The 441,310-nt window shown below is 43.0% G+C and overlaps 35 protein-coding genes and 1 pseudogene across 41 annotated transcripts; 16 read left to right on the top strand and 20 right to left on the bottom strand.

Moving 5' to 3' along the window:
* Nucleotides 1-3,706: 3,706 nt before the first annotated feature.
* On the bottom strand, nucleotides 3,707-181,087 carry LOC126562767 (GTP-binding protein Di-Ras2-like). Of its 2 annotated transcripts, XM_050219350.1 has the most exons (6): nucleotides 181,082-181,087; nucleotides 5,080-5,167; nucleotides 4,653-4,760; nucleotides 4,352-4,537; nucleotides 4,106-4,276; nucleotides 3,707-4,027 (listed from the first exon to the last, which is right to left on the bottom strand). In XM_050219350.1, the coding sequence occupies exons 2-6, from the start codon at nucleotides 5,155-5,157 to the stop codon at nucleotides 3,719-3,721; spliced, it is 852 nt and encodes a 283-aa protein (XP_050075307.1). In that variant the 5' UTR covers nucleotides 5,158-5,167; nucleotides 181,082-181,087; the 3' UTR covers nucleotides 3,707-3,718. The 2 variants fall into 2 exon arrangements, with proteins under 2 accessions (XP_050075307.1, XP_050075306.1); XM_050219349.1 differs by lacking the exon at nucleotides 181,082-181,087 and having other exon boundaries at nucleotides 5,080-5,227.
* Nucleotides 8,151-16,952, top strand: LOC126561475 (aminopeptidase N). Of its 2 annotated transcripts, none has more exons than XM_050217646.1 (11): nucleotides 8,151-8,277; nucleotides 10,041-10,139; nucleotides 10,238-10,276; nucleotides 10,364-10,552; nucleotides 10,698-10,780; nucleotides 10,946-11,127; nucleotides 11,221-11,401; nucleotides 12,692-14,147; nucleotides 15,615-15,757; nucleotides 15,845-16,609; nucleotides 16,691-16,952. In XM_050217646.1, the coding sequence occupies exons 1-11, from the start codon at nucleotides 8,157-8,159 to the stop codon at nucleotides 16,835-16,837; spliced, it is 3,405 nt and encodes a 1,134-aa protein (XP_050073603.1). In that variant the 5' UTR covers nucleotides 8,151-8,156; the 3' UTR covers nucleotides 16,838-16,952. The 2 variants fall into 2 exon arrangements, with proteins under 2 accessions (XP_050073603.1, XP_050073604.1); XM_050217647.1 differs by lacking the exon at nucleotides 8,151-8,277 and adding an exon at nucleotides 9,761-9,914.
* LOC126563511 (segmentation protein cap'n'collar) lies at nucleotides 21,580-60,426 on the top strand. Its single transcript, XM_050220156.1, has 10 exons — nucleotides 21,580-22,716; nucleotides 24,943-25,137; nucleotides 25,230-25,323; nucleotides 43,995-44,101; nucleotides 44,180-44,629; nucleotides 53,034-53,198; nucleotides 53,289-53,513; nucleotides 53,737-53,830; nucleotides 58,342-59,819; nucleotides 59,917-60,426. Exons 1-10 carry the CDS (start codon nucleotides 21,715-21,717, stop codon nucleotides 60,424-60,426), a joined length of 4,320 nt encoding a protein of 1,439 aa, XP_050076113.1. The 5' UTR covers nucleotides 21,580-21,714.
* On the bottom strand, nucleotides 66,436-68,839 carry LOC126562121 (protein cereblon). The gene is made up of 5 exons (XM_050218544.1): nucleotides 68,486-68,839; nucleotides 68,082-68,404; nucleotides 67,071-67,434; nucleotides 66,741-66,959; nucleotides 66,436-66,666 (listed from the first exon to the last, which is right to left on the bottom strand). Exons 1-5 carry the CDS (start codon nucleotides 68,825-68,827, stop codon nucleotides 66,436-66,438), a joined length of 1,479 nt encoding a protein of 492 aa, XP_050074501.1. The 5' UTR covers nucleotides 68,828-68,839.
* On the top strand, nucleotides 70,027-71,085 carry LOC126562817 (dnaJ homolog subfamily C member 8). The gene is made up of 3 exons (XM_050219403.1): nucleotides 70,027-70,173; nucleotides 70,279-70,599; nucleotides 70,663-71,085. Exons 1-3 carry the CDS (start codon nucleotides 70,120-70,122, stop codon nucleotides 71,077-71,079), a joined length of 792 nt encoding a protein of 263 aa, XP_050075360.1. The 5' UTR covers nucleotides 70,027-70,119; the 3' UTR covers nucleotides 71,080-71,085.
* LOC126562490 (S-phase kinase-associated protein 2) lies at nucleotides 72,171-73,579 on the bottom strand. Its single transcript, XM_050219009.1, has 4 exons — nucleotides 73,387-73,579; nucleotides 72,687-73,313; nucleotides 72,441-72,600; nucleotides 72,171-72,368 (listed from the first exon to the last, which is right to left on the bottom strand). Exons 1-4 carry the CDS (start codon nucleotides 73,577-73,579, stop codon nucleotides 72,182-72,184), a joined length of 1,167 nt encoding a protein of 388 aa, XP_050074966.1. The 3' UTR covers nucleotides 72,171-72,181.
* On the bottom strand, nucleotides 74,431-75,657 carry LOC126562386 (RNA-binding region-containing protein 3). The gene has a single exon (XM_050218889.1). The coding sequence runs from the start codon at nucleotides 75,649-75,651 to the stop codon at nucleotides 74,431-74,433; it is 1,221 nt and encodes a 406-aa protein (XP_050074846.1). The 5' UTR covers nucleotides 75,652-75,657.
* LOC126562419 (evolutionarily conserved signaling intermediate in Toll pathway, mitochondrial) lies at nucleotides 75,922-77,178 on the top strand. The gene is made up of 2 exons (XM_050218931.1): nucleotides 75,922-76,804; nucleotides 76,876-77,178. Exons 1-2 carry the CDS (start codon nucleotides 75,922-75,924, stop codon nucleotides 77,172-77,174), a joined length of 1,182 nt encoding a protein of 393 aa, XP_050074888.1. The 3' UTR covers nucleotides 77,175-77,178.
* LOC126561866 (GTP-binding protein 2) lies at nucleotides 77,396-80,496 on the bottom strand. Of its 2 annotated transcripts, none has more exons than XM_050218217.1 (3): nucleotides 80,380-80,496; nucleotides 78,299-79,830; nucleotides 77,396-77,683 (listed from the first exon to the last, which is right to left on the bottom strand). In XM_050218217.1, the coding sequence occupies exons 2-3, from the start codon at nucleotides 79,823-79,825 to the stop codon at nucleotides 77,396-77,398; spliced, it is 1,815 nt and encodes a 604-aa protein (XP_050074174.1). In that variant the 5' UTR covers nucleotides 79,826-79,830; nucleotides 80,380-80,496. The 2 variants fall into 2 exon arrangements, with proteins under 2 accessions (XP_050074174.1, XP_050074173.1); XM_050218216.1 differs by lacking the exon at nucleotides 80,380-80,496 and adding an exon at nucleotides 80,109-80,142.
* On the bottom strand, nucleotides 82,241-85,648 carry LOC126562249 (tubulin beta chain-like). Of its 2 annotated transcripts, none has more exons than XM_050218703.1 (6): nucleotides 85,498-85,648; nucleotides 84,192-84,426; nucleotides 83,885-84,114; nucleotides 83,438-83,605; nucleotides 82,713-82,977; nucleotides 82,241-82,633 (listed from the first exon to the last, which is right to left on the bottom strand). In XM_050218703.1, exons 1-6 carry the CDS (start codon nucleotides 85,552-85,554, stop codon nucleotides 82,242-82,244), a joined length of 1,347 nt encoding a protein of 448 aa, XP_050074660.1. In that variant the 5' UTR covers nucleotides 85,555-85,648; the 3' UTR covers nucleotide 82,241. The 2 variants fall into 2 exon arrangements, with proteins under 2 accessions (XP_050074660.1, XP_050074661.1); XM_050218704.1 differs by lacking the exon at nucleotides 83,438-83,605 and adding an exon at nucleotides 83,192-83,359.
* Nucleotides 96,231-112,346, top strand: LOC126562372 (cytotoxic granule associated RNA binding protein TIA1). 2 transcript variants are annotated; one of them, XM_050218848.1, is made up of 8 exons: nucleotides 96,231-96,556; nucleotides 97,382-97,469; nucleotides 99,879-99,954; nucleotides 100,497-100,599; nucleotides 109,326-109,518; nucleotides 109,595-109,918; nucleotides 109,993-110,140; nucleotides 112,248-112,346. In XM_050218848.1, exons 1-8 carry the CDS (start codon nucleotides 96,295-96,297, stop codon nucleotides 112,287-112,289), a joined length of 1,236 nt encoding a protein of 411 aa, XP_050074805.1. In that variant the 5' UTR covers nucleotides 96,231-96,294; the 3' UTR covers nucleotides 112,290-112,346. The 2 variants fall into 2 exon arrangements, with proteins under 2 accessions (XP_050074805.1, XP_050074807.1); XM_050218850.1 differs by lacking the exon at nucleotides 112,248-112,346 and adding an exon at nucleotides 110,235-110,295.
* Nucleotides 125,527-135,142, bottom strand: LOC126561306 (la-related protein 1). Its single transcript, XM_050217363.1, has 8 exons — nucleotides 134,601-135,142; nucleotides 134,074-134,540; nucleotides 132,847-133,087; nucleotides 132,633-132,730; nucleotides 131,236-132,533; nucleotides 128,426-130,848; nucleotides 127,963-128,356; nucleotides 125,527-125,938 (listed from the first exon to the last, which is right to left on the bottom strand). Exons 1-8 carry the CDS (start codon nucleotides 135,085-135,087, stop codon nucleotides 125,527-125,529), a joined length of 5,820 nt encoding a protein of 1,939 aa, XP_050073320.1. The 5' UTR covers nucleotides 135,088-135,142.
* LOC126561275 (zinc finger FYVE domain-containing protein 26 homolog) lies at nucleotides 138,026-145,864 on the top strand. The gene is made up of 5 exons (XM_050217250.1): nucleotides 138,026-138,085; nucleotides 138,186-144,149; nucleotides 144,243-144,446; nucleotides 145,193-145,314; nucleotides 145,388-145,864. Exons 1-5 carry the CDS (start codon nucleotides 138,026-138,028, stop codon nucleotides 145,836-145,838), a joined length of 6,801 nt encoding a protein of 2,266 aa, XP_050073207.1. The 3' UTR covers nucleotides 145,839-145,864.
* LOC126560745 (growth/differentiation factor 8-like) lies at nucleotides 148,686-151,380 on the bottom strand. The gene is made up of 2 exons (XM_050216700.1): nucleotides 151,315-151,380; nucleotides 148,686-149,060 (listed from the first exon to the last, which is right to left on the bottom strand). Exons 1-2 carry the CDS (start codon nucleotides 151,378-151,380, stop codon nucleotides 148,686-148,688), a joined length of 441 nt encoding a protein of 146 aa, XP_050072657.1.
* LOC126561235 (uncharacterized) lies at nucleotides 157,918-179,490 on the bottom strand. Of its 2 annotated transcripts, XM_050217185.1 has the most exons (12): nucleotides 179,081-179,490; nucleotides 174,858-175,027; nucleotides 172,723-174,398; nucleotides 172,036-172,605; nucleotides 170,882-171,499; nucleotides 170,658-170,784; nucleotides 161,925-170,147; nucleotides 159,297-159,769; nucleotides 158,959-159,213; nucleotides 158,577-158,884; nucleotides 158,276-158,484; nucleotides 157,918-158,118 (listed from the first exon to the last, which is right to left on the bottom strand). In XM_050217185.1, exons 1-12 carry the CDS (start codon nucleotides 179,488-179,490, stop codon nucleotides 157,970-157,972), a joined length of 13,188 nt encoding a protein of 4,395 aa, XP_050073142.1. In that variant the 3' UTR covers nucleotides 157,918-157,969. The 2 variants fall into 2 exon arrangements, with proteins under 2 accessions (XP_050073142.1, XP_050073141.1); XM_050217184.1 differs by having other exon boundaries at nucleotides 172,036-174,398.
* Nucleotides 181,088-184,584: 3,497 nt separating the features above from the next.
* Nucleotides 184,585-189,448, top strand: LOC126561623 (uncharacterized). The gene is made up of 5 exons (XM_050217883.1): nucleotides 184,585-184,709; nucleotides 184,813-184,931; nucleotides 185,010-185,999; nucleotides 186,114-186,251; nucleotides 188,213-189,448. Exons 1-5 carry the CDS (start codon nucleotides 184,622-184,624, stop codon nucleotides 189,446-189,448), a joined length of 2,571 nt encoding a protein of 856 aa, XP_050073840.1. The 5' UTR covers nucleotides 184,585-184,621.
* A 7,449-nt stretch (nucleotides 189,449-196,897) lies between these two features.
* Nucleotides 196,898-217,708, bottom strand: LOC126560744 (uncharacterized). The gene is made up of 17 exons (XM_050216699.1): nucleotides 217,427-217,708; nucleotides 216,296-217,235; nucleotides 214,406-216,256; nucleotides 211,557-211,899; nucleotides 210,795-211,463; nucleotides 206,472-209,252; nucleotides 205,051-206,426; nucleotides 204,402-205,002; nucleotides 203,159-203,616; nucleotides 202,598-202,735; nucleotides 201,940-202,248; nucleotides 201,540-201,776; nucleotides 199,955-201,445; nucleotides 199,603-199,890; nucleotides 199,419-199,533; nucleotides 197,707-197,748; nucleotides 196,898-197,114 (listed from the first exon to the last, which is right to left on the bottom strand). The coding sequence occupies exons 1-17, from the start codon at nucleotides 217,456-217,458 to the stop codon at nucleotides 196,924-196,926; spliced, it is 11,862 nt and encodes a 3,953-aa protein (XP_050072656.1). The 5' UTR covers nucleotides 217,459-217,708; the 3' UTR covers nucleotides 196,898-196,923.
* A 4,310-nt stretch (nucleotides 217,709-222,018) lies between these two features.
* On the bottom strand, nucleotides 222,019-301,297 carry LOC126561370 (chaoptin). Its single transcript, XM_050217480.1, has 5 exons — nucleotides 301,119-301,297; nucleotides 300,685-300,829; nucleotides 299,787-300,590; nucleotides 296,550-299,702; nucleotides 222,019-222,029 (listed from the first exon to the last, which is right to left on the bottom strand). The coding sequence occupies exons 1-4, from the start codon at nucleotides 301,295-301,297 to the stop codon at nucleotides 296,565-296,567; spliced, it is 4,266 nt and encodes a 1,421-aa protein (XP_050073437.1). The 3' UTR covers nucleotides 222,019-222,029; nucleotides 296,550-296,564.
* On the bottom strand, nucleotides 225,058-226,873 carry LOC126560743 (adenosine deaminase AGSA-like). The gene is made up of 5 exons (XM_050216698.1): nucleotides 226,437-226,873; nucleotides 225,879-226,361; nucleotides 225,668-225,810; nucleotides 225,230-225,587; nucleotides 225,058-225,166 (listed from the first exon to the last, which is right to left on the bottom strand). Exons 1-5 carry the CDS (start codon nucleotides 226,871-226,873, stop codon nucleotides 225,058-225,060), a joined length of 1,530 nt encoding a protein of 509 aa, XP_050072655.1.
* On the bottom strand, nucleotides 228,673-230,464 carry LOC126563630 (guanine deaminase). Its single transcript, XM_050220274.1, is given in 5 exon segments — nucleotides 228,673-228,902; nucleotides 228,979-229,628; nucleotides 229,692-229,846; nucleotides 229,928-230,145; nucleotides 230,202-230,464. Coding segments are annotated over 5 exon segments (1,398 nt in total). The 5' UTR covers nucleotides 230,347-230,464.
* LOC126561896 (homeobox protein Hox-B2a) lies at nucleotides 244,615-249,219 on the top strand. The gene is made up of 3 exons (XM_050218262.1): nucleotides 244,615-245,438; nucleotides 245,533-246,020; nucleotides 248,683-249,219. The coding sequence occupies exons 1-3, from the start codon at nucleotides 244,667-244,669 to the stop codon at nucleotides 249,217-249,219; spliced, it is 1,797 nt and encodes a 598-aa protein (XP_050074219.1). The 5' UTR covers nucleotides 244,615-244,666.
* LOC126561324 (rho GTPase-activating protein 7) lies at nucleotides 252,262-275,436 on the bottom strand. The gene is made up of 12 exons (XM_050217398.1): nucleotides 274,750-275,436; nucleotides 266,249-266,359; nucleotides 265,076-266,032; nucleotides 264,955-265,000; nucleotides 257,490-257,561; nucleotides 257,277-257,428; nucleotides 255,030-257,190; nucleotides 253,411-253,606; nucleotides 253,049-253,339; nucleotides 252,709-252,975; nucleotides 252,459-252,638; nucleotides 252,262-252,385 (listed from the first exon to the last, which is right to left on the bottom strand). Exons 1-12 carry the CDS (start codon nucleotides 275,359-275,361, stop codon nucleotides 252,271-252,273), a joined length of 5,160 nt encoding a protein of 1,719 aa, XP_050073355.1. The 5' UTR covers nucleotides 275,362-275,436; the 3' UTR covers nucleotides 252,262-252,270.
* On the bottom strand, nucleotides 258,403-260,369 carry LOC126561850 (uncharacterized). Its single transcript, XM_050218186.1, has 2 exons — nucleotides 258,538-260,369; nucleotides 258,403-258,476 (listed from the first exon to the last, which is right to left on the bottom strand). The coding sequence occupies exons 1-2, from the start codon at nucleotides 260,360-260,362 to the stop codon at nucleotides 258,403-258,405; spliced, it is 1,899 nt and encodes a 632-aa protein (XP_050074143.1). The 5' UTR covers nucleotides 260,363-260,369.
* LOC126562568 (uncharacterized) lies at nucleotides 268,276-270,372 on the top strand. Its single transcript, XM_050219115.1, has 2 exons — nucleotides 268,276-268,569; nucleotides 269,637-270,372. Exons 1-2 carry the CDS (start codon nucleotides 268,301-268,303, stop codon nucleotides 270,370-270,372), a joined length of 1,005 nt encoding a protein of 334 aa, XP_050075072.1. The 5' UTR covers nucleotides 268,276-268,300.
* On the bottom strand, nucleotides 281,161-288,235 carry LOC126560742 (uncharacterized). The gene is made up of 14 exons (XM_050216697.1): nucleotides 288,014-288,235; nucleotides 287,762-287,918; nucleotides 287,528-287,592; nucleotides 283,870-283,986; nucleotides 283,678-283,815; nucleotides 283,006-283,140; nucleotides 282,847-282,908; nucleotides 282,651-282,778; nucleotides 282,456-282,575; nucleotides 282,172-282,317; nucleotides 281,773-282,093; nucleotides 281,545-281,685; nucleotides 281,219-281,435; nucleotides 281,161-281,164 (listed from the first exon to the last, which is right to left on the bottom strand). Exons 1-14 carry the CDS (start codon nucleotides 288,087-288,089, stop codon nucleotides 281,161-281,163), a joined length of 1,827 nt encoding a protein of 608 aa, XP_050072654.1. The 5' UTR covers nucleotides 288,090-288,235.
* On the top strand, nucleotides 292,016-293,301 carry LOC126562327 (zinc finger protein 765-like). The gene has a single exon (XM_050218789.1). It carries the CDS (start codon nucleotides 292,024-292,026, stop codon nucleotides 293,299-293,301), a length of 1,278 nt encoding a protein of 425 aa, XP_050074746.1. The 5' UTR covers nucleotides 292,016-292,023.
* On the top strand, nucleotides 293,404-294,397 carry LOC126560741 (uncharacterized). Its single transcript, XM_050216696.1, has 2 exons — nucleotides 293,404-293,665; nucleotides 294,009-294,397. The coding sequence occupies exons 1-2, from the start codon at nucleotides 293,404-293,406 to the stop codon at nucleotides 294,395-294,397; spliced, it is 651 nt and encodes a 216-aa protein (XP_050072653.1).
* A 4,454-nt stretch (nucleotides 301,298-305,751) lies between the features above and the next one.
* LOC126562350 (uncharacterized protein CG4449) lies at nucleotides 305,752-307,599 on the bottom strand. The gene is made up of 7 exons (XM_050218824.1): nucleotides 307,530-307,599; nucleotides 307,167-307,463; nucleotides 307,020-307,100; nucleotides 306,719-306,960; nucleotides 306,508-306,612; nucleotides 306,126-306,417; nucleotides 305,752-306,050 (listed from the first exon to the last, which is right to left on the bottom strand). Exons 1-7 carry the CDS (start codon nucleotides 307,567-307,569, stop codon nucleotides 305,752-305,754), a joined length of 1,356 nt encoding a protein of 451 aa, XP_050074781.1. The 5' UTR covers nucleotides 307,570-307,599.
* An 828-nt stretch (nucleotides 307,600-308,427) lies between these two features.
* Nucleotides 308,428-309,712, bottom strand: LOC126560740 (uncharacterized). Its single transcript, XM_050216695.1, has 3 exons — nucleotides 309,632-309,712; nucleotides 308,636-309,568; nucleotides 308,428-308,557 (listed from the first exon to the last, which is right to left on the bottom strand). Exons 1-3 carry the CDS (start codon nucleotides 309,710-309,712, stop codon nucleotides 308,441-308,443), a joined length of 1,131 nt encoding a protein of 376 aa, XP_050072652.1. The 3' UTR covers nucleotides 308,428-308,440.
* Nucleotides 309,713-309,832: 120 nt separating this feature from the next.
* On the top strand, nucleotides 309,833-311,150 carry LOC126562609 (ubiquitin-like domain-containing CTD phosphatase 1). The gene is made up of 4 exons (XM_050219156.1): nucleotides 309,833-310,082; nucleotides 310,162-310,229; nucleotides 310,319-310,571; nucleotides 310,654-311,150. The coding sequence occupies exons 1-4, from the start codon at nucleotides 309,920-309,922 to the stop codon at nucleotides 311,139-311,141; spliced, it is 972 nt and encodes a 323-aa protein (XP_050075113.1). The 5' UTR covers nucleotides 309,833-309,919; the 3' UTR covers nucleotides 311,142-311,150.
* A 2,950-nt stretch (nucleotides 311,151-314,100) lies between these two features.
* On the top strand, nucleotides 314,101-317,949 carry LOC126560739 (dentin sialophosphoprotein). Its single transcript, XM_050216693.1, has 4 exons — nucleotides 314,101-314,315; nucleotides 314,400-314,552; nucleotides 314,639-315,069; nucleotides 315,141-317,949. The coding sequence occupies exons 1-4, from the start codon at nucleotides 314,142-314,144 to the stop codon at nucleotides 317,947-317,949; spliced, it is 3,567 nt and encodes a 1,188-aa protein (XP_050072650.1). The 5' UTR covers nucleotides 314,101-314,141.
* A 598-nt stretch (nucleotides 317,950-318,547) lies between these two features.
* On the top strand, nucleotides 318,548-318,870 carry LOC126563420 (coiled-coil domain-containing protein 103). The gene is made up of 2 exons (XM_050220064.1): nucleotides 318,548-318,704; nucleotides 318,767-318,870. The coding sequence occupies exons 1-2, from the start codon at nucleotides 318,550-318,552 to the stop codon at nucleotides 318,864-318,866; spliced, it is 255 nt and encodes an 84-aa protein (XP_050076021.1). The 5' UTR covers nucleotides 318,548-318,549; the 3' UTR covers nucleotides 318,867-318,870.
* Nucleotides 318,871-318,915: 45 nt separating this feature from the next.
* Nucleotides 318,916-319,560, bottom strand: LOC126563099 (ADP-ribosylation factor-like protein 2). The gene is made up of 2 exons (XM_050219715.1): nucleotides 319,477-319,560; nucleotides 318,916-319,405 (listed from the first exon to the last, which is right to left on the bottom strand). Exons 1-2 carry the CDS (start codon nucleotides 319,539-319,541, stop codon nucleotides 318,916-318,918), a joined length of 555 nt encoding a protein of 184 aa, XP_050075672.1. The 5' UTR covers nucleotides 319,542-319,560.
* Nucleotides 319,561-340,095: 20,535 nt separating this feature from the next.
* LOC126560738 (uncharacterized) lies at nucleotides 340,096-343,455 on the top strand. The gene has a single exon (XM_050216692.1). The coding sequence runs from the start codon at nucleotides 340,096-340,098 to the stop codon at nucleotides 343,453-343,455; it is 3,360 nt and encodes a 1,119-aa protein (XP_050072649.1).
* A 63,641-nt stretch (nucleotides 343,456-407,096) lies between these two features.
* On the top strand, nucleotides 407,097-416,427 carry LOC126560737 (uncharacterized; annotated as a pseudogene).
* Nucleotides 416,428-424,910: 8,483 nt separating this feature from the next.
* Nucleotides 424,911-425,867, bottom strand: LOC126560735 (uncharacterized). The gene has a single exon (XM_050216691.1). It carries the CDS (start codon nucleotides 425,865-425,867, stop codon nucleotides 424,911-424,913), a length of 957 nt encoding a protein of 318 aa, XP_050072648.1.
* Between the last annotated feature and the right edge of the window lie 15,443 nt (nucleotides 425,868-441,310).

Raw genomic sequence — 441,310 nt, 5'->3', positions numbered from 1 at the left:
CCACGAGCATGGAAACGCCTGACATACCCCGGGATAAGTTACCCTCACACGATAAGACCCTCGCTAGGAACACGACTTTGGCTTTGGATGACGGAACTTACGCAACGGAACAACCGAGCACACCCGGGATATGGTGCCCTTTCACAGCTCGGAGAAGGAAATGTCTCCCAGCAAAGAGGAAAGGAGTATACTAATTTTAAGTTTATTGTAAGCAATACGGCCTGGCCGTCCCTTATGAATAAAAAAAAAAAAAAAAAAAAAAAGACTATCTTTTGCGTTGCAAGAAGCATAATGAACCTCGAACTAGTTCAGCTGTTTGGCGGTGCTGATATCCTGACGGTAGTCAAAGTCGGAAGGATACGATGGCTGGGGCACGTGATGCCGGATTCCGGACTTTCGGCCCCACCAGGAAGTTGGTCGTCAGTGATCCGTTCGGAATGAGGCGTAGAGGAGTACAGCAATCTCATTCGCTGGATCAAGTGGATTAAAAACTTCCAGAGATCGGATCCAGCTGTGGATGGTGGACTGCAGACGAAAAACAAGATTCCTGGAAATGGAATGGCGTCCTGGCCATGTCAGCAAGACGTGCTCAATCCTGAGCAGACCAAGAAGCGGAAGAAGAAGATGTGGTGAAGTTTGTATCCGAAATAATCGTACAAACCGAAATAAGTTTGTAGAAACCGAAAGAATATTAGGGTTAGGGTATGTGATGGATTGGCGGCCAAGCTCTTCAAGATGGGGCCGGAGCGGCTTATCGTTGAAATGCACCAGCTGATCACGAGAATCTGGGAACAGGAAGAATTACCGAAGGTATGGAAACTGGGCGTCATTCACTCAGTCTACAAAAAGGACGACAGACTGGAATGCTCGAACTATCGTGCCATTTCAGTCCTTAATGCCGCCTATAAGACCCTTGTCCCAGATCTTGTTCTGCAGACTTGTCCCCTTGCTACCAAGCTGGGTTAGTTGGAGGCAAATCTTCCACCGACCAAAACTTCACTCTTCGGCAGATCCTCCAGAAGTTTCCAGAGCGCCAGATCCCTACTCATTATCTGTTTATTTACTTCAAGGCGGCCTACGATACCATAATGCAGCGGCACCACTTTCCTGGAAAGCTGATCCGGCTGTTAAAGGCCACCATGAATGGGGTGCAGTGCAGAGTGAGAGTATCGAACATGTTATTGGAATGGTTCGAACCTCACAGGGGTCTGAGGCAAACGGACGGACTCTCCTGTCTACTGTTCAATATAGCCTTGGAAGGTGTCATACGAAGCGCGAGGCCAGAAAACGACATCCGTGGCACGATTCTCTCCAGGTTCATCGTTGAAAAGATGACAGCGAATGTGTGTGAGGCGTACCCCCGACTGAAACGTGAAGCAGCAAGAATTGGATTGATGATCAATGTGACGAAGACAAAATACCTACTTGCCGGAGGCGCTGATCGTGATAGAGCCCGAGTGGGGAGCAGCGTGTTAGTCGACGGCGACAACCTCGAGATGGTAGAGGAGTTCTACTATCTTGGGGCTGTCGTAACTTCGGATAACGATGTCAGCAGCGAAATCCGGAGAAGCATTGTGCGGGGGAATCGTGCCTACTACGGCCTTCACCGTCTGAGGCTGAGATCCAGAAGACTTCGAGACCGCACGAAATGTGAGATATATCGGACACTGATTCGCCCGGTGGTCCTCTATGACCACGAGTCTTGGACCATCCGAGCGGAGGATGCAAACGCTTTTTCGCGTTTGAGCGCCACATCCTCCGGATCACCTTTGGCAGTGTGTTCGAGCATGGAGTGTGGAGGAGAAGGATGAACCACGAGCTTGCTAAGCTATACGGCGTCGGGGAGCACCGGGCCATGCCACGACGACGCGCTCTTTAAAAGAACAGGCCAACATGATGATGATGATGATGTTGGTACGTGATGGAGATCTTTGACTTCCGCTTATAGTAGACTTAGATACATTGGAGAGGTTGAGAGCGGTTGTAGCAATTGCATTTTGTTACACTGTTTAGCACATTCGAGATTAGTAATCCGATTCTAGAAAACTCGATCCTCTTCCAAGATGAAGGCCGGCCTAAAGTTCAACTAGCTTGACCCATAAAGTTTGTCGGCTTTCCACAACCAAGTCACTGCTTCAAACATGCTGAAACACCCAGAAGCTTCACATGAACCAGCGTATGCTCCTCTTTGGGCGTTTAATCAATCATGCTTAGGGAACGATGTTCGTAAATAAATAAAAAAAGACAGAAAATTATGAAAAAAAATTTATAAAATATAGGCACACAAAACACTACAACACCCGTACTATGTTGATATTAATTTTTCTTTTATAAAAGCTTTATTAAAGCTTTACGTAATTTATAACTGTGATTGTACAAACGAGTTAGGAAAAGCAGCAAAAGAGCTAAATTGTGCCTATATACGCTTTTACGTAGAACCCAGCAACAAAAAAAAAACACAACAATTACGAGCTATCTAAATAAAACATCAAAATCACTCTAAACTCCACCAAAAGTAAACCTGTTCAGTGAAATAAACTTGCCACGTGGTTACATTCGACTATTCTGCACCGTTCGCTTTCGGGCAAAGTGGTTCGGCCACACGGCCACACGGTTAGTAACGGGTCTCACACACTAGTGATTATCTCAACGATTTATTATTTGTTATTTGAAGCAAAATATAATCATTGTTATTGTTAATTTTCCTACGGTTTTGCTTTTCTTTATATCTAGTGCACTTCAGTTAAGCGTCTATTCGATTCGTATGTGTGTTTTTGTGTGTGTGTGTGTTTTTTTTTATGTGTTTGTGTATTATTTGGTAAGCTAAGAGATATAGCTAAGAGAATTGGTATTTTGTTCTTGTATATATGAATGCTGTCGTAAGAATAATTTTCCCGAACCATGCTTATCATGCAATGTTTGTTCTCTTCTCCCATTCACTCCTACTCTCGCTCACCCTTCCCCTCAACCTACCCGTCCCTATCATGTCGATTGCTTGTTGCATACGCGCGATACGTTTTAAATTTCAAATTTAAGTTTTAAGTGGGAATGGTTAGCGCTTCCGCACCGCAGAGAGGCTTAAATACGGGCTTGGTTGGTTCGCGCAAAAAACGGACACGAACTCGCTAAGGGTTTGGTTTCTCGATTGCTAATCTGCTGCTAATTCCAGATCCTGTTGGCCATTTCGGTTGTGGGTACGTGTGTAAGTGTGTTTTTTTTTTTGTTTGTTTGTTCCTGCTCTCGGATTGCGCGCCGGGTATCCTTGTGTTCCCTGATCGGTCCCCATCGGTTCCGGTACCATTGCAGCATATGTACAGATCCTTGTGTTGCTACCTCGGAGGAACGAATTTGCATTGCCTCGGAGGAGCGAAACGATCAACAGTATTATAATCCTCCGTTCTTTATATCTGAGCTCTGTACCTGTGTGTGTGTGCGTATGTTTGCATATGTGCGTCTGTGTGTGTGTGTGTGTGTGTGTGTGTGTGTGTGTGTGTGTATGTGTGTTTACTTGTATGTGTGTACGTTATTCGATGGATGTCCGGCGACAAATGCTGCCCAGGTGGGAACCTGGTCATATAATATCAATCAATGTAACGAAGTTCGAGTCGGCGGAACCTTCCGCCGTGCGTTGAGTAAGCGTGCGTACGTCCTAATCATAATGGTCGTCCCCGGAGCCGTCGATCAGCTCGATCGTCAAGTTTGGTTCGATGCCAGGTTTTCACATCACTTTACACTTCTCCTTCAGTGTGCCGCTTCCTTCGCCCGCCGCCGCCGCTGGCTGTGCATTGCCCGCACCCGCCTTATCCTTCCCATCCTTGGCTTTGTCTTTCTCTTTCGTTTGCTTCTCTTTGTCTTTGTCCTTTTCCTTGCCCTTCTCCTTCTCGCGTTGCATCTGCTTTTCTTTCTTTTCCTTTAGAAGCTTTTCCTCCTTCGCTTGCTCTTTCATCATTTTCTTCTTGTTTTTCTTCTTGTTCTTGCCGTCCAGCTGCAGTGATACGTTGCGATTCTTTTCCATGTTGAGTAGTTCCTGCCGGACGCAAAGTGGAGTTGTTGAAACCGATCGGACGATCAACTATGCTCGCTGTCGTGGGTTGCAAACACTTACCTGAAACAGTTCGGTAACATTGTGGTTTTCTTTGGCAGACGTTTCCATGAACGATACTCCCCAGGTAGCGGCTTCCGTTTGTCCTTCGATGTTGGTCACCTCCCGCAAGTCTTCACTTTCATCACATTTGTTGCCCACCAACATAACAGGTATTTGGGATATTTCTTCACCCTGCAAAAAACAAGAAAACCAATTCCGTAAGACGATTTGTGGTCCACGTGCCGAAACCGGCGAACCCGACTTTACCTTCAATTCTCTAATTAAGCTCCAGATTGGCCGGAGCTCCTCGAGGCTCTGTTTGGAGCAGACCGAGTACACCAGTATGAACGCGTGACCCTTCGTGATGGACAGCCGCTGCATTGCCGGAAACTGATGCGAACCCGTCGTGTCGGTGATTTGCAGTGTGCATATGTTTTTATTGCAACTTATCACCTGGACGCGATCAACCGGAAAAAGAAAGCATGACATGACAACGAATGCAGTGAAGGATCCCAGACCCAAGAAGGAAGGAATGCATTGCGTGCCGTCCTGAGAGGTTCCGCCTTACCTGCCGATACGTGTCCTCGATGGTGGGAATGTAGCTTTCGCGGAATGTTCCCTTGATAAATCGCAGTACCAGCGAGCTTTTGCCAACACCTCCGGCCCCAAACACCACCTCCAGGGGTGCATCCATAAAGAAAGAGAACAAACACATTAGAACATGGGTGGAACACACAACACAAACCCCCCCCGTCCAAAAACACGCACATTCGACTAGGAACTGGGGATCTGCATGCAACTAGAGCTCAAAATAAAAATCAAAGACAACAAACATAAACCGCTAGATGCACCTCAACAGGGCTCCACACCCTGTTTGTGGGGGAGGGCATGGTGGCACTCAAGCGGTTACCCGTTGAGGAACACTGAGGGGTGGGTAGTGGAGCTAGAACCAAGGGAAGCGGGAGAGGATTAATTTATACATTACAGACGCGTACCACTCGGTAATCATTGCTTTGCTCGGGCATTTTGATGTTTTGTAAAATTTTCTTGTTATTCCTATCCATTTCGCCCATCTTGGTGGATCTTGTGGTGGAGTTGGTTCGTTTCGTTCGTTGGATATTATTACTAAAAGGAGGTTGTTGCTTGTTTGTTGTTGCTCTTGTGACGGGGCACTGGAAGGTTTGTCCTCAGGAAACCAACAAACCAACCAAAAACAAACCAAAAAATCACTCCCAATGCAAGAATCCGAATGCACACACCGATTGTGTAGGTAGTGTATGTGTGTGTGTGTGCGGGTGTGCGTGTGCGTGGGGGAGGAAAAACTACTTAGCGCGGGGGTTGTACGGACACGGCGCGCGTGTACCCGAGTGCGTGTTTTTCGTTATTAATTTTTGTGTTTGTTGTTGTTTTGCGTGTATATATATCTAGATATATTGTATGTATATGTATATGGTGTATACTGCTGTATGTATATTATAATATATATATAATAATAACTCTAACAAGAACTCGCTATCGCTTCAAACTGGCAACAAATCGCGATTCGGGCCGCGGTTTTTTTTTCTGTATGCGTTACTCTGTGTACTCTCACTATCAACAACATTTGTACAACGACAAACACCAATCACAACTGCTTGCTAGCGGTGGCACTTTCCCTCCCGATGGATAAATTAGCAAAAATTCGATGTTTTGTTTGCGGACGAACTGCGTTTAGTGGTTTTGCTGGTTACATTGGCGAAAACCCCGTACTAGCGTTAACGTTTTCCCTCGCTATCACTCTCAGCGCGCGCGACACACAACCGTGGGCTGCCTCTTTGCTACTGCTGACCGTTTTACATTACGAGCGTGTGTGTGTGTGTGTATGTGTGTACGCGCATATGGGTGTGGGGATGGCCGAGTGTCCACCAGAAAATCGGGTGCTGGGAGATTCGTTTTCCCGAATTTGTTGGCTATTGGGGAAGCCGAACTAAAGCACACCGTGTCTGCAACACGAGCCAGGTACTCGGGGCACACTTTCTGCAACGCAACAACAAACGTGGATTTTTGGTTTCCCCCCCTAGCACGGTGAGAAATTCACTCCTTCGCTCTATTTACAGTTTGCCACCCGTAAACTGAATTTTAATCTGCGTCGCGCCTCATCCGCCCTTTTTATTCGCGCCCCTTCCCTTCCTCCTCCCTTCTTCCCGACAAAGACGACAAACAAAATACTCTATTTGACAATTCTGCACGCAGGAACAATCGATGCTCCGCAGTTTATGGTACGCTCCCGAAAAAAAAAACGGGAAAATTGCTATCATCCATCACGCTCTATCGTGCGAGCGGGCGCCCTTTTGGAAAAGCCTCGTACGAGGACAGCTTGTCTTTTCAAGCCGAACAATGGAGCAACGTGTGCATATATTGTTACTGCTCTTGCCCGCTGGTAGAAACGGTGGACAGATAGTCGGATGGTGGCTCTTATCTCTCGTGATAAAATGAGTACAGTTTCCCTCACGCTCAGATGAGCGCTGTCACACTGTCAAAAAGGACCTGCTTTTATAGCACTTTTGAACGGATCGTTTTCCACGCCACAATTACTAGTTGTGTTTGATGTTGTTATCAATTGTAAGCTTATGGGTTTTTCGGGATACAATCTACAAGAATTCGACTTCAAACTGATTGTTTTATATACTCCATTCTTTTCAAACACCTTGTACCCAAATTCCGAACACTCTCCCTTCAAAGCAACCCTGACGGATGGGTCTTTTCACCCCTGTTTGAATGGAAACAGCCCTCGGTGGATTTTCCGTGGGACAGGGCATGCGCACAGCCAGACGCCACATTTGCCAATTCCATGCACGCGCTTCGTCCTTCAGCCACGCTGTTTCGCATTTTATTGATAAATCAATATCAGACTGCCGAAATGTCAACGAGCGTTGGTGGTGAATAGACGGTGGACGGTCCTAGCGAACGCCAGAGAGCAACAACAAAAAACTGCGAACCATGGGTGACCGCGGGGTGTAGTGACGGAACGTAGCCAAAAAATAACAAAAAAATAACGGAGCAACAAACAAACTTTCGGCTTAAACTGGCGAGAACCATTTCGACCCAAATTTTTACACGCGGAAAAGTGGTGTTTCGACAGTGAACCGAACCGAATTTGGTGGATGGCCATTCCGCGATAACTTACGTCCCAACAAAAACGACTCTCGCTCCTCCGAAAGGATGTAACGATAAGGGGGAAAAAAAAGGAAGAAAGGTCTCACCACTAGAAAGCATACCAACAAACACAATCCTCATTGTTCTATCTCTATACACAGTACTTTTTACTGCTTACCATATCTAATACTCAACTTTTGGCTGTTTTGAACGAGATTTACCGTGCCGTGTGAACATATTTCACACACACACACGCACACACTTTTACAATTTACTTGAGCCTGTTACGGTGTACCGGGAGGAAAAAACGAAACAAACAAGAAAATCTATACCTGTGCCCAGTGTCCCTCAGTATTATTGCCGAATTTAGACCAAAAAAAGAAAAACCCTCCCCAAAAGCGCATCCAGTTTTTTGCGGCGCACATGTATTTATCTTCCGAAAACAAACCGAATGCATATCAGTAGCAATAGTAATAGTAGTTGTAGTCGTTAGGGTCGCAGCTAGTATTAGTAGATCGGGACGAGCTTGGTGCTAAAAACGGAACCGGGAGTATCCGGAAGTATTCGCCGCGTACGCGAGTTTTCAAAACATTTACCAGGCCGTCTGGTCTGGCGTGTGTGTTTATCAACAAGTGGAGCAGCAGTGGAGCTCGCACACACATTGGCTGCTGTCGTCGTCGTGGTCGTGGAACTCCCTCGTGAACATTCTATTATTGCTGGCGTAGTGGAGTGGAGAATCCTAGTGTCCCCAATCCGAACGAACGCTTAGTGTTGTATTGGTACAGGCTTCACAAAACAAATTCTCAACGACAAGATCCCGGCTCCCTCCTCTCCCCCCAAAACGTTTGCTACATATCGCCGGAACACCAAACGACCGGTAAAGTTACCCATCTTCAAACATTACCCCTCCAGCCAAACCCGCTAACCTCGCCAGACAATGAAGCGAAGAAATGATTACAAGGTTGCGATGGCCGAAAGCGTCGAGCTGGAGCCACTCGGCGGCATGGACAAACTGTCCGAGACGGACAGCAAAAAGCGGAACGGCATAAATAAATTTGGTAAGTACACGTTGGTTTTTGTGAGTGCTTGAGTGTTCCGTTGAATTGATTCAGAAGTTATTTTAACTCCACGTACTTCGGGTGATGCCTCGCTTCCGGCATTGTAGGAAGTGCAAAATTGGTGCCATTTCCTCATTAGATAGGCACTTGATTCTTGTGTTGCATTTTAGTCTCCTCAACATCAACGGTTGGCCATCCGTTGTGGCCGTTTAGAAAAAAAAGGACATTCGCTCTCCCTTTCACCAACACACACACACACACAAACACACGAGGACGCATCGGCACGTTGTCCTTCCGATGTCGCGATGTCACGTATACAAAGCACACATACACACATTCGCACATCCCTGCGAGAGTATGTGAGTAGATTTACTTAAGGAAAGCACCAGAGTCCCTTGCTTCATGGCTCGCGTGTGCGCATGTCCAGTGGATGTGTAAATGTGAAAAAATATTGACAGATTCGCTACCATCATCATCGCCGTGAGCCTGTCCTCTGCAAATAAATGCGAACGCTTCTCGCCAGTACACTTCCGTCCGTTCTATTTATACTGGATGGCCGCCTCGGGTCGTCCGTGAATTGAGTGTGTGTGTGTGTGTGAACCGGAGTTGTGGTGCAGAATCAGTAGTTACCAGACCAGGTTACCCAGTACATTGTCGCTTCCAGGCAAGCAGGGAAAATTAATCAGGATACGCTATAGTGCAGCACTGTTCGGTGCTTGCGGACGAGCAAAGCGGAAGTCGTCCGTTTCACCTTCACTCTGATACGCTTGTGCTACCCATGCCTGACTGCAGCAATGGCCGACCGATAAGCTTTCGGCGGAGTGTAAAGTACACGGTGCTTGTACCATTTCGTAATACAAAATACCAAACTGCTTCATCCAACGTCACCAGCATACGTACAAGACGGTTGGTCTTCGGTCGTCCGCTGCACTTCGGTAGGATGCACTTGAAAGGATTGTGTATATGCTAACCCCTCGAGCGCATGGTGTGTATGTGTGTGTGTGTAGCTGCTTCATTACAAGCGGGGGTAGCGGCAGCAAATGTCTATCATAGCAGGTTGGAAGCACGCCATTCCTTGTGTTCCGGATTCGTTTGCGGACGAGGGAACTCTTTTACTTTGTAACGCAACGTAACCTTTCTGCAGAAGTCGTTCGGAAGTCGTGTCAAACAAACAGCAGTATACTGTGTTATTGTAGTGCTGTACGAATTGTGCTTACATCCAACATCTACCAAACTAAACCGCGCCAATTCCTTTCGCCTACATCTAGAGCACTAGCTCACTCTTACTCAATGTGGAGCATAAACAGACTGCGTGTCTCTCTGCATTCTACCCCTGGTGGTACGCTTTGCTAAGCGTGGCTTACGACAATCGCAAACCATCCTTCCCCTTGCGGCAATCAGAGCGTCCTGCTCCTCGAACGGGTAGTTTAAATTAAAACCTGCCCGCCCCTGTCCACCTGTAGTTCCGTGCGCCGCACCTGTGCCGGAAGCAGCCGCCGTATTGGCTGGCGAGCAAAGAAAGGGGGGCCCCGTCAAAGTATCGGTCGTTGGCAGTGGTGGCCCTAACAACAAACCGTGGCGCAGAGAACGTATCGGCATGACGGAGCCGGACTCTGACGATGATGCATTCCTTACAGGTAGTGACAAATATTATGGGTGGCGAATGTAATCCATCTGATTGACTTATTCGTTATTTTGTATGATATTATCACCCAACTACTGGTTGGTTGTTCTAATTTTAAATCTTTTGCACAATGTTTCAGGTGGCGATAGCTCCTCCCGGCCGGTTCGCGATGGCGTTGCGGTTTGTTCACAGAAACGGGCACTATTTGTGACAGCAATAGTCCTTGGCACATTGCTAGGTAATTGTTAAACATGGCGCAAGTACGCTACTTCAAGTAAAATCCTTCCCCCAGTAAGTCTAACCATACGTTATCCCCTTTATGACCATATATTGTAGCAACGGCCCTAGTGATAGCGTATGCCGGTCCACAAACAGGTAGGTCACGGTCACATGGGCCATATAAATGTATCATTCGGAGTATAGGCAACTGTTAACCATGGTGATTTTGTTTACACTTCACAGTATGCCCGTGTGCCGGGAAAATACCACCCGGGTACGTGCCCGACGGTTACAACAGTTCGGAACCATTTCAACCGATCGCAACCAACGGTCAGCCGTTTCCTTGGCTACTACCAACGTTACCGAACAATGTCAAGCCAAACCGGTACATTCTAACCATACATCCCAATCTAACGACGCTGGACGTAAAAGGTAAACACAATCACACTTGGAATCCAGCGACCATCTTCTCTTGGACGTCGGTGACAGTTTCATCTATTAGCCAACGGGAGCCGTTATGAATTTCGCTCTCCATAATTTAACACCTTCAATTCGATCTAATTTGTAACCCTCACAGGCCAGGTGTCGATAGAGCTGTACGTGGAGAAGGAAACGAATTTCGTGGTGCTGCACGCACAGGATCTCAACATTACCGAGAAGGTAGGCATCTGAATATTGCATTACACACTCGCTAAGGTTTTTTCTTCATAAAACCCTGTTCGTTCCCGGGCGGACGAATGTCATGAAAGATGCATTCGCACCGGAGAAAGGTGAAGATCGTTTGTTGCTACTTTAACTTTTTAACGCGGTCCTTTCTATTTTCAGGCACTGGTGGGACCGAAAGGATTTGCATTGAAAATTCTTCGCATGCTTGAGTACACTCCGCGCCAACAGCTGTACATCGAGACGCGGGAAAAGCTGAGGAAAAAGGCAAACTACACGCTCAGCATACGATGGCACTCGAAAATGATTCTTGATCAGTTCGAAGGAGATTTCGACATGAAAAAGTAAGATTCGGTGGTTAGGCGGATGACGACGAATTCTGACGAGAGAACCAATAATACGGAAATACCGTTATCGTTTCTTTTTTCCTTTTTCAGGACATTAGCTGCAACAGTTCTGAAGCCGGGTAGCACCAGGAAAGCGTTTCCATGTTTTGATGAACCACATCTGAGAGCAGCATTTAAGATATCCCTGTTCCGGGATCGGTTCCACATAGGCTTGTCAAACTCGATTGTACAGGATACGGACGATGTTGGCTTTTACATGGGAACGGGATTGGTAAGCTACTCATATATTTTCACTCAGTGATGCACCAGATCATCATCAACTTCTTCTTTGGTATGACAACCACGAAAGTTCTTGATTTGATTTTCTTCCTAGTTAGATAGTCGATCCTTTTCATTTGAAGAGATTTTTCGGATTAGATTCGTTTCTGCCATATGAAAGACCAGCTAGACCACCTCGTGCTGTATAATAGAAGGCGGGAAAAATTTGCAAAAATGATATTGTTTGAATGTTTGGGTCATATTAAAATGACATATTTTAGTTGAAAACTGACTTAATTTATTTAGTTCACCTAAGACTATCAATTCAGACCATCCGCAATGTGTCATTGTCAGCTTTATGAAAATGTATGCTAGAAATGTCCTTTATCCATTTGCTGCATATCATTTTCATGGAGATTCCCAAGCTTTTCAGATGGTATTTGGTCCCAGTTTATCGAGATAAAGAATCCCTGAACAGAACGGTCCTAAGGTAAAAGAGCCGAGAAATAGAGATCGCCTAAAACGATGACTTGGAAGCAGTCAACGGATTGCCGATGGTTTGAAGTTGGTGTTAAAAAAAAAAACAAACGTCAATTTCGGGGCTGGGCGTAGAGCCACTTATCTGTAACTGAAAACATTGGCCCTCGAAAGAATTTAGTACTACACCACAGCTCAAATTTACCCCATGAAACCCCAATTTTTCTCAATGATTTATGTTTCCCAAGCAATCCGGACCCTAACACGTTGAGTTCTTTGGTCGAAACATCCATTCCAGTCCGGTCCAGTAGGAAAGCCGATGGCGACGTCGGTCTTTCTCTGGCAGAACTAACCTAGCATATCAATATACCAAGGAACAGACGTCAATTTTAGCACGCACTTGGCGTATACTCACTAATATTCGTATACGGAGTAAAAAATTGAAAGTTGTAAAACTTTGAATTAAGTTTTGTTACGGTGTTGCGGTCAAAAATTTCTATTCTCAAACATTTTGAAATTTTTCCTGCCGCACCATGTGTAAAAATGAACAATTGCATTAACTTTAACACGTTCAAAGTAGCTGAAATGATCAGTCCTTGAGCTCAGTTAACGAACTATATTCGATTCATAATTCAATCAATTGAAAAATCTTTTAATCGCACCAGCATTCATACGGCAGGACCTGCATTTATCTAGCCACGTATAAATAAAAGTTAACGTAATCGAGTTTTTGGAATTCAAATCCTTCTGAAGGCTTAAGGCACGAAATGTAAGAAAGAACAAAATTTTTCACTAGTATTCAAAACATACTTTCTTTACTTTCTAGCTTCGAGATGATTTTGCCGAAACACCACCGCTTCCACCAGATTCCGTCTCGTGGGTCATCAGTGACTTTAAGCGTGAGCTGCTTGAGCCATCCGCAAAGTATCAAAAGGTCAACTCAAGCACCAACGGTGGTTCCGGAGCAGGCACGGGAAAACTTTCCGCTGGCACAAACGCAGCGGCAATGGGTAACGGAAAATCGACCACATCCAAGGTGACCAAAACGGACAAAAAACCATTTCGTCATCTAACGGCAGTGCTGCTGTCGAAAAATCTGTTCAAGCTAACCAACAATCCTCCAACAAAGGAACCATCACAAAGCTCCGAAAGCAATGGAACGATTAGTGCGGCTGAGTCTGGTACAGCAGCTAAAGCGAATGGTACCATGCCGCAAGAACAGGATATTATGTGGAACGGTGACACTGCACTGATACGTACAGCTCCGGCCTATTCGTTCTACGCACCGGAAACACACATCGCCAAGGGGTCATTTATTCTGCACACCTCGCGAGATATTTTGGAGTACCTGCAGCAGTGGCTATCGGTGGCGTATCCACTTTCGAAGCTGGATTTTGTTGCCCTACCCGCACTGCTCGACGATTTGTCCAGCTCGCTCGGGCTGATCGTGTGCCGAACGTCGTTCCTGAACGAACCGACCGCCATCTCGTCGAAGGAGTATCACATGTCGGTGGTAAAAATTTCCGAAGGCATCGTTAAGCAATATTTTGGCGGGCTCATCTCTCCCAAAGCCTGGAAGCACAAATGGCTCTGGGAGGGTCTGATAAGGTACTTGAGCCGATTTCTGTTGGCCACCATTCAACCGCTATGGCCGATGAAGGAACTGTTTCTGATCGACACGTTAACGAAAGCGTTGGACATCGATGCGCTGCAAGGCTGGGACAGTATCAATGCCGGTGCGAGCGATTCCGGTAACAATGATCCGTTTTACGTGGATAAATCTGCGGCCCTCATGTCGATGCTGCAGTCCGCTATTGGGGAGCGTAACTTTCGGCAGTGTTTGGGTAAGTTTCTGAAAACTTACCAGTTTCAAACGGCCGAACCGAGCGATCTGTGGGCGATCTGCGCGAAGCAGGTGAACAACAGCAAGTACGTGAAGGAAATGATGAACCAATGGACCAATGCGGCTGCCTTTCCGCTGCTGAACGTGACGATGAACGGGACCAGTCTCATTGTGAGACAGACCGCATTCCGCCCGGCTGAGTACCTGGCAATCTATGACGAGCCGACGGAAGAGATCGAACTGGATGGAGAAGCGCCACGCACCACTACAACGACAACAACGGTTGCACCGACCGATTCGACGGGCAGGAGCGTACACGATGCAGGATCGCGGTGGATCTTTCCGATTCATTACATCACGGATGTGCTAAACACTAACGAAACATCAATCGAAAACAAGGAACAGCAAAGTTTAATCATCTGGCTGAATTCGAGCGAAGGTATGTATGACACTGAAACTGGAATTGAGACAAATGGGTGATTTAGGCGAAAGGTTCGGATAGTAATTCGATTCTAAAGAATTTAATTTACTTTCGTTGTTGAGTTTTTGGGATTTTTGGATTCTTGATGAATTCAAAAAGTGGAGCGTACTTACATTGTACGATTGTGTACAGTTGAAAGGACAAGAATTATAAGCGAATCAGAACCAATGCTAGTCTAAGGACCTATCGTTCGATGGAACCATTCATTTTCTTTTATATTCAATGGACTACGTACTGCCTAAATATTACAAAACTATAACTTTATTTGGAGCAACGAGGGCCACTGTATCCCTCATCGAAGAAGGTCCCTCATCGAATTCTTCAGGTTGTAGCGGGCGTCTCGATCGAAGTGTATAAACAGACGCTTTGCTACTTTAGGGCTTAATGCCGAATAACTAATAGATAACACAGAAAAACTGCATATTCGAAGCACAAAAGGTCGTAACAAACCTACTACTAACGAAACCATTGGCCGGCATAATTGAACAATCCATTACTAAGTACTCAACACAAGCCTACGAAGGCAGTTGAACACCAAATACTTGCCACCGGTCCACCTATGTTTTGCCATCCAAGAAGATTACCACTAGATAAACAGCGAGAGGCTCAATCCGAGTTCTGATATATGACCTAGCAGGGGATTTAAGCGTCTTCGAGACTTCGATCTTCGATCGAAACACTTCGATCGAGACGTCCGCTACAAGGTTTTACAACGTCTTTTCAGTTCTCTAGAAATACTAAATCGTCAATTAAAGGACACATCTATTCACCCAACAATCTTATGGAGGTTCGTCAAATATGACAGAAATTTACATTCAAGAAAGCCAAATTTTTACTTCTTCTTGGCTTAACGATAACGACCATCGAATGGCTTACTAATCTTATCGATACCACGTAGTTTGATAGCAAGTCCTCACTAAGGGGGCACGGTCAGGATGTGATTTGAACCCCGATCTTGCCATGTGAGGACTTCTGCCGCGTTTGCCATACCACTGGACCGCTCGCAAGGCTTTACTATCTGATGAGTTGATCGTTATAAAATATGAATCCAGAATGTTCGGGGCAAGATATACCTTGTTATACCATGATTGCTGTTCACGTCTGAGGCGAATCCATCAACCTGACTATGCCCTAGTATAAGCAATTAAAGACAGTTGTGAAAAGTATCTTGGTATCACTAGGCACGTTGTTGATTAAAGGAACTTTCAGGAACAGTCCTCAGTAGCAACCAAGAGTTGTTTTTAACTTCTATTGGAAGGCATTATCCCTTCGTTTTGAATGGCGCCAACAGCTATTTTTAGCCTAAATTTTGCTTTTTAAATACTAATTACCAATTTTGGATGCTTCGAAGAAACAGAACTCGAACCAAATGTTATCCACCGATTCCTCATGATAAATTATTCCTTTTTTGTTTTTTTAAATCAGTGATAATCACGCTTAACCATACCGCCCAGTGGATTAAACTAAATCACGGTCAAACGGGATACTATCGTGTCCTATACGATGAAGCAAACTGGGCTAAACTGGTGGAGCAGATGCAAATCAACAATGCCGTATTTAGTACGCAGGTAAGTAAGACTACCGGTAGAATAATTGAACTTTCTTCAATGCCATGTCCTCAATTCTATATTTTCATGAATTGCCTTTTCCTGCAGGACCGTGTCGGACTCGTTTCGGATATATTTACCCTTTGCCACGCGAATCTTATACCATGCCACGCAGCGATGGAATTAATATCGTACTTTCCGAAGGAAAAAGAATGGGGTCCAATCGTACTCGGCACAAGTCACCTGGAGAAGTGGAGGAAAATACTTAAATACTCCGAGTGCTACCTGGTGCTGGCCGAGTACGTGCGCCAAAATTTGGAAAAATCGATTCAGATGCTTGGCTGGGAAGACACCGGGGAGGATGAAACGAAGCTTCTGCGCCCCGTTCTGATGCTCAGTGCGGCACTCTGGGAGGAGGCGGAAACAATCAAATTTGCCAAGGGACTGGTGACCAACTTTACTACCCATTCGATACCGATACCGCCTAATCTGCGCTCGGTGGCCTACATCGGTTCGGTGCTGTCCGGTGAATTCCAGTACTGGCAGTTCTGCTGGGATCGGTACATGACGGTACGTCGCGAGAAAAGCTCCGTGCTGGAGGAGCGAATGGAGTTGCTCCGTGCGCTGGGTGTTACGAAGGACGCATGGCTACAGAACCGGCTGCTCTCGCACGTAATCACACTTCCCGTGTTTGAGATTGTTCAGGTGCTGGACGCGATTGCCGGAACGCCTACCGGTGGTGCAATGGCGTGTCGGTTTTTGCAGGCGAAATGGTTCGATTTCCAGTCAAAGCTTGGCCGTGGGACGGTACAGTTTGCTCGCGTTATCTCCGCTATCACGCAATATGGCTCCACAAAGTTCGATTACGATGAGGTACGTAGACGAACGAACTTGTTGCGCAGGAAGTATTTATCGCTTGTAGAACACATTCTCATCGAAACTTTATTCCAACAGCTAAAATCATTGGTGGAACGATTCGGAGACGGTCCAGGCCTAAAGCTGCTTAACATGACGCTCAGTACGGTGGCCGCTAACGTGGAGTGGGTGAGCCGCTCGCAAACATCCATATACAGCTGGATCGAGAGCAAATATCACTTCTGATTAGAGCAGCAAGCAATAGAGGATGAGGAGGAATAGATTTCGTTTCTCTCGCAATCCAACATTTTTCATCAACGCGCGGCAATTTCTTTTTTCTTCTTCTACATTATTGATATTTTTTGGGATTGCCAATTCTTTCAAGGTTTGATGCTAGGAAAGGGAGAAAAAAGGGAACGAGATATATAGTAACAAAGTACGGCAACAAAGATAGTGAAAACGAAGGACAATTTCGAAGACAAGCAAAAAGGGCGGCAAGAATGCATTTATCGTAGTACAATCTCAAGACTCCTTTTTATAGATACCAAGAGGACGGCGCGTGCAGGAGGCGAAGTGTTCTTCAATCTTCCACTGTCTACGTTTAGGTATATAGGTGTAAATATATATTCTACAACATATAAGTTACCAAAGAATGCAAAGAATAGTTTGTGTGATCGACAATTTATATCGTATATCTCGCCAGTAACTTAAGAAACATAGCGAAAAAAACCAAACCATACAAGAGGACAAAATCATACATCATCATACAGACAAAAGCCCGCTGAAAAAACGATAGTGATTGAAGGATGCACAAATGCAAAACCGAGCAAAAAAAATCCTCCGTTGGTGTGTTGTTTCGGTGCGTTTAGCTATTTAGGCTGTTTGGTACTGAATACGCCCACTCGGTGTAAGTGTGTCTGTGTGCGTGCATCCCTTCTAGGAATAGATATTTATCTCCTGTTCGCATGCAGGAGCTCCCCGCACAGAGGAAGAGGCACGACAATTTAATCAACCAGAAGAATCGACGCAGGAGCAGGTAAGGACGTAAGGCTAAACTAATGAAGACCATTTAACAGCAATCCTATGTTCGGCGTTCAGTGTGTGTATTCGCCTGAAAGCCGCCATTTTGCATCAGCAGCCAGCGATTTATGTTGAATATATGAATAATCAGTGTTCAGTATCGGTTTAGGAGCATCTATCATCTCTCAGCAATGTGTACTTTACTTTGCCAGTTAAACAGAAACAGAAAACAAGCAAACACGAAACTGCATACCATGAAAAACAAACTAAATAAATGGTGTGAAAATGATGGAATAGTTGTTTCAATTTTTACACGAAGGGTAGTTGAGGTTGGGAATTTTTCGTCGTATTTTCTGTAGTCTCGAACTCCTGTAGCGATTCATTAGTCTGGGAGGCTCGTCATCGATTTGCGCTTCCCGTCCAGGATAGGCATTATGTTCGAGAAAAAACTTCTGCGAGTTTTATTTCATGATCTTTGATCTTGTTTAAATCACGATCGAAGACGCTTCGACTTGGAAGCTTCATCCATAAAGCAATTCCCTAGTTGAAGAGATCTCACCCAAGGGACTTCATCTACAAAAGGAGCTGTTGTAGACCACGTAGTCCACGGCATCTAATCAAAAGTCTTCATAGATTTTCTAGGGGACCTCATTATCCGCCTCTGTCTGTAGTGCATTGGACTCCAACAGGTTCAAAGTGCCTTGACCAGTGTTTTTCGCGTCATAGGTGTTATGAAATCTATATCCGTCGCTGGCCACACTAATTCTGATTGTTATTTTTTTTTCATATTAACTGCATGCTGAACAGTATGCACTATTTTTTGAAGATGCTTTATTTTCAATTGATTTATTCTCATTTTTTCTCACCCCCTCTCTGTGTAAATGCATTGCCGGCCTTTGCAATGCGCAATGGTTTTGGTAAAGCTTTTCAAATTGTTCGCGTTTGACCAGTACAGGTGGTTTGACAAGAACTCGGCACCCTATTCTAAACAGCTTCGTGCATGTTTGTTGTGTCTAACTTTTCTAACAGCCGTGAATAACGTCATCGCAGTTATCAAGTTCCACTGTGTACGGAAAAGTATGATTAATTTCGTACTCGTGTGTCCGAAAACTCGACCAGAGCTAGCACAGCGCGTGTACATTCGCTTGTAACCGTAGCGTATTGTTCTATTGTTTTGCCAACTACACACACACACACACGCACGCATCATCATTCTGTTGTAAGTATTTACATGGCTTGCTGCATGTCGGCATGATCATGATTTTGCGCGAGCAACAGGTTCCTTTTGCGTGATCAATTGTGGCAGCTCGTGCAATGGCTCGCTTGCGTAAGGGTGTGGTGGTAGTGGTGTGTAGAGATAATGCGCATCGGCGAATGGCGGGATACTCAACAAATACTGTGTGTTTACCGTGTGTAGCTGATCCTATTTTCCGCTTTTTGTTTTAGAAACTCCACCGATGGCTGACTTTGATTTACCGCGAATGCAATCCCTGGCTCCAGAGCAGGAGCCGCTCTCGATTGACTACAGCCCCCGACCGATGGTCAACCAGCATCAGGTAATGTATCATAGCTGTACTGAACGCTTCGCCCGTAGCGATGTGCACCACACATTCCATCCCGATCCATTTAGCCTATCATTATGCAAACATACTAAACCACCGCTAGGCCGCTATAATGGCCGTGTATCGCATCATGTTTGTAAAAGGACAGGGGCGTGAAATAAAGTGAATAAACCAGCATTTAACATTACAAACTTAATCAATCTATCATGTTCATTCTTCTCATCTGAACCATTCCTCCTCTCTCACACACACTAATCATCGAACCAAGGAAGCGTGTTTTTTCAGTCCAAAAATGATAAAAACATATCATTTGCTGTAGCACCGTCCACATCCGGTAGCGGGAAAAAGTATCATTCAGCATCGGAAAATCGGAGCAAATTCATGAAACACGACACAGGATCTGTGGCACACGGTTGATGATCACTACCTCATTCATTCATTTTGGCAACTGCAAACTAACATGAGCACAGAAATCACCAGCAACCAATAGTTGGAGGCTTTATAATTGCATCATTTTCGATAATACGATAAAGAAAAAAAATAAATGGCATGCAATGTTCTGATCAAAAGAGAACGATCGTGGCGGTTGGTAAAGATCGGAAGAATGTATCTCTTCTGTCAGTTTGGTCTGTTCCTAAAGTTTTTAGCAAACACCTATTTAAATCAATATTTGAGCATTGTTCATCGAATTGGAACACGTGTTACATAGCGGAAGCATACACCAAGTACAAATCGATTCAATATCGATTTACCAAAGGCATTTTTTGCCGTTGAAGAAAGAGCGACACAAAATACACACAACCACAACCTTGCGTTCGCAGAACTTTGAGCGGACATGTCACATTTGACAGTAATGAACCGGCTTTGTTTACGAACGGGGCAAACCTAATCGCTCGTCATCGTTCTTGCTATTGCGTTCTGTTATTAGTTTTATGCGTAAAAATACCATCGGTATTAGATAAACTGTACGGATAACAATCGTAATAGATTCTACCGCGTAGTTTTATTGCTGCCAGCAATACGCTCAACCGTCCTGCACCGAGATATTCGGTATAAAAGTTGTGCAAGATTCTGCCACGACCGGAAACCACAAAGCGCTGATGCAATTCATAGTGTTTGTTCTGGAAGCATCCTTCATTTTGTGGCGTTGGTAAACGTTTCGCTATCAGTGTTTGGTGCGTAAGTTTAGCGTTTTATAACGATAGTGCGATTCAACGTTGAAAAAACGCCACTTTTCCACTATACGCCACGAACCAAACAGGCGCTAGTACTTGACATGTGCGTATAAACGCTCCGGTTCCGTGGTGGTGTGTGCTGTATGCGGCGTAAAGCTGTGTGAGAGATGGGTCGTATGATAATTACGATTTCACCATACGACGGCTCCCCCTGTTCGGTAGGACGGGATACACTGTACGGTTGTATTTTCCTTTAATCTTTGTTGCCAAATACAAACCAGCCGTCCGAATTAGCGATCCACAACCGGGACATGAACATTCGGCTGTGAGCCATTGTCCGCTAGACTCGCGCAACATTTTTTGCCCACGGCATCGCAATTACGTACTCTCAGTCCGCGTACTACACAGTTGAATTACTCACGCAAACGACAAGAAAGATCGCAAACGCGTAGCTCCCCCGTTGTGTGTGTGTGTTGAGAAGAGTGTGCAGCGAAAAGTTTCAACTGACGACTGAGACTGGTTGGTGTAGCTATATTTTCCTTTCTTCCGAATGGCTGCTGTTTGTGCAAATCATACATCGCCAAATCGCATCGCAGCAACCAAGGCAGGCTAAACGCACTCTCCACACACCTGGAAGGGAGCAGGGTGGACGTGTGCCGTTGTCAACTCGTGGTCATTTTACTGTAGTTTCGTAGTGTTTTTGTACGAAAGTGTTGCTTCAGGTATTGTGGTGCAAGGTGCATAATTAAACTCCGCTGATAAAGAAAGCAATCGTAAATCGCCGTCCGACTGCGTACGGGTGTGTAGGGCCTAGCGAGGTTGATGGTGTGAATCATACACATCAGCCATACGTCGTACACGGTTTGTGTGTATGTTCCGGTGGGCTACGACATACGCGGAACAAAAGTGTGTTGCTTGGAAGTAAAGAGCGAATTCATTAACCGGTTCGCTTGTGTCTGATGTAAAAAGCGACGAACCTCCCGTTGGCCTGGTGGCAAGAAGCAGATGAAACGCGTAACAAATCCAGTGCGTGTATATCGGTGTGTGATACCGTAGTGTGGTGCGTGTGGTGTTGGTGTTGGTGCTTCTTGTGCGTAGCGAAAGCCGTTTTCGACCGTGAGTTGTTGACATACAAATTAGGCAAAAACTATCATCAGTACCGTGAAACAGCAAGAAAGCTCAAAGTTAAAGATAAAACATAGCAGACAAACACGTACACAGATAGAGAGGCCTTCCCATCTTGGGCCAGCAAAGAATCAAGCAAAGGTGCCTTTGAGTGTTTCGCGGTGTTCGATGTATGTGGTAGCAAGACGCGTCTTGCCAACATCACCACCATTATTGCTGACCGGTAATAGCACTAGCAGCTATGCTCTCGACGAAGAAGTTGTTTACCGAGCACTTGCTGACGCTAGTGCTCACGCTCAGCCTGCTGCGAATCGACCCGGAAAACTATCTCGATCTGCAATGGGGCGGACGGATGGCGCGCGTAGGAGATGCAGGCGGCTGGCAGCTGGAACTGTTGGCCGCCGGTCCGGATTACTCCAACCAATCGTACGTGAACCGTAAGTTTTTGCCGCCCATCATCGAAAATCTGTCCCGGTTCGAGCAGCCCTTCATCGAGCAGAACCATCGCGGGCTGCAGACGTACCTGCTGAACGTGCTCGATGCGAATGATGATGGCGCGTCTGCCGGTACGATCGCCGAAGAACGACCACCATCGCCAGTGCCTTCGGTCGCGTCCGGTGGTGGTGGCGGTACAGTGCTGCCGGCAGCGGCACACAACGCCACCATGAACGTGCTGGCCAACTTCGATGTGGACGCTGAGGACATATTTCTCAGTACGAATTTATTCGAAGAAACGACCTCGGTGTTTGACCAAAACATGGCCGATCTGAGCGAGTACGATACGATACTGCTGGAGAATCCGATGGTGAAGTTTGACGCCGGCGCTGCCAGCATGCCAGACCTTGAGGGTACGATAATGAGGGCAAGGTCGCTAATGAATTCTGCCACCGAAGCAAACAAACGACTCGACGTGAAGGTAGAGGAAGAGGAAAAGGCTACGACTAGTAGCTCGGCTCCGATGCATGGTGATACGGGCGGGTTGGAGGCTTCCAGAACCAACAAGACACGTGCGTACGATGAGGAGGAAGACGACGATGATGATGATCCGGAGGATGGGCACGATAATAAAGCAGCCATCCAGCGTCGGATTAAGGATGGCAAAAACACACAGCAAAAGCATCTCGTGAGCACGGATTTGGATAACAACACTGAAGTGACGACGACGATGAAAAAGGAGCCGGCCAATGATACGACGACAGACGCATCCGCCGCCGCTGCGTCGTCGCCGGATCTTACACAGGAGGTAAAGTTCAACCCGGGGTCATTCAAGTATAAACAAGTATTATTCTTCTTGGCCTAACGATCCTCTAGGTCATGCCGGCTATCTAATGGCTTACTAGACTTTCTGATACCACGTAGTTGGATATTCAGTCCTCACTACGGTGGAAAAATTAACCCTTGCATGTTGAAACGTCGGTGCAACGCAGTCGATCGTACTGACCTGGCTGACAGGGTTGAGACCGTTTCTCTTTGACTGTTTGAAACACAAAGGACCGGCTATGATGCACCGCGGCCAGTGACACATGTCCGTGCCGATTGAACGTATTTGGTGGTAAGAGGGGGGTTTAATGCGCGTGGGTGTGTATAAATTATTACATGACGCGGCCTATATTCTGCCGCGCTTCTGTCAGATGTCCGTGAACGGATGTCGTCGTATCGTTCTCATCCATACACACCGCGGATGAAATGGGAAACAAAAAAGCACACAAAGATCAGATCCGAGTGTGCCGAATAGGATTCGCTGACCTTTCGGAGGGGGCAGCAGTGGTGTTCGCACGAGCTGTGTGTGGAGTGGACATCGGCGAGTGCAACAATTTCAAGGCGTTTTCTTTCTCTCTCCGAGCCATATACATATGTTTTACTTTTTACCATCAGATCTTTACCTTGCCGTTAACGATCATGCAAGGGGGGTGCTTCTTTGTTTCGAATATTTCGAGTATACACAAAAAACGACGCACGACCCCCTCAATCGTGAACGAAAATAACGACGAGGATATGTAAAAAAGAGAACCTTAGTGTAAAACAGTATTTATTCAACAATGCGCGAAACCGAGAGCCGAAGTGAGATGCTGCTGCACCCGCGTTACTAGATGCAGGCGTGTTGAATCGATCTGCGTGAACGGGAGACGATGCAACCTGCAGAGACACACATGCATTCGGTGTGGATGTAAACAAGTAGGCGACGTTAATGCGCAGCTAAAGGTACAGCCGAGGTTGTTTGATGAACACGCTCGTTGTGTTGTGTCCTATTTTTTATCTGCGAAATGTACCAGATGTTGTCGAAAAACACCTCGCCAATGCCCGAAACTCAACGATAGGAATGTGAATACGTCACAGCCGAAAAAGGAAACTGGTAAAAAATTAAAAAAAAACCCATTTTAACACTTTCCTTCCAGATACGGCAGATTTTAAAAACATGATACACGATTATGCCGGTGCTGCCATCTATGGGCAGACAGTGCGGAAATGTGTGTTCTAAAAGTGTACTAAAAAGCTTTTACGACGGTGACTGAAAGCTTCGAATCAGTGTAGTCTGATATGTTTATACTTTTGGGCATGAAACATAAAAGCTTCTCTCTACGAGATTTGTTTTTATTCTAGAAAAACAGACATCCTTCTTTCGCACGGTATATTTTTAGCAACTGTATCACGCTACACAGGAGCAACTTAAGAAGGACGAATGATTGATGATTGCGATTGCAACTGTCGCAGTTAATACGCGAAATGAGTTATTGCGGTTGTTTTTTGATCAGCGAAACCTTTATTTTTCATCTGGATTAAACCTACGCATAATATGCCTAGGAGCAAATAATAAAGAAAGACAAATGGTTGAGTTTAAACATATCAAATCTACTATTTGTTCACGTTCTCGTCTCTTCCTACAGTGTGATAGTATCTGGCTTACGATCATGCATTACCAGTGCCAGTTTAGCATGATTGTTTCTTTCACGCAAAACTGAGATAGTACGCAACGTTGACAAGTGCGACTGTGGCGCTTTATCTAAATTTGGTCGTTATCTTGCGCTTTTTGCTCGCTCGTTCATGCGATAAAGCTCTTATCGGCCACAACGGGTATGAAGGTAAACTGACCGTTCAGAGGCATTGTTAAAAAACAGTTTTGCCTTCTTCAATTAAAACGCAAAGTACAGCGCCCTGCGTGTACCGTGCGGTGTTCGTACGTTAGAAACAATTTATGCGATTATACGTTAGTGTTTTATGTTTCAAACAAATTGGTGTTAAGCTTGTGGTTGAATTACACAGCAGTGAAAATCGAGAGTTCTTCTGAATGGTGGAAGTGGCCAATGTTTCATTGCCAAAATGAAACACATCAAACAGGTCATTCTATATATCGTCGAGGAAGTGCACACATTAGAATTTCGTTTCCCACATCGTCCAACACGAAACAAAATGAAGTGTTTAGAATCAATTGGTACCTAATCGTTGTTTCATTTGCTTTGTTTTGTTTTAGGAAATGGATCTAATAGAAGTCCTCTGGAAACAGGATGTCGATCTTGGCTTTACCCTCGCCAATGCAGCCCTCTCTTCCGCCTCCGAAGGAACCAGCTCGTCGATATCGGAGGGAGCATCTAGTTCCAACATCAAAAGCGATACTGAGGACGATTTGGAAAAGCTGAAGGTTCTGCTGGAGATAAAAAATGATAAGGTAATACACGGGCTGCGAAAAACAAATTGACGCTCGCGGCACGATTGGAATCTGTTAAACCGATTTCGCTATTATCATTTGTATGCTTGTAGAACGCCGACTATGAAAAGCATCACGAAGCGGCGGATGATAGCAGCTTGGTCGATCCTTGGGCAGGACTATCTTATACAATCGACACGGAAACAGGTGAGTGAAGCCATAAGATAAGCTCTCTGCTATTAGTTCAATGGAAGCGTAGGGCTTTGAATTAGATGTATGATTATATCGGGCTGTGTTTTCATTCGCCAATAGCGATTTGATTAAGCTCATTCAATGAAGTAATCACACAACGAAACCTGTTTGTAGCTGGGTGAACCTTTCACCCGGTGCAATGAATAGCGCTTTGTACGATCAAAGAATGAGTGTATGTTTGCTCACGGCTGGCAGTGAAATTTATCCTGTGCCAAGCAAACGTCAAATAGACAGGGCCAAGGATCAACGACGTATCATAATTTGGGCCTCCATTAAATATTTAGATGGTTTCTTACATTGAATCCAAGCAAACATCACTGGTATTTGGGTAACTGTAATGGCAGCTTGGCTATGCTTATGGCGCGTATATGTGTGATTATGGCACAGCATTTCAAGAGAAAAAAGATTTACGAAGAGAAATTTTTGATATGAGGTATTATTTCATAGAAAAGATATCGTTTTTTTTTTTAGTTAAACGGGAATGATAATTTTGCAACTATTATAATTAAACTATTACATTTAAAATAATAATTGTTAAACGGATTGTCATTTTATTCCTTCTACGGAAGCTTGTCGATATTTCGGTATTAAAATAGGGTATGCTAAAATATGAGGTACACTCAAACTGTTGTTGAATTGGTCCTAGCAATAGGCATCAACATAAGCTTTAACAGCGGCCCAGTGGTGTAGGGGACAGCGGCTCCGGTCTTCAAACGGCAGTACCGGGGTTCAAATCCCATCCGGACCGTCCCCCCGTAGTGAGGACTGACTATCCAACTACGTGGTATCGGCAGTCTAGTAAGTCATTTCGATAGCCGGTATGACCTTAGAGGTCGTTAAGCCAAGAAGAAGAAGAAGATACGCTTTACCAGTATCCACTGCATCGGAAAAGATATTTTTATAATCAATATTTTTCTTATTCTTTGGTCTATGAGATATTACGGAGCGATATTTATGATATCTGGTTTTAATTTTCTTTATGGATGATTGTACTCTTCAGTCGTGTTTTTTTAGTTGCTATTTTTACTGTTTGTAATTATTGATGAATCACCGAAATTTAAAACCTTAAAATTGAAAAACAAAGTATGGGATAGCAGATACTATATTCATGTCTTTTGCGACAGTAAACAGTTCATCGCAGTGCAGAAGACAACACCTAGTAGAAACTGTGTAAAAACACAGAGCAGAAATCCTCGCTTATTTTTCATTGCTTTTTGGCGCACGCCATCATATGTATAGCCATAGCACGATTGTGGTTGGCTTCCAGCAGTTTTCCAATTCTGCGGCGAAAAAAGAACCGCCACTTACTATACGTTCCTTTCCTGTGGAGCTTCCACCAAGCTGTCATTGTGGGAGCAACATGATATTATTTGATGTGGTTCCACTGGTTCCACCGGCTCCAACGCGCACTCCCATGAGGGACGACCTCAAACGTGTGTATGTATGCCTGAAAGGAGAGGAAAAATGCGATAAAGAAAATAAAACACGAATGAGAAAACGCGCCGGGGAACGACGATGGTTCTCGAATAAAGGGATCGTTGATTGCCGCTGAATTGTGTACACCCATCGTCATCAGTCTGTCAAATTTAGTACGGCGTTGGTGGTGGTGGTGGTGGAGGAGGCGGAGGTAGGAGACCGTTTCTGTATCAGCGGCCATATTAAGGTAAGGAAGCACACGGGCCGTAGAGTGTCGCGTTCCGTTCGTTACTAACACACTCGCCGGTCGGGGGCCGTATGTGCTCCGCGTCCTTTTGGTTAGGCCGCCTTGTCTCAATAGGCCTTGTATATGTTGCCGTGTATATGGAGCAGCAAAGGAGATATATAATTCGGCTTTCCATTATTTTTCGGTGAAAACTGCAAGTTCATTTCACGTTCATTTTTCATTCCGTTCTTCTCCCGGACGCACAGCTATGCGTCGTATGGACGGGTCGTTTCGAACGGAACCGCGCAATGATGGTTATGGTAGAAGGCTTTTCGCTCGTACATTCGCTCCCTAGCCAGCAACTGCTATCGTAAAGACGTTGGAGCCGACGATGAAGATCGACGATCCAAACGTTCGCCGACCATGTGTGTTCGGCTAAAAAATGAGTTTTGTGTTCGTTACTGTCGCGCACTGAGGAACCTGGTTCTAATGTTTGTTTTTAGAATGTGAAAAGTACGTAGCAACATGAATTTAGGATTATCTAATAATTTTATTTATTTATTTATAACTTATCTAATAATTTTGTTGTTGAAATTATTGACATGATTAATACAAAAAAAGAACAATTTTATGTATGTTTTTTTTTTTCAACAAAAGTGTCAACTATCATTTTGGAATCCTTCCTATTTACTGATTATTGTTGAACGTCAAATTTTTTATTTTTTTAAAGCTATTTTTCGAATCTTATGAAGCACGTTAAAATCCGCTCGAAATGTGAATTATATTCTTCTTCTTCTTGGCTTAACGACCTCTAAAGTCATGCTGGCCATCGAAAATGGCTTACTAGATTACCGATACCACGTAGTTGGTTAGTCAGTCCTCACTACGGGGGGACGGTCCGGATGGGATTTGAACCCCGGTCCTGCCGTTTGAATACCGGCGCCGCTGTCGCATACACCACCGTAGCCGCGTTAATTATATTATTTTATTTAAAAATTCTTAGTCATAGTTCATGTAAGTTTGTAAGCAAGAGGTACGATAAAATGTGACTGTTAACCTTTTTGTTTATTTCGGGAACTGATGTGGAACAGAAACAGCTTAAGCGTACTAAGAACTTTTCAAGTAACTCGTATGAATGCAAGCATTTACGACGTGTGCGAAAGTGCGGGCGGAGTATTGTATAGTGGCTTAATAAACCTCGACACGAGAAAAGTAGTTTGCTCGTATGTAGTTGGGCAAAGGGCGAAGGCAAGTACCACCGAGTATTATTAAATGTATCATCTCTTGGCGCATTATATGAACAATGAAATACGACTGAAACGGAAACGTGGAGTCGAAGTGGAAATCGTTTGGAAGACGTTCGTGAAAAGCGTTGCTTTGTTTTGCGGTATCATCAATCAGAAAAAAGGACATGTTCTGCCATCGATATAGAGGAGTAGCAGGGTGTTGCAGGTAGTGTTGCGGTAGAAAATGGAGAAACGCAGTAGTATTTATTCTAACTCTCTGTAGCTGGTAGGTTCGTTAAGGATTATTTTTTCGATGAAAAAGTGTACTTGAATATCTGAGAGTCGAAAACATTTGTTATGTTTCTATTTGCATGTGTGTATGCATGAAGCAATTATTGCATTATATTTTCTTTCAACTTTTATTCAGTTACGATATAGCTTTAAATTTTGTATCAAAAACATTCATTGCATTTTATTGCTCAGATAGAGTATGAGTCTCTTTAATTATGGGGTCTCTGTTGATCTCTGAGGCACAGATGACGTTGAATTGGATTCTGATGAACTGAAATTAACCTTTGCACTCTACTGATTGTTAGTGTAGATTGTTTTTTGTCTCAGAATCTTGAGTCAGCAGATAGGTTTCGTCGTGCACATTGAGTTGAGTTTGATAAATCATATCCATATTAGTTCATATTTCCTGTTTATTCGATGTTATTGGGGCACTGAATTTCTTTTCAATCATAATTATAAATCTTTGTTTTATTCACAAAGGACGGCTATAAACAGCATTTTCTAGAAAAAAAGGACGATCACTTCCATTGATTACTGACAATACGGCATTGGACCGTCATAATCAATTGTAAATAAATAAAATAAAAACTTCCATTGATTACCAAAAGTCAAAAACATTGAATGCAAATGAGATGCACAAAAAAGCGGACAGGATGTATTTTAAGGCTTCTTTCTCAATGTTGTATCTGACGTCTTTCGAAATGTCCTTTTCAAGAAAAAAAAAAGTTAGACTGCGTAAAACGAAAGAAAAACTGCCTGGCCACCGGATATATCGTACAACCTTCCTGGTTGTTTTGAGCTGCTTTACTGCGCATTGACCACGATCGTTTCGATTTTGCACACTATTCTCATATTTGTCCCGTCTCTTATAACAGTTACCATCCGTTTAACAAATTGCACCAATCGCAGCTCGTTGCACCAATGCTTTGTACATTTTTTTCGTTTATTCATAGAGACTGAGTTTTTGGAACTACTACTGCTGAATGCTTTGCTAATGGAAATGCGTCTTATTATGTTTCATAACTGCTACACGGCTGCACTAACATGCCGGTCTAGTTCAATTATCTCTTTGATTTTGTCGATATTACCGACCTCAACCTGCCTGTTCGAGGTGCAACTTTATCATCAAAAAAAGCCGAATGAAATCGTCAAGTCAAATTAGTTGTTACACTGTCGGCACCTTAAATATCATCAGCAATTTGAGCTTTCATTTTCGCCTCCATCAACAAGAAAAATGTAAAATATAACGTTTTTCTGTGTTTGTTAACTTATTGTAATCGACTAATCGATTTAACAAATGAATAAATCGAAAACTTTTTTTTTTTACTTTTTAATGTTGCCTTAACACCGAGCATAACATTGAAAATTACCAATTTTTATTCTCCGACATATTAGACGCTATAGTTGTTTATCGAAATAATAATAGATTACTTTATCCAAACCTAGAATATTCTTGTGAATTTATGACGAACACAGCATCGAATCCTCTTGATGATTTACAATTTACATTATTTTTCTTTGGTCATACCCACATTGGTTTTATTAGTGCTTCTACCTTATTATAAGAACATGTCTTACTTTGTTGTAAGCACATGTCTCAGGAATCTGAACGCAATACATTGTGCTTTTATTTGCCTGCTTTTGACTGATAAAAGCCTAATCTAAATGATTGGTATTTTGATTTATCATAGATGAGGAAAAAGTTTTTCAGACATTGATAAATTATAGCCATTGTCGTGGATACAAAACACATGCACATACATACACACCCACTTGTCCAATTTAATGCTAAGGAAGCCTTCTATTACCACGCAGGGCTCATCGTCGGAGGCGGGAAAAATTGCGCTGCTGCTAACAATTACTGCGCATGTCCTATCTCTCGGCAAATATGTAATGTATTCACATACGATTTGGGCGGTACTTGTACACATTTGGAGTACGATAGTAGTACCTCCTTACTCTAACCACATCTTCTGTCTCAGGTTTGATAGGGTCGTAGAAGAAAAAATCCGAAAATGATTTTATTCACCTACTTTATCAGACAATTTATCATTCAGCATAACGTTACATGAAAAAATAGTTTGAAAGTTACATTACATGTTATCCATCTTTGATATGATTGTAATGCAATCAAAACAAATGCATAATTTGATTCTTGGATGTAATAATACAAAGTTTAAAAGATGTGTGCTTGTTATAGAAAATACACCGCCTAACAGTTCAATATTGTTTGTTCCTAAATTTTCTACTTTTTAGCTATAGCAGTACCAAAAAAAAATCAGAATTTAAAAATTGAATAGGCATTTAATATTTATTTATCATCAAGTGTGACGGCACGTTGCCGTTTTGTCCCAAGGCGGTTAGTAGTTGCAAATTATTTTATAAAACGTCGGTGAAAAATTGAATAACGTCCAGTTTTATATGAATTCGGACTTCCTCGACTTGAATTTCTTTTTAACAGAACAGTTACAGAGAGTTGATTTGGGTGGATGCGGTAGTCAATCCTGCCGTGTGAATGAAAGGCGTTACTATCTTTTGACTACCACAACGGAACCGGAATTGTTACATCTTAGCTTGATATTTTGATAAATTTACAATACGGCACTGGACCGTCATAATCAATTGTAAATTAAAATGTTTTTGATAAATTGGATCATGGATCAATATCATGCAATAACCTGTAATAATTGTGTCTAGAAATGGGTCTTTTACATATGTATTCATATGGCGAATGTTAACAGGACATACTATAACAATTCATAAAGAATTCCAAGCCTAAAGGTTATTCGTAGTTAGAGTGTCTAAGTGCAAATGATTTAGAATTAGTTGCGGTCTGTTGTACATTTCGACAAAATTTTTAAATTAAATTGACAAAAAAGTCTCAAACAAGTGTTGTATGGAAAAAAAGTTGTCGTCTTTTAAGAATTTTATAAATTTTATACTAAGGCTGGCTTTTCTGTACATTGTTCGGTAAACTGTTTGTCTTCTTGAAAATCGAAATTGAAGCACGATAACTGTAGAGTAAGGCAAGTTTTCGAGTGTTTTAGTTTTATTATTTATTATTTTCCGTTGCGGTTTAGTTACTGAAAAAGAATTTTCGATAATAATTAATTAATACAAAGACATCGATACAACTTTATATTTTGTTTGTAGTTCACTATTAATATGTCTTACTTGTGTCTGTAATAAATAATTTCTTTTTTAAAGATACTATACGCAAGAGCAATAGCACGTACTTGCTTGCATGATTTATTATATCAAAATCGCTTATTGTTTGAACCACGAAGACACTTGTTACCTGCGAAGAGAGACCTGAAAAACACTGTATTCATGTGCTGGCATAATATTCTAACAAAAAATTTAATTATTTCTAGTTTTGCTGGTGAATAGATAAGATACTTGGGCGAAAAATATTTTAGTCTAATTATTCAATTATGCGTAAATTAACGTAAACGAATAATGTTCTCCAACATCGTTTGAACGATTTTCCCGAATAATGATATCGTCTCTATTAGCATCTCACAGCAAGTTGAAGATTAATATGACTGACACTTTTTTTTTACCTTCGTCACGGTTGTGCAGCACAAAATTTGGATGATCTGCTACTTTCGTAAACACCGAACTCTTTCAATGAATGGAGAGTCTGTCTGTAGTGTCGGCCACTCGTCAGAAGTGGTTCGAAATCATGCTCTCCATTGTAATATTGGCCGCAATGTTTACGTAGTATCGTGTTGCACTGTGGAAGGAGAGGATGAACCTAATTATGATACTAGAGAAACTGCAAACTGTGGTCATGTAGTCTCCTATGTCCGGGTTCGATTAATAGGCCATAGCTGGACAGGTGAATGAATTTGTTTGATTCGGGATTGAATCTATTTACAAAGCATTATGAAATATCAATAACTCATATTAAACACAATAGAATTAACTATATGACTGCTCTTTAAAACATAAATGGTTTTATTCATCTCCAAAAGGACTCATTTTCAAACTTTGTTCCTCTACATGACAATAACGCTAACAAAGAACGACATTCGGTGTACCAACAGCTCCATTACAGTCTCCATTTTACATTCCTTCGCAGTTGTAACAATAACTTGAAGTATTCAACACACAGCAGAAGTTTATTAAGCCAAACGACACTGGCCTTTGCAGACCCTCGAAGCTATCGGATAATACGAACTTCATTAGTCTTCTCGTTTGAAAACTGTACAAAAGATGGTAACGATTACGAGCGATTCGTTACGCGGAGCAGGAATGCCGCATCGCGGCACAAACACGTATTAACGAATCGAAAAACAAAAATGTTCCCTCCCGTGGATTATTTCCCATTATAAATTATGAGCCTCGGATATTTGTCGTGGCTCGGAATGCCGCAATGGTGGTGCTGGGAGTTGCGATTTGGTTGTTGGCCGGGCTCATGCCGTTTTTCGATCGAACGAATTAAACACGCTCTACGCGTTGGTGTTGTATCCTTTTGCTCTTCATTTCGATCCCCGTCGTTGGTCAACAGTGGTCCGGCCACCACCACCATCACGGTGATCGATTTTGATAGCATTTGCAGTCGTTTAGTGTAAAATAACAGCGAGAAAGGAATTGAAACGAATAAAGGAAAATGTAACAAAATAATGGCGCACCGGCATGCGTGCGTTGTGTGTATGGTGCGGGTTTTGTGTAAATACAATAAATGAATAGAGACAGGAAAAAAGAATACGAAGATTAAAGGGCAAAACATGAAGTATGCACACACACACACACACGCATGTCGACGACGCGCACACAACCAAACACGGTCGTACGGACGATCAAAACACAAACCACGCCTTCTCTCTCGAGTGCGCATTTCGTGCGAACAAACATGGCATAGGGCTGGCAACGATAGTGTGTGGAACAGCATGGCTGGCCTGTCCGCTGCCTTAGTCGGAGTTGCGTTACTACGACATCCCATTTAGTTGCTCGGTTTTGTTGGTGGTATGGCGGAAGATGCTAATGTTAGTCCTCTTTATGTACGTTTCGCTCATATGATTAATAACTGCCAAGTGCAGATTGTAGTGTAACCTTCTCATATGTGGGAAATTTCGTTCGAGTTTCCACCTCACTCGTCAGCAGCTCTTGGCATTTTGTCGGCCACTATCCAGCGCCGAGTTAATTCTGTACTAAGAATGTTGGTCTTTTCCTCTTGGAGGGAGAATGATATGTATTAGCGACATAAAAGATACACCAATACAGGCAGCCACAGCGCTACCAACACACAAGCATTCAATTCGTCAGCAGCGAAGAATATATATGTGTATGTGTGTATGTGTGTGTATGCAAACATGAGCGACATAGGCGGCACATAAACCCGGCATTGGTTTAGTTAGTTTCTCGCCTCGAATGCTTTTGCCCTGCCTGTGCTTTGTGGATGTTCGGATAATATGTATTGAGCATTGTAATACCAACCATATAAGCTCACCGACTCACACATGCACATGCGGACACGGCTTGCTGGATATGATGTGGTGCGCAGCGAACGAAACACAGCCATTTACCGCGCTGGACTGCGTGTGTTGGTAGAGGGCAGCAGGTTTTTCTCTCCTTTATTTGGTGCCTTTTTTTTTTCTCTTGTTCCTGCACAACACAACGATAATCAGAGCGTCTCCGCCACCAACACGAGCATCACCACCACCGTTACCGTCACCTTCCCTGCCCTGCCGCACATTTATTAGACACACTCATGGGGTCATCTTTGTGCAGAACATTTTTCCTTGAGTCATTATTACATGGTGATTTATATTGTGTGGTTTGTTGTTTGGTGCGCGCTCTGTGTGCAGACTGTGCCGTTCTAGTCGTTACTTCCTTTTTGGTGGGCCGATACGCCGATGGAAAAGATGGCGCTACTCACCGTCTTCTAGTGGTGTTTTTCGCTGATGCAGCATTCTGATGCACCTTTCCGATAATGCACGGTTGGATGCAAGTTGGCCAAATGGCAATGAGTGCTTAGTTGAGCGGTTTGCACCGTGCAAAACGTCGTGTGCCGATCAACTCCTGATGGAAACGCGTGACAAAGTTTACCGAGTGTTGGTACGTTGTGTTCTGTATGATAAAATTGTAATGACGTAAATGTGGGTTAGAAGGAAAAAAAGATGGTTGAAAATAACGTATCCTTACTAAGGGAAATGTAAAATGTGAAAAGAAAATCGACTTGAAATTATTTTAATAATGTGGAAAGTGCAGTGCAGTGAAGTAGCAACAATATAATTTATGCAAGTCTTATCCGTTCCATCTCAACGGTGTGTAACAGCTAGCCTACTAAAACGAAGCAAAAGTGTACAAAATCGACCAAACGAATCGTTTTATTCAATGCTTGCACTATCAGTGTGTCCATGTTAAGCAAACCCTGTGTATGTGACTAATCAAATGAATGAATGAAAATGTAATTTGTGTCATATAAGTTCAACATCAACAAAGATTTTTTTTTGCAATTGATATAAGCGATCTAAAAAGGTACGTAGTTTTGGTAGATTTATTTTAATAGATTTATTAAGTGGTAATTGAAATTAAATATTTAGACGATATGTATTGACATTTCTCGATACCTGCTAAATATATAATAATCCTGGATATCAAAGTATTCAAAGTACAATCGTCTAGCGCTTGAGGGTTTGTGAGACTTGCCTCTATGGAGTAACATTTGCAACATTAAATGCCTTCCTTAACATGACCGAACTTATCTTTGCACGAAGATAAACTCCAAATATTTTTATTCTAGCCGATTTGTAAACGAATGTTCTGTTAATTTTATTTCCCCAGAATTTTTGCAATGAATTCTCGTTGCATGTTGAAGCGCTTCGTTCAAATGGCGTTTTAAACGTTTGCCTAAAAAAGTAGATCTAGAAGTATTCTAAGTACAATCCTCTAGCGTTTGAGGGTTTGTGAGGCTTGCCTCTATGGAGTGGCATTTGCAACATTAAATGCCTTCCTTAACATGACCGAACTTATCTTTGCACGAAGATAAACTCCAAATATTTTTATTCTAGTCGATTTGTAAACGAATGTTCTGTTAATTTATTTTCCCCAGAATCTTTGCAATGAATTGCATCGTTGCATGTTGAAGCGCTTCGTTCAAACGGCGTTTTAAACGTTTGCCTAAAAAAGTAGATCATCTTTGAACTACGATAGAAATAACACTACACAGATGATATTCGGCTCGAATCCTGCGTTCAAGAAGTATTCTACCTGAACCATAATTGTACTAAAAATAAATGTTTGCAGCTCTTTCTGAGCTTTAACAATCTTTTGCAACTCTATTTTGCATAAAGAATGTACGTATAAGGGGCCTATGATAGGTTAATGCTCAAAAAACTAAATTGCACGCTGTTGAGCTCACTTTGGAGTCGCTTCTACCGATGGCGGTGCATCCTCGGATGCTTAATTTAATTTTCACAAGTGCCCTCAAATGCGAATCTTTGATTGATTTGTCACATAGACGGTGAGGGTAGATGGTGAGCTTTGTAGAAAGATGTTCTTCTTGTTCTGGACATTTTTCATCGCTTATAAAGATTCTTCGAACCCAAGGACTTCTGTGTCATGGTTTGTAACAATTAAATCATCAGGTTTTGATATCCTCTTAGCCTCTGTTGCTTTGAGGTCTTACACTGTAGAATGCGAATTTGTCCGCTGTTAAGCTTTTCGTCTTTCCCCAAAAACCTCGGATTTTGTTAACTCGAACGGGAAAAATATTTTCAACAATTTTGGACTCCAAATTCATAGAGCGAGCATTTATTCAATTGTAAGTACCCCATTTAAATAACGTGGAGATTACACACTTGTTTCTTCTTTCTTGGCACTATAAGAGCACCTCGAGTGGTCTTGGCTTGCCATTTCTGGCTCTTCTTAACTTAATTTTACCAAATGCATGGTTGATAGTCCTACCGCGTTGTGATCTGCGCCGCTATAGTTTAGGCCACTAATCTGCGCCTTGTACATCTCTTTTGTACAGACAAAAGTCTGTGCGTGAAGGACAGGATGAAAAATGCAATGAATGTTTGGGTGGATTGCAAGGATACAGGGTCATCGAATAAAAAATCGGTAAAATCTGTATATTTCTTATTCATTCTTCGATTGTTCCATGGGAAAAAATCCTATTTCAATATTTGGTAAAAAAAAACAGAGTGATTTCGTATAATGTTATTTAAAGTTACATAAAAATTCATAACTTTGACAGATCAGTGTTGTATTTGAAAGTTGTATTTGGGTAAAATTTAAATGCGAAAATCTCTTGGCTACTTTTTAACCCATCTTCAAAATCATGACCAAGGCATTTTTAACATTAATTGAATTGTACAAATTGTATCACAGAACCCTTTTGAGTAACAATGACAGATTTTTTCTCAATTTTTCGTATACATATGTATGCACGAGAATGTTCGACACGTCCAAAGCAAAAGTGTTGAGAAAATCCTATTCAAAGGGCAGTATTCCAAGCCCATTGAATAGAAATGTTTGTAAGGGTTCTTTGAAATTTTACACATCCAAAAGGTTCATCGAAGACCCAGTGTAATAAGCACGGTCACGTTTTCCGTTTTCCAATAACTGTATTAAGTGCATACATGGATCCTTGCTGTGGCAGCTGTAAAGTGGCCATTTTTCCACACTTTGTACTATATTGCCGTTGGCTGCAACATCTCTATTCCCTAGAGGAAAATGGAGGCATTAGTTATTACAATAATGGAGGAGAGTAACAAAAAAAAAACTGAACAAAAATTGAAAGGAACTCTTCCCGAATGATGGTTGCTTTATTCATACACTATATGCACGAGTTAGAGCGAGAGAGAAAGAGATCGCGCTTCATTAATTATGTTTCAGACCGGCGATGGCTTCTCATTTATTTTCAATATTAAAAATATAATGGGAAAAAATCTAACAGCGAGGAAAAAGGTCCTTTTATACTCCGTCCCCAGCAACAGCAGCGAGTGTAGGTTCCACGGACTTCGGATATCCCGGGGCTGGATCCCTCGACCGGTGCATGTGTTTGTGCGGATCATTAATCAATTTTTCCTTATTCAAATCCCACACGAAGATTCCCTAGTTTTATTGAACTGTCGCCGTGAAGGCATCAGAACCATTAGTCATATTTTTCTGACATAGCCGCTTTTGCTTGCTGCTTGCTCGAACCAATGTTCTGTTAATGAATGTTTTGCAAAAATAAAACCAGTGGTAGAATTTTTGATTGGCCAAGTACAATACTAAACCGAAACCGCTCGCGATGTAAAACGGTGCGTTAAATAAAATGGCGGACGGTAAGGGTTTCCCGTGAAGCGCAGCATTGAAATCATTTCCTGGTTGTAATGTCAAAAACTGTATTTTTTTTTAATTTTATTGTTTTTGGATATGCTTTTACTTGAGTTATGTGATGATGAGTAGCTTGTAATTTAGTTACATTAAATCCCTGTTTTGTTTTAATGAATTGAGCTGTATTGCGGACTTAAATGGAGTTTGCAGGCTCAATAAATTTAAAATTAATTGTAATGTAAGTCGTTATCAAAAATATTGTAACAATGATTTTTTAAGGTTTCGCTATGATTGGTTGTTTGGAGGTTACACTGTAACACTAGTATAGAATTCCATCCAAGCCTAATGCTAGCTTCAAGTGGATGAAAACTTACACCAAGATTGTAAGGCCCAATTTGTGATATTTCTTATTTTATTCTTTTATTTTAATAAGCAAATCTTTTCAACAAACATAATTGCTCAGAACGGCGCAAACGTTGACGTTTACTTTCTTTTTCCAATACAATCCCTATCAATGTTCTCATAGGACCCATCAAATTAGTAGCAGCTGACCTTCATCCGACGGATTTATGTATCGATGATATGATGATACAGCATCTCACCAAATTGCCAATAATCGAAACCAACGATGTTCACTTTTATTGCTCATTTCATTAACCATCGTCAGACTTCTGTCGAATTTTACTTTCGATGGGTCACGTTCCGTATCTTTCGCTCCTCTCGACTGATGTTGGCTGGTTTGCTCAAACGGTGGAAAATGAAACTGCGGTCTAATGAAAAGATTACCAAAATTGATCGCAACCCAATTCTCCAATTTCGGTTGAATAATAGTTCCGCACGCAAACCGAACAGGTAGAAAAGATGGAAAACCTCTCGGAAGCAAGTGGAAGCACATTTGCCGGCTGTATCGTTTCGGGGGAGAAGCTCAAGTGTGCTTGAGCACAACCGATGGTACTTTTCGCTAGCCCCGGGTATGATGTACTGTTTACTGCCGGCGCCCAGGCGTTCCAAGTGCCGTATTGAGAGGGCAAACAAAGATTTAGATAAAAATGTTTTTAGTTGCAACACATTGATCACAAATTTTGTGATTGTGGAATATGTATGTGTGTGTGTGTAATGGTAAAGCTGTTTAATCTAAATGCAGAACCTAGCAAATACTTCGTGACGTAAAACAATTAATTGTGCAGAACACAAAAAAAATCAAAAAATTACACTGTTCCAACGTATAATCAAGGCAACAGACATATCAAAGCAAACGGACTACAGTTGAAGGAAATTCAAAGTTATAGAACAATAACTTTAAAAGGACAGGGGGATGCAAAGAGAGAGAAAAAAACAAAATTCCGGCGGGAATCAGAAAAAAAGACTAATTTAAAAACATTTTGGTGTGTTTTGAAGTTGAAGGTTATTTTTCATAATTGATTTCTATGTACTGCAAATGGCTGAAGCGAGATGTATATAGCGGGCTGCCGCCAAGCCAACAGGAAGGCAGCAAGTGGAGTTTGGGCACGAGTTTTTTTTTTCTCATCTTCTTCTCGATATTCTACAACGTCTAACCACGATCCACGATCATGAACGAGGTTCGTTTATTTACGTTACGGCGGCGTTACGATGTGTAAGAAGGTAACAGCATGAAATACACATCACAGTCCAGAAGATTGCCAAAACGATCGAACAAACACGAGTAAAAGAGAGAGAGAGTGGAAAATTAGAGGAAGATTTACGGACCAGAAGAAAAAAAAACCCCAGCTTATGTACAATTATCTATAAACCGCGGCGAAAAGCACGCCATCGTGTAAAACCCAAACGTTTTTGTTTGCCGGGGGCCGATGTTTGATCCTCGTGGATGGCCAGCGTGCTACTACGAATGAAGAGGATTAGGCCTAGCGTTCAGCGTGGTAGAATTGTTCACGATTGTGCGTCTCGAGTCGGCTAATTGGAAAATATAGATTTTTGGTGCTTATGTTTTTCTTCGACCGTTCGTGCGTGTGTACCTTTGAGCCATCAAATTTTATTGACGCTTCTGTAGCTAATAACGAAGTTGGTACAAGGTTTGCAATCTTTCGCTTATGTTTCCGCAATTTACAATGTATTGTAAATAATCAGAGCATTTTTAGCAGGCAGAAAATAGCGTCGGGTAGATGAAAATATTATAATTTTTAATTTTTTGATGTCAGACTTCGAAACGGTTTATCAAATAAAGTCAATCCGCACATATTTTCGCACTCTTTTCAAAGAACTTCTCGTGGAAGTTTGTAGAACATTATTGCAATTTTTTGTTACCCTTTGTGGAAATCCAAATGGACCAATTTTTTTTTATGAAATGTGATAAAAAGACATTCTAAAGGTGTTGAATACATCGAATACTATATTTTACATCTTCAAAATCGTTATCTAGGCTAAGCAGAGGCATTACGAGTTTGAAACCAAAGACTTAAACGAGTTATGATACAAACAATTTTGATTATTCTTTACCAGTTTTACACAATTACAAAAACATACTCTGTATTACATCCTTTTTTTTTGGAGTTCTTAAATGACTTCTATCCAACAACATACAAAATAACTTCATAGGTTATTATTATCATCGATAGAATCAGTATTTACAATATGTTTTGATATGAGCAATTTTTTAGAATTTAAACTGGCATGAGCATATACTCAAAATTTTTCTGCACTCCATTTATCCATCGTCGATCACTTGTAGCCCTTTTTTTAGTTTCCAGTCCATCAAACTATCCAACCGTACTTTTGTTTTATGGAATCTGTCGTTCTCTATTTAGTTTTTGAAATTAAAAAGGGATTTTTAAATGTTGGTTTAAAAAAAAACTATTGGCCTAAACAAAAAAATTACTGCAATTTGGTTCACGATGCATATAAAAAATATTCTAAAACATGTTAATTGTATGGTTTTCTCAATAATTTTATTACAAAACTACTAGAGAAGTTTCAAACATTTTTTTGCATGACTTTAACACTAGAACTACCTCGATTTTGGCGCTTGCAACTCCAAGACCAAGGCCAGTCATAATGACTTTTATTTTCCAGTCATAATAAATAATTGATTTTTATATTTCTTTGTAAGTTTGCATACTGGACTTAAATCACATTTGGTTGGTTATTTCTTACACTAGCATTGAAAAATCATCAAACAGAACAAATCAATAGTTTATCTTGTTGTGTTACAGCCTCAAATCGTTTGCTGCAAAATGATAAAAGCATCAGTGTTCTTACTCATAAATTCGTTGAACAATAATAAATTTGTAGTTTATTATACACTACCTTAAAGTTATAATGCAAGGAATATAACTTTAAGGTCTGTCGGTTATATATAATAACTTTTTTGTGATAATTTCGCATTGAAATACGCTGTTGTGCATTCCAAAAACCACCAGTCAAAATGGCTGGTTAAGGTATAATTGCCCTTGACGAACTTAATATCAACTTTGGATTAGATTTATAATTTTTCTATTAACAGAAATTAACATCCTTTGAATCTGTAAAGATGATGCATCAACATCGGCAAAATTGTTCAACTATCGAAAATAAATCCACTAGAAAGATATGAAAACTGGTCCGGTAGTTCTAGTGTTAAGGACAAGGAAGTTCTGGTTGTAGTGCTACCTGATAGCGCATTTTTTTATCTTCTTGGCTTAACGACTTGCCGATACCACGCAGTTGGATAGTCAGTCCTCAATACGGGGCGACTGTCCGGATGTAAAAAATTAAGAATCATTCTTCTTCAAGCAATGTTTCATCCTAATAACCGAGATTGGTGTGACAAATATCACCAGGAAAAATTCAACTAATGCTTAACCATACGTTTGTTGAATTTATTTCTTCTTTTTGACTTAATGACCTGCTAGTCATCAGGCCATCTAATCACTTACGAGACTTATTAATGCGATATAGTTGAATAGTTATTCTTGACTACTTGGATCCAGCCGTGGTCGCTGGCGCCTCAATCGCCTCCAAGGTACCGACCTTTACTTGTTTACTGGTGCGTAAAAATTCTAGCACATCAGAGCTAACCACATATAACATTTTAATCTCAAGTTATAGGCCGTTTGTTACGATTTGAAGTTTACTTTGTTTTGAATAAATTGTGTGGTATGCTAATGTTGTGTAATAAACACCACTTGTTAAAATTGTGCACCTACAAGCAATTTAACCAATATCTAATAGAAAATATTTACCAAGGACGAATAGTTGAGACCCACATTTTCAACCACGCTTAACCTTCTCCTAGCATTTGTAAAATATTTCAAATAACTTTTCGATGGTAATCACTCGCGAGAAATATCTAACAATACCCACACAAATGCGGCTGACTCATGGGTTGGTGCGTATGTTGTTGTTTTCCATCGTCCAACCAAAAGCTTTATTCACTATCACACAGGGTCAGCCTCTAGACGAGATGATCGTTTCGCTTTTCTGCCATGGTGGCGGAAAAGCGTAACAAATTGGGGCCTCTCAAACAACACATACACAAAAGAAAAAATTCCTTGCCTTGAGAGGTGGTCCATCGCCTAGTGTCCATCACTTCCCGGCGTCTTCGTCGCAGATGTTGTCTACGATTGCTTTGCCAAGGGTTCGGGAAGGAATGAGAAAGAGCGCATACTACCACGAGAATACGCTTCAGACGTTGGGGAAGTTGAAGTTGAAAGACGAAATGCCGACAGAAATGTCGAATCTCCGACAATCTTCGACGAACGAAGCAACTGTTCGTCTCCTTGCACCCCGGACTCATCCGCCCGGTCGACACTCTTTTCACGTTGCCCTGGCGTTCCAATCGATCGATCGGTTCGATCGGGCTCGACAAATCGTTCGAACAAATCGAGATCATGCGACGGGCATGCGTCTTCTTCGCTGTTTATGTATCCGTCCATTTCTCCTTCACATTTTCCTCATTTCAAGCCAGCACCACGATGGGGCCCGTGAACACCAAACCATTCCGAGGTCGGGTGTCGACGTGCAGGAATGAGCAACACCTCCTCCCTCGCAAGCCGCTTGTCCGTCGGCATCGAGAGCAGCAAAAAAGTGTATTACATATTTCGTCCACAAGTTAACTAATAATCAACCGATATCTCATGGATAAAATCAATAAGGAAAGAAATTAATAGCATTCCCGCGGATAGATTCCCCGAGAGCGGCTTCTTCCACCATTGTTTTTTTTCGTTTCCTAGCCACCAAACCTTCGTTGATGGTTGAAGTTTTGATGTTCGTCTTCCAGCTTCCTTCTTGATTGAAGTGTTCCTTAGTTTGTCGTGGTCGTCGTTAAACATTTCCACCACAACTGTGGTGTACCGCGTCCCCGGCGATTGATGATGGAACTACGAAGTGGAAAGGGAGAATAATACAAAAAATCAACCAAACGAACTAACACACGCACAAATCTATTTGGGGGCGCACGTTTGCTAGGGAAATAAAACAGGCGTACAAAATTAAAGTTGATAGAGAGACCTTCATTACATCCCAAAGGGAAGTGGGGATTGTGCGATAGAATTGTGATTAAAAGGGAATAATTTCAATCTTTTTTAATCAAACGCGCATCGTTCAAGGTTCCTCTGGCTGGAGCATATAAATGTCAAATGTATCGTATATATCAGAAAATAATTGACTAAAATATTTTTTTTCTGACATACTTTTTTCAACAGCCTTTATTTCAAATTGTCTTCAATAATTCTTATGGCGCCATGTTATTATTTTAATGGAAACTTTAAACAAGTGTTTTATGGAAACCTGTGAAATATTGTAAAAATATTAATAAAAAACTATTGCAAAATTATTCATCATCAGCAGAAAATAATGTACACAAGTAAGGAAATCATAAACGGCTGGTTACGACCTTCTTCTTTTTGGCTTAGCGGCCTCTTAGGTCACTAAGGTAGATAGTTTTACAACAATTCAGGCATTGTAGTCGGATTACACTTGATGCAAAAAGACAGAAATCTGTTGTCACAAATATGAGTATTGATGTCAGGTTTTTTGAGTGATAAACTCCATGATACTTCAGCATGAAATTCTGTCATTTTCCCCTGAAAAATTCACTGAATTAGTTTTCTTTTCGATAAGTGGCAAATTGACAGTTACGATCTGGTGTAGGTTGAAATTAAGATTATTGTTGAACTTTTGGGCATCTGGGTTATAATTTGATTTACATTATCTTTTCTTTCCTCATTCCTGCAATATAGGCGAGTACGTTTTAAACAGCTCGGACATAGACAACAGTCTACCGCCGCCGTTGGCTGATTTATTCCTGGAGGAAGGCTTAACACTACCGGATCTTGGTGACACAGTGGTAAGAAGCAGCACCAGAGACGAAATATACATTCAACAGCCCCAATTGACATCATCTTCATTATCAATCGCACTACAGGTGGACCCAATTCCTGAAGACAAATCGGATGAGAGGAGGGAAAACCTTGAACATCAAAATCAGGACCACGAAGAACAAGAAATCGCCGAGGTGAAGCGCATCGAACGGGAACTGCAGCAGGTCTCAGTGGATGAGATTTGTCTAGGTGGCGCTTCCGGTTCGACGGATGCTGATCACAGCAATTGCGACGATACCGGGGAGAACCTCGATACAACAAACGATTCTGTAGCGGACACGACGACGTCCGACGAAGGCCTCGAAACAGCACCGGTGACCGATGATCTAGAGGACCTGCTTTGCGACATGATGATACAAACGTCGTCCCACTTTCAACATACGCGCCAGAACACACAAGGCTACGGCCATGGCGCCATGAGCAGCTTCCGGCAAACAACGACTGGGGGATCTGGTTACCATCACCATCACCACCATCATCACCATCATCATCAGGTAGGTAGGAAGGGGAAGGCACATGGTTGTGTTTGTTCCGTGTAAGAAGCCATGCGGATGACACGGGGATACAGTAACGAAAGTACAGTCGGCATAAGTGAAATTGGTATCATTTTTTTATAAGACAGAATATGAGTTTGATTGCGAGTATGGAACACATTGACGTGTATCGAAACATATGTTTGTTTTGTGTCAAAAGATTTAAAAATTACTTTTACAGTTGACGAATGGTTAATTATGGTTGAACATTTCCATTCTCATTTTTTCTGTTTACTCAGACAAATACTGTTGAAACAGACAAGGTAATAGTGTTGGCGGCATAGTAAAGTAAAGTCTTAACTTCACTTCAAATGAACTTTTTAAACGCAACGGAAACATTAGTCTCATGTTGATATTCATCGAGATTTATGACCAGTTTGTTCTTAATTTGTCATTAAAACGACAACAAGGTGCTCTCAGATAGGAATCAACGAGAGCAAGAAGAACAAACATGAACAACATTACAATTTGTCTTTCGATTTGACAACGACCGTATTAAAAGCATGTCAAAACGTTAGATATGCCCATTAATGTGATCCTTCTTTACGTTCCTCGGGCTATGGATCGTAGTGCATCTTTTTACGTATCTACATGTCCACAGCGATCAGCCCAATTGATATTGACAGCTACAACGTGCAATAAAAAAAATCACTAGAGACTATGGTCGTAGCAGTAGACCCGCATCTAGCAGCGATCCTGACCGCCTAAGAAGTCGCTACATGCCTTGTCTGAACCCATCAACGCATATTTAGCGTACGTTATTGATCGTATTGTGTGTGTATTCTTTGTGTCGCTACCGATAAAAAGCGATCACCACCAACATTTTGATGGTCGGTCGCTTTGCGCGATATACTCTCTCAATGATCGATTAGAGTGATCTACCGCCGAGTGTTGATCGATGATCGATGGTTTAGTTCGTGATCGTAGCACCGCCCGTAGCATTGGTTCGGTACAAAGGTTGGTGAATATTGTCCCCGAGGAGAAAGGTAATAAATTATCCGTTTAAAATACACCGCCCCGGGTTCTAGGATCGCAAATCCCCCGATGCATTCACTGCATGCTTTCTTCGGGCAGCAGTTTCCTCTCAAGCAGAGTCGAGTCGTCGGTAGTGTAATCCTTTTATGCATAAAAAATGATGTGCCCCGACGTGTTTACAATTAATCATTAAATTGCCACTAAAAGCCAGTCAACCAACCTAGCGCATCCATTTGGAACTGCTGCACACCGTACCTCCGGTTGCCACCCCCTCCCGAAACACCTTTGTGTGCGCACCTTTGCCGAAGAGCAACAAGGGACGGGATGTTATCCGCAATGTTATCTCCTGTTGTTGCCATCCCAAAGGTATCCCGGGGTGGAGAGAGCTCTCACCGACGCACTCTTTGGTGTGCTCGGCTACTGCTGCCTTTTATATGGGTGCATTTCTTTACGATGCTTTTTTTTTCAATTCTTCTACTTCCATCGTAAAGGACGACAAGTGGAAGATTGGATGTAACAAAACGGGGTGAAAGTGCCGAAGTTCGTTGGAAGAGCAGGTTGCGAAGCAGAGCGATTGTTGCACTTGTCTGCGGTTGTTGTGGTCCTGTTTTCTTAGTTCAAACGTTTGACGGGTCGGGTAACTGGTGGTGTGTTTGGTAATGGACCGCAGAAGATGGCCTTTCAGTCAGAAAGGTAAGATTTAATCGATGTCAGCTACAGCAGAAAATACACGAACTCGCCTCAACCGGAACAGTTGTACCTGTTTTCCGCACATGCTGGTCGTCCGGCCCGGTTATCCTACATGCGGTGACATGTGCACAGAGCGGGAAGAGACAATAAAACAATAAACGGGAATAGGACACTGTTCCTCGCACCCACCGAGAAGAACCATGGATCATTCGATTATCACTCGGTGTGTGAAAAGACCCGTTTTGTGGAAGGTGGGAAAAAGGAGCACAATTGGATGAATTATTGCCACTTGCTACTGGTTTTGTTGAGGTTTGGAGGATGCTTTATTGCTTACTTCACAGTGGGCGGACGACCATTAGAGATGATAGAGTGGAGTCATTTCTTAAATGTTTTAATTGTCAGTCTTAGAAGCAATCATTGGAATTGGGTCATTTGCTAGATGAATTATGATGAACTTAGCTTTTGCTTCCTATTTTTTAATGTTCTTTTCAAACTGTTATCCATAGGGCAGAGACATCGTTTCAACACTTTTGAGGCATTTGGCTGTGCAAGGAATTCCATTAAACCTTATTAGTTTTTACAATAATCGTTAGGTGCTTTGGACTAATAGATCTAATGGTAGACGATGTTCCTTGGATGCACTGGTTTAGACGCCACGTTAGACACACACGTTTAGATTTCGGCACACATTGAGAAACGGATCGGAAGATCCGAAAGCTATGCGCCGATCGTCCAAAGCGAGCAAGGCCCGCGTTCGTAGAGATTGATGGCAGAGTTTAGCACGGGACATTCAACGTGGCAATTTAATAGCTCCGCTACGAACAATCGCCCGGCTTTCAGCATCATTTCCTCGAGGATGATAATGTCCTTTCGACGTTCAATAGCTTTCATTGACGAGTCCTGGTGGGTGAGGTTCCTTGGATGATCAGGACTCTTGGAAGACAAGGCCTCATGGACGATGGGGCATCTTAAATGACGATATCTATCCGACTAAGTTTCTTGGTACGCCTTGAAGCACGAGACTCCTTTAGAGTGGTCCTTGAGCCTGAGAAGGAGAGGTCTCAGGTCACTCCTTAGAAGGAGTGCCGTCTAGTTTGCCGATGGGGTTTGGCTAACTCTGTTTCATTTATTAGTGAATTTTAATCTTTTGAAATTTTGATTATTCTTTCATGAAGACATAGAATTTCAACAGGATATTCAGTACTGAATTATTTCAAAATATAAACGTACAGGAGAGAAAAATATCAGTTTGAAAAGATGCCAGTTTCATTTGTAGATCATCAGCTTCATCCTGAACGGAATCCATAAATGATTCTCACTTTGCTAAATGCATCTAATTTTTTTGTGAAATTACCCAATAAGTGCGCAAATATCATCCAGTAAGACATTGTTAAACAAAAGCAAGATTCGAGGATACGAATAGTTCGATCAAAAGTACCCCCAATTCTTAATTGGTTTTCAGAATTTAGTTTTATCTTATGAATTCATTTACAAAATGGTGGATTCACAATACCCTCCCTTATCCATTGAGAAGATGCGAAACACATACTAAAGAAGAAACAAGAAATCGTGCTAAAACCGATGCGATCGTAATTTGCGGTTATTACATTAATTCTTTTGTCGTGCTTTAAGTTTCTTTACTCTGTGCTGGCACCATCTGCAAAGTGCAACAAGCCCAATCCGTTCCTCTGTTCTACCGCTCTCCTGTGTGTGTGTATGTCTGCTATGCACCGTATAGTCCCTTTTGAACAAAAGGCGTTACTCGAAAGACGGTTAACATTTATTTTTTTGGGGAGGAAGAAAGAATTTTAAGGAGGATAATTTTTTTCACTGGCGCACAAAACACCGTCTTGGCATAGGCGCAATTCTCTTTACGCGTTTCCGTCACCATAATTATGGCCGTGTTGCGTTTGGAAACGGCCAGTGTCTGTCCGCGAGACGACGGATTGTGTGCGACTGCTTGAGAATCGAAACGCTGGTGGCTCTGCCGCCCCTGTGATTACCGGAATGCCGTACAGGATTGGTGAACGGTCAATAGTGTGGGTAAGGCAGCTCGTCCGGGCAGCTCGCGCTATAACCTGTCCGAGAGGGCCTAGAACGCGGACACGAATGGATGTACCGAAGAATAGCAATAATAATAGCACGCCACTCTGTGGAGAGCCGGGAGCGAAGGCAAAAAGAATAACAAAAAATAGAGATGATTTCGATTGATTTTAAAAACGCATTAAGTAAGAGTGCTTGCGGAGAAGAGCAAGGGTACCAAACCGCAAGCCCCTTAACCACCGCACCTGAAAGGGCCAATGAGAATCCAAGGAGATCACTGGCACTGGCTGCCTGGTGAAGTAGAAGCCGGGAAGAAGGCACTGGCTAAGCGAGAACGAATGTAGTTGAAAATGAAGGCGAAACGGTCGAAAGAACAAGTACGTTTTTGGTACACGCAACAGGATCGATCGGTTCGATCGGTTTTTGTATGGGGCGCAAGAGCAGCAGTGTGGCTCCTTATTATTATTTGGTTGTTTTGTTTTTCAACCGGGTGACTTCCAGAGCCGTATGCCCTACATTACGGCACAGGGCAGTAGAAGAAGAGATACGATCGTGAAGGCAATAATAGCGAAAAGAACAAAATAATAACCCACAGACATCCCAGACAAATCTGTCTCGCTCTCGCTCTTTCTCGCGCGCGACGTCTTCGTCCATTCGCATCCTTAAGAAAAATGGAGACTCAAAAACAGTTCTCCGGATCCCGGCCGAGAAACACTTGACCGAGCGAAGAGCCGAAGCATTGCGCGTCCGTGTAAACCGACAAGTGTTGTTGTTTTTAAAGCAAACTTTCAAGCTTACTTGGGAGCTTTGGTGTGTTATTCTACGCAGCACACAGTTTTCAGTATGTCTGTGGCAGCAGGCAAAAGGATATCGGAAAAATGTCCTTTTGGCAAGTGTTATTTTATCCCCCACTCTTAAAAGGTACATCGTTTCGGGCTGAACTGGCGAGGGATTCACGAGCTGCTCAAGATCCATTCTCTTGTCTCTTTCAGTTCAGCTCTCTATCCGCTGTGCCTGCATCGCTTCTAAAGGGCTTCGGACAATTTGGAGTGAAATTATGTTCAGAAGAGAAACACGGATGGGCAAGCTTTTCCACAAGCATTTCAATTCGGTTATTTATTTATTTTCATTATCGTTTTTTCGTGGCCCGGTTTATCAGGGTTCGATCAGTGTTATTTCGCTTAAGCCGGTTATCCTAGGGTCCCATCAGCCCAGACACTTGTACGATTTTTGTTGAGAGTTTAAGAGCATTCAGAGCAGGAAATTATCATGCTACAGGAAAGATATGTTACGGGAGAGCTTATTTGATTAAAGGACATTAAATTGTAATCGTGTTTGATACAAGAACCGCAGTACATTGCTCAGTATGATCCACAAAAATTGTTTTACTTTGTAAAACTTATCGATAAGTTCAAAACGTTTAAACAACAAAGATCCCAAATAGTGTGCAATAACATCCATCAATAATTATTTATTTTATTTAGGAATATTGCAAAACAAAACGATTGCCCGTGCACGGTTTCCGTCATTCGCTGTCTTTTTTGTTTTGCTATTTAATAATACAAAAAAGGCATGGGGCAATTATACGGCGATCAATTTTATTTTTACATATCGTCCTATCGACACAACCCGTGGACTGAGTGATTTGACGTTAAACGCCGTGCTACACAAAGTTCATCACGAGCGTGACCGAAATTTGGACCTCTTCGTAACCAAGCAAAGACACACATACAGACAGAGGTGAGGGGAGAACAAACTGCTAAGCAAACAACACAAATTGTCTGCAATATGTTTCAACGCCACAAAACCGCGGTACCGGCGGTTTGTAAGTGTATATGTGTTTTTTTTTCTTCTTCTGTAATGATATAAAGAAAAAACAAACTACCAAAACGATCTTTCCCTGCAAACGTTAACAATTGCCAGCGCTGGTAAAATAATGTATCCACGAAAAAAATCAAAGAAATTGAAACACAATTACACGAAATCAACGCAAATAAGTAACAAAAACAAGCGAGCTTCAGAGCGACGACACGTCAAGTTCACGATCAAGTGTAGCTTTTATCTCGCTATGTTATTGAGTACCGGGTCACACACATTATTTGACGCGCTGGACAAAGCCAAACGAAAGACTTGTACGCTTCAGTAGAGACAGCGAACGCATCCAATACAGCAGAACGGATTAGAGTAGAAAAGGATGGCGCCATAAAAGACGGAACGAGATAGAATTCGATCATCACTACCAGCGCACCCTGAAACAACTACTGCAGAAGGGTTTTGCGCGATATGCAAACCACGGACTGCGATTGCGTGCGCTAGAGTCGAAGCCTTCCGCCTTGTGCGACTTATCCTACCGGCAACGCACAGCATTACGAACCTTCGAACCACCACTAGGCAAATAGTGCTGAAGTTTGTGGCTTCTAGGCTGCACGCAAAAAACAAGCAAACATCATACGCATACCACCACTCCGGTGCTGCACGATCATATGTACGCAAAGTATAGATCAAGCAAGCTGTCAGGAAGAGAAAAAAAAAGATTGAGGAAAAGGGAGAGAGAGAATAAGAGACGCAAATCGTTTGCCGTGTTGTGAAGTTGATGCTGAGAGTTTGGCAGGGCTGCGTTAGTTGAATTTAGTGTTGTGTTCTGTTAACACAGTGTTATTGTGGGCGCAAGGTTTAACTTTGGATTTCGTTTTCGGTGGTGCGGTAATCGCTCGGTTTGAAGGAATCATTGCGAACGGCAAACTTACAACATTTCCCCCTTTCATCTTGATACGAGCATGCTAATGGACCCAGCACGTGGACGAAGGTATTTGATCACCTGCAGCGAGTCTCAAAGATTCTTGTAGAGTTCCTGTCGGAACCGCTTATCGTTAACATTGTGCAATTCTATTGACCATTTGTTCCAAAAGGGCGATTTTTTAACGCGTAACTACATTGAATTTCCTGAAGTAAACAACTGCCAAACGCTTGACCTTTCCGCATCCTCTGCGGTCGTCGTGTGAGGATGTTTTGTTGTTGTTGTATTCTTGATTCTGAGTTCCAAATTCTGTACTCACCAAGACCGATCACCATCATCATCAGGTCGTGTCCGGCTTGTTGTATGTACGACCTGTCTTTCAATCTCGATTGTTGAGTGTTTTTTTTTTGTTATTGTGCTCCACCAACTCCCCACCAAAGTGAAGACTTCCTTCTCCATCCTCATCTTTTGTGATCGTTTCGAGTCAGAGCAGCAGAAAAAAAGAAATACTGTACAACAAGAGCAAAAAGACCCGCGATGATTACCTCCAGACATTTTTTTTTGTTCAAATTAAAAACGAAACAAAAAAAATTACCGTCGTGTAAATCATCATACGGTAGACTCGTTGAGCGTGCTTTTACCTTCTTTCGTGGGGTACGTTTGACGTATTTCCCTTAGTGAAAGGGTGTCATATGAGCTTTTGTTTAAGAAAAAAAAATCCAATATTTTACGAGGAAGCATACTAATCATTGACAAACTGTAAACTAACCGTAGGCTATGCATAATTAACAACCACACAAGCAAATGAGTTGATACTAGCCGTCGTATTAGTCGTACAGCTGTTTGGCTAATGAACTGGACCAATGCACGCAATTGGCGCTGGAGGCATGGAAATGATAGAAACTTTAAATACTCTCCTTAAACAAACATGTTATCAATCGTTAGAAGCAAATGATTACACGTGTGTCGAGCGCGTCGTTGTAGTGAGAACAGGAGGGGTAACGCTTGGATAGCAGAAGCCGGGAAAAGCTTAGCAGCAGACAACACTCTTCCTTACTAATGAGTGGCTAATTATAAAGCTGTTGCTCTATTGCAATAATAAGAAGAAAAAAGAAAAGGCAAAAAATAATAAACAGTGGCAGTATCCGCGGGCCCGCCTAAATGCTTCCGATTCATGCGTACACAGAAGTACTTTGCCGGCATCATTCCGCGCTTGCTCGCTATACCCCATAATAAAGCGAGCGTCCACATCAACCTTGCTGCTACTGCTAACCGCTGCGATGGGGTAAAGTGAAGCCCTTAGCCTCCGCCATCCCCATGCTGCGGGGTGGAAAGTGTGCGGAAGATGCATTTGAAGTGGTTGGTTCGTGAGTCGTCGTCGAATTCGATTCCCTATTCGAATTTGGCCTATGGACAGTACCAGTACACCTGAATGCTGTGGAGCCGTTAGGCGGTGCTCCCGTCAACCCCTCCCTAGACAGCATGATGTTTGTGCATGTCGTTTGACATTGTAAATGTGTGACGTGACCTTGATGGTAGCGTAAAATTAGAGAGCAAATGATATACAATTAATTTGTTCTAATGTGACCCGTTCGATTGGGGGAGATGTAGGGAGGGCAGAAGGGTTTCTGGTTAAGAGTCGGTTGGATGGTCAACGGGTGCCGTTTTGTCGGTTATGTGTCGCGACATCATTGCGATATCCCTTAGCTTAACTTGCAATAGTTGTCGGTTTATGTGTTTGTGAACGGGTTTCTTTTGTTTTGTCATATGAGTTATGGAGTTATAGAAACCAAAGTGCTGGACAGTAGCTTTAAGCGTAGTATGTATCCAGCGCATTGACCAAAGACTCGTGTTTCCGCATAGCATTTTGAAAAATTGTCATGATTGTTCTAACGAATTCCTTTCCTCATTTCTTCGCAGTCCCGTGTACCGTTGAGCCGAGCAGTTTCGATGGAACAACGCTGGCAGGATTTGGCCAATCTGCTTAGTTTTCCACCCGGAATGGGAGTAGGAATGGGTGTCGCCGATATGCCACCGTCCCATCCAACGCATGCTCACTACCCATCACACTATCCATCTTACCAGGTTGGTATCAAATCGTTTTTTTTTTTACCGTCACTATTCCGAGGTCTAATGTAACTAACCACTTCAATCGTTTCCTTTCTCTACTTTTAGCCGAGCGGAGCGATTGCTGGCCCACAGCATGGCCAATATCACCACCCGTCGCATGCCGCCGTGCTGCAGAATGCGTCGCTGGCCGATATTTCACCGGCTCAACCGCATTACGGTGCAAACCTGGGCTCGGCCGTCGCCACCAGCATGCATCTCACCAACTCGACGTCCGAGACGGATGCTGGCACGTCCGGGTACAAAATGGATCCTGAGATGATGTACTACTCGGTAAGTTCCCAGGCGGAATGGCGCTAGTTACGTTCGCATTAGCATTACTCACACCGTCCCACAATCATCGCGAATAATAATCATCATTATTAGTAGTAGTCTGCAGGTTTGTAGTCGCAACGACCCATGCGCGCAACATGATTGGCACCGATTCTCGTACATTTCCTCATTTTCAGCGATAAGTAATCGTGAATCCTTTTCTCTCGCCTGGTCCACTTTACAGAACACGTCGTCGGAAATGAACCACACCGATGGCTTTTTGAATTCCATTCTGAACGACGAAGATTTGCAACTGATGGATATCGCCGTCAACGAAGGTAAGTGTGTTTGTGGCTTTTTTTCCAATCCGGGGATAGATGGGTTGATTGGGCGATTATATGCCAGTCGTCCATAATGTATAACATACTCGCCTAATGAAGGTCGCCTATCCGGCTAGTGTGGGCACGGTGGTCGATTGGAAATAAATTTCCCCTTGGCATTGTGACTGACTGCTTGGCCGGTAATCATAAGAATTGATAAAAAGACTTATCGCCGACAGCATTGAGGGAGCGATCAATACATTACTTCAAGATAAATTTGTCGTACTAGCTTGGTGTACACTGGTCAATGAAAACGGGTCTTATCTTATCCGTTCCATTACGTTGCGAAAATCTCTGGATAGAAAAATAGAACTACCACTGACTACGACACATACGTGTTAGCGTTACTTGCGCTTTAACAGCTGGATATGTTCTAAATAATGACACTTCAAAACCGATTTACTTGTGTTGCTTGTCATCTTTGATATCTGTACGTTACCATGCATGTGTTGAATATTGTAAATTCAATGTTTTTCCTTATCGTTAGAAAAAAAAACATGTTTTAATGCTTTAAAAGCAAAGCTTTTTATTTTTTTTATAAACGTCATAATATAGATCACAAAGTTAGAGGAATATATATGTTTTGCAAAAGAGAAACTTTAAACAATTGAATGTTTCATGAACGAGGTCTACAATTTTTTTTTAATTTTCATTATTCAATACTTCAAGAATCGTTGGAATAGAAAAGGTAGTTTGATCTTATCCTTTTTGTACTGCTCCTATGAAAGCACATTTTTATCTTATTAAAGTTCTGCCTCAGAGGTCCTAAGCGGAGTTTCTCCATACTAAAGACTACGGATAAAATTATGTCGAGGAAAGCCAAAAATGACAAACCAAACAAACCAAACCAACCTCTTGAGGTAGTAGTGCCTGCACTTCCTGACTACCATTCATAACTGAAAATCAAAATACCTTCTTCATTAACTTTGAACAACATAAACATTGTTATACTCATTACTATGTCTAAGGTGAAACATTTCATGTTAGAACCTCACGGAATAAGCGACTCTGGTGGCCTGCACATCATCCGTCGAAGATGCTCTCACCAAGATTTAGCAACCTTTTTGGATCATTCGGATAAGAAATTGCCAGAGCAACGAATTACAAACCATTAGAAAGAATTAAAAATATACATAAAAATGTGTTTCTCGGTTATGTCTAATTAGTCGTCTAATTGCCGAATGGAAGAAGCCGTCCTGGCGATATTCCTGAAAGTGTTTCTTTGATGAAGGAAGCGGGCAATATTTAATGCATTGAGGGATCGAAATTAGTTTTATTTTTGTTGTCATCTGAAGTAATACTATCTTTTGTACAAAAGTGACTCAGATGCTTCTTTAAAATGAAGAAAATGTTGATTCATGTTGCTCATTTCGAAGAATACTCCAGTTTGCATTATGATTAAACCGTTGAAACCGTTGAGACTACCAACAAACGGGAACGATACATCTGATAAAAAAGGAAACAAACAAAACTTGACAAATAATAATTTTTACAGTCAAAGCCATTTTTTTCCAATTACAACATTCCAAACTTAGAGACCCCGTGTCCCCTTCTACACAAAAAACGCGCGTTATGGAACCAAGTCAAGAAAAGTACAGGCCAGGCCATTCAAGAACCTGGGGTAGAACGAATCGAAAATAGAACAAAATATCTAGCGCGTGATGTTGCGTAGCATAATTAAACATACCATCATACATCGAACCAATGAGGGCAGCCTGTAGTGGCCAGCCGTGTATTTCGTACTGTAGATGAAAAATGAAAGACAAACGAAAGTTCAAGTCATGTTTCGGGACTCCTCTGCCGCTTTTCTGTTCTCCCTGGACACATCCCGCGAATCGTTCCATGGGCACTATGTGTGAAAACGAAAGAACTAATTTTTATTCGGCTTCGGCTGTTCCCATCACCACGCGTCAGCGTAATCGTCGTCGCCGTGATGGTTGTGTGTAGGTTACGGCCATTGGTGCCATGGTGCGGGCACGTCCCTTCGGTTTCATTCGCCGACAGGACTTGAAAACTGCCATCTCATTCGGGGCCGGTTTTTTTTTTTTTGTTTAAAGAAATAGAACCATCCGGTACCAGCCAGGATACTACGGAATCGCTTTCCTGCTGCGGTTGGTGTAAGTACCAGCGCGATGAAAAGCGGTAGACAATTTTTAATAGGCTTAAGAAAGTAATCTAGAGTTAAAAAAAGGAAACCATCTCCATCCTGTCCCACATCTTGGCGCACATGGTGTATATCTTTATTTCTTCTGCACCCTTGTTTCTTTTTGGATCAAAAATGTAATGATCGTTTTTTTTTGCTTTCTTTCTGCCTTTTAATTCCTATTTCGGGGGAAAATGGCGCTTAAGAATGATTTAGAATAATTTAATAACAAAAGTTTGGGTGCTAACGCGAGATCATTAATATTTATCCCAGGCGGAAATGCGCGTCACGCGTTTGATGACAGGGATAGTGTACAAGAAAGGGAAAACGGAAATATTTTAGCACTCCCCTTTACTACTGCGACTTTGAACTCAGCATAACGCGTCATTTCGTTTGGTGCTACGTGCGCGCTGTACAGTGCCGTAGACGCAGCGAAAATATACACCAAAGTCTGCCCTTTTTAACCACCACGCATCCACCCCCACAGAAGCATGGTACGTTGAGGTATGTGTGTGTGTGTGTGTGTGTGTGTGTAGGTGTGCGTTTCGTGTGTTCAAAGATAAGATAATGATAAGACTCTACCCGCTACTAAGCGTTGCTGGCTGCTACAGCACACCCTGTGCGTTCTGGAACAACGATGATATCGTCGTTTCTATCAAACAAAATAGGCTCGATCAGTAAAAGAATGGGTGTAGAGAAATTGTGGATGAAAGGAAAACTGGCAAAACAGTTCGCTAATGTCCGTTGGCCCGAGTGTGTGCATGTATGTGTGCGCGTGTGTACGATTGTGGTGTGTTGATTGTAAGGGCACGTGTAGCGCGCGCTTTCCGGTGCGCATATGGTGGACTGTTGCACTGTTCCGCCCGTGGTGTACTGTTGCGCCATCTATGTGTGAAATTTATTAGTAGTGAAGGTGTTCGAAGTAGATCGATGGTGGTGCGAATGGCTGGAAACCGCATTGATGTAATTGTATTAACATTTAAATGAATCGAGGGAATAGCAGGATATGATTCACCCTTGTGTTCGTATGAATCTTTGTATTCAGTGTCAGTGACATACACACCTTTGTGACGAAGATTTCGGCTACCGTATTTCGTCCGGCACGTTTTATGCAAACTAACCTTCAGCGATCAGCAACAAAACGAGTGGTGAAACAAGCAAGCCGAAAAAAAAACTAGCACAAAATAGCCGTGGCTGGGTGTACGCATCAGTGAATGACTCAGCGATTGTGTGGTAACGTTGCCGGTTTGTTTCACGATAGTAGCCTGCATTAGCTGGCAGCTAGAGCATGGCGCGATATCGCGTTACGTTCGCGACACGATAGATATGAATTGGCCGTGCTCATTCTTGTCAGAGTGTAGGAAGTCCCCCTTCGGACAGCCAGTATTTGTGTGTGTGTGTGTGTATGTGTTTATGTGTAACGGTGATGTGAAGGAAACAGAACGAACACAGATAATCTTCACCTTCCTCTCTTTGTCTGACGTGCAATTTCTTATCAGAACGCGACCCAACCAAAAAAAAAAAACACAAAAAAGGAGTGGATAGCGAAAACCGTATTAGCCAAAAATACCGACCTACCAGAGGCACGGTGAAACGGTGAAATTTTATCCCCCAAAACCGACTCTTTACACCCCATGTGCAAGTCATTATTATTTACTACTCAGCATTATTACCTTTGGGCAGCATAGGCAGTAGTAACATCGATCAGCCGGCATTTGCTGACCTCTGTGTTACGGTAGCACAGTGTCATCGGACAAAATACTCCTCAGCCCAGTTTGATCGGTTTAGTTACCTGGTTTTTGTTTGTAAACTTTGATGTGTTAAACTACGCCACTTGACGACCACTCACTCGCGTGCTTGCTGATGTTTGCACCGGGATACACGGTGAATCGTCGTGTTTAGATAGTGAGCAGATACTGTTTGAGGCATCCGTTTATCGCCACAGCTTAAACCATGCTGTCACCGTACGCATTTCTGGGTAAATAAATGACAAATAGGTGTTAGTATTGGATTAGGTGCTTTCGATCTACAGCTACTACAATCATTCGGCGCGAGTTACTCACGAAACTCACTCACTCACTTTGGGGAGGGTCTTCTTCATCTTAGCTTAACGACCTTCTAAGGTCACTCCGGCCCTCTATTGGCTTACTAGACTTGCTGATACTACGTAGTTGGATAGTCAGTCCTCACTACGGGGGACGGGGGACCGGATGGGATTTAAACTCCGTAGGCACCTCACTATCGAGCGACAGCAGCGGGTGCTTTAAATGAATTAGATGACCTAAACGCCGGTTCTAATTCTATGTCTGTTGTCTTTCTCCCTTAGGTATGTACACCATGCGAATGCTGGAACACAATGGAACGGCCGGAAACAATGCTTCAGGCGGAATGTTGGGCATGTCGACTGGAGCGCCGAATTTGGTGAACCACGGTGCACATCCGCATCATCCGCATCTTTCGCTTATGTCGTCGGCCAGCGGCAGTGGAGCCGTTGGCGGTAATCTACAAAATGCCATGAATGTCAGCGCCCTAGTCAATGGATCGTCCTCGTCGTCTGCAGCGTCCGGCGCATCGTCGGGTGTCGCGGGTAGTGTTGGCGCTAGCAGTGGTGCAGGACCACTGGCCGGATCCGGTACGCCAGGCGATCGGCTCGATGCGTCCAGCGACAGTGCCGTTAGCTCGATGGGATCCGAACGTGTCCCATCGCTGTCGGACGGCGAGTGGGGCGATGGTGGCAGCGACAGTGCGCAAGAATACCACAACGGCAAGTATGGTGGACCGTACGATTACAGCTACAACCAAACGAACGGAGGTGGCCCACCGAGCCGGATGGGTGAGCACGGTGCACGGCAGGCACCGCCCGTCGCACAGAAGAAACATCACATGTTTGCGAAGCGTTACTTCCAGGAGCAAAATACAACCAGCGTACCTTCGATTCATCCCTCACCGAATGGCAGTGTGGCCGGCGCGAACGCAGGTCCTGCAACGGGGCTAGATGGGGGCGCGACCGGGGGTGCTGCTGGCGGAGGTGGTGGTAATGGCGGTGGTGCAGCGGCGGGAGTTTTGTTGCCAACGGCGATTAAGTACGAGTATGACTACATGAACGTGGTGGGACCTGCGACAACGATCGGAGGTCCGCTAGATGGTGCAGCAAAACCGGAAGATCATCAGACGCATCTGCAACAGCACCATCACAATGGAAGTCATCACGATTCCACGTCGGCGGCCGCTGCAGCAGCCGCACTAACTGACATGAAGTATCCGTACGGAATTGATTTCCCACGTAGCCACCATTCGTCCGCGTTGGGTGGCCGTACACTGCAGCCACAGGATATGATACACCACAACCACACGTACACGCTACCGTTTGCCACGCCAAACGCGGCCAATGCTCATCAGGGCACTAAGCCACAAACACGGGACAAATCTCGATCCCTGCACGGTCGGAAGGCGGAAGAGGAACATTTGACGCGCGATGAAAAGCGTGCCAGAGCGCTGCAAATTCCGATCCCGGTCCACGACATCATCAATCTGCCGATGGACGAATTTAACGAGCGGCTGTCAAAGTACGACCTCAGCGAAACGCAACTTTCCCTCATCCGGGACATCCGAAGGAGGGGTAAGAACAAGGTGGCGGCCCAAAACTGTCGCAAGCGCAAGCTCGATCAGATTGTCTCGCTAGCGGACGAGGTGAAGGACATGAAGATGCGCAAGGAGCGTCTGATGCGCGACCGGGAGATGGTACTATCGGAGCACAAGAAGATACGGGACAAATTTTCCGTACTTTATCGGCACGTTTTTCAGGTAAGTGGTGGCAATGGCTGTCAGTTTGCTGCGAAACTCGCGTAGGGCAAAGATCAAAGACAAAGATAATTTATTGTATCATGTTTGTTCTTTTCAGAATCTTCGTGATGCCGATGGAAATCCTTACTCGCAAGAGCACTACAGCCTGCAGCAGAGTGCGGACGGAGCGGTGGTACTAGTGCCGCGCAATTCCGAAAGATCGGCCGGTGGTTCCAACCACCTAAACTCGAATGGAACATCCAATGGGGTGCATCATTCGTTACACCATTCGCTAACTGGTGGCCATCACGGACACCATCACGGTCCTCATCACCATCATCATCCTTCTCTGCAGCAACATCTGCAACATCACGGTCTACTCGGAGGTTCGTCTTCGATGGTCGGAGGTGGAGTTACGAACGGTGGAACCGGTTCGCTCGCAATGAACGGAACCATTTCGGCGAGCAGCAGTAACAGCCACAGTAACGGTGTCAACGGCAACAGCAATAATGGTAGTAATGGCGGCGGTGCCAGTGGCAATGGCAGTGTCGCGGGTAATGGCAGTATGAATGGTACAGCCTCCGCAACGGCGGCAGCCGTGGTGCATCAGCGCTCAGCGAAGGAGTAGTGTTTCCTTCAATTCAGTTGGGTTGATTGCTTGCTTCTGCCGTCCTAATGGACAAAAGAAATGGTGGAAAATGTGAAGTCCTGCTAGAAAGGAAATCGTGGAGACAAACATATATGTCTAGCGTGGAAACCCATTTTCGAGCCACATGGCGATTTGGCTTCGCGACCGTAACAACAACGGTTTTAAGCGCGATATGTCAAACGTCCATAGTTAATGCTTTTTCGATGCAGGATAGATGAGTTGTGGCTTCTGTTTTAAAGGAAGAGGGAGTGGCATTTAATCATTGAGCGATGCTCAAAAGCTTCATGCTTATTGTGTTAAAAACATGGTTCAACTCCACACAAACGGCTCTTTTAAATGCAACGAGTATTGTGCGTGCTTTTGACTGCCACGTGCTTTTTTTTTTACTTCTGTGTGTTCAGCTTTTTCATCGTGATGGAAACAAGAAAATCCTCTAGTAGGTGGTAAGGATTATGTATACTTGTCAAATTGCAAATGATCCTTACACACACATACATACATACACACACGGGGAAAGGAGTTTTTTTTCGGTTTCAATAACGATTTTTTTATGTAATAATTCAAACACAAAACAACTCTTGATATCGTGTAAATACTTTTAGTACAGATGGTGCTATCGATAGTGTACTAAAAACTGTAATGTACAATGATGAGTACAGGTGATGATCTAGAAGGCCGACCTTTTTTACGACTCAACGCAACGTTGTGTTGTGTACCTTCCCTGCATGGTTAAATTGCTGTGAATGTTTTGCAAAACTTAAACAAAACTACACATAAAGAGCTGTACCAATCGACGCAACAAGTCTCTCAATATCCTGTCAATCTATTTCTCTTCGCGTTATTAATGTTATTAACAGAGTTATCTCTAGTTATGCTTTTCAACTTGTACATACATTCCTCCCCGCACTGAACCGTTGAATGGTTGTTTTCTTTTCTTTTTTTCTTCACTTCCAAACTTAAGTTGGTTGAGTGATTGATCTGTAAATGCATACAGATCAATTGTTGACTTTTGTTGAGTATTGTAGACTGTTGGTACGGTATTGGTCGGCGCAACAACAAGGCACGTATGCTCTTGGGTAGCAAAGATATGTCGTAGAATGTGAGTAGACTTCAGAAAAAAAGCACGAATTCTACTAAATTCGAGGATTAGACTGAGTGAAATGTATGGTATGGATCTAAAAACAAATCAAAACCTAAATTGAGTAGTGGGCGCTACTGATGGCGTGTGATGGTAATATGTGCAAGGGGCAGGCAATTGCCGATCAAGCTAAAAAAAAGCAAACGTGTATGAGTGTGCACATTGTTGTAAGCACTGTGTGTTGCTGTATTGTGTGCAATGTGCCGCTGTGTGCACTATTCTATTCTAAGGACATGCTTTCCTTACTATTGCTGCTACTACTACTACTACTAACTGCTGTTGCCACACTGCTGCGACTACTACTGTTTATGATGCTGTTGCTGAATCGTACCGAACAGATGTGATGGATAAAAGTCTTGTTTTTTTACTATTATTATTATTATTATTATTACTACTTTTGCTAGTGTTAGTTTTAAACATTGTGTAAATATAAAGATATGTAAACATTAACGTAGAGGGTGCAGTAAGTGAACATAAACTTAGCTTTCCATATTTGTAGTAATATAATAAGGCAGAATGCAATGCAATGCACATATGCAAACTGGAAAGGTGAAAACATAAGATAAGCAAAACAACAAATTACAATGAATGGATGCAAATGTAAAATAATAATAAAAAAACAACAAAATAAGAGTTGCAAATAGTTGCAAAGGAGTGCGACAAATTGCGATTTACTAAAATGGCGGGGGTTATTATTTTAGTGGAGCTTTAATAAGTAAGAAATTGTACACAAATAGTGGGTCAAATAGAGGGTGTAGAAGCAGCATAGGACAGCATACATGTATAAAGATGATAAACGCACTTAGCAGCAGTGCTGTTTGCGCAGTGCTTGGTTCATTTCGCAGTAAGCGGTTTCACTTAGGCGGGATTACTGTAGCAGAATAGCATTTTTTTCTCCCTCTGTCTCTCAGCAATGCATTAACGTAATTTATTTATTTTGTCAAACGCTCTGTTGTTTTCTTTTTTTGTCTTTTCCATGCAAAATACAGATCACACGCTTAGCTCATTTACAACAGGTTGAACGCGTTCAAAGCGTGTCCCAAGCATATATAGCTATATAAGCATAGATATCGAAAGCTCCATCAGAGAGAGAGAGAGAGAGAGTGACAAAGGCATCCACCTTTTGTGCATGGAGGTTTATACATTTTGGTGTAAAATATACCAAATATCAATGCTGACGCAAGCTTATGGTGCCTGAGGTTTGGGCAACTACACAACTATTCGGATGATACCACAACATTGCTGGAGCAATGCGGTAATTTTGTTTTTTGTTTTATTGTTTCATATTAGGCTTTGGTTGTTCTTGTAAGCTTTGGATTGTGGTAAAACAAACAAACTACCTATAGTAAGTGCGAAGAAATCAAATTATCTAACTTTGTTGTGTACATAAGCAAACTGATAATAAAACAAATACAAAACTCAAATCGAAACCGTTTATTGCTTATTATGCCGTTAAGCCATTAAGATTCCGAGAAAGTATGTAACACTCGATGTAAGAATGTACCCATATTGAATATTAGTAACGTTTTGGATATCGTTCGGACCCCTTGAAGCAAGACAGGTTGAGAGAGGGATGAGTAACGGCGGGTTGAGACCTCTCGCAGCTGTAGAAAATAGAATACGAGTTCGTTACTCATTCCTAACTAGCTACGTCCAGTTATATGTGATGCAGCTAGAATTGGTTTCTTTTCTTCATTAATCTGCTTCTACAATTTCTGAAAACCCATGTCGAAGTTGCTGACTGGGTTATTTTCCGTAGATGCCTATCATATCTCCTTTTAACTCCCTGGGCGTTAATCTAACCCGCCACGAGACTCGCATGATATGCTTGGAATCTCGAGCGAGCGAAGATTGGTACGCAATTTCAATAGAGAGAAGAGTGGCTTTGAAAGCTCATGATGTTGTCCAAGAAGCTCATATCATAGCTTCGAACGGTTTTGACGGCTTCGGGTCTGTATATGATAATCTATGCACCCTACATAATCGAGACAGATTCTTCATCATTAGACAAGATGGAAGAGTAAAAAGGCATGTTCTAAAGATGCCCTGCTCACATCATGCATGGTCCAGCCTCTCAGCAATGTCATAAAAATAAACCTGAGGAATCTTGCAAATTACAACACTACAGCAACGATAGTGGTAGAATCATGCATCTAGCAGTTGCAATCAATATTATCGCTGCAATTGTCGACAGGCCCAATCACTATTTGGTTGATTTAGCGATGCGTTGGTGTAAAATACTGAATACTACTAATAATATTAATATATCGAACACGGTAAAAAGATCTATAAATAAGTAGCATTTTACCGGGAAAGCAAATTACCCTCAGATCAACATCAAGGGATTTATCTTTGTAATAAGGATAGCAATCTAAAGTCAGTTACCAGCCCTATGTCCTTCTCGCAATGTACTCAGTATTTTGTGGAATTTTCAAAAGGTAGAGAACAGATCATCAAAAACAATAAGGCAACTGATAGTAAATGGTAGATTGGTCATATATCGAGCTGATCATACCATAGATCCGATCGAACTATGGAACAGCATGCAGCGGATTTCCTGGATTGAGCGTCTCTATGCACGAGATGCAGTGCACGCGATGAGTGTCGAACATGTTGGGGTGGACTCTCCTGTTTGCTGTTTAACACCGCTCTGGAAGGTGTAATGTGAAGCGCGGGATTCGACATCGCGGGGCACTATTTTCACCCGATCTCTCCAATTTCTAAGCTTCGTGGATAACATTTACATCATCGCCGGAGATGTCCATCTGCGGCGGTGTGCGAGACCTATACCCGCCTGAAACACGAATTTCATAGGATTTGATTGTGAGGATAAATCCGACCAAGAAATCCATGATAGAGAACGAATAGGCAGCAGAGAATCGGTTGATGATAACAATATCGTGGTGGTAGATCCGTTCAACCACCTTAGAATGATCGTAACTTCAGAACTAAATCAGAATTCAGGAAAATTTTATTTATTACGGACTCCATAAACTCTTGCAGTTAAATCGTAATTCACATTGATATGAAACATTTGATCAAAGTATACATTGGCAATCACATGTACAAAAAAACGGAAATGAAAATAGAACGTGCTTAACGGCTAAACTCTCGGCTTAACGACCTTCTAAGGTCACGGCAGGCCATCGAATGGCTTACTGGACTTGCTTACCACTCAGCTCCTCATTACAGGGGGACGGTCCGGATGGAATTTGTACCCCTGTCCTGCCGTTTGAAGAGACCACCTACAGTCTGGAGTGGCTGCCCCTATAGTCTGGTGTTGTAATATCTAATAACTGGAATCGAGAAGACTTCAGCACGAACTACATGACATACTGTGATACGTCTGGTAGTACTCTTCGGGTAGGAGATCTTACTACGGAGGACACCAATAATTTTTCGAATGGCGGGTGCTAAGGACTGTTCAGCGGTTCAGATATCCTGACGATAGTCTATGCCGAAAGGATACGATGGCTGGGGCACGTGATGAGGTTGCCGGACTAATCTCGGAGATCGGATGCAGCCGCAGACGGAGAAATGCAACCCTAGACTGAATTTCCTGGAAACGACCATACTATATCCAGAGGAAACTCCTCCTGGAAGGCAATGCAGGAATTGAAAAGAATTTTTAGATTAGATTAAACACTTTCCAAACAACCGAGCACACCCGGGATATGGTGCCCTTTCACGACTCAGAGAAGGAAATGTCTCCCAGCAAAGATGAAAGGAGACTCTTTTTTTTTATTCATAAAGGACGACCAGGCCGTATTGCTGAAAGGAGTCTCTTACTTTTAAGTAAATTGTAAGCAATACGGCCTGGCCGTCCCTTATGAATAAAAAAAATCCCTTTCCAAAAATGACAATATTCTCTATTGTACAGCATAGAGAGAAAGATCATCAGAAGGAATATAAAAGGATAATTAAGGAGAAGTAAATGATGTGTAGTAGCTATACGTACTTACCATAAGCGCGCCATAAGTGCTTACGTATACGTATTAGACTAGCCTTGCTCCGGTGGAATGACCATATCTAGCTCGTAACCTAGTTTTGTGCCGTTCACATGGAAATAAGAAAACGGGGGGCCTCAAATAGAAATGGAGTGATGGTGTTGATGCGTCCTCCAGAACGACCAAGATATTGCATTGGCGGACGATAGTGCTAGATCATGAGCAGTACCGAGGACATCTACAGCAGGGCAATACTACGAAGTAATGCTTAAGTTTTTAAGTGTTTCAGATAATCGTCCTGTTACTAGTTGTGAACAAACTCTCATACGTGTACTAATAGGCAAACATATATTTCTCAGTAGATAAAACAGTATTCACAATTTCACAATTATAGTTTATGTCGATAGATACGGTTCTCATGGTTCTCATCTTTGATGTTCAGACCAGCTTAACACATAGATTGCCATTTACTTCTCTTCCAATGAGAATATTTATGTAAGGACAGTTAGATACATATAATTTGACAAAGTTTCGATTCATTTAATGAGTCTTGGTTGATAATGTTTTGCTGTTGTCATTTCTCAAGTTACGAGTATTAGCGAACTGTCCGATGTTATTTTAAATTTATTCCAAAGACAGTAACAACCTAGATTAAACATTAAACTGACTGAATCTCTCTCAACTATTGACAAAACTAAAAATCATATCTGTTTAAGCATTGCAAAACGAGCCAACAAACCGAGCAAACGAACTCAATCCTCTTCATCTTCCCAAACCCGATGTTTCATCATTCTAGGTGTTAAATAAAAAATAAAAAGATGATACAGTAAAAAGTACCAAAATCGCAAAAACAAACGCACTCCTAACCAATACCGATTTCGCTAGCAACCGTTGTGAGGTATCTCAATAAACCTCCTCGTCCGTGTCAAACTCGGACAGTTCTTCGTACTCTAACTGCTCGTCGCTCGCCGGTGTTCGGGCGGTAAGATCCAATTCGTCTTCAGTCTTCTGCAGATCTCCGTGCGATTTAACGGTAATGTTTGATCCGCTCAATCCGTAGAAACTTTTCGGTAATACGTTCTTCTTCTCTGCCACAAATTTCCAACCAAGGTGCTGCCGACAATTTGCACATACCTGTGGGCAAAGAGAAATGGCACTGTTACAAGTGTCTGGTTCTGAATCCGATGCATTTTTAACCTTTTACTTACAATAATTTGCCAAGAGTAGCCTGGGAACCAGCTGTAGTTCGTTGATGGCCGATCAACGGGAAGAGTAGAATTTTCCTTCGTCTTGTGGACGGTCAGTGTGTCATGTACGTAGCCGGCTGGGTTGCAGTAGCTTGTTTGTACACCCTGCTTCGACATGGCAAACATATCGTCATAGTTTGCGATTTCACTCTCGCATCGTTTACAAATGAAGTACCACATCTGTAAGTTAGAAGAAACGAATACCCAAGACACATCCATCATTTAGCGTTCCTATTTATGAGCAAACCTTCCCTCGGATATGTTCGCGCCGCCTGCGTGCTGAACACTTACATGGTCAAGCGCTTTATTGATGATCAGCATGCGACGCCACACGGAATCGGTACAAAATATCATCTTCCGGTATTCTTCCGTCAGCGGAATATTTCGTGCCAACCAGAACGACAACTTCACCTGATCAGTGTGGACGCTGGTAATGTTGAGTGACGAAAGGAACCGCTCCACCTTTGCTATCACTTCCTTCATATCGTACTGATCGTACACAAATGGTGGCCAAGCCGTCGTTTGCGCTAGCATACGCTTAAAGCTCGTCAATCGATCCTTCCGATTGGTGTATGCGTATCGTAACATGGCATTTGAGCAACAGTTGATCAGCGGATCAGGCAGTACGACTTCGGGAAGAATTTTTACATCAGCCCTGTAAGCAAAAACAAAGCGAACTTTTAAACAGAGCTCCATAGCAACCGTCCATAGCAACACTGTGAGCTAGAGATGGGACAAAATAGCAAAAAAAAACTTAAATGGTTCCGGACGATTCCACAAAACATCGGACTTTTCTATGTAATAAAAATATACCCAATCATTTAAAGTATTAGTCAACCGAGTATGCTCGGCAAAATCCAAGGAGGAAATGTTTAGTGAAATTTGTAATTAATCAACACATGCGATGTTGACCATACGGCAAAGAGCCGTTAAATTAATAGACAACAAAATTTCAAGTATTGTTTTTAACAATCAACCCATGATTTACCAAATAAAATTATCGCTCCGATTATCAAAGGTATACAGAGCGAAACGCAGCGAAAACGAAGACAAACATCATCACATAAAAATGTGGTGCAGGTGGTGGTGTAAATTTCCAATTTATCTCTTGTTCAGCGCTCCTGTTCCGAACGGTTCTAACGGTTCCGTATCGTTCCAAAGATTCCAACGATTTCAGACGGTTCCAAAGATCCCGGACGATTTCATTGAAATCGAAACTGGAATCACACGTCCCGAAACCAGATCGGAACCGTGGGTACGTTCCAGAGAGCCCATCACTACTGTGAACAAAAATATGCTTACTTTCGCTCCGATTGACGAACAATATAGAACCGTTGCTGGGCAACCGTTTTTAGGAGTGCCGACAGACCCTCCGCACCTCGCTCGTACACCTGGCATGTAACGCCGTAGACGCGTCCACCGTCATTACACTGGTTCTGAAATACCAGCCCAAGTTTGCATCCATCGGAGGGATCCTCTCCTCTGTAGGGGTTGTAATCGTTTAGCATGAGTGGAACAATTTCGCCCGGATATACAATCGAGTGATGGCTGTATATTAGCAGACGGTATGTTTTGCCCGGTTCCAAGTAATCCACTCCTTCAACCCGTTCCATTCGGCCAAGGTACTGTGTTTGGAAAATACAAAATTCATCAATGTTGAGGAAGCTCCAGCCCAACACCTGCGTTCCACCAATGTCGCTACTCACCGCATGTTCGGTAGGAAGTTCTATATTGTAGATTTCCGTCGCAGCAGATTCCCGTTCACGAATGTAGTCTTCAAACAGTCGCGCTGCCTCGTCCTCTGGCAGTCGCTCCATATTATTTGCTCCAAATTCGCCCTGTTCATCGCGCTCCTCCACCTCATTGTTATTATCTTCCATGTCGCTGAAGCTGCTACTGCTACTGCTGCGACTGCTTTCGTCCGTATCAATCGTACGCTGCGTTATGCGCATCAGACGATTTCTTCTGCTGGCTATGTCCCTTTCATTACTGCCACTGGGGGTCGGGCCACTGCCACTCTGCTGCGGATTGGATGAGTTAGTGTCCATTCTTTCATCCGAACCCCGCGACGGGTTACGAGCGCACACTACTGGAAGGAAAACTCTGGGGCACAATACACAATTTCGACGAACGACGACGAACGAACGAAGAGACACCAGGCACAGTAATATAACTGATGGAATTTGTCTTCCTTTTCGACGAATGTGTTATGTTGCACTTTTTTCCTCTTTGTCGAAACAAAACCAACTGCTCTGGATGGTAGTAAATGTTTGCGCTGTTGCACCAACGAAAAGAACACACAACACACCAACACACTTGCAGCGCTTGTGACAGCACATCATTTCATTTCGGTCATCAACTGTGACGGTTGTTGGATATGTACAGCAGCTCCCCGATATACGCCGTACACCCGATACGCCCGATAAAGGGTCAATGTACCAGATTTCGGCAGGCTAATATAGCCGTTCAGCAAAACATCGAAAACTCTTATTAATATAATATCACTTATTTTGATGAAAAGTGATAATACATTGATTGCTAAACTATCGAAGAATGTTTCAATGCACTCAAGGTTAAGGGTTTCAAACCATTGTTTTTGTAAATACTCATTAAACTGCAAGCATTTCTTTTGCTCCTTTTCTTCGGTATTTATTTATTTTTACATTTGATTATTACGGTCCAGTGCCGTAATGTCAGGCTTTTACGGTCCAGTGCCGTATTGTCAGGCTTTTCTTCGGTAGAATGTTCTTATTTTGTGCATTGGGCATACACTTTTTAAAACACGTTAAAAGGTTTAATTAGTTAGAAATTCTGTAGGATTGACCTTTTACATTGTTTCGCCAGACAAAGTGAAAAATAAATGATTTATCGGGGGTTTCGAACTTAAATGAACTTTGAATAAGATCCATTTTATCGATTAGGAGCATCGCAATTTAAGTTTTTATCGTGTTTCGGTACATATCAGTATAAATGAGCCCAAAATTCGTTATTGGGAGAATATAAAATGGTCTTTATCTGAAGAAGTAGTCAAATGATTATTTGCCGGTCGAGTGAACCTGCCGAAAACTGGTGCACTGCCGAAAACTAGTACCCTATTTGAACAAATCAATATCTCGGTGCACTTGACCACTGCATCCTGAGCAACCCTGTAACGCTTTGACATGTCGTCAATCAAACCGTCCGATTTGCTAGACCACCGCCTAAGGAAAACAGATGAAAAAATCAACAGCAAGCTACGGCTAGTCAAAACACGGGACGAAATAAACAAAAACGCTCTGTTCTCAGGATAAATCAAACGAATTCCGCATCCAGTGTCGATTGCAGCTATACTCCTAGAAATATGGCGCAAGGCGGTGGACATGAGGAGCAAACATTCAACGAGTTTTACACTGAGGTAAGCTGCTAGCTGTGGTGCAATGGTGCGATATCCGGGAACCCTAAAATAACCCCCTCCCATTGCGGATGGGACTACACTTTTGCCGCTTGTCCTCCTATATAGGTGAAGGAAATAGAGAAGCGCGATTCCGTGCTTACATCCAAACAGCAGATTGATCGATTACTGCGCCCGGGCGCAACTTATTTCAACCTAAACCCGTTCGAGGTGCTACAGCTCGATTGTGACACACCGTTGGAGCAGATCAAGAAAAAATATCGCAGCCTCTCGATACTGGTACATCCGGACAAGAACCCGGACAATCTGGAGCGCGCTCAGCAGGCTTTCGAAATAATCAGCAAAGCATACAAAACGCTCGAGAACGAAACAACCCGTAAAAAGTGTCTGGAAGTTTACGAAGAGGCAAAGGATCGTACCGATATGATGGTAAGCTAAAACACTAAATAATTTCGGTGGCACCACTAACTCCCTCCACATGCTTTGTTTCAGATTGCGGAAAAGAAGAAAAAACTGAAGAAGGAAGGCAAGTATGACGGTGTGCCGGAGGATGAGCCCGCCAAGTACAAACATGCCATCTACGTAATGGTGATGAAGCTTTTTGCCGACATCGAGAGACGCCGGCAGCAGCTGGAAGTGCGCGATATGGAAGAGCGCAAACGTAAACGGGAGGCTGAAATCGAGGAAGAAGAGCAGCGCGATTTGCAGAAAGAATGGCAAAAGAATTTTGAAGAATCCCGCCAAAATCGTGTAAACAGCTGGCACACCTTCCAGGCCGGTTCGTCGACGTCGTCCGGCGCGACGTCGTCATCTGCCGCCACCACTGCGACAACGGTCAAGAGCAAAAAATCGAAAAAAGCCAAGTACACCTCGTTCAACCCACCAAAAATTAAACCCGAGACACGATAGAGTTGAGCGGGGAGTGCACAAGAAAACAGCTCGAATCGTCCGTTGCTGCGTGCGTTGCTGATGCCCGACACTCATGGAATATAGTTTAAGTACTACCTTTTCTTCGCAGAATCATTCACTTCACGTCTGTTTGTCACGATCCTTGGAACGGAACTGTCTAGTAAAGACAGACAACATCAAAAGCTCCTTCAAACGTTCTGGTGGGTGGTAGTGTACAATTTTTACAGATTTGTAAGCAACAGTTGTTTTAAGTTTCAATTCGATGATAGATAAAAGCATCTGCAGGATCGTACTGTAACCCCATCCCACTAAATAGGTTATGCAAACGTTGTGAAGCGGCAGAGAAGCGAACAAAGGTTTGTTTGCTAAAAAAAAAGAAAAAAAAAACAATATAGCTTTTGCGACAGAATAAAACGTACATGTATCTTGACTATCATCATTGCGTAAATTAATCTCATCCATCAGTGGAAATGGAACGGTATCTGTTATGTGTCTTAAGTTGCCATTTGCCGTCATTTTACTCTATTCCAGGCAATCGGCTACACAAGTAGCCAAATCGATTTTATTTTATTTTTTCTCCGTTTCTAGCAAGGCGATTGACTTGAAAATTCTTTGATATGAGCAAATTACAGCTATCTTTTGTCTGTAAATTCTCTTGGATTTTTGTGAATAAATTAAACCAGTTTTTTTTCGATACCCCTGTTCCAATCAACCGAGCTGCCCGGGTAGCCATCAACTTAGGAAGTTTTTTTTATACATAATCAATTATCAATGCAATATTTTGGTGAAAGTTTAGCTAACTTTTCTTCTTTCTAATCGTAGAATAAAGTTTTTAACTAACCTGGAATATGAAGTTTTTGTGGTTGCCCGGGACAGGGTTAAGAATATAAAACGGAATTCTTACCGCCCTATTAACAAAATTGCCTTGAAAACCAGTATTGAAACAATTGCAGTAAAAAACCGTTGGTAGTGTTTTTCATTACAAATGCGCCTTAGTAGTGCCTTATTTGGCGGATTTACAAAGATATTGTCAATAGTGCGGTCGGTTTCTATTTATCGTACATTTTCTATAATGATGTAAGCCTGCCAACCACATTTCAAATTAATCACGCGTTCGGAGGCCCCAGATAGAGGTCCTCTTCGTGCCAACAGTTGGCCGTGCAACGGAACTGTGATAATACTTATTGATACCAACATCAGTCAACGAGTGTCTAAGCGTCTCAATAGCTTGGTCGGACACTAGACCGAAGAGATCCAAAAACCTTAGTGTTTTAAGGGTGCGTAGATTCCTACAAAATGCGAAAAGAAATGCGAAATGAATGTCAACGTTTACGGGACAGAATATAGGATCTTTCACTTACAAATAGGCTGTTGCATGGATGTTGTAACAACGCGACAACGAGAGATACTCTATCTTACGAGCTTTGCATAGTGTTTTGATAACCGCTTCCGTTAAAAGCGTACAGTCGGATAAATCCAGAGCTACCAATTTTGGGCAGCGTGTCGTTAAAATTGCCACATCTAAAACCAAAAATAACGAAAACAAATATTAGTTGGAAAAACCATCAGGTTCCAATAACCCATTTCCAATGGGTCCCATTTCTTACCTCCATCAGTCATGGTACTTCTGCATCCCGCTAAATTTAGATGCACGATTTGTGGTGTTAGGTTTTGCACCAGGTAACGAACTCCTCCGACGCTCAAGTTCGTCCAACTCACATTGAAACTGTGAAGTTTGGTTAACGATTTGGCAATAAATTGTATCCCGCGCGCATCAATGCCTGAACACATGGTAAGATTCAGTGTTTCCAGCCCTTGATTCTTGGATATTTCCAAGCAAATCGCATCATCCAGCGGAACGTTCTCCAGGCTTAGCTTAACCAACTCCCGGCATTTTGAGAGCACCGCATGCAGTATCGGTTTGCTGATAGTGCACATGCTAAGATCCAAATACTGCACCTTTATTTTTGTGGGGTGGTCTAGGAAAGGGCCCAGCACAGGGTTAACGATGGACGTTTGTGCCAGACGCAGCACAATCACGCCACGACTCAGCACCTCAACCAAACCCTGGAACTGTAGCGTTCGATTGCTGAGATCCACCCGGTACCAAAGTGTTTCATCCTTGGACACTCGGTTGAGCCGACGGTTCACCTGGCTACAGGTAATCAGTGTCTTTTTCGGGAGCCATTTCAATATGTGCAGTATAACTTCGTCTGACAGCAAATCGAACAGATCTGTAATGGGATTGTGAGTGTGAGTAGGGGAGGAAGTAGTCTTTCCTTATGATGCCGATTGCATTGTACTCACTGCCGTATCTAACCGTTGTCTTGTGCGGATCTTTCCGAAACATGAAGAAAGTCTCATCGTTCTCACGAGCCATACTTTTACTCTGTTCTTCCATCAGCTCATCACACATTACATTGGATTTACAGGGTCGTGGGTTAACAGTGTTCGAAACGTTTGTTAGTGGGAGCCTTCCCTTACTCGTTGGTGGATCCATTTTACACAAGCAGCAAACAAAGCAATCTTCCAGTACACAGCTCCAACCACAGTACAAATGATTCAAATGTGATACTTCACCTCAATCGCAAATTCCCTAAACCGTGCACGTATGAGCGGTTACAAGATGTTCACGTCGAAGTGATATGTTTATGCTTTTTCTGCAAAGGCAGTTTTGATTCTGCCGCGCTTTATGACAGTTCACCGACTTTTACGAGAATAAAATTAATACATTTAAGGTGTGCCCACATTGAAGATGTTGCTGGTTGCGGAGCTTCGGTCGGTTTTTTAAATATACACTTGGGCCAGCAGCCAAAGGAAAAAAGCCTCGATAATGCCACTTGGAACTATTGACCACTCTACTCATTGCCTACTGGGATAAAGACTTCTTCTTCTTTGCGAGGATATATCCCGGTTCGGTACAAGAGTCCAGCTTCCTGGGCCCTCCGGTTCTAGTCAGTGATTGTGAAACACGATCCCCTTAAAGTTATCAGGACCGGCTACTTATGGCCATATTTCCTGTCCTGGGATAAAGACGTCATGCTTCTCATAACAACTATGACAACTCACTGCGCTTTGAACCCTAAAACAGTTTTCAAACCTCTGTTTTGATTCGAATCTGAAAAGAGTTTAAACGCTCCTGGTGATTGAGAGTGAGTTTGGTAATAATGATTTCCAAAATAATTGTAAAAGCTCTTTGTGAGTAGTTTATGTACATCATTCAATACAATACTTGGAACGTTAAACCATGTTTGCAGGTGATCTGGTCTATGTACGAAACGGATGGCAAGAAAATCATTTCTGTACAAGTTCTTTTTTATTGAAAAAATGGTTCGTTGCTGTTGCCCTATTTCATGACTTTTTGGCATACGAAACTACAATTGGTTTGTCTTTCAATATGTACCCATTCACTGTAGTTAGTGCTTTCTCAATACATGCCTTAAATACGCCACTATCAGACAATTCTTCACTATCCTCCGCAGCAACAAATGTAACAAATGCTTGACCCTTCATTCTACCCGTTTTCATCAACCTAACATCGATCGCGCGCAGCAATTTGTCTGGGAAGAAAGCGCTAAACACCGCTACCAGATCCTGTTCCGTCACTTGCTTGGAGAGATTTTTAATGTACAGCTTGTTGGTGGGTTCGCCTGGGCTGTAGTTTTGGAAAACGTTCAACGTGGTCCGTTGGTCGTCTGGGATTCGATTGCTTAATATATTAGCAATGGATATTTGTGTCGGACATTCCTCCAATACGGATGATACCTCTTCCGGTGGTGCTTGAGGAGAATCCGAGGTAAGAAGGCTCTCATCCGACGTTGTTAATGATGCTCCAGAGATGTGTATTTCCAGTTTCGCCCTTTTCGGTGCCTTCAATGCGCTTTGTGGTGGTTCTGGTGGCGTAGACTGGTAATTAACTACTTTCATGGTGCGTTTCAGCAAACCGGAAGTCGTCTTTGCCTTTCCCACACTGCTCAATTCTGCGTCCGATTCTAGCTCCGATTCTTCGTCCGATAGTGTATCTGTTGCAGTCGCGAGACGATCTTCCAGCCCCTCCGATACGGAGGCGATTGGGTCGATTTTCTGACGATCTACAAATGGTGGTTTCAAGTTCATTTTGTTCATCAAATGTAGCGTCTGATAGTAGAGCGCAGTGTTCGAGGCAAGCTCTGTGGTGATGTTTTCTAGAATTTCTGGCGAACACTTTGGATACCGGTACGCAAGATGTGGCGGTGGGAATGAATCAAATCCAAGCGTAAAACAACGCTCTCCTGGGGCGGTCATATTCCTATTCCTTGTAGCGTCTTTCCGATCGAAGCAGTTGGGCGAACTAGGCTCAGCCTCATTCGTATACTCAACTTTTAATCGGTGTGTTTTGATTAGCAACTGATGCAGGCGCGCTATCACCAGACGTGCTTCGGATTCATTATCTACGCTCACAATCGCACCGTCTGTGTTTCGCCTTTTGATAAAACGAACCGTTTCCAATCCAAACAGGTGTAAAAATTCACGTACATCGACACTGGTAAACATGGGAGGAAAATTGAAAATTCTTAACGTAATCGACGTCATGGTTGGCGCGCGCGTTTTGATCACTACTCCAGCAAGCGGCTTGGTGGCTTTTTTTTTCTTGTGGTATGAAAACAATTGTAAACAAAGCGTTGTCACCAACACCAACCAACACGGGCATCAGCTGATTGTCAAAAGAGAATCGCCTACTGTTTACCTTGATTCCTTCTGACAGCGAATTGTTATGCCATTTTCACGGCACATTATTTTGCAGCAATTTACGATCAGTTGTGTGCAAAAGCTTAGGTTAAACAATATTTATTAAACGCCGCTATGCTCCTATCAAGACATCTACGGCTTTCGACGGCGATACTGAAGCTTCCGGCACGATTGGCCACACCGATCAGACAGTGCAGCACACAGTCGAAAGATGAAAATCCGGACAACAGCCGAGAGGAGAATAAGAAAAGTCTCATTCTCCGAACGAACCTGTTCGAATCAGCGGCCAAAAAGGACAAACAAACGTACATAGAGATGGTGCGGATATTTGAGAAACGAAGCGTCCACCGACGAAATCACGTCGAGTTCATCTATGCCGCCTTGCGCCACATGGAAGAGTTCGGTGTGAACAAGGATATCGCCGTGTACAAGGCACTGATCGACGTGATGCCGAAGGGCAAGTTCATACCGACGAACATATTCCAGGCAGAGTTTATGCATTACCCGCGCCAACAGCAGTGCATTATCGATCTGCTCGAACAGATGGAAGATAACGGGGTCATGCCCGATTACGAGATGGAAGCGATGTTGATAAACGTGTTCGGCAAGAAGGGACACCCGGTGCGCAAGTACTGGCGCATGATGTACTGGATGCCAAAGTTTAAAAATCTATCTCCCTGGCTGCTGCCGAACCCGGTACCGGACGACACGTTTGAACTAGCTCGGCTAGCGGTTGAGCGCATGTGTTCGATTGATCCGCGCAGTAAAATTGATGTGTTCGATACGAAAACGGTGGAGAACGCGCTGGACCATACGTGGGTTGTGAGTGGACAAAGTGTGGAACAGTCGGAATTGTTGGACGTTCATTGCAAACAGGAGCCCGTGTACATAGAGGGTCCGTTTGTGATATGGTTGCGAAATCGTTGCATCAATTATTATGTGCTTAAGAGTGCACCGAAACCACTGCCAACCGTTGAGCAAACCGATGATCCGGATGGTAAGCAGCAAGGTGCACTAGGCGCATCGAACGTACCGACTTACTTATTGTGGTCTTTTGTTTTTTTTCAGACGTTAGCAATCTGCACAATCCTTATATCGGGTTGGATTTACGCTTCCGTAATGGCCAGCGGGCAGGATCAGCTGTGAGCACACGACGACGATCCGTCCACGAGCAAGATGACGGCATTATCTACGCCATATGTTGTACAGGAACATCGACGAAGGATTCGCTTTTATCGTGGATCAGATTGCTAGAGAAAGAAAATGGCAACTCGGCACTATCCTCACTCCCTGTATTGTTCAAATTTACTTCTCCAACGGCTGAGGTGACCGTTAGCGAGGGAAATTCCAACACAGTACAACATTAGGGACGTGTATATAAAAAAAAACGTTGTTAAAATAGAATAAAACAATCCCAATGAACGCACTAAAATGCATATGCGCAATAAATCGTATTTTTAAAATCACAGAAATTTTATTTCCATTTCAAAATCGTCACGCTGCTAAGTTCAGTTAATTCATACATCATTTATACATTTACGTTATTGTAACACGCGTTGGTGTTACTACTTGTGCTAGAAGCTAGAGCCTAGTCGGTGGAGGAGCTGAGTGTCTGTTTCAGCGGGAAAACCTGCGTCACCTTCCCGATCCCTTTGCTGGTGCCTTCGCGGAACAGTATCCTCATCCCCGGGCGCACATACTCCGGGTGTCGCACGAACCGGAACAGCACCGAGGCGGATTGATTTGTACCTATGCCCGTGTCCCCAGCACCCATGATACCCTCGATAATGGCCGTCTGACGAATGCTACCGATGTGTACGGTAGTTTGAAATCCTTTAAAGATGCGTGTCGCGTGAAACAGCACTGACACTTGTGCCTGCAGTAGAAAAGAAACACAGAATAAGCTGCATGCTGCATTTGGGGGGCGTCCATAAAATACGTCACGCTCGAAGAGAGGGAGTTGCCTCTAGCGTTACGATTTGTTACACAGGGGAGAGGGGGAGGGGAGAGATCCATTTTGTGTAACGTAACAGAAAGTAATTGCCCTTAGTACTTAACGCCGCTCATCCTCCGACGCTCACTTCGAAATCGTCTACTTTGATACAAAACCAACACTAGATGGATAAGGTATTAACCCTCACCACGTCCACTTCGAAATAAATTATTTCCCCTTTCAAAATCCTGCCTTCTTTGATGCAAAACCAACGGTTTTTACAGATGAGGTATTTATCTTACCTTTGGTTTTGAATCGAGCAGGCATGTATGTTAAGGGGAATTGAGTTTCTATTGAGTGGCCGCAGCGATCGAATCTCGTCAAACGAAGTCCGTGCAAAGGGCGGTCGATTTCTTTGGAGTATTATTAGTCAAACAGTTAAAGAACGGATATCTATTATTTGTTTGTATGGGAGTCTCTACTACTCTACCATCCCTCTTTTAGCGTTACATAATATATGGACGTCTCCTTAGGTTTGTTTCCCTCAATCCTACCCACCTGAAAGAAGAAGCACCCACAGGCCACATCGCTGCTCTCGTAGTCGGGCAGTATTACCATACCGCTGCGCAGTGCAGGCATCGGTTCAATCGTGTTGAAGGACAGCGATGCACTCTGCCCTGCACGCACCACACGACACGGTGCTTTATTTCGATGAATCGTTTGCACGGTTACGGAAAAGAATGACCCATCCTGTAGCGGTCCCACCTTCACCTGACTGGCCTCAGTAAGAACGCCCTTGCAGAGCAATCCGCCGGCCACTGTTCCAACCTCGGAGACGCGAAAAATTTCATCTATCTGAAACTCGATCGGTTGCTGCTCCAGTCGCTCCTTTTCTGCATTACTTATCCCCGGCGATAGGACGTACAGATACTGGATCAGCAAGTCTAATCCCTCGCCAGTTACGTTCGATACGCAAAAGATGGGCACGATCTGTTCGACGCTCTGGTGTGCATTTGCGTTGAGCACATCGTCCTGGTTACTAATTAAGTACGGTACCTTCCGATAGCCGATCGAGGTGAGCAAATTCTTCAGCTCGAACAAGATCGGTTCGGGTGGTGCGAGATCAATTTTCGTCACGATTATCGAGAACGATATGTCAAGGGCGTGGATGATCGCCAGATGCTCCCGTGTCATATTGCTAATGTTGCCGGCCGCTATCACAATCAGTGCATGGTGCGGACAGTACCCGGACAGTGCCTGAACCGTAGTTTTCAGGTACCGCCGATGTCCTGCCAGATCCATGAAGGTGACGAGCTTGGTCGAGCGATCGCTAATCTCTTCTGCCGTCATCATTTCGTTGTACTTGTAGTTAATCACGCTGCCCTCGGCATCGAATCCGAGCGTTTCGTGCGATATGCAGGATGTGCGGCCAGTCTGTATTTCGTGCATGTGCCGGAACATGTTCAACCGTGCCAGTCCACGCCCATTGTCGAACTCGCCCTGCGTTAGCACGCCGAGCAGGGTGGACTTTCCCGCATCGGCACCACCCAACACGGCCACACGCACCTCGATGTTGTGCTGATCGTCAGGGATTTTGCGTACCAGCACTTCGACGACGCTCCGATGATCGGCGAGGCTTTTCCGCCGCAAGATGCTCGTCGAGGCGTCCAGCTTTCGCGCCATCTGGTTGAGCGTGTGCAACGAAACGGTCATATCGGCGTCGTTCAGTCCGTGCAGGTGACCCGAGTCCGATACACCGATTTCATAGATTGCCTCACCATTTCCCTCGCGTAACCGCCATTTCATCTGCGTCACCAGATGCTCGAACCGTTGCTTCGACGGATTGATCAGCTTTAGTTTGTACTCAATGTTACCGAGCTGGGGCTCCGGCGGAAGAAAGCCAAGGTTGAAATCGATGCCTTTCAGTACCAGCTCGTTGCTGCTATCATCTGTCCGGTGGTGCAGGAGCTGACTTATGGTGTCGAGTTGCTCATTACTATCGTCATCGTTCCCGTTCCGCAGGTCGGAGTCGCTGTTCGAGCCCGACGATGGGGACGGGTCGAAAAGGTCAAAAAAAGAGTCCATCGAAACTGTTGGAGCATGTGTAGATGGTCCAATCCGTCGGGAGCGCGAAATTTTGGTTGTTGGTTTTGTTCCAATAATAGTCATAAAATACCGCAAAAGGAAGAAAGAGAACAAAACGTTCTGGTTAGCCATATATGGGAGTTGGCAGGGCGAGAGTTAGCATAGAGCAGAAAGAAAAAAAAATCATTCACATAAATAAAACTTATTTCTACCGAGATTAAAAAAAATCGGTCTCCTAACGACCTTCAGGCAGAGAAGTAAGACAGACCCTTCTCTCATATACTTTCGCTACTGCAATGCACTGGACCACTTTGCATCAGCACTGCAATCGATTTCATCATAATGATTTATCAACACAGAAAAGCACAACGGCACGTTCACTTTTGTTGCAATCAGTACGCTGAATATGAGCAGCTTTTCTCCCCCATTCGAAGGCACAGCGCTTCTAAGCTCGTTCGTGTACCAACGCCACAGGGCACGGGCCTTGTTATTTCACAACAGCGCGCGTTGCAAAGAAAGCGAAGCAAACGGCCACAAGAAGAAACCAAACGTACCAAAATAGAAAATTTTCTTTGTTGATAAACAGACGGAGATGATTTTATAACATCAACAACACAATAAACACCCCTGGCCGAGTCAATGCACCTTCAAATTTTGATCATCCGTTGCACTATATCGCGCCCGCTGCAACCGACCGACCGACGGTGGGCTAGATGGGTAAAATTCGCTCGGAGAAAAATGGCTCGCCTAGTACAATTTGGGGTATTGAATTCACCTCTACCCTATTTTGTGTGCGCTCCACACGTATACGATATTTTTATACTTGATATTTCTTTTCTTTTTTTCCAAGGTGTGTAGAGGAAGGTATGTCTTGACGCACACACGCATACATACTTTTTCCTTTAACTCACACACACACACTGCTGCACCTTGGCTGACAGTTACCGTTTTACTGTCAAACTTCGTTACTTCGGCGTCGGGGCTCGGTTTTGAACAGCGTCCGGTGAAAATAGTTTGACAATCAAGCGGAAAATTTTAGATGGTGCACGTGGTTCGGATGCAAAAAGCGGTTACCAGGCATAGGAGTGCGGCAACAAATTTTGTTTTGATATTCTCATTTTTCACTTATCTTTTTGATAATTGATAATAATGTTAAATACAAAATAAAGAAGAGCAAACCATCATGCAAGCATAAGTTATAAGTGTTCTTAGTTTTGTTTTCTTCAATTCCTCTCGAAAAAGTTTGGTAATTTTTTTTACTACATAAAACTGCTGCTAAAGAGGAATGAGCTGGTTAAGAATGCTAAATTCTCAAGACTATCTTAATTTATTGCTGACATCAATATTGCAGTCGGTTGCAGATTATTTAGCTGAATTGAGGTCGTTCAAGTCTCCACCGTATGTTTTAAATTATTTCACGAGCCGTTTTCTAAAGCTCATTGGTTATCGAGCATAAATTATATCCCAATATTTGGTAGAAGCTTATGACGAGTATTAGGTGACTTCTGCTGGCCAATGGGGTCTATCGAGCCCATTCTTGGGATTTCACTTTTAGTATCCTATGAATATGCATGATTTCAGATGCGTAGAACGTTAAAAAGATGTGTAAAAAAGGATATTAAAGTGGAGGATATGAAGTGGAGGACATCTCTAAAGAAACTTCAATTTAACCAACGCACAATTTAACCAAATTATGCATCATGCACGATTTCTCTGCTGCAGGAACTAAGAATATTATATTATTTATTATTCCGAAAATGCTGGAAGCTTATAAGCGGAATGTTATAATTAGACCCAACACACTCTCAACACACCACATCATGACTAGCGAACGACGTGGTGCCCAGCCGAAGATAACAAAAATTACTCGTATCAGTCACACAAACGTACATAAAATAAATGATAAGAAAATTGAATCTTCTGGTTGCCGTGGGTGGATATGTTTGATAATTTCAGTACCAACCAACATGCACCAACATTGCGACAACTTAGATGGAATAAAGTGTGACGCAAAATGTGACCAGGGATATGTAAAAGGAGATTTGTTTTATCTTATCCTTAAGACGCTCCCCACAAAGTCAGTTGAACAGAATTAAAGTGCATGTGATTTTGCCATTTATTTTTTCTTTCAATATTCCCCCTTTATTTTCGTCTAATTATTTGTGATTTGTTTTCATCAAATGATACAATCTTATCTAATGTATTGGAATTTCACATTCAAGAAACCTTACACGATTTCTCTATTGCAAATGAAAGTTTGAAAGTGTTTTGTTTGTTTAAAAATCATTGGTCCTAATGGCCACGTGAACTACTCGGCCAGTCGACCCTGTATGATGGTCCACTGGTGTGGTCCACTCGCTTCTGCTAGAAATAGGAACACAAACACGCTAAACCCAATCACAACGACCAACAGCTGCTACTCTTGTTGCTGTTGCTCTTCCTCCGGAATTTCTTCCATTTCGTCGTAATCCTCCACATCAGCGTCCTGATACTGTTGGTACTCCGAGATGAGATCGTTCATGTTCGACTCTGCCTCGCTAAACTCTAGCTCATCCATACCCTCTCCAGTGTACCAGTGCAGGAACGCTTTCCGTCTGAACATGGCAGTGAACTGCTCCGAGATGCGCTTGAAGATCTCCTGTATGGCCGTGGTATTGCCAATGAACGTGGCAGACATTTTCAATCCGCGTGGAGCAATGTCACATACAGCCACCTTCACGTTGTTCGGAATCCACTCGACAAAGTAGCTGCTGTATTTGCTCTGAATGTTCAGCATCTGCTGATCGACTTCTTTCATCGACATCGTGCCTGAAAGATGGAACACGAAAGCACTTTGAGTCAAATTTGTTGAAAATGAAAGCCGTGCAAAAACGGTAGTTATTCGTACCTCGGAAGATGGCTGCACAAGTCAAATATCGACCATGGCGAGGATCGCAGGCGGTCATCATGTTTTTGGCATCAAACAACTGAGCGGTCAGTTCTGGAACTGTCAGGGCACGGTACTGTTGGGATCCTTTAGCCGTGAGCGGTGCAAAGCCTGGCATGAAGAAGTGCAGTCGCGGGAACGGCACCATATTCACTGCCAGCTTGCGAAGGTCAGCATTTAGCTGTCCCGGGAATCGTAGGCAGGTCGTAACGCCGGACATCGTAACCTACCATTAGTTATGAAGCGACAAATAAAAATTGGAAGCATAGTTAGCATTTTAATTATCTGAGCGACCATTATGCTTCACTCGTGCAACAGTAGAAATTAATGGGACAACATTTGGAAGGACTTGTGTGCACGAAACATAAATGTTAGAATGAAAATGGGCAGCATTCCGGACGTAAAACTCATCTTACTTACTGACAGGTGTGGTTACTTACAGAGATTAAATGGTTTAAATCGGGATAGGTAGGATTGAAGATCCTAAGCGTTCTAAAGCAGATGTCATACAGCGCTTCGTTATCTATACAGTTGGTCTGATCGGACGCTTCGATGAGCTGGTGCATCGATAAGGTAGCGTTGTATGGCTCCAAAACTACATCGGACACCTACGTACGCGTGCAGTGAGGCGGGAAAAAAGGGGCGGAAAGGGAAGAAATGGTGGTCAAAAATGGGACGGTACTTACGGACACCAAGTGATTGAGGTCCCCGTAGGTGGGAGACGATAGCTTAAGCGTTCGGAAACAGATATCGTACAAAGCTTCGTTGTCGATACAGAACGTGTCGTCCGTGTTTTCGACCAACTGGTGGATGGAGAGCGTTGCATTGTACGGCTCTACTACGGTATCGGATACCTGCGAGGCCATCCAATCGGCAATCCAACAGGAAATAAAGAGAGAGAAAAATGGGCCAACACAACAGAAAATAGATTATCAGAACGCTTGTGTTACGGTCCCCCCCCCCCCCCCCCCCCTAACACCCCATCTAACGATCGCGGTCGATCGATAAAGAACACAGTAGGAGCTCCAGCTCCAGGGGCTTAAGCGCGAGGTTCGCCTTTTCTCCAGATCTCAATCACTTTGAGGAATCGATCGAATTTCGCCAACCGAAGTTTTTCCCCCGACAGAACATACCTTTGGTGATGGAACAACGGAGAATGTGTTCATGATGCGATCGGGGTATTCTTCGCGGATTTTCGATATCAAAAGCGTGCCCATGCCCGAACCGGTACCACCGCCCAGCGAATGTGCCAGCTGGAAGCCCTGGAGGCAGTCGCACGCTTCCGTCTCTTTGCGAATCACGTCGAGCACATTGTCGACCAGCTCAGCACCCTCGGTGTAGTGACCCTTCGCCCAGTTATTGCCTGCAAGAGGTTGTAGGAATGTTAGAACAATGCAGTGCAATATGATATGAGGTGCGTAGGTTGGTGCGCTTCCTTACCGGCGCCCGACTGAGCGTAAACGAAGTTGTCCGGTCGGAACAGTGCACCGTAGGGCGACTGACGGACGGAATCCATCGTGCCCGGTTCCAGATCAACCAAAACGGCACGCGGCACATACTTATTGCCGTTGACCTCGGTATAGTACACGTCGATACGCTCGAGCTGCAAGTCGGTGTCGCCATGATAGTGTCCAGTCGGATCGATACCATGCTCATCGGAGATGATCTCCCAGAACTGAAGTGAAGGAGGGAAGAAAGCAAGAGAGGGGTGAGTAAGTTTAATGCGACCTTAAAATAATTCATAAACATCACACACACACACAGGAGTAGAACGAGTCTCTATGCTTATCAGTAGCAGAACGTTGACACCAATTGAAGATCACTGATCAGATGGAACTGTTTTACGCACGATCGGGTTTACTTTAATTCAAGTTGTGAGGCAGTCAACAGTGCTCCCAGTTAAAACGACAAACACGCATCAATGTAATGTCCGAGGAACAATATTTCGCAATTCCGATGACTATCATCGCATCATCGACATCAGCTGATTGGTCGGAATGAATTATGAGCGCTCCAAAATTACATCTATCAGTGCGGCAACACAGACCACAGACGAGGGCATCGGTTTAATTGCTGGCGGTCCGTTAGGCTGATGTTCCGGTAACAACACGTGCATCGCTGCTGTCGAGCTCATACACTCATGCACATTCAAAGTGGTTCTACCACGGCGCAAGTGACACCAATGGCGAAGCATTGCGCGTAACGTCGGGGACAAAAGAAATATGGGAAAGCAAAGACAACAAAACGAGCTTTGTAACGTTTAGAGCACTTTGGTTTCATTTGCGACATCATCATCACCTTACTGCCTCCTCTTTTTATGCGCTGCCACTTCGGTTTCTATCCATATCTCTCTCTCTCTAGGTCTCTCTCTCTCTCTCTCTCTCTCTCTCTCTGGCCCTCTCTGAGTCGTAGTGAGACGGCCAGACGGTTTCTATAAATACCGGTGCTAGTTTAGAACGGAAATACGTTTCTTACTCCCTGGCATTCGATTTGGGGTGACAATTTTCGAAACGAATTTCTTCTGCCACGTTGTGCGATCGAGCGACCTCGGTCCGGTATCATGTCCGGCCACAGGCACAGTCCCCATGTTGACAGTCGCGACCGAAAACATGATTCATTGATAAGATATCACCTACTACCACCTTACATAACCACCTTTCTGATAAACACTGACGTTCGTCGAATCACGCAAAAGCACATCAGCACACCGAGTTGTGGACGTGGAGGCGTGGATCTCTTAACGTACCTTGGACCCGATCTGATTGCCGCACTGGCCAGCCTGAAGATGCACAATTTCTCTCATGATGGTGAAATGACGGCGACCTAGACGATGACGGTGACGGTGACTTTATGTGCGGCCGTTAATCCAATTATGAAAACGTGCACTTTCTATTCGACGGCCGGCCGGTATGGGAAGCGCCTGGTGTGCAAACGGACAGGGAGACGGAACGAAAAGGTTTCTAGCGCACCGCCAAGTAGTGCCGTTGCGCGATGTGGAACGAACGGTTACGGTGGCACCTGCTTTCGGGCGATCTTGTGCACTCGGGTTCGCGGTTCGCAAGCAACTGAACAGAACACGAATGACACGCACAAACGCAGCGCAAGCGGTTAGCAGTGCGCGCGACACACAGCCCTGTCCATAACCGTTGTTGTTAACCAATACCACCAACGGCTACGCGACGGCGGCCGTATTTGCTTCGACAAATACTACGAACCAGCCGACCTTACGATAATAGCCGGTGGATGATAATGTTATTTTGGGTTTACGTGTATGCACGTGTTGCACTATCAGACGCAATTCAGCTACGGGGATCGAATTGTGGAACTGGTGACGGTCATAAGGGAAATCATGAGCAGTGTGTGGTATTTTGAACTGCAGTGTAAATATTTTTATTCATAGCATTATAGTGCTTAAAGAAAATGTTTGCACCAAAAAACCATTGTGCGGAACTATTACTATGTTCAATACTAAATGGAAAGAAAATTTCCAAATGAATCTTTGGAAATGGAGAGCAAAGTTATTCATTATCAGTGAATCATTTCGAACAGAAACTGTCCTATCAACGCTAGTGTAACATAGATGGCGCTAGTGACACCAGTAGCTGCCATAGCTGTGGGCTTCAATTGCAATAGCTACCGCCAGCGCTTATTTGCAGCTGTTTCATGTTCCGATCACATTTGTATTTTTCACTAATTTTCGGCAAAAAAAAAGCAAAAAATACGAATACTTTTATTAATAACAATACTTCTAGTGGTGGCAAGTGGTAAATTGTATTTTGGATGTTAAGCAAGTTAAGTCGAAATACATGGTTTCGGGGTTTTAAATTAAAATTAGCTCCTACCTTCGAACGGCAGTGTTTTTATTTTGAGCATTACAAACACTGGACATAAAACTCTTACAAAGATGAATATTTTTAAAAGTTGTATTTCAATATTGGAGCTGTGGTTAATTGGAAAAATATTGTTGACTTGATTATAGCTGTACCTACTTAGATAGTCAGTCCTGTGTACTGGAAGATAGCCCAACCAGGATTCGATACGCGGACATCCTGTGTCTGAAAGCTTTCAACACTAAAACTATCGAACCAATTGTTTTGACTGGTTCCGAATCTTTAAAATATTTTTTTACGGTTAAACAGTCATGCCAGTGTTTCACTTTGTCACATCCAATAGGATGTTAATTTCTATTAATTTAAAAATTCATAATCACTTCCAACAAGATTATTAAGTCACGACATGGGCTATTATACCTTGACCAGATGTAGAGTGTGTAAAATTGATGATGAAAGGTCAAAACCTGCAGCGAATAGACGTATATCTTGCCATCTAACTTATTTTCCGTACTGAGTGATACACGAAGACCATGTTTGATGCTTTGATCATATCGCTGTGAACCGTCTGAATCTATAAGGTTACAACACAACCTTTCAATTCAAAATGCTGTTCTGTTTTTTAATTCTGTTTCAATTGTTATGCAGCAATCAGTAAAATGTTCATTATTTAAAGTTTTTTTTTATTCAATGAAGAACGGCCAGACCATACAGCTCATCAATGCCTTGCACTATGAAAACATTGTACAGATATAAAAAAAACTGTATATTTTCTATCCACCAGTCACTTTGAGTGGTAGATTTGCACGCGTCAAACTCGTGGTGTTTCTAGTGTTAATCATGAATCCTATCAAACTGTCGGAACAAAGAAAATTGGACGAAATTTTTCAAAGCTGCACAAATATTTCAATATTTTGGTAAATATCTCTCAAGTTTTGTAGTTGAAGTATAAAAATTGGTGTGTACAAAAGTAGATAAATGAATTTTTCAAATACGATTTTTTAAATTAATTTTATGTCGAAAACTGGTACAAGTAATCTGGGAAAACTGGGAAGTACCCCAATTTGTATTTTTCTCTGTTGCGTATATTGGTTTTGGGTGCTGTTGATCAACCAGTTAGGGAACTACGTGTGGAATAGATAAACTCATGCAAGGAAGGAGAAAATTGCGATTGATCATTCAATGTACAAGTCGAAGTAAATAAAAATATTTAAAGCAAATATTCATTTTTTTAAAGAAGATCTAGCTAAAGAGCTGCTTCCATCGCAGAAATTGTTAAACAGGTGCAATAGCACACTCTCCTTGAGTTACCATAAGCTTTATTAATTTACCAATTTTATTAATGTGGTAATTTACCAATATGTTTTACCAATAAATAAAACCATAAATCTCAACATTTATCTAGCTAGAAACATTTAATAGTGGCACACCAAGAAACAAAACGACTAAGCACACCCAGGTTAACATTTTTAACACATAAAAATTTGTATAAAAAATTATTTGAATACTTGTCATCTTACTTAATTTACTCCGTTTCCTCTTTCATCATGAGTGCTGCCCAATAGAAAAAGATGATTCTCCTATTTTTCCCCATCCTATCCAAATCCTAGCAAATGCTTTGCTAGGATTTGGATAGAGGTTCATCGAGGTCTATTAGGTATCTTTAAAAAAATTGAATATGTTATGTAAAATCAAAAGTCAAGGTGACGCAAAAGCTAATCATTCATAGCATCTGTTTAGTTTGCTTATACTATGATCCGTCTCTGGAACAGATAAGTTTAGAAGGTGCAGATAAAAGTTGACAGTTGGCAGAGTGTTGGCGCTCAGTCTTTTAGATGCCTCATCGACCAAGGGGACCTATTCATACCTTGTCTAGAACGTCGATCCTCGGTCCTCCAGAATGGTTGGATAGCAGGGCTTTGTCTGCGAAGGTACTTTAATAAGGGAGATAATTTAATGTTGAGAAAGAAAAACTTTGCAATAGAAAAAACTATTTCAACAATACTACACTTGTGGGCAAACAATAATGTCAACTGGGACTGCTGCAGGATGAGGTGTATGTAGTATAAAGAGGGAATTAGTATCTATTGATAATATCTGAAAAATAAAGAATATTTTTTAAATTATTTTACATACCTATTTTCCACCGATATTTTATAGGGTTTGTTTAACAATTCAAAACATTATCATTTTTACTGTTTAAAAAATTATGCTACAAAATCCAATTATTTAAAATAAAACCTTTAAGCTGAAATTGTTCACCAGTATGGAAACAATTCTAACCAAAGGATCCGAAAGAAGAAGCTTTCAGTTGCCATGAACAATAGCAAACTTTTACGTCCACAATAACGGCACCATGCAATATTGTATGCAAAACATGACCTGAGGGCGAAAGGGAAGGTAAAATAAAGTACCACTACGTTGAGCTTGTTTACCTGCCAAACAAAAGTGGGTGTAACTGATATTTCACTGCCAATATCACTTGCAGTTTCTTCAATGCGATATTCGTCACGCGAAAACAATGTTTATGTGTTAGAAAATTTTAAAGTATTACTTTAAAATTGTTGTGTTTATTTGAAAAAAAAAATGAAGTAAAATGTTTAAGTTTCTTGTAGTGATTTTGCGTTTGAGGTGCTCAAATCAAAGTGCTTAAAAATGAGCTGATTAAACGGTTTACTTTAAAGCAAATTTGATACAAGAACACGATACAGAATAGCAGCCTCCGTACAAAGTATTAGGCGTCTCCATCGAACGATCACGTTAAGGCTCATCATCGTTCTTGTCGATTACCTTACATAGTCTAACCATTTATCTTAAGATGGTACACTTTACGATGGTAAATTTTCACAAAATCCGTTCAAACGAAAACGGTTTTCCGCAAAACATATCTTGCAACAATTTCAAGCCCCGATTTCGCGTACAATTTGTGTGCCAGCAAACAAAGAAATCCGCACGGGCACATGCGCAAAGGCTATGTGTGCGTGTACGTACGTACGCAAGCAGTTTTCGAATCAACTGAACCGTTGAACCATATTTTTCGGTGGAATAACACACGCAAAAACCAGCCAAACTCATGTCGCTGTACGTCGTGGGCTCAAAGAACTTGAGCTGGCAGAAGAACACATTTACGGAACGTCTCGGCTTCATACTTTCTTCCCTCCCTCATTTACCCTCTTTCTCAAGCTCCCCCCCCCCCCCCGCATCGCTATCCGCAGGTAAGGGTTTTTGTACGGGCGCATAAAATTCATATTATATTTCTCCCCGTCCCAGGGAGCAAATGCGCACAGTAAAAGGAAAAGCCCCGCCAGCGACACAACGAGAAGCTAGAGTTTTCACTAGTCCACGTGGGCGAACTTTGAAACGGTTGGATGGGGGGAGGGGGCGGGGAGGGGGTAGGTTTCGCGTGGGCAAGCTGGCAGGTGGTGGTAGGTGGTTTGCGGCTGGTTTACTTGTTGCTTAAGCACACACAGTAAATGGGCGAATTGACGAAAAGGGTGTGTGTATGTGATATCTATTACATTAGTGAGTGTTTGTATATCGAATCATTTTCCACTCGCAGCACACGCACCGTTATGCGTTCAAGACAACACATGCTAAGTGGGGGGGTGACAGGGGGGATGTGGGGGGGTGGGGAATTCGAACGATTTCTCCAACTTTCAGCACCTCGTTTTGGCGTGGTCGTGTAGATGAAAGCGGAACCAAGCGGCAGGCTCTTAGAAGCTTGCTTTTAATTATATATTAGAACAAATTGGCCCAAGCACGCAGCAATTGGGGCCGGTATTCTCCGGGAAAATCAAACAACATCCAAAACACATTGCGTGGCAAAAGAGAAGCAAAAACAATAGTACATAGCGAACATGAAAAGCAACCCGCGAGCGATTTTGCTTTATTTCGCTCTATACCCGGGCAGAGCTATGTTGTTGTTTTCTGTGTGTGTGTGTGTGTGTGTGTGTGTATTTTTTTGTTTCCTCCTTCTTTCCGTTCGGGTTTTCTTCGGTAAGCCCCCCACCCACTCACCCCCTCTTCACGTTCCTTCACGTTGTTGCTTTACCAGAACAAAAAAAAAGACTTTAAAAGCCAATAGAGTATCACTGGGCGAAATAGATACGCCCTAGCTGGAAATTAAAATATAAATAATAAATTCATTGCCTTGTACGAGCCGTAGCAGTGTACTAGCAGCACCAGCGGCAGCATGTTCAGGGCCATTGCTTGGTTTTTGTAGCCAAGCTCCCCTCCTAGCTAAACCCGTTTGGCAGAAGCTCCATCCGCTTCAAGCCTGGAAACCCCATTCGATGCCCGGTTTCTCGGTCTTGCTGGTCATGGTCGATTATACGGCAGCAAGATGAAACACGCCTTCGGACGCCGGAGACACACACACACACACCGAGTAGTGTTCCAAAGCGCTCCAAGAACGAATTCAAGACGGCAACGACCATGGTAAGGGCCATGATTCCTGCACACCACCGGGAACGTGAGCGAAGAAGGAAAGGGATAGGCGATAAAGTAGAAAGCGCTGCAGTACATGAAAACATTAATTTAATTCAAATAGCTTGTTGGATGTTTTATAATGACGCCCGAGGAGAGTCACTTAATGCTGGCCACCGATAGCATAGCAGCCCACATTCCCGGTAGCGTGAGCAGCACGGGTTGTACAATAGTTCGGGAATAGAAGTTCCTAACCGCACCGTCCGCTCCAAACAACCCATTTCCCATTCAACGAGAGGACCTCGGAGATAATTTTTTGTTTTTACAGCGCACCAAAAGTTTTCTCTATTTCGGGAGGTCTGTTAGTTTTGCAGCTCTTGTCAGGCACATTCGATAGATATTGTGCTACAGACACATGTATTTTTTAGCGCTGCCTAATGTTCGCCCAGAACTTGCCCTCCTATCATACGTCTGTCGCTTCGCCGGTTGGCATCAATGGCAGCGCCATGGCTCGCTGCTGGGTGTCACTTTAAAACGAGCAGAGTAAAGTGCCGAAAACTGCGTCACTTTTTTCATCAAACACTGCTGCTGCTGCTGCTGCTACTGCTGCATTCTGGTAGAATTAGGCCACACCATCATCAGCAAACCCCGCTCACTTCTCTGTGGTCCGCGCCTTTCACCTCGCACCAGGAAATTGGATGGCAAACGATGCGGTCGCACCAACACCAGTGTGCGAGCTGCTTCACGGCACACACAACGAATTAGCAGGCGACCGGCGACGAGTCCCACAGTTGATGACGGTTGCAGGCAGAAAAGCATCCTGCTGCCCTGTGTAGCAGGCATGGCCGGAACATAAACTCGATCCATGCCCGTTGTTGTTGCTGTTGCTGTGTTGCCTCGGTTGGCTACAGATCAAATTAAACGAAAACATATAAACACACCAAACATACGCATACATGCGGGCGCACAGGAAAATCCTCCCTCTCCTTTCATCTCGACCAACCCGATGCTTCCCTTCCCCCCCCCCTCCTTCCCCTCTCGCTCTTGAAGCTCATTTCTGGAGGCTGAAATTTTGGACCAGATTCTGCTGTGTTAGCGCTGCGCAACAGAGCAACGCAATTCGACCATACCGCCGACCGTTTGCTGTTAGGATTCAAACCTTCGAATATGGGGACCGGCCGGATTATTTCCCCTATCCCCAACCACCCAATACTCCACCACCAGGGGGGGATGTCAAGGGATGATCAGAGCACTGTACCTCCTCCCCGGGAGAGGTCTGTTTGGATAGCAAATCAAAAAGAAACGGAAGAAAAACTTACTACAAACAACTTCACCGATATATGGCAGTGGAGGTGGTTGGGCCATGAGTTGCCACACCATGACATCCAGCACCCAGCGAACGCTCTTCTGCAGCGCAATGTTCTGCATATGCGTGCCTGCAAGTGACCCGTTTGAGTTCTTCGTTTTGCCTCTTTTGCGATTCATACAGTTTTTCCTACCCGGGAACACGATTCTTCAGCAAACGGAAGCCTCCCTAGCTCCCTCTCCCCTCTCCTCTCCCCCTAGTCCACTAGAAAAGTGTGGCTTGGAATGGACGAGGAATAATTTATAAAATTTTCAACCAAACAAGCCGCCTGCGTCCTATCCTGTCCTGTCGTCCACACCCGGGGCACACCGTTATGAATTTTCGGCTATTTTCCTCTGCTAAACACGTCCACACCATCGTCAGCCACCATAAGAAAGCTCGTAAGAGTGGCTTGGGTAGGACAGGAAAGGAGCATTCTGGGTTTCTTGGAGCGGGCTGGGCTACTGTCAGCACATACACACACACACACAAACAGCATATAGCGCATTTGCAAGCAGGATAGGAGCTAAAGAGAAAAAAAAACAAGTAGGTAGGCCATGAACACGAAATGAACACCGCGAGCAGCAGAATAACATCAGAACGCGCCTGCTTTGTTCTTTGTCTCCCAGAATATCTCGTCGCGAAGGCGCGTGTTGCGGTTATTGTTCATGGTGCTTGGATCAGTGTATGCGTGCGTGTGTGTGTGTGTGTGTGTGTGTGTGGCTTTGTGCAGAAAACTTTTCCTCCAGAGTATCCTTTTATTGCCGGCCTTTCTCCCTTGCCAGCGCCTCTCTGTATCCCTCTCTTTGTTTCGGTCCCTCGCGCCTCTCTACCAACTCCTGCTCACAGTTGGCAATGGAATTTCATTCGTGTCGTTTTTCAATCTCGTCCTTCTTCATATCCCCCCACCCCCGTTTCCTTCTCTCCCTCCCAAGCTCCCCTCATTTTCCACCACGACCGGCTGCCAGGAAAACACGGTACCGCTTCGGATGTTCGCACAAGAACCGCCCGGCATCCTTTTGCTACAGTTAGACGCAATCAATATAAAACACACGCACACGGGTGCACGCGACGCACGCACACTAGCGAAATTGTGAATGAAATGCCTCGAGCCTGATGGAGGGGTGGCAGACGGGACGGGATGTTGCGCCGTGAAGTAAAGGAAGCAGGGCGGGCTGGGCATGGGAGACGATGCCAGAATGAATAACGCTCGGGTTTCGTACGCGGTGTGGTCGTCGTATCCTCTCGGCGAGGACGACCAGCGCCAGGAGCATGCGCCGTGCGCGGATGTCGTTTCGGAGTGAGGACGTTCGATGGCCCGGGGACTGTGAATCTCTTTGTACCATATCTCCCCGTGGCGCAACTCTCCGCACCACCCCTCACGCACCCCCTCCCCCCCACCCCCCACCCCTCCATTCAACCCCACCCACAAGGCAATCTGGTGTAGAGGACGAACATAGGCATGCCGAAGGAAGCGTTGTAGCCGAAGCACGCAAATTCACGCTCGTGCCTTTTGTCTGCTTGATCCTGGCACGAGCTGATCAGTTAGAGCTGTGTCCGCCTTACGGTTAGTACGATTTAGTTAGGACCCTTGTGCTTTGTGGCTATTATGGTATAGTTCCTGTACGTTCACATCCAAGAACACACAAAAAAGTATATTGCTGGCCGGGGCAAATGCAAGAAAAACGCAAGTTTGTGTGTCCGTGTGCAGTTTTTGTTAACGTTTTGAGATAATTTCGCATCGAAAAGCCAACTTTTAGCTACGCGCAATAGCTTCATCCACCAGGGAAAATATAAATTTTCCACTCTCAACTACACACACATACACACAAGTACATCCCTACTAGGAAAGCAACGCGCACACACACACACGCATTCGGTGTGGTACTATGGTAGATTCGATAAAACGGGACATGAAAATTATAAAAAGTGTTTCACAAAAACAGTGGAAAATATTTAAGAAAATTATAAAACAATAAGAAAATGTATGAACACGGAGTCGATACGCAGTTTTTCCCAGTGAAATACACAAGAGCTGATGTGGTGTGTGATGGTGTTAGTGTATTTTCTTACATAGCGAAAATAGCAACACTAAACAAGGTGTATAGAACGTGTTGATAACAGTGAACCCCACGAACCGTAACCGTGCGCCCGTTGTTAGCTCGGTGTGTTGTTAATTGATGAAAAAGAGGCTCGCCAAAATGCCGCAGAACACCTTGCCCTCTTGCCTCACCCTTCCTTTTATCCTGCTTCGGTCTGTCGAACAAAAAAAAAAGGGACCCAACCCCTGAGGGAAAATACTTGGCCGTACCCCGAAGCATGGAAAAAGGAACAAAGGAAACGGTAGATTTTTTTTATGAAATATAATTTATGCTGATGTATGCCAAATCGGGAAGGGAGGGAAAATAAAACGAAACGGGCTAGTACGGGGCACGGTGTGCTGGGAAATGGTCAGACTCTGTTGGAGTGTGTTTGCTTTGCAGGATGTGGAGCTGTGTGAAGAGTCCAGCAGAGTAGTTTGTGCGATCAATTGAAGACCCCGTTAACGCAGCCACTGATGGAAGTGAAAACAGTGAAGAAGTTGGACACGGAATAACTGACCAAGTAGTACACTGGTGCACAGGAGTACACAGGCAGGACGCAGCGCCCTAGTGGATGTGCGACACGCGATGTCTCGATAAAAAAAACATGCGAAACCAACAAAGAGACATGTTCCTTGTGATATAGTGAATACGCAAATTTTCCCATGTTTTCCTTTTTTTTTGGGGCTTCACCCATTCCGTTTCTACGTGCTTCAATTATCCTTGCGCTCATGTTTTTTCGCTATCCTATCTCGCTTTTTCCTCTCTTTCTCTTATCGATCTTAAAAAATCTCATCTGTTGGAGATGCTTTTTTTTCGATCTCTTTGTTCTGGCACTCGTCCTCGTCCCGTCCTCAAACTCGTGCTAGCTCTATTTGCGTGTGCAGTGTTCACCGAGTCTTGACAGTGGTTAATTCCGAGGTTTCTTGCGCACTGATTCATCTGGTGCTAGTGTCAAATTTCACAATCTCTGCAGCATCCGGACGGTGCAGTGCCTCGCAGAACAAAGAACACACGACGTTCGGAGCTACTGAGACTGGTGTAGTTGTGTGTGTGTGTTGCAAAAAATTAGTGCACGTGTATTGGTGCATCCGACCAGGCCGGCAGGTTTTTATACACAACTGTTTTGCTGCTTGCCTGATAACGCTTCTATAAGTCCGCATTTAATCAAACAAGCACACACACACACACACACACAAACATGTATTGCTGTAGTTAAAGGCTGGAATTAAACAAATAACAGCACACAAACACACAAACAAATATGCTCTATTTATATATTGGAATGAAGCTTAACAACCATTTAATCCCATCATTTTCTCCAGTGTCCGATTGATCATTCATGCCGACGCGTTGCCGCAGCTAAACAGTGAAAACCGACCAGGACTAACAACAGAATCGACGAACAATAGTCTGCAGCGGGACAGCAAAAACACAGACAAACACACACACACACAAACACACACATTCTACTAAAGAGCACTGACGACCTACGGCATCCCAACCCCAATGCACCCATTAGAGAGCAGTGAAGCGTGTAACGAGAAGTTTGAAACCTAAAAAAAAGAAAAAGAAAGAACAACAACCCAGAGGACCATAAACTATTGCATAAAAGTAAAGTAAAAAGGTAGTAGCTGTTTTATATTGACATTTTACAAAGCAACCAGAGTATCCTTGCGGTTCGGGAGCTTGATTGATATTCGGTGCCATTTTTTGCCGTGTGCCGACAACCGACGCTGGTGCGCACGTGATAGCGACGCGGGCTGAAGCAAGAAAGAAAGGAAAAAAAAACCATTTGCCAAATTTATCCACGTACCGAACTGTCAGTGCTGGGGTACAGATACGTACAGCCTGCAGGCACCATGCTGGCCATGTCGACGCTGATGATGCCGGCACCGACGATGGCGCTCGGTGCTCCGCAGCTCGCCGTGGGCCCACATCAGAAGCCACCGGAAGCGAAGCTGCTCGCTATCCATCCGGCACACACGCAAACTCAAACCACTCCTCAGCATCAGCTGCAGGCACAACAGCAGCAGCAGCAGCAGCAGCAGCAGCAAGTGCAACAGCAGCAGCAGCAGCAACAGCATCAACAGCAACTTCAGCAGCTGTCTGCAATAAAGCAAGGTAGGAGCAATCTTCCGTATGTACAACACTCACCCCCGAATGAATTGTCAGTCGCGTAGGGAAGATAAGAGACACACGCTCAATATGATCACACTTTGCAGGACTGGACTTTCATTCATTTCCAGTCCGCACTTCACTTTCGCGGGGTGTTCGCACACTTTTAATGATTCAGTAAATAAACTTACATTTTATTTATGATCCCGAACGGGCGGGCCGTTTGCCGACACTGTTCTGGCTGTGGGATACGCATTGCAGTATTTACAACCGAATAAACCTATGTACATCGTGTGCCGTCCGTACGACGCGTTGCCGTTGTCCTCCGCCGCTTCGCTTTTCGAGTGTCCGACCGATCTTCCGGGCTTGTGATATACGGGCGGCACACGGCCTGGTTAGCACATTATTATTGCCATTGGTGTGTGCTGTTTTTTTTTTTTGTTTGTTGCTTTTCATGTTGCTTGGTTTATGTGCGTGTCAACTGGACTCATGGGCATGGATGGCATGGGGAAAACTCTCGCCACTCCTTTCGCATAGTCGGATATCATCGCAATAAGGTCTGCAAAGAGTTGCAACCTAACGATGACGATGGCGATGACCATGATGATGATGGGTTTTCAGTGCGGCTTTAAGGTCATTAGTAAAGTTGCTCAAGAACTGGCAACAGGTGGTGAATGATAGCTTTTTAGCTACATTCAATTTTTAAATTCATACCTTTCAAGCTATAATTAGTCCAGCAGTCTAGTCCCAAAAAGAAATGATTGATCCATCTACATTCTGGACGTGTGTGACGTGCATTCTCATGCAACAATCCTTTCCGATCCTTCACAGAGCACTACCATATATTCGTGGGTGATTTGAGTCCGGAAATTGAAACGCAAACGCTGAAGGAAGCATTCGCCCCGTTCGGAGACATATCGTAAGTATGCCAGAAACAGCCCTATAACTGGGTGCTACTATCAATCTTTTTTTTTTTCTACTGACAAGGCACGAGCAATTGAATCCGTACTACTTTTTTATTTCCATTTCATTTAGCGTGAATGTTAGGTTAGGCATTTTTGCGGTGTTTCGAGTATATATTTTTCTTTCATTCCCTCACAAGCTCTCGTACATATCGCCAAAGAAACGCAATTAGTTGTGTTTTTTTTTTGTCTATAGTTTGTTTAATTTTTCCGTTTGATCATGTTGCATTAAGTGAGTGCCGATGTGACACATCAAAAGACTCACATGCCCCGGTGCTCTCGAGGAGCCAACAGTGAGCGGTCTTGGGTGCGCGAAGGGCCAGCAGTCTCATTAGGAGGCGGTACGGTTCCAACTGAATTCGCGCACCGTGACATAAATGCTCTCGAAATTTTCGGTTTTATTTTTGTTTATTAATTTGAACAAATGTATAGTTTTTTTTTGTTACGCTTTCGATATAAACGTAAACCCCTTGTTCCGTAATACTCGTACCCGCGTGTACCGTTTTGCTTCAAATGAGTTTTGATTAGACATTTTTAGCTCACCCTCTTTTACTGCTCCACTACGGGGAAGATGATGTACACACTCGTTTTCCTTTCTTATGGTATTTTTTCTTCTCTTATCAGATATCCTTCATCCATGTTCTAGCTTCGTACATCATTCTTATATCCGATCAATATATACATATATTACGTAGGCTTTAGGCGTTTTGTTCATTGTACTTAATTGTTTTCGTTTTCTCTCGATACTAACGATAATCTACCAAAAACATGCAACTTATATATGCATATATATACATCTACGGCATCCATTTTGTGTATATATGTATGTATACTTATATATATATACAATTATCAAGCTTCCTTCCTCGTTGTATTCGTCGTGCTGTTTGATGGTTTACTCTAGGCAAATAATAATAACAATTATTATAATTATAATCTGCTAAGCTCCCGGGAGCAGCTGTCCATGCTGGCATCCCAACATTCCACGAGCACTGCTTCTAGAAGTATGGTGTTTTGTTTTGTTTTGTTTTTTTTTTTTGTTTATATAAACCAGTGTTAGCAAATATTACTTATATCTCTAACTGGCGCTGTTTAACAAGTGTACTAGTTACTTTTCCTACCTCTGTATGTTGTTTCCGTTTTCTTAGTTTTCGATGTAAAATATGTTTGGATGTGGTTTCCTCGTTTTTCTTTTTCGTTGTTTCGTTTTTTTTGGGTTTCTATTTAGATTTCCATCTTCTTGTTTATTTGTTTTATAAAATGCCGTCTGGTTCTTCGTGACCCACTGCTACTACTACTACTACTACTACTACTACTAATTACTAAGACAACAACAGATGATAGACAGCAGTTTTATTAATAGATGCTCCCCGTCCTTTTGCATACTTTACGCCACCGTTTCAATAGTGTGTGCAACGAAATGTTTTGTTAGTTTTCTACTACTGTACGTATTTACATATATCTTTAGCCAGCAGCTTTACCTGTGTTTTGTTTTTGGTTTTTTTCAATTTAATATCCGTATCCATACACACCCCCCGCCCCCGCTCCAGTAATGTGTCAACAAGTGTTTGTGTTAGCGCGTTTTAGGCTCTATGTTCGCCTCGTCTGCCTAGCTCTGCCCCGTTAGTTCCCGATTAACCAGCAAAGTTCCTTCCAATTAAACAAAAACCCATTTCACCACAAACCACAAAGAAGAAAAAAAAAACGTATGCGCCAAAAAAAGGGAGCCCAACGGGCGATACTTTAGGGGGTGTAGAGACGTTTCGGAGTGCTTGGAATTGGATCGGGAACGCAAACAGTGCCCACTGTGCCTGCCATCATCACGCGTGGTTTTGTCGCACTCCCGTACAACGCATGCTCGCCTAGGAGCAGCCTACTAGAGCAATGCAAACTGTTGGTTTGTTTTCCGTTGGTTTGTTGGTCCAACGGGGTGATTCTTTGTCTCGTTCTGTATCACACAAACACACACACACATGCACACCCTTACAAAGATTGTTAAATTGTTTTATCAAATTCCGCCACAATCTTATAGGAATGGTCTTGATGAGCTTAAATGGTCTTTGTTTTTCGTTGTTTGGTTCGTTTTTTTTTTTCCTGTTTCGATCAACACAATCGAACCAAGAGTACGTGAGAAAGCCAACCCAGATGTAGGTTTATTATTATTTTCTGCACAATATAAGAAGCTCCTTCAGGAGCATTCAAAGTGTGCCTTCGAAGGGAAGCAACACACACACACACACAACAAAAGAAAAAAGAGCTCGCCTATCTCCTATGGGCCTATACAGATGGGAAGCCTTTCAATCAAACTTCGAATTTATGATCGTGTTTGCATAATTAACTCACACCAAACCCCCCCTTTTTTATAGTGATTGTCGCGTTGTTAGGGATCCTCAAACATTAAAATCTAAAGGATACGGATTTGTTTCGTTCGTAAAGAAAACGGTAAGTAATGTTTAACTTTTTACTTTTACCAAAACAAAAAAAAAAAAAACCTTCCTGCAAAACTGAAAATTCTAAAGAAACAACACCAAAACCGAAAGCCACCGTACTTTGACTGAGTTTTTAGTTTTGTTGTTATGATGGGAGAATGCAAAAACCGGGCTAGGAACGTTTAGTATGTATTAGGGATGGTTTGAGTATGGGATACTAACAATTACAATTAAAGAAAACATAAACACACACACACACTCACACACACACATGAAACGAAACGGAAAATGTACAAAAATGTTGTTTACAAAAGGGAAAACTTGAACTGGTAAAGAAAGCACCATTCAGCGTACAAAGCAAATAGACGCTAACATAAAACGTACAGTCAGTATAGCAAAAATAGAACTGAATTCGGAAACTCGGAAGCATCTATCCGAACAAGCAAAAAAAAAAAAAAAGCAATCGATCACCAAAACCAAACCAAACCAAAAAAATACAAGCAAACCGAGAGAACTGTATCAGTTAAAACCCAAACCAACCACTAACAATTCTAGGAAGCGGAAAATGCAATTGCGGCTATGAATGGGCAATGGCTTGGTTCGAGGAGTATTCGAACTAATTGGGCAACTAGGAAACCGCCAGCTAGCAAAAACGAAAGTAAGTATCCCGAACGCACGAACGACCAATCCTCGACTCGCATTTTACATTAGTACGTAAGCAACAAACAAACAAAACGTAAAAGTTAACAACAACAGCAACATCAACAACAAAAAAAAAGAAGCAAACAAAAAAAAACAATAACGCAAAGAGTTAATCTCATCTCTTTGTGTGCTTTTATGAGTTTGTTTTTGGTTTTTCTTTGGTTTTTCAATGTTTGTTTTTCTTCGGTTCGTTTCGTTTCGGTATTTGGCAAATTTTCAAATGGCAAATAGAACAGTTGACAGTTGTTGTTAGGGTTCTTTGTTTCATTTCGTTTACTGGATCGAAAAAAGTTACAAAAACCCATGTTTCACCCCAAATGACTACGATGAGCCTCCAGAAACACTCTAGCGCTCCAACAAAGCTTTGTTTGCAGGAATGGAGGGAACAACTGCATTAGATGCACAACCACAAATGTTAGGCTCGTAGAATTTCGCGACTTGACTTGAAGGGGGACACAGAGGCTTATCAAAAACACCAGCTAGCTCTTGGTTAAAACTCCTAAATAGAATAATTTCCTTCATCCTTTTCGTTCGTTTTGCCACCATACAACAACTAACAGGTTGGCTGATAAGTCCCCGGTCTAACAAAGAAAAACACATTTTTTTGTCAAAATTCGTTTCTATTATTCAACATAGTTCCCTTCAAGAGCGATACAACGATTATAACGACCTTCCAATTTTTTGATACCATTTTGGTAGTACTCCTTCGGTTTTGCCTCAAAAATAGGCCTCAGTTTCGGCGACCACCTCTTCATTGCAGCCAATTTTTTTCCCTGCGAGCATCCTTTTGAGGTCTGAGAACAAGAAAAAGTCGCTGGGGGCCAGATCTGGAGAATACGGTGGGTGGGGAAGCAATTCGAAGCCCAATTCATGAATTTTTGCCATCGTTCTCAATGACTTGTGGCACGGTGTGTTGTCTTGGTGGAACAACACTTTTTTCTTCTTCGTTCTTTTTTCGTTCGTCAAGCAACCAAAAGTTGCTTGACAAAAGACGCTCTGTCTCACAAACTAATTGACATACAGACGTCATATTTTGACACGAATCATTTGAAGGTTGGTGCTATATAAAATAATATGCATTTAATACTAGCGGCGCCATCTATGTGTCAGACCGTGGACTTATCAGCCAACCTGTTACTGACGGTGTTGCCCAGCCGTCTTTGATTGCTTGTTTTCGTTTGAATCTTACCCATCAGTTCTGCGTGTGAAGAAAATGGTGTTGATGGGATTTTTTATGTTACCATTTTTCTCGCTCCTGACCTAACCTCAAATGCGCCTTCTTCCGTTCTATCATTATTGGGACTCTTCATCTCGTACACCGGACCGAAGCGCCATACAGTTGTTGTTTTTTGTTTATCCCAATGTTCCATCCACCCCTTTTTTTTGTGGGATTTTCCGTGGAAAATGGTTTCACTCGCAAATCGGGCTCCAGCTCTTTGGCACGTGGATGTAGCTTTGAATAGCTCTTTGAACGAAATTCGTGCCACACCATGACGACAATCACTCAATGCAAACCGATTAAATATACATTCAGATTTCCATTCCTTCCACACATGATGTTAATGATGATGCTCTAACTATGATGATGATACTGATTCTTATAACCTTTTTACCTTCTTACAAAAGGGAAACTCATTCTTCAAATTATCTGTATAACCCACGCCTATTGCAGTAGAGCTTTAAGCTTGAATTGAACCCAACACAAACATTCACAATAAAAAAAAAAGAAAAACTGTAGTCCTATTAACCTGCGTGCGGCCAGAAATATGCTTTATGTAAGTTCACGGTGCATGTACCGCATAAAAAAAAACAAATTACAACTATTTCTCCCAAATATTCTTTTTTTCCATCTTAGTTTCCATATATCGAACTTTTCTTACAACTATCCTAATAATACACACATCTTTCACTTGAACAGTTTTTTTCCCCTCTCTTCATTATTCATTTATTACTTGTTTTATTTGTCTTTTTTTCTTCTTTTTTGTCTCATTTATTATGAATGCAGCTTTTATAGTTATTTACTTTCTTTTTTGTTTTTCTTTCCTTTTCTTCTCTTACCTTCTCTTCATCTCTTTCGCCACTCTCCTGCAAGGGTACATCATCCATCAGCTTGTGTTTGTTTATGTTGTTTTCTTCTTTTCTTTTTAATGTCAATGTGTTACCTTTTCTTGTGTTAGTTCTTTTGATAACTGGTTGCAAACATTTGTGCATTGAATATACTTTTTTTCTTCATTAGTATTACATTTTATCCCTTCTTCTTCTATCCTTGCTATTTACTGCCTCACATTCATACATACATCTTCACACACTCACACACTCACACGCTTTTTCTTCATCCCTCACTACTCAACACACACACACACGAACCACGAACCCACACACAAGAGCACACTGTGGACACGCAAAATCTAAGAGCAGACTGCAGTGTCACTAGTTGCGGGGACAGTCTCGTTAGCAGAATGAACCCACCGTGTACATATGTTTGTTATTTTTTTCTCCCACGTTCTTCGAGCGATGTGTATAGCCATGTAAAACTACTGTAAAACATTCCTTTTTCGATATTTTTTTTGGTTTCCAACTTATTTGTCAATAACTGCTACTACTACTACTACTACTACTACTACTACTTACTCCTAGTTCGATATATCAACCACAAATATGAGTGTTGTATTTATTTTTCCTTTTTACTATTACGTACTCTGTAGATTGTTATTCGATTCGCATGCATGATCAATGTCCAAAATCAATCAAAAAATCGACAATGTTCTACGATGTTTGTTGAGCGTGTTTAGTGCCGCTTTTGCGTCCATTCGGCGTTCAGTAGCCGGATGGTGTACAACGTCCGTCCGATCACTGCATCGGAAGAAGTCACTGTTCTATCTGGTAAAAGGAGCTGTAGTTTTCCACCTGCCTAGCTTACCGACCGGCCAGCCATTGACTTTGTGTTTGTTTCTTGTTTTCGTTACCCTTTTTGTTTCCCCAATTATTATCACTGCTACCCGCTAATGCTAATGTTACTACCATACCACTCCACTACTACTCAGTGCAGTTGTGTGACCGATGTTGTAGTAGTAGTATTGTTTCAACGGATTGTTTCTTATATACGGTGTGTCGTACTAGAGTGCTTAGTGTGCTTTTGTGTTGCAAAGGACCTCCTTCTACTCGTTCTCAGGATACTGCGGCTGTGAGATTCCGAATTCTGTGGAAGTTGGTGCGTTAGCGTAGAAGCGTGCATCGGTGTGCATCCTTTTTCTTTTGCTCTTGCACATTTGCTTGTCCTCTTGGCTACGCTAGTCTGAAACCATGGGTCAACTGGAGGCAACTGGAGGCAACTGGATGCTTTCCAGCTGACTAGTGGATGCCATTAAAAAATCAAATTGATTCAAACAAAACTCAGCTACAACAAATTGCCATATCAAAGAAGATGCTTGCTTCATGTATTAGGAACCACCTTTGCCCGATGCCATGATTAGGGGGTGAAAAGGGCAGCAGATCAACTTACACAACTTACAATTGTAAGAGACTGTGTCGGCAAAATAATGCTTTGTTGTGTCTGTACACTACCTGACACCAGCAGGGCAGCGGGAAGTAGTGACAGAAGAATTCGTTATCGGAAGTGAATGTTGAACTTTTCGAAAACGTTCCAATTATACACGTATTGAATGTATGTTGGTGAAACGTTAGCTGACCTAGTTTCTAACAGTATTTTTCTACCATTTTTTTCCCACCTAATATACAAACGCTTATTATATTAGTACTATACTTCTTCGAAATTTTGTACTACTTCATATGTATAGTTTTAAATTATTATCATTATTGTTATTATTATTATTATTATTATTACGATATCATAACATGCATATAAATATATAAATATATACGATATTTTACCAACCTATACATATACATATATAAATATATTCGTGCGTTATACTTTCTGCTGATTGGTTTTGTACAATTTACATTCAAACTCACATGCACACACCACTCCTTGCGTCAAATGCTATAGAGCAAAACAGTTAACAAATAACCGTCGAAAATACTATTGGACGCAGTCGGTGCGATCTGCGTCACTTACTTTAAGTAGAATGGCTTTCGATGTCTTTTATATACTAGCATATCTTCTTCCATATCCTTATTCGTTTGTTTGTTTTCTTTATTTATCTCTCTCTCTCTTTCTCTCTCTCTCTCTCTCCACAAAGCTTTTTAATGGTGTGTGTGTGTGTGAGTAGAGCGGTGTCTGCAAGAGTAAAGTAGAGCTGTCGATACGTTTTAGTGCGTTAACACTAGAACGACTAAGATTAGGAAAGCACCACTAGGGCCGGATCAGTCAAAATGACTGGCCATTCTTTTGCATAGGTGGATGGGTAGGTGGTCTCAAGTTCTATTCAACTGTTTTTTTTTTTCACTTTTTCATATTGTAGCGTATAATGTAATAAATGCAGGATTTTTTTTAATCAACGAACGATCCTCTTGGTACCTGCGGAAAAAGGGCGCAACGCTTCATATGAACGATAACGAACATTTTTACCATGTTAACTTGACAGACCTTTTGGGATATATTAAAGCTCCATATACTATTTTCAACGCTCACTTAGTTTTTCTTTCCCTGTGTCGTAGGCTAAATTGTACGAATATTTCGCTCTACAACTATCGATTTTAGACTGGTGTTATTGCTCGGTGGCATGCCACTAGTTGCAAGGAAAAAAGTATGGGATTTGACGTTTGACGTTCAACCTCATCTGTCAAATCCCATACATTTCCCTTGTTGCAAGTGGCATGCCACCGAGCAATGACACCAGCCTTAACGCGATAACTACGATAACTTTTACTATTACGTACTCTGTAGATTGTTATTCGATTCGCATGCATGATCAATGTCCAAAATCAATCAAAAAATCGACAATGTTCTACGATGTTTGTTGAGCGTGTTTAGTGCCGCTTTTGCGTCCATTCGGCGTTCAGTAGCCGGATGGTGTACAACGTCCGTCCGATCACTGCATCGGAAGAAGTCACTGTTCTATCTGGTAAAAGGAGCTGTAGTTTTCCACCTGCCTAGCTTACCGACCGGCCAGCCATTGACTTTGTGTTTGTTTCTTGTTTTCGTTACCCTTTTTGTTTCCCCAATTATTATCACTGCTACCCGCTAATGCTAATGTTACTACCATACCACTCCACTACTACTCAGTGCAGTTGTGTGACCGATGTTGTAGTAGTAGTATTGTTTCAACGGATTGTTTCTTATATACGGTGTGTCGTACTAGAGTGCTTAGTGTGCTTTTGTGTTGCAAAGGACCTCCTTCTACTCGTTCTCAGGATACTGCGGCTGTGAGATTCCGAATTCTGTGGAAGTTGGTGCGTTAGCGTAGAAGCGTGCATCGGTGTGCATCCTTTTTCTTTTGCTCTTGCACATTTGCTTGTCCTCTTGGCTACGCTAGTCTGAAACCATGGGTCAACTGGAGGCAACTGGAGGCAACTGGATGCTTTCCAGCTGACTAGTGGATGCCATTAAAAAATCAAATTGATTCAAACAAAACTCAGCTACAACAAATTGCCATATCAAAGAAGATGCTTGCTTCATGTATTAGGAACCACCTTTGCCCGATGCCATGATTAGGGGGTGAAAAGGGCAGCAGATCAACTTACACAACTTACAATTGTAAGAGACTGTGTCGGCAAAATAATGCTTTGTTGTGTCTGTACACTACCTGACACCAGCAGGGCAGCGGGAAGTAGTGACAGAAGAATTCGTTATCGGAAGTGAATGTTGAACTTTTCGAAAACGTTCCAATTATACACGTATTGAATGTATGTTGGTGAAACGTTAGCTGACCTAGTTTCTAACAGTATTTTTCTACCATTTTTTTCCCACCTAATATACAAACGCTTATTATATTAGTACTATACTTCTTCGAAATTTTGTACTACTTCATATGTATAGTTTTAAATTATTATTATTATTGTTATTATTATTATTATTATTATTATTACGATATCATAACATGCATATAAATATATAAATATATACGATATTTTACCAACCTATACATATACATATATAAATATATTCGTGCGTTATACTTTCTGCTGATTGGTTTTGTACAATTTACATTCAAACTCACATGCACACACCACTCCTTGCGTCAAATGCTATAGAGCAAAACAGTTAACAAATAACCGTCGAAAATACTATTGGACGCAGTCGGTGCGATCTGCGTCACTTACTTTAAGTAGAATGGCTTTCGATGTCTTTTATATACTAGCATATCTTCTTCCATATCCTTATTCGTTTGTTTGTTTTCTTTATTTATCTCTCTCTCTCTTTCTCTCTCTCTCTCTCTCCACAAAGCTTTTTAATGGTGTGTGTGTGTGTGAGTAGAGCGGTGTCTGCAAGAGTAAAGTAGAGCTGTCGATACGTTTTAGTGCGTTAACACTAGAACGACTAAGATTAGGAAAGCACCACTAGGGCCGGATCAGTCAAAATGACTGGCCATTCTTTTGCATAGGTGGATGGGTAGGTGGTCTCAAGTTCTATTCAACTGTTTTTTTTTTTTTCACTTTTTCATATTGTAGCGTATAATGTAATAAATGCAGGATTTTTTTTAATCAACGAACGATCCTCTTGGTACCTGCGGAAAAAGGGCGCAACGCTTCATATGAACGATAACGAACATTTTTACCATGTTAACTTGACAGACCTTTTGGGATATATTAAAGCTCCATATACTATTTTCAACGCTCACTTAGTTTTTCTTTCCCTGTGTCGTAGGCTAAATTGTACGAATATTTCGCTCTACAACTATCGATTTTAGACTGGTGTTATTGCTCGGTGGCATGCCACTAGTTGCAAGGAAAAAAGTATGGGATTTGACGTTTGACGTTCAACCTCATCTGTCAAATCCCATACATTTCCCTTGTTGCAAGTGGCATGCCACCGAGCAATGACACCAGCCTTAACGCGATAACGGCTTGCACGATCCAGTCTTCTCTGTTTCTCGTCGCCAGGCTCATGTCCACGGTTTATCTAACGTTCATGCCCAAATATAGTCATGAGTTTCGCTGTCCTAGACCGCGACAAGTTTCCTCATCTTTTAACAGTATTTGGGCATGTAATTTTCGTCCTAGGACACAGCTGCTTCCTCGGGGAACTATTTTTCGTGTACTCATACTCCTACAACGCACGATCACTCGCTTACAGTACCATCTTTCGGGGTGTAGCTACTAAAGCTAGAGCAGCACCACTACGTTCCCTACTAAAATTTTAATCGAACCTTTCGACTCTTATTTCTAAACAAATTAAACAGCTCTGAGATTCACACACTTCTAGCCAAAATTTAAAATCAATCCAACTTTTTTTTTTGGTGAAGTTACAATACTTCCCGGGCTTCAAGGATCTTTAATGAATTTGAAACGGTGATTTGGAAATAACAATTTTTAATTAACCACTTACGAGACTGTATCGGGCAGTTTTGTCCTCGTCAGTTTTATTTTGTCGTTGAGAAATATTTTTCTTTCTTCTGGTTTAGGCTATGTACCATACAGAAATGTAAAAAATTGTGGCAATTTTTCGAACCATTTTTTCAAAAACTAAAAGACTGTTAAGGGGTTATATATGTTGTCAACTCACTGCAAACAGCTAGTAGCACAGTAGAGCTTTTCAGCAGTAACCTTATACCATGGTATTGTTCATATGCACTTCATTGCGCTCTTTTTTCGTCGGTCCCTAGATAAAGATAGATAAACATTATTCCTGCTACTATTACATGAAGCTGCAATCATCAATACTGCTGATTATACGTTGGAAACAAAAAAAAACATATTAAAAGAAAAAAGGGAAAAAATAGTTTGTATATAGCACGAGATATCCACCTTCACAAAGAAGGCTAATCATTTTGATCGACCTGGTTGAAGTGACACTTATCACCAACATCAAGAACCCAAATCTTTTTCAAATGCATTTTAATACACATTCCGATTGATTAATAATTTCAGTTTAAAAATCTAAAATCAGTCCAAATGACTTGGTACGTCGTTCTAGTGTTAAAAAGCACGAAACAGATTACTGCTCGAATGGTGTGTTGGCAGAGTGACGTACACTGCCACCCGTTCGGTACTGCTGATCCAACCTGTTTGCATCCATGGCCCGTGGGCACACAGCTACTCGCGCACAGCCCAAGTAAAGCGTAGCGTACTGTATATCTGTTCGAAAATCCATGTCTAAATTTCGGACAATCTGTTTAAAAATTGTTTTTTTGGTTCAATTTTATCGGACAGTTTCTAGTGCTGTATGATGTTGTTTGTATCATGTACATTTGTTTCACTACTATGTTATATACTTTAGCATTGGCTGCAAGGGATGCTGTGTGTGATTTTGCATTTGTTTATTTATTTTTTTTCAATTCTAAACTCATTATTCCGAATCAAATCTAAAGTACTATTTTCTCTAGTTTCAAACCATGTGAGCGCTCGAATGTTAACGCACACACGAGATTGATTCCATTTTTTTCCAATTATTATCACAGACATTACACATTCTAATCAGCGCAGTACCGAGTGCCCCTTACGCCTCTATGTTAACCGTTTGTCTTTTCTTTCCCCTGCTACTCTTCCTTCATCCCGTAACCATCACACCTGGCTCCACCATTTGTGCCCCCAAACACTTGTTCCCACGTACCATTTCAGTCAACGCGAAACCGCTGACATTTGATGAAGTGTACAATCAGAGTAGCCCGACCAACTGTACCGTCTACTGTGGTGGTATTGGTGGTACACTGGCTGGGGGATTGAATGAAGACATTTTGCAGAAAACCTTCTCCCCGTTCGGTACCATACAGGAAATCAGGGTTTTCAAGGATAAGGGCTATGCGTTCGTAAGGTAGAGTAGATTGAATGCGATGTGAAATGTCGCGAATCCTTCGTCCCTAACCAGTTTCTTTGACCACTTTTCACAGATTCTCTACCAAAGAGGCAGCCACTCACGCCATTGTCGCCGTGCACAACTCCGAAATTAACTCACAAACGGTAAAGTGCTCCTGGGGCAAGGAAAGCGGTGATCCGAACAATGCACCCACGCTGGCTAGTCAGGCACTAAGCCAGACCGGGTTTCCGTTTAATACCGCCTACGGGCAGCAGGTAGCTGGCTACTGGTATCCTCCAGCTCCGGCATACCCCGCCACACCGGCACCGGCTGCAACGCCTTTGCAAGGCCAATTTCTGCAGGGCATGCAGGGTTACACGTACGGTCAGTTTGCCGGATATCAGCAGGGATATATGGGGTATGTTATCGTCTCACCACACACACACACACACACGCACGAGAACTAATTAGAGCTTCCACTACTCATTTCAGCATGGGCATGCAGATCCCCGGTGCCTGGCCTGCTGTACCGGCCCAGGCACAGCTTCCGACTGCGGCTCAACAAATTACGGCCCAAAGCGTTGGTGGCGCGTTGCCACAGACGGCTGGAGTTGTCGCGTACCCGATGCAACAGTTCCAGGTGAGCACAACACATATATAGCAAACCACTGCTAGCACTGACGCACTGGCAAAGCACTCTTCTCAATCTCCCCCTCAATGTACCTTCTCCGCAGCCGGGCTTTTTGCACCAAGTGTACGCTAAAACTGTGTAAAAAGCTTTCCGTGCGAATCCGATCGCAAGACCGATTGCTCGCACTCTTAGCGCCGTCCTTCTCGCGTTACGTCCGGCGCGCCAGTACACAAAAGGTTGCCAACTCTCTATTTCAATGCGAGTACTTTAATTGCCGTTCGTTTTTTTTTTTTAGTTTCTTAAAACTATCCGAAAAAGATTAGAGGCTTATTATTATTGCTTAACCCGAATGTCCGTATGTTCAACTCACAGCCGCACAAATGGCACACAGTTTGTAACAAAATACACTTTACCGCATTATGTTTTCTCTACGTTTGATCGGATAATTTTGCGAACATTCGTATGAATCTTAGTTGTAGTAATGTTGGGTCTACAAGTGAATTTTCAGCGTTTTTCCCCCTGGAAATGTGAGGCATTATTGTGGAAATTGCTACAAATATGTAAGTTGGATAGTGCCAAGTTTGGGTTGTAAGGCGTCCGAAGTAAATAAGACTTCCCACAGCGGGATCAAGCAGCGAGTCCGGCCCAGCTCGACTTCTCGTACGCAGGATAGAATACCCGGGGACGGATTAACTAAGTTAAGGGAGCCTGACAGTTATTGCACACTTCTACTTATTCTTGGCATAACGGCCTTCTAAGATCACGGCCGGTGGTCTAACGGCGGCCGTCGCCGATAGTTTTTATATTATTTCCAATTTTCCTGCACTTCTAACTCTAATTAGCGGGATTCGAAACCGATCCTCAGTGATGGTTTGACCTCTCGAAAGTGTATCCTTCTTCTTCTTTGGCTTTACAGCCATGAGAGGTTTTGGTCTTCTTTTGCTGACTTTCCTTGAATTAACTATACTGGCGGAGGCCACTAATCTGGGCTTCATCTATCAGATCCACCAGTATTCAGCTTCAGATCGGGGCCCTATTTGGGAGACGGGAGGAGACGGGAACAGGATTCAATATCCCGTATGAAAACGGTCCCCTCTTCCACCTCGGCCAAATCTTTCCGATCCAAAAAAAAATATGACTTTGGAACTGACAATTTGGGTGTCAGTTGAGCTTGCTCACGAATTCTGCATATGTTTTGCATTTACGATTATTATCATAGTCTTCTTCTTCTCGTCGCGGTCGCGGTCGCGGTGTACATATTATGGCTTACTAGAATTTTTAATACGTCGATTTTAATTCCGGTCCTGCCATTTGAAGACAGACCGCGCTGTTGCCACGGCCATTGCCCCGATAATAGATTCCCTATTTTACCCAACGAAGGAGAATCATTTTGTACTGAGTCACCATCGTCTCATACCTTCAGAAGAATATTCGTTCAATGTCTCTAGGCATCAACTTCTTCTTCTTTTTCTTGCCTTAACGACCACTAAGGTCACGCCGGGCATCGAAATGGCTATCTAGACTTGCCGATACCACGTAGTATCGGCAAGTATAGTCAGTCCTCACTACGGGGGGACGGTCCGGATGGGATTTGAACCCCGGTCCTGCCATTTGAAGACCGGCGCCGCCGTCACCTACACCACCGGGCCGTCCCCACATAGGACGTTCAGTCCCATGTGTTTGTTGGAACAGACAAAAAACAGGCCTCAATTGCATTTTTCCTTTATAGAAGTAACGTTTCTTGTAATTAACTTTTTTTTGACTTGCCATAATCCGAATGTCTCAGATCAGATCTGTATTGAAATGTACCGGAAAATTACCTTGTAGACCCAATGATATTAACTCTAAAAAAGGCCGCCTAGGTATTCAGGGGCGCAGCACACGGTGCATAATGGAAATGGATAGCTTAATTTGTAATATGTAAACATTCACCGTAAACAATCTACAAAGGCTGATGAATGGTTCGTCCGAATTGCCGTATACCACACATTACCACTGTAATTTGCACCCGCGCATATAACCAAATAACACACCCATAAACAAACCACCCGATGCTCCGATCATCATGCTTCATCCGTTTTAATATGTTCCATTTTTCCTCCTACCTACATTTCAGTTAGCTGAAGACGAATGGTTAGCGCCAAGTCTTCTAGTGTAGCTTCCCTGATGGCCATCACTGTGCGGCTGTGTCTCACAGCGTAATTAGAGTGCAGAGAGAGGGAAAAAGAGAGAGAGAGAGTTTGACGATTTTTGAAAAAGAAAGCAAATCAGCCTGTTCATCTAAACCATTGGCCACACAAAACATAAGCAAAACTTACACACAACAGCAGACAAGCGAATATGGTGGTACAAAAAAAGGAAAACAAGGCGAACAAAACGCGAAGCAACTATTTGCACAAGCGTGCGGCCATCCGCATGGTTGTGATGAACTAGCACAAATTGAAACGATGTGAGACCAGAAACAACAGCAACATACAAGAAAAAAGCAAGAAAATCTAAACAAAGCAAAGAAACAAACAAACAAAAAAAAATCGAAAAACAAAAACAAAAAATCAAACAAAATAAAAAAGGTAACAAACACTACTGATAACTGATAACGAAACTACCCGGTGCAGCAGCATTTACAGTTGCAGTAGAGCAGACAACGTGAAGTTAAAGTGAAGTAAACGGCCGGCCGGGTAGTTGGCAGCGTCATCCACTTAATCCAATCATATGTGAATAATAATAACTGTGGCACAGATATACATACATACAAACGAACAGCATTGCGCACACACACACACACACGGACACACAATGAGAAATAGCGTATTGAGCAAACAATGGGCATGTGAATGAACAGAGAGAGAGCACTAAAATTTTACTGCTGATATTTTTCATGATAGATAGTACTCATTAAATGAAAAACATACAAACACACACACACACACACACACACACACACTAACACTAACACTAACACGCTGAGCTCTACTACCCATGGTAGATTGTAAAACAAATCGCAAATGAAGCAGCATTTAATCTGGCGCAACTGATTTTTACAGCCAGACCAATGCAACAACCACTGCGCAGCAGTGAAGAGTGAAAGATAACAGAAAAACACCCCAAAAATATTGTCCTATAGCAATAAGCTATAGAGTGTGCGCGTGTGTGTGCTGGGAGACTGGGGTCAAAAAAGTACATCATCAGCTAAAAGGGAAAACTAGTTACTGGAGCTGTTAATCAGACAAAAGGCAGGTTAGGGTGAAAATAAAGGTGACAACACTTTGTGAAAACAATAATGATTCGTCCAAACAAACGCTAAACTAAACCGGTGAAAGACATGACGACCATTGCAAAGATTATCGCACAACAATGACTTGGTAGATTTAGGTTTCATCTGGCAGGTTGTAATGCACAATTCGTTTGTTAAAGTTTTTTCCTCCTATTTTCTTGTCTACAGGCAGGAACTTTCTTTTTCCAAAAAAAAAAAAAACATTAAAGTTCAAGCAATTTTCTTTTCTCTTTTCAACGACAGCAACGTGAACTTTGTGGTGCAATAATAGTACATGCAGCAAGACTGAGGTTTAATGAAGCGTATGTGTAGAGAGAAGATATTCTGGAAGCAACTTCTGCTCCTACCGCATCCCTCTAATATGTTGACAAGAGCACACTGCATCAATGCAGCAAAAGACAGATTAAAGAAGCTACCCAACTATCGATACATAGCAAGAAAGCACTTCCACTGCAATTTGAATTTGAAAGCCGGGCTGCTGTCTGGGTACAGAAATGGTTAATTTTAATTCGAATCGTTTGCTAAACCAAACAACCTTTTACTCATTACTGCTCTGTTGAGTTAAGAAACTTTTTTAAACATCATGAAATATTAGTTTTTTTTTAAACTCTATTTTTTGAGCTTGATTCACTGAAAAAAAAAACGCTGCTAGAGCTATCTGCCAATGGAAACGTTTCATAATTACATTTACTAAACTATAGCAACAACACTTTACTGTTTAAAAGAAGAAAAAAAACATACAACAACATTTTTGCAAATCGTTTTGAAGTAAATTTTGAATTTTAAACGGTCTTGTTTGTTAGGACAAGTTTTGATTGTTTTTTTTTTTTTTTTGTTTTTCATTTTTGTTCAATTATTGCCAAACTCCTGTAGTTCCATTTTCCGACTAGAAAATGGACGCTACGCGAAGAAAAGCGTATGAATCGTATGCGGAAAACGGTATTAAAACAAAAAATTCCAAAACTGCTATATATATTTTTTATTATTTTACCAATTTTTGCGAATATACAATGTTTTATATAAATGAAAAAGGTGGAAGCAAAACGAAACACATTTGTTTAGACCAAATATTTTTAAAATAAATGAAAGAAAAAAAACAACAGTGTCAATACAATCAAAATTGCATAGAACAAACGAAAAGAGTAAAAGAGGAAAGTGAGGAAGAGAGAAAGCGGGAAAGAGAGATAGAGAAAGAGAGAAAGAAAAAAAATACATTCATTTGAAACCATTGTGATGAAAAACTGTAACACATAAACAAGATAAACATAACACATTCACGCACAACAACAAACAAAGCGAGATAGAGAGAAGAGGATTACAACAGAGATCCATGAAAACAGTAGTTGATGATGTTAACTCAAGGCAAAGAAGGCGAGCAAAAGGAGAACAAACCGGAATGATAAATTATATTGACGACTAAAACAAAACAATACATATATATACATATATATATATATATATATATATGAAAGTAAATAAAATATATATAATTATATATATTATATATAGAGGGGCGGTGCCCGTGCAGCCTCCAGAATTAAAACATACACTTATACATATACACAAAATAGATAGGAGATATTTAATTAACTGTGAACAATTTACCAAACAACAACTGCAACATAAACAGCAAACAAAAACAAGAAACGGGAACGATATATTGAATCATATTGGACTCTAGAGAAACTACAAATTGAGTAGCGAAACAAAAAAAAAATAGATAAATATAAATGGTTTTGAAGAAGGAAGACAGAAATGCATAAGCAAACCAGCAACAAAACATCTTTTTTCCATAACCATGGAGCGGACACTAACTAAACTCTTACAAAACTATTGAAACAACCAGACCGTTTTGAAATGTTCTATTGTCTTGGATACACGCACACGCACACATACAGACACAAACAAAAACACCCTATCGAAGTAAAATGCAACTCGTAATTAATTAAAGAGTTAGTGAATAGTGTTTAAAAATAACGGAAGGGTTTAAACCTAGAACAAAACGTAAAAAAGTTAAGTAACATTTAAATGAAGCAGTCAACCGAAACTCAATCAAAAAACCAAAACCACATTTAATCTAAAATTTACGATAGCAGAAAGTGGGAAACCCAATCAAAACCAAGAGCAAATAACAACAGTGAAGCAATTATTCAAACAAGCAAAACAAGGACGCCAGCTAACGGTGCGAAGAGCAACATTTAATACAACGCGTTAAAAAGGTAACTGATCATTGACAAGGTTTTGAGAACGCGTGTGTGGAGTGGTAAAGATCACGGATCAACTCTCATCGGTGCATTGGTGTGGAGGGAAGCTAAACACTAAACCAAATAAAAAAGAACAAAACGCGGAAGCCCACTCTCTTCCCCCCTCCCCAAGAACATGGAAAGTCCCGTACAAACCATGGGGCAAATCTAGCAAAAAAATCGTGGCACCCGTAAGCGGGGCGAAGTAAATATCTGTACATTGTAGACGCAACATCATTTTAATGTATTTCGTTTCGAAAGCAACCAAGTTTATGCTTTGTAACCGTAACCGTGTTTCATTTGTTAGGCGTTGCTTTGGACCAACTGCGAACCAGTTGCGATTAGAATATGAGTTGGGAAAGAGATTTTGTTTGTTTGAATGTGCCGATGTGGTGAAAAAAAAAAAATCAATTTCTACTCTAGCAATTAAAATGCAAAAACAAAACTTAAAGCAAAAATAAAAACGAAAAACAAAACACGTGACCAGTTAGTAGCAATTCACTGTGAACGACGATGATAAGGAGGGCGATGAAGGGTTGAGGAACGCAGCGCGAGTGTGTGTGTGCGAGGATGTGTGCAGTGCAGAAAAATAGTAATGCAAAGCAAACAAGTCTTCTTACTATTGGACGAGATCCCTAAGACACATTAGAGGAGATTCCCATATCTCGTATATTAAAATAATATATTTACATATATACACGAGTCCCTGAAACAAGCAAATGGAAAGGTGTTTGTTACTTTATTTACAACTATTGAACGTATTTGATTGGATTTCAGTTGTGTAGCCTTTTTGGAGGATGGTTTTGAGTTTTAGATAAACATATATATTGCGTATAGTTTGGAAACCTACCCCTTCAGCCAAAAACAAACGAAGAGAGTTCTAGCGAAAAGAGGGGGAAAACAACGGTGTAAAATCTAGTGAACTGTACTAATTAAAACAACAGCCAGCACAACAGCAAAACAGAGGAAACATCTACGCACACTTTCTATTTTCCAAAAGAAGCTGTGTGACAAAGCGTCGTAGCCTGTGCGCGAACTTTTAAAGACAGCAACCAACAACACGACAACATTCGAAAAAGAACAGAAAAACAACACACCCTAAGTAAACTGCAGCTGGCACAGCTTAAATAAAGCACCATTTAAAGAAAACGGGCCGGAAATAAATAAATCTAACAGAAAGGGTAAACAAAAGAGAAGAAAACCCAAAAACAAAAACAATTTAATATATATCTTACCTAAAAAGCAACAGAATCTAACATCAAAAAACGAACAGCAACAAACAAACAACCACAGTCTACAGCAACAACCAATTTAATAGCTTTTAACATAAGAAATGGGAGAGTGAGCCAAGCTATAACTCCACAAAAAAAAACCACATAGAACGTTTACCAGTGCGAATATTAGATAGGTATTGGAATCTTTAAATGATAAAGAAAAAACAAACAATTAAACCATGATAAGGTAAAAGATAAGTCAAAAAATCGAACCAGCTACACACAAAAACAAACACACTTACAAGTACTACTACTATTACTAATACTACTACTACTACTACTACTACTGCTACTACTGCAAAATTCCGATGCAAAACAATACAACCAATACCACACACGTTGAAGGAAAACAAATCATATTTACGCTCTCGAGAACGAGAACGGTTCGACCCCGAACGAATTTTGTTTCGAATTTGTCCGTATTTTTGTTGCAGAACAATCGTTAGCCACGAAGAAACACGCACACATAGTCACACGTGGTGCAGCACAGCATTCAATACAGCTACAGCCATACATACACATTAGCAAAGGCGATGGGAAACCTGTAACTAAACAAAACAAAACAAAACAATTGAGCAAATATGAATTGCAAATAGAAATAAAACAAGTTTGGGTTGTGATGGAACGACAGTCATTTGCCTGCGATGAAGATGAAGATAGTGCTGAGATGAATTTAAGCTGAGCACGGAGACGGAAAAGGAAAACAAAAACGACATACATAACACACTTTAAACTAGCAGGAAAATAAAGGGAGTCATATTGGGCAGTGATTTTTCAGCGCAAACACTAATAGGCACAAACGGGGGAGTCATTACAAGACGGAACAGAAGCAGAAGCCGACGAAGGTTCTTAAAGATAGAAAGTCTATTTTTAGTGCATATTGTAGCATGATTTGAGTATTTGAACCGAACCAATAGAATGTTCTCTCTTTGAGTGTGGGCGTGCGTGCGTGTTGGGGTGAGTGAGGCTGAATAGCAGCGAATGGCAACACGCACACGCTCGCACACTTTTTTCGTAAAACAAATAGTTAGCAATAGGAGTCCGATGGTCCGATGGACGGCGGTACGGAGAAAAAAAAAAGAGAAAATAAACGAAAACAAGTCAAATGGGATTTACTAAACATTTAAACCACTCTTTAAAAAACCTTAACCAACAAATACCAAACTAAGCAAAAGGAAAAAGGGCAATCGATATATATATATATGAAACACAAACTTGAAAATATGAAAACCAAAAACACTGTGTTACCCAGTTACACTAACAGCGGTGGGATGGATGTGTAGGTAGATAGAGAGGGCGCTTTGAAGGTGGCGCACAAGCAATTAACTAAAAAAAAAAAAGGAACTGGCACAGCAGACACAGCAACAACCAAACCCTACTATCGCTACCGATAAGAACTTCTAAACCGCTACTATTAGTAATACTAAGAACGAAAACGAAAGCGAAACCAATTCTACTCATACTAAGGCGTTCCGCACTGTGCTAGTGAATTTACCGAATAGCTACTATTAACGATTCCGATGCCTACCTCTGAAAAGGGAGGAAAGCGCAACACATGGAACTGAAATACTGTGATTTTTTGTTTCTGTTTTCTGAATGAAATTTTTGGACCTCTATGTAAAACCCGGCTCTCCACTACACTAGGTTGTTTGTTCAACAGTTTGCTCAGCTAAAATAGCTCGTTGGTTGTTTTCACTTCGTTGTTGAGTTCGTTATTAGAAAAATTTGCAATTTGCAGTTGGCGGCAGAAGCGGACACACTAGTGCACCTTAAGAAAAACCGCATACAGCAGAAGGTAGAAGCAAAGTAGGCAGAGGTTTGTTGGTTTGGATCAATTTGGCGCATGAAAATGCAAGTGCAACGATATCGCGGCTAGTTTTAATCGGCAAAAAATGTGCAATTACAGTAGAAGAAACCAACGCAAGAAAAAGGTAAAACAACCTTTATTTGATACATTGAGTGAATGGGATGCTTTAGCAAGGCGCACAAGGAAAAAGTGAAGCCACAGGCACTTTGAGAGTCCGAGTCTACGGTCCCTCGGAGGTATGGGAAGAATCGTATGCCAAGCTTTTACACACTCTTCTCTCGGGGTTTTGGTTTGTGCGTTTGTTAACCTAAGACACGCCGTGACTTTTGACATAGGCGGTGGTACTATTGAATTTACGGCGGACTCTGCCAAATGAAGGAACATTAAACAGCATTAAGAGATAGAAACAAACCGAGCTAAGTCATAGTTTCAAATAGTGGAATGGCAAGGAAGCAAAAAAAAGGTACGGAAACAATGTCGAAAGGTTTATTAAGTATTAATAATAAGAAGAAAAAAAAACAAAACAAACAAACACACACACACACACACACACACAACACACTACTTGGTAAGAAGGGAAAATAAAACCAGTCAACCAAACAAACAAACAAACCATTAAAATAAACCCATTTAATATTGACATGGAAAAAAAAACAAACAAATCAAACATATTATATTTATAAATGAAAACGACACAATGAACTGTTTGTAAAACACATATTTGCTGGTAAATGAGTAAGTAAGTAAGGATGCATCTTAGCAGCGTAAGGTATAAGGTATAACAGGAGCAGCAAAACCACGGTACAGCCGGCAATTTGCTGGATAATGTATTCGTGCTACACTACATTCGAGTGAAATGCCATCATACAAATGGAAGCAAAGCAGGCACACACACAGACATATATAAAAAAAAACTAAACAAAAAACATTGGATAAGGTGTATTCATCTATCAACCATATTTGTCGATGGACAGGACATACAAAAAAAAACACACACACACACACGCAGTTGTGGTTGCAACTTGGGAATGAAATGTAAGCTCCACTCCACTTACAAGCTAAGAAATTAACATAAGAATATCCATCAAATCGAAGGGAAATTCAATCATGCAAGTAAAGAAAAAAAACACACGTAAACATACGAACGTAAAGAAAAAAGAAACACACACATGTTAGCACATTCTAGATGTAGACGCACGTATATAAATTCAAATAATTAAAAAGCAACATGAAGGTGGACCCGAAACTCTTACTCCAAAGACACAATGTTCGTTGATTCGCAATAATACTCTCTCCCCAAAACCAAGAAACCCCAAATTTGAGTGAGCGGTGCTAGAAGCATTTTTTGGAATCATTTTTCCTTGTTTTTGACAAGACTTCCGCAATCGTAAGAATGTCGTAATCGAACAAAAGTATTTCGTGTTTGTTTTATACTCAAAACTTTTATGATTTTATATTAAGCAGCGGCACATTTACAACAGTTCTGTTACGGCTTACTAATATATCCATTGTTTTGCAAGTAGTTGCATGCATGCAAAGCATCTAAACAACGATGAAAGAGAACGACAGCCACACACAAACACAAAAACGTACACACACACACACCATATGTGATGAAGCGTGAGATTATATGGGATGTCGTGAAATTGTTTACACAAAAAAAGTACAGTTCAATTCAAACTAATAGGATTAAGACCAACACATACACACACACACACACACTATATATATATATACAATATTGCAAGAAGTAACAGATTGCAAGATGAATCTACATACAACATGAAAACAACAAAAAAAAAGAGAGTGAAAAATATATACCAAACAATGTTTGCAAAACTATTATTTTACAAGTACGATATTGAAAAACAAACAACAAAAAAAAAACGACGAACGCCGGCGACAGGCAAAATACCTATAACGAAAATAAAAAAGGGGATAACAAAAGAAAGCAAATACACTGTGCTAAGCTGTTTTAAGAAAAATGAAATAACACTATATGCATATTGCGAAACATGCGCCCAACACAGAAGAGGAGAAAAGGGCCCAGTAATTACAGTCAAATTGCATGGGATTGCACGGTAAAGCAAAACAATTGAATCAACATGAATAGGGAAGGAGAGAGAGAAAAAGAAACCCAAAATCAACAACAACAAATCAACCATAAAACTAATACAGTTGTATTGACACGAAAATATCAATAAAACATGATGATTATCAAGCAATTTGTTTTCGCTTTTTTTTGGATTTTCTTTACTTATTTACGTGTATCATATCAACGATTTGTTGTTTGTCGATAAGTGCTGTTTGAAATTAATTTTCATCGGTCGACTATACTTCTCTGTAAGCATCATCGACTATGCTATTTAACTAGACAAAACATTCATCCGAAAATGCACAGCTGCTCAACTCTTCCCATTTCAAGTTTACAAGCAAGGAACCGTTATCAAAACCCATCCGTTCCTCTCTATACACAAGACTGACCCGGAAGCCCAACATTGCAAAACAAGACATTTCGTGACGTCCGATGAGTATGACTTTATGATAGTTTTGAGGCATTAGGGTGGGCTCGGTGGTATAGACGTCAGCGACATTGACGTTTAAGCTCAAGAAATGAATTGCTTGCTAATTAGTCTTATTTAGCATAATTTTTGGGGCGACCCGGTGGTGTAGGCGACAGCGGCGCCGGTCTTCAAACGGCCGGACCGGGGTTCAAATCCCATCCTGACCGTCCCCCCGTAGTGAGGACTGACTAACCAACTACGTGGTATCTATCGGCAGTCTTGTAAGCCATATTTCGATGGCCGGCATGACCTTTAGAGGTCGTTAAACCAATAAGAAGAAGCACATTTTTTCTATTAGAACAGCCTGATCGTATTTCCTTGGCACAAAAATCGTTTCCTTCTGGTCGTATGTCGAGAACATAAATTCCAATTTCTTATATCAAACAACTTTAAACGCACGTTCGATACACACAAAACCACTGGACTGGTTGCACTGAGAGCGATGGCTGGTACGGAAAGTAACCAAATTGGATGACAGTTGTAGGGTTTAAAGGGTGCTATCAATGCCATGACATTGTGGCGGTGTTATCAGTACACTGTATCTTCGAATATCGTATATTGAGACACACAACCGTAAACGGCAAAACATGTTTTCAATTCTTGGTGTAGGTACATACGATTGTTTCATTAGGACACCTTGGGCCCAAAAATACAGGTTCGTTCGGAAACAAGTTGCAAAAATTGCATGTCATGAATCACGAGAACGAGATTAAAATTTACAACAACAACAAAATTATCGTCACGACCAAATTGTTTACGTTTGAGCCAGCCCATGTTGCGGATCAAGAACCCCAAAATTACAGAGTTAGTCCTTTATTTGACTTAAGTCTACCTTAACATTAAACACTAGTAAACTGCACCGTTATGAATTTTCTATTCTAGTTACTCTGTCTTGTATATTATTTTCCCCTATGTATATGACACATAATCTCTTAGATAATCTCCTTATTATTTTCATTTTTTGAAAACACCATTAGAATTCAACTAGCTTTCATTTTCCTTAGAAATTTAATAATAAGCTCCCAGCGTCTAGGACTCTTCGGTAAAGTAACACAACACCCTTAACTGTGTTGTGAACGCGACAACAAATACCCAACCTTAAAGAAAAAAAAAATGTACGCAAGAGTAAAGTACGCATTTCTTACTTATTGCATTGTAAAATTAAAATCCATCGTCACATAATCGTGACGAATGAAATCGGCACTCGGAAAAATTTCATGGTATTAAAATAGTGTAAACTTTCCAATGCTTGATTCACCGTTCAGCATAGGCATGCAATAAACCGAGGGCGAACATTAACAACATCAGGTACGATCAGACGAACTTATGGTTCAACATAAGTGATGCGCGATCACTCCAGCGGATAAGGTTTACATTATAGCATAACCAGCATAAGCAGGTGTGCGATCGCATCCAACTCACTACCAGCTTTGACAATATCGATCAAGGGATTGAAACGTTTTTGAATAAACTGCCTTGCTTTTTGCCTTGCTCGATCGATCACAAAAACTTCTAAGTCTTTGGGAGGAATTTTCAGGTGCGGGTTTTTCTTTATTCTTTGCATTCCCAACGGATGTTGGTCCCGCACTCCAGCAGTGCCAGAAAAAAAGGTTAACTCGCCTGACGCCTGGCAAAGCTGCTATCGCCTGGCAAGCCTAAGAACCGGGAGAAATGTCTCCTCTGCCTTCCCTACGGATGTTGGTCCCGCACTGCAGTAGTGCTTACACACTACGTAGGAAGAATTAGGGGAAATCTACGTTAGCCGAGCTTTGGTCACACGGTTAAATACTTCTCCAGGCAGGTCCAGGAAAAAAGGTTAACCCGCTTGACCTTTGCAAAGCTGGTAACGCCCGTCGTCCCAAAGCGTAGACAGTTGATACGTCGATCCACCGATAGGAATTGGTCCTGGTAAGTCCAGGAATAAGCTTATCCGTCTGATTCAAGTAGATCAGACACCGCACAAGGAACTGCGCGGTTTGTTACCCGTCAGCAGCAAAACAGGCAAGTAGCTTTCTTGACAAAAAAAATCACACTGTGTTCCAATAATTTGTACAAAGTACTGTGCACCGAGAGGCAGTGCCACTAACTTATAATATTCACCCCAATTATGATGAAAAAAAAAATCGTCAATAAGGTGCATCTTGTACATGAAGAAACATGGAAATTGGTTTAGTGATTTTAGGATTAAGTTTTAGGCTTTACAACAGGGCTTAGGCAGACGCATTCATACTCAGTGTCACGTGGAGATTTTTTATGTGATATTTATGTTTAAGTGATGAGCTTCATGAAGATTCCGAGCAAGCGACTTTAGAAATTAAACTATCGATAGGACATAACGATCAGACAGAGTCAGAGGAATATGTCCTAAGATGAAATTTGTTGTCATCAATTTGTCAGTGACGCAATACGTGAGATACAGAAACACGTTTCAAAATCATCTTACAAATTATTTTTATGTAAACTGACTGATATAAAGTATAATATTTACAATTATTTGTTTATATATATTTATAGGTTTAATTAATTGCAGCTCAGCAATTTTTGTTTACCGTTATTAATCCGAATCTATTTGTAGCTAGCAACGATTTTTCGACATTTTTTTTTTATTTCGCTTTCCATCATCATTATTTAATTTTTTTGTTTATTTTATTTATTTTTTGTTTTTTTTTCTCCTATTTTACTTTGCGCCTACGTACTAAGAAGTTGTTTCTGTGTGTGTGTGTGTGTGAGTGCGTCTGTATGTGTGTTTGTGTGTGTAGTTTTGTATCTCTTAGTCGTTCCACTTACGCTTCTAGTAACTTCGTTCATCGAATATTAAATTCAATGATCCCATAGAGAAAAAATAATAAACGTAAATTAAAGAAAAAATAATTTTTAACGATCAAAATTATAGATCCGACTGAAAAACACCAATTAAAGCAAAAGAAACGAAAAAAATATATATATGCATCCCACGCAGTAGTGCTTAACACAAATGACCAATCATATATAAAACAAGATTAAGCATAGGGGCACAACGGTGAGAACCAAAAGGGAGAAGTGAGAAAACTTAGCAAAGTGATATAACTAAAAAAAAAACAGCTACTAAAACACTTCCATGATAGTTGCATTAGTACGCTCTTGTTAGTTCACTCAGCAAAAAAAATGGCGCTTACGCGGGCCAGTAAAATTTATGTACGTGTGGTATTCGTCGCGTATGATCTACATTCCCTCCTTACACTCGCGAATCAATAAAGCAATTTTTATGCCCCGTTAAAGACCCATCAACTTCCAAACGCATAAATTATATGAGGGTTTTCACGACACTATCAAAAAAACATCGATCGAGCAAGAAACTTGTCTCTCCCAGGATGCAGAATAAAACCTAACCACTTCTTGCTGGATAATCGCAGTGCAATGTTTTAGTGGGATAGCTTTCAAATTTTGATAGTCCACTTAGCTTTCACTCACATGATAAAGATCACACCGTTTGCACAGACAGTTTATTTTTGCATGCATTATTTTCTTTTACATTGCCTTTTGTTTTAATGCATGTTTTTAAAGTGCATAATAACGCATCGTAGCAGAATTACATGAATAACAAAACAAATAATATACCATAAACAAATATGGATGACAGCCCACTGTACAGTTACCATACTCTACATTGTAAATAGCGTCCGGTTTTAACCGCCAGCTCTTTAGCAGTGACATAGTTTAGTACGGTGAAAAATCGATTGAAAAGTGCATTTACCGTCGTGTAATGCACATACTATTTAATACATGCGCTTGTAGTAGCCTCCAATATGTCCGGCTTCTCTACTCTTTAAATTCTCGAAAGAGTCTACTCGACACCATTTATCAAATGGTCAACATTTATCATTTGACCATTTAAATCGCTAAAATGGTGTAAAGGCTGCTAAGGGGAGGACCAGAAAACAATAATGACCTTTGTAGTTTAAGCTTACCGCATGTAGTATAATGCAATCTGTGTTGCATATTGCTTCAAGCACGCACCGAACAGGAAATTAAACTTTTTCCTTTGAAAATTCATGCAAATGGTTTGTGGCAGTTGCGGAAAAGGTTGCTAATACGAACACACTTTCCCTGCATTGGCATGAATCGATTCTCATTAAAGTATCGCGTTCAAGCACGTTCCTTGCACACTTTTGAGAAATAATCACATTCACTACTGTAGTGACTTTAGCGACCGACGTTAGCTTGTTCTCCCCGAATTGAATTCTTTGCCCAGCTTTAGTTATGATTGTTGCTGTCGTTGGATTTGCTGTTACCGCTGCTTGCAGTTTCTGTCGAAGGTCCTGCACTGTTGTCACCACTTCCGCTTCCACTGGTTGCGTTGTAATTAATTTGCACTGATTTATACGGTTTCATTTTGTTGGTACCTGCAGCATACTGTGGTTGCTGCTGCAGATGTTTACTGATGTTACTGTTGCTACCCGTTCCACTTGACGTGGATGGTTGCATCGAAGAACGGGTAAGAAAGGCAACAGACCGATGGCTACCTGGGTTGTTAAACGTACGCACCACACGATTACCAGCCGATCCACTCCTGCGGCGCATTACCTGTGTTGAATCACCGAACGAACCTGCACGGGTGCGAAGCCTGTTAGAACTTTCCACTGTTTTATTTCCCGTTGAATCGCACCTGCAACAGTTATGAAAATGTTTAAGTAAGTGAGCAAGCAATAGAAGTGAAAACATTCAAACATAAAGCTAAACCATCAAAGCCCGGCAGCCGGTAAATTTCTGACTTTTCCAAATTCTATATCTCCATAGATTCAAATGAAATGAATCAACATGATTATTTGAAATGAATCAAAATGATCATGATGGAATGATCAAATGAATGATAAGAATACCGATAACTACTATACCACGCTAGTTCAAAACGTTAAAACGAGAAAAAGGATATAGATGCTACTCAATACAAAATTACTTCATAAAATATATTCTTCGGAGTTCGGTATTGTTTGCCTTTGTTAAATCGATTAAAATAACTGAGATAATAACAAATCAATAATCATGAAGATCCTTTTTGAATTACTTAGATCGATCTATCCTCTCACAACTAGTTTAATATGTTTGAATATTTCCAGTTGATACACGAAATAGAAACTCTACTGTCTTCGAAAGTTACGGAAAACTATTTCCCATTGCACTGAAGCAAAATTATACACAAACAAAGATCATATACAAAATATAACCGTTGTTGAAAATATCCCAAAATACATTATAAAATATACTATTTCTAAAAAGTTGTATTTATATGTCAGCTTTCGCGAAGACTGTCGTATTAAATGTGAAATAACGTTCGTGTTACATGTGCCTTATATATTTTTATTTACAATTGTTTGTGACGGTACAGTGCCACATTGTCATATGCCTTATAGATGTCATGTTAATTATTAATTAAATTCGATTGTCTATTGATGCATTCAACATTGACTGCAAAATAAATCTCAAGCATTATAAAATATGAAACAAAATCTGAAAACAGATTGCCTTTTGAAATTGATTAATGCGCAGCCACTGCGCTTTATAAAAAAAATACGAAATGTAACATTTTTCATTTCCCGTCGAAGTAGTTTCAAAGAAACAGCTAGCTTAATTTTATTACTTTCTAAAAAGCAACAATAAAGTTTTCTGCTCCGCAAAAAAGGAAATTACTCTTAGCATTTTCCGATGCTTAAAAACACCAGGCGCCTCCACTATTGCAATCACCATTCAATCATTCAATAGTTAGAATTAAAACACAACAGCTTTAGACTAGTCTCTTCTAGCATCTTCTTTCTGGCTTAACGACCTTACGCCGGCCATCAATTGGCCTACCAGATTAACTGGCATCCGGGGTTCCTATCCCATTCATGCCGTGTCTTAGTATTCAAGACTGACTATACAGCTACGTGATATGAAAAAGTTTAGTACGAGGCGTGACCTCTGGTAGGTCATTAGGTGCAGAAGAAGAAAATACCAGAGATAAAATGTTCAATAGTATACGGAAAAATGTATCAAGTTTGTGAAATCTGATAAAGCACAAAACGTAAAGGGCGTTACTCTGTCTACGCCATAGCCAGTCTTACAAAAGCGGGCATATGCCATCTAAGTATTTCTTACGGTTCGGTTTCTATACGTCAAAAACATTTACATTGCATTTTGTTTGAGCAATACGTCTAGGCTTTCCCAAATGAATAAAATCAAAACAATTTAATTTGATAACAATTTAATTTCCTAATCTTTTAATTGTTATACCAACGTCCCTAATATCACATCTCATCTAACACAACTCTGTCCAGCGAGATGTCGGTTTAATAAAAACACCAGCTGATTTGAACTACGTATGAAACTAACTAACTAGGGGCGGCCCGGTGGTGTAGGTGACAGCGGCGCCGGTCTTCAAATGGCAGGGCCGGAGTTCAAATCCCATCCGGACCGTCCCCCCGTAGTGAGGACTGACTATCCAACTACGTGGTATCGGCAAGTCTAGTAAGCCATTCGATGGCCGGCGTGACCTAGACGGTCGTGTTAAGCCAAGAAGAAGGTGAAACTAACTTATTGATTATTAAACCCTTTCATGTGCTAGAATGTTCTGATAAGCACACATATGTTTCGTTATCGGTTGACTGATTAGTTACACTTTTACGCTATATGCAACTTTTTTACGGTACTCACCGATTACGGGTTGTGTAATGGCCAGTATTACTGTGACTCGACGAACCCGCTCCACTGCCACTGCTACCACCTCCTCCTCCTCCACCACCACCACGACGACTTCCACCGGCTTGGTACGGATGACCTCCAGCGTGAGAAGGTCCCGGAGCGGAACCCACCACCACAGCGACGCCCTCACTTTCGGACACACTACGAGGGCGGCGTTTCGTTTGACAAGGCTTCAAGTTACCAACTCCTTCAAGCATTTCATTTATCTGCGGTTCCAGCACACGGAAATCTTCAATCGACTTGAATTTGTCTAGGTATTCCTTAAGTCTGGGACTTATCGAAAGCTTGGAAGCGTTTTTATAGTACTTTTGGAAGGCCCAAAATTTCTCCAGTCCGTATAACTGACCTGCAAATGAGGGAGATACATTAAATTTTAATTTACCTACATTAGATTAAAACCACATAATGTGCTTACCATTCTCGTAATCCGACACGGTCTCCTGTTGGAAATCTTCGTACAGTTGCGTTCGGAATTTCTTCTCCAAACCGTACGAATAAAATCTGAACAAACATTCCAGTCCATAACGGAAGCCTTCCGCCGCATCCTCAATGGCTAGCTGCCGGAATTCGTTATACATGTTCTTGTTGAAGTTCTCTCGCAAAAAGAACGACCAGAACCGGAACAGTGTGTTCATCTCCTGCGACTGGCCAGGACCCATCCGCTTGCGCTCTTTCAGACACCGGCTATGGTACTTGTGATAAACTTGCTGCGTGAAGCCATTTTCCTTCAGCAGCGCGTGGGACGGATGCTGAAAGACTGGTAAACTATGCGGCAATGAGCCGTAGCTTGAGGCCGTCGGACTTGTGCCGGCCGAGCTGCCAATGCTGGTCGTGCGAGGTCGATGCTCAACCGCATCCAGCACCCAACCGACGTGACTTTCCACGGGAGGATTGGTGAGATGTCGCGTTTTACGTTTGCGCGGTGTGATAGGGTCGACAAACTCGTCCTTATTAACGGCGTAGAAGCGTGCCTTGTGACGGTTGCCGGTTGAAGTGGCGCTCATATTTAGACCACTTGCATCCAGCAGCGAGTGCTCGTCAACTACCAAGGTGCTATCATCGAGCGTTGATGGTGGCGTCGGAGTGGGTGGAGGAGGCGATTGAATCGTCACACTCGGTGGCACCGGCAAAGAGGGCAGCGGTACTTCCGGAATTGCCAGCTTTGGTGGCTTCGTTACGATCTTATCGTATTCTTCCTGCGTAATTAGGTTCACCGTTCGGTAGTTATGGTAGCCCCCAGATCGCCGTCCATCACTTTTATTCGTTAGTAGATCCTCCTCGTAGTTGTACAGCCCATCGTTGATGATGCGTTCCAGGTCCTGCGTGATTTTCGTACGGGTCGTAAAATCTCCTGTGCGGTCGTAACCATCGTGTTTCGGCAATCGATGGGTAACTTGTGTTACGATCAGTAGCTTATTGATTTCGTTGTCGGGTATTTCGTAATCCGACTCATCGTCGTCTTCGGACCAGTTGTCCGTAAAGTGGTTCACACGACCACCACAGGTTCGGGGGATGTCCAACTCTTCGTCGAACTGAAAGTCCAGTTCTTCACGTTCCTCTGTAGCGGAACCACTCGCTACTGTTGACGCTAACACGTTTGACGCAGCAGCATTGCTGACATTGTCCTGAGTCAATTGTTGCGATGCGTTTCCTACATGGGACATCACTTGCGGGGAAGATTGTTTTGTAAGCTGTTCCACCGAGCCAGCTCTCTTGCTACCAGCAATGTCATTAGACAAAGGCCCACTAACACTGCTGGTAGCGCTACTGTTTTTTGTCTGTTGCGATTGCTTTTGGGGTTGCTGGACTTGAGCCGATGATGATTGCTGGGTGTGAGATTGACTCGACCGAGATCTTCTCTTCACTTCCTTCCACAAGGTGGCTTCTGGTTGTTGTTGTTGCTGTTCGTTGTTTTCTTCCTCGGGTTGTGATTTGCGGTCGCCGTCCACTGGTTTATCTTCGCTTGTAACGCTTTCGCTTTCCTTAGCTTCTTCGCTCCTGACTTGACCAGATCCTGCCTTATTGGCAGCCTTTTTACCACCCTGGCTAGTGGGTGGGATTGTTTGCTTTTTCTCACTTGCTTTGTTTCCCTGTGGCTTATCGATGCCCGGTATGAATTCCGGCACGTCTGGATTTAAGTTTTCCTCTGCCACTTTGCCACTTTCAGCGGACGGGACAGCAGGATTTGGTACATTACTGCTCGAAGCTGCTGCTGTTGCTGCATTGGCTGCTCTCGATGCCACCTCCTTAACGGAGCAAGGTTTCACCATCGGTGCCACATTTACTGACGGTATCAGTATCGGCACAACTTTGCTTGTTTTACTTACGGGATTGCGAATATTTCTAGGCGGTGGTGGAATACTAGAAAGAATTTTCGAAGCAACCTGCAACTGCGGCATGGCAGCAACATCGGAACTATCGCCAGCGACGGAAACCGATGTCGATGCCCCTGCAACAACGCTGGTAGGCTGTTGCTGCTGCGGTTGCTCTTCTGCGGCTGGTTTTTGTTCTCCCGTTATAGTATGAGGATGCATAGCTTGGTGCTGCTGCTGTTGCTCGTTTAAAGTCGTGCTAAAGCTCATCGCCCCATTGACGATCGTTGCTGAACGACCGATTGGCCACTTCGTAGGATTCTCTCGCGTGCGCACCTTATAATCTTCGATCAGTTCTATCTTTTCCGAATCCTTGATTGATTCGATTATCATGTCAATATCGTCGGTTAGTGCTTGCACTCGGTGAAACGAAGCAATTAATGTCACCGGAAGAAATCCTTCGGGGTCCATTTTCCGTCGCAGATAGAAATCACGGTTTAAATTTTCTTCGCTGAAGTAATATTCACTAGGGAAGAGGTAAGAAAAAGAAATATAGAAAATTACTAAAGAATTAATCATCTCGAATGCGAATCTACATGCATGCGTATGTAGCTTTTAATTTATATCATGTCTACAATATTGGGAGGCTAACCTTCTTGATCCGTGATCTAAAATTAATTTCAAACCTAATACCAATTCTTATCATTTGCTTAATAACGAACTATATGATTGATTATCATTATCATTTGATTTGTCTTTCTATGTGTATGTAATGATTTTAATGCCGCAAAAAATTGGAATTACATCACCTCTCAGCTAGGTATGCACTATGTTGTGCATTGCACAAAACGAAAGAGGTAATGCAAAACTGCGGAAAATAACAGAAATATTCAAAAAAAAAAATTCCACTTACATTTGTTTCTTGATACACTCCTTAATGCTCAGCTGATCCATTCCTATCAATGGTGCACCATTGTAATAGAACGTGCTCAAATAAGGCATGATGAACGCCGCCTGGTCAGAACCGATCTTGTTCATCGCAGTGAAGTCTTGGAAATCCTGTCCTGCTGGAATCACGCCGACACCATTCTCGACAATGGCAGCTACTGCAGCAGATATATTCCTATCATTCATGTGGCGATTCCCTCCCGACCGTACGGGAGCTCCTCTTCGATATCCGAAACCTACACCACCACGTCCGGCAGATATGCGCCCACTTCCTCTTCCTCCACGATAGGCGGGTGGGCCACCTCCTCCTCGCGAACTTCGCCCTCTGCTTATACGACCCGAAACAGCATTCCCACGGTGTTGCTGTTGTTGTTGCTGCTGCTGCGGCTGAGACTGCTGAGACTGATGAGGCTGTTGCTGCTGTGATTGTTGTTGCTGCTGCTGTTGCTGGTTAGTGTGTTGTGTTTGAGCCGATTGCTGTCCAGATGAATCCTGCTGTTGCCAGTTTCCCTCATCGTAGTCGTCATACCGTCTATGCCGGGGCGCACGCGCTCGTCTTTCCCTTGTTTTTGGCAGTTCAATATCTAACGGAACCCATTTCGGCTTTGGGCCTTTGCGGGTATTATTGTTGTTGTTGGCTGTTGAATTCGCTCCATTAGCTTCCGTATCAGTTGCCGCTCCTCGTCCTCGGCTATGTGGCCGACTTTGTGAAGTGCTTGTCACTTGCTCTAAGGTAGTATTGGGGTCCGCAGTTCCAGCAGCGTCATGTTGCGACTTTGCGTCAGTACTTGACGATGCCGGTTGGGATTGAGGCGCAACAGCACTGTTTGCCATTTTCTTACCTCCAGCACCATTTGAACCATCTTCTCCGGACGATTTCGAAACGTGCTGATTCTGAGACTTGGCAGTGGAACGAGACGGAATCACTTCTGCGGTTTTGGTAGAATTATCTTTACCGACGTTCGTCGAAGGGTTCTTTGCAGAACTTGAAACACTATCCGAAACGGCGATATCTAAGGATTGTTGCTTTTTTGGAGATTGAGTTGAAGAGGCAGTAGAAGGTGGTTCAGTTGATTTTTGCTGCGTACCACCAGCGGCTGTCGATGATGATAATGATGTTCCTGTACCCGGTACCTTTGCTCCAGCGTTATGTTTTTCTAATACCGTTTCACCTGATGCTGCTTTCTTAGAACCTTCAGCAGTTGTTACCTTCTTTTCGCCTAATGTGGGCCAATCGCCGCTGTTCGCAGTGAAATCGGCAGCCTATAAACGGAAGCGATAGATTTTAATTCAATGAAATACAATTTACAACACAACACGACGATCCAATAATCGATTAAAAGATGATTAAAAGAAACATACCTTTGCGTTATTGCGTTTTTTATCGGACTTCCCTCCAGACGAAGCTATCGGTTTGCTGCCGTTTGGATCATTGGACGTTGCTTTGTTGTTGCCATTTCCTGTGTGTAATGATTTGGAACGTTCATGAATTTATGAAGAAAATTCCAGGACAATTCCAGAACATAGTTGTGGAAATAATATCCTGTAATTCTGTCATTTTGGAGAGGATATTCACCTTGAGTTTTGGTTGGCTGTTTGGTCTGTGCAACGCGTTTTTCATTCGTTCCAGCTACACTTACAACCTCCGTTTTTTCTCCAGCTGTAGCAGTGCTGGTTGTGGCCACGGCAGCATTTGCTGTGGCCGTCGAGCTTGAAGGTGTTGCTGACGCTGCTCCACGCACCGTGCTGGAATTTGATTTGCCCTGAACACGTGTTTCATTCAATGGAATCGGTGCCGGTTCTACGGACGGGGTGACCTAAAGGAAAAACCAAAAACAACATTAATCAATTATTGTACGCAATTATTTAATCGACTTGCACGTTTTCTACACACAGACAGCAATACTCACAATAACAGGTGGGTAGGTAAGTCTTAGTCCTAACAACGATAAAAGGATTCTTTTTTTTATTTTATTTAATTTGTTTATTTAAATGTTTTGTCTTCAAGGGCGAATCAGTGCTATAAAGTCCAAAAAAAAGTGCATAATATCGACCTATATTTCAGCGATTACTTCATCACTGAACCTCAAATTCTTTCCAGCCAGCATTTTATTTATTTATTTATTTATTTATTTTTTTGCGGGATCTGCAAATAAGAAATAGTTTATTTCCTGTTGTTTCGTCCATAGTCACATATCTACACAAAAATTCAGTTTTATTGTAAATTACAAGGTTCAAACCACACGCTGTTGTTTCTGATCGATTTTGAGTCACTAATTTTGCAGAAGCTTTCGCATGTCCAAATGTTCTTTAATCATATGATACAAAAGATGTTAAGACATCGCCAGCGCTTCTGCTATCTGCATCATTGTTATTTTACGGTTATTCAAATCTATAAAATGAAGTTTTCTGGCGGAACAACCTTTTTAGGGCGACCACTACGGAAGCTTTTAGACTCACAAAACAAATATTTAATGATTGTTGGTGATTGTGCTGAGTACGGGTAAGACTTATCAAGCCAATATGTTTGGGTTGAACAGTGTTTTACCCATCAAAAATCAATGATGGATCAGCCCACCAAAACCTTTTTTATCCATGCTTTGCACTATATCAGAAGTTGCTCAATTCAAAGCACTAAAACACATTATCTAATCAACAGCTAGCATTCAAATTCATACATGAGCGTTTTCAAGGTTGGCCAAAATTGGCAAAAATTTTAATTCATTTTTTGTGCCGCCGTCATACATCAGAACTAATACTTTCCTTCCCACCTGTTACTTAGCTAAGAAAAACACAAACTTACCTTCCATGCGTTCACCTTCGGAAGTGGCGCTTCAACAAACTTCTTGCCATCTTCTTTTCCACGATCCTCTTCGTCGGATGGTGTTCCGGTTGTGCCGGACGATGAACCACTACCGGCGGCAACAGTTTGTTGTTGCTGTTTGCTAGTAGAAGATCCAGCACCAGCACCACCAGCGCCACTACCAACGGCACCCTCCACCGTTGATTCGTGTACCTTTTCGTCCTTCAAACTTTCCCCGACGGTATGGATACGGCTGCGATCGCTCGATTTCCTTTTTCCGTAATCTTTCCTATATGACCCCTTCTCATCCTGCCCACGTTCGTTTGTCGCTTTGCTTTGCTTGCTGTGCGTCTGCGTCCCTGGAGCCGCAGAGCGTCTACCAGACCCTCTAGCAGCTCCAGCTCCGGAAGTTTTTTCACCGGCAGATTTCATGCTCGATGTACTGGCAGCGGAACCAGCAGCAGCAGCTCCAGCTCCGGAAATTTTTTCACCGGCAGATTTCGAACTCGATATACTGGTAGCGGAACCAGCAGCAGCGGCGGCTGCCGCTGCCGCCTTTGCCTTACGATCGCGCTTGTGGTGCGACACGACTGGAACGAAGTTGGCATCATCTTCCAGTTCCTCGAGTGTACTTTTTGAATCAAGCTCGTTGTTGAGTGCATCTTTTACGCCGTCCACCGTGGAAGAGGTTGGTGGCCCAGTGGATGAAGCACCTGTGACAGTGGTAGCGGTTGACGTGGTCGTCGTCGCAGATCCAAGCATCATAGCTTCTTTCGCTCCCGGTGGCCCGGCTACTGGTTTGCCTTTACCGCTGTTCTGACCGCCGCTTGCTCTCTCACTGCCTATGTTTTCCTTGTTATTGTCAGTCTGGTTTGAAGAATCTTTGCCCTGTTCCTTCAAATTCAACAGCACGTTGGCGTAAGAAGAGCTGCTGGGGGTGTTGTTGTTGTTATTGTTATTATTCGCCGCACTGCTAGTAACACTGGATCCATGTGATACCTGCGTAGAGGCCATGCTTAATGCTCGCTACGATTACGGCGTCGATCAGCGGAGAAGCTCTCCTGGCCGATAAGCGTCTCGGCCGTCTCCTCTGATGGGTGTTTGATGTTTAGCAAGCTTCACAATCGGAGTTCGACGGTTTCCGCATGTACAATCACTTTCTAAACAAGCGAAGATATAGCCAACGACACACAGAGACACACACTACACTACTACACTGAACTTGATTCAATCCCAAACCCCAAAAACTACACTGTAAAGATCGTGCCCCCCAAGCTCAACTTGCACAGCACTGTTTTCGCACGCGCCACCACTTTTCACAACTCACACCAACCAAAATATTATAAAAAACAAACTGTTCATAAAGAAAATCCTATCTTGCCGGTCAACGTCGACGCCTTCTACTTCGCCGTCACTGTCGAAGAGCAAAGAAAATTGTAAATTACATTCCATGCGACCGTTTAACACGTTGCGATTCCTGTGTTGCTGAACCCGTAGGCCTGACCATGCCCGTAAGGATACATCCTACTGCTGGCTTAGGACCGTGCCCAACACACGCACCAGCACCACCACCGCAGCCTTTGATCACGAGCCCTTTTCGGAGAATGTCTTTAACCGTACTGGTCAATGAGAAGGAGCGAGAGGCCCTAGAGCGATGGAGCGAAACAGAACAACACTTCTGACGAACGAAAGAGACAGTGCTCGCGGGCCAGCAAGTGCGAGAAAACAGAAATACGCGCAAGAGCGAGAACGGGTGACGTTCTCGATTTACCTCGTGTAACACACCGTGTGGCAGCAGCGCCAGCAATACACACGTATATCAAAATTCGAAAGCACACATTTTTTACTTTATTTCGGGAGCACAAAATCAACATGCATCCTTCACACCCGGGGGAAGGAGAGCCGAATGCTGATGAAATCAAAAATGGCTTCAACGTGAAACAGTTTTATTTTTTTCTGATGGTATGTACGTGCGATTATCGGACCACTGATGTCTTTCGATATTTGTCCACTGTCTGCCTCACCGGAGGTAACACTCGGAATATGCAGTGACCGCACGCACAACATTCACCAAATGACAAATCGGTATATATTTATACATGTATATTTAACACCATGTATCGAAGGAAGAGAACTCTGCTGTATTCGCTGTGTAACCTGATGACATAATATATGCTACCATACAGAGAGTCAGTCTTGCGACCACCGTCGTCTAGACTAAGCGCGCAACCCTCATCGAGAGGTATGACTTTTGTGGTGTGCTTTGACTAGCAGCACTGTTCCGTTTTTCTTCGTCTTCTGATTGTTCACAGCACCGACGAACTTCTCGACCGGTACGGCGCCGCCGCTTATCCGCGTGTGTGTGTGAGCAGTTCCGGAATATGTGATACGGGTACGATTGTCACACACCAGGGACACCAGACCACGACCACCACTAGTGAGTAGACACCTTTCAGCACCTGCTCTAGTACTGTCCCCTATCACGGTAGTGCTATCGGGAAGATTCTTCCTTCCTATCATGTGCTCGTTGCCGCACACCGAAACCAACTACAGCTCGATATGATCCTCGGCTAACACCACACAACTACACCTTACAGCTGCACATGCACATACACACACACACACACACACACACATATATATACACACACGCGTGTGTCCCAAGCTAGATGTCCTTGCTAGATTTAGTATCTTGGCTGCACTACCGAGGGTGCACCGCATGTGCCATATTACATTGGCTGGTACAGACACCGCTCGCCTAGCATGAGGATATGTGGACCCAGAACTTTTACCCGTACCCGTTTACCGTTCCGTACTAACCAGCCGGGCTAGGCTAACGCGGTGTACTCCATGCTCGGACGCAGTTTTGCGCTAACGATCGTTAAACTGCATGCCACGCGGCGAGCTAGGTCCACAGGGTACACGAATTTATTCACGGATAAATATTTTGTTTCTTTCACGAAACCACGTTTTCGTGTGGAGAAGATCCCAATGATTTTTTTAAGGTTAACGTCAGCTGTCAGTGTGAACACGAAGCGGTATTTACATACCATGGTTCGGGGATCCGTTTGAAGGTTCTGATAAAGCCGAAGTGCGTGTGTGTTTGCCGAAGTTTGTCGGAGATTGCAATTTTCCCGAATTTTTGACAACGAATTCCGACGATCCGACAACTTCCGCCAACCTTCCATTTTAGAACGTAAAATTTCCAAATTTTCAAGGCCAAAGTACCGTTTGAAGCTAAATCTTTCTAATTTACGTACAATTTAAATTTGCAATGATCGTTAGCGCAGATTTGATATTAAATTCCAAATTCGTCAGCAACAACTGTAATTAAACTATCCCTTAAAAAGGTTTCATATTCCTGTTCCTAAATAGCTTTCCTGACGATCTATCTCGGTTTCCCTATCAAATAATTTGTAATTCTGCGCCATCCAAATGTTTTGATAAATCAATTTAGATTGCATTCAAGAATGCAATCGGCAGATATATACACTCTTACCCACACAAACACACTCAGTTTGGTTTGACGTGTACGCAAATATAAACAAACATTTTTGTCAACAGAAGAAGAATATTTTCCAACATTCAATCACTGATATCAGTTACTGGAAGTAAATCCAATCCAGAATGATTCTTCATATGTGCAAATGTTCTACAATATAACGAAATAGACGTTCTAGTTGATGGCTCTCAACTCTAGCGTATACAACAGTTTAGATCCATATCAAACGCACCAAAGGAATAGGGTTCCGGTACCATTGACCTGAAGTGTAAAAAAGAAGAAGAAGGCTGACTCAACAATGGTGATATCAGCTGTTTTCAATACGCAGCTCAGAACGATTCTCGTCATAGTCGTAGTCACGACCCTAAACTAGCTCGGGTATCAAACGTGTGAATGCAATAATAGTGAAGTTGTGCGTTGGAATTACTATGTGAACAGTAGACCGCGAAGATGGAAAACTTTAACGAGTACTGGGAACTGTTTGTTGATAAAAAAGATTCAATAGCCAAAGTATGTGAAACGACCCGTCCAATTCCCTTTTCTGTTGTAATTTAAGCTTCCTCTCAACGTATGAAAATGAATTTTACTTTGTTTGCCACCTCTCTATTAGGAAATTATTGCGTACTACAAAACACTGGATGACCATGAAGATGGAACCGAACTATCCGAGCAATGTCGGCGATTTTTCCGCAAAAATATGATCCAAAACCCATACCCAACCTGTCAGCTTCTGAAACTGTTGGCCATGTCGAAAATCGCGACTAAAAACTCCGTTATTCACGAAGTTGCAACAGCAGCTGTGCTGGAAGTGTTCGAGCAACAGGAGCATATTGATCCCGACAAGTGCTATAACGTTCTAGCGAATAGTTTGATGCCAGCTAGAGCAACCAATCGCTTAAAAATGTGCATTTTCAAAGCGTTGGAGAAGAAAACATTGGATCTCGAGTTGGTGATGCTAGCGATATTTTCAAGGAAAAGTGTTAAATTCATCGTTCACCTGCTTCCAGAGTTGGTGGCACCTCTACACCAGCAACAGACATGGGACGCGTTCGATAGAAAGCAACACTTCTTCATCGAAATGCTTAAAAATGGTGCATTTTCACATTATGTGCATCAAGCCAATTACATACGCTTTGTTGAACAGGCTTGGTTGGCAAGTAGCAGCGGAACTGGTACCTTTTCATCCACTGCAGACGAGCTGGCCTGTTTGTCTAGCCTAGATAAATCGTATCTTACAGCTTATCTGCTGGAACTACAGCGTTGCAACATGATACAAAAAACTCTTCAATTCGACGAAGCTCTACTACCGCCGAAAGATTTTCCCCAACATGCAACAGTGCTGGGTATGATGCTGCGTGCCAAAGTGGATTTAAATGAGACTGATTTTGCGAAGTTGGTCACCGTGATAAGAACGAATCGAGTGTTAAACGAGCAGATAATGGCCATGAGTAATGAAGCGTCTGAACTGAGAAACTCGGAACTAATGGCGTTGTTTCAAATACACGCAATATTCATGCTGTGCAAAGCAATAGAAGCATCCAACGGTTCGCCGGAAAGCGCTCTTATCGCTACAAACAATCTCGACACACAACTAAAATGCCTTTGTAAAGAGATGGACATGGAAACGTTCATGCAAACAACAGAATCGCTCTTTACGATGCTGTTTGTGCGTGGAGAATTACTTTACACCGAACCAAACGTGCCAGAACGGAAGAATTTTTTGTGCAGCGTAACCCTGCTAGCCACGCTAACGTCCAGCATGAAATCTATCATGATAGCGAGGAAGCATTCAGCTTCGTACCACGAGGCAAGCGACAAGCTGAAGCAACGCTTCCAAACGCTCTTCGATCTTGTCACTGATGTATGCTGGCGCTTATCACTGTTTGATGAGCATACGGGATCGGAAAGCACCTCACTTGACCCGGTATGCGTTCGTCAAATGCATCTCATCGATATGTCACCCGTGCCGACAACGTTGACGCATATGGTCGAAAATTACGGCGAATCGGCTTCGTCCGGTAGCGCCAAACTGTTCCGCAGCGTTGAATCTATCGCGGCAATGGACATTATTGGCAATAGCCAACGGCATCGGTACGGTTATTATGGTACGCTACCAAAGCATAAATCCTCCCGACGGCAAGCCCGACATCCGCTAATGGCCACCGCATCGAGCAATTCGGGAGGAAGCAATAAAGATCTACAGCGGCAAGGATCACTATCGGTCGATACGAAAACCGACGATCGTAATGGTGCGGGCATGGAAAATCTTACCGGTGGCAGTACACGGAGCGTTTTTGGAAGCAAGAAAAATTTCACTAAACTGTTTGCAACGCCCGAAACGCTAGCGGTGATGTGTCTTACGAATAGCAAGATAAGCTTTGCGAAACAAATCATCGATACGCATAATCTGCAGGATCGGCCCGTCGGCAAGCTCGTGGAACGAATTGGACAAATACAGAATCTCAAGAATGATTTAACCACGCTGATAAAGAAAAGCGAACGGAAGCAAGAAGCGACCTTGGGGTTCGGTGAAACCCAATCGAGCGACAGTAATAGCGATGTTTTGCTGGACGATATTCGGCTCAAAACAGCAAAGGGCTTTAAAATATCCAAAGTGTTGAGTACGCTGGAAACATATCTAAAGTCACAAACGGCCTGCACAGATGACGATGTGCTTGCACCGATGGATCGATACGTATCGCGGTACCCTTTCCTTGGTATTCTCACCGGAAAAAATCTACAGCTTAGTCAAATCGTCGATATCATCTTTAACTTGCCGTTTAATTATGAGCTAAATCTCGCTATTTACAATTTCGTGTTAAAAAATTCACATCACACAACGAATCTAGTCTCGAGTGTAATGTCCACCAGCGTGGCCGGTCATGGTGGGGAAACATTACAACCGTTGGTCGGGAATTACGTTTCCTTTTTCGGTACAATCATCGACACGCTTCAGATATCGCACAAGACGGTGCGGACGCGAGGAAGTATCACCGACTTTAATCTTACCATAGCAGAGCTGCTGTCACGGGAGGTGTGTCCACTGGACACGATGGAAAACGGAGTAGTTTGGAAAAGGCGGGCAAGCTTCTACGATACAGTAGAGCGTTGCGATGAGCTGGAGTTTGTAGAGGATCTGGAACGAATCTGTGCTACGGTCAAGGGTGGTGGGGCAGCATCGTTTGCGAAGGTGAAACAATATTTGGAACATTTGACAAAGTTACTGCTATCGTTGCAATTGAAATCCAACGACGAAGCCGGTTGCACTTGCCATGGAGATCTGACCAAAGTAAGAAACCTTATTCAAACGGACGTACAAAAGCTCATGTTGGAACGCTTGTTTGAAAAGCGTGTATCATTTAGCGCCATGGATGCCATGTGTGGTATGTTGGGTGTCAATCTTGTGCAAACGTTAGGGAAAAAAATTCTTGGACCGAAAGACGAACCTATCGAACCTGTTTTGCGGAATGTGGACGGCTTATGGGAATTTATCGCAAGCAAAAGTGAACTCTTGCGCCAGTTATGTACGTTTGAAATGGACAGTTTCCAGACAGCGGGTCATTCCTCTCAAATCGGCAGTTTAAAATCTCCAATCTATAACTACAGTAAACTGGTCCGCGCTACTACTAGCCAGTTGAAAGATTTACCAATCGGATGTAGCTCCCATGTTCGGCCTTTCAATTCAATGGTTCCCCAAATAGAGCTCTTCCCGTTGGAATGCATCCGACCGTGCTGTATGCTAGAGAAAAAGGAAGGAAAATACTACGCCAAAGTAGAATCCATTATGCTAATAGAAGAACCTTCGATGGAACAGAAGGCCATCGCTTTACTCGCAAATGTTGATAAATTCCCGGAAGCAAACGAGTGGATAAGCGCATCCGAGCATCTCCTGACAACCATGCCGAAAAATGTTGACGAGAAACAGGTTGGAATTTTGCCAGCAACACGCCATCAATTGCAGCAAAAGGCAAACGAACTTAGGACGTACCTACAGATCTGCAAAATTCTTCAACTTCCAACCGATGGCGAATCCCGCACTGGAGATGGTTGGCAGCGAGCGCAGTCATTTTCTGCAGCAAATAAAAGTACCATCCTGTATCAACTGATTGATCAGGGCGAGTATCGGGTGTGTGCGGAATGGATTAAGCTGCACCCGATTGATGCGGAGAAGGAACTAGAGATGTTCATGTACGCCGTCCACAAGTTGTCAACAGCATCCGCCACCCTATCGATCGTTCCAACGGATCCTCAGCACGGCGACGACGTACCCATTGCTTGGCTATTTCGAATCATTGAAACAATGCCGATCGTATCCGTAGTGAAACTGTACGAAACGATAATACTCAACATTAGAAGCGTTCCGGTGGTACGTTACATGCTGGACTACTTGCAGCGTTACACCAAGACGAAACCGCTGTATCAAAAGTATCAGCTGTCTTTGAAAATTTTCGAACATTTGTCACGCGAGGAGTACCATGGACTGTGGAATCTGGCCAGCCGACCGTTACTAATCATTGAACAGTGTCTGATGAACTCGCGCCTCGAGCTACTGTCCACGGTGATACGATCGATCAGAGACCTGCTAGTGACCGATGTCTGTACACACTGTTACGAGCACAGGGAGTACATTCGAGATCTGCGGGACGCTGTGCAGAGTGGTACGGGTCAGCAACCGGCACCACCGTTATTACGTCGCTATCCCGTTCACGATGGACTTTTCATCAGTCACGAATGTGTGGACTGTCTGTTGCGCGTGTATGCCGGCAAAGCACTGGAGTACAAAGTGTTCCCGGACATTACACCATCCGGGGACGCATTGAATGACGATTCGGTACAAGTGCTGGGACCGGTGAGTCGTGTATCGAGTTACGATTCTCTCAGCGAAGTCGGTCAACCGTTTGTAATGCCGAAAGAAATACCTTCCCGCGATCGTTGGGTGAAGGACGAGGAAGCTCTGCATTGTATGTGCTGTCGTAGAACGTTTTCGATGCTTAACCGTCGACACCACTGCCGCCGGTGTGGTCGAGTTGTGTGCCATTCCTGTTCCAAAAAAAAGATGCGCCTACAAAGCTTTTACGAGGATGTTGCCGTACGAGTTTGTGACGATTGTTGGCGTAATTTGATGGGAACACAATCGAAAGACTTGCAGCAGATAGAACAGGGAACACCGGTAACGAGTGGGACACACTCGCGGAGCTCCGATTCTAGCAGTCAGTTCGAGTGGCAGCTAACGGGCAACGAGCGGTACGATAACGTTATCCGCGATGAGTACAGCTACGAGTATGCTCCGTCCACGAGCCAGTGTCTGGCCATCTGTAACTTGCACACACCGAATGAAGAGATGGCCAGCTTTCTACTTTATCACTGTGCCAAACTGGAAGCTCTGTTGCGTCCGCTGCATCCCGGGATTCCGAATCCCGAGATCGATTACGCTCTTGTAGCTCGTATGTTGCTGAACTTAACGCTTGGCGTAAAAGTGCGCGGTGGTGGTGCCGAGGTGGAGAAGATGAAGGAACATGCGGAAATTATTCTTTCGATCGTGCACGACAACTGTGAATCGCTGCTGCTGCACACACCGTCAATGACCAACCATGGCAGCTTGCGTAAACTGCGGGATGCACTCGTTAAGGCAGAAAAGTGGACGCTCGCATTGGAACTGTCGCTCAAGTGTGGGTTTTCGTTGAACGGTGTAATGGCAGCCTGGGGAATGGCATGTCTGCGTGCCGGATGCTATGAAACAGCACGAGAAAAATTCTCACACTCTCTGCCGCGTGTTGCGTCCGAGGCCGAATGTGAAGCGGTGCTGCGTATGATCGAGATGCCAGCGTTGGTCAGCAATAACGCGTTTAAAGCCCCAGTCGTCAAACGCCCCACCAGATGTCCTGCGCTTTTGAACGAAATATTGTACGCTTTATCGTGCACAGCCCGGCTGGGCGCACCGTCCGAGCGTGTGATCGCTAGAGTAAATGCGGCACGACAGGTTACGGCTGGCACTGTTGCAGCATCGCACGAGCCGGCACTCAACATTCTCAGTACACTTGCTAACCTGCGCAACATCTGCCAAGGTGAGTTTGAGGGCGATATACCTGGCCCGAATGCGGAACGGATGGCGCGGAACGATAATGTGTCCATCATGTGTAGTCGACTGTTTGAGGAATCCATGCACTATCTGTTGGCATACGGTTCGCATCAAAGTGTAGTCCAGTTTCTGATGCGCTATCAACAAACGGAAGTGGCCGCCCTACGGTACATACTTGCACAACGCGTAGAGCCGGATGTGTTCTTGCAAACGGTTCTGTTGCCCTATCTGCAGCGTGGCGAGCTGGAAACGGTTGTACAGCGTTTGTCCGACATCGATGACACGCTGCTCGAGTGGCGTGAGCACATTCGATACGTTTGCCGGTATCTCGAGACAAACGATATGCTGAACAGCCTGTACAACTTGCAGCTATTACTGAAGGATCCGATACGAGCAAGCATGACCTGTGTGCGGTTCTACACGATGGGTTGTAGGACGTTTACCGAACTACATGCATCAGAGCATCATCTCAAAACTAGTGTTTCCCATTTGCAGGTATGTAGTATTTCCACTTTCATGTCATTTATGTTTTAAGAATCTCTCCAATGAGCGATACTTAACTGCGAACATTGGATTTTTCACTTACAGAACGAACTAGAGCTATGCAACTGGCAAGAAGTACGCCTTAACAGCATTGGTCGAGCCATTGAAACACACCATTCGCTGCTGATGAAACTGGATCCGAAAGAGTTGAACAATCACATCAACACCATTCTGCTACAACTCGAAGTCACCAAATTTCTGGCCACTTGTGAAGCGAAAGGACGCCATACGATCGCATTGTTACCAAAGGTAGGTTCGGTCCTTGGACCGAAATAGGACAACATTGGGGTTCTGAACAACGTTTTGATTTTGGACAGACTGGCCTTTGATTTTGCGTTGTTTATATTCGCGTTAGCGCAGGGTATATTGGGTACAATTGAAAAATTCAAATCGCATCCAAATACAGTGCCGGACACAAAAATTAACGCTGATGCACAAATGATTAATTTTGTATAATGTTTAATATTTCAATTGATGAAATACTTACGACAAAATATTATGCAGGAAAATTATTGCCCTATTGTCAGACCAAAATTAGAAACTTTGTGAAAGATGTGATGATTACGCATACATTTATCAATATAACTTATCTTTCAGTAAAGAGAAAAATTCGAAATTGACAAAATAAATCAAACACCAAGTTTCTTGTTCAGAAATCTTGTTTATATGAACTTTTTAGCCTATATTTTACAACTTCCAGTATTTAGTATGACCGCCTTATCCTTTTAGCACCATTTCCAGTGAATTTTAATTCGTAAAACATTTTAATCGTTATCCCGCTGAAACATTTTTTTTTCCAGGTTAGTTTTCAAAAGTGAATCTTGCATATTTTAATTCAATAATTCAAGTTAAAGATCTGTAATCATTATTTCCTTGATTTTCCCCAAGCATCCAACTTTAGTTCACACAAATGTCGTCCCATACTAAAATGTTTCATCGTACATACTTCACCGTTTCCCTTTTTAATTTTCCGGTCCATTTAAATTTGCTCACAGATTTTTAGAGATACGTCCCACCTGCCAACCCTGTTTGGCTCGAGCCACGAACGGCTGCAGCTCGCAATACTGACATTAGTTTGTGGACAAAATGTGGAGGAGGCCTTCGGTCTTTCATACAGGTATACCAGCAACAAGTGATAATGAAATAATATTGTTCCCTAAAATGATCAATATTTGCCCGTTTACCCACAGAATCATCCAAGACTACAATCTCGATATGCAGCGCGTGTATGCGCTGACGGCAAAGTATTTTATCAACCATGGAAAAATTGAAGACGTCGGCAAACTGCTGGACGTGATCGTCAGCAACGAGAGCAGCACGGGAGCAACCGATCAACCAGCGGTATCAGCCATCTGCGATGAAATTGTGCGAGTTTCCGTGGATGTGGCCATTAATCGACATGGAACCGGTGTCCACACGAAAGTCGCACTGGAAACCTTGATAAACCGGGCAAGTTCTGTAGCGGTACGTATTCATTGTTACATTGTGTCCGGACAGTTGAAGGCAGCGTACTTGCTAGCAAACCGTCATCAGCGGACGGGTGATATTCGGAAAATATTACGCCAAGCTGAACTACTCGGTCAGATGCATGTGAAGCGTTTGTGTGAGGCACGTCTTACCCATCAGGAGACTGGTTCATAAGTCACCAGTTAACATTGAACAAGTGATATATAAAATGTTAGATGTTTAATAGCAACGAAAGGCTAACTCGCTCATTAACCTAGACCTATAAAAACATGAGAAAGGATTGATAAAAGATTTGCAGTTTCTCACAATCGAGAGAGGACAGCTAAAAAATTGTCGACGAGGTTTACTTTCAATTGTGATATGCTACATAAAAAACTAACCAAAAACCTTTTTCTTACTTAACGAACGTACTGAATTCGGTTTTTGGAGGATTTAGATCTCCACAGTGGGCGAAGTTGGGCGGAGTGGGAAAGTTGGTGCCACTATCACAATGAACCTGCTGACCAGGGGGAAAAGTTCTTTACGCGTTTGGGTGCCCCTTACCAGCTCGAGACTCCTCGCTACCATGTACCGTTGAAATCGCTTCTTGATTTTATTTACAATTGATTATGACGGTCCAATGCCGTATTGTCAAATCGCTTCTTGATTTGGGTTTATTTTCTCTAATTTACGATAGAAATTTTTTACCGTTACTAATTTTTAAAAGCTCTATCAGTTCTTAGGGACCGACGCTATACTAACCTTTCAGACCATGTTCGCTTCTTGCGAAGATCTACAAGTAATTGTTATGTTTCAATATACACAATGAGCGAAATAAGAAGAGCATCAGAGCACCAGAAGAGCAATATTGAACGGATTCTCATTTAACGTTAGTTCAATCTATTTTTAATTTTTTGCGAACTTTTTACGTTTAAGCCGATAAATTCATGAAAAAATTATGATCCACAGATGCATAAAATACAACAAAAAATCAAATCCAGCTGCATTTTCAAAACATTTTGTGTGAATGTTACGATTGTTTGAAATAGGGTATACAACCTCATGAAGATTGATTGTTTGCTGTTTTCCTAAAAGTGACAAAAAAGAAATAATAGAATAAAGATTTCCTGCGAGTTGTAGATCAGCAAAATCTGTTGACCATTCATGTCCTTGAAGTTTTTGTAAGGAAAAACGATTTTACTCAGCTCGGGCTTATGAATCGTGGCAATATTATCGTGTAAAAGTACAATGAAGTGACGTAAAACGCATTGTGATTGGTTGTGTTTATATCTAGCATTTAGATGGCATTCTTTAACTTCAGGGTCCTTCAAATCAACGGCAAGTGGAAGCTCTTAAATGTCAGCAAGTAAATTTATCGGTTTGAATGTAAACAGTTCGCCAAAAATGTCCGCACAATGATTCAAAATAGATTGAACTAACGTTCTAACCTGAAAAAAAGCATAATCGGTCCATAAATTTTGAAGATATTGTCAGCAAAACATGGTGGTGATATTGCGCTCAGTAGACAAAAATAGTTCTTGAAAGAAAGTGACGATCGATTTGGTGATCAAGTTTTCCTTCACGATAGACAACCACGTTCGATTAAATTTTTAAGTGTTCTGCTTTTACTTTGAGGTAGTTTATTGCTTATTTTGTATAACATTCTGATGTAAATCGTATGGTAATCATTGTGAGAGTTCGAATTTGTTGATTAAATACATTTATTGATCCTTGGAATTAACTAACCTTTTACACTATTTTCGGGATGTGTAGAGCATTAAAACAAAAAATACTCGACTTATCGGAATATTATCAAAACGAATGTAAAACTGCAATAATTTTATTAATATAAAAATGATCGATTTTATCACGATGAACAGATAGATTGACCATGAGTGTCAGATATTTTTGGACGAATGTTATTGAATATATCAGCTGTTATGAAATTCTTTTCCATGTTACAAAGTACGAAGAGAAATAAAATGTATAAAAAGTGTTAAAAACAATCAAATTTAAACACACAAACAAAATCAAACATTGCAATACGCGTACACCATTAATGGGACTATTTATTAAGTTGTATAGTTGCTATTATTCGTGACGGAATGGAAGCAATAATCTATATAATCCGGTTCGACCAAAAACGCGAAAGAAAATGCATTTTCTGCTTTCTCTTTTTTATTTTTATTTTTTAACCCATCGAATTGGAAACATCATTCTATTCGCATTACTACCCAATTCCCAAACGACAAACAGCGTATTGATTTGCGCCACTTACTAGTTATCACATGTTGTATCAAATTTTTGTAAATTTTTTTTTTGTATTGTTGTTCCTACGTATATCAACTTACTGTCGAGGGTTTGTCGTATACTTTAGCGGACGTCTCGAACGGTAGCCAAACAAATAAATGCGATGTGCTCCCTCCCCCCCATGCCACCCGTCGCCACCTACCACCCTCCCTCTCTCCTTCCCTCGCTACGCTAACTAAAATGTCTTTTACAGTTTCCTTTGAGTCTCTGGCCCAAGTAGTCGCCTCTCGCTGCTGCCAATCTACTTCAGCGAGCGAATCTTGTGCGATAAAGTTTTAAGAATTTTGATTTTTCGTTGTCTAACGATGCCTAAAGTGTAGTGTTATGTATATTGCGTTGCATTGTAAAATTCGTTACCTACTACTGGCTAAGCGATCTAGACTAATTTTTAGTTAAGCTCCAAAATGTTACCGCCCATCAGACTCGTTGTAGAAGTAGATTTTTAAAGAACGAAAACAAAACACAAACACACGCGCTCACCACCAAAAATGTGCTTTACCGTCCTTGCTCTTACCCCAGCTATCGTTCCATGTTTAAGTGAAATTTTGTAAAATGTTCCACCTTTTCCTAATGACTGTTTCGGTGCCAATCTGTTTCCCGTTCGTTCTTGTGGTGTTGTCGCTTTTACCTTTAACCCGAGTTTCCCTTTCGCTAGCCGCAACAAAAAAAATGTGTACTTCTTACGTTGCTTACCAGTGTCGGGGATGTCCTGTCTAACCTACCGCACTGCACTCAAGAGCAGCTGCACTTCTCCACCACCATGTTCGGGATGGTGCTGTAGATCACGTTGTAGCTCATGTCGAAGTACAGCAGCTTGATCGAGCTCATCTTCTTCGGCGAGCAGCACGGAATGGCCGAGGTGCTGAGCTGCATCACGTGCGTGTGCTCGTACTTGGGCAGGAAGCTGATCATGCACTCACCGGCACAGTACGACGCCTCGTAGCGCTTCGGTGCGATAATCCAATCCCAGCCAAACTTTTCAAAGTCCACCATTAGCGGGTACCGGCAGCAACGAGTTTCGTTCGCATTTTCGTCACAATTTAGCGAGAGGTTGCGCTTGATGCGCTTTTTCGGTGCATCCCGGAACACTATCTCGATGTAAGGTATCTGGGTGGGTTGCAAAGCAAAGTGGAGTAAAATTAAATTGGGACAATCATTACAACTGTTGACAATTAAGCAAGGAAAGTCTGAAAGATAGAAAACAGCATATGGCAAACGGAATGTTTCGATGTTGAATTGATTGTTGGTCTTGGCAGTTTGGTAGGTTGTGGCGATACCTGAAATGTATGAGCTGTAAGGAATACATTAAACACTCCAATATAGTAGTAAATCATAAAAAAAACATGTAGCTTTGTATTCGATTCCATGACTTTAAATCTTCTAACACTCTTTTTGCTACCTTACTCACCATCGATGATAATTTTACTAATAAAAAACTGTAATACCTGCATCACATTATTATGCTACCGTTTTCTAATTAAGTGCCACTAGGCTAAGTACCAGTTCTATTACCAAACTAAACTCCTTTCTTATTCTACTCTCAAACGTTCGATGCATTGAAATCCATCCTTTTTATCCACGTGTCGGGCTGACATTATAAACTGCTTCACCTGCGCAACTTGCTTTCACACGAACACAATAAACTCTTCTCGAACTCAGAATTCAGAAACAAAGAACGTTCTGAAGACCCACTTTACTGTTCACCGCACAGCACACAAATGACTCTCAAATGCTCTAGAAACACGTTCATTTATACGGCTCGCTTGTTTTATGGAATGCTGATGTGTAGGGAAAAGGGAAGCGTAAAACAGTATTGGTCACAACAGTCTTCCAAAAAGGCTGTTGTGTTTGTACCGATCCTTCCAAGTGGCGCCAATTTAATTGACACTGGTGAGCAATTGATGTTAATTGAGTGCGCAAGATGAGTGACATCTGGACGTTACCGGACTATGCCTGAAATGCTGCGATGCGAAATTAAAAAAAGGGTGCATTTGTTTGTGCAATTATAAATTAATATTTACGAAGTAGAAGTGTTTGGATTACATTATACAAAGAGTTTTTTGTTTCAATTGCTCCTTAAAAAGATGTTCTTAAAGGGTTATTGATCTGGTCCCAACAAGTTATTGATCTGGTCTTAGGGACTTCAGAACAAATGATGATTAACAACATTGTAGAACGTGTATGACCGAAAAACATGAGTTAATTTGGAAAATAGAAATAAAATACGGTTTTTAGCCAAGCCACGGTGGCTACATGGCACTGTGTCAATACAATAAGTCACAAGATCATATACAGCACCCATCAAAGGACACTACGATCGAGCTGAAGTTCCTCAACGATTACTGGTGTATGGGTGGAACCAACTAATAGCAGCAAAGTTGAGTCATAAATTAACCGTATAAGACGTAATATCTATCAACAAGTGGTATGCTTCTTCGACAAACACCTGAACGGAGCAGATATATGAGATGGCACCAGGAGTAGAATGCAGCGGTTAGCAACACTGCAACAACCAAAGTGCTTATGACTGAATGCAACAAATTAGTCAATAGCGGTGAATAGTTGGATATGTTTTTGTGCATGGAACCAGAGTGGCTTGTCGCTATCAGGTATAGGCTGACCAGAAGAAACTACTGTACGCGTACAAAGTGGGTGTTTGTCGCAAATATACTTCCGTAAAGTTGTAACCCTTGCTCCAGAAATTCCTTGGAAGTTTTCAAGCTCCAATTGTTACAAGATAATCTTTCTGCTACTTCTAGCTTAACTCTTCGGTAGATGCTCCATGTGAAGTTTCAACATCCGAGGACGATTTATGTCAGATCTCTCCAATTCTTTGGCTTTGCAGATGACATCGGCATAATTGAAACTGCGGCATACACTCAACTGAAACTTGACATGTGCTGAATGAGCAAAAGTTGCGACGTTCATTCCGTTATGTAAAAATGTAAACAAAACTAGTTTGGAGACGCAGTGATGTCTACGGAGCCAACTATTAGCTCCACAAACTCCTTCCATCCAGCAGTCTTAAGCAACACACTACCAATCGTTCGTTCGATAGTTCTCCTACGAGTGAATATGAGATATTCTGCTTACATTTATTGGTTAGCATACATCAGAATACTTGGAAAACGGAAGTACAATGTAATCATAGAGGTCAGATACGACAAATCTCATTCTTTAATCTGACAAAAAGAATGTTAAATCTGAGGTGTGAGTATCAAGTATCGGGTTATTGTCCAATTCAGTAAACACTAAGTACGTGCGTTGTTACGCACGTGTTTGTTTAATTTAAAGTATGTTGTCTTATATAAGGGCTTCTTCTATGCAAAAAACTTCCCCAATCAGCATCGGCATATCCTACTAATGCTTCGGATTCATCCTTCTTATACCGCAGTTTCTTGCTCGACGTACCATTCAGATATTTCATAATATACCTTTTGACTTACAGCATTACTACCAACGCAACATAGAGACGGGTGCATTGAACCACAAAAAAATCCTCCTACATTTTAGCTTACATCTATGGTAACATAGTCTTATCCGACATAAGGCTGAGTGTTGTGTCCAGCAACAGAGCCTTTCCTGGTTCGCGTTTCGGATATCACAGTTTTGGACAATACAGAAGGAATGGTACCGCTTCTAATCTGTATTCAAGATTTCCTGCCGTTATCCGCTGTGTGGGGGTGTAGGCGACAGCGGCGCCGGTCTTCAAATGGCAGGCCCGGAGTTCAAATTCCATACGAACCCCGTAGTGAGGACTGACTAACCAACTACGTAGTATCGGCAGTCTAGTAAGACATTTCGATGGCCGGCATGACCTTAGAGGTCGTTAAGCCTAGGAGAAGAATATCCGCTGCGTGATGAAAAGAAGGTCACTAAATCATCGCCTTCTTTTTATCCGCTATCGCCGCGGTCAATTACCCTTCAATTCCAAAACGATCTCGTTCGACAGCGTTCGGTGTTATCGTTTTCGGCCTGATTTCGCCCTGCTGTACTTACACTGAACTTTATACTGAATTTGCATCTTTCCAAAATCCAAAACGTCAAACGATATCTTCGATGTTCGACGGATGAATCCGAGGCATTCCGCAGACTGTTGAATCCAATCGAAGAGAGCTTGTGGATGGTAGATAGCAGTTGTTGTTAATGTATCCCTCTTGGCATCATTGTCAATTTCAAAGCCAATCTTCCTGATCAAACCACTATCTGGAACGCTGTAGCCAATTTCTTCCATGATGACGCTGCATCCTCTGCATCCTGCACAAGACTATGGTTGCTACTTTTCAGACTAAAGCAGATCGTTGCCAACTGACTGATTTTTGCTTCAGTTGCCATTACTTCGCCTTTAGCTAGTTCCACAGCATCGTTTTCTTGTCACTTCTATTTTTTCTAAGCCCAGCATCGTAAAGTCGTAAATCGTTCTTGCAGAGTTGTTGTACACAAAGTATTTTTGTTTTTTGCTTGGGGATTGCTATTGATATACAATATACATCGATTTTTATACATTTAGAGACGGATCTCGTAAGGAAGTAGAATATCTAATCGAACGCGTTTATTTCAGTGTGATATGAAATGATCATAGACGACCCTTCCGACATCCCAGAAGTATCCTCTGGGCCGAAACATTTTCTGTAAAATTTACCGCGGATTAATCGTGGTTAATCCTCCGTAAAAATATGATGAGTTTTGAAACATTTCAATATTTCTTGAGCATTTGGCAAACCATAGAAGTAGAAGCTACTGGCGTGCTGATGATGGGAAGTCATGTTTCGAATTAAAAGTACAAACAAACACAGATTTGCTAGAGTGCAATACATTTTTAGTTGTTTTTTTTTATTAGTAAAGTTTGTCACTGCAACACACCCGCGCAACACAACAATGGAAGAAAGATTTGGAAAATGATGATATTATCTACTTCGAGAAGGAAGAAAGAGCCTTACACTATTGCACTTGTTTCGATTGCATCAATTCTGCCATTATTCAGACACGTGTGTTTATGTGTGTGCGTGCATCCCCTGTTCGTTGGCCGCGTGGCAAAAGGACGACTCCACCCGAGAAGCTTCTGTAGCTTGTTCACTATTTTGTGGATTTATTAAATTCTTTTGTTCTAATGTCTCATTCTTGCACCTGATTGACACACACACACACTCACTCACGCACACACACACACAACTCACAGATGAAAAGTTATCATCACGAAAAATTAAACATCTTGTTTTGTCGGTTCGTCTGAAGTTCTACTACAACTTTGCTACGTATTTCGCCCTAATTCTTCCCTAATTACGCTTCCTCTTGCTTACTTATTTCTCCTCGTTTTCCTCTTGGCAGCTACTTAGATTATAGTTCATAATTACTACCATCATGCATTTATAAATGCTATAAATATATTTAATGAATATATTTGTTCCAAGTGTATATAATGAGCATCCGAATATGAATATGTTGTTTTTTTCCTTTTCATTGAGGTTGAGAAAGGCTGAAGGAAACTAAGTGTATGAAACATTTAACGTAACGCATGATCGACGTGATAACTGACACATCTGCTTGTTACGGAATATAATAAGATGTATCGCATATGAAGGATCCCCTTACTTTATTAAGGTTATCCGTTTTTTTCCCGAAATTGTTTCGAGTTATAACGTGCTTATCCTCTTAGCTACTCAATCCATCATAAGAGTGTCCAAATAGGGAAAAATATTACATGCAACGCAAATAAAGCATGCGTGCATTGCGTACAGCATGACACACCAGGCATACTACCTACACCCATTGTTGTAATTGATAAGAGCAATAGATCGAGAGAGGGCGAGAGAGATAGAGAGAGAGAGAGAGAGAGCGCCTACATTTCTACCTTTGTTTTTTTTATCAACATTTTCATCCCTCTTTTCCAGACTTGCTACATCTAATCTAACGTCGCGTAAGAAGCGGCATAACGGGCTAGGCCACCGCACTCGATCACTACTAGAACACCAACAACAAGAACGAGAAAAGAAAGAATTAAGTGCCGTAAAAGCGCGCAAAAGCATCTACTACACCATAGAACTATAATGGTTACATGTATCTTTAAGATACAAAACTGTGCTGTGCTTTCTTTACTGTACTGTTTGCACCTAAAAAACCTCCTCACGCAAATAGATTACTGCTCAGCTTTTACTCTTGCGGACTCCCCCACCGCTCATTATTATCTACAATTCTTTCAATAATCCGGTCATAAGGATAACACACTGTCATAAGGATGGAAATTGCAAGCCGCTCACAAATGATAGGAATTGACCCCGATGCTTCGTAATATGTTTTAGTTTAGTTTGTTATTGCTGCCTGCTCCTTGACAATAAACTCCCGCCTTCAACCGATCCTCTGTGCGTTCTGTGGATAGTGTATTGATTGCTTAGAGAAAAAACACAACGCCACCAACAACACCGCTGTGCGGGCATTGTTGAGCGCTGCTATCGAACTGATAATACTAATCAATAGAGCATATGTGTACCGTAAACAAATGTCTACCTGAAATAATCTCATTGCTCACACGCACACATGTGTTAAGTAAAAATTTGAAATCCCTCGCTTTGGCAAAATGTATCATATTTCTCCAGTTTCACACATCACACCGGCTCTTGGCAAAAGTCCTACACTGGCTCAAGCCTATTCTTTCCAACCAGGTTCACTTAGCTTACGAATCTTAATGCGAAAAAGTTTGTAATGAATGTCGAATGATTGTACTACAGCTTATTAATAAAAAGGTATTGATGATGATTGTGTGGCCCTCGTTATCGATCGATCGATAAAAAATATGATCGCATTTCATCATGATCAAGACAGGCTCCTAGTAAGTAGTAGCAGTTAGTATAGCAACAGCAGCAGGGTGTGTGCTGATTGATGATAAGCGATGCGTGCAAGTACGCAATAACTTACTAACTTTTTTGCTTTCTAACTTTTCCATCTCCAACGCTAGTACTAATCAAGAAAACGCTATTTCTACTGGTAGCAAACATGATCAAACACTACTGTACAACGCGCGTGTTGTTGTATATCTTGTTGTTTCTTTTGCTAATGGTGCAAAACAGAAGGTTCTTTCAAAAGCCAATAAATATCACCCTATCGTACACGAAACAAAAGAAAGATGCATGCTTTTTGTGCTTCGCAGAGCGAACGCATGACATAAAAAAAACTAGTCCGAATTCATCTACTAGAATGCGAGTATGGTTTGCTTCAATTACTTCAATTTATGTGCCTTCCCGCCCTTTAGTCTAGTTTTTTACGTATTAATAATTATTGATGAGGTGTATACAGCACTACGGTTGTTGTGTTGATGATGTACATGCTCGGCAGATCATTTAACAATTATAATTGATCCGCATAGCGAAAAGAAAAGCAAAAAAATGGGACAGTTTTTAGCAGTCATATTTCTATTCCATTACATACAAAACTTACACCTCACCACGTGTGTCTGTAACAATAAGGAAAAAAAATTATGTGTATGTGTGTAATTTCTCTATTTAAATTGATTGCACTTTGATTTTAAATTGATTGAATATCATAAGAATGAAAATTTAAAAACATTTTTTTTTTTCGTATACGTCAGTCTTCGAAAAACGCTTCGCCTAAACTTCAGTACACGAGAAACTGTCCCAGAACAAATCTAAAAAGACGAGAAAAAAAAAACATATACTATCTTGATTTGTCTGCCTTAGAAAATTCTACATTAATGTATTCTGTGTCCTCGCGTAACAAGGGATCACAACAATTTTAAACCTTCTTCGCCTGCTACACACTACTAAAACCCAATTCGCGAAGAAATTGAACAATAAACGGTTGATTAAATTCTGCTATTTTTGTTTGTTTGTTAATACTACCTTTAACTTACTTATCCAGAGGGTGATTTATGGAATCTCCCACACGCTAGAGCATGTTTTATTTATGCCACAGAGACATGAGTAGTGTGTGTGTGTGTGTGTGTGTGTGTGTGTGTGTGTGTGTGTGTGTGTGTGTGTGTGTGTAGTACGTTCTAATCGTGAAGTTCATAAGATTTTTTGCTTGATTCATGTTTCTGTGTTTTTTTTTCTTCCCCTTCTTCTCTTCACCTTTTTCCAACTGCATCATATCCGTGTTGTGTATAATATAATCTCGTTTATCAATAGTTTTATGTTTACAATTGTTCGTTTTACAAAATACGTGTGTATATTGTACGTATGCTGTATGCACACACAAATCACCAGTCATTACGCTTGCTCTGCGCAAACTCCTGTGTTCCTGTTTGTTTCGAGAGGATCTTTCTAAGTGACTTTTGCTTCTTTTTGCTTTTCCTTCTTTTGTTCTCGTTTCATCCACTTGTCCGTGTGTGGGTGCTGGTGTGTATCCACATATGTATTTCGAGAAAAATGTTTATCATTCCACATTCCAAATGCCAGCACATTCTTTTGCACCGATCGCTACTCGATCTTCCTTCGCCTTCCGTTCGGTTTTAGAGCAGTTCAATAAATTGATCAAGGTCGAGACACGCAAGAATACACTTGCACTCTGGGTTCGCACAACTCTTGTTTCATCGGCCATATTTCGAGTAAACGAATATGGTGATAAAAAGTATCATTATTATAATTATCATATAAACATGGTCAGTCGTTTGATTGGTTGTTTTTTTTTTTTGTAAGAATTGTAAATATGTCGCTAAATTTGTTCATGTGCATACGTTTGTGCCTATGTGTTTATGTGTGTATGTTTATGTTACACTACGGCACGCGCGCACACAGTCACCTAGACGTTAGCATATACATACATCAGATTTTAGACTCAAGAGGAATCAAGTGTATAACAATCAGCGTTAATATGGTATGAAAAAGGCTATAACAAGAAAAAGGTTGTAGCTCTCACATACGCTCGATAAACGAAGCCTTCCGTCTGCGCTATTGCTTGACAAAGTATGTAGAAGGGAAGGAATGTATCACGCATTTGATGTACATGTGGAGCATATGATATGTGTCCAAGATCAATTATCGATGTCCGTACGTCTTCTCTAATGCAAAGCAAAACCCCCGTTCCTTCAACAATCTAGCTGCTTTTCGCTTGTGTCGCTGAAAAAAAGGCAATCACTTTTCTCTTCTAGTATTCCTTTCCGTTTTGTAAAGAGCTTACTATCCTGCAGTGCTAATGAAACGATGGACAAACTTATCGTATCGAGACGCAACATTAGTAAGCTTGAGGGCTCCATGCTGGCAAGTCTAATGGAGCATATAACATTGATCATAACTAGTGTTTGGGGTATCGGAAAACGAACACTGAACGCTTCCTCTTTGCTCGGTATACATAGCCTAAGAACATCCCAGATACATCCCAACGTCCGACGCTCGCGCACGATATGATCGGTACAAGATGGTACAAGATGAACACAGAAAAATTCATTCCTTTCACATGAGGTGCTGGATCATGCATGATGCCGTTTTATTTCCCTGTTCCGTTTTTATGTTTCCTTTCCAAAGATTTTCCAACTCGATTCAGTGCTACACACTCTTCCCCACTCGCATTGTTGGGATTGCGCAAACCGTTTTCTAATAATGACTCGCCTTGGTACGAATGGATGTACGAGCATCTCATCCAAATCTCAATAGCTCCAGAAAAAAGACCATACTGCGTAATTCTTAAACTATTAAACTGTTTCCTATAAACCACAATATATTTTTTGTTATATTGTATAGGTTGATTGCAAAGCAACATCACAATTCTATTTTCATATTTCATTCGCTTGTCGTATTTGTGTGTATGTGAGTGTTTTTTGTTTTGTTTTAGAGTTTTGAGTGAATGTATGTTCATGAGCAACTTACTCCTTTTACCCCGTCTTTGCCCCGTCTTACAACTATTTGCTGTTTATACTACTTTTGCTATGTTTTTTTTCTTTCTTTTCTTTTTCCAAATTACAATAATTAGCTCTAAGGGTGAAGATAGGAATGGAACAAGTGTTAGGGATTGTAGAGGAATCTGCTCTACTATAAGATTCCTCGGCTTTCTACGGGGGGTTCTGAAAATTATGTGGAAAATTTAGCATTTTCCAGGGACGGCCGCAAAACGAGGGCCCCTTCAACCCAAAAGTTGGGCCTATTAATCATATTTTGCCACAGCGACAGCTCTTTACCAGTGGAATCCATCCACTCAACAGCCCTGCCATTGTGTTTGCCTGGGAATAAGCAAAATCACATCCACAATTGTCCGGCACAGGAAGTCCAGCGTAGAAACAACATCGCCCATGATGACGCAAAAAAAAACAAAAAAACCATAGCATACATAATTAGCTTCTATAAATGATGACGTCTCTAGCAAAACAATAAACTTACCGTTTCCGAGCGAAAAACGAACACCACCTAAAAATTCATTACTAGCCAGTCGATCGTGATCCCATATTGTAAGCTCCAGCGCTCGTTCAGACAATTCTGCCAGTGAAACATCCTCGTACACGAAAGTGTAATTCCACACTGGCGAGTTGGTTCGTTTTATAACGGGTGTTTTTTGCTTTGAGCTGCGATTCTTATCCGGTAGTAAATAACTGTTTACAAGAGATTGAAAAAAAAAACATATCGTATTACTGCAAAATCTACGCCAAACAAACCCTCGTGAAGGACAAGTGCAAATGCATACCTTTTACAAAAAGCGTCACAGGTACCATTCGACTTAATCGGTTGCAAGTGTTTCGCTTCTTTTACCAGCACGTGCAACGCACCCTTACTATGCCCCGAAAGGGTCGACGAAGAGTTGGACGTTAGGGATCGAGTGCTAAACTTTCGCAGATTAAGCGTTCCAAATCCACTGCCCGCTGATCCACCGCTACCGCCAGAAATGCCACCACCAGCTCCAATGATTCCACCACTATCTGCATCAGCCGACACATACTTTAACCCGACAATGATATCGCCTTTATATGCTGACAAATCTTCAAATGGTTCACTCTAAAGGAAGCATGAATATACACATCTCATGTAATGTTGATCACAGCAAAACACACACACTATACAATGCTTACCCGTTCCTGCAGTTGGTACCACTGCGCCTGCGGATTGTCGAACACTTTATCCTGTAAACCCATCATGACTTCGCCGAGAAAATCGTTCCTTCCAAACATATCCGAGTGCCATACAGTGATCCAGATTGTACGCGTTTGCAAACTGTTCAAACTCATGTGGAACCGAAGCACTTCATCAAATACCGGGTTCAGTGTGTGCTTCTTTACCTTGGTCTTGCGCTTGCCGCTCTTTGATTTGTCCGGCAAAAGGTACACCTAAAATAAAACGTTTTACACATCATGGTGAGCAAGTGCGTTACTGATACGCCAAAGCTGCCAAAGCTGGAAATGTTTCATACCTTCACGTACGGATCACTACGGTTTCTTTTCGTGTCCACTGCGGCCAAATCTTTGCATTGCTTGACATGTATCTCCAATGCACCCTGTTTATAGTTGTACTGCATACCGAATTCGATCTGTCCGCGAACCGTAACAGTGCCGTAACGACCTTCACCGGCGCCTGAGTATACACTAGCCATCGAGTCCGACCGTACTCCTAGGGAGCTGAGACTGGCGCGATTTTGGTGCAGTGCCACCAGCCGATCAATATCCTCATCCGACTGTGATGGCCAATTATCACTGACACCGCCGGCCGATCCGACTGGCGACGAAACGATACTTCCACCTTTATGCTGCATCCCATTTGAAGCTGTTCCATCGCCCTGCCGTTCGTACGTGTCTCTTGCTGCGCTGCGTGAACTATTTCCTTGCTGCTCATCATCTCCACCCAGCGCCCCTGTTGATCCTGTCAAATCCGGACTGTTGCACTCTTCTGAAAAACACATAAAACATTAATTAATGCTGAATTCTTTATAAAATGTTTCCTCATCAACTCTGCAATACCCTAGAAGAATTGTATTATTTTTCGTCATAGCCATAGCATATACTTATTTTGACTTTACTCCTTTCCACATGCAGCAAGCGAAGCCAATTCACATTCTGCCATCCACAGTCTTCCTAGTGGTGGTGGTGCTGTGCCCCGGAAACCCTTTTTACCCCGATCAACTGCAACAAGCTACAATCATTCCCCAGACCTACATCACATAGATCACAACTGGTAGCTAACCTAATTCTATTTCGCCCAGTATCGCTTTGTTTTCCCGGAATGGCGAAGACAAGCGCTTCCGGCAGCATACACTAAACTTTTTGCGCAAACTATTGTCACCCGTACTAACATCGTCCAGTTCGAGTGATTCGAGAAACCGGTCCGATACCGATCGGAAACTATCGTTCCAGCCCCAACTAGCGTTCTTGTTCAACTTTCGTATGGTACTTTTCTGTGACGGTGATAATGCATCATAATCCGAACCAGTGCCGGCACCATTTGCCACATTGGAACTGTCCAAAACCGTACCAAGTTGTAGTTTGTAAGCTTCAAAAGCTGCATCGACATCTTCGTCATCGTTGCCTTTACGATTCCAAGGAGCTGCAGCAGCTTGGTAGCCATTACAGCAACGACAGCAACGCGACCACGAACAACAACATACTAAACCACTCCAACGTGACAGGACACTGCAGGAAGAACATGTTCGATCGTACGTTGAGGTTTTACTGATGGTATTCGGTTTTAAACCATTCCTCCTAGAACAACAACTTAACGGACATGTCCACTTTTTACTCTTTGGTTTAAATCTTTTTCTACCACTATCGTTATGAACTAAATGTTTGGCATTTTCTTGTTGCACTAGGACACCCTTAGTCACTTTCGCGCTAGAGATCGTTGAAACACTAACGGCATCTTTCTCTTTTAATTTGTAATGTGAATAGCTACTGTTCACGGAGTGTTTTTTCTTTTTCCACCATTTCGATTTTCCCATTATCTTGTCTGCACGCTGTGAGGAGTTTTTTCACTGATCATTTTTCTTATATGTTCACTATAATAATTTGCTCCGCTGGTCGTTGTTCTCAGAGCAAACGTAGCACTGACAATGCTGCGCAGGTAACTACACGCTGAACGCCGGCGTCAACGATGAATTACATTTACCAATTGATGTTTTAGATCTTTCTTCTGTCGCCAAAAACCATGAATTGCTGCATTTGTGTTAAATAAGCCTGACCTGAGACACTGATTGAGATCACATATATACACAGGAAGATAGTATATCGAAGATAAACATCCAATAAGAATCATCATCACTGAAGAACTGTTCGCTGTAGATGGGACACCTATACACCACTAAGCGAACTCAGCGTTCTGAAGAATGTCTCAGGCGAGCACAAATGTAATTGACACGAAGGGTCAATTACTCGTAATTGGCCAAGGTCTAAAAACCCAACACACTTTCTGACGAATGACACTGTCAATCGTCCAAAAATAACAAAACTATGTGCCATGCACTACGGGGTACGATTAATTCATGTTTTGGTAAGTACATTAAATGTAGTGACATATAAATTCCATATAAAAAATGCAACAAACCGATTGAGCAGCTTAACAAGCAAAGTACTCGACTCGGAAAACTTGTTTTTATAATCCATCACCATGTTCTTAAAAAAAGTTAATTAAGTTTTGTATCCATCGTCTTTCCCTAGGGTTTTTATTTACTCAGCTTTCCTGTCCTGTTTTTTATGTAGGTTATGAACCAAAAAACAAACTTCCAATGTTTTACTGAACCAAACATTCTATAGCAAACTGAACCAAAAATATATCAGAATTGTGAAATGCGCCATAAGACAAATTTGGAAGAAGCTAGAACAATGTTTTAAGTTTGTGCACGAGCGAATGGATATTTAACACAAAATATCAAATTTTTTTGGCACTGTTAGTTTCCTCGTAAAATTCCATTCTATTGATGAGCTGAAAATTTCACTTGAACACGTTCCTTCGTACTTGACGCTAGTACGATAACTAGGCCACTATCAACAACGGTTGGTACGAACGCTATATCTCCTTTCAGCTCAAGTCCTAAACACCTACGAAAACTTACCATTCGACAAGTGTTGCAAGCGATTACGCCGCTCGCGTCGCGGATAAGGTGGCTGTAGGCCTGGTGCAGACATGGCTCGCTTTGGTGCTGAAGGTGGGCGATTGAAGCCCGGCGCACGATAGCGCGCACTTTTTACATTGTTCTGTAAAAAGTGGTACACACTTTGTGATTTCTGTCCCATGCCCATACCACCTGTCCCTGCGGTGGTAGGTTTGGCCGCCGACGAGCTGATAGCTAACGACCCGGTCCCCGAAGAGGATGATGCCGAAGAGGATGCTACAGATTGCATGATGGTCTGCAAATGGGACGTCGGTAATCGTGGCAGCGAGTTAGTGGTACCGCTGATCATCGTGTTCTGCAAGCTACGCGGAAGCGTAGATCGCGAAGCTAAAACCAATCGATTGCTACCGCCCTTCATGACTCCTTCATCGGAATCCGTATCTTCTTCGTCAGCTGCAACACTAGATAACCGTCGCCGGCTGCCTGCAGTTGAGCTTTGCGGATACTGTTGATGGTGTTGCTGCTGCAGCAACTGTTGTTGGTGAGGCTGTTGCAGATTGTGGTACGGTTGATTCTGTTGATACGGATGCGGTTGTTGCTGCTTCTCCTCCCAGAGCTCTTCTCTATCGCCACCGATGCTGCCACAGCTACGAACACGATCTAGCTGTTCCTGGCTTAGATTTTGATTGTTAAACAGCAGATCACCGGCAGATCGGCGCTTCGCCACCAATATGGATTTTGAAGATGAAGAATTATCCAGCATGGAGAGCTTAGTGCGAGAATCCCCGTTTGCGAGTAAGGCCGATTCAAAACTTCCACGCCATGAGAACCGCTCGTAATCGCTAGCTTCTCCTCGTTCCTCACCGACCATATCGCTTCCAGTGCCGGAGTGATACTGATAGTGTCCTTGCGATCGCTGATCACTTAGTAAAAGATCGTGACTTTTACTTCTCGGCAACAGCATAGCGTAGGAGGAGGATGACACAGACGCGCCACCCTCGATAGCTCCAACCTCCTCATCTTCCTCCTGTCCGGCAGGAGGTGCTGTTTCTTGGGCCGTTGCTCCCACACCTATCCTCGATCGATGATGATGATAATGGTGTGGATGTTGACGATCGTTGCTCTCCGAAGTACTACTATCTTCATCATCCTCTGTTGTTGTAGCGGAAATAATCTGATGATGATGGTGTAGGTGATGGTGATGATGATGGTGATGATGCCCTAGTATTGCTCCTACTCCCGTGGAAGTATTACCAGCGGCGCCGACGCCAACACCACTTCCAACATTACCCGGAATCGCTTGGCCAGACTTCCGATGCATACCTATACGATGCGGTTTAGGCGATATACTAGCGTGCGACTCGCCACTGCTAACTTCGTGCATTAGTGCCACCAAGCGACTACCGATATGGTGCATTACTTTCGCAATCAGTGGTGGTGACGAAGAACTGTTCGCACTCGGTGTCACTGTAACCCCCGAAGCATTGGGCTGTAAATCCACCGAAGGATCATTGGTTTCCTTACTGGGCGGCTCATTCGAAACCACCTTCGACAGAGACGCTACCAAACGTTGATACACAAACGCTGTCTCTTTGCTAAGTGGCGTTTGATGATACGACTGCTGTTGTTGCTGTGGATGCGGTTGATGCAGATGATGGTGACGGTGGTGTGCGACCAGGGGCGATTCTGCTTTCTCTGACATTGCCAGTGTCACTAAACCTCCGTCGCCGATATCGCCTTCTTCATCCTTTCTAACACTGCTATCGAACTTGTTGATAATCTGTCTACAGCTGGCCGAAATTTCTTCCTGTAATCCAAAAGGATTTCCTCCCGCAACTGCAGCGACTGTACCCTCCAGATCGGAGCTTGTGTAGTCAGACGAATCGTACGAATCTGACCACGTGTCCTCACTGCTCAAATACTCCACAATTTCACGCACCTGCTCGTCCCGGATACCCGGCACCGTCTTCATCAATCGCGTCAACTCATTCTCGAAGTACACCAGCTGGGGCGGTTTCGTGCGCATCCCTCGTGGACGTGCTACCGGTGTGCTACCGCCCTGCTGTGGTGTGTTGGACCCACTTACTCCTGGTGTAGAGCTGCTCGAGTTCGGTAACTTCCTCGTATTGGCCGAAGCGGCAACAAGCGATTTGAAAAACTGTCGCATTTTGGACATCATCAGATTCGTCTCCTCATCCGAACTCCAGTTGTTGAAGCTGTCCTTTCGTACCAAGTTTACCATTCCCGTGCCTTGTGTGTTGCTTTTCGCCATACTACTAGTACCGGGAGACAATGGCAAGCGGGACGTACTGCATAACGTAGCCTGATTTGTGTCTATTAACTCTGCATCGGTCTCCTTGTTCTCGTTTCTGTTTTCTTCCAGAATTGGTTCGACTGTTGAAAATGGCGTTGCTTTCGAAGAAGAAGCTAACGTTTGATCTTCCTTTAGCAAATCATCATTACTGCCAATAAATCCGCTGTCTCGACTGGTCTGCTTTCTTGAGTTCTCAACCCCTGCGGGATGCAGGGAAGAACTGTTAACAGCGGGTACAACACCCGCCTCACGCCCACTACCCACGTCAAGGGTAGTTGTTTGCAACAAAGGTCCTTTACGACTATCTTCCGACTCGGAGCAAATCACACCGACGGCTGGGTCTCCAATCACTCCGTGATGCTGTTGTTGCTGCTGCTCTGCACGAGCCATCGCTACATCCATCTTTTTAGTCATAAACTTCTTCTTTCTCTTTCCCATCGTATCGTACGGCGAGGATTCCGACCGATCTTGGTGCGCATACAATGCCGACGATTCGTCGCAGGTATCTGTTTCCGACGAATGATCCAAATCACCATTACCACCCATTACGACAGCACTGCCGGTGCCGGATCCACTTGCAATCATACCTGCCGCCTCGTACGATGAACCCGCCGACTGACTAATGTTCGATCCGATCGATTCGTGATTATGCTCTGCATCCTTTCCGGCCAGTAACAAATTGTCCAGCGAACTGTGCGATCTTGTGGCACCCCTTGCCCGTACCAGTCGTTTACGGCGCTGTTCCGGACTAACGTGACCTTCACTGTCGCTTCCGACACTGCCACCGCTACCGTCCGATCCGTTACCGCCGCCACCATTGCCGCCGCCAGTACTCCCTCGGTCTGTGGTATTGTATCCCAGGAAACCGGTGAGAAAATATTTTTCCAATCGCGATGAAGCCAAATCGGTCACCGAGTCAGTTGAATTATCCTCATTGTCCTGATCGTGGCTTTCCATCGAAGCTCCGGACAACCGTGCGGCTGAAACACTTCCCGAAGCTGTCCCACTGCCAAGCGAATCATGCCCATCGCTACACAGCGAGCTGCTTTCCTCTGACATTTCACTCTGATCGTCATGCATGCCTAGCCCATATCCTATTCCACCATAATTTTCGGCACCACTTCCAGTAGTACCAGTGCCCATTTTGCTGCTCGTTCCACCATCACCACCAAGACCGTAGCAAAAATACTTTTCCAACTCCGAAGCAGACAGCCGATGGGCAGGATCGCGTGTCCCATCTTCCCCATCACCTTCGTGCCCAACTTCAGTCCCATGGTCAACACCCCGTCCATTTCGACGACCGCGCCTACGTCCTTGCACGTCTGATCCGCGCGAATCGATTTCACTATCCTCACAGCTTTCTTCCACGATGGTGTGCAGTGTAAAGTCGATCGCCGTTCGATTATACCCGCGAAGCTCTTCCTCGCGATCGTTCGAAAACGACATTTCCTCACTCGAATCATCTAAATCCGATTCGGTCGCAGTCGTTGTAGCGAACTCTTCCTCGTCCTGGCTAATTTCTTCCACCCACGAGTCGTCATCCGCCAGCCCATCCTCCAAACAGATTACTGCCGATAATGTGGTCGATCCGGTCGTAACCGTAACATTTTCATTTGCCGTCACGTTACCGATTTGGGTTTGCATACCACCACATCTATCATCAGCGCCACCTCCTCCATCATCACCGTCATCATCATCGTCGTAACGTTCCATTTCGTTACCATACACCCGTCGATTCGTTTCGTCCGCAAATTGCAAGCTCACGGGTTGGGCCAACTTTTCACCGGCAGCTTTAGGAACGCGATCACTCTGCTGATTTTCATCGACACCATCAGTGGCACTGATCTGTTGGTAAAAATCATCACAATCACTGCTAAGATCAGCACTGTTCACTTGTACGTCATTCTCACTACGCAAATGCTCGCCTTCCATAACGGGCATTGGCCGCACCGAGGGCGAATGACGATTGCAAAGGTCCATCAGTGCTCCAGCCGCGTCCAATGTCGGGTTTTTTTCGTATTCCTCCGTTGAACTCTTTTGATCGCCACAGTCGTTAGCAGCATTACCACCATCGTCATCATCATCAGCACCGCTGCTCACCAACTCAACACTCGATCGTGCTATGCCCGTGTGTTCGTGGTGTTGCCGTTGCCCTGTACCACTGACGACTCTACCCGTGCGACTTTGCTCTGGCAGACATTCTGGCAGACTTTGCAACGAGCACAGCGTTTGAGCTACAGCATAACGATCATCACTTGCCACGGGAGGAGAGGGCCAAATCTGCCCCAAAGTGATCTCATCGTGATCGTGGGACTGAACACAAACAATATCTGCTGCACTACTGCTGGGTACCGTTTTCACCGTCGTCGTTGTGGGGGAGGCACTTGCCACTTTTACCTGAACTACGTTTGCCACAACACCTTCACTGGAAATGCTCGATGCTGCGATCGATCCGTTCTTGTGATCGTTACTGCTTTTGCTTTTACTGGTGTTCGCGTCCGATGTGTCATCTGTGATCATAACAAGACTCTTGTACTTGTTGCCACTGCCACCCTTAATAGTCGAACTGCTGGGCACTGCTGTGCCTACCACCGTATGGGGCGTTTGGGGTGATCTTATGTCGCCCAGTGCGCCCGATTCCATAGTGGTTGTAGTTGTGGCGCCACTTACACACTCATCCAACACTGTACCGACGCAAGTGGCCGCATTCGTGCCCTGTGCTGTTGTTGATGGTGGTAGTGATGGTGATGGTGTACGAACGCGATACACACCTGTAACGCTACCACTACCTGTGTGTAGTGTAAGCGCGTCGTTATGGTGGTGGTGTTGGTGGTGTTGTGGTTTCTCTTCTACGTTTATGCTATCGTACCGTTGTTGCTGTTGGTCGTGTTTCTGTTGCTGGCAATCTGCATCGGGTGCACTGCGAGAAACGGTACCTTTCTCTTCTAGCTGCTGCTGCTGCTGCTGCTGTTGATGATGGTGTGTGTTCGATTCACCAATATTCGCGTAACATGGGTCCACCGAAGTTGCTTGCTCGCAGTTTGGCAGTGGGCTGCTGTCAATTTTACCGCTTTTGCGGCTTCCCCCCTTTACTGTCGTACATTTCACATTGCTCTGGTGATCTACCACCGTTGTCGTTACTGCCGCCGACGCCGCCGCCACCTCGTCCGCTTCTCGACTTCCTAAGGTCGATTCATTGTGCGGCGGCGAAGGCGACGGCAACTGTTCGATTGACACCTCCGCACAATTTCGAACCAATTTATCGTCTATTGGCTCGGATCGTTGGTGTTCGTTGGCACCTTCTGTCTCCTCGAAATCGGATATGTTTTTCACTCGTTTTAGCACTATAACACCACCAACAACATCGTCATCGGCGTCACCATCGTACCCGCCAAAGGGGGGGAAACCTGCGACCTCACCGTAGTAGCTACTATGCTCACCCCCTTCGGTTCTTATCGATTGATTGTCGCTGCTGTCACTGTCGCTTGGCCCTTCGCCATCACTGCCACTGCTGTGTCCGGGATTGATCACCATCACGGCATTGAATCGTTTACCAGTGCGCCTAGCACCGCCGCGAGGCCCACCGACCGATACCTCATCATCATCGCCATCAAAACAACAACCGTCGTCTTCGGTATCGTTTGCATGATCTCGATCGAAATAATCCTCCCCCGGATCAGTGTCCGAGGAGGAACTGCATTTTTCCTGCAGCGACGAAGCTGATCGCGAGGAGGAGCGCGACGAACTGTAGGAACTTTTACCATCGCTGCTCTCGGTCAAATGGAACGAATACTTTCCAACCTTGGCTTTCCGGCCCTGCTGGGGCTCCACTTCGCCAGCGTTTTCCGCTTCACTCGACGATGCACTCGACGATGACGGTGATGATCGGCCGCCTGTCTGGGCCAGGTGGTACAATAATTCGTACTGCAGGTATCCATCCTGTGGTTCGTCTGCACTCTCTGTCCTATTTTTAGAACTTTTCCTCATTTCACTACTACTGCCAGCTTGTTCCTGCCATTCATTTTCTTCACCCTTCAAGGAAGTAGTTACTTCTGATGGTGCTACTGCTGGCACACGGCGAGGGTTGTTTTCATTCACTGCTTTCACTACGGTTTCGCTACTGGGCGGCAACGTAATTTCAATGTCCACGACGAATTTGTTATCGATATCGGTACCTTTATTATCACTGTTAACGTTACCGCCCGTATCGCTAGCTTCACTAGATTGGGAAGCTTCTCCTCGTTGCTGTTTGTCTCGTAAATCGATATTGTTCGTTCGTGCCGATCCTGTAGAATCGGCTCCACCATCGTTGCTGTTGCTGCTGCTGCACAACTGCCGCTGCCACTGTTCATCATCATCCATCGTCTTCGCAGTAGTTAATCCTGTTTCGTCGGTAACACTATCGCCCGTGGCTGGCAAAAGCGATGTTGCCACAACACTACCACGTACATTACTGTCCGGCATAAACTCGCGTGTTTGGACACGACCATTTGCCGTCGTCTTCGTCTCTGCGCCAGTGACGATATTATCTTGCGCTTGAATGGGCTTCGCCGCCGCCGACGACGACGACGTTGCTGCCGTTGTAACGATATCGTTGGCTGCGCTCGTCGTAACCGGAACGGCCAGCGGGAACTCACCTGTGCGTAGTGGTGGTACAACAACAGCGCTCTGTACCAGTTGTAGTGCAGTAGGGGCTGCTGTTGGGCTCACAGACGACGAACCAACATCGTCGCGATCAAATGAAATCGACGCCACACCACCAACACTATCACAACGCATTACACCATACAACGACGATGATGTAGCAGCCGATGGGGTGGTGGTTACTTTTTGCACATGCACTCGGCTACTCGCTGCAGTCGCTTCAGAACCACTGGATCCACTGCTACCACTACCACGACCAATCGTCCCGTGAGCGCGTTGTTCCGATTCTACGCCACTTTTGTGTCGCACGTTGAGATGCTTGCACGTGCGCACTTTTGTTGCATTTCGCTCGTTATCGCTACTGTCGTGGCTTTCGGATGTTGCACAGGCTTCAACCACATCACGACGCGAAGCACTACCAAATCGGCACGCACATTTTGGATGGCTAGGAACCTTTCTACTACCACCTCCCGCTGCCACTGGTTCCGTTTCCGGTGGAACATTTCGCACCCGTGTTTCACTACTATCGGCAAACTTTTTCCACAATTGTTGCACTAGATCAGTTCGCAAGGCGTATTCCGCGGCACTTGGACCACCCGTACTGGTGCTGCCTTCCACTGGTACATCAGCTGTACCATGCATAAGTAACAGCTGTTGCTGCTGCTCGTACAGCCAACTTTGAAAGGCCGCGATTGGCACGGGAACTGGCACTGGGACCGGTATCGGTACGTACTGCATCTGTCGACGATTGCAACATTCGCAGTGACAAAAGGCGGAAGATGGTTCGGCACGGTTGTCCACCTTTCGACCACTGCCTGTGTTGCTTACCTTTGATGCACTAACCGTATTTTTACACTGATTATGAGCGGAACCAACGCATTGCGCGGTGGCCGTTGCCATCGCAAGCATTTCGTAGAAAAAAGCACTCTTTGTTTCGTCCGCTCCGGGCATCATATCCGGTTCGAAGTAATCCCAGTCACACTCATCGAGCGAGGCCGAGGTCGTAGGGTAACGGTGGCGCTTTGCATGGCGTATTGCTGAAGAGGACGAGGTGGAGCTGCTATCGTACTCCTCTTCCTTGCTGGATGAATCGGAACTGAAAAACACCAGCCGATATTCTTCGTAATCCGGTGGCATTGCTGCTCTGGTGGGAACACTCTGGCCAAATGATTGCATCCGACCGACAGCTTCCGTTTCCGACGACGAATATCCTCCGAGTGTGGCCGATTCATCGGTTAATCCATCTGCACTGCTATGACACTCGTCTTTGGACACCACCAGTACCGTATTTAGGCCACGATCGGAAGCAAACCAATATGCACCACACAAATGTTCGTCACCAGCAGTGGAGCAAATGATACGCAACGGTCGTATTTGGAACATTGATGATTTAAACAAAAAAGAAATTCCATGAGAACTCATTGAAAAATAGTGCAAACGAAAACTTTACCAACTCTGTTACCACCAACAAAACCACCAAAACGTACCAACTAGTTTAAAGTACACGACGCACCCAAGCTACCCAAACATACGTTAGTGCTTCAAGGTATACAACAGACACACAAAGGTTAGTTCCACAGTATGCGATACTCGGTAAACACGCCTACAGTATATGCATTTCGTACTTTAGAAATAGCCCACCTACGGACCAACTACCCACTTCTTGTTAAGCACTTCTAATCGGTTTTAATGCTCCCCACACCATAACCACAGCGCCTCCAAATTAATTCCAAGCATTCCACCCATTAAAAATACAACAGCATTGCAACACTTACGATTAGCATTTGAAGATTTGCATTTGTTCTCCTCTCGGCGCTGCAGAACCACCTTCTTAAAGATGACGGCAGCCGCCTCAACTGCATTCTGTATTTCCGCCTCGCCAAGTGTGGTTTTGTTATCCTTCTGCGAGGGCACGCGTGAAGCAATAAGGAAACAAAATTACATGCTTTACTACAAACGTTCCTATGCAGAGAACCATCCGGTAATCAAACTTTCTTACCGCTTTGTAGGGGAGATTGATATGTTCATCGCTACTGTTGTCATCCGACTGATGGCCAGCACTCTCCGAGAATATACCATCGTCTAGAGATTTCGATACGTCCACGTCCTGCGCCCGGCTTCCATACTTTTCCTCCATTAGCTTCGAGGCAACAATGTCGAGGCTCTTCGAGTCGCGCTTTTGCAAACGCTGCCGTTGTAGAATTTGTTGGAACGCCGATATCTTTCGCTGACCAAACGACTGAAAGCCAGCCATCGGTCCACCGCTCGTAGCCGGTCCGGCAGGCACGTTACCGGCGAGCGTTGTAGCTGATCCACCATAACCGCTGGTACGAGTGTTACTGCTGCAACTCGACTCTGTGACAATTCCGGGCGAAACCGCTGTTGGACCTCCAGCACTGCCACTGTCCGATGGTTGGTACTGGTTGGTATAACTGCCAGGCTGAAGGTTGGACCCTTTCGAATTGATTGTGCCACAATCGAACGATTTTATGTTTTTTCTACGCGGTGATGTCGATGACCCGATCGCAGTGGATGGTTTATGCTGACGATCCTGCAACTCCGTTAACGGTTTCGGTGAGGGTATTTTGCTCGAATCCAACTTTTTCGAGCTGTATACCTGCAAAACAGAAATAGGAACATGTTAACAAACACTTTGTACTATCTAATCTATCGTAAGCTTTCTACAAAATCCATGGAACACCTAATTCCGAAGGTACGGGCCACAGTGTGAACTAGACAGGACTCAAGACTTATAGCTTATCTTACAAGTCGTTTAAATTTAAATTAAAACAAGTACAAAAATCAACCTTTTTTAGACAATTTACACTGTACTGTTCTCTTAAATCTACAGTATTCAAATGAAGATATTTTTGCTACTTCAAAAAAGATTGCAAGCATTACCAACACACAAGTTAACGCAGCACAGGTTCGATAATCTGTGCCATTTCTATAGATTTAGATATATGGAAACCATAGTGATAAAAATGAACAAACAAAAACGTCACCAGTTAACAATACGGCACTAGACCGTCATAATTAATTATAAATAAATAAAAAAGTCACCAGAAAAAAAAAACACTTTGATTTTTTTAGGTGACAGGGATAACATCAGAATGTACTTTTACATGGACTAACAGAACCAAAACTACTAACCTGTGTATCTTTTTCAGGATGCGACAACGATCGTCTAGTAACCGGTTTCGGCGGCTTTGCAGCGGGAGCTTCCTCGGAGATCGAGCGCATTGTTTCCGGTTTCCTCTTGACGGGTTCAACGGTAGCAACGACTGAACCAACACCGTTGCCACCATCGGACGTATCGACGACAATGCCGGTACCACTCATCTCGTCCTGCGGATCGTACACATCGCGAGATTTTCGACGCGAGCGCAACCGATCTTTACGATTTCCCGCTATTCCATATCCAGTACCCTGCGCTCCGCTCAACGAATCAGGACTGGAATCGTTCGGCGCGAAAGGCAGCCTTTGCTGCTGTTGTATCTGATGCAGGTTGAACTGCTCGTTTCCTCTCGAATCGTCGCTATCCTGATATCCAGCACCGGTCTCAATCGGTCCCAGCGAAAACTCTTGATCCTCGTCGTAAAATTCCTCGTAGCCGACACCGGCCGCCGTGTGTTGACCGCCGCTTCCGTACAGCTCATAGCTCATCATGTCCTCCGCCATTGTGGTCGCGACCATCGTTTGTTTCGCTTCGGCGAACGTTTTCTGTTTGGGAGATGAGGATGATGAGGTGGTGGTTCGTTTGTCTGAGCCCGGGCCCTGACCAGCAACGCTATTAACGCAGCCGATAAGCAGCTCGTCTCTTACGTGCTCTTGACGTACCAGTCTCGGGGATCGACTACCACCAGGTCCGGTGCCACCACCGGTCGGTATCTCTGGCAGCATGCGCCGTCCTTCGCTCACCGTACCCATCCCCAGCCCAGCCCGGGTAGTCGGTGTCATTGTGTACTCCTCGTTACTGTGGCTGCGCACTTTGATCATCTTCGACGCAACCGCAGACGACAGGGACGTCGAGGACGAATGGCTCACACCGATGCCGGGCACTGGGCCGGCACCGGTCACGCCACTACTAACGGCGGATGCCGAGGGCGAGGTGTTTAGGTGCGTCGGGAAGTGCTGCTGTGAGTGAAAGGGACGTGGTGTAGGTGCGGCAGGTTGGGGAAAAAGAAAGGATGCTTTCTGACGCGGCGAAATGGGCATAAATTTGGGTCCGTGCTGATGCACCGACAGTGAGTTCATTGTGACCGCCTGTCCAGTCCCCGCGCCATCTGAACCGGCTAGCGAGGAGCACGACGAAGCGGTCAGCGCCATCGGTATGAGCACGGGAGCCGATTGTGGCGCCACCAGTGATGGTTGCTGCGATGGCGGCGCCGTTTGCTGCTGTTGCGAGGCTGGAAGCGTGTTTTGGCGTGCAAAGTCAGGAGATCGCTTAATGCTGTGCGGTGACAGTTGCTTTTTGGGAGGGGATGTAGGAAGCAGTTTTATGTGCTGCTCAGGATTGGGTAGTGTCGCCTGCCTGGTCATTGTGTAATTACGTGCGCCGGCTCTATTGCCGATCTGGTGCGGACTAGTGCCGCTGCTTTCGCTCGCCCCCGGCCCTGACTCTGTACCACTGTCGGGAGATTTGTTAAAAACTAACCGATTTGGGGAGGTGGGCAGCTGACGCTGCTGGCCTACAGTTGGTACAACCGATTGCTGTTGCTGTTGTTGTTGCTGTTGTTGCTGCTGCTGCTGCTGCTGCTGCTGTTGAGACTGCAAAGGCTGTGTTGACAGGGACGAAGAAGAAGGCGAAGAATGGGATTGGATTTGTAATAGGAACGGGTCGTTTGTGTTTGACGGAAAGGTGGATTGACGTACAAAGGGTGGAAAACGTTGCTGCTGTTTGGCCGCTGCCTCGATGCCGTCGCGTTCCGGAGACTTGGAATACAAGTTCGTTCTGCTGTTCGGCGATGAAGACATCATAATTTTTGGACCACTACCATGCGGAAGTCCAGCACCTACCACACTCCCACCATCAATTAGCATCTCGTTCGGCTTGCAGGGTAGCGTTGATTGTCTGCGTATTTTGTACCGTGCCACTAATGGTGAACGGTGATCCGATCCCGTCTCATTGTCCGCCTCATTGTCGGTGTGATACGGACTTGTGTTGTACTGCGGGCTTGGACTGAGCTGCTGCTTCGGTGATACGGACACCGGCGGCATCAGGTTGTTATTGCTGCCATAGTAAATACCCTCCGGGTTCGGTAGGGTCGATTGTCTCGGTGGCATTGCTCGTCGCAGTGCCGATGGGCGGTGATTCCCCCCGGCAACTTCCAGACTTCCATGCCTCTCTTCCTCCTCTTCCCCATACTCGTCCTCGTCCGCCATCGATAGTGGATTGAAGTAGGGATGCTTCACTAGCGACGGATAGCTGCTTTGCGACTGCTTTCGGGGAAGGTGTGGATTAGGATATGGCTGGACGTCCGGGTCTCGTGTGGAGCCGTTATCATCTTCTGCATCTACAAACAAACAAGCCATGATTAATACGACTACACAAAGGGCTACATTTGAATACCAGGCTAGGACTGCGCTAGGAAGTTTCTTCCGCATTGTGCTCAGTCCTTTAGTTAAAGCAGTATGTCACTAGCGAAGATGAGCTAAAATTACAATGGTACTATAGAATACAAGCAAAACCAAGCCTCTTGCACTACATGGGATAGCTGATGATGAAGAGATGATGAAGGCTATGGTAAAAAAAAATGTATAAAACAAACTATGGTTACAGAGCTACGCGTTGCATGTACTACAAAACATAGAAACAGATGGTTCTTCTCGACCGGCATCCTCCCTGTCAGCGAGAGCTTGAGATAAAAGATTGCTGGTTTAGCTGATCGTGCCGGTGTGCGTTGCTGTGTGTTGCCGGATTGTGATGACGGCGATGATAAATTGATGATTCGTCGGGCGACTACTTCACTTACTGGATATTGTCCACGAACGACGGATGCTCTTCTTTAGCCAGTCCGTCGTCGTCGTCGCCGCTCCGGCCGGTAGGTAGTCTTTCGAGATGGAGCTACGACGTTTCAGATTGCTATCCGCATAATCACTCATCCAATCGCTTTCGTCGGCCAGCTGGCTCGGTCGTTCGGGTCTGAAAACGAGAGAGCAAAAGAATACTCAGTAAAAGAAGGAACCAGTTCAAAGCCACGGATGGATGGAAGAGCAAAAAAAAAAGACACCCAGTGCCAAAAACACTCCCTTGAGCCCAACCCCTGAAACTGAAATGATTCTTTTTGGGGGTGCGAATTGGGTGGAAAACAAAACAAAGCAATACTAACACTGCAGTCTTAAATACACATTTACCCGCCATTCGTATAAGCACAAGCACCACACCAACGGCTGGATATTAAAGTGCCAACCTATTTGAAGAATGATAAGTCACGTAAATTAATACCCCCAGTGCGGGTATATTCGAGCGTTCCGCATTCGCAATGCGCGTGTTCCTTTAGGCGAAATGTTCCTTTTGGACTTTCGCGTTCCACTTTGCACATTGGAGGTCTAGGTCTGTAGACACAAAATCCATCGCTTTTATCTCGCGCGACGAATGAAACCAAAATCATACTAATCAGCGAGGAAAAAATGTACAATTAGTACCTTGATACGGTCGAAAGCAATCACCACACTTGTGGGACGTTGGTCGCCGACGGTTGCCGTTTGCGACTTGACTGGACTGGTCATATATGCATAAAAATGAGCCGCCCATTCACCTCGTGCTTTCGTGATGTCGGAGCTCCCCTTAGCACCACGCGTACGCACTCATATTCCCTACATGGCGGGTGTATTTGTGTGCACGGACACACACGCTTACAGTGAATCTGATGCGCATCGGTTACAAACAACAAACTTGCGACGAGTGACACTTGTTCGATTTGATTGGAATCCTGCATCGGCATGGCAACCGTACATGACAACGGAACGGTGTTGGGGTGCTGCAACGAAAGGTTGTGTGAGTAAGCAAGCTTCGAGGTTTGACGCCCCTTTCGATAAACCCCTGACGGCGAATGAAAACCACAAGCCCCTGCTATTTCCTCACCAACAAATCTCACAACATACCTTCCAATGGTTCAATTTGTTGCTCGTTTCGATCGAAAGTGCATCGAGAACGTGTATGCAAATCGAAGAAACGCACACTCAGCGGTCCGAGGTGTTTAACCCTTTTCAACCACTTGTAAGCCAAGAGGAACATCATTAAACATTCGACACATGTACGCACTGCAAAAACCTACGGGTAGGGGAACTATTTTCTTCGATCTATACCTGTACTTAAAAAAAAAACGCGTCTCAACACAATCCTGTCCAGGCCGGTATCTTTCGAGATCGAGGCCACAGAGAGAGAGAAGCTCGGCTATTTTTAAACACACAACTTTTCATCGACCTGACGATGGGTCAAACTCACCTGCGCGCTTAATTCCACCAAAAACTGTATATCCCTGGACAAGCTGGCGGTCGCCCAACAAACCCGAACGCGCTGGACGTTTTAACGGCTTTCCTCTTTTAGTCACACCAAAACTGATTGTCTTCCGCTGTGTGTTTCCCCAAAAAAAAAAAAATAACCACCACCGACGGGGCAGTCGATTCAATGGACCTGCTGCTGCAAAGAGATCTCCGGGACCATTCGACAAACCGTCTTTCTTGCTCAACTGTTGCTTTCGTTCTTTACAACCACTACACAACCACCTCACAGCTCACTCGCTTTGCACGCACAACTCACAGCAAACACCTGCACACAGCTACATTACACACACACACACGAACGCACCGTTCGGCGATCCGCTCAGAGAATGCTTACTAGTGTTGGTGTGCGCCAAAGTTCTTACTACACACAATCAAACGTGCGTGTATACGCTGTTGCTGCTGCTGAGTAAGCGAACCCAGATGTCCCGAGCTTGTGTTTTGTGTTGACAGCGCGTGCTGCACGGCGAGCTTTTTGGAGCTCGGAACGAACGCGAGAAGCTCGTCCAAAAGCATCGCCAAAAGATGCTTTTTCTTTTACACACACGTGTGCGAACGGGAGAGACGGTCGCTCGTGTGAGAGAGTGAGAGAGATCGAGAGTAATTGAAAGGGGAATTTTGGACAGCGCATAAATCGAAGAAAGGGAAATGTATCCCGGGAAACAGGATCGTGCGGAGTACGTTCGCGATGTGATGTGGATGAGAGTGTATTCATTTGTTTTGACGCGTACAGGTGTGTATGTGGAGAACAAAAAGCAAACGGAAGCCCACCACCACCACATTCAATGGACATGTGTTGCTTCATGCGACAGGCGCCTGTTGCTAATTGTACCTTGTGTATCTGTCGTCTTGTATGTTCTTTTTTTTGTTGGTTTGCCTTTTGCTTGCATCTCCCTCTTTCATGCAATTGTGTTCGTTTGTGTATGTATAGGACAGGGAGAGGGGAGGGAGAGGGGCATCTTCTAGGAAACAGTGCAACAGATTTTCCAGCACCCGACGCCACCCTTCTCTTCTTTGCTGCATCTGACTTAATACACAGCCTAGTTAGAGAGCGATTGAAACCCTTGTCCGCTATGCATTCATCTTAAGGCTGCGGCATGTATACCGATGTGCTTTGGACTGCCCTGGGAGTGAGAAGAGTCATACTACGAATGTGCCTCCACCGTATTCCAGATGCTGCGGGCGGATATTCTGTACACTTTTAAATGAGATCTCTCTGTGTTGTGTATGATGCCTTTTTTAGTCGAGCTCTTTAACTCTATCAATCATACTCAATGCAGCTTCCGTTTCGTTCGCTATTTTCTGCACTATCTTAACCCTTACATTTCAAACTGCCTGGAATATTATGCAAATCGCAGCAAAAATTCAGATCTGAGGATGTTTTTTTCTTGTTTGTAAAATTAGAATAAAAAAAACGTTTTTCTTCTCAATTAATTTGAACTTTTTACAATAATAATCTATATTTTCATTAATAACATTGAATAATTATTAGTCATTCGGCAGAATTTTCCTACATAACATAAAATAATCAGAATACTTTGAGACTAAGAGACCTAAATCTGAACGTAAGAAAACAATTATTGAACGTTGAATTAAGTAAATAAATATTAACACGGAGCATAGAATAATAGTTAAAGAATTATTTTTTAAGTTGATTTGCAGTCAGATATAAATCCGCTTCGAATCCTAGATTGTTCTATGAGTCTACCATTTGCATGATTGGGTCACTAGCACAAAATGTTCTATTTCCTAACTCTGGTCTTAGTAATTGCCTACCTCATAACGAGCTACTAGGATCTAAAATGTTTATAGCATTTAGAAAAGACATTTTGCCATCATTATTATTAATTAATAATGATGGCAAAATGTTAATTCAATTTTATAAAAAAATTGTTGAGATATGCCATAAAAACCCGTACCTCGGAACTATCTTACGGTACAGTTTAAATCTTTTTGAGAACGCAGACACTGCAAGCGTACCATCCAATGATGAAAGTATGGGCAAATAAGCAAATGCGTTTTTTTCAACACATTTAAGGAAAAAGTAGCAAATATGATGTGTTTTATATACACCACAGAACCTCCAACTTATAGAGCCCAAGAAGAATAATGATTTCTCTGCTATCTGAACTTGCGAATTTTATAGAATATGAGCAATGATCAACAGTCCGGTTGCTGAGGCGAAATCGGCGCCGCTCTTCAGACGACAGGACCGGGGTTCAAATCCCATCCGGACCGACCTCTCGTAGTGAGGACAGACTGCCCAACTACGTGATATCGACAAGTCTAGTAAGCCATGCGATGGCTGGCGTGACCTTACGTGTTAAGTTATTAAGTTATTATTAAGTTAAGTTATGCACACTAATTAAGCAAGATCGTTCGCACTGGATGCCCAGTTTCGCCAAATGGCGATCCCAAATCCTTTCATAATAAAAAAAACCCGCTTTATTAATTGTAGGATAACGTAACATTAAAGGATTCGAATCTCTCTCTCTCCTTCGACGTATCATTTGAAGTTTGATCGTAAATGGAATCCACCATCTAAAATCATTAAAGGGTTAACTGGTTCTTTGCTACGAGACTTCTTCCAATCCAATCCAGTATAGTCATGTTGTTCCAAATAAGGTAAGAACAAGGCAAGTCTCGATGATGGTAAAAATAAATTTAAAAAAAAAGCTCCACCGAAACTTACATGTGTCTGGGGGCATCGAACGGTTTGCGCAGTGATTGCGTCACGCCATGTCCTAGTCCTAGCGCGGCATCCGGGAGCATTTGTGAGGTAGTAGCGCCTGCGGTCATGCCAACTTCCTGCTGCTGCTGCTGCTGCTGCTGGTGGTGCAGCTGATGGTGATGGTGCGTGCCACCTCCGCCCGCCCCAGTAGCCTGCAGACGTGCTGGTTGGGATGAATGGGAAGGATGATGCATCGGGTGCTGCTGGTATTCCACCGGTGCCGGTACAGCTCCATCGCCCGGCCCGGTCGATGAGTGGTACAGGTTGTTGTTGGTGTGCAGCTCGGTCAGCGTTGGACGTGCGCAGGAAGCCGTCGATACGGAAGTAACCGTACCGGGAGTTGGTGGCAATCTTGCCCTTCCACTAGCCATCGTGTCGGTGTCCTATTGTGTGGTATTTCGTTCTGAATCTGTGGACAAGGGGAAAAATGTACGACAAGGGAATGTGATCAGAAATCGTTCAGTTTGGTGGGGGTGGTGTGGGGAGGGGAGGCTGACGCAAGACAGGACAGGAGGAGAGGCTGCCAACAATTGTGTAAATGTTTGTTGATTCGTTATTTCTTTTTTTGTTTCTCTTCTGCTCATGATCCAAACATACGACCATTTCCACAGCCTGTTTGTACAGGTGTCAGGCCCATCCAGCAGTAGCACCACCACGATAATTAAATTGTGTACAAGTTAAAGGGAAAAAGGGAAAGTACACCACAAAAGCAACAGTTACATGATGCTTACAGTACAACGGCCACTCGAACACGCATTTAATATTATCCAAACTCCAAAAGACGTCATGCCGGATGGCCGGTGGTTGTGGCTATATGTGGTCATATTATCCAGGACAACCTTCTCGCAAGAATCTCTTCCCAAATGACATTCTTAAGAGCTCCGTTACGAGTAGGAAGCGGTCAATTTCCTCCTTTCATTAGCAGAGATGTTGCTCAGCTCAAGATGTTGTTTGCCAAACTGTAGGCAAGAAGGGGCGGGGGAGGATTGGTGGGGCGTACGAAAATGCCGGCACTGTAAGAAGAGTTACCTTCTACATGTTGCTTTTTATGTAACACATTTTCCATCCGGCCAATCTTCAGGCAGTCGTCCCGACACACAGCTGTAGTAGGCAACCACCCCCGGACGACGAAAGACGGCAGCAGCAGTTTGAATAATAACGCGGCGACACACTAAAAACGAGCGTCCGTCGTACGCGCAAAACACACACGGACGGTTATTGATTATTTTGTGGGGTTGATATCTTTCATCTCGGTTCGAGTTTGCAGCACACGCCAAACTCATAAAAGCACCCCGAAATATACATGGCGAACTGGCCACCGCCACCCAGAGATACACCGAATTGAGACACACACACAAAAAAAAAAACGGGAGCTTACGGGGGAGGGTTGAATAAGGAAAGCAGGATTCAGTAAATGTTTCGACCTACGGCAAGGCAGCACCGATGGCAGTGGCCGTGTGTCCTGGCGCTCATGAACGTCCGCATAACGCTCGATCCTTGTAGTGTTGTAACATTAATTGACGAGTGCTGTTAACGACCTCTTAACTGTTAGAAAGCCATCGGGTAATAATGGGTGCTGGCACTAGCAGGGGCTTATGCAATCGGTTTTAATCGCTTCGCTGGACAGCTGGGAAAAAGAGAACTCTACTTACCAATCGGCACGTTGCCAACTTTTGGCGAACTTTACGAACGGGCATCAAAAGTGTGTGAGAGAGGGTACAGAAAAATGAATCAATCATTTTTAGCATGAAAATGTCATACAAAATTGTAAATCACACGGTGTCCCCGTGAGTCAACCTAGCGGCCAGCAACACCTGCCATTCCAAGGGCTTTTAGCAAACGGTTGTAAAGAATGGTTGAAATGTGGGTGAGGGAGATGTCCATGCCTGCATTCTTGCACGAACGTTGCATACCCGTGATCCCGAGTACCCGCGGAGCCCTTTGGATCCCTCGGGCTTTAACTTGTTGCTTGTTGATTGTACCTAGCAGCTTCGGATGGACTTAGGTGTGGGTTTTTCGGTCCACATTTTTCCCTTAAGACCTGCTGAGAGCTGAGATGAATTAAAATGCTCCGTTTTTTTCAAAAAGGATAGTTGCATGCTATGACGCACAACTGCGGTAATTACAAGCATGCTTTAGCACGTGACAGAATTTTATTCCGCGTGTGTAGGTGGTCTGTGTCTGTAGTATTAGGGGCGAGAAGATATCAGGAGCGAATTTATGGAATTTTAAGCACTTAATCGTACCTGCGCTTCTTATATTCTGCCCGTTCCTGCGTTCGTTCTGCCGCTCCGATGAAGCAGTTGAAATTGCCGAAAACACCGCAATGCTGCCAAGAATGCCGCCCCGAATGTTGTGGGTGCTAATTAACTGGAACTCCGCGTTGAATTTCTGTGTGTGCTAGCGCCTGTGTATGTCCACCGATGCGAATTCCTTGCGCGCTTTTCCTTTTCTCCACAATGTTTCACTTCACAGTTGTAGATTAAGCCGTTGTGAACATTTTCACGCACGTACACTCATACGCACACACACGCACAAACAAATCACCAAAACTGATATTTTATTCGTGAGCTATTTTGCTCCTATTTTAAAGGACTTTATTGGACTTCAAACGACAGTGGAGCACACAATCGAGGATAGGAAGGATGCAGCAACTTGCGAAGGAAAGCGATTCCTTTTCTTTTTATTTTTTTGTTGGAAACCGGGGATGGTTTCGATTTTTGCGGTAATGAAGTTTGCTGCTACTACTACTACTACGAATACTACTACTATTATTTGCTCGTTATTGTCGTGTGTAAGCTACGCACCCGTGTTGTATGATTGATTATTCTCGCTGGGATCGGCTGGATGGGTTGAAATTGAGCAACGAAAGGATTCGCACGCGACACGAAGCCTCGAGAAACCGCGATCAGAGCGACCAAATATCTATGGCAAATACACACGTACACGCACGCACACACATATATATATATATATACACACCAGGAGGCAAATAGACACTGTGGCTGGCACACAATCGAATCAATGCTGGGCCCGCAAACGGCCAAACCAGTGCGGGATGATGGATACAATTAAATTCGTACTGCCCTGTGCCCGTCGGAGTCGGACCTGGCCAGGGTACAAGGCTACAATTAACGGGTTTAACAAAGGCGATGACGACGACGACGACGACGACGACGACAACGACAGAGCGATGAGGCGAGTGATAAATATACGCAAACTAGCTGTTTCACATGGCTATACTACTAGAGACTACCGAGCAAACAGAACGCACCAAAAAAAGGACTCCTACAAACGCTCCATAAATCACTTCTGCCGCTCGCCTTGAATAAATCAACTAACCAACCGACCAACTAACAAAAAAGTGCTTCTGAACTTTGCAAAACCTTAGCCACACAGCGCCAGTGTATCCTGGCCGGAGCAGTGGATACGCTCGCTCACCAACACCATGCCACCGAGCGACGACCAGTTGAATATTTCATTCTTCCTATATCCCCACCAAAAATTGCTCCTGTGTGTACATGCGTATGCTGCTGGACTACGTACGTGTGTGTGCGTGTGTGAGTTTGTGCTTTTGGATGATTCAGGCTCTCTTTCGACGAGGGGAGCACTAGCACATCGCGCCTACTTTGACGAAGCATCCACTCGGTAAAAGTTCGGATAATTCACACAGCCACACACACACACACACACACACACATACACAAGCGTGAGGTCCTTTGGAGATTTTTGAAATATCCTGTGATGATTGAAAAGCTCATGCAATTTCCACGCGCAACAGGATACACTAAGTTTTCTTCGTCTTTCTCTATGGGGAGCGGGGGGGGGGGGTTCTGTTCCCCCCACAGTGAGCAACAGGAGAATAAAAAAACATACACACACACATGCACTGACACTGTTTCACGATTCTCATTAACCGGAAGTGCTATCAATCTGTAATGTTGAAAATGTCTATGCTTTTGGTTATTTGAAATTTCTTGAAAAAAAAAAAATACATTCCTTTGTTGCACAAGGCATTTTTGTGGGTTTTGTTCTAATTAACGTACAGGGTTGTTCATGCTTCAAATCTGATGGGAAATATTATTCAGAGTGGCTCGTCACTTCGTTTATAAAGACTTTGAGTCCTTTGACTTCATTCTTCTCTTAGTGAAATGTTGTTTTTTTTTTTGTAAGAACTAGAAACCACACCTTCAAACTTTGTACCGTATTTTTTATTTTTTTATTTTTTGCTAGGCGAAGCTTTGACTAATTGCAAATTTCATAAGGTATATTTTCCTTGGATTTTGCCTTATCCCGGGCATAGTCGATCGAAACCTTGACATTAATTTGGTGATAAATTTCGAATACTATAACTTTATTGATGCATACATCGAAAATTTATAAGTATACGATGGGGCACCCGTGTAGCCAATTAAAACGCGTCGCATTAACGGTTCTAACTCGATATTAATATTGACGAACTGCTGTATCACTTGTGTGACAACGATTCTCTGCTATTTATTCCGAATTTATGAATGTATGAAAATATGTTATTTGAGGATCTTAATACAACAGGACCGTGTATCAATTTTCATCCATATTATTATCTTCTGGTACACAGGACCTACGGGTAACATTATGTCTAAGAAATCCAGAAATAGCAGGACCAGACTTTACGAGGTAGTAGAGTTAAAGATGAAGAAATATGTTCTCACTTGTGTTGTCCAACACATCAGATTTTTTTTGTACGTATAAAAGCTGAATTGTAGATCACTTCAGTGAATCCATGCTAAGGGTATCGGTAATTCACTTGCCAGGATAGTATACCAAATCCCATCCAAGCTTACCTTCCGTACAGAAATTGAAATGATGCTCTCTAGGTGTAGGGGATAAATCCAGTGCATCAATCGCATAGAAGATTAATTTTTTATTTTTGTGCCTCCCAAAAAGCATTCGCAATAACTTAATCCTAAACCGTTTCTTGGTGGTTCATTATAATCGATATTGAATGCAGCATTGTTTTGTAAAATAATCATAGTTTATATTTTATTTTTAATTATTTTGAATTTCAGGTCATGAGATCTGCCTATTTAGTCCATATAGTCACCGTTGTGCTGCAACCGTAAATGCCTTTTAAAATTTAAAATTATTTCATCGCAATCCAAAAAGGCCTTTTCGCCGCATTGCGTGTAAACGTCAAAATGACTAGTTTGACGTACCCTATGATTGATATATATTTTTTTGATCAGCTAAAAGAAAGAAAATTCATCAATTGTCCCGTTTTCAGCTAAAATTGCCGTAACAATCTATTAACAACTGGCCTATTTCTTCCGCGTGTCCCTGCCTGTCGCCATTGCGCAGATTAACAATTAGTGCATTTCGCCTGCTGCAGCAGGAATGTGTTAAAAGATTAAGCATGAGTGCTTTCTAAAACCAAAACAAACCAAACCTGCTCTGCTGGGTTCCTGTCTGGTGGAACGTGTGACAATATAGTGCCCCCCATTCGATTCATTCAACTGTAAAATGGGTTTGTTTGCTAGCAGACAAAATGCGACCGTCGAGGAGACAGATGTGAGCCTCAACCATCTGTACAAGTATCCACCACGGTCGGGTAGGTAGTGCATTTAAAAGGATCGCTTCCATTTTGGCGTGTTCCAGTTTCGAAATCCGGAACCAGCTCGTACTGATTCTGGTATACCCATTTCCTCATGCAGGCAACTATTTCGGGACACATTTCATAATGGGTGGTGAGAGGTTCGATACACCGCAACCAGAGGCGTATCTGTTTGGAGAAAATGCAGATTTAAACTTTTTGGGATCCAAACCAACTCCCGTAAGTTTGCAACACGCTTGTCCTAGTCCTGAGTTATCTGCATTTGTACGTGAATATCTGGTTTTTGGTACGTTTCAGTTTCCCTACCCACCGCCCCAAGCGACGGAACCAACGAAAACGTTGAAAAGTCTTGTTAACATTCGTAAAGAATCGGTTCGCTTTGTGAAAGTACTTGACGGTGGCAACGGTGTGAAACCGGTTGTTTGTACGGCTGGTTCCGACTCAGCTGTAAAAACGAACCCAACGAACAACGGTAGCGTCAGCAATGGCTACAACATTGAGTTTATCTTCGATGCCGATTCCGCTTGCCAAATTACTATCTACTATTTCTGCATCGAAGACATCGGACCGGGTGGACTAAATTACATCTCGCGCGATTCCTCCATGACGTCGGAAACGTTCCACTTCCAGCGGGGTGTGAACCAACTTTTCTCCGCGCCCCATCACATTATCTATCCGGCTATGTGCGCCGAGGACGATCTAACTTACAGTCCGGAAAAGGAAACCTTTCCAGTCGTCATCCATTGTGTGGTCGGGGAGGGAAACGCTACTACGACTGCAAACAGCAACAGCGCCAACACCAATACGACCAGCGTCGCCAACACTACTACCCTCTCTTCCAGTGCAGCCACCGGAGACAGTGGCGATGGGACTGGAAGTCGCCAGTCGCATGCCACGATCTGTGTCATCGATCATCATTCCGACGGCACGTATGCATTGCGTGCGCTGAAGCAAAAAATATTCGTCGATGGATTGTACTACCTGCTGCAGGAGATCTACGGTATCGAGAACAAATTGGCGAACAAATCGCTTACGGACGAGGAGACGGAAGATAATGGTAGCGAATGCGTCATCTGCATGTGTGACACGCGCGACACACTTATACTGCCCTGTCGTCATCTGTGCTTGTGCAATTCGTGCGCAGACTCGCTACGCTACCAGGCTAACAATTGTCCGATCTGTAGGGCTCCGTTCCGTGCGCTGTTGCAGATAAGGGCTGTTCAGAAGGATGGTGGCGGCGGTCTTCCTTGTAGCGGAAGCACACCAGCGGCCCAGAATTCTGCCGATGTAAGTGTCCGACGGCCTTTTTTTTGTTTGTTGTTTTCCTACACACCACATGCACATTCGGTCAGCGCCAGCGGTAATTGGAACGCAATTTGTTTTATATTACCTTTTCCATAGAGCGCTGATAACATTCCTGCCGGTTACAAGACCATATCACTCATCGAAGCTCTAAACGGACCTACAGTTTCAATGAAAGCGATAAACGGTAGTAGCGACTCAACTGCTGGAACGGAAAACGGCAGCGAGAATAATCGGGTATGTCCGTATTATGAAACAAAACTATAAATTTTTAACTGCAGAAGATTATGTTATGGATACTAACTAATGCACATTTAGCAAGAAAATGATCGATCACTTTCTGTCTAGTGATGAGGATGCAAAGGAGAATGTACCTTTCACGATCAGTGTAACGATATTAGTTCACTAATTATTATTATTATTTTTCACTGTTAATTTGTTTCCCTCTGGGATTTTACAAATATATACTTAGAACTGGGACATAAACTAGGGAAACAAGAGGAACGAGGAACCACGAAGAAGAATGCGTCCTTCTGACCGTGGTGTGAATGGTGTGAAGGAATGAGGAGAGGGGATCAGTCACGCAAGCGACATCAGGAAGCATAAATATGAATCAAGAAAATGAGAGCAGGAACATCCAGATCATTGGAAATTAGGCAGGCCATACAGAATGCCTGAATGTGAGATTTGCGAGTTTTTAGAGATTCGAGACTAACTAATTGGCACCAGATAGAACACCAATGAATATCATCCGTTCAGTCGGGAAGAAAATGACGGACAGAAACATGGTTGAATTTCCGCTGAATTCGTTGTATCCTATCGATCAACGTTAGCCCGGCAGGCCACCAAACTATCGACGCATTCTTTGTTTCCCTTGTTGAGGGTGTCATCAATAGGAACTTGAGAAGAAAGTTTCTTATCATGCCATACTTCAAGATCTTTTGTGGCAGTAACTCTACTAAGTTATAGTGCCACAAAGATTGTAATCATGCCTGATTTTACTATACGAACAACCATAAGAAATTACACAACATTTATCTGGCGACAGAACATCTCCACTGAAACTGCAACAAACATTGAAACAAACTAGATAATCTTTGAGACACACACAATTAGTTAACGGGGACACTGGGAGGAAAATTTTGGAGTCGTATGCGTATAGCAAGCAGCTATCAGGGAGGAGAATATTTACACAATCGTTAGCAAACGGTAGGAAAAGTAGGGACCTGATTACCAGTCGAATTCAAATTCCTTTTGGATTCGATCCTATTGGGATTCCATTGGTCCTATTCGGATTAGATTCGATTTGGAAACTATAGAGACTTCGTTCTGCATTCTTACATGACATTAAATTTGATTGTGATTTTGTCCCATTTGTTATTTGTGCTAGAATTAAAAAACGATTGGATCCGATCCGAATAGTGTTCCTTCCTATTGGGACTCGACTTGGATTCTTTAGGGAATCGATTAGAACGACTGGGTTGCAATAGTTGTTGGAAACATTTTTGTTTTGTTTTACGCCGTTGGCCGGAATCTACTTCGTATCAAATTAGATTTGCAAAATAGAATCGAAGACTAACTTGATGTAATTAGTCCCGAATTAACTATTCTACGAATTTCAGTGCAAATTTTTAAATGAACGGAAAATATGTTATGGAAGTACAATTGCAAATAGTTTGTCGCCGCAAAACCTCCTATTCCACAACAGGCAAAAACGAGATTTTGAAGCTAATTTTCAATGGACTTCTACTTTGTTTTTGTAGAATTTTGTAGAATTTTTGAAACACGTTTTTGTTATTGGATGAGTCATGAAGTCTTGAAAATATAATAATAATATAATATAATAATAATAGTAGTAATAATTTTAAAAATTTAAAATCCCAGTAATAATTTTAAAAGCATCCCTTCTTAACATTTTTCTAGGATTGGTTAAGTGTGCTATTAAAAATGTTAGTTTTGTTGGGTCAAAAAATTTCAATCATTTATTTTCTTATATTTACACAATTGTTTATGAACTTGTGGACAACAAAATCCTACATCCTATAGATGGTTCAGTTGTTGATGGTCATTGTACTAAAATTTGGTAAAGTTAATTATTTCATTTATTAGTTCTAGATTATGATTGAAAAATATTACATTTTGACGCATTTGCTTAACAGTAATCATGTTTCATTATCTACTCTTGTGCGTTTTCACAGAATACCGAGAATGGATACGTGTTCCGCAACAAAATGACCAAATCATCGACTGACCATAGCAGCAATGGTGAGCTGGCAAATGGAAGCATTGTGTCGGAAAAATCATCGTCCGACATCAGGATGCATTTACTTTCATCCGATGAAACCAACGCCATAGCAGACGCGGGCAGTGGCGGATCAATAGTCGGAGGCATAGCAAATCCCACAACCGTATGCACTAAGAAGGAACTTCTTTCCAAACATTCGCCCCTCATGCAGCGTGCCCCGGTAAGCAAGGACAAGAATCCGCGCGAAAAGGGAAGTCTTCATCGTACTGGCAACAATGCAACCAACGGCAGTAACGCGTTGGGTTTGTCGAAAGCGAAATCACCATCTGACCGTAGCACGATGGGATTTCATCTCGTACACGAGAAAGCAGCACCGACTGCCGGTGGCCCAGGAGGGAAATTGACGGATGCAAAGCTAAACGATCTAACGGAAAACGATGACGATAGTGAGGCAGAAAAGCTGTCGCCGCTGTTACGCAAGTCGGACAGTTACGATGCTGGCAAGAAACTTTCTACACATGGCGATAGTGCTATGAAGAAGCTGCTGATCGGTGGAACCGGGATAAACGTCGGTGTGGAGGGGAACGAAAAAACATCACCATCCGCCGTAATAACGGAACTGTTAAAGGGCGCCATTATTGGCAATGATGATATCGCAGTTGATGGATGTCCGGAGATGGGACTGGTTGGAGGTACCAGAGGTACGATTGGCGGAGTAGTTGGGGGTGGTGGTGGTGGTGGAGGAGCTATTATATCGATCGTAACAGACGATTCCGAGGATTATTATACACCAGAAGATCCACCGGCAACGAGCCCATTAAAATCGATCGACGATGATGACGAACTTCCGAAGCTGGCCGAAATTGATACTGGTAGAAAGTTGCTAGTTGCATCTGTAACAACTACGCCCGGTTCTGCAATAGGTTCAGTACCGCCTGCGGCTCTGGCGGTATTGAAGGAAGAGTTTTCGCAGGGTTCGCTACCGGACAGCCCAATCAGTGGAAACTCGCAAACATCGACGCGCAGTTCGAGCGATAGTTATTCGTCCAGTTCCAGCACGCGCCAACTGCTTTCCTCTGGCGCAGTTCCAAACGACACACCAACGCATGTGCTGAGTTCGTGTGATTCTACTGCCAACGGGCATAGCAGTGTTTCGAAAGGTGCTGAGTGTGGTATCGAGAGTGACTAAACGAGATGCTGCTCGAGGGATGGTACGATGAATTGGTGCTTAATAAGAGGTAGGAGGAAAATGGTAAGTCATTGCTTAAGTTTTTGTTCTTGGTAAATTAACCGAACGCTCACTAGTGAGGAATACATTTATTCTGCATAATGTAAATAAGACCATGTGCAACTATAATTAAACTGGCATTTAATCGTACATCGTGATCGTGTGAACTTCACTCCCCTAATCAGTTACTTGAAATATTCTTTCTTTGTAACAGTTTCTTCGATACCCAATTGCTCACCTGGTGCAATTCTCCTGGCATTATGTCACCGTGTTTAACGTCTCCCTTCCAATCGAAGGACTTACTGTTCACACTCACAATATGTCCTTACATCACATTACGTCTGTGTCGTTTGTTGTGAAATCCCGCCTCCCGTTTAAAATCATTTTATTGGCCGTCGGTTTCTTTGCCGTTGGCTAAGATCTGTGTTAGTTTAATTGTCCCAACTTTTGTTCGACTGTTTGCTAAGTACTCTATCGGATCAAAACAAGCGTAGCATAATTTGCAATGATAAACTTAAGTGTAAACCTTTGAGTAACATGATAATAAAAATGATATTTTCATATTTAAATAACCCGTAATAATACACCGTAAACTGCAGTACATTTAGTGCTAACTTTTGAAATAGAAAAAAATGAGAACATTCTACCGTACTGGAACATTCAGCTTCTTAATTTATTATTGAATTATTATATTACATTACTTATTTACAAACTAAATTACATGTTTATGATATAGAATTATTTTTACAAAACATGTAGAAAATGCAGATAAAGCTGGTTCATTTTGGTTCATTTTTCTTCATTTTTACAGTATTCTTTTCTGAAGCAAATGAATTTTTTGGAAACTGCATTGATTGCATTGATGGAAACTGCAACAAAGCTAACGGGAATATTAGTCCGAAATTTCGGTGGACAGTCAGTATCAGCTGTAATGACTGTGAGGTGTGATTTTTCAAAGTTCAAACACTAGTAGCACACAAGAAGCCCTTAGTAGTGATGATGAAGCACGATATTTTACGTCTATCAATTCTCCATAGTTACATCATCCTGCAACAAACAAATAAAAACAATAGCTTTACTTATTTTTTTTATTTACCAAGCTCTTCGCTGTTTTGGCCTATTACAACAAATCTAGCGCCGTCGTTTGGTTTGCTACGACAATTGTAGCGCCGTCGTCTGCCAAACCGATAGCCTTGCTATTCTGGCGGAAGCATGATGGCTGATGGATAGATAATGGCTTCTCGGATCACCTGGACACATAGTTCACAGAGTTCGTTATTGTAGCGGCTCTGGAGGAGCTCGTCCCACCACTTATATGAAACCAAACATTTTTTCTGAGCATCTTCCTCCCGATTGTGTGATGTTGTAGGTTTTGGACAAAGTCCTCGTCTCAGAGTCGTATGTGAGTATTGTATAGTTCCTATAAATTCCCAGTTTCGTCCGTCGTCACAGGTGTTTTGAATCGAGATATTTTCTCTGACTGTAGAATGGCAGGTTGGCAGGCAGCACCTTTGCTCATAGCTCAACATCTGTTAAGAACGGTTCAAGCGGCTATCGTCTCTGGGTTCCTTAATAATAGTACTATACGGCGCAAAGCCCGTACTTGAAATCGGCGATCGGGCAAAATGCGTAAAAGCATCAGGAAGGATTTGATCAGATTCGATCACAACATAGGAGAGAGAGAGAGAGAGAGAGAGAGAGAGAGAGAGAGAGAGAGAGAGCAGATGTGTTTTTAACACGTAGGACCATAAGATTGAACACGGAAAAAAGGTACTCAGTATTCTATAAATGCGAAAAAATAAATGTTTTGGTTCGTGTGGAAGCTGTTATTGAGAGTGATCGAAAAAACACGGCTACAAGACGCATCCCTTGTTGCAGGACACGCGATGCATCTATGTTTTTATCGGAATTTTGGACAAGTTTTCACTCTGCACGACTACTAGGAAAAGACAGTACAAGAATTGGGAAAAAGAGCCTGTGATACTTTACACTTTACGGGACCTAAATTCCTACTGCTAGCCGTTATGACTTTACGCCTGATTAGGCTTCTAAAGTCTAAATTAAACAATTAAGTACGGATTTGAGTTGCACCGTCTACTTTCCTTCCTCCCGTTGATTTTGTGCAATAATTTGGTCAATAACTTGAACCTTTTCCAACACAGAGAAGGGCACTGTTTAGCTCAAAACTTCCAAAACGTTTTATACACAATGAGAACACATTTTTACTTTGGGACGTAGGACTAATCTAGCAGTATTTTGGAATAACTTAAAACATTTGTTCAAAGGTGGTTACTTTATTATTTAAATTCAATTTCGCCTATCACAAAACTACAATGATACAATTAAGCCGTATCTGTTGGACGGTTGCCCCAAATAAATAGTTTAGTTGGTAACATTAAATTGCTAAAATAAAAACTTTAAGTCTTTAATTTCATAAGCCACAAGAGACGCCACCCGTTGCAAATTTGCTTCTTCCTTCTTTTTGTATTCACTGGGCGTTGTTTCATGGATTTACTAGCCAGCAAAAATGTCAAAAAATCCATACATCGCATTGTTGATCGTTCGTGTGATCATGCGTCCAAACTTCTGCGAAGATGGTAAGACATATTAGATGGGTAATGTGCAGCAGCCACTAAAATGCAAACTTACCAACTTCTGTCTTCTCAATTTTAATGGTGCTGCCTCAGCTTCTGATAATGCAAGCACCATCAACAGCAGCAAAAGTAACGTGCAGTGTACGAAAGCCAAACGAGTTTGAAGTGACTTGATCATCACCTTTGAACTTCTATTTGCACCGTATTTACTTAAAAAATCACAGGTTTGGTCCGCTTACAGCGAAGGTTGATTCAACTCTAACCCAGCAGCAGTTAGTCTTACGCTGTTCTTCAATTCGAAAGCCACAGTCCCACCCACCATGTTCAAAATTTTTGCAATCGCTTTATCTCTTTCCCATAAAAGTGGGAGGAAAATTAACCGAGGTTTATCTTACCTTCTTGATTGCGCCCGGTATATGAAGAAACAATTGATCTGTTTCTCAAGTTCGTCACAATCATACTCACGGTAGGTGAGAAAAGTTCACCTACGAATGGTAACTGATTGATCATACATAAAGTAATAAAAAAAACATGTGATAAAAAGCTTAAAAACATAAAAGTACTAATTGCATTAAAGAATTGCGAAGAGAGCATTTATACAACTTCTTAACATAAACGAGTGTAATGTATGCCAAATAGAACTTCCTAATAGAAAATCGAATTGATCAGCTAGGTAAAACGCTTTAAATACATCGCTCAGTCTCAAGCACATTTTAAGAGGGAAAGTTGCGCACAACATAATTTGTGTTGGAAATATGTGGGGAAATGAATAATTACACCAGTAAATAAACAATGGGCAAGTCGAGAAGCGTACGAAGGTGAGATTATTGCTCTACCAACCAACCCAACAAATGATCCAGGTCATCTGAACAATAAGAGTAAAAAATAGAAAAAAAAACACACATAAAATGGTAACCGATTCTAATGCTTTTCCTTTATTTATTTGCACTTTGCTGAGTTTCATTTCGTACATACGTTATGAAGTTGCTACACTTGGTTGTATATCTATTGCGTAGATGGATTATTGTACAAATTCACGCTCGTGTTCATTAACAATGATAGCTTATTACTTATAAATGTTGGTATGGATGATAATAATAATTTAACATCTTACGTACTAATACTTATCTGTTATCATGTCTTCTTGCTGTGTCAACATCATTTCGTATATTTGCATTGTTTGTTGTTGTTGTTGCTGTTGCTTTTGTTATTGTTCAGCATAATTGAAGCTATTCCGATCAATTATGTTACGATTGTTTGGTAGAAATATCGAAACATAAGGGCAATAATGGAACTTTCGTTTTGTAACGAGACGATGAAATTGTAACTATTCTCTACAATGAAATTCACTTGCCACTAGTGCCTTTAACACGATTTATGATTTATGTAGTATCTGTACTTGTTTGCTCTTATATATTGTTACTGTCTGCAGGAGGCGTTTGTTTATTTATGAATGTTTAATATTTGCTACGATAAAAAAAAAACATTTCTTTGCCTAAAAATTAAATTATAAAAACAAAAATGTACTTAAACAATTGTGTTTCAATCGCGACACACTCTGGAACTATTTCACTAAGCATAAATCATGCACAATTTATTAACAAAAAACTGGGACAAGTTGTACTTAGATTGCATGTTTATAAATGTACCATCAATCATTATGCATGCAAACCACTCTTCCTACCAGATCTGGATTGAGGTAAATGTAAGACGGATCCATTCATGGTTGGACGTGTCGCAGCAGATAACATTGCAAGCTGCTGTTGCCCAACTGCTTACTGCTTCCTAATATGGCAAATTGCAGCAAAAGGAACGGGGGAGTACGAATGGTCAATTATAGTGTTATCTTTTAGATCATTCTTTTCAACCTAAGGCTCTCGCTATACCAAACACGACCTTTGAACCAAAACAAATGGATTTTTATATTAACATGGCTATAATAAAATATGTCTTTTTTCGTTTTTTTTTTTTAACAAAACCACTGCCGCAAAATTTAGTACACGAACGCTACTCAAATAACCAAATATGTCTCTTTCTATATGGCGAATTGTCTTTAAAATGGTACTCTCTTAAAAATTGTACTTTTACGAAATAGTTTAGTTAGGTAAACCCTTCGCTATTGAAGGATTCTTGTTTTGCTTTGTTTTTTTTAAATGATTTAAATAAAGCAAAATAAAACAAACATCTAATACAAGTAGATAACATTTTCTTATGGCAGCTTAGTTATGGTCCAAATATAAAAAATGTTGATTGGTGTTTTTTTCCCCTCTACAATTAACAATTTACTACACTGCACGCACACCTATGTGTTGGCGAGCGGTGAATGAAAAGAAATAATTTTACTAAAATACAATTAACCAACTTATGACTTATAAAAAAAAAAACTACGAGAAGATCCCGTTGCCAGCTGAATGCATGTATAGGATTAATTGCTATTTTTAATTGAATACTGGTAATTGCAATGTCGCTCCACAACTGCCGTACCTTTCCCTTATCCAAACCTTAAGCAAAATGTTTCTTCTTTTTATTGAATTGTTTAAAAATTGACTGAGCAAATAATTGTGAAATGCATCTACAGAATGTAGCGATTTCTGGAGCGGCAACATGCCCTTTGGGGTGTGAACTTTTATTTCACATATTTCTGCCTCATAGCAATCACATGGATGCCATTGTGTGTTTTTCTGTAGATTCTTATGTGGATTAAAATATCAGGTGCAACCACAGGATTATCGTGTTATAGTTTACGCAGTTTTATAATCTTATTACTGCACGGGAATGGTGCCTAAGCTAACGGTGACAAACATGTATGTGTATGCATGTACTTTTTCGTAAAAAAAAACATTTCTGGTACTTGCTTTCTAGTGGTACTTGCGGCGCATAGTGCTGCATGCAAAACATATGTTTATACCGAACCTTCCACTGCTTTAAATACCGCTCTCCATCGTCCATCAGTCACACTTACATGACCGGCGCTTATAATAGTGCGTACTCTAGTGAATGGTTTGAATAGTATGTCTGTTTTCTGTTTCTTTTTCATACAATTATTACTTCTGTCTAAAATCATCAAGTATTGTGTGCAAAGCATAACAAACGCGATGCACGGATGGCGCACCACTTAATTGACCGCGCATGTACTGTTATTTCACTGTCACTTCACGGCGTCCTTACAGCTAGCGTTTTTGAGCAATACTAGTGAGAGAGAGAGAGGTCAATCTGCCCTCGAATAAACCCGCTAATCGATTATTTTTTTATCGCATGACGAATGATATGAAGGTGCAGCTAAAACTGCGCTCAGATCGTGAAATATGAGCTGATGGTGTATTGATATGATGATAAGGATGATTTAATTTAATCTTTCTGTATTTGTTGTACCCTATACAGAGTTAGTTAGTGCCTTTTATGCTGCTAATGTGTTTGTAGCTGTTAGCTGATCGAGCAGCAAACTGTTCATAAAAGCTCTGTTGTGTCATTTGCGACTCAGGATACTAGGTAGAGATGTCTAGTTCAAATATTGGATTTCAATATGGTGTTTTTAAATATGTACAACAACGCGTTTAGAATACATTCTACCACTACTGGTATAATTCGTATGTAATCCGATTAGCTACGTTTTTGCCGGCGTTTCCCGATTATATGCAATTGTTCATTCCTGATTACTGATGTTTAAAAATCGTAACCAGCTATACCATCGCGCTCGTTTCAGTTGAAAATCACTTCATTCAAGTCAAATTCTAAATCATCTCATAAAAAGCTTGCAATTCATTTATGGTTGTATGCTTCCCACATTACACCGATGGTTCATAACGGTGAACATTCAAATCAGTTTTGTTTTGTATGAATATAGATAAAGGATGGTTTTTTTTTTGCGTTTAGGACCGCTACAGTGCAAACCCTGAACCGTAAATAGTTGGTTGTAAAGCTTTTCGTTTGTTGGTAGCATGAAAACTCTGCGTCCTAAAACGCTCGTGAAATGTTCGTTGATTTCGGGAAAGTTGATTTGGGTGTAGTGCCCTGTGTTAGCTAGTTGCGTATAGTTCTTCTTGATTGGTTTGGTTATTTTCTCACCCATTGTTTTACATCTAAACTTTTAGTTATTGATATTCACTAACCAGAAGTCTTTGTTTTCTCATGTTTGGATAGGAAACCTGTGAAATGTCTACTTTTAGTTCCTCTACGTGAGTACGATCTTAGCTATGTTGATACATTTCATAGCATTTTCACTGAAATCGAAACTCTTCCGTAATAGCATACCATATATGAAATGTAGAGGAAGTTTCCTATGCACTGGGACTTGTATAACGTTACGTATTATATACGCTTCTAATGTTGTAAAAATGTCGTACTGCAAGAAGGTGTAAAGTTATAATCATTCAGCGCATCTTTCCAAACGTGCCCATTAAGGGCACGGAAAGTGATGTTAAGCTTTCAAATGCATTTGGTATCCGTTTCCATGGTATTGTTTACACACTACATCCAAAACTGCGAACTACCAATGGCAGTCAAGTGTCGATTGCATAGAATGGATACTTTTGTTCTCCTATCTAAAGCAATTATAATTGTACTTTTAATGACAGCACGACTGTCGCGAATGTATGAAGATGATGATGTGTTTTTGGAAGAACCGATACTTTCAATCCACGGCCAAACTCATTAATAACAATTCTGGTTAGATACTATACGTTGTTTGTAACTTTTCATCGCTTTTTCCATATTCCCTTTGCCCTATCCTTATGCGAAACATTCTAGATCAATGTTGAATATCTACCCCCCCTACAATGACACGATAAGACACGGACGGATGTCTAATAGCCGGTGGTCACCTAACATCACCTGCTCATCATCTTAGGTAAAGTAGTTTTCACGCTGCTGATACAGTGGGAGTGGTTCGGCCGGAGAATCCGTATCGTAGTCTTCCAAATCCGATTCGTAGTGATCTTTTTCGTCGTTCGTTTTGCTAGCGGACGAGGAGTTGGCACCAAACTGTGCATTACATTTCCTTTTTATCTTCGACGGAAGTACGGCTGACGAGTTTTCTGTTTTCGTCCGGAATCAAATGAAAAGTTGTAGATAAAAGAAAAAAAAAACACCATGAACGTTCAAACTTTGTAAACAGTGAAGTATGTATTAGCGCATGTATGTTAACAGCAGCTTAATGAACGAGGAAACACATGCATGTAAAATATGTAATGAACAAACATTTTATTTTAGAACTAACGACTGTAACAAACGACATGCATCTTTTTTTTGGTTTTCAATGATAATAATTATTTTAAGAATCAATATCTATGCCGAGCCATATGAATGATATGATCGTGTAAAGCACAATTGTGTAATTGTTTAAGTATGTTTTATCTCATATTTAATCAGTTTTGTATAAACCAAAAATTGTTATTACCTATAAAACTATATTGGCTAACTTTATCGTAAATATTAATCACTGGACCGATCATATTTTGTACAATTTTCCATTAACTCTAGCGTACTATTTTCAATTAACACTCTTTATTGGTAATCTCTTCGATGAAACAAAAAAAAAAATGAAAAAATCTTTTATTCTATGCAGACTCATCGTCTGCTTGTGTGTGAATTTACTCTTCGTGATTTAATTGCATATACTATACAAACCTTTTCGCATGTCGTTTATGCCATAGCTCGCCGGTTTATCCTCTGCGTAATATTGGTGTAGTGTTAGTGTTTTGTCGAACACACAAAGGCAAATGATGGTTTTTGTGGCAGGAATTGAATTAAAAGTGTTTTATCAAGATGTAATGAGGATGAGAGAGAGAATGAGAAAGATAGACAGTGTTTCGATAGAAATGGCTTATGATAATGTTTGTGAAAATGGATGCAGTGCACATTTTTCGACTTATTTAAAAATATTAAATAGATTCGATGCACAGCAAGATGATGTATACGTGCACATCAACTGTATAGAAGTATTCCATTTTTGCAACACACAAACGCACGCGAAACAAAAACACACGCACACACTACCGCTGCTTCATTGAACGCAAATGCAAGGCAAGCACATCCTAACTACTTTTGTGCATTAGTGGCTGAATGATGATTTGGGTTGCCTGATGTGAAAAAAGGAAGCAAAACAAATAATTAATAAATAATTTCAATAAAAATAAAAGTATAGTGAAATAAGAGAAATAATAAGAACAACTTAGGAACAAAAACTATATTGCGACACATCGGTTTTGTGCTTCAGTGCTGCAGTGTGGTCAACTGTTGGACAAGCAAAAAAAGCCTAAAATCTATGTTTATAAATATCATCTCCATATCACTCTGGCAACATGAAGCAAATAAGAATTTGAAAGTGCTAAGTAGCATCGGTTGATATAATTTGTCTCGTTCGTCAAAACTGTCATCCTGCTGGTAAAGCGAAATTTACACTTGTATAACTCATTTTGTTTGTATTGTGAAACCAAAATGTTCGTTTCCCTTACATGTAAGGAAAGGAAATAAGAATTTATTGGAGAGGAAACATGACGTCAACGCGTTCGCCGCATTATGTTGCCCGTAAACGCTTCGGTGCGCACGAAAGCTTTCGTTCGCTACCGACCGACAGATGGCGCTGTTGCGGCCTGAGTGTACGACATAAGTTTGTGTCAATGTTAGCTAGTGTACACGACGGCACTGGACCAGGATTGGGTTCGCTAGGAAGTAGGCGTATCCTAGGACGAAAAGTTCCTGTCCACATGCAGGTATGAAATTCGAAGAGTTGTGATGATTTAAGGACACGAATAAATTCATGCCCGTGTTTAGGCATGAACTTAAACGAGCGCTATGGGCACGAGCCTGGCGAGAAGAGCCAGCGAAAGACTGCGGCAGAACTGTGCGAACCATTACCGTATGAATCAAGATGGAGAAAATACACGCGTTTTTTAACGACACTTAAAACGATAGTCTAAGGCGGCGTTTAAGAAAGTGTATTTAGGGTTAAGTAAAATCTGAAAAAGGTTTAACTCGTGCGTGGAGTCAAGGACAACGCGGTAAAAGACGTAATACATGGGAAACTAACTTAAGAGTATATCACGCAAAAACTGAAAACGATATAGCAACACAACCTAATATTTAAAGTTCTTAATATAACTTCAAATCAACTCTTGAAATATTAAATATTCCAGACAGCAACATGAATTTAAAACAAATACACATAGTGCGTTGTGATAGCTTAACACAAAAACAAATGCAACTACTACTAAAACAGTAAACTAATCAGTAGTAGTAAATCAGTAAACAAACAGTAACGAATAATTCAGATGAAGCATATTCTGTAACTAACAAACGAAATAATTTTTAATGAATATGAAAAGTTAAACAATTCTCACCTGCCACAATCTTGCTCATTTGCATCACTTGCTGTGCGAGGATTTGATTGAGTTGAATGAGATGTTCGCGTTGCTTCTTTTCCGCGTTAGGAACGACGGGATTTGTTCCGGTTTCCTACGAAGATATGCATACCATTGTCAATATCTCTCCACAACACGTCGGCAAATGTGGCCCCATACTTACATTATTGCCAGCACCACCGCCAATCGGAGTGTCCGAAAGCATCTTTTTAATTGCTTCCACTTTTTCCTGGCGCCGTCGTTTCTCCTCCGGGGATAGCTCGGGCGTCTGCTCCGGTACGTAACGCTCGGGAATAAGTATTTTGCTCGGAGCTGCTAGTAATTTGTCGATGGTATGCTCTGAAATTTTTTCTCGCGGTCCAAGCGCCGATCGCACTACGTCAGGTGCATTAGATCGTGGTCGTATCGTCACCTCAAGATCAACATCATCACGCGCTCTCCAGTTGACGTTCTGCAAATGTTGCAAATTAAAAATATTAAATGTTGCATTCCTCAACAAAACAAAATATACGTACATTTTTGTTCATGTCATTTTCGCTGTGCATCAGTTCAATCGATTTGGCGTTCACATGATGGGGGGCCGTATGATGCCGACGCTTTTCCTTCGGGACTGCTCGACGCTGTCGATTTTGTTGTGCTTGTTGGCGTTGCTGTTGCTGATACTGCTGCTCGTCTTTGCTGGGGGGCGCTTTATTCTCGCCACTACCCGATGATTCGGCACTATTTTCAACAACAGACATATTTGCTCCAGTCGCCATCTCGTTGATAATTTGCTTGGCAGCCTCGCTCTGGAATACAGGATCTAGTTCCGCGTCGGTGTTGGTGAGACTTTGGATAGATTCGGTTTTTCTTTTCAAACCGCCCAGCGCGCTTGCAGCGATACCCGTACTTCCGCTCGTGAGATAGGAATTGCCTTGGTACGAATTGCTCATCATTGCCGATGATCTGCTCACACTTCCGCCGTTGGTCATGTCGTTGGTGATGTATTTCGATTGCAACCCTGTCTCAAAGTGACCAGTGTACAGATCGGCCTGACGATCGATCAACGAAACCGGATAACTGTTTCCATTGGTCGATGCAACTACGCTACTATAATAATCGATCATCATCCTGCTACTGTCAAGCGAAGTTGCTGCTCCTCCCATTACACCATCACTGCCTCCACCACCGCCGAGGGCTTCATGGTTCTGTACGAACAATTCGTGCGTTTCGTATCCTCTTGGTAACGATTTTGATCGCTGGTAATCCTCCATCAGCTGCGCTTCCTCTTCCAGCACCTGGTCCAGGCTCAAGGCAAGATTGCGGTCGTTCTTTTCCTTATCTCTCGTTCGGCGCTCCGATTCGCGCTTTACAATGCGAACAGTTTTAATTTCTTGCTTGTCAACAGCATTCATCATACCACTGCCATAGTTGTATGCAGACCCAGCTGCATACAGCTCATCCATCGATTCCATTCCTTCCATAGGATCTTTGGTGCGACTACTTGGAAGGAAGAAGTTTTGCATCTCATCATCGATGGTTAATACGCTCGATGAAGAAGAGGATAGCGCACGGTGAGCGTTAGAGCTGGATACCGATGATTCTTTTCCTGCCATTGAATCTAGATCCGTCTCTACCCAGGACGAAGAATAGCTTCGTTTATGTTTTGCCTGTTGTTCTCTCTGTTGCTGGTGTTCCTGCTGATGTTGTAAATGCTGTTGCTCGTCACTCTGCAGACGGTCCATCATTTGTGAACCATTGCTATCGCTGTACGACGTTAGCTGACGTACGGCTTGTCCAAGCTCCTGTCGCTGACGTTGCATATCGCCTACCAGCAGCTTTGCACGCTTTAATTCCGACTCAAGCACAGCAGTTACCGAACCGGGCGTGTACTGGTTATCGATCGACGAGGCCGAATCAAAAACAGAATGCATCGAACGATGCTCACGAGTGGCTTGTAGCTTTTGTCGCAATACCAGAAGTTCCTGCTCCAGTCGTGCATTTGTGGAAACTGTTTTCTCCAGTTTCTATGGGGATAATAAAAATGGGGATAGGGATGATATATTAGATCAAATGATAAAATGACAAGCCAAGATAAAATGACACAAGCTCAAATAATACCTTTGAATTAGCGGCCAGTAACTGATGCACTCGAGTTAGTTCACGTTCCAGCGTGTGCTGTTGTTGTCTTGCCGTATCCATCGCCATCGGCATGTTCCCACTTTCGCGATTCAGGACCTTCGTTTTCAAAATAGCAAGGGCTTTTTCCAAATTCTCTTTGTCCCTTTGCAACGCTTGCAGTGTACCCGATTCTTCCTGCATCAATTTGTCAATCTGATACAACTGCTGCACTTTAGACTGTGGGAAAAGTAAACACAATTTTGACACATGCGGAGGAGTAAATGCTAAGAACTTCTGCAACTTCTTCCCAGTCAAGAGCCTTCTCTTCTCGGCAATACGGAATGACCGTAATAATTTAAATAAATAAATATTTATCTTTTTTATCACCCTCGCTGCTTACCTGTAACTCAACGTGGTTCGGGCTGGTTCTATCCCATTGCCGCTGTTCTTCTTGCAACAGTCGCCGTTCTTGCATTCTCTGGTTGAATTCTAACCGATCTAGTGTGGCAGATTCGGGCGACTGTAATTGCTTTTTGCCACCAATCGGACCACGGTACAAGCTTCCCAGCTTAACCATATTGTCAACTAAATTGATCAAAGGTTTCTCCTTTTCATACTGCTTTTCAAGCTCCGTCAATTGCTGTTTAAGCGCATCCAATCTAGCCAAACTGTCAGCTTTCCGGTTTCCTTCAGCGGTTCGGATCAGATTCTAAAATGTTCAGTCGAAAGGCAAATGTTAAAAACAGCACAAGAAAATGTTGAAATAAGCTTATTTTTATAGTAACATGTTTTTTACAGTAACAATAATTACACAAATTATTGAACCCACCGCCAAATGCAAATTTAGATATTTTCTTTTTTATTATATACTTATTAAGAGAAGATGTAGATATGAACCATGAATTGCGTTGAATATGTTATAACACTTGTTAGTAGCTTGTGCAAAATTAAAAAAAGTGCAATGTAAAAATCAGAAACAAATGTTCAGTTGATCCAACACCAAAACGTCCGATTGTTAGTAACACAAAATAAGACATAATTGAAACATAAACAAAAACCTGTAATTCGTGAATATTTGTGCAGCATTGTTCAATGGATCGCGCCGTTTGACTGTTTTGTCGTCTCAACTGGATTAGCAAAAGTATCAACTCTTCGTGCGTTCGATTTAACAAGTCCCCAGCAGATACATCCAAAGGCTGTGAAAATGTCAAGACACGAAAGAGGTGTCATTAATTCGATCACAGTTATCCAGCATCTGTCACAGTCACGATTTCTGCTTGCTCAAGTCTTCCCAAAATGTACTATAATAGTCTGATACAAAATTAAGTAAGCTGACTCTGTCTTTCATTAGATTTAGCTATCTCGTAGCTGAATAATCAAGCTTTGCTTTTGGACTGATGCTCTACTACCATTCCTGTTGATTCTATATTCAGATTCTATAGATCTTATCGATACGTGTAGCACAAAAAAGGGGAAATTTAACACGACATCCCTCGTATCAAAGATTAAAATAAAAATTTAGGTCGACAAATATCGACAATCATGCTGTGAACACATTTTGTTTTTTTTTAACGTTCCGCATTCTTTACCGCGAATAAAAGCATCAAATGTCCTCTTACCTTGCTATCCAGTCTTTCGTTAGAGGAATCGTTCTTGAGGCGACCATTCAAATATCCGACCGTGTCATTACCACCGGCAGTAGAAGTTGTTGACCATTTCGTCTCAATTCCACCACCTCTCATGGGCGATTGTGGGGAAGCGTCTTGATGTTGCTGTTCCTGCATTGTTGCTAGACTTCGATCGATGTTTTGCAGCTGATAGTGCTGCTGTAGGTTCAATTCCTGGGCACGCTGGAGCTGTGCTTGCGTGTACAGATCGTGCGTCGATTCGAAGCTGATATCAGGACGAATGTACTTCTCGCTGCCATAATAATCCGAGGAACCCAACATCATGCCATCGTAAAAACTGCCTGGTGTAACGCCATCCTTCGTCTGTAGATAGGTGGGATCCGAGGGGTCCGGCTTCACCGTTAGTGCTACCTTTGGCAGGTTGAAAACGTTTCTCACCGATATCGATGCTGAAAGCAAATAATGTGAAATAAAAATCCGAAAGTGTAACGATTTGGAGCTTTAGTTCCAGTTTGATTGTGCTGCATCAGTCCAGTGTTCAAACATTGATCATACATGCGCAACTATTTCCCATAGTAGAAAATGTAAACATCATCATTAAGTTAAACGGTTTCATACCTTCTTCCATGCTCTGTACAAAATGCAAACCACAAATATTTTTACACACAATTTCAAGTTTGCTCTTCCGTGTGCTCGTTTCTCCGTATATATTTACAGTATTTTGATAGCTTTCTACAAATTATACATTTGTATTATGTATTATGTATTATGTGTACTTCTCGCATTTAATACCATAACTTTTGTTTTAATATATTAGCTAGTATAAACATCGACACCCATCCCACCTTGGATTCAATTTAATTTACATGTTTGCTGTACATGGTAATCGTTACGCCAATCGTTATGTAGTTGCTTGACCTATGGACTTGTCTATGTAGAATCTAAATGATAATAATTAACTGGAAGCATAGAATTTGTTATTCTAGATTCCTTGAGATAGTTTTAGCTGCAAAAATTGTAGTACAACAGTTTTTTTTTAAATTATAAAGATGTGTTTATAGCCTAAAAAAAGTTTCATTCGAAAAGTTCTGCTTGAATTTCCTTGACCTTTCTTTTCTAGGATTTTTTAATGTTATCTATCAGTAATATTTACAGTCTGTAAGGGTGATGATCAATATTCACAGTATTCCCTGGTAGGATTTTCATTGTTTTGTATTCATACAATCTTCAGTACCGACTTCCCTTGTATCACTTTTCCGAGCGTTCATATGCTTGCTACTATCAAAATTATATTTATCCCTCACCGATTCCATGCTTCGTTTACTATCTGTAATACTGTACTCTCTATTATGCACACTGTTAATAGTCTCCGCATCGTTTGATTTGCCACCAGAGTCATCAAAGGATTGCGTTGCCATTACGGATCTAGTTCCAGTTCTAGAAAATGTTTGTGCTTCTACATGATACGTGGCTCCATCTGCATTATCCATCGTGTTTGCTTTGCTAATGATAGGTGTAGTACTAGCTCCGGTAAGCAATTTTCTACTCGATTCACCATTATTTCCATTTGATTTCGAGTAATTGCTCGCCGTACTGCTACTGTTAACAAGACCACTGGACATTAGATCCCATTGTCTAATTGTTTCACGATTGATATCGTATCGATTAATTTCATCCCGAAGCACCTCGTACACCGCATCCGATTCTCGACCACTGGATGCAGACCATCGACCATCACGTACGATCGTACCCGAAGAGGAAACGTTACTTGCAAGCTGGACATATACGTCATCATCGTCTCCATTGCAACCTTCAGTACCATCTTCATTGCACAAGTTAGCTCTCGTCAGTCTGGATTGTGTTTCGCTGGCAGAGTTTGTCATTGGTGTGCGTAGAATCGATTTTTTCAGTGTTCCCATCTGCTCACCTGATGCCGCTTTCGATAAAGGCAGATTTGTTAGATGCTCATTAACATAGGTAACATCCTTACGATTTATTTTGACCGTTGGTTTCTTTTTTAGCTCGTCGCTATTTGGATCGCTCTGTTGTTGTCCATCGCGAATCCTTTCCTGTATGTCACGTTGTTCCTGCTGTTGGTTGATTGTTTTAGCCAGCAAAGCAGCAGATGGTGACCTAATCGTACCCAGATGGTCGAGATTTTCCATTGATTTTGCATGAATATGAGACACGCGTCTAAGATTATCCCTCCAAAGTGTATCTTCTTCCCAGAGTTGATCACCAGATGAAATGTTACCATCAGAATTATCGAGCAACTGTTGCAATCCATCCCTCCTACCGTTGCTACAGCCTGGCACAGGATCATCACTTGCCCTAGAATGTCCACCAATTGCGCCGTCTTGACGTTGGAATGAGGAACTGCACATTGAACTAGATGATAACCGACTAACTGTACCATCCCTGGAAGCATTTACGGATAAAGAAGAGGTTGATCTACCCATTGGCAAGCCGATAATCTTGCCTCCACCTGCTGCCAACGATGCAGCAAGCGTTTTGTTAACATCTTTCTGTCCGATCCGGTCAGACTCGTAAATGTTTTTGCGATCAATCTCTGCATGCTTCTCGTTAGCGGATGCATGCAACAACAGATTTGCCGTTTTGAGTGTGTTCAGCGGATTATGGATATGAAAAATGCTACCAGTTGTATGTTTGCGCAAGCCTCCAGGATCACGCTGATTGTTGAGCGTATCACCCGCTACCATTGAAGCGGTAGGTGACGTATGGGACCCGCCGTTCCCATGTTGATACTGAATGCTTTCTTCCTCACGTGTTCGAGCCGCCTGTAAATCGGAATAGTAGTATGGAGCAGCCTCCGACGATATTGTACTATTGTTACGACTGTGTATCGTTTCCGTCGCCACTGAATGTAAGCCTCCATCTATTGGTGTGATTGTCCTGTTACACTGATTCGAACGAGCGTAATCATAGCGTATCGTGCACGAACTTTGTTGATCGGGATCCATCGCCGACGATAGGGACGCATTTTCCACGTCAAGACTGTTGCCCTCGAGAACCGTACCAAGATATTCCGATTGGCAACGTGCATCATGTAAGGAGAGATTTTTCTCTCTAAGGGGACTGAGTATTGGAGCGGCTAGATTTCTGGATGTTAATTCTGACCCATTCGGCCCCGTTAGATCTACATTCTCATAGTAGATACTATTATCGTGTCCGTTTAGTGAAAAGTTGCACAAACTGTTGTTCGATTCGCCTGTGTTGCTTTCAACAATAGCAACTTGCCCTTCTTCAATATTCGCTTGACTCAAATAGCGATTACATCGATTACTATCGGTTTCGACAGATTCACCCATCTCTGTCGTACCATCAAGACCATCCAAAGCCATTTCGATAGGGCAATTGATGGAGCTTCCTGATATCGGGCGTCTTTTGTTCCTCACCGATACATCCATGCACGAGCGACTCCTCCACTCGATGGAACCACTCGTTTCCGAAAGTGTGATTGAACTTCGGGCCGACGAATCATCCTTCCGTGCTGACCCCATGGCCGATCCTAATCTACTTCCACCTGCAAACACATCCCGAACAAGTACTTCATATTCTGATGATGCATGGGACACAGCATCATAGGAACGATGATCGTGACCGCTAATTGAATCACGCGTTTGCTTACCAACTGCACCATTGCTACTAACGCCAAACAAACCCTGAGAACTACTGCGTAGACTTGAACGATTTGACGAAATACTGCCACTTTCTCTGCGCATGCCATAAGACAAATTCATTGAGCCAGCCAACGATTGACCACCGCTGGACGTCCCCGTAATCAAACTTTGCACTGATTGCCTTTTTTCCTGTGCGTGGTGATTTTTTATCAGATCAATCGCTTCGCTTGATCGAAACTTCTCCCGATTGGTGTATCGTTGCATATCGACTGTACTCAATAACATTCTTCCTTCATCCACACAGCTACCATCCGGTTCATCGAGCGGAAGCGAAGTGATCGGTATTGGGGGTGGCGATACAATGTCACTGTCTGAGCTGTCTAGCAAAATATCGAACGAACTTTCTCCTGCACTGTTACCGTGACTGAACGGTGTGGTACTACTACCGCTTGCCCCTAAATAATAGGAAGCTGGACGGAAAGTATCCGAAAGACTAAATCGTGAACGGGCCATTGTTTTACTCTGCAGGTCGGTAGTATTGGAAGTGACTTTCTTCTCCTTGCCATTAGGTTTCTTTTTCATTCGTTTACATTCATCGTTCAATTTATCTGGCGTGTCCGATTCGCTCTCACTATCAGTCTTGCTCGATTGCATTACTATATCTGGCCAGTTTTTATCTTTTTTCCTTTTTTTATTCACATTGCTTGTCCCACTGCTGGTGACGGCATTTTTCATTCGCACCATCGTACTGGTTTTTTCGACACTAAGTTCAACCGTGTCTTCCAAGTTATGCTTCTTCTTCATTTGTCCACTATCAACCCTTTTCACGTCGAGCTTTTCATCTTTTTTCCCACCTCCATTGTTGAATCCACACTTAGAATCGTTTTTGGATAGTGTCTTGATGCTGCTATGCAATTGCGACAGTTCCATGTACAATGGTTCGGAATCTGCTGTACCTCGATTTACACCTAACCCATCATGATTACCACCACCTTTTCCAGCAAGCGATCGGGAAGACTCCGGTATCATTATCATTTCATAGGTCGTCCCCCGCAAATCTTCCGCCGTTGCAAACACGCTCTTGCCAAGTGCACCCTTTGTCATCTCAATGTATGTACTCTCGTCGTACGCGTTGCACATTTGCATTTCGTTGCTTTTTTGTATCGAATCCAGTATGTCCATCGCTGTTAAACTTTCACAAGTGCGTAACTTACCTGTCGATGATGATGACGATATCCCCTGAACGGTTTGATTCATGGTGTTGTTGCGGTTTAACAATGACAGTGTCGTGCAGCTGCTAGCCGAACTGATTAAGTTCTTTCTCGGAGTCATCGGCATGTAGTGTCCTTCCATTATTTGCATCGAAAGCTCGTCGTCCATCGTCGCACCATAGTTTAGCAATTCCACAGAAGGTTCCTCGTTTGTAGATATTTGGTTCCGATCTTTATCGGAGCTGTTTTGCTGCTGTTCCTCAGCATGTTGCAACGCTTCATCTAGATCTTCATCGGTATATTCAAAAATATCATCTCCATCATCTGCAATCTTTTCGTCACCGAGATCAGGATCTACATCATGATTAGTTATGCTCACATTTTGGCCATTAGTTGACTCTGGAATTTTGATTTCCATTTCTTTATCTAACTCCTTGCTCTGTTCGCTTCCAGCATCCGACGAAGGTGTATGTAATGCTTTGATACTCAGCGATGATATATTGTGCTTGTAAACTGGCACATACGTTTGTAGCTGTTGTTCGTGTTGTTTGGAGGTAACCATTTCCGTGATGAGCAAAGGTTTAGCTTCAAATGATGGATTATTATGATTTCCACTACCATTTACCCTAGCACTACTTTTATCACTAAAACCATGGACATTGATATTCACAAGGTTCCCGGTGAGACCGACTACAACACCGTCCGCAGGATGATCTTGCCCATTCCTGCCATTCGACTTTTGATTAATTTGATTATGATCATTTGACGCTTTTATAAAACTATTTTCATAAACATTCGCATCCACACTCAAGCTTGGACTTGCGTTCAGACTTGCGTGGTTCACTAAACTATCCTCATAAACCCCATCCTCATCCTCATCCTGTTGCTCACTCATCGCCAATTCTGTCGGTATGTTATCCTTTTTCTGCTCCATCTTACTGTGTCTGTCCGGACTATCGTTAGCGGCTGGTTTGATAATCCTGTCTTTACCATCACCGCCACTGCCACTCGGATTGTCGGTGTAAAAAGATTGCGTTAATGCGTGCATCGTATTATCAGTGCTGCCAGAGCCAGCGTCGAAATCGGAAAATCGGTGGCTGTGGTTGTGTTGTGTTAAATTGTGTTTTGGAGGTGGTGGTGGTGGTGGTGGTGGTGGTGCTTCTGCTACCTCATTCGTGGCAACGGTATTAACGAGTGGGGATGACCTTCCTGCCGGCGTAAAATTTCTTCCATCTAATATAATACATGAAAACACACATACAACAAAAAATGTATGGTATGAGATAAGTGTTGTCAGATTTGTGTCTCTTAGTCGGGGTTTAGTAGCAACAAATCTCGAGTTTACTCTCTGCTGTTTAAGCCGGACTGTGTTTCAGAAGGATCAATGCTTTACCCCTACAATTACTAGTGGAAGGTGTTTATTGGAAACGAATGGTTTGTTTAGATATGGTTGGATAGAAAGGAAAGCCCCTCGAAAGATTGTTTTACCAAAACCGTTGTTAACATTAACAGGGTAACTAGACTATGTAACAAAGGAAAGGACACGGAACATCAATGTTCCATTTGTTACAAATGATTAGCCAGACACAGCAGAATCGTTTGCATAATGCATTTGTACGTACAGGAATTTAAAGGCTAGTATTAGAACTAGAGTATCATAATAAAACAGATAATATTAACAGTATAATATTAGTACTAATTACAGTTGTGGAAACAATTGAAATCACATTGAAATGGGCTCTAACTGATGTAATTCACCGTTCCTAAATATTCAGGATTTGCTTTTCATACTGTAGAAATTTGTCATAAACTCGTGAAAGAAAAATTCTGACAAAACTACACACTGTTACAGGTCGTCATTGAGGGGCTTTTGCTATAAATAAAAATAGACAACACTTTTCATCATAGTTCCATACCTTTCGAATGTACCACAGTGTTTTGCGTATTTTACGTTGCAGGCAGGAAGGTCTCGCGGAAAACATGAATATATATATATAATCAAGAATCATACGTTTATAACATTGTACAGAAAAAAGAACCATTGTTGTTGAAATAGCAAACAATAAAACGCACGTATTGTGTTTTTCCCTCCCATTGGCAGGGTTTGGTGACAGTGGAATGTAGCGAACGTTAAAATTCAACTATAATTTTCTTGGTCTATAAAAGGATACAAAATTAGACGAGCAAAACACAACGAACAGATAACGGTGTAATGGGGTACAGTTTTCTAAGCAAATCCAGAAATGTTTTAAGTAAGCAAAGGTAAGAAGGAAGGATAGTGGTAGCATACTAAGCACACTTTGAAAAGGATTTTATATACAATATTGAAATAAGAACAATTGATTGAAGGCTTCCCACTGATGTAATTTGTTTAAATCGTCATCTGGTTTTGGCATTCGTGTCCAAAATCATATTAATTGTTCTAATCCAATACTGATCTTACAAACAGCCAAACAAACATGCACAAAATCGTAAATGCTATAGAAACCCAATAGAAACAAATAGATCTATCCAACTAGGAGCTAAACACACCATACAATTGGAAGAAAACAATCAAATAAATCTATAAAAGAAAGATAGATTAATGTAAACAGCTTTCTAATAAACTCAACGAGTATACAAAAAGTATAGAAACAAAGAAGGAAGGTAACAGTGACCAAAGGGAGAAAAACTAGTGCGCTTATGTGAAAGCTGGGCGTTGTTAGACATGAGTCGTTTTTTTTTCGTTGTTGGGATCATCGTTATCAAGTTCGCCATGGCACATTGTCAACTTACCTTCATCGTCCGACGAGTAACTGTTGTAATCACCGTTAAGTTTCATCTCACTACCATACGCCGATGTTTGAGCAATGTTGGCCACACTGCCACCATGCTTTCTAGCGGTTGCGGATCCGATACCGGTCAAATCGCCGATCGATTGACGTTCATATGCTGCAGAATAGTAATCACCACGAAGCAGAGAATCTTCGGACTTCATGCCATAGATATCCTCCTGTCGGCGATCGCCGCCAACGCTTGCGCTGGAGCCTGGATTAAGCGATTCGGCGGAAGCCATCGTGGCCGAATGTTGGCTAGCGATTTTTTTCGTCAAAGGTGATTGCAACATTCTTTGTTTCCATTCAAGCAGCCGCTTCATTGATTCTTCCCGCTTGCGTTCACCGTCCCGCGCGGATGAATCTTCCTCTTTGCGAGGCAAACGTGCGCTTGCTGAGCGAGCGAATTGCTCCTGCTGCTGTTGCAAGGAAGAACCACTACCTTGTTTTTTCAAACTACTAACTGTAGGACGGCTGCTTCCGGCCGTTCGGTCAGTAGCGGATGGTCGTGGCATACTTTGTGACCCGTTAGCATAATCCTCCACCTGTTGCTGTTGTTGCGATTGTATTATTTTACCACTGCCACTGCGATACAATCCTTCTCGGGGCATCGTTCCGCTAGCGAACAATCCTGCGAAAATAGTAATACGAAAAGCAAATCCAAAATCGATTCATTGCTAACATAAACAACAAACGGCATCTGATGTCTGATGGTTCCCCTTACCTTGAAGTTCATCGGATCGTTGCTTGCGTGATGCCCCATTACTCGAGTTGTTTGCCCGCTGCAAGTACGAGGCACTTTGCAGACGCATCTTCTCCGCATAGCTGGCCTCAGAATAGTAATAGTGATCTGGCGTACGATTAATGTCCAGGCTAGATTTTGGCCGTGGAGTACGATGTACTGGGCTCGACTCGTCGTTAGTGCCGCTGATTGCCTGGCTAATGGGATGCCTTGCTTCATAGTCCAAAAAGTCGGCAGAATGTGGTCTTGGAATGTTTGGTGGAATAGGTCGTGCACGCATCTGAACGTGCTGCGGTAATGGCGCGGCACCTGAAGGTATTGTTTGCTGGAAAGTAAATTTATTACACAATGAACAATACATACATTATTTTGAAATAAACAATAGCTAGCCAAAGCTAATTTCTATACACTGGAAAAGAAAATCTGTAAAACGCGAATCCTCAAAAATAACGTAAATTTTGCTAGGATATTCCAACATTTGAATCACTGGTCAAGTAATTGGAAACATAAATAGGTCATAAAAAAAATTTATATTGTTACTGGGAAAAGCAAATGATTGGGTGAGGCACCTAATGAAATCCTAGACCATTGAAATAGAAACTGAAATTGAAATAGAGACTTGGGGAGTTCAAAAATGTAAACAAGCTTTGTTGTTTTTCGTTATGAATATAGTGAATTTTATAAAACATCATCGTTCTGAGTAAAGGATTTCGTAGTTTGGAAAAATATTCTGCACATGGACATGGTTCTACCATGCTTGACGTCCACATCTAATATGAAGACCTGTACCATATTATTTCCATGCCGGATGGGTAGTCGATCCAAGAAACTCTTAAATTCTAAACTCTTAAAAAGGAAAAGTAAGAGTTCTAAAGTAAACTCTTAAAAAGGAGCAACTAACAGATTTTTGTTGAAGCCTGCAAAGTGGGTAAAGAGACTAGGTGGGCTCGTCCCGAACGATTTGACAACTGCGCTGTAGAAAAATGAAGTCGCAATTTGACTGGAGTGGGTTCGATCGTTTGTCAGTGTATGTGTGTGCAATCGTATATGGTGTGCCATTGTGTTGAGCAAAAATGTGCGTAGCACAATCGAACCCACTCCTGTCAAACTCTCATTAAATATGGCCAAGGCCCGAAAGCTATGAGCGCACCTAGTCTCTTTACCCATTTTGGTAGTGATGATGCCAAAAGCTTTAGTAGCTACTCCCCGACAGATGACGCTGTGAGCAAGTGATCGTCTGTTGTGGTAGTATTAGTACAATAAAATAATTCCCCAATGTAGTAGGCATGTCCTGGGACGAAATTTACATGGCCAAATACGCTAAGGAGATTAGGAAAGTTGTCGCGATTTAGAACAGGGAAACTCATGACCATACTTGAGCACCAACATTAGATAAACCGTGGGCACGAGCCTGGCCACGAGAAACAAAGACGACAGGATCGTGCCAACCGTTAACGTGTTAACATCGATTGAAGATCGAAATATACGTGTCTTTTACCCTACAACACAGTGAACGAAAAACACTGCCACTGAAAATAGTAGGTTCAAGAGCTTTAATACATAGGAAGGGTCTGCTCGCTTTAAGGGTTATTTAACACAGTAAAAAAAAACCTTACGCATGCAGGAGGAACTGATCGATAAAGGATTCGGTAGAGTTCAATAAATGGTAGGGCGGTTCGATGATTGATACGACAGCGGCGCCGATCTTCACACGAAAGGACTGGGATTCACATCAATTCCGGACTGTTCCCACGTAGTCCAACTATCCAACTGGACATATGACCATGAATCTTCTTCTTCCTGGCTTAACGACCTCTAAGGTCATGCCGGCCATTGAAATGGTTTACTAAACTGCCGATACCACGTAGCATCGTACGGAAAACGGCCGTAGTGAGGACTGACTAACCAGTCCTCACTACGGTGGGACGGTCCGGATGGGATTTTAACCCCGCTCCTGCCGTTTGAAGACCGGCGCCGCTGTCGCCTACACCACCGCCGGGCCGCCCTGGCCATGAATAGCCGGTCCAAAAAGAGCTAAGAGGATCTAGATTTCAAAATCGTGGACTATTATCGGAGTCCCAAGGAAGCTGGACTCTTTACCAAACCATGATATATATCCTAAGAAAGAGAAGAAGACCAACCAACTAAGTGGCATCAAAGAGTCTAGAGTAAGCCATACGATGGACGGGGTGACCATAAGTTGATGTCTTAATTGTGATGTTTATTCTTCGCAGGTACTTTTAGATCGAGAAATCTTAGAGAAATTATCTACTGTTTCTGGCTAACTTGACTTAAATTAGCCGTGCATTATTAGGTGGAATTTGATTCCGGTTAGCAGCCCGGTAGAACCTTCTTCTTATTGGCTTAAAGACCTACTAGGTCACGTCGGCCATCGAATGGCTTACCAGACTTGTTGATACCATGCAGTTGGATAGTCTCACTACGGCGCACATTTCAAAGCCCGGTAATATAGCCCCAACCCATATTTATAAGCTTTCAAGTGTTTGAAAACATTGAATATTTCTAGATGAAACAACATACATATATTCAACTCTTGTCTGTTTAATTTGTTAAAAAATAAAATCAAATAATCTTGTTCTGTAACTGTTCTTGTAAGAAATGAAACAATCTTCTGTAGTAATATATCCCGACCTAACTGGGTCATTGTATATCTATGTAGTCTGAAACAAAAAATCAAGAAATCCCTAAGTATAGCAACCGAAGGGACCAAAATGAGGCTAACGCCCAAGCCTTTCAGTCTGGCTGGTACATTAGACTGGCTATTCCATACCTAATTGCAATTATAAACGGTAATTCTTTTCAACACTTACCTCAAATTGACCTGCATTGTACAATGTATTTCCCATGTACGTAGGAAATGCTCCATTACTGTCGTACCGCAATGGGCTGGATGGTCGTTTATAGCTTGTCCCACCTGCCATACCTCCTCCTTCGCTGATCATCCCATCCATCTGACCAGCAGCGTTTGACGGTAGCGTTTTCGACAACATAGTTAAATTATAGATGTCCTCATAGTCGGACATATGCTTGGGATCGATCGCTGCATTTGGCGGACCGTACGTATCCGGAGTACGGCGATCATTACTTGGATACAGAAATGGATTCGTTCCAGCGCCGGGCGTACTACGCAGTTTCTGGGCATGAAGGGGCGACGACTGCATTCCAAGTTGTTGTTGTTGCTGCTGTTGTTGCTGTTTGGAAGCATTCAATTGCTGCTGTTGTTGCTGCTGCTCTATGAGCTTTTGAATGTACAAATCTCGCTCGATCCGTTTCGGATCACCGTAGATCGCCTGAGCTGTTAAAGCAGTCGGCGTCCGGTTATTTCCCAACGTCAATGCGCCAGTACCCTGCGGACCGGGTGCTGTTCCTGGGAATAGCATTTGCTGATTTTGCACCATTTGTTCGTAGCGATCTGGCAGAAACGTGTGTTCAGGACTAGGTGAAGAGTAACCTGCATCATTGACCCGTCTCGGCTTAGGAGGTGCATTCGCGTACAGTGGCTGTGGTAACGACATACTGTCGTTAAGCCCAGTCCCACCACCTCCTACCCCACTGCTACTGCTACTTCCGTTGCCACTCGTTTGCTGAATAAGTTTCATAGTATCATTCGAACCCTGTGACTGAGGGCCACCAGCAGTACCGCTGGAGTCGCTGGACAAAAGTTCACCGCCGTTTCCGCTGTTGTTTGCTTGGTTATTGCCGTACTGCTGCTGGTTTCCCTCCTGCTCGGGACCTACATGCTGTATCATCATAGTGGCTAATGTCAACGCTCGTACCCACTGGCTCATGGATTCACCGTTTTCCGCCGCAAACACGAACGTGCGCATATTCGCATGCTCACATTTGAACGCAAACTTTCGGTAGATTTTGTCTTCCGGAAAACAGGCAGATACTTTGTACGAAGGAAGAAGCACGGTTCCCAGCAATTTCTCTTCTTCCTGACCTTTGTAATAATACAACACGTACTCAGACAACACAAACCAGCGGCGGCGCCATACTTTCAACCCGTCGGAACCCTGTTTATACAGCCAGCCGGACAACGCTACGGGCGCATTAGCTGGCCGCTTGGTGACGGGAGATTTTAGTGTATGCTGCTGTCCACTGCCACCACCGCGCCGGCGCTCGCTAGAATCGTGCGAAGGACTTGAGAGTGTGTCTGATGGCGACGATTTGACCTGTTGCTGTTGTGAAGCTCCTCCACCATTGTTTCCAGCTAACAGCATCGAACTGATCTGTGTCTGACAAGCCTGATTAACCACCTGGCCGGGAATGTTTTGCTGGATGATAATTTCGCTATTCGTGCCTGGTGGTGAAGATATTCCTCCCTGTTGATAGCCACCCTTTTGATGGTATAAAGATTCCTCCTCTCCGTACAAACCAATGACCGCACCAGTCGTGTCGACTGTCCCATGGTAGGATGGCACGTGCGAACGCATTATCTTATCAGTTTCGCTAGCTGCCGGTTGACAGTGATTCATAAGATTCAGGCTAGATGGCGGTGCATTACGGTTCTGTGAACCACTCGAAGCATATCGTGCCTGCTGTTGTTGATGGTGCTGCAATTGTTGCTGTTGCTGCTGCAGTTGCTGCTGTTGTTTCATGGCATGTTGCATCTGCTGATGCTGTTGCTTTTGCTGTTGCTGCTGTTGTTGCTGCTGCTGCTGCTGCTGCTGCTGCTGCTTCTGATGATGTTGCTGAACTAATTGCTTTTGCTGCTGCTGTTGTTGCTGCTGAGCAGAATATTGGGGATGTTTATGAACTTGCAGCTGATTTTGAGGCGGTGGCTGTTGTTGTTGCTGCTGCTGTTGCTGAATTTGTTGTTGATGATGCTGAGAAAGATTCTGCAGCAGATTTTGCTTTAAGTGATAGTTTGGAACTGGCGGATTCAACTGTTGCCGTAAGGCAAACGTTTGTTGCTGATGTGCAATGGCTTCAGTGGCCGTTTTGATCTGTTGTTGTATTTTTTCTCGCTGAAGTTGTTGAAACTGCAGCTCGAGCTTTGACATTGGGGCATTTTGGGACGAGCTCATCCCACTCGTCACAGAGTGAGGCGTTCCAACGCCACTTCCAGTAATGCCAGATCGTACTAAAGGTGCAGTTTGGTACAATCGTTCCCGTTCGCCGCTTGCTCCACCACTACCACTCGATGGAGAGCTAACACGGTACAGCTGTTGCTGGTGCTGATCATAACCGTAACTTCCCCCTGGACCGAGGGTATTGCTGCGAAACTGTTGCTGATGCGGTAGAAGCAGTCCTTGCTGTCCCGGCGGTAGATGATAGGATGGGCCACCGCTCGTTGAGGAAAGATCCCCAACGTCAGTCGCTCCGTAGAGGGCACCACTGTTGGTGCTGAGGGACGACTTTGGGCTACCGGTTGAGTAAGGTGAGCGTAGCGACGACGGGTGTTGACTGTGCTGACCATAGTTCTGGTACTGTGATGGATTCTGTGGAAACATAGTCGCACGACCCGGAGCTGCTGCCGTTGCACCATAGTCGTAGCCGCCCGGTGGTGGCGGATGCTGAAAACCACCGCCACCTTGTGGAGGCTTCATCTGAGGCATCGGCGCCAGATGCGAATTGGCCTGTTGCAACTGTTGCAACTTTTTACTCTCCATCGTCGTGAACGTGGGTGGATCAATCCTGTGCGTTGTACAGGTGGTAAAAAAAAGGAAGAAAAGCGCGAATTAGCGTGGAATTGGGTGACACTAATTAAACGATAAAAGCGAATAAAGCGTGTACAGGTGTGACTCAAGTGTGAACAAATAATGATACCAACAAATTATACTTTTAAACGTTCCTCACGTTTAATGAGCCATTTAGTACAAGCTTACCAATCCCATAATTGCCAAAGACAGCTAAACATGATTTTTTTCCTGCTTTACGTTACGTACTTCTCTTTTTTCAAACCCACCAAAACAGATACACACACACACGTCCACACACAAATCTAATTCGCCATATAGAGAAGACCAGCCTACTGCTCTTTTTGGCAGTGATTTACCAAACAAATTGACTTTCAAGCGCCTGGTTCGGTACGCTATGCCGTAGAATTACTACCATTGCTTCTCTCACAATTTCTCCACAAATTACATACACTCATCATCGTCATCATCATCATCATCATCATCATCATCGGTGATCATCGGCATCCGCGAGGATATAGAGTGGCCAGCATTTTCCACCTTGTTACTAAACACATGCGCCTGAACTGGGACTAACCATTATACACATGTCGTCACATGCACGATTTCGAACGGAGGAACTACAACTCAAAATTCACAAATTTGACATTTCTTTAGACATTTTCGCAAATTATACACTCCTGATGCACACTACTAGAGGTTGTTAGAAGGAGCACAAACAGGGGACATTTAAACCTGTAGTAACGCACTACAGCGAGTAATGACACCGCCGCGTATGAATGTTCGGAACCGACCGCACGATGGCGACTAATTTCGTGACCCATTTTTAACACTTTTTCCTTATTTTCGCCGGATGAGGATGGGCATAGCGAGGAGAGAGATGACGGAGATGAAACGCAAAAAAATTGGGGAAGAGATGACAGGAATGCAAGGCGCGCAGGGCAGTACGTACGTACGTACGAAAACTTGACCCGAATGATGCGCACAAACACACACACACACATACACACACGCGTGCAAGTACTAATGTCGCGAGGAGTGTTTGAACGTCTTGCATACTATTGCTAGAAAGGGGTTTGGTTTAATCCAACGTGCTTCTTTGATTTGGTTGATTCCAAATGCGACAACCAGCCGTGGAATGCTCTACTACGCCACCCGTGGGATCATTTCACTCGAAAAGCATCCAACCGTACTTTCACTGCACCGTAATCGATAATAATTACGACAATTTCGCTACACAGAATCGACGCGGAACTCTCCAAACCCCACCACCCCGGAACAGCAGAAGGAAATAGTACTACGCACGACCTGAGCTCGTTTTCCTCCCCTTCTGAACTGCACAACTCTTCTTCTTTTCCTCAACGACCCCTCCTTACTACCAACCGTCTGCTTAAAGCGCCATGAATGAAGTTGCTACGGATGAATTACTACGATAAACAAATGAAAACGCGTTCGGAAAATCGCGAGAGGTTTTATGATGTTTGGTGTGTCTTCATTCAACAAATATTGTTGTCTAATTGGTGGAGCCATAGTTACTACTAGGATTTGGAGCACTCGAGGGGGGAAAACACATGAAAACGTTCTGTACTACTCTTCCCACCGTAAAACAGACTATTTAGAGATGGGGAATGAAAATTTTGCACTAATTTTCCACTTTCCAAAGCAGAATGTCGAGATGACCAATACACAGCACAATTAAGGAAAAACTACCCCACTGATGGGACACTTTGGTCAACTGTTCCGAGTTGTGAGTGCTTTCTCGAACAGGTCCTTCCAGTCAACATCATCAACACACACACACACACACACAATACAGGAAACATCGCTATAGATGTTTGTGTGAGTGTGTGTTGCGTGTAAGTTGTCAGAGAGAGAGAGAGAAAGAGAGAGAAAGAGGGAGAAGGATCGACCGTTTCTAAGAGAATGCGGGAGAATTTTCACCCACTATCCCCTGTAGCACAGAAATACGTGCGTCCTTGTCCCTATTTGCTCCGAAACACAGTGCGCAGCCGTTTTCGAAGCATTTTTCTATCTTCTCTCTTTGTTTGTTTCTCTGTTGCACTCATAAGAATCTCCACCACCATCTAATTTGCATCAGAAATCAGAAATACCGAATACGCGAGACACACCACCAGCAATAACGTTCAATCTTTCGTTTTGACAATTCGCAAAAGCATTTGAACTAAAACCCAACGGTGGTCCAACAGTCCAACATAAATGGTAAACGATGGCACGGGGTTATTTGCATAAGCGAGCAGGACAGACGTAAAAGCAAACCATAAATAATAAATTCTTCTTCGACTCGAGAGTATCTCCCCCATGCGTCGAGGAGTGTCCCGATTACTTTTTCGCGATCTTTTCATCCCTTCCATTCAGCTGTGCGCGATGGAGAACAAAAATCGCGGACATACCGATCGCATTACGCATAACGCGAAATGTTTACACAACGAAGAAGGGAAAAAAAACGCTTGCACAGATTGATCACGTACACCAGGGGTCGGCACTGTTTGGACCGCCAGCTGATTTTATCCGTCTTGCAAGAAAATGTATGCATCGATTCACAAAGAATACAAAATTCCATCATCTCACCTCAGAGTAGTTTTTGTCCGGTAAATCAAATTCAGCACCAACAAGGCTCTCTCAAACTTTCTATTTGTGTTCTATGACGCATATTTGTAATGCTTAAGTAACTGGAATGTCCTTATCCTATAGCCATACAATACATTATTCACCAGCACGTTATTTGTGCTTAAAACATGAATGTTGGAAGTGTTCAGCTATTAACGCCAAGTTCTTTCGTTCTCGAGCATTAAATCATCGGTAATTTGGATTTTTTTTGCGAAAAATTGACGCCTTGTACACCGATTTATCTTATCATACCTTATCCTAGTTGTACGATTGTTCAGTAACGAAGAAGTTCTATTAATAGTTTTCCAATTCAAAGATGAATGGTTTTGCAAATTTCGAATTATTATTATTATTATTATTTTTTGTAAAGATCTAACAAAGAATGGCTTTGTATTAGCGTTTTTAACCTATATATCGTAGATTATTGGGAGGATCTCGTATATATTAACCAATTTTGTAGATTATATTACAAATATCTACCAGAAGTAGATTGCAGTATTTTGAAGCCATTTAGCAGAGCCTTTTTTCAATGCTAGGCAGTACCGTAACTATATTTCTAAAGCATTTTCCAAAATGGAATCGATCAAGCAATCTCTAGCTCTAGAAATCTTTAGCTATTGATTATACTCGTTTTTGAATCTGCTGCTTACGATACTTCGATATACTAGATATAACTTTATCAAAAATTGATAAAAATCATCATGTTTCAGTTCAGGATCTGAACTGGATGTAGTAATTTTGTAGAAAAACTTATAGCAAAAACTATGCCTTAATCATAAAACCTCATGCATTTAATTCATGATTTGTAAGCGAGGTATATGGCCCGAAGTTTAAGGCTTATTTTCAACTGTCTTTTACTTCTTTTTGTGAAAAATTGATGATTGGTTATTTAGTTTACAAGGGACTTCATTCATCCTTTTTTAGTGAAAAACATGCCGACCCCTGGCGTACACAAAACGACCAGCAGCCGTATCGTCACGATGTCGAAGAGACAGACAAACGGCGTTCGGAATTTGAAACTTGACTGTGTTTGTTTGGTAGAAGCGTGGTATTTTTTGCATACCTTTGCCGTTTTTCTCTACCACCCGCTATCGTCGCATGTATTCACCAGGAGGTATATCTCACCCCTGTTATTCTCAACGGTTTCTTTCTTGAAGGGAGTAGTAAGCTTTGAACGTGCCTGAGCTGCGAGGTAGAATCAATTCTAGACATGCGTTTTTTTATGTTTTTGTTATTTTCACATGCATCAACGCATTACACAGTGTCATACACTTTCATGCACACCTGCAGGAAAGAGGGAGGGATGACCGGTGGGAGGGTCGTGAAAACAACAACATTGGTTTACCTTAAATATCAGCAAACGAAAGCATAACAGTGGCGCAAGCGTGGCCATGAATTGTAACCGCACACAATCAAACAGAGACTTATCCAGCTCATCAAAAATCTTCTCCCTAGAAAACCGCGTGCCGTTATGTTAACCGTGACAAACACTTGCACACATACACACACACACGTGCACATCTATTAAAGACTCTTGGGTCCCTCACAACCTTCTTACACGACAATCAAAGAGCGAGAGACCAGTCATTTGCACACTTTTCTTCAGCCCTCTGTGGTCTTTTCCACACAGATCGCTTGCTGCTGCTTTGGCGAATGTATGCAAAACAGGCTACAATTTTATGTTGTACCGTTACCCTGCGTTTCCTCCGCACCACACCTGGGGTGTTGTCATCCTGCACCTTCAACACACACACACATAACAGGTTCGCTCGCCCGTTCATAGCCACAGAGAGATCACCGAAACGATCACCTTTTCCCCTGGCTGTTTGCTTCGCCCTTTTTCCACGACCGCCGTGATGGTTGCTATGACGATGATCACCGATGACGGTGCTGAATAGTGGTAGTGGTGTAGTGCCCTTTCTTACACCCGACTTACTTCTTCCTGCACTTCTTCCTCTTTCTACGCTAGTACGATCACGGATCCCTCGCTCCGATCTCACCGAAAGCTCTCGCTCTGTCCGCCATCATCCTTACCTGGTGCGACAGCATTAAGTCAACATTCCTTTCCTTTGGATAACGCGCTGCCTTTTGTACGCTGTGGCTGTCTTTACGCTGCCCTCTATATACGTTCGTACGGGTTGCTACTTCCTCACCTTCTGCTGCTCTACCCGCTCTTACCGTCGCCACCCCTTAATGATCAATGCAAAGGAAAGTCAGCGACGTTGACACCCTTGAAGGAACGATCTTGCTTCTCTGGATCGATAAGGGAGTGGGTACGTGTGTGCGTATGTGCTTCTTCCTTTGGTAATATCGTGAAAGCACACTACACACTAGCTAAGATTCCACACATCAGCTCATCATCACGCACGGTCACTGCACCTCATTGCGTATTCCATGTGAATCCCGGATACCACCATTGGCAGCATATTTAAGCTAACTCTTGCACGATACAGCAGACAGCAGCGCACACAAGAGGACAATTTCACCTCTTCAAGGTGAGTGTAGTACCGACAATCAGTAATTCCCAATTGTCGAAAACGAAACCACTTGACACTTTTCCTTTTCAACAAAGACACTCCGCTTCAATTTATACCGCTTTCCGACGCACACTTCAAGGGAAAAGTGTTCGAAAAAGCAACAAAACGCCGCACTTGCAATCAACAATAAAACTAAACACCCATTGAACAAACCTTTCGGAAGTTGCCGTTGATCTGGTCGCTCACTTTCTCACTTCGCTCGATCACGATCGATCAGGTTGTTGGTCGCTTACCACAATCAATCGCCATATTCTTTTATGCACTCGAGACACGCAAACACACACACACACACAGTTACCCTTTTAGATGTCACCGTTTTTCCAGCACTCGTGACACGGTAGCTACCCCGAAAAAAGGACTTAGGCTCGTGCACGAACAAGGGTCACAAACATTTCATTGAAGAAGGAAAAAAGTTGACTAACCAAAAGCTTCCCCCGACGACGAGCGCTTTTGCGTGGTGTTACGCGGACGATCTTCGGCTGCACAATGCTGCCCTGGCTTGCGTACAGCCACTTTCTCGGGAAATTTTTATAAACGTGTCACACACTTGCCTTCCGCTCTAACAGGTAATATCACTACTTTACACACACCACACACATCCAGATCTAGCGAACGGCGAGAAGTACGGTGGCTGCGAGGGCACAAACGTTGTATACAGCCGATCCCAGCAACCAGGCGTCTCTCTCGGCTCTGTGTGTGTATGTATGTATGTATGTATGTGATCAGCACAGCTACCCTTCGCGCACCCACTCTTTCTTCCTATTTTATCTTTTTCTTTCGCTTTGCCGCAGCACCGCACACACAACTACTGCACACACGGGAACGAAGCAAATGCGTTGCTCCACGGGGGTGAGGGTTCACTACACACTTGTCTACCTACGTCCGCAGCTGTTCCCTTTACTTACAAACGGGTACCATGTCGTCGTCGTCGTCGTCGTCGTCATCAACAGCGGCGGCGTTTCTCCGGGAGCATTAGCCACATACATTCTCGAGGGTTAAAAGCACAACGCGCGCGCACCCGTGTATGTTTCTGCCGCCATCTGTGTGTCTACTGGGGTTTGTATTTTTGCTTTGGTTTGTGTTTCTCCTGATGGCGGTTGCCCATGGATTGCTTCTCCCGCTTTTCTTTCGATCGTTCGTTCCTTCGTGCCAGCAGCGGAACCACCAACCGTCAACAAGCAACAAGATCGCTTTGGGGTGCGTTTCCCTAGCGTACTGTGTTGTGTTGCGTTTGGGCGCCGTTCACGCACACGCAGACGCAGGTGGCTTTAGGGCGATCGTGTTCCAAGTTCGGGACAGAGACAGCTATATTTCATCGATTTGTACTATGGGTTCTGACATCCCATGCAGTTGGACATGGAGTAGCGGAAAAAGCTTGTTTTAATTTGATGATCGGTTTTCCCTATCGTTCTCAACGAATTTCTCATCGAGTCGATTAGGAACAATAAACAGGATTTTTAAATTATTGGGTGGCGGAAAAAGAAGCCAAACTACTTTTCGCGGAGGACCAAGTTGAGCCTGTAAAAAGCCTTTATAATCAATGTATTGCACATGTGACGAAAACTTCTAAACCGCGCGAAAGGACGATGCTCAGATGAATTTTCAATACTGTATGGGGATACTCTGACGCTGATTGCTACGTTCTGATGGGCTGATCATGTCATGAAACTAAAAACCAAACTGCCCAATTTGGTGAGCTTTCGTAAAGTAGTCGACGTGGACGAAACAGACATAATAGGCCCAAATTGAGATTAATTGATGGCGTCCCTCAGAAACGTCGGTAATTCGATTGAAAGAGGGCGGTGCTCGAGCAAAACTATGTTAGAGTAAATAGTGAGTAAATTTGTTGTAAAGTAAATCAATACTAACTCAACTATCCTTTTTATTAATGCCTATCACGCAACTATACGAACTCAATTGGACGGTTCAAGTTAGAATAAATCATAGTATACTCCATAATAACAGAAATGAGAAAGTTTTGCCAAATATCCTTTGGTTACATGTTAAAAATATGATAATACAAATAATAATTAACAAGCTTTCTCACACCACAATTTATAGATCAAACTGATATTGAAGTGATGTATTCTAAGACTTAGCTTGAAGGTTTTGAGAAAATGTTCATATAATTGTTTTCAATCCTTAAGTAGGATCTGGCCTATCAATGGATTAAGTAAGAAATCGATTGTACGCATCATTCTATATTCTGATGAAATTATTCATCAAATGAAACATTCATAAAACTTTTTTTTTTTTTTTTTTTTTTACTGTGGGATTTTATTTTAACTTAAGCAAGAGCCTAATAATAAAAGGTGAGTCTGAGGTGAGGATGTCGCAAAATAGTTAAACTTTTTGTATGTTACTGAACCAAAATAAAACATGCTTTACCAAGCTGCTTGCTACTTAACGTTCATACTTACAACAAGTGTCGAAAGCGGAAGCTTGAGTGTCTAATACAAAAGGATGTCTTATTCTATTTCCCATTACACCATTCCAGATTTAAGCAGATCTTTCAAACCACTCGGAACTTTTCATTCTAAGTATACAATAAGGTTTTGATAATGATCACCCTCGGTCCTGCCGTTTGAAGACCGGCGCCGCTGTCGCCTACACCACCAGGCCGCCCCATTTTAATGTCATTTATCAAACATACATTTAGGCTTCCGAACCCGCTTCTCTTGCCATTTCTTGAACAAATAAAGCCCACTGTTTTTCCATTGTGCTCGTAATATTTTGCCGCTCCTCATCGCTAAGTGAGCTAAAGCTGTCGGAAAAAGATCGGCTATTAGCACAAGAAATATTAGTTCATATTCGGCGGAACGCATACCGGACAGAATTCCAAACGAGCTGCTTCAGAAAACCGAGTCCCGCTTGCGGAGCGATTGCCATGAAGGCATAATAGTAGTCAAAGGTTACGCCAACGGCATCCCAAAATCCAGGATCGTCACTCGTGATAGTGATCGGTATATTTTGCGCCACATAAAAGCTGGCCGGATGATTGCGTAGATCGCGCACCAAACCTAGCACTTGGTTGGAGATTGGACAAACTTCAAGCACGATTTGCTTTCGTTGAACAGTGTGCCAAAGGATAGGATGCTTGATTAGTGCATAGCCATGTCCAATGCGCTTAGTATCCAGTAGTACAGCATCGATCACATTCTCATCAGCTTCGGAGAGATATCCAACTGAAATGAAAGAGACCATGTAGTTAGCATTGCAATTTTGAAGCTAATTTTGATTCCAATGGTCCTCCAATGATATCTACCAGTTTCTCCAGCATGGAAGAAATATTTCGGTGGTCCGGATGATATAGGCTGCAGAAGCAACGAGGCAAAGCTTTTCAAGGACCGATGCATGTCTTCCTGGCCAACCAAATCAAAACCAACTACAAACCCCGGGAAAGTAGTGCTGCAAGAACGAGAACAAATAACGCTTAGCCCGGTAGGAGGTAAATACTGAACACGTAAAAGACAAACCTTAAGCTTTCGTACAGCTTTAAAGCACTCGCAAGTTCTGCATTGCTCATGTTCTTATGCTTAGCTACTATTAATTTTAATCCTTGAAAGGTTGGATTTTGGCGACGAAAATCGTCCATAATGCGATAAAGCATGTATGCCACCTCCGGTGGCCCGTACTCTTTTCCGTCTGCATCAAACACTTTGGAAAAAGACATACGTAGCTCAATGTAGTACACGTTGTCCTTGTGAAACTCGTGCAGTAGACGTCGATGGTACGCTTCAAAGAACGGCTTGTACTGAAGGAAACCTTTTATCGCATCAAAACATCGCTCAAAATCAACCCACAACTCGTCGATAGTAGCTTGCCCATAGCGGGATGGTTTCATCTTCATATTGATCAGCGTTTCCAGCCATTCATCGAATGCATCTACGTCCTTCTGGCGTTCCTTTCTCATGTCGGCTATGAGGCGCGTTTGACTCTCGGGGCAGTTGTTTAGTGACCTGCGAGTTGATGAACCAGATAGATGAGAACTACGAATTTCATAATCCCATGTTGACTGAGCTTTCCCAACCTACCTGACTGTGAGGTAATAACGATCCTCCGCCTGACACAATTTTGCTTCCTGGCGATAGGTCAGATTCTTAATAACCCAGCTGGACGAAACGCCTGCCGAGTTGTGGAGATGCAAGATAGCGCCCTTGGGCATTAACTTCAACGCGCCATATATGGAACTATTCTCGATCAGTGGTTTAGCATCGAAAAAATGCATTCCTGCTGCCGGCAAACCACGATCAGCTGACTGTAATTCGTTCTTTTTCATCGCTCTCAGCGTCCGATCTACACGCAATTCGTCCGAGTTGAGAAACACTTTTCCACCCATCCCATAACTAGCTTCAGCGTCTACGATGGTGGCACGAATTTCATCGTACGCTTTCGTCCTGGAAAGAGACATTCCTAGACTTCCTGTAGCACACAGCACAAAACATATGGTGACTACTAAGCCAACGTACATCACTGGACCGGGTAGTAACTACAGTGAACGAAATTTAGTCGTTTTGCACTTCACCAACAAGCCACTAGACTTACTGCTGTGGTTTATTGAACTATAATAAACAAGCCACAACGATGTGATTGGCACATTCGTGTCAGGACAAATAGAGACCAATGGTTAATTATTAATGAGTGCCATATATTTCTACCATTTCTGTTGGCAGCTCAATAAAAACAGGTATACACTGTGAAAGGACCTGATGCCAATTAAATAGTGCACTTATTAAAGAAACATGATCGATTGAATGTCGTAGCAATATGTCACCTTAAAATGGATCGATGGTTGTTTGTTTGAGTCGATGAGAGATGGTCAGGCCTCCATATCACTTGATTTAGCCAGCACGCTATTGACGAGCACCTTCCTGGTCGCCACCAAGCCTATCCTACTGGTGCTCACTAGGATACCTGCATCGCCAAAAACCTCTTCTAATTTGGATACTTACGTTATTGTACAAGTTTGGGATCGAGGCATTAGTAATCCTCTACCAACTCGAGATCAGGATCTATTAAAAAAAAACTAAATTCCTCCAGCTTGTAGGAATGTTTGTCTTCCTCGCTTTGGACCTCACTTCATCCCTATTCTTTCTATCTAGCTTCGTCGCAGAAAATTGTAATAATATTTGTTCCAGAAGAAGTGTTAATAGATTTTCCTATGGATTACAAAATATAGCAAACAGAGCCGGATTTTGCTATTCGCCGATATGGAAAGCCTTTGTGCGATATGGAAAGCCTTTGGTGGAACGGATATTTGGAGGGCCCATCAGTACCAAATCAAAGTGTTGAACCGGAGGTGGAAGATGGTGGGGGGATTTTATGATCGCATGATATCGCATGGTATTTCTGGAGGCATGGTATCGGTTAGGATAGGACCGGAAACGATTTGCACCACGGTCCTGCAGTATAAAGACCGGCGTCACTGCCCCCTTTAACGCTCGGCCCCGACTTATAATACTCCAAATTCGTGACGTGTAATAATAAAAGAAAATCACCTCTGTTGACGTTGTTCAAATTTTTTTGCAATTGTGCAATTGCTTGTGGGAATTAAATTTTCTTGGTTGGTTTTGTTGAATTTCCCATGATGTCTTTTTCATGCGTCTATGGCGCATTCCTGAAATAGGGTGCTCGTGGGAGCTACATGTGTTCAGTTCAGCTTTGTTTTGTTCTAAACTCAGCGTCACTTTGATCGTGTTCTAATTAATCTGTTGTTTTAATATGCATGGTTGCAGCTTTTATGCAGTTTGCACATGCATTTAAATCGGTTTGCAAAAGTGGCATGGTGGCTGGAACAAAGAGATGTGATACAAAAAAAAAACAATGATACATTGAGATTCGTCAAAGGGCCCTAAAATGTAGTATAATAAATCGTAACGCTAGAGGAAATACTCACCCCAACCAATCCTTCCCCTTTAGAGCATTACGTTATTTATGGACGCCCTCTCGTAATAGCTTTCGCATGATCTGCTAAACCTTTCCTTTGTTTTATTTAAGTCGCACAAAACCGTTACAAACCATGAAAATTGGTAACAAAAAATGTTCAATTTCAGCCAATAGAGATAACCCCTTGGCGGGTACCAAACCAAATTTTGATAACGATTTAACCCAATCCACAAAACTCTATCTGTGTAATCAATTGACATGTATGGGTCATGTTTTTCGGTCTGTTAAACAGTTTCCATCTTTTATTGTGTCTCTGGCAAGCACGGAGTTACGAAACCTCGATTATTTTAACGTCTCGGCGCCGTATTTTCAGCAAATCTTCCATTATGCTTTAATTTGCTTTCCAGCAACATACACACTCACTATGTTTCGATCATCACCGACGTACACGAACTTTTGAACAAGCTCCAACAATAATTGCACTTTGGTTTTTTCCTCCGTTAAGCTCGGCGGTAGTTTATAGCCTCCGATGGGCTGCGGATCCGTATCGATCAGCAGAGCGTCAAACTGTTTACCTTTCGTGAAGTTGCCCACCTGCTTGTCCAGTGCGAGTGCTGAAATCGAAATGATCAGTAAAAAAATGTATAAGCGCAAATTCTCTCCAACGAAAAACATGTCCAATCTCTTTACCTTGAGCACCACCTAGAGTGGCCAAAAAGAGGGCCTGTTTGTACGTTAGTGGAATGTATTTCTCTCCATCTTGAGCTGCAGTCTGTTCGATCCTTCCCGTTCCTTTCACGTCTTGCGTTTTCATGAAGATTAAATGCTGCGAAACGCCAAGTGCAGCACGCATCGCAGCCAGTATGCTTATCTCACTGCCACCGGATATATCCGTGCCTAAACCTACTTTAACGCGAGCATTCAACAAACGGCGTACATCGCAAAACCCAGACCCTAGATTGGTGTTCGAGCTTGGACAGTGTGCAATGGATGTGCCACGTGCGGAAAGTACCTCTAACTCTGCATCTTCAAGATGCACGCCGTGAGCCAATACGGTTCGGTCCGTTAGCAGTCCAACTTCATCGTACACTCCGGAATAGTGTGGCGCCCGAGGAAACTGCTGCTTGACCGTTTCGATTTCTCCCAAATTTTCCGACACATGCGTTTGGATGTTGAGATTGTACTGTTTGGCTAGATTTCCAAGCTCACGCAACAGCTCCTCGTCACAGGTAATGGCAAACCGGGGCGAGACAATGGGACTTACCAAAGCACTTTTCAGCCCCGTTACATACCGTATGAAATCTATGTTGTCCTTTACAGATGTTTCCGTATTGCACTCTCTATAACATACAAGAATTCCATTAGATTCGATTCCAGCAGCGAAACAGCTGCATACTACTTACACGTAGAAATCCGGACACATTCGATTGGAAGACACTTTTCCAACAAAGCCCCGCTGTCCCTGACGCACCATTTCGTCAACCAAAATTTTGTTGGTTTCCGTAAAAATGGAACCAAAATAGCATGCCGTTGTCGTACCATGATTGATGGTGGTGTTCTGCGAATGAAATCAATGCATAATTGAGCATCGCTCTCACTCGGAATCGTCCGAGGGACGGTAACAGTAACGACGACCTACCACCACATACTTGTACACTCGTGAAGCAAACTCTGCGTCACGATAGTTAGCCTCCAGCGGGAAGGTGTACGACTCCAACCACTCCAGCAAGGGCTTATCTAACCCGAGACCAATGTTAGGAACCTGGGGCGCATGTATGTGACAATCAATGAATCCAGGAAGAAGAAATTGCGATGGTGATAACAAAATTCGCTCGTACTCAGATGCTGGAAGACCATCTAGTTGAGCACGTATGCCAATGGCCTCGATCTAAAATGCGATGAACAAAAGACACTTGTTGGGTTCCACAGTTTGTATAGGATTTATCGCTAAAGTCGGTTTACCTTGCCGTCGTTAACAGCTACGAATCCATCCTCAAATATCTCCAGCTCATCCAGCGATGTGCAGTGAACGATTTGTCCAATAAAAACCTGCTTCATGGTGATTGTGTGCCTTGTAGCGATTGCACTGTACAGCGTCACGGTTCATACCCGATTGCCGGAAGGAACACTTTGGAACGGTAATTGGAGAGTTATTCCGTTTTATTTATTTTTTTGTTTTGCTTTAATGATAACACCGGCTTTAACCCTGATGAATGCAACGAAGCCATCTAAGTTTCGTACAAATAATGAAATAATTAGGATATTTACGAAGATTAGGAACGAGGACATAGTTATATCGTTGGGTTAGAAATAATCAAAATGATATCATTCTGAATCATTTCAAAGACTAATACAACGGAAAAGCCTACTAATTGTGTGCTTGGAAAAGCGCAAAATTCGAGACAAAGAAGATAACTCGTTTGGCTACAGACTCAAGGGTTGACAGCTACAAATCAAACAACAACCGGCCCCTGACAGATGAGCGCAAGACATCGAAAAAACATCGCATTTGGTAGCAAAAGGCGCTTGAACACAACACGCAAATTATCAAGTACGGGATTCACCATTCTGTATTGATTTGATATTGTTCTGCAGAAAATATTTATGTGAGACATGAATTTTGGACTCTTTGATTCGTTCATGAAATTGAAAAGGTACTGGGGTTGATGTTGGGACCGGTGGTAGAGGTGTTCAAAGTTCAGATGCCATCCGAACCGTTCCCGCGCAACGAGAACTAACTATCCAATTACGTGATATCTGAGAGTCTAGTAAGCCATTAGATGGCCTAGTAGGTCTTTAAGCCAAGAAGAAAACGTAATTAAGTTAATCCTCTTTTTCATATAGAATAATTACACATTAATTAACGGAAAGTAATATTTTACTGTTTCAGTTCCAGCAAAACTATGCTGTCCAACAACATTTCTAGAATTGTGGTTTACTTTTCTTCTTCTGTATCTCTACGATCTCGAGAGCTTATTGGAATGCTATTAATAGCTTCCCTGACTTTAATGTAGCTGTAGCTGGATAATCAATTCCAGTGTACGGGGAAACGGTTCGGATGAGATTTGCACGCGGTCTGGCCGTATGACCGTTATTAATACACAAACGGACCACTTTTCTATGTTCCTAGGTATTACATTTTCAAAGGCATAACATATTTATCACCCCAATTTGAAGAATGCCTTTCACCTAATAAACTATCAGCTAATACGCATTTGATGGTGAGATAGACCGTATCCCTGTGATCGATTGTTCAATCCTACCCTTCGCAATAGCCGAAACAAAAATTCGTAACAGGAAGAGGACTTTCCCGCCACAGTCCTAAGTAGAAGCGTGGTACCGTGGCAACACACCCAATTGTCCAACCGGTAAGTTGATCTAATATCGTTTTTCATCGTCGCAGCTAATAAAATGTTCGCAGTACATCAATCAGCGAACGTAATGTTGTTGTTCACATGCTTTCTAGCAAGCGAAAGAGAGAGTAAGAGAGAGAATATGAGTTCTGAAGACAAGTGCGAATTAAAGTGCCGTACGAGCGCTTAAACGAAGGCGACATTACTTTCCTTCCTTCTTGATGTGTGCAGGATGTTGCTGCTACTGCTGCTACTGCGACTGCTGTGTCTCTGATCTCGCATGCTGCGTGCGTGCGTACGATTGCGATGCCATAGTTACCGAGGGCACTTACTCGCTCACGCTCAGCAGATAACGAAGATGATGATACACTTGTATCGGGTACATTCTCCACTGCCCCCTTGCTTACTTTCGCTTCGTTCAGCGGACACATTCCCAGCTTGAACTGATGACAACTCGCCTCCGAGCAGGAAGAGTGTGGCCAGAAGAGAATAAAGCGAAAATTATATACATATGAGTAGGGACATTCAAATCAGAATCGTTTTTCCAATTTCCCTCTCCTCCCCCTCCCCTCTCTCTTCTATCATCTTTCGTTGATTCGGCGTAACGATTGAAACGTACGTATGCCGTTTAACAAGCGCAATAAAGCACCAGCTACTACCACTGCCACATATGCGAGCCGCGTACAAGCGTGTGCGATTGTGTTGGACGACTAACGTCGTGCCGTCCTGCTCCGATTTGCACAACCTGCTGTCTCGGCTCTTTCACTCTCTCTCTCTCTCTCTCTCTTTCTCCCTCTCTATCTACCTCTCACGAGTGAAGAGCATCCGCACACTTTCACACAGCGGCTACTCACACATCCACAGCTGTTTGCTCACTCGCTCTTTCTTTCTCGCTCTCACTCACTCTACCTCGTGCCGGCCGAGTGTTGTGACGTGAAAATACATGGGAAAGATGAACGGTATAAACGCGCGCGGTAGCAGTAATAATATACGGCATGATGATGGTGTTGTGTGTGCGATGAATATGAATGTAATTCTATGCTCCATTAGTGCGCGCGGGGAGTCGATTATCTTTTACTGCTTTCCTGATGTGTTTGTTTCTCAAATCAGACAAATGGTTTCAGTTGTAAATTGACATTCGGAGTTTTTGTGTGTTAATAGTCGATAAATTGACACAGAGCAGTGCGGGCGAGCGAACGTACCGTTCCGGGGTTTGACTCAGTTCTTTCGATAGTTTTGGCCGGTTACGGTGAATTTTCCCAACGGCCTGTGAAAAGGTGGGCAAGTGTGGCTGGTGGTGGTGATCGAGGGTGGGCTTCCGCTCCCGGAGAGGAAAAATAAGCTAAACAGGGGGTGGACCAAGAAAAAGGTTCACTTTTCGGGTGTCGGTTACGAGGCGCGTTTAGCTGTTGCTGTTGCTTGATGGTGGTAATGTTGTTGCTGCTGCTGCTGCTGCTACTGCTATTAGTACACTTCGCTTGTTATTATTGCCATCGTGTGCTGCTGTTGTTCGTCTCTGTCTCGCTCAACCGTGTTCTGGATCGTTTCGCGCTTGTCACTGTTTGTTTCAATTAAGAGCACCGTTTAAGCGCTTTTCCAAGAGGTCTTTCTCCCGGTGCCTCTTGCTCGCCCCGGGTCCTTTCCGCTCCCTCTTCACATTTTTTGACTTGCTAACGTGGGCAGGCAATAATGAAGTAACCTCACACTTCCAGCACAGCTTCCGCGGGAACCTTTCAGCCGATCTATCTTTCTCGCTCTCGTTTCTGGCCTGAGTGAGTCGTGCGTTTGTCATCATCATCATCATCATCAGCGCATCATCCGCTTCATCTCATATTTTCCTTTTGTCATCCTAATTATTGAAATCCGTTTGGTGGGCTTCGCGTGATGGATTGAATTCAGGGGTCCGGTTTTCGTCTCCGGGTTCTTTGGCACTTGGCTTTGGTTTGTCTGTTCCAATTTTTTGAGACAGTTTGCGACCGTGTTTCCCGCGCGAGTGTCGTCAGTTGCAAACGGTCAGATTCAACGAGAGTCGCTGTTTGGAGAGTGGTGTTGCTTTGTTTGAATTTCTTAATTGGTTCAGATGGTTTTGGCTCGGTTCTAATACTTGCCGCAGGCGGTAATTGATTTTTTCTTTGTTTCACAGATCACATTTAGTGGTTTATATTCGTTTTATAGAAATTCTAGCGCACGGAGAATATTATATTATACATAATATTCTCCAACACACGTTTTGCTATGGGATAATAATTCTTGAGTTTTTTGGTGATTAATTAACCATCTATTCACCTGTTTAGTGCGTTTTTCCATTTTCCACCATTTTGTGTCCTATGAATCATTGCTCCTAGTTACAAAATACAGTAAATTGTATGTCGAAATGATGTCTTGGATCGTTGGTGGAAAAATGGTTACATTAAGCTTAATAGGCACTTGTTTCTGCATTACCCCGACCCCGAATTGAAGAGAACCGACGGGAAACCTACTTACACTTGGGTGTACTTCTTGTTCCACTAATCGCACAGCATAGGATATTAAGACGAAGGCCCCATGCCAGTGAAGGAGGCCGAGTTTATTCTAGGAACAACGGCAGCAACAACAGCAGGAGCAGCAACTACACAGAAGCAGCAGTTTGGAGAAGCGAAGAGAAGATCGGAATGGGACAGAGAGAGGCGTGTTCTGTGCTTACTAAACCGTACGGTAAACGCACTCCGTTTCGTTCTCTCCAGTGTGGCAAAGCGAGAGACAAAGTGTGTGTGTGTGTACGTGTGGAGTAAATTGAATAATAATTCCTCTGAAAACCTCACGGGTTGCGTTTTGATCGCGTGTCGTTACACGCTACGAAATAGTTGGCGGTGTGCTGGCTGGACTGCCCTTTCCCCGTGTTTGTGTGTGTATGTGTGGTTCTTTGTATGTCGAATCGCATCGCTGTACCGGTTTCTTCAGTATCGCTTTTTCGGAAGAACAGTGTACGGAAGATGAATGAACCAATTTACTCAGTCAACAGAATATAGCGGCAACGGCAGCGACACAGCGACAATCGTAGCAATCGGAGCAATCTTCATTCGGGCGGGTGGCCTGCTTCGATCGGTTGGTTTAGGTCGGTAAGGCAACGGCCCTACTGCGAGTGACAGTTATTGAGCAATTTGAATCAGTGTGCGATGGTGTGTTGATTTTCAAGTGGCCCCCGCCCCCGTTCTGTTTCGTACTCCAGCCCCCCCCCCCCCCGCCCCGCACAATGTCCCCTTCAATAGCACAACTGGACGCCATCGCGCGCGCATAAGTGTGTATTGATTATTGCCTTTACAATTATTGTTATTCTTTCTGCAGACCGACAATAGCGTGTCAATAATATACACTGGAAAAAGAGGTTTTATTGCTCGCGACCGGTGACACGAGTGCTAGTGCCAGTGTGGTGTGCTACCGAAGAAAGAAGAAAAAGTGGAAAAGAGAATAAAAATGTCATTTTAGTGACTCCATTTAAAAAAGAAGAAAGGGCAACAACACAAAAAAAAACACATCAATAACATCATCAGTGTGCGTGTGTGCTTGTGTGTATATGGATAGATTATGGCGTTTAGCGTACGGTCGTTAAAATATTAAACGTTTCACACACGGGTAAGTGCATTGCTGCTGAAGGTTGTTTGCAAGTGAAGTTATTTTCATCACATTTTCACACTTGAGTGTTTTATTTTCGCATGCCTGTGAGAACCCCCTCGCGTGTGGTTTCCCCCTTATCACCTGTCCCGGGTGATCAGTTGTCATATTTTAATTGACGTGGTGTGGTGAGCTATTAAAATTGAGCCAGTTTTTTTTTTTTACTACAAAACCACACAAATCGAGTGATTATTGACAAGTGCGTCCAGCAGCAGCAACAGCAGTAGAGCAGACAGAGGCAGGGAAAACTCACGTTTCGTCTTCAAGTGTGGTCACACAACCGGTGGATGGGTGATGTACCTTACCCATCTACCCGTCGGGAAAAGAGGAAAAATCTATTATGAGAAAAGGTCGCACTAATAATATCCAAAAGAGCTTAACCGATGCTCTGTTGACGCAGAAAGCACTCGATTAAAGTGAGTAGTAAAGCGGCAGTTGCACTTATGTCCCTTTTCCTACAAGATTTAAAATTGTTCCCCATTTTAGTAGCGTGCGCGATCAACTTGGTGCGGGCAACGTGACGGATAGCGATGGCGACGGTTGGCTAATAAATAAATGACAACCATTCAAAGACATGGCCGATGATGATGATGATGATGATGATGACGTTGGCAGTAGTGCTTCATGCACATTATGGGGGACAAAATCGTTGGATGTGCCACATGTGTTGGTACATTTCTGCTTACCTTAATCAACCGCCCGGATGGGAGGTTGTTCCCCGCAAGATGCCGCCATGCCATCCTCCCCATTACACACTCGCGCGCGTCTTAACAGAGTGTCGAGAGTGTGTGGCCAATATATGGGAGCAGCCGCTAGTTTGCAAATTACATCAAATGCAATCTGCGTGTGACTGTTCTGTTTCGAACGAACTGTCTGCATCATCATCTTTTGCAAGCAAGTGCATCACCGCCAGCATCATCCCGTGCCATCATTAGTGGCGAACGAAATGGATTCAAACCGTGTGTGGAAAGTGGGTTTGAAGAAGCCATGAGAAAAAGGCACGAATGGGAAACATGCATAAAAACCTTCCCGTCACAGAAAATTGAATGTTGATGCGAAAAAGTCATGATGCGAAGGCAAATGTTAATTACAGTTAAATAGACTGCTACGGAGCGAATGTGCAATCCGTCCGATCCGGGAAAGGAAGATGCTTGGAATGGGGAAGGGGTGAGAAGGCGGAGATCGGAGGAAGAGTCCATGAATGCAAAAATACATACACATAAACACACACCCCACAACACGCTAGTCCGAACGAAACGAGAGCAAAACAAAACCACCGCAATTCGCAAAACGAGACACTTCTCTTCACCCGATGCGCGACCTCAGCAAGCTACAGTAGTAGGTAGCCATGCCAACCTCCATCATCATCATCCTCATCCTCATCGTCATGATCATTGCCATCAGCGGCAGCAGAGTCGGGGAGGGAATACATCTTTTAATGGGTGGGTAATTCGACGAAATGGTGGCGCGAGAGCAAAACAAGACACCACTTAAATGATAAATCTACAATTTTACCAACCCGACACACGACGATGAGGCACCGCGAATATTTGCGTTCTCTGTTGCACCCGCTCAATCATTTGCTCGCTCTTACTTTCCCACTATCATCGCTCCTTCTTTTTCTCGCACGCACACTCGGTAGATAGAAAGGCTGACATATGCTGCGCTAGAGCAAAAGAGAGTGTGTGTGTGTGTGTGTATTTGTTGATGGGAAAAAGGGATGCTGTTCCTCTTCTTAGAGGGAGGAACGAATTGATGGACCTTTCCCCTCCCGGGGATGTGAGTGGGGGAAGTGGGGTGCGGTAACCACTTATGCCGAGAAGAACGGTTTCATTGTGCCCCTTCTTATGCTTACAGGTCATTCTGATGTAGCACAACAGGATGGATGGGCAGAGGGTGTTGCGGGCCCGAGCGTAATGTGAATGTAATTGCATGTGCATGTGCAGTATGGTTTATGTTTGTTGCAAAAGCAAGGAGGGGGTGATAGGGAGAGTAGCGTGCGACGTAAGCATTACTCAATTATTTCGTCCTTTTGTATCAGTTCTGTGGAATGGAAAAAAGGGATGGAAAGCGGTAGGGGGAGGAGGGAAGGTTGGTCGAACTTTAATAGCATTCTGCGATGAGCCGAGAAGAACGTCAGTCGGTGCGCATTTGATAAATTGAAGCGAAACGTATGCCGCCGCGGCTGTTATAGCGGCAAAGTGCATTTGAGTGGTTATTGCAGCCGCCTGTGCGAATGTGTTGTGTTGTAATAATGTTCGTTTAGTTTGCTTTTATGCAACAGCGAGCAATAGCTAGCTGTCAAACGATTCTTCAATGCTATTTTCTATTGTATTTTGAATTAATTGACTATTAAAAATACGGGCTGAATACCTGACTGATGTAACATAGAAAAACGGATTTTGCTAATTGTTGATTCACGGCTTCCGCTTAAAGATCGAGTGCAATATTTTGAAACTCTTTCTTCTACACTCCACAAAAGCTACCATCAATTCGCGGATACCAAATCCGGTCAAACATTTTTAGCCGACCAATTATCACGGGAAGGCCAAATTTTGGAACGTGTCCAAAACCTATTAGTAAACACAATCCGTCAAACAATCAATGTGGTCGCTTCGTGCCATTTATGAAAGGGAGAGAGAAAGGGTGGTGGGATGACTTATTTTATTGGCGCAACCCCGGCGCCCAAATACCATATTCTCTGACTGTGTGCTGGGAAACGCACAGTGATATAGCGCAGTAAAACGCACACGAACACGCGTCCACGCGGCTTTTGAATTTGGAATTTATTCGCGAAATATGGAGAACGGTGGATGAACGGGACGCGGGAAGCATCAGGCAATAGGGTAGATTGATTGCTCTTTACCACCCTCTGCTGCTCAACGCCCAGAGCCGCGCGCTACTGTGTCCGTCATGTCGCTAATTAACTCCAGTGCTTTTGCTAGTGAATGTATTATGCTTGCTAAAACAATTAGCGAAATGGTCGTTATTGCACATTTAACGTTTTAACGTTCCTCTGCCGATCGGTTTTCTCGTTGGCGCCCTTCATTGATTTTGGTTTCTCTATATGGCTTTATCTCACTCTATCTCTCTCCGTTTCTCGTTTTCACTTTTTTCTCTCATACTCTCTCCTATTTTTAGTTATTCTTTATCCCTCTCTCTCTCTCTCTCTCTCTCTGTCCCTTTCATTCTCTCTCTGTCTCGCTTATTTGCTTGTTTCCTTGCCATTCCTTTAATGATGAACTTATTTGCTAGCTATGATTTATCATCGAATATTATTGCTCCCCTCCGGCTTTCTGGCGCATCGTTTATAAAGGTGACGGGTGAATTGATAAGTTCATTTCAATATGGTTAACTTTATTTGTTACGTTTTCGTAATTGGCAGTAAGCGAAATATCAAAGACTCCATAATTTCCAAAAAATGTAGCTCCTATCTTAAAGAATGCATTTTTATTCGTTACGGAAGTATTTTTATGTTCGAATTTTTAATGTAGTCACTGAATGTTTTCTGTCAATATAGTTTCGGGAGGCGAGTAAAGTTTAATTATTTTTTTTCTTCTTCTTTTTGGCTTAACGACCTCTAAAGTGATGTCGGCCATCAAATGGCTTACTAGACTACTGATACCACGTAGTTTGTTAGTCAGTCCTCACTACGGGGGGACGGTTCGGATGGGATTTGAACCCCGGTCCTGTCGTATGAAGACCGGAAAGTCATTAAATTTGTATGGATATTGACCAGGTTTCGAAGCTGTATTCTCATTATATAATAATTTGTATGTATAAATATAAAATATATAATATTGTAAATAATTTCGTTGCCCACAATATTTTATAATTTATTAATTTATTTAATAATTTATTTATATTTTGCCCGGGATAAGGCAAAGAATACGAAGGAAATGCCTTATCAATATGTGAAAATCTACTCAACACAACGGTGTTGACAATACGGCACTGGACCGTAATAATCAAATGTAAATAAAAATAAATAAAAAATTTATTTATATTTGAACGCCTGGATAGATGTCCTTTCAATAGGTTTTTCATAGTAATCTTCTACAAAACGATTGAAAGTTTGAAATTTGAAAGTGTCTAAATACATTCCACACATTCAACATGAAGCTTATATTTAACTTCCTGCAATAACAAAACAAAAAAATTTAAAGATACAAAATATCTTCCAATTAAATTATTTCCTTATTAATAACCATAAGGTGGTATAGGCGACAGCGGCGCCGGTCTTCAAACGGCAGGACCGGGGTTCGAATCCCATCCGGATCGTCCCCCCGTAGTGAGGACTGACTAACCAACTACGTGGTATCGGCAGTCTAGTAAGCCATTTCGATGGCCGGCATGACCTTAGAGGTCGTTAAGCCAAGAAGAAGAAGAAACGTTTTAAGGAAATGAAATATGTTTTTAAAAAACTTAAAATTAAAACATGCGTAGTCAATCATATTTTTCGATAATTTATTGTTGCCCATATTGCTATCGATAATATAATAATAATATATTCGATATAATTGACTTTTCTTTTTTATGTATAAATATTGCTCAAAATTAAATATTGCAAATGGTGCGAATGCCGGTAGGTACAAGACTAAACAAATCCATTCTGATGATCTACATCGAATCGTATATAAACTTATCATTCCATCTGTTTGTGCTGTGTCTGTCTGTCTGTCCCATTCCTACCAGCACGAGTTTGTGTGTGCGCACTTGTCCGTATGGCCACTGTATAGGTGACTGTATTTACTGAGCTGTGCCAGGGGAGAATGGGTACAGCAGCCGTGCACGCGAGCACAGCATCCTTCCTCCCATTTCACGTCTCACCACTCACACACCTCCCCGTACGCATACGATAAACGATGCTATGCTTCCGGATATTGTCCTGTTGTTTGGCCCGCTCACAAACAACCGAGGGAAGATGCCGGGAAGGTGGTTTCGGGCAAGGGAAAGAAAGATACTTCACAAGCCATCAATTAACATCATAGGGTGCGCCGATGTTAAATGGTAATTGACTCATTTCATAGCAAACACGCACGCACACCCAGACACACCCGGCTGTATGTGTGGGTGAGGTTGTGTGTGTGTGTGTGTGTCTGTGCGAGTAGGGAGAGTGAGTTTATACATCTATGTACGTATATATCATTCGAACGAATCATTCGAATAATTTTGCTTGATGCGATGCACCCAGTCCGCCACCTTACCACCCTCCTCTTCGCACCCTCTTCTTCGGTCTGAGCACAGCGGAAGTGAGGTGAGCAGGATTGGGGGAGACGCAAAGAGGATGACGACGGTTCGTCTCATCAACTGAGAGCGTTCAGCAGGAGGACAGCACCATGCAAAGCGAGCGCACATTCTGGCGTATTTTGAAAAAAAAAAAATGGAGTCTAAAATGTTCCAAGAAAATTGATGACGGTGATGATGAGGATAAGGATGATGATGATGATGATTGGCGACACAGACACACAAACACACGTACGATGCTCTGAAGATCAGTTTGGTCTATTATGATGATGTGGCTTGTAAGGGAAGAAAATCGACCTATCTTTGGCTGCATCTCTTCCGAGTTGACTCGTTGAAGAAGGACATTTTCTAGCGGAGTATGAAGATGTCGGTACCTTCAAGCGTTTGTTCAAACTTCGCTTCAAAGACATGGTGGGGGGTGAGGGGGAAGGGGGGGGGGGGGGTTGCTCCGAATGCATCCGAACTGTCCACCTCGGGATTCAGCACTTGGTTGGAACACCACCTGTGGGAAGGGCCCCATGAAGCTGGCGATAGAGTGTGGAACAGAGGAAAAATGCTTAATGAAATTGTTATTGACGATTATGATGATGTTGGAAACGATGGACGAGGTCTATGATATTCGGTGCTGCCATGCTTTTCTCTCTCTCTTTCTCTCGCTCTCTCTCACTCTCTTTCACTCTTGGCGATGACGATGGTGATGATGATAATCATTAGCTGTTTGGGGTAAGCACGGCCGTGCGGAGAAATGTGGTGAGACATTGTGACAGATATGAGCATGAATAAAAGATACATAAGACAATTAAATCGATATGCGAACAATCTGCTGTTGCAAATTTAACACTGACCAGACCGGGTTGCCACCGCCAGCAAAAGCAAGCACACCAATAGTTTCGATCATCACCCGGAATCCTACGTACAACGCACAGTGTGATGCATGTATCATGTGTGGAGGATGTGTGGCCAGCATCATCGACACTCTGTCCCTCTCTCCCTCTCTCTGTTTCATCCACAGATATGCGCCTAGCTACTAGCTAAAATTGTTTGGCCAGAGGTTCTGCCTGCCTGCTCCATTTCTGTTTATTAATAATTGAATAAATTTTGCGTTCAACGATAAGCGCCTCGGGTTCGAGCATTAGCCTTAACTTGGCTAGCCTTCCGCCTGGACGGCTCTCGACTAGGGAAACACGGGGAAGGGGATTCCAGCGTCCGGAGGAATGTTAAGTTCCGATTGAGTATGTTAGCATACATCGGCGTTGCTCGTTGTTGAGCTGGACTTCCCCGTCCCGGTTTGCGCTGGAATGTGCAAAATGGGGTTTGTTTTGTTGGTTTGATAAACTTGCTGCAACTAAACTGCTACTGCTGTGAACTGTATGGAGAAATTGTTCCAAACGAATTATTGATCCGGCGGCGGATATATCGATGCTCTCCCCACTGGCCAATCGATTCGAGCTTCGACGGTTAGTGTGAGAAACGATCGAAGATGATGTGTACAGCGAAGAAGTCCGTAAGCACGCCCGGGGTGCGATGATATGTTCACAAACAATTTTATTAACCAACCCTACGGACATCGTTGCCGCCGATGAATATTTCACGGCGGTGGTTTACTTTTGAATCGTTCAAACATGAATAATTAGATTATCGTAGAAGAGGATGCTCAACAACGGCACGGACTGGGATGTACTATATGTTGTTTGAGCACTTCATCGTCTGTCAAATTCAATTTTGCAAAATAGGCAATTCGTGCGAATTTTCACAGTAATATTTAGTTGGAAATTCTTCTAACATTGTCGATCTGAAAAGTACACAAACTCAACTCTCATTTCTATAAATATGGAACCATATAAACCTTGTGGTCATGGACAGTTTCCAACATGAATCGACCGATACGAAATCCCATCCAGATTATGACCTGCAGCTCAAGGAGTGGCTATTGAGCTAATACTCTAGTTAATCTAGCTTCTGAGGTCTGAAATGGTAGACCAAGTCTTGTCTATGTTTTAGTGCCAAATAAAGAAGTCGAAAATCCTTTTGAACGCACAGTGGAATTTTTCAAAGCGAATGTGGAATATTGCTAGCTTTTTATCGCGTTTTGCAAATATATTTCAATTTCAATTTTAAATTTCCCAACTATTTATGTATTTTAAATTTTCGATGCGACATACCATGGAATCTTGCTTTCGCTTAGGGAACATTTGCAACTCAACTGTGGAACTTAGCAATTTGTCGTGGAATTTATGCCACGCGTTTGAAGCTCCTCTGCTGAAGAAGTAAAATAAAAATATCATCCAATAATTTGATTCCATCAGTACGACGTATCAACAGTACAGCCAGGTCGCCTCTTAAGAAATATAACAAAAAAATATAGTTTCATTCACATTTGAATAAGTTTTGGCGCAAAAATTAGCTGAAAAAGTTATTTTAATTACTGCGTTTTTAAACCTATGTTGATTGCTATGAACAAAGTTATCTTAATCACCAGTATTAAAGCTTTTGTAAATATAAATATACCTTTATAGTGCTTTAGTAGGTAGGGTTTGCCAATAAAAATTCCCCTAAATGATTCTATTATTCAATTCTGTGGTTCGAAACCCTGTAAGCAGGATTATAAATATTGTGTGTAAAATTATTCAGATACTAAATCGATAACATTTTTATGAACTACCTGGTAATAAAGGCGACAATTGTGCCTTTCTTCATACGGCAGGACTGTGGTTCAAATCCCATCCGGACCGTTCTCCCGTAGTGAGGATTGATTATCCAACGCCGTTGTGACGTAGCATAGCAAGGCGTTAAGCCAAGAAGAAGAAGATAATAATAATAATTTGTATGCTAAATGCTAAGATTTTCCCAATGATAGGACTATGATAGTAAGGCGGTAGTTATAGAAGCTTTAGACCAAATAAATTCTCAATTTATTATTTCAATTGGAGTGTTAATATTTTGTAAACATTCCACAGATTGTTAACGATATCTTGATCAAGTTTTGTAAAAACTTTATTCGGATTTAGAATTTGTTAAGATTAGAATTATTCAAAAATCAAATTTTAAAAATAATTTCAGGTTTTTGATGTAGTAAAACATACTGCTAGTGATCATAAAGCATCGTAATAGCGTGATAGAGCGAGGGTAGGGTGATGACTAGTCAAGGAGGACGCATAAAATTTATTAGGCCAATGGGAAGAGTTGAAACAGATGGAATATTTTTCACCACGAATTTGACTTGCTTGTCATATTCATAGTGACATCAAATGCGTATTAATAGAATATTACGATTTCATCACTCTCTTCGGACATGCTTGAATCTTAAAGTTGTTTTACAGGCCGCTACAGTTTCCATCTCTCTTTTATGCGATGGCAAGCTAATGGATTTGATGATATTTTAACGAAAATCGTGAAGTTATGTTTATGATGCATGGCCGTCAGTTTAGTTTTAAGAATATAATGAACGATCATCAGCTATGGTTAGCTGAAGAAAATGTTTGTGGAAATAAATGTTGATAGGATTCATGAAATCAAATCGCTGGCATAAATACTTAAAAACTCATCATTATTGTTCATGTGTATCGTAATAGAAATATTCATTTCGTTTATTAATTTTTCGGATTGTGAATAGTTTCTTGTTCTTTGGCTTCCTCCTTTGGATAGCGTTGAAGTCACCAAGAGTAGAGATGATATCAAAGAAAAATTCAAATTGTTTGATGAGTCATCGCATAGCAAGTTTAATTAATGATACTTTTCGTAACATATTTCTAATCATTATTCGTAAGCATATAATTGTATTTACATTCTTCCATTTTTTTGGAATAGTTTGCCATGTTTCAAATGTAAATTTCATCAATTTCTGATCACATTTGTACATGCTATTATGAGTTATTAAATTATTTATTTACAATTGATTATTACGGTCCAGTGCCGTATTGTAATGGGTTATTAAATTCTTAATTTTGTTTTCCTTTTCAGACAGCAGCGCTTCAATTGAGAACAGGTGTAGTAATGACATCAAACACAAAAAATAACTAGTAAAGTGCGGGTCGGAAAACAAAACGACAAAAGCATATAATTCATGTGAATAGTGTGAGTGACACGAGCTTACAATTGATTACGCCTGCCGAATTCGCAGACCAAAAATGACCCAAGCGGAAGAGCTCCTTGAGGTTAAGAATCTCTACCACAGCAACGTACCAGACGATCAGCATTCACCTAGCCACAGTGAGAAAGATCACCAGCAGCCGAGCAACAGCGAGCCGAATAATCTCAACACAGTACGATCGGTGTCGGAAAAGATCGAGCATAATGGCGATCACAGCGATACGGTTGTTCGTGCTGCCACCGACGGTGCCTCTTTCATCCACGGCAGTGCTCCGAGCGGCCAATGGGTCAAACAGACTCAATGGCATCCACACGTATACGCTAACCCACCGAAGCAACCTCCGACACCGCACTCTATAATGGACATTCTCGGGTGGAAGGGAACCTCACTGGCAAAGTGCACTTCCAGCAGTCCGCATACAGATGCTGCACTTAAGGAAAATCACACCAAACCTTACAGTGGCCTCTTCGGAGCGCCAACCCCGGAGGATGATGTTTCTTCCCTGTACTACCGTCCGACTGATGTCGAGAAGCGGCGAGTGATAGAGGACGAGGACAATATTACCGTCGATCAGGATGACGAAAGTGAGGATGATGTGGAGGACAAAGGGATAAATGTTGATCGTTCGCGTCCGATGAGTCCTAACGATGAACCGCTGAATCTGTGCATATCAAAACCTTCGACAGAGTTCAACGTTTCAGCTTTAGTCTCCACAACGGATACAACGACGACTGTCGGTAGAAGAACGCCTAGTCTGGGCCGAAGCTCGTTGGATCGTTTGCACGAGCGGAAAATTACATCCGAGGAAGGTAAGTGTGGCACCGTGTGCATTCCTTTATCAAGTCACAATATATGACCCTGCGAGTAGCAATAATGAATTCATTCAATTTGTTTGCTTTGCAGACTCCACACAAGAGTCAACACGATCCTCCTCGGTACATTATCATCAGCGACACACATCCGCCCGCTCTTCCACGTCCGCCCAATACCCACGTCCAAGAAGTGTAGTTCCTCCGGCAACCTTAGCACACTCGAGTGATGCCGACTCGGACATCTGCATGTCGAACGATGACTCCTCGACTACCGATGGTCACTTTAGTGCCGTTAACGATGCTGTTGCCTCGGCCACCATGACCATGTCGACGCTATTTTCGCTTCCCAAACCGGCGGGAGCAGCACTGATGGCCACGAACAGCAACGGCAGTGGTTCGGTGCAGGATGAAGAGGACTCGACCAATACCGGTAGCCACCACAGGCGCAAGAAAAAGGCTCGCACCACATTTACGGGTCGTCAAATCTTTGAACTAGAGAAACAGTTTGAGGTAAAGAAGTATCTGTCGTCGAACGAACGGACCGAAATGGCGAAATTGTTGAACGTTACGGAAACACAGGTGAGTGGCATTTTCATGATATTGTATGGTAGCGACCCAAGCGAGCGATCCTTTGATAGTTAGTCACAACTGTCCTAAACATAAATTTTGCACTTTGCCGTAGTGGTTTGCTGTTAAATCTATGGTTGCAGAAGGCAATTGGAACTCTCTTCTGGTCCAACTTGTTTCAGGATATTGTTCACCTTTAAGACATTGTACCCGGACCTCTCCAAATTCAAAATTTTACATCTGCAAAGCTGTGATGAAGGCTTATTTCCGCATCAGTTTCTGCTGATTTAGAAGAGTCTTTCAGCATTCTTGGAACGACAGCAGGTGTGATCTATTTGAGTGATACTTCTAATTCCTGCAGAAGTGCAAACTCAGTGCGAATAAATCTTCAATAAAAGTTCCTGACCTATTCTCTGGTCATATCTACTCGAAACAATAATATTTACATAAATTATTGTTCATAATGCACTATTAGGGCCTATAAAAGGTTACACATCAACATCACAACATGGATTCATGCCATACCGCTTAACGTCCACAAATTTAATAGAATTTGTCTCGGAATGTATGAACTGCATGGACAAGGGACGACAAATTGATCTTAAGGCGGCTTTTGACAGTGTATTGCTAGATATACTTTTAGCAAAATAATGCAGGCACGTTTGGGATTGCCAGGACAAAGGGCAGTCGAAGTATGTCGCTAAGAAACGTAAGGTTTTTTTTGATTTTCTTAATTGTTTGATATTTTTATGACGTTTAAATAATTATTTTTTGATAAAAAACTTAATTTACTTTGTTACCTAAAAACCTAATTACCTAATTTTTAGCTTAAACACGCTTTGTGCCCAAGATAGACCGAATCTATTAAGCAGCAGTAACGTTAAAAAATAAACATAATTTCACCGACTGTTCGTTTGATGATACTGGGCTAAGGATATATTCACACCACTGCACGTCACGTCACGAGAAAACTCACACGACGAGTTGTAGGAATGGATGCTGGGAGCGGTGCAAACCTATATAAGATATTTCCGTCCCCGGGATATCCTTTGAGGTTGCGTTTCGTTAATCCTCCTTTGCTCATTAGTTAATATCTTCGTTGCTCTGCTCGAGCGGTGGCGGCGGCTTAATTTGTTTTATTTATTTATTCCGCCTCGTAAAACTGATTGACAACTTCTTTGCCTATAGCGACCGTGCTTGCGTGTATTATGGGAGCCTCTACCGTGAGATCCGCCCGTACCGCTGCTCTTGAAGGGTTTTTCGGCTTTTGTTGAGGTCGCACTGATCGCGCGCGCGGACAGTTTACGCCTGATCCGTGTCGGCAATTCTAGTAGCAGCAAGAGCAGCGGGCGGTAAACATGAAACGCGACAACTCGGAACCATTTATGATCGTTCGCGCCCTCGTGTACGCGTGCTGCAGGGAAATGGGGTACTAAACCTCCCTAGCGCACAGTGGGGAATGATTTGTAGTTTCATTCGTTATTCGGTCCTTGCCTGCGAGACAAAATCAGGCTGGCATATTATCGAACGAAAGACGACGGACGGATTCATGCGTCCGCGCCTTCCCTTCGCATCCGGTTTACCCACTGCCTTCGGGTGGCCGAGGTGTGTACCGCAGGCGGAACACGGGGGTTGTCATTATCGTCTGTCAGTCGGTAAGAATATCATTGGTCTCTTTAGTCTGTTTGATGGACTGCTGGTACCCACCACTTCACGTTACGAAGAACTTAAGCCGCTCAAAAGAAGATCACCGTGTGCGCGTGTGTGTGTGTGTGTGCGCCGCCGAATGGGGCATCCCAGCTGACGAAGACATATTACGGGAAACGTACAGGATATAAAATTAAAAATGAAATGTTTATTTTCTATTCCATCCAAATACACCAAGCACCGCGCAAGCAACCCGGCTTACAGAGGTGAACTGTCTCCAAATAGCATCACTTTATCACGGTTGGAAGATACTTCCCGGTGATGGTTTAACGGCTCCAACAATCATAAAAAGCGACAGTTATAAAAAGAAAATTTGAGTGTAATGTGTTATTTTTAGTACAATCCATCATCCGACGGCAGCAGCAGCAGCACCTAAAGAGTAGTGTGTAGCACCACACTTTTGCTGGCTGGGAGGGATGGATTCTCAAACCGTTTTGTGTACGAACCCCCAATCCCGACGATGCCGCATGGTTCCCCGCCGAGTTGCGATCGTCGCGTGAGAAGCTCATTTGTGTCATTCAAATGATTTTGACAACAATATTTTCTCAAATCTGCCCTCCACGCATCCACCTCGACGTGTTGTGTATGGATGTTTGTCATCGGTGCGTGAGGAATTGCTCGTTCGGATGAAGAATCGCCCCTTCGAAATGTGAGATAATTAATCTCTAGTAGCCTCGGTCCTCTGCTGGTTGGTACCACACGCCCGGACGCTGTTTTGTGTTGTTGTTTAGAAGAAGGAAATGGGAAATAGATTTTCAGTCAAGAGCTTATGTGTCTTGCCCCGTTTGGATTGATTGTGGCAGGAAGTGTGTGTTGATCCTGTGGGTCGCCATTGGTGATTATTCAGTAGCGCACGCACGGGATGGGGACGCTTCCTATTTTTCTTCTAACCACCGGGGGTTACCGGCCCCTCTGCGTTACTATTAATGAGCGACTAATTTGTTTCGTTTGGTTTTGATTTTTGCAGGTTAAAATATGGTTTCAAAACCGGCGCACCAAATGGAAAAAGCAGGATAGCGGCAGCAGCGGCACGGCGGTTGGTGGTGACATTCCGTCCGTTGCCATCCCATCCTCGTCCACCACCTCCTCCCATTCATCCCATTCGTCAAAGGAGGCAGCCAAAGCGGCTGCTACTGCTGGTAGTGGACGCACTTCGAACGCAGCTTCCAAATCAACCACTACCCCAACTACCACCGGCACAGAGCAATCAGTAAAACTGGCGTGGATCAATGAGCTAGAAAGCGTGCAGGATGTACCTGCGCCACCGTCACAGCCATCGTCAACGAAATCTCGCGCGTATCTGAAAGCGACGGGTAGTGGTGGTACCGCTGTAAAGAAAGGTTCATCCGGTACCGCTGAGCAAAGACGCAGTGCGAGCAAACAGCTCGAGCGTCATCTAGCGGTGGGTGGCAGCGGCACGGATCGTCGTAGCAACAGCAATAGCAGCCGAAGCAATAGCGTCCCAGTGGAACACTCTCACCCACAGATGGCGCAGTCCGCATGACGTCCGAAGTATGATAAACCGTAAAGAAAATCCTGTGCAGAACATAAGAAATCAATTATTTCAATAATTTTTGCTCATACTTGTGGAGGAATTTAATCAGGGGAGGGGTGATGGTTTCCAAGCTCGTCTCCCCCTCCCGGTCCCATTATGAATTTTGCGAATGATATTAGTTTGTAATCCTGTGCCATCACCGGGATGATAGACACGTCCCGGCCAAATACGCTTGCCGTTCTTTTTCGTCTCGATAGAGCGCAAGTACTAGATAGTATACGTACGAGGAGGAGAGTTTGCTTGTGAGCTTGAGTGTGTATTTGATTTGCGATTTTTTCGGCGAAGCGATGAATTCGGGTAGTTAGAAGCAAGAAGAAAACATGCCAATTCAATCATGAAAGTAAGAATTATAACACGATTTGGTTATGAAAAGCAGCGTAGCAAATGTAAACGGAGTTAAGGTAAAACGAAGAGGGAAGAGAGATTTTCGAAGAGTGTCCAATTGCGAATAAAAAAAGAAAAATGAACAAGAACGTTTCAATTTTCTGTTTTACTCTATACACACACGGCAGTAATGTTTTGTTTTTCCGTACACATATATTTTGCTTTGTTTTTAAATATTTGTATTTTTTCCATTTCTTTTATTTTTATCGAACAACCACAACGCAAACGCGTAACGGCTTTCTAGCCTTTGTTTTGTTTCATTATAATGCACCATTAATAATATTTGATTCCCTCTGTCGTCCCGCACAGTCTGCCCCGCAACATCATTCCTTCTAACTGACCTGGTTTTTCTTTTGTCTCCATAGTTCTGTTTTGTTTTAATTTTGTTCACGATCTTTTAAATATATGATGCAACACGCACATAAACGAGGTTGCTTTTGTAACAAGATGCGCACAGATTAATAATAACCATGCTTGAACGGATTGTGTGTGAGCCAATTCCAGGGAAACACAGGAGAAGTACTGCCTACGTGGTACACCACTCTTTGATTCTCCACTGTCTGCCTGTGTCCTGTCCGTTTGGTCCCGTGTGGAATTATTGGAGCGATCGGGTTGGTGGTAAGTCTGTCGTGTCTTTTTCCTAAATGGTTTTTGTAATATTTCATTTGTTCTTCCTGTACTACTTTACCGTCTGCTCACTCTTTTGTGTGTTGCGTTCATGAGCACATTATACGAGTAAAACAAAACAACTTAACAAACTATTGAAAAAAAAAAACTATTTACAGAGCATTAATCTTAATGGTATAAAACGAAACAATCCTTACTAAGTATCAATACAATGTACACACAGATATATATGTATATATATATATATATATATATATATATATATATATATATATATATATATATATATATATATATATATATATATATATATATATATATATATATATATATATATATCTCTTTTTAGGTATTGTAAAGTGTGGACAGGGCTTGATGAAATGTACAAGACAATTATCGTTAAAAACGTATATCGTTTTATAAAACAAAAACAGGTTTTGCTAAATATTTGTTAAGTTTTGTGTTTGGACTAGTTTTAGTTTGTGTATGTATGTGTGTGTGCATGTGTGCGTGTATGTATAGTTATACGATGATACATAACAAATTGCATATACCTTCTGACCCTATTCCGCGTTAATTTATCACTACACTACTCTATGGTATAGTGCCTTCAAATGCAAATCCGGACAAGCTGACAAATACGTCACGGTTTACCTCTGAGGACGATAATCTTTTAGCCTAGAGCTGAACATTTATGGTTTGCTTTTTACTCAGCAAAAAAAAAAAAATGTTAGCCGTAGAGAAAGCTGGTGAAAATCATCGAAATTTAATTATTCTATCATAAAATCTAATTTGTAGATATTTTTTAAAGGGATCTCCTAGCTCGAGTTGCATTTTTAAGATGTTTTTGACTATATTCTTTGCAGTTTTAATGCATACTAATGCCGTATTTTGGTGGAACTTCCTGATCGACATGATGTGTTACGTCATAAGTAGTGGTGTCACTGCTTATGTTAAGGAATGTGACTATTGCAATGACTTTCTACGAGACCAATACCATAATTTGAAAGTCCCAAAACTGTGGAATTAGTGATGATGGATTTTCCGTCGGAGCTTAATATACTGATTCCGTTTTTAAAAATGAATACCTAACAAACAACTCAACAACAAGTCACGTCTTTCAATTACCATTTGAACAGTATTTTTTAAGAATAAGAATATTAGAAACGTAAAACATAAGATTTGCATAGCGAGAATTTGTTCAGCCATAGGCTTAGAAAATCGTTCCTAAAGTCGTGCCATCGTTGAATGTCCAAGTGTCCGGATGCCTGTTTGAGGCACTGTATAATGCCATACGAAAATACGAATATTTCTGGAGTGTGTAGCATGGTATGGATGGAACAGATGGAGAAAGGAAGAGATAGGGAGCTCTTTATGAGCTCTGTACTTGTGCATCCTTAACAATTGATTTTGTCTTAAAGATGATGCATTTTTCTTCTTAATCCTGGCATCGGTTTTTTTTGTTTTTGCTTTTGCTTCACTTCAACTCGCCCTAGCTCCATCTACCTTCTCTTGCATCACAAACTTTACAAACTTTACTTTTGTGTTGCTTTGTGTGTATGTTTGCGTTTTCTTTGTTTTTAATCATTAGGCACTTGGTAATGAAATTGTGGAATGTTTTTGGAAAACAACTGGTTCTTCTTCTTGTAGATAACATATTTTTGCCTTGCGGCTACCGCACATAAAACACGATTATTGTATACCTTCGGTCAACAGTCTGTATTCTGCGGTTTTGTAAATGTTTGTTGCGGTTTGGGGCACGCAACAGCGTATAGGAAAAGTTTCGAGTAAATGCACCTCTTTCCCTGTGAGCTTCCACCTGTATGAGATTGCTTTTCTCCCTGTGTTTACGCCAGATGCTGCAAATTGCATTGCGATCATTTTAATGGCCGCTCATAGTCTCGCCAATGCATGAGGTTTTTCTGTTAAGGGTGTAATATCGGGTTCGGATTTGGTCGGTAGTTCCAACTCCCTGTGGTGATGCTATATTTATACTTTAGTTTCAGGTCCCTCGGTGCAGTGTTCAAAGAATTTTTTGATCTTGGAAAGATATTGCTGACAAACGTGTCCGTAGTTTTTGTTGTACCAGTCGGGTGTGCGGCCTCTGCAAATTGAAGGAAAGAAAGAAATTAGCAAGATGATCACGCGCCATCACGAGCGAGCGAGAGCGGACTTACTTCATATCGACGCGCGATAGATGCATCAGCTTACACTTTCCACTGCCACACGGTTCGATCAGATACCGCGATGCTAGCACAACCCCATTCACTCCGCCTAGCAGCGATGTGGCGTTTTCGTGTGAAATTGACACTTCCACTATCACACAGGCGCCTCGGGGAAGGTCATTTTTCCATTGTCTACGAAGAGACGAGGATCATCAAATCAAAACACAGTAATCGTAAATGGTGAATGTCCGTTCGGACTTACCTTACGACACAGTACTCGGTGATCGGTTGCCCGCACGCATATTGGAAGACATCAGTATCCTGATCGAGCTGTTCGATTGTGCGCCACTTTAGTAGATAGGCGTCCCAGAGTGGTCGCTCGTTGACGATATGCTGTATCACTTCCATTGGCGGTGCTTCTACTTCTGTGACGCACTTCCACAGACGCAGCGGATGACCGTCGCCTACCTTTTTGAAGAATGCAGTCACCGATGGATCGGTCGAGCTTAGTGACACCCAGCCACGTGGTCTGTTGCAAAAAAAAAAAAAACGGAACTATTTAATCCACACCCAGAACCTTATGGTACTTTCCGTATCGTTACCGTTCGCGCCCCTCACGAAGACACTCGTTGATCGACTCGGACAGATAGCCGCGCCAGTTTTGAACGTGCATTTCCGTACCCAGCGACGCTAGTGGCACCGGTTTCGATTCGTCCATGTAGTTGAAATTGCAGCGTCGCATCTGATCGCTACTGATCATCCACAGACTCTGGAAACGATCGATCATGTACGCCAAACATTCGTGTGATGCCTTTGCCTCGGAGAGCTCCTTCTCATCGGGCGTTCCCGATCCGACGCCAGTTTTCTTCCGTCTGGGCGATGCTGCCGTGTATCTGTGGATGGCAAATTGGCACGTTGAGCAGCCGAAACTTGCAAACCATTCCTTCGCGCACACAGCACATACCTATTCCCGGATAGCAGATAGAAGAGCGAAGGTGCAAAGCAGACGGCCAGATTGTTGGCTGTCATTTGATTTAGGCTCGAGTTTTGCACCACCTTCTCGAGGAATGTTAACAGCAGATGCAGCACTTCGCGATGTTCATCCGGTAGAAGCAGAATAGCCGATTGCACCGCTTCCGCACGCACTTCGTCCGGGAGATCTGTCAGGAGAAGCAGATAACGTGTTATCAAAACGAGACATCTTTTAATGGGAATCAAAGTTTTCTTCACCATTTAGCTGGTATTTTGGCCATTTCACCTCTTTGAATCTCTCTCTGTGCTTAGAATATCAATTACTTTTCTGTCTTGGGTACAGAACGATCCTTCTGTCTTGCATACAGAATGTGCTGCGTTAGAAAACCCTCCAAACAGTTTCTTAACTGCTGCTCAAAGTAGTTGGAAGACATTTGACGTCATTGATTAATGACGCTCTCATTTTCAATATTCCTTAAAAACGCCTTCTGCCGCTTATTCTGAGTGATCGTCGCATAAAAGGCTTCGTCTAAAGCATGAACGGTGTTAAAACCGCAGTCTCTAAACTGCATCTTACCTTGGGACTATTTCTAATCAATAACATATTTATTTGTACGTGTTAAACAAAACTAAATATTTATTTGTACGCGTTAAACTTTGACAACGTCGACAAACAAGGAGCAGTGTTGGTTTTGAAAGATTAGAAGATTCAATCCCTAGGAAGAATGGAATCTGAATCGATGCTAATTGAAGGATTCGATTCGGATTTTATTAGGATTGGGTTCCGATCCGACTTGTATTCCAATGGAATCCGATCCGATTCCATTGGGATTCGATCCTATTCGGATTAGGTTTGATTTGGAATCAACCGAGACTCGTTCTGATTAGGATTCTCTATTTTCCATGACATTAAAATCTTACTTCTCACTATAATGAGCAACTACTTTTCACTACAGTAGGTAAGATTTTGTCCGTTTTGTTATTTGTGTTGAATTAGGAAACTATTGAATCCGATCCGATCCGACTGGGATTCCTTCCGATTGAGATTCGATAGGGATTGTACGTGAGGATTTCCACTTATCGAGCTCTTGGGTGTCGAATTCTCTTTATTTTCCGTGGAATTGGTGGAAAACTTAGCTATCGAACTTGACAATCCAGCGATTTTTTGGTTGTAAAATGTAAGTAAATAAACTGTACATCGCAAAACGTAACCAAAGAAAAGATTAAAAAACGGAGTTTGACACCCGGCAAGTTCGGTATCCGCTAAGGGAGCTCGACAAGTGGAAACACGACATATAGGGATTCGATTAAGATTCTCTTTAGGGTTTCGATTAGGACGACAGGGTCATGAATAGCCATGTTTTTAGTGTTTGTATTTTTGTTTATCTTGGAACTGCGGTATTTAATTGTACCGTTGGAACCTTTCTTTATGTCATATGCCGTAGACCGGAAACTACGGCACATCAAATTTGATTTGCAGAATAGGTTCAATGTCTAATTTGATCTAATAAATTAATATTTTGACTATTCGAGTAAAATGGACGAAAATCATGCTATGGAATAGCATGATTCAAAATAATTCCTCGAAAAGAACAAAGGAAAATAACTTACATTGAAATATAGCGATGAATGTCTCGGACAGCTTAGCAGTTAGCAGTGGATCAGGCAACTCACGAAAGTATTGTTTCACTAGATCCGCCACATCGTACGCGTGATACTCGTCGAACATTTCACTCCGCCATCCAACGTCATTGCTCGCTTCTATGACCGATTTCAGCTTGGCAATGCGAGACTTTACACCCGGCTTGCGGAACAAACCGACCTGATCGAGAGCATTCTTTTCTAGCCATGCGAACGCTAGTCGAATCGTGTACGGCACGGTACTACCGTACTTTTGCAGATTCAGCACCAGTGGCATCCCAAACACCTTGCGATCTTTATAGTCGGGCGTTTTGATGCGCTTAATGAACTTTGGCAAATCCCAGTTCCAGCCGGACCGATGCGTCGGACAATAGCGCTCCATATAACCGGTCAGGTTAGCGAGCCCAAGCTTTCGCACTACCAGCAACTGGCCGCAGGACATCTCCGACATACGCACCCCACTTCCGGACACATCTGAACCACGGTCTCCCGTTGCGACTGCACTGGAATGTTGGCTACCTTCTACCGAGACGAGTCCTACCGATTGTTTGTTACCTTTTCCCGGTACGGTTGCGACGTTACCGATATTGGAATTGGTAGAGGTGATACTTATAGCATTGGTGTGTGTAGAACTGGTGACCAATTGCGCTATGGTGGTTCCACGTTGCAACAATGACGGTTTTCGGTCATCCTTCGCGCCCAGTTGATCGGATTGCTGCAAGTCTATCGGGGACACCTTTGGCTGTTGGAAGCTATGCCAACGGGCGACCGTCGATCGTTTGCTGTTGGAGGAGCGCCCACTGCCTTCACCGCTTTCGTCAGTCGCTTTCGAGCTGTGGCGCACGGAACGGTTACTGAACGCGTCTCGATAACGCTTGGAAGCTTTACCCAGGTTTAACGAACCTCCCCGGTGCAGTTTCGATGGAGAAGCATTTACATCCGGCGCGGTCAATGTGCTACCACCCCCATTGCCTCTACCCTTAATGTCAGCGGTGGTAGTTGAAACGCCATCGTTCAGGCCACCAGACAGGTCGCAATCGAGCTCCACCTTAATTTTCGAACGGCGCTGCTTGGCATGGCACTCGGAATCGGATAGTGCTCCACCGCCGGTCTGATCATCTGCTACGGTGCTGGTAATTACTTTGCTTCTCAGCGCTTTCTTCGCCCGTGGGTATTTGCGTGCGTTCAATTTTTCTGATCGACTCGCTGAGACGTTTGTGGAGGTAAAATCGGTTACCGGACCACCAACACCTCCACCACCACTATCCTCGCTGCATATTGAAGATGAATCGTCACCGGATCGGGATTCCTGCTGTAGCTGCACCTGCTGCCGGAACGGCAATGTACCACCGGGTGACGATCGATCCGGTAATCGTTTGCCATCGTTTCCACCATGCAATGGCGACCATGCAGTGGCAGGTGTGCTTACGTTTGGTGACAAAAGAAGATTCCGCCGTCCATACAGATCGTTGGCGAACAGATCCTTCTTGCGATTGCCCGCCGCATCGAGCGCATCGTCGAAAGCAAGCAATTCGGTCGAGGGTCGTGGAGAGGTAGGATTGGAGTAGGACATTAAGTCAAACCCGGACCCACCGTATCCATCGATACCGTCGCCGGACGGACGATGGTGCGGGGAAAGGTGGGCACTCGAGTGTGCTGCTGAGGGTGCTAGAAAGATCAGTCCATCACGATTCTGTTTCTTTCTACGTCTCGATTTGATCGACTCCACCCGCCGTAAAATTGCCTTGGCACCATCCTTCAGACGCTCGCTACCGGTACGCCGTAAATGCACGCCACTTCCGACCGTTCCACAATCATCCTGCGAATCGGTGTCGGACGGTACACCGATGGTCATTTTTCCACCCGCTTCAAGCCACAGCTTTTCGTGATCTTCTGCACGCAGCAAAGTATTATTATTGTGGCGCCGTTGCTGATGAGATCCATGTCCCGCCGGATCGCCACCAGTGCCTTTGGATTGTGCCTCCTTCTGTGCGTTTCGCTGCTGTTGCTTGTTGTTTATCACACTAACCAAACCGATCGCATCATCCACGCGGGACCAGCGTCGGCTGTTGTGCTGGAATGTCCAAGCTTCACTAAGCGCACAGCTGTCATCGTCCGAGTCGTCGCGGTGCTGCAGCATGTAACGGTTCGAAAAGAGAAAATACGCGTTAGTTCAAACAGGCTGTTGCTGTCGATCGGTCATCCTGCTATTCTTACCGATGGTTTTGGTGTATGCTGATGGGCATCGAGGTGCATGTTTGCGCAGCGGTTGAGTGTATGGAGACGACGAAACAGTGACTGTAGTGGATCGGGCTCGAGGAATGGATGATCCTTCGCTACATCATCCACGATAATGGGAAACTGGTGATCTGCAAAATGGCGGAAAAAACTGTGAAACACGAAATCGAAAATATGTTTCCGAGCGCTTACCTTCGTACATTTGGGCGTACTGTGGGAACCCGGCGGCACGCAACCATCGGCAGGCTTCAATTGCTTCGATTTCTGCAGAAAAGAACAAGAAATACATGAATACAATTTAACATGTTTTATACAAAAGAAAGAATTTTGAATTTTGTGCACCTTTCCTCTAACAAATTTTTGGCCTTTTGTTGTTTTAAATTGGAAGATGATTGTTTAAACGCATTTGCATATTTTTTTCAAAGATGTTTGTAAGCAACAGAACGGGTCAGTTCTTTTTAATTGATTTTTATTTATAATTAATCATGACGGTACAATGACGTATTGTCGTTGATTGAAAGATGTAAGGAAATTTATTTATGGCTATTTCGTTTAAGTTTAAAATATATTTGTAGTTTTCTCATATAATCACAACGTAGCATTTATATTGTTGCATGTTCTTTTTTATGGGTTTTATAATTATTCGTTATTACAAGCACTTTTCTTCTTACTACTATTGAAAAACGCATGGTTATTGAACAAGAATGTTTCATTTTAATCTTTTAAATGCAAACCTAAATTCATTAAAACTTGAAATCAGCTTTACTACTTTATCCTATACAACTTAAACAATCCCATATACAACCTTGGATGCATCGATGACATTCAAACAAAACAACAAACCCCTAAAACTGAACCAAATGCGATTACACTGATTCGTTTATTGCAATATTTGTAGACTCGACATATATTCCCAATGTTTTGCTGTATCCCTCGTTATCTTCAACGGCCATTGTGCGCATCCGTTAATCTTGACCGGTGCCAAATTTCTTCCAGAACTCTCTGTCCAGCTCCACCAGCTCAGCAGCTGTCTTCGTCGTCTGCTTGTCTTCCTTCTCGGCAACCCGCTTTTGCCCTTCGCGACCTTCATTAACGTTGTCTACCGTTACAGGTGTCCGTTGGATCCGGCTTCCGGGATTGTCGTCATCCCCGCGGTCGGTGGAGGTCTTGGCACTGAAACTATGCGCCCGTTTGAAGAATTTCGTGGCAAAATATTTTGTTGTGCTAAATTTTTTCCTACCATCAAGTTGCGGCGTCAATGGAACTCGAGCCATCGCCGGAAGGCCTTCCTGGGACGGTGTTACCGGAGTCGTTGCCGTTGCTTCGCTTGTCTTGCCCGAGGGCTCAACGCTCGTGCTACGTCGGAAAGCGGTCAACTTCCTCGAGCTGATCGGGGTGCCTGGGATGGAAACGGCGCCCGTGCCTGTTAGGGAAGTGTTGGATGGCTGGTTATCATCACCAGCGGGTCTGTTATCTTGATCTTGGTCATATGATGCACCAGTTTTCTTTTTCGCTGTTACATCGGCTTCTTGTGCTTTCGGCTTTGCCGGAGGGGTTGACACCTCCACCTCTTGGTATGCCTCCGAGAAATCTCGACGCAGAGTGCCCTTGCGGGAAGAGTCTTCAAAAAACGAACGGACCGTTGGGCTTTTCACATCCGATTGGGTAAGTGTTTGAGCTGCCTCGGAAAAGGATCTGCTGTACGCTTGCTTCTGACTTGACGTGTTGAGGTAACTGTCTACGCAAAAATCCGAGGCGCGGGGCTGAGGTTGTTCCTTGGTTGGGACAGTTTCCAACTGTTTCTTCTCTCGCAGACGATCTAGTTCTTGATTGAAAGCTTGCAATTCCTCCACCAGGAACGAAGATTTTTCAGCAGTTGGGAGCTGCTGTTGTATCGGGGATGGGGTGACCGGATCTATGTCAACGTGGTTTTTTAATTTGTACAACTGCCTGGAGCTAATCGGTGTTCCCGGCACTGTTGGTTTGAAGTTCGGTGTTGCCTCTGGGACTGGGGCAAACTCGTTGTACACTTCGGAAAATTCTCGTCTATACGTTTGGCGTGATGCGGAATCGTTGAAATATTGCAGTACCGTAGGATCACGTACATCTCGTGGACCGTCTCCCAACGTTTGGACTGCTTGCGAAAACGATCTCTGATATGTTTTTGCCTGTTCCGACTCCTCAAAGAACTGTTGCGTGATTTTCTCTTCCGAAGCATCGGCTTGCAATTCAGCCACTGTCTTAGCTTGATAGGCATTAAGCTTTTCCTCCAGCCGTTTCTTCGATTCCTTCAGCTGGTCCAATTCCTGCAAGAAATTACTACGATCCTCTTCGGTCAACTCATCATCGGAAGAGTCGCTGATGAGTTTCGCGCGCCGTGTATCATCAGGCTTTGCTGTTTTTGGGCTGATCTTCTTCTTTTTAATTTTTTTCTGTTTCTTTTCGGCGGGAACAATGGGATCCGTTTCAGTCACCACTCCATACGCTTCAGAAAAATCTCGACGATAACTCCGTTGTGTAGCAGACTCTTCAAAATACTTCTTTACCACCGGATTTTTCTCGATCACTGGTGCATCTCCAACAGTACCAACTGCTTCCGAAAATGTTCTATGATAGGCTTTCCGTTCATCGGACTTGGCGAAAAACTCCTCAGTTGTTTCATGCCTGTTGCCTATTTTGGATTTCTCCTGTCCTGTCTGCTGCTGGATGGGAGGTATTGAATTTTCCTTGTCTACCGACAGTTGATGCATATCTTTCAGAAATTTATCCAGTATAATACTGCTGACGATGAGCTCATTCGCTACTGGATCATTTCCAGTCTGGTCGCGTGCTTCCTCGCCACTTGGTTCATCATCCCCAACGTATTGGCTTGAGAGTCTTCGCAGGTAGCGCGAACACACAGGCGTTCCCGGCACCGATAGGTTGATGCGAGGTTCTTTGGCGATCTTTGCGTCCTTTTGTTTTTTCTCGTAATGACTCCGAACACCGGCGAGGAAATCAAGCTTCGATTTGCGAGTTTTCGCTGCAATTGGATATTTTTTCGATCCATAATGTACTTCCTCCATCGTAGAGCCACACGTTTGGTGCCTGCCTGCTGAGAACACACCTTTCGTAGAACAGTCGGATAACACACTACTGCCTAAACAGCACGTCCAATAAGATTTGCGGTAGGTCACGAGACCTTGCGATATGGTTACTTTTCGTCGGTTACGTTGCTGCTGAGACACTGATTGAACAAAACGAAAGTTGAACACTTGAGCGAGAACCAACCAGGTGACTTCGGTTAGCCACGGGTTCTCTGTAGGATTTAATTAAACAGTCACGAACGTTGGACGGCTGAACCGAAACTGTTTTCCAATAAAAAGACACCAAAACCTAGCAACGTGACTAGGTGCTTGTGGTTCTTTTTTTTTACTCTCTGCGCACCAAATTGATAAGAGCGTCAGACGCAAAGTCGTCAATATCCAGCAAGTATCCGTTGGCGCTCAACAATATCTTAGTGTAAACCATCGCACATGAGTTGATAGGTTCAGTGAGGAGATAAAAATAAACCCTAAACGGTGTATTGGCATAGAAATAGTACCAACATAATTTCGGTTTTGATAATATGCAACAGAAAAGAAGAATGTTACAATGTACATGGATGAAATTGAAAATAAATTATTGTGATAGCACTGTATCTTGGCGATCCATCCAATCATCGATTAATCATTGGCACTTGGTGTCCTTGAGCAGCATAATGTAACGATAAAATGCTGCAAATTTGATGAGGAAACGCTTTTACAAAGTTTTCTATCTAAAGTTCAACTTATTCATCGAAAGGAAACACGTTTGTACTACATAAACGTTGAGACAAAAGATCAGAATGAGTAACAGATGGCACTTGTGGACAATATCTTTACATCGATTCGATTGGCTACCAACTAGCCTTCCACTACCGTTAAATAGAATTTTTTGTGTGGAACTTATATTGGAGGACCTTATCCAATCATTCTACGTTCAAGACGTATAGTAATAGTAACCGCGATTGTTATTCTTGTGTATAGAGGCTAGTCCCGATAGTTGTGGAGACACGCATTACCAAAGTATGGTGATGCCAAGTACGTTAATCAAACAATTTAATAAGCAGTTTCAACAACTCTCTTACAACTATCTTATAAGAATCATTCATGTAAAAGTCAATACTTATGCTATTGCTATTGCAGGGCGATTGTAATGTGGAACCTATTTCAAATGAACTGGTTTTGCGCAGTGAAATAACAATATCACCGCCGTCCATGAACGTGGCTATATTCAATGAACTTATCTAGCAATTCTATCTATTATCGGCACCAAGCCCGATAACAGCCACCATTTGATCACAACATCGCAGATTGAATGCGGGTTGTGGGAGAAGGTTCAGTAGTGACGTTCGTTTATCGAATGCAAAAGCGGCTTTCAAAGTTATTTATCGTTCCGACCATGGTCACTGCTGAAAGGGGGGTGGTAGCGTTTTTTTGTGTTATTTTTATGCAATTTTTTCGAATTTGCTTTCTATAGGTATTACTGTTCCCTTGTAATTCTTCCATCACACTACAGCCTATTACCGTGCCTGGTGAATACCGATCATCAATATTTAAACCTCCTCAACCGCCTGCTCTACAACCCAGTCATAGACCATGTAACACTAAGGCTTAGGCCGCAACCGAACAGCATCCACTAAACGAGCTACACAACGTTCATCCAAATGGCCCCATTTTGCCACCATCAGCGTTGGACGTTAGAAGCACGGAATGTGTTTGTGGGTGTTTTTTTTTTTCACTTTTCCCTTTTTGTAATTTTGCATACCTATTCATCAATCAATTTATCAATATACAAGGACGAAGGACAATTTAAAAATAGATACTGCGACAGAAGGAGGAAAAAAGTCCATCCATCCATCTATGCTGAAGCTCACCCTTCTGTGCATTCGACTAAGCTCCATAGATCTATGTATGTGTGCGTATATGTATGTGTGCATGTTTGTTGTATTGTGTTTCTTTATCTCTTTCTCGCCTCTCTCCCCGGTTCAGTATCCCTAGCTTCTCTCGTTCACTCTAATTAACTGATATTCAATTCCACTTGCTACTTTATCTTGTCGCTTATATTCCCCTTCCGTGGTGTAGAAGTAAAACGGATGAAAGCATCACAATGTGCTCTCCCTCTCGATATCAGTCAGTGCACGGCACGTACGTGCACACACACACACATACACTAGCAACGACAGCATCCATCGTGCGGCATCCGGTACGCTGTTGCTGCTCTCTCAATGAAGAGCAACAGATGATTTTTTATGATTTTTTTTTTGCTGGCGGCAATGACAGCCTGCAGGTCTCGGCCGTATTCCATTATCCTGACACAGAACCCCACCCCGCCACGGCTAACCAGTGCTAGTGCCTTTTTCCGCTTGCACACCACATTCCATCATAGAATGGACAGCGTTGTGCTCCCACGCGCTGTGGCAAAACGTTCCACGGGCGACAAAAGCTCTATTCTTCCCATTTCAACAACTCTCGGGATGTGGTCCGCTTGTAAGTGGCATTTTACCTGCAATTTTTCTTTCCCGCATCTTTTTCCACAGCGATTCCGCTTTCCGAATGTGCCAGTTCTCGATCTTGGCGGAAAAGCTGCGAAAAAACTTGTACTCCCGAATGCTGGACATCCTGCGGTGCATTGTTTGGTCCTTCCTTTCCTTCGTGGTGTTGCTCCGACGCTATGGACCAGGACAAGGACCAGGCACAGGATCTGTGTTCCGAGCGGTAGGATGCTTACGTGCCCCTCAAAAGCAAATGGTACACGCCTTGTTTTGTCGAACCGGGTTGTGCAGCAAAGCACTCTAACTTAAGTAAATCAACGAAAATAATTGCAAGCGTCAAGGAAATATACGGAAGTCACCGTGAAATGAAAGATGCACTACCATTCGTACGCTTTTTGACTCACGAAACAAACACTACGAGAGGATGCCTCTCAAGGACTGAAGCTAACGCACGCTAACCGATCTAGTCTTTCGCACGATAGAATAACATAAAATCGCAAAGAAAAGTTTCACACTTTTCTGAGCACAAAACACTGGCACTCGCATAGAAAGGAAGCTTTTCGAAACACAACAAAACACTAAACATGCAAGCAGCACTGCAAGCTAATGCAAGCAAAGCAAGAAACAACAATTAAATCCCGGCCACTGCAACACCAACCACCAGCCTGACTGACTGACCAACTACTAACAATGAGTGATGAGCAAGGATGTCTCACATGTCAGCGGATGAAACAGCAGCACCAAGGATGCAAGGAAAATTATGTGAGTACAGAGTAGCATCAAGGCCAGGGGATCTAATCTGGGGCGTGGGGTCCACTGCGGAGGTTGGAAAATTCAAGAGAATCCTTCCCTATGCTCAAATTCTCGCAAGCACAGGATACGTACGATGCTTGAGTCCGTTTCTCTCGGACTCTCACCGTGTCTCAAGCTTTGTGTTCATCGTTTTGCAACACCACAAGCGTGGAGCCGTTTTGTTCTGATTGTATATGCGAACCTCGGCGTGTTATGTACGATCATCCTCACCCCCTCCATCCATTATGTGCGTGCACAGAGCACGCTTGTACATAAAAATACACACGCCACAAATTCAGGCCAATCCGACCAAAACGAAAACTCTACACAAACGACGACGAGCCACGCACATTTTTTAATGCTACCCAACCTTTAACCTCCCGCCAAAAAAAAAGGTCATTAAAATGTGATACCCTGCTGTATGTGGTGAGCCTGTTTGTTTGTTTCCTAGCGAAAAAGTTTAAAGCAGCTATTAAGCGGAATATGCTGGTCGCTCGAAATTAGAAGTACGCTGACACTCATTGCTACGGCAATAGTATTATAAACTGGTACGAAGCAAGAAGCGTTTTGTACTATGACTTTTAAATTCTAAACCAAGAGAACTATCGATTACTGGGCGATTGAGCATGGGTGGCACAGAGAGCTACGATTGTTTTTGTTTTGAATTATGTTACGAACGGGAAATACACTCCTGCGGCAGCAATGCAGAGTCCGTGAATCTATCAAAACGAACTGAGCTGCATTACGAAGCAGCTACCAGTTATGCTGAGCCACAATTAATTTCCGGAAACTTTGTGCAGCATCGATTGGTGGTTTGGTTTGATGTACAGATGGAACATGTTTAAAACCATTTGCCCATACCATACACGGGGCAAAGGGGATTCTGTAGTTCAAGAGAATCAATATGCAACAAGCCAATATTCAGTAAAGCTTTGTCAACATGGTACGTTTAGATATTTATGAGCTCTTGGTTAAGTTAAAGTTAGGTTAATTCTTATCCACAATTCCATTGGAACACTAGAAATCTCACATATTTGGCAGAAAATAATTCTCAACGTCACAGTTCGCTTGAATTGAAAAACAAGAACCCTTGTATTGTTACGTGAAGTAATATAATCACATCGATAGGTTATCAACATACATTGCTCAACATTAACTAGCAAACTACGACGAATTGAAAAAGTTATTTTACAATATTGCATATTATTTTAAGCTATTTTTTCTTCAAAATTAATCCACAATAAACCGATGATGTTGTGCACACAAAAATCTCACAAAGGTAACATAAGACATCTTATCTGCTACACTTACCCGCCAAATGCCGATCGCTTTGTGACCTCGAGTAACGTAGATTTGCCTAGGAAACCAAAACAAAAAAACATACCAACTGTAAATAATGAACACAAAAAAAGACATTCAAAAATCGGCTTACCCTTGCCACCGTGAGAACGTTCTCCTCATCCTTGAGCAGCACCGGTGCTGAGCTCGATTTCGAGCCGAGCTCTTCGGCAATCAAATGGTTATGGCCGCTGTGGAGCGACGTGCTGCTCGGAGATGGTAAATCGGTCATATTGGACTTGAGCGGTTGGAATGGTTCCTGATCGAGCGCTAGGAAAAACTGTTTCCGTTTCGCGTCGATCGCGCTCTGGTGCGATTTAAACTTTAGATGTAGGGCCATGTTCCGGTGGCCTCCAGCTGCCGCCACGGACGGCAGACTGTTGGTGCTCGTTTTAAGCCCCCGATCGTTTGCCAACATCTGCTGGTCGCTGTTGTTATAATAGTATCCGGCAAAGTCTTTACCCGTTGGTCCTGTTGCACCACCCGACAGCACCGCACATTGTTTATGCTGGTGTCGCTTACGTACACCACCGCTCACAATCGTCTCGCGCTCGTCTGAGGTCGTATCATCCCCTGCACCTTCCTGACTATCCTCGCAAGATGGCGCAGCTACGTCCAGCAGGCTCATGTCGTCCGATAAGCTGTCGGATCGCTCCGTGTACCGTCCGTAGCTGCTGTATCCGCTGGAGGACATATTTTCGCCTGCCGATTGCGAGCGAACACTGGGCTTGGGTAGCGTTGCCGAGGGCGATGATGCTGAAGTGGTCGTCGAGCTTACCATTTCCATACGATCGTGCGATCGGTAACGATGATCGTATGCATTCCGGGTGCGTTTTGCATTATTGTCGATTGGTCCCAATGTATTGTGACGTTCAAAATTCGATGCAAAAGCACCGACGTCGATACTACTACTTTGCTGGGTAACATTTGCGTGCGGTATGGTTGCATACTTTACATGATGACTAGCGTTCTGCTGTTGCTGGTGATGTTTTTGTAGATGTGGACCGGCTTTGGCTAACATTCCATATCCAGTCCCTTCGTCATGATTTGTCTACAATAGAAAACAAGAGATTTTTGCATCAATTTACGATCTACCTACAGAGAGCAACGCCTCACAACATATACTTTGAGATTTTTCTGAGTGTGTATGTGTGTGTGTGTGTTTTTTTTTTTACAGTAAAGAAGCGGCGTGCTGAAGAGAAAAAAGGTGGACAAAGCGAATTGAGTCGTGCCATGCCACACCGGAAACGACCAATCATTTGCTTACCTTTAAGTCGTTTTTCCGTTTTTTGTCACTTCCCGTTGTTCCGTTGCCAGCCACAATAGTGGTAATATTTTCATTCAGCACAGTTTGTTCAAACATTTCCGATATTTCCGCCTAAAACGAGAGGAGAATAGAAGAGTGAAATGTAAATAAACACTGAAAACGAACAAGGAAGCACATTCAGGGGCCTATCTGGGCGTGGGGAATGATATGAACTCTTGTTATGTTAGCGGAATGAGATAATGATATAATCTTAGCCATTTAGGTAGCAGCGGAAGAAAAATAATTAATTATAAGGTTAGGAAATGGTTCGGTTGTTTTATCAAAGTATCTTAAAATTCTACATCATACACATAACAGCGGTTTATAGTTGATAAGACAAAATCGTCATCTCAAATGAGGTAACGAACTCTTGTGAATCTAGTACTTAAGTTAAGTGCTCCCGTTAAGTTTTGCTAGCATCATATCAGTGTAATTTCAGTGCTAGACGCGAGTTGATGATTTTTCCTCAACAATTGAAGAACCATGCAATAAAATTAACTACTACTTAACTACTTCAACAAATGCTCCAAGGTTTATTACACTAAAGGTAAAGAAAATAGTATCATTCGAAATTTGGACCTGGATTGGGACTCAACATTATGGATTTCGATCTTTAGTGAATCACACTCTGTATAGCGAGGAGTGTGCATCCATCGAAAAAGAGGAAATCGGCACTAAAGAAAGTATTATAAATACTTGAAGTAAATTTGTAGCATCATCAATAAAAAATACATAAAATAGGGGGGCACCACCGGGCCGGTGGTGTAAACAACTGTGGCGCCGGACTTCAAACGGCAGGACCGGGGTTCAAAACCCACCTGTATCGTCCCCCCGTAGTGAGGACTGACTATCCAACTACGTGGTATCAGCAAGTCTAGTAGGCCATTTTCGATGGCCGGCATGTCCTTAGGGGTCGTTAAGCCAAGCTGAAGATGAAGAAGAGGTTCATTGTAGGATAAAATAAAAACTTCATGAATATTTGCTAACGTGTTTTTTTACCAAATTCGTACACGAAACACTAGCTTAGTTGCATGAAAAGAAAATATGAACTACGAAGAAAAAAAAAGCCTAAAATCTGGAACAGACAAACCGAAACGGTTGCGATTAGTAATGGGACAAAATTAGCTTCGGTCTAATCACAAGCAAGGGCAGTAAAAAAAACATGATTAATCTCAACCATTGCTCACTCGTAGTAATGCGATGTTCAATTCAATCCCCATGCTGCGTAACTTTGTTAGAAGAAAAAAAAAATCAACACGATAAGGACATTGGCAAATAAGCAAATAATCGGAGCTCGTTCCCCGACATTGCACGACACATTGGGCATCCCGAGACAATTTAATATGACAAAACAGATTACACCCCATGGACACCTTCCTTTTCTTGACAGTGTGCTGCCTAGTCTAATATTCCATGACTTCTGCGTAGGACCTCTCAGGAGGCTTACACAAACCAAACGACCGTTTCACCTAAAGGAAGAACCAACCAGGCAAACGACTTGTTACGAATAGAAAAGAGAGAAAATAAAAACAAAACAAACACCGAAATGACTTTACTCTTCAACATCTCGTTTGCTTTCGGTCTAAGGTGATATTTTCTTAATGGAATCACTTTTTTTCTTTTGCTTCTCTCACCCACCTAGTGAGACTAGCGGCATAGAGGGGCAGTTGAAGAAAGATGGAAAAACTATTTAAGTCGCACCGTTTTCCGACCTGATCGTCAGTACAGTAGCAAAGATGCATCTAGTCGGTAGTACTGTGAAAAATTGGCGCCACAGCTAGGGTTTTCCTTCATACATCAAGCGGTTGGTCCACACACTCAGGACACGCCAGCTGGACTGGGGTTCGTGTTGATCATAACAATATTTTCGGCGTAATTAAATTGTGAACAGTGACAGGAAAAGAGAAAAGAAAGTAGTCTCCGGATCGGATCGAGTTTAGCGAGACAGCGACGGCCAAAAACAAAACAGAGATCCAGAGAAACCATTTTTGGTAATTAAAGTCGCGCCAGAATATGGCACAGAAACGACCGCGAATCTCTGTGGGTGTGATGGCAGTTTGTTGCGGTGTACTGTCCTTATCCGTAGTGGCCCGTGAATCTGCGTCCCACAATGAACCCGGAGTAAGCTCGCGAAAGTATGTCGCTGTGCATCATCATTCGGTGCAGCCGGGAACATTCGCGTCACCGGTGGATGCACCGGACACGCTAGGTATGGCAGTGACAACACCACTCACGCCCGATCCGAAAGCAACGATCGAAAACGAACGACATCGAAAGACGAGGTAAGATTGGAGATTGATGATCACATCATTCGTGTATGATGCAAAGTTTTGCACGAAGTCATAGCGATGACTTAATCTAGGTGATAACGTTCACATGACTCTCTAGCAGAATAAATGATAATTTTTTGGTTGAATTTATGCTATCGCTATTTCAAACCATTTCTATCGTATTGTTTGTTATCATAAATATTTTTAAATTTTCAAACTAATTACTTTGATAAATAGAACAATTATTTTTTGGGGCAATAGCGCATGGAAAAGCCTACTGTAAAATACCGGACCGGGGCGGCGCGGTGGTATAGGCGAAAGCGGCGAAGGTCTTCAAACGGCAGGACCGGGGTTCAAATCCCATCCAGACCGTCCCCCTGTAGTGAAGACTGACTATCAAACTACGTGGTATCAGCAAGTCTAGTAGGCCATTTTCGATGGCCGGCATGTCCTTAGGGGTCGTTAAGCCAAGAAGAAGAAAATACTGTCCTCTTCCGGTTTGATATCCCCTCAGAATCGTTCTCCCGCCGTGAGATCTTAGCTATAAAACTACGTTAATATAATGTCTAGTAAGCCATTCGATGACCGGCACGACCAAAAATAAGTTCGTTAAGCCAAGAATAAGATAACACCTGAACAGGGGTAGCCGGTAGCGATGTGCGGTCTGGAGCGCCCACACGGTTCCCATCCAGCTCCGGTATGTGTGATTCCGGTTCCGAATTCTAGGTCCTCTGGACCGGCTTCAATGCAATGATGATTGATAAAACCATAAAATGACCATCAATATTCAGTTCCATTATTTAAATACGAGAGCAGTCCGGTGGTAGAGGCGACCACCGTGGTGCCAGTCTTCACTCGGCAGGACCGGGGTACAAATCCCATCCGAATCGTTCCCGGTTAGTGAGGACCCTTAAACCGAGGAAAGAAATTCAATACCAAATAGAACTTATGCCATTGCTCCACAAGTATTAACTCGACTAGCAGTTTTTTTTTCAGAAGTAATTTTCTCAAAACTTGAAGTAGTTGTCACATTTATCTTTTGTTTCAAATTATTCCCCCATATTATACCTCATCTACAGAGAAACAAATAAACTTCCCCGGCCAGCTACAACCAGTGATGAGTCCTTCAGCACCAGCCCAACGGCCAACCAAATAAGACGCCGTCGCATGGAACCCAAAATTCGTGGCCTTCCTTCGCCGCTCGTATTCATGCCAGCCCGTGGTCGTCGCTTTGGTGGGTTCGAAATTCCGGCAGAAAAACGTCAAATCACTATCGAGCAGATGCTCGAGAAGGGCGACTACTTCGTTCCCAACCGTGGCAAAAAAGCACCGACGACGGGCGAACTGATCAAAAAGGGCAAGTTTGACGTACTGCTTGGAGGAGCTCCCGATGAGTACTTCTTTCCGAACCGGGGCAAAAAGCAGTACTGGCTATCGTACGATCGTACGGGCGGCAATGTAAGGCCGCTCGTTGCCCGTGGCGCTGCGACATTCGACGGCCAGCTCAAAAGTTTCACCGCACCGCAACAGCTTCAAAAGCCCATAGCGAATCGTTTGCGGAGAAATTTGCTAGAAAATCTTGCCAACGAGCACAAGGACACGTTCTTTTCATCGCGCGGCAAAAGATTTTTACCCTTCGAGGAAGAATTGATGCTAGTTCCATCGAACGCTCTGGACGAGCAGCTACAGAGCGACAGTGCACAGGAAGGATTGTCAGACGAAAGGACGCAGGAATTCTCCGGTCAGTCGAACGATCTTGATGCATTGCTTTGGGATGAGGACATGCTACTTTCGCTCGAACAACCCGTAAGCTAAGAACAGCTACCAGCAGTAGCACCAGTTTAATGGAATTCACTTCCCCTGAGTCTGAAGGTGGGCGAGTAAAACCAAAACAATGTCATGTTTCAAACAAACGTGAAAAACACGACTCCATATTTATAACGCATGTTCTATAGGTTTTCCATGAATATCTCAATACGATATTCAAATACATCGTCTTACTTTTTTACTATGCAATTGGCTCACTAAACACAAGGTGGCAGGTAGAAACTGCAAAGTATTCAGAACAAAACAAAACTAAATAAAAATTTAACAAAATAAACAAAACACGAATAGATTTGTATAAAAAAAGAAATAAACAAGAATGCACAAAAGAAAAAGAGACAGAGAGAAAGTGATTCAGATGTAACAAAAACCCATCGTTAATTACGGACTTTGTAGTACGATTAAGCAAAAGAGTAATGTTACCTTTTCTGAAATAAATGCAAATGATGCTAACAGCAATATAAATTAACGCAAACACTTTTACCAGGTTGCGACGATTGTAATTTAAACTTTGTTTCACGTACTTGCAAATGATTGATCATGAAGGCAATTACATTTATGTCTTAAACGATAAATAAATTAGGCCTGTCATTATTTGTTGCTCACCATATATGCTAGTGGATAATGTAATACCGTTATGGTAAAGATATGGGCGCTTTCTGAAAACATATCAGCTGGCAGCGATGAGCTGGTGACCGAACTGTTCAAGATGGATACGGAGAGGATTTCCGCCATCATGCATCGGCTGATTGTTAGGAATTGTGATCAGGAAGAACTACCGGACGAATAGAAACTGGATGTCATACACCCGGTGTACAAAAAGGGCAACAGGATGGACTGTGCTAACTTCCGGGCCATCACAGTCCTGAATGCTACCTATAAGATCCTGTTCCGTATTCTCTTCTGCAGACTGGAGCCCCTTGCTACAGATTTCTTCCGAAACTACCAAGCTGGATTTGTTGGAGGCAACCGACCAAATCTTCACTCTTCGACAGATCCTCCCGAAATGCCGAGAGCGCCAGACGCTCCCGGCACTTCTACAGCGCCCTACGCACACCCTGTTTATCGATTTCAAGGCGGCCTACGATACCATAGATCGGACCGCACTATGGAACACCATGCAGCAGTACGGATTCCCTGGGAAGCTGGTACGGTTGCTAAAGGTCACTATGAATGGGGTGCAGTGCAAGGTGAGACTTTCGAGCATGCTGTTGGAATCGTTCGAATCGCAACGGGGTCTGAGGCAAGGAAACGGACTCTCCTGTCTACTGTTCAATATAGCCTTGGAAGGTGTCATACGAAGCGAGGGATTTCGACATCCGGGGCACGTTTTTACTCAATCTCTCCAATTCCTTGGCTTCGCGGATGACATCGACATCATCGGACGGAAAACTGCGGCGGTGTGCGAGGCGTACACCCGACTGAAACGCGAGGCATAGAATTGGATTGAGCATCAATGCTACGAAGACAAAATTCCGACTTGCCGGAAGCTCTGACCGTGATAGAGCCCGACTCGGAAGCAGAGTATCAGTTGACGGGAACGATCTCAAGGTGGTAGAGGAGTTCTGCTGCCTTGGTACGATCGTAATTTCGGACAACAACGTAAGCAGCGAAATCCGAAGGCGCATTGTTCAGGGGAATCGTGTCTACTACGGACTCCACAAACTCTTGCGATCCAGAAGACTCCAACAACACACGAAATGCACGATTTACTGCACCTTGATACGTCCGGTACTCCTCTACGAGTCTTGAACTATGCTGACGGAGCGGGTGCTAAGGACTATCTTTGGCGGTGTGTGCGAGCAGGGCGTGTGGCGATGGAGAATGAAGTACGAGCTAGCTGAGCTGTTTGGCGGTGCTGATATCCTGACGGTATATCAAAGCCGGAAGGATACATTGGTTGGGGCATGTGATGAGGATGCCGGACTCATGTCCCACCAAGAAAGTGCTCGTCAGCGACCCGTTCGGCACGAGACGTAGAAGAGCACAGCGAGCTCGTTGGCTGGATCAATTGGAGTCTAATCTGTCGGAGATCGGATGCAGCCCTAGACCGATTTTCCTGGAAACTGATTGGAGACCTGGCCATGTCGACACCACGTGCTCAATCCTGAGCAGACCAAGAAGAAAAAGAAGAAGAAGAAGATCTGAAAACATTTCCTAGGCAACAGCAGTATTCGATGTCGTCGTATTTGTCTTATCCATCGACCCAACCAATCCATTGTTTATTGACGTTAAAGCCTTATCAGTTCATCAGTGATTTGGAGCAACTCTAGTCTGGAAAACAGTCAAACCAAAATAACAAACGAACGATTGAAGGTTTGTTGGTACTATGAGTTTTATGGCTGAGCAAAAAAGTTTGAAATAAGGAGGAATTTTCTTTCGGTTTCGCTTCAATTTCTCGCTATTAGAGAAAGATGAAAAAATCTAATAGGGAACAGACTCTAGCCATCCAATATTATTAAGAAGTATTTAGATGAAATGTAGCATTAAATTATGAAGAAAACCAAAGATTTATTTTCTGTACAAGATGAGTAGTGTTATACAAATCTGACAGCCCATACTGTCTGAGACGTTCAACCATCCATGTATCAATTACCTCACACTCATTCTGTATCCGAAAACTAAGATTATATGCATAGAAAGAGCTCATTGACTAATTCAACTACTTTATTTTGAAGAAAGACATAGACATCGTTTCGGGTGATTGGTGTAAAATAGCTCGAGACCGGATGGCAATATTATGGCAGAATTCTGTTTGAACGTATGTATTTAAGCGCAATTCAATGAGTTTTCTGGAGCAGTTTTCTTTTCAATGCCATCCAAATTAAATCTATTTATAGCTTAATTTGTCCACAAGTGGACCTTAAAAAAAACTTTAATTTCTTTTCTACTCGCATTGAATCCTATTCTAGAATGAACCATGGTAGAATTCAAACCAAACTATCTTCGAATGCATTGGAGATGAGCCAACAATCTACAGTCGTGCGGATATTGCAACGTTTCACACTAGTTTGTTGTCGACTACGATTTACACCATGATTCATACAGTGATTGAAGGGCCAGACCACTTTTTTATTGTACACACACACACCTGTCGCACCAGCGCCCAGGATACTTCATCGATAACAGTGCGAATGGGTGATTAAAAAAAGATTACTGCACTCTCCCGTTTACATGTGTTAATAAAGCAACAATATTGTAATTGATAGGAACTCAAGAAATACGAACCAACCATGATTGCGCATGGCTAAGAATCTTTGCTTCACACACTTCACTAGTGCGGTGTCGCCATTTAAGATAAAGCGTCTTCGCTACGTAGCAACTCCATACCATAGATGGAACCGATTACCAGCAAATACAGATATTACCATATTTTCCAAAAGGAACCAATTATCAGCACACAACACTAATAAAAGCTTGGCAACTGAGCAAACTTGGAGGTCAGAGATAAGACAGATTGGCATATGTTTTAGCAAGCCGAAATTAACAGATGCTGTTTGGTGTGAAAGCAAATGTTTAACTTCACAATTAGCACGTTCATGCTCTACCAAAAAAAGATTTTTTGGCACTAATAGTAGTAGGAGTGGTAGCAGGAGTAGTTTGTAATAGAAACGGCCGTCTGCTATCTTCGAAAGGCTGGTAAAACGTTTCAATAATGTTCCGTACAAGTAAACATTCAAATCACTACATGCGCTTGAGTAATTCATCAACAGAAACAACAATCAGAGAAGAAATGGCATCCCCCAATCAATCACTACGTCCTCCTCTCTGGGCAGAACAAACGCTTATCGCGCCTGCTGCTGCTTCTGCTGCTGACGATGAGATGTAAAATATTTATGGAACGAATTGAACGCAGCTTGTGCTTGAAACGGCAGTAATTTATACCTTTCGTAGACATTAAATACATACAGATTATTTTAATTTGTCTGATGGATTCCACAACGCCTTACGTCATGAGCGGTTTCTGTATTAAATTAGAAACGCTATTTTACTGATTCCTTCTGGTACATTATCTTAGAATTCGTTTGCGTTCGGTTGGAGAAGAATTTTTGACTAAATGAGTTTGATGTTGTAGTACAGAACGGCAGAACCTCTGTTTTTAGTTTAGCAAAAATATTATGCGCTCCATCAGTTGCGCAATAATGTGTTTGTTTGTTAGTTTCATTACAGAAACTTTAACTCATTTGACTTCATGCTTCTCCAGCAATCATGTGATCTATCGAAATCTAATCCGGGCACTGAGGTGAACTAACTATTGCCCAAACATTGCAAAGAAAATTAAAAAATTTTAGTATTTTTTTAAAAATACGATAAAAAGATTAAATAAGTGCGTACATGATAGGAAATTGTTTATTTAGTCCAACTTACTTGCACTTTTTCCAGAATCCGTTCCAGTTCGGCGTAAGGATCCTCCAATTCTCCAACCGTCGAACTGACCGCCATACCGTATGGCGACCCGGAATCTGTCATGTCACGGGTCACATCCCGTTTGACAGTCGGCGATTGGTGATGCCGTGTGGTTGAAGATGTACCACCAGCTGCAGACACCGACGATTCGACCGATCGAGCAGGATCGCAGCTGCCGATCGTCGACGGACTCGCTGCAGAAGTTGTCTGAGCGTTGCTCATCGTGCCACTCTGGCTCGGTGATTCCATCTGGGATCTAGCACTGGCAGTTCGGAGCGTTTCTAAGCGACACATGCCTTGTTGTTGCTCTGAAGTTTGCCGACACGGATTCTGGCGCTGCGTATCGGATGCGTCGCGGTGTTGAATATATTGATCGTCCTGTGAACGATGGACTGTCCGACCTGCCACATGTCCATTTCCTACCGCGGGACGATCCCGCATTTTACTCCTGCACCGAACAATATCCGGTTCCGGTTCATCCTGTGGCAGGAGATGATTGTTGTTCTCAACATCTCCACCGTTGGAGGTGCTATTATTGCCTGGGTTGCGTGAATCGCTGCTCAACGACGTCATAATACACTTTGCCGATCATTTGCCCATAGCCACATATTTCTTTCACCTAAATTCTCGATGCACTTACAAACACTGCCACCCGTTAGGACGAATGCTTGGCGTGGCGTCGTAGTCGGGTGAAACCATGGAGATCATCACCACGGATAATACACGCTGCTTGCATGACACACCACACTGCCACAGAGCACACTTTGATGATGAATAACGCCGTTGACAGCACCCGCGCGATCACAGCCACCCTTTTTCACTCGCGCGCACGCAGCTACCCACACTACTACAACGCTCCACACGCTTCAACAACACTAGCCACACTCACTCACTGTGGCGCTCCAGTGCGCATTTCTATCGTTTTATTCCATCTGCTGATTATACTGCTGCACTATACATACTCTGCAATGTTTGTATGTGGTTAGGTTAACACAGTTAAAGGCGCAACGCGGCGAACGCGTATGTATTTATTAATTCCATTCCCTCAACTGTGGACTGCGGATTCGCGCACGCTACCCGCGACGAAAGTGACGTCATTCGAAAATAATGTTAAACGCAGCCAAGGCACACACGTACGATCTGGTGCTGGTGCTGCTGCTAATCGGCCCGAGGAACAACAGTGACATCGCTGACACGCAGCGATCAGCGAGATGCGATGTCGACAAGTGCAGAGCGGCAAAGCGAAAGAGATGGAACGATCGATTAGGACGCGGCGGTTAAGAATGGACGGTTGGCCCCAGAAGCCTGCCTTTTTTACCCCCGGCTTGTCACTTCGTCACGTCTCAACCACAACACACAATAGCCGTTTTGACGCACCAGGAAAAAATGTGTCCGCTAAGCAGCAAATCGACACCGATGGCAATAAGATTATGGCAGAAATTATTCAATATTAAATGTTTTTTACACACATAAACATCGACAAGGGTGGGATTGTACCAAATGATATTGATGTTGACCAAAATTTAAACATGTTCAAACATAACATAATTTGTTTTAATTAAACTAATGTTCTAATTTATCTAATCTCTTATTAACCCGAACCGATTTTTATTTTTAATTTCTCTTAAGGACGCAGGCCACGAGCAAGAATCTCTTATGAGTATTTTTGAAATTTTCTCGCTTTGAAATCGCTTTTTGAGAATCTGAAGGATACGTAAGCTACCTGCATGGGGCAACGGAGAAAAAGTTATGATAAATATTTTGATATATTTCAAAGCTTTTTTTTCTCATTTCTCTGAATTTTTAAATCTGTTTTCCTGAATTATTTTCTCAAACAGCAATTCCAAGCAACTATGGAAAGCCCACAACTGTTTAATACACATTCAATATTCAAATGAGAGTTAAGTTAACTCTTTTTCTTTGAAATATTTGCAAATTTAACTCATTAGTACTACTAAGTTTACAAATTGTAGGATTTTAAAGTTTACATGGTTTTTTGACAAAGTTCAGAGTATTACAATCACGAGTATTAACGATGTACGATGATAATGGTGTATTTGTTGGAATTTTAAAACGATTGAAAGGTGCTGGCTACCCGGCCAGCCAGCCTGTTGTCTGGAATATGAAGTTTTTCTAGTTACCTTTCGCAGGGTTTGATTGAAGCTAAATTGACGCAAAACTTTTTACAATTAAATACAATGTGGATATTCTTCTTCTTGACTTGACGAACTTCTAAGGTCAACGCCGGCCATCGAAGGGCTTGATAGACTTGCCGATACCGCGTAGTTGGATAGTCAGTCCTCACTACGGGGGGACGGTCCGGATGGGATTTAAACTCCGGTCCTGCAGTGTGAAAACCAACACCGTTGTCGCCTCACTACCGATTCGCGGACATTAGAGTACACAATTGGAACATCACAATCGACGCCATAACAAAGTGTTTGTTTAAAAGATGCAACTTAAATATGTTTTACCGATTTATACTTATTTCCAGCATCGTACATATTGCTATTTGTTGGGGTGCGACTCATGACCGGTTGGCACATAGCCAACAAATATTGTAAAAAAAAACCCGTACATTCACAACACGCTTTGCAGCCGCGTGCTGTTGAAACGATCCATACTCTCGGCTAAGTATGCGCCGTTCGTTCTACCACAAACAATATGGAGCCACACAACGGTCACTAAAATCTCAAGGCCTCGTTCGTGCCTCGTTGGGTTAAGATGACAGGCAGTAGGGGGGGGACAATCCCCCTCCGATGTCCATCAGCAGGAGCAATAATTACTGCTGCCTGTCGCTGGTAGACACGGTCTGCTGCCATTCAAACCTATTTTCTTCCTGTTGTTGATACACCACCAAACATCCATCATGAACCCGGCACGCGCAGCCAGAAACACGAAAGGTTTAATTCAAGAGTCTATTCGAATGGTTAGCGAACGAGGAAGCACCGTACACCATTTGAAGGACTTTTGCGAACGGGATGCTTGGGTTTTGGGTAATCTGTGTAGATCATCGAACCGATCGATGCACGCACGGATCGCACGGGTAAAACGAACAGGAAGGAAGCATCTATGACCTATGCTTAGCTTACACGCCCAAGCTCGACTGGGCGTGGAGGTTGTGTTGAATTGCACTAACTTCACTGTAATTGAATCATTGGCTGTCGTTCCTTTTTCTGGTTACACCTCATATTTACTTTCATTCATAAATTAACCCAGGCCCACAACGCACACACGCACACACGTATGCAGAGTTTCACACGCACACATACATATACACAGGCACGCAGCACACAACCTAAAGCTGCGTATAACGGTATGGAGCTAGCTCAACTCCGCCAGCACACTGAACAACAGCAGCATCAACACTGCTGATGACTTACGACTGTGTGCTCTGAAGCCACGTATAAACACACACGCATACACACCGTGTTCTTGACGAAGATGACATATAGCTCCGCTTCTAATACGGGCCTCCGTGTTCTTGTGCATTGAAATGGTTGCCATCTATGCAAGCCGCTAGTGAAATGCAAAAAAAAACACCAAAAGAGAAAACACCCGCACCGTCACACACGTACGATATGCCCGACGATGGTGGCGTTGGCAATGATGATGATGATGACAACGACGACCGATGCACTACTGCGGCCACACCAAATGTACACACAACACACAAGCGAGCACACAGGGTACGTTTTTCCCCCCGTAGCTAAAAAACGCCCAGCCTACTGGAACGCGCACCACGAACGACCGAGCAAACGAAAATGTAGTGTGTTTGCGCCCCTGACGAAATCCTGTTACGTTGTGCGAGAGAAGTTTACGCGTTCCTCGCTCGCGCTTTGCTAGATAAGCTGAGTACGACGCGTTGGAGCGAGATATGCGCAGCATATAAACTTGTTTATGATCTATCGGTTTATGAATGCGCTTACACCACCAGCAGCAGCAGCAGCAGCAGATGGGCTATGGTGCGAACGAGACGGGCGATGGTACGAAATGACACAAGCTACGCGGTGTATTTGTATGCTCAACACGCACACCATCACTGTGTTCGTCTTCGATTGCTTCCTTCGTGTGTACGGTAGAAAAGAATTCGGAAATACCCTCAGCTTGTATGGGATGGTTGTGTTTCTTTCATACACTCGTGTGTGAGTGTGTGTGAAGAGCGTAGACACAACAATCGCACCAACTGCACTACTGAACGATCCTCCTGAAAATCGGTTCTTGTGTTTGCATTTTCGTGCGCGAAAAACCAAACAAAATTTATAATAACTTTTTTTTCGAATGTTTACGAAAACACACATCAACGGAACACACAAAACGCTTTTCTCCATTATTTTAGTTGGTTTATTTTCCTCCCCGCACGTCTTCGGTTCGCTGCTTCGCCGCTGCTGTTCCAACTTTCATTTTTCTTCCGATTTTCCATCTTTCCGCTTACAGTTTTTGCTTCATCGCGTCACGGCACGAGTACTTACACAAAAAAATATCAGATCGTAGTAATTTGTTGGTTGTATGATAATTTAATTTAAAAAGCCTAGAGTACTGTTTCTTGTGTCAGTAGTGTTTCCGTGTTTCCACCTTTTTCCAGCAATTGGTTTAGCAGCAATCCGTTTTTCATTCCTGTACGCTTACTTTAAAAAAACCCCTTACCAGCCCCATTCGTTTGCAAACATCACTATTTCGTTTCGTGCATAGTATTACTTTTTCCCCGTTTCCCCCGGCGCACGTTCTCTCTGTCGGTCGGTCCTTTCCGGCATCATATTCCGTTTGCCTCGTTATCCCATCCTCTGTCTCTTATCTTTATATATATATGCGTGTGTTTGTGTGTTTGTGTATATATATATATATAATATATGCTGTTTTACTTTTCCTCCCCTCTTTTGACTATCTTCATCTCTGATGCGAAACTTGCGCTTATCATTTCATCTTTTGCCATATTTTCTATAGAGTTTTGCACAATTCGTTCAGTGCATCATAGTTTGTTAGTTTTTCTTCTTCATCTTTTGCTTCTGCATTTTCAATTTTTGTCATTTACCATTGTACAATCACTTTTAATAGGAAACCTTGGATACATAATTCAAAAACGAATGATTATTATTATGCATTAGTAGCGTGGTGAAAGTTTCTTCCATTCCTAGCTCGCTGCGCTTTATTGGCGATGCTTCTTTATGTGTTCCCCGTTCTGCAAAAATCGACACACACATATCTCAAAAGCTGTCTCCTTTATGACGCTTCGGACGCCTTCACTTTCTCTCTCTCTCTCTCTCTCTCTCTCTCTCTCTTCCACTGGGTTTTTAGTTTTCGTTGGTTGTTACTTGTATATATGTGCAGTAGGTTTTTTGTTTTCTTTTTAATTTATTTTAGCCTTTTATCTGTTTCTCCACATGATTTTTGTATGCGTAGCCTGTCCTGTGAATAACGAATGAAGGTGACGCGCGTTGTGGATATAGTACATTAATCAGTCCAATGTCTTCAAAACGTACATCCCACAAATGCCATTCTTTTTTTCCCGCGAGGAAGAAAGATAAGCCATTGACGCCACTTCCCTGCACAGCAAGAACCCCGGGCACAATCTTCATCTTACATTGCCAGTTTTACAAAGCTTTACAATCACGTGCAATAATGCCATTAAAAATAATTGGAGGGAAAACAAAAATCGTAGCCATAGGCGGCTACCGCTTAAATGCAAGCGTCGATAGTTCGCTCACTTCGAGCGTACCTTCCCCTTTTTTTGCATCGAACTGGAAACGACTGGCTGGCAAGCTAGTTCTTAACACATTTTGGTTTTCTATTACTAATCATCCTGTCCTGTGTGTTACCACCACCAGGTCAAGGGTGGTCGGGTTTTGTTACTTTCTTTTTATCGTATCACAACAAGTAGAGATTAAAAACGCAACGAACGAACGAACATAATTTAATAAATAATAATTAAAACAATTTAGCTTCACTCATCCCTTTTGTACATTTGATCGATGTACGATTACTTGCGCCGATGCCTTCTTATCTAGAACCACGGAACCATTATTTTCCGATGTATTGTTACACGGTATCATCAACAGACAAGTCTTTTCGCTTATGGTTGTTGCTTTGTTGTTTAATTTCTAAACAAACCATCCCGCTGCTTCTGGATTCTGTCACTGAGTTTGACTAACATACAATCTAGTGTCTTCGGTACGTACACATGAACACGTACACAAAACAAATACGATCACTTACAATGCACCGCGAAACAAGTACATGATTTGAAGAATCATTTAATTCTCAACTGCAAATGATCATCTTAGCACACTTCGTATCAGCAGTACCGATAAGACGAAGGTATAAAGCCGAATGTAATTCGCGTGAAGCTTTGACGAATGGTTTACCTCACCACATTTACCTGGAAGGAACAAAAAACATCATTAGATGATAACTTGATTGCGGGTGATAATACAACTCAAGCCACTTACCATAGCTAGTAATGTTGGCCGGCATTGATCTGTGCTGGCCTGACTGCATGTTGGCACGATGACAGGTGTCCCCAACGAACAGCTGTACGTGATTGCCTTCCATTGGCACATAACTGATACATACTCCATGTTGAGAAATTGAGTGCTTGGCAATAATGTACGTCGTTTGGTTTTCCTGCCAGTGTCCGTGGCATGTGAATACTGTAATAAAATAGTAATATATTTTGTTTAACAATTTTTTTTGTCATATTATTTTCAAGGAAAGAAGCAGTTTTTATCTCATTTAATGTTATACTTTTATCATACTTACATTCTTCGTCATCGGTTTTACATTTTGGTTTTACTTCAATTATGCTATTCTCGTTGCAACCCACTAACAGTTGCCGATTCGTGTTGTGATTGATGTTACATCCTCCAGCCGTTTCGCGGCGTGATCTGCCCGCAGCACCATCTGTTGTATGAGTTTGAAAAAAAAATAAACAGATTAGTTTAAGTACAAATGCACCAGTCTTCCATTCCATTTGCGAACGAGATTCACCTCCGCCATCGGCGTGCGACGACATCATAGTGTATGTATCATTTCTTGATTCGGCTGCCGTACGTCGAGAGCGTGGTAGGAAGGATCTTCGCTTCGCTTCCAATCCTATGTAGCCTCCCACAATGCCGCCGGCGGTACCAGTGCTGCTACCGCTAATGGCGCTCTCCTGATTACGGTATCCGATCACGTCCCAGTGTCGATGTGAACGAGCTTTGTTGTTGTGGTTGCGTTTATGCCGTGAAATAGACGATGTAGGCATGAGGAAACCTTTCATCATATATTGACCCTCCAAAGGACAGAGCTGCGTTTCAGAATTATTTGCTGCGGAAGATTTTTTTTTCACCAATTACTTCATTCGTAAGATAGTTTGCTTTCAAGGCTGTTTAGAACGATATTTACCAAGCAAAGTTACAAACGGTGTTCGATGCACGTCAAAGTTTTCAGTCGTACATGCATCTTCTAGCCTTGCTGTCGGTGTTCCCATCTGTAGCTCTGCTACGTGAGTATCTCTTCTGTAGAACATTACACACATAAACCCGGATTTGCTAAAATTAAGTAAAAAAACAAAAAATATTTATTATTAAGTATGACGCCACGTCGCCGTATTGTCAAAACAACCATTTTTTTATTCGACTGTTTTTTTTTTAAATATTACAATAACGTAATTGGCCTCATATACTCACCATCCCATTGTGTGATGCACAACGGCCATCATTTCCGAGGAAGTTTGCTTGTTGATTTGTTCACAAAGAGAACGAGCCACCGTATGGCCATTTGGTTTCTTGATGTGCAGGGATCCGTCACTGAAAGCGAACAATAATAGGTCAATAGAGTTTATTCACCACTATAGCTATTTATTCACTACTATAGCAGCATACCTAGCGTCGAATACGTAATGCGCACTGCCCATCAGCGCATGCCAGAAACGAGGACCTTTGAACCATACGGGAAAGTCACAGCGATCCATCAGAGGTGCTTTTTTGAGTGTCATGATCCGGGAGCCAACCTACACATAGAACATAGCACATTATAGTCATGTTTAATATAGTCACTAATAGCTTCATTTACACATACCTCCGCACTTTCCAGCCCGTTACACGTAGCATCGCCGGATTGTGCTAGTTTGTACTCTGCATCTGTAAACAATGTTAAAATTGTAAAAGTTGCAAACAAATATCAGTGAATTGATGTACACACTGATAAAAATCGATCCATAATTACTATCACACTTACCGGATCCGCTCAGCTTCTCGTACACGAAACATCTGAAACGTTCTTCGTTTGACGTGGCATGATGATGTGAAACCAAACCCACCAAATACCGCGAATTGCCATCTTTCCACCATGCTAAGCATGTTAGTTCTTCAACTGCAAAAGATAAATCCGAACAAAGGTGAGCTTAAAATTATTCAACCCTTATTTCATATTTAGTTTATCAATATAAGTTCTCACAAAGATAAAAAAAGACAAATTCCCATCAAATGTACGATAACATCGTACACATTTGAAAAATCAATAATAAAACAAGATGCACTCTAAAAATGATTCCCAAGATTGTCTTGAAATTAGTTTTGCAATTGGGCGGTTAGCTATGGATTTTGTAAAAATAAAATTTAACTCGCGTCCACCATCAAAATGATATTTTCCATAAAAGCTTGAACCACTGCTTCGGATTATGAGATTCGAAGCCCAGTAAGGATTGAGATTCGAAGATTCGAATCCCCATTGCGATACGCTTTTCCTGACACTAGTGTGAACCGGTTAGGATGACTTATTATTTTGCTCATGGTATAAACAAATTTTCGAGATTGAAAATAAAGGAACTACCATGCATAAAATAATTTCACCAATACAATTCAACTAACCACCCTGAGCGAGAGTCTTTACAGTGATCTTTATTCTTACCCGTGCTTTCGGTCCCAGGTACATCAGGACATGCCTGAAAACTTAGCAGTAGTCTACTATCTTCTGTACACATTTCCATATTTGATACCGGACTTCTACATTCGCCATGACCTCGGTTATAGGTGAACGTATAAGATCCTGAAAGGGTAAGTCTTTTTATTTCTATTGCACAAATTGGCGCATTCTGCTTACCTGACAGCGGGCATTTAATTGGCTCTGGATTTATTTTAAACATACTGTACAATAAAGCATCACCCGGGATTTGTTCGCAAAGGTAATGCAATGTTTCGCGACCTTTGCATCCCATACCTGAAAGTACATTTTATTGTTGGACAATGTTTCGGAGGTAGAGGGGAAAACAGAGAGGAAGGAACAAGAAAAAATATACATTAAAACAATTACTTTCATAACAATTTACAAATAGGAGGAGGAGGAAAATTGTACCAAATAAAGAAAAAAAAAAGATAAAAAAACACAAACCAACCAATAAATGAAAATATGCACACAACACATTACACTCATCTACGATTATATTGGAAAGGAATTAGAAAACCCTGTACCATTCATAGAATTGAACGTTTTGATTGGTTTAGTAACGCAAATAAAGAGTTATATCGATTTTCTAACTCCTTACAATAACCAAGTATGAGAATGACTAAAACAAAGTTTTGCATAGCGTAGATTTATCATCGCACAAAACCAATAGTTTAAACTCTTCAAGAGTCAATGCCGGTTAAAGCGCCGAGAGATTCGAATTGTAATTTATACTAGAACATACATTAACAAACAATTGTACTTCGTTTTAGTCATTCTTCGCATTCCTACATACATTAACGAAATAAATGGTACACGTTAGAAAAAAAGCTACACTGCGAAGTTTCCGTAATAGCCCTATGACAGAAGACGAATGAACTGAGTAATTTGGAGCGAAAAATAAAAGTGTACAGGTATTATGACGTCCACTATCCACTTGTTAGTAATAATAGTAATTTGAAATGCATTTTACGTTAAACATCATGTGTCCATTCGTGATTCGAATTATTTCTCCATTCGCTCCCGAATGAATATTACACTACAGCGAGCGAGAGCTGCACAAAACCACATTTTTTAATTAAAAATATTTACACGCTTTTGTACTCTTTCCTCTTTGTACTCGCATACGAAAAGTGCGTTCTACTAATGACTATAGAAAATAATCCATTTTTATCGTTTCAGTCGCTAACCAATCAATAGGGCTGAGTTTTAATTTTGTAACATGAATTACAGTCGCAAAATTTGCTGGAAACAAGTATCTGTGCATTGGTACAAAACCTTGTTCGTAAGCCGTTAATCGCTACATTCGTATCATGTGTGTTGAAGCATCTTGACTATTGTAGAACGCGTGATTGTTATGTTATGACAGTCTACGTTTCCGTTCTATTTTATGTACTGTACGAAAAAGTGAATCCAACAACTTGCACTAGACGGCAGTCTCGTCGTAAAATGGAAAACAAACAAAAATTCTTTTCTCCTTATTGCCCTAACGTTGGGTGGAATGGAGCAGTAAGTGGAGGAGGAAAGGAGATGATGTAGAAAGCAACTGGTAGGAATTCACATTTCATACGTCGCGGGGGCAGCTATTTGGAAAATCGATCATTGTGATATAGTTGATTTTGGCAGCTATGAGCACAAGTAACTTAATTTCCTGCTAGTTCGTGTACTTGATTATTTCATCTAGCGCTTCACACAATTATTTCTGGAATTATTCTGTTCATCTGTTTTTTTTTTATCATTTAATCAACATTAGGTAAATTTAAACAAGCGCAACATTTGAATGAAAAAAACAAAACAAAACAAAACAAACAAAAACAAACAAACAAGTTATTTTAAACTATAACGGGAGTAATTACATCGGGCAAACCCATCCCAACATTCAATCTGTTTTTCGTTCAAATAATTTTATTGCAAAAACTTGTGTTAATCGTGTAATTTGCTATACGATCAGCTAATAAATGCGACCACCTGCTGCTGCTGCCGCTGCTGCGAGAACACGGCAACAAAATTCACGTACGTAAGATATTTATACTGATGAGAAAAGCTGTTTTCTGATGGATCGATTTCAAAGAGCAACTAATTTTTTGAGCATCCATACTGTCCGCATCATAATCTGATCATCTTCTGAATTGAAAGTAATCGATTTTACTCAAAAAAGGGAAAAGTTTTTGTTTGTTTTCGGTTACAGAAAGCACACAAAAAGATTGCTGCACAAAAATGAAAATGGAATACGGTAACTCATAAACAATTTGCAAACAAATAAATATGTTTAGAAGAGACATCGTGAAAACTTTACACAAACAATAAAATCATAACAATAACAGTCGAAATGGAGTATGAAGGTGATGGTGATTCACGCAAACATAAACTAAATGCGAAAATTGACTGACATATTGCCACGGTAGGCAAAATGTACCGCGAGAGTGAGAGCTAGATGATGGCGAATGAATTATGTTTAAAAAAAAAAGAGAGAAAAAAAAACAATACTAAAACTAAACTTTAATACACAAAAACAAAACCAAAAAATGTGGCCAGCGAGCGTGATGTAGATTTTCTATATGTTATGTCCTTTTACAGTCTACTAGTGAAGTGTTACCATTTCAATAATTATAAAATTGCTACAAAAAAATTAAATTGTTTTGTTTACTTTGTTGCACAAAACAAGCAACATATGTCAACAAATTTATAGACTTAGACTGATTTTTGTTTAACAATTACATTTGGAAACAGTTCAATTCGGAGTATGCAATCGATTCCTAACTTCAAGGCCACTACTAGTCCCATGATCTAGCGACAATCATAACTTGTTTAATAGCAAACGAAAACAAAATGGGGAAATAAAACTGAATGAAATGATGTCAAATAAAGCAATTGAAGGCCGAATATTTTTTTGTTAGTTTTGGGTTTTGGCTTTTTTAATCAAGAGGAACGGTCCATCCGTATTGCTTATTTGTTTTGGGGTTACGAGATAACAATTACTCCTGTAAACAACAGACAGCATCTATTCTGTTGCTGGATACATGGTAATAAACAAAGGTTGAGTTTTCGTATTTATCTAAACACCTAATGCTGGTTATTAATGCGGCTCATGTTGCCTGCACTCGAATGATTGCTTCACCTTCGGGTGAAGCATAAATGATTGCACAAAAACTTTGATAACAATTTGACTTTTTCGATAAGCAAAGCCTTTATCAACCATCAATTGTTTTGATGCAACTAGAATAGAATTTCTAGCTCTTTACAGCTGCTGCAAATTAATCAGGGGAGAGTGGGGGTCTTCTGTTTTACAAAAGAAAGAGATAAACGGAGAAAAAACAGATATTTAGCGAAACACAGCGAAGGGTTTTGATGAGCAATGACCGGATTATTAAGTGGGTAAGAAAGAATCAGGAGACAATTAGATATAGAGCAAACAGTCATGATAGTGGATCAGTAGTAGTTGTTGTTGTAGTAGTAGTAGTAGTAGTATTAGTAGCAGTAAAGTTAGTAGTGATAGTATTAGTAGTAACGTATCGTTTGAGCAAATAAACTGTCTTGCGATTCTAACGAAGAAACAAAATAGAGGCGAATGAAAAATGAAAAACGGAAAAACACATAAAAATATAGGAATATATCACTTATAAAAAAGATAAAATAGTAATTTTCTGTTGCTTACAATTGTCGCTATCTTCATTGGATCGCATATATGGATCCGATGACGATATTCTTGAATGCCCGTTCATGTTGGGATGAGCTAAGCCCCGATCACTTTTTAAAACGCTATGAATAGGCATTGCAGCTGGATTCAACTGGCCTGTATAAAAATCTTCACACTCACTTTCTTTATACTGGAGTATGTTTATGTGCTTCTGATAAATTACAACGCACCGGTGACATCCTTTGCTGCAGTGGGCGAACGTCGTATCGTTGTGCGTGTGGTGTGGGTAGGTGACCCAACATGACAGGTACGCGAGGTACGAAATCATGAGAGGAAGGGAAAAAAGAACAATAGAACAGAGTTCGTTAGTGTAGTGATCTGTAAGAAATTCTATTCTGTTTTTGTTATTCTTACCCATTAACTAATAAAAATTTATCGCCTTCACTAGCAATACACCTGCCCCTAGTACTTAACGTGGATCCTTCTATTGTAATTGGCTGTTGTACACCGGATTGAAACCATTGACCTTCCCAGCGCTTGGGAAATGCACACCCCGTTCCACTTTGTAAAACTATTTCCAACAAACATGTAGGAAGATAAGAGAAGAGAGAGCAAATAAGCGAAATATGTTGAATGTGGCTCGGGAAACCGAATCTCTTAACTTACCTTCCTGTTTAGCTGCATCACAGCATCCTAAGATCAAGAACAAGGCCAAACATATTTGCACAAAACTTCTATACATTAGTTTCGTTTTGCTTCTGTGATGCGGTGAGGGCACAGCCGCCAGTGTTGACTGTTGGTATCGTTCTAGTAGTTCGACTGATGTAAGGGGGGTGGTGTTGGTGGTGATGGAAAGGACAGCTTGATAGGAATCGTTCGCTTCCTGCGCTCCTGTCGTCCTCCTACGATTGCGTGGATGTATTTCGGTTCCATCGGTGACGGGAGTGCTGACCGGATTTATCAATCTTCGCCGTCTTCGTCGCTTTTGCCGAGCAGGACAAGTGGTGGTTAAAATGCTGGATGATGTACTGGTGCTACTAGTGCGTGTAGGTGTATGTGAATGCGTGTCGTCGGCAACATTAACAGGAATGTTAAAATAATCACAATCAAGTAAGCCTTTGAGCGAATTACGGACACGTCCGATGGAGTGATTGCTGCAGCCGCTGATTAGTTTACGTCGTGATCCTTTTCTGTGTTTCTGGATCATGCTGTGCATTTTATTAGTTCAGTAAGCTTTCTGGAGCTCCGTGCACACGAATACGTTTTCTCCCTATTGACCCACCAGCGCAAAACCACTGCCCGGAAGGAGTAGGAGTAGCTGCACAACAGCGGGGAACCCACTTTTCGAAATGGGATGCGCTCGTGATTGCGTTTCTTTAGCAAACGGTTTTGCACAACAGAAATAATGGGCTGCTGCAGTAGCCCCGGTTACATTCAGGGAAAGGATATTTTTTCACCATTAATCTTTTCCCAACACACACACACTGCACTCTCTCTCTCTCTCTCTCTCTCTCTTACGCGCTCACTGGCTGGTCTGACGCGAGGAGGCCTTTTGTTATTTTTTCCTTGTTCATTGGTACTTGCTTAAAAGGACGACACTGGCAGGAGCGTAGTACGGTTTCCCTGCCTTATTTTATGCTGTACACGCTCTCTCGTACACTCTCGATTGCTTGTGCACACACTTTGTGTAGAGCAGCAAGTGTTGTATCGATGATTGCACCCCGCAATGCTCTCGATCGTTTCCTTTTCTCTCCAACTCGCAAGCAAGGAACGCGATAACGCTTGCTCTCTTGCTACTTCACAGTACTTTTCTGGCGTATCTTTTGTGCGATGAGGATGGTTCAGCCTCTATTGCATATATTGGTGGTTGCGGTGGCGTTCGTCTTTGAGGGATGATAATAATTGGGGTGCATTTTTATAAGTTCCCTTTGCTGCCATCACCGACCGGTAGTACCGCATAGAATGCTGTCAATGTGCAAAAGAGATGCGAAAATTTAACATTAGCGAGAGCGGAATATATGATAACACACGGTGAAGATTCCTCCATCATTTGGCGAGAAATTTCATGTTCATCAAAGACAGCATAGCAGGAGAACTGTTACACATTTTACAACGGCTTCATGTACAAACTCCGGAACTGTTCTCTCATTCTCACCAGTTTGATTGCACTTAACCAACTAAAAAAATCCTGATCTCCATTGATTTGCTCCGGTTCTCCTAATGCAAAATTCTGCCTGGAAGATTATATTGTTCAAATTGGACGAATGAACGCAACTATTCAAAGGTATTTTAAATTTTAAAAGATTTCATGATGTTCTTCCAGTGCACGCACACGTACACCCTACTCCTAGTCTTTGTGTGGCAATTTGTTCCTTTTATGGGAATAGCACACTGCGAATAATTATTGATATCCGTACCATAAAAAAAAATCACTACTTCTTCCTACATGTTTCGAGCGCATTTTTTTTGAGGATGTGCTGCACTTGTTTATTCGAAAAAAAAAAAACCAATGCTATATGATCCGTGGGAAGTGCTGTGTAAGTGCTTGTATGTGTGTCCGCAGAAGACACAATTTGCTTTATCGACATCTTTTCACTACGATGAAAATTGACACTTGCCTGCCTGAAGGCCTTTATACTCTCTCCCCACATCATTCAACGAAATTGTTGACGCCCCGATACGGTATATACGGTGCATATTTTCGATGGTCGCGTTTATCGTACACCACGCTACTAAACTGATGCGTTTGTGTGTTGCGCGTGCAGTACTGAAAATAACAAACCTCAGCTAGTGGGGACAGCTTTACATTTTTATGATAATGATAAAACACCTCTCAACTCAAACGTTTTCGATCAAAGATGCGCAAATTATTGTTCGTTAGAACTTCGCCTTCTGCTTCTTCTGTACCGTGAGTCGCTGTTGCTGCTCCTTATGCGCTCTGAATTTTCATCCTGTTCGATCTCATTCGGGAGAATCTTTTGCGTTTTGATGCTCTCACCATTTGCTCTCTCACCTTTGCTTGCCTCACGTTCACACATTCGCACTGGTCGACTAGCGCCGTCTTGTTCGCACTCACACGGGCAAACTAGCATAGATCCCTGCCGCCATTGTTAATTTTTATATTAGTATTGATTTTTCCACACACTTGGCTTTACTCCCGAAGGCCCGAAAATGATACTGGCCCACTGGAAATTAGCTACACGATGGCACTGTTTTCGCCACTTCACTGAACTAGCAAACAATGCGCCTCGATTTTTCAGCTGCATTTCTTTAAATTGTGCATTGTTCTGGACTTTCTCTCGGGTGGCTACATCACTACTACTACTACCATCATCATCCCGCTGTTCTATTTTCACGGTGCACACAACATTTTTCCACCACGATATGCTGCAGCGCTAGCATGTCCACATATCACAGAAACTCAAATTATGCTAGGCCCGCCATGGTATCCGGGCTGTGATTCGAGTGAGCTAAGTTGGAAGCAGGATTTTCGCACGGGCACACAATATGGTAACTGCACTTTATTTCGTCTGAAATTATCACTTCCTCGGTTAACACCACAATGAGGTATAGCCGAGTGAGAGAGAGCCTACAAACTATCGGTGCAATACCTGTCACCCAGCAGCAGCACAGCCAGACTACACACGCACAGAAAATATGTGACGCAGACGCGAACTTAACTATGGAAACTGCTCCACGGCAAACTTTAGAACATCCACTCGATTACATGTTTTGATACAATAAAATGATATTTTCAACGCACTGGAATAGAAAAATGAATTATTTGAGACCGTTTTCCTTGCTCACACACATTTGTATTTTTATCACTGTCAGTAAAACCATGAATTTTTCATGACAGCTTGGGACAGTTGCAGCACAGTTATAATAATATGTTTTGACCAATTTAATTGAATCAGATCCAACTGTGGCTGTTCATTTTTCCAAAATTATTTGTGTGAGAGAGAGAAAGAGAGACAGAAATAGCGTTAGAACTAAATACAAATATGTACATGAGTACGCGTATACACATGTGGCTAATTCAAGGTAGATTTATTTCGTGTTTGATGCAGAAACGGATATTCAACCTGAAACTTGAAACTGAAACTTTTAAAAAAATCAAGACGATGGACGAGAATGGTGAAATAAATTCCAGATCAAATAGAGTCAACAAAAGGCCGTTTTGTTTCTAGAAGCGATTGTGAAGGACCGGAGCCCATCTATTGACAAAATTGCCTTAATAGCTACTGCTAAGAAATTTTCAATAAAAATTTGCCTCAATAATGCGTTAATTGGCAGATTTTTTCAATAGGGCGCAATTTGCATCTATTTATCTTGGGGGCAAAGTTGCTGGTTTGACGTTTGTGGTACAATTTTGCAAATTGGAACATTGTTTAGGTCAATGGTATGTTGTTATATCTGGTTCCTAAAGACAAATATATTTCGCTTTATATTGTTGTACAGGTTTTCTTTAATTTTTACAACTCAAACAACATCTGAAGGTGCAGAATACAGCATGTAATGGATTCCGCAGCTTTGAGTACTATTTTGTAAAACACAAAAGGTAATTCATGGCAGGATGGTGGGGTACCACCGGCCAAACAAGTTGCATTTTCCATTTCATTGTTATTTTCAATTAACTCACACGGTTTTCAGTGGTGTGTTTCGTATCGCGGTCAATGGAAAATAGTGATGAATTAAAATCCTCGAATCGACGTACGAACCGGATTAAGTACGAATGCAAAACGTGCTGCAAGACCGTCTTTACTAAATCTCACAAACAATTTCACGATGAAGTACATCGTACAACCCGCTACTCATGCAACAGTTGCAGCAAAACCTATGTGCATAAGCGTGATTTGGAGCTGCACCACAAGCTGCACAATGCACCGGCCAGTTTCCATTGCACCAGATGTACGGCCGTCTTCGAATGTGCGGCACATTTACAGTCGCATAAAGAATCGAAACACCTACCGAAGGAGAAGTTCGCTTGCAAATTGTGTCCCCTGACGTTTACGCTGAAGGGCAACCTCACAAAACATCTGATAGTGCACGAAGGCAATCGTTCTCATTCATGCGACGAGTGTGGCAAAACGTTTCTGCGTACAAATGCTCTAAAGCACCATAAGTTAAGTCATCGGGTGAAACGTTACCAGTGTCAGGCTTGTGGCAAAGAATTCATCGATGCTCGCAACCTCGAACGGCACCTGAAAACCCATTCAAGGTTGAAAGGTTTCAAGTGTTCTATATGCGGTGTGACGAGTGCGCGGAGGGATAACATTGTAAGGCACGCGAAAAGCTTCCATCCCGAAGCTGATCTGAAGGTGATCGTTCTAGCAAGCGGCAACATCAATAATGGTGAGATCGAAGCAATTAAAAAAGAAGCTCAAAAAAGCACAAAACCGGTACAACCTACCCCAACGAACCGGATCAGTGTGATACAAGTGATAGGAACGCCAAAGACACCGATTTTGTCAATGCAAGCGAATGGCGATTGGACGTCTACGAACAACGTTTCGCCGGGTCGCGAATCGAACCAAATCGGTGCTCCATCTTCTGTGAGGCAGGATCCACCGAAAGCTTCCTTTAATTCCCGTCTCGACAATCTAGAATTGTATCGAAAAATCTTAAAGCCTGCCACTTCACAAAACAGTACTAACTGCAACACCACTGCCAACAGTCGAATAACGGAAGTAGGCCAACCTAACCTCCAACCTGATGATAGTGACACATATAAAAACGATCGCCTACCATCGGTTGAACTCGGCAACTGTGATATCCCAGCCGAAAAAATCTGTAACGGCGGTGGAGCTGCTGGTGGTGGTAGTGGTGGTAGCGGCACTACAAATAACGGCAGCAGCAGCGGTCTAGGATCTATTAATAATTTCTGTGAAGTTCACTGGCGTAAGCGTACCTCACAGTACTTTATTACTAGCAGCAAAGCGCAAGCAGATTGATCGTCTGATCGAATAGTGTGAATAGTCGAAATACACGCTTTGGCTGTGCTTGAAGTGAAAACACAACAAACGTCCTACGTGAAAGGTGCTAATCCCGGAACCATGCTTGATCGACAGCCAAAGAACGCGAACGAGGAAGACCAACAGTTTATTACAAGTTTTACGAAAACAAAAAAGTGGCGAAAGATTTTGGAACTGGGACAAGAACTAGCACCGGTCCAGCGATCGAACTATTTATGGGCCTGGCCGCTTGAGCAGGATGTAGAACGGTTCAGTGAGGCACTGAATCGCCACGGTATACAAAATATTGCCAGTGTAGGCTGTGGTACTGGCTTGCTAGAGTGGATCATCGGTTGTGCAAATGGTATGTAAGGATTTTTTATTTTTTCACCTTTGTTTCAATGATCAAAAATACACCCTTACTTCTATAACTAGCCAGCATTTTCCCGGATAAGAAAGCAAATAATTTTTAACCATATCTCTCGTCACATTTGTATGAAAATTTCTAGAAAGATGAAACTATTAGTTGTCTTACTAACGGAATTTAGTCTAAATCACACAAGTGTCTGTTAGGAAATATTTTTTGGCTAATGCTAACCAAAATTGTATGCCACCGAAATTACATATTTTCATTAAAAATTAGCACATAGCATAGCACATTAGCGCATACCATAGCAATGACGTTCAAACTGTCGCTTTCATTTCAGACACAATTAGTGTTGTCGGTATAGAGATCGACGAGGTATGGTGGAGCTCAAAGTATGCACCGATCCGATACATTCCACTACTTTTTGTCAATGGGTCGGACAGTTCCATGAAGGAAGTGATGTCAAAATGGCACGACAAGCCCCTGGATACACTTTTATTTTGTTACTTCAACAACGGAGAAGCGTTTGAACAGTATGTAAAAGAATTTAACGGGCGCTTCGTAATACTAATTGGTCCGGGCAGAGAAAAGGGTGTGCATACCAATCCTTTGCCGTTGGCCCCCGGTGAATGGTTTTGTCGTGATTGGAAGCTGATGGACGAGTTCAGCATCGGAAGTGAAAACATAAATTGTGTTGCAATCTACGAACGGATAAGCACGAGTTCTTAACACTGAATACTTTTGCAATACAAAATGCCAAAATTTTGCGTACGAACAATTGATTTCTTTATTTCATTAGAACGCCTTAGCTTGCTTAACAATCGATGAAAGAAAATTAAACATGATAATTTTGCACAGGTTCCCTGCATACAACCTACATAATAGTAAGTCACAACCTAAGCATCGGTTAAAATTTTTTAGAAATTGGTCAAAATTTTAACTGAAACATTGTAATCTCTATGAAGTAAGGAAAGATTGTAAAAAAAACACTCGTAAAAGAAGAAGTTCCTTGTACAAGTGGATATATCACATCTTGGCTGTGTGTAATAGATTTAAAAATCTTTTCTTTTAATCTTTAAGACTTTAATATCTTTTTTTTTAGAACTTCAAATTAGATCAAGTATTCGGTCCAAAGTGGCCCTGTGGTGTAGACGACAGCGGTGCCGGTCTTCATACGGCAGGACCGTAGTGAGGACTGACTATCCAAGTACGTGGTATCTTCAGGTCTTGTAAGCCATTCGATGGCCGCCGTGATCTCGGAGGTCGTTATGCCAAGAAGAAGAAGAATTCGTCAAAGTCCGTTTTCAAACGCAAAGGGATAAATATTATCAAATTTCCTGGTAAATTTATTTATTTACATATTTTCATTCATGTAGGACGGCCAGGCCGTATTGCTATATTGGGCATTTATAATTTATACAAAAATCCCAGTACAAGCTGTGTAAGCAATTTATAACAATCTAGACAGAGTGACTGTCTGGGCCGGTAAAACAAATCTTGTAGACAGAAGGCGCATCGTGTTTGTTTTTTTATTTTAACAATTCCCTGTTAGAGAACCTTATCCAATAAATCTATAATCATAAGGCAGGATCAAATGTTCGCCAATGCATTGAAAGAGTTGAAAACAAACTAACATTTTTTGATGACTAAGAGGTCAACTTAATATCGTGAAATTCCCTTGAAAGAGGAATAATATTATTTTTCTTAAATGCTACTTGGACACAGATATCGAGCGTAATTAAATGTTCGAGTTCATTTTTTAAATTTTGAAGCGGTATATAAACACATGTGCACATAAATTCATGCTCTACGTCGAGTATAGGTTTATAGCCTGATATTAGCTACGGCGAGTCGATCCGGGTGTCCAGGAGTGAACAAAAGGCCTCTAAGCGTTGCAATTTAGATGGTCAAGGCGATCAAGACCTTGCAGGGTATAACGTCCAACGTAGTCCATTTCCACTTTTAAGAAAAGCAGGACGAACCGGTTGAGTTTGAGCTGGACGGATTCCAACCGGGTCAGCGGACGAGGAACAGAGATCAACCATACAACTAAAGCTTATTTTTTAAAAAAATTTAATGCATTATATGAAATTATTTAGATGAAATATTGGCTCTCTTCTAAAAGCCGAGTGATGCTCAGCTATTTTCGATTCAGAGCCAATTGGTAGTTGCAAAGAGCTGCAACATTTTCTTTCGTTAGCTCAAAATCATTAAGCAACATTGCTGCAACACATTTTGTCATTAATTCTATTTGTTTATTAGGCCGATTTACTTACAAAGCCCGCTTTTCACTGTTTTCTCTTCGCTATCTAACAGGCCAAATCGATCACTATTACCCTGCTCGATTGGCAGCACCACGAGGTGAAAAGCGTTCACTAAATACGTCCACTAACGGTGTAAAATTAAATTGAGCATTTTATGGTCCCTATAATAGGCAACGATTCCGCCGGACTGATCCTCCTGATCAAAGAACAACGGGTAGTGTAAGTGAGTTATGTCCTTTAAAAAGTATGCCCAGATTCGAGCACAATTTTACTATCTTGAGTAAAGGTGTGGATGGATAGGATCATTCACTGCTGGACGAAACATACAGTACAAAAAAACCGGAAAGTCCTATCCACTAAAGGCACCCATCAACAGGTAGCGGTGGTAGTAAGGCAAAACATGAACAAAAATAATTGCATTAATGATTAATTTCACACACACTCATTCATTCATGCCACGCACATGTTTGCACATGTCTCATGTCACTTTCCCAGACGTACGTACACGTGCACACTCTTTATCGAGCTCACTGATAGAGCCGATCGGGTGAGTTGAACTTCTGCAAAGGAAGTTTTGGACTGATCTCTTGCTAAACTGATGGGTCACGGGATCGCACTTTTGGTTGTCCGCATCATCGATACACCTTGTCATCCTGGTACACGATGTACGGATTGTGGGATGAGTGTGTTAGAGTGCCCGGACCGGACGATTGTTGCTGCTGCTGGTGGTGCAACGCAGCCTGGCTGGACATGAGCGAGTGGTTCTGATACTGGTACGGTATTCGGCCGATGGTTGAATAGCTAGGCCGGGCCTGAGTCGGTGAACCGTTCGGTTTGTACGGCAGCGTCGCGTAACTTTGAGCGTACGGTGGTGCAAGCGTCGGATACATGGCCGCAGGTTGTCCCTTTTTGCCCGTGTAATTAACCTGCAGCGTGCCGGGCATTCCCATCGGCATCGGATGCCCACCACGTGGATGGTGATGGTGGTAACTGTCGTTGTTCATCTTCAACCGGCAAATACAAATGCAGATGATGAGCAGAAAGATGAACACCACGACACCACCAACAATGCCGATGATGAGCGTGTCATCATTCGCCGAAGGCATCTTCTTAAGCGGTGGCATTGCCGCTGAAGATACCTTTGACTTTGAACCCTTGGTGCGGGTGGTGGTCGAGGAAGAGGATACGGGTGGCATGCTCCAGATGATATCATGCTCCGTGGTGGCTGCGGATTTCGTCATCTGCACTTCGGACGTGTAGTTATAGAAGCTAATCGTTGGGGTAGTGCGTGTACCAGTACCAACAACGGTTCCGGTGCTTGATATCATCGGTTGTGTAGGGTTGGTGGGTGCTTTACTGCGATTGTCACACACCAGCTCAATGTCACCAACTTCAGTGAGTAGTTTGCCGGCGACTGGTGCCGGACTTGCACAACGCACATCGCTTACTTTCGTGGCAAGAATCCATCGACGGAAGGCGCGCGCCTGACAGTCGCATCGCACCGGATTCGTTGCTAGTCCGTCAATCTGGATGCTGTTTTTCCGATCATCCAACGAGCTGAGAAATGGTTGTGTAAGTGTGCTTACTTTCGAACCAGCAATGCTGAAGTCAATATGGGCCGACCGAGGTAAGGGTAGTAGCAGTGCCGGAGGTAATGCCGTCAGTGAAGTGTTGTGCAAACGTACGGTCAAATATTTGTTGCGTAGTCCAGCGAAAGCACCGGATGAGATGCTTTGCAAGGCGTAACCATGCAGGCCCAATGTGTGTAGTTTGGGATGGTGCAAGACTTGAAGCTGGTCCGACTCCAGATTGGCATCCTTTGCCTCAATGTCAACTGCAGCCAACGCTGGTAACTCTTGCACAATGCCCTGCACATCGATGTACCCCAGCTTCGCGTACTGATATGCTTCCAGTACAGCAAGATCTTTCAACGGTTTGAACGCGTTCTTTTCGAGTCGTGCTAGTTCGGGAAGCTCGCGAATATACAACTCCGATAGACCTTCAAGCCGTTCGAACGTCTGTGCGGTGATCGAGCGGATCGGGTTACTCGACAGGTCGAGGTAGCTGAGCAATCCCAGCTTTGGCCAGATATCCCGCAATCCATCCGCATCGACAATTGCGTTGTGCGATAGATCCAGCCGTTCGAGCAGCGTTACTTTTTCGAAAGCTTTGGGACTCACCGCCGAGATGTTGTTGTAGGAAAGGTTCAAACTACGAAGGTACGGTGTTTCGAGTACGGGAAGTTCTCGGACGCCCGTTCCGGCTAGATTCAGGGAGCGTACCGTTTTTGGCTGGCCGAGCACGGTGGCGATTGCTTCCGGGGTGAGGGGATTGTAGGAAAAGTCGACATGTTTAGCGTTAATCATAAGCATATGACCGGCCCGTGGTACTTCTCGAATAGCGTTGTTGCTCAAATCCAGTGTCTGCAGTGTGTCGTGTTGATCACCGAAGGCTGCTACAGGCACGCTGGACAGCTTGTTACCGGCGAGCGAAACACGTTCGAGTCGCTGTACGCGGCTTTTGGCCAGCACTTGTTCTGGTAGGCTTGTCAGTTTGTTATCACTGAGATCGAGCAAGTCCAGACGGAGTGTACCTTCGAACGAACGTTCAGACAAGCGATCGAGTCGGTTGGAGGCCAGATCGAGAATCTGCAGCTGGGAAGAGTTGTGAAAGGCCATGTCCTGTACCGAGTCTATTACGTTCGCACGCAAGTACAATTCCCGGAGATTTACCAAACGACCGAAGTCAAGTTGCTGAATGGTAGAGAGTCGGTTGCCGGAAAGATCGATCACCTCGAGATGATCCAGACCAGCAATCAATTCAGGCGGGAACACTTCCAACCGATTGTTTGCTAGCAGAATCTTTCTGAGGCGCGGATGTATCTTCAGTGTGTTAGAGGTGAAGCTTTTAAGCATATTGTGAGACACATCAAGCATCTCGAGAGCAGTCTCTGTCGTGAACATATCAGCACGCAGCTCCTGTAATGCGTTCTGTCGGAGGTTGAGTGATCGTAGGTTGACCGTGTTAACAAACGAGCGCGGGCGCAACTGCTCTAAGCCGTTGTCCGCCAGCGATAAATCGAAGAGATTGTTCAGATTCAGGAACGTTCCTTCCTCGATCACTTTCAGCTGGTTAGAATTGAGCAGCACAATTCGCAGATCAGTGTTGTTGTGGAACAGATCGGCCTGTAGCATCTTCAATCCACAGTGACTAATGTCGATCACCTGTAGCTTGATTAGCGGGTATATCATCGTGCGTGTTACCTGGCCGATGTGTTCGTTGCCGCTCATGTTTAGATACAGCAGATTGTTAAGGCTATGGAACGAATCGATCGCCAGATCATCGATGCTGTTCGAGCTTAAATCCAATCGTCGTAACTTTGGAAGCACGATCTTGCGGAGCGATGCAATACGATTGAACGAAAGTTTGATTTCCAGCAACGTGCCGTCCAATCCTTTGAATGTGTCCTCGCCTATCACTCCCAAGTTATTGCCAGAAATGTCCAGATATATAAGTTTGCGGAATGCCGCAAAGCTATCGCCCGGCAGTTCGCGTATGACGTTACGGGACAATGAAAGGTAGCGAATATTTTCCGGTTGAATTGATTTCAGTATGCTTGAAGATAGAGCTGCAACGCGATTAAAATCTAAGTACAGATTCGACAACTTCGGCAGCCGCCCGAGAGCACTGCCTGGGATAAAGAGAATGTTGTTGTCTCGCAGAATGAGTGTTTGCAGATTGTCCAATCCCTCGAATGCATCGTCTTCGATCTGTAATGGAAGAAAAGCCGTTGTAAAAGATCATACCCCTAGCGAAATGCTTCGCAACATTCGAGTCACCAGAATTGGACTTACCGTCCGCAGAGAATTGAGACTCAAGTCCAGATACTTCAGCAGTAGCTGCTCGCGGAATGTTCCCGGCAGTATTGTGGCTATCGTATTTCGACTGATATCGAGAATCTGAAGATTTTTCATTTGCGCCAAATGGTTCGAATCTAGTTTGGCAATATTATTGAGCGATACGTTAAGCACCTTCAGCGATACTACAGAACCAAGCGCTTCCAATGGGAACTCGGACAGCAAGTTATCCGAGAGGTCCAACTTTTGCAGCACATCCATCCCAGCCAAGGCGCGTTCATCGATGTGACTTATTTGATTACCCGCCAGCAATACCTCCTTCATGCTGGCAAGATTGGCGAACGCTTTCGATTTCAGACTACGAATGCGATTGTTGCGAAGATCCAACCGTTCCAGCTTGTTGGCAAAGTTGAATGCGTCAGGTTCCAGTGAATCGATGCGATTACTTCGCAGTGATAGCAGCTTTAAACTGGTCAGTTCCTTCAATGCCGCCACTGGGATCATGGTGATCTTGTTCTGGTCGAGATATAGCTCCACCAGCCGTCGATTGCCATCGAAAATACTTTCCTCGAGTGCGATAATACGGTTGCCAGACAGATCGAACACTTTGAGCGCTTGAAGCGCCTGCAGGACATCGGTGGAAAATATTGGATTCAGACTGTCGCCGAGCAAATTGTTGGCCAATCGTAGCTCGGTAAGGTATTCGGCGACACTACCAAACAGTGTCTTGGTACCGAACGATCGGAGGGCATTGTTGGAAAAGTCCAGCTTCCGCACTGGAGCATTAAGGATGGATAGATCCTGTAGATAGAATCAAATGAGCATCACTTAGCGCTTTAAGATGTGACGTGTAAAGTTGTTCCTCAAATCGGTTGACTATTTTGATGGTTCTTACCGGCAATGTTTGATGGCCGCTGTGACGCTGCGAAAATGAGATTATTGGAATGCCGCTCGGAAACGGGGCTGTCAGTGTAGTACGATCGCAGTTTACGTTCACGAAAACATACTGGCTGTTGTTTCCAGCGGTCTCAATATTGCACCTGAACCGTTCGTTGGTGTTGTTAGCGAGGGAGAAAGAAAAAATAAAGCACAAAAAAAACAACAAAATTATAAGCGATCCAGCGAACGATCAATGGCGTTTGGCCGTGAAAAAGTATCGATCGGAATGAATGCCGAAAATTGCCCACAATTCGATCTGACGAAACGGATCGCTGTGAAATTTGTAGGCCAATAGTTTACGGAATGGGGTAGGAAATAGAAGGAGAGAGAGAGAGAGAGAGAGAGAGAGAGAGAGAGAAAAGAGGAATGCAATTTACTAACAACACTTACCGACATGGTATTTTAAGCAGCGCGTCGAGATCGGTGCATGGGCGCCACGCACACGAAATGGGAGTTAGGGTGCACGCGAGCAGCAACAAAAGCCTGGTCAAATTGTTGGTAATTATTCGCGTCATATTTTGGTGGAGATGCTGCTTGTCACACACGCCTGTTGTTTGAGAGAAAGGCATTGTTTTCGACAAAGCATTAAAATAGGAAAATTGCTCATTTAAAATGTTTGAACCATGCCGTGCGCAGCAGTAAAATCGAAGCTATATTTATTGGACTGAACCATTTGATCAGATGTGATTTAGATTTTGTTTTATGCCATGCGATGAGGAAGCAGTCAGGCGAAGAGCAATTAATTTAAAACGTTGCACGTGTGGAAAGACTTTTACGAGAACTTAGCACGCGAAAACTACTCTATTAGGTATAACTTGGCAAACCTGCTGCTCTACTAGGTATACCTTTGTTAAAAAGCAATATGGTCAATCCTCACGAATAAAATTTCGTTTTAACAAAATTTGGTAGAATGTTTATCAGCATCAGCGTACCATCTATAGCAACTTTGTTCTCATCCATAAATTTATAAATGATTGCTCACAAATAAATAAAAAATCGAAAAAGGTTTAACAGTTTTGAGACCTTTACAAGCTAATATTTTTATAATCAGAGTAGAGCAATCGTTGTGTTTAAACATGTAAAAGGGACATACCCAAAAATAGAGCAAAATGGTTAAATTCTAACATTCATCAATGGTCGGTCTTGTGTGCTATGAGCATATTTTCATCAGAATAGAAAAAGGGATTTGTGTATCGATTTAATGATTCATCTAATTATAGAAACATTTTCCCAAAATGTTTAATTTAATTATACAAAAAAGAATTAGGTTTGATTCGATGGAAATAGGCTGCAGAATCTAATTTTTACGTTATGTACAACAGCAGGCGGTCTTCAACTATTGTCTTTCACTGTACACTTACATAAAAATATATTTAGACGATTATTACTAATCGCTTATAAGAAACGTTTAATCCTAGAACTGTATTTTGTTCACAATAATTTAATTTTTCGCCATTCCTTAGCGGGTCACATTGAGAGGACCGCTTGTTTGACATGATCTGATCTAGGAATTGTTATGCCCAGTTCTAACTGCAAATTATTCCCTTCATCGTGCATAGAGTCTGCAAATAGCACGAATTTTGCTACTTGATCTCGGAAAAGGATTAACATTCCAACCTACTTTCGTTGTTTTGATTTTTCATCTTCTTAAAATACTTCATGTTAAATTAAAACAAAAAAATAAAAAATAAAAATGAAATGTGTCTAAAGTATCATTATACTACATAAAAAAAGATTTGTTTTAAAATATCAACAATAAATCAACAATGTCAACATCAGCAATGTATTGCTCAAAAACGACTTAAGGGTTAGTTAAACACTTGTGAAGATTATCGCACACACTCACAAATTAAATACTATCCATAAGTGCGTTTGCTAAGGGGAACCCATTTACACCAGCATACAGTGACCAAACAGAAACAGATAATGCAAACAAAATGTTGTGCCAACCAGCTATCTGTAAAGCCTTGATTAGCATATTTTCAGCGTATCGATTGCGGATTGCGATAGAAATGTGGCAACATTCAAGCGATTTCAAGGCCGACCACATTCGGACGCGACTGCATTTAATTCGTTTGATGCTGTGTTCTGAAGAACTTGGCCCCTGCCACATGCCACCTGTGTGTTTGTGTGATCGCGTCAACATCACCGCGTGGCGCGCGGGACGTCCAAACGCCTTTGCAATGAATGGACGGCGGGCAAAGTGAAATCAAAGGGAATAAAATCGATTTTCACCGTACCCGAAGGCAAATTTTACATCGATCACGCGCTCTGATAATTCGTTGGTAGCGCCAAAAGAATGGACCCGTTGTTGCGTGTTTCTCTGTGCGTGTGTATATGTACACCGTGGTGTGCGTTTTGAAAAAAAAGTAACAGGTTTTTATACGGAATTTTGCTGCCTTTTTTTGTTACTTGCTAACTAAGTTTTATCGTTTGCTGCGAGCCAGCAATTATGGTTCCATCGTGCGGAGGAAAGGGCGAAACCCACTTCTCCATGGGGTCTAATTATGTTGACTTTGTGACGATTGTGTCTGTGCACCATTGGTCGAATGCTTATTCAAACCAAACATACCAAATGCACGAAATTGTTACGCCATTGTCGCACCGTCTTGCTATATTCGTCGATCAAGCAAGCAAAAACGCAAATTTATTTAGCAGATTCGATTGCATGTGAGCCTTGGCGGAGGATCACTAGAGTCGATCGTAATTCGATGGCCCCCGGAGTAGGTGCGGCGGGCAGAAGCTGAGTGGACGGGAAGTGAAGATTCCGGGAGGATGAGCGAAGTGAAAGAAAGCAGAAAGGGTGACGACGAAACAAATAATCTTGAATAGTTCAATAAGCGTTACACAAGCTCGAGCCCCCGTACGGACGACGTACGGGGTTTCTCGCCTGTCTGCTCGTTGTTGTCTTTCGTTGTAACTTTGCCCGGGGAAGAGCGAGAGCGCTAAACACACGCACGCGCACTGATCGTCACCTGTTTCGGTAGCAGCATCTCATGCACAGCTTCTTTCTTCTTTTTTTACCCCCCACCCCCCACCCGCCCCGCGTCTCTCACACATACATATCCATGTATGTCCACCACATAAACACCATCGCCAACGCAAACGGTAAAAGACGCATAGCGAAAAGGCAAGAGAAGAAGGAAAAAGGCAGCCTTGTCTCGCGCGCGCTGCATGAGATAGGGAAGAGAAAGAGCAGCCTCGGAGTGGCTGGTCCCTTCGCAGCACACCGACTCCTATGTGTTGGTGTTGACCTCAAAATTAAATGAAAATAAGGAGCGAAAAAAGGCACACCGAGAGACGCACAAAACACACGCCCCGTACTCTCTTCTTTCGCAGTCGTCGGATGATCTTTTCCCTCGGAGCGATTGCTGTAAGGGGGTGTTCCGTGGGTATGCTATGCATGAAAAATTCGAAAGTGGTAAACTGGTTATACGAAGAATTCGATAACGAAGGGGACTTTCGGCGGAAGGGATGAATGGATGGATGGACGGATGGATGGATGCATGGGCTAGATGAAGATGATGATGACGACGACTATGGCGATGATGATGATGATGATGGGATGCCGTATCTCGGCATGGATTTCGATTGGAATGCAAGATCAATAGTGGCGAATAACGAAAGATGATGATGATGATGCTGATGTGGTGTTGCGAAGGGCCGTACGATGCTCTCTCGATGCCTCACACACGACCCTGCCTCACTGAGCATCGTCTGTTTCATTGTGCCGTGACACTGCTTTCTTCTTTCACACACAAACGATTTTGCTTCACATTTCTTTACTTCTTGCAGCGTGAATGAACCCGTTGAACCTACTACGCAAGACACTAGCACCACACAAATAAAATCAATCACCCAATGTGTTATTTGCAAGGTAATACATTTAATATTGTAACACTTTAAACCACCATTTGCTTACATTTGAAACCAACACAAAAGGCACACGTTAGTCGATTTCTGCTCGAACCACGCCGATAAACTGTACGACACCACGGAGGCTGAATTCTGCCAGGCACCGCAAAGATTTTACTAGGGCAACCCAGAATTCCTCACCAGAACCCGTTAGGTGGCGGGCAACCGCGCGAATCGGTGCTCGGTTGGTGGTAGCTTTGCCGAACTTGCCGAGTAGCTTGGGCAGGTTGCGCACTGGTCACTGGTTTGGAGCACACGCACGCAGATCACGATTACCGTAAGATGGTGGCCGTTATAGACGGCTATCGTTACACTCTCGCGCTCGATCTCGTCTTGGCAAGAGCCCGGCAAGATCCATCCATTCACACTTACAGCAAGATGCAAACTGAGCGACGGTGCTGCACGCGTATGCGAGAGCACCATACTTATACACCATAGCGCGAAGCGAAGATCTTGCCGGAGATTGCTCACCAAAGCAAAACTCTCTTAAGATAGCGCTCCGATCATCGCCACTCTGCTCGTCAGAGCGTGCGAGCCCACGCAATCCAGAACGAAACGGATATTTGTGAGTGCTGGTGGTTGTTGTTGTAGTAAATTCCAGGATGGTGTTACAACTAAAGTGGCGTGTGGTGGTCAATTTCATTTAAAATTTTTCATCAATGCGATGGGCCACTTGCTTTCTTATCCTGCTGTAGAACTGCATCCCAAACTTACCCTGTTGTAAAATTACAAAGAAGGACCGCACACGTTTGAACGTCGTTGTGTGCGAATCCATCATCTCAAGTCTATTCTTGAGGACGCATCAACGCCATCACTCCATTGCAATAATTTGCTCCTATCACACCTCTTCTATCCTTGAGGGCAGCCCTACACGCTACTACTGGATTGGTTGTCCGTTGTCTTTCGGATGACATAACTAGCGTACCGGTTCCTGGCGAGATCAATTCTAGAATGAGATTATCGTTTAATTCACAGAGATAACAAAATAAACCATACAACAGCTTTAAGCACTCAAACCTTTACTTTAAGCACTCAAAATGAACATTTTATATCACTACAAAAAAAAGTAAATGTAATGTAAATAGAACAGAATGGAATAATAAAATCATCATCGTACAAAGCAAATATCCAGGACCTCCCCCCCTTCCAGGTCCAAATCCTTTGGATTGTAACTGTTTTCCACCAGCTCGCCGTCAAAGTACAATTTAATGTCTTTCGGTTCACATTGTAGCTCTTCCGCACATTTGATCACCAGCACAGACATGGTTTGACTTTTTTCCATCTGAAACAGTAATGGTTGCTTTCGTGTTGCCATCTGCACCTTTAAAGTGATGGTGTTATTGGTCGTTGCCGAGGATGCAGTAGCGCTTGGAAGCAGAGGTGCTTTATTCCTGAGAATGCGACCAGCTGTAATGATAAGAAAATAACAGATTCTCTTCATCTCTTCTTTAGTAATATTGCATTGCTTATGATGGTACATACATATAAACTGATGCGATTTGTAGCTGATCGAATCAGGCGTGTCGTGCGGGTGCACTATTCGATCGTCCAAGTTCAAGAAAATGCATGCACTATCGGCCGACTCCTTGGTGGCCAGCTGTGCAATTATATCGGCAAACTTTTGAAACCTTCGATGCACGAACGTCTCTATTCCTTGGCCCCACTTGACTTTGACTCGTATCTCATAGTTTTCCGTTTCAAACGAATTATTTGCCCTTTCCGGGTAGTCATCGCAGCACAATAGGCTGTCATCATCATCCAAATCTATGTTTATCTGAAACAATAATTAATGTTGGTGTAAGGTGTAACGCAATGGGATAAACCAATAAGTTTATGTACGCACAACGTTTGATTCTGTTCCAGCCTTCGTTAAAGCGTTAGCAGCCGTGCTACGACGTGTAACACGCCTATTATACGGAAAGACGCTTGACGGTATCGCTGCTGAGTCATCGTCACAATCTAGTGAAATCTGCCAAAGAAAAGGATACAAACGTTTGTAAAATTGGTCTATATAATGCGAAATGTCGTAAATTAATTAAATTACAAAACTAAATTGTTGTTAGTAAGACACACACCGTAATCGGTGCTTGTGTTGTTCCAGTGGTGTTTTTTGTTCGACGGCTAGAGCGTGATGGAGCTTGATGTTCTTTAGTTGAACCTATCACAGATTTGATTGTTTGATCTAGCTGATTTAGGTTATTTCTCACTGAATCTATTTTTTTTCTTATCTTTTTCACATCATTCGCTGTTACGGGTGGTTTTCTATTGTAGCTATTTTTAAGCATTGTAAAGCCTCGTTTAATATGCGGTGCATTACCTAAAAATAAAGTAAAAATTAGCTCAAGCATCACTAAGGGTAAAATTAGTACCGCGTACCATCCTTCAGGAGTACTTCCACAACGGGATTTTTAGAGTTGTAAATAGACTGGAATAACGTAGAGAGCGATTGCATTTCCTCTGGAAAATTAAGAAACATCATCTGGTAAGCAACTAGTAGCGCAATAACCGCGCACAATAACTTGCCTTCTACAGTGACGTTGGAGACCAAGTCAATAACAGTATGGGACGATGCCGGAACTACAGATGGAACAACGCTGCATGCCGTACTGTCGGTTCCAGAACTAGCATCACCACTGTTTCCTTTATTTGGTTGAGAAGATCTTCTACCGGCTCCTCTGCTTCTTCTGGCTGTAGGAATGTTTTTCGTATCAGAGCTTGTATTTTGCTTGCCAAAACGGTCGCCATCTAAAGTCTCGTTTGCGTCAACGATTCCTGCATCGGACAAGCCACTGATTGACGATAGATTGTTTTCATCGTAATCTGTAAATGAGAATGTATGGTCGATTAGGTAGTTAAAGATCAAATACACAAAATCGGTTAGCTTACTCTCCAGGAAGTTGTCTAAATTGCCAAAAATATCGGACATGGTGTACAGCGGTGACGGAGCTGTTGTTCTGTTGATTGGAAAAAGATGCGTTCTGTTGTCTGTTCCTTCGTTGACAGTTCTCTCCAGGTGTTTATGGTGACTGTCAAATAGACGTTAGGTTTTTTATTTAATTTAAAATCAGCCGGTAACTTGAACTTGACAGTTACAAAATACAATTAGGGTAGGATACAAACGTGAAAGATTACATTAAACAAATATAAATACTCACTTTTATTAAAATAACGAGCATATGAGAAAGTAGACTAATTTGCGATGCATTTCGAACTTCTCCAGAGCATTCCCTCACCAGTTAGCCTAGACTAGTGATGAAAAAAATGGCTCCGGTGCCGGAACCGAGTCAATCCGACACACATCTCCGAGGATTTTTTTTAACGGTTAATGGTTTACGGAATGGTTAACAACGTGGGATTGGGATCAGCTCCGGATTTAAATTGGATCCGTAGTATAACTTAAGCGTAACTGGAAATATTCCTCCGATATAGGATTCCGAAAAAAACTATGCCTCGGAAAGCTGCTGTTATTCTCCTCAGAGAATTGCTATAACCTTCTATGGAATGATATTTTCACAAAGCCCACACAGTTCTGAGTGATTAGCGCATTGACGGATACTATACCATTTGCATCCAGATTTAACAACGCAGATACCACCAGGCGAAAAAGTTTTAGCTTTTACTTATTGCATGCTGCTGCAATTTATGGCCATACACTACATGGCAGCAGGATTCTAATTCCCCTATTTGTTGTTTAAGTCTTTCGTCGTGATTTATGTGATACGGACGACAGTTCTTGGAAAGTTTTGAAAATTTCTATATTTTATCTATGTATCGTGTAATTCGCATGTTATTGCTGATCAGTTGAGCATTTGCAGTATCTCGTCAAAGCTGGAAGATATTTTGTGTGTGCAGTACGGACAGTTTCCAATTGAGATTGTGAAAATTTTCTTACTTTCCCGCTGTGTATCAAACCACTGAAAATGAATATTGAAGAAAATATTTCTTAATGTAGCGCAACGTTTACTCAAAAGCCTTCAAACAGACTATCTTACCTCCTTTAGGCAATTAATATGGAAAATGAGATTGCATTGTTCGTTGTCACACGAAATTATCGGTACTCGCTCATCTGCATCGTGATAATTCATGCAGATGCCACAATTGTTGTCTTCATTGGCCTGCTGTAGACTATCAAACGGATCTCCGACAGTAGGACGCATCGGAAAGGCGATGATGTTAAATATTCGCAGCAGGTTGGTGTATATGTTACATTCCGGATCCCAATCGTCCTGCTTTTCGTCGTATATTTCTCTTAGCTTTGCGACTTGTTTCGTTGGCCCGAAAAATCCAATATCGACTGCTGACGGTTGCAACGGATGGAGGGAAAGCTTTAGAAACACTTTTTGATCATATTTAAAGATCCGGAAAGTGGTTTTGGTGTCTATTGCTGGCGGGAGGATAACGTAACAAAGTTCGTCAATAGTGCTAAGATTGCTGTAAAACTCTTCCAGCTGCTCGAGCGTATCCAAAAACACCTGTACGTGTCTCTGCAGCGTGGTCTGTCGCTTGAACTGTTCGCTCACAGAATGCTCGGGCAGTGTGTGTTGGACGACTTTGAAAAGAGCACCAGCGATCCGGTTAAGCGCTAGGGAATGATGCCTTCTGCCTTCAAAGCCAGAGAACTCCACCTGCGTCAAGGTTTTACTAAAGGCAACACTGCACCCATATTGATGCTGAATCGATATCAATTCCAGCGCAAGATTAGTCAGTGTGATGGAATCTTCACTTGATGTAGCAGATGATGTCGTGTTGTTGGGAAGAGCAATTGTGGAATCTAGCGTGGCTAAGAGATTCGACACATATTCATCAACTGGCAGGATGGTCGATAGGTCCGATGGTAATGTAATTGGAAGGTTCCCACGAAACACTGTGACACGATGATCGTTCGTCGTGGGGAAGTTTGGGAAGTGTAGCTTAATTTTGTACACCTTAAAAAACAAGAAAGAACCTTTTTTAACGTGCAATTGCAATCATATTGCTCTCCAATTTACCTTGTTGTAAAGTCCGACAAAATTAAATGGTTTCAATTGTACAAATAATGGGAAATTCTGCATAAATTCGTTCATTTTCATTTTGGCTCACAAGCACAACTGTTTACATCTATTCCAGGCTTTTGCCGGCTACGTAAATTCTCTGCTTTGTTTGACATTTTGCTTCAATTTGACGCGACCGAAGATGACAGCTCATTGAAGCGGAGTTGTCAAAAGTGCCGCAGACGACGCACAGTACTGCGGAACAGAAAAACATTTGCTAGAAAAACTCGGATTATCGTTAGTGAAATGGAATCGAAGGATGTGTCGTTAATTATCAAATGGAGCGGAAAGGAATTCGTCATCGAGGACCTTACCGAACACGATACGGTGGCTGTTTTGAGGCACGAAATATGCAAAAAAACACAAGTGCGGCCCGAGCGACAGAAGTTGCTGAATTTGAAGCACCAAGGTACGGTTGGTGATTGGTGCATTTGGGATGCAGGGTTTTTCATTATAATAATGCAATTCATAATTTGGAAACCATCTAGGCAAACCAGTTACTGATGACGTTAAATTGGGTGTTCTGGAACTGAAACCTAATTTCAAAGTCATGATGGTAAGTTCCAGTTAAAATGTTCCATCAGTGCTGACATTAGAAAAGATGAATAAAAGTAATGTTTACACGATTGCTTACCGCTGCGACAGGTTGGTTCGCTGGAATCGGACATCGAAGAGGCCTCTTCACGACCCGACGACGTTGGTAGCGTTGTGAACGATCTGGACAACGAGGAGGAAGATAATGTCCCGTTCGAAAATAAGGACGTTTATTTGGCAAAAATCAACAAACGAATCAAGGACTACACCATAAAAGAATTGAATCCACCGCGCGAAGGCAAACGTCTGCTTGTGTTGGATATTGATTACACTATCTTTGATCATCGATCGGCTGCCGAGAATGGTAAGTACCGAACGCGTGCTGGTGCTGTCCAAATCCTGGCTAGCACTCGGTCTGAATTTGCTCTGTCTCGTTTTATCGCCAGGAGCTGAACTGATGAGACCGTACTTGCACGAATTTCTATCGTCGGCTTACCAGCACTACGATATAGCAATATGGTCTGCTACCTCAATGCGATGGATTGTGGAGAAAATGAAGCTGCTCGGTGTGACGGACGAATCGAGAGATTATAAGCTGGTGTTTATGTTGGACGATGCGGCAATGATAACGGTGCTGTGCCCATTACGAGGCGTCATAGAGGTAAAACCGCTCGGAGTAATCTGGGGCAAGTACAGTCAATACTCGTCCAAGAACACCATTATGTTTGACGATTTGCGACGTAACTTTCTGATGAACCCAAAGTCGGGGTTGCGCATAAAGCCTTTTTCCGAGGCGCATCTAAATCGGCACAAGGATAAGGAATTGGTAAAGTTGGCGAAATATTTGAAAGCGATCGCTGAAAATTGTGACGATTTTGATACGCTCAATCATCGAAGATGGGAAGATTATCTGTCCAAGAAACGATCTCATTGATGTGCAAATATGTTTGAAACCTGTTGGGATAGTATTGTATTTCTTTTTTTCGTTTTGAAATAAACTTTAAGAATACAGCAGATTATGAGCGTTGCAATCCATATGCATGATTACAATGAAAACTACATGTAAAGGAAAAAACTTGCAGTAAACCGACATCACCCTATCGACGAAAATGCTTCAATATCCACTATTACGGCTTTTTCAAAACATTTTTGCCTTATTAGGGAGATTTTGTTAATAGGAACGTTCCCGAGACACAAACTTCGACATAGCTGAATACGATGTTCGAAATATCGCAGAAGAGACCACATTGTTCGAAAAAAAAACATTGCTTTTAATATTGGCCATACCTTGACAAACTGACAAATTGTAGCTTGGTGTGGACAGAACCACAGCGTTCAACCTATTCCCGCAGTAAAATTACATTTGGGGATTAAAGTGGTTGTGTGTCAAATGTTACCGAAGTTTTCCGTAAAAATAGTGCTTAAAATCAAATTTAAGTGACTACGAACTGCTGAGATGGGACGAAAATAGCGTTATCGAAAATGTGCCTATCGGTTCTCGGACAGAAAGTGCTGACAATAAGAAATAATAAGAATTGAGAGGGACCGTGCAGATTGCATTTGATGTGTGTTTTTGTTTATGTACTTCTGAAGCGGAAGGTTCTGTGAATGTGGTACGTGGGTATTTGGCGATAATTGTGTGTTCGATGAACAATTTTTTCACTTGCAATGAACAAAACTAGTATTTCGGGTCGTTTGTAAGAGTGTCCGCGACCGTGCTGTGTAGTGTAATTATGAAAATTAAGTGTTGTTTAGTGATTGATGTGTTGTGAAGACGAACAAAAAATCCAAACAAATCTCATCATTATTTTGTTCACATTGAAGTTTCTGCATAAAACTTGCACGTATCCTTCGTAAAGCTACGTGCAAAAGAAGTGTGTTTGGCAAATCTATGTTTGTTATTATATTTTGTAAAGTTTCGGACTTTAATTCTGAAGTTGCTGTATTTAAGTTATTGTCCTGCCCTGCCTTCCATTCATTTTGTTCCTTTTACCTTCAGACCAGCAAATCCAGCTCGACGGTGCGCTGTGCATGCATGTTTAAGCTTACTAAAACGAAGCAAAATTATTCATAGAAAATTGTTAGTTGGATATTTGTGGTTCATCATAAGAAATTTTACACCCGAACTGATAATTTTCCGGCCTGTTGAAGTTCGCATTGTTGATATCGAACAAACGTTCCTATTAGACCAACCAATAGGAAAGTAAAATTTATAATCATGGGACCGATCAGTCGCTCAGCGTGGACATGGAGGCTTTGCTATTTTTGTCGTAGCAATATTTCCGGCTCTTGTAGTTTGAAACAGTATTAAACTTGCAGGTTGCAGTGCTAATATTTTTTTTTACTAGAAATGTTCTTTCGCAGTTAATTGCCACAAACTTTTTATCACCTAGGATGGGATCACATCTTTTAACACGTCTGAGGGCTTGGTCTAAGGCTATTGCTGGCATCTTTGTTGCTACTCAAATTCAATTCAATTCTTATTTTTGCCCGCAACATTTTTTTCTTTTTTTCCAATTTCTCTTTTGTTATATTTATCGACATATGAATCCGAGCTGCAAGCGCTTATCCATTGCAGAGCTACAGAATTGCAGAGCAACATCGTCCAAGCCCTAATCAAGCCAAGCCCTAACCCGAATTCGATTGAAATTGAGACGAGTTGACTGATGCTTGTTTTTTAGGTTTTGTCTCTTTCGAACCAAACTACAAAGCAATGACCAGTACAAAACAGAAGTATAAAACGATTATGTTTGAGTGCTACTGTCCACATATCGAACTTTTTGATGTCGAACCATTTGTTTTATTCTCGCCACGGATGATATTTTGATTGAATTTGAGAAAATCGCTGGAATTGATGCAGTGACACCAAGCGCTGTTCATTGGTTTCATTGAGGTTTATTAAAAACCTAAAAGCTTAAATGTTGTCAGATGCAATGCATCTCTCAGTTTTACTAAACATCACCCGAATTTGCGGAAACAATTTTAAACAGGATTGATTTATTCCTTGAGGATAAGACTCCTATTTCGTGCTTCGAACGGGGAAGCGGTCCGCGCAGGATTCGATACATGTTTGTGCCAAAATTCTGTGTACCCCTGCATAATCCAATAAAACATTCACACGTGTTTTATTGTTTGTTACTAGGTATTTGGTTGTAATATTGGTAGATAATAAGCTTCCTCACATTCGGAAGAAAGTGTAGGCTTCGATTTGGTCAGCTGGGTATTCTGTCTGTCTGATATTTTTTTTGTCCTTTGTTTTTCTTGTACCATGATAGCAATTTCATTATTCGGCACACTGCGTGCCGGGAAGTTTTGTTTTCATCGGGTGTTATGCGCCAGAGAAATTATATCAAAATTTCCATCGGTTTCATGTAATTTCAACCACTTTGTGGAGAACTAATATCTGAAACCAATGATAATATCGCTATACCGTTTCTGCGTTTTTTCATTCCCTACGGCACGTACAACCATGGGCGAGCTATCCAAAATGGCGCTTCTTCGATTCAAGTGAAAAAAAAAATTAAGTACTTTTATTACAAATATCGCAATTGTTTGCATTTTGGTGTTTTTTTTTTAATAGATCAACATCTAGAACATAATAAGTTAATTCGTTAAATGTTCCAAAGCGGTCGATGTTTGTTTTTGATGCCATCAGTGTGTGCACGGCCTTATTTCGCCGCAGAAAATGTTTGATAGCTCAGCGTCCATCTTCGAAAATAATAAATGTCAAGTGCTGTATCTATACCTGGGTACGTTCTGATGGCAGACAGAAAACAGTGTTTTATTTATTTGCAGAATAACAACGGGAATTATAATAGAGACTAGCTAAATTGATGAATCCCGCGTTAAACCCGTTTGAGCAGTGTCCTTAAGAAAGAAAGGAGAACTATCTCAGCTACAGTTCGGACAGAAAACGAACACACTGTCCGTCGCGATGGAGCGGTTTTCGATCAGTATCCTTCGCCAGCAAGTGTACAACATTTGCCGTTTGTGCGGTGTAGATAATCCGGATAAGACTCTCATTCTTGGCGACGAAGATGTAATTTGCGCTATGGAGTCGGATGAACCGACATTGGCAAAAAAGATTGAAGAATGTGTAGGAATACAGGTGAGTGTGTACCATTGCAAAAACGACATTCGGTCGACACCTAACAATCGATGCATTCTGCTTTATCGGCGTCTCCATCCGCAGGTGCAAGCGAATGATCAAATGCCACAGAGCATTTGTTCACTGTGCGTGGATAAGGTGAACGATTTCTACGAGTATCGTTTGATGTGCGCATCAACCAATATACAGACACGAACCTTTCTCAATTTACCGCTTGTACAGCCCTCTGTATCGTTGGTACGTATGCGTTTACCCTTATTCGCTGATAATACGCCCAGATGGTTCGAAACGATGATTGTGGAAATTCATATTCCCGTTTCCAGATGAAATCTGAACCGGAACCGAGCGCGGCAGAAACGGAACAGGACGATAAAAGCTTAGCTACTATCTCGACACAAAAACATGGTCCAAAAACGAGAAACCGAAAGAAAAAGCCAGGAATCGAGACGCCGGAACAGTGTGCAGAAGATGCTGATTTAAAATCATTTCTCGACGTATCTAGCGAGAATCGTGTGAAGTATGAACACTTGTGCCAGTACTGCAATGAAAAGTACGACCAACCTGTCGACCTGGAGCGCCATTTGGTGGTGAAGCATACACCGCTCGTACACAAATTTGGCTGTGGATCTTGCATGGAGTACTTTGACACGGCGTCCGAGTACAAGGATCACAATCTGTGGCACAAGCTAACACGAACGGCATTTAGTTGTTTCCGATGTGGCAAGAAATGTGCCAAAATCGGAACACTAAACAAGTGAGTATGGTTGTGGGTAGAGTATGGGGTTTTGTACGGATTTTTTTAACCCCCGGGCCATTCCATTTCAGGCATGTGGAGATGAACGCCTGTATAAAACGGCCTAGTGCATCTGCTGAAGTTCAGCTTGTGCCTGATATGCAATGCACTTCATGTCAGAAAATATTTAAAACACGCAACCTGTACGAGTGGCATGGGTGCTTCATACGCGCCCGCGCAAATTGTCCCAAGTGTGGAAAGTATTTCTTGAAAAAGAATCTGCTCATCCGTCATTTCATGCTGTACTGTAAGGGATCGATGCCAATGATGGAACCAACTTATATACCGATAGCTGAACCTGGCATAAACGGGCCGCCTGTGAACGGTTTACCACCACCAGACAGCCAAGCTCGGCAGTGCAATACGCTGGTGAATAAACGAGGAAGAGGCCGTCCATCGCGAGCAGAACGTATGAAGGAAGAAACTATAGAGTTGCCATTTACCCCACTGTTGGATCTTCCGGAGGTGAAATCCGAGCACAATTCGGTTGTGGATGGTCAAATTTCGTGCGATGAAATTCTGTCGAGTGAGCAAGTTAATGAAGCACAGAAACGCTCTTCGTTGATAGAGCAAACGGACAAAATAACTACGCTTTTGCGTTCTGGTGCTTCGGTTGACGGAAACACGGACATTGCCACTATCAGTAGTATGCTATCATCGGTAAATGAGGCCATCGCTACCATTTCGAAGGTACGCAAAAGGAAAAAGAAGCGAGATCGGGACAAAGCATCCGATGAAGCTACCGAGAAAGCCAACCCGCCGATGGTTGTGCTGTCGATGGCGAACGTTAAGCAGGAAGTGCAGGAAGATCCCAACGGGTTTGTTACATTAACAAATAGTTCCAGCGTGGGGAATGAACGGAATGTACCGATTCCGATGGACGAAGATCGTCAGACATCGGAAGCAGACGGAAACACCAACCATGACGCAGAACACTGTGGTGACAGTGACGCGGGAGACATTGTGGAGGATAGTTTTGCTGATCGTGCTGATTCTGATGGTGACAGTAGCGACGTTGAGATAATTAGCGTGGGAACTTACCATCCAACAGGAACATCAAATTCTTCTGCCAATAAGACGCAAGAAACCGGGCCACTGGTACAACATACGGTGCAGATAAAACAAGAACCAATGGCTACCGACGAAGGTGAAGAGTCTGACTTTGCGGAATATGAAGATGCTTCCATGTTTGTTGCTGTTAAGCAAGAGCCATCCGATGAATCGGATGCAACGATACCGAACCAGCCATGCTCTACGATGGAAAAACATTCCAATCCATCGAATTCATCTTACCAGGCACTTCGGATAAAGATTAAGAAGGAAAAGGGATTGCTTAATGCATCCGTGGTAGAGGATGGTGGTACGATCGATGCGTTACGAACGCCCGAAGCGAAGCGGCAGAAAGCGTCAGAGGCACAGAATAAAAGAAGCACTCGTCTTGTGGAATCTGGTACGAAAGTGACGCAACCGGTAGCGGCTAAGCAACACAATCTCCCTCCACCTGCGAAACGTCCACGGCCGTCAACGGCTGAGCTGATGTTGATGCCGATTAAACAAGAACCACTAGAAAGCATTCAACAGCTGCAGGAACATGTGTCTACGGAACAAGTTTCAACAGCTGACACAGCGGCCTACGATCCTACGATGGTAAGGATCAAACAGGAACCACTAGACGATAGCACTCGATCGTACGACCCACTACTAGCGAGTCCATCCGATATTGTAGCATTTGATGGTGTGCGCATTAAGCAGGAACGTGTCGATAGTCAACAAACAGCACAGCAGAAATCGAAAAAAGCGTTCAATCCATTAAGTCTGATTGGTGTTCGTTTGGCTAGTAGCAAAAAATCTACCAACAGCCATCCAGCAAGTCAAACAGCGGCACAGAAATCTAGCGTAATGATAAATCCCTTTGCTTTGTTGAAGCAGAAGGAGGGTAGTCTGCCAGTGGTGGAGGAACAGACATCGAGCTCGGAAAAAGAGAAAGTTTCCACCGACAGTAACCGACCCGAACGGTTCAGTTTGCCTGTTATAACGCAAGTAAAGTCTATAGATCCGGTAGAGCATTTATCGTTAACTTCCGTGGCATCCGCTGAAGCTGGCCCATCGTCACCAGAAGCAGAGCAATTGCAAAACGAGACGTCCGCTGGGTTGAACGATTGCGTCGATACAAACAATGCGACGGACACGAATTCTTCTCCCTCAGGTGAACTCAATTCAGACAGTTCAGAGCCCGCAGTCGACACAGTAACGCCCAAAGTAACTGTTAGTGAGCTAAAGATCGCTTCCGTTACTACGATTGCACAAGACGTATATGATTCCAACGGTCAAGAAAACACAGAGCAACACATGTCAACTGTTGTAGCTACTACAAATAATAGTGATGGTAATGGTAATGCTGCTGGAACTTGCAGCAGTGAGCCTGCTGAGAAAGATCTCTTACCAAAGCTTGATTCTCAGGACATAGAGGGTGAGGTTCCGGATGATGAGATGCGTCAAGTTGAACATCAACCTAAACCTTCCTTCGACGCTGAAAAAGAAAGCGAGGATGATGCTCTAGTAGTGCGTATGGAGAACGATCAACAAGAGCGTAGCAGATGTGATATTGTCGCAGCTGAAAATACATCTAACATCGATACAGCGACTGTGTCAAACACTGTCGAAACGCTAGTAGAAGATAAAAAAGATGTAAATATTAATGCTTCCACAACTGCGAAAGAAGATGGGAAGCATTTACCCGACGGAGTAATAGTGGCGGCAGTTAACACAGAACCTCCGGAGCCATGTGCCGTTGCTGATAATGATGAAGTTTCAGTTGCAGCTCAACAATGTACATCTTAGTTTTGCAGATGGGGATAACATCAGTTTTACAAGTGTGTTAGTTTTTAAATCAATTAAAACGCACTATTAACATGAATCTAGAACGCTGTGGTTCGACGTTTGAATCTACACGATAAGCGAAGGGAGTAATGTTGTACAGCATTTAAGGAACAATGGCATGTATGCGGGGTAGTGGATATTACAAACTACACTTATATGCATATAGGACCTCGAGACATAAGTTTCTTGCTAGGGGGGAAAATAATCACCGAACAAACTTCAACTGGTCGTTATGTAGATTTTCTGACGAAAGTGAATTCCTAAGCAGCAGTAAGATGAATATGGATTACATACACGGTAACATTATGTGTGCATATGAATTAACTATAAAAATATACTTTATTATCGATGCTTAGAGTGTATTTGAATTGCAAGAGCATTCTAAAATATATGATATTATAGTCCATCGGAATCATTGTGAGTAATATAAGCTGCCAAATGCAAACACGCGTTCGATATTTCAACATAGTTTGCCTGCAATGTCTGGCGTTGAGTTGCTAAGCAACGAGAAGTGTTTAGTTTGGTTGATTCCCTAAAGCGTAAAACAACTGGAAGTTCGTCATGTCGGAGATTGGCAATCGAATTATTACTCGCGGTGATATACTCGCACTGGAAGTACGCTGTTTGGAACAAATTCGGGAGGACACTTTGTACGAGATTCGAAACGATGCAAAGTTGCGGGCAGTTTTAACATCGAAAAACTACGACGAGTTCAAGTAAGAGAGATCCTGGCCCTTTCTACAATTTCCATCGTTTACGTTGTTTTACCAATACACAGAAACATCGTTGACGCGGCCCACCTAACGCCACTAAGTGCCAGCGATAAAATGAACTCTAAAACGAAAACTCGTATCTGGAACAGTGCTTCGAGCAACTAATTTAATCGGGAAATAAATATTGCTACATGCCACGAACCTGCTAATGGTCTTAGTCTAGCGTGAATATTCTTTTCGATATATCCTCCACTAACCAATCGATGGCTTCCACCAGTTTACCTCCCGTCACAGCACTTACGCTTTGTATGGACCAATGATGTGTTTCGATTTTGTCCAGCTGCAATATCTCTTTGATGTCGTTCGCCGTCAATGCTCCGGGTAAGTCTTGTTTGTTCGCTAGCACCAACAGTGTCGCACCGGCAAGACGCTCCTCCAGCAACAACAGTGTGAGCTCCTCACGGCATGATTCCATACGCATCCGGTCGGTACTGTCGACGACCCAGATCAGCCCATCTGTACACTCAAAATAGTTACGCCAGTACGATCGCAAAGACTTTTGGCCACCAACGTCCCACATGTTTAGTACATAGTCATTATAGTGCAGTGTTTTTATGTTAAATCCAAGCGTGGGCGATATCTGGTCTATTGGTTCGCCGTTGAATCTCTTCAGAATGGTAGTTTTTCCAGCATTGTCTAGGCCGCTGTAAAAACAAGGAAATAAGCAAAGTTTACTTATGGTAGTGTAAACGATAATTTCAACATTTGCACGCACAGCAATAAGATACGCATTTCCTTTTCTTTTTGTTTCATTTTCTTTAGAATCGTTAGAAATCCCATCTTGAGTGTAGTAAGCACAATAAATGTTTTCAGCAGCAGTGGAAGGCGAAAGAACTTGTTTACATGCTGTTTCGAAACGACAGCCACGGGTATGGCTCAACAGCACCCAATGAACAAATTAGATGTCAAAATAAATTGTTATGTATTTAGGCTCGTTTACACCTCATGAGAATGAGCGCACTATGGGTCAGTCTAGAAGGAGAATCAAATTTAAGAATAAATTTATGAAAATATAAATTTGCTATGGCCGGTGTCATTGCTCAATGGCATACGATTTTATCGTACGAACAAATTGGTAGGTTTTGTGTTTTGCGAGTTAAAACTTAATTTATTTACGACACGTTAAAACTTAACACTTAACACAACACATTAAAAAAAGGACAACGTTCACAATGGGTGCTGGGTACCGGGTGCCGAGAGAAGAATCCCTTAATCCTTAATCCACTTGCAGGCGGTGAGCTTCTCAGCAAGAACAACAACAACATCAACAGGAGAAATTTTGCAGTGGTTTTTGTATGTTGAATTGTGTTTTTGTTTGTCTAACTTTGCTACAGGATTCGTATATTTCAGGAAAGGAGGATGGTGGTTTGCTGTGTAAATCTATCAAAAAAACATCGCAAAATATGTGCATACATAAAAGCTTCTGACGCATGTGGATCTCATGTTCGTACTTCACATTCCAGCTCCGAGGTATACCAAACGTGAACCATTTACCAACGCCTACAACGGTTGTATGATGAATGTTGTCGATTGTTGGTTCCGGGTTGACTTTCCGCTTCTCGTTCCCGGCCGATTTGTTCTTCATCGGCTCTCCCAGCTTGCTCAGCATTCCTCCCGTACTTTCAATATAGCATTATTGTTATTGTTATTATTATTATTATTTTTGGTTTATTGATCGTCCGCCCCGTAAACCTTAACGGAGCAGGAGGATTACAGTTTTACAAGACTTATAAATTATAACATATGTAATGTACAGATAATTACTCCGTAGTAAGACGGATGCGTAAAATATTTTTCAACGTGGGAAGAGGCATATTAAAGTCAAACATGTGCGAATGCGTGTTGAATCGGCGTACCATGGATATTAGGGAAGCATTACATCCATACTCCGTGCGCGAGCGCGTAACAAGTAACATTAGGTGATGTCTGGTGGATAGTCTGGGGACATTAAATCTAAGTTCTCCTTTACATTAGGTGATGTCTGGCGGATAGTCTGGGGACATTAAATCTAAGTTTTCCAAATAAATAGGGATCGTCGATAGTTCCTAAAAGAAGTCCTGCTATGAATGTGGCTTGATGCAAATATCGTCGATGTTCCAGAGACTCGAGGCGTAACAGTTGACAACGCTCATTGCATGATGGGAGGGAGGAACTATCGGCCCATCCTAACTTACGAATCGCGAAACGTGTGAACTTTCTTTGGACAGCCTCAAATTCGTGTAGTGTCGTAAGTATAGGTAGTATGTAAGCGTATAGTGTAAGCGTTAGATGTAAGGACATGTATGTATTAGTAAGAGGGAGAATAAACCGCACAGTCATAAAACAGCACTGGAAGGATCAACACCTAACTCCATAACAACTCGTTTATCCATTCGTTAGTGAATGGACAACACACAGGTGAGCAGTATTGAAGGACCGATCTAACCAGCGAGCAGTACAGAGTTTTTAAACACCGGGAGTCGTCAAAGTCACGAGTCAGATTGAATATTAATCCCAGAGTTCTATTGGCGCGGTTGATAACGTTGTCGTAATGAAGTCTTGGGGACAATTTTTGGTCAAGTAAAACACCTAGGTCGCGCATATAATAATCATAATTAACCATTGATTTCGCACGCGTAAAGGACTAAACGAAACACTTTTTGGTACATAGAGACAAACAGTTGAAGACGCACCAATTGTTGAACATCGAGACAGCTTGCTGTAGTTTAGCACAATCTTTGGTCGATTTACGGGCATAAACAGTTTGACATCGTCAGCGTATAGCAAATAGTAGTTGTCAGGTAGAAGAGAGCATACGTCGTTTATGTATAAAATAAAAAGCAATGGTGTCAGATTGCTGCACTGAGGAATTCCTGAGGTGCTTATGAAAGGGCGAGAGGTGTGATTCCGAAATTTTACACGATACGTTCGGTTACGAAGGTAGGAGTTCAGCCAAGCTAGGATTGGCTCTGAGAGGCCCAGCCTTTGAAGTTTACTCAATAGAATATCGTGCGAAATGCTATCGAAGGCTCAGATCAGTGTATATGCAATCGACTTGAAAACCCTGGTCCATGCGGTTCACACACTCAGTGACAAATCGTACTAAATTTGTAGAGGTGGAACGTTTAGGCATGAAACCGTGCTGTTCCTCCTTCAAGTAGCCTAGAGACGCTTTAAGGATACATTCATTGACGGTTATTTCTATCACTTTGACACTCGCACACATTGATGTGATACCTCTGTAGCTGGTAGCAAGCTGCCCTTTTTATACAGAGGAATCATCCATGACGTCTTCCAAATGGCCGGGATCTCACCTTTGCCCATCAATAAATTGAATATCCTGACGAGAAGGGGAAATAACGAAGTCGGGCACTGCTTCAGCACAACTGCAGGTATGCCGTCGGGACCATCTTTGAATCTATGGTGATTTGTTGCAGGTCAATACAGTTCACTGGAGTGTTGCTAGACGCGCGAGAAACGGCGATAGGATCGGGGACATATGAGGAGAAAACGTCAGAGAGTCTCCTTGCGAAGGTTACGCATATTTCATGGTCGGTGTGTGCTATAGAGTCTTTGTAGTGTAGCGAGGAAGCTACCGCGTTGTTTCTTTGGAGTGACTTTACGAATGACCAGAAGCCTGTGGGTCGTCTTCTAAGGCTTCTCTGGACGCGTGAAATGTAGGTGTCGTAATGTAACCTGTTGTATGCCCGATAACAGCGGAGTGCAAGACGCGCTGCTTGACGGTTGAGGCCGCTGGGGTGACGTTGTTGGGCTTTCACAGCATTTCGCCTACGACTTTTTAGTTCTTTTAATGTACTGTTTGACCACGCTAGATTGCGCGAAGGTCCAAACCGCGGAACAGTGTCGTATAGAATTTGCAGAAGTTTTGCGTTGAAGGTATCAACGGCCTCGTCGATTGTGATGCCTCTGTTATCAAGAAATTCCCAATCAGTGTAAGAAATAACCTGATTTATGCTGTCGAAATTTGCTCGCCTGAAATTCAAACGTTGAGTTGGGCCAGGCAGTGTGCGTGTGCTCGATGGATAAGCAGAATGAACGGAAACTCGAATCGGTGAGTGATGAGCGTCAGCAAGCAGGAGATGTTCATCAGATGGTAGCGTCGATACTTGGGTTACCAATGCTGCGTTATCGTTTGCGAGTACCAGATCAAGAACTCTTCCTAGGGCATTTTTTGCAGTGTTAAGTCGTTTCAATAAGTATAGGTGCAATATATTGAGGAAAGCTCTGCTGTGCGTAGAATTGCAATGTGGGTAAAGATCAGTCCTCGTGATATGTGGCTGTTTAAAGTCACCAAGTAAAATTAGTTTGTCGTAAGGCCTCATGTGTTCCGATATTTTTTCGATCGATGACGAAAGGCAGGATTATGTGTGTGTGTGTGTCTGAACTTTTATCAGGCGGTATGTAGAGGTTTGCAAGGTAGAGCGTACCTTGGTTCAGGATTATTTTCACCCACACACACTTTAATGAGTCCGCTTCAGTATAGCATTCGCGTGAATTAAGCCTTAACCAGACGGCAATTAGAACGCCGCCACCGCGCGTATGAGTGCTGTTGAGTGTGCTTCGGTCAGTGTGATAGACAATATATTTTTTGTCGAAAAACAGTCCTGATGGAATGGAAGCTTCCAGCCACGTTTCGGTGAGTGCAATCACGCCGTAGTTGAAAAGTGACGATGCAAGAAGTAGGTCGGAGGTTTTTGTACGTAAACCGCGAACATTTTGATGGTAAACAGTGAGTGAATGAAGATCGTGTGAGTGTAATGAGTGCTCGGAGGACATGCGGTTACTGCGCAGGTGTTCATGTAGGCTCGTTGGTTCAACAATGTGTTGATTATTTGCGAAAAAAGCGTTCAATAGTCTGCTGATTTCTTTTTGGTGATGCTATGGTTTTAGAAGCGGAGTAAGGGTTTGGCAGTTTTTTTTTTTTTAACGATTACAGGTATTCTTTATTTAAAACGAAGTTATTTACCTGTCTCCCTCGCCCAGGTATTTCCGCACGGGCTTTCCCTATGGGGGTTGTTCCCACGCTGCGTGGTTTTTCATAAAATAACTAATTAAACTTCCTAAGTATAACTAATTAAAAACCAGGTGTAATTACGACACCGCTATTTGTCTTTCTATACAAACACCTGTTCTGTTACATATACACCTGTTCTGTTATATACACCATCTGTCCCGAAGTGATGTCCTCTAAAAGCGAGGCTTCTTTCGCTGGGGTAAGCGACCGCCTCTTCTCGGTGTTAACTTGAGAAAACTCCGGACTCTGTGAGTTTCTCCAACTCTCCGATTTCTCCTCCTCTCTCGAGCACTAGCCCTACGATTCCTTCTGGACCGAATTAGGGTTTGGCAGTAGTGTGAGTGTACCGTTAGATTCTGGGAGTGAGGTGTTGCTTTGAGTTGTGATTGTATTCGAGCATGGGATGATGCTATTTGTGCTTGTTGAGGCAGTAGTGGTGTTGCGGTCGAAGATAAAATCTCGTACACTAATACCAGTAGGCCAGGTGTCAGGACTAAGTGCTTTTTCTCTAAGGACGGCAGGAATTCTAATTTTGAAGGACAACGATCGCATAGTGTCTGCATTGGCTCCTATTCTGAGTAGGCTGAATGCGAGTACATCTTCTGTGCCCAACAGTGAGGCTACCGATGAAGATACGTGTTCGGTGGTGATACTCTTGTCCAAACCAGATAAGTGAAACCATGTGCGTTTTGTCGTGGGTGCTTCTTTGGCGTGTGCAGTAATGGAATAAAGATTATTTCGTCCTTGTGATCAGGTGGTATAGCAACTAGCTTACAAAATATTTGATTGTAACGAATTTCTACAGTCGCTCCATCTAAAGTGTTAGCGCATCCTTTGACAATGTTAATTTCTCTAGATTCGTACGGTTCGTCATAAACTAAACCCTTTAGATTAATCATTTGCCCTCGGATGCACAAGCTATCGACGTTATCGACACTAAATTCTACACTCTCAGTTGTGGACTGAACGATATCCTGATTTTTAAGTAGAAACCAGCAGTTTCTCTCAGTATTTTGCGGTATGAAATTTTTACGAAATTAGAGAGTCACTGTTTTCCCGTGTTGCTCAATTGTAGGATAGTTGATCGTGGCATTCGCAATTCACTCAAATCGGAAAGTCGATAAGCGACCTGTTAAAAAAAAATCCATCCGCTTCGCGGTAGACGCTTCAAGTGCTGAAGTTCGTTTTCGAAAGGATACATGGAAATGGATGATAAGGGTCTTAAACGTGCTGCAGGTTATGAACGTTACTGCTCACGAACTGTTCGCCATACACAGTAGCGAAATCCTGAGCAAATTTGTCGAGCATCTGGCCTGTAAGTTCCCACTTCTGCCTGTACACGGTAGATGACAGTGCTTGTACAAGTCGTCAGGAAGATGCTCCTTTAGTATCACTACAGCGAAATAGTAGGGAAAGAAGCGTATTCAGATCCCTTCCAGAAATGTGCACTATCGAGAGAGCACCCCTTACGGTGTATCTTGGAAGGTAGAAGCAGTTTTTCCAGTGCTTTTGACATCTTCATGCGTTGCTAGACTGACCATCGTTTCTTGCCCAAGGTCCCGTTACGAATACGAATAGAAGAATACTTTTCACCACACCCTGATCGATGAGGTGCAATCGGTCTAATACAACAACGCCATCGATCATATTGAAGTGCAGCAGATCCGAAAGAGGTCTCGTTATTTTGCAATACTCGTCGTTTCTAAATCGTACGTCGGTACGTTAGGGATAGGTAACAGGGAAAGTTATAGTACGGCTTGTACTATTGCATACGCCGGGAATAGTGCACTTCAAACACGCTCCGTATGCTCGCCGTATTTTCTTCATGCTGTTTGACAGCCACATCCTCCTGAAGATGCTTTATCTCTGCAGGAGAAGCAGTAACTTTGGACTCTGGCGACAATTCTTGTCCACTCGGCCCTGCTTCTGAAGCATCGTTATCCACAGAGAGTTAGTCTTAATTATTTGTTAAAACGGTGAGCAGAGGTGTAACGAGCACGTTTAGCACAGGCGTCACGTTTAAGATTCGACATGCTAAATAATTTCACAAATTACAATTTCCTTCGAAAAACGAACTTGATATGCAGGACATGTATTGAATTTGATATCTGTGCATATTTATTTAAAGTAATAATAAATAAAAAAACACACAAGAAGAAGAAGAACGCCACACATTTACTATTTTTCTTCATACAATTCGAATCACCATCTTGCAGTGCAGTCAGTGGCGTTTCTAACGCGCCGTTCCCCAAGCTGGTGAGCGACCTAGAATTCAGAAAGGTCCTCCCCAGCATTCTCGGTCAGCCGCTTCAATGTGACTGGGTCTATCAAATTCTACTCCGCTTAGGAGCTCCGAGCTAAATCTGGCTCTGCGAGTTCTTCCAGATTAAGGTTTTTGTTTCGAAGAAGGAATAATGCAACAATTTTTCGTGCCATTTTGCACCAAATTTTCTCTAACAACTTTCAAACACCAAACTTTTCAAATTGTATGTAAAGTGATTACTTTGATCCAAAAAACTATTTCATTTCTGCTTCGGTAGTTTATTTTATTGATTTTCAGTAAAACCAAAAAGACGGTACGGTACACGAAGCGTAAACCTGAGCTTAAACTCAAAATTTGACCAAAAAATCTGTCAAAAAGTTTACGCTTCGTATACCACGGCTTTGAAAATTGCAAATACCAAACGAAGGGCAGGAATATAAATTGGGATATTGCTTAACAAAGCAGGGACATCGGTGTAATCAAGGAGAAGTGTGGCAACAAATGAGGGTTGGGAGATGGAACGGTGATCTTCAAGAAACGTAAGGCCAAGCAGCCGGCATCTGTTCTCGTAACAGGACAGGAAAGAGGATCGTTCACCAATGGTTTTCCGGATGGCAAATCTAGTGAAGGACTTCTGCACCCGCTCTACTCGATCAATGTGGACGGGGAACAGATCACCGAGCAATACTCCAGCTTCGACTGAACGAACACTGAACAGAACATAGTCTTCAAACAACAGGCTTCAGAGAAGTCACGGGCAACACGTTTCAGAAATCCAAGGGTTCTACTTGATTTACTGACTGTGGAGTCAATGTGGGTAAAGAAGGTGAGATCCGTGTCGACGCGTGTCACCGAAACATTTTTAATCAAAAACCTGGTCCATAGAATAAGGATATGAAGGGTTACGGTTACGAGTAAACGAAATAACATTATATTTAATAGAATAAAAGTAGAGACTGTTTAAATTACACCACTTACAAAAACGATCATGGATGGATTGAAAAATAAACACAGTCAAAAGAGGTCGTGTCGTCGTGTTCAAGTCATCAAACAAATAACAGTGGACTTAAGACGTTTCCTTGTGGTACACCTGCACCGGGAGAAAAAAAGGAACTTTTGAACGAGACTGGATAACTACAATTACACAGGAAAGAACAGAATCATGGAAGTAAGGAGGTATGGATGCCAAAAGAGGATAATTTGGACACGAGGAGTAATTGGGGGATACAATCAAAGATAGATTTGAAATCCTTATAAGCAACATCATCTTGAGAGATAGTAATGAATAGAGTACAGTACGCCTCCGAGTATGGTCCAACCCAGATCCATAGGAGGATACCTGTACACCAAAGAAGAAGAAGAAGAAGCGTTACCACGTGAGATTTGAAACCGAAAGCTGAAGATGTTCAGTTCAGCCTTCCGTATTTAATTTTCTTACGATACAATTGTTGGAGCCGAACGCAGCCAAAATTACGCAGCCGATTCTAAGTCCAAATGAACCTGCGTGATCGCGTTGGCTTCGGCTCCCGATCATCTCTCTCTCTACTTAGGATGTTTGAGAGACGGGGGATTCGGGACTGGACTGCCTAGGTAGATGGACGCGCTTGCTGTAATTATCCGTCAGAGTATCGTGTCAATAAATCCTACGTGAGTGTGTAAAGTAATTACGTCCGTGTTTTATTCCGGCCACCGGGTGGAAGTAAAAAAATGATTTGCTTTTACAAATTTTTACAGTTCGTTGTGATATCGGTGGCCGGATAAGATGACGATCACAACACAACGTAAACTACATACAACAAAATACTTATTTTATTCTATAATATAAAGTGTGCAGTGCCACCACACCAGTCGAGTACCCTCCTCGCTGGCTGATCTTCGACTCCGTCTCTCACGCATCTCGATCCCGTATCGAGATACCGATCGCTCAGGACACTCGTGCCCATCAACCGGCGAGAGGCTTCTCGCGGAGAGGGCGCGTGAGTGTCCGGTTACGTACGCACCCAACACAAATAAAAAGATTTTACTCAATGATAGGGGCAGGCTCATCCGTGCCAGGCTCCTCACCAACGGCCTGCTCGTTGGTTGCAGCATCCTCTGCCGTAGATTCTTCAATGCTAACATTTTCCGCAGGCGCGTTGATTACTTCATCTGCAATATTTTCCAAACCGCACGCGTAATTCAACAGGTCTGCTTGATCGAGCGTATTCAGATCGGTATCAATTGACTCTAATTCGCCTGGAGCGAGAGCAGAAAACATTTGCTGGTAAAGCAACTCCCATGAACTTTCCGAAAAATCCCGTACATCCGCGCTATCTAGCAGCTCGTCTATCTCCTTGCTGTCCATGACTGGCTGGCCGTTTCTGCAATATATGGAAAAATATCAAAATACCAAAATATCGTACCACGATTATTGTTCGGTAGCGTAAATATTCGCTAAAAGTGAGTGCTTGGGTGTGTTTATCCAGAAGCCCACTAGGCCTGAAAATGGAAAGAAAATGCGAACTTAGATTGCAATTTGTTCACCGCCAAGGATTTCCTTTTCCGATAACGTCCCAACCGATGGTGAGGCAAACCCTCCCGGAACTGGTTTAGATTTCTGCGGCACAAGCAAAACTGTTCACGCATAAAAGGAAAACATGTAATGTTGTAGCAGTGTTAAATGAGAAGCAAAAAAATAGAATGTGTTCGCCACTATCGCTTTTTTCCGCGAGTTTATCGCTCAGAAAAAAATTCGTTAATGACTGCAGAATGCCTTATCCGGTAGCGCGAAATCCCCTCGATAGCAGGATCGAACCGTCACGAAAGTGATGCAGATTCCGATGGTATGCAAAACACTCTCTCTTTCTCTCTCTCTCTCTCTCTCTCTCTCTCTCTCTCTCTTTCTCTTGTCTTGGCTTAACGACCTACTCAGCCACGCCCGGCCACTGATACTGATGTAGTAGTAGTTGGAAGGTATGTTCTCTTTTCTCTGTACGGGGGAATGGTCCGGATGGGTTTTGAACCTCGGTCCTCGGACCACCGGGCGAAAAACACTTGTAACTGTTACTAAACGCACCGTAACTATCCAGCATTCGGGAGCAGAAACAAACTCAAAGAAATCCCGATCCTAGCACACCTTGCGAAAAAACGCGAAAAAAACCTACAATGTTCTCCACCAGCGTTGACATCCTGCTAAACTTTGTTTTTCACCTCCTACCCCATCCCCTCAACACTACTTGACACGTAGAACGGTTGAGAAAGCCTAAACGCATGAAACTGTATTCAATTGTAAACTGAGGCGGATCCTCCTGTAAGCGGACTGTGTGGCCAGTCCGCCAACCCCCCCCCCCCCCCCCCCCACGGACCGACAGAAATCCTTCAAAACCCAATTCCGCTTAGGGCTAAATTGATTGCCGCTATAGCCATGCGAGTGGCCAAAAAAGTAGCCAACATGCGCACGATTACACATTTCACTCCTTTTACACACTTTCACGCAACTTGTAATGGATGCCCGAGCGTGTGCTCCCAGACAGAAGACTTACTTACCGATTGTCGTGACACTATTCTCGGCACAGAAACTACACGCACCCGAAATGGTCCAATGGCCAAGTCACAGCACTGCACTTTGGGAAGCAAGCAAAACCTGCAGCCTTTTCAAATGCGCGATTCGTTCAGTAGGCACAATGGCTCCTGCGATAGTAATGAATATCGCACCAGCCTTGCTCGCATACACGCATACACCTTAAACCGGTAACCTGTCAGATTGCTGGTGTGAGTGCGCAATCTGACAGTTGTAATTTACCCCCCCCCCCCCCCCCCCTTACTCCTCCAACTCTCAAACCCACGCTTGTAAATACGCTGTACACAGTTTTCCACCGAGCGGCTGCAAAATTGGCGAAATATTATATTCGATGGCTCCCATCCATTCACTTTCTGAGCACAGAAATATTTAAATTAAATTGAACTTGTTTGGAAAACCAGATTTTGAATCAATGTAGAGTTGTAGTGGTTGTAAAAGAATGGTGTGTTCCACTAGATCGTTGAACGAGAGGATGTTTTCGCTATCTTTGCTTTCTCACTCTCGCGTGCGCTTTGTCGCTGTGTCTCTCTCTCTCTCGTCCGTTTGTCATTTTCCGCGCTTGAACTTGTCGCGCTGCGCTGCGTGAAGTTGACAGAGTTGTACAGCGCAATACCTCCCAAATAATGCAATTTTTTGGTGCAGCTTGTCCACGATGAGTTCGAACTGATCGAGGTGTTAGGCTCTGGGCGTTGGGCCCTGGCCAAATGGAGCGGCTATCGTTTTACGATAGCCATTAAACTTGGGTGAGGTGTAAGGTTGAGGTGCTCCGAGTTTACTTGGAGGAGACTTGAGAGCGGAAGGGCTGATGTTCCGTTGGTAGTTCCGCTCAAATTACACAATCGCGTCGGAAGGGGGTTGTCGATCGTACCCCGATAGCAAGATCGATTTCTGTGTGCAGTGCCTTGGGGGGGGGGGGGGGGGGGTGAGGGGGTGTCCATGATGGAAGAATTGCTGTGATGCATCAGCAGAATGTTCCTGTAGGATCGTGTTGAGCGGTGATAAGTGCAGCTACGCAGCCTCATGCCTCTGTCTGTATCCTCCGATGAAGCTCGAGATGGCTTGAATCACCGATCGAAACTGCGCAAATTATTCGAGAAAGGTGATTCAGACTTGAGATAGGCCCTACCTTAGAGAAATGTGTAGAATTTTACCGCGCATCGGTACGCTTGCACCAGGAAGTGTTTGCTGTCTTGCATCGACGAATGCATTTGTCATCCAAATTACTACTTATCGGTAACATGTTTTGATTTGCCGCAGTTTGGAACCGCTGCGAAATGGCTGTCTAATTGTCCAATCAAGTTACATCCATTAATTGTGGAAAATCTGTACTTCGGATGCTCTTCCGTACCGTATCGAATGGTCGGCCCCGAAGATATATTGGATGTGTCCCCAAACCTATCCTTCCCCCCGCGGGTGTTTATGTGTTCGCCCTTAATCGGATTAGATACGAATGTGTGGAGGCGAATGGTGACGCAAACTCGGATCCAGCATTACTCACGCGGGAGTATACTTAATTGCTGTTAAAATATGCATGCACGTAATTCACTCATTCATTCATGTTAGCCTGCTCTTTTAAAGAGCACTGCAGAGCAGCTGCAGCTTCCCATCCATGTAGGCACCCAATCTCCGACAGGTCATCCTTCACCTGATCCAGCCATCTAACTCGCTGTGTTCCCTGACGCCTCGTGCCCCCCGACGCCTTGTGCCAAACTGGGGGTCGCTGACGAATACCTTCTTGGCGGGGCATGAGTCCGGCATCCTCATAACATGCCCCAGCCATCGTATCCTGCCGGTCTTTGCTACCGTCAGGATGTCCGGTTTTCTGTATAATTCAGCAAGCTCGAGGTTCATCCTTCTTCTCCACACTCCATGCTCGAACACACCGCCAAAGATGGTCCTCATTCTGCACTGCACCCCATTCATGCCGGATCAGCTTTCCAGAAAAGTGGTGCCGTTGCATTATGTTCCATAGCTCATTTTGATCTGGTGCGTAGAAATCTGGCGCTCTCGGCACTTCTGGAGGATCTGCCGTAGAGTGAAGATTTTGTCGGTGGTGATTTGCCACACCAATTTGCCTCCAACAAACCCCGCTTGGTAGGTGCCGACGAAACCTGTAGAAAGGGGGGCAAGTCTGCAGAACAAGATCTGGGATAAAGTCTTATAGGCGGCATTAAGGACTGAAATGGCACTCGAGCCATTTCAGTCCGTTCGAGCTTCGAGTTGGAGCACTCCAGTCTGTCGCCCTTTTTGTATCGCCTTTGCTGTCTCCTCAGCTGCATTCTTCTCGGATAGTGCACGAGTGCACTCTTCGTCGAACCATTCCTTTCGCTGTCTGCGTGGTAAGCGACCAATTTTCAGTTCGGCTACGGTGCTGATGGCTCGTTCTATCATACACCAGAGGTCTCCTTGGGCAATGCGGGATTGTTGCCCGAGAGCACTTTCCTGAGCTCTACCGCATACCCCTCTGCCACATCAGCTTGCCTCAGCCGATCCAGATATAGCCTTGGGGTAGACTTCGTCCTTTGGTTGTTGACCACGACGAGTTTCTGGCGCAGCTTCACCATTACCAGGAAATGGTGCGAGTCGACGTTTGCGCCTCTGTACGTTTTAATGTCGATAATATCCGAGAATTGCCTTTTGTCTATTAGAACGTGGTTGATTTGGGAATAGGTTTGTAGTGGTGATCTCCAGGTGTAGCTGAACCGAGTTGCGTGCTGGAAAAAGGTGCTGCGAATGCTTATGTGCTTGGAAGAGGCAAAATTGATGAGCCTGCGGCCGTTGTCGTCTGTCACCTGGTGGTCTCTTCCAACTGTTGGTTTATATGCCTCCTCCAGTCCGACGTGAGCATTAAGGTCTCCGATTACGATCTTCACATGATGTTGTGGGCAGCGGTCATACTCCCTCTCCAGCTGCGTAAAGAAGAGCATGTGTAATATAGTGATTATTTCTCCTGTCAACCACTACTAGGACCTTCGTGGGTCACCGTATCGGAATTTGACCCAAGAATCGGAATTAAGTGTTAGTTGTGAACCGTCTGTATCTGACATTACATGAACCGAACTTGGTACAAATGAACCGAACGTAACTATCCTAAAAACAATCGATGAAGTTGGAATGTAAATTGACGCATTTAGGCCGCTTTAAAAAAATTGCTCATTGAAGGTAGTAAATGCTAATCGCATCTAATGATAATTAAGCAGCATCCACGCTCGCGCCCACAATTATGTCATCAATCAACAGGATCACACCGAAGAAAAAAAAAACTAGCTGCCCGAATTTTGACCCTTCAGAAAGCAAGGATAAACAAATATCTGTTAGGAGGGGAAAAAAATCAACATTACAAGACAAAACAAAAAAAAACGAGGAGGGGGTGGGTGTGTAAGGAGTGCAGCATTCTACATTCATCGCACGTTCGTGCGACAACCGGATCGTTGCGACCTCCGCGCGGTACAATGGTTGCCAACGTGTACCGAAAGGGTGCTTTTTCCCACGGCTGATCCTCCGCATCAGAAAACTTCTTGCTGACGCAGCACTCGGAACAGATTAAGCGATCCTAGGTAAGGTTCTTCGCCATTTCGCTATTATTATAGCGAAGCGCTTTCTTTCGGAAGAAAGTGAACGTTTCGAGTAAGGAACTAGCTATAAGCAAGCACACAAGCTTCGAGTAGTTTATTTGCTTATTGCTTTTCCGCAGTTAAATAATTATTGATATGTATTTGGTATTGGTATGGTATGCAACCCTCCTTAAAATCCCAAAAATGACTGCTGTACAGTAGACGACGACGGTGAACCCCGGACACCTTATCGCAAAATATTCAAAACCACACTAGCAGTTAAAGTTATAGCTTACGATGAAGTCGCTAAATATTTTATCAGAGATATCAGGCCCGCATACATCCTTTTGCGATTGCTGCTAGGTTCGCTTACTGCGTAATGCCGCTTCAGCTCAAACTGTCAAGCGAAGATGCAAGAGAAAAGAAGAGGGGGCGAAGGGGAACGGTAAAGTAGGTTTGTGTGTGTTTTGAAGCATTAATTGCCTCGACCACGCCCAACTACCCGTGAGAAGGTTAATGTGCATGTTTTCAAGTGAGATTGGTCAACTTTGTATCGGCGTGAAAGAGAAAACATTATTCATAATATCTCTGACTCTGTTGTTTGGTTTGCTCATCCATGGTGAGATCGTGCATGCCCGCATGTAGGCCCACGAATGTGCTTCATCGGCATATCGAAATGTGTATGCGTGAGTGAAAGAATGTGAGAGAGTGTGTGCGCATCTGAGCTGGCGTAAACCAGTACAAAACTATTGAACGTTCATATCTTTCTGTGCTTTCATCGGCTCATGAACTCAAATTAAAGTTGGCTGTGTTAGAAAAGTGTTACCAAGTGTTTACAGTGTGTTTTAAAGTTAAAAATGTACAACCCTAAGTCTTTTTTGGCTCAACATAAAAAAAAAAACGTTTTCAAAGTACATGCTAAACATGCCACCCTTGAGAATGAATCGCTAACTGAAACTGTAGAGCAAGGCGAATGCAGCACCCAAGTATTAGGCGGTATGTTAAAAATGTATACAGTGTTTTAGATGGTGTTCACAACATTCCGGTTGTTGTTTAATTTTAGATCCATCGACGTCTAATATGGCACCACAGCTTATCGAAGATGCAATTGATGATATGGATGAAGATTTCTTCAATGAAATAATTAGCATTGAAGGAGTATCGGACAGCAGTGAAGGCGAAACAGTTGAAGCAAGCCAAAGGCTGTCAATGTTCCAAGACATGAGCATGGCCCAGTGTATCCAATACCTGGCTCTAACCAAAAACATTCTACTGTCAACGTGTTACTGTAAATATTAAAAGAAAAAAGTCCACACAGTCTGCCAAAATATGCTCGCAGCCTCCTGAACACAAATAGAACGGTACCGAACATTCAAAACATCGAAGGTGGCCAGTTTTGGTACAGAGGAGTGCGCAGTTGTCTCATGAGCCGTTTAAGGTATGTTAACATGAAAAGAACTTAACTCAAAGCTAATAACCATCTTGTTTCAATAGGAATTCAACGGTCCCTGATGTTTTATCATGAAACATTTCAATAGACGGACTACCACTTCATAAAAGTGGTCCCGCAACATTTTGGACGATTCTCATAAACATTCATAAAATGCCTGCAATATTACCGATGGCAGTGGCCATTTTCAGCGGAGTTTCTAAGCCACCTCGCCTGGAAGAGTACTTACGTCCATTAATAACAGAGTTTAACGAGCTGGTTGATGAAAGCAGCGTAGAAAACAACATACATCATATGATAAAAGTACGAGCCATAATTGCTGATGCACCAGCGCGGGCTTGCATCAAAGGTATTTGCTATTTCTTGTAATTTGTTTATTATACTTTTTGTCTTTTAGGAGTTGCATACTTCAATGGAGTGCATGATTGTTTGACGTGTACGTGTGAAGGTTTCTTTTCTGCAGAGGCTCGGACTGTAATATTTAAGGGCGTTAACTTTTTAAAGCGTACCGACGAGCTTTTTAGGCTGAGAGCATATGGTTCTCTCTCACGGATGAGTTGTATTTCTCACTATCGACCAAAAGCGCGCAAACAAATTTTTTTGTTCCTCTTTGCGATTGGTCCGATTTGTTTACATCGAAATACTCTTTTTTTCTCTCGCTTCGCCGTTGGTGGGGTTATGTTGCGCTCTGCTTTTGCACACACACACACTCCTTCGTATTACAAGCTGATCTTAGGGGAGACAGAGAAAACTATTTTGCAGTTGGTGATTTGATAGAATTAGAAGTATACTTACCGGGAGGATTAGAACCACGGCACTTCGAATTACAGGTACATAACACTTATTCGTTACACTTTTTAACTAATGTTATGTGCATAAGTGTGAACAAGGGTATTTCAGCATAAAGATGAACGACCAACTGTTTTTTCGGAGTCAATAGAAAACGCAGGACATCGTCTTCACCAGTCAATAGAAAAAAAATTCGATCCCAAGATGTTTCCTCATTTTAGCTGGACAGGTGCAAGCCATTATAATAACAAAATTGCGCTTAAAGAGCAGAAAGCTCTCTTAGATATCGTGAAAGAGGCTGTTGGTATTACTATTGAAGGACACGATGAGTTATTTTTAAAAAGTTTCATGCAAACTAAAAAAACATGAAACATGCCGTACGACGTTTGGATATAAAAGGAACACGAAATACTTCGACTCGTATTTAATGGAAATGTAACATACTGTGATATAGTGTACATAATGTATATATATGGTTATCTTTCTTTCTGTAACAGAAAAACAGGTTTGATTACAGAAAACAAACTTTTAATATTTTATTGAGAGCTGATACACCTCGGCTGCACGATGGGCGAAGACTGCTGGACTGCGCTAGATGGTTCTCCCGTTGGCCGCTTGTCCCACGGTACCATGTTGCATGCTGACATTCCTGGAGTATCAGATGACATGCTGATGCTCGGAAGTCACGTTGTACAACACGGGACCAAGGTGTCGGATGCAACTCAGCGTGTGAAACATTCTGCGCATAACTGTATACATTTTTAACATACCGCCTAATACTTGGGTGCTGCATTCGCCTTGCTCTACAGCTTCAGTTAGCGATTCATTCTCAAGGGTGGCATGTTTAGCATGTACTTTGAAAACGTTTTTCGTTTGCTTATGTTGAGCCAAAAAGACTTAGGGTTGTACATTTTTAACTTTAAAACACACTGCAAACAATTGGTAACACTTACAGCCAATAATACAGCCAACTTTAATTTGAGTTCATGAGCCGATGAAAGCACAGAAAGATATGAACGTTCAATATTTTGGTACCAGTTTACGCCAGCTCACATGCGCATACACACTCCCTCATATTCTTTCACTCACGCATACACATTAACCTATTAACCTTCTCACGGGTAGTTGGGTAGGGTTGCTAATGTGAATCCTTCATCGGATGCCGATGAATGATGCACATTAACCTCACTTTCTGGTATTTTGGCTACATGGGAATCCTTCATCAGATGCCGATGAATGATGCACATAGCATACCTTTCTGGTATTTTGACTACATGGGCGGAATCGAGACGCTAAACTGAACATTTGCAAAATTAAAAGTTACTTTCCCAACCCAACTGCCCAACTCCTGCCAAGCTAGCTGAAGCGAATGAGCAGGATGGGGTGAAAGGGATTTGTAGGTGTACGTAAGTGAGCTTGCCGCACATCCGGCACGGGGAAAAAACATTTTCACTAGCAGTTGGAATTAAATTCAACGTCGCTTTTGACACTCTGTGTGTGTGTATCGATAACGTGATCACGTCGTCAACGGGTTAGGTTGACGAGCTGCTGGTTGCTGTGTGTTCGAACCTGTTTTTCGCTAGAAAGCAATCGGGACGACGTGTCTTCGTATTAAAGGAATTATCGAATGGATCGTGTGACCTATCTATTTTCTTATTTTATTTTTTGGAAACCAAAAACCCCCGGGAATGGTGGAACTTCGATGTTAACACGTGTTTCCTACAAAATTCCGTCTGTACCTGATTGAAACTGTGCAACTCAGTTTGCCTCGAATGGTTTCCAGTGACTCGGTAAAGATTTCAACCGATATAGTACCGTGGTAGAATCCAGAAATACACCTTGTTGTTGAATCTTGTTGCATTGACTATCTTCTTGTGGAGTTGTGTGGCTAGTTTTGCGGCACAGAGTTGCAGGCTTGCTATCGAATGGTTATTTGCAATAGATACTATCTTGGATTTAGCACTTAACAATTGCACCGAAACACACTCTGTGATGCGTCTGAAAACATGTTTAGTTGAAAGACGAGAGCTTGCGCTAAAGAGATGAACTGAAGGGCTCGAACCTCTCGCAACCGAAATAAACCGTAGTGATATTGGTTCCGTCTTCCAGAAGCTGTGCTGGCATAGTGCTATCCCAATCAAATGCGTTTCCATCCTTAATCAGGGCCCATATATATTGCATAAACAATTTTGAGATGTTTATCGTGAGCCCTAGTAACCCGAGTGGATAGATCCTACATCTTTGCGATGTAGGATAATGCTTAACGCCTGGTTAAAGTTGATGACGGAGATGGTAAATCCACTTGGAGCCAAAATGAGTCGTTGCTTGGTTCCCAAAACAAACCCAATGTGGAGAAGGAATGATCTTCTAGCTGGTGAACAGATTCGATGAAAATATCGCCAACAGCACTGTGCAACAATTTTCCTCTCAAAGAGCATGGTAAACGTATCATGCATACGACGTTTAGGATTCTGTTTACCTATCAGCCTCTCTGAAAGGTGCAGAAGGACACTCTCAAAGTAGTCATCGTCAGACAGCTACTCATAAAAAAAACGTCAGTTCTTTTTCGGTTGTTATAACAGATAAAAAGGTAAAAGGTGCATCAAGATTTGGCTCTCCGGCTGCTTGGTTGCTGATTACTGAAAGCTGGTTTCCTTGTTTCAATGGTCGATCAGGTCGATCATTTTGTTAAGAATAATATTACGTCTGTTTGTACAATCGTTAAAAATAGACGAATGATAATCAAATAATTGTTAATTTACCTTTTTCAGCAGCATAAGCAAAGCGTCCTGTTCGTGCTTGTGTGCTCCCAAAGGAACAAGTTGTGTGCTCGTAGTACATATGAACGTATAGCAAAACTGGGTGCAATACGCATTTAGTAAATTATTATTTATTATTATTATTTTTTTATTGTTAGTGTTGCAGACGCTGTGGCCAAGGCTTATCCGCACACTCGATGCTATCTGGGAACTGACAGCTTCCGATGTGTAGCGGGTATATTCGTCTCGTTCGAACGCACGCACGGACGGTCGCATCCTTCAGCGAAGCGGGGATTAAGGGATTCTTTTCTCTCGGCACCCGGCACCCAGCACGGACGATGCATGCGCGCGCGGCTTGGATACCCATTGTGAACGTTGTCCTTTTTTTTAATGTGTTGTGTTAAGTGTTAAGTTTTAACGTGTCATAAATAAATTTAGTTTTAAACCCAAAACACAAAAGTTAGTTCTGTTGCCTCACGGGTTTACAGAAATGACTTATTCGCTAAAACCTAAACCTAACATTGCTAAGCGCTAGGGAATTAGGATATAAGGGAGGAAGAAAGCTGGGAAGAATGTTTAAGACGGGACCGGAAGATGGATAAACTTAGGTGAAAGTCGAACATATGGGCCACGGAATTGAATTGACGAAAAGCACACACGAAGGGGTCTTTGCGCCCTGCTGAGGTACGACGACTTGGGATCGCAAGAGGGGGACGATTACGAAGGACTCGGGAAGGGATGTAAAATGGAACACATGATAACAAAGCAGGAGCATCGGTATGACCATACCGAAAGCTCCCCAAGAGATTTGCGTATTGCAAACCTGGTGAACGAACGCTGCACCCGCTCAATACGCTCAATATTATTGCCAGCAGATAAATACCTCATGTTTGCAGACGACGTTAAATTGTTCATGACAATACACAAAGACTCCGACCAGCATGAGCTACAACAACACTTAGATAACTTCTACCACTGGTGTATGCGGAATCAATTAAAAATATGCATTGAAAAATGTCAGGTGATATCTTTCAGTAGATCTCGGGAGACGAAACACCACAGCTACAATATTAATGGAACTCCTATTGAACGAGCAACACATGTAAGGGACCTCGGTATTGTGCTGGACACTGAACTGACATTTGACCGTTGTTGGATTTCTAGGGATTAATTCACAGTTAGAAATATGTCAAGTAATTGTTTTGTTTATGTTTCGTACTTGACAACCGTAGGAGCTATACATGTTAACTGAACGCAAAATATTAGGCATATGAACTGTGGTAAGATAAGTTGCATGAACACGAATGAACTTGTAAAAATGAACTAAAACGGACAAAGGAATAAACAGTAGCAAAAGAGAAGCCAAGCGTGAAACATCATTTTACAACCGCCAATATCACAAGTTTATAAATTCCCACCGCCAGTGCAAAATTATACATTTTTTGGTCCTTCGAACCGGATTGGGTGGAATTCATCAGTTGATGGTGATATTGAACAATTTCACTACGTGACTTGTGGCGTAAATCGATTTTGGCTTGCTATAGTTGTGTTAGTACAGTGAAGCACAACGATCGTTGCCTTGCACCACAGGCGCGAAATAAGTTGAAACGTGTACTACGTATCCGTTGCTTAGAGACAATTTTGTTCCTGTTCCGTGATTGTGCTTCGTTATTGCACGTTTAGTGAGAATTGTGAGTTGTTGCTCCGCACCAATTATACGGCGTCATCCGCTAAGCGTCCTGAACAGTGAAGCGTCGTCGTAAGGATACGCCATCGCGAAACGTGACCATCTTAACGAACATTCGATCACGCCATCAGTTTGAACAACTTGCGTGCAACATCGCAATCTGGTAACGACCTTACAGGTGTGCCAAAGTATTAGTGGAGTGAAATTAAGATGGAGAAAAAAATGAAAGCCGCGCAATTAAAAAAAACGCCAAGCGCAGATGCTCATAAAGAACATTGAGCAATTCAAACTGAACTATTCGGATAGTGATGCTCATGAAGTCCCAGTGTGTTTAGAACAGTTTAAGCAATACAAGGACGATTTCATGAGCGCAATCGCTAAAATAGAGGAATACGATGAATCAGTAGAGGCACAGGAAACGTGTTTGCAAGAAAGGTGTGAATTGGACAGCGTTTATCGCAAAGTGAAAGGTTTCTTGCTACAAAAGAAACCTTGTGACGCTTATCCGCTTAATGCTTCGGTGCTGTATGCGAACACAAGTGTTAGTGCATCGGGTAATTCGGGACGAAGTCTACGACTCCCGAAAATTGAGTTGCCAACTTTCGATGGCGATTCAACTAAGTGGCTTACGTTCCGTGATCGGTTTGTGTCGATGATCGATTCGTCAGCTGAGATTCCACCGATCATGAAGCTACAGTATCTGCTGTCATCGCTGAAGGGGGATGCCGCGCTGCTCTTTGAGCACACTACGCTGGTAGCAGATAATTATGCAGTCACATGGGCTGCGTTGCTGAAACGGTTCGACAACCCGCGCATGCTGATTCGGGACTATCTGCGCAACATTCACCATCTCCCTGCGCTGAAATCGGAATCTGTCGATGAGTTGGCACAACTCGTCGACGAGTTTAAGCGGAATGTGCACGGCCTACAAAAGCTAAAAGAACCTGTCGACAATTGGGACTCTACGCTCACCACTTTGATGTTCTTCAAGCTACATCCTTCGACAATGCTGGCTTGGGAAAAGCATTCGTCACAAGCACCGAGAGATAAGTATAAGGATCTTATCGATTTCTTACAAGATCGCATCGTTATTCTCAGGTCAACTCGGAAGTTCACGCAAGACATCGAGACGTATGGGAGAACGGTGGCCGGCAGCGAGCAGAAGGTCAGACCGAGACACACCGCACACGCAGCTACAACACGGCACACGACGCATGGCCAGTCAAACGCCATGCAGCCTTCGTGTCCATTGGGATGCGTAGAGACGCATAATCTTCGGAGCTGCCCAGAGTTCTTGAAGGAGGATATCGAACATCGACGAGAGCTGGTGACGAAAAATCGACTGTGCTACAACTGCTTGAGCCACAACCATCAGGTGAAGTCATGTAAGTCCGTGAATCGTTGTATTACGTGCAATGCCAGACATCATAGCCTGCTACATGACAACACGCGTCCGAAAGTGTCAATGGCGGCAAATTCGGACCAAGAAATGGTGTTTCTCGAAACCGTGCTACTTTGGGTGGTCGACGACCATGGTATTCGACACGAAGCTCGAGCACTTTTGGATTCAGGATCCATGTGCAATTTCATGTCGGAATCCTTAGCACGAAAGTTGTTAACAACTCGGTCGAAGGTCGATGTTTCGATAGTAGGTATCGGTCAAGCGATACAGCAGGCTAAGGGCTCTATCGATGCTATAGTGCAGAGCAAATCAGAACAGGTGTCTACCCCTATGGAGTTTCTGATTTTAAATACACCGTCTGCTGATATTCCCACAATACCGATCGACATCACCTCATGGAAGATTCCGAACGTCACATTAGCAGACCCGTCATTCCACATCCCAAGCAAGGTCGATATTGTCATCGGTAGTGATGCATATTGGGAAATGCATACTGGAAGAAAGCGTGGATTGGGCAAAGGCAGACCATGGTTTGTAGAGACTTCCTTCGGGTGGACAATCTCTGGGAATACTTCCCAGACATCGGTTTCCAGCCAACGGTCTTGCCTCACAACCGTTGCTCAAGAGTCACTAGAAACAATCGTGCAACGCTTTGGGGAAACAAAATCGATCCTAGAAGGTCCCGCATTATCGCTAGAAGAAGAGCAATGTGAAAGACACTACACTGCAACTACAAAACGCGATGAACAAGGTCGATACATCGTAAGCTTGCCCCGTAAAACGAATTCTGAGATTGTCCTCGGTCTCTCAAGAATGATAGCAGATAGACGGCTTGTAGCTGTCGAGCGTCGGTTGATGGACAATCCTGAAATGGATCTAGAATACAAAAAGTTTATGTCGGAGTATGAAAGTTTGGGACATATGCGAAAGCTTACCGAACCTGTTGATCATAGCATACCGCACTATTATATCCCTCACCATGCAGTGGTTAAGGAAACGAGTACGACCACTAAGGTACGTGTTGTCTTCGATGCTTCCTGCAATACAACATCTGGGTACTCGTTGAACGATACTCTGCTCATAGGCCCTACGGTACAGGATGATCTGTTCACGATCATTCTAAGGTTCAGAAAGCACGCCATAGCCTTAGTAGCAGACGTCGAAAAGATGTATCGGCAAGTGCGCCATTGTGAAAGTGATCACAAACTTCTGCGAATACGTTACCGAGAACGGTTCACCGATCCGATAGCAACGTACGAACTACAGACAGTGACCTACGGTACTGCATCAGCGCCATTCTTGGCCACTCGTACGTTACAACAGATAGCGCATGACCAGGAGAGCCGTTATCCTAAAGCGGTAGATCCTGTTCTGCACGATTTCTATGTGGATGACCTATTAACCGGTGCAGCAGATTTGGAAGAGGCCATCGAAGTGCGGAATCAAATTTCGCAAATGCTAGATTCGGCGGGCTTTGCACTGAAGAAGTGGGCATCAAATGTTCCTGCATCTCTACGAGATGTTCCGCGTGAAGATCTTGCTATCCAATCGTTACACGAATGGAAGGATGGCCAGGCAGTATCAACGTTGGGGTTGGTTTGGGAACCAACCAATGATTCGTTTCGCTTCAAAGTCGATCTTCCACCACCCGCTGAAGTATTGACGAGAAGTCTGGTATTGTCGTACACAGCAAGTATATTCGACCCTCTCGGGTTATTGGGTCCGACAATCATTCTGGCCAAGATTTTCCTGCAACGTTTATGGAGCTTAAAGCACGATGGAAAGGCTTGGGATTGGGATCGTGCATTGCCAGGTGAACTTCAGGAAGAGTGGAGAAGCTTCCATTCAACTCTATATTTGCTACGCAAATTACGAGTACCGCGTTTCGTATCCCAGTCGGAAGCGGTCAGCCTGCAATTACACATGTTTGCGGATGCTTCGCAAAATGCATACGGTGCTTGCTGCTATGTACGTGCAGAGTCGATGGGGTCAACAATGGTACAACTGTTGACTGCCAAATCCAAAGTCGTAGCCTTGGCAAACACATGCAATTGCCAGGTTGGAGTTGTGCGCCGCGCGACTAGCGGTCCAACTATTCCAGAAAGCCAGTCGAGCGATAACGTCATCTACGATGACCATCTGTTGGACCGACTCAATGACAGTGATGTACTGGCTGAATTCTCCTCCACGTCGATGGAAACCATTTGTGGCCAATAGGGTGGCCCAAATACAGGAGGAGACGAGAGTCACAGCCTGGTGTCATGTTCCAGGCTGTGATAACCCTGCAGATGACATCTCACGGGGTCTGAAACCAGACGATTTGTTGAAAAGTGATCGTTGGTGGCATGGACCTCATTGGCTGGCTCTCGGTAAGGATGAGTGGCCACAACCTGTCCCACTTCCCATCAAGGACAAAGGAGACATCGAAGAGCGAGCAAAGGTGTCACTGATTGTCTCAACGAAGTGTGAGTTGGTTCAAAAATTCGAGAACGATTTTCATCGTACAGTAAGTTGAGACGAGTTATGGGATATTGCCTACGCTTCATCAAGAGCTGCCGAGCAAGCATCAGCGAGTTATCATCGAGTAAGAAGCTGTTGCCTATCAAGCAGCTGGAGAATGCTGTTCCACCACTTACGGCGACGGAACTGCGAAGTGCAGAACTAAGGTTGTGCCAGCTAGCACAACAGGATTCATTCACGGAAGAGCTTAACGAACTGAAAGGAGGGAAACACGTTAGTGAAAAATCGAAGTTAAAGTGGTTGTCACCGTACCTTGATGAAATGGGCATTCTACGCATCGGTGGCCGGCTTGGAAATGCACACATTTCCAATGATTCAAAGCATCCCATCATCATTGCCGCATCGCATTACTTAGCCACACTGTTAGTAACAGCCTACCATCTGCAGTTACTTCATGCCGGACCGCAGCTGATGTTAGCAACGATTCGACAACGTTTTTGGTTGATTGGTGGTCGAAATCTTACGAGGAGTGTCTATCACCGATGCCACACTTGCTTCAAGCACAAACCGGTATTGGTGAAACAAGTGGTAGCAGACTTGCCAGAATCCCGAGTAACACCAACGAGGCCGTTTGTCGTTAGCGGTTTGGACTACTGCGGACCATTTCTTCTGAAATCAACGATCCGCAATCGAAGTCCAGTAAAGGCGTATATCGCGATTTTTGTCTGTTTCGTGACACGGGCCGTACATGAGTTGGTGAGCGATCTCACCACGACGGCGTTTTTAGCAGCATTACGTCGATTTGTTGCTCGCAGAGGCAAGATAATCGAGTTACACTCGGACAATGCGACCACGTTCAAAGGAGCAGTTCACGAACTGAATCGCATTTACAAAATGTTGAAAACCGACGATAGTGATAGGAGATTGATATTTGATTGGTGTGCGAATAATGAAATAAGTTGGAAATTCATTCCTCCAAGGGCGCCTCATTTCGGAGGACTTTGGGAGGCAGCAGTAAAGTCAGCAAAAAGGCATATCACTAAAACGATAGGAGTTAGCAGCATTACACAAGAAAATATGCTTACCCTTTTGGAACAGGTCGAACAATGTTTAAATTCGCGTCCATTGATACCATTGTCTGATGAACCGACTGATTTAGAAACGTTGACTCCCGGTCATTTTCTAGTAGGATCTAATATACAAGCGGTACCAGAGGTCGATCTTACTAATATTCCAAATAATTGCTTGACACAATATCAGCTCGTTCAGAAACAGGTGCAATCAATTTGGACACGATGGTACCCAGAATACTTGCAACAACTTCAAGCTAGAGCAAAGTATTCTAAAGTCTCCCCGGTAACACTAGAAGTAAACCAGTTAGTGATTGTGAAGGAAGACAACGTACCGCCTACCGTGTGGCCGAAAGAACGAATCAAAGCACTACACCCAGGTAAAGACGGAGTGGTCAGAGTAGTAACTTTACGCACTGGGTCAGGGAAGGAAATAGTTAGAGCAGTCAACAGACTCGCCTTACTACCGAATCCTATTACGGATAATTCAACACAAGGCCCACCACGTGTAAACTGATTGACAGGTAAACATTGTCACTACCGACAAATGTTATGTAAACACTGAGGAGCAGGACAGTGCTAAATAGAAAACGGTTTCAGGAATTGAATGCGAATTATAACTTTAGTACTAGTTAAAAAGAATTATCTTTTGGTGGCCGGAATGTTGGATTTCTAGGGATTAATTCACAGTTAGAAATATGTCAAGTAATTGTTTTGTTTACGTTTCGTACTTGACAACCGTAGGAGCTATACATGTTAACTGAACGCAAAATCTTAGGCATATGAACTGTGGTAAGATAAGTTGCATGAACACGAATGAACTTGTAAAAATGAACTAAAACGGACAAAGGAATAAACAGTAGCAAAAGAGAAGCCAAGCGTGAAACATCATTTTACAACCGCCAATATCACAAGTTTATAAATTCCCACCACCAGTGCAAAATTATACAGTCATATTGTTACGGACAATGCACCCTGTTGCATTGGTTAATGTTACTAAATGAAGTGTAAGTGTAAGCAGATGAATCCGTCGAAAATGCATGATCTTGATTCCGAACAAAATCAACCACAGCTCATGGTGTATACCCGGTCATTGCTACCTGGGCGATCCTTTATGCCACCGAAACGATGATCCACTTGAATGGTGGAAAATACATAAATTGAATTATCCAACGTTGTATGAAATAATGCTCCGTTAATTATGTATTCCCTTATCTTCTGTGCCATGTGAAAGAATATTTTTGAAGGCAGGAAATGTAGTAACGAGCAAAAAAAATAGGTTGAAGCCTAATAAAATAAATAAAATATTATTTATTATACATAATACGTTTTAGATGCACGTATGCTGGTTTATAGTTTTTTTTTATTAATTATGATGGATCTTTGAAGGTTGAAGATATTTACAAAAGCTCGTATTTCTTATCTATAATCAACTCAGTTTTATTTTTCTTCTTCTGCTTCTTCTTCTTCTTCTTCTTTGCGAGGATATATCCCGGTTCGGTACAAGAGTCCAGCTTCCTGGTCCCTCCGGTACTAGTCCGTGATTGTGAAACACGATCCCCTTAAAACTATCAGGACCATCCCATCCCATCCCATATGTCCCATCCACGTTACAATACCAGACGTCTAAGAAAAAAGACGGTGAGGCAAATGAGGAGCATCATCTTCTTCTTGGCTTAACGACCTCTAAGGTCACACCGGCCATCGAATGGCTAACTAAACTGGCCGATACCACGTAGTTCGATAATCAGTCCTCACTACGGGGAAACGGTCCGGATCGGATTTGAACTCCTGTCCTGCCGTTTGAAGGTCGGCGCCGCTGTCGCCTACACCACCGGGCCGCTCCTAATATAATGATTAGGTCTTATAAATATTTATTTCTTTAAATCTAATCTATACGACTTACTAAACTTACATGAAAAAAACTTGACTGAAAATCGCGTTAGACAAAATTTGTTACAAAGTTTCTTCAGAAAATTAAAGTAAATAAGCTATAATATTACGTAACAGACCGAGAGACTTATCCAGAGCGCTAGAGCAGAATCGATGGGTTAGTGCAATACCTCATAATAACAAAGGAGTAACGAGCGAACGGCGTAAGCGAAAGCAATACATTGTGCACACTTGATTTGTAAGGAGTAAGGAAGAAGACAGGAAGAAGAAAAGATATGTGCTAGGTAGAACGTGTACGCACGCCATACCCGAATAATGAACTCAAATTCAATGTGAATGAATATGCTTTGTAAATGGTACACTGTGACTACAAAAACCATATTTTTCCCGGTTTTTCAGAGAAAATCACGGCATTTTCCCAGTTTTTTTCCGATTGAAACATAATTTGCTGATTCCCGGTTAAGTGGCTAACCAGACACAAGTTTAAATGCTCATAGTTGCTCAAGGGCACTCGCAAGCTAAAGCGCTTGAGCGCGCTTGTGAAAGTTCCGCTCGTGAGGTAGCTCAGCCTTAAGAAAAATTAAGCTCGCTTAGCTCACCTGAATAACTTTGGGGCTTGAAATACTGTGTGTTTTCGGCAATGGTATGAAGAAAATCCAATCTCTCTTCAAAGGTTTTGAAAATTTTGAACCTGAAAGACATTAAAACAAAGTATAAGTTTTGCTGTAGAAAATTACTACAAACAAGTTGCAAGTAATTTGATATATACAATACAACATTCGTTTTCGTAAATTCCAGCTTACACCTGCACCCATTCCCACAGATGAAACGATTGTAGATGCAGTATCACACAACCCACCTCTTCAGGGTCCAGGAAACACAACAGAGGCTCCTCCTAGACGACGCAGGCATCAGAGAGCGGAATAGAGCAAGATGGCTTCCTCAATACAACGATAATACGAAAGAAACGATAATAATCTAACAGCATTCCGTTCGCAAAATCAAAGTTGCGCTTCGTGTGAAGCGGCTCAAAAGGCTCGGCGGTTTCACAGCAATGTGAACACTCAAGGCATGCGCATAAATTTACGCGTTTTGCAATTCGTAACTTATGAGTGATTGCGAAGCATCAAACATACCCCGTACAACGTACAACGTGGCAATCGTTATAACCTATACAGTGAGACTAATGTAAGCAAAATTATGCATCTGAAGATTATATCCAAATTCAGCCATCACTATTCAACAACGTCATACCACCTTTAACACACATAATAAATCTTGATGATTGATAATTGATCATCCGAAATTGATATATCCAAATGTTGAACGTAGTCAAACAAAAGAAAGAGAAACCAAAGCTAAAACAAACTAGAATCATGATTTTTCTACAAATATTATCAATTATACATCTAGTAACGACCATACGGTATTGATCTGTTATAAACAATTAAAAATAAAATATACTTCTAATCATGTATATGTCTGAATGCTACAAGCTGCCGGCCCCAATTACCTCTGCGATACCGTAATCAGTACTCCCATTAGTGCAGATACGCTTAACACGGACGGTAGTAGGAACCCATTTGACGTCTTAATCGGAATACATCTCTTTTACATTCTTAAACATTACATACTCACTGTGCGTTACTGCGCCATAGCTTCCTCGCAAATACTCATTATTGCTCGATCTTACTAAAACCTGCAAAACCTGCAAAATATAATGATAGTGAGACAATGCAACCAAATGCTGTTACTTAGAACGTACCGTACCACCTACGTACCTCTACCTGTTTTATGCAGAACACTGCTCAGCTTAAAAATCAGCTATAATTTTGTATGTTGCTTCCTCAACATCATTTGTTAAAAAGAATAAATGAAGACTTATGATCCGCTTGATATAAGCTTCGACACAAGACTTGATTTTCCTCATTTCATTTGCCACAGCACAAACTCAAACCCATCCAATATTGCCCAAACCCACAATACCGAACGAACTTCCATACCATATCACTAGCACAACTATTGATAATTCAATTTTCAATGCACTCCAACGCACTAATGTGCTAAAATTGCTTATTCGAGGCAAAGCCGCCATGCAACACTGTCGTACAAATCTTTACTCCAGCAGAATGACTACCTTTTGTTCTTTCTTGTGCGAGCGATTACAAAAATACACATTATAATCAATTCCAAGTTGTGTTGACAGAACTACCAACCAAGCGGCCGACAATCGTAAACGTCCAACGAAATAAGACGTCTCAAAATATATCAAATACGGTTTACTCAAGCTAAACCCAAGCGGCATATATCATATTGCAAGAATTACCTTAATAACCACTAATAAAGGATTTATAAATACATATTTGGGCTAAAGAGTATTAAGGCCCTCAAGTTGCACGCACCAAACTCACATGCAAGCTTGTGTGAAAAATCACGGTAGATTGTGACTTAATGATCACAATCTACCGTCTACATATTTACAAAATCTACCGTAGGACTTAAACATATTATTTAAATAAATGGTAAAACGAGTGAGTTTAAATTAATCCAAACTGCTCCAACAACCGCTGCTGGTGTTCAAATGAAAACATAAACAGAACATAAATATGATTTAATTGTAAAATCCGCATGACCCGAATACCGTGCACAAACCAGTTTTTAGTACAAGATTACTGCCGACTCTATAGGGGGGGACTATATGGGGTTTTACCCCTCATTTTAGTTTTGATTTATTTGGTAAAAAACGTCTCATCTTGTAATCTTTTAATGCTTGTAAATGTATAAGCTATTCATATGGTATTTGTATTGCAAGGACGCCGATTGTGTAAACACTACTGCGCGATGTCGAATCAAAAAAGCGCTAACACTTCACCTTCTATAATGAATACTCATTGAACTGTGCTTTAGAAAAATGAAACGCTCTTTGACAGGAAAGAGAACAATTGTTTGTCAGTGCATGTGTGTGTAATGGTATATGGTGTGTCGTTGTGTGCAGCAAAAATGTGCATAGCACATTCGAACCCACTCCTATCAAACTCGCCTTCCATATGTTCAAGGTGCCAAAGATATGAGCCTGCCTAGTTTCTTTACTCATTTTTAAATGTACCTTATCAACAAAATCGATATAAATTCTCCAACTAAGGCATTAAGAACGAAAATTTGTTTTGAAAAATCCCTTATTAGTGGTTATTAAGGCAATTTTTGAAATATGATATATGCCGCTAGGGTTTATCCTTATTAAACCGCATTTGATATATATTGAAACGTCTTATTTCGTTGGACGTTTACGATTGTCGGCCGCTTGGTTGGTAGCTCTGTCAACGCAACTTGGAATTGTAATCGCTCGCAGAAGAAAGAACAAAAGGTAGCCATTTTGCTGGAGTTAAGATTTGTACGACAGTGTTGCATGGCGGCTTTGCCTCGAATAAGCAAGTGTTAGTGATATGCGTTCGGAAGTTCGTAATGTGGGTTTGGGCAATATTGGACGGATGTGAGTTAGTGCTGTGGAAAATGAAATGAGGAAAATCAAGTCTACTTTTGTCGAAGCTTATATCAAGCGGATCATAAGTCTTCATTTATTCTTTTAACAAATGATGTTGAGGAAGCAACATACAAAATTATAGCTGATTTTTAAGCTGAGCAGTGTTCTGCATAAAACAGGTAGAGGTACGTAGGTGGTACGGTACGTTCTAAGTAACAGCATTTGGTTGCATTGTCTTACTATCATTATATTTTGCAGGTTTTGCAGGTTTTAGTAAGATCGAGCAATAATGAGTATTTGCGAGGAAGCTATGGCGCAGTATCGCACAGTGAGTATGTAATGTTTTAGAATGTAAAAGAGATGTATTCCGATTAAGACGTCAAATGGGTTCCTACTACCGTCCGTGTTAAGCGTACCTGCACTAATGGGAGTACTGATTACGGTATCGCAGAGGTAATTGGGGCCGGCAGCTTGTAGCATTCAGACATATACATGATTAGAAGTATATTTTATTTTTAATTGTTTATAACAGATCAATACCGTATGGTCGTTACTAGATGTATAATTGATAATATTTGTAGAAAAATCATGATTCTAGTTTGTTTTAGCTTTGGTTTCTCTTTCTTTTGTTTGACTACGTTCAACATTTGGATTAACTTAAATTGATATGGTCGACGAAGTATCGTCCATCATATCAATTTCGGATGATCAATTATCAATCATCAAGATTTATTATGTGTGTTAAAGGTGGTATGACGTTGTTGAACAGTGATGGCTGAATTTGGATATAATCTTCAGATGCATAATTTTGTTTACATTAGGCTCACTGTATAGGTTATAACGATTGCCACGTTGTACGTTGTACGGGGTATGTTTGATGCTTCGCAATCACTCATAAGTTACGAATTGCAAAACGCGTAAATTTATGCGCATGGCTTGAGTGTTCACATTGCTGTGAAACCGCCGAGCCTTTTGAGCCGCTTCACACGAAGCGCAACTTTGATTTTGCGAACGTAATGCTGTTAGATTATCATCGTTTCTTTCGTATTATCGTTGTATTGTGGAAGCCATCTTGCTCTATTCCGCTCTCTGATGCCTGCGTCGTCTAGGAGGAGCCTCTGTTGTGTTTCCTAGACCCTGAAGAGGTGGGTTGTGTGATACTGCATCTACAATCGTTTCATCTGTGGGAATGGGTGCAGGTGTAAGCTGAAATTTACGAAAACGAATGTTGTATTGTATATATCAAATTACTTGCAACGTATTTGTAGTAATTTTCTACAGCAAAACTTATACTTTGTTTTAATGTCTTTCAGGTTCAACATTTTCAAAACCTTTGAAGAGAGATTGGATTTTCTTCATACCATTGCCGTTAGGGTTGGAAAACACACAGGATTTCAAGCCCCAAAGTTATTCAGGTGAGCTAAGCGAGCTTAATTTTTCTTGAGGCTGAGCTACCTCACGAGCGGAACTTTCACAAGCGCGCTCAAGCGCTTTAGCTTGCGAGTGCCCTTGAGCAACTATGAGCATTTAAACTTGTGTCTGGTTAGCCACTTAACCGGGAATCAGCAAATTATGTTTCAATCGGAAAAAAACTGGGAAAATGCCGTGATTTTCTCTGAAAAACCGGGAAAAATATGGTTTTTGTAGTCACAGTGTACCATTTACAAAGCATATTCATTCACATTGAATTTGAGTTCATTATTCGGGTATGGCGTGCGTACACGTTCTACCTAGCACATATCTTTTCTTCTTCCTGTCTTCTTCCTTACTCCTTACAAATCAAGTGTGCACAATGTATTGCTTTCGCTTACGCCGTTCGCTCGTTACTCCTTTGTTATTATGAGGTATTGCACTAACCCATCGATTCTGCTCTAGCGCGTAGGCGACAGCGGCGCCGGTCTTCAAACGGCAGGACGGGAGTTCAAATCCGATCCGGACCGTTTCCCCGTAGTGAGGACTGATTATCGAACTACGTGGTATCGGCCAGTTTAGTTAACCATTCGATGGCCGGTGTGACCTTAGAGGTCACACCTAGAGGTTTAGGATGGGATGGTGCAGCATACGTGCATCTAAAACGTATTATGTATAATAAATAATATTTTATTTATTTTATTAGGCTTCAACCTATTTATTTTGCTCGTTTCTACATTTCCTGCCTTCAAAAATATTCTTTCACATGGCACAGAAGATACGGGAATGCATAATTAACGGAGCATTATTTCATACAACGTTGGATAATTCAATTTATGTATTTTCCACCATTCAAGTGGATCATCGTTTCGGTGGCATAAAGGATCGCCCAGGTAGCAATGACCGGGTGTACAGCATGAGCTGTGGTTGATTTTGTTCGGAATCAAGATCATGCATTTTCGACGTATTCATCTGCTTACACTTCACTTCATTTAGTAACATTAACCAATGCAACAGGGTGCATTGTCCGTAACAATATGACTAGACATGAGAAAAATAACGATTCGGGAACTGATCGCGTGCGACAATTCTTCCGCACGTCATTCTACAGTTCTATTTACCGATGATTTTTTGTGCCGACTAGACATAGAACTTACGGGTCAGTGAGCTGGGGTTCTTTTCGACGGTTCTTCCGCACGTAGTCAGTGCAGTATCAATTCAATGAGCCGATGAATACTGTACGTTACTCACGTATTACAGGGTTGGTTCGGTGTTTGTTTTCTGTGATATGTGCTCTTACTCAACATGTGTGCTCTGCTCGCTTGTTCATTTTATTTGGTATTTATTTACATGTTGTTAATTATGTTAATCGAGGGACAAATAAGCCCTCGCGATAGATTTTACGATTTTTATAAGTTTTACATAAAACAGAAAGATAACGACAGATACAACATGCATGTTACAGTACTGGATTAGACGCATGAACGGAAACACGGTCAGAGAAATCTTCCACTGAAATCCCCGGGTCGAGCACACCGCTGACAACGTTAAAAGCACGACATTAACGCGAAAATGGGTCAGAACAGTCGAATGACGTTCAACGTTCTGCGACAGCTAGCATCGCTCGGGCAGGAAGTGATCTGGCTGGGACGTAGAGGTTGATTGCAAAAAGGAGCTTATATTCGGCCGTCGAGTAGTACCGCGATGAAGAACAGTCTGGCTTGGGAGATTCGCTCTCATAAGCAAGGCAGACCAAGCAGCAGACAAAACACAATACATTTTTTCGGAAATTTTAAATCTGCAATACTGTTTTAAACTAAGCTGCTATATTTTCCACTGTGTGCCTAACATTCAACTGTCCCATTTCCAATAAATATGAATGTTAAATACAATCTCCTACATTAATGTAGTGTGCAGGACCGGTGTTTAAATCCCATCCGGATCGTCTCCCGCAACGAGGACTGCCAATCCAACTACGTGTTACCGCCAAATCTAGTAAGCCATTCAATGGCCGGCGTGAGTTTGAAGGTCGTTAAGCCAAGAAGATGAAGAAGATAGTGAGCAGTTGCTGCTAAAAAACTTTCGCTATTTATTCCTGTTCATCCATCTGAGGTCAGTCAGTTAGCATTGGCGTTTTCTATTGTACCTTTCACTCCGTCTGACGTGACTCCGTCGAAACGTGCGTTTCAGTATTTGGCACGTTATTGCTTAATGTCTTCCGATCGGGAAAACTTTTTTTTAAATTCTTAAAGGACGGCTAGGTCGTATTGCTTACAATAAACTTAAAATTAGTATACTCCTTTCATCTTTGCTGGGAGACATTTCCTTCTCCGAGCTGTGAAAAGGCACCATATCCCGGGTGTGCTCGGTTGTTCCGTTGCGTATATTCCGTCATCCAAAGCCAAAGTCGTGTTCATAGCGAGGGTCTTATCGTGTGATATGTCAGGCGTTTTCATGCTCGTGGTCCAGATGGTAGCGGGGGTCTTGATCGTTTTCCATTTCGAAGGTTCCTGATTGTGTCCAATCTTGAAGTCTTCCTCTCCCTTTCGCTGGTATGTCCATCCCTAGCATCGGTCGGTGCAACTTCTTCCATATGGTACCCAACCCTTCACGCATCGTACTCATTCATACATTCATTCATTCGTTCATTCATTCATTCATTCATTCATTCATTCATTCATTATTCATTCATTCATTCATCCATCATCAGTCATACAAGCGAGGTACAACATACATATATACAGACAGACAAACAGTGGGAGTAGTGGGGGAAGGGGATTATACTAATAATTCGTTAGCACGGCAGAAGAGAAATATTACTCTCATTACCTCGTCGCAGTCTCCCAGCAGGTCCCGAATTGGAGTATCCGGCAGCTTTCAATGGCCCCGGACTGCGTCCAACAAGGCGGGTCGAGCAGCCTCGTATTCCACACAAGACCATAGAAGATTATCTATGTCGTGGTATCCGAGGCCGCAGCCACATATTTTGGAGTCGACCTGTCCTATACGCTGGAGATGCCCGCCCAAAGCAAAATGATTAGACCTAAGCCTAGACATCATTCGAATGAACGCACGATCACCTGAGATGCCGTGGAACCAAGGCTTCAAGGACACTTGGGGAGTGATCGAATATAGAAACCTCCCGAGCTCATCGGTGTCCCACAAACTCTGCCACCGAGCCATGCAGAGAGACTGTGGGGCACGCATGTACTCGTGAGGTAGGATAAGCCTGTCGAAAAAGGACCCTTCCGAAGCACCCTTTTTGGCCATTTGGTCTGCCTTTTCATTGCCAAAGATACCGTTATGTGCAGGCAGCCAAACAAGAGATATCCGGAATGATTTCTCAAACAAAGAGCTTAAGATCTTTAATATTTCTTTTACGAAGTAGTCCGGGCCTTAATAGCCTTCACAGATTTGAATGCTTCGATAGCGCTTAAACTGTCGGAGAATATAAAATATACGTCTGGAGGACAAGCACTTATAATCAACAAGGCGTAAAAGATTGCGGTGAGCTCCGCTACATATATCGAGCATGGCTGGCGTAGTTGGAAATATGCTTCGGATACAATGTTTCCATAAATATGCTGGGAATTGCTGTCCTGCGAAGACTATCGGGAATAGACTTAGTTTGCTCTCTCAACGAGGTGTCTACTGTAAACCGGAAACTGCAGGACCCTGGTAAGCTGGCACGATTTAAAATTAGCTTGAGTGCTAGGGTGCACCTGTAAGGAGGTAAAATCATGAAAGGTTTTCATGATTTTACATTTAGAACCTATCTCATGCAGTGTTCGAAAGTTCTCGATTATCAATGGGTTTGATACTGTAGAGCGAGAAGGCGAAGCGAGAGTAGCTCAAAACGGAGCGGAAGCGGCATCACTCCACACATCACTTCGGGCGACATCGTATGGGTTGATTTCATACAACCCAATGCGATTCTAAGACAACGGTACTGGATACGTTCAAGACGGATCAGATGCGACTTGGATGCCCAATGGAAGCATATGCATCCATATTCCAAGACGGACAGTATCGTTGTCTTATATAGCTTAAGGATATCTGATGGGTGTGCACCCCACCAGAATCGTGTAATTGTTCTGAGAAAGTTGATTCTTCTGGTGCATTTTTTAATGAGATAGTCAATATGTGCCCTCCACACATTCTTGCTATCGAACCAAACGCCTAGGTATCGAAAAGATCTGGCAATGGATATCTTTTTGTTATACATAAATATGTATGTCAAAGTGGGGGTTTATCAAGTTATTGCGTCTAATATTCTCTGTGTCGTGGAGAAACGAGAAAATGAGCATTTCTGTTTTCTCGGGCGAAAACTCGATACCTAGGTTTCTGGCCCACACTTCTAGGTTGTCCAGTGTGGTTTGCAAAGGTCTTTGAAGATCTGCGATGTTGTTGCTGGCGACTAATACAACACCGTCATCCGCCAATTACCGTAAGCTGCATCCGGGAGCTAGGCATGTATCAATAACGTTGACATAAAAGTTGTACAGCAAGGGACTCAGGCAGGACCCTTGTGGTAGTCCATAGAAACTGGCCCTTCGAATGTTTAGATGGCCGTTATCGAAATTCATCGCCTTTTTCGAAAGGAGGTTAAAACCGATGTTATTTAATTTTGGGCTTAAGCCCGCAGCTTCTAACTTTTAACACAGCACATGTACTGACACTGAGTCAAAAGCCCCCTTGATGTCAAGAAATAGAGAGGCCATCATTTTCTTTCGGGAATGCGCCAGCGAAACTGAGCGAAGTGGAAGGACAGAGGTTATTTACATACCTCCTCCAGTAGCTTCTCTTTTTTGCCTTAAGCAAGTTTTTGCACTTGCGCTCCAGTCCTCTATATTGATCATATAGATCTGTGGAGGCAGTGGCTCTATACTGGGCAAAAGCCTTCCTCTTCGCTGAGAATGACGCTTGACAATCCGCATCCCACCAAGGAGTAGGAGGTCTTAAGAAATTCCTTGCCTGTGGGGGCAGCCTTGTTTGGGCACCAAGGGCGCACTTGTTTATTGCTAAAACGAGATTTTTGTGCTCCTCGTTTGGAGAGAAACTGGGTTCAACGCGGCGTAGCCAAGCAGACATTAGATCGCCGTATTTCGTCCAGTCGATGTTCCTCGTCAAGTCACATTCGACGGGAACTGGATCGGCTGAACGAATCCCATTGATAATAGAGATCTTGATTGGCAGATGGTCACTGCCAAGCGGGTCTTGGATAACCTTCCATGTTGAATCCAACCCTAAGGTTGACGTACATAGAGATAGGTCTATTGCGCTATTCCGTGCCATAGGTGATGACACCCTAGTTGCTTCACCAGAGTTTAGAATAGTCAACCTAAATGTGTCGCAGAAATCCCTAATGATTGGTGCACGGTTATCATCGTGCAAGCATCCCCAATCTTGCCCATGAGCGTTAAAATCGCCTAGGATAAAAAACGGCTTTGTTAGAACCGTAGCTAGCGTTTCAAAATCCTTTTTGATCTTCTCAGAGTCAATGTTGGCTCCCGGTGGAATATAAATAGACGCAATGGAAACGTCAAGATTTCCTAGCTTTGCCTGGATCGCGACATATTCGATGCCCTCGGGTGTAGGTAGGGGTACTCTGCTGAAGCTGTGACTACTTCGAATACCAATTAATACTCCCCCACCACGCCTATTACTAGTTGGGTCAAAACGATCTTGACGTATGATATTATATCCCGGGAAGGTTATTTGTTTTTCTGGTGAGATCCAAGTTTCGCTTAGGGCAAACACATTGCAATTATGATGCCCTAATAAAATTTTGAGTAGGTCTATTTTTCCAATAAAACTTCTGCAGTTCCATTGTAGCATGGTAGCCATTGGACATATTATTCGTCCATACGGAACATCATACTAAGACAAGGCCATTGTTGCAGCCATTGTTTTACCATTCCTCTTAGGAAAGGGAAAGCCAATATGATCATACCCGCAAGTGGTTGCGGGAGGTGGAGGGACTCGATCAGAGATTGGAGACTCTCTGTTAGGCTAGGGATCTGGGAGAAGGATTTGGGTTCACTTGGGAACGCCAGGTTTTTGGGACTCGGTTTTTCACGGGATTGGGAGGGAATACTCACGAGGGAATCACGTGTGGGTTTGTCTCGGGAGGGGGGGGCGGGTGGGTGGTGGGAGTGGAGTTGTTTCCACGTGGTGCCTTTTTGGGTAAAGATTGTATCTTTTTTAAGGTCTTTTTTGTTGGCAACCTTGGGAAGATCGATCGTTTTACTTCCGTGAGTGGAGCCAGATAGGGCAACGATTCGTTTTCCGCTGCTACTGAGAGCGTGTCGAACGGATTCACGCTTGGGGTCGTCTTTAGAACATCGGCGTACGATCCCCTGGCACTTTTTATTGTGGCCCGCTTGAGCTATGCCTGTCTTCTACGGTAGACAGGACAGGAGTTTACCTCGTGCCATTGCTGATTGTAATGCAGACACTTTTCGGCTGAGGACTTGCACTCTAATGTGGAGTGCGCTCCTTTGCACTTACTGCATTTTGTTGTATTCGTGCAATAAGGAGCGGAATGCCCAATCTGACTGCAGTTAATGCAAGTCGTGATTTTAGTAATAAATGGTCGACGGATTGGTACACGAAGTCCCTCAAAAAGAAGGGAATTTGGCAGGACTGTACCCTCGAAGGTGATTCGGAGCGAGGATGTCTCGCGATACACCTTCTTTCCGTCAACCAAGCTTGAAGCTTACAATTTTTTAACTTCAAGGACCTTGGCACGAGGAGTTGATTGGTGCAAAAATGCCCCCTCTCCGTATTTTAGGATGTCCTCTAGGGGGTATTCGAAATCATCTACGATGATTTCCACCAATCCATATATAACCGGGAATATATACCCGGTAATCCTCCGTAAAGGATGGGTCGGCCGCTATCATATTGGCCTGTGCCCGGTATTTTGCGGAGACCCGTAACTTGTTCGGACGCAGCCGAAGAACATCCACGACTCCTGGATATTTTTTATAGATCGATGCTGTGATCGATCTTACATCCAGGGGTTTATTCCTGGGCATGAAGAAAACATCAAGGGGGTGCATACCCCTTTATAGGATGCATGATACGCCCTACTTCTCGGTTTCGGCTCAACTGCGGGAGACGCCGACGAGGCCCCGTGAGACAAAACCGTTCTCTTCTTGGCCATTAGTCCTGGATCAGAACTTTTGCGCTTCACTGTAATGAAGCACGTTTCTGATCCATCGTTCGGCTCTACCTCCATGGTAGAGCCGGTGCTAACGGATCAACACAGAACAAATGAGAGGGAGAGGGATGACACGATACGTAAGGATAACTTACCGGACGACACTTAGTGAGAGAAGTAGTACACCGCGCAAGTAGCGAGAGTACTTATACGCGGCACCGCTCTCACAACTGGACACCAAACACACGGTTCGCATCGCACGTGTTTCACTCTCTCACTTACGATGCGTCATTTCTGGGTCAACGGCTTCGCTGTTATCGCAATCTCGCCTATTTCGTCACCTAGGAGCGCTTTAAAAGACCTCTTAATCGCTCGGTGGTTGGAGACTGTGAGAAATCTCACTAAGTGGATGGTTCGAAAATATTCGGAGTTGATTTTACCAAGCGTGTAACGCGTTCGCTGTTCAGTTTGTTACTGTTTATTTATCTGTTCACTTTTTCCATTTACAGTAGTTAATTTTTCCCTAAGCCTAAGAATTCATTTCTGCTCCAGATCGTGCGTCAAGTATCTTATCTAGGGCAATTCTGTTTTAGGTGATTTCGTGAAACCTTTCATGAAATAATTCACTAACCTATTTAAATTCCAACAGAGACGGAATGGAAAAAAATCATTTAACAAGGAAACGAAGTAGTAAACTGTTTAGGGATAGGACCGCCAAGAAAAAAAATCATTAATAAAACACTATGGACTTTGCTTTCGGAATGGGTTTTTGGATTTTTCTAAAATGGACTCCCGAACACGCCCGATCCCGCTTTCATTTCCGTTTTGTGTGGATTATTCTTCTACACGCCAAAAGGAGTAAGCGCATAGGCCTTCGCATTCAAACTACCGGCACTCGGCAATGCAAGGGGGTAAACTGAAAGAGCATGAGTAAAAACTGAGCCAGGGTAAAAAAGAAAAGAGCAAAGAATTAGAATAGGAGGAAAAAAACTCCGCGATTTGAATCCTAAAAGAGTTTTAAAACAGTTATTGATTCGAATCCCAAAGAGTTCTTAAAACTCTTTGTGATTCGAATCTCTGTGCCAACTAGAAATTCACTGAGAGTGAGTTGAATTATAACGAAGCTCAAAAGAGTTGAAAAAAATTATTTTCGATTCGAATCTCTCTTCCCGACTAGAAATAACGACTCTCATGAAATAATTCTTCTTCACTTCTAATGCTGTTTGACATTCTTCACTCCATTGAAATGTGGTGCCTTTTCTAAGCAGCTTGTTAAGAGGAAGTTTAATGTTGGCAAAGTTTTTTTTTATACAACGACGATAATAATTGTAGAAAGCAATGAACCGTCGTACCTCATCGGGATTATTAGGAATCGGGTAGTTGAGAATTGATGAATATTTTGATTCATCTGGTTTGATGTCATGTTTTGAAATGCTATGACCTAGGAATGTAACTTCATTTTTGAAGAATTTACATTTCATCGTGTTCAGTTTCAAGTTAAATTTTCGTAAGATAGAGAACGTGTGCTTGGTGTAACTTCATTTTTTGATGAATTTACATTTCATCGGGTTCTGTTTCAAATTAAATTTTCGTAAGTTAGAGAACGTGTGCTTGAGATTTTGAATGTGATTTTGATTTTGCAGATTTTGAAGTGGTGATTCTTTGAACACCCGGTTACTATGATGTCGTCGATATATAAGAACGCGCATTGTGGAGGTAATCCCCTCAAAGCAATAGACATCATTCTCTGGACTGAAATAGGGCTTATGTTATGGGCGAATGATAATCGATTGAATTCGTAATGACCGTTATCATTTGAAAAGGCAGCAAATTTCTTTGATTGCTGGGTTACACCAAATCCCTTTGATCAAGAGGGATTTGGTGTAACCCAGACATGTGGTCCAGGGTTGAAAGATATTTTGCACGGCAATTAGGCCGTGCCTAATACGAGGGCTGACAATAAAGTAACAGGTTAGCTGATAAGTCCCCGGTCTAACAAAAAAAACACATTTTTTTGCCAAAATTCGTTTTTATTATTCAACATAGTTCCCTTCAAGAGCGATACAACGATTATAACAACCTTCCAATTTTTTGATACCATTTTGGTAGTACTCCTTCGGTTTTGCCTCAAAATAGGCCTCAGTTTCGGCGACCACCCCTTCATATCAGCCAAATTTTTCCCCTGCGAGCATCCGGGTACTTATCAGCCAACCTGTTAAATTTTCAACATCATCATCGTCATCGTCGTCAAAAAGATAATGGTGATATGGTGCCGGGTCGTAGTTTTCACTTTCAGGATAATCCGTCTCATGTATTTTCTCTAGGATTTCACTTTCCATTTGAGTCTGATGGCACACTTGGAAAACGAGACGGACCTAAAAATTGTACTAATGGTCAGTCGGTGGATGAGGAAGCTCACGGGGCCCTGGGCGGCTACCTACTCCGTCCACCGTTAGATTTGTCACTGGATGCACCATTTTTCTTACCTGGATCTGGCTTCGTAGCGTCCTGACCCTCTGGCATCATCGTCGCTTGCTCGATTTTTTTGCCTTTCGGTAAAAATTTCCGGTTTCAAGACCACGTTTTAAATCGGACATATTTTAACGCACAATAAAAAAGTCAGAGGTAGCAGATTTCACGTTTCAAAAGCTGGTTGAATCATCACGCAAAATTTATTGGTGGATCGAAGCTTTAGATACACAATCAGGATAAAAAAGTATGGATATTCTGTTGTCTTTGTTAAGCTTGGTCACTTCTTTAATTGTGTTAATATCTTTTGTTTTCGAGGCATTTCTAAATGTTTCTTCATTTGCCTCATTTAGATTGCTTTCTACATTTTATTTCTGACATCTGAAAACCCTATGATTAGTTGTATCAGGCTCATCGCAGATATCACGATTCCCTTTATCAGTAAGTTTTATTTTATGTAGCCAGAACCAGCTACTAACCTGTTAATCTTCTTTTTCTTCATAACTCTTTTTTATGTCTATTGCTGTGAGGTTCAGTTTGTGGTGCCACATATTTTTGCCTTTGCCTTTTTTTGATTCTTAACTTATTATTTATCACAGTTGTGTTGTTTATGCTTTCCTTCGCCAGCCACTTCATTACCGTATATGCCCTCGTGGCTCGGTATCCATTGTATAATTGTTTTAGTGACTAGGCAGTTATATAATATTCTACTAATAATTTTGGTCAATAAATAATTTATCTTTGTTTTACAGTTCGTTGTGATATCGGTGGCCGGATAAGATGACGATCACAACACAACGTAAACTACATACAAAGAAAATACTTATCCTATGGAATAAAGTGTGCAGTGCCACCACACCACCCGAGTGCGTGCTTCGCTGGCTGATCTTCGACTGCCTCTCTCACGCATCCCGATCCCGTATCGAGATATCGGTCTCTCAGGACACTCGTGCCCATCAACCAGCGAGAGGCTTCTCGTGGAGAGGGCGCGTCCGGTTACGGTAATGTCCGGTTACGTACGCACCCAACTGTTTGGCTTCGTTTTGTATCGTGCATGCAGTTTGGCTATCAGTGTATAACACTGCATTCTTCCATACTTCTGCTTTACCAGTTTCTAGCCCCTTGTCTATGGCGTACAGCTCTGTTGTGCATACGCTTGGTATCCGAGTTTGGCTGATGTTTTCTTCTCCTCCTGAGGGTTGACTTTTATGTAGATTCCAATGCCGCATTCGTTTTCTCTTTTGCTGCCATCAGTAAATATTCTGATGATGGTTATTGATAATTTCCATACTTTTTTGAAACAGAGTTGCAGCACTGTATGACAATTTGTTGTAGTTGTTTTGTTCCTTGCCGTACTGAAATTTATGTTAAAGAATTCAGTGGCTTTGTTTTTTATCATTTGTGATGATATTCAGGCTAGCTTTCATGGCAAGGTTTTTCATGGCACCAATTATCTTCTATAATTTAGATGTAGTGATGTGCGCATCCACCTGAGCTAGTTTGTCTTCCATTTTGTTTAATCTTTGCTTGTTTTTTGACGAATCTAAATCTTATTCTATTAATGTCTTTGGTAATGGCCGCGATGTTACTGTTTTGCTTATGAGGAAGGATCGCAACCTGTTCATTGATTTTTTGTTTGTTTTGTATTATTCTTTGGTTTTTTGGAGATATCATGTTACTAATTGAAGCGTGTATTATCCGATGTTCACTATTGCCAATGTGCATGTCCGTTACCCTACGGCACATGATTGCAACGATAGGCATAGTGGCTATTATTAGGTCTATCGCTGTGTTTCTCTTGGTGTGATCAGGGTTAATGAAGGTTTTTTATTTGTTTATGATCATCATATTGGCCTCATTTGTCTCATCGATTAAAATGTTACATTTTCCATCACAGTAGTTATCACCCCACTCTGTGTGATGCCCATTGAAATCCCCCAAAACTATAGTGTTATTGTTTTTAATTTGCAAAGCGTTTGCTCGGGACATTCTTTGCTCGAATGTCATGCGTGACACCAAGCGTGACTGCTCGAATGCGGATCCGCTTGAATCAGGATCGAGCGGATCGCAAGTCCACGAATTTGCGATGGTGGAAAACTATAAAAGGGCTAATTGGCGAATCATCGACCTCTTTTTTCCAACATCAACGCGCGCGAAAAACAGTGGAATTTTTTTAACGCCACACCACACACCGTACCACGATATAATCGAGAACTACGAAAATAAAGTGTAGTTAAGAAAACGCAAACTTCGCGAGTGAATTATTTCGGAATAATAGTGCAATATCACCGTACGTTGCTAACGCAACATATAGCATTGTTATCGTTACTAAGCTTGTTCATTATTGTGCCAACAAGTGTTCTGAACTGTGGCACTAGCATGTTCGGTTTCGCATACACGGAGGCAATTACCAACCCAGTCTGCTTTATCTGGCTAACTGTTAGTAATATAGGCCCTCAAGTTGCACGCAACAAACTCACATGCAAGCTTCACAGTCGTTTGTGAACATGACTGAGTAGGACATATTGAAAATATTAAAACTATTGGTTTATAAAATACAAAACAATCTTATTTTAACTAGTTATAATAAAGTTTTAGTAATTCAATCAACTTTCTACTCAAATCATATTTAAATATTTTTTTTCCGAGCATTGAGCCATTTAAATTAAAAAAATATGACACACTATAGAATTATTTCAATTACAGTATGAACTGTCTGGTTTAAGTGATGAAATAAGTTAGTGAAATGTTTTTATAAATTAGTCTTATACATAAACTAGCTTTTGCGACACTTAAATAATATTTTTATGTCCTACGCATAATGGTCATAATCTACCGTGATTTTTCACACAAGCTTGCATGAGATGAATCCCGTACAACTTAAGGCCCTTTATTACTCTTTAGCCCTTTATCCGTATAGCTACCGTTTGGATGAGTGGATTAGGGGGAAGATACTAACACGTTCGTAGTTCAATGTTTTGCGAACGACTATCATGCATCCGCCGTAGCAATCCTCCCTGTATTGGGATATAATTTGAGCTTGTAAAATATTGAAAAGGAAGGTAGTGGAATAGTAGATGCTGAGAGATGCACTGCTCTCTTTTTCAGAGGGTCAAGTTGTATATTTGGTTGTCTACTGTTGGTTTATTTGTGAATGTGTGTGTGTGTCATTTGAGGTCTTGTTGTTCGATATAGTATGGTGTGACTCGGTTATTGCTTCTATGTATATCGAATCCTCTGATCCAAAGGATTCGTCTGATATGGTATCTATGTCATAGTTTCTGTATACTTTCTGTGTGTTAGAGGTACTAAGTGAGGTTGTTGTCTTGGTTGGAATATTAACCCAGGGCATTCGGGATAATTTTGACAGTCACCTACGGAGGAAGAAAAAAAATTTTATGGCAAAATTAACCATCGGGGAATTTTGTTTTTGTTTTAGAAATAGTAGCTTACTATGTATTTTATTCATTTTCCATTAGAGCCGCGAAAACGGACCTGATTTTCGCCATCAGCTCCACCTTGGTGTTGCTGGAGGTTCTGTTGGTGTCCCGTTCCACCGCGCCCCACACGAAATAATCCATTGGATTAAGATCCGGGGAGCTGGGAGGCCACACATTAGGCGCAGTGAAGTCGTTGAAATTGGCCGCCAACCACTTTATCGTTTTGAAGGCTGTATGGCACGGAGCGGAATCCTGCTGGAACACGTACGATCTGCCGTTGGCCACTCTCGTGATCCAAGGCTTTCCGACGGTGTCAAGCATAGAAATGTACCCGTCCGCGTTCAGCCTCAGCCCCTGCTCGAAAAAGTGGGGCGGCATCACGTCCCCTTCCGATGACACGCAGGAAAACACCATCACCGTCTGGGGGAATGTTATGTTTAAGTTATTACGAGGAGTTCTATAATTTTATTATAACATTAAGGGAAAAATACAAACGAGAACAATGGGAAGGAAACTGATTGAACAAGAGAAAAATGGTGTGTCGCATGCTGCAGATTATTACGACGCGCGGGAACGATCATCCTGTCACATAACATGTTGATACATAACAGGGAACTTGGTCTGCGGCACCCGTGGCACGTCCGCCGGACAGTAAGCAAGCCACCGGTTGTTCTGGGTGTTAACTGTGTCGGTGGTTGTCGCGTCCGGCGCGGATCGTCATGATGCATGTGATCCGCGTCCACAATGTACTCTTTTTTTGGCATTTTTTTATCACGGGATGTTTTCGCTGCTTGTTCCGTATACTTTTAGTTGTCGAATGACGTATTTCTTGTTTTCCTATGCCAACTCCATCACGAGTTATAAACAAAAATGTAACTGTCAAAATTATCCCGAACGCCCTGTAATTAGTTTTGATGATTCAGATTGGATTTCTGTGGGTTGCGCTGTTATTTCTGTGGTGGTAGTATTGTCCTTTGCTGAGAGTTTTTCATCTGATCTGTAGGGTGCTAGGTGGTTGGTTGTGGTGGTATTAGTTTTTGCTTTTTGTGCGTATGAGATTTCTGTTGTGTATACCCTTGGTACTGTTGGGCATTGTCTCCTTCTTATTCTTTTGGCTTCTCCATACGTTATTCTTCCTTCGGTTTTTATCTTACTGATGGAGACCAGTAAGATAAAAACTCGTCCAAAAAGACAGGACAGTTCTTGTTAAGAGTGTTATGTGCGTCCCCACATGATACACATTTTATCTCTTTACATGGGCGTGGGATGTAGAGTTCCACGTTTAGCAGGTAGAGGCCAAAATCCCCTATCCGTGTTGAAGATACTATACTATACAATGAAAAGTTCGATCGATTTATCGGGAACTATTCACGTTTCATGTCTAGTGTGATACTGCAAACTTTAATAAGGATTTTATGTTAAATAACAGTAATCTTCTACTTCACATATGACACTTATCTGCAAGTTTAGTTTTGTGCATTTTTGGTCCCTGACACGTTGACTGCCAAACAATTTTGAGTGAAATTCTTCGTGAGGCCACACAAACTGCGCACGGCTCACCCGTATGTATTGGTGTTCAGCGCATCGTTAAACGGTTTGACGAAACTTTGTTTAAATCGACAACCGGTATTGCCTGCATACTACACCCTTTCAGAAAGCATCCTATAGATACGATGCAACTCATACGACGCGCCCTTGAAATTGGTTGCATTATCCGAATGCAATTCTGCTACTATCCCGCGCCTAGCGACAAAGCGTCGTAGTGCTGACAAAAATGCAGTCGATGTGAAATCGCTTAACATTTCTATATGCACTGCCCTAGTCGCGAAACAGACGAATACGCTTGCGGACGTACGCTTTAGTTGGATTCCGATTACGTACCGTCAACTTTATTAAGAAGGGGCCACAATAGTCAACACCGCTCACCGCAAACGGTCGAGTTGGTGTCACTCGTGATTCAGGCAAGTCTGCTACTGCCTGTTTCACCAAAGTCGGCTTATTCCTGAAGCATGTGTGGCATCGATGGTACACGCTCTTCACTAAATTCCGATCTCGAATCAACCAAAATTTCTGCCGGATCGTCGCCAGCATGAATTATGGTCCTGCATGCATCTTATGCCTATGGATGTTCTCGGCCAGTAGTGCTGATAACCGATGAGATGCTGCGAGGACAATCGGATGTTTGGTTGACTCTGGTATGTTGGCGTTACCAAGCCGGCCACCAACGCGTAACATACCCTGGTGATCGAGGTATGGAGACAACCACTTCAGCTTCGACTTCGTGTTCACCTGCTTCCCTCGTTTCAGATCATGCAACTCTTCCTCAAACGAGTTCTGTTGTGCTAGCTGGCATAACCTTAGTTACGCACTTTGCAACTCCGTCGCTGTAAGCAATGGAATGGAATCCGCTAATTCTGGTATTTATTTTACGCGCTCGCCCGGAGATGATTTGCTCGCCGTCAGGTTTAGGTAAAATCGCAAGCAATAGCTCACGACTCTTCGCAGCTTGCCGTACGCCGAATATCGTGCGAAGAGTGCATTGCTGAAGTCGTATGTCGTCGAGATAGTGACAATCTTTGACACCGTCAACCGCTCCTCGGTGTCTGCTTCATTCTCCTTCATCAGTGTTGGTGTTTGAGGCCACTTCTTCTGTCCGTACGACAACCAGGTTGGTCTTGCCACCAACGTCCACACTGAAGCAACTCCTCTGGTTCCAGCCCGCGCGACAAATCATCCGCCGGGTTATCACTGCCTGGCACATGACGCCAGCTTGAAATTCGGGTTTCCTCTTGGATTTGTACCACCCTGTTGACAACAAACGGTTTCCACTGACTAGGTGATGATTTGAGCCAGTGCATAACGTTCATGCAATCCGTCCAACAGATTACCGTCGATGATGTGTTGAGTGCGCGAATCACCTTTTGGACCAAATGTACCGTTAAACGTGAGGCACACAATTCCAATCTGGCAATGGACTGTGTGTTTGACAACGATACTACTTTGGACTTAGCTGCTAACTATCTGACCGTCATGACCCGTGTCGATTCTGCTCGCATGTAGCAGCATGCTCGCTACACTTCTTGAGACGCATTAGCGAAGAGATGCAACTGCAGAATTTCGGTACACGATTGCGCCACAAATCGAGGAACTCGTAATTCACGTAGTGAATACAACGTTGAATGGAACTTCCTCCATTCCTCTTGAAGTTCTACCGGCAGTGCTCGATTCCAATCCATCGATTTCCCGTCTTGCTTGATTCTCCATATACGTTGAAGGAACATCTTGCCCAGTATTACCGTTGGTCCCAATTGCCCAAGCGGATCGAATATTCTGGCTATGTATGATAACACTAGGCTACGTGTTATCTCCTCTGCAGGGGGCGGCATATCCACTCGAATCGAAACATATCGTTGGATGGTTCCCAAACCAGGCCCAAGATTGAAACTGCCTGATCTTCTTTCCACTCTAGGAGTCAAATAGCGGCCAACTCCACGCTTGGAACACCCTCGAGCGCTTCCGGGATGTTTGATACCCATTTTTTCAACGGGAAACCTGCCGATTCTAGCATTGAAGACACTTGTTTTCGAATGCCGATGGCTGTTAGACCAATTAGTAGAGTGTTGAGTATTAGTACCAATTAGTAGAGAGATGAGGAATGTAACAATGCGGTTTACTGTCGTCAACAGGTTCGGTGAGTTTTACCATGTGGCCCAGCTGCTCATACTCGAACATAAACGAACATAATTTTTAGTCGACGTTCTACGCCTAGCAGACGCTGATCCGCAATGTCCTTCGACAATCCCAAGACTCTCTCCGGTTTGTCAGTTGGCGGTAAACACACAACATAACGACCCTGTGCGTTTCGACTAGTTATGGTTGCATAATGTTTCTCGCACTTTTGCCCTTCTAATGACATTACGGGACCTTCTAAGATGCTCTCAGCCTCCCAAAACCGTTGGAGTAGAGCTTCTATTGCACATTTATTTATTTTCCGCCATATGCCTTAACCTCAAACTGGGCACGGTGCATTGGGAAGTATTCCCGGTTCACAAGGATATGACAGATTGTTTCGCTGCTACACACTCCTCCAAGCTTCTCTTCCTAGTCCCTAATTGTCGCACGGCGGTTTTTGAGCATTTCTGCCTCCACTGCTTGAACAATCGCATCCGGGACCGACGGTCGGCCACTTCTCTCCTCGTCGTGAACATTAGTGCGCCCGGAATTGAACTCGCGGTTCCACTTACGCACGTTTTTTATGCCCATACACTTTTCCCCGTAAACTTCATTTAGTTGACGATGGATTTCAATAGGTGTCCACCTGATCTTTTTCGCACTCAAAAAACGTATTGCGGAACGCAATTCGCACTTGGACGCTGACGCGAGGGGTACCTCCATCGTTGACGGCTGCTCAGCCAAGACTGAGCGGTCGGGGAAGCCTCACCCAGCAGCAAAGTGGTAGTGGGGGAACCAAGGAACACGGCGGTGTTGCCAGATTTCGCCTAGCGCGTGATCCGGCGAAGTTGCAGCGTTGGAGACCTTACTTTAATGTCAGTCCTCGTATAACATCCACCTGACGGCCGGAAGCCATATGATTGAAGACAGTAGAGACAAGAGACATGATGTTAGTGGACGTGGACCGCTTAGGCATAAAGCCATGCTGATGCTGGGAAATAACGTTAAGTGCACGAGACAAAACAGAAGAATGAACGATCGACTCAAGAACCTTGGAAGGAGCACAAAGTAACGACACACCACGATAATTTGTGCATAAAAAGCGGTCACCCTTCTTGAAGAGCGGGATTAACGATGCTTTTTTCCAAATCAAGGGAAACGAACCGTCTTTCAAAGACCTACCGAAAACACGGCACAGTAAGGGAGCGAAAAAACATTGAACATTTCTTTAACAATGAGGACGCGATACCATCAGGACGTGGGGAAAAGGAGTGTTTAAGCTTAGAAATGGCAGACAACACAACATCAACATTGATGGCGATGTAGCATCCACGCGGCAATCCAGGAGAAGAAACAGCCGACAACAGCCAGAGTTGAAACAACTCTGGTGCTAGGAAAAAGGTATAAATAGCGGAAAATAGTGAGGCAGGAGGCAGAAGGTTTTGGCCTTTTCGAATCAGCTGTTGAGCGGAGCGGACGTACCTGCGTGATACAAGTGTGAAGCACAAGCTCGATTCTCGCCTGTGCACCCGGTTTAGATGGCACATACGTTGTGATTTAAATTGTGGTGGTAATTCAAACAATTACAATTGAAGTGGAAGTGCAGTGTATTTTTCTCGTGAATTCTACAAAACTTTGTGTGATAAAATCTATTGAAAAGTGCAGTGTTTCCTGGGCCGACACTATGTCAGGACCACCCACCCACCCTTGAGAGGGACTTTCCCTCTCTTGGCTCCACAAATAGAGACAGAACAGTGCCCCGGTGGATGGACAAAAACAATTGTAGTGGTGACCTAAAGTTCCTAGTGCTCGAAACAAGTGATGGTTCAGTGCTCCCCAAGAATCCCTTCGTCATCGGCAAGTCGATCCATAGTGCAGTTGGTGAGCTCGCAGAACCTGGACGTTTACTCGACAACGGACATAAACTTCTCCTCAAGACACGTAGCCTTCAGCAATTCCAACAACTACAAAACCTGACAAAACTAATTGACTCAACCCCCGTAAAAGTTACCCCCCACCATACCCTTAATAGTGTACAATGCGTAGTTTTTTCCCCGGACCTTAAAGGCATTAGTGACGAAGAAATCCTGAACGAACTCAAACCCCTAAACGTAATCCACGTTCGTCGTTTTATCCGTAAAATTAATAATGAAATCCTGCCCACTAACATCTTCCTTCTCCGTATTAACTCTACCAAAATCCCGCAATTCATTCGTCTTGGCGCACTCCAAGTTAGTACCCGTCCCTACCATCACAAACCCATGCAGTGCTTTAACTTTGGACAATTCGGACACACCAAACTCCATTGCAAACTTTCCCAAACCTGTTTAAGCTGTGGTACACCAGCGCATGGAGAATGCGTTGCTGACCCACCCTGTGCCAACTGCAAACAAAATCACCATACCCTATCCCGCTCCTGTCCCCGCTATAAGGAAGAAGAAGCTATTATCCACTATAAAGTAGACAAAAACTGCTCATACGGCGAAGCACGTAGAATGTTATCCTCTCCCGTAACTCCTTCCCTCGTACAACAACGACTGACGTACGCGCAACAAACCACACAAGACGAAAAAGACACACTTATCGCTACGCTACAAAACGCACTCAAACAACAAGAAGCCACCATCACTAAACTAAACGAAACAATGGACAACATGAACAAACAACTACTCGAACAACAAAAACTTATCAAAAACTTGATTAAAGCAAACAGTAAGAAAAACTCAGACAGCACACTTGAATCCGACACAGAGACGAACTCTACACTAACTGATTCAGATGAATCAATTACATCCACCGCCTCCTCCCTCTCCCGCAAACGAGCCCGCAACAAGGGCTCCCCCTCCTCGGAAGAGGAAACCCCCCAAACCTCCAGCCCTTCTCCCATCTCCCAAATTATCCCTTCCTCCATCCCAACCCAAAATCCCATCCCGACTCGCAGCAAGAAGAAGAAAAAACCCAGCTGAACCTCACACATACAACTGGACCCAACCCATGCTCCTGACTAATACCTTACGATCACCACCTCCCCCTAAATCCTATTCGGGTCATAAAATCTAAATAGCAACCATCCCTCAATATTTGCACTATCTTGGAACATCAGAAGCATGAAAAATAACATAGAAGAACTTAGATTATTAATAACCCGACATAACCCTAACATCATAACAATACAGGAAGTTATCACCACCCCGGCTCTCAATAGCACCCCGTTTAACAAGTACAATTGGTTTTTTAATCTCTGCCCAACCAATCTCTTCCATAGTGTTTGCATTGGCACCCTTAAAAATATCCCAACCAAAAGAATCAGTCTTACAACAAACTTACCTGTAATAGCTGTGAAAATTAAATATTCATTACCCGCCACCGTTCTTTGCCTCTACCTAGCACATAGTCTAACAAATCCAATCTTAAACAGTGAACTTACCCAACTAATACCCCAGCTTCCCAACCCTCTCATTATCCTCGGTGACCTTTACGCACAACACAGTTCCTGGGGTGGTTCTACAACGAACAGCCGCGGGAACAACCTCCACAATATTTTTGTATCCTCTGACCTAAATGTCCTCTCTAACCAAACTCCTACCCATATTTGCCTTAAAAACGGTACAGCAACAATCATTGATCACTGTACCATCTCATCCTCCATTGCACCTTTATTCAATATCCACATCGGTAACGATACACACAATAGCGATCACTATCCCCTGCTCATCTCCAGTAGTCTTACCTCCCATCGACCACTTCAACGCCCTAGGTGGAAGTATGGAGAGGCCGATTGGGAAAAATACCAAACCGAAATCCTTTTTAACCTCCCTTTAGAAGGACTCCCGTCCATCCCACGATTCCTTCACATGATACAAAATGCAGCCTCCCTTAGCATTCCCCGTACCACAGGCAAACCCTCCAATAGAAATGTCCCCTGGTGGAACGAGACAGTTGCGCAGGCTATTAAAGCCCGGCGCACTGCTTTACGGAAATTCCGCCGAGCCAGCCACACCCCCGACAATTTTTTTACACCTATATTAGCGGAACAATATCGTGAAGCTAACCGTCTTGCAAAAGAAGCAGTTCGTCTCTCGAAAGAGGACAGTTGGTACAATTTTGTTAGCAGTATTAATCCCAACTCTTCCTCCAAAGAAGTCCAAAGTTGCCAAACATTTTTGGAATGCCTCCGCTACAAAAAACTGCCCATCCAACTTCCAAACACACAAAACAAACTCAGAATCCATTCCTCTTCCAAAAACAAACGCTACCCACCATAGATACAATAGACCGTTCACAATAGAAGAGCTCAACTGGGCTCTTAGAAAATGCAAAGGTTCCTCCTCCGGTCCAGACAACATAGGTTATCCTCTCCTTAAAAACTTACCCTATCAAGCTAAACACAAACTACTAAACATCTACAACGACATCTGGTCATCAGGTAACATCCCAATAGAATGGAAAACCAGCCTAACCATTCCCATCCCTAAACCTAACAAACCTCAAAATAACGTAGACAGTTACCGCCCCATATCTCTCCTTAACTGCATCATGAAAATCCTAGAAAGAATGGTAAACCGTAGACTAACACAAGAAATAGAAGATAGAAACCTGCTTAGCTCAGATCAACACGGCTCCCGGTGCGGCATGGGTACGGAAACGTACTTTGCCAAACTGGAAAACGTGTTAGAATCCTCCCACACCAACTATCACCACACAGACCTCGCTATAATAGACCTATCCAAAGCCTTTGACCGTACCTGGCGACATTCCATCCTTGAACAACTTTCCAAATGGGGCTTCGGTGGACGTCTCACAAACTTCATCGAAAGCTTCCTTACCGACCGCACTTTTAGAGTACATTTACCCGAAGGAGAAGAAGCGGACTCATCATTTTAGGAAACATTAGAAGAGACGTCATTCTGTTTTCGCCGCGCATTGCAAAAACACCAGATAGACCGCGGGTTTACTGAAAATTGGGTTTTTAAACGAGCCACATATGAAGAGTATTGCCATCGGTTATAAGCGCGATGGGTATATTGCATATTTAAAGACGCGCAAAGTGTAGCTTTTGCGATTACGGCGGTAGGCACGCCGCGTTCGGTTTTGATCGGCCCTTAAGACTCAGCAATCTATTTGACAATAGAGGTTGAGGGGGAGGTTTAAGACGCGGACCACACAAAGTAAATTGGGATGTGATTACATTGTTGAACGTATTTACTGCCTCGTCGATGTTGTGAGAGTCTTCGATGAATGAACAGTCAACATTAGACATTAATTCCATGAATTTGGAGTATTCAAATTTCTTGAAGTTAAACCGCGTGCAACCTCTTGAGTTCTCGGTCGGAGGTGGTTGGCAAATCGGCGGCGGCAGGATGCCCGAGCCAAGAGCCGGATGATGACGATCCAACGGCAGCAGAGGCATTGGTGCAGCCCTTACGTATGAAATATGTGCAGCAGCTGAATCGTTGGCAAATATTAGATCAAGTTGGCGATCATCGGCATTTCTCACGTCTGATAGTTGATATAAACCGTTGAGCATCATTCTGTCGATGAGAGCAGCATTAACCGGTGATAAGCAGCAAGGTATCAAGTGCTTTGATATTGTATTGGGATGTTTCCAAGACAGAGAGGGAGTATTAAAATCCCCAAATAATAATAGAAGATCGCATGATTTCATCCGCTCGGATATCACCGCTGTATCGGAGTTGAAACGGGACGGTTCTCATTCGCTCTGGTTTTGTTCGAGCTGCATGGACATGCGCCGTGGTGAAAAATCCATATTTCTTGAGAATTTTTCAACTGCCTTGACGGATCTAAAATTTGAGCTTCTCCGGGAGCTATGGATGCTATCCGGAAGGACGTTTTAACTGCGATCGATACATCTACACGCATCTATACTAAAGCACTGCCTACTACATCAAACGTTACACTTCACCTTCTAGTCATGGATACAACCACTACCACCACACCACTAAGCTCACGTCTAGGCGAAGTCGACCGTGCATCCCGGAATGCCCCCCTCGCAACGCGCCTAAACGTAGGCTTATTGACTTTACGCCGCCTGATGCAAACGCAGTCACTTTTAGTGTTGGGTCGTGAGCGGTAGAGCTCCCTCAATTGCTCCGCTCACGTTACTGAGCGCGCTCACTGCGATCCTCAAAAAAAATCACCTAGCTCAGCACCGAGCTATGAGCGCACTGAGCGATGAGGCCTCTGAGCTATGAGCGCACTGAGCGATGAGCCCACCGAGCGATGAGCCCACTGAGCGATGAGCGCACTGAGCGACGAACGCACTGAGCGACGAGCGCACTGAGCGACGAGCGCACTGAGCGACGAGCGCACTGAGCGACGAGCGCACTGAGCGACGAGCGCACTGAGCGACGAGCGCATTGAGCGACTAGCGCACTGAGCGACGAGCGAAATGCGCTCAAGAGAACGCACTGAGCGGTGTGTGATATGCGCTCAGAAGAGCGCATTTGACTAAGAGCATTACGGAGTGTACTGAACATTCAACGCGTGCTGTGCGAAAGTGTGCAAAGCAGAAATTTACTCATGCCTTACGAACGAAGCATTTGTGATAACTGAAAACAAATAATCCAGCGCTTACAAATAATTTCATGCAGAAAACATTTTTTAACCTGCTCTCAAGAGCGCGTTTCGCTCGTCGCTCAGTGCGCTTGCCGCTCAGTGCGCTCATCGCTCAGTGGGCTCGTCGCTCAGTGCGCTCGTCGCTCAGTGCGCTCGTCGCTCAGTGCGCTCGTCGCTCAGTGCGCTCGTCGCTCAGTGCGCAATTCGCTCAATACTGAGCTACCTCGCGCTCACCGCTCTTCGAGGCGAGTGCGAGCGGCTCGCTCCGCTCAGGCAAAAGAGCTGCTTGATCCAACACTAGTCACTTTGTTACACACTGGCACCGCCCCCGCTACACATTAGAGCAATACGAGTTACCAGAACTTCGGCTCGTTGGGATCAATCCATGGAACAGTCAACACGACATGAGACGAAGGTTTAGCGGGGGCGGTGTCATTGTGTAACAAAGTGGCTGCGTTTGCATCAGGCGGCGTAAAGTCGACAAGCCTAGGCGCGTTGCAGGGGGGGGGGGGGGGTCATTCCGGGATGCACGGTCGTCTTCGCCTAGACGTGAGCTTAATGGTGTGGTGGTAGTGGTTGTATCCATGAATATCCTTTATTGGTTGAATCCTAGAAGGTGAAGTGTAGCGTTTGATGTAGTAGGCAGTGCTTTAGTATAGATGCGTGTAGATGTATCGATCGCAGTTAAAACGTCCTTCCGGATAGCATCCATAGTTGAAAATTCTCAAGAAGTATGGATTTTTCACCGCGGCGTATGTCCATGCAGCTCGAACAAAACCAGAGCGAATCAGAACCGTCCCGTTTCAACTCCGATATAGCAGCATCACACATATCGAGGCAAGAAAGATGGTATACAGATTTACAGTAGCCATCACACATATAATTTTCTTCTCTGTTTACAGCATTAGAGCACGACGGGCACGTAGCAAACATGATTGAAAATGCACCAAGACACGTTCACTGATATTGATGATGAACTTGATGTTCCAAAATAGACGCCGAACAATAGATATGATTTACAGCGCACAGAGATCACGAGATAAAATTGTAATATCACCAAACGAATCCAGATGTAATCCCGTTGCGAAAATAATGGCAGTAATACGGAAACTCAGTGCGAAAACTCTCAAGAAACAGTTATGAAACGGACCTCGATCAACCTGCACCGTATCGAGTTATGTTTGACGTCTTCACTAAATGTTAGTTTATTGTCTATTATTGTACCTCTGTAGTAGTAGTGTTTTTTTGTGACAATGATTTTAGTATACATTGAATATGTTGAAATGTTTACAATGGGTTCGTTTTTACTTTTCTCATTATTTTTGAGTAATTGCTCAGCCTTGCTGTTTTTGAGGTAATATATTTTCCTTTAAGGAGACTGGATTTTGGGTGGGAAAATAAGCAAAACCTTTCGCATGACAAGAATTTTTTAAAATGTATTTTTGTTTTACAGGAAGACATCAGTTAACGAGAGAAGCGAAGCTTAAATCTATTCTTAGTTATCTAAACATTGATTAGAGTGAGCATTGGAAAAGGGAAGGAGTGTAAGGGAAGGGTTGAGGGATCAATGATCTATAGTTATGAACGGAAAAGAGAGACTCCAAAAGGGAATTTGGGTTGTTACTAGATCTTGAACCGTAATTAGTGTTCAGCTTTGATATAAATGTTTCAATGGTTGCAATATTGCAAATTCTGTAAATGTAACTAGTTATACACCATTTAAGAAAGTCTTTAAAAGTTATTTGGGATTCTATGCACTTTTTATTTGTGGGTTTTAGCGCAGGAGTGCCAACCTGTGATCCATAGGCTATTACAGGTCTTATTAAGGAAGAGTGCAGTAGAAGTTTATTTTGAGGTTTAATTTTGAATTTCCATTTAAAAAGCAGTAAGTAAAGGCTTCGGAATATCATTTAGCATTTGATAATGAGATTTTTTACGTGCCAAACCGCACTGTGAGTCTTTTATCTATAGTCATGCTTTAGTACTTGATTTCGGTTCGCCATGGTATTCTTACTCCATTCAGTTGTAGGTTTATATTGGGTAGATTACGTCTGCATGTGAAACGAGTGAAAAATATTGCTTCGAACTTGTCAGGGTTGATTTTCAATTTCCATTTGGCGCAATATTTCTGGTAGATGACTAACGAACGGTTTAGTGTTTTGATGAATGATTTCGACAGTTTTCTAATGGTGCCGATGGCTAAGTCATCTGCGTATTGGTATTTTGTACAATTTTTCATTTTTTGAATTTTAAAAGGTAAAGGTGAGTGTACATAGTGGCAGGCAGGCTCCCATTGCGGGAGTGGCACATCCGCAATGGGAGAATAAATATCGGAAATTGCATTATTGAAGTGCACAGCATTGAATCTGTTAGATAGGAAACTATTGATAAGGTGTACAACATATTTTGGATAACCGTATTTCATTAATTTGATGATAAGGGCGTTATGCCAAATAGTTTCAAAAGATTTTTTCCTATCTAATAATATTAGTCAATACGGCCGATTGCGTCCATTACAGCCATCATGGCTGATGGAAGTTGACCAACGGTTTCCATCATTTCACGGACCTGGTCGTTGACAACTATGCGGCGGACGGCACCGTAGATTGACTGGCATTCAGTCTGAATCTGCTGTGCCTTGTACAGCTTCACATGTGCACATAGCAGATGCACACGGTAGACTTGGTGAACGGAAATGATCCGTCCAATCTCCCGCGGATTCCAGGTGGTAGAGGTACGGCTGTATGCCATAGCTGTGGCAACCCCTACTCCACGTGTCGATGTTGACAAGGGAACTGCTACCTTCGCCTTGACAATTTTCACCGTCTCAAGCGCTTTCTTGAGGCTGCCTTGATCGGAGGAAAACAGTTTGTACTTCGCTGACAATGCGCGGTCAAACTCCTCCATATCCTGGTCTGCCCGTCGAGCGCGATACTTCTCTTGGGACTTCTGCGCGGACTTCTTCCCTTTGCAATTTCAAAAGATTTTTTCCTATCTAATAATATTAGTCCAAGCAATACGGCCTGGCCGTCCCTTATGAATAATAAAAAAATAATAATAATAATAATATTAGTCCAGTGGATTTATTCAAGTGACCATTGTGGATTATAACGTTTTTGAGTCGGTGTAATTGGTGTGTTGTTTAGAGACCGGGTTGAAAACCAAATTGGGAATTTGGAATGCTAAATATTTCAGAGTGTGCTCTTAATCTCAGTGCGATAACTTTTTCAAATATTTTGCTGGGGCAATTTAATAGTCTTATTGGTCTGTAGTTACAAGGTTGTCTTAAATCTTTACCAATTTTTGGTATGGGAACAACCTTAGTTTGTTTCCAACTATTTGGAAAATATCCTAGTTTCAAGCACTCGTTGAAAATTAAGGAAATATAGATTATGACTGTTATAGGAAGCTGCTTTATGGTTCTATAGTTTATACTGTCTGGTCCTGAAGAGGATTTAGTTTTAGTTGCTTTTATGATCAAAATCTTGATTAAAGCAAACAATAAGAAAAACTCAGACAGCACACTTGAATCCGACACAGAGACGAACTCTACACTAACTGATTCAGATGAATCAATTACATCCACCGCCTCCTCCCTCTCCCGCAAACGAGCCCGCAACAAGGGCTCCCCTTCCTCGGAAGAGGAAACCCCCCAAACCTCCAGCCCTTCTCCCATCTCCCAAATTATCCCTTCCTCCATCCCAACCCAAAATCCCATCCCGACTCGCAGCAAGAAGAAGAAAAAACCCAGCTGAACCTCACACATACAACTGGACCCAACCCATGCTCCTGACTAATACCTTACGATCACCACCTCCCCCTAAATCCTATTCGGGTCATAAAATCTAAATAGCAACCATCCCTCAATATTTGCACTATCTTGGAACATCAGAAGCATGAAAAATAACATAGAAGAACTTAGATTATTAATAACCCGACATAACCCTAACATCATAACAATACAGGAAGTTATCACCACCCCGGCTCTCAATAGCACCCCGTTTAACAAGTACAATTGGTTTTTTAATCTCTGCCCAACCAATCTCTTCCATAGTGTTTGCATTGGCACCCTTAAAAATATCCCAACCAAAAGAATCAGTCTTACAACAAACTTACCTGTAATAGCTATGAAAATTAAATATTCATTACCCGCCACCGTTCTTTGCCTCTACCTAGCACATAGTCTAACAAATCCAATCTTAAACAGTGAACTTACCCAACTAACACCCCAGCTTCCCAACCCTCTCATTATCCTCGGTGACCTTTACGCACAACACAGTTCCTGGGGTGGTTCTACAACGAACAGCCGCGGGAACAACCTCCACAATATTTTTGTATCCTCTGACCTAAATGTCCTCTCTAACCAAACTCCTACCCATATTTGCCTTAAAAACGGTACAGCAACAATCATTGATCACTGTACCATCTCATCCTCCATTGCACCTTTATTCAATATCCACATCGGTAACGATACACACAATAGCGATCACTATCCCCTGCTCATCTCCAGTAGTCTTACCTCCCATCGACCACTTCAACGCCCTAGGTGGAAGTATGGAGAGGCCGATTGGGAAAAATACCAAACCGAAATCCTTTTTAACCTCCCTTTAGAAGGACTCCCGTCCATCCCACGATTCCTTCACATGATACAAAATGCAGCCTCCCTTAGCATTCCCCGTACCACAGGCAAACCCTCCAATAGAAATGTCCCCTGGTGGAACGAGACAGTTGCGCAGGCTATTAAAGCCCGGCGCACTGCTTTACGGAAATTCCGCCGAGCCAGCCACACCCCCGACAATTTTTTTACACCTATATTAGCGGAACAATATCGTGAAGCTAACCGTCTTGCAAAAGAAGCAGTTCGTCTCTCGAAAGAGGACAGTTGGTACAATTTTGTTAGCAGTATTAATCCCAACTCTTCCTCCAAAGAAGTCCAAAGTTGCCAAACATTTTTGGAATGCCTCCGCTACAAAAAACTGCCCATCCAACTTCCAAACACACAAAACAAACTCAGAATCCATTCCTCTTCCAAAAACAAACGCTACCCACCATAGATACAATAGACCGTTCACAATAGAAGAGCTCAACTGGGCTCTTAGAAAATGCAAAGGTTCCTCCTCCGGTCCAGACAACATAGGTTATCCTCTCCTTAAAAACTTACCCTATCAAGCTAAACACAAACTACTAAACATCTACAACGACATCTGGTCATCAGGTAACATCCCAATAGAATGGAAAACCAGCCTAACCATTCCCATCCCTAAACCTAACAAACCTCAAAATAACGTAGACAGTTACCGCCCCATATCTCTCCTTAACTGCATCATGAAAATCCTAGAAAGAATGGTAAACCGTAGACTAACACAAGAAATAGAAGATAGAAACCTGCTTAGCTCAGATCAACACGGCTCCCGGTGCGGCATGGGTACGGAAACGTACTTTGCCAAACTGGAAAACGTGTTAGAATCCTCCCACACCAACTATCACCACACAGACCTCGCTATAATAGACCTATCCAAAGCCTTTGACCGTACCTGGCGACATTCCATCCTTGAACAACTTTCCAAATGGGGCTTCGGTGGACGTCTCACAAACTTCATCGAAAGCTTCCTTACCGACCGCACTTTTAGAGTACATTTACCCGAAGGAGAAGAAGCGGACTCATCATTTTAGGAAACATTAGAAGAGACGTCATTCTGTTTTCGCCGCGCATTGCAAAAACACCAGATAGACCGCGGGTTTACTGAAAATTGGGTTTTTAAACGAGCCACATATGAAGAGTATTGCCATCGGTTATAAGCGCGATGGGTATATTGCATATTTAAAGACGCGCAAAGTGTAGCTTTTGCGATTACGGCGGTAGGCACGCCGCGTTCGGTTTTGATCGGCCCTTAAGACTCAGCAATCTATTTGACAATAGAGGTTGAGGGGGAGGTTTAAGACGCGGACCACACAAAGTAAATTGGGATGTGATTACATTGTTGAACGTATTTACTGCCTCGTCGATGTTGTGAGAGTCTTCGATGAATGAACAGTCAACATTAGACATTAATTCCATGAATTTGGAGTATTCAAATTTCTTGAAGTTAAACCGCGTGCAACCTCTTGAGTTCTCGGTCGGAGGTGGTTGGCAAATCGGCGGCGGCAGGATGCCCGAGCCAAGAGCCGGATGATGACGATCCAACGGCAGCAGAGGCATTGGTGCAGCCCTTACGTATGAAATATGTGCAGCAGCTGAATCGTTGGCAAATATTAGATCAAGTTGGCGATCATCGGCATTTCTCACGTCTGATAGTTGATATAAACCGTTGAGCATCATTCTGTCGATGAGAGCAGCATTAACCGGTGATAAGCAGCAAGGTATCAAGTGCTTTGATATTGTATTGGGATGTTTCCAAGACAGAGAGGGAGTATTAAAATCCCCAAATAATAATAGAAGATCGCATGATTTCATCCGCTCGGATATCACCGCTGTATCGGAGTTGAAACGGGACGGTTCTCATTCGCTCTGGTTTTGTTCGAGCTGCATGGACATGCGCCGTGGTGAAAAATCCATATTTCTTGAGAATTTTTCAACTGCCTTGACGGATCTAAAATTTGAGCTTCTCCGGGAGCTATGGATGCTATCCGGAAGGACGTTTTAACTGCGATCGATACATCTACACGCATCTATACTAAAGCACTGCCTACTACATCAAACGTTACACTTCACCTTCTAGTCATGGATACAACCACTACCACCACACCACTAAGCTCACGTCTAGGCGAAGTCGACCGTGCATCCCGGAATGCCCCCCTCGCAACGCGCCTAAACGTAGGCTTATTGACTTTACGCCGCCTGATGCAAACGCAGTCACTTTTAGTGTTGGGTCGTGAGCGGTAGAGCTCCCTCAATTGCTCCGCTCACGTTACTGAGCGCGCTCACTGCGATCCTCAAAAAAAATCACCTAGCTCAGCACCGAGCTATGAGCGCACTGAGCGATGAGGCCTCTGAGCTATGAGCGCACTGAGCGATGAGCCCACCGAGCGATGAGCCCACTGAGCGATGAGCGCACTGAGCGACGAACGCACTGAGCGACGAGCGCACTGAGCGACGAGCGCACTGAGCGACGAGCGCACTGAGCGACGAGCGCACTGAGCGACGAGCGCACTGAGCGACGAGCGCATTGAGCGACTAGCGCACTGAGCGACGAGCGAAATGCGCTCAAGAGAACGCACTGAGCGGTGTGTGATATGCGCTCAGAAGAGCGCATTTGACTAAGAGCATTACGGAGTGTACTGAACATTCAACGCGTGCTGTGCGAAAGTGTGCAAAGCAGAAATTTACTCATGCCTTACGAACGAAGCATTTGTGATAACTGAAAACAAATAATCCAGCGCTTACAAATAATTTCATGCAGAAAACATTTTTTAACCTGCTCTCAAGAGCGCGTTTCGCTCGTCGCTCAGTGCGCTTGCCGCTCAGTGCGCTCATCGCTCAGTGGGCTCGTCGCTCAGTGCGCTCGTCGCTCAGTGCGCTCGTCGCTCAGTGCGCTCGTCGCTCAGTGCGCTCGTCGCTCAGTGCGCAATTCGCTCAATACTGAGCTACCTCGCGCTCACCGCTCTTCGAGGCGAGTGCGAGCGGCTCGCTCCGCTCAGGCAAAAGAGCTGCTTGATCCAACACTAGTCACTTTGTTACACACTGGCACCGCCCCCGCTACACATTAGAGCAATACGAGTTACCAGAACTTCGGCTCGTTGGGATCAATCCATGGAACAGTCAACACGACATGAGACGAAGGTTTAGCGGGGGCGGTGTCATTGTGTAACAAAGTGGCTGCGTTTGCATCAGGCGGCGTAAAGTCGACAAGCCTAGGCGCGTTGCAGGGGGGGGGGGGGGGGTCATTCCGGGATGCACGGTCGTCTTCGCCTAGACGTGAGCTTAATGGTGTGGTGGTAGTGGTTGTATCCATGAATATCCTTTATTGGTTGAATCCTAGAAGGTGAAGTGTAGCGTTTGATGTAGTAGGCAGTGCTTTAGTATAGATGCGTGTAGATGTATCGATCGCAGTTAAAACGTCCTTCCGGATAGCATCCATAGTTGAAAATTCTCAAGAAGTATGGATTTTTCACCGCGGCGTATGTCCATGCAGCTCGAACAAAACCAGAGCGAATCAGAACCGTCCCGTTTCAACTCCGATATAGCAGCATCACACATATCGAGGCAAGAAAGATGGTATACAGATTTACAGTAGCCATCACACATATAATTTTCTTCTCTGTTTACAGCATTAGAGCACGACGGGCACGTAGCAAACATGATTGAAAATGCACCAAGACACGTTCACTGATATTGATGATGAACTTGATGTTCCAAAATAGACGCCGAACAATAGATATGATTTACAGCGCACAGAGATCACGAGATAAAATTGTAATATCACCAAACGAATCCATATGTAATCCCGTTGCGAAAATAATGGCAGTAATACGGAAACTCAGTGCGAAAACTCTCAAGAAACAGTTATGAAACGGACCTCGATCAACCTGCACCGTATCGAGTTATGTTTGACGTCTTCACTAAATGTTAGTTTATTGTCTATTATTGTACCTCTGTAGTAGTAGTGTTTTTTTGTGACAATGATTTTAGTATACATTGAATATGTTGAAATGTTTACAATGGGTTCGTTTTTACTTTTCTCATTATTTTTGAGTAATTGCTCAGCCTTGCTGTTTTTGAGGTAATATATTTTCCTTTAAGGAGACTGGATTTTGGGTGGGAAAATAAGCAAAACCTTTCGCATGACAAGAATTTTTTAAAATGTATTTTTGTTTTACAGGAAGACATCAGTTAACGAGAGAAGCGAAGCTTAAATCTATTCTTAGTTATCTAAACATTGATTAGAGTGAGCATTGGAAAAGGGAAGGAGTGTAAGGGAAGGGTTGAGGGATCAATGATCTATAGTTATGAACGGAAAAGAGAGACTCCAAAAGGGAATTTGGGTTGTTACTAGATCTTGAACCGTAATTAGTGTTCAGCTTTGATATAAATGTTTCAATGGTTGCAATATTGCAAATTCTGTAAATGTAACTAGTTATACACCATTTAAGAAAGTCTTTAAAAGTTATTTGGGATTCTATGCACTTTTTATTTGTGGGTTTTAGCGCAGGAGTGCCAACCTGTGATCCATAGGCTATTACAGGTCTTATTAAGGAAGAGTGCAGTAGAAGTTTATTTTGAGGTTTAATTTTGAATTTCCATTTAAAAAGCAGTAAGTAAAGGCTTCGGAATATCATTTAGCATTTGATAATGAGATTTTTTACGTGCCAAACCGCACTGTGAGTCTTTTATCTATAGTCATGCTTTAGTACTTGATTTCGGTTCGCCATGGTATTCTTACTCCATTCAGTTGTAGGTTTATATTGGGTAGATTACGTCTGCATGTGAAACGAGTGAAAAATATTGCTTCGAACTTGTCAGGGTTGATTTTCAATTTCCATTTGGCGCAATATTTCTGGTAGATGACTAACGAACGGTTTAGTGTTTTGATGAATGATTTCGACAGTTTTCTAATGGTGCCGATGGCTAAGTCATCTGCGTATTGGTATTTTGTACAATTTTTCATTTTTTGAATTTTAAAAGGTAAAGGTGAGTGTACATAGTGGCAGGCAGGCTCCCATTGCGGGAGTGGCACATCCGCAATGGGAGAATAAATATCGGAAATTGCATTATTGAAGTGCACAGCATTGAATCTGTTAGATAGGAAACTATTGATAAGGTGTACAACATATTTTGGATAACCGTATTTCATTAATTTGATGATAAGGGCGTTATGCCAAATAGTTTCAAAAGATTTTTTCCTATCTAATAATATTAGTCAATACGGCCGATTGCGTCCATTACAGCCATCATGGCTGATGGAAGTTGACCAACGGTTTCCATCATTTCACGGACCTGGTCGTTGACAACTATGCGGCGGACGGCACCGTAGATTGACTGGCATTCAGTCTGAATCTGCTGTGCCTTGTACAGCTTCACATGTGCACATAGCAGATGCACACGGTAGACTTGGTGAACGGAAATGATCCGTCCAATCTCCCGCGGATTCCAGGTGGTAGAGGTACGGCTGTATGCCATAGCTGTGGCAACCCCTACTCCACGTGTCGATGTTGACAAGGGAACTGCTACCTTCGCCTTGACAATTTTCACCGTCTCAAGCGCTTTCTTGAGGCTGCCTTGATCGGAGGAAAACAGTTTGTACTTCGCTGACAATGCGCGGTCAAACTCCTCCATATCCTGGTCTGCCCGTCGAGCGCGATACTTCTCTTGGGACTTCTGCGCGGACTTCTTCCCTTTGCAATTTCAAAAGATTTTTTCCTATCTAATAATATTAGTCCAAGCAATACGGCCTGGCCGTCCCTTATGAATAATAAAAAAATAATAATAATAATAATATTAGTCCAGTGGATTTATTCAAGTGACCATTGTGGATTATAACGTTTTTGAGTCGGTGTAATTGGTGTGTTGTTTAGAGACCGGGTTGAAAACCAAATTGGGAATTTGGAATGCTAAATATTTCAGAGTGTGCTCTTAATCTCAGTGCGATAACTTTTTCAAATATTTTGCTGGGGCAATTTAATAGTCTTATTGGTCTGTAGTTACAAGGTTGTCTTAAATCTTTACCAATTTTTGGTATGGGAACAACCTTAGTTTGTTTCCAACTATTTGGAAAATATCCTAGTTTCAAGCACTCGTTGAAAATTAAGGAAATATAGATTATGACTGTTATAGGAAGCTGCTTTATGGTTCTATAGTTTATACTGTCTGGTCCTGAAGAGGATTTAGTTTTAGTTGCTTTTATGATCAAAATCTTGATTAAAGCAAACAATAAGAAAAACTCAGACAGCACACTTGAATCCGACACAGAGACGAACTCTACACTAACTGATTCAGATGAATCAATTACATCCACCGCCTCCTCCCTCTCCCGCAAACGAGCCCGCAACAAGGGCTCCCCTTCCTCGGAAGAGGAAACCCCCCAAACCTCCAGCCCTTCTCCCATCTCCCAAATTATCCCTTCCTCCATCCCAACCCAAAATCCCATCCCGACTCGCAGCAAGAAGAAGAAAAAACCCAGCTGAACCTCACACATACAACTGGACCCAACCCATGCTCCTGACTAATACCTTACGATCACCACCTCCCCCTAAATCCTATTCGGGTCATAAAATCTAAATAGCAACCATCCCTCAATATTTGCACTATCTTGGAACATCAGAAGCATGAAAAATAACATAGAAGAACTTAGATTATTAATAACCCGACATAACCCTAACATCATAACAATACAGGAAGTTATCACCACCCCGGCTCTCAATAGCACCCCGTTTAACAAGTACAATTGGTTTTTTAATCTCTGCCCAACCAATCTCTTCCATAGTGTTTGCATTGGCACCCTTAAAAATATCCCAACCAAAAGAATCAGTCTTACAACAAACTTACCTGTAATAGCTATGAAAATTAAATATTCATTACCCGCCACCGTTCTTTGCCTCTACCTAGCACATAGTCTAACAAATCCAATCTTAAACAGTGAACTTACCCAACTAACACCCCAGCTTCCCAACCCTCTCATTATCCTCGGTGACCTTTACGCACAACACAGTTCCTGGGGTGGTTCTACAACGAACAGCCGCGGGAACAACCTCCACAATATTTTTGTATCCTCTGACCTAAATGTCCTCTCTAACCAAACTCCTACCCATATTTGCCTTAAAAACGGTACAGCAACAATCATTGATCACTGTACCATCTCATCCTCCATTGCACCTTTATTCAATATCCACATCGGTAACGATACACACAATAGCGATCACTATCCCCTGCTCATCTCCAGTAGTCTTACCTCCCATCGACCACTTCAACGCCCTAGGTGGAAGTATGGAGAGGCCGATTGGGAAAAATACCAAACCGAAATCCTTTTTAACCTCCCTTTAGAAGGACTCCCGTCCATCCCACGATTCCTTCACATGATACAAAATGCAGCCTCCCTTAGCATTCCCCGTACCACAGGCAAACCCTCCAATAGAAATGTCCCCTGGTGGAACGAGACAGTTGCGCAGGCTATTAAAGCCCGGCGCACTGCTTTACGGAAATTCCGCCGAGCCAGCCACACCCCCGACAATTTTTTTACACCTATATTAGCGGAACAATATCGTGAAGCTAACCGTCTTGCAAAAGAAGCAGTTCGTCTCTCGAAAGAGGACAGTTGGTACAATTTTGTTAGCAGTATTAATCCCAACTCTTCCTCCAAAGAAGTCCAAAGTTGCCAAACATTTTTGGAATGCCTCCGCTACAAAAAACTGCCCATCCAACTTCCAAACACACAAAACAAACTCAGAATCCATTCCTCTTCCAAAAACAAACGCTACCCACCATAGATACAATAGACCGTTCACAATAGAAGAGCTCAACTGGGCTCTTAGAAAATGCAAAGGTTCCTCCTCCGGTCCAGACAACATAGGTTATCCTCTCCTTAAAAACTTACCCTATCAAGCTAAACACAAACTACTAAACATCTACAACGACATCTGGTCATCAGGTAACATCCCAATAGAATGGAAAACCAGCCTAACCATTCCCATCCCTAAACCTAACAAACCTCAAAATAACGTAGACAGTTACCGCCCCATATCTCTCCTTAACTGCATCATGAAAATCCTAGAAAGAATGGTAAACCGTAGACTAACACAAGAAATAGAAGATAGAAACCTGCTTAGCTCAGATCAACACGGCTCCCGGTGCGGCATGGGTACGGAAACGTACTTTGCCAAACTGGAAAACGTGTTAGAATCCTCCCACACCAACTATCACCACACAGACCTCGCTATAATAGACCTATCCAAAGCCTTTGACCGTACCTGGCGACATTCCATCCTTGAACAACTTTCCAAATGGGGCTTCGGTGGACGTCTCACAAACTTCATCGAAAGCTTCCTTACCGACCGCACTTTTAGAGTACATTTACCCGAAGGAGAAGAAGCGGACTCATCATTTTAGGAAACATTAGAAGAGACGTCATTCTGTTTTCGCCGCGCATTGCAAAAACACCAGATAGACCGCGGGTTTACTGAAAATTGGGTTTTTAAACGAGCCACATATGAAGAGTATTGCCATCGGTTATAAGCGCGATGGGTATATTGCATATTTAAAGACGCGCAAAGTGTAGCTTTTGCGATTACGGCGGTAGGCACGCCGCGTTCGGTTTTGATCGGCCCTTAAGACTCAGCAATCTATTTGACAATAGAGGTTGAGGGGGAGGTTTAAGACGCGGACCACACAAAGTAAATTGGGATGTGATTACATTGTTGAACGTATTTACTGCCTCGTCGATGTTGTGAGAGTCTTCGATGAATGAACAGTCAACATTAGACATTAATTCCATGAATTTGGAGTATTCAAATTTCTTGAAGTTAAACCGCGTGCAACCTCTTGAGTTCTCGGTCGGAGGTGGTTGGCAAATCGGCGGCGGCAGGATGCCCGAGCCAAGAGCCGGATGATGACGATCCAACGGCAGCAGAGGCATTGGTGCAGCCCTTACGTATGAAATATGTGCAGCAGCTGAATCGTTGGCAAATATTAGATCAAGTTGGCGATCATCGGCATTTCTCACGTCTGATAGTTGATATAAACCGTTGAGCATCATTCTGTCGATGAGAGCAGCATTAACCGGTGATAAGCAGCAAGGTATCAAGTGCTTTGATATTGTATTGGGATGTTTCCAAGACAGAGAGGGAGTATTAAAATCCCCAAATAATAATAGAAGATCGCATGATTTCATCCGCTCGGATATCACCGCTGTATCGGAGTTGAAACGGGACGGTTCTCATTCGCTCTGGTTTTGTTCGAGCTGCATGGACATGCGCCGTGGTGAAAAATCCATATTTCTTGAGAATTTTTCAACTGCCTTGACGGATCTAAAATTTGAGCTTCTCCGGGAGCTATGGATGCTATCCGGAAGGACGTTTTAACTGCGATCGATACATCTACACGCATCTATACTAAAGCACTGCCTACTACATCAAACGTTACACTTCACCTTCTAGTCATGGATACAACCACTACCACCACACCACTAAGCTCACGTCTAGGCGAAGTCGACCGTGCATCCCGGAATGCCCCCCTCGCAACGCGCCTAAACGTAGGCTTATTGACTTTACGCCGCCTGATGCAAACGCAGTCACTTTTAGTGTTGGGTCGTGAGCGGTAGAGCTCCCTCAATTGCTCCGCTCACGTTACTGAGCGCGCTCACTGCGATCCTCAAAAAAAATCACCTAGCTCAGCACCGAGCTATGAGCGCACTGAGCGATGAGGCCTCTGAGCTATGAGCGCACTGAGCGATGAGCCCACCGAGCGATGAGCCCACTGAGCGATGAGCGCACTGAGCGACGAACGCACTGAGCGACGAGCGCACTGAGCGACGAGCGCACTGAGCGACGAGCGCACTGAGCGACGAGCGCACTGAGCGACGAGCGCACTGAGCGACGAGCGCACTGAGCGACGAGCGCATTGAGCGACTAGCGCACTGAGCGACGAGCGAAATGCGCTCAAGAGAACGCACTGAGCGGTGTGTGATATGCGCTCAGAAGAGCGCATTTGACTAAGAGCATTACGGAGTGTACTGAACATTCAACGCGTGCTGTGCGAAAGTGTGCAAAGCAGAAATTTACTCATGCCTTACGAACGAAGCATTTGTGATAACTGAAAACAAATAATCCAGCGCTTACAAATAATTTCATGCAGAAAACATTTTTTAAACTTGCTCTCAAGAGCGCGTTTCGCTCGTCGCTCAGTGCGCTTGCCGCTCAGTGCGCTCATCGCTCAGTGGGCTCGTCGCTCAGTGCGCTCGTCGCTCAGTGCGCTCGTCGCTCAGTGCGCTCGTCGCTCAGTGCGCTCGTCGCTCAGTGCGCTCGTCGCTCAGTGCGCAATTCGCTCAATACTGAGCTACCTCGCGCTCACCGCTCTTCGAGGCGAGTGCGAGCGGCTCGCTCCGCTCAGGCAAAAGAGCTGCTTGATCCAACACTAGTCACTTTGTTACACACTGGCACCGCCCCCGCTACACATTAGAGCAATACGAGTTACCAGAACTTCGGCTCGTTGGGATCAATCCATGGAACAGTCAACACGACATGAGACGAAGGTTTAGCGGGGGCGGTGTCATTGTGTAACAAAGTGGCTGCGTTTGCATCAGGCGGCGTAAAGTCGACAAGCCTAGGCGCGTTGCAGGGGGGGGGGGGGGGGTCATTCCGGGATGCACGGTCGTCTTCGCCTAGACGTGAGCTTAATGGTGTGGTGGTAGTGGTTGTATCCATGAATATCCTTTATTGGTTGAATCCTAGAAGGTGAAGTGTAGCGTTTGATGTAGTAGGCAGTGCTTTAGTATAGATGCGTGTAGATGTATCGATCGCAGTTAAAACGTCCTTCCGGATAGCATCCATAGTTGAAAATTCTCAAGAAGTATGGATTTTTCACCGCGGCGTATGTCCATGCAGCTCGAACAAAACCAGAGCGAATCAGAACCGTCCCGTTTCAACTCCGATATAGCAGCATCACACATATCGAGGCAAGAAAGATGGTATACAGATTTACAGTAGCCATCACACATATAATTTTCTTCTCTGTTTACAGCATTAGAGCACGACGGGCACGTAGCAAACATGATTGAAAATGCACCAAGACACGTTCACTGATATTGATGATGAACTTGATGTTCCAAAATAGACGCCGAACAATAGATATGATTTACAGCGCACAGAGATCACGAGATAAAATTGTAATATCACCAAACGAATCCAGATGTAATCCCGTTGCGAAAATAATGGCAGTAATACGGAAACTCAGTGCGAAAACTCTCAAGAAACAGTTATGAAACGGACCTCGATCAACCTGCACCGTATCGAGTTATGTTTGACGTCTTCACTAAATGTTAGTTTATTGTCTATTATTGTACCTCTGTAGTAGTAGTGTTTTTTTGTGACAATGATTTTAGTATACATTGAATATGTTGAAATGTTTACAATGGGTTCGTTTTTACTTTTCTCATTATTTTTGAGTAATTGCTCAGCCTTGCTGTTTTTGAGGTAATATATTTTCCTTTAAGGAGACTGGATTTTGGGTGGGAAAATAAGCAAAACCTTTCGCATGACAAGAATTTTTTAAAATGTATTTTTGTTTTACAGGAAGACATCAGTTAACGAGAGAAGCGAAGCTTAAATCTATTCTTAGTTATCTAAACATTGATTAGAGTGAGCATTGGAAAAGGGAAGGAGTGTAAGGGAAGGGTTGAGGGATCAATGATCTATAGTTATGAACGGAAAAGAGAGACTCCAAAAGGGAATTTGGGTTGTTACTAGATCTTGAACCGTAATTAGTGTTCAGCTTTGATATAAATGTTTCAATGGTTGCAATATTGCAAATTCTGTAAATGTAACTAGTTATACACCATTTAAGAAAGTCTTTAAAAGTTATTTGGGATTCTATGCACTTTTTATTTGTGGGTTTTAGCGCAGGAGTGCCAACCTGTGATCCATAGGCTATTACAGGTCTTATTAAGGAAGAGTGCAGTAGAAGTTTATTTTGAGGTTTAATTTTGAATTTCCATTTAAAAAGCAGTAAGTAAAGGCTTCGGAATATCATTTAGCATTTGATAATGAGATTTTTTACGTGCCAAACCGCACTGTGAGTCTTTTATCTATAGTCATGCTTTAGTACTTGATTTCGGTTCGCCATGGTATTCTTACTCCATTCAGTTGTAGGTTTATATTGGGTAGATTACGTCTGCATGTGAAACGAGTGAAAAATATTGCTTCGAACTTGTCAGGGTTGATTTTCAATTTCCATTTGGCGCAATATTTCTGGTAGATGACTAACGAACGGTTTAGTGTTTTGATGAATGATTTCGACAGTTTTCTAATGGTGCCGATGGCTAAGTCATCTGCGTATTGGTATTTTGTACAATTTTTCATTTTTTGAATTTTAAAAGGTAAAGGTGAGTGTACATAGTGGCAGGCAGGCTCCCATTGCGGGAGTGGCACATCCGCAATGGGAGAATAAATATCGGAAATTGCATTATTGAAGTGCACAGCATTGAATCTGTTAGATAGGAAACTATTGATAAGGTGTACAACATATTTTGGATAACCGTATTTCATTAATTTGATGATAAGGGCGTTATGCCAAATAGTTTCAAAAGATTTTTTCCTATCTAATAATATTAGTCAATACGGCCGATTGCGTCCATTACAGCCATCATGGCTGATGGAAGTTGACCAACGGTTTCCATCATTTCACGGACCTGGTCGTTGACAACTATGCGGCGGACGGCACCGTAGATTGACTGGCATTCAGTCTGAATCTGCTGTGCCTTGTACAGCTTCACATGTGCACATAGCAGATGCACACGGTAGACTTGGTGAACGGAAATGATCCGTCCAATCTCCCGCGGATTCCAGGTGGTAGAGGTACGGCTGTATGCCATAGCTGTGGCAACCCCTACTCCACGTGTCGATGTTGACAAGGGAACTGCTACCTTCGCCTTGACAATTTTCACCGTCTCAAGCGCTTTCTTGAGGCTGCCTTGATCGGAGGAAAACAGTTTGTACTTCGCTGACAATGCGCGGTCAAACTCCTCCATATCCTGGTCTGCCCGTCGAGCGCGATACTTCTCTTGGGACTTCTGCGCGGACTTCTTCCCTTTGCAATTTCAAAAGATTTTTTCCTATCTAATAATATTAGTCCAAGCAATACGGCCTGGCCGTCCCTTATGAATAATAAAAAAATAATAATAATAATAATATTAGTCCAGTGGATTTATTCAAGTGACCATTGTGGATTATAACGTTTTTGAGTCGGTGTAATTGGTGTGTTGTTTAGAGACCGGGTTGAAAACCAAATTGGGAATTTGGAATGCTAAATATTTCAGAGTGTGCTCTTAATCTCAGTGCGATAACTTTTTCAAATATTTTGCTGGGGCAATTTAATAGTCTTATTGGTCTGTAGTTACAAGGTTGTCTTAAATCTTTACCAATTTTTGGTATGGGAACAACCTTAGTTTGTTTCCAACTATTTGGAAAATATCCTAGTTTCAAGCACTCGTTGAAAATTAAGGAAATATAGATTATGACTGTTATAGGAAGCTGCTTTATGGTTCTATAGTTTATACTGTCTGGTCCTGAAGAGGATTTAGTTTTAGTTGCTTTTATGATCAAAATCTTGATTAAAGCAAACAATAAGAAAAACTCAGACAGCACACTTGAATCCGACACAGAGACGAACTCTACACTAACTGATTCAGATGAATCAATTACATCCACCGCCTCCTCCCTCTCCCGCAAACGAGCCCGCAACAAGGGCTCCCCTTCCTCGGAAGAGGAAACCCCCCAAACCTCCAGCCCTTCTCCCATCTCCCAAATTATCCCTTCCTCCATCCCAACCCAAAATCCCATCCCGACTCGCAGCAAGAAGAAGAAAAAACCCAGCTGAACCTCACACATACAACTGGACCCAACCCATGCTCCTGACTAATACCTTACGATCACCACCTCCCCCTAAATCCTATTCGGGTCATAAAATCTAAATAGCAACCATCCCTCAATATTTGCACTATCTTGGAACATCAGAAGCATGAAAAATAACATAGAAGAACTTAGATTATTAATAACCCGACATAACCCTAACATCATAACAATACAGGAAGTTATCACCACCCCGGCTCTCAATAGCACCCCGTTTAACAAGTACAATTGGTTTTTTAATCTCTGCCCAACCAATCTCTTCCATAGTGTTTGCATTGGCACCCTTAAAAATATCCCAACCAAAAGAATCAGTCTTACAACAAACTTACCTGTAATAGCTATGAAAATTAAATATTCATTACCCGCCACCGTTCTTTGCCTCTACCTAGCACATAGTCTAACAAATCCAATCTTAAACAGTGAACTTACCCAACTAACACCCCAGCTTCCCAACCCTCTCATTATCCTCGGTGACCTTTACGCACAACACAGTTCCTGGGGTGGTTCTACAACGAACAGCCGCGGGAACAACCTCCACAATATTTTTGTATCCTCTGACCTAAATGTCCTCTCTAACCAAACTCCTACCCATATTTGCCTTAAAAACGGTACAGCAACAATCATTGATCACTGTACCATCTCATCCTCCATTGCACCTTTATTCAATATCCACATCGGTAACGATACACACAATAGCGATCACTATCCCCTGCTCATCTCCAGTAGTCTTACCTCCCATCGACCACTTCAACGCCCTAGGTGGAAGTATGGAGAGGCCGATTGGGAAAAATACCAAACCGAAATCCTTTTTAACCTCCCTTTAGAAGGACTCCCGTCCATCCCACGATTCCTTCACATGATACAAAATGCAGCCTCCCTTAGCATTCCCCGTACCACAGGCAAACCCTCCAATAGAAATGTCCCCTGGTGGAACGAGACAGTTGCGCAGGCTATTAAAGCCCGGCGCACTGCTTTACGGAAATTCCGCCGAGCCAGCCACACCCCCGACAATTTTTTTACACCTATATTAGCGGAACAATATCGTGAAGCTAACCGTCTTGCAAAAGAAGCAGTTCGTCTCTCGAAAGAGGACAGTTGGTACAATTTTGTTAGCAGTATTAATCCCAACTCTTCCTCCAAAGAAGTCCAAAGTTGCCAAACATTTTTGGAATGCCTCCGCTACAAAAAACTGCCCATCCAACTTCCAAACACACAAAACAAACTCAGAATCCATTCCTCTTCCAAAAACAAACGCTACCCACCATAGATACAATAGACCGTTCACAATAGAAGAGCTCAACTGGGCTCTTAGAAAATGCAAAGGTTCCTCCTCCGGTCCAGACAACATAGGTTATCCTCTCCTTAAAAACTTACCCTATCAAGCTAAACACAAACTACTAAACATCTACAACGACATCTGGTCATCAGGTAACATCCCAATAGAATGGAAAACCAGCCTAACCATTCCCATCCCTAAACCTAACAAACCTCAAAATAACGTAGACAGTTACCGCCCCATATCTCTCCTTAACTGCATCATGAAAATCCTAGAAAGAATGGTAAACCGTAGACTAACACAAGAAATAGAAGATAGAAACCTGCTTAGCTCAGATCAACACGGCTCCCGGTGCGGCATGGGTACGGAAACGTACTTTGCCAAACTGGAAAACGTGTTAGAATCCTCCCACACCAACTATCACCACACAGACCTCGCTATAATAGACCTATCCAAAGCCTTTGACCGTACCTGGCGACATTCCATCCTTGAACAACTTTCCAAATGGGGCTTCGGTGGACGTCTCACAAACTTCATCGAAAGCTTCCTTACCGACCGCACTTTTAGAGTACATTTACCCGAAGGAGAAGAAGCGGACTCATCATTTTAGGAAACATTAGAAGAGACGTCATTCTGTTTTCGCCGCGCATTGCAAAAACACCAGATAGACCGCGGGTTTACTGAAAATTGGGTTTTTAAACGAGCCACATATGAAGAGTATTGCCATCGGTTATAAGCGCGATGGGTATATTGCATATTTAAAGACGCGCAAAGTGTAGCTTTTGCGATTACGGCGGTAGGCACGCCGCGTTCGGTTTTGATCGGCCCTTAAGACTCAGCAATCTATTTGACAATAGAGGTTGAGGGGGAGGTTTAAGACGCGGACCACACAAAGTAAATTGGGATGTGATTACATTGTTGAACGTATTTACTGCCTCGTCGATGTTGTGAGAGTCTTCGATGAATGAACAGTCAACATTAGACATTAATTCCATGAATTTGGAGTATTCAAATTTCTTGAAGTTAAACCGCGTGCAACCTCTTGAGTTCTCGGTCGGAGGTGGTTGGCAAATCGGCGGCGGCAGGATGCCCGAGCCAAGAGCCGGATGATGACGATCCAACGGCAGCAGAGGCATTGGTGCAGCCCTTACGTATGAAATATGTGCAGCAGCTGAATCGTTGGCAAATATTAGATCAAGTTGGCGATCATCGGCATTTCTCACGTCTGATAGTTGATATAAACCGTTGAGCATCATTCTGTCGATGAGAGCAGCATTAACCGGTGATAAGCAGCAAGGTATCAAGTGCTTTGATATTGTATTGGGATGTTTCCAAGACAGAGAGGGAGTATTAAAATCCCCAAATAATAATAGAAGATCGCATGATTTCATCCGCTCGGATATCACCGCTGTATCGGAGTTGAAACGGGACGGTTCTCATTCGCTCTGGTTTTGTTCGAGCTGCATGGACATGCGCCGTGGTGAAAAATCCATATTTCTTGAGAATTTTTCAACTGCCTTGACGGATCTAAAATTTGAGCTTCTCCGGGAGCTATGGATGCTATCCGGAAGGACGTTTTAACTGCGATCGATACATCTACACGCATCTATACTAAAGCACTGCCTACTACATCAAACGTTACACTTCACCTTCTAGTCATGGATACAACCACTACCACCACACCACTAAGCTCACGTCTAGGCGAAGTCGACCGTGCATCCCGGAATGCCCCCCTCGCAACGCGCCTAAACGTAGGCTTATTGACTTTACGCCGCCTGATGCAAACGCAGTCACTTTTAGTGTTGGGTCGTGAGCGGTAGAGCTCCCTCAATTGCTCCGCTCACGTTACTGAGCGCGCTCACTGCGATCCTCAAAAAAAATCACCTAGCTCAGCACCGAGCTATGAGCGCACTGAGCGATGAGGCCTCTGAGCTATGAGCGCACTGAGCGATGAGCCCACCGAGCGATGAGCCCACTGAGCGATGAGCGCACTGAGCGACGAACGCACTGAGCGACGAGCGCACTGAGCGACGAGCGCACTGAGCGACGAGCGCACTGAGCGACGAGCGCACTGAGCGACGAGCGCACTGAGCGACGAGCGCACTGAGCGACGAGCGCATTGAGCGACTAGCGCACTGAGCGACGAGCGAAATGCGCTCAAGAGAACGCACTGAGCGGTGTGTGATATGCGCTCAGAAGAGCGCATTTGACTAAGAGCATTACGGAGTGTACTGAACATTCAACGCGTGCTGTGCGAAAGTGTGCAAAGCAGAAATTTACTCATGCCTTACGAACGAAGCATTTGTGATAACTGAAAACAAATAATCCAGCGCTTACAAATAATTTCATGCAGAAAACATTTTTTAAACTTGCTCTCAAGAGCGCGTTTCGCTCGTCGCTCAGTGCGCTTGCCGCTCAGTGCGCTCATCGCTCAGTGGGCTCGTCGCTCAGTGCGCTCGTCGCTCAGTGCGCTCGTCGCTCAGTGCGCTCGTCGCTCAGTGCGCTCGTCGCTCAGTGCGCTCGTCGCTCAGTGCGCAATTCGCTCAATACTGAGCTACCTCGCGCTCACCGCTCTTCGAGGCGAGTGCGAGCGGCTCGCTCCGCTCAGGCAAAAGAGCTGCTTGATCCAACACTAGTCACTTTGTTACACACTGGCACCGCCCCCGCTACACATTAGAGCAATACGAGTTACCAGAACTTCGGCTCGTTGGGATCAATCCATGGAACAGTCAACACGACATGAGACGAAGGTTTAGCGGGGGCGGTGTCATTGTGTAACAAAGTGGCTGCGTTTGCATCAGGCGGCGTAAAGTCGACAAGCCTAGGCGCGTTGCAGGGGGGGGGGGGGGGGTCATTCCGGGATGCACGGTCGTCTTCGCCTAGACGTGAGCTTAATGGTGTGGTGGTAGTGGTTGTATCCATGAATATCCTTTATTGGTTGAATCCTAGAAGGTGAAGTGTAGCGTTTGATGTAGTAGGCAGTGCTTTAGTATAGATGCGTGTAGATGTATCGATCGCAGTTAAAACGTCCTTCCGGATAGCATCCATAGTTGAAAATTCTCAAGAAGTATGGATTTTTCACCGCGGCGTATGTCCATGCAGCTCGAACAAAACCAGAGCGAATCAGAACCGTCCCGTTTCAACTCCGATATAGCAGCATCACACATATCGAGGCAAGAAAGATGGTATACAGATTTACAGTAGCCATCACACATATAATTTTCTTCTCTGTTTACAGCATTAGAGCACGACGGGCACGTAGCAAACATGATTGAAAATGCACCAAGACACGTTCACTGATATTGATGATGAACTTGATGTTCCAAAATAGACGCCGAACAATAGATATGATTTACAGCGCACAGAGATCACGAGATAAAATTGTAATATCACCAAACGAATCCAGATGTAATCCCGTTGCGAAAATAATGGCAGTAATACGGAAACTCAGTGCGAAAACTCTCAAGAAACAGTTATGAAACGGACCTCGATCAACCTGCACCGTATCGAGTTATGTTTGACGTCTTCACTAAATGTTAGTTTATTGTCTATTATTGTACCTCTGTAGTAGTAGTGTTTTTTTGTGACAATGATTTTAGTATACATTGAATATGTTGAAATGTTTACAATGGGTTCGTTTTTACTTTTCTCATTATTTTTGAGTAATTGCTCAGCCTTGCTGTTTTTGAGGTAATATATTTTCCTTTAAGGAGACTGGATTTTGGGTGGGAAAATAAGCAAAACCTTTCGCATGACAAGAATTTTTTAAAATGTATTTTTGTTTTACAGGAAGACATCAGTTAACGAGAGAAGCGAAGCTTAAATCTATTCTTAGTTATCTAAACATTGATTAGAGTGAGCATTGGAAAAGGGAAGGAGTGTAAGGGAAGGGTTGAGGGATCAATGATCTATAGTTATGAACGGAAAAGAGAGACTCCAAAAGGGAATTTGGGTTGTTACTAGATCTTGAACCGTAATTAGTGTTCAGCTTTGATATAAATGTTTCAATGGTTGCAATATTGCAAATTCTGTAAATGTAACTAGTTATACACCATTTAAGAAAGTCTTTAAAAGTTATTTGGGATTCTATGCACTTTTTATTTGTGGGTTTTAGCGCAGGAGTGCCAACCTGTGATCCATAGGCTATTACAGGTCTTATTAAGGAAGAGTGCAGTAGAAGTTTATTTTGAGGTTTAATTTTGAATTTCCATTTAAAAAGCAGTAAGTAAAGGCTTCGGAATATCATTTAGCATTTGATAATGAGATTTTTTACGTGCCAAACCGCACTGTGAGTCTTTTATCTATAGTCATGCTTTAGTACTTGATTTCGGTTCGCCATGGTATTCTTACTCCATTCAGTTGTAGGTTTATATTGGGTAGATTACGTCTGCATGTGAAACGAGTGAAAAATATTGCTTCGAACTTGTCAGGGTTGATTTTCAATTTCCATTTGGCGCAATATTTCTGGTAGATGACTAACGAACGGTTTAGTGTTTTGATGAATGATTTCGACAGTTTTCTAATGGTGCCGATGGCTAAGTCATCTGCGTATTGGTATTTTGTACAATTTTTCATTTTTTGAATTTTAAAAGGTAAAGGTGAGTGTACATAGTGGCAGGCAGGCTCCCATTGCGGGAGTGGCACATCCGCAATGGGAGAATAAATATCGGAAATTGCATTATTGAAGTGCACAGCATTGAATCTGTTAGATAGGAAACTATTGATAAGGTGTACAACATATTTTGGATAACCGTATTTCATTAATTTGATGATAAGGGCGTTATGCCAAATAGTTTCAAAAGATTTTTTCCTATCTAATAATATTAGTCAATACGGCCGATTGCGTCCATTACAGCCATCATGGCTGATGGAAGTTGACCAACGGTTTCCATCATTTCACGGACCTGGTCGTTGACAACTATGCGGCGGACGGCACCGTAGATTGACTGGCATTCAGTCTGAATCTGCTGTGCCTTGTACAGCTTCACATGTGCACATAGCAGATGCACACGGTAGACTTGGTGAACGGAAATGATCCGTCCAATCTCCCGCGGATTCCAGGTGGTAGAGGTACGGCTGTATGCCATAGCTGTGGCAACCCCTACTCCACGTGTCGATGTTGACAAGGGAACTGCTACCTTCGCCTTGACAATTTTCACCGTCTCAAGCGCTTTCTTGAGGCTGCCTTGATCGGAGGAAAACAGTTTGTACTTCGCTGACAATGCGCGGTCAAACTCCTCCATATCCTGGTCTGCCCGTCGAGCGCGATACTTCTCTTGGGACTTCTGCGCGGACTTCTTCCCTTTGCAATTTCAAAAGATTTTTTCCTATCTAATAATATTAGTCCAAGCAATACGGCCTGGCCGTCCCTTATGAATAATAAAAAAATAATAATAATAATAATATTAGTCCAGTGGATTTATTCAAGTGACCATTGTGGATTATAACGTTTTTGAGTCGGTGTAATTGGTGTGTTGTTTAGAGACCGGGTTGAAAACCAAATTGGGAATTTGGAATGCTAAATATTTCAGAGTGTGCTCTTAATCTCAGTGCGATAACTTTTTCAAATATTTTGCTGGGGCAATTTAATAGTCTTATTGGTCTGTAGTTACAAGGTTGTCTTAAATCTTTACCAATTTTTGGTATGGGAACAACCTTAGTTTGTTTCCAACTATTTGGAAAATATCCTAGTTTCAAGCACTCGTTGAAAATTAAGGAAATATAGATTATGACTGTTATAGGAAGCTGCTTTATGGTTCTATAGTTTATACTGTCTGGTCCTGAAGAGGATTTAGTTTTAGTTGCTTTTATGATTTGGAGTATATCCTTAGGTTTGATCAAATCAGTAGCAGTTAATCCTGGGGTGGGGTTGAAAGAGTGAAAGAACTTTGAAACAGTTGCAGCTACCCTATTTCTTATAGGGCTTGTATGGTTTGCGGCGGCATAGTGAGCATTTTGGAAATGTGTTTTTATAGCTTCACTTTTTTCTTTTGAAGTCAAGAGTATGATGTTACTACGTTTTAAAGCTGGGACAGTTTTGGGTTGTTTTTCAACGATTTTGACGAACTTCCATAATTTGCTGTTGTTGTTGTGTTGTGGGTTGAGTGATTGAAGTATAATAATAAACTTAATCTGGCATCGATTTCTTGCTTAAGGGTAAAGAAAGTTTTTTTGAAATGTTTTGTCTGTATCTTTGCCATTTTTTCCTGTAAATTTTTCTTAATTTGATTGAGGAGATAATTGATTGTGGTATGAACATGTTGTAGTCACCCGGGGTGGAGAGAGGAACGGCCTCATAATGTGCTTGATTTACAAGAGTTGTAAGTATATTTATCATGTTGTCAATTGACGAAGGCTGTGTGATCTGATTAAGGGTGGTTTCGTTATGGTTCAAAAGATTCTTAAGTTGAAATCTTAACAAAAACCAATTGGCATTTTTGTAATAAAAAAATTGTCTTTTGGGAACATTATCATTAGATCATTAGAAACACAACTCCACAGTCTATGGCGAGCATTAAAGTCCCTACAAATGAAGAATTTTTTCTTTATGCGTGTTGAAGTTTTAATATAGTTTTTAAATTTAAACATGTCCTTGTTTGCCCTGAGGCGATACGCTGTGAAAAATGAAATTAGAGATCGAGTGCCCAAGCAAACATTTTGGAGGATCGCCTCCAAAATGTTTGCAAAAAAAATTTTTTTCATTAAGAATTGCTTAACATATTTAGTATCAACGTCTAAATTATTATTGCTACCTATTGTTCTAAATAATCCTATAACTTCCGTAAAATTACTTAAAGCTATTTTATTTTCTTCCTTATTCCTACTAACTCCCGTCCAATTTAATTTAGCAAAGAATTGCTTCGTAAAAATAATGTCGATGGCATCGTGCAAACGGTTATCGACATCGGCGCGCGATATTTGAAGCTGCATATATCTAATTACTTTTTTGCTAAAATCGCTATCCTTAAGTTGATTATTAAAATCTATAAGCTGCTGTTCTCCGTTTATAGGTTCAATTTGAAACTCCATCCGAGGGAGAAGACCTTCCCTTGGCCGGCTTGCAATGACTAATTCCTCCACCAACACAGTATGTGTGGCCGAATTTTTCATAAGAACATCCATCTTTTTATCTATTACATCTAACTTACAATCTACGTTAGTATTCCTATTCTCTATTAAGCTACGCAGTTCACCATTTTCTTTCTCTAGCTTACCTATTCTACTTAATAAATACTTAACATAATCATTATCACTAGAAACGGTATCTGTCTGTGAACTTTTGTTCACAAACGCTGCGGTATATTTTGTGCTTGCTGAAATATAAGATGATTGCATTAATTAATACTTTTATGTATAAATGCATCGTAGAAAGTAATACTTGCCGTTGGAAATCGTTGGCAAACTTAAGTTTGGCAGCTGCTGGTCGCTTAAAATAACGATTCGGGAACCTGGGGCAGTGCTGGGAATATTCTCCTTGTCTGCATAAATGTAAAAAAGAGAATAATGAGTTAATGAAGAAATATTTTAACTTAAGAGTATTAGTTAGTGAATAAACAAGTTAAGCTTACCTATGTTTTGCCAAACAATAGACGAAATGCCCTGGCTATATGTTGGCTGGTTAGACATGATGCTGAAAGTAAAATATTTTTTAAAACAGAAATTACATGAATTCTTTGCACCCGTACGCATGTATCGAATTGCCACCCATTACGTTTCATACATTGATGCTATGCTCGCATTCGATGAAAATGTATTGATGCCAATGCATTGAAACAAAAAAAAAATTATCAGCGCGCTGGTGATGCGGGACACGCGCGCGCTCTTCGCCTTCGCCTTCTTCCCCCCAACAAGTGTCTCAGACGGAGTAACGCCAGCCGCCGCATATTTATATAGCAATCAAATTGCTAACAGAACCCAATTTAAACACCCGACAGAAGAGAACCATGATAGCTCAATCGTTAGGGGCGTAGACGCAAAACATGGTAACATAAATAACTTATCACTACATACGTAACTTATAATCTACTTTCTACTTACCTTTGCAGCGAATATAAAAATTAATCTGGATTCGTACGTTATCACACGGTGCACACACTAAACACATCCAAACACGATGGGCTCAAGCTAAAGAATGTAGACAGGCGACATATATCATAGACCGGCCCGTATGTTAGAAGAGTAAAGAACACGATAATCTACCGATAATCAATCTATCCGAATGAGATGCAAGAAAGCGAATTACATAGCACACATCAAACACCGAGTAAAAGTACATACGACCGATGAAATACTAGGAAATGACAAAGAAATGCGAGTGCCGAGTAAGGAGAAGGTGCCAGGCAAAACAGAAAAAAGGGGATCGCACTATCCCTCTAGCCTAATGCGAACAGCTGTTTTTTGGGGGATCTACCTGATATTTTGGAGGATCGTTTCGGGGATCACACATACACACGCATTATATATAACCCTCGTTTATGTGTTGTCTCGTATGCATCCAAGCGGCACTGTATCATAGGGTTTGTGCTCCCCATGTTTTTACTTGCATGTGTGTTAGTATCCTCCAAAAAAGTCTGACTTTGCTTGGAAAAAGCGGGGATTTTTTGTCGACCGAAATTCCTAGAAAAGTTCCTCCAAAAAACAGCTGTTTGCTTACTTGGGTGTATACCGACAGGCAAAAACTCTCCTTACCATGAACTTAGACACGACACGACACACAAAAGACATAGAAATGAAGACAGAGACATAAAAAACATAAAAAGAAACAAAAACAGAAACAGAAAAACAAGAGAAATGGACACATAGTACTCTCTTTCTACCATGCAGTATGCCTCTGATTATGGGTTTTTACATCATAGGAGGATACAACCTGCAACCAAGAAGAAGAAGAAGGGGTTCCAACACACAAAAAACAGAAACGGTCGTGAATATACATGTATAACTTCCTCTGATAACTCACATACCAAGATAGGCTGGCAAAATTCCGCTGAGGAGCTTGTATATGAAAATCATAGCTTGACACACCTCCCTCTGTCGCAGTGACATCTACTGTAGAAAGTTACGTATGGCTATCGAAGAGGTGAGTCATTCCATGCCCAGAACATATCTTCTTCTTCCTTGGTGTTTGGTTATATCTTCCTATGGATCTGGTTTGGACCATACTCAGAGGCGTACTGTATTGCGTTAAAAGAGAGGACTGCATGTCCTTTTCTCTTGTTGATATGTGTTCGTTATGTGTAATGGACCGTAGCACAGGAGTACGCGTTGTAAACGAACGACACACATTAGTGTATGTGTGTACGTGTGTGTCGAAGGTGTTACGTTGTGCGATCGGTAGTCATTGGAATCGATCTCTTTTTTTGCGAATAACCTACGAATAAACACCTTATCGAGCCTCGACTCATCATTTTATGTTGTTTGAATTTCAAATAACTATCAGAGTTTCTTAAAAGGCTCTCTAACTCTCCTTATGATGTTTCTTTATTATCATTGTGTTTGTATTTTCCTGTCACCTTGATACTTATTTTCCTGTTTTAGCATTTACGGGAGGCCGCTTTTTTTCTTTTGAATTTCTACACTCCTCTTGGTGATCTGTGAGGGTTAAGACTTGTGTGTGCCTATTGTGGTTCTTTTTTTGGGTTGTGTCATTAGTTATTTTTTAAAGTACTTTTGGTGAGTGTCTATTGTATTGATTTTAATAAATAAAACGTGTGAATAAAGAAACAAATAATTTAAAATGATTTAAACCATTATGGTGCTATATGTAATATAGCACCTTGTGACCTGGTGACTTTATGTAATATGTAAAATATTGATAAGGCATTTCCCCCTGCGATTTGCTGTAGCCTGGGCATACTCGGTTGTAGTTGAGTTGTAAGAGCGTAGGTGCTGATGATGATGATGATGATGTAGAGGTGATTGTTTTTGGACTGGTGCTGTTGCTGTAACTATAGCTTCTCTGGTGGTTGGTTGCATTCGAATTCCGGCGGCACCACAATTCGAATTACCATTACCCAAAACAGATAGACCATTTTAGAAACCCAGGGTTTCTGAGTAGAACTAGACAAGTGCGAGACATTTCTAGACAACGCTCAAGATGAACTGGACAGTGGGTTGGTTGAACTGGACAATCGTCGCCCTTTCTCGACAGTGGTCAAGTTGAACTGAACAAACGCTAGGTTGAAATGGTTGATGAAACGGTTTGAAGCGTTACGTTGAAAAGTAACCGGTAAAGTACACGTATTTTGTAATTTCCAATTTTTAAAGTACACCAAATAAAACAGCACGCGAAAGTAACGTAAGAACATGCATTCAATTATAACTTTAAAATAAATCTCACAATACGTTGCGTTTTGAATGCGCTTAAATAAATAATTATACATTTTTTGTGCATCAGATTGAATATTTTGGTTTCTTTAAAGTATGCATGACAGCAGTTAAAAGTATTCGATCCAGTAGTTATAAACAGAAATGTCTTTTGCCATGTTCTGTCAAAAGATAAAATTTTAAATTGGTACTGAAAATATTTCATTTCTACCTCAAGTTTTATTAAGCAAGCCACACATACTGATCGCAATAATATGCGGTGTTAAAATATACGTACGTAATATACGTAGGGGGGCGGCCCGGTGGTATAGGCAACAGCGGGGCCGGTCTTCAAACGGCAGGACCGGGGTTCAAATCCCATCCGGACCGTCCCCCCGTAGTGAGGACTGACTTACCTCTCTACGTGGTATTCATAAGTCAATACGGCCAGGCCGTTCGTAAGAAAAAAAAAACTATCTATACATGAAATTTATAACTGACAACTACTCTTACTTTTAAGTACTACTATATTTTTAGCAGATATTTAAGTTGTTATAATTTTGTTGGATAAAGAGCATTTACTTATTTTATTTTATTTTTGTACATATGTGTAGCCTATTTCTACTTTCACTGTTAATTGCTTCTGCTTTAGAAAATATCCTTTCGCATGGTATCGATGTTGCCGGCATGTTGTAATTTTCTGGCAATAGAATAAAATGTAGGAAAACTATGAGACTCTTTCTCCCACCAAATCAGGGGACAGATATCAGATATCGTTCTAACTCATTAATGACGGCAGTTTTGGGATCAACGCAACCTTGAATTTGGCACACTTGATTAATAAACTCTCCAAATCAAGGTACCTTTACTGTCTCTCTTTCTTGCGTGTTGTGTCCAACAAGATTTTTTAAATTCTTGGATCAAACAACATTGCCTGTGTTACCGAGTTTGATTGCTGTATGGGCGCGAATGTTTCTAACAACCCTCTGATCAGTTCGGCCACTAGCTTACGAACTTCTTCCGTTTGAACATCTATTTGCAACGATCTAGTTTTTTCGAATAGAATATTAATTAGCAATCCCGTTTACAAAATGTGACCATTTTTTCAGCCAACATATTTTTGGTCGGCTCCTCAAAATGGGACAGTACGGTAGCAGCACTTTCTACTACAGGGTGTTCGAGATAAATTTGACAGTTTCTGAGGGAAAAGGAAAGGAATTTTTATCTAATTTATGTTAAATAAAAAAAAAATTCTACAAAGTTTAGCTTACCATGTTTGCCGCATTTTTTATTCGAAGTACCCCCCCCCCCCCTCCGCGTCGATGGCCGCCTGCACCCGCTTCCGGAACCGCGCACAAGCCCGTCTCTGGTCTCACAACCATGTCTCTGGGGATGGCCGCAAACACGGCCTTTATTCTGGCTACCAGCTCCGCTTTGGTATTGCAGGACGCCCTGTTGGTGTCCCGCTCAACTGTGCCCCACACAAAGTAATCCAAAGGATTAAGGTCAGGGGAGCTGGGTGGCCAAACGTCGGTGCTGGTGTATCTGTCGAAATTGGCAGCAGCAGGATCGAAAGTAGACCACCTATTAGGCTTAGATAATCAAAGTTATCTGGAAGTAGCTGACATTCCTCCTCCTTCTGCTTTAAGTAGCCTGCCTTAACGGGTATTACTGACGGTTTAGCATTCTCTAAACTAAACCTTTTTGTAAGCTTCCGAATATACTCAGATTGACTCAATTTGTACCCTTTCTCGCCTTTTTTTATTAGACCACCCAATTGGCAACTGGTACCAGTCTCTAAAAACGCTATTAATAAACTTACCAGTCTCTTAACGCTAATAATAATATTACCAGGTCTAAAAAAACAATATTGTTTTGGAAATAAATGCTCGAATCTTATCGAAACTACTCGTTTCATGCTCGAATCTGTCAAAAATATGAATGTGTGCGTGTGTAACGGTTTTTCAAGCATAATACGATGACATTTCGGCTTTGTATACATTTCATTTCATCTGCCTGGACTTGATTGTTAATACTACGATCAGGAAAATTCGCTGATAATCTATTAAAAAACTATTAAAACACATTTGAAATGTCCTCGATGCCAGTAAAAAGAAGCCGAAAAGTGATGAGCCGGGCAAACAAGAAACTAGCTGACTTATATTCGAAGTACCGTCGTCTGCAAAATCTGGATGCAGGAGCTCCGGGACTCGATATAAGTTTTGACTTTATTAAGTTATGTTTTTACTTTATTTCTTCCTTTTGAATTTAATTTTTTCTTATGGAATATTTTTGAGGATTGTGAACGGAACAATTAATACCCTGTGAGCATAGTGAGTTTTGTGTTGTGTGTGCTGAAGAAAATCATAAGAGGATTTTCCTCGCAAATTTTGTGACATGGCCAGGGGCGGAACAAGGTATTTAGAGGCCCATGACACAATGGATATTGGAGCCCAACACCATCCAGTAGCGGGGTTTGAACCACTTCCATCCTCGTCATCCGACGCCCTTTCATCCTCATATTCAAAAGTGCTGACCGGGAGAGGGTATGATATCCTTTCCCAAGAGGTTTCCTAGCCTGTGAGGCCCACTGATCGGCGAAGCTTCTCCCTACGGCTAAGTCCCACGTTTAAGTTTTAGTAGTTTTGGTAGTGGTGGTGCTCAAGGGAATATAGTTGTAGATGAATTAGATTAAAGTTATATCGTAGAAGAAGATGGTATATTTAGATAGTAGTGTTGAACCAGGTGATGATATTAACGATAGTGAAAATGATGACGACTCATAATTGCAAAAACCATTCAAATATTGGTGATTGCTTTAAGAGGCTGGGCAGTTGAGCATAACCAGCCTCATTCATCGATTAATGAAATTCTGGCTTTTTTCAGAAAATTGACCGAACTACCGCCGCCCAAGGACTCTCGAACTCTTTTAGAAACATCTACCACTATCGGACAGGTGATACAAGCCGTTCCAGGAGGAAATTTTAGGTACAAAGGAATAAATGTGTGAGAAATAATCTCGCAAATCACTGGTGAAATTATCGCGGTAAAATTTGTTGTAAGATGAAAAACACACACGCGTACAATTTGCTTCCCTGACGCCGTGCGCAGCGTTACCACACTACTCCATCCTTACTGGGCTGCAAACCGGTTATCCTTCCGGCTGGCCATAAGGTAGGTGCTATTTTATATTCCGTTATGATAACCCTTTGTACTATTTCTAGCGGTACCGGATGGGTCGTGAAACGTTTCGCGCGGGCCTGTAGCTGCTGTAGGTATTCTGGGTACCAACGCGACCAAATGGTCTGTACGTGCTTCTGAAGTACTTCGAACTCCTTCAACCGGTTAAACGCAACCTGTCTCCTATCAAATTGCGGTAGTGCTAGCATGTTCGACCCTACTAAAAAATTCCCTGGAGTGAGCGGTCCCATATCCGATGGATCACTCGAAAGCGGAATTAAAGGTCGTGTATTAAGACACTGTTCGACCTGTGCCAGCACCGTAATCATACCCTCCTGAGTGATGCTCGTGCTTCCCAACGTGCGTATAGGATGTTGTTTTGCCGACCGCACTGCCGCTTCCCACAGCCCTCCTAAGTGCGGCGCCCGTAGTGGAATGAATTTTCATTGAATCTTCTCGTTGGCGCACCAGTTGAATAACTCACGACGATCACGATCACTGCATTTCAGCATCTCATGGATGCGATGAAGCTCATGCGCGGCACCGTTGAAGGTGATCGCATTATCCGAATGCAGCTCCACTATCCTTCCTCTGCGTGCCATGAAACGCCATAATGCTGCCAAGAAAGCAGCGGTAGTGAGATCACTCACAAACTCGATGTGGACCGCTCTTGTTGCAAAACACACAAAGATTGCAACGTACGCTTTCGTTGGACTTCTGTTGCGCACCGTTGATTTCAGGAACACCGGACCACAATAATTGACACCACTCACAGCAAAAGACCTTGTTGGTGAAACCCTTGAAGTAGGAAGGTCAGCGACGGATTGCTGCACCAGAACGGGTTTGGCCTGGAAGCATCGAAGACACCGATGAAAGACAGCCTTTGCTAAATTGCGTCCACCGATGATCCAAAACCGCTGACGAAGTGTGGACAGCAATAATTCAATAATAAGTGTCTCTCGTGATATGACACTGCTAACAATAGTGCCAAATGATGTTTGGACGAGAAGAGTATAGGATGTTTGGCTGAATCTGTCATTTGTGCGTTGCGAAGCCGGCCACCAACACGCAGGATACCCGACGAATCGATGAATGGTGATAGCCACTTTAGCTTCGAGTTGCGCGATACGTCTCTACCATTCTTAATCTCGCGCAGCTCATCCGAAAATGATTCCTGCTGGGCTAGATAACACAACCGACGTTCAGCTTCAAGCAACTCACTTTTTGCCAATAGTGGAACTAACGTGATTATTTCCGGAATCGTGATTTGGGACTTGGTCGCTGGTGTGTGTGCTGTTTTGCTTGCCCTTAGACACTTGATGAATCGCAAGCAATACGCCATAGTTCGCCTGAGACGGTGGTAAGTGTGAATAACTCGCTGCTGTCATTGTTTATTGTTGACACAGCAACAACTCGTGGTGGAACAACTCGCTCTTCTTCTGATGTTACGATCTCTTCTCTTGCAGGTTCAGTCTCAGGCCAATCTTCTACCTTACTACTTAACCAATGTGGCCCGTGCCACCACCGATGACAAACCAGCAATTTGTCTGGAAGTAGACCTCGTGATACATCGTCTGCTAGGTTGTCTACGCCGGGCACATGTTTCCAGACCTTGATTCTTGTCTCCTCTTGAATCTGAGCCACCCTGTTTGCCACAAAAGGCTTCTAACGTCGTGATGAAGAGTTGAGCCAATTTAGAACGGTCATTGAGTCTATCCAAGCGAAAGCTTCGTACGTCCCGTTGAGGGACTGAATGACATTCCGGAACAGTTCTACTGCCAATCTTGCCGCATAAAGCTCGAATCTGGGATTGAGTTTGAGTTCGCCAGCGAAACAACCTTAGTTTTTGCTGCCACGAGTTGTACCGATGTTTCATTCTGCCGTTCTGCTCTGATGTAGCAACAAGCACCATATGCAACTTGTAAAGCATCCGTAAAAATATATAGCTGCACGCTTGTTGCTCCTCGCACCGACGTGTATCGCGGGATGCTTAGTTCACGAAGTGAGTGAAGCTTGGAATAGAACGCCGTCCATTCCCGTTGGAGGTGTGATGCTAGCTCACTATCCCAATCCCACGATTTCCCGTTTGCCTTCAACGACCACAACTGTTGCATGAAAAACTTAGCAATGATGATGGTTGGGCTAAGCAAACCAAGTGGATCGAAGATCTTGGCAATGTATGATAGAGTTATTCGCTTCGTCATCACCGTCGTAGCAGTTGGTAGCCCAATTCGAAAACGAAGCATATCAGTTGCTGGTTCCCAGACGAGCCCCAGGGTAGATACGAATTGGGGATCTTGCCATTCGTGCGTGGGAAGAACTGTCAAATCTTCTGATGGGATGTCCTTCAGTGCTTCCGGTACGATGGATCCCCACTTTTTAAACGAAAAACCAGCTGATTTGAGCATCTCTGAATTCTGTGTCCGGATTTCAACTGCATCCATGATGTATTCTGTTCCGGTTAACAAATCATCCACGTAGAAGTCATGCAGTACTGGGCTCACTGCTTGAGGGTATTGTGCCTTGTGATCGTGAGCTATTTGTTGCAAGGTCCGAGTTGCCAAAAACGGTGTAGATGCGGTGCCGTAGGTTACTGTTAGCAACTGGAAGGTCTGAATTGGATCGGTAGGGGTTGCTCGGTATCGAATGCGCAGGTACCTTCCGTCGCTGTGGTCGTGGAGAATTTGGTGGTACATTTTCTCCACATCTGCAGAAAGTGCGATTGCATGTGATTGGAAGCGTACTATGATGGTCGTCTTGGATCACCGGCCCAACGAAATTTGGATTGAAATTAAACGGTAAACGAACGACATACCTTCCCGATGTGTTGCGAACGGTCGTTGACACGTAGTGCCTTTCGCAAGCATCCTCTTCAACCGATAGCACATTATCCTCGACTATGATTTTTTTTTTTATTCATAAAGGACGGCCAGGCCGTATTGCTTAAAAATAAGATACTCGTTTCATCTTTGCTGGGAGATATTTCCTTCTCTGAGCTGTGAAAGGGCACCATATCCCGGGTGTGCTCGGTTGTTCCGTTGCGTATATTCCGTCATCCAAATCCAAAGTAGTGTTCATAGCGAGGGTCTTATCGTGTGAGGGCACCTTATTCCGGGGTGTGTGTGGGCGTTTCCATGCTCGTAGTCCTGATGGTAGCGGGGGTCTTGATCGTTTTCCATTTCGAAGGTTCCTTGATTGTGTCCGATCATGAAGTCTCGTTAGTGTCCTTCTTCATTCCGTCGCTGGTTTGTCCTTCCATAGCATAGGCCGATGCAACTTTTCCATATGGTACCCAACCCTTCACGCATCGTACTCATTCATACATTCATTCATTCATTCATTCATCTGTCATCATTCATACAAGCGAGGTACAACACGTATAAGACAGACAAACAGTGGGAGTAGTGGGGGGAAGGGGATCATACTAATAATCCGTTAGCACGGCAGAAGAGAAATATTACTTTCAGGTAGACCTCGTCGCAGTCTCCCAGCAGGTCCCGAATTGGAGTATTTGGCAACTTTCCAATGCCCCGGACTGCGTCCAACAAGGCGGGTCGAGCAGCCTCGTATTCCACACAACACCATAGAAGATGATCTATGTCGTGGTATCCGAGGCCGCACCCACATACTTTGGAGTCGACCTATCCTATACGCTGGAGATGCGCGCCCCAAAGCGAAATGATTAGACCTAAGCCTAGACATCATTCGAATGAACGCACGATCACCTGAGATGCTGTAAAACCTTCAAGACTTCAAGGACACTTGGGGAGTGATCGAATATAGAAACCTCCCGAGCTCATCGGTGTCCCACAAACTCTGCCACCGAGCCATGCAGAGAGACTGTGGGGCACGCATGTACTCGTGAGGTAAGATAAGCCTGTCGAAAAAGGACCTTCCGAAGCACCCTTTTTGGCCATTTGGTCTGCCTTTTCATTGCCGTAGATACCGCAATGTGCAGGCAGCCAAACAAGAGATAACCGGAATGATTTCTCAAACAAAGAGCTTAAAATCTTTAATATTTCTTTTACGAAGTAGTCCGGGCCTTAATAGCCTTCACAGATTTGAATGCTTCGATAGCGCTTAAACTGTCGGAGAATATAAAATATACGTCTGGAGGACAAGCACTTATAATCAACAAGGTATAAAAGATTGCGTCGAGCTCCGCTACATATATCGAGCATGGCTGGCGTAGTTGGAAATATGCTTCGGATACAATGTTATATACGCCAAAACCGATGCCCTGCTCTGATGAGGATCCGTCAGTATAAAAATGGTTGCTGTTACAATAGCCATACTTTTCCATAAATATGCTGGGAATTGCTGTCCTGCGAAGACTATCGGGGATAGACTTAGTTTGCCCTCTCAACGAGGTGTCTACTGTAAACCGGTAACTGCAGGACCCTGGTAAGCTGGCACGATTTAAATTAGCTCGAGTGCTAGGGTGTACCTGTAAGAAAGTAAAATCATGAAGGGTTTTCATGATTTTACATTTAGAACCTATCTCATGCAGTGTTCGAAAGTTCTCGATTATCAATGGGTTTGATACTTTAGAGCGAGAAGGCGAAGCGAGAGTAGCTCAAAACGGAGCGGAAGCGGCATCACTCCACACATCACTTCGGGCGACATCGTATGGGTTGATTTCATACAACCCAATGCGATTCTAAGACAACGGTACTGGATACGTTCAAGACGGATCAGATGCGACTTGGATGCCCAATGGAAGCATATGCATCCATATTCCAAGACGGACAGTATCGTTGTCTTATTTCGCTTAAGGATATCTGATGGGTGTGCACCCCACCAGAATCGTGTAATTGTTCTGAGAAAGTTGATTCTTCTGGTGCATTTTTTAACGAGATAGTCAATATGTGCCCTGCACACATTCTTGCTATCGAACCAAACGCCTAGGTATCGAAAAGATCTGGCAATGGATATCTTTTTGTTATACATATGTATATCAGTATGGGGGTTTATCAAGTTTATTTATTTATTTATTTATAATTAATAATGACGGTCCAGTGCCGTATTGTCAACACCGCTTGTGTTGAGTAAATTTTATAATCATCTTGATAAGGCATTTCCTCCTTATTCTTTGCCTTATCCCGGGCATACTCGGTTAGGGTTTATCAAGTTATTGCGTCTATTATTCTCTGTGTCGTAGAAAAACGAGAAAATGAGCATTTCTATTTTCTCGGGCGAAAACTCGATACCTAGGATTCTGGCCTACACTTCTAGGTTGTCCAGAGTGGTTTGCAAAGGTCGACTATGGTTTCGTTCTGCCAGAACCGCTGCATGATATCTTCCAATGGAATGTCGTTTGTTGCGAGATGGCACAGTCGCGGACCAGGTGATGAATTGTAAATGTTTCCGGTAAAAATCCAATGGAAATGAGTTTCCACCAGCCAAGGTCTTCCCACGCCGAGAGAGCGTTTGTGACCAGTGTGAAGCTCCCAGAAAAAATCGCCTCCAATGACGATATCGATTTGACAAGGGATGTAGAAGGTGCTATCAGCTAATGCTACATTCGGCATTTTCCATGATGAGATGTCCGTCGGTGAAGTAGGGATGTTAGCTGATGACTTGTCCAACACCGAGAATGCCATATCCGTAGCAAAGGGTTAAGTCTTTCAACGAACTGTTGCGACGATCGAACATTTTACTTGCTGCACCGCATTTCCGATGCCCTATACAACGATATTGACCTTGTTGCGGTTGGTCTACAGCATCCGAGCACATTCTTCCTAGATGAAATTCGACGTGGACCCCCGAATCGAGTAAGGCCCTTGCTTCGATTGCATTACCGTAATCATCGTGAATTACGATTTGGGCCATCTCCAGAAACACCTATTTTTTTTTATTGTCGCCCAAATGTGCTGTCATGGCAACCGCTATAGCTGGAGTGTGATACAGAAGTGCATGATGACGCTGACGACACGTTCGACACGAGTACTCAGACTTGCATGCTCTGACCTGATGAGTGCCACTTAAACAGTTCCAACACAAGTGATTCGCTGTGACGACATCTCGTCGCTGCTGGACATCCTTCGCGATGAAAACCGGACAGTTGCGTAAACAATGTTCGTCGGTGCAAGCTAATGGACACTTTGGTTGTCGAGAATGATGAGAATTGATGACATGAGCCGTGTTTGATGTTGCTGCATTTGCGATGAATCTCTTTTGCACTGGCTGACGATGAATGCCGGCCACCTTTCGTCCATTATCACCTTGCTCACACTTAAAATCGTTGGTCGATTTCAGGATCTGGATCCGATCCTGCACAAAGGCGATCACATCACAATATTTGTCCTTAGTGAAGTGCACGGAATGTTTTTCCCAAGCCATCAATGTTTCTCGATCCAGCTTCATCAACAGTAGTGCAGAAAGTGGTGCGTCCCACGCTTCGACCGGTTCATTCAGTTTCACTAACCCGCGGACAAAACGAGTGAATTCGTCCACTAAGTGCGTAAGCTTGTCGCCGCACATCGATTGTACTCCCGGAAAGTAGTGCTATTTCTGATAATATTCACGAATCAACAGACGTGAATTGTCGTACCGCTTTAGAAGTGCCGCCCACGTAACTGAATAGTTATCCGATGTTAAAGGGGTGTGCTCGAATGGTAGAGCGGCGTCACCCTTCAACGATGAAAAGAGGTATTGTAATTTGGCGATGGAGGGTAATTCTGCAGACGCGTAGATCATGGCTACGAAGCGATCTCTGAAGGAAATCTATTTTGTATGGTCTCCATCAAACGTTGGCAGCTCGATCTTTGGTAGGCGTAGGTTCGGAGCGTTTGGCCGACCAAAAGCCAGCGTAGAGGAAACCAACCCCGTTGTGTCGTTCAGCGTACCTTCATCCTTAAACTGGTTTTCTCGCAGGAATGATTTCAACTTCCGGCAACGATCCTCGATCTCACTTCGCTCCGTTAGGTACGTTTCGCATCTTGCGTCGGTTTCATCTAACTCTTCGAGTTTTTCGATTGTGTTGAAGAACCCTGGCCTGTGCCTTTCCAAATCTTCCAAAGGTTCCGGATTCTGCCTTGCACAATCAGGCACAAATTCAATCTGGAACCGTTCCAGCGTCTTGAGCCCTTCCACTGCTACTCTCTTCTTGATTTGCAATGCCTTGATTTTCTTGTCCATTGTAAATTACACTTTAGCACCTTGTGAGTACTGCTTTTTATTTCTGATCGTCATCGGAACTACACTTGGATTTTATATCGCGCGAGTTGGTCTGATCACTTGGACGTACCGAGAACGAATGAATTTTTATCCGGTGTGCCACCGAACGTCTAACGTCTGATGTCTGACGTTGCCTGCCTCACAACGGTTGCTGGTAACGGTCATTTAACCGCTAACCCGAGGTCGCTAATACACCTTGTAATTTCACACGAAATAAACGAACAAACGAACGCGATGGCGCGAAATTTGAACGATGACGCGTAACAGATAGTTGCACTTGAACGCGGGGTGAACTAGCGATGGCGCGAAGCGTCACGTAAAAACTGTACTTTCCCGAAAGATCCGAAATCCACCCTTGATAGCAGGATGATGAAGAGCCTACACTTGCTTTTACCACGATCCGGTTCGAAGGACCAAAAATGTGAGAAATATTCTCGAAAATCACTGGTGAAATTATCGCATTAATATCGTTACATTATTTATGTTCGTCATTGTTCGAAATTTTAAATTCATGAAATATGCGTAACTAAAAACTAGCAGTAATTCTCACAATAGGGTATAAGCTCAACGGTTACCTTCAGTAAGTATTTATAATATTTTAATAATTTAATTGATATTACATTTTGCTAATAAAAAATTGTTTTTAAATTTAAATTTCTATTAAGTAGCATATGTATTACAAATTTAATATGTTTTTTAACCATCCATTTTAGGTCAACTGATATGAAAACAGAACAATTGTCACTTCAGCTTCCCGTAGATGGGCTTCCCCTTCATAAAGGTGAACCAATGCAGCTTTGGCCCATCTTAATGAAAGTTGATGAGTTGACTACTGCTCGAATTATGATGATCGGGATGTTTGTGGACCAGCCAAACCAGCCAATTTAGAAGTGTTTTTCAGGTCGTTGGTATAGGGGGCTAAAGCGATCGATCAAAGAGGATTGCGCATCGTAGACAATGTACTGCAATTAAAGATTTGCACTATTATTGCAGATGCAATATTGAATTCATTAAAAGTTATGTTATACCGTTGGATGCATCTTGACACTACGCATTTTTTGTAGAACGTTGCAACTCGATCCGAGGACTCCTTGCCTAGTTATTGCGGAAAAACTAGTTTTTTCCTAGTTTAGATTTTGAGTTTTCTTGCTCAAAATCCGTAGAAAATCACTGCTAACTCATTCAGTTTTGATCCCATCCTGGAAAATGTTATACCGTTGGATGCATCTTGACACTATGCATTTTTTGTAGTACATCCTTCTAGTACTCCTGCCGACGCTGCATTTCTACCGAGGGAATGTCCGGGATATTATCAATCATGGCGGTCACCATTAGAGGAATTGCCAAATTTCGACATGGTAGAAGATGCACCAACGAGTGATCGCCTGCATGCATGCGATTTGGGGGTGACTCCTCGAGATCTATTACTTATTATTGAATATAAGTTCAATAATTTACCTAAATTATCTATTCGAGGGAAACTACGGATTACAAAATTCCTTACCAACGTACAACTTCCCTCTGAGATCCATCGCAAACTCAGAGGGTTGAATATTTTCGTTTTTAGAAGGGTGTTGAATTTCGTTCAAACCTGCACTACGTCAGTCCAGTGCTGATGGGGGAGTTTTTAAGCGACAACGTTCATAATCTCCAACACATAGCCCAGAATGTTACGTCCCGCTAAACTGCTTTTCTTCGTACTGCTTTAAAAATCACCTGCAGTTGATTAAACGATCAGTACGATCAAGGTTTCGGTGTGGTGTTCAAGTAGCAGCACGCTCAGAAGAAAGATCTGGTCTTGAAGTGGCAAGTGCTACCACAAATCGTCGCTATCCACACACACAAATGGTAGAAGCATTTTTTTGGCTTCTGATTTTGTTTTACGTCCATTACCAAGAGACGAATGGTTTCTTACGAAGGGTAACAGTATAGAAAAATTTAAAAAAATCATACATGACAATTTCATTATAACAGGAAGAAACAATACGATTACAATTTTGATTTGTTTTCATTTCTCTTTAGGGAAGATTATCCTGGATCAATGATTTCGTCTTCGGATATTAAAATATTCAAAGCTCCTACCGATGTTCTGACCCAAGAAGTAGAAGTAGATATGGCAAATATTAGATGTAAACTGGTAGCCATCCATCCCCCTTCTACACCCAGGACTACGGTTTTTTCCTATTTTACATACCTTTCGGTCCGATTAATACCTATTTTTTAAATATTTTATTTTATTTTTGGTCGGTCCGAATAATAACTATTTTTTAATATTTTAATTTATTTTTTTCGAGGAAGAGATCTTCATATATAGACCCATGGTACCACCCATGGAATGCTGCTGTATTCGTACCGTACCTCCTCCAGTAGATGAAAAATTATATGCGTCCCACTCATCAAAAGACGGCAAGTCAAACGTTCGAACGTGCATCATCATAATACTCATACTCAGCATAGCCTTCCAATCTACTTAAGGAAAACTGGACCTTATTCGCACACAGCCATACCTATTAATGTCCTATAACCTTTCTTTTTGGTGCCACCGGTAAACTGGAATGAATATTGTTCAAGTTGTTTGCACAGTGTCGAACAAAACAGTAAGCATACCATCAGTTCATTGCACAAAACTTTCAACACGTTTACTAATTGCGTATTGCACCTATTTTTGCTCTACTTTCCGCCCACACAACTTGATCTTTTGAGAGCCCACGAGCAAGATCAAGACATTTTGCTTATGTTGCGGAAAAAAAGTAAATTATCAATGCCTTGGTTTTCATTCATATATTTTTAACGAGAGTACAAATAGTGTTTTTTTTTCATAACAGACGGTATGGTCGTATAAATAGTAAAGATATTCATAAAATATTGTGCTATTTCTTATTTTCGGTTTCGATAAACTATTCCTATTTTTGGATTTTCTCGTTAATAAGAAATTTAAATATTGTCGTGCATCGTTTTACGTATAAAAGAAACTTATGCATTATTATTACGTTGTTCACGTTTGTGATTACATTTGTTTGAGCATTTAATCAGTCTTTATAATGCTGGAAACTGCTTTGCGCATTGTTCAGCTTATCTTTGAAGAAAAGACGTGGAAGTCATCCATTGTCACTAGAATACCGACGTTTTCTCCTACTGCCTTAAAAAGGCACAATAAATTAGCGTTAGTGTCCATTCTTGTACATTAAGTACATTTTTTCCGCCACCTCATCAACTGCACTGCGCAACACATTTCTTCTCAAATAGCATGGTAAACGTATCATGCATACGGCTTTTTGGATCGTATTTTCCTATCAATCTCTCTGAAAGGTGCAGAAGGACGGATTCAAAGTAGTCTTCGTCAGACAGCTGTTCATAAAAAAAACGTAAGTTCTTTTTCGGTTTTTACAACATCCAAAAAGGTGACATTTGTAGCAAGGTTTAGATTTCCGGTTGCTTGATTGTTGGTTGCTGGTATTCTTTGCTTCGATGATCGGTCAGATAATTCAGCTCAGCCCACTTAAGTGCAGACGACTAATTCAGTACGGCAAGTTCCTCCAGAGTTTTGCGTTGAAATTCTGCCTGTGAAGCTGGATTTGAAGTTTCAGGAACGATAGTAGATGGCACTGTGCTGCTTGACGAACAAGACACTTCCTCAAATGGTGGTGTATTTAGTGGTACATTGACGATAAGTTTCGGCCTGTACAGTTTTCCTGTCTTCAAGGGAAGTTTTTCTTTACCTTTTGCATAAAATGCAGGCATGCTGGATGGTGTTGCATTGAACGATGCTGCTTTGGATGGTGCAGGATGGTTGGCTTTGGTGTTGGGTGTTGCTGAGCAAGAAATTTTAACCGTAGGTGCAGGCCGGTATGCTTTTTGGCTGTTCACTAGTCTTGAACAGCTTGAACCCTTTCTTTTTTTACATGCATGCTGGATGATGTTGCATTAGACAATGCTGCTTTGGTTGGTACAGGATGGTGGTCTATGGTGTTAGGTGATGCTGAACGGAAAGGTGCTGCTGAGCAAGAAATTTTCACGGTAGGTGCTGGCCAGTATGCTTTTTGGTTATTGACTAGCATTGGATTAACTACTTCTTTCTTAGTGACAACGATGCCGGATGGTCCTGATGCTTGTAAAGTATTCGGTCCATTAATTTTTTTGCATCCCTACAATGGTTCTACCAAATATTGCATGCTTTCCTGCAGCAACGATGCCGGATTGTTTTGACCTGGTGACCGGTGACGCTATCTTCTTTATGCTGATCTGCGGCAGCCTGGCCTTCAGGGCAAGCAATGTAGCATTGCTGAATGCCTATGCTTGCTCGGAAACAGCTATTTTGGGTGGCGTTGGCTGAAATATTTTTCCTTTACGGATCCAGAGCCAGTAAGACCAGACAACGGCGGCGTAGTCCAAGGTGGATCGAACCCAACAACAAAACAAAGCCTTCAGGCATATAGGGTCTCTAAATTCTGAGGACAGTCTAACAATCAGACCCAGAGCTTTGTTGGACTTGGCCACAACATGATCAACATGTAAGTTTAAACAGAGAGTCTCGTCCAGTCACACTCCCAAGTCTTTCACGGAAGGTACTCGACCTTTGGCGGTGTCATGAAGGTTGTAGTTGTGATGGATCTTAGAAGATCTCCCAAACGAAATTACACAACATTTATCAGGACATTGATTAAGGCCATTGTTAAGACACCACACGGAGAAGATATTATGGGCATCTTGAAGGAGACAACAATCAGCAGACGAACTCACAGGAAGTAAAATTTTTAGGTCATCCCCATAAAGCAGATGGCCATCAGGGGGGGAGGGTGTACACACAATCGTTAACAAATAACAAAAATAGGAGTGGGCTAAGGACACTCCCTTGAGGAACCCCAGAAGGACCTTCAAAGGAGTCGGAAAAACAGGACAACACTTTAACTTAATACGATCTGCCATTAAGATATGAGCCAAACCAAGACAGCAGCTGACCCCCAACACCAAGCTTTGCAAGATTTGACATCAGAAGGTCAAGCAGCACGCTATCGAAGGCTGCTCTAAAGTCCGTGTGTATGACATCGGTTTGACAACCAGACACACTATTCACAAAGGCAGAGGAAACAAGACACATCACGTTGGATGAAGTATTGCCTTTGGAAATGAAGCCATCTTGATGAGGGGATAGGTGGGGGACAAAAACAGTAAGAATGGAGGGGTGAACTATAGCTTCCAAGACCTTAGATGGGGAACAGAGCAAGGAAATACCACGATAATTGGAGAATACTGAAAAAGGGTGACCTTTTATGTATAGGGATCTGCCAGGCACTCAATCAATCAATCAATCAATCATGTTGGTCTGCTCTTTTAAAGAACACGTCGTCGTCACACGGCCCGGTCAACAATAGATCTCCAGGAAACTCGATCCCTGGCTGCAGCTTCCCATCCGTGTAGGCACCCGATCTCCGACAGGTCACCCTTCACCTGATCCAGCCACCGAACTCGCAGTGCTCCCCGACGCCTCGTGCCGAATTGGGGGTCGCTGACGAATACTTTATTGGCGGGGCATGAGTCCGGCATCCTCATAACATGCCCTAGCCATCGTATCCTGCCGGTGTTTGTCATCGTCAGGATGTCTGGTGCTCTGTATAACTCAGCAAGCTCGTGGTTCATCCTTCTCCTCCACACTCAATGCTCGAACACACCGCCAAAGATGGTCCTCACTCTGCACTACACCCCTTTCATGGTAGCCTTTAACAGCCGGATCAGCTATCCAGGAAAGTGGTGACGCTGCATTATGTTTCGTAGCTCATTTCGAACTGTGGTATCGTAGGCCGCCTTGAAATCGATAAGCAGGTGGTGCGTAGGGATCCGGCGCTCTCGGCACTTCTTGAGGATCTGCCGTAGAGTGAAGGTCGGTGGTGGATTTGCCTCCAACAAACCCCGCTTGGTAGCTGCCGACGAAATCTGTAACAAGGGAGGTAAGTCTGCAGAACAAGATCTGGGTCTAACAGGCGCCATTGAAGACTGAAATGACACGATGGTTCGAGCATTCCAGTTTGTCGCCCTTTTCGTAGACTGGGTGAATGACGCCCAGTTTCCACTCCTCTGATAATTCTTCCTGTTCCCAGATTCTTGTGAATCAGCTTGTGCATTTCGACGGTAAGCCTCTCCGGCTCCATCTTGAAGAGTTCGGCCGCCAGTCCATCACTACCAGCAGACTTGTTGCTTTTAAGCTGCTTGATAGCGCTGGCAACCTCATCCAGAGATGGCGGAGGCACTTCGTCCTCTGCACTGTTGCTGTCACTGATGTTGTTGCTGCCAAGCACACTTCCAAATTCTCGGAAATACGCCTTCCTGAATCGATCTGTTAAAGATACGTGACAAGAGGGGGCAAAGAAGGAAGCACATTTTTTTTAGGACAGGCGACGGAAGGCCGTCTGGGCCAGGAGAATAAGACATTTTAAGTTTAACAAGGGAGGACAGGACATTATTGGGATTTATAGGAACATGATTTAGGGAGAAGACGTTACTAGGAGTGTATAAGAGACCATTAGCTAAAGGCATTGTACGGTTGCGAGGGTCGTACTCCGGACAAACACACTGAAGAAAGTGTTTAGCGAAAAGATGTCGTTGATCGGCGATGGAGGAAGCAGTATCATCATTTAAGGATATCGTAGAAGGGATGCCATGTAGTTTGAGACACGAGTTCATGAAGCGCCAGAAAGATCTAGCGTATGGAACAGTCATCTTCAGGACTGGCTGGTGATGGTCAATGGCCACGATAGGGCAAGGGGCAACTCGTACGGTTGAGCAAATCTCAGCTGCGTTGGCGTTTGCAAATATGAGGTCTAGCTGACGATCGCGCTGGTTCGCAACGCCTGATAATTGAAATAAAACCATGCCGTCGAGGCAAATGCTGGAGCTAGACGAGGGGCAGGCCGGGATGTAGTGGTGTGGCGCTGAGGTAGCTGGAAGCTGAGTTACATGAATCGCTGGTTCACTCAAAACCAGCCGAAATGAATCGCTGGTCTGAAGTACAAGATGAAATGAACCGCTAGTCCGAGGTACAAGACTAAATGAACCGCTGTGCATGTGCACCCGTGACGTCACTCGCCCCATGCCATAACGGCATGACGTCAGAATACATCAATCCATGGATCCTTATAGTTAAACCTATTCTAAGCGTAATATGAGAAAATCAAAATATATTGTTGTTCACAATTTTATTATCGAAAATCTCGCGTGTAAATTTTTATTGCTGTGTTTCGTTTTGGTTTTTGGTGGTCTGTTGCTCCTGATTTATAAGTTATTCGTCTTATTTGACCTTTTCAGTGTCCTGTAAGTATAATGAATAATTAGTCTAAAATAAATAAAAAGGAATTAAAAGAACTTACCCATTAACAATTTAAGATGTACGATCGATCCTACCACCAAATCTGTTACCTGAAGTTGGATGTGGGGCTGCTGCCGGACAATGCTTATGTGTACAGTTGGCATTGGAAAACAGCAAACAAATACATTTATTAACGAATGCTGTAATTAAAATTATAGAGAATAATACAAAATAGAATTACTTAAAATGCCCCGTAACGACCAAAATGTTCCGTCGTCACAACCAACCTCCTGAACCTCAATCGCAAATTCCAGTAGAACAGGACAGTAAAATAGAAAAAAAAAACCCATCAACGTACCATAACCACAACAGCCACATCCGATCCTCTGCCCATGATAGCCTCCGAAAAGGAGTAAGAAGAGTAGGACAAGAATCTAAATTGTATAGAGCAAAATAATGAGATGGCACATATACTGCTTTTGAAAGTTAAAGCTTCAGAGCCAAAGCAACGGCTTCACGAGGCAGTGTATCTTTCGTTCAACCGTGCATTTTTGGCAGAATGCAGTTGGAGTGGACGAGGAAAAAGATTGTACAATTTAATAAACGTAAAAACGTGTAGCGGCTGTTTGCCGAGGTAGCAGGAACGAATGATAATGAAGTAGAAAATTTCATTAAATTAAAATTAAAAAATCAATATCGGGCATGGCAGTGCAGGGAAAGATAAAAAGTGTTGCACGCGGATAGTTCAGTAGAAAAGATAGGAATGAGTTTAGATTAGTTTAGGTTATTTTAGATTCAGTTAGATTTACAATAGGTAGTGTTTCGATATTTTTAATACAAGTTCATTCAAACCAGTTCATCCTCCTCTCAAAACTCTCCAAATTCCCAAGTGGACTTTGCAACTTAACGAACTTCTAAACAGGTAGCATATTAGGTAGCTGTTTTTGTTTGTTTAGCTTAGGATGTATGAATTATTTTGAGTTTGGATGTTACTCAAAATTTATTTTATTTAAAGTTAATATAAGTTAGGCTAAGTTTGTAGATATAGCTATCATCGTATTTTATGAATAAAATATTGAATTGTTTTTAATTGTCTTGTAACTCACACGTCTATCAACCATTTTTCTCATTAAAAATGATAATGATGACCCACCTCATTCCCACACTTTACATTGATAGTAATCGATAGCAAATAAATAGCAAATACGAGTGATACAAACAAGTATTAAGTCACATAACGCGCGCGTGTCTCAATATATGCGTGACCGACTTTTTTTTTGCACTTTTGATAACATTTGAAACTATTTAACATCATTATCATTTTTGTTTTAGTATTATTTGAAAGGAAAATTAGTTTTATAGTAGTTTGTTAGTGTATAAGTATGCTATCGGCATAGAAAAATGAAACCCAATAGCGACCTTAACTCTCGTATTGTACAAGCAAAACTGCTCAAATGAGATATCAAGCCATCGTAGTACTCCCTGTAGCAGCCGAATCGTGCATTGCAGGAAAATACAAGCAATAGTGTAGTCAACGAAATGTAAAAATAGTTGTTGAACATGTTAAAAGAAGAAAGAAACAGTTGAAATGAACATGTCGAATAATATATTTTGAGATCAACATTTCGTATTTTAATGAGGCAAGATTGTCGGCTACACACGTATGTATGATAGAGAGCAAAACAAATCGATTTGTTATCTCAGGCAAGCAGTTTTGGTTGCACAATAAGAACGTTAATCATATTAATATTAATTTTCCTATCTTTATCCGCTCGTGATACGTTTTCGAATGATCGATCGTTCCCTAACTGATCCCGGGGCAGGCTCGTCCTGCCCTTTTCTGATCCTTCTTATTTCTTCTATATTTCTTCTTGCCTCCTAACTGACAGGGCGTTGAGAACCTTATAAAGTTTCCAACATTGTCCCCCCAAGTGTGCCACGGTTGAATAATCTAATCGTCTACAGCCCGTAAACACTTGAAACGTTTAACGCGCCGTAGTGACCCAACCTTATCTCTGTGTATCATCTAATCAACTAGAGCCCGTAAACGCTTGAAACGCTTAACCCGCCTTATGTGATGACGCAACCTCTCCTTTCTCTTATCTAGCTATCAACCGTGGCTTCACTTCCTTTACCCTGTCAGTTATCGCGTGTGTAGTCCTGTCATTTACGTGTCGTGTACGTATGTGTGTTTGTGTGTCGCGTAGTTGTGTTTTCCTTGCTCCGTTGGAACCACGCGGTTTTGTACTAGGCTGTAACGTCCAAGACTGCTATTTGGTGTGCAGGTCTTACGTACGTTCCGCTGGTGGTTTCAATTGTCGCCTGTCTGACTTGTCCATCCTTGCCAGGGACAACCGATACAATACGTCCTCTTGGCCAACAATTCCTAGGCAAATTGTTATCCGCTATCACTACCACATTCCCTATCTCGATTGGCCGTACCGGTTCGAACCACTTGGTCCGACGAGTAAGAGTAGGTAAGTATTCGGAAACCCATTTCTTCCAGAATAAGTCCGCTGCCTGTTGTGCTGCTCTCCACGATGATCTCAAGGCTGCGGGACTGTCGCAGTAAACGGCTGGCGGTTTGCTCCCATCAGAGCTCCCGAGGAGCAGGTGGTTCGGCGTTAAAGGCTCGGCCGTTTCATCTTCCAATGGCACGTAGGTAAGTGGTCTCGAATTAACGATTAGCTCGATTTCCGTGAAGGTTGAAAGGAGTACTTCATCCGTAGGGCGTTTGGGGAATACACATTGGTTCAACACCTTCTTCACGGAGCGCACCATGCGCTCCCAGCAGCCGCCGAAGTGAGGCGCGCCAGGTGGATTGAACGTCCATTTCATTCGCGGGCCACAAAATTCCGTTATCAACGCGTCGTGGTCAACCTCCTCCAACGCTTCCTTCAGTTCTCGCGAGGCCCCGACGAAGTTTGTACCGCGATCGCTGAATATCTCCAGTGGCATACCGCGTCGAGCGATGAAACGTCGAATCGCCAGTATGCATGACGCTGTGGTGAGGGATGCCGCTATCTCGAGATGGATGGCTCTCGACGTGAGGCAGGTAAGTAAAACTCCCCACCGTTTCTCGACTCTGCGACCGACGGACACTAAGAACGGGCCGAAATAATCGATACCTGTGAACGAGAAGGCACGCTGAGCAAATGCGACACGCTGTTGCGGTAGGTTACCCATTAGCGGTGGTTCTGGCATCGCGTTGTGCACCCTGCATCTCTGACAGCTTTTCCTCACACGTCGATACTCTCCCAGTAGCTTCGAGATGTGGTACCGCGTCCTCAGTTCGCTCAAGACCATATAGTGATTTGCGTGCTTGTATCGCTCGTGATACTCCCGAATTATTAGATCGGTCCCATAATCTTGTTTGGGAAGAATGATCGGGATCCGGGAGGATTCGTTGATGCCCGAGCACGCTGTCAACCGTCCCCCCACTCTCAGTATCCCTTGGTTGTCTAGGACAGGTGAGAGTTTGTAGATGCTGCTGTTTTTCTCGATCCCTTTTCGCCACGGGTGTCTCTGCGTCGATCATTTTTGCAGACTAGCGATTTCCCTGCCATAAGCTCTGCGCTGCATAGTCCGGATCAACACGTGTTCCGCTTCCGCCAGTACCTCTTTTGACAGCGGCCCAATCACCGTATCTTCCTTCTTGATGCGGCGACGGCTGTTCGCCACGAAACGAATCACGTACGCTACGGTCCGTAGCGCGCTATTCCATTTCGAGAACCGCTCGAGGAGAATAAGCGGTTCTACGGCCTGATGATGGTGAACAGTCCTTCGAAGTTCTTCCGTAGTGTCTCGTTCCATTGCGATGCGAGCAGGCCACGCATCCTCCGATTCCCACAGGAACGATGGTCCGCGAAACCAGCGCCCTTGCGCCGAAAGGTCCGGCGTTTTTGTCCATTTGGTTCCATCGTCAGCTACGTTCATTTTCGTGGGTATCCAGCGCCATTGTTCCGCATCCTTGATTTCAAGCAGCTCACCAACCCGAAACGCTACGAACTGATTATACCGCCTGTGGTCCGAGTGTAACCAGCTCAGCACGTTGCGCGAATCGGTCCAAAATACAGTGCTCCCAGCCGGTGGCTACGACGAATGGTGTCCGCTAAACGTGCTCCTAAGACTGCTGCTTGCAGTTCCAGCCTGGGAACAGATAAGAATTTCAGTGGAGCTACACGCGTTCTCAAACCTACCAGGGCGCATTCTACACTCTCGCCCTCTTCAAAGCGAAGGTATGCTACCGCAGCCATCCCGTTTTCGCTAGCGTCGCAGAATTTGTGCAATTCCCTTTTCGCACTCGTCGAGCAAAGATGCCGGTAACATCTCGGTACTGTCACTTCCTTAACCGCAGGGAGTACTCGCAACCATGCAGCCCATTTTTGCGCTATTTCGCCACCCAATACATGGTCCCAGCTGTATCCACCACGCCAGACCTCTTGAAGTAAGACCTTAAGGTACATTATAAAGTGCCCCAGGAATCCCATCGGGTCTTAGAGACTCATCTGCGTTCTTAGAATCTCCCGTTTCGTAGCGGGTCTTTCACCAGCTAGCAGATCCTCATCGTACTTTGGGGAGAGGCGGAACGTAAATACGTCGGTTGAGGTATTCCACCACATCCCCAGTACCTTTTCCGCTGTGGGTTCGTTTTCCATCTGAATGTTCTTTCCTTTCGTCGGTTCTTCTTGTAGAGAGTTGATTACCGCTTGCGAGTTCGAGGCCCAATTCCGGATCTCGAATCCACCCTGCGCGTGGATAAAACGAACGGTACTAGCCAGGTACGCGGCTTCCTCCTCGGTTTCCATGCTGGCGAGCATATCGTCCACGTAGTGTTCTTCTTCTATACATTCCACCGCTCGTGGAAACTCCTTCCGGAAACGTTCCGCATTCCGGTTCTTCACATACTGTGCGCTTGCAGGCGAACAAGCTGCCCCAAACGTCATTACGGTGACTGCATAGACAGCAGGATCCCCGTGTGGATCGTCGCCGTCCCAGAAGATCATTTGGCTGCGTTGATCTTTTTTCTTTATGCCCACACGATGGAACATCTCTGAATTTCAGTAGGATTGTAAGTAATCCAGCCAGCATATCCGGTCTAGTAAGGAGAAAAGAGTTCAGGGAAACGCCGCTTACTTTGGCTGCCGCATCGAACACCATGCGAATCTTGCCGGGTTTATTCGGGTTCGTCACCGGGAAGATGGGTAGATACCAGTCACTTTTGTGCCTCTCCGCCGTTTCCGCGCTGCTTAACCGCCGTATGTATCCTTTCGCTTTATACTCTTCCATTTTGGAATTCACAGCACCAGCTAAAATTGGATCCTTTGACATTTTTCGTTTTAGGCATACATACCGCTTCAGCGCTGAGGTTTTGTTGCAAGGTAGTTCAACGCTGTCGTACCGCCATAGGAGTCCGGTCTCGTTGCGCTGTCCGTCGAAGGTAGTCTCGCGCTCCAGTATAGCGAGTGCCCTTTCGTCGTCCTTAGATCGCAACGGCTTTACGGACTTATTAATGCCGATCGATTCCAGATCGAAATATCGTTTCACTGCGGCGGTAAGAATATCGTCCGGCGCAGCGTTACACGAACACACATGGAATGAGTTCCACGTGGATCCTGGTGTGGCACTCGCAACCGAGCAAGGACCGTAGACAACCCATACCAGACGGGTTTTCGAAGCGACTGGCTCGTCACACTTCCCATCCACACTCTTCAACGCTCGGGTGATGTTGCAGTTGTCGATGCCTATGAGGACACGTGGCAAGGCACCGGCGTACGACTTAACGGGAAGACCTCTCAAATGCGCATAGCAGCCAGCCCATTGAGCCATGTTAACCGACTGCGTTGGAAGGGCAAGCTCCTTGACGGTATGGACCTCAGTCAGTTCGTAAAGCGTTTGCGACTCGTTTCGGCCCGATATGCGAACTGTCAATCTAACGGAATCCTTTTCTTCTCTGGTTACGTCTCCCGTCCATTGTAGACACAGCGGGTGCGGTGTTCCGGCGATGCCTAGTTCCTGCAGGAGTCCGTGTTCCATGAAGGTGGATGTAGACCCGTCATCCAAGAAGGCGAATGTGTCTACACGTCCGTTGGGTCCGTACAGCGTCACGGGCACGTATTTCAGGAGCGTGCTATCCTTCAGTCCTGAATGGGTGTGAACTTTAGCAATGCTAAGATGTACTCCCTTACCTGAGTCGGCTCGAGGATCGCGCTGGTCGGGGCTAGAAGTTGTCCGATCATCCAGGTGGAGCAGCTCGTGGTGCTGCATGGTGCATCCGTTTACGCCACACGGCGTCTTCGCACTGCATCGACCTCCGTGGTACCCAAGACATTTACGGCATATCCTACGCTCGTTTATGAAGGCCCTCCTGGCGGTAACCGTTGTTCCTCGAAACCGCTTACATTGCGCGAGAGATGAACAGTCGGCGCCGCACAGAAGACAACGGGGCAGCAGGGCTGGCGCGTCGATTGACGAAGTTGGGTCCTTCTCGCCTGGGTCCTCTCTCAGCAGAACCGTGGTGTTGCAGTACGCTGGGTGAACACGCCCAGTACCAACAGGTTGCCGTCGATCGGGCTGCTCTGACGGGAATCGCTGAGGCTGACTACGGGATGGCTGAGCTTGAGGTTCCGGCTGTCGGCGATTTTGGTCGCTGCTGCTCGTCACGGGGTTTATATCAATAACGCCGCAGAGATCCTCCGCAAGATCTCCGATCCATCGACCAAACTCCACCAGCGTCACCTCCGGTAAGTGTCTCCTAGCACGCGCCCAGTCAATGCATATGACGGGTGGCAGCTTCCTAACCAACTCTTTTAGGAGGGCTACGTCGTACATGTAGCCTCGTAGCCCGGACGCCGTCATCGCTCCCACCAAACGCTTCACTGCGAATCCGAAATCCACCACCGTTGTCAACCTGTCAACCTTCGGGGGTGCCATCCTCCTGATCTTCTCGATCATCGATTCGACGATCAAATCGGGTCTTCCGAAACGCGCGTGCAGGGTTGCCATAGCTTCCTTCAAACCACCCGGAAAGGACAAAAGGTGTCCCACAGCTTCGAGTGCCGCTCCTCTCAGCGCATGCTGCAGGCGGCCGATGTTTTCATCATCCGTGTAACCGCAGGAGGCGTTGGTGCGGTTATACGTCGCTATAAAAAGCGGCCAGGCTTCCACGTCTCCTGAAAACATCGGCAAGTCGCGAGGCACCGGTTGGCGAGCCGCTATCTGGCTCTGGCTGAGCATTGTGGCACCAAGATATGACTGTGCAAATGCGGGTTGTGTTGAAGCAGTGTGTGGCGGCAGTGTGTGTGAATATGTGGTGTACGGCGGTAGTGTGTGTGTATGTGCTGTGTAGGCCGGTAGTGTCGCGCATCCTGGTTGTGTCGCGTATCCCTGGTGCGTCGCGTATCCCGTGTGTGTTGCGTAGCCGACATGTGTCGCACAGTGTGTTGGTGTGTGTGTCGCGACGCTACCCTGGTTTGTTGTGTTTCTCGGTAGTGTCGCGTGTGCTGATGGTGTCGCGCCGTAAGGCCCGAGGTCATGACCTTTGGTCCCGGGGACGTGACCTCGCGAGAAGCCAACTCCATGCAGGTCAGCCGCGCGCTTGGACTCATCGAAACCGCGCACCCACTCCGCGAATTCGGGATAACGCGTCCCCCCAGTGCTGCAACTAGGACGCTGAGCGATGGACGATGCGCTATCGTCGTTTTCGGCGTCCATCAGCGTCTGCATCCCGCGCTCAAACTCCTGCAAACGCGTTCTCCGCGTTTCGCGGGCCTCTTCGTGGCTCACCTGTGTTTCTTCGGACGATGCTGCCGTGCTTAGTGCAGGGATGGTTACGCTCCTCAGGGTGTTTCCTCCCGACGATATAACTCGCCGTGCTCCCGGAGTTGATGATAATCGGCTTGGCCCGCCGGAAACGTTTCCGCTGTCCTCGCGTTCCATCTCCGGACTCGCCACTAGAGTATCCTCTGCTCGCGGTATGCGACTCGCGTTACTCTGCTCCATGTCACTTTTACTTTTTCTCACTCGCGCGCCTGGCTTACTATACTTTCCGCTCCGCGAAACAAGTGTTACCAGTGAAAGTAAATTTAGCGTCACTACTTTCGTTCACGTTCCTATTATCGAAGTCGGATAATTTTTTGGAATGTTAAAAAACGAGCGGCTTCTTTTGCCTCTTCAGTGTACTGAGCTTTCTTTTTTACCAAGCTCTTTAGATACAATAGAGAGAAAGAAAGAAAGAGCCAAAAAATTAGTCCGCTGTTCGCGCGCGCTAATATTAATTTTCCTATCTTTATCCGCTCGTGATACGTTTTCGAATGATCGATCGTTCCCTAACTGATCCCGGGGCAGGCTCGTCCTGCCCTTTTCTGATCCTTCTTATTTCTTCTATTCTTCTTCTTGCCTCCTAACTGACAGGGCGTTGAGAACCTTATAAAGTTTCCAACACTAATAAAAAAAAGGTTATGGAAGCACAAGCATTGGAAAGCAAGGGGCCCCGCATAGCAAACATAAAGCTATGTATCAAAAATGGTCAATTTCCCACCCACTAACGTTAGTACTACTACATAAACACACAACATTACAACATAGAAAGCTTTAAAAGAAATAGAATAAAAATGATCATTGGTGAGTCCCGTGACTGTCGAACCACACTACGTTGTGATATATTTAATTTTTGAGTCCAATAACCAGTCACCTTTTCTAACTTTTGTTAAGCAGCTATTAGCGTGCGCTTTATTCTAACGTTTGACTTCGACTAACCTGGACTGACAAGAGTCCGGTCGTTTCACCGCTCACACCAACACACTCTCTAACTCTCCCATCTACCCATACAAACATACGGACACGAACAATCATTGTTAGCTTTACAAAGCATAACGCGGTAAATATGATGGTCTCACGCTTAATCAGGCAAAACAAAGATTCAGTAGTTATTGAAGTATACCGTATATGAACGTACTATTAATCGTGAAATGGAAAGATACGAGTGTAATTGTAGTGTAATTGTAAATTAAACTTTCCACTAAGTTTAATTGAAGAAGTTAGTTTAAAAAGAAACGTATTATCCAAATTGAAAGGTATGCATAAGAGGAAGCAAAGCAATAATATTACATGTTGTAGGAGGATTGCGAGAAGCACGCTCAAAAGAAGCAGCGGGTAAATAATATGCGACGAATTTGCACTTGATCATCTACCACGGTATTCCCCATCCTAGAGAGACCAGTTACTTTTACTTGGTAAATGTGTAAATAAGTAGACGATAATCGGACTGGATTGTCACTGTTATCGTCAACTGACGCGGTAAACATTTCCGTCCAGGAGTCATACTGGTCATACCCAATTATACTATACATAAGTGAAGATATTCTCTTCGCCTCCAAAAATTTAACTATGCAACGATCTTTCGTCAAGAGCTATGAATCGCTATGAAACAGTTCGATGGGCAGCTACTTGTACCGATGCAATTTCCTTCATACGGGCTGCCACTTGTACTGCTACTCTCGTGCCCGATTTCACATATCGTTTGATGATTTGAAGACAATTTTCAAAACGGTATGTGGAAAATTTGTTAAGCTATCCATAATTCGCAACGTCTCCTGACGCGTGCAGGAGATTTTGAACATTGCTTGTCATATGAGACCGACCGTTATACATGGAAAAGTCCTTTACAACATGGTAAAGGAAACTTTCCGCAAGGGGTCAATATCGCTGGTGTTCCGATGAAGTAAAGATCGTCACACCGCAGAAATAGAGTAAGAAGTGGTTTGAATGTATCGGTAAACATAAACTCCTTCAGGACCTCAATACTAATGTAATGTAGGAAAGAGCGAAATTCCGTAGCCTTCCAAAAATGGACACAGCGGAAAGATCGTATAGGGCGATTAACTTCCGCAGGAAGCTGTATCTTTATAATAAATTTCGAAGCAGCTTCCTTTTGTTGGGGTGAAATTCGAACAAAACTTTCAAATATGAACTCTAAAATTCCCAGCACAATTGTTTTGGTCACCCCATAATCAAGCAGGTGAAGACGTTCGCCAAATAACAAAACCGTCTATCACATTAAAATCATGCAAATCTTCTAAAGGCGTTCGCCATGGTTTATGATGGTCCATGTCTACTCAAAATCGAAAGCCGGCGTCTATACGTAATTCGTCGTCCACGGAAAGAAATACAATTTTCTATTCCGGTTTGATGTGTTCTCCATCGCAAGAACACTTCATGCAACCATGCTTTCCGTTGAAATATGTTGTTGCTGAAAAAATACAAAAACAAAATATTAATAATTATATAAAGTGTATAATAAAACAATCTTACCTTTGCGAATGCTCGAGCTGGAGAATCGGCGATAAAAGCACTCAGTGCAACGCGCACCAGTTTATCACCGAGAACTGTAAGCCATACTGCTGGAATTCGTTTAACTCCACTACTAGTGGCCGAAGTAATTCTTCCACTAGCCCTGGTTTTGCTACCTCGATATAATTACCGACTAGCATCACCGTAGCTATGGGCAATTCTTCCACCGGCCACAACTGCTTAGTGGAGCTCTTATACAGGGGAAACTCGTCGATCAACATTTGAATTGTAAATATGTCGTCTTCAGGAATAACATTTCTGTAAGAAAAGAATGACAAAATAAGCGGTGATATTAAATTTGATTCAAACACTACATATGTATACGCATGTGTACACGTCCAACTGAATTTACACTTACCGAACAAAATTCTACAGGATCGCCTCTATCCCTTGATAGAGCTTCCAAAATCCACCGCTCGAGATCGATTGTATTTCTAAACCGACACGGGGTTTTGAGGAGTGTCCGCACATCTTTTGGAACGTCAAGTTTATATAAATTCCGCAAGACCTTCAGAAGTAGATTGACCGTCGATCTTGGCCCTTTTTTCAATATTGCCCAGGTTCTTAGACCTTCAACTGGAGATAATGTCTCCATAAAGGCCCAAGCGTCCCCCCAACATGCTGCGATGTCATCATCATCACTTTCACGATCGGCATCCTCGTCGGCATCGGCATCGAAACCATCACCATGTCCACCACCCAGTACAGAATTCCAGCCTGAAAAAATAAAAATATCATAATCAATTCCAATTCTGTGTTACATTTCATAAAATGTTCCTTTTCTTGTTATGCTGTTTGCATTCATGGTAATATTAAAATATGTTTCATCAAATGATGACATTATATGCATTCTAGTTACAGCCAATAATTTTCGCAATTTAAGGAATGGTACACATCAGTTTTACATAAAGTGCAAGTTTCTGTGTAAATAATGTAAAAGAAGCTTTATTTTAATTTAGCTTAGGCAGCTTTCGGCGTTGCTTTGCTGAGTTTGTTATTTATTTATTATGAATTTTTTATTTTGTATTGTCATGTCGAGGTGTCTTTTTTCCTCTATTTTTCTAACGATCACATGACGCAAAAGTAAAGTTAATGCTATCAATACATAAGCAACTACCATGTTGAAATGGATAAGCTGTACGACGATTTCGCTCTCGTACAGTGTATCAAAAAGTTTCAGTCTCTAACAACGAGCGTGGGCCTCTCGAGGCAGCAGTTGGAGCTCTATCCATAATCCGCCAGCAGTTACAAGAACCAATTTGTGTTGGACTTCAGCTCGAGGCTCCTTTCGTGCCTGATCCTGCTGCTTGCGGGGGGCTCCCTGATCCACGAGAAAGACCCGCCTCTGCTTGGAAAGATCGCAGGAAATGATGGGTCAAATCCTTTGAAAGCTCTAAGCTAAATGTAGGTTTGTGTCCATTGTTAAAACTAATCTGCAGAGAGTATGCAAATTTTTGCCATTTCGAGGACCCACAAAATCGCTCATTCCACTTGCCATTCAACCCACCACGACATGGAGGGACGCACAAAACCGCCAAATTTTCCGGTCAATATCACCTAAAGCAAGTTGTTTTTCACTAACATAGCAATCAGCACAGCTTAAAATAGAACTAGCATTGCATTAAATAAAGTAGTATCTTACCTGTTGGCCACGGAATTTGAAATGATCCATCCAGTGCAAGAGTTAGCCGTTCCCACTCCTTCGCTGTTTGCTGCTCTAGCTCCTGCAACATTCGCTTTCATCTTCGCGAATTGTATTTGTCCTGACTCGGGTTCATGATGGCTCGAGAATATCACACACTTAATCACACTTTATCACAAAACACAAAATCCACAGCCAACTGAATCTCTTTTTTACACTGCACACATCTATTGTTTATATATCGAACGAAAGTAGAGTGTCAAAATAAGCACAAGTTCGATTGTGCGGGTGTAAACGGGTCAGTGGAAGGAACGAGGGGCAATGGAGTAGAACACAGCAGAATGAACTCTGAATATTTCCGTTCGTTTTAAACGCTAAGTACGAGGAGAGGGAGACAGAGCATAAAAAAAGAAAGAGTGGTCATGATGAAATGAACCTCATTGTCACCAGAGACAGAAACTCAAGGGAGGGGTAAGCGTAATGTAGTGCAGATGATGGGAGCGAAGCTGCTCATGCTATGAGCACGCCACCACCGCGAGAATGAGAGCTGTAGGCAGGATTACGATCACAGCGATTTACGTTGAAATTTGAGTCAGCCAGCAACGCAGAAGGTATGGAATCGTCCAACCACGTTTCGATGAAGTATTACTTGCACGATCTTGGCGATTCAGCAATAATCCGGATTTTGGAACTTAAAATAACCAATAAAAATAAACACTCTTCGTAAAAATTACTACAGTGCCTTGGAGTGGTGCGAGGAGCCAGAAAGAAAGATGGGAAAAAATATAGGCAGATGGCCTATCAAGATGCTAAACATCATCAAGAAGAGAGTTTTTTGATCATTCAGTCAATAATCGAGGGCAAGAATCTGAGTAAAACCTACCCCTTCTTATAGTCCAAAATAATTGAAAACGCGATCAACGAAAAACCTCTACAAGTGGATAGATTAAGAAACAGAAAACTCTTGCTGAAACTGGCAAATCATAATCATGCGCAAATCATGCGATAAACTGAAAAAATAGTGCGTATCCCAGAAACTAAAGGAGATATCCTAGTAGAAACCACAGAACACGCGACACTTAACTCATCTAAGGGTATCATCAAGAGCCCTGATATTGAGTTCATGGAAGAAAGAGAAAAACTTCGGAAGGTCGGAAAGATCAAAAGGTGAGCGAAGTGACAATTATCAAGAGAAGGATAAACGAAAACATCCTCAATACCAGAGCAACATTACTTTCATTACCACTAAAGTGCCGAGGATGGTGGACTTTGGACTGTACCCAGTAAAGGTGGAGCTATATGTCCGTAAGCCCATGCGGTGTATGAACTGCATGAAGCTGGGACATACAAAATCATGGTGCCGAGGAGTCAAAACATGCGCCCATGTAGTGAGCCAGAACACACATGCACACATGCCAGGACACATGGAAATGAATCAAATGCGTATCATGTGGAGAAGGTCATCACACCTTGGACAGAAACTGACCAGTTTTCGTGTATGAGTTTGAAATTATTTAAATCAAAACAGAAAACATAACAACATACGGCGAAGCCAGAATCACACGAAGGAAGCAATGCCCTACTGTCCCAAAAAACTAACAACGGACTCTTCTACTTACGCACAACAGATAAAAAACTCTTCCAACATACAGCATGACACCCTACTAGCGCTCAACACGGAAAATAAAAAGACCGGAACAAGAAAAAAAATCACGCAGACATAATCATAACTACACAGAAGACACACACCAACATAATCGATAACCTTAACACCACAAAATGATAAACTAAGACAATAACTATAGAGTGATAACTAAGACTAACGAGATAGACAATCATATGATCTATTTGCAGGATCATATGATCATATGATTCAGAGGAAGCAATCTACATAGAGTGTTGAAAACTTTATAAGGTTCCCAATGACCTGTCAGTTAGGAGGCGCCGAGATGAAAAGATGAGATAACAAGGATCAGAAAAGGGCAGGACGAGCCTGCCCCGGGATCAGTTAAGGAACGATCGAGTCAGTCGAAAATCAATCACGAGCGGACAAAGATCGGAAAAACGAATATAAGCGCGCGCGAACAGTGGACTAATTTTTTGGTTTATCTCGAAGAGCTTAGCAATTAAATAAGCTACACGGAAAAAGCAAAAGAAGCCGCGTCTCGTTTTCTAACATTCCAAAAACTTATCCGGTTTCGATAGCAGGAACGTAAATGATAGTAGTGACGCTAATTTTACTTGCACTAGTAACACTTGTTTCGCGGAGCGGAAAGTATAGTAAGCTAGGCGCGCGAGTGAGAAAAAGTGTGAAGTGAAATAGAGCAGAGTGAAGCGAGTCGTGAACCGCGGGCAGAGGATACTCCAGTGGCGAGTCCTGAGATGGAACGCGAGGAAAGCGGAAACGTTTCTGGCGAGCCAAGTCGATTATCCTCAACTCCGGGAGCACGGCGAGTCATATCGTTGGGAGGAAACACCCTGAGGAAACACAAATCATTGCATTTAAGATACAAACGATACTTTAATTTATTAGACATATTAAAATAAACACACGCACCGCACGCAACACACCGAACGCTTTGCTATTTTAAAACTGAGTGCCGAATACCTCTCTACCTGGTTGCTTATAGATTGCGCGCTGACCCGATCCTGCGGTCAGCGCCCTAGGACACTCACTCACACATCATGCACCTGACAATTGCTTGCCAAATCTGAGTGTCTGGTCATCAGGTTGCACCATAACATCTCCCCCTTTTAATTGAGGTGATATGCGTCAAACCTACGCGGAACTCTTCTAGGCCTAGTAGAGCGGCGTGGTGAAAATACTGTTGCATTATCCTGTATGGGGACGTATGATATGTCGCTTGTTGTTGGTGTATTTGCCGTTGGTGGTGCTGGACTACATGGATAGATATGCTGAGTAGTAGTAGATGTTGTAGGTAGCTTCCACATATCCATGAGTACATCTAATGCAACCTTTGGATTCGCGTTATTTGTATCCCTTTTATTGCCTTCTACTCGCTTGCGCAACTGGTTTATGTGGGATCGAAACATCCGTTCTTTTGTCCTTACTTTGTACATCACCCTACCAATGATTCCATCAATAGTGCCCGGTATCCATTCCCAACTATTGCGCTTAAATACTTTAACATACACTGGAGCACCGTTTTGAAACATATCTCTTGCTCCATCCTGACTCTCTGAACAAGGGGATGGTACGGGATGTGGCAATTCAAAGCATGTACGTATTGGCCTTCCAAACATAATCTTTGCTGGTGTACTATAGTTCTCTAATTGCGCTTTTGGTGTTGAGCGATATGTTTGAAGGAATAATATCTAAAGCTTCCTGTATCGCAAGTCCGGGTACGGGACGCGGGTAGAAATGGCTTTGTTGCAGAAGTGTCACACGCAATCTCTAAGCTTACCGATACAGTCCTCTTGAGACTGGATACTACTGCTACAGCCTTGCGACAGGATCTCATCTCCATCATAAATGATCGGACCGCACCTCACGCACACTCTCACAACCCAGTTGATGCTGGAGGCAATGTGAATAAAGGCAGTACTACGCACTCTACTGCGCGTTCTACACTTGATCTTCCTGCGCCTGTTCCATTCCATGGCGCGGTGTCGACCGGAGCGTCTCATATGCTCCGCACGGTACCATTTACAACATGTATACTGCCTCAACAACTACAACCACAACCACTGATTTGCAGTACTGCTGTACCTACGAACACAGATATCCTGACCACAGTTCCCCCTGCAGTGTCCCGTACTTGGATCTTCTTCACCCGCTTTGCACTGTCGGTCACCCCTGATCAAATCTCGCGAATGGTCCAAGACCGTGTAACGCTGGATGCTGGAGACGTCATTGTCCGGAGACTCACGAAACGTGACATTGATATCAACCTATTGACATTTGTGTCCTTCAAAGTTGGTGTGCCTACCAGACATACGAAAGCGACGCAGAGAGGAGACCATGGAACGTTGGCAGCAACAGTGGACAGCCGGAGCAGAGCAGCAAGGATCGACGGGGAAGAAGACGAGGAGACTTATCCAGGACATTATGTCCTGGGTAAATCGTAAGCACGGAAAAATTGATTTTTATCTATCTCAACTCTTTACAGGGCATGGATTTCTCCGGAGCTACTTCGTCGAGAAAGGCATCCTCGCCAAACTGCCCGGTGTGTGAACATGACGTTGAAGATGTCGACCACGTAATGTTCCACTGTCCACGGTTTGCTCGGATCCAACAAGAGATGCAGTAGCAGAACCACAACCGCCTGACGATGGACAATCTGGCGGCGGAAATGTGTGCCAACCGCGACTCTTGGGAGCAGTCCGGACTGTCGCTCGGACCATCTTCAGAAACCTCCAAGTGAGGTGGAATGAGGAAAGTCCACCAACGGCAAGACGGAGGCGACAACAACGACGGCGGAACACGGAACAACCAAGGCAGCAACAGCTGCCGCCGTAACCGCACACAAAGGACTAAAACTATAACGGAAGCAGCAGCAGCAGTGACGAGTAACCAGAGCAGCAGCAGGAGCTTAGACCCGACCGGGAGTAACGGCTACGGACGGACGGGTCTGAGCAGCAGCAGCGGAAAGGAAGGCACGAAGCAGCAGCAGCAGCTGAGACAACAAGGACGAATGACGCAGCAACAGCGCGTCAACGGGATGAGTGCATTGCACAAACGAACCTGCATGGAGTACTACGCACATCAGCGCATCGGCAGGTTTCGGATCAGGTCGAGGAGTGGTTTAGTTGGGTCGCATCGGCTGCCGGGTCCGCTTCACGGGCCCAGCGTCACGATGAATCCCACATACCCCATCTTGAGGGTTGGTCTGTAGCCGCAGACCACCTTCCGAGATGGGGACATTTTGAAGGTTCCCTCCCCGGGAAACAAAAAAAAAAATTGTGCCTCTTTACGCTCTCAAGCACTGGATGCAGCCACATGGCCCTATTACGTAACATACAGAGAATTCACTGATGACAGGGTTGTTCATAATGTTCCTTCCTCTATCTGCACTACCACTACAAACGAATCATGCGTTAAGTGTACCAACAATAAACCAATGATCATCATCATCTTTATGTGAACCAAATGTATCACCTAATCAACTGCAGATGCCCGTTACCTGTGAAAATGTTCATCTAACAGTGATTCCTGAGAGTTCATCTATGCTAAATAGTAATGAACCATCCCATCCACTTCAGCCTCAAACGAGCCGTTCTTTGCCAGTGTCGAAGAAGAGATGTCGTCAAACGCGAGGAAGACCAGCGGTGAATGATATCTCACCATCTGTATCTAACACTGTGCCTCAATCAGTGCCTAATGATGCTTTGTCGAGGGCTTCTGAATAGCTAAGTATATACTATCAAAACTCGAGAGGATTGCGTTCTAAGTGTTCGGATCTAAGGCTAGCGGCCCATGAAGATGATTACGATGTTATTGCACTTACAGAAACGAGGGTAGATGATTCTGTACCTGATTGCATGCTGTTTAATAGTGAGGATTATGTTGTTTATCGCTGCGATCGTAGCATTACTAATAGTTCAAGAGCCAGAGGTGGTGGAGTACTTAGTGGGGTTTCAACTAGTTTATCATCGTCACCCCTCTTAGTGAATGTTGCAGCCCTCGAATGTGTGTGGACTATTATAAAAACGAAAACATTTAAGTTATACATAGGGACTGTTTACATTCCACCTTATTTAGCCTCTGATTCACTCATGTTTAAAATGCTTATTGATTGTTTATATAATGTTAAAGTTCGTTTGCGTAGCAGTGATCAGATTTTACTATTAGAAGATTTTAATCAATCACTATTACTGTGGGTCAGCGCAGATAGGGATCTGTTACCGTTTCAGCATTTCATTCCAAGAAACAGCCTATTAAATCATGCCCATTATATGGACTTATTTAATATTATGGAGTTTTTTCAACTTAATGGTGTTGCGAACGTAAATGATCGTTTTCTTGATCTTATTTTGCTGCATTCGGTTGATTGCACTGCGTGTTTAGTTAATGAGGCGGTACATCTACTTGTGAATGTTGATTCTCATCATCCACCACTTGAGCTAGCTCTTTTAGTAACAAAGAATGAAATGTCCTCCGTTGGTGCGCGTAATGAGAATGCAGAATTAACGTATGATTATAAGAAGGCGGATTACGGTAGGCTTGGGTCAATCCTTGTCGTCTATCGATTGGTCTTTTTTGTTTTGTTGTGCGTCAATCGATGATGCGGTATCCCAGTTCAACGATGTTCTCATTTCCTCACTTAACTCCTGTTCCCCTCTTTATACGCCACCCCACCGTCCCCCATAGTCGGACCGCATGTTGCGCTTATTGAGGAGTGAACGTAATCGTGCTGCCCGCATGTACCGTGTGGGACGTACACCGTTCTCTCGAAGATTATTTAAAATTGCTGCCACTGCATATAGTAGTAGTAGTGCATATGTAGATCACATAATAGATCTCGCCATAGAGCTTATGTTCTGAGACTTCAATCTCGTTTCCGCGTGCATCCACGGTCGTTTTGGCGTTACATAAATTCTAGTAGAAAAAACAACGGCTTTCCTTGCAATATGTACCTAGGCGATATGCAAGCTGAGTGTCCCACTTCTTTTCGCCAACCATTTCTCTAGTGTT

Source organism: Anopheles maculipalpis, chromosome 3RL (assembly GCF_943734695.1).
Source record: "Anopheles maculipalpis chromosome 3RL, idAnoMacuDA_375_x, whole genome shotgun sequence".
Taxonomy (NCBI): Eukaryota; Metazoa; Arthropoda; class Insecta; order Diptera; family Culicidae; genus Anopheles; species Anopheles maculipalpis.
The sequence above is the reverse complement of the archived record's forward strand: the minus strand, read 5'-3'. Positions and strand labels throughout refer to the sequence as shown.

Coding starts and splice junctions, on each gene's coding strand:
- LOC126562121 (XM_050218544.1), bottom strand. CDS start 68,827: ATGGACACTAACTCATCCAATCCGCAGCAGAGTGGCAGTGGCCCGACC. Junction 68,405..68,485: donor AACTTCCTACCGAACATGCG/GTGAGTAGCGAC, acceptor TTCCAAACACAG/TACCTTGGCCGAATGGAACG. Junction 66,960..67,070: donor TCAATAAAGCGCTTGACCAT/GTAAGTGTTCAG, acceptor TCTAACTTACAG/ATGTGGTACTTCATTTGTAA.
- LOC126562490 (XM_050219009.1), bottom strand. CDS start 73,579: ATGGATCCACCAACGAGTAAGGGAAGGCTCCCACTAACAAACGTTTCG. Junction 72,601..72,686: donor AAGTACCATGACTGATGGAG/GTAAGAAATGGG, acceptor TTTTGGTTTTAG/ATGTGGCAATTTTAACGACA. Junction 72,369..72,440: donor ATCCATGCAACAGCCTATTT/GTAAGTGAAAGA, acceptor CGCATTTTGTAG/GAATCTACGCACCCTTAAAA.
- LOC126560745 (XM_050216700.1), bottom strand. CDS start 151,380: ATGAAATATCTGAATGGTACGTCGAGCAAGAAACTGCGGTATAAGAAG. Junction 149,061..151,314: donor AGGATGAATCCGAAGCATTA/GTAGGATATGCC, acceptor CAACCCACCCAG/ATACCTTACATCGAGATAGT.
- LOC126561850 (XM_050218186.1), bottom strand. CDS start 260,362: ATGGAGGAAGTACATTATGGATCGAAAAAATATCCAATTGCAGCGAAA. Junction 258,477..258,537: donor ATTGACGCCGCAACTTGATG/GTAGGAAAAAAT, acceptor ACGGGCGCATAG/TTTCAGTGCCAAGACCTCCA.
- LOC126561306 (XM_050217363.1), bottom strand. CDS start 135,087: ATGGCCTCTACGCAGGTATCACATGGATCCAGTGTTACTAGCAGTGCG. Junction 134,541..134,600: donor GGCAGCCGCCGCTGCTGCTG/GTTCCGCTACCA, acceptor CCGGAGCTGGAG/CTGCTGCTGCTGGTTCCGCT. Junction 132,534..132,632: donor AAAAACGCAATAACGCAAAG/GTATGTTTCTTT, acceptor TTCCGTTTATAG/GCTGCCGATTTCACTGCGAA.
- LOC126562327 (XM_050218789.1), top strand. CDS start 292,024: ATGGAAAATAGTGATGAATTAAAATCCTCGAATCGACGTACGAACCGG.
- LOC126562249 (XM_050218703.1), bottom strand. CDS start 85,554: ATGAGAGAAATTGTGCATCTTCAGGCTGGCCAGTGCGGCAATCAGATC. Junction 84,427..85,497: donor GCAATCAGATCGGGTCCAAG/GTACGTTAAGAG, acceptor CCTTCACTTCAG/TTCTGGGAGATCATCTCCGA. Junction 82,634..82,712: donor TTGTGCAGCCATCTTCCGAG/GTACGAATAACT, acceptor TCCATCTTTCAG/GCACGATGTCGATGAAAGAA.
- LOC126563420 (XM_050220064.1), top strand. CDS start 318,550: ATGTCGGAGATTGGCAATCGAATTATTACTCGCGGTGATATACTCGCA. Junction 318,705..318,766: donor AAAAACTACGACGAGTTCAA/GTAAGAGAGATC, acceptor ACCAATACACAG/AAACATCGTTGACGCGGCCC.
- LOC126562817 (XM_050219403.1), top strand. CDS start 70,120: ATGGCGCAAGGCGGTGGACATGAGGAGCAAACATTCAACGAGTTTTAC. Junction 70,174..70,278: donor TCAACGAGTTTTACACTGAG/GTAAGCTGCTAG, acceptor CCTCCTATATAG/GTGAAGGAAATAGAGAAGCG. Junction 70,600..70,662: donor AGGATCGTACCGATATGATG/GTAAGCTAAAAC, acceptor GCTTTGTTTCAG/ATTGCGGAAAAGAAGAAAAA.
- LOC126563099 (XM_050219715.1), bottom strand. CDS start 319,541: ATGGGATTTCTAACGATTCTAAAGAAAATGAAACAAAAAGAAAAGGAA. Junction 319,406..319,476: donor GAAATGCGTATCTTATTGCT/GTGCGTGCAAAT, acceptor TTGTTTTTACAG/CGGCCTAGACAATGCTGGAA.
- LOC126560738 (XM_050216692.1), top strand. CDS start 340,096: ATGCTCATAAAGAACATTGAGCAATTCAAACTGAACTATTCGGATAGT.
- LOC126562609 (XM_050219156.1), top strand. CDS start 309,920: ATGGAATCGAAGGATGTGTCGTTAATTATCAAATGGAGCGGAAAGGAA. Junction 310,083..310,161: donor GCTGAATTTGAAGCACCAAG/GTACGGTTGGTG, acceptor GAAACCATCTAG/GCAAACCAGTTACTGATGAC. Junction 310,230..310,318: donor CTAATTTCAAAGTCATGATG/GTAAGTTCCAGT, acceptor CCGCTGCGACAG/GTTGGTTCGCTGGAATCGGA.
- LOC126561623 (XM_050217883.1), top strand. CDS start 184,622: ATGGGTTTGTTTGCTAGCAGACAAAATGCGACCGTCGAGGAGACAGAT. Junction 184,932..185,009: donor TGGGATCCAAACCAACTCCC/GTAAGTTTGCAA, acceptor GGTACGTTTCAG/TTTCCCTACCCACCGCCCCA. Junction 186,252..188,212: donor ACGGCAGCGAGAATAATCGG/GTATGTCCGTAT, acceptor GCGTTTTCACAG/AATACCGAGAATGGATACGT.
- LOC126562419 (XM_050218931.1), top strand. CDS start 75,922: ATGCTCCTATCAAGACATCTACGGCTTTCGACGGCGATACTGAAGCTT. Junction 76,805..76,875: donor GCAAACCGATGATCCGGATG/GTAAGCAGCAAG, acceptor GTTTTTTTTCAG/ACGTTAGCAATCTGCACAAT.
- LOC126561324 (XM_050217398.1), bottom strand. CDS start 275,361: ATGACGTCGTTGAGCAGCGATTCACGCAACCCAGGCAATAATAGCACC. Junction 253,607..255,029: donor ATTCATCGCTATATTTCAAT/GTAAGTTATTTT, acceptor TTCTCCTGACAG/ATCTCCCGGACGAAGTGCGT. Junction 252,976..253,048: donor CTTCGTGAGGGGCGCGAACG/GTAACGATACGG, acceptor TTTTTGCAACAG/ACCACGTGGCTGGGTGTCAC.
- LOC126561275 (XM_050217250.1), top strand. CDS start 138,026: ATGGAAAACTTTAACGAGTACTGGGAACTGTTTGTTGATAAAAAAGAT. Junction 144,150..144,242: donor CTAGTGTTTCCCATTTGCAG/GTATGTAGTATT, acceptor TTTCACTTACAG/AACGAACTAGAGCTATGCAA. Junction 145,315..145,387: donor GCCTTCGGTCTTTCATACAG/GTATACCAGCAA, acceptor GTTTACCCACAG/AATCATCCAAGACTACAATC.
- LOC126561866 (XM_050218216.1), bottom strand. CDS start 80,142: ATGCAAAGTGGTCCAGTGCATTGCAGTAGCGAAA. Junction 79,831..80,108: donor AGTGCATTGCAGTAGCGAAA/GTATATGAGAGA, acceptor ATGCTCCAACAG/TTTCGATGGACTCTTTTTTT. Junction 77,684..78,298: donor GTGGGTGCTTCTTCTTTCAG/GTGGGTAGGATT, acceptor TTTCTACTGCAG/GCACAAGTGTCAGTGCTGTT.
- LOC126562350 (XM_050218824.1), bottom strand. CDS start 307,569: ATGTCCGATATTTTTGGCAATTTAGACAACTTCCTGGAGA. Junction 307,464..307,529: donor TTTAGACAACTTCCTGGAGA/GTAAGCTAACCG, acceptor TCTCATTTACAG/ATTACGATGAAAACAATCTA. Junction 306,961..307,019: donor GGAAGTACTCCTGAAGGATG/GTACGCGGTACT, acceptor CTTTATTTTTAG/GTAATGCACCGCATATTAAA.
- LOC126561475 (XM_050217646.1), top strand. CDS start 8,157: ATGAAGCGAAGAAATGATTACAAGGTTGCGATGGCCGAAAGCGTCGAG. Junction 11,128..11,220: donor GGAGATTTCGACATGAAAAA/GTAAGATTCGGT, acceptor TTCCTTTTTCAG/GACATTAGCTGCAACAGTTC. Junction 15,758..15,844: donor ATGCCGTATTTAGTACGCAG/GTAAGTAAGACT, acceptor CTTTTCCTGCAG/GACCGTGTCGGACTCGTTTC.
- LOC126562386 (XM_050218889.1), bottom strand. CDS start 75,651: ATGACGTCGATTACGTTAAGAATTTTCAATTTTCCTCCCATGTTTACC.
- LOC126560739 (XM_050216693.1), top strand. CDS start 314,142: ATGGAGCGGTTTTCGATCAGTATCCTTCGCCAGCAAGTGTACAACATT. Junction 314,316..314,399: donor AAGAATGTGTAGGAATACAG/GTGAGTGTGTAC, acceptor CTCCATCCGCAG/GTGCAAGCGAATGATCAAAT. Junction 315,070..315,140: donor AAAATCGGAACACTAAACAA/GTGAGTATGGTT, acceptor ATTCCATTTCAG/GCATGTGGAGATGAACGCCT.
- LOC126560735 (XM_050216691.1), bottom strand. CDS start 425,867: ATGCCAGAACCACCGCTAATGGGTAACCTACCGCAACAGCGTGTCGCA.
- LOC126560740 (XM_050216695.1), bottom strand. CDS start 309,712: ATGAAAATGAACGAATTTATGCAGAATTTCCCATTATTTGTACAATTG. Junction 309,569..309,631: donor TTGTCGGACTTTACAACAAG/GTAAATTGGAGA, acceptor TTGTTTTTTAAG/GTGTACAAAATTAAGCTACA. Junction 308,558..308,635: donor ATATTAATTGCCTAAAGGAG/GTAAGATAGTCT, acceptor ATTCATTTTCAG/TGGTTTGATACACAGCGGGA.
- LOC126560743 (XM_050216698.1), bottom strand. CDS start 226,873: ATGTACGTTGGCTTAGTAGTCACCATATGTTTTGTGCTGTGTGCTACA. Junction 225,588..225,667: donor CTTCCATGCTGGAGAAACTG/GTAGATATCATT, acceptor CTTTCATTTCAG/TTGGATATCTCTCCGAAGCT. Junction 225,167..225,229: donor CTCGTTTGGAATTCTGTCCG/GTATGCGTTCCG, acceptor TTTTTCCGACAG/CTTTAGCTCACTTAGCGATG.
- LOC126562767 (XM_050219350.1), bottom strand. CDS start 5,157: ATGGGCGAAATGGATAGGAATAACAAGAAAATTTTACAAAACATCAAA. Junction 4,761..5,079: donor AAAGCAATGATTACCGAGTG/GTACGCGTCTGT, acceptor GCACCCCTGGAG/GTGGTGTTTGGGGCCGGAGG. Junction 4,277..4,351: donor GCTTAATTAGAGAATTGAAG/GTAAAGTCGGGT, acceptor TGTTTTTTGCAG/GGTGAAGAAATATCCCAAAT.
- LOC126561235 (XM_050217184.1), bottom strand. CDS start 179,490: ATGGCTAGTGGAAGGGCAAGATTGCCACCAACTCCCGGTACGGTTACT. Junction 158,485..158,576: donor TGTGACGCTTTTTGTAAAAG/GTATGCATTTGC, acceptor TCTTGTAAACAG/TTATTTACTACCGGATAAGA. Junction 158,119..158,275: donor TCGTTTTTCGCTCGGAAACG/GTAAGTTTATTG, acceptor GCTTATTCCCAG/GCAAACACAATGGCAGGGCT.
- LOC126560744 (XM_050216699.1), bottom strand. CDS start 217,458: ATGTTTAGCTGTCTTTGGCAATTATGGGATTG. Junction 209,253..210,794: donor TTACTCGTCGGACGATGAAG/GTAAGTTGACAA, acceptor GTATTATATTAG/ATGGAAGAAATTTTACGCCG. Junction 202,249..202,597: donor CAAATATTCACGAATTACAG/GTTTTTGTTTAT, acceptor TGAACATTTTAG/AATCTGATCCGAACCGCTGA.
- LOC126561896 (XM_050218262.1), top strand. CDS start 244,667: ATGACCCAAGCGGAAGAGCTCCTTGAGGTTAAGAATCTCTACCACAGC. Junction 245,439..245,532: donor GAAAATTACATCCGAGGAAG/GTAAGTGTGGCA, acceptor TTTGCTTTGCAG/ACTCCACACAAGAGTCAACA. Junction 246,021..248,682: donor TGAACGTTACGGAAACACAG/GTGAGTGGCATT, acceptor TGATTTTTGCAG/GTTAAAATATGGTTTCAAAA.
- LOC126562372 (XM_050218848.1), top strand. CDS start 96,295: ATGCTGGCCATGTCGACGCTGATGATGCCGGCACCGACGATGGCGCTC. Junction 109,519..109,594: donor AAGGGCTATGCGTTCGTAAG/GTAGAGTAGATT, acceptor CACTTTTCACAG/ATTCTCTACCAAAGAGGCAG. Junction 109,919..109,992: donor TATCAGCAGGGATATATGGG/GTATGTTATCGT, acceptor TACTCATTTCAG/CATGGGCATGCAGATCCCCG.
- LOC126560741 (XM_050216696.1), top strand. CDS start 293,404: ATGCTTGATCGACAGCCAAAGAACGCGAACGAGGAAGACCAACAGTTT. Junction 293,666..294,008: donor GATCATCGGTTGTGCAAATG/GTATGTAAGGAT, acceptor CTTTCATTTCAG/ACACAATTAGTGTTGTCGGT.
- LOC126561370 (XM_050217480.1), bottom strand. CDS start 301,297: ATGCCTTTCTCTCAAACAACAGGCGTGTGTGACAAGCAGCATCTCCAC. Junction 300,591..300,684: donor GCGGCCATCAAACATTGCCG/GTAAGAACCATC, acceptor TTCTATCTACAG/GATCTATCCATCCTTAATGC. Junction 299,703..299,786: donor GTCTCAATTCTCTGCGGACG/GTAAGTCCAATT, acceptor CTTCCATTACAG/ATCGAAGACGATGCATTCGA.
- LOC126562568 (XM_050219115.1), top strand. CDS start 268,301: ATGGCACAGAAACGACCGCGAATCTCTGTGGGTGTGATGGCAGTTTGT. Junction 268,570..269,636: donor GAACGACATCGAAAGACGAG/GTAAGATTGGAG, acceptor CCTCATCTACAG/AGAAACAAATAAACTTCCCC.
- LOC126560742 (XM_050216697.1), bottom strand. CDS start 288,089: ATGTATAGAAGTTTTGTGCAAATATGTTTGGCCTTGTTCTTGATCTTA. Junction 282,779..282,846: donor ACGGGCTGGAAAGTGCGGAG/GTATGTGTAAAT, acceptor TTCTATGTGTAG/GTTGGCTCCCGGATCATGAC. Junction 282,318..282,455: donor GTGCATCACACAATGGGATG/GTGAGTATATGA, acceptor ACTTAATTTTAG/CAAATCCGGGTTTATGTGTG.
- LOC126563511 (XM_050220156.1), top strand. CDS start 21,715: ATGCTCTCGACGAAGAAGTTGTTTACCGAGCACTTGCTGACGCTAGTG. Junction 22,717..24,942: donor CGCCGGATCTTACACAGGAG/GTAAAGTTCAAC, acceptor GTTTTGTTTTAG/GAAATGGATCTAATAGAAGT. Junction 53,831..58,341: donor GGATATCGCCGTCAACGAAG/GTAAGTGTGTTT, acceptor TTTCTCCCTTAG/GTATGTACACCATGCGAATG.